The sequence below is a fragment of the Theobroma cacao genome, chromosome 4 (assembly GCF_053813885.1).
Source record: "Theobroma cacao isolate CCN51 chromosome 4, ASM5381388v1, whole genome shotgun sequence".
Lineage (NCBI taxonomy): Eukaryota > Viridiplantae > Streptophyta > Magnoliopsida > Malvales > Malvaceae > Theobroma > Theobroma cacao.
The window spans coordinates 39794033-40260114 of NC_142642.1; the positions used below are offsets into that span (position 1 = coordinate 39794033).

The following is a 466082-nucleotide window of genomic DNA, read 5'->3' on the forward strand; positions in this document are numbered from 1 at the left end:
TCATAACAAGGTCTGACATATTGAAATTCTTCTTCATATCAGACTTGAATTTTCTGATTTCTTCATCATTGCATCCTATCACTAGAAGATCATCAACATACAAGGAAATAATTACTTGAGCTATGCCATTATGTTTGAGAATATACATGGTTGCTTTATTGGGGCTTTTTTCAAACCCGAGATTCACCAGATATGAGTCAATTTTGCTATTCTAGGTTCTTGGAGCCTGCTTGAGGCCATATAAGGCTTTATGTAATCTGTAAACCTTGTCAGATTGAGATTTCATTCTAAATCCCTCTGGTTGTTCAACATAGATCTCCTCTTGCAATATACCATTTAAGAATGCTGATTTCATATCCAAATGATACACCTTCCATCCAAATGCAACTGATAATGTAAATAATAATCAAATGGTTTCAAAACGAGCTACAGGAGCAAAAGTTTACAGAAAATCAACACTCGGAAGCTGTGAGTACCCTTTAGCAACAAGTCTTGCGTTGTACTTGTTTAGAGTACCATTTGAGTTGAACTTTTTCCTGAAGATCCACTTAACTCCTATTACATGGTGTTTTGCTGGTTTGTCAACAAGTTACCATGTCTTGTTTTTGTTTATTGTGTTGATCTCTTCTTGCATTGCAGCTCTCCATTCTTCAGATTCTGCTGCTTCTTGATATGTATCAGGTTCAGTTGTAGCAACTAAACACCTATGATAAATATCATCCAGACTTCTAGTGTAAAACCCGACCCTATAAACACATGTCACGACATACATGTACTGAGTAACATGTTATTACGCTAGAAAAGCCCTAAGAATAAATGAAACTCGGTATTGTACCTAACGGTACACTTGAGTTGATTTAACCTCGAGCTAGTTCAAATAGGAATCATAGGATGAAATTTAATATTTTACAGTTCAGGAATGACTAAAAATGATTGTTCGGAGTTCGAGGGTTCATTTGGGGAAAAAATTAAAAATTTTGATGTTCAGGGGCAAAATCGTCATTTTGTCACCTAAGATAATAATTTGATCACGGAGTGAAATTTTTGACCAAAATTAACTATTTGGAGTATAATTTAATGATAGGAAGTGAAAATTTTCAATTTCGGCAATTTTCGAAACATAGGGGCAAAACGATAATTTTGTCGTCTTGGGGTAAAACCGTAATTTTTTCACCCAAAACTTGTCAAAATCATAGGATTTATTTATTTTTGGTATGAATAACTATGGTATTTTAAGTGGTGAAAAAATTGAAGTTTAAAGAACGAAATTTTAAAAACGGGCCAATGGAAAAGTGATACATGGCACTTTTTAATGATTTAATATTATTTTAAAGGAAAATCAGCCCATTTAAACCCCACATCATGTGATGGTCGGCCATAAGGAGAAAATAAGAGAGAAAATAGAGAGGAAAGGAAGAAAAGAGAAAAACCAAAGGAAAACTAGAAAATTCAAAGGGGAATTCGCGTTTTTCGTCCGTTTACGCGTCTAACGGTAAGATTTTTCGACTTTAGCTTGATTTCTATATTTCCTATGCCTTTGTTTCCATTTAGCATGCTTGAGGAGAGAGATCAAAAAGTGATACCAAGGGCTGGCCGAATTTCAAGGGAAAGAATTTTGAAATTTTTATGTTTTGATTCTTAGTTAAATTGGTAGTTTTAGTTAGTTAAATGCGTATAGAAATCAAATAGGGCAAGAAAGCATGAAATTCTCACAATACCCACCCTTGGTCGAATATTCAATGATGTACAATGATGATGAACTGATTTTTATTCTAAGAAAAATGAAGAGAAAATGATGAAAAATGGTTGAATGTGATAGAAAAACAAAGTGAAAAATTAACTGAGTTAATGTCCCATTTTTGACCGAATTTTTCAAGGAGGAAAGTGAGCTGATTTTGGTGATTTTAGAGGGTTATTGGCTGATATTTAATGGTTAGAAATGTTGGAGAGAAAATGGGACAATTTAGAGCTAAAATGGAGCACGTTAGCAATTTATCGGTTAAAGTGCCAAAAATAGGTTAATACCTCGTTTAAGCCATTTTAGGCTATTGCATTTCATACCATGCATTAGTATAGGATTTAAGTCAATTATATAGTGATTTAGCATCAATGTGGTGAATTGTGTAATTTTTACAATGTGTCTAGGAGCAGAGCCTTCCGGTAAAGATAAGGAAGTCGTACCCGACGAACAGTGATCGGGGCACTTAGAAAGCATTTAATTTATACAAACTGTGAGTAAACCTATTATTATTGTAAATTATATAGAGTTTATTTTTAAATGCTCTTTATGTATTTTATGAAACGAAAATGAGATTAAAATGAGACTTTTGATGTTTTAGAAATAAATGTGACAAATAAATATATTGTGTTGATTATCTGAAATAAGAAACTTTTGATCATGAAATTGAGTAATTAGAGGCTGCCAATTGTCTTGAAAAATATATTTTCCTATGAATGGCTTATGATATATAAGTATATATGGCTATATTTTATAATTGCATTGAAAATTTATGTAAGTTGTCTTTTACTATGCAGACTGAATAAATAAATAAAAATCACGTTATACTGTCAAAATTTTATTAAAATTGGTGAGTTTAGTCACTGCAGTGACGGGTTTTCGTGGACTGCCTATTAGAGGGGTACGGTAAACCCGGTTCCATAGTTACTCCAATTGTAGAGGAGAGGAGGGTAACTCCCGGAGTAGTGTTAGAGCTCACTTCACGTCGAACCCCCACGTGAATGTGTAACTCGGCCAACGCGAAGAAACGACTTGTTTTCAAAACTAACATGTGTTTAACATGTAAATATCTTAATAACCTTGGCGGATTCGGTTAGATACCTCGGCCAAGGTATCCTTGAGGACTAGTTTTTGGCTTGAGCTCTGTTTCTAATAAAAGTCATAAGCCTTAACAACTGTTTTGGTAAATTACAAATATTTTATGATTTAAGAAATAAATTGAAAACCTTATGAAATGGTTTGTGATTTGTTGTTTAAACTTGCCTTCATTTTACTCGCCTTTAGATATTTATAATAATGTCTGTTTACTCATTGGGATTGCAAAATCTCACTTACTTTCTTTCCAAATATATCAAGCCTGTGGTAGCTTGTAGATACCCGATTTTATCGAGGATTCCAGTTGACCCCTCTATCTCACAAACAGTAGATTACTATCACCAACACTTGGTGTATTTATGGGCCATTTGTCATTGTAATTATTATTGTATATTATAACTTTGTAAATTATTGTATATATGAATTTATTTTACTTTCACGTTACAAAAGATTACTTACACGTGTTTCTATAAATATTATTTTATATAAAAATATTATATTTTAATCAATATTTTGAATAGTAATATTTGTCTATAAATCCTTTAAAAAATAAAAACAAAAATAATTTTTGTCTTTTGATTTACTTGAGCCGGAAACGACTGGTAATTGTTTAAAACGAAATGTTTAACAACGATTGCTCACAGGAAAGGTAAGAAACTGATACGTAAGCCTTGCGGGGTTTCGATTGGCATTTCGGATAATAAGTGTCAATCGGGACGTCGCGGCGGTTGTCATGGGCCTGAGGGAGGTTCCGGGTCGTGACATCTAGTGCCTCTGACTGCATAGTTTTCATCATCATCCACATTCTGTTCTAGAATATCTGGCTCAGTCTCAATTAGTTGATTGATCTAAATACTGAATGGTGATGCTAAACTCTCTGGTTCATTTGCAGACCAGTCCCAATTAGAGTGTTCATCAAATGCAACATTCCTGGTAACCACAACCTTATCTGACTTTACTAGGTAGACTCTATATCCTTTTGACTGCTCACTATAACCAATGAAAATTCCTACTTCAAACCTGTGTTCAAGTTTGTCTCTATACTTCTCAAGAATTTGATGATAACAAAGACCTCCAAATATCCTGAGATGCTCAACTGAGGGCTTACTGCCATGCCAAGCTTCATATGAAGTTTTTCCTATCAATGCTCTTATTGGCAATCTATTTAACAGGTATACAGTACTATTACAAGGTTCTACCCAGAACTTTTTTGAAAGTTTTTTCTCAAATAAAAGACATCTTGCCATGTCAAGTATTGACTTGTTCTTCCTTTCACTTAGCCCATTCTGTTGAGGTGAGTAAGGAATAGTAAGCTGATGATGAATCCCCTCAGCCTCAAGATAATTTTCAAATTCTGATGAAGTGAATTCCCCATCATTGTTTGAGTTCAAACTCTTCAGTTTTAAACCAGATTCAGTTTCAACTTTTGCCTTGAATCTGACAAATGTCTCAAACACTTCAGACTTGAATTTAAGAAAATAAATCCAGGTCATTCTGCTGTAATCATCGATAAATACTATGAAGTATTTATTCCCACTTAATGATTCTTGGCTCATAGGCTCTACCACATCAGTGTGAATCAAATTGAGCTTACTTTTGGATCTGGATAAGCTTGCAGCAAGATATGGTTTGCTTGTCTGTTTACCATATTTGCAGACATCACACATTGATGTTGTCTGGCTTAGTTTAGGTAACTTGTCAACTAAACTTTCTGTGTACAATTGATTCAAGTAATTAAAACTGTAATGCCCAAATCTTTTATGCCATAATGCTGACACATCAGAGTTATTACCACTTGCCTGCATGCACACTTCAATTAAGTTGACATAAAAGCATTTATTTTTCATTTGTACATTCGTAAGCAACTCACCAGATGGATCATAAATAGTGCATGTATCATCTTTAAATATAAGCACATAATTATTTTTCCATCATCTGACCTACACTAAGTACATTTTGTGCAATATTAGGTATTAAAAGTACTTCATGGACATACCTTTGACCTGATGATGTATAGATACCAACTGTACCTCTTCCCATGGCATTCAAATAAACTCCATTCCCAATTCTAACTCTGGATCTGTAGTGATGGTCCAATTCTGTAAATAATGAAGGATTAGATGTCACATGATTAAAGCTGCCACTGTCAAGAAGCCACTGTGAAACATCTGTTGAGTTGCATCCAGTTGCCATAACTAGTTATTTCTCTGAGGACTCAACATTTTCAGTAGCATTTGAGACATTTTCTTTTGCTTCATATTTGTTTTTGCATACTTTTTCTACATGGCCTAACTGTTTACAAGCATTACACTTCACCCCAGGTCTGTACCAGCAGTATGATTCAGCATGATTTCTTTTCTTGTAGTAGGAGCATACTAGAAATTTACTCCTTCTGACTTGAACTTTTCCAGAACTTGAGCTTCCCTTTTTTTGCTCTTCCACTTCATTCAAACTCTTTTTGTTTGAAGTGTTTGCATGTCCCTTTCCTTTTACCTGAATAGTCATTGCAAGGTTTGTTTTCTCATTTCTCCTTGTAGCTTTTCTTTGCTCATCAGCCTGCAGAGCACTTACCAGTTCAGTAATGGTAAGTTATGTAATATCCTTGGATTGTTCTAGGAAGAGACTGTGGCATCAAATCTTTCGAGCAAACTAATTAGTACCTTCTTTACCACCTTAGCATCCTTCAAAGTTTCTCCTAACAACCGAATTTAGTTAACCAACTTCATCACCATGTCAATATATTCTATTATTGACTGGTTTTCTTTCATTCTCAGCAACTCAAACTCCCTTCTGAGGTGCTGTAATCGAATTTGTTTTGACCTTGCTAACCCCTAAAACTCCTCTTCAAGCTTATCCCAAGCCTGCTTTGCTGTCTCACTTTCCATAATTTTACTAAAAACTGATTCTGACATAGTAAATTGAATAAAAGACAGAGCTCTATATCGTTTGGCTATGTCTTCTTCATACTTGTTAACTTGAGCTGGTGTAGCATTTTCTCTCAACGATGCAAGTTTAGTATCAGTTTCAACCACATTCCAAAGATTGCAACCTTTCAAGAATGCTTTTATCTTGACAACCCACACTGGATAGTTGGTGCCATCAAAGATTGGGGGAGCTTGTTGAGTAACAGTAGGAGTAGCCATTGGTTTTTTAGAACAATGTAACAAACAAACTTAACTAAGAAGTTTAAGGTTAGATTTTCAGGTTTAATGGTGGTCAGGGATCGGTTCAAAGCTTTGATACCATGTTATGAACTTGATTCTAGGAAGGAAAAAATAGAACCAATCATGTTGAGAGAGAACAGAGCATTAAAGAAGCTAAAAATGATAAGTTCAAAGTTCTGTATTCATTACTGCATAAGCATATTGTATATATACAACTAGTGTAAGATAAACACCTGTTACACATAAATACAAATGTTAAAACCAGTTACATGCACTTCAACACATCATTAACATGTACATTAGGCACTTTATAACCAGCACAACAAAGCAAAATGGACATATACATGTCCACGTAGCAAGCTGATGCATGCTTGATTCCTAACACCACTAACCCCCTTTTCCTTATTCGGACACAAACAATAGTGCATTACTTCTTTGTTCCTTTTGACTCACCACACGTGCGAGAAGAAGTACATGGTAATTTTTCCTCAGACAACCATGCATTGCACCTAATTGGCCAAGTCTAGGATTTTAGAATCCAAATGCATCAGCGGCAGATATACCTTCCATTTCAAGAATTGGATGACAAAAACAATAAGAAACCTTCCTTCCATGGAAACGTAGGGGGGGCTCGAACGCAATATATAGACCTTCCTTCTTCTTTCTGAATTTTATCTGTGTGAGTGAGAGAAAGAGAAACGACTGATTTGGGTGTTGGCCATGGCATCAATTGAAGAGTTGTGCTCAATTTGCTTTGAAGATGCGTCCGATATTAGTGACCGAACCGTCGTCCGACTTCGATGCTCCCATGTTTTTCACCTTGGTAAAATCTTTGTTTCTGGTTTGTTATTATTATTGTTATAAATAGGGATTTAGATTTTGTGTTTTTTTGGTTTATTTCTCTTTTGGGTTTCATTTGTTAATGCTGAATTTGCTACTTGTAAAGATTGTTATTAAGATTATTGGATTCATCCTTTTGACTATGGCTAGTAGCTTGAAATCTCTTTCATTACTTTTCAATCTATTCATAAAAATAAAATCATTCACATGAAGGAAATTTAGTCATTCTTTGTAGAAACTAAATAATTTGCTATATATAACAAAAAAAAAAAGGAAACCTTGTTGGATATGTGAAAAAACATGTTTCTTTGTTCTTGAAATCTATGAATTCATAACCCAATGCTTACTTTTACCTCCACATGCTTATTCCCATCATGCATTAACTTTTTCTTTATTTCTCAGACTGCATCGGTTCTGCATTTAACTCAAATGGTGTGATGCAATGCCCTAATTGTCGACACCTTGAAAATGGCACTTGGCGGCGCTTCCCACATATCAATATGGAAGAAACCACTAATGAAGAGTTGGCTGAAGATGATCATGAGGAGTTTCGCTGGTACAATCCAAGTGTAAGTAACAAAGATTTCCATTACTCATAAATATTTACTATTATTCATTTTAGCTATAGGAATGAACTCTCTGTGTCACTGCAAATCTTCCTTCTTTGATTTGTGACATTTCCTTACAATATATAGCCAAAGTGGAGACAAAGACTTTCTCTTGGAGAAATAAGTTTCTCAATGAAAATGTGTTTTTGTGAAAAAAATTGGGTCTCTATAATTAATTAAATGCTTTCTTGTCCAAAACTAAAAAGGTTTTGTCTCTTTAAAATGTAGGAAGGAAACTTTTCCATTTATTTACTGCTGTATGGTTTAGGGTTTAGGGATAATGGGGATCGATGTATATCTAGCTAATGTGAGGAATGAAGGAATCCCACTGCTCATCAACCATTTGCTTGATGTGATTACCATGCGTAGATCTATGTCATTTGATTGCTGAATATTTGGCCTTGATGCCAGGCTTGGCAGTCATCAAGTTGTTTTGGATGTGATGTTATCATCATGTGTGTGTGTGTGTGTATAGTTTATGTTTCATTTATTTGGGATTAATTCTCTCCCCTCATTGTGTTCTTTTGCATGCTTTCAGCCACAATATGAGAGGCCTACGTCCCACTTGGAAGAATGGTAAGTAAGCATGTTTACTTAACGTGAGAGTAATTATTAAGCTATTTTGCTTTCATTCGCAGTTGATATATAACGAGAGATAAGTAAGATCATATGAACATGAAACTTATCATTAGGGAAGCTGGTAGACCGTAAATGGACCTTATTTATCTTACTTTGTTCTTTTATAATTCCTTACATTATGGGAGCATTAAATCCCATATATCTCAGACTAATGTTTTGTATTCTGCAGGGCTACGAGAATATTGCTAGTCCATTTAGGTAAGTTGTTGGCAATTTATGTTTTTTTTCTTTTTGGTAATGACAAGAATGATGAAGCAATCTTTGACAAACATTTCCTGACAAACACTTGTTTTGGTGCAGATCTAAGTACTAATAATCAAAGGGTTGGGCGCAGTCAGGTTGCTAGTTCCAATGACATCCGTCGTCATTCTGCTTTGCGGAGAAGAGCTGTTGAATTTAGTGTCAATCAGGCTACAACTGGATTTGCATCCTCTAGGCCTGCAGCACAGATGGAGTCTGCTGGTCGTCTGTTTGCTCATGATAATCAGGGGTTAGCATTAGTAGAATCTGAACAATTATTTTTCTTGCACACATGTTACATGTACCTATTCAACCTTTTATATGTTCTTAATTTTTCGATTTGTTTGCCACAGTTCATCATCACCGGCCATGCCTGCTTCGGTGACAAATGCCTCTGCAGCATACCCCATGGAAAATGCTGCTGCAAATCTACCCGACGTGGCTTCCATGAGTCTATCCTTTCAGAATGAACCCCAGGAAGCAATTGATCCAGTTCAACCTTTACAAGAAGGGGAAGGGGATGTTGCTGCATCGAATGAATAAGCATTGGGGGAGATGGATCCTTCTTGTGCTGCGATGTGTGAGTAAGCCTTTGGAATGAATATCCCTAACATGCTTAGCCTGTCGTCAGGATGTTGCTGCACACACAATATGCACAATCTCTGATACAGCGGGGGACTCCCCCAAGAACGTTATGAATGTGGTTTCATTATTTTGGGAACGAATTCTATGTATGATCTTATTGGCAACTAGAGTCTTTAAGAGTTCCTTTTCTATGTGCAGAGGAAGCCATGGCAGGGCATGTCCTACTAAAGGCTCCTAACCAGAGGCGGCTTAATAAGTTTAAAGACCTAAAGTGACTATCATATATTTTTTAAATGATTAATATAAATTATTAATCAAAATTTTTAATTTAAATAAATTGATTATCACATAAAATAAAGATAATATAATAATATGATATAAACTATAAATTAAAATAAAAAATTTGTAAATATTAGAACAATAATACTTAATTATTGAATACTTATTACAAACAGTAAATAAGGTTCACGGTTTTATAAAGATAATAATATAATAGACTTCTTATTTATTCTTTGAAGGAAAATTGAATTTAAAAATAAGAAGGAAGAAAAAGTAAATGAGAAAGGAAAAATTCCAAAGTAGATATTATACATTGAAAAAAAAATAATTGATTTTATATAAAAAAAATAGTTGTTGAAATTTATGAAATATGTTAATTGGAAATAGGAAAAATAAGTAAAAAAAAAAAAATTGTTGGAGATGAATAAATACATATAACTGTTAGTTGATTGAAAATAAGAAAAATAATTGAGAATTTATAGCATTTTAAAAATTAAAAAATAAAAAAAATTAAAATTTACTAAGTACATAATTAAAAAAGTAAGAAAATAGATAATTTTATTAATTATTAATTATTTTTATATAATTTTAAATTTTTATATACTTTTAATATAATTAAATTATATTATAAAATTATAAAACTTTTCTAAATTTGAGGCCTCTCTAAATTGGGGACCTAAAGTCCTTGCTTGGGTGGCTTTACCCAAGGGCCGACCCTACTCCTAGCACCACTTACTAGTTAGGGTAGTATTTTGTAATTTTGTAAGTATAAATATAAAAGCACTTTTTTACAAAAATTTAATTGGTTATTTATTTATACGATTGAATTGATTTATGTTTATTAATATATATTAATATGTGATTGATTTAATATTAAAATTATTAATTTTACTAAATGATTTTAAATTTCAATTATGTAAAAATTAAAATTTTTTTATTTAGAAATTTCGACTTAATTGTCAACAAAATATTAATTACTAATATACTATATATAATTTCATCAATATTTAAATTTTTTAATATGAAACATATTATAAAAGATATTCTTGTTTTATTTAAAATAACACCAAAGTCATGTTGTTTAATAACAAATTATTTTATTATATTTAACGTGCCCCTGAATTTACCTTAAAGAAAAAATTTTAAGAATAAAAGAGATTTACCTTGTCCCGACCAACCCCCACCTAAAAAAAAAACAAAAAGATTTGCTTACGATAAAAATTAGAAAATAATTGATTTTTTTATTTATAATAATAAATAATGGGAATGATGAGTTTGATGTCACTCTTAACTCTTTATTGTTAAATTGAGTTTATATTATTATTAATTTGGATGATTCAAACATTCTCTTTCACGCATTTGATACTCAACAAAATTTCATTACTAATGTATAATGAAAGTAATCGAGTTTGAAATCACTCTTAACTCGTTATTATTAAATTGAGTTCATATTTTTATTAACTCGAATGATTTTCGAATATTCTCTTTCATGAGTTTTCTATTATATAAACTTACTTAAATATCCTAAATAAAAAAGAAAGATATCTTGAACCGTTAGGTTATAATAATCCTACTTAGCTATTATAAATCCACTCCAACCTTAAAAATGATCCATTTTTTCTTTCTTTTCTTACTTTTGTTGAGAATAATTTCTAAGCGAAGGAATTCTTTCACGTACAATTATCAAGATTCGTATTTCGTAAAGTTATTTGATTGTTGAATTGTATTTATAATTTTATTGTAATTTTAATATTTGTTTCATATATTAATTTGGATGCTTCGAAAATTCTCTTTCATGCATTTGATACTCTACAATATTACTTTACTAATATATAATGAAAGTGACTGAATTTGATATCACTCTTAACTCGTTATTGATAAATTGAGTTTTTATTTTCATTAACTCGAATGATTTTCGAATATTCTCTTTCACGCTTTTTTTATTAGATAAAATTACTTAAATATTCTAAATAAAAAAGGAAAGATATCTTTAACCGTTAGCTTATAATAGTCCTACCATATTTAACATTCAGCCGTTATGAATCCACTCCAATCTTAAAAATCATGTATTTTCTCTTTCTTTTTTAACTTTTGTTGAGAAGAGCTTCAAAGCAATGGCCGGTCCACTCTTCAATGCATTCTTCCAGATTGATGTACTGAAAGCGCCGCCATGTGCCGTTTTTAAGTTGACGACAATTAGGGCATTCCATCACACCGGTCTAGTTAAATGCAGAACAGATGTAATATAAGAAAGAAAGAAAGAAAAATAAATGCACGATGGGAATTAGACTATGTCGATTTTGCATTCAACGCGACTGGTTTGATGCAGTGCCCAATTGTGGACAAGTTGAAAATGGCACGTGGGGCCTTTCAGTATATCAATATGGAAGAAGGCATTGAAGAGTGGACTGAAGATGATCTGAAGGAGCCTGTTCAGTATAATCTAAGGGTAAGTAAACAATGATTTTCATTACTCTATAAATATTTATTATAGTTCATTTTAGCTATAGGAATTATTTGGTGATCAAACTATCTATTTCACTGTGAATTTTTGTCTTGGCGGAATAAAAATCTCAATGAAAATATGCTGCTGTGAAAGAGATTGGGTCTTTTTGATTGATTTTAATGCCTTCTTGTCCAAAACAAAAAAGGGTTTCATCTCATAGATTGTTTTGAGTCTTGAGTGAATCTGGGATGATCATTTTTCTTATGATTGTTCTGATACTGATGATAGAGGTTGAAAGTAGAGATGAGTTTTGTATAGCAAATGTATAGCTAATCTTTTGGAGTGTCTTAAGGGTTCTTGTTGATGGAATCCCTTGTCTTAGATCTGTTTTAGAGCACTCTTTTTGCAGGTAATTTCTGACTGTAATTCTACAGGGAACTCTTTATTCCCTGTTTGTTTTATGAAGCATTTATCTTTAAAAAAAAAAGGCAAAAAAGTTTCATCTTTTTAAAATGTAGGAAAAAAACTTTTTGATTTGTTTACTATTGTAGTCCTGTTTGTCTCAAAAAACTTTTATCTTTTACTGGGATAGCCGGGATGTATATCTGGCTAATGTGAGGAAAGAAATAATCCCATTACTCATCAACCATTTGCTTGATGTGATTACCATTTGCAGATCTATGTCGTTTGATTGCTTGAATATTTGGCCTTGATGTTAGGCTTGGCAATCATCAAATTGTTTGGAAGTGATGTTATTGTGTTATATATATACATATATATGTCAACCACAAGAAAAAGAATTCAAGAGTGAGGCACTTAAGCATATGAATTCAAGCACTTACAAAATGGACTACATTTAGGAGATCATAACTTATTTCATTCTGTGTCTAATCAAGCCTTTGTTATTAGCAGCAAGAAAAGAATTGCTCATTTTTCTAGTTGGACTAATTATTTTCTTAAATTATAACCTTTTATTAATGTTGCAAGTCTATTAATGCAGGGCATCTGTCAAATTCGTATTTACATTATTTACTAGCTGCCAGGGATGTTCATTCCAAAGGCACACTTGCACATCGCTACACAAGAAGGCTCCATCTCCTTCAATGCATATTCATTAGATGCAACGACATCCCCTTTCCTTTCTTCCAAAGGTTGAGTTGGATCAATTGCTTCTTGTGGTTCATTCTGAGAGGCTATGCTCATGGAAGCCATGTCGGGAAGATTCGCGGTAGCATTTTCTATGGGGTACGCTGCATGCGTTCCAAGGAAGAAATCTCCGAACTGTTCTGCAAGCCACTGTTCATATTTCCTGTTTAGCTAAGCTGCAGACACTGCCGTTACTGTCATGGAAAAGGTTCGCCGTCTATTTAGATGATGATGCATGGAATGGAAACCCAGTTTGTACAGATGAAGACGACCCTGCATGATCCAACCAAAGCCCATTGGTTCTATTCCCCATAAATCCATTGATTTCCTTCTTGTTAGACGCCATTGAAGTGCGTACTGCCAGTGATAGTGAATTGCCAAATGGTTGCGGCCACTAAAAGTTATCATACATTGGACCATTTCATGACTGCAAGACAAACCAAGTGAAGTATTAACTGGAAGCTTGTTGCTTTCACTCCCTAGAAAGCCATTGGTTATAGAGCCATACGTCATTGAATCAGGTATGGCTACTGATGAAGAACTACTAAATCGTTGCATCCTTGTGAAAATTGAACCATTTCTATCACTAAGTCCACCAAAGGGCAACAAATCGAATAATTAAAAAAGTGTAAAAGGTCGAACAGGCATATGTAAGATGCATGCAAGAAAACTAATTGTTTAGAATCGACAAGCACTTAATTTTTCTTGCTTATGATAATCAGGGGTTACCATTAGCAGAAGCTGAACAATTATTTTTCTTGCATACATGTTGCATGTACCTGCTCAACCTTCTATACTTTCTTAATTCTTCGATTTGTTTGCCTTTTGGTGGACCTAGTGATAGAAATGGTTCAATTTTCCCAAAGATGCAACGATTTAGCAGTTCATCATCACCGGCCATACCTGTTTCAATGACGTATGGCTTTGCAGCCAATGGTGTTCTGAGGATTGAAAACGATAGGCTTCGAGTTGATAATTCACTGGGCTTGTCTTGTGGTTGTGGAAATGGTCTACTGTATAATAACTTTCAGTGGGTGCGACCATTTGGCAATTCACCATCACCAACAGTACGTGCTTCAACAGCATCTGGCAAGGAGATGATTAATGGATTTATGGGAAATAAAACCAATGGGCTTCAGCTGGATCATGCAGGGTCATCTTCATTTGTACAGACTGAGTTTCCATTCCATGCATCATCATCTGAACAGGTTGCGAACCTTTGCCATGAAAGCAAGGCAGTGTCTGCAGTTGAGCTAAACAAGAAATATGAAAAGTGGCATGCAGAATAGTCTAAAGATTTCTTCCTTGGAAAGCATGCAGCATACCCCATGGAAAATGCTGCTGTGAATCTTCTTGATTTGGCTTCCATGAGCATAGCCTCTCAGAATGAACCCCAGGAAGCAATTGATCTAGCTCAACCTTTACAAGAAAGGGAAGGGGATGTTGTTGCATCGGATGAATATGCAATGGGGGCAATGGATCCTTCTTGTGCGGCGATATGCGAGTAAGCCTTCGGAATGAACATCCCTAGCAGCTAGTAAATAAAGGCATGGCTCCTAGGGCCATAATGCTCCAAGCAAAAGCTGAACGGAACTCTGCCATCTGGTAATAATATTGCTGGTTTTCCTTTCGACATTTCATAATACTTGTAAAACTGATTATTGGCCTGTTATTTACGGCCTTGGGAGTTGTTTAAACTTTCTACTTGATACTATATGATTTGGCTATTTGATGAATTAATTTGCATGGTTTTTCCTTTTTACTATAATGACTTTGACATTGGCTAGAAGAGCACACGCAGAACATTTGGTTAAAAGTGTCTGATTTTTCGTCATAAATATTCTCTATCTTATTTTAGTACATGATTTGATATTTTTTTTCATAATTTTAAGTCACTGTTTAGTTTTTTATTATTAATTGAATTTTTAATATAAAAAGTTTATTAAACAAGTAATGTAAAATTATGAAAAAAACACCAAATAAGATAAAAAATTTCTGTTCCTTGAAATAATAACTTGTTGTACAATGTGAGTTTGGCATTTTGCTACTCTTTTTTCCACCGTTATGGCTTATTGGCTTGACAGGCATATCCAGGGGTACCAAGCACTAGAGTAATTGAAACCTATCCGGCGACGGCTCCTGCATGTGCCGGTGGCGTGGTGATTTGGTGCTTTGAAAAGCAAAGTTTTTTGAGGGGAATTTGACATGTTGGAGTTCAACATTTCAAGTTGCAGTTCAATAATCAAATCAATCAGACAATGAAGAACTTACCGGCTGTGGGCTCTAAAGTTCGAATTTGTCTTCTTATTAAATTGGTTGGGCAAGTGTCGGGAAAGCCTTTATAAAGAAAACCCAAAACACAGGCCCATCTTCTTGTTGCCAGTAAATAATTCCTTTTAAAATTTGGACGACCAAGTCTACATTTTTTAAGAAGAAAATCCATTGAAAAGCTTCTCCTTTATATGGAAAACCATTTAAGCGGGAATACACAAAATTTAAAACAAATTCAACGAACGCAGGGCAAACCATTTTCCCAGAAACAGAGAAACTCTCCCAACTCAAAATCCCCCCACTGAATTTCCGACCAGCCACCGCCATGGAAGAAACCATAGCAAGAATCCTCACAGACCTTGAAGAAATCAATCAAATCCCAAACACCCAAAGCCAATCTCCGGTCATTTCTCGCTCTACTCTCTTAGATCTCCAATCCCTTTTATCCACAAACGACCCAGACCTCCTTTCCCAGTTCTTCGATGACCTCCCTTCGAAAAGTCTCTCTCCTTCTTCTCTCACTAACTTATTATCTTTCACGATGGATTCTGCCCCCTCCTATCATCTCTCTCTCTTAGCTTCCAAAGTCTACCTCTCCCTTCTCCTCTCCCCAAATTCCCCTGTTTTCACTCTCTTCACTCCCATTTCCTTCCTTTCTCTCCTCCGCTCCCTTCGTCGTGCTTTCAAAAACCGTCCTTTAGCCCAACCTGATGAGTCGCCCCCTTCCCAGGCGCCGCCCAATCGGAAGAGGAAGGGTGGGGGGAAGGGTCGTGGAAAACGGAGTAACGTCAGGAGTTCGGGGGGTCATAGTGAAGGAGAGAGTGAAGAGAGTGATTCTTTGGATATAAAAGACGTCTTCTTTGTGTTTGAAATGTTGGTTTCTGTTTTGGGTTTGATTCATTTGGATAGGTTTCCTGATAGTTTGAAGTCTTTGATACAAACTGTAGGTGAAATTCCTTTGATGGCAATGGAAAAGTTTGGCAATTTGGGTAGTTTTAATCGGTTAATGCATTTGTGTTCGCGGGTTTTGAGTGAAGTGTTAAGGTCTGAACATGGAGAGATAGCTAATATTGCAGCTGAGGTTTTGAAAGCTTTATCACCATTGATCTTAATGGTTAAATCACAAGCAAGAAGCTTCGCATTGGGGTTCGTGACAGACACGATGATCGAATTGGGAAATGAGAGTGACGGTGTTAAGAAAGCTGTTGTCAGTTTTCCTAGGTATTTGGCTCAGAAGGCGCCTGAGAAAGCTGAGCCGCGGGCTTTGGCTGTGGATTCGATTATGGAGGTTGTTAAAGTGATGGAATTTGATGATCAAATGGGGTATATAGAGTATGTGGTGAAGATGACTCAAGGGAAGGCTAATTTTAGGCTGTTAGGTGTTGATCTTATTGCAATGATGTTAATGTCATTGACGGATCCTTTAGGGGTGGATTCGGATGTTGAAGTAAGGGATCCTTGGGGTACAAGGTGTTTGGAAGCTTTGATTCTGAGATGTTCTGATTTGAGTGCTGGAATTCGTGCTCGAGCCCTATCAAGCTTGGCACAAGTTGTGGGGTTTTTATCTGGTGATGATAGGAACAAAGGTATTTTGAAGGAAGTGATGGGATTAGGTGAAGGTGGAAAGGAGAGGCCAGAGGGTGGAATGAATGATCTTTTGAGGAAGAGGTGTACGGATGAGAAGGCAGCTGTTAGGAAGGCAGCGCTTCTTCTGGTTACCAAGCTGACAGCCCTTTTAGGTGGTTCTTTTGACGGAGTGGTGCTCAAGACCATGGGTATGGCTTGTTCAGATCCACTTGTTAGCATACGTAAAGCTGCCATTTCAGCTCTTTCTGAGGTTAATTTACTTCTGTGCTTCACATAGTTTCCTTGTTCAAATATGTTTCCTTATTCTCTTATTATGCACATTATGATGTTCAACTAGTTTATGATGCTCATTTGACTTCAATCAGGTGTACATGCTTTTGTGATAATTTGATGCTTAATCAATGATTCAATGAACAGTATGATGTTGAATTTGTTTACTTAAGTGTATAAGTTCTTTCTTGTGCATTTCTCCATCTAATGTTGAATTTTGCATTAACTTTGCAGGCCTTCAGGACATTTTCAGATGAAAGTGTGACTACTGAGTGGCTACATTCTGTTCCACGTTTAATAACAGATAATGAATCTAGCATTCAAGAAGAATGTGAGAACTTGTTCTTGGAATTGGTTTTGGACCGGGTGTCTAGGGCAGGATCAGCTTGCCCAACCAAGAAAGGATCTATTTTGCCTGATTCAAATTTAACAACCAAAAGTTTAGAAAGGGAGATGGAATTGTTATTCCCTGAAGGGGTATTAGGTCTTTTGCAAGGCATCTGCGATGGGGAGGTGACTTCATGGGTGAAGAAAATTTGCACAAGCCTGGGTACAAAGAGACGACTGAAGCCCAAGATTGCTAGTGCTCTTCAAAATATTATAAGAACATCTGAATCTCTCTGGTTGAGCCATTCCATGCCAATTGAGAAGTGGACAGCCCCAGCTGGAGCTTGGTTTCTTCTATCAGAAGTGTCCGCATATCTTTCAAAAGCTGTGGACTGGGAATTCCTCCATCACCACTGGCAGCTCCTTGACAAGCATGGAGCAGAAGGTGAGTTCCAAAGCCCACTTAGGCAAGGGAATGGAGATGAAGAGCGCATAGAATCCAAATCAGTTGCATGGGCAGGAGATCGTGTTTTCCTCCTGCAAACCATCTCAAATGTTTCTGTGGAGTTGCCTGCTGAACCTGCTGCTGATTTAGCCCATAACTTGCTTAAAAGAGTTGAAAAATTCAGTATGCATTCCACAGAGGTATTTATCATTGGGTACACTGATAAACTTGAGAAATGCAGCAATGAGTTGTTTGTTTTCCTCTATGGACCTTTTCCTTCCCTTTTGGGCAAAATGCTAGCGTGTATGCAGTTATGGGGTTAAATGCTATGCTTTATCGAGTGACTGAATAATAATATATACATATGCATAATCAGCTAGACTATTTGATGACAGGTTAATGCTCATGTAAAAGCTCTTAGAACATTGTGCAAGCGGAAGGCTTTAAATCCTAAGGAGGCTGATCAACTTGTCGTGAAATGGGTGCAGCAGCTTCTCTCTAAAGCATGTAAAATTCTAGAAAAGTACATTTCTGAGAGTAAAGAAGCAAATAAAAGTAATTGTTTCTTTACACCACCAAGAAGTGGGAGTAGAAAAGGCAAGCAAGCAACAAGCGCTTCCAGGCTATTATCAAAAGCGGTCATCGCTGTTTATACTGTTGGGTCTTTGGTTGTTGTCTGTCCTTCTGCTGATGTGAGCACCATTGTTCCACTATTATACACAGTAATAACTTCAGGGAATGCTGATCCAAAGTTAAATAAATTACCAGTGCCTATGGTATCTTTGAAGCAGACTGCTCCTTCTTTGTATATTCAAGCATGGTTGACAATGGGGAAGATTTGCCTGGCTGATGGGAAACTTGCAAAAAGTTATATTCCTCTCTTTGTGCAGGTCTATTCATCAAACAAGTAGCTTGTCTAGTCTATGCTCTGAAATTCTAAGTTACAAACTAGAAAGGTTTTTGTATGAGTTCTGTTAACATTTTGCAATCCATGATTCTTCAAAGTGACGTCTCCCTCTGCTTTTATTAGAAATCCTAGTTTATACCAGTTTTTCATTCATTCATATTTGTTGCAACTTACATGCAAAACATTTATAAGCATAGCCAGCAACATCCATTGTTAGATTACATAGAAGGTCCGTAAATTATTTCCAAGCATAATGCTTATGCTATTCTCTAACATGCATTTTTTTTCTCCCCATCGTTTCCAAGTTATTCCTACAGTATTTCTCATTGTCATTAGTTCCAAATAGAATCTGCTAACAATGTTAACTATGCGTTTTAACAAGCAGGAACTTGAAAAGAGTGATTGTGCAGCCCTTCGCAACAACCTTGTCGTGATGATGGCGGATTTTTGTGTTCGCTATACTGCTCTAGTTGATTGGTGAGTCCTCTGGAAATTTAATAGAAATGAGCTTACTAGGGTAGTAAGCAACTAATTATTCAATAGTCAAACTGGCAGTTGAGATGAGAGTTAAATGAAAGAAAAAATGTACCAAAGAATTGTTTTCTATGAGACTGTTTGCTGTCCTAATGAACAATTCTTGAAGTTTACAGTTATATAGCAAAGATCACCAAGTGTCTCCGTGATCCATGTGAACTTGTCAGAAGGCAGACTTTTATACTGCTCTCAAGATTGTTACAGGTAACTTCCTGTTCCTTGTTTTCTTCACATGTGATATTATATTACTAGCTGTTTTAATGTTATAGTTTGTTCTTACATCCAGAGGGACTACGTGAAGTGGAGAGGAGTGCTATTCCTTCGGTTCCTTCTATGTCTTGTTGATGAGTCAGAAAAGATAAGACAACTTGCTGATTTTCTCTTTGGAAATATTTTGAAAGGTAAGTAGCTTTACAATTCATTGTAACATTATTGACGTTGGTAATATGGGTTGATTGGATTTACATTTCTGTATGATATGCTTCCAGCGAAAGCTCCTCTTCTAGCTTACAACAGTTTTGTGGAAGCCATTTATGTTCTGAATGACTGCCATGCCCACAATGGACATAATAATTCTATGAATTCACAGACAGAGAGTCAACTTTTCTCCATCAGGTACTCATGTCTTCATTCAGCCTTGAGAAAAAGAATTTCTGTGATTGAGGCCCATGTTTACGATCTATTCAGTGTTTTTTCCTTGATTAAATGTATTGTATTTTATTGTTTCCAGGGGTAATGATGATAGGTCCAGATCTAAAAGGATGAGTGTCTATGTGTGTTTGCTGAAACAAATGGCTCCAGAGCACCTTTTGGCCACTTTTGCGAAGTTATGTGCTGAGATTCTTGCAGCTGCATCAGATGGTATGCTCAATATAGACGATATAACTGGACAGTCTGTTCTGCAGGTACTAATCATATGGCACAGTTGTAAAGTTTGTCTGCCCAAGATTCTTGGCACTTTTCTTTTATATAATGCAATGATAGCAGCCAATCTTCTGGCTAGTAAATTTTAATTTGTAACTTTCTTGTTACTCATAATTCCCATGCAAAACATTTCTTGATTGTTGAGGGAGCAGGATGCTTTCCAAATTCTTGCCTGCAAAGAGATCCGAGCCTCATCCAATCGTGGATCTGCATCTGAGACAGCAGACGTAGAGGAAGAAGGTGGAGATAGCAGCGCCTCTGCTGCTGCTGCCAAAGGAAGGGCTATAACACAGGCAGTCAGAAAGGGTCTCATTCAAAACACCATCCCCATCTTTATAGAGCTAAAACGGCTGTTAGAAAGCAAGAATAGCCCTCTCACAGGTTCTCTCATGGAATGCATGCGAGTCCTTCTCAAGGACTACAAGAATGAGATCGATGACATGTTGGTTGCGGATAAACAGCTTCAGAAAGAGCTCATATACGACATGCAGAAATATGAATCAGCAAAGGCCAGAACAACAGCCGCAGAGGCAGTTGCCACCATGCAAAATCAAAGTGGCTACCAATCACCTTGTCTTTCTAAAGGAGCAAGTGGAACTCATGCCAAAAACAAGCTGAGCCACAAGTTGCAGAGTAATTCAAAAGTGGCTTCTGCAATGGCAGATGCAGCCGCCAAAGCCACTGCTCGGTCTGTGCTAAGGGAGGTGAACAAGGGAGCAATGACACCTCCACTTAATTCCATCAGCATGCCAAAACTCAAGTCTAACCAGGCAGGAGGAAGCAGTGCTCAAAATGATCGCCCATTAGATGTATTGGAATCCTTGAGGAGACGACAGTCCTTCAATTCTGATGACGAAAACTGATGTTTCAGAATCCACATTCTCCCATCTGGGCACTGTTTGATGTAAATAGTGAATATAATTCAACTTTTTTATGTTTTTAGAAGTAGTTTTACTTACCCAATTTCCATTGACAATTCTTCATTTGCATGCCAAAGGCATGTTAATGCATAGGGAGTATGAGTTCAATAGTTAAAGATGTATGGACTCAAATGACATAACAGTGTTTAATCAATTTAGTGAAATCTTCGCTTTTCTCTGCAGAGACTTCTCCAGACAGCCAAGAAATAACTTTTTATTATTTATTGTATTCAATTAAGTTTTTGTATTATTATTTTGGTTTTATGTTTAATGACTGATTAATTATTTTTAATTAAAATATTATTTATTATTTTATGTTTTCATTTTATGTTATATAGTATTAATATGATAAATTTATGTCATAATAAATAATGATGTGGTATAATTATATGATAATGTTGTATTTTTATTTTATATGTTAGTATTGTGTATATAAAATAAAAATTATATTTAATTAATAATAATTAGTCAATCGTTAATTATAAAAATATATTTAAATTAAAATAAAAATATAAAATTTAATTAAATACAATAAAAATAAAAAATATTTAAATTTTCTTTAATAGTTTAGATATTTTCTTCAATATTATAAAAAATGAAATTAATACCATCAGAAGAAGAAAAAAAAATTAGCTATGCTACTTTACACCTCCTTGACGAATACGACGTGGCGCGTTCTCATTCGATTTCCATAAACTATAAATATCAAAACCCGGGTCATTCCTCCCTTCCGGGTCAATTCAACCAACCCTCGTTTGGACTTTGCCCTTGGACATCTCTCTCTCGGGTTCGGATCTTTCTATCAGGTGAGTCCTCACTCTCTTCAATTTTGTCTTGAAGTTTTGGAAAATTCGATTTATTTTAATTACAGTTTCCACTCTATTCGAAACATTTCAGTTGAATTTGTATATTCCAATTCTTTTCTTTTGAATCTGCTTGTAACATGAATTCCTCTAATTTGCATTTCGGTTTGATTTAGGTGATCAATTTGGAATTTTTTTTTATTTGAAGCTTGTCAAATTTGATTGGGAAGTTGAGGGTTCGGACTCGAGAAGTTTTGGGGTTTTTTTTTTTTTTTTTTAGTTTCAAAATTGTTATGGATGGTAATAAAGATGAAGCTTTAAGATGTGTTCACATTGCTGAAGAAGCAATAGCTTCTGGTAACAAAGAACGTGCGTTGAAATTCATTAAAATCGCGCAACGCCTTAACCATAGTTTATCTGTTGATCAACTTTTGGCTGCTTGTGAAAACCTCGATTCCGGGTCGTCCCCTGCTTCTCCTGTTGTTGAAAAGTGTGTTTCTAGTAATAAGAATAGAGGCGGTTCGACTAAGTTGGATAAGGGTTTGAATGGGGAGAGGAGTTATACTGAGGAACATGTTCAGTTGATTAGGCAGATCAAGAGACACAAGGATTATTACGCCATTCTTGGTGTGGAAAAGACTTGTTCGGCTGATGAGGTTAGGAGAGCGTATAAGAAGTTGTCGTTGAAAGTTCATCCAGATAAGAATAAGGCTCCGGGTTCTGAGGAAGCCTTTAAGAAAGTGTGCAAGGCCTTTAAGTGTTTAAGTGTTGATGATTCGAGGAGGCAGTATGATCAAGTGGGTTTGGTTGATGAATTTGAGTACAATCAGCAGCATAATGTGAGACAGAGGAGGAGGAGATATGGGAATGATTTGTTTGATGACGAATTTGATCCTGATGAGATATTCAGGGCATTTTTTGGTCAGGGGGATATGTTTAGGACGTCTCATGTTTACAGGACTAGAGGGATGGGTGGTCATCAGAGGGAGCAGCGTCATGGCGGAGGACCTAATTTCTTGGTCCTTCTTCAAATATTGCCATTTTTGTTGATTTTCTTGCTTGCTTATCTACCCATTTCCGAGCCTGAGTACTCTTTGTTTAGGAATTACTCATATCAGATTCCTAAGACAACTGAGAAATATGGTGTGGAGTTTTATGTCAAATCATCAGCATTTGATGTGAACTTTCCACTTGGAAGTCCTGCTCGAGCTAATTTTGAGGACAATGTGATTAAGGATTACAGACATATGCTTTGGCGTTATTGCCATGTGGAACGCCAGAAGCGTCATTGGAATAAGAATTTGCCAACTCCACACTGTAATAAACTACAAAATCTTGGACTGGCATGAAGGTAAGTTTAACTACAAAATTGTGGCTTCAAGTCTTTTACTTTCTTTAGTTTCAGTGTCTAATCGTGCACCATTGTCGCTGGGTTGTAAACCATTTGTCACTGTTAGCTTCTGTGCTCGGTGGATGATATGATGCTATCAATTTGCAATTTGAATTATACTTAAATATGCGTTTTTCCTATTGAAAAGGGAATTTGACTGGATTCTGTGAAATCATCAACAAGATATTATGTTGATGGGCATGGAACCAAAAGTAGTGCAGTTAGACGAGTCAAAATTGTGGGATTAGTTCTACAGATATAGCCCAGCAATTTTGTTATGTCCAAGGTGCATTCTTTTGCCATGCTGTCATCTGCTAAGATTGTTCTGGGTTGGGAGACTGATTTTCAATGTATGCGAAGGTGATAATGAGGCTTGTGGACACCTTCAGGCCATAATGCTTCTCTTCCGATAATGTAAAGAAGTCTACAGTCTGCAGTTTGTTCCTAGTATGAATATTGTACGAATAGAAGGCAAGGATAGTTAGCGCAAATAACATAAATTGAACAAAGAATGATCTTCAAGATTGTTAGTTTTGTTGTTTCATTCTCATAGAGTTCCGGCGATGTCTATATTGCTTTTTTGAGATCCAGATCTTGGATCCTCCATATGATTATGTTAGAAATATGCAAAATTCATTGAATTGTTGTTTGTTCTTCTGCTATTTTGCTTAGTTTGTTGTGGAAACTTGTTACTTGTTGCTGCTCTCCTTGGAAGGTTTTGACGGGAAAGATCAGTGCCTTTGCCCATGGATGTTGCATTAAGCAACCATTTCCACTTCCATTTTCTATTCACTTCTTCCCTAATTTTCTCCTCTCTTTTTTTGGGTGGAATCTTTTCTTGTAGTTAATCTCTCCACTTCTGCTATAACAGCAAAAAAAAAAAAAAAAAAAAAAAAGAACACTAAGCTAGAAAATCAGAATTATTGTAACAAGATGAGCAACTGACAAGTAGGGCCGGCCTTCGATGATGGAGATGGACTGGTGGGGCTCTTTGGATCCGATTTTAAAGGCCCATAAAACTCCTGAATGGAACAACACCTTTATGGGAAAGAGATGGTTCAAAGTAGCCCAACTCCTCTAAAGAAATTTGTCTTTGGGATTTAGTGGTATTGGAGGCCCACCCACCAAGAAAATGACGGTCCCTTTCAATAATAATAATAATTTATTCTTGAAATTAGATAGTGAAAGTTTTATTTCTTAACGTAAAGAAATCATGGGTATTTGAAGGGAACACGGCATTAAAATTTAAATGACAGGTAGGATTTTGATGCTCTTATTTAATTCACACAGTTCTTGTTTGCCATGTTTCAAAATTGAATCCCATTCTCTTCGAGCTATGGTCCTTTTCCTATGAGTTTGGTGGGTCTTCAAACCAAATAAATAAATAAACAACCCATTTATTGGATTCTGGTGGGAATACTGTCCCTCTCAAAAGGAAAAAATAAAAATAAATTAAATAATTAAGACATTTATGAAAGATTTAAAATTAGGGGTCACCATTCACCATTGTAATTTGAAATAATCGATTGAATTCGATTACTTTAGTTTATTTTTTTTCAATTTCAGTATTAATAGATTAAGACAAAAGTTTATTTGATTATTTTGGTTAATTTTTAATATTTAAAATTTACAATCGAAAAGATAACTTTTTTTTTGAGGAGTTTGGTGGGTTTTTAAAACCAAATAAAATAAAATCAAAAAACATATGCACAACCCATTTATTTGATTATGTCCCTTAAAAAAGGAAAAATAAAAATAAATTAAAAATGCCATATTTTCACTTTTTTTTTTGCCTTAATGAAAGGGAAATGAAGGAGAGCTCTTCCTTTGATAAAGGACGAGCACGTGCGCACGTGCCTCTGTAAAGAGATCAAGAGCCAAAGAAGAGTAAACAAAAGAAAAAGAAGAGGGAAGAGATTGTCAGTCCAAAAAGAAGCCTCAAACAGAAAACGACAAAAAGAGAGTTGAGACTGAGCTCTCAGTTCGCTGCCCCAACGGCCAACCACCGTGTCACCGCCAGGACAACCACCGCAACGACCGTTAATTAACAGACAAGTTCATCAAAAGACAGCAACAACTTCAAAACTCAAACTGAACCAGTACGTATGATTAAACACTGAAACGAGGAGAATTCTGTAATATTAGTTAAAATGACAACAATACCCTCAGTTGCTCAAAGTAACCCCCCGTTAGATACACCCTTCCATCGCTTGGGTATTCACGTAAAATTACAAAAATCATAGTACAGGAAAATTCTACGTACTATACCGTATACAAAATAAAAAAAAAAAAGAAAAGCAGCCTTGGACCCTCAGATCGAAGCTGAGTCAAATATCGGAGTCATCATCACCGCCAAAGATGGAAACGCGGTTGTAAAGCAAGAACAAAATCAGAACCAGAAACAGGGCGACCCCAAAAGGGGAGCCGCTGACTCGGTGGATAGAGTCAGGTTCGCCGGTGGAGAAAATGCTGGAGACGAAGGAGCCACGATCCGAGGAAAGGAACTGGATGGTGAGGAGGAGAATGATGGGCAAGAGAAGAAGACCGACCGGACTCAACAGCTCAGTAATGGCTTCCGTTATAGCTTCACCTTGGTCACCGAACAGGAACGGAGCTAACACCACGATGCCCACAACCACTGCCAGGATCACTCCATGGGGTGCACCACCTTGCCTTTCTGGTAACATTGTGCTTGTAGGGTCTGGTCTCTTTCTTTTTTTTTTTTTTTTGAGGTTTGAAGCTTTCTGGGTTTGTGAGAAAGGGCTACAATAACGAGGAGGGAGGGAATGGGAAGGTTGAAATAGGGTTTTCTTCGGGGGGGGGAAGGTACTTAAAGACGCGTTTGTCTTTTCTTTGCTTTGTTTACCACGTTTTTACCTGGGAGAGATCAAAAGTAAGATGGGTAGTTCAACTGTTCAAAACCATTTCTTTATGTCTGAAGAGGGACTTTCGGTGTTTTTTAATTGGATTTCCCCTGCTTCTATCATTCATGCACTCGTCAATATCAAATAAAGTAAATTCTCGACTCTTTGATGAACCATGAGTTCTTTGTCTTCTTCTTGGTAAATTTTTAAGTTATAATCAAGTAATAATCAGATGGTGAAGCTTGCTTTCTGATTCGGATGGTTAAAACTTTGAACTTAATCTTCGAAGGAGGTAAAAGTCATCTAAAGCTGAATTTCTAGGAGCTAGTATTCGTCCTCAAATGCATCAGCTGAGCAAAAGCAGTACAATTTCGTGCAGGGCAGGATTTGAAAGTTCCACCTAGCTACCTATGAAGTAACACGTGCCAGTGGGGCTGAGGCTACATGGGGTGGTTCATAATTCTAAAAAAACATTATGTGGATGTCATGACACTACATTTTCTTAGTCTTTACAAGGAGAGAGTCTGTCTTTATTTTGTGGAAACAAAGGCAGAGGGTGATTCCTTTCAATTGCTAGGGCGCGCCGTGTGTGGAAAGCTTCCAAAGTCAATTTAGTTTCACCCATGGCTGCTTTGCCAATTGCATTACAGTTGTACTGGAAACATAGCTTGGCACAGGCGGCACAGCTTCCTTCCGGGGCATAGCTTTTCTTAGTGGAACTTCATCTTCTTTTAAAAATTTTACAGATTTTGATTGACAGTCTTGGTATCAAGAGTGAGAAAAAAAGGATCTGATACATGGATTTTTCTCTCTTTGTATGATATGGTACTAGTATCTAGTTAAATTATGGAGTATCTTTGAGTTTTCTTTACTCCATGGTATGCATTTTACCTAAAGTAATTTGGCATTATCATCACCTAAGAACCCTATCCTGACATGACATGTGCCTATAATTCTTCAGCTTTCTCACTTTGTACGATCAGGGTACCCCGGGGCTGCATCCTGGTCATTTTTGGTTTTTTTTTTTTTTTTCATATTATGGGGAAAGCTGAATGCATGAGAAAAGTTGGACCGAATGGGTTCGTCAATAAAGCCATTGAAGGGTTTTTGGACTCTTAGGTTGCAGAAGCATGTGGGAACCCCCTGATGATTGAGTAAAGTTGGAGGATCAATGACCCTTCATTTCAATAAATAAATCTTTTCTTCTCTATCATAGTAATAAGATTCAAGAACCCTTTTTCCCATCAATGACCAAAATACCATCCAATTGTCTTCCTTATAGTAAAGAATTTGCCTGCCAATTCAACACCATAAGATACCTGTTTCTGACCTTTTGCGGCTATTTTTTTATTAAGTTTTCTTCATAAAGTCTTACAGCCCCCGCTTTTTTTTCCTTCTTTTTTTCTGGTTAGCAATTTTGTCCAATTTTGTCTGATATATAGATAACAAATTGGAGATTGTATAGCAGTGGCACGTCATTGAGAGTAAGAAAATCTGAATTTGATGATGATTAAAGAGCAAAAATAGCAATCTGCTGCCAATAGCATGTGGACAATTTAGTACACAAAGTAAACTGAAGATGCAAGGGGCCAAGAGGGTGCAGATTAAATAAATGATTGCAGAGGGGGATTGGATCCCACACCACTTGCCGCAGAGGAAAACATTTCTTTTTTTTTTTTTTGTCTAATTCCCTTGCTTTGATCTTATATAGAAAGTTGGGAAAACGTTTAGTTAATTTACTGTATTACCTCATGATTACATTAATATTTTAACTTTAAGTCACACCCCATTGCTGACAGTTTTGAACCTAGAATCTGAGACACAATCCTTAGGTATCTCTTAAAATAACATGTTGGATACCTGCTAATGACTGTCAAGGATCAAGTGCTTATCATCTGATCAACAGGCAACATAAAGCCAGTGAAGATTGGCCAGGTGATTACCCTTTCAAGTCTACGCAAGTAAATATTTGAGTATCATGAAACATTGGAATCATCTTTAACCCTATAACTCTCATATTGATAAGGTGGGTCATAAGAAAAATAGTGATCGCATGGCAGTCTGCCAGATGTATTGGCCACTGACTCAGAAAACCAAATGATGCATTTCCATTGCTTTACAAGAACATTATTTAGAAGAAAACCAGGAACCAGGAAGAACCTGAGAAGCTAGACAAATGCCAGAGCAAAGAATCAAGGAGTTGAGGAGAAAGAAAGAGTAGGAAGAGTTGTTTTAAGCACCAATTTATTTGTCAATCATCCACCATAATCACACATTGCAAAGGAGCAGCTTTACTGTCCAGGACACTCCTGAAAGCAAGAACCACAATTGTGAGGATCATTCTGAACATCAACACACTTTCCATCACAGCAAACGAGTCCATAAGCACATGCCTGACCACATGCTCCACATGCTCCACAGTTATTGGAATCCCTCAGTGTGTCCCTGCAAAACTGTTGAAAACAACAGGTGCTGCCACCCCAAGGATTCTTCTCACGATCCAAGCAAATTTTAGCGTCTCTGGCACATGACAGCACCCTTTGCCGCCCTCTCGAAGCAGCCCGGAAAAAGTTCAAATGTGTTGAAGCATCATCAGAGTCCTGCAAACTAAGTTCCCTTCCAGCAGCAAACCCATCATCAGACGTTTCAATCAACACAAGGGTGATGAAAAGCAGACAGTTTTTAACAGCATATCTGAAATGGGAGTTTGCAGAAAGCATGGGAACATTACACGGAACACTTGAGATTGGTGATTTTGTATCATTATCTTTGACGAGAAAAGCTGGCCCGATCCGATGAGAAAACTATCAGAGGAGACATTAATTTTTATATTGAATTTCTTATTTGAACTGGTAGGCTTTGTCAAATAATTAGCATGAAGACAGTCTCATTACGTAGAGGATCAACCTAACACGATTCAAAAAATTAAGGAGTTGAGAAGTGAAGCAGACTTGATCATGACTTGGGTACTTTTAATTTGAGAAGGCAGTTGATGCAGAACATTTCCTATTAATTTTCCTGTTAGTCAATGAGAATTTTGCAACAAATCAAAATTTTCTATTGTCCAAAAACTTATAATAATAAGCATATGCTAAGGCAAAATTTGCCTTGACTGATGCCAGAAAATAGTTTTTATGGTAGTAGAACGCAGCAAATTTGATCTGATTAAATATTCAAGCTAATCATCTAGAAACCCTTAATTTGCAGCTGATCAACAAAAGAAAATATTCATATTGACAAATTTGAACAAAAGGGTTATTGAAAAAGGAGATGGTTTGCCATAGAAGCACCAGATTAATTTGCCATTCTTTGCTTTTATGAGTTTTCTGCTAAAGCAAGCTCACTTTTAGTCCAAAGCAAAATTACAAAATGGGGTTTGATTATAGATTAGAAAGGGTGGAATCATGGGAGCACAGAAGGGACAAAACAAAATGAAAAAGTCCAAAAAAACTACCTTTAGCATTCATGTGAAGCATATGCACTATCTGCAGAGAAGAAAGTAGCTAGCAAACCAAACCAGAACCTCATGAGAAAGCTGAAAGCCTGAAACTGTTGTTTTCAAAGTTCAAAAGACTAAAAAATAATTGAAGCAGATGTCAGGAGTAACATATAGCTCTATTTTCAGGATTTGGACAACCAGCTTAAATCAACCAAAAGTATGAAGTATTCAATCAATGTATTTAGTTTCTACTTTCTTGCCTCCTTCCAGTTTTTCTCTTGCTTCACCATCCGTTTTCACAAAAGCTGTTTGCGCAATCATATTTCCTTCACAATTAATCATTTAGCACTTCTTATACTATAAAACATATAAATCAAATTAAACAAGTGCTTAATGCCTTGAATGCTGCCATTTATGATTTGTGAGTGTTTTCTCTTGCAAGTACAGCATGAGTTGAAACGTTCGCACGCAAGCTAAATGCAGATTTGGGCTGCAACATGAATACAATTTAGCCTAGCTAAGGCCTGGTAATATAGACTTAGTCAGGGGCCAAAAATGACATACCAAGCTTATTCCAGATCCTGCCTGGTTTGACATGTTTAGACATGGAAACAATAAGCTTGGTTCTGATTTGGAACCTTAAACGAAAGGAAGTGAGTAAAACATCTCTGATATTATTGAAATCTTTGTTGATGAATTTGTATTTTGAAAATGTTGCTATATCTGCTACAACCAGTATCAAAATCTAGCTAATAGGATTAGATTAGGTCCAGAACCAAACATCTTAGTGCAAATCATCTGTGATGCTTCTTGGTCTTAAGTTTAAAGCTTTTTTGCTCTTGCAATTCCATCTTATGACATGCCCCAGAATCCAAATTCGGACTACATTTCCAAAGACATGCAATGTGGTAGGCCATGAGATTTGATTCTCTTTCGTGTGTCACAGCCCCATCTGTTTTTCTCCATTAAACTAGATAATGATAGGGCTACAACTTACATGTGATTCTGATCCAACGTTGGAAACGCTTCTGCACTTTCCAGAACCAAATTTTTTTTGAGCCCGTGACAGACAAGGGTCCAATCCATCTGTAAGAGGGGTCCACCAGAGAAAGCATTACATCAAAGCCTGACCATGCAGTCTTGCATTCATTGCCTAATTTGTTCCTAAACTCAACAAGAAATCCACAAGATTTGCCCAAATATCTGATTACACAAAAAAACAACACAGTAACACTATATTTTAATCAATCCATCAAATGCTAGATCTTGGGTTTCTGGTATCTTCAAAGGAAATGACAACCTATTGATATCGCAATTATGCTATATTTTGATTAATATGTATGTGTTCATTTAAGTAATTATGCTAATTTATTGATTTCGTAGTTATAATTAGATGAAAAAGTGTTGATAGGATAACTTTTCTGGAATCTTTTTCAAGCAAAACTTTCCTTAAAAATTTAGATGAAGAAGGCTTTTTGTTGTTTATCTCGAGTATGTGATTGTCGTTGTTTTGATGTCACATTTGACAGGAGGCTCTGATAGATCAGAACAAATTTATAGGGCATAGGGTTCTATCCTTGCTTTTAAGATGTCACTCTCATGACAGCCTCATGAATGCCATCAGAATTGGCTTCCATCATACCAAACAATGATGGATTGCATCAAGGATTACCAGAGTTGCATGTTAGCTCAACTGGATCAGATCCACAAGAAACTTGGGATCATCTTAGAAAAGATCATAGGAAAGGTTAGAATTTTATCAACATTAATTGAAGCTATATTCATAATTCCATTTGTCACTCCATTGGCAAACTGTTTGGGATGATAATGTTTGACAGACCAGTGATAGTATTAGTCCCAATGTGGCAGTGAAATCTTCTGAGAGGTCAATTCTTGCTATCTGTAGCTTGGAACAGAATATAAGGTGAAAAAAGGAAAAAAAAAACTAAAAAGGGGTAAATAAACATTCCTGTTTTGATACTTCCAAAGTTCCACCTAGGTAAAGGACGAAATGGCATGTTGTTCACATATGCAAAGTACTAAGCTAAAGTTTAAGAGTGTCTGGTTTCTGTTTATCTCAGTAGACCATATGCACAATTAATTATTATTTTCTGAATAAAAGGGTGTTAAAATACTGAAGAACAGATATGATTAGACCATAACAATAATGCAGGAAGAATCCTGTCGTGAGAAAAGGCAAAGAAAGATATATAAACATAGTAGAATCATGGTACAGTATTGATGCTGATGCAGAAAAAGTTATAATCAAATTCAAGGACTCTCTATTAGTACAGCTAACATCCTGCATTATCATACTTCAATAATCCAATCAATGTCAATAATCAATGTATAATTGTGGCTACTAATTTTTCTAAGTGATGGTAACCAAGTAAGCATGACTAACAGAAGGGAGAAACAGACAAATTTCAGAAGTGATATGATAAAAAAGACATGTGAAGGTAAATGCCAAAGAATGCTTGTTTTCTTTCTTGTTGTTTTCCCTTCTTTCCCTCCCTGAAAGGATGCAACGGTCAATATTTTGTCTGTAGCCGCTATGGGAAGCAGAGTAGAGGGACCATGAACATTTGGAATTTGGCTGGAACAGTCACGAGATTGTTATGAGCCTTCAACATTCTGCAACCCTTCTATATCACTCTTGCTCTTTTCCTTCTCTTTATCTTCTGTACAAGTTGTACTTTCCTTCCTCAGGTAACTGAGAATGTCTAGCAATTTCATGGCCCCCGTTTCTCCTCCATCTTCCCCTTCTGTCTTAGCTTCATCTTGTGACCATGATAGTCCAGACCTTGAATCCATAAGGGTGCTTGTGTTTTCGATCAACCGGTACATTTGTGAATTGATAACAGATAATGAAACTAGGAATTCTCTGAGATTGAAATGTACTTCGAGGCTAAATTTCCAAAAGCAGGAGTTTTTTGAATTCTCTGACCAAGCAGTCCTGTCAAATCTTTATTGGGGTATCGACAGCATTGAAGCTGCGTTCCAATCAAAGTGGCCAGAAGAGAAAACTTCCAGGCTAAAGAATTCGGAGAAAATGCTTCAGGTTCCAGCATTGCTTGATGAACAAGGCGTTACTGCCGGGGTTCCGAATGAGTACTTGGTTTGTTGCTCCTATTTTTACCTGTCGATCGTTAAGAACCTGCAGAAAGATCAGTTGGAGGCTGCGTTGCATTTTCTCCAAGCAATATTGGTCTCACCGATACTTGTTCGAACACAATTTGCCTCAGAACTCTGTGAAAGCGTTTTCCTTTCATGCACCAAGTGTGAGACACAAGACATGGGTCAAATGAGAAGATTACAATCTGTTCCCCGCAAGGATTTTGCTGAGGACAACCTCGGCGAATTGACAAGGCAGATGGCAAGGAGATACAAACATTGGTTAATGTATTATAGGGTCACGTTATATGGGGAGACAACTCAACGACAACATGGACGCAGTGACATTCTGTCCCCTGCTTATGAATCACAAAACTTCGGGTAAGTTCTCTTCTGATACTCTTTAAAACATTACAGGAAAATATCAGATACTAACTTAATGATCAATGCATTAAAAATGTTCGTAATCCGTTATCCATTCTAAGTTTCTGACATGATTCAATCCTCACATTGCAGAAAACTCATAAAAATGATGCTATTAATGCTTTGAACAGAACTCAGTCTTGTACTCCATGCAGTCTAGTTAGCACTAGAAATGGGCTGGAGCCTGGAAACTTACCTCCTATTCGTTTTTGCTTCAACTTAAGCTGAATAACATGAATCTCCATCAATTAGTCTTCCTCATGAATGTTTTTTCCCTTAAGGCCAAAGTCAAAAACTCAGAATCAGATTACATGTGTAAGCAGGTTATTAATACTATAATCATATTCATTTCAGGTCTGATAATTATTCTGTTAACATGAACAGGCATGAGAAAGCCAGCTGCACAGAATCTTCAAAGTCAACTGAGCACCGATACCAAGGGCAGAGTAATTTTAAGGTATGCGATTATTCCTTTGTTTAGTTTCCATTCTTATATATAACTGCAAGCTTCCAATCAGACTTAGCATCAGTATCAGAAGAAGATATTTCTTATTGTATGCTGCAACTGAACTGTGAAACCATGTAAAGCAGAATATTTAGCTTGGACTTACTAAGATTTGTTTTCTTGTATGGTAAAAAGCAAATTCAGTATGAGAAGGTGCATCCGGTTGATCCTCAAGACGTTATAACAGAGAGCATGAAAAATGAAACTCAGGCATCAACAAAAGCTAAAGAAAATCATGTTCTTTGTAAAGCTATAAAGGACTGGGATCACATCCCAAGGTTACAACTTCAGAGCATGCAGCTATACAGAGACACAAGTAGCAAACGCCTGCAGGATGCGCTGAAGGAATCCCAGTCAGATACACCTTCTGTAAATTCAGGCTTTATAGATTTTGAGGATGAATATGACTTGGAGGTGATCTTTCAAAAGACATTATGAATGCCAGCTATATACCTATTCTTGTTTCTTACGTTTTTCATCCATTTACCTTTTGGCTTGAATTCCGTAGAAAGTCAATATAATTGTTCAAGAACTTTCATTGCAGAATCACCTAATCCTAACTAATCTCTTCTTGAACCAGGAGAACATGGAGGATTATAAAACCTTGTTGGATACTACAAGAACTGATGCAGATGACCAAGAACAAGCAAGTAGTGATCAGTTCGGTAGACATTCATAATTATATCATATTTTTCTGACTGGGATATGATCAAAATGAATATTTTTCTGATATCTTCCAATTCGATTGTGCTGACCTACACAGGAAGCTGCATCCTCTTTATGGAACATCAGGCCAAGAGAACAAAGCAATAATGTTTCCTCAAGCTCCTGAGCGTCCAACAGATGAAGATGTCATTGAAGCAAACATTGCTAAGTATTTTCCTGAGAGATTGATCAGATCTGTTAAGGATATAAATTTATCCGTGCTAGAAATTGGAGACAAGAAAGTAAACACACTTCACCATGTAGAAGATGATCAGAGTCAATTAGAGCCACAAAAAGTCCAGCTCTTTGAACACATAGCACCAACCTATCAGCGGAGTAAAAGCTTGATTCAGATGAAGCAAGAAAGGACTGCTGCAAGGGAAAAGCTGGACTCATATTGCTGGGGAAAATGCAGTGAATTACGCTTATCTTCAAGAAAAGATTCTAAGAGTGAATTATTGGAAATAATTGAGAAATTGGTTTCAAAACTATGTTTCTCAGATGGATTAGAGAAATCTGGCAAAGATTATGCTGTTGAAGTCACAGCCATTTACAGAATGTTAAACAATAGACAAGGTGTGAAGTATGCAATGTTAAAGGATGTGATTCTGGACCAACTGCTGATAGCTGTTTCAACTTCCAAAGATGAAACAGTGATAAGAGCATCAGTTACTGTACTAACAACCATCATTTCAGCAAACATATCACTCATTGAGGATATCAAGGGGAAGGGATTACAATTAAGTGATCTGGCAAGGGCTCTAAAACGCAATGTGCATGAAGCAGCTACTCTTATACATTTAATAAAGCCATCTCCTGCTGAAATAAAGACTTTAGAGCTCTTACCGACACTTGTGGAGGTTATTTGCACCTCAGACAGTTACAGATGTAGGCCACCAAAATCAGTTCTGCTGACACCTCCTGTAGCATCACTGATGATTATTGAAGTACTAGTAACTGCATTTGACTTTGCTACAAATAACATGCACTTAGCAGCAATAAATTCTCCTCGGGTCCTATCTGGACTCTTAGATGTTGCACGAAATCATAGTTTGGAAGAACATATTTCTTTGGCCACAATTCTTGTAAAGTGTATGCAGTTTGATGGACAGTGCAGAAAATATATATCTCAAGTTATTGCCGTGGCTCCATTTATCCATTTGCTACAAAGTAATGAGAAGCGTGCCTGGTTCATAGCACTTGAATATTTTCATGAGGTCCTTCAAATTCCACGGTATGAGCAATTACTTTGATAGTTGTATGTAATCTGAAACATGGGTAAAATGGAATAAGAGGCATGACTTTATCTTGTTAATAACCACATGTAGCTAGTGCTGCTTAGTCTAAATGTAGAAATCTTATCATGAGATTTACAACTAGATTATTTAGAGTTTAGGCCTTCTCAGATTTCAGTATCTACATTTTCCTTTTGCAGGTCATCAGCCATTAGCCAATTGCAGCAGATACAGAAAGGAGGCATCAGTGTTATGAACATGTTAATGACTTGTGTTCGCCAATTGCAACCTGACTACCAACTTCTGGCAGCAAATTTATTGCTTCAGTTAGACACACTGGTAAAGGCATTCACACTGCTGATATATTTAGTCCTTTTGATTAACACAACGGACATTAGATAACTAACATTTTCTGACAAATAAAATGTAGATCATGTACCAATAAAGTGACTTCACTCGACCTGTGTAGAATGTAATCAAATGAGCTTTGATCCACTTCTACACCAGCCACATATGTGACGGGTTCAACTCTCAAACAGAACTGAGCTTACAGCTTACAGTTCTGTTCTTGCATTAGAACAGCGGACCTCATCTTTAAAATGACTACTTATGTCTTAGGCAAAATAACTTTGAGGTCAAGTAATGGCGTAAATACAAGTAGAATAAAAATCATCACACATTTCAACTTGGTAATGTCGTTTCTATAATGGCCAGGTACTATAAGATCAGATTAACACCAGACTAATATTCATTAACTAACATTTATAGCCATCTAATAAATCTATGCAGGAAAACTCCTCCAGTAAAAGTGTGTTTAGAAAGGAGGCTATGCAAGTCCTCCTTCAGTCAATAGCATCTGAAGAAAGCTCAAATTCACAGCTATTGTCAGCATTCATTCTATCAAATATTGGTGGAACTTATGCTTGGACAGGGGAATCATATACAGTAGCATGGCTGGTGAAAAAGGCAGGTTTAACCTCCATGTATCACCGAAACATGATAAGAAACTTTGATTGGTTGGATCAGAGCCTGCAGGTAAGATGCATAAAGGAGAATGTAGCATAGGTTATTAGATTGATTGTTGGTGCCAAGGAGGAAATTACATATATATTTGAATGTTCAACCTGCAGGACGCGGGAATAGACTCATGGTGCAGCAAGATTGCAAGAAGCTTCAGTGAGTTTGGGGAACCTGCATTCATTGCTTTACAAAAGGGACTAAGGAGTCAGATAAAGAGGGTTGCTCGGGACTCTCTTACAACCATTGCATGGCTTGGTTGTGAAATTTCCAAAACTTCAGATAGACTTAGATATTCAGCATGTGAGATCTTACTTGGCGAAGTTGAGAAATTTTTGCATCCTGGAATGGACCTTGAAGAAAGACTTCTAGCATGCCTATGCGTCTATAACTATGCTTCTGGAAAAGGTAATGTGTTTACACTAGAAGAAATACAAATAACAATGTTTTCATTTGGCAGAAAGCAGAAGTCAATATTCATTATTAAATATGAAAATATTACATCCATTGCAATGATTTAAGTGGATGATGAATCAAGACCGCAATAAATCTTAAGACAATCATAAGTGGCACAGTAGGAGGGAGAAGTCTGCAATCGGTTTGATCTATTTAGATGCATATTCTTCATGCAGGGATGAAGAAACTAATTCATTTCTCAGAGGGAGTGCGTGAGTCACTGAGGCGATTTTCAAATGTAATCTGGATGGCAGAGGAACTTCATAGAGTAGCTGACTTCTATCTGTCCAATAAATCGGTTAGTGTTCTTGAGGAAAGCTTATGGCACAACTGTGTGGTCATGCCATGTGAACAATGAAATGAATAATTCTAATACCAAATGTGACATGTCAAAGGAAGGTAATGAACAGATCATAACAACTCCATCATCAGCAAGTGAAGTATCTCTGAGAAAAATGAGATTATTAATAAAAGTAATACATATGATACACTTACCACATTTTAGAACAAAGAATGCCATCTAGAAAATGTGTCAGTAAGCTCAGAACAGAATTGTACTGTTAGTTCAGCATCCTCATAACAACATCAACCACGGATGCTCATTTATTATCTTATTTTACCCTGTCAATGACAAGAACAGCGTATTTCTTGCGTTCACACTCAAATCCTCGAGGCAAGTCACAGATACAGTGGAGCTGTAACTGCCCTCATCTACTACAAGGGAATGCTTTACAGTGGATACTCTGATGGTTCAATTAAGGTATGGCCACCAGCTCCAACTCAAAATGAAACTTTTCTGGTGATTATAAGTCAACTACAAACTACATTTGCTTAAAAAAAAGGAAAACTAAGGAATTACCCTAAAGCCAACATTATTATGTTAGCCTCACTTTATGAGTAATGAATGGTTTTTGTGTCGTAAGAAAACCATAATCACCAGAAGTGGGTTTATTGAATAGGTATGGGATGTCAGAAAGCAATCAGCCACACTTGTATGGGACACGAAGGAGCACAAGAAGGCAGTAACATGCTTTTCCCTCTTTGAACCAGGGGAGAGCCTTTTAAGTGGATCTGCTGATAAGACCATTGGGGTATGCTAAATCCTTGTCCTTCTGTTTTATGTTTACCTGGACAGGTACTTATTCTCAAAATGCACACACACTTCTTTTTCAGGTTTGGCAGATGGTCCAAAACAAATTGGAGTGCATTGAGGTTATAGCAACAAAAGAACCAGTTCAAAAGTTAGAGACATATGGGCAAATGATTTTTGTGATCACCCAAGGCCACCGTTTCAAGGTGACAAGTGAACAAGAATAAGGCTAGCTAACAAATATGGATTAAGGTCAAACTTTAATATGATGAAACTACTTGGCAGATAACTCTTTTGACTATTTTTCCAGGTTTTTGATTCATCAAGAACAGTCAACAGTATCTGCAAAAGCAGAAGTGTGAAGTGCATGAGGATCGTTCAGGGAAGGATTTACGCAGGCTGCACGGATTCAAGCATTCAGGTTCAATAAAGGATCTTCTTTGATACAAATTTATATAGCAATCGAAACCTTTAGTCACATATCACTCCTTCTTCCAGGAGTTATCTATAACTAGTAATAATGAGAGGGAGATCAAAGCGCCAGTAAAGAAATGGAGAATGCAAAGTAAGCCCATCAATTCAATCATCATGTATAGAGACTGGCTTTACAGTGCAAGTTCAATGGTTGAAGGTTCCAATATCAGGGTAACAACTAAATACTTCATAGATCTAACAACCGGTATATCGTGTATACGAGCCTAGATATAAATTAAAGCTAATGGTTCAGGAATGGAGAAGAAACTCCGAGCCCCAAATGTCAATGGTACCAGAGAAAGGAGCAAACATACTGGCAATGGAAGTAGTGGAAGACTTCATATACTTAAATTGCAGCTCATCAGCAAGCAGCCTTCAGGTAGATGGTTAGGATATTCATAGAAGAAAGGGATCAACAAGCTGTTTTTTCCTTCTTTTTAGGACTACTTCTTTCAGTTGGTAATTCAATATGTACCCTTTTGCCGAGCAGATTTGGTTGAGAGGAACACAACAGAAAGTGGGGAGAATATCAGCAGGAAGTAAGATAACCAGCCTGATCACTGCCAATGACATCGTTCTATGTGGTACAGAGTCCGGGATCATCAAGGTATCTAACTTTCAGATTCTCTCTTTCCCAATTCTGCATCCAATCCTGATGTTCTTCCTTCACTTCTAATTTCCATTTCCCTTACAGGGCTGGATCCCCCTCTAGCTGAGAACTCCATACCTGGAAAGCTAGTGTTAGAACAATATACATAGAAAACAAAGATCATTCGAGCTGTCATACCATTGACTGAGAATAGTTTTTCACTACTCCTAAAAGAATGGTTTTTCGTGTACATTTTGTAATATTATGTAATCACAGTAGTAGTTCAAGACTGCCATTGTTCATATCACAGAACGGTGATCAAAGAATGAATGCATATATACCACATAGGAGTTATGTCTTCTACTTATCCCATGGTGTAATGAATAATAATATTGATTTCCTTTAAGATTTCGAGTTTTGCTGGTAAAAATAATAATAATATTGACTTTGAGTATTATTTATGTAAAGAATAATAATATTGACTTTGTCTACGATTTCAAAGTCACGAAATCTTAAATAATTTAAATTTTTAATTATTTTTTATCAAAATCTTTTCCTAATTATGCACTTAGATTTATTTTTAATCTTTCTTTTTGTAATTAGAAATGTCCAAGATTTTAAAAAATAAATGAAGATTATCTATTAATATAGTACACATGTAATCAATGCCATTAACTATTTAACTCAACAAACGAGAGATTGTTGTAAAATTGAACATATTTTTGATTTAATTTAATTCATTTAAAAAATTTTGAAAATCGAATTAAGTAAATATTATTTAATAATTAATTAAATTAATTGAAAATTAAGTATTAATTGATCAACTCAATTAATACATAATTATAAGAATTCAATAAATGAAAAAAAATACAAAATCCAAACAGATTGAGTTGAATTAATCGATTTAATTATATTTATTTTTTATTTAGAATATGTTTGATTTGATTTTTTTTAATTTAAAAGTTATTATGAGCTTTTATGAAAAATAATGACTTTTAATTATTTTTTTAAAAAAATTTATCAAAAAATTATATTTGGTCTAACTTTTATTTTTAAAAAATAAATAAATTAAAAAAAATTAAGCTAAACATGTAATAAATAAATTGTCTTTTCTAATTTTTCTTTATATTTTAGCAATGAAACATAAACTTTAAAATAATATTACGTTGGGCTGCAGAGGTTAAAGGGGTCGGTAGGTTTTCTCACTCTGATTCTTCTTCTTTCTTGTGCTTTGCTCGTCGCCGGCCACGTCTCTCATTTTTATAAAAATAGAGAATTAGGGTTTAAGCATTCACGTTTCGTTTCAATCTGTCCTAAAACCCTAGTCTCCAAATCTCCCGAATCGGGGAGAAGATGCCAGGACCAACGCTGGAGATGGAGCCAGTAGAGCCACAGTCATTGAAGAAGCTCAGTCTTAAATCCCTAAAGCGCGCTCTCGATCTCTTTAGCCCTATCCATGGCCAATTCGCTGCTCCTGACGCCGAAAGGTTGCGTCTTTTTCTTTAAAAGAACAAATTTACAATCTTTGTTTTTTTTAATTTATTAACTCAAATTTCATTAAAAACCTACATGAAACTAAGGGGTTTTTTCTTTTTCTTGAATGCAGCAAAAAGATTCGTATGAGCCACAAGGTTAGTCGGATTTGCTTAAATTTTAGTTTTTTTTCTTTATTATTATAATGAGGATTGTTTATCGGATTATAAATGGATTTGTTAGATAAATGTTGAGTATAGTCGAATTAAAAGCGCGCCGGGTCAACCTTCGAGGCAAGCTAATTCAGGTGCAGCTACTGCCGGGAATCAAGGCTCGGCACCTTCGAATGCCCTTGCTCTTACAGGTAATTTTTTTTTTTTTTTTTGGTGCAAAGGAGTAGGTTCACCTACTGATTAGCTAATCTAGGAAACGAACACTAATAATAGCATTAAACAAAAGACTCTTCACTTCATCAGGGAATCCATAATTTCATGGTGACCTAGTGGCCATTGACTGGCATAAGAAGCCACCAAATCTACGCAAAAGTTTGATTGAATAAAATGAAGTGCTTTAGCTTGATAATTTGTTCAATTAAGTTTCCTGGTTTGTGTCAGAGTAGCCTGGTACTTAATTATGCTAGATACAATGATTTTGGGCCAGTCATTACTGATGTATGTTTTAGTAGCTTGTTAACTATGGTGAGGCTTGTGTAATTGTAACTGTAAATGGTTAATTGAGCAGGTTCATCAGATTTTAGGGATTCCCAAAAGCAAGGGACTCAAAATGCTTTAGTTGTTGGTCCAACTTTGCAACCAAAGGGGCAGTAAGTTCTGTTGCGTTAAATTTTTTATACTAATCTGTTACTACTTCCCCAATGAATTTGCGGATATGGATATTTAATTTTAATGTTAAATAAAGGCCCCTGCATCCTTTTTCTTTGATCCATTTCTGCTATGCAGAAGAACTTGTGTTGCTAATTGGTGGTACTAATTTTTTTTTTCTCTTTGTCTCCTCTTTTCCAGAAATGATGTCAGTACTTCGGGCAAAAGCATCGCCGTGGTTTCTGCTTCTGCACCCTTTTCTGAAAGGTTTCTGCTTTCCCCCTGTTATGCATTTTCTGACTCCTTGATAATTTGATAAGTTGTGCAATCAAGTGAGTTGTTATCGTGCCTTATTACATTTCTTTCCCATTGTGGTTTTTTTATTGCTTACATGCTCTCATATGTGAAAATTGATCTCTATCGTGCAATTAGACCTTCCATTTCATGTATCTTTCACTTACCAGTATTTAGGCATGCAGCAAACTTTGTAAGTGAATGTGTGCGATTATGTTTTGGCCTATGCATATGGCAGGATTTATTCAGGCACATGATTTATGAGTGAATTACCAATTGGTGGAACCATTTATGTTCTGTTCTGCTGTCTTGTATCCTGCAAATATGGGACATTGTAGGTTGAAGATTTCTGTATACTTTCATGTGACAGGCTAACAACTTCTGCAATAATAGAAAGAATCCCAAGCAAATGGCCACGTCCAGTGTGGCATCGTCCATGGAAGAACTACAGGGTGAGAATCTTGTTCCTAATGATGCAGTGGTTTATAGAAATACCAGAGGGGTTTGTTGTTGATTTCATGGTCACATGCAATCAAATGTAATTGTTGTTTTCTCTTTTTATTTCCCCTGGGGGGCATACACAAGCAGTTTTGGACGCCTTCCCCCTCCTTGACTGCATTACTTTACTGGCCTGCATCTTTCTTGTCCATCACACTGATATTATGTCCTATTTTTTGATGAACATGTTTATAAGCTACATCGAGAGTATTATTCACTAATTTCACTTTTGTGATAATGCAGTCTATCTCAATTGGTTGAATTTTTCCTGTTGAACTTTTTTCATGGCTGCTTCTTTTCATTCCAGTTCATGTAGGTTACTTGACATGTTTAAATGGGTTATGCAGGTCATCAGTGGGCATTTGGGATGGGTGAGATCTGTAGCCTTTGATCCGAGTAACAATTGGTTTTGTACTGGTTCTGCAGATCGTACAATCAAGGTATCAAGCTTTTAACACATTTTTTGAGCACATTTTTTAGCACATTTCTCCTTCTCTCTTTCTTTTTCCTATGCTAGTATACAAGCTTCATAAAATGGATGTTGATTTGACAATTCAGCCATTACCTGTTGAAAATGACTTTTTTCTTTTCTGTGCCTTAATCTCGGCATGCTAGATATGGGATGTAGCAAGTGGAAGGCTAAAGCTCACACTAACCGGACACATTGAACAGATACGAGGTTAGTCTTTACTTCTTTAGAAAATTTCTCAGGTGTCAATAGTTTTTACTGGCAACCCATGGTGTGGATGATGATTATCAATCATGGATTTAGAATTATTGAGAAAGATAAATTTTATTCACAGGCCTCGCTGTCAGTAACAAACACACATATATGTTCTCTGCTGGTGATGATAAGCAAGTTAAATGCTGGGACCTTGAACAGAACAAGGTCAGAACTCATAAACTTATTGCTTTGAATCTGTAAATACTAAGAACTTCAGAAGTAATTTTTTATTCCCTCACTGTTGAAATCATTCTTGTTATTGAAACTTATAAATTGCTCTATAGGTTATTCGGTCTTATCATGGTCACCTAAGTGGTGTTTATTGCTTGGCTCTTCATCCTACTATTGACATTTTGCTAACTGGGGGACGTGATTCTGTTTGCCGGGTATGAAATTTGTCGACATATAGAAACTACTCATAAATTAATGTTTTGGTTACAAGTTGTTTTGGTTGCTTAATGTAATTGGGTTTTTATGGTTTCTGCTGATTTTGGAGTCATGAAATCAAATTTTTTCTCTAATGGAACAATGATTGTCAGGTATGGGATATTCGCACCAAGATGCAAATATTTGCATTATCCGGGCATGATAACACCGTTTGCTCAGTTTTTACTCGACCAACGGTACAAAGATCTTTTTCTCTTGTGAAATGGAAATTTCTGCCTTACATGGTTGCAGAAAGTCAATTTCAATTTTCTTTTATTTAACTGTATTATTTATTTGTGTTTTGGACTGGTGAATTATATTTTAATAGAACCATGCATCTCATCTTACAGGATCCACAAGTTGTTACTGGCTCCCATGATTCAACCATAAAATTCTGGGACCTAAGATACGGTAAATTAAACATATGTGACATTTTCTTTTATTTTTCCTCAACTGTTTTGTTTCATTTGTAATAAATTGTGTGTTCAATGTCTAGGAAAAACGATGTCAACTCTAACACACCATAAGAAGTCTGTGCGAGCAATGGCATTACATCCTAAAGAGTTTGTGCCCCCACATGTTATTTATTGATTGACATAAAACATGGAGCTGTGGCTGAATATATTTTGCTATTCTCTGCTCTTAATTGTCTCAACTTTTCTGTATCAGGGATTGTTTTGCTTCCGCATCAGCTGATAACATCAAGAAATTCAATCTTCCAAGGGGAGAATTCTTACACAATATGCTGTAAGTGAAAGCCATTTTACTAGATGTTTGTTTGTGTGTATTTGAATGAACTGACATAGTATCACTTTTTGTGTTTCTGGAGCAGCTCTCAGCAAAAAACTATAATTAATACCATGGCTGTCAATGAGGATGGTGTATTGGCTACTGGAGGTATGTTTTCATATTGAATAATTTTGACTTTGTGAATTTTATTGAGTACATGCCTTTGTTCTTTAACTTTTTCTTTTATGCTGACCTACCTCTAAATATGCAAGTAATGCTTCTAATAATATTATTCTCACAAATTATCGAAGGTGACAATGGGAGTTTGTGGTTTTGGGATTGGAAGAGTGGTCACAATTTCCAGCAAGCCCAGACGATTGTACAGCCTGGTATGTTTTTCTGGATTCTCTTCTGGCTGGTGTTTGTTGATTGTGCAGTGGGAAAATGATTAACACAATGAATGCTTTACTACAGGCTCATTGGAGAGTGAAGCTGGTATTTATGCTCTCTGTTATGATGTAACTGGCACAAGATTGGTTTCCTGTGAAGCAGACAAGACAATTAAAATGTGGAAAGAAGATGAAACCGCAACTGAACAAACTCATCCTCTCAACTTCAAACCACCCAAGGACATCCGTCGGTTCTAGTCACAACCTTCTTGCTGATCTCCTTGGTAACCATTCTAGTTGTTGTACAATGATTCGAGTTATGTAAGATTAAAATTCCATAGTTTCCATCTTTACTGACGCATGGCTGTGAGAAAATTGGTGTAGCTATAGCTACTTTGTAGTTCATCAACTTTATTGAGAAGAAGTTTTGTCATAGTTATCTTTGCTTAAGAGACAAAACAGAGTATGTCGGTAAGCCTCTGATAATGATGCATTCATTGGTCCGATTTGGGTGTGTTAGACCGGGTGATTATCATATTCAAAAGCCTATTCTGGCGGTTCAAGAAATGTAAATGTTCATCTAAAAGTAAAGGGAAAGTCTTCTTTCCTTTTAGATCTAATAAGAAAAAACTAATACAAAATAAGAAAAGTTTTGTTGCATCCGAATATTTGATTCAAATTTCTTCCTTAATATTTATTTAAAAACAATTTTAAAAAAAAAAGAAAGAAAGAAAATTCAGAGACTTGGCCATTAGCGCATGTTTGAGATGATGATGGTCCCCAAGAATTCTACTTAAGAATTTAAGAATGACAACTTGAACAATTTAATGCATGTTGGCTTAGGATTGGCTTATTTGAATGAAATGTTGAAGTAAAGGCCAAAAATAGAGCTGTATTGCTGTCAACGTTACGGTCTCGTGAACATGTTAAAGCATGCGTTAAACCAAGATTGGTAATGCCATTTTATGTAATTGTGAAACAAAGGCGATGGCATATGACTAAGCAGGCAAAGCTTAAAATCAAAACAAAAGGGGCTGCACCGGCCAGGAGCCTTAGAGCGATTATACAGCGGGATTCCATGCATGAACCCTTCTGTACCGGTCACTTCTAACAAATGCTCAGTCTCTCCTCATAACTCTCGTTTTCCACTTGGAAACATTCAAAATCTTCCAATCAAAGCTCTCTTCAGCATTTTCTCAGAGAAAATTGCTGTAACATCTTCTCCAACACCCCGCATTAGCCAAAATGAACTCCGAACTAATTCATAGAAACCAAACAACCTCAACACAACCGACTCCCACTCCACGAGGTAAACCTTCGAACCTCGTCAAAAACTCGACGACCCCATTTCGTTACATGCTTCAGAAGCAGCGTTTTGTCTTTGTTCTTGTCGGTATCGCCATTGCTGCACTCTTTTTCAACACTTTTCCTATATCATCACCATCACAGGACCCGATTCATGGTTTAATTCCGGACCCGGTTTTGGCATCCGAATCCGCCCATGTGACTCGGAGAGTCCTATACGAAGAACACCCTGAGCCCTTACAACGCAGTAATGTTGCTGGCAAGGTGCCACTGGGAGTGAAAGGGAAGAGCTTGAGGATATTGGTCACTGGTGGAGCTGGGTTCGTGGGAAGCCACCTTGTGGACCGTCTGATAGGAAGAGGTGATAGTGTGATCGTGGTTGATAACTTCTTTACAGGGAGGAAAGAGAATTTGGTGCACCATTTTGGCAATCCTAGGTTTGAGCTCATCAGGCATGATGTTGTTGAGCCAATTCTCTTGGAAGTTGATCAGATCTATCACTTGGCTTGCCCTGCTTCTCCTGTTCATTACAAGTTTAATCCTGTCAAGACCATTATATCCTTTCTTTCATTCTTTCTTTTTCTTTCAGATAATCAAAATTTTGTTTGGTTGCAAAGAAGATGTAGGAGGAAAGAAGACATGGGTTATGAATATGAACTTTTCCATAGTCATACGTGTTGCTTTCGTTGCAAACCAACATAAAATCAATAACCAAACTTCAGCTTAGTTTTGTTTTGTTTTGAAAGGAACTGCTTTTGTTGGCTGTAAAAATGTTTTTTTATTGGTATATAGTATAGCATCTCTACTCCATATACAACTCTACATGTCTTCTCATTTTACCAAAGACAGGGAACTTTTGATTTATGTTTTCTTTGTCATGTCTCTGTATCTTTTACTTCTGCGTCGTGTACTTGGAATCCTTGATTTGATCGGGGCCATGGATCCACAAGACAAATGTGGTGGGCACATTGAACATGCTAGGACTTGCAAAGAGAGTCGGTGCCCGCTTCTTGTTAACAAGCACCAGTGAGGTCTATGGCGATCCTCTGCAGCATCCCCAGGTCGAGACCTATTGGGGCAATGTCAATCCCATCGGTTAGTTCATCGGTTTGCTCTACACTCCTTTACATAGCAAGTCACTCACTCTTTTCCTCTTCTCTCCTAGTAATGAATGCCCTTCATATGATCATAACACGAGAAACTCATCTAGACCTTAATATGAGAACTCTGAATATGGCTTGGAACATCGGCAGGTGTAAGAAGCTGCTACGATGAGGGCAAGCGCACTGCCGAGACCTTGACCATGGACTATCATAGAGGCCTTGGCATCGAGGTTGTATAATAATTTTCACTGTTTTTCGCTTGCTTCATATTTCTCTTGACAATGAAAATTCCATGGAAGGAAACAAAATAATCTGTAAACTGTTCATTCATCAGGTGAGGATTGCTCGGATTTTTAACACCTATGGACCACGCATGTGCATCGACGATGGCCGTGTTGTCAGCAATTTTGTGGCACAGGCTTTAAGAAAGGAGCCGTTGACTGTCTATGGTGATGGAAAGCAAACCAGGAGTTTCCAATATGTGTCAGACCTGGTAAAACTTATCTGATACATTCATAATGGGCTAATTTTCAGTATCCTGTTTTCACCAAGGCATTAAGGAAATGCTGGTCACTTTGTGTAGATGTCACAGAGCTTTAATCGTACTTGAACTTTAGGTACATGTCCTCTTACCAGGCGCATCTTTTAGTTAGGTTCTGCGGCTTAGTTAAAGCCATATTTTCATCTGCTTTGCTTATGGTCCGAGGTCAATGTACATTAATGAGAAACAATCTATGAAGATCTGTAGTTCAATTTATTTGCGGGGAAGAAGGTTGGTGGCTGGGGCTAGGGGTAGGCTGCCGCTGGTTTCTGTCCTCTAGATTATAAGCTTACAGTACAGGTACTAATGGTCAAAACAGGACCCTGATGAGAAATGTTCTGTTGTATCTGAACAACTACACAGGTGGAGGGTCTAATGCGATTGATGGAAGGCGATCACGTGGGTCCTTTCAATCTTGGAAACCCTGGTGAATTCACCATGCTTGAACTTGCTGAGGTAAATCTGTTAAAAATGTGTCGATAGTTTCACTATCTTTCCATCTAAATTGCATTGCTTCTTCCCATCATTCCCAGACTATTCAACTTGGATGAATCTCTCCTAAAATTAAAATGCAAATTCAAACTTGTTGTCAGCAATACAATCACCATTGGGGTAAGAATGGTGATTAATCAACCATTTTTGCAGCCATGAACGAATGCAAGGATCCTATGCGTCTTTTTTGCAGGACCCAAGTTCTTTTCATTCTTCAGTTAATCAGATTATAATCTCTATCTGCCTATGGCTATTGCATTTTGCGAACCTGTTACAGAAGAAACAGGAACTGCAATCTAAGAAGAGTTAAATTTGCCATCCTGGTAATGCTGCAGGTGGTGCAGGAAACAATTGATCCCAATGCAAAGATAGAGTTCAGGCCCAACACAGAGGATGATCCGCACAAGAGAAAACCCGACATCTCAAAGGCTAAACAGCTTCTCGGTTGGGAACCAACCGTGTCCCTCCGCAAAGGGCTTCCTCTCATGGTCTCGGATTTTAGGCAAAGAATATTCGGTGAACAGAAAATGGGTGGTGCAGCCGCTGAATGATTGGAGAAAGGAAACACCTTTGGCCATGGCTACTTATCAGAGTCCTAATTAAGTGAAAAATAAATTGGCAGCCGGGGAGATTTTTTATTTCCATTTTTTCTTGAGAGTGATAGAGCAATCCAATTTTTGTCTTTGTACATTATCTTCTCTACTATTCCATCCTTTGCTTCTCAAGGGCAAGTAATTTACAATGCCAACAAGCAATTTCTTTACATGCATCCACCTCTTAGCTATCAGAATTATGTACGTATGGTCATAAAAGAGTAGAACTCAATGAATAAATTTGAAGTTATACGATGTAAGTTATCGGTTTTATACTTTTGTACACCGTTAATATATAAATTTTATACACTATCAAATATAATTTCGATCGATAAATATAAAAAATATTACTTAATGTGAATTACTTATAAAGACTCAAAATAGTACTTACCAAAACTTTAGATATAATATAATATAAGGATTTTTTTTCTCTTAATTGTATGCCAAAACTAGAAATCAAATTAGAATTATTCATCAATTCAATTATCTATTACGAGTATTAGAATAAAATTTGAGTTAATATACTTTATAATGTTATTTATTGAAATTGTTATGCCATACTTGAAAATAGAATGGTTAAATCATTTACTCATTTATTTCAATTATCATAACTTTTTAAAAGAATATTTGATGACAAGAGTTCTTATTTTTTAATTTATGCCAAAAATTGGAAAACATTTTTATTAAAAAATTGATCTAAAATTAAATTTTGGGAAAAAAACAAACAAGGAGTTTAAGAAGGGCTTTGTCTTCTTCAACAAACAAAGCCCATACCCAACCCAGCCCAGCCCAAAATAACCCAAACCTGAGCCTTATCATACGGGCTCAGCAAGGCCTGTGCCGCAGGATATTGGATTTGACGAAACTACCCTCATTTCAGTCATTTCGGCATAAATATCACTATCCCTAGCTACTGCGCTTCCCTTTCTCTCCCAAAGCTGCGTTTTCTTCCTGCAAACTGAGCAAACACCTCAAGCAATCGATCAGGTTCGTTGATTGTTTTCTATTCCTTGTGCTGATTTTATTTTATTTTTCATTTTTTTTTTGTGTTTGCTATTTTTGGCTGTGTCTGTTCGAATTTGTATTATTTGATTTCTTTTTTTGTGTCGTTGCTTTAATTTTTTTTCTCTTTTTTTTTTTTTCATTTTGTTCTCTAGAGAATTCGTTTTTATTTTTTCTGTGAAGGTTGAAGGTAAACGAAGCTTAAATTCTAGCACTGGAGGGGTTTATTGTATTTAGGGTTTTGGGGGGGGGCAATGAATTAGGAGACTTAAGTAATCAGAATTTCTTTTTTGAGTCATCCAAATTGCTCTTCTTCACATTCGAATCCAACATTTACTCTTTGTGATTTCAGGGTCGGATCAAAAACTAGGTCAGGAAAGTGTCTGTGCTTTCCTAGGTTTTAGAAACTGGGCTTTTAAGGTTTCTGCTCTGTGATTTATTGGATTTCAATTTGATTTCTTACGTTTGTTGAAGGTTCTTTGTTCTATTGCTAGATTACTATATTTGGAAACTTGGTTTGCTTCTACTTTAAGTGAAATGATTTCCTCTTCTGGGATATGCTCTGGTTACAGTTCTTATTGAAGCGGAGAGACCTTTATTAGGAGCAGTCAAAATGTCGAGAAAAGGTTTGATGGAGCAAGACTTAAGTAAGCTGGATGTAACAAAGTTGCATCCACTCTCTCCCGAAGTTATATCTCGGCAGGCTACTATAAATATTGGTAATGTTCAAACGTTGTTGTGATCAAAACTCCGTGTAGTGTTTATGGTACAAATAGTTATGGTTATTTTATGAATAAAACTTTGATTTGTATTTCAATTTATCAGGCACTATAGGGCATGTGGCACATGGGAAGTCAACAGTTGTGAAAGCTATATCTGGCGTTCAGGTGATTTAGCTTATTTTTAATGAGTGATATCCAATGAGGCTGTGATTAGTTACCTTTCAAGAGTCTGCTTATTATTTTGTGCCTTGTGTATGGTGAGTAGTGTTGCTGTTGAATTTAGGAGTCTAGTAGATGTAACTTGTTGGGCGTTGTGCCTTGTGTTTTTTTCTACAGACTGTTCGTTTTAAAAATGAGTTGGAGCGTAATATTACTATTAAGCTTGGATATGCAAATGCAAAGATATACAAATGTGAAGATGAACGTTGCCCTCGTCCTATGTGCTACAAGTAGGTTGATATCTAGCAATTGTTTCTTAATAAATTTCATGAGTATTAAGAATAACTTCAAATTTGATCTGAAATTGTTTTGTAGGGCATATGGTAGTGGAAAGGAGGATAGTCCTCTTTGTGATGTGCCAGGCTTTGAAAACTGCAGGATGAAGTTGCTGAGACATGTATCTTTTGTAGATTGCCCGGTAAGGTCCTGAGTGGTACTCTTGGAAATGAGGAGATTATGATTTAAGTTTTCTCACTCCCTCGCTTGCATACTAACTCTTATTTCAGTGCTATAAAAGGGATTAAACATATTACCTTTCAGATTTATAAAAGTTTTCTATTTCGTCATATATGAATTTAATTTCTATCTTCTTTGTTTCCATCAGGGTCACGATATTCTCATGGCTACCATGCTTAATGGAGCTGCAATTATGGATGGTGCATTACTTCTCATAGCTGCCAATGAAAGCTGTCCACAACCTCAAACTTCTGAGCATCTGGCTGCTGTTGAAATCATGCGACTCCAGCATATTATAATTCTCCAAAACAAGGTTGATCTTATTCAAGAGAACGTAGCCATCAACCAGCATGAAGCAATTCAGAAATTTATTCAGGTTAGTTATTTTGTTTTACAAAAAATGGACAGATATTTCATTCTTGTTTTTTTGGCTAAAAATAATTCATTGCAGGGTACTGTTGCTGATGGTGCACCAGTGGTACCAATTTCTGCACAGTTAAAATATAATATCGATGTTGTCTGCGAGTACATTGTTAAGAAGATCCCTATTCCAGAGAGAAACTTTGTCTCACCCCCTAACATGATTATCATCCGATCATTTGATGTCAATAAGCCAGGGTTTGAGGTTGATGAGATTAAAGGTGGTGTTGCTGGTGGAAGTATACTTAGGGTACGTTTTTATTGGAAAGTGCTTAGTTCTTTTATTTGGAGATGAATGCTCAGCACTACAAGTGCTTCTTATTCACAGTTGGTGAACATTTTTACTTACTACACACTGGAGATTTTCCATACATTTTGGCTTGTTTCATGCATGTCTGCAATAGTGCTAAGGTCTATGCTCTGTTAATTAGTTGACAGTCCAAGACATAGCATGCAATTAAATGGCAAATTTACAAACATTAACTTCTACCTGTTAGTAATTGTTGCTAGAGAATGGATTTAGAGTGAGCTTCTGTAGCTTTGGTTTGTATACATGATTGTTTGTTTAATATTTGTTCTTTCAGGGTGTTTTGAAGGTGAACCAATTTATTGAAGTTCGTCCTGGGATTTTTCATAAGGATGAAAATGGGAACATCAAAGCTGCACCCATATATTCCAGAATAGTCTCACTGTTTGCTGAACAAAATGAGCTACAATTTGCCGTTCCAGGAGGTCTGATTGGTGTAGGAACAACTATGGACCCAACTTTGACACGTGCTGATAGGTTGGTGGGTCAAGTCCTAGGAGAGGTTGGGTCACTCCCAGAAGTTTTTGTTGAGCTTGAGGTAGGTGCTGGATTTCTTTAGCAGGGGGCACACCTAGTTTGCTAAACATTTGGCATATGTTAAGCAAGTTGGTTATCTAGTTTATCTGTTTCTTCCTTGATTGGTAGGTTGGGAAGCCATAGTGGTTCCTATATTTTAATTTAAAAATGAATCTCTCCCTCTCTCTTTTTTTTCCAAGAAGGAGATGGGTTTGGTTTGCTAAGTGGTGATGGTTTATTCTGTTGGATGTTGTCAGTGGCCGCTGCCATAGTGAACAATATTATAGAAATTGCAAGCTAATAACAAAAATGAAAAATAAATGTTGACTGCTGTCATCTTCTGAAACTTTGTGTATGTTCTAATTGTGCAGGTAAACTTCTTCCTTCTTCGAAGGCTTCTTGGTGTTAGGACAAAGGGCTCAGAGAGGCAGGGGAAGGTCTCAAAGCTGGCCAAGGGAGAGATCCTAATGTTGAACATTGGTTCTATGTCAACTGGGGCTCGAGTCATAGCTGTAAAGAACGATTTGGCAAAGCTGCAACTCACATCTCCTGTGTGCACCAGCAAGGGAGAGAAGATTGCACTAAGTCGGCGTGTTGAGAAGCACTGGCGTCTAATTGGATGGGGCCAAATTCAAGCTGGAACAACCCTTGAGGTTCCACCCTGCCCCCTTTGAGCATCGATAAAACAGGTAGAGACAGAAGCAAAAACATCAGTAGAAAAGGCACAAGAAACGATTTTTTATTGAAATGTGGGAAGGCAGACGAGATCTTGGTACTATTTTTGTCAGATGGAGAAGAAAACATTTGTTTGGATAAATTTCATCACTGTGTATGTTGTTCTTTTTCCCCTGTTATCTGCTGTTGGGGAACTTGATTGTTCCTTACGAACCATTTTGGAGTTTTGTTTCCTGGGAGTCTTTTAAACTAGGCGGAAGCATGGAGTTTTTACTGGGCTATATCGCCGGCAGACAATGTTGGAAATTAGAGTTGAGAGAAGTTGTTGCCTGAAACCTGTGTTGCTGTCTTCATGAAGCCATATATGATATGCCTAAGGCTGAGGGGTTATATGTTAATCACTTGAGCCCCAATCTTGCACTTTTTATAGCTTAATCGAGGCCCAATCATCTTAATTCAAAATTTACCAATTAATTCTTCCAATTCATGGTTGAAATTCCCTTTTTAATATTAAAATAATCATAACGTTTTAGGTTAGATTGTTAATTATACATGGCCAAGTAAATTGAATTAATTGAAACCTTAAAATAACGAAAAAGTATCGAATTTGACTTATATTTGATCAATATTTGATCGGTTTTACTAATATTTTTGTATTGTATAGTATACAAATTATTAATTAAAAATATTATTGTTATTAATATTATTATGTATATTAATTGTATCTTTATATGATTATACAGTACTATATATATTATTTATTTTAAAGTATATATTGGTAATGTTTGATTTTTTGATTGAATATAAAGAATCGATTGAAATAATCAAATAAATTAAACTAAATACCTGATTAAAATATGAACCAAATAAATTAAATCGATTTCAGTGTCCAACCTAGCCTGACAAACCAAAGGCCTTAGTAGATGAAAAGTTTGGGCTAGACTACATATTTAGAAGCCCAATTAAGGCCCAATCATGGGGCTCAGTGAGGAAATTTTGCTCTAGGCTACAGAATTACAAGCCCAATAGAGGCCCAATCATTCCATAGTAAAATCATTTTCCTTATAAACCCTAACCCTAAAGCATTCAGCTTGTCTAGGCCTCTCACCATTTCTGCGGCGCTCGAAAACCCTAAAATCAATCAAGGTAACCCAGCTCTGTCTCCCAATCTCAAACTCTCTGTAGTCATTCATATATTTCACGCTTCGTATTGAATCATATCTTTGTTTTTTTTTTTTTTTTGTTAATCATCGCCGGTATTAGCAACCAAAAGAGGTAAAAATGAGCAGAGGAGCAGCGGCTGGCGGAGCCAAGGGAAAGAAGAAGGGAGCAACCTTCACGATCGACTGCGGGAAGCCGGTGGAGGATAAGATCATGGACATTGCCTCACTGGAAAAATTCCTTCAGGAACGCATCAAAGTTGGCGGCAAAGCTGGTAACCTCGGAGACTCCGTCACCATCACCCGCGAGAAGTCCAAAATCACCGTCACCTCCGACTCCGCCTTCTCCAAAAGGTATTATTCGAATAAATTTAAATAAAAAATTCTCCTTCGTTTTTGAATAAAAAGATCTAATTTTTTAAATTATTTTTAGTTTCTCTCGAGTGTTGTTAAGAACAGTGATGAGATAAACAGACCTGTAATGAAATTGCGGAAATGATCGCAATTCATTTAAGAACATCTAAGGGACTGAGTTCTTTAATAAACACTCACTTTTTATGTTATTTATTTATTTAGTTATTCAGTGGCTTCGCATAAACTTAAAAACTGATAAATTTACTAATAGTTATGAGTTTTTGTGACTGTGAAGCCTAAATTTATTGTTCTCCTCGCTATCCATTTCCATAATTATATGGATTTTCGGACGTCGGGGACCGACATCCCGGAAAAATTCTTTCATGTTTTCTTTTGTTCTTTTAGGGTTGTTAGAAGCTCTCAATTATGGGTTTTAATTTAAATTTTAAATCGATAATTGGCTTTAGGTATCTGAAGTACTTGACAAAGAAGTACTTGAAGAAACACAATGTGAGGGATTGGCTCCGAGTGATTGCTTCCAACAAGGATCGGAATGTTTATGAATTGAGATACTTCAACATTGCTGAGAATGAAGCAGAGGAAGAAGATTAAGTATTTTCTTTCTGTTTTGTGTCTGTTGTTTGAAGAAGAACTCATTACACCCTTTCCCTCTTGTGTTTAGGATTGCTTATGTAGTTTTTTTCTTTGGAGATTGTTGACAGTACCAAGTTTTGTTTTTAAGAGATTATTCAACTACTTTACCCTCTGCTTTTTCTGGTTTGTTGTTGTGGATGAGCTAAGGGGTTTTTTCTTTTTTTTGTTTACCTTATTACTCTGTTCATGGTTTGGCTTCTTTGATTCGCCAGTGAAATTGTGGATTCCAATTGAATTGTAGTTGTGAACTTGGGTGGGTTTTCATGGTAGCTGCCATCTATATGCCTGGATTTTCTATAACCCACTGTAGAAGCTAGGTTGGCAGACTTTATGAGCCCCTTTTATCCTCCTTCTTCTCTACTGTAACCAATGGAAGAAGGATGTGTTTCCAAATCTATAATCATCTTACAGGTTCTGTATGAAATCTGGTGTACAAGCCTTTCAATTGGTCTTGCTCTCCGTTAGACATTCCCAACTCCTCCCTCATCAGGCTGTCATTTTAGATTTTCCAGTTGCATGCAGAGGATAGTTTGGAGATCATTGGGGTTACATCAGCAAGTTTGCATATATAACATGGAAAGGTTGCAGAGCAAGGCTAGGAGGAGAGAGTATCTGGGTAAATTTAGCAAAAATATCATAGAATTACAAGGCATTGAATGTTCATTTTGTGCTAGATATTTTAATATTTTAGAGTTGAGAGTTGAGGTGAAAGTGGGAGAAATTTGCAAATAAAGCTACAAGAGCATGGAAATAAGAAACTATAATTTTAGATACAAAAGGAGACTTCAAAGCTTAAATCAACTCTTATTTCAAGATACATCTAAATTAATCTCAATTGATAGAATTAGACATTTTGATGATTAAGATATTAGGAATTGACTGTTGTCATTTTGGGCCATGAAATTTTGTTTTCAAGTTGCACACCCAAAGTTTTAGCATGGAGATGACATATTATATAAAATTAAGTTTTGGGGTTGGAGAGGCAATAGTCCAAGGCAAGGAAGAGCTGCTTGTTTCTTGCTGCTGGGAATTTTATACAAAGTATTTGTTACAGAAATCATAGCTAACAGACTATCTGAAAGGTCCGAACTTCCATGCTTCAGAGACACTTCCTAGAAAGACATGGAGCTCGCTTGAATTATATCCAATTCAACTGTCTTCTCGTCCATGGAGCTGGAGAAGTGATGATGGGCTAAAGAATTTACAGCCATTCGTGTAGAAACCAAAATTTATCCAGATTTTTTTCATTTTTTCCTTTCCATTTTCGGACTCTTTAACTCCCATCTTCAATTGTCAATGGCCCATGATCATTGACTCTTGATTAATATGGAAATGTACTGGGATTTCCTATAATGAAATTCGATGTAAGTGGGGTCAATGGACCAGTTCTGAAGGCAACGGGTTTGGCATGTTTTTTGTCTAAAGTGGGTTGAAACAAGGTTATACCAAATTAAGCAGCTTATGGTCGAAGCTTGTCACCATCTCAATATTCTGCCCGCACCCCGAAGGAAGGTCTCGTGGTAAGAATGCAAAAGCATTCAAAAACTGGAGAAAGAAAAGGCTGGTTTACTTCCTTAATTAATTAGAGCTATGGACCAATCTAAAACTTTTTCCAGACAATTGGGATACAGTTTCTTGAAAGGCCAAAGTTCATCCATAGGCAGAGCAACTTGAGCTCATGTATAGAGTAGAGAGCCCCCCACCCCATTCCTCGTGACAAGACCCCCAAGAAAGCTTTTGCATTAGAGACAGAAAAGCAAGCTAAAGAAGCCTAGGGCAAGCTTTTGACCTGTAGGTGAAGCCCACACGGGGTGGCGTGCATGGTGGAGTTGAGCTGCATATGACAAACTGAGATTCCGTGAGGCAAGATCGAGAACAACGAGAACTGTTGTCTTGGTTTCTTGACTTTAGTATATGCAGATCATGGACTCATCTAAACCACTAGTAGAGAGAGAGATAGATGGAGATGGGAGTGCAACTTGGGGAGAAAATTTTGCACCAACTTGGCCTCTCGTTTCCTATAAATAGATACGTTTGGAACATCAGTAGCAGCAAGCGGTAAGCTTAAACAGCCTCTGAATTAACCAAGCCATGGCCTTGAAAACCCTGATGTATGTTTGCCTCTTGGTCGCTGCAATGGCATTGGCATCCCCAATGGCCGAAGCCCAGCTAGGTGGGCTTATCAGCGGCCTCCTTGGCTTGATTCGAATCCAAGGTACTGTATTTTGCACTATGGATGGCAACATGGGCGTGAATGGCACTGCAACCCCAGTTTTCCCTAGTAAGTTTCCTACTCATGTCTATCTATCACTTTGATTATCAAAAGTGAATACCACTTAACTTACTCTCACTTTCTTTCCCAGATGCCCTGGTGCAGCTGCAGTGTGGAGCTGGGAACGTGGTTTCCAGTGCAACAACCAATGGATCCGGCGTATTCTCAATCCTGTTGGACCCGCTGCAATTTCTTCTCCCTTCACTGCTGAACAACTGCAACCTAGCAGTCAAAACCCCTCTCTCCAATTGCAACGCCGCGCTGCCATCCGTCGGGGGATTGATTTCGTCCTTACAGTCTCTAGGAAGCACCCTCGTCGGGCTCCTCAACATCATCAACATTGTCCCTGCAGGATTTCGGCTCTTACCATCAACTTAACCAGCTGGATATCCATTTAAACATAAACATTTCACCTAATATATCCATAAATAAGGTTGGCCATTTCTAATGTTAATGACCACCACAATTTGATATTTCTTTCTCTTAAGATTTAAACAAAAATTGTGTGCTTTATGAAAGTATTGTAACCCCTACTAGCTTTCCCATGGAATAAAGTTGATATTTAGTTTAAAAGTTAGTGTATATATATATAATTATTTATTATAAGTTATTGTGTGAAATGCATGAGTTCATATTGGATGTTCAAGTGTATATGCAAATTATCAATTAAGAGAATAACACAATCAATAATTTTTTTTTACATTAATTGGTTCATTAAAATTTTTTCAATTACAAAAACTCTTAAAAAAATCTAAACTAGTTTAATTTTATTAAAAAATTAAAAGAGAATTACAAATCCAAGACCAAGACCAAATAAGTCTTTTGTAACTAAAACCTCGATTTCATTTATATTAATTGATTCATTAAACTTTTTTAAATTACAAAAAATAATAAAAATCTAAACTAGTTTTAAACCTTTCAAAACAAGTAATGGAGAGTTTTTTTTTTTCTTTTTAAAGGATGGTCAAATTTTTATTAAAAAAATGAAAGAAAAATTATAACTTCAAAATCAAAGATGAGAAAATGTCAAAGAAAAGACTCTTTAATATAAGATTTTTTATAAAAAAAAAATATTTTGTACGTAAAATCTCGATTTTGTCAATCCATCAAATAATGATTGAGTTTGTCTTTTTTTAAATATGATCGAAAGATAAATAAAAAGTGTTTGTTGTAGCTATAATTGCATGAATATCTAGTGAGGGAAGAACACTTGTAGCCTTTATGGACCGTCCACATATTGAAACATTATCATATACTGTAAGGATTATGCTTGTGAACAATACTTTTTATATTTACATTCTTGCCACGCAACGTGCTTTAGGAATTGCTTAATCCCTGCCGTCTAAAATTCCCTTTTTGTCTCTTTGCCGGTGGAATCTTCCAATCACAGCATTCCACGTCTATGTCTATCCACAACCTCTTAATGCTTAAATTGATTAGCACTCCATTTATAATTTTTATTTAATCCTTCAACCAAAATATTCAATTTTTCTTTTTTTTTTTTCAAATAAATTCCTTTTTCACATATTATATGAATTAAATTTGTTTTTATTGCAAATGAGAAGATCAAAACTATTTAATTTTTTTGTTTTATTTTATATAAATTTAAAATTTATATTTGATACATTATTTATGTATAAATTTTATATATTATCTTCATTGTATTAGGGATATAAACTGTCATATTTAATTATAAATTAAAATTTTGATGGAAGAGTATCAAGATAAGATCCAGCTAAGACCATAAACTTTGTATCTTTCTAACAACAAAATCAGCTTTGGTTACATCCTTATCACCTTACATCAGGTTGGTTGGTGCAAACAAGGACCAGCACTTTCACAAAACCGCGTGTCAGCTCCTAAGAGGAAGACTCTACGAGATCCCCAAGGCTAAGAGTGTTAAAAAGAAAGGAAAACAAGGCCCAGCCCAAACAAGAACGTAAGCTCTTTTAGTTATATATATACCACCACATAAACCCTAGGCTTCTTCTTCATCAAGACAGAGAGTGGCAGAAAGCAGGGCCGCTACCTTCATCCTGTGCTAAGCTACTGCAGGAGTTTTCTTCTTCAGAAGAACAGCTTCTGCAGTAGCTAATATATAAAAATTATAAATACTCTTTGTACTGTTGAAAAGTATATAATATATATATATATATATAAGCAAATAGAAATAATGGCTCGCCCTCTCTCTTCCCTTAAGCTCCTTGTTGCGTCTGTTTCTGATGGTCTTTCCCTTTCCATCTCCCGGTAATTATGTTGTTTTATTTTTATGGCTTATTTTTTGTATTTTCTGGTATGGATACGATGGTTTAGTTGTTGGTGTAACATTGATTTGAACGTGGCTGCTTGTAGGAGAGGTTACTCGGTTACACCGCATGGAGCTGTGACGGCTGCCTTCGGTAGGGGAGAGGCCAGGCCTGGAATGGTGGGGAAAGTTGAACAGAGGGGTGTGATGAAAGAAGAGTCGGGGGCTTCTACAGCTTGGGCCCCTGATCCTGTCACTGGGTACTACAGGCCTGAGAATTGCCTGGCGGAGATTGATGCAGCGGGGCTCCGAGAGATGTTGTTGAATCACAAGGTGAGAGCACACTAGGAAGATGCAGCATGTGATGACACAAAGCAGAGCAGATCATTTGCTGTTCTTGAGCTTCAAAGATTGGGGGTTCTTTTCTTTGGTTTTTTCAGCCTGTTTGTAGTATTCTATCACTCTTTTTCTTTGAGTCTTTATCATCATCATCATGGTGTTGACAAAGAGTGGAGTAGTGTGGTGAACTTTAATCTAATGGAGATAAGTACCAGTTACTTTTCTAACTAGTAATGATCAAATCAAATAATCAATGTTTAAGAGCGATGAAAACCGTGACACGTTAGTCCTATGGGCTACAGGCAAGGGCCCAACCTCCCAAAGCCAGATGACAATTTTATTAAATGACTAGCATTTGAAAGCAACAATTCCTTACTCCTAGAACAGGTGGATCAGCGAGTTTTTCATCACTAAGCTTAAGAGGTTCATTATCTGACTCTTTTCGATCCTCATTGGCGCAAGCAAATAAAAAGGAGTGTTGTTTTTGGCTGCCCACTATGTTTGATCTAGGTTTGGTAATTCATGTTTTCGTGTTTAAAACGTGTTAAATACGATTAGATACGAAACACGTTAAGATTAAATACGAATACGATATGAATATTATTAGTGTTTTAAATTTGAAACACGTATATGTATATATTTAATAATCATGTAATATGATATGACACATTTAGATTCGTTTGTTAAATATGTCAATATATGATATGACACGATTAAATAAAAATATATATAATTAAATATAATTTTATTATTTAAATTTAAAATTAATAATTATAAAAATAATGATAACAAAAACATCAAATATAACAAAATAAAATTTAAAATTAAGATTTGGACATGACATAATTACATTTTTATCTTAATAAAATTTAAAAATTTTATTAAAATAATTATTTAAAATTATTTAAGTGAGACTAAAATAGCCTTTGACTAATAATTTTTAACAAATTGATAAGTATATCATGTATACACATATAAACACGATAATATAATTAAATACGCTTATACGTTTAAACATGATATTACGATTAATATGGTTAATTAAATATATTTAAACGTATTTTAAACATGTTACTCGTGTCTGATATGTTAATATACGAAAATTTTCTTATATTAAACGTGTCAGATATGAAACATATTAAAGTTAAATTTAAACTTATTTAATCTTGTATCTTTTTATATCGTGTTAATGTATTATGTTTACAATTGTTTAGTCTAATTTGATCCATAGCTAGAGAATAGTAGGAAAATGAAAGGCTTCTAGCTTTGCCAACATGACAAAGTCAAAGATATTGGTGTAAGGCCTAAACCCTTTTGATTCATTTCATCAAAGCCTAAATCCATAATGTATAGGGACCATGGCCTGTAAACCTCAAATTAAGCCCATTCCTGTGATTTTCTTTTTGCCCATTTTTTTTGGAAGAAAAAAGCCAAAAAGGATTCTAATCTAAAGCTTGTGAAGAAAGTTCCTTTTCTTTTCTTTTTCTTTTTCTCAACTTTTTGCCTTTTCCTTCTTTACTTATTTCCCTTGGTAAATGAACCCAAAAAAAGGTGTTGGGAAATGGAAATACAAGTATAGAACTAATAGAAAATTCCTGGATGGGCCCAAACTTTAGCAAACGAAACAATCAATGTTGTGGAAATTGGGCCAGAAACATCACCCGGGTGGGGGGGTCCTTACTCCTTCATATATTTGGATTTGGTAGCATGAACCATGAATCGAAACCCATACAGACAGAACATGGAAGTAGCTTTTCAACATTGTTCGATAAGCTATAACCAAAAGAAGTGTCTAGTCCAAGCCTTATGGGTATTGAGAAAAATCTAAAACCTTTGTTTGTTGGGTGAGTTAAAGTACAAGCCGGTCTCCAAATGGGCTCCACAGGTTAAAGTGTGGGAACCATTATTTAACAAATGTGTGTATGTATGTACCCACACAAAGCAGCTTTTGGTCATGTCGTTTTGCAATCTGTCTACAGTGCACTCCATCATACCAAGTCCCCCCTGGTGTCTGCTTCACCTTGTCTCTAACACCTTCTTTCGTTCCTTCTTTCTTCACTTTGTTGAAACGTTAGTTGTCAGATTAAACAGGCCTACCTTCTGATATTGCAACCTCTAATCCATTCTTCTTTTATGTTTTAAGTATCTACCATTCCTTCCCTTTTAGACCTCATCCACAAGCATTTGCCACTTGACCACAAGCTTTTCCTCGATTTAACTTCAACTTCATTTTTCTTAATCAGAATTGTCTGCTAAACATGTAATTCTAACTGAATTTACAGATTGGGTTTTATGAGTTTGTGTTAAGAAAGAAAAGGAAATGAAAAAGAATCTTTTATTAATTTTATTCATCAAGAAAATGGAACCAGTTATCTCATATTTATCTTTTACTTGAATGTCTAGCACTGTTGATCAGTCTCTTTTGCTGTTGGAGGTATATTTTAGCAGGCAGTCACATCACAAATTCATAGCTCTTCCTCCCCCCAAAGAAGGAAATGGCCTGCTGGCTTCTTGAATGGGTTATCTCCATTTTCATCTACAGTCATTTTCTGATATTCAACTTTCCAGGGTTTTTTTGGGTCTGGAACTCTCAGCTTTGCAATGTAGCGGCTGCTTGACTTTGGTTTCATGACAGACTTCCATGGACTACAAGATGGACGAGGGACCAATCTAGAGAATGATTAATCACTTAGCCACTCATTTTCTTGTGTGAAATCCAATGAATCTCATCAAAGATGGGAACACAGCAATGACGTGTGGTTTCTGGAGCAAAATGTACGGTGGTAGAAGCGATTATAAAACATATGAATCAAGGGGGCCAACGTCCCATGTCTCAAATCTTAGAATTTAAACATGTTAAATCCTACATTATGCTGATTATATGTAGATAAGGTGCAACAAAAAGATGAACAGCTCTTTGACATGGAAGTCTGATGAGTTGTTTTTCACAATAATGGCAAGACTAATTCGTGCTTGTGTACCCCCACAAAGGATGCACTAAATTTAATCAAAATCTCAATGAAACAGACTGCAGCAAAACACCAGATTCCTGTTTGAAAAAGAAAACTCCAAGCTCCCACTTATTTATCCATAGTTTTAACGTATGATTACAAGCGTATCATGCCATCGACATGCCTTTCAATCTTAGCAACTTGTAGATCTCATGTCGTAATATATGTTTTGCTGATGTATATATCGTGCAAAACTTGTCGGATGGTATCGATGTTGAGCTGATTTTCACAGTAAGTAAGGTTTAAGGGGGGTACGATTGATCAAGACTCAAGAGCCTTCTTTGGGTTTGCTTTGCACCGTCCCAATGCCCTCAAAAGCTAGCCGATGGGCACCAAGAAGGAGGTTCCTAAGTCTTGTGGGTTAAAAAGGTGCATATGTGCATGTCCCATGGTCCACAAATTAATGTTCTGCTCCAATAACAGTGTCCCAGGGCAGCAGCTTTTCTCATGTCTCCTTGCAATCCTGAACTTCATCAAATTCTTGCGTCTTATCATGACTTTCCGAGATATTTCCCGCCCCGCGCCCCACCCCCCCCCCCCCCCCCCCCCCCAAGATCAAAACACAAGCTGGATTCACGTAGCCCCCAAAGTTTCAGTTACATCTTATCTATAGTATAAAACCCATTGTGGTTGGATTAAATTGACAGGGTTTTCGCTGCAAAATCATAGGTCTGCTGCTAAATGCTAATTACCTTAGTAGCTGCTGATATTGCTCAAGGTTTCCTTGAATGTGAAAGTCAATGAATTTGTGTTTCAGTTTGGCAGAAGGGGACCTCAGAGAGAGAGAGAGAATGAGGGATGAAGTACATTGAAGAAATATTACCCTTTGTTGTGAGTTGTAACTCTTTTTCAGTGAACCTAAATTCTCTATTGCGGTTTACCAATATATCATTTATTTTGCAGACTATGTTTGCATCAGATCTCATAAATAGTAGCACAACTGCCCAACCCCAAGCTGCTAACTAATAAACCCAAGAGGTGTCACCATGTTTTAGACTGTTAGTACAGAAAACACAGAGGTTGAAGCAGCTGGCAAAATAGTCTGTTTGGTAAAAAAAAGCCTTATAATAAATGATACTGAAAAACAACAAATCTTTTGATGGTTTTTAATTAACATAGGCCCATAAAAATCAAACAGTCAAGGAAATGTTAACATGGGGCTACTACTCCCATTTACACATAGCCAAGCAATAAATATGTTTGTATTAGAACTTCCAGTGTGTCCAAGACCAACAAACATGTGTACGCATGTGATCAGGGAAGAAACTTGTTACAGAATATTAAAAACCCACATTTTCTTTGCCATTACATTAAGGTACAACTTACAAATAAACACTACAAAGATTAAAGAATACAATTTTTTTTTAACAGAAAACTTCTGCAGATCACAAAGTGAACAGATAATCATAAATTTGTTTGACCAGTATTTTCTCCTCCTTGAACCAGTTTCACTTTGCCAAACTCACCTGAGTTCTGATACTAGTATTCCATCAGTGCTGATCTCAGTTACCCAACAAAGGTAAGGACCAGGCAACTAATCTAAAAACAGAATTATTTGCAGATATATAGAAACAAAAAAAAAATTAAGAAAGAAAAAGAGTGTAACATTACTAATGGAATGGAGTCCAAGAAAGATCATAAACACAGAAATAAGCAGGTAACCAAATGTAATGTGTATTAACCGAAATCAAGAGCTACCACCAAGTTCTTCTCTTTAGCCTCTAACAGCTAACAAGGAAGGAATTGCTGCCAGATTGGGAGTTGTGTTCTTGCTGTTTGATTCCCGAATGATGGTATCTCTCTTACCATCTTTAGAAGAAGGCTTGCTGAAAGCTCTCATGGGGCTGGCAAAAGCCCAACCCCAACTCTTACTCCTACCATGAACAAGAGTCCCGGCCGTTGATTTCCCATTGACATCCTCAGCTGAGGAGGATACCCAGTAAGAAGATGAGGATGAGGATGACGAAGAAGAGGTCATGATGAAACCACCAAAAATGCCACCGCACTTGACCCTTTCTTTCATTGCAGATGATGAGGCAGCAACTTTTGGTTTGCCTTCCCTTTGTGACTCCACTCTTCTAAGAGTGCAATCTCCAAACCCAGTTGAGATTCTTTCAAAGAAATCACCAGAGAAACTCCTGCTTCCACAACCAACAGATCTGGATCTTGAAACCTTGCGCTCAAATGATGACGCAGAGGGAGTAGCTTGACTATTAGGACTATCATCATCCTCCACGACCACAATGCCTCCTCTCTTGGACAATGATGATCCCAAGCATTTCTCCTTTGGCTTCACAACAGAACTAGTGGCTGCAGCTCCTGCTGGTCTTGTTGTTGTTGCTGTTGCTGTTGTTGCTGTTGTTGCAGCTACTGCCGGTGCTGCTAAAGAAGCAATTTTTTCTAGTTTTTTGGTACTATGGGACTTGGAAGAAAGATTAAGAAATGACCAGAAGCCACCTCTCTTCCTGGGGCTAGAGTCCTCACGATCATCAACAGAAGCATCCAAGAAACGGCCTCTCCTAGGAGTTGTAGTGGACTTGCTTCTCTTAAAAACGATATCAGGAGCTGCATGATGATCTGATGATGCCACCATGATCTTCTTCTTCTTCTTTGCCAAAAGGAAGGGGATCCTGGCCCGCCTTGTATAATATTCTTGATAATGACTATTATTGCCATTATCATTCCTACTTTTTGTTGATGTTGGACGGACAGACAGAGAAAGAGAAAGAGAAGTAGAAGAAGTACCAACAACACCATTGCCACAACTAGCACCAACGGCACCAGTATCAGATCTAAAAGAAGGAGAAGAAGAAGATGATGATGACCCACGAATAGGCAAAGGAAAAGAAGAAGAAACCAACTTCCCTAGCTTTTCTTGAAGGCAAAATGCACAGATCCCACCAGGGTTGTTTCTATAAGGATGATCGCTGCACTGCATGCCATCTCCCATATCTTCTTCACCAACACCAACCCTTCCTCCTCCTTTGATTCCTTCCATCATGTTATCTTCCAAGGCAATATCTCTTGAGATTCTCCAAGCTACAAATCTTTTACTTGTTATTGCTCTCTTTTCATGTCAAAGATGTGGCTTTCTTTTCCAAGTCACTTTTTTCCTGCCAAGAAGAGATGAGAGAGAGAGAGAGAAGGGAAGAGATTGGAAGGGAAGATGCAAACAAAAGAAGAGGAGCAGGGGGTCAGAGAGCGTAATTGAGTGGGAAAAAAAATGGCAATGAAGTAAGTAGGGGAGAGGGGGGGGGGGGGGGGGGGGGGGGGGGGGGGGGGGGTAGGGGAAGGACTGAAAGGGAGAGAGTCCCCAGGAGCACGTGCAAGACTGACTTACCAATACATTAAATAAAGTGTATAACAAAGACAAGCTAAACCCTAAACTTTTTGCCTCAAAGCACCAGCACAAGAATCTACAAAACTCTCTCTCTCTCCCTCTCACGTACTCTGAACTTGCTCTGGAGTTTTTAAAGTTGTTTGCTTGCCCTCTTTTTTATGTTTGTAGAATTTTTAGAAGGAGAAAAATGCTTCTGCTCTCTCTTGGATGGATAGTAGATTCCCTCTTTCTGCCATTACATTATTACTATTTGGCTGCCCTTCCTCCCAAAGCTACGTGTCAAGTTCCCTCCATCAACAGTCACTCGCCGGTATCAGTAATGTGGTCAGTAGCGTCTACAATATTTTTGTGTTCCCACAAGTATAAAGTTCATGGACTGTAAAAAAGGTACTTACCCCTTCACCACGGATGAGGATGACACTTTGACAATGGATATCATGAAACTTAAAATTATGGAAAGAGTATTGAGTCTTGTTTCAATGATTAGGCCAGTAGTTTCATCCCTGGCATTGATAGATTTCGGATTTCCATGGCTCGAGTTTATCCAATTCAAGTGATAAAATGATAAGTCTGTGTAGTTTAGTGGTCCACAGGGAAAAGAAAACTGTGTCCTAGCTTAAGCCTGGTTCCAGGGAAAAAACTGTGACTATTTTGATTAACTAGAAGGCTCTGGTAGATTGCGGCAGCAAAGCCAAGCAAGCAAGGCCCACGGTGACCCCCTGGAGAAACTGTATATGACCAAACGTCTTCTTCCTTTTCATTACTTGAACAGAATCTCCCTGGTGGGACTCCATTATCTGTATTGCTATGCAGCATTTATTATGAGAATTGAAAACAACCTTCTGCCAAGTGTATGACTCTATTTACTCCATTAATACAAACGTGTATGTGACCTATCTGATTAAGAGTTCTCGAGCCTTCATTCAGTTGCTCACACGCCACTATGAAAAGCCTCAGAAAGTCAGAGTTGGTGAGAAAATAATCAGAGCAATCAAAGACATTTTGGTCCATTGCTGGATTCATGCACAATCTTGAAACATTGGTGGGGATCCCATGTTTGTTTTTTTGCTCATCCTCCAATCTTTGACAGCATAACCTTCAACACCCAATTTTTCTTTTTTGCATTAATTAAGAGTTAAAGATGAAATACTGCAGCAAAAGGATAAGTGATTGCACAAAGCACCTGTATATAGAGACTGCAATTAATAATGGAAATGTACCCATAGTTCTAGTTTTCATTGTCACACATTTAATGCAACAAAAACTTAAACAAAGTTATGAATGGGAATAAACACAAATGTCAAAGATTAAAAAAAGGGGGTGATGACTGTGTCACGTGTAGAATTGTACATAATGTTTTTGAGTAGTTCATCCAAACTTGCTAAAGTTTTTATTCCATCTAAACTTTATTGTGTAACATGTCTATTTTATTTAAATTAATTCAAAAATAAATTCAACATAAAATCTTATGGTAAACCCTAAACAAGTTATTCAATGTTCCAACTCGAATCAAGACCCGATCCGAATTACACCATTAATACTTCCAATTACACAAGCACTTCAATAATTATTATCCAAAAACTTTTTCTTATATTGGGTCGAGAAGGGACTCGTTTTGGTATATAAAATAATTCGAGTTATGTAAACAAAAGGATACGTACTTATTATTGAACCAAATGCTGACAAGATGTATCCAAAAGGAACCGTTAACAATAGTACATAATTTTGAGGAAGAATGAGGGATCAACAGTACAATATAATTTGATCTTAACGGGGAAGATCATAGTTTGGTTAAGCTTGATCGACCTTTATATATCCACCGTTGGATGAAGATGCACATGGAGATCCTCACTGTTTTTGTCTCATGTGAGCACCCCGCGGATGGGGTGAACTGAATAGCTAAGTTTTAAAGAGTATACGTAGTTTAGTTGGATTTTTGCATTTATTAATGGAAGCAAATGGTGGGTACGAGTCTCTATTTCCGTTACCACATGATTGAATCCCAAATAGTGAATCGTCTCCATCCCTGGATTTTACTCCATCGTCTCTTTCTGATCACAGCTTCTCCCTTTTCTGCCTTTCGATCATGATTACCGAATCCTAACCCTTCACCCCCTTTTGTGTCTTTTCTTCTTTGGATTTATGTATCGACTTCCCCTCTTGCTTGCTTTGATCATATATCCAACGGCTCACACATGCCTTTTTCCTTGCCAGGTGACTGATTTATTTCCCTTAGCAGGTGCATTGATGCTCATGTCGTGCTCTCAAAGGATCGATTGTATGATATTGTTGATGCCTAGAGATAGTGTCTTCATTGTGAGGTCGATTTCAAATTACCATTTCTCTCAATTATGAGTTTTAACTCTTTTTGCCCAAAGTCGGTTTCTATGTTTCTAATCTAAGCACATTTTTCTAATGGTTTAAGACGTTTAGATGTGGACCGTCATCTACCAAGGATTCGGTCAATAAAAACTCATAAATCCAAATGATTATAACATATGGTTCATATTTTATTTTGAGCTTAATAAATCTTTTAATTAATCGTTATTAATTAATCAAAATATCATTTATTATTTTTTATATCACGTTATACTAACCTAATATGTTGGTATGTTATAATGAATGATCACATGATTTGCTGATATAATATGATGACATTATCATGTGATATTTTCATCTTTCATGTGATCATGTAAGGATCAAATGACAAGTGATATTTTAACTAATGAAAATTAATCTATCATTAATTATAAAAACATATTTGACTCAAAATAAAAATATATAAATTGTATTAAACATAATGATAAAATAAAAACTTATTCAAATTTTTTTAAATAATTTAAGAATTTTTTTCCGAATATTATACCACAATACCCACCATTGCTTCCATTAATAAATACAATTACTCCAAAGCATAACAAAGAGCAAAAGATGAAGTTATAAGTAGCTTGGGTTTCTCTACAATTCTCCAATCCGACCATGGAAAAAATGAATAAATGTGGACAAACCCATAACTTTATGAAGAATTAAAATATATAATACATACCAACTACAAAGACTTCATGATCAATCCATCATGGGAATGAAGCATGAAACTGAGACAACAAATCATTACATAAAATAAGGAAGAAAAAGATTCAAAGAAAGAGAGAGGGTGATTGAGGTTTGGACTAAGTGTGAAATGTCCAACCAAAAGTGTTTGAATCTTTAGATTATTATACAATTTAATGGATCTGCTTTGGTTTTTAGAACATTATCTTTGTGCTTTTGTGCCAGTTTTTGCTTAGGGTTTAAGCCGGTGCCCTTGTACTCTAATATTTAGCAGATAAGGACAAGAAAAATCTTAGGGTTCATTAGTCCTACAGTTATATATATATATATATTTATATAGAGAGAGGGAGTGAAAGAGGGAGACCATTCATTCTTTTAAGGCACATCACATACTTTTGGGGCACAAATGCACGACCATGTTAATAAATGCGTACTTCATTTTATTATATCATATAATGAAACAAAATGTTTTATTTGCATGGACAGGTGAGCAACAACAGCAAAGAACCCTAAGAAAGGATTTTTTTTTTGGGTCAAGGATATATATAATAAAAGAAGAGAAAATTTGAGTAAGAGGAAATGCTGATTTGTTTAAAGAAACAAAATCGGAGCTTTATTTCGAGTTTATCTTTCGAATGTATTCTCGGATAAATTAATTTTATTGCAGATGAATTCGACAAAATTAACAAAATTTTTGGGTTTTTTAGTCTTTATCGTGTTTGATTATTCGATTTTATCTCTTTGTCTTTTTAATTTCGAATTAAAATCAACTAATTGCATAAAAAAATTTTAGGTGTGCATGTTATGATCATTTTGTAGTTAAATAAACAAATTTTGAAGAGTTAAGACCTTGAACCTTAATCTTTGAGCAGCTTAATCTACGTAGATTAATAAGGCAAGAGTTGGACCGGCAACCCAAAGAAAGAAAGTAAGAGTTGGGCCAAGTGTGGATCTTCACATCAAGAGATTGAAATGATTGGAAAGAGCTCTAAGCCTAACATGTTATGGGAAAAGCCCAATCTTAGGTCAAATTGGGTTGGGTTGGGTTGGAAGATTTCATTTGTCAGACCAACTTTACATCAATAGATTAGGATATGGTATATGCTAAAAATTTTAAAAAAATAATAAAAAATAAAGAATCTAAACTCCTATATAAGTAAAATAGGGAATTTACTTAATTACGTACCATAATTAAAATTTCTCTCTATTTAAACAGAGATGCAATCCGGTACATGTATCGGTTTAAACAAATTAATAAGCAAATAAACCGAATTAAAAAATAAATAAATTTAGGACTTCAAAAAATCTGTCATATAGGTAAATCCATTCTATGATAATAGTACTTCTTTTACCTAAAGCATAGACAAGCCATTTAATATTTATGATTGATACTATTGCTTTGAATGAAGATTTTTCTTCTTCTTCTTTTTTTTACATTTTTGTTGTTGTTGTCTCCTTTTTGAGCCTGAAATAGTCTCACAATAGGGCAATGGTGGTGGTACCATTCCTCCAGCCATTTTGTTGTAGTGGGAAACCAACCCAAATCCCATTCTGTTTGCATGCATGCATATGAGTATATGGCTAGTGCAATGGCGATATGAGGGGCTCCGTTGGCCATCCTTGTTCCATTAATCCTTCTGAAATGTTGTTTGATGATGGCTTTCCATTTCTGTAAATGGCATAGAGCAAAAGCTGTGCTGTTCCTAGTAGGAAACCTATCCCATTTGGTATCTATACCAAAGACAAAATAAACATATAATCTTATATATGTATATATAAGACCCTATACTATTATTATATTATGAATTGATGATGATGATGAAGATGGAAGGGAAGAGAAGTTACCCCAAGGAAATAGTCTTGCACGAGCAAAGCATAGAAAGCCCAGATTCCTCCATTCAAGAAAAGGAAAAAGGAGAGGAAGAATGGCATGTACTCCACACTCTTGGTAGTCACCACTGTTTTCTGAAACCAATATAGTAGTAATTAAAAGATCATTAAAATCCACCTCTCTATATATAATTTGTCGATGTTGGACTTAATGGTTTTTTGCAATTTCATCTGTTAAATCATTTGTATCCCAAAAAATATGTTGGATTTGTCACATTTCTAATCGAGATTTTAAGTTTTTTAATGTGTAAGATATAATTTTTTAAATTTCCATGGAGGGATGTGAGGGTTTGAAACTCAACTTACTGCATTTGAAGAGTTACTTTCAATTAATAAATAATGAGAATTTATCTATTTTGAAGCGACAAAATGTTAATAAGATAAGAAACTTAATAAAAAAGAAATTAACAAACTATAACTCTAGTTATCTAAATATTTAATAAAAGAATGTACACTGGCTTATATATCCACTAAAAAGAAAAATGGAAAATTAGAAAAAGGCAAGACAAGAAAAAGAAAGCTAGCTAAACTAAGATGAGGCCAAGGAAAGGGCCCTTATGCATGCAGCTGCCAAAGGACCCTAACCCTAAGATATGAGGAGCAGATGCAAGCGTTAGTCACAAGCATTATAGATTTATTTCATTTGTACTATTTTTCCTTTTCCATGTAAAGGACAGCATAACTGCAAAATGCAAACCCCAATTGGCAATGGAAATTACCTCAATTGCTCAAAATATCTTTGACGAACTGAAGGAAGTGGAAAAGGAGTTAATTTCAATCATGGGTCCCAATATGTAACCAGTACTGTATGATTGTTTTGATGTTACTTTTTTATTTGTATGATTAATTTTTCATCGAATTATTATATCGTTTTATGATATTTAATATATTTATTTAATTTAAAACATGAGATAGTGGTTAGGTAACCAAACTCCTCAAGAAATGTTTACTACTATATATAATTAGTATATTATATACAGCTGGGGTGAGCTGTTTGCCATAAACAACCATAATGTACACTTTTGGTGCACTAGGAAATACTTGTTATGGTGGAAATTTCATCAAAACTAGGAGACAGAAGATAAAAAGGAAAAAGGATGATAGAAGACAACACCGAATTCAGAAGAAAAATTTGCTTAATATGATATTTTTTAAGTTATATTTAACTCAAAAATTCATTTGTATTGAAAATTATTGAGTTATCTCTCTAACATATTCTTAAGAAGGCGTAGTAGAGATCGAAATTTATCATATTAGAGATGTTCATGCTATATATATCTTATAATGTCTAATTCAGGAGATTAATTTTTTGTGTTTGCTTGCAGATTTTCAATCTTCTCATTAAAAAGAAATCTGGGAATGGGGCAAAGCATAGAGAAGATCAAAGGGCTGTTACCATGGCAGCCAAAGGGGAGCCATACATGATGATGTTGAGGCCTGCGCACATGAAGCCTATTGCATCGATACGAGTTTCTCCTGTCAATGCTAACTGAGTGACTACAATGGCTGCTGCTAGAAAACCCACATCCAATATCCCTACGAGAATGCCTGTCTTGACCTGGAAAGATGTGAAGATTAAGTTAAGAGTTTACTAGGGTAAGTGACAGTGAGATTTCTCCTATTTTAGAAAAATGAAAGAAAATCTTAAGTTTACCCTCATCTTTTTTGGTGCATATATGAGGAACAAAACAACGTAGACAGCTTCAACCAGGATGCCAAAGCCATTAACAGTGGCGACAAGGAGTCCTCCAGGCTTGGTGATTCCATAGTAAGTCCACAAGGATGAATTCAACAGTGTGCAAATGTACGGAAGGCTCTCAAAATCCTCTGTCGACTGACGCTTTATTATTCTCCAAAATGTCCCACTGCAGAAACAAAACCAAACCCATAGCTAGGTTTTAGATCATGGAAATCAGCCATTTTCATCTTATTATTTTGAAGTTTCAAGCTGAGAAGGGTATATATGGCTAACAAAGGCTTACATTGGAGAAAGAAAAACCAGAACTGAGATGACGTTGCCTGCATGAAGAAATCAAACATGAGATTTTCATTTCATGTATCTTTGCAGAAAGATCTATTCATGATCAGAAGCTTAAACAGTCAAACTCATACTGCAGAATGAGATATTTATGGTACAGGTAAAGAACTAAAAGAAGGAAAGTACTGATGTTTGTGCCTTACCGACAACACCCACTATGAAACTTGACCCAACCATATCTACTGAAAATGATTGGGAAAAAAATGGCAAAAAGAAGATTGTATGTTTGGGAATTAAAGGGAAGATTGGGGAAGTTAGCTTAAGAAAGGAAAGGAGGGGGAATTAGTCTAGCTTTGCACCATTTTTTAAGCGCCTTACATGGTAGATATAGAAAGCCTGCCAACTCGATGCAATTATTTTGTAGTACAGAAGATGATACTCGTTGGAGAGTACTTTATGTAGTTTAATTTTGCCATATGGCTATGTCCCTATGATTTTTATTTTCCCTGTTAAAAAGTTGTGGTTGATATAAGGTTGTCAAACAGTTTATGACTCGAGAATCACACAATATCACAAGAATATTAATACTCCTTCGTCTCTTTTTTGAAAGGTGGAAAGGAAGAACACCGTAAAAAGAGCAAGAAAGACTGATAACATGATTATAAAACTAGAAAAATGGTAAAACGTGATCTAATCCACGGGAGAAATTCGATTGTGGAAGTATATAATAATAGAATGAGGGCCCTGGAAGGCTGATATTTCTCATTCTGTATCACTCGTTGTATAGTTTATGTTGAAACGAGGAGCACATGCTCACCGACTTGCACTGAGGCTACCATTCTCTTCCGTTTCCTGATTACAAAAATCTAACTGTGGTGGATTAATTAATTAACAAATAATTATGATGTTAATCAAGAGGGGCCCTACAGCTTTGAAAATAAAAAATTTATGACACCCCCCCTAAAGAAATTGCAGGAATTTTGGAGCTCTTTCCTTTGTTTTGTGGTGGCATGGGGAAATTCTCTTTAACTAAAAGCTGATTGGAATCTGAGTTCAAACTTTGTTGGAGCTTTTACTCGATGTATTTTGGCCTTTTGGGTGCAGCCAAAATCTTTGTTCATCTCTTTTTAGTGATTTTTTCTAGCATTTGGTGAACTTATGAACATAAATTTATTTCAAGCTCAACCTTACCAATACATGGGTTCATGGGTGGCTTTTTTTCAGGGTTTTCTCCAAGTTTTTGTTTTTGTCTTTCCATTCTTTGTCCTGTCATCTTTGAAGTATCTGTGAACGAATGTGTGTGTATTCTTACTTCAAGAAAATAAATAATATTCAAGGATTTAATTTAGGTTTCTGAGGTCTTCGGTATTGTTCCTGCTAGAGACAAACAACTTCATGTGGAGCGGACAGCAAGGACAGTAGCATGGCTCTCTAACCTCATAATTGGCTGATATGGCATCCCATCCCGTCTATGTCATTTGCCAAAAGCAGAGGCCCTGCAGTAATGACCCATGAAAACAATATATTAACAGGACTTAACAGCTGGCAGATTATAGTTACACCATTAACCGGGCAACCACATGGGGCCATTTTGCAATAATTTCTTTGTTTTGAGCAGCATCTGTCTCTCAATTCTCTTTTCAAGGGAGGCTAGAGTTGTGATCATATCATTATTCAACCAAGCATACGTACATGGTTAAAAGGATAATCCAGGGTTTTCAGGCAAAATTAGCAAAAACAATCGTGAAGAAGATCGAATAAATGTGGAAGTGGCAAGCAGAAACGAATAACATCAGAGATTTCCAAGACAGTTGGTTCTTGAGGAGAAAACAGAAGACTACTAAAGATAATAGAAAAATTGATAACAGCTGTTGGGTGTTGACAATATAAGATGAATAGTACACATTAGCCTTTTAAGATTGCATTCAGGAATTCATCTGAGATGTTTCTTGTTATCCATGTTTCATTCTTTAACTTATCTTGCCGCCTCAAATTTTGCATTTCATAACATTATTGAGCTCAATCTTGAGCTATCCATCCAACCTTGGAAAAGGAAATTCAGAAAGAAAACATAGGAGATCTTCAGTAGCGGGCAGTGCAGCAATCAAAGCAGTCTTACAATCGAGATTTTGCCTGCTCCACTGGTGCACTCTGCAATGGAACAGTTCAATCATCAGGAGTGAAGAAATTACAGTGTGCAATATCAGCTACATAATGACCCCAGATATATGACGGACAGCAACCTAATATAGTATGGTTTACTGATAGACCATGCCTATTCTGTGGTGCAAAAGGCAGGTAATTTCAGCCAACTACTTCCATGCCACACAACAAGCACAGGATTTAACTGTTTGAATTGGTTTTTGCGAAATAGCAATCAGTAAAATCTTGCTTAACAAAGACTGTCTGAATAGATTTTTCAGTTAAGGGCAAGTGTTGTAAAAGGAAACAAATACATCATCCCAATCCTTTAAAATACTTAACTATGTTGCAACAAGTGACTGACACTTGCACTGATAACAGTTGACAAATTTCCCTACTCAATGAGAGGAAAAGGAACGCCATAATAAAAATATAGGCATGAATGGCAGGTCATAAACAATCCTCATAATGCACGTAATAACTCATGAATTCACCACTCAAATAATATAGCAAACAATGTACAGTTTCAGGTTTTCTTACCAATGGAGCACCCTTGGCAGCTCGTTCAGCCAAGAAGGCACAAGGCTTGAAAAATTCTCCATACATCTTTGACCAGTCCTCCAGTCTTGAATAGATGTACTTAGATCCAAGAGAATCAGCCCAAAACATAATTCCTCCCCTGAGAAAAGTCAAAAGTAATTTATTATATTAAGAAATCAATGAAATTCCAGATGGATTAATTAAAAAATAGACTAGGTTACAAACCTGTAAGGTGGAAATCCCATGCCCATAACAGCAGCAATGTCAAGGTCTGCAGCTTTCACTGCAATACCTTCTGCAAAAACTCGGCAGGCCTCATTCACCACTGGAAAGAATATCATCTCCACAATGTCCTTCTCTGACAATTTCACAAACTGCATACAAGTGTAGTCCCACAAATATGAGGTAAACAAAGAGTGAGACATATGAAAAGGGAGAGAGAGAGAATTAGATTTTCTGTTCTTTATAATGTTAATATTAACATATTAAGTGGCTTGCACTTCATAATATTTGATGTGACCATAGCACCAAACACAAAAGTTTCTAACACAGAGAAGACAGACCTTAGGGTCAATGGCTACACCCGAGATGCTCCTCGCCTTCTCAATGTACTTCTTTAGTTCAGGATCAGGACTAGCTTTGCGTTTATTATCATACAAATAAAACCCTTTCTGAGTAGTTTCACCTGAAACAAAGTGGAACAGGATGAACAAAATATGCTTGAATATGTAATTTTTTTGTCAGCCAAGGTCCAATAATGAAAATCATACCTGCTCTCTTATCCTCTTGCATAATTGGGATAAGCAATGATTTATAGGTTCTCTCAGGAAAGTTCTCTACAAACTGCATGCCAGTTGCAATTGCGACACCAAAACCAACCAGGTCAGCCAATCTGCATAAATAAGAAAATTACTGAGTCCGGTTCACTGACAGATCAAAGTTCGATGCAGTACTAAAATGTCATAAATTTCACATGAATCCGGTACCTGAATGGACCCATTGGCATTCCAAACTTGGTAATTACTCGGTCAATCTGATAAACATCTGTTCCCCGTTCAATAAGGAAAAGGCCTGCTTGTGTATATGGGAAGAACATCCTATTGACAGCAAAACCTGTGCAATTTCCTACAACAACTGGAGTTTTCCTTATTTTCTTCCCAACATCGAGCAAGTCAACAATTATTTGGGGAGATGTCTGCTTGGTACGAACAATTTCCAATAGTGGCATGATGTGAGCTGGACTGCATGACATAGAAAGGTTGATATATGAACCATCTGAGTGAGGAAACAGCAGAAGGAAGCAGAAAAACAGGGACAACTATACTGGGATAATACCTAAAGAAATGAGCCCCAACAATCCGATCCTGGGATTTGGTCCTCTCGGCAATCAAGTTCAAATCAATTGTGGAAGTATTACTAGCAAGTATGCAATGTGGCGGGCAGTATTTCTCAAGATCAGCAAAAATTTGTTGCTTCAGAGAAACATTCTCAATTACCGCCTGGCACAAGGTTTATAAACAAATTATGAATATTAAATCTCCAGATAACAAATTGTAGGAAAGGCAAAATGAATAACACATATCATTAACTACCTCAATGACCATGTCCACATCTCTAAAGCTTTCATAGTCAAGAACACCCCTAAGCAGCGAGATAGTTTTTTCAAACTTTTCTTGAGTCATTTTCCCTTTCTTAACTCGGCTTTGTAGATTGGCTGAACAGAAAAGAATAGGATCTCACAAACAAGCAACTTCCAAAAATGTAAACTACATCAAAACTGGACATCAAAAAAGAAAATAAATAACCCAGGTCTGGTCTCACCTTTGACTCTACCAATCCCAGCCTCCAAGAATTTCTCATTCACTTCTTTCAGGATTACTGTATAATTGCTAAGAATCAATGCAGTTGCTATTCCAGAGCCCATTAAACCTCCACCTAGTACAGCAACTTTCTTCACTCGTCTTGGCACTAGGCCCCTATCAGTGATCCCAGGAACCTGTCAATTGCTAGGACATAAGCGTTTGTAAAAAGTTAAGCAGACAAAGTAGCAAAGGTTAGTGGTAGCATCCAGGCTACCTTTTACAAAGGGCTGGATCACTTGATGCTTTGAAGAGTGTAATGTAAAATAGCTCAAGAGTCATTATATTAAACATCAAATCATTTCTATCAATTATCAATTGAGAGCCACAAGTTTGAGCTTCAAATTACATGCCAGATAAACTAGATCCAAAAATAAATCAATCAACCAAAGCACTATGAACATCATTGATGAGAGAGATGGTGGATTTTAATCAAAAGTTTGTTCTTTAATCAGACTAACCAAAATGAAAAGCAAAAAAGATTAACTATATTAGCTACCAAATGAAGAGCTGAAATATAAACATATAAAACCATCTATCTAATCAACATACAATTGCAAGATCTATCAAGTGTATATTTGAGATGAAAAACAAACAGTTCCCAATAGTAATTATCCTTCAAACCTTTGATGTTCCACGCTGAGCAAAGAAGACGTGGATCAAGCTTTTGCAGGTGTCAGATTTGAGAAGTCCTTGGAAATCTTCAGCCTCCTGCCAATATCAGACATGCCATTTAAAGTTGTAATTTTAGCTGTAAATACAAAAGCAAGTAAAAAGGTATTGGGGATAGGTAGAGACCTTCCACAGCCCAGCCCTTGGACCAGCAACTATGCCCTCTTCAATAACATCAATACAAACCAAAGGGTGTTTGAGATTTGGAGCCTGCTTGCGAGCCTGTGCTCTAGCAAAATTAAGTATTTCCCTTGCCTCCCCAAGGGGCTCTAACTTATCAGTTTTATAAAGGCTAGCAACCCATGGTTTTCTCCGTTCCAATATAGCTAGTGCCCATCGCCGTGCGGTGTTTACCAGCTCATGAGATGAAACAACAGCATCCACAAGACCCAATCCAAGGGCTTCTTCACCTTTAACAGGCTTTGATGTCTATTTAAGGGAAAGATGGGGAGAGAAGAAAATGCTCTGTTAATGAACAGAGACCTTAATACTGTAACCATATCAAATCATACCAAAGTCAGATTTATGCAAAAAGCTGCTCAAACCACATACCAACATCATTTCAAGGGACTTCGCGAGACCAACAAGACGTGGAAGTCGCTGTGTTCCTGACCCAATTTAGGAGCATGAGACTACCAATAGTAGGGAAGAAAAACCAGCTGCCCAAAGCTCTAAGCAGAACATAAATAATGCCAACATGACATATTTAATCAAATATCATAAAAGAATTTTGTCACACGACTTAGTTCATAAAATAAGAGGATTTCAAGTGAAAGTACAACAACGTATGTGCTGCTCTGTATCTATTATCCAAACCTATACTAAAATACACACACTACTTCTCATCAGTCCAAGCACCAAGGCTTTGAAGCAGATGCCATCTATCGCTTCTTTACCATGACAAATAAAAATATTTTGAGAAACTGCAACGCAATTTTTTTCCTCCTCTCTGATAACAACATCACAATCTTCTAACACGTAGAATATTTGAAATGTGTGCCAGAAGAATGGAAAAAAAATAAAGTCCACCTCTACCTTCAAGACACCAGAACATGAAACAAATGTTGTACTGATCCATAATGAAGAAGTTGCATAGATATTGAATAGGTGGGGAAAAACAATCCATGTCAGGAGAAAAATTGTAAAATTTGCGAAATCTATAACCACATAGCACCTCACATACAAATTAGTTCACTTCAATAACCAATGGCTTCCACATACACAATATAAACAGTATTAACATCCCATTAGTTATACCTCCAAACCCAGGAATTAGTCCAAGTTGAAGCTCAGGCAGGCCTAATTGCGCAGTAGGGGTCGATATACGTGCATGACAAGCCTGAAAGAGAGACACTATAAGATTTAAACTTTCTGAGCAACAGCATAAGAGATTGTCTGAAGAATTTTAACAATACCTACCATTGCAACCTCTAGACCCCCACCTAAGGCAAGGCCATCAATGGCAGCAACTGAGGGTTTTCTTGCAGCTGAAGTACAAAGCATCTAGAGTGAACATGGTTCCATACAACTTTGATATACTTTCCAGTTTAAAAATAATTAAAACCAAGTCATTACCTTCTAAAGTTTCACTGAGAACCTCCACTGATATATAGCCAGGCTTTGGTTGTTCCACTGGAAAATACAACTAACCTTATCAATCTCAATGTGATGCAATATAAGAACATATACTTTAAACAAAAGAACTAGTATGCATACCATTTCCCCCTTGAATTCTACCAAAAGCTGTAATATCAAAACCACCAGAAAATTTTCCTTTTGCACCTGCTCAAGGGAAAAACAATATTAGTATCTCATTAAACAACTCCAGTAACAAAGACAATATCTTTGCTCAACTTTCCTTTACTTTTAAGGTGATCTCCTTGAATTTACCTGTAACAACAATCGCCTTGACATCATCTCTTCGTAAGGCCTCATCAAAACTCTCTTTCAAGCTTTGCAACACTGAGGAAGACACGTAAAGGCAATAGAAGAGATCAATTGAATATCTCACCACTCTTATAAAATTATTAAAAGTTAATTTTAAAATACAAGAAAGAAACGAAAAATATTTTTCATTGACCAAATCATGGCCTGGCAGTGGCCAAAATTTGAAGAATAAACAAAGCAAATGCAGGACAATTCTCTCTCTTTCTTTAAAGAAAAAAAATGCAGGACAACCACTGCATTTATTGATCCAAAATTGGCTTTGAACTCCAATCGTGCTCAACATTTCCTTTTGTAACTTTTAACTAAAATCTAACACTCCCTTTCCATATTTCCGAACTAATAGTAGATAATTCTGGAATTTTTCTACAGCTTTGTGGATGGATATCTAATTCCATCCATAAAAGGAGCCATTTTAAGTAGCGTAGAGTGAATTACTTGTGATCGGACCTAAACAGAATCATGTAAGACAGTATTAGTTAAATACTAATTGTCTAGAACATTACTTATCCATTTAAAAGTATCAAACCTCTAAACTCTGATCTTTGTAAGAAAAATGCATGTCTGACTTTGTTTTGTTAGGACATGTCGAGTTGACTAATACATCTGTTTTCCTCCTAACTGCATAAAACCCCACAAAATAATTTTACTAATGAACCAAAAAATTAAAACCCTTTCCAACAAATTGCATAAAAATTCATCGGCTCACTAACAACAAAGAAACCCCAAGAAACTCCATAATCAAAACTTGGATTACGAAGCAAAACACAAAAAGGGTAATTGCGAAAAACAAAAAAGATCTGCAAAAGGGTACCGTCAAGTGAAAGAGAGTTGACTGGAGGGTTGATCATCGTGATAACAGCAACCCCATCAGCTCCAACTTCCACCGTTGTTCTTCCCTCGTTCTTGCTCCCCATTATCTCCCTTTGTCCTGTGATTGAAAATTTTTGTTCGTTATGTTTCGTTTCTTCGATCGAGTTTGTAATCTAAAAGAGCAAAAGAAAAATTATTGGGTATGGAAGGTAATAATCAAAGCCAGTTCGTTGGGGCGACAATTTATTGAGTTAGAGGAGGTGTCGTGTAAGAATGAGAACAGTGACGTTTTGAAGAAGTTTGTACGGTAACCAAAGTAGGGAAAAGATTAGGAGATTCTAATCCGCTGCTGCGCGCTGTGTCTACTTCACAATGATATGGTTCGGTTTCGGATGAATTCAGATCCTCATTCGCTCTTTTCGGAGAGTGAATACCACACTCCTACTATTTTTTTGCTTAAAAAGTTAAAAATAAAAGTTTATATCATGATAATTTTTATTTTTTATTTATTACCTATACGAGTTTTTAAATTTTGATTTATATCTAATAAAAAATTAATTATAGTCAAACTAATATGAATTAATATTACATCTCGCAACATTGACGTGATTAAATAAGTTAATCACGTCAGTTATTTACGTTATGTATTATGTGAAAAAAATATCAATGAGATGGTTAATTTTTTATTAATATTAAAAATTTGTTCAAATATTGTAAAAAATTAAGAGTTTAATTAAAAAATTATTATAATTTAAGAATCTTTTTGTTATTTGACCTTTTTTTATTGTCTTTATTCTTTGGTAACGATTGAATGAAGGAGAGAGAGAGAGCAAGTATTATTATATTACATCAAATTCTATAACCTAATGGTTTATTTTTGTCCTTCTATACTATCAATCAATCATGTTTCTTTATAATAATAATAATAATAATAATAATAATATTATTATTATTATTATTATTATTATTATTATATGATTCCAACTACCACCTTTTAAAAGGGTTACATAACTAAATAATTGAATTTTTTGGACAAAAAAATAAAACTAAAGCATTATTAAATTAATATATTCATTCTATTTTTAATTGATTTTCTATTGATTGAATTCAAGTCTAAATAATTAAATTAATATGATAAATATATAAAATTTGTTATGAAATCAGTAAATTTCAAGCACTATTTTTGAGATAATAATAATTCACAAGATTTTTTGATGTATTAAACTTGCAAAAGTAAAAAAAAAAAAAATAGCCTACAACTTGATTGAAGATATACTTTGTAATTTTAGACATGTAAACATAGCATGATAATGACACAAGGTTAAGTAGATTTGATTTAAGATTATTATGTTTTGTAATTTAAATAGGTTAAACCTATTTAAAATACATATGACACATTTAATATATTTAATTAATTATATTATCATATCAAATCTTGTAATAAAATATTTAATCTGTTTATAAAACTTATTTTAATAAATTAATCATTTTAATCATATTCAAAAATTTTGTCATGTCATGACTATATTATATCATATTAAATTTAATTTGATTTATTTTAACAAATATATTAATTATGTCATGTAACATATATGATAAATATATATATATATTTAAAACTTTGACGTAGATCGAATTGTCGTGCCTAATGTATATTAGGAAAATGGTGTTGTCCACGCACGTTTAGTGCGAGTAATAATATCCCAAAAGATAAAGTCCCCTTTTCGTCCTTTTTATTTCCGATCATCTCGAAGTTCTAAATATCACAACTATCCTGCTGACGCAACGCAAGGCCACGTGGATAATCTTCACCAAAACGGGTGCGCATCTTTAATCATTTCCTCGCAGCGCGTGCAATCGGCTCCCAATTGGAATTGAAAGAATGATACAGATGATGACGTGTCGAGTTCTAAGTGGCTATTTTTCGGTGAGACTTTGAACTATAACGTAGGCGAAAATTATCCCGAGAAACGGATTAGATGGAAATACTAGAAAAGGAGTTGGGTTTTGATATTTCCATTGTTCTCGCACGTGACGGCGTCGTCGCTTTTAATCTAGACCTGAATGTGGGCGGTGTGACCCGAACCCGGAACTTGAATTTGTAACAATGGGCTTGGGCCGTGCTTGCTTGGTGGTTAGATCCAGATGATTTTACTTTGTAAAGATAAAGATGATAATAAGTACAATGAATACAAGTATTTGGCATTATTCCACTCATTTAAGTAAAATTAAGATAATTTATATATAGGATTTAATAGAGTAGGGTGTAATTTAATAGTGTTTATTATTAAATCCGATTATAATTTATAAATAATAATTTTTAATATTTATTTTATTTTTAATATATGTATAACTTACAAATTGATAAATTATTGATTTTAATTTTAATTATCTAAATATAAGTTTTATTTTAAACTTATTAATTTAATTTTTATTATTAAAAGACATAAATACAATTTTATTGTTATTAAATTCGAGTCGAGTCGAGTTTTGTACTGGGTGTCCACGTTATTTTATTATTAATCATATTGGGATAAGGTATGCATATTAAATTTTTTTATAGTTAAATGAAAAAATATTAGATATAATACTGGACAATTATAGTAGTAATTAAACTTGAATATCTTATGATTTTAGTCAAATAAAAATATATATACTTAAAATAGGGAAAATATAAAGTTTTGGAAAATCAGAGATACCCTTTTCCCGCGCAAAATACAAAGCCAAAACCCCCCAAATTCCCGCTTAAGGAATAGAGAGAGAGAGAGAGAGAGAGATTCTCAGAACGCAACAGATTACGGCCATGGCCGCCACGGAATCGCCGCCGCCGTTAAACGACGTCGATATCGTGTGTTTAGCCCAACAAAAGCGTCCCACCAACAACCACCACTACCAACCCAACGTTTCACTGCCTCCATTTCTCCGCTCTCCTCACTCTCACGAGTCCCTCCTCGCTTACCTCCACTCACGCGCCACTTCTCCTTCTCCGTCCTCCGCCGTTTCCGAATACGTCATCTCTCTCCTCTCCCTCATTTCCCTCTCACCCGAAACCCCTTCTGTCTCTTCTCTCCTCTCCTCTCTTCTCTCATCCTACGCGCAAATCTTCCCTTCGCTTCCCCACGACTCGAATTCCCTCAAAACAATCAGTTTTTTCAACACCCTTTTAATCCACGTCCCTTTTGACGACCTCAAATCGGTTATCGATTCGGTTGTATTAACTTTATCCGAGGTTGTTTCAGTGGACGATGCGCAACTGTTCGATCTTTTCCCCCAATGTTTCGAGTTGATTCGAAACGCAGAGGAAAAAGGTGGGGATTATGTCAATTCCGTCCTGGATAAGATCCTTGATTCCAAATGGTCAAAAGGGTCGTTGCTTAAAATGGTTTCCATCGTGAAAGATTTCAGCTTTCTAGATAAATCGCGAGGGAAGGAGTTTTTGGAGAAGGTTTTCGTGGGGATTAAAAATGTGGATTTGATGGACTTGCCTTCACTTGTTTATCAGTTGTTAGTTTTGGCTTCGAAAGGCTTCAATAAAAGGGAGGTTATTGAAGGGATTGTGTGGTTTTTTGGGTCTCAATTGGGTTCGAAAATGACTTCCACAGTTAGGCAAGTTGAAGGGACTGTTTTGTTGCATGTGAATTTCGCAGTCAAGCAGGATCCTTCTTTGGGGAAAGAGGTTATGGGGTTAGTCAAAACAGATCTTAGAGTATTCAATCATTTCACTGTGGCTGTTTTATTGTCGGTGTCGAGGGTACGAAGGTTCAGTGAAAGCTCAATCACTATTTTGAAAACAGCACTGCTTACTGCTTACCGTGACTACAAATTTACCAAGTGAGGAACTACTTTTTTTAAGGTGTCTTTATCTTATTTAACCTTCAAATTGTGATTGTAGTTATGGTCCACTGGTCCTTATGATCTTATTGGGTGCTTTTAGCTGAAAATTCATTCTTGCAAAATGTTGTTTCTTATTAAGAACTAAAATTGGGTTGTTTTTGGATTGTCTAGCTGTTAATAATTAGCTCAAAACTTAGGATTTAAATCCATAACTGAAATACTTTTCACTGAGATATAATAGTTAGTCTTAATATTTATAAAGGAAAAGCTTACACGTTGATATTCATGGATCTATTTCAATGATCTCATATTTTCATGATAGTGCTACTGGTGGTAAGCCTAAATACAATTGCTACCATTGATAGTTTCTGCTTCTTGTTATAGATTCCAAATGTAGCAATAGTCTGCATTTGCTTGAGCAATATATAGTTTCTAGTAGGGCTGGTGTACCTCATAACTTGTCCTTTAACATGGCTTAGCATTTATAGTTCAGGGTATGTCAACTCTTTTCCCCTTTATATAGTATGCTAATATGTATGTGGTTTCTTCATTCGTTTAGAGACTGTAAGTGGATACCAGATGATATGAAGGAAGAATATCTGAAGAGTGTTAAAGTCGTTGAGAAGTCTGTGTTAAGAGCTGTAATTCCCTTCTTTTGCCTAGTGGATGTGATTGATGATTTCCACCACATGCATAATCAGATACTTAAATTCACATTATTTATCATTTTGCTGGTCTTTAGGTGAATGAAAGCAACTATGGGGGGGAGCACATGGTGCCTAGCATGGTTCAGTTTGGTTTCATCTTGCTGGAGTCAGTTGGAGACGTAAACTGCACAGAACTCTGCAATTCTAATGGTCTCCTGGGCATTGAAGAGCTTGGTATTCAGATGCTGAAAACTCTATTTGAGGTTCATGATATGGCAAGAAATGAGGTTTGTATAACTCTGCAATCATGATTATATGTATACTTTTTTTAATAAAGCTACCAACATTCACCATGAAATATTATAAGATAAGAATGAAAAAAAGGGGAATTCAACAATGAAACTTCAGTTTAATGGAAATTGTTGGGTTGTGAATATTACATTCCATGGTTGTAGCAGTTATCTTGTTTGTTCTTTCACCATTGATGCTCACCCCTTTTCTCTTATGAAGCTAATGCATCAAGTAGTTGCCTTCAGGAAATGAATAATGTTTGAAAAAAGATCTATTGCCCTTTTCTGTATTTACTTTTGGTTTTGAAACATATCCTCAGTTTTAGACTTTTAGTTACAATTATGAGGAACTATGATTTCCTTCTGCCCTTGAAATCATTAAATGAAACTGTTTTCTTTTCTTTGTTATGAGCATGGTGTAGTAATTGATTAAATGGGTTTGTCACAGATTATTGAGCAAATCAAGTTTCGCATTCTCTCTTTGAAGCCAGAACAGAGTAGGCCAATAATAAGGTAACTGCATACATATAAAATATTCATTTTTATTAATTTTTGGTTATGAATAGCACTAATTTTGATGTGCAGGCTGCTCGGTCATCTTATTCAGTGTTACCCTTACCCCATGGTGGAACACGTTCCCCGTCTGAAGGAATTGTTGGATTATTTCACTTTCATGGATGGAAAGGTTGCCTCTTATCTTGTTAGTGCTCTATTACCTCTCATCAGATTCAGTCGTGATCTTCAGGTAAACATTCTCATGCTCAATATAATGGGCAAAGGCGCTTTAGCCTTTAACTTCACATAAATCAGTAGTGGATAAATGAAACAAAATTTTTTTATAATAGAGAAATCTAACTGACATTACATAAATCTATTACTTGTGTTTCAGTTTCTGATTAGTGATCTGTGACCCCAAAGATCAATCTTGGATCTCTAGGTGAAAGATTTGCCTCATTCTTTGATGCTTTTGTTTAATTGTTTATTCTGACATTTCAGGATTACACTATTTTGGTTGTCCGCAAGGCTATGTTCAGAAGAGAAGATACAGTTCGTGTTGCAGCAACAAATTCTATTATTGATCTTATACTGGCAGAGAAGCAACCTAAGAGGGATGGCTTGTTTTCTTTCCAAGACTCATCAAGCCAAGCCAGCTGCAGTCAACAAGCTGATATACCCTGCAGCATGGGGGAAGGTCTCTTTCAGGAATTGAGTGCTTTGCTGCAGAGATGTTTTCATCAACAGGTTTTTTTTTTGGTCATTTTAGTGCTACTGATTTTTGTATCCTTCTTTTGTTCCTTTACAACGGCATTTCTAATTGGTGTGAAATTGCTTATTTAGGCAAAGGTCAAGGAAGTCGTGTATCAAGGACTGGTGAAGCTCATTTTAGTAAATCCATCAATTGGAGGGCTTGTCTTTGATTTTCTATTGCCTCATTTTCTCCAGTTTTTTAAAGAGGTAGTTACTGAAAGCTTCAAAATAGCTTTATTTTAAAGTTTGTAGTAATCCTGAATTTTCACACACTGAGCTTTCATTATCTTACATTTGATTTTACCATGCCATTGTTTTGACAGGAGAACGCAGACTGTTTTTCATGTACATATTGCATATGAGAGAATTGGTTTGTGCAGTTATATAAGCTATTAAATCCTGCATTTAATAATTTGACATGAACTACTATGTCAGCAGGATGAAGATGTCCAACTTGGAGTCAGCTGTTGTATTAAGTCAGAAAGTGGCAAAGTACTTATTCAGGAGCCACTGGATTGTCTTCTTTCTTGCGTCTCTTGGATTTTACTTCTTCAGCCACATGGAAGAACTGATCAGCTCTCAGATTCTATCGGGCCATGTTTTGGTTTCTCCCTTTCACAAGAGAACGAGGTATTCTCCTCATTGAATAAGATTAAAAATAAAAAATCTAATCCATGGTATTGAAGATGATATATGAATCCTTTATCTAACAGTCATATTGGTAACATATGAGGTCTCACTCACACCATAAATCTGAAACTACCGCAGGATGGTAGGAACTTGTCTAGTGAGGTGTTTTCCAGTGCTTTATTGAAGATTCGGAAGTTTCTAAGGAATGCAAATTTGGAAGGTTTGGATTTTATCTACATTTTATATTGTTTGTATATTTCTATCAGAACATTAAGAAAGCAAAAGATCTATATAAAGAGAAGAAAAGAAGACTTCTGAATCATGCAGTAGTTTAATTTCTACAATTTATTGAATTAGGTTCCTGCCTCTGCCTGTTACTAGTTTCTGTTGTCTTCATATTGAAACAGAAATTCTTGGTCAAACTCACGATGCAAGCTCCACAGTTGTTCATGAAGAGAAAAGAAAATGTTGTGCATTAATTTTGTCAGGAATTGAAGAGGTGCTAATGAATACCATTGCTATGGATTTGGAGAAAGCAACAGATCAAAAGAAGGTCGAACTTGAGAAGGAGCTTATAGAGTTTGTTGGCCTTCATGACTCATTGTCAAAGGATACATGTACTTCAAGAAGCAATGTTACCAAAAAAGTGAATTTACGTGCTACATTGACTCAGACACCAGATAACATTGACTCAGGCAACACCAAATTGATTCAAGAGCATATTCCTTTCTTGGCAACTTCAAGCATCTATCAACTATTGCAAATAGCATTGAAGCTATACAGTAGTGAAAGCTCTAACAGTGAAGCAACTTCACAGAGTCATAGCCAGTCATCCTTGGGCAAAGCATCGAAAAGTTGTTTTAAGATTGTTTCGTTCGCTTTGAATGCTTCTCTTCATAATATAAAATCTTCAGCCCTTGTGGGAAATGAAGATCCCTTGAAGAAATTGATATATGGGGATATCAATATGCTGGGGTCCCAATTGCTGAGTTTAACTCTCTCGCTCAAATCAGGGTCCAATGTTGCAACTAGTCAGAAGAAGAAAGAAAGCAAGGCAAAGAAAGATGTTGAAGAGAGAAAGGAACATCTCCATCTAGCATTACTTTGCTTGAAGGAAATGATAACAATCAGTTTGTGCAGCTCCCGTTTGACTGGCTTGCTTGAAAATCTGTTGTCAGTTCCCCAACTTGAAAATGCTGGTTTGCATGATGAATGTGTTTTGGCCTCTGAAATTGATGACCGAGATATAAGAAACAAAGAGTTGTTCATTCTGAAATTTTTGAAGCCGATGCTCTCTGAGCTCATGAAAGTATCAGCTTTTCGCAATATTGAGGTATATATGATTATTTCCTTTGGTTAAACTACCGTAACTTTTAGGAATAAAAGCAATCTAAGTGTAATTCTTTAATTTTCAGGTTCTTTGTGGTATCATGTTGATGATTGGGCACAAATTGCCCTGCAAGTGGAGGAACTCTCATGCAGCCTGGGCTATTCATATTTGCAAAACCAGCAACACAACAGACTCCAACATTGCTAAAAGCATGGTTAGACTTGCCATCAGTTTAAGCTCACCTCCAACTGATTTACATGTGGCTCAAGACATGTTAAAGGAGCTATTAAAATTCATCGGATCTAACAGTAGTGACTCATCGCAAGTATCTGAATACCTTCTGATAAACCAGTCAACAACCACTGCTGTAGCTTCTTGTCTACTACAAATAACTGACGCTGTCATTGTGGACATGGACTGGGCAACTAAAAAATTAAAGGCAGCTTCACAAGTAGCTCAGAAAAGCACTCATCTTAACCAGAATGGAGAACATAATTCTGGGTTGGTGTTTGAGGAAAATCTTTACTCGAGGGTCAAAGCAGTTGTTGAAGTGTTATCTTCCTTTGTTTTGATGAGCCTCAAGGGTAAGTAGGCACTTTGCATAAACGTCTAAACCTCAATCTTTCTCTTATTTTAACTGGAACTTACGACATTGTTTGATACAGATAGTCAAGCAGAGCATTTTCTTAGATTGACAGCAAGGTTTTACAAGCATTTAGCTCAAATGTCAAAGCTCAGGATTGCTCCAAAAGGTCACAAGCAGCCTTTACCAAGCCTTCAATTCCAGAAGCTCGTGGAGCTAACCTGCAAGCGGCTAACCAATCCACTGTATAACTTTGTGGCAGAGATGCAACAAGTATGGACCTGAATCTTCTTGGCATTTTGCCCTTTATGCAGTTGCATTTTTAATTTTAAATAACTTGCAGGCTCAACAAGAAAATACTAATAGCAAGGGCATCATAAACAAGATCAAGAGGGAGAATAAATGCATCCCAGACCTAATATTCCAGATAGAAGATTACGAGAAACATCTCATTCGACTTAGCAAGGCAACCAAGGTCAACTTACTGAAGCATGCCAAGCGTAGCACTTCAAGGGACTTCAAAATATTGGACCCAATAACTGTTCCCAGAGAAGATCCCCCAAACCATGACCCTAATCCCAACAACTCTGCTGCAGATGGAAATGAATCATGCAGTGATTCTGAAGATGATGAAGGAAATGGATCAGAGAAAGTGCTGTCACCTCAATCTGGCAGTCCTTTAGCTGAAGAGGAGTCTGAATCTGATGCTGAAGATAGAGCTTCTGTTCCCACTGTCAAAAGGGTCAAAAGGAGTAGAATTGTGCATGACTCTGAAGATGAAGGACAGGAATAGATGGAGGTAGTTGCCTAGTTGGCATGTGGCATCCTGCAAAGTGATGACTGTGTGCAAAAAAAGTGTGGTTTCAAAGTTGTAATTATTCAATAAAATAGGTGAAACAGTAGTTTGTGAATGAATGGTACTTGAGAGGAGAAACGTGTATGATGGGGGGCAAAAGGTCAGTCAAAACCGACATCCAGATTTAGCCTAATGAGTTTGGCTTTTCAATTTTGACCCTCACTCATTATACCCTTCTAAATTGGGTATATCATATTTGTGTTGGTGCCTATTCTTATGTGTTACTTTTTCTTTGTAGGTAATATGAAGACTGAAGAGTAATTTTTATAATAATTTTTTGAAGCCTGAAGAGTGATTTTATAATAATTTTTTTAATGTCACATATTGTACATCAATTAAAAATAAGATAATTTTAAGTTTATAATTTTCACTCAAAAGATATAATTTTGAGTTAAGAATATTAAATCGTGATAAATAGTAAAAAATATATTCAATTTTTTTTTATGAGGAATCTCATGAGAGATATTAAAATTTAATTAGATTTAGATTAAGATAAGTTTCATTTTTTTATAGATTAAAGAAATAAATTTAAAATTTATAAATAATAATATTTTTCCACTTAATATATATGTTTTGGGTTGAAAATATTAGATAGTGACACAGGTTTATTTAATGAAATATGTTTAATGGGGTCAAGGAGTTAAATCAATTTAAAGCTAATTTTAATATTGAAAAAGCCATTAAAGACGATCATAAAATTTGAGTAGACTGCTCACAGATCAAAGAACAGAGTCACATCCATTCACTAAAATTTCACCTGACAGAACCATTTTCCCATACTCCAAAAAGTTAAGAGAAAAAGGGCAAAAAATTGGGAAAAAGTAATTTAAAAATACCATTAAAATAAAAGAAAAAAAATCAACTAACAGTACAATTTACATAGAGTGACCACCCACCATTGCAAACAGGAAAGAGAGAGAGAAAGTGAGTTTTCTCTTTGGGTTCTCTCTTCTCTCTTCTCTCTTCTCTCTTCTCTTTGGCTCTGGGAATTTTGAAAAACGGAAAACAGAAGACTTCTTTGTCTTCTTATTTTTTTTACCAAATTAAACAAGAAAAAATGAGCACTGAAGAAGCAAAGAGAAGCATCACCGGAGCTCTGACGGTGAAACCGACAACCGACGACCGGAAGCCATCTCCCGTGACTACTACGGCATCGGCTGCTGCAACGGGAAAGAAAGTCATCATCAAAAGCGCCGACATGAAAGATGACATGCAAAAAGAAGCTGTCGATATAGCCATCTCTGTTAGCTCTCTTTCTCTTTACTTTAAAGCTTCCATTTTTACTCGATTCGGTGTTGTTTTTAACGGTTTATGATTCGATTTCGTTTCTGGGTCTTGTTCATTTGGTCTTGGATTGTTGGTAACTTTGTAAATTTGTTGACTTTGAGTGGTTTTTGCTCTGGGGTTTTGATTAGGCATTTGAGAAGAACAATGTAGAGAAAGATGTAGCAGAGCACATAAAGAAAGAATTCGATAAGAGACATGGTCCCACTTGGCATTGCATCGTTGGTCGCAATTTTGGTAACCCAATTTCCATTTAGATTTGATATATTTATGCTCTAGTAATTTTGGTATCAGAAATACAATTTTTATGGAACGTATTCTCTGCAAATTAATTTCTTTTAAGTAATGATGTTGTTTTAGTTGAAATCATAGTAGATCTAGGCTTAAATGAGATGTAAATTACATGTACATTAGATATCATAAATGCTAGAGATGTTAGATTGGATTGTGTTAATCTTAGACCTTCTGTGTTTAGAGTTGGTAATGTAAACATAGGTTTTCCATTGTTATGGAATTTCTGGATTAAGATCAACAAATACCTGTACTGGATTTATTGCTTTTGATAAAAGGGACAACTCCATCTTTAGGTCTCAAACTTTATCTGGTTATTCTAGGAATGACTATTTATAATAACTTTTATGTTTGATCAAGGATCATAGCTTGAGTGACTTCACTTTAAAAAATTCTTTACGCTAACTCTTGTGCAGTTCATACTGTTTACATGTATATTGCTCTTATTTTTCATTATCTTACTTAATTTCATAGAGGATTTCATAAGGGTGTGAGTCTGGGCATTAATTATGCTTGGATCTAGTCAGATTGGCTAATATACAGTACTTCATCAATGTGCTTAATTACATATTTGATACCTGCAACAGCCATGTTACTGATTTTGTTTTCATTTAGTTGATGGCATTAAGAATGCACCTCCATTTTCATTTTGTGTATCACATGTTATACTATATGTTTTTCTATTGATTAAGCAAGTGATTAGAACTTGGAACTTTCAGCTTAGAGGTCTCAAGCTCAAAATTTCAGATTTAGGGGGGGGGGGGGGGGGGGGAGGTAGGGCTGTGCAAAGGCGGTTGCAGGCCAGTTTCGGTTCAGTTTTTCCCAAAACTGACAAAAAATTTCAACCAAATTAACCTACCAAACCGCACCCCCCCAAAATCGGTTTCGGTCGGTTTTTGGGATGGTCGATTTGGTCGGTTTCGGTGCGGCATGAGACGGCTGCTGGCTTAGGGTTTAGCTGGAGAGGTGGAAAGGGAAAGGAGAAAATAGGGGGTTTGGGCCGTCGGGGGAAAGGGAGAAAACATGAGAGCTGCAGTCTTCAGAGCTGGTTTAAGGTCTTTTGAGGGAGATTTTACCCTTATGGGGGCGTAAGGGGGTGTTTAATGAAGAACATTTTTGTACTTTCACCCTTAATGAAAATCAAAGCCAATCACCGGTCGGTTATTCGGTCGGTTCGGGGGGGAAGAGTCCCCCAAGGGCCGAGTAACCGTCGGTTACAAAAACCGACAGTTGCGGTCGGTTGCTTGATTGCAACCGACCGCTGCACACCCCTAGGGGGAGGGAGATGGGATTCATGGGATGGAATAGGTTGCATCCCTTTGAATAATCCAAGAGCAATGGACCTCCGTAGGTACCAAAGAAAAAAGTTTGAGTCCTAAAAATGGAAATGTGGAAGGAAACTTTTTTATCTAATTTTTTAGTAAAGTTTGAATGCTGAATTTGACTCTAATTATACCTAGGGGTGTGCAGCGGTCGGTTGCAACCGAGCAACCGACCGCAACCGTCGGTTTTTGTAACCGATGGTTACAACCGATTGCAATCGTCAGTCATGCCGATTGACCTCGTTGGCTGTTTGGCTCGGCCCTCAGGGGGGACTCCTTTCCCCTCGAATCGACCTAATAACCGGCCAGTGATTGGCTTTGGTTTTCATTGAGGGTGAAAGTACAAAAATACCCTTCATTAAACGCTTCCCTTCCGCCCCATAAAGGTAAAAGCGTTAAATTTTCCTCAAAAGACCCTAAACCAACTCTGCAGACTGCAGCTCTCATATTTTCTCCCTTTCCCTCGATGACCCGACCCCCCCTATTTTCTCCTTTCCCTTTCCGCCTCTCAAGTTGAACCCTAAGCCAGCAGCCGTCTCATACCGCACTGAAACCAACCGAATTGACCATCCCAAAAACCGACCGAAACCGATTTTGGGGGAGGTGCGGCTCGGTTGGTTAATTTGGTTGAAATTTTTTATCGGTTTTGGCGAAAACCGACCCGCAACCGCCTTTGCACAGCACTAATTATACCTAACTCTATTTGCTATCGTTGTAGTTATGTTGGTATTTACCTGATGACTATAGATGCATGGCCATAACTTCTGTGAAATATATCATTAGCTGCTTAACCATTGGACAAAATAAATTGGTTTGTGTTCTGACTTCTATGAGTTTTAATTGCCCTCAGTCTGTGACTACAGCTTTTAGGTTCATTAACCAACTATTTACTTGTATTATGGATCAGATGCTCGTTACTGACAAAAAAAGCACATTATATAAGTGAAATGTATATTGCATACATTTTTTTTAATCACCATGTCCTAGATTTAAATTGCAGTAAAAGTTATATGTTAGAATTAAGCTTTGCTGTCCTTTGCACATATTTTCTAAATCACTATGTCCTATATTTAGATTGCAGTTAGATCTATGGGCTATGTCGCACTATTTCATTTTAGTTTGTCCTTGCAACACAATGTTTTAGTTTTTCTTTAAATTGGGAAAAAAGATCCATTTAGTATGAGTACAAGCTATTTTAGCATTCACCCTCTTCATCAGCTATTTTTCTGTGGACATGTTCTCTGGTTGAGAAATAATAGCACTATCATTTTGAAAGAGGTAGCTATAGTTCTTAAATATCACCTAATGTTGTTTCCTACAATCTTAGGAATGCATTGGTAGCTAAACCAAATCATATTCTCTTTGGAGCATGGAGCCTTGCTCATTCCAGATTTTGTGGATGTCTGCTAAATATTTGTAGTCCTCATACTGATTCTCTAATGGACACAACCTAGATAAATTACCAATATTCCTAAACTTGTGCTGGTAGCGTCATACTTTCTCAGTTATTGGGTCCGTTAATCTTTTCAGTGTTCTGTACCTAGGCTTTTTTGCTGTAATCGGTACTCAGTAATGTACATCCATAAAGTGCATTTGCAGTTGTAATGCTTGTTCTATGTACATAGATAAGAACCTTTTCATTTGGGTTTCTATGTTTCATGAAAATTTCCATCCAGTTTTCAGGTCTTGAACTGGTTTTAGATGGAACTGCCTTTTGGTCTTTGCTACCTTTGCAATCCTCTGGTCAGTATTATGTTGCATTAATATCCGTTTCTTGTATTTTGGTGCAGGTTCATACGTCACTCATGAGACAAACCACTTTGTTTATTTCTATTTAGATCAGAAAGCAGTTTTGCTCTTCAAATCTGGCTAATCATGTTGTTACATGGATGAAGAGTGGTGATTCATGAGAGGCCTTTACTTATGCTGTTATACTTAGCAACTGTATGTATTAATTAAAACCTGCTTGTATGTGAATCCTCTGTGTCCCAAAATTCTTGTGCCTAACTTGTATATTTTATTACAACCTAAACTGGGTTTGAACCAGGGATGTCAACTGCAGTCATTTGCTTATTGGTTTCACTTAGGTTGCTCACTAATTACTTAGTCTCTTTTTTCGGTTAAGATTCCGTTTTCCAGTGAACAAAGGGAGCATTTCCCTGCGCTATAACCTGAGAATGTGTACTTTTTATCATTCAAAGTGATCTGCTACCGGTGGTTTCTGGCTGTGCTGAAGGCATGAAGGAGTCAGATACATTTTGCTAAACACATAAGCTTGTGACCCAGACAGTTTCATATTTAAATGCCTTCCAAATTGAGAGGAGAAACCTGGGTTTTTCTGATGCCACCTGCTGAGATGAAATCAAGTGACAGGTGAGTAATAGCAGGCAGTGTTTTTGTTTTCTCTTGGCACAAAACTAGAGAGTGGAGAAACAAGTTTCAGTCAGTCATTGCATGGCTGAACCGTGTCAAAAAATCAAAGAGTTCCTCCTCACTGCTTCTTCACTCACATCACTCTGGAGCTCACCAACAACAACAGATGAAATTCGGTGAAATCCTCAGTCTCAATTTTCTCACCTTGGCAAAGGCCCATTGATTGGTGTAAACAAGAAAAAACCTTTCTGACAACCCTTTAACCAACCACTCTCTATTAAACAAAACCTCTCCCCCACTTTGGGTTTTTCCTATTGGATTAGCCTGTAGAAAATCCCAACATGATCTCTGCAATATGACTCGAGTCTCTCTTTCAGCCTCCCAGTTCCACCCTGCCCTTTTTCTCTTCTTCAATGGCCAGACGACTTTGCACAATCGCTGATGCCCCAAAATCTACGTACTTAAACCCAGACCAATTTCTAGTTCACCTTCCACCCAACATACCAAACCATGTTTGAACACATGAAGTTGCCACTACGATTGAATGATTTTTGTGCCTTTTTAGGGACAAAAGATGGGAGAAAAAAAAAAGAAAAGCCAAAGGAACTAACTGTCCCTTTCCAGGGGAAGATCTTGTGGACTGTAGCAGAGAGCATAAAGACAAGTCAGTGGCAAACCATATATATTTATTCCAAACTAGTACACTCTCATCTTATGGTTTCCTTTCCAGGGTTTCATTTTTTTTTTTTATCAAAACTGCATGGACATTATGACAGTGGCACATAGAAAAGTATAAGATTCTATGGACGATGCTCCTAATTCTCTAACCCTTTTCTTTATTCTTTGCTTATTCAACCTTTTGCACCTAACTTTCTTACCAATTAAATGATTTTCACCCCAAAATGTTGTGTACCATTTCCCCCCATCTTATTCTCCTTTTGTTTCTTTCTTTCCCCTTATTGGACTAACACTTTGGGACTCCCTTCTTGTTCCCTTTTTTGTATTACTCCATCCTCCACACTCCTTCCATGCAATTTTTCTGACTCACCTAATCCCTGAGGTGATTCCTCCCTCTCACACCCTTAATTAAGTATTCATTAATTAATGTATCATAAGTTCATAACTATTCAAATGTTAAGAGTATTCAATGTAATTCTGTATTGTACAGTCTTACAATATAATATCTCTTCATAGACAAATATTTTGATAAAACGAGATAAAACCCTTTTTTGATTCGCAATGAAATGTCATCCGAAAATTGACTGATGGCTCAAATTTTAAATCGTAGATTAAATTGCTCGAATAAAATTAAATAATTGCTATCTACATAATCAATTTGTTCATCCTTCCACTGAATTGTTCCTAAAGCTTACTGAATTCATAACTTTTTATTTAATGGCACTCTGCCATCAGTGTCTTCCACCATTTAAGATTTCACATATTAATTCAAGCATCACCTCCTGTTGCTTCTGCTGCTGACAATTATTATTCTAAATAATTTTACAGAGTAACATAAATTCTTAAAATATGCCCCAATTGAGAAGTGTTACGTGTCATAAAAAACACATCCTACCTGTCACCTGTACTAAAAATTTTGCCCTGATGAAAAATACAGTGGGCACCCATGAATTAAATCCAAGCTCAATGAGGGGGGCAGCTTTGCTGTTTTGCTGCAAGCAGACAAAGGCTCCCAAAAACAAACACTTTTCTTTCCATTAGAAAATAAACCGACAAATAGAGAGAGAGAAAAGAAAACAGAGAAAATAATTATAGTAATTATACATACAAGAGTATAGATTAAATCAATATAATTTTATTATTATATAACTATGATTATTAACATCAATCAATCACTGTTATTAATTTGAGTTTAAATTTTTAAAAATCATTTTATTTAAAGTTAAAAAATTATTGAGTTGGTGATATTTGAATTTAAACCGTTATAATTGATATCAAAACTTGAGCAGTCTGATGTAGATTATGCTGCTAAGATCTTGATTATTAAGATTTATATAAAAATTTACCTCGATTGCTATTACCAACTTGAATTTAATTTTTGAAAATTACACGATTAAAAGTCAAAAAGTTATTACGTCAATGGTACTTGAACTTGAATTTTTATTAAATCATTGAGAATATCATAAAATACACAATTCAGAATACAAAATTTGGAAGAGGGCTTGAAAGAAAAATACACAAAATTAATGATCCTTAATGGCAACTAGTATCTTCTTATGGGGACCATAAACATTGTTCTTCTCTCCAAAAGAAACTACTAATTCCTTCATTCCCTCCACAATAAAAACTAAAGCGTCAGATTGGAACAGTATTTAATGAAACCTTGTCGTTTTGGAAGGCAACAAAGAAACACTATTCTATCGTCCCCATAAAAAACGATAACTCTTATGAGCCTTAAAACTCTTCAAAATCTGCTACTGCTACTATTAATTTTTTTAATCAGAAATTAAATCTAGTGGTTAAAATTTAAGCAGGATTTGCACGTTATTTAAAGTACCGTAAATGCCCTTAACCGTCATTAAAACTCCCTCTAATCCCCATTTTTTGTCTTTTTTTTAGGTCAATGAAGGGGATAATCCAAACCATGGGCTCCCATAGATTTGTTCTCTTTTAACATTTAATTCTATATTAAAAATTGTTTTTTTATTTAATAAGTTATTCTTCGTCAAATTAAAGAACAGTCTATAAATATATGCGTTTTGGCTTAATTCATGGAATCAAAACGATAGAGGACAGGATTGTCATTACAAAATTAGCCAAGGGTAAACTGGAAAATACAGTTGAAAAGAAACAAATAAACAAAGGAGTAAAACAAAAATAAAAAAAAAATGAAAAATCCATTTTTCCAGTTCTTGGCTTTTTTTTTTTTTTTGTTTTGGTCTATCAATAAGCGAAACCACCCGCTCGGTTTCTTGCAGCTTTGCGGTGGCGAGAAGCTGAAGAAGCTGAAGAAGGAGAAGAAGCTGAGGAAGCGGAAGGTTTCATGGCTGCCAAAGAACAGTTCTCTTTCTTTAAAGTCTCTTCTTCGTCCATGAAAATTTGCCTGCACCTACACTCCACGCTACAAAAAGCACTGTCCCCTCTAACCAAAAGGGAAAGACTACCCTAATCAGTTACAGACATTAATCTTCAAAACATGAAAGAACCCATGAAAGTTCATACCATGAACCATGCATAAAGGCAAGAAGGAAAAACTGGGTCTTGCCAAGAAACAGTCAAAGGCAAAAAAAGCTGGATGAACTAAAAGATCTGGGAAAAGAAAAAAGAAAAAAAGAAACTTACTTGTACATGTAGATGTCTTTTCCAGGTAAGAGTTTCTGTTTGCAAAGATAGCATTGTTCAAGAAAAGCAGGAACCGGGTAGTTTAACTGAGAATTTGTACGAGCAGACAACAACACACAACTCGAAGAACAAGCTTTGCTACCGCTGCTGCTGCTGTTTCTGTTGATCAACATAGTTTTCTTACTGATTATATTACTACCACTCTTTTGATTCTCCAAAACTACACTTAATCCCACCATTTTTCATTCTCCTTTCTTCTTTTTCACTGTATTTTTTCCCCTTTCTTTACTGTGAAATATGGTGGTGGAGAGAGTGGGAGGAGACTCAGGAGAAAGAGAGGGAGGTGGGAAGGGGAGTTTGTGTTTGGTTAATGGAGAAATTTTGTGAGAAAAATAAATAGAGAGAGAGATGGGGGAGAAGATGTTGAGTGGGACCCCCACTGCTATTAGAGAGAGCAGTATCAAGGACGATTGGCGTAGCCAACGATTTGACTTCTAGTGCTTGTTAACTGCCACGTATCACCCCTTTAGTTTCCATTTCATTTTCTCATTTTTCTTTTTTTTTTCTTATTTTGTTTGTTTCTGCTTGTTTGGACGTTTATTATTTATTACTTAAGTTTCTATTTTTTTCCTTTTTTCTAATTTTAAGTTGTTATAATGTTAAATATATATATATATATATTTTTTGCTTTTGTCAAATATATTTGCATTTACATACATGTGAATCTCAAACTTTGGTCATTGGACGAGATAAACAGTGTGACCATGGCAATCATCTCCCTCCTAGTGCTTTTTAAGGTCACAAAATAATTCGATCAGTTCAATTATTTTGTTTTAAAGAGGGTTGGGTTAATTGTATATTCGAAATTTTCAAATTGAACCGAATGAACAAAAAAATGAACATAAACCCACCCTATACAAAACCCAGTCAGACGTATGAAAATAACAATTGAAAGCTTTGGATAGTGTCAGAATATCATCACCTAACATTAAAAAAGAAGACCTCAAATTGGATTAAAACTTACAACAATAGCCCATGCTTTGGCTTAATATTGTTGCAAAAATGATGCTCTTATGCAAGAGAAAAAAACCAAAAAAGAAAATGAAAAGGGAAAACAAAGCCCATTGAAGAACCATAAGCTATCTATCTATCTATATATATATATATACAGCCTAGCTAAATTATTGCAACAAGATAAACCCTAAAATTAACTAACACTTAGCAAAAACAAGAAAGGAGCATTAAAGGGCTACCTTTCAAGTATTTATTTTCTGAACTACCAAATGATGTGATTTTTTAATTTATTTTTGGGAGTAGGACAAGAAAGAACAAAGCATATATATATATATATGCAATTCAAACATACCCATCTAGGTGAAATTCTCCAATCTTCCCCACCCCACTTCATTTTCCCTGGCCAAAAAAGAGATGCCTTTAATTTAATTTATTTATTCAACTTTGGATTAAAATATTGATGACAGCTTAATTAATTAATTAATCATAAACCCGATAATTTGATAGCTTTTAAGATAAGCTTATAGCAAAAAATCTTCTTGTATATTCCTAAGTAATCATGGCATGCATATGCCTTTCAATGAATTCCAAATTTTCCAATCCATTTTTTAAACCTAAACCTATCAAAAAGCAACACATTATTTTGACATTAGACAAGGAACTGCCTACAAGAAAACTATGAAATCTATCTCATATGTGCACTATCTTATGCTTTCATTTTCATATGCTTATCAAATAATTGATTTACAGCATTATCTTAAGTTTTGCATGATTGGCTAATGACAAATGTTAATATACATGCACATCAAACTCTTTCTTTCTTTCTTTTTTCTTTTTTTTTTTTCTTTTTGGGTTGAGTAATTATTAATTATTCCATAAATGTCTAGTTGCTGCAAAGATTATCATCCATTGTCTAATATAATTAATTGTTTTCAATAATTGATACAACGTCAAGATACATACATATTTATATTTTTAACTCAAAAGAAGATCTTTACTTATATAAAGTCGAGATCTCTACGATTTTTTATTAATATGAGATTTATAAATATTTTATTTCATTTAATTGTGTAAAATTTTCGTTATCTGATCCTTATACACATAGAAAAGAAAATCATCTTCATTCGATTTTATTTCAATTTTAATATTTTTTTTATAAAAAATCTCATATCAATAAATAATTAAATAAATTTTAATATGATTTGCCATGAAATTTTAATGTACACCACACAGATAGAGTTCTCAAAATGAAAGAGGAAAAAAAGTAAGTTTGAAAAAAGTGAAGAAAAGATATGCATTGTGGGACGCTAATGCGTTATGGCTCTGAAGATGGGGCTGCTTTTTGCCAGGTGGGTACTATTTAGGAACAGAAAGACGTGTCAAGCCGTTGGATGTTGCTACAGCCTAATCTCCACCGTCCGATCTCATCATTATTTTTTTTAATTTCTTTGGGGGTTTTGGCAGTACAGAGATTCTTTACGAAAAAGCCGGCGCCCCTACAGAATGGCACGGCCTGCCACCTGTCCCGCCGTAATTAATCTTATTGTCATCAATTATTAATGCTCTTAATTAATCCTTCTGATTACTTTTTCCTTATTAAATAAATATCTAACATTTTTACTTCTTTATATTATAAATTTAATTTTCACAATTTTTTTATTAATTTTATACATTAAAAAGCATTAAATATTTCATAAAAAAATTAAATATTAATACAAAATACAACAAAATCAAAATTCTGATTTTAATTTTCACAAAAGCAAAAAAATAACAAAAATATATGTGAGTGTAATTAGACAAAAAATTAGAATTTTAGGATTTTGAAAAGGGATTAACTTATCGAGGAAATTATTATTTTTTATAACAGATTAAACCAAAACAAATATATTGACAGTTGAAACATAAACTTTAGATTATTCCAGGCAAAAAGGAAGATAAAATCCTATAAATCTCTTTACCTTCATTAAATTGGTAGGCCATTGCCTACATTTAATCCAACAAATAATGGTAGGTACATAAATGAAATTAATGAATCATAAACATTCATAGGATCCTCGTAACATTTGTTTGACTTGCTTTGTACCATTTGATTTAATGATTATAAATATACTATGAGAAAACAATCAATCACCCCCAACAACTACTTGTTGCTGGTTTTAAGTTCCAAGACTAATTTTCATAAAGAAAGGTATAAATGATTAAATTTCATAGATAGTCATTAAATTTATGTCCCCAAACTTTAATTTGTCTCAGTTTAATTATTAAATTTTTAAAATCTATATCATAAAGGATTTCATCTAAATAAATTATAAAATAGTAATATAATAACAGCCGATTGAACAATCATGTCATTTAGAAAATTTTATGTTAATTTATTTTTGTGATTTGTTTTTTTTTTGTTTCTCGATTTTGTTAAAATGAAAAATCTAGGAAAAGAATGGGAAAAAAATAATTTTTTAAATAACATAACTATTTGAATAATTACTATATCATTATTTCATCGTTAATTTCAATCGATTTTGTTTAAAGCTAACTATATTGGGCACGATTTAAAAAGTCAATGATCAAATTAGGATAAATTGAAGTTCAATGAATAAAGTGACCATGTAAAGAAATCTACTCAAATATTTTAGATTTATATATAATAATAAAGATAAATTTATAAGCATGATAATGACAAAATAAGCATAATGCCAAGTCTACCAAATATTTCATTCTTGCTTTTAAAAATTCCAATAATATAACATGATTCTCTCTTTCTTTTTTTTTTTTTTTGAATATTTAGCTTCATTCATGCACTTTAAGATGAGAAAGAGAACTGTTACTATGTACTATTTCTTTATTATTATTTATTTATTTGTTATATTTCCATTCATGCACTTAAAAGATAAGACAAAGGGAAAACAATGGGGGAATTTATTTATTTATTTATTATTAATTCACTTTCAAAATAAGACAAAGGGGAAACAAATGGAATTGTTTGCCTTGGAGGTCCAAATTTTTTACTTGCAACTAACAAAGTCAGTCGGGTCCCATCCTTGATTGACAATTTTGCTTGGAGGGATTGAATCATGGAAGCGCTTTCGGGCCTCGTTTGCATGCTTGAGAATGATAGAGCGTGGGGGCTCCCATGGCAGAAACCAAATCAATGGAACCATGGCCCATTCTTGAAGTTGACATGACTTGTCCCAGTGGACAACACGGATCGTTTTAAATTCGAGTTTATATTTGAGACATTATTATTTTATTAATATATAAAATTAAAAATTAAATTTTTTTTTGAATGTTTAAGTGATAGTGTGTATATGTATAGTGACAGATTCAAAATTCTACATAAAAAATGATTAAAAGATAATTATAAAAAGTCATGAATCTTATTAATGATTTGATTTAAAAAAAAAATTAAAATTTGAGGGTTGGTGACTGTTAACTCTCGTCACCACCTTCGGTTCGACGCTGTATATGTACATTGATAATGCATTGCATGTAATTCTTAATTGCATTCAATCTTTTGTAATAGGGTTTGAAGCAAAGCAAACAAGAGAAGAAACAAACAAGTCCTTGGGGTGATGGCGACTTGGCAAGAAATTGTCTAAGATACTTGCGTTGGAACTAAAAAGGAACATAAAGATGGGGATTTGGGAACAAACTTAAAAAAAAAAAAAAGTGATGGAGATGTTTGAGAAAGAAAAAGATAAATAATTAGGGTTGTTGGGGGCATTTTTCAAGAAATAAAGTACCATATAAAGATTAATAATTAGGGTTGATTAACTTTGTGATTCACTACATGGAATCAATTCCATTGGGATTTATGAATCCTAAAGAAGGTGCTAGTGCCTTTAAAATAAGAAAAAAAAAAAAGGTTTGTATAAACCCCATGTAAATCATGAGACAAGGCTTTAATCTATCCATTAATGCATAAACATTTTATTATTTTTTTATCTTATAAATTTCAGTTTATGTCTCTCAAATTTCGAATTCACTAATTACTTAAATGGGTCAATCGGATCGTATTTATGAATTCCAGAACCATCATAAGTAAACGTACTTAAAATCATTAATCGAAATATCAGAAATATAAGGATGAATTAACCTATATATAGGCAAATCTAAAACAATAGCAACTACAAAAGAGTTATTCAAAAAAATTATCCTTTATGAAATTTAATTAAGAGAACAATAGAAGCTAGTGTTAATTTGATGCATCATATTAAATAATTACTTTTTTTCCCTTGTAAAACTATAAATTGTTAGGTAAAGATTCAAGAATAACTTTAATTTAATCTTTGACAAGAGAATTCCCTTAATTTAATCTTTAAATGATTATTCCCATTTCCAAAAATAAAAAGAAGGATTCCCTTGATTTGATGTTTTATCTTCCTCCATTGTTGAAATAACATCTTGTAATGTAGCTAATAAATCTTTAAATGTGCAAATCCACATCAACTTCTGTTTTCCTTTTTTTTTTTCAGTAAAGATAAATTTTATCAATTTTTCGGAGATAAGCACACGATAAACTCTAACCTTAAACTTTAATTAATTTGTTGGATGAGCCCATTTCTTGATTAAGTATAGCCCAAAATGTCAATGTAGATTAATGGACCACAAAGGTAAGCCCATTTATTAATGGGCTTTTAAGGCCCATGAATGCTTTCAGTGAGTATCCAAAGCAGTGGTTTCTTGCCCAAGCCCTCAAGCAATTCTGCACCTGGCCCAACCCAATTCCAATTCCTTTGTTCCTTTTCTGCCGCACTTGTTTTACTTTTCAAAATTTGTGAGATGAAAGACTAGTCAATGGATACAATGGGCAGTATGTCATTGTAGTATGACATAATATGGAGCAATTGTCTTAAAAGAATAGTTAAATTCATGTAATCTATGGGACATGATAGAGTGCTGTAATATCATAATGATAAAGATAATTTGAAGTCATTACCAATTAATTAAAGATAAGTACAATATTTGAAATTCAATCCATGGTCGAATCTGATCAAGTCTCTAAAAAAAAAAGTTTATAACTCTTTGCTATAGTCGCAGAGAGTCCTGCAAAGAGGCTTGAGAAAGTTAAGAAGATATAGTTTTTGATCTCCTTAAATTGCAATTAGTTTTGTACCAAAAGATGAAAGTATGGGGTCAACTATCGCTAAAAACTGTACTAGATTGGAAGGAAAAAATCACCATCAAGGCCCTGATTTTCGTCCTTTTTGGGGTCAGTGAGACCTCACTTTCCATTTTTACTTTTTGATGAAAGCACACTAGCACTAACACCGGGGAGAATAAAGGATAAAACAACAACAACGTAGTCTGTTGCATCAGGGGGACAGAAAGCAAAAGGGGAGTAAGCCGTCACTTTCAGTTTTGTTTACGAAGTGGTTTATCAGTTTAGGGGTCGTGGAAGCCTCTTACAGTGAGAGAGCATATACCCTTTTTACCATGTTGCACAAGGCAGCAACTATCCCATCTGAAGCAAGAAGAGCACATTTTCCATCCCTACCAAACCCAAGAAACGAAAATGGGTTTTTGGTTTTTCTTTTTTTTCCAATTTCCATGGTCACTCTCGCATTTCCCACGTTCTCTCTTTCCCTGTCTCCTTGGCTTGGCTTCTAGCTTGGAAAAAGAAAAACCCAATGTTTTTCATCACGTCGCCATCTCAAAAGCCTGATCTCAGAATCTTCAATTCAATTTCAGCAGATGCCTCACAAGGAGAGAGAGATGGATATATGTAAAAGAAACGATTGCACAAAGATTACAGACAGACATGTGCTAGTCCATGCATGCAGGTAATTAGGCCTTGCACATGCAATTCCCCACAAATCCACTTGAAGAAAATCTAAAAGTTGGATAAAAATGATCCCCCGAATTGCCTTCCTTTTTGGGGATATTAATTTCTTTTGGGGGGAGTTGGATGGTGACTTGAGAAATATCCTTTGCAGATTCTCTGGTTGTCTGTCGCTTTCTTTTACCTAACGGTGCATTGTTGGACTTGGACCAGACCTCGCCTCCCGGTGTAGAGCTATAGCTTCTAAGTCTTCCTAATCCTAAGCACTGGTAAACGACCGTACCTATGTAGTCCAATCTCCACTGCCTCCCCGCACCATACAAAAGTTAGCCAACCCCAGTACTGTTTTTTGTCTGCTCCATATCACCTCAATTGTTCCAATCATCTTTTCCAAGGGAATCTCAACTTGATCAACATGCAGCTTGCAAGTTGCAGCTACACATGCTGTTACATGTAAATAGATGGGAGAAGCAGATCATCTTTGAAAATTTAGGACTTCACCCCAAGATTGCAGTGTGAGTAGAGGGGGAAGACTAGAGAAAGCGTTGATGTGATCTTTTATCCACACATGGAAACAAGGTAGGCAAAACAGAAAGTGATACATTCGTCAGTTTTCCAGTTCGGCCGCCACTGTCTTTAATCCGGGACCATACCAAATCATCTTCATCCGCCAAAACGGTTTAGTGTAATTGATCAGTTCAAGTCAATGTCAAAATCATTTTCATCAACAAGCATCTCTCAGTCACTAGCATCATCACATCCTGTTTTCCGTAGACGAAATTAGTTTCCATGACAATGCTAGCTCTTGCTTGCATGATCAATTGATTCCGTTAGGAAAAGAGCATCTTGTTCCAAGCATATTTAAAATGTTCCTTTTCTCTTTTTCTAACCTTATAAAATAGAGATAGTGACAGAATATTCTTTGAAGAGTTTGGTAGGACTATCTAGGATGGATAAATAAGAGGAAAATTTCACACCACACCCAAGATTCAAATTTTCCACTATACCTTAGCTTTTTCCTTTGGTTTCACTTTTTCACCATGTTTGTACTTTTCAAGAATTGGAGGCTAGTATTTGGTCTAATGCGTGGCTCTTGTATCAGAACAAAATTAAGAAAAGCTGCTGCCTTCCCTTTGCTTGAAATAAAGTTTTCTAACCCAATTTCTTTAATTTTTTCCTTGTTTTTTTTTTTGCCAGAGGGGGGAAGAAGGTATTGGGTGTTTTGGCAGAGGGGAGGAGAAGGTATTGGGTGTTTAATATGATGTCATTTTCAGATGCCATGCACAATACGTCATGAACCATGCAAGTAAAACTTGATTCTGCAAAAGTTGGTGGTCCATCTGCAACAAATGAAGGAAACACCGTCACGTTATCTCCTCGATGTGATAGTTTTATATCCCTGAATTCCATTGCCAAGCTCGAGCCTGGTCACCCTGGTCCCTTAGGCAAGCCAACGTGAACTTGCTTTTTCATTATTTGGACAAGAACCTGTAGGCAGTATCTGTGCTACTGTTTCGTACCAGAATCTCAATTTCAAAAACGAGCCAGTTTGATTCGGGTTAAGATGAGAAAAGACAAGCACAAATGTCCGGAAAGCAAGCAATACAAACAAAATTATGAAGGGGCATGACAAAATAATTACAGTGGAACTCTTGTTCTTGTTTCTTTTTAATCATATTTTTGCTTATGGTGTTTTGCATACAATCATTATCCATATGGTTTCAGCAACGGAAGTCATTTTCATTAGCTGTAGAAATGGCCGAGAAAAAGCGATGGTTTCCAACTTCATTATTGAAAAGGATATTTGGATTGGACGGACAAATTCTTGTGAAGTCATATCAGTATCATTGTGAAATAGTAAGGTTTTGAGAGGTTGATATGCTTTGGGTGTCATTAACTTCAACATTATGGTACTGGTTTGTTCTTTTTTTTTTTTTTTTTCCATTGGACCGCCGGCTTTGAATCTTCTGTCACGCAATCTTGCTGCAAATCAGAGGGCAAGAACCATGGTTAACGGAGGAGCTGATTCGAACTCGTGCTTTGAAATTTTGAAACATTCTACCTTGTAGCAAGTTTTGTCGACAGAGATCTTTTACTACTACCCTCCCACACGGTGCTGATTCTTCATGGTCATGATCACGACCCCCCCTTTTTTTTTTTCCTCTTCAGCAGAAATGTTGGACCACGCATAAAATTCCTTGGATTCAAAAGAGGAAAAAAAGGAGAAAATTAGGTGGCATAAAGTTTTCCTGCTTCAACTAACAAGAATCTTCAGTCTAATTTTATATAGTAGGTTGTTCAAATAACATGATAATCCGAACATGGTAGCTGGATTCAGTGTATGGTCATGAAGCAGACCAACCTTTTGACAGTTTGAGAGTTTCTGATACATGGAGTTTGAACCAGAAGAAATCAATGTAAAAAACCAATTAACAAATCGCCAGTAAGAGAAAGTGTGCTGTTCAATATAGTCCCGTGAGGACCACTGATTTACCAAAGTCTTAAAGGTAGCAATTCTTTTAAGACAACTTTTTTAGCATGCAGGAAAGCTAAAATTTGTGAGAGAATAAGCCTAGTCTACAATTTCTACCATTGTTTAGGGCGCGGCATTGATCATGCAATGAGGTGAAAAATTTTCCGTTCTGCAGATTAAAAAGCAGTGTAGACATTGATGTTTAAGTTCTTGTTGTTTGATATAGCGAAGAATACTGTTTCTATGTACTGGGTGAGCTCACATGTCCAACCTGACCAGACACGCACATGCTGCACATGAGTGCCAGCGAATGACAGGGGACTTCACTGTTCATTCTGATGTTAGGCCCCCTGGCTAGGTGGTTTGCTATTTCGGTGTCAGCCTATCAGGGTTGAGCTCTTGGGGGGTTTAAGCTTATTAATTTGTTCTTGTATACGGAAAGATTTTGGAGGAATATAATCCTGGAAAGGAGAAAAGGCTCTGTAGTTTCATCACTGGGTTAACAAACTTCTCCTAATCATTTTGGATTATCTGTACTATTAATAGTGATTGCAAGTACCCTTTTTTTGGTTATATTTTCTGCTTTTCACAAAGATGGAAAATTTCAGTACCCTTATTGGTTAAGTATGATTACCATGGAAAATCTGGAAAAGAGCAGAAAAGAGAAAGAGAATGTGATGCGAAGAGAAATTGAACAAGAGTTCATATATGGTTGCAGCAATCCCATGCGTAATCTATCTAGCTAACATACTGATATTTCTGTTCTCATAATCAGCATTAATTGATATACAAAGTTGCATGGTCTAGAGGCCGAAGATCAGTAGGGAACTGAACTTTAAAAAAAGAGATTAGTGGGGACAGAGAAAGAAGAAAAGACAAAACAAAGAGGTAAACGTATAACATGAGTTGGACATAATAATGAAGATGGAAAAGTGTAGTTTGAACTTGTCCTGTTAAATCGGCGTATTTTTGTGTATGTTTCCTTGATCCACAAAAATTTTTCTCTTATCACTTTTCAGGATCCATTCCTTTGAGAAATGCGACCCCTTCTTCACACTTCACTGTTTGGTCTGCATGTGGGAAATGGTTACATTTGCCCACCAAGTCCTTGGCCTTCAACGACTCTCTCTCCCAATCAGTCTTGAACACCACTGTTAAGATGGAGACTACGCATGCAATCTGAGCAGCTAGCAGCCCGTAACAGAGCCCCACGAACCCTAGTCCCCAAGCAAAGCCTAGGACTATTGCCAATGGCGCACCTACCAAGTAAAACGAGTAAAAGTTTATGGTTGCCCCAATCCCGGGCCTAGCACTTCCTCTAAGAATCCCACAACTTGTGGTCTGTGGGCAATTTGCTAGCTCACATAATCCAATTATGGGTAGTACAATCATGGTTAGCTCAAGAACCTCATTATCAGTGGTGAAAATTCGTCCCCATGCTTCTCTGCCCAATATGGTCAATAACAATCCAAAAAACGAGGTCAACAGGGCTAGCCCTATGGCTACCACCGTAGCCAGCCGTGCCCTGCTCGGCCTCCCTGCTCCGAGCTCATTGCCGACGCGGGTTGAGGCGGATGCGCTGAGTGCTGTTGGCAATGTGTACATGAGAGAAGTTGTTTGTATCACTATAGCTGATGTAGCCAGAGCGACGCGGGGGTTAGATAAATACCCTGCTAGAATTGTCATAAACTCGTACCACCACCACTCTAAGCAAACGGCAATGCAGCTTGGTATTGCCAGTCGAAGTAGAACTCCCCATTCTTCCCATAATAGAGCAGCTGAAGAAGGTGGAAATAATGGTGGTGGTGACAATGGCGTGCGTAGCGATGAGTTCTCCTCTGGGGTACGAGTACTACTGCGAGTGTAGAACATGTAACAAAGAAGGAAGAAAAGGGTGTTGAAATTGGTGATGAAGGTGGAAATTGCTATTCCAGGGACGCCTAGACGTAAAGTGAAGGATAAGAGGATTGTGATAGGGAGATGACAAATGGTTGAAAACAACGTGGACCACATTAAAGGCCAAGTTGTCCCTTTGCTTCGCAAGTAAATACGTAGAGGGTGAAGAAGGCTGTTCGCTATGAGATCCGGGATTGCGTACCGGCAGTAAAGGCTTGCAACTTTGGTTATATCAGGGTTTTGATTGATGCTAAGCATGAGAGGTTCAAGGTTAAACCAGATCAAGCCAATAGGTATTGAAGTAAGTAGTAGCATTAGAATGGTTCTTTGCAAAGTGAGAGATGCCACCGTTAGATTTCTTGAACCAAAAGCTTGGCTGCAAAGGGACTCCATGCCCGTGGCAAGGCCTGATAAGACTGAGTAGCCACTGATGTTCGTGAAACCGATAGCTAAGGACCCACCAGCAAGCTCGAGGCTGCCCAGCCTTCCCATGCACACAACTAAGATCATGTTCCTAAGATATCCCACCAAGCTCATAGCCGCTATGGGGAAGCCTATATCAGTTATTCTCTTTAGCTCCTCCATCACCTAATAGACAGGAAACACAAAAATCAAGCTCTCCGTTAGAATGACAAAAAAAAAATCCTTCTTCTAGTGGTATTGAGAAGACTCTATGCAGGATTGTCAAAGATTTTATACCTCTGGCATTGTCGGGCACTTTTGATGAGATTCCATTGCTTTAACCATATCTTTATTTTCTTTCTCCTGCTGCTTGTTTTCTTGTTTGCTGTGTGTGATCCGAGTATATAGAGGGCAATATGGCTGATCACTCTTTGCTGGCGAAGCAAACACATACGAGTGAAAAAGTGAGTAAGAAAGAGAAAATGAGGAAACTGAGAGAGAGAGAGAGAGAGAGAGAGAGAGATGTCAATTTGAGTGGGAGAAATGTATGGGGAAAGAGCCTTTTATAAGGTGGTGTGGGGAGAGAGTGGGGCAGAGCACGGATTGTTGAGTGTTTGTATAGCATTTGCTCTGCCTTAAAAGCGCATAAACAAAGGTACAGTCGCATACTGCAATTGTGTAGTCAATGGTGATGTAAAACATGCATTGATAAACCTTATTTTAACCGTGCGATATATAGCAGCATGTTCCCGAGCCAGTACTGTTCCAATCACGTTTGTCGTTTTCCCTAGAAAATGGAAACATATCCACTTTCCATCCCGGAAAATTCATGCAGGACTGTTAAGTTTACCCGAATCTATCTGCACGTGAGATAATTGAAAAACAATTGGTGGCTGTCATGGCTTATCACCACATAGGTGTGTTCTATTGGATATAGTTCCATTCTCCTCCATTATGTCGTCCTCAACCCCCCAAAAGCTTCCATTAATGTTAATCACCTGCTTAGCCATGCATGCGAATTCATCTTTCCCTCTGCCCCTTAACCCTTTTTTGTTGGGTCCTATTCCATAGCAAGTTCTTGCTATTTCAAGACAATTCGAATGGTATTTGCACATGACTATACGTGAAAGAAGAAGCTTGGAAATGCGTTTTTAATTACTTTCAAGAAAGCTATTAAGATTAGTGGGAACCTTTGGGGGCAGAAATGGGGGGCGGGGATTGTATCAAGATAATATCCTTCCATTGTTGGTATCAGGTCATCTTGTCAATGTCCATTATCGCTAGGGCCTTGAAAAGAAGGATCAAGAGGGGTTGTGGTTCTGCGTCCACATCAAGAAACAGAGTACGAAAAATAAAAATAAAGAAATTAGTTTGTATTGGAAGCAAAAGGCTCTTTTCCCACATGTTTCCCCCAAGTATCTTTCGATGCATCCAAAACCAAAGGACCTTAAACCTTCCACGTTCCCAATTGGAGCACGCCCCTTGTCTTTTAAAGGTACTACAACAACCCTCCTTTCTATATCATCCCCCCCCCTCCCCCCTTATTTTTTCCCTCTTCTCTTAAACCCTTCATTCTCTTCTTTAAAAAAATCATTACGCGTGCTATAGCTATATGGAAAACCAAACACAACTCTTGTTAATCTTCTTTTATACTTTAATTGATATTTTAAAAAATTTAAATGAATTATTCTATTAATATATTTTTCAAATTGTACATGAATTGGCTGATGAATTTGTCAAGAATGACATTCTTCGTTAATCGAAATTGTGTCTCCTTGGGCCCCATATTCATAGAATCCCTTGTTTTTATAGGAGAGAAAGATTAAACCAGTACTCATCAATTTATCTTCTGCTCCTATTGTCAAAGATGCACAGTGTCCTGTTGGACTAGAACTCTCTAGAAAAGCTTATTCTCTCAGGTTCAAAGTAATGCTAAAACCACTCTCCGAAAACAAAAATTAAAGAATAGGACCAACTACTATTTGTTTCATAAAATTTGTTTTCAATTTTGGAGTAATTTAATGATGTTTCTTTGTCCTGCACAATGATCAGTTGAAAAACATAACATGTTTATCGGATTGTAAATAAATTGGTCGGTAAACTTGTCAAAAATTAGGTCTTTTGTTAACCGAAGTTGTACCTAATCGGTATCCAGGATTTGCACAATCCCTTGTTTTTATACTTGATCCCATTATTTTCTTTAGGTTCTCTGCTGCAATTGTCAAAAATGTATAGTCTCCTATAAGACTAGAACTCTCTGGAAAAGCTTCTCTCAGGTTCAAAGTAATGCTAAAACCACTCTCTGAAAATAAGAGGTTTCCTTTCTTTTCAAACGTTTCTACGTACTACCAAGACCTAATTCCTAATGGGAAAAAAGGCCAAGCTTTCCCCTAGATATTTTCTCCAAGGTTTCACTATTCTCCAATCTAGCTTTCTCTCCCAATTAATGCTTAGAAAAGAAAGCTTTCTTCTCGCCCCATATGCATGAGGTGTAGCCACTGATATGAAGGAATTGATCAAACACTAACTATAAGGAATACAGTCGATTGTCACACTTGGACGAAACCATGCATGTGCTATCTAGTTACACCAAATGGCTTAAAAGGAATCAATCCTCAAATCGACAATTATTATTTCACCCACTTCAGGTAATCCTGTCGACAAAATGCATTTCAATTTTCAATCAAGCTTTGTTTTTTCCTTTTTTTTTTTTTTTTGCTCCCTGTCGAGGATGGGATTTCGTACCTTCCTTAGCCAATGTCATGCAAACAGATATTGTGTGGGGGGGTTGATGAGAGGGACCTGGTTGTTAGAAGGGAACGAATCCAAAGGTCACATCCTCAATTAATGTGGCTTTGATCACCTTTTGTTATTACCATGGTGCTATGTCTTTGGTCCAATAAGTACATGGCTTTGACATAAATTTTTTGTCTGTGTTTGGAGTCCTGTTTGATTTTTTTTCTTTTATAATTTTACAGTCACATGTTTAGTTCGATATCTGATGTAAAATTATAAAAAAAAAAGATTAAACTAAACATTAAGTGAGAAGATGAGACTTTTATTTGCTTATTTTCTTTGTATGCAAGAACTCGAACAAATCGACAAAACTTTCTCTCTTTTTGATTGTTGAGGTGGGGAATTGGCATAGTGCCAAAGGAGAGTACTCTTCTTTCCACAAATTCCACGAATGGTTTTCAAAGTAGAGATCCCATTTCGGTTGTTTTGATAAATTCATGTGGGAAAAGTCATCAGAAACCAATCAGATTACAGATCTCATTATCTCAGTCTAAAAGCTCAAGCACTTACTCCATTATACTCTCTCACACACCAGTGTTGACATTTGGGGTACCATTCTTCCGTGACCCACAAAGGTCTGTTGGATGCTTTGCTTGCACAATCTCTTTTAGGTCGAAAAGCACAGATGTATACTAGAGAAGCTAAATACAAAATCTGGTGGAAATGCTAGGGTTAGTAAGAGTCCTAAGTTCAAAATCAAAGTTGAGAGAATGGCTAAAAAGAGATTGGGAAAATCGAAAAAGTTACTCATGGTAAGATTTTAACTTTAATGAATCTATAAACGAACGAGTTTGTCTCTCTTAAAATATTATTAAAAGATTTAACAAAGCCAAAGATTTTGACATTGTTAGGGTAATAATCCATGATGGGGGGCCCTTGAGTTTGACGTTTCTTATTAGATATAGCACTTAATACCTTTTTGTTCACGTTAGTCAACTTGCTTTTCGTCTATTTAAACCCTAATATGATGGAAAATCATAGTGGAGAGAATCTCTTTCACCTAGATTGTCCACATTGCCTGGTCTGTTCACAAACATATTGCAATTTCTACAGGCGGATCTTTGTGTGTCAAGAAGGCAAGATATTGTTGTGCTACAAGAATTTTGACCGTATCCCCCTGCTCCCTAGCTAGGACTATATATATATGTGCATGTATGGAAAGAGCTTTTGTTGTTTTCAAAACAGAGATCGTGGTACATAAAGTGGCTTAATTGCCTTAGTTTCTTTTTGGACTTCTCATATTCCCTGATTGACAGTGGATTAAGGAAGGTTTTTTTAAGAAAAAGTCTCTTAGGGTACATCGACTCAGATTAATACTGTTGAAAGGAATCTTTTGAAATAATTAATCGACTTTGATTCTTATTTTTCACCTTATTTTAATATTTTAATTTATCCTATAATTACACGTGATGAAATTTTAATGTAAGATTTTCGAATATGTATCGATAACAGTACATAGTGATACTATCTTTATTAATGAAATAATTAGTCAATTAGGGTTTCGAAAACGATTTCATGGGTCCAAAATTTTCTCTTGGATGCATAATCCCAACAATATTAACGATTGTTTGTTGAAGCATTGCTTTCAAGAATATGTATATTTTAAGTGCCTCAATGTCTCAGCAGATCAACCAAAGAAAAGGAAAAAGAAATAAAGGGGGGTCAAAAGATCAATTAAAGCCAATTGCTAAATTATAGAGATAGGCAATCTCATTTGCATCTTTACATACATAGATGTGGTCTTCTAAACCAACTAAACACACTATAATATTATATGATGATGTTCAACCTAACATTCTCATTAATGATTTTTTGAATAAATCGAATAGATATATTAAATATCACAAAATGATACAGAAGTTCGAATAAAAACTAATCCTGCAATAAGCAGCATCAAAGCATACCAAACAAGCATGGTATTCGCACAAAATCAGGCCTGGTAGTAAAGTTATAAAAAAAGCCATGGTGATGAAGAATTAGTAAAAAGGAAAATGACCCTCATCAAGCTAAACATCCAATGCAAAAGTTTGGGAAGTCTACGAGATGAACATGGCTTATTGATGGAGAAATTGGAAAGCTTGTCATGTGAAAGAGGGCAATGTTGGGAACAGGAAACATGTGAGTGATTGGACATAAACCTAAAGTCTTTTAGGCACTTGGAGTGGAAATTTTTCCTTCACGTCATGGCAAAAATAGACAGTTTGCATTAGGGAATATGAACTGCTTAGGAGTGCATACAAATAGAATGAATTCAATCTACGAGGGACTCTAATTGTCATATCCAAATATTCTATGGGTTTTTCGAAATAAAAAAATATTATAAAAAATAAGAGTCGTAAGTGTTCAAAAAAAGTAGATATAATGTTGAAACAGACTAAAACTGAAAAGTGGATAAAGTATACATTATTCCTCGTAGTATGATCGTGTGCTCACTTAAGCTTAATCACCCTCAAGCTTAATTTAAGCAGTTAAGATGAAAGTTTGGGAGTTGATTATAGGAATAAGCCAAAAATAACTCATTGGGTCACCCATGAGCCCTATGAAGTTGAGTTGGACATAGAATCTACTGAGCCAGGCCCAAATAACTCATTGGGCTTCATGTAGGCCCATTAGGCCCAATTACACCATTTCCTATATAAGTTGATCAAGCCCATTTCCCAGCTGCCATTCTACCGGAGAGTGAAAAAGTAGAATTTGGTGGTCATTTTATTTATTTAATTATTTATTCTCTTTATACAATAATTAATTAGATAAATGTGCCTCATGCTAATCCAGCTCAGCTCTGACTCGCATCCCAAATATCAAGCTGTCTAGTTTAGATAAGATACGCAATCAATCTTTGCCAGCTAATCAAACCGTTTGACATGTTAAAATAAACTAAAAAGCTAATCTCACACTTTTTTTATTTAATATTAACAAAATTTAATTAAGAAATCAGATAAATATTTGATAATTTTGAGACGTATGAACTCATATTTTATCCGATTATAAATAATTACAAAAGAATCAAACCTGGAACTCGATATAAAATAAAAAATAAATTTTAAATGAATTAATATATATTATCAATAAAAATTACATTAATAAATATTACATTAATTATAATTGATTTACATTAAATAGTAAAACTTTATCCTATGAATTATTATCTAGTCATAAAGTATTCGTTGTAATCTGTAAATCTAATAATTAATTCTCTGGCTGCGACACGTGTCCCTTTTTTATATTACAGCTTTCTTACACGGCTGAATCTGTTCCTACATAGTTGCGCCTTTGTCCGAACTAAAGAGTATCTTGAATATCCTTTTCTTTTTAAGAATAAAATCATAAAACCGAAAAAATAAAAAAGAAAAAAACGCCGGAGAATTATGATCGGCAGGAGGATTTCACAAACGAGAGCATGGAACGCCGGTCGGCGGTGGCTTTGTCCTTACATGTCTTCTGCTCCATGTCCGATTCCGGCGGCGGCACCGACGGAGGAGTGTGGACGTCACTTCTCCAGCTACGCTAAGGCGCCGTTTTCATTAACCAATAACCCTGTCAATGTGAGATTTTTTCTTGTTTCATGGATTCTTTTTTGTTCGAATTCAAATTAAAAAAAATTCAGAAATTTCGAAATATTAATACCGGAATTAGTTGCTAATTTGATAGTTTCGTTGAATTCTTAATTGAATTGTTGCTGTAAACTGTTGAATTGAAATTTCAATAATTCGATTTTGAAAGCCAATAGCAAAAAGACGAACCAAACGGAGCTGATGACATTCTTTTTATTTATGTTTTAAATATTGTAGTTCTATATCCCATATGTTGTTCAAAGATGTCAGTTTTCGAGTAATGCTGTGGCTGATCTTCCTATGGAGGGAACGGTCGACGTGCCATTGGCGCAAACTGGTGAAGGTATTGCTGAGTGCGAACTTCTTAAGTGGTTTGTTCAAGAGGTGAGTCACTTTGATCCTTGTGTACATGTTGACTTTTTTTTCAATGCCATAATGTTCTGTTTCTGGTTAGGGGGATAAAGTTGAAGAGTTTCAACCACTTTGTGAAGTTCAAAGTGACAAAGCAACTATAGAAATTACAAGTCGTTACCAAGGGAGAGTTTCTCACATTCTCCACGTTCCTGGTAGCATTGTGAAGGTGAGAATTAGCTGCTAGTTTCAAGAATTGAGCTTCTCGTATTATAAAATCCATGTGTTGATTATGATTGTAGTTTTTTGATTCACACAACTCTGCGGAATTGAAAATCTTGTCTAATAAGTAAGGTTGCTAGCAAGTGTATTATAAGCTTCAAAGCTACATTTTAATATTATATAAAAATCGAATTCCTGAGTTTAGCTGAGGATTTGATAGTGAGATAGGAATGCTTGAAATTGAATTTAGCTGTGAAAGGAAGGACTCGGATTTGTATGCGTGTGTCTATTCTGATTATTTAGTTTTATCCTCAGAAGTTATTATTTATGCCTTTTTCACCATGAATTCATATGGCACAAGGATATTAGTGCTTCCATGTTTAATAAAATTGCAGGTTGGAGAAACTCTTGTTAAGATGGCTGTTGAGGAAACTCAGGTTCCTTCAGTAATCCCTAATAATTTAGAAAAGGAAAAACCAGTTGATGCTAAACTGAACAAATATAGTACTGGTGGAGTCCTATCAACACCTGCTGTTCGAAGCCTTGCAAAAGAACATGATATAGACATAAATGATGTCCAAGGAAGTGGAAAAGATGGCAGGGTACTAAAAGAAGATGTGCTTAAATATGCTATGCAGAAAGGTGTCATCAAAGATCCATCAGTTACTGCTACTGCTACTGCTACTGTTGGAGAGCTGTTACATGGAGAAGAGAGTTGTTCATATGGGTCAGCTGAAGTTGCAGGGCTCTATGAAGATACAATAGTTCCCCTAAGGTATGGGATACGGACATACATGCAAAATTTTTAATTGTGGGATTTAGGGGATATTATATTACCTAAATATAATCACCATAGTTCATAGACCAAAGAATTTTTCTAATTGGATGCCTTATATATAGCTTTATCTATAGTCAGGATGATAAAAATCAGTTAAAAAGAACACCACCACTGTTAGCAATCATGCGTGCACAAGTAGCCATACTGATGGTAGTCCTGTGAAGTTCCTTTTGTGGTATTAAGTTGGTCAAATGCGAGTCCTTGCATACTTGTGGAAAATAATTATTGGCAGGCTGATCAATTTAGTTAAGAGTAAAAAGCATGCTAATGATGGTTTTTTTTTTCAGGGGATTCCAGCGAACAATGGTTAAAACAATGTCCATGGCTGCTAAAGTTCCACATTTTCATTATGTAGAAGAGATTAATTGTGATGCACTTGCAGAGCTTAAAGCATCTTTTCAAACTAACAATACAGAACCTGGTATAAAGTTCACATTCCTTCCAATATTGATAAAGTCACTTTCAATGGCCTTGAGCAAATATCCCATGATGAATAGTTGCTTCAACGAAGAGTCACTTGAAGTAATCCTTAGAGGTTTGTAGATTTATTCTGACTTTTACTTGTCTCCTTTTTGCACTTCTGATGACCATAACGGTATGTTGGTTGTAACTGCATGGATCACATCAGCATCCTACTCACTCTTACTCAGAAATTGATGAATCTTAAAGAATTATTGTTTCAATGGAGGTGTATTGCAGCAGTTGTTGCATAGTTGCTGCAACTTAAGTGTGGAATTTAAGAACATGTGCTATTTTGACCAGAGGATGCTGTACAAATATGTGCAGAAGTTGCATATACATATGCATTGTTGTTCCACTGTGAAAAGGTTTCTATGTTTCAGTTGTCAAACACTAATTGCTTCCTAGAAAATGTGTTAATCAGTGATAGGTTGCTATTATTTTGAGTGGTTTTAACCCATGATAGGATACTCTCGGTTGCTTCTCTCCCTGCATTCTCATGACATTAATCATGGTTATTCTTGTTGATTATTTTAGGTTCCCATAACATTGGAATTGCGATGGCCACTCCGTATGGCTTAGTGGTGCCAAATATTAAGAATGTTCAGTCTCTTTCTATCTTGGAGGTTAGTTACGTTTCAGTTCTCATCTGTTTAGGGATAGTAATTCTTCTTAATTCCCTCTATTTTTCCTCTTCCCAGAGATTGTTTCTCTTTCTTCTTCATAATTGAAGTGTAATATTTAATATTCTCCTGCCGCATCAATACCCCCCTCCACCAAACCTTTTCCATATTGTCCATAATTCTGGTGCTATAAGTTGAAGATGATGAGCTTTTTCTGCATTTTCCTTCCCCTTTACGTCAAAGATAGTTCTTCTCTTTATACTTGCTCTCAGCTGTGCTTTTCTATACTCTGTTATATATTCAGATAACCAAGGAACTCTCACGGTTACAACAATTGGCACTGGATAACAAACTCAGTCCAGCTGATATATCTGGTGGAACAATAACACTAAGCAACATCGGAGCCATTGGTGGAAAGTTTGGTGCGCCCATTCTTAACTTGCCTGAAGTAGCCATCATCGCAATCGGTAGAATACAGAAACTTCCACAATTCACAGATGACGGAAATGTTTATCCTGCCTCAATCATGACTGTAAGCTTGCAATTTACATATTTCGCTTTCATTTATCCAACATCTTGTAGTAGTATAGCTTTTCCTCTGAATAACGAGTAGTATAGTTCTTAACATGCCATAAGCTTATCTTCGGCGGGAGATGTAATAATCTGATCATATCTCTGACATGATATTTTCCTTGTCAGGCTAACATAGGTGCAGATCACAGAGTTTTGGATGGAGCAACTGTCGCGAGATTTTGCAACGAGTTGAAACAGTTCATCGAAAAACCAGAGCTCCTCATGCTGCACATGAAATGACTAGGCTTTGACAATTTATCAGCTTCCTCTCTTCTTAACCGTTTCTTCAAAGGGTAAATGCCCTTGTGATAGTAGCAGTTCGCAACAACCTCAATTCATAGCCAATAAAATTTTTTTCGGAATAAAGATTGAAAATAACTAATAATCTTCTTTATTTCTTTGCAAAATACTTAATTTGATAATTTTGTCTAGAATTTTATCATCATTTTACTTTGTAATTTTCAGGTTAATTTATTCCCTCCTATTATTTTACTGCAAATTTTGTTTCAGAAAGATTAATAATTAAATAATTAATATATCAGACGTACCAAAAAAATAATTAAAAAATTTTCATTATTGTCCATAGGAGCAATGTCATCGCCCAAAACCGACACCGTTTAATGGGCTATTGGATTTGCTTTTCCCAGAGAAAAGTGGGGAAATAACTGAACCGTTTTCAACCGTCAGCAACCGCTGAAGAAATCCAACGGCCTAAATTACTCTCAATGACACGCGTAAAAAACCCAATACACTTGATAAACTGCCCTTTCAAAAAACGTCATCACTTCCTTTCCTCTAACAGGGCCAATGGCTCATAGTTCTCCCAATCATGGCGGCCGAATTTCACTGCATTTTCAGTTTATTCCTCGCATTGTTCTTAACTTATAGTGCAGGTATTCACATTCTTTTTTTTTTTTAATTATATTCAACAATGAACTGACACAAAGACGGGAAGATTTGAGCTTGAGATCTCCAAGTTCTTAGCTCAATTGGTTTTATTTTTTCTTAATGGAGAGAAATGATCTAATATGTTGCAGATGAGGCAACAGTGCCAAAGTTTGCATTCAGTTGGTTGGATGACAAGGACACATTCCGAGCTGGAGATACTGCTACCATCAAAATCAAAGTTCTGGGAAACTTTGACAGCAAAGGAAATGCTTCGCTTGACAGAAGTGCTTTTAAGCCTGCACTGACGGTGAATGGGAAGACGGGGAATAGTTCTTACGTATCTGGTGTTCTTCTAGACACTGCTGGTGATCCTAGTACTTGGCAAATTGTCTTTACCCCAATTCTTGCCGGATTGTTTAATTTGATCATCGATGATGAACCTTTCAAAGTCATGGATTCATCTCTACATTTCACTGTTGAGCCAGGTTTATCTTTCTTTTTGGTTTGTAAAACGAGGATAATTCACTCCATAGATCGTGAGTAAATGTTTTAACTTCCTACTTTCTGTTGTCTGATTCAAAGGGTCAATGTACCCTTCTGCCAGTGTTGCTTCCTGGCTGGGCTTCCTGAATGAATTCGAAGCGGGTTCAAAGGCTCCACTGTTGATTCTTCCTAAAGATGCATTTGGAAATAACGTTTCTTCAACTGACAAAGAACTGAATTCTTATAACATTTCAATGACTGCTCTCCATGAAAATGGCTCCATTGCAACTATGGTAAATATCACTAACATGGGTTGGAACGAATTTGGTTATATCATTGTGGAGTTTATGGCAGTGAAAGCAGGAAACTTCTTGTTGCATATGGAAGGGGCAAGCCAAATCTTGAATGGTTCTCCACTACCATTCAAGGTAAATCCAGGTGATTTGATTTTACGTATGATGAAATTTACTTTTACTAATAGAAATGCAGTGTGATGATCATTCAACATGTGTATATGAGATGAATAAGCTCATTCAATTTTGAACCGACCTTTGCAGGACCTCTAGATGTCTCTAATTGTGTGGCCAAATGGAAATTTGAATTCAATGCGTGGCAAATCTTTTCTAAGATGGAAATACTCATATACCAGCAAGATCAGTATGGAAACCTTGTTCCAGGCTTGTATGAATTTGATGCTGATGTTATAGAGAAAGAGACAAACCTGTCTGTACCTGTAGGAGATTTGCAATTTGAAGAAGTAGAGCCGGGGATTCAGCTGTTTTCTTTCGGCATGTCTGAACCAGGGAATTTCTTGCTCACGATTTCTGATATGAAGCACAATAAAAGCATTTCAAATATGCCATATGCTTATACTGTCTTTGTAGGTGCGTCAGATAAACCTTCATACAAAATATTTCGGTATTAGGGTCTTGCACTTCTCATGTCCTTGCCATCATGTGCCCTTGTGAACGATAATTTATGAGCATTAGTGGTTAAGTTCTACCTATTCTTCTGCAAAATCTACATCTTTTTATGTAAACATTGTAATAATCAATGGTCATGCTGCTTGAACCTATAAAGGTTGTACATTCTACATCTTCACAGCAGGTGCTGTTTCATACTCTAAATCTGAACAGGTTATTGTGATGGATTCAAGAGTTTCGTCAATGGGACTGGTTTAAATAGTTCTGTTGCTGGGGAAATGGCAGAGTTTTCAGTTTATTTAAGTGATGCTTTCCAATATCCCTCCCCGGTGGAAGTAGAAAGACTTCAAGTAGAAATCAAAAGGGAAATTGATGCCTGTTCTGTGTTGCCTACCATATATCCTACACAGTTCAGCAATGGTATGTACATTGGAATTAATCAACCTTTTGGTTTTTCCTTTCATATATAGTGTTAGCCCCACGATTTGACCAGTAAGCACATAACTGAAATAGGGAATAAATATACAGGAGAATTACTTGAGGATGCTGTAACCGAAACTGAATTTGCTCCTGCTCCATCTATTGGCCTGAATAACACTGTAAGAAGTGTATTTGCTTGTAGCCTTCAGATCGTTACTTGAGATTTTAATGACAGTTTGGTTTTTGGAAAACAGCCTCCTGAAAGCTTGAAAGTTCAGGCCAGTGCATTCAATGTCATGTATACTCCTGAAAAGAGTGGGATCTACAAAATTCATGTACTCTGTGGAAATATTATCCTGAATGGTGGTATTCCATTCACAAAGGAAGTAAAAGCAGGTTTTTACCCAAATATGATCTACAGCTTGGCACCTCTCTTACTGCATCTTGAATTTTTGGATAGTAGATGATATGAACTTCTACTTACACATCTCTTAGCGCCATATTTCCTTGGTGACTAATGCTTTTATCATTTCCGACAGGTGAGGTTAATATATCACTCTCAGGAGTTGTGAGATTTTCTCCCAAGGCACCAAAGCTCGTTAGAAATGAAATAGAAGTACAGCTGAGGGATTCTTTTGCCAATCCTGTCCTCTCAGAACAGTCAAAGCTAAGTCTAGAGCTTGTTTCAGTTAACAAGACAGGTTTCTCAAGTTGGATGTTTGTGGATAACAATGATGGTTCATACACAGGTCACTATCTTGCCATGGAAGTGGGCACTTATGAGATGTGTGTATCATTTGACAGAGAGCATTTCTCACCCTGCCCTTTTGAGATCAACGTGTATGGAAGTAAGTTAGTATTTCTGTGACCTATATAATCCATATGATTCATGATTTTTCCAAAGCATATGATGGTACTATCTCTGTTTCAAATGCCTTGCAGGTGAATATTTTCCTAAAGCATATGATGATACAATATCTCTTTGGGAGGATGAGTCAATTTCTTTTGATGTGTTAGGAAATGACTACTTCGCTGGTGGCAATGCAAGCATTGTCGAATTCTCAAAAGTAAGAGTGAAAGTAGAAGCAAGTTTTGACAACCTTTTCCCTCCAGCCTCTCCCTTATCTTTCTTTATCCTAGGAGAAAGATAAGCCTAAGAATTGTTTCTATTTAATATACCGTCCTACACTAATGTATAGTCTTTGATGATTGAATGCTATATTGAGGATTATATATTTTGTCAGCCAGGTCATGGTTCACTTCTACAGTATGGAAGGCTCTTTAGATATACACCTTACAAAGATTACTATGGGAATGATTCCTTTCTGTATACTATATCTGACATAAATGGCGAACTCGCTACTGCTGCTGTCAACATTTCTGTACTCACTATCCCACCTCAGTTAATTTCTTTTCCAAGTCAATTGCAGGCAATGGAAGATGTGATAAGTCCCAGATTCGGGTAAGGTATTTGCTTGTCTTGAATTATTTCGTGGCATTGCCAATATTTGTAAGGCTCATATCAGTCTGTTTACTTTCATTTTCTTTCACTTGATTAAATCTTTACTCTTTGCAGTGGTTACTATGGATTTGAAATGAAATATTCAGATCCAATGGAGAATATCTCTGTCATTCTCAGTGCCAAGTCTGGGAAAGTATTCCTGTCACCTATGCCGATGCAATTCTGGCAGCCAATATGGAGTGAACTTTCTGTAAGTAAGGGGGATGAGGAAGGAAAGAATTTGACCATAAAGGGACGCCTAGAAGCAATAAATTTTGCACTTCAGTCTATTCAATATCTTGGGTACTAATCACTGAATTTAATCTTTTCCCCTTAACTGAAGGATATAAGTAAATTTCTCTCACTTCAATTGGTTTGCTGAAATAAGGAATGAGAATTTTTCGGGTGCGGACACCCTTCGAGTTTCGGCCAGGAACAGAAACGGGGTCAATGACTTGGATGTTCCAGTTCTGGTGGAGCCCATTAATGATCCTCCATATGTTAACGTTCCTGAATTCATCATATTGAAGAGCACTAGGGATGAGTCTTTGTTGTTTAACAAAGAAACAGATAAGTTTCAGTTTTCTATTGGAGATCCAGATCTTCTTAACTTCCCCGGTAAGTTCAGAAACACATGAAGTAGGACTTCTATAGCTTTGAGGAGCTGAATATATATTGGCAACAGCAGTTCTTTGTTGCTTAATTATGCAACAATCTTGCACACCATCCACCTAAAACCTTAACTTTCTGCTGGTGAACAAAATTTCAGGAGGTGAGTCTGGCTTTCTACTCACATTTTCAGTGGAAGTCAGTGATGGGTTTTTACAAGCAACTCTACCAGCTGCTCTTATCGATTCAACTGAACTGAAGCTGAAGAGTACTTATCAGTGGCAACCTCTTCAGACATATGTTACTATCTCAAAGCATTTTAAGGTCAAAGCTATAGGAATAAGATTCCGAGCATCACTGAATGATTGCAACACTGTCATGGAACAACTGGCCTACCATGTAAGTTAAACTTGTTTTGTTACAGACTTGATTGCAGTATTCACATTCTGCAGTTGCATGAAAGGATTGAACTAATCATGTCATCCTTCAGGGTGGAGAACATGGTGCTGCTATAACAGTGAAAATAAGTGATTTGGGCCACTATGGATGTTATCTAGATTGTGCTGAAAGGGTATCGAAGCCTTTGTGCGCTGAGGCCACTGTAAACCTAATTAGAGGAAGGCCAATGAGCTCATTGCTAGTTCGTAGTAAGTTGTCTGAATTAACAAACAACTTTCATCTTTCCAACATTTACCGTTCAAGTTACACTCTTGCTTCAGTATATAATCAGAGCACCTTTCAAAAAAAGGGTAAATAATCAGAGCTTACATGCTTGACTTTGCGGTGACAGCCCTTGGATCAGCTATATTCATTGAATTCCTTTCGTTACTTTCACTTGGATCGGTGCTTCTCTTCTTCACATGCAAATGTGCAATTCTTCTTGTCAACGAGAAAAGGCGACAGAACCCCAGAAATTCCGAGCCGTCTAGAGTGCAAAGTTCCCAGCAAGAAACTGTAAGCATGCATGCCTCGAAAAACCTACATGTCTTTGTGACTATGTTTCATTACAACCATTATGTAGCCTTCTCCTTCAGCAACAAAGTTTATTTATTGTTATTATTACAAGAAAAGATTCAGATTAACCTTTGCAAAATCAAATTTTGATTGTAGAATTTTTCCTTTTTTCCTGCTTCATGTGCAGTTAAGTGCAAATTCAACAGAGGATGCGATTCACTTCACAGGGTGTTGTTGCTCAAGCGCCCTTCTTACAAAGCTGCCACTTTCCACCTAGTCCTTTAACATTAACTAATGTTTGACATATGTTTATTCATATTGACATTAAAAATCTGGAACAAATTTCTTCCTTGTATAACAGTAATTCGCTAATTTCTTTTTAATTTTATATATTTTACTCGTTTACTTTACTAACGGTATCTTTTCCAAGAAAGGATAATTTTTTGGTATGGGGGGCGGATAAAAAGGTAATTTTATACTGAAAAGATGATTATTGCAGCCGTCGTTACTCGTTACATACTAGCTCAGTAGGCAAGTGAGAGCTGCCCATTGACGACCCTTTCGCTCTTTGCAAATCTCTGACCAAAAACGGAAAACATGGCGGCCTCAGCATCGTTACAGAATCTCCTGAAAGTCGGGACTAAAATCGTCGCCGTTGGCCGCAACTACGCAGCTCATGCCAAAGAACTCGGGAACGCCGTGCCCAAGGTATCGAATTTTCGTTTATTGTCTTATTTGTAGAGCAGATTTGATCTGTTTCCGATTTCGGATTAAAATGAAGGTGGAGTTGTGTTTACCAGGAGCCGGTTTTGTTTTTAAAGCCGACATCTTCGTATTTGGAAAATGGAGGGACAATCGAGGTTCCGCACCCTTTGAATTCCTTGGATCATGAAGTTGAGCTTGCTGTCGTGATCGGACAAAAGGCTCGGGATGTGCCTGAAAAGATTGCCATGAATTATGTTGGGGGTAATTTCGAATCAGTTCTATCTGATCAAGAACGACATATCTGGTTTCAGTTTAGACTACTCAAGTAATCTATGTGGTTATGTTCCTTTTTTCTTTTTCCTGGTAGAACCCAACATGGGTTTCCATTAAACTCTGTTTGGTGCTGTTTTCTGGGGTAAAGGTAAAGCTTCGGAACTAGTAATCGCAAGATGAGAGTGGGTTTAAGAACTTGAGAGCTCCATTTTTGTGCAAAAAATATGATAAAAGAGTAAAGTAATTTGCTTTTCATCGTCCTCAAGACCCCGCATTTTTTGTGAGATGATAATTGGTCCTACAGCAAACTTCAATTTAGATGTGCTTATTGCTACTTATCGGGTATACGGGCAATTCAATTAGAAGCTGTAGTGTGCTATCCTAATATTTTGACATAGTTTTTTCTTGATTGCTTCTGCTATGACTTGAATGGGAAACATTGGATGCTGCCACATTTCCTTTGTTTTTTTTCCCTTTCTTTGTTCTTCTTCTTCTTCTTCTTTTTCTATTTTTGTTTGTTGTGGTTCATGAGCAATCTATATAGATTGTGATGATGATCAATTTGATGTTGATAATGGCCGCTTTTGTCTGCTTCAGGCTATGCTTTAGCACTGGATATGACTGCAAGGGAAATCCAATCTGTTGCAAAGGTACAAATTTTATTCATATGAGCTCTCGTGTACATTTTTTAAAGCATTATTATTTCACATGAGAACCTGGTTGCCTTTGCATGTTCTCCAATTTCATTTTTGGTGGCTGTTTTAGTCCTTTGATTGATCAATGAATGAAGTACATTATTTAGAGGAGAAATCATTCAGCTTAGATGAAACACCAGAAGTTTTTTGAAATTCATTCTCTGATAGAGAGTATTTGAAAGTGAAGCTTTTTCTGGGATGCTTGCCGCACCATGTTGTTGCAGGATCAATGGAAGAAAAAAAGCTCATAAGATAAACAATCTTCATTTATCGTGGATCTTTAAGTATATGTTTATTTTTACTTTTGAGAACAAGATTTTTATTTCTCACGTGTCCTTTCAGCTTTCCATGATTCAACTCTTATCATTTGAGTTTTTTTTTTTCCTTATTATTTGAGTTAATGCTGATCCTTTTGGTCACATTTCTCAGTCTGCAGGTCTTCCGTGGACAGTTGCTAAAGGGCAGGACACCTTTACACCTATCAGTTCTGTTGTAAGAAATAAAATTGAAATAGTCTCATCTTTCTCTTTGCTCTAACGCACATTATGCTCAAATTAATTTTGAGGGGCTTGCCAGATCATGTGTGCTGGAATAATTGATATTAACATCTCCTTTTTGTTCTCATACTGTTTCTATATGGGGAGTGCAGAGAATAGATATTCTTCCACTTATTCTTCTACCTTGTGATTTATCATTCACAAATTGGAGCTGATTTGAAATACTGTTTCTATACTGATTTGAAATACTGTTTCTATACTGATTTGAAAATTCTTGTGCAGTTGTCGATGTCTATGGTGCCTGACCCTGACAACTTGGAGCTGTGGTTAAAGGTTTATATACTATTATTCTGTGATCAACATTTCATTTCATGTATTTTTGGAGTGCTTCGACTTGGTATTGTTCTTTCCAACTGATTAAAGTTAGATGCATTTCTTGTCAACACAGGTAGATGGAGAAACACGACAAAAGGGTTCCACCAAGGATATGATTTTTAAGATTCCTTACCTCATTAGCCACATAAGTTCCATTATGACACTTTGTGAAGGAGATGTCATATTAACAGGTTATACAACATTCAGATTTTTCCCAATTTTTCTTCTCTCACATTAAATCTCAAATTTTGAATAGGTTTTTCTGGTAGTTGTCCTTGATAAACTAGTATATTGATCAAAGACCAAAAGCCCGTGGGCAACAACGGCACATTCCCTTCCACGGGGTAGTTAATCCATGTTGACGATCCTTCACATCCGAATAGCATTTGTTGCCAGATTCAGTTGCATGTTTAGTTATCAGACTAATTGATTGATAAATGTGTTTTCCTATCTCTCAGTCAATTTTAATTTCTGTGTTACTCCATTCATGTGTAGTGTGATATGGAGTGACTGGTTGGGGTGGTGTAGTTTTATTATAGATTCTAGCATACCCCATCTGTTTCGGTCCATTTTCTTTTTAACTTCTGATTTGAAAGCTTAGCTATCCTACACTATTTCATTAACAATAAGGGGAAATCTCTTCAATTTGAAGTCTTAATTATGTGCCCTGTTGATTTATATTTTTGTAGGCACTCCTCAAGGTGTTGGCCCTGTAAAAGTAGGCCAGAAGATAAGTGCTGGGATAACAGGCCTTGTAGATGTTCACTTTGATGTTGGAAAACGCCAAAAGCCAGGAAACTGTTGAGCTAAGCGCATCTATGCTGCAGCAACCAGAGCCTGTTTAAGCAGAATTTATCCTTTAATTTCTGATTCAACACTGCAGACGCCCCGCACATCCTTCTATTGGAGTTAACCAAGCATCTGGGCAGCTAAAAACAAACATTAAAATAACCCAAGCATCTGAAACACAGCCCTTGGATCTTTCTGGAACTTGCAGTGAGGTATACTGCAACCAACTTAAAACGAATGCCTGTTGGCCTTTGAGAACTTGCTCATTTGTATGGATTGTGCTTAATATCTTTGAATGATGCAACTCTATTGTGAACTTGTGCTAAAGTAGGAAATGAAATAAAGGTACAGCATTTATCATGCAATGAACAGCTACTCGCTTGGCCATCAGTTTCGCCTGGCAGTGAGGTTTATCTCCTCATTTTCGAAGGCAAGAAAAGTTCAAAAGAAATAAGGAGTACTGCTAGATATTAGGCTCATGGACAATAGAATTGTCTGATCAATAACGACAAAGGTAAATTGGCAGTAACAACAAAGACAAATTATTGAATCAAACATACACAAACACACAAACTATACAATAGACAAGGCAAAGACCCTTTCTTCCATGTGGAAGTTAAAGCAGGACAAGTACATCAAATGGTTAGCAAATTAGAACTTCTGGAAGAAGTCATGTGTTTATTGATCTCATCAGGTTTTTCTTCATGGAGAAAGTGTGCTACTCCTTCCATTACAACCACTTGCTCCAAAAATGGAACATCTCTCTTCAGACCCCCCTTCTGTATATAGTCCTTGGTTCCAGGAGCATTATAGGTCAGATCCTGGTCCCCGACGATGAACTTAACTGGCACTTTTACTTGACTCCCCGTCCAGGGTGCTGTAAGTTCCCAGTTTCTGCAACAAAGATGACAGCACAAGTAACAAAAAGTGAACAGCTTAAACTTTAAAAGCAAGAATATTGATACCAATTTAACTTAGATATGCCATCTACTTAAGTTTGAGAGGAAACATACAAGTCTATGTTTCGGTAATAGTTCAATCCTCCCGTGAAGCCTTTCTTCTCATATTGGCTGATGTAATACTTAACATCTTCCTCCGATAACCAGTTAGGGGGCAAGCTAATTGGAGTGTCTGGTTGTCCAAAATATTTGCCTTTTGGTAGAAGGAGGGGACCTGGGTTACGGTATGTTAGGAATCCCTTCAGAACTCTCTCAAATCCTAGCTCGGCAAACTCAGCCTCTATTTCTCCAGGCGCCTGCAAAATTTATCCAGCAATCCGCCCATTAGTTAGCCATAAATGTGAGAGCAAAGCTAAGTATGAGAAATGTTCTTCCAAAAAGGAAAAAGAACAGACAATCTTCGGAGACTTTGCAATAAACAGTGACAGAGTGAAGGGAGATGCCCAAGCTGAATATTTAAATGTTCGATAGGAGCTATGAATCTAAAAAAAATATGAAATCATTGCAAATTGCAGTTTGATCTGATTAAAATAACACTTCAAACAGTTGATTGAGCATAAAAAAATATAGTAGCTGTGCATTGAAAAAGAACAACAGTGGTAAAGTGGAGATAACAAATTGATAAATCCTTTGTTAATTAAGGTTGTCTCATGCAAAAGTACTTCTAGATTTATGAGATTATAAGATAAGTTGGAAAAATAAACTAATCGGTCATGACTGAAATTTGAACAGGGAAATTAATTGAAGGAAACTATAACCTGAAATCTGCAGATGTAGTAATCATCACCATAGAAAGCTCTGAGACTTTCGAGAGGTTTCCGCTTAGGGTTCCTCGGACTGAACACAACGCTCATGTTAACCAAAGCCTTAACCCTGTCTGGTCTAACCAAGCACAACCACCAAGCGATAAGCGCACCCCAATCATGACCCACAACAAAAACCTTGTCCTGCTCCGGGGCAACAACGTCCAGGAGAGCAACGAGATCCCCCACCACGTTCAGAACGGTGTAGCTGGAGGCCGCATCCGGTGCATCCGTGTCCCCATATCCACAGAGATCAGGAGCCACCGCCTGGTAGCCTAGCGAGGCAAAAGCAGTGATCTGGTGGCGCCAGGAGTACCACAGCTCTGGGAACCCATGGAGGAAGAGAATCACGGGGCCTTTCCCTTTCTCCGCTACGTGCATGTTTATGCCATTCACATTGACTATCCTATGCTCTATCTCCTCCATTTCTACGTTTCCCTCTCTCGGATAACCTGGCCTGCTTGTATAAGATCTTGACCCCAAGCTGAAGTAAAATGGAAAATAAGTACGCTTAACAACAGTTGCGTTCACGCCTGGTATAGACACACTTGCACTCCTTGCGGCAGAGAAGTAGGATTTGGTGTTCAGAAGTACAGCACGGGGGTAAAGAGACCTAGCACCAGCTATTGCCCTGATCGTTCTCATCTTTATAAAGAAAAGAAAGGGTCGTAGGTGATTAGACCCGGTCGATTAGCACCTTGGGGTGAAAAACAAAGGGTTAGAATAGGAAACCAAGCTATAATCATCCCATAGTGGTATTAGTAAAATAATGATCTCTTGTTTGTCCGATAGCAAAGTGAGGCAATGGAGGCAGGAACTAACAATTGGAAAACGACGTGATGGGACACACTGTTACAATAACATAATCGAACAGGACGTTGGCTTGATAGCATCAGTCGCCTCGGTCAGGAGGCTGGGGTATAGTTTAAACCATTTTTAGCCATCCGAAAGTGCTGGGGTGGGGCCACGTTCGACCCTCTGTCTTTGCCAACTGTGATGCTGCGAGACAACATGACAAAAAGGTCAAGAAGACAGTCCAACATAGTGGCTTTAGATTAGAGAATAGTGAATAACAGACTTACAGCAGAGAGCAAGGAATTCTTTTTCATATTTTAATACCAAAAGATGAAAAGAACGAGCATGAAGCTATAGACAAAGAAAGGGTAGAAACTTGCAATGGTAAAGGATAATTAGTGTATCTTAATTAACACTAATAATCCTACTTCAATCCCTTGCAATTACGATCATTGATTGTTTGGCTGTGAAACACGTTTAAGGGATTAAGGCTTTCCCCTCAAAAAGAGCAAAGAATATTTGATTGCAATTTAAAAGTGACCCCGTGTGTCTGATATGAATCCGAGTGGGGACTAGTTGTCAAAAATAGAAAAAAAAAGTTTTAAAATAATTAGAAAATTTGTTGTTATCGAAAATTTGTACATATAAAAGGTTTAAAATCCTTGAGAACATAAAATGACACTATTCTGCGAGAAACTCCCTGATCATTCATAGTCAGCTTTCTTATAGTTTTGGGTTAGTTGTGGATAAGTTCATAAACATACTGCTTAAAAATGATTGAAAAATGATAGTCTATTGCTTAGAACCTTCATAGAAAGTGTTCTACATATGACAGCCTTGGCTGGTAGGGTACTAAGGGAGGAGAGACATCCACTTACTAGAAAATGTATTACATTATAAAGAAAAGGAAAGAAAATATTATTCTTTTTTATTGAAAGATAAAGGAAATATTGGTCTAATTCAGAGTACAAAGAAAACCCTACCACAAGGCAGAAGCTAGTCCAGGAAGATGGCGATGTTAAAAATTTTTATTAATTATATTACTTTTGTTATAGTTTTATGTAGTTTATGATATTAATAAACTCATTAATTTTTTAAATTATTACTATTATTATTTTAATTATGATACTATTCATAAAAATTCTTGAGTCTGTCCTGGGAAGAGACCCTCTCTTCTTTTTTTTTGTGCTTCAAAAGAGACCCTCTCTTTTGAAGTAAAAACAGCAGCAAGATTCTTGTCAAAGAGAAAACTAGAATTTCTGGAAGAAATCATATATGTATTTACTGATCTCATCACTTTCTTCATGGAGAAAGTGTGCTGCTCCTTCAATTACAACCACTTCTTGCAAAAATGGAACATCTCTCTTAAACCCCCCCTTGTAAATATAGTCCTTGGCTCCAGGAGCGTGATAGGTCAGGTCCTAGTCGCCCACAATAAACTTAACTGGCACTTGTACTTGACTCCCTGTACAGGGTGTTGTCAGTTCCCAGTTTCTGTAACAAAGATAACAGCATAAGCATAAAAAAGAAAAGCTAAACCACTGGTAAATATCAATTTTTAACTTGGATAAGCCATCGACCCAAGATGGAAGAGAAGCATACAAATCTATATTACGGTAGTAGTTCAGTCCTTTCTTCTCATATTTGCTGGTGTAATACTTAAACAACTTCCTCTGACAACCAGGAGGGCAAGCTAAATGGAGTATTATCTGGTCGTCCAAAATATTTTCCCTTTGGTAAAAAAAGAGGGTCTGGACTACGGATTGTTAGGGCTCCCTTGATGACTCTCTCGGTTCCTAGCTCGAGAAACTCGGCCTCTATCACTCCCGGTTCCTGCAAGACGATCAAGCAATCTTTTCCATTGGCCATTTCTGCCTTGATCTTTCAATTTGATTGGAACAAAACAACAGTTGATCAGACATAGGAAAACAGTTTTTATGCCTTGGGGGAAGAACCTGAAATCTGCAGATGTAGTAATCATCACCATTAGAAAGCTCTGAGACTCTCAAGGGGTTTCCGGTGAGGATTCCTCGGACTGAACAAAACGCCCAAGTTAACCAACGCCTTAACCTTGTCTGGTCTAAACGGGCACAACCACCAAGCCATGACCGCACCCAAACCATGTCCCACGATAAAAACTCTGTCCTGATCGGGGGCCACAGCATCCAGGAGACCAATAAGATCCCCCACCACGTTCAAGCTGGTGTAGCTGGACGCCTCCTCTGGTGCATCCGTATCCGTATCCCCATGTCCACGCAGGTCAGGAGCCACAGCCCGATAGCCAAGCGAGGTAACGGCAATGATCTGGTGGCGCCAGCAGTACCAGGGCTCTGCGAATCTGTGGAGGAAGAGAATCACAGGGTTTAGCCTTTCGCCGCTACGTGCATATTGATGCCATTGACGTTGATCATCTTGTGCTCTACCTGCTCCATTTCTTTCTTTTTCTCTCTTCAGCTACCTTTGCTTGCTGATACCAACTTATACTATTGAAGAAAAAAGGTAGCACAACAATCTCTTTAAGTGTTCAATGAGCTGTTTAACTGAGTTCATAGTGGTCCAACCGGATTGGAAGTTGACAAAAAAATGCATTTAACTCAATATTTGACTATTTATTAGTTGATAATTATAAAGGGAAAAACAAAAGTTGGGATTTTTCCGTTTCCTTGCAAACAAAATTTGGAAGTTAAGAATGTCAATCTAAATCACCTGAAACAAGAAGAAAAGCCATGGCACATGCATATTCAAAGAAAGGATAAAGAACCGTACCTAGAAAGAGAGGAAGGATAAGGAGTTCTTATCGGCTGTGCCAAAGGCATTATGGGCACAGACCAAGGTTTATGGACTAGGCTTTTCTTCTGGGTTAAAGCTTGGGCTATAATTTAGGATTACATAGACTAGCTACTCTCGGAATGGGCATCCAGCATAATGGCTGAAGATTTTATATTTGCACAGGCCTGTTAAGGTTATTAAGCCTGCAGGCAAGCCTATGGGAAAAGTCAACTGCTGCAACTGTCCAACAGGACAGTTAGGTGTAGGTGGGGAGGACTTTTCCCAGTTTCAAAACGAGACTTGTCTGTTTATTCTTTATTCTTTTATAATTGAGTTAGGAAAGATCACACTCTTTTGATCAATCATAACTTTTTCTACTCAGAAAATTTAGACTGGATTCCTTCACTTAAAGGATGTATGTATTTATCAGGAAAAATAAAACTAGAAAATGAGATATTTATTAGATTAGGAATGGCTTCCCCTCTGTCAAATACTAACAATGATTGATATTTGAAGCTTTGGACTAAATGGGCAATGGGTTAAGCACCTAACGTTTTTCCATTTGGACAAAAGCTTTTAAGAGAAAGAAGGTTGAATTTGCTTTCAAAGCAGCCCCAAATTTTCCCATGTGGAAGGTGTAAGTTTCTGTAAACATCAGCATGTTGGAAGAGTGCATGCCCCATCATTTTTGCCTTTGAAAAAAATTGAAGCAAGCCCCCAAGAAATTTATAGCACAAGGCTCATCTTGTTCTCAGAATAGCTCATGTCATTTCTCCAAAGATTTAACAAGAAGAAGAATTTTTCTTTCCATGACAAGAGAACTTCATTTGGAGTAATTGTTACATGCCTATTCTGTACGCAATATGTATTAAATTGTCTTGAATCAACCTTAAGGGACTTCTTAGTTTTCTCTCTCTTTCTCAGCATTTAAAGTACGGACACCCTACCTCGAACGAAAAGTGCTGAATGTCTTAATCCTACCATAAATGCTCAGCCAGAAATGAAAACACAAAATGGGTAGTCTTGTTTTTTGTTTTTTGGTGAATAAAGATGGGAGGTTGGGCAATTTTTGTATTTGGCATTTACCACCACCTCCCCAGAATTCCCAACTGACAATGGGCACGTTGGATTTGAATAGCATGTTTCCAGGAGGAAAACGACGTTGCCATGAGGTTCAGTGAAGTGAAAGAAGGGCTCTGATCTGCATCAAGGAGCGTAGCATTCAGCCAGCAGCCAACCGCCACATGCTTCTGCCGCTCCTAATTTTGGAGTCTTGTGCAATAGATTGATCAAAGTTTTGAACAGACCATGAAGCCTCTTTGTCAAGTTGCTGCCTGTGTTTACATTGTTACCAAGATATTACCCCGTCCTTTTGAACCATGCAGCACTCACATTTATAAATCACCCTTACGTTTATTAATGCAATAATTTCGCTTCCACTCGAATCTGTGATGCTCTCATTCGGAGATAGGTCATCCTATCTACTTCATCCACCGGAGTACTTGGGCTGCCAATATTGATTGACTTTATCACTTGTTACAAAATATTAACCCCTTCATAAAAGATTAATCTAATCTATTGAAATGTATAGTTGCACCTTGTGAACCCCAAACGCTTGCTCTTCCTTTGACTGCTTGCTTGTCGACCTATATTTTCAAGTTTTATTGTTTTTTTTTTCTTGTTAGATAGCCGTTGCACATTCTACATTTTTCTTTATAGACCATGGCGTATCGTTTGCAAAGCTATTGTCCCGCAAGTCCTCATTCTAAGTCCAAGTGCACTAAACAGGCTCTAAATCACAAATGCCCTTCAACAACATTGTGACAATTTAGGCCCCAGGAGTTACCCACAGAATCAAGCAGATCTCATCTGCCGCTAGCTAACGTTTTCCATGGTCGTAGCATTAATCCCTCGAATCTTGATGAGGGTCCTACATTGACCAAATCACATGGTTCCGAAAACCGATCCGATGACCCACAAAATATGAACAGGCATTGCGAGTGACAAATGGTTGCACTTGATTTGAAAAAGTGTATAGAAAAAGAAGAACGAATCTAACAAAAGAATACGCCACAGATACGAAGGGGATCTTTCATGTTCACACTTCAACGGCCAAAGAGGTCGTTGTTCAAGGGAACGATTAACCTTAACCCATCAAGCAACATCATGGTAAAAAGATTAAACTAAAGGGTTCTTTGGTTTCTGTGCATCGAAGCAATACTAATAATTAACTCCAATGAAATGAGTAAAAGATAAAAGTGAAGAAGAAAAAAGATGAGGAGTCATAATAGTCAAAGCACGAGTTCATTAGTTTGCAGAAATCAATAAAGAAGTAATGGAGGATGAGGGCATGTCCTCCCCTCCACTTTGCTTCCCAGCTTGCACTTTGCACAACCCGAATGAAATGTGGGGCCAAACCCGAAAAGATAACAAAGCCCTGGAAGAACAAAGCTGCGCATATTACATATATAGGTAAGAAAAAAACCAGCTTCACCCGAAAAAAGATGGGTTGAAAGAGAAAAAGAGAAAGCTTGGCTTGGTTAAGTGACCAAATATATGGGCATGGCAGAGGTAGAAACCCTGTGGTGCTGCTCCATGTTCAGTTCCCTGAGACTCAGATAAGGAATTGCCACGTCTCCTTTTCTTGTAGGAGTCAAAGTTCCAGCCAGGGGACCCGAAGATGGGCGGCTCGTGGTTCTGTAAGGAGTGCTGGAACCGCTCCTGCTCTCGGTTATGTAAACAGGTCCTGAAATTGAAGCCCTGAAAGCTCTAGCCCTTGCACGATGGACATCAGGTTCAAGATCAAGATCTAGATCAAGATTGTCACGGTGGTTATTGCCATGTGGAGTCCATTTCTTCCACTTGAAGAACAGCAGGGCATTTTTCCACCAACGTTTCTTCTTTTTAGCCTTGTGGGTTTTCTTGGAATGCTCGTCTTTCGAGATGGGCTTTTGGAGCTTGAAATGTAGAGAGTCTATGGATCTTGATGTTTCCCTCTTGTGCTTCCTTGCTTCTTCCAAAACCTGGTTTTTTAGGTAGCAACAAGCAAAGGGTAAGTAAAGAACTTAACAGGGGAACAAAAGAGAGAGTTTTTAAAGAATAACAAACCTGAAAATAGTCCATTTGTGGGTCAAAGCCATAGTCACTGAAGTGCTGAGGCTCAGGCATTGGAAAGATTGGGGACTTGTTTGACATTGTTACTGAAAATTCTCTCTTTTCTCTCTGGTTATAGATTTTACTAACTAGAAACTGTTTTCTCCCAAAGAGAGGGAAAAGGGGATTCGTGTAAATATAACTTTTGGAAGGCAAAATAAGGAGATGGGAAAGTGAAAGAAAAGGGAAGAGCTTTGGGGGCTCAAGGTGGGAATGGCCGTTGGCAAGTGGCAAACCCTAGTAAATGCCAAGTTAACATCTTTTTTAGATTTCCAATGGCACCACTATCTATTTAACTAACAATTTATTTTATTTTATCTCATTCCCTTGCAGGACGGTAGGAAAATTAGTAACAGTAGGTTGATGGACAGTTACTAGTAGTTTACAACGAGGAGAGCCCCTAGTCACAGTCGGCCCCCCATGTACCATGGATTATGGATAGAACCCCCGAGCTCAGCTCTTTGTTTTGTTTTCTTCATTGATATCACCATGAAATTGTATTAAAAGTTGATTCAAGATAAGATCTGTGTTTTTGAAATTTGTAGCTTGTAACATAGATTGCAGCCCATGGAAAATTTTTAAAATTGTCAGATTGGATATGAAACTATATCTTCTTGTTTTTTTTCCTGATCTGTCTCCTCTCAGAAAAATGTCTTTTGTCTTGTTTCTTAGTTCTAAATTCTAACAGAACGAAAGGGGCCTCTTTCAGCTCCATTTGACCCTCATTTGTAATCATTGGTATCAAACTAGCTTTCCTGTTTCTTGTTTTCTAACTTTTCTTGAGCTTTTTCCCAGGAAACAAAAGCACAATTTCACTTGATCAAATTAGTTACTTACCCCTCCACCTTCAACAAGAAAACCCCAAATTTCAAAAGCTGTTTAGACTTTTGGGAAACATTGCAAAACCTGAAGGGAACTAGAAAGAATATACCTTAAATCATGAACCTCTTTCAATACTAGAAGGAAAAATAAATGAAGGAATGGGGGCAGTGTCTTTCTCTTTATTCATTACAATCACATTATACACATTGATGTTTGCCACATATTCTTAACTCATTCCTGTTAAAATGAGCAACAGTTCATTGAAAACAGAAGAAGCACATGGAAAGAACCTGAACCCATCAAATCCTTCATGTTACAACACAAAACACACTGGGTAAAATCTGCATCCAATAACTGTTCAAGACAATCTGCAAATGGTCAGTTTTTTGCACTCAAATCCCAATTCTGCCTGGTATTTTTCAAATAATTGATCTGCATGCTTCATCTGATGATCCGTAAAATAATCTAATCCTCGTAAAATGCAAACTCAGATATACTAACAGTCAATCTAGATATTGATGAATCTTACCATTATCTTTAACCCTTCCATCCCATTGCAGTTTCAGTTTCACCCCAAATTTGTTTTTTGTGCATTGTCTGCTACATAAGGTGCAATCCCTTGGAATCTAATCTAGTTAGGGAGAGAGAGAGAGAGAGAGAGAGGCTTCTTTCTATAATGAAGAGACCTGAAACTTTGACTATTACTCTGCTTTATTACATACAAAGCATTATGTGTGAAACATCTTGAATTCTTGATAAATGAGAATGGGCATGAGCATCACGTGAATTTCCTTATGGTTTGCTACTTGTTTTTTAATTATGATACTGATACATCACGGGTACGAAGAAGAGGAAGCAAATTTTGCTTGCAGCACAGCAGCAGGAGCAAGAGAATCCATGCAATTTAAAGAAACAACTCAAGAACAAAGAAATCCCACTAATTTGCATGGGTGATTTTTAATGATTTAATGTTGTAAATTTCCAAAGTTCTCCAACCCAAACAATCTGGATTCAATGATCAACAAAGTTCTGCAAGCCCACGGCCCAACCAAGCCTTTCCTTTTTCCATTTAAGCTTGTTTGAACCCAGACACTATCACTGTCAGAAGTTTGGCTGGATTAGCCATTTATCTCTCACCCTCTTAGTACCAGCTGAATAAGGTCCTGATGCAAAAAGCCAACTACCCATAATTATTAATAACTGAAAAAGAATGTTATAACCTGTCAGAAAAAACAAAAATATCCTAACCTCAACATAAATATGACTATCTGCTTCCATTCATGAATAATGCCCCAAACTTTTTTCCTTGCAGCAATTGGGAAGGACACAACTATCCTTCCATAAAAATAGCAAAATTTGTTCTAGCATGATGTATTCTGCTCATGTTTTCACTTTTCACTCCAAAATATATCTGCTAGTTCAAACTTTACCTTGTTTTTTACTGGTGTGCACTCAATCATGCGACACCCTTATTGCACTAATTTTTTCTCTTATAGAAAAGAAAGATCTGCTTTAATCAAACTTATTTCGACCTTAATATCTCTTGTAAAACACCTAATTTTTCATGTCAATGAAGAATTAAATAAATTTTGATATTATTTATTACAGTCTATTTTTCTAAGCTAAAAAATATATGTATAAACTGAATGAAGATCCTTATAAGATTCATATCATCTCTCCTTATATGAGATTCATCGTCGTATATTTAACTTTTCAATTAAGGGTTCGTTTATTTTGCAGTAAAATATTTTTTAGAAAACGTTTTTAAAACTTATGTTTATTTGAAAAATGAAAAATTAATTCTAAATGTAAAATATTTTACGAATCAATAAAATTAACCATAAAAAATATCTTACGTTCAAAGAACAACAAAAACACTTTTATATTAAGTTTATAAGTATAAGTTTGATAAATATTAATATTTAACTTAAAATATTAAAAAATAAAATATTAATATTTAAATTATACAACACAATTAAAATTAAAAAATAGTTTTTTAATGAAACAATTCAATGCAATTAAATTTTTTATTTATAAATAGAATAAATCTTACTAATAATTATAATAAAAAATATTTCAATGATCATCATTTGATGAATACACACTTATAATAGAGTTAAATCTTACTAATAATTATAATAAAAATATTTCAATAATCGTCATTTAATGAATACATATTTATAAGTGTAGGTTTTGGATATCTTACACAATTGATGAATATTTATATTTTTATAGTTGTGATAAAAAGCGATAAGATGGAAAATTTTTTGAAAATTATATTTTATTTTCATTACAGATATGTGATTAAATGCTTTGGGAAATATCATTATCGATTTTGTTCATTTTCATTTTCATTCTTAATTTTGATTTAAAACTAGTGAAAATCAAATATCAATATTGTTTTGTAATCAATTCCTATTTATTATTTTAACATCTAAATAACTTCACTATGATGGAAACTATTTTTCATACAAACAACAAAAAATGTTTTCGATAATTTATCTAAATAAAAAAATATTATATTCTTCTATAAAATATTTTATCTAGAAAAAATTTTTATCCAACATGTTATTTTTCGATTACCAAAAATACTCTAAGATTAATTGCTATAGTAATAATTGGACCCTTTGAAGATTTAAGCCCAAATCCAGAATGGGCCAAGACTAATATCCATTTAGGAAAAGGAAATACATTAATGAGAAAGGGCAAAAGGGCATTAGAGTCAATTTAACAGAATTCCGCGTCAACCGTGGCGTCCGTCAGACTGAGGAAAGACCAGGAAGCAGGTGCAAGGAAACTCAAACACCAACTTCAAACTCTTACTTAAGAAACCCTCAAGAACTTTCCTACCTTCCCTTGTATTCATCCCAATAAACAATTTCCTTCCCTCTGCTCTTTCTTTGACTAAAACCCTCTCAAGCCAAACAGAGAAAGCAAAAGGCTCGCCTCCCGTAGCTTGGAAAAAAACACCTTAAGCTATGAGCGAAAACCAAGATACAGCCAGGAGGGTCCCAACCGAAACCAGCAGCAGCTATGCCTTGAGCGGCAAGATCATGCTCAGCGCAATCGTCGTTTTGTTCTTCGTGGTAATCCTCATGTTCACCCTCCATCTCTACGCCCGCTGGTACCTTCTCCGCGCCCGCCGTCGCCAGTCCCGTAACCCCCGCCGTCATTCGCGGAGAACGCAGCTAGTCTTCTACGTTGACCCCAACGCTAATGCGGTCCCCGCCGCCTCCCGCGGTCTCGATGCGCGCGTGCTCAAGTCTCTCCCGGTTTTCACTTTCTCCTCCAAGACGCACCCGGACTCCGCGCTCGAGTGCGCCGTTTGTTTGTCCGAATTCGAGGAAAACGAATCGGGTCGGGTATTGCCCAAGTGCAACCATAACTTCCATTTAGAGTGTATAGATATGTGGTTTCACTCTCACTCCACGTGTCCCCTTTGTCGTACCCCCGTTGAGGAGTCCGTACCCGTATCTGACAACCCGGGAGATTTAGTTTTAACGATTAATGAGCCGTCGGGAGGAGGATCGGGATCAAATCAGAGCTCGGAATTGTGTTCCACGTGTCAGCACGAGGAGGGGCAGGCGGGTACATCGGCCGTCGGTGCCGGGAGGAAGTTGTCGATTGAGGTTCCTAGAAGGAACACTGAAGGTTTCGAAGGTGAGTCAAGTGGATGTGACTCAGGGCCGAGTCAATCTTATAAATCCCCGATGAGTCGAATGTTGTCGTTTACGAGGATGCTGAGTAGAGACAGGAGAGGGAGTGGGGCAAGTCCTTGTCCTTCGCCGATGAACGCGGGGAGTTGTGGATCAATAACTGTTCCCGAGTCGGACATCGAGCGAGGCGGCGAGGAGACACGGCAAACTCAGGGCGGACTCGGGGCGTGTATGACTCAGTAAGACAAAGAAGTAGCCTCGTGGCGGATTTACCTTATCGAAGTGAAAAGGCAGTCATTCGAGGACGGGAAGGACAGAATCCACGAGCCTTGATGGTATTGGACTCAAGTGATGTACACGTGGCAGATTTTTGACGTTGATGGGCGTGAATATTTGATCGTAAAAATCTATGTATAGATTTCTCTGATTAAATTAATTTGTTTTTTTTTTTACATCCTTCCTTGAAAAAAATATTTTAAATTTGAGATTTCTTTTGTATTTTATTGTTTGCTTATTTTCTTTAAGATTTATCTTAATTATTTTCTAAGATAATTTTCCATTGTAAATATTAATAAAAATGGCATCTATTTGAAGATAAAAAATCTAGTTAATATGAGAATCCTTAGATATTTTGGAGTGCTAGGAGGATAATTCTTGGCAGAGACAAAGAACAAGATTTTGCCAGTCAAAGTAGTATGCCATTTGAGCCACCGGTTTGAAGTCAACAATCAACTGTCTTTGATTTTTTTTTCTTTCTTGTTTTTTCTTTATCCTTATCCCATATCCCAATTAATCAAATCCTAAGCTTTCATGAACAGATAGAATCTGAATTCTTTGGTTCTATCATTTCTATTCTTATTAATCTCCTTATCAATTCATTAAGATAAGTTTTGTTCGTAATTAGAGGGTATAAGGTTCACAATTATAAGTTCAAGATCTCTCATTTTCGAGTTTGTCATGGTGTAGTCCGGTTGTCTTGCTTACTCTATCCATTTGAGTGTTTGAGAGGATATCAAAATGGACTCTAATATCACTTTATCACGAAATCCTGATCTGATCACTAATTGCAAATTAGTATTGTTATTTTAATGTTATCAGTTACTGGTGGCGCAGCTAAAGCTGTCTCTATTTGACCCAACCTAACCTGCAGAAGCCAACCCACGTCTGCATCTTATGATTCCTGCTGTTTTGAGTCATTTTTGTTAAGTGGGGATTACCTTACCTCCCTGGAAAACCATTTGTCAGCTTACCTTCCATAAAAGCCACCATCTCTTTGAGAATTATGTAAAATTATTGCAAGCAGCCTTGATCAGGTTATGCCATTAACTTGCTTCTGAATTGTTTTAAATGACTGTGTTTCAGGCTTCAGCCTAACTTCTTACTCGGCATAATGAAGGGTGGCAGGAAAATTCATGCCAGGGGACCCTCTCCTACCCTTTTCCAGCATCTGCGATGGTTAATAGCTGAAACCTAAAACCTCAACCCCTCCACCACTCCACAAACTTCTCAACTTCTCACTCCTGTTTATCCACGCGGTTTCCACTTTCTGCACATGATTAAGTGCATATTTGTCTCTTCCAAAGCCCAATCAGGATGCAATGGAAACGTAAAATAATGCATAGGACAAAGGGCTTTGTAGAGAATTCAGGCTCTGAACAGGGTGGACAGCAGCAGACATGCTTTTGGGGTTTTTCGTTTTGACTTGGTCCGAATTTCCAAGCTTTCAGACATCCTAGTAAGAGACAAAAAAGGGTAGACCACCTTTGAGGTTTAGCTCATAAGATCAGTTAAACTTTCACCGGTGGGTTAAGTGAAGAATACCCAGATCCATGGATCATGGATGGATCCTTTCTTTCCAACTCCATGGACACGCCATCTCTCTCTTTCTTACTCTGGTACGGCACGCTATGGACACAAAGTCAAAACCCAAGATGTGACATGAGTTGGGGAGCCATTGGTTTATGTTAAAGGGTTTCAACCTTTCAGGTGGGAAAGCCTTTCATTTTTCCCATAGAAAACAAACAGAAAATTAGAGCCTTAGACACAGTTGATGGAAAAGCCAGCCACGTCAAGTGGCTTCTGTCAAGTATTTCCTTACATTTTTCAGCGTAGAAAATTTGTGGGTTTCTTGGTTGATTGAAATAGCCATTGTCGCATTATCACGTGGGAGAGAGACATGACCTCTCTTCCACGTAATTATTGGTTTATCAAAGACAATTTTTTTAATTCAATGAATACGTATGTTTTCTCTTGATCAGTGTAGTTGTTGGTCTATGGCATATGATTGAGGCATGTTGGGATGTAGAATTTTTAGTATAAACATGAGAAACTTCATCAGCTTGACTTTGCAGAAATTATCGAAATATTCTTAATTCGAAGTTAACATTCACATTTATAGATATTCTTATAATCTATGTCTCCTTTACTACCTCATAAAATTTCCATTAGATCTTCTCTTTGGGTTCGGACCCTCCGAAAAATCTAAAATAACTCTATTCGGGCCAGGAGATACCCTATGGATCCCAATCATGAGAATTTCAAACAACTTTCAAGAGTGGCTCAGACCCATATAAAAAATTACCCTGTCCCACATAGCAACCCTAGTCTATGTTGGGTTTATCATATGGGCCAGGTCCATCCCAAATGAATGACACATCCTTAGTTCAGAGAAAGATGCAACTTCACCAGAACATTGATCAGTATAACTCAATAAGTTCTTTGGAAGAATGGAAACTGATAGCCAGTGGCTAAAGATTTCTTTACATTACAAACTGGAAAGTGTAGTAAGAAGAAATCTAAAACGATCTTCCCTCTTGCTATCTTGGATAATTAGAAAGAAGCAGGTTGATGTTATTACATAGCCGAAAACCAAGATCTACAAGGAAAATTAGTGATAGTATGTTATTACAAGACGTGACTGATTAAGTACATCCTAGGAATAAGTTACATCGGTAATACAATTTGATAGCTAAACATTGTCAAAATAATCTAAAACAATGGTGAAGTGTTCTGAGCTGTTCAGCTGAAGTGTTGAATTGCTGCAATGATAGAAGACTGGCCTAACTTCTATTTGATGTTTGTGTCACCCTGCAGAGTGTAAGTCGACAGGTTCAACTAAACGAGATCTTCGTCTCCTCTTGCCTTCAGGAGTGCACCTTACAACACCAAACTTTCCAAGCTTCACAGAAAGTTTGCAATTTGGCTGTGATGACAATTTTTTTGATCCGTAATCTGAATCTGACTTGACAGGTGGAGATTTCTCTGGTGAAGATTTATTCCTGTCACCCCTTGTAGGTTCTTTTCTCAAGGGTGATTTACCTCTCTTTTTGGACATTCGAAGTTGAGTTTCCACCCTTCTCTTGTCATGCTTGTGGAGCCGAACATGGAATGGGTTTACAGCCGAATAACAGACAGACTCACTATAAACTCCACTTCTATCTAAATCAACATCTCCATTATTCACCTGCATGACAAAATGTTAACAGTAACCTTGTTAATGCACAAGTAATGATAAGTGCCTCCATTTGGGATAACTTCTCGAGCTAAATCCTTTAAGATATTGAACTGAATACAGAACAAGAGCACAAGGCTTCATCTTTTTTCCTTTGAACAATAGGAAAGCATAATGAAGTTGTGTTAGAAAATTACTACAAAATTTAGCTAAACTACTTCTAGGTAGAGAGAAATGACTCCTGAAATTTACTTAAAAATGAGAAAAACATAATACCAATTGGAGCAGTGCAGAAAAGGATCGAGCAACATCATGCTTTTCTTGGCCCTTAACAACATCAGTGAATGGCATGACATTTCCATTGTCAGCTTCAAGTGATAGTTTGTCAAGAATTCTTTCACCATACTCGTGAATATCAAATGGAGGATGTGAATCCTATTAAAAACAAAAGCTATCCTTAGTCTAAACTGCCACAAAAAAGCACAAACTTAGAAGAGCAATAATATTGACAAAAGATTAGTGGCTATAATAATGCAAAACCAAAAATGAATTTAAGAAGAGGAATTGAAGCAATTTTAATTTACCTGCTCTTCCAAGTTATGCTCAATTTTCTGCTTCCATGATGAGACTCGAGCAGCCAATTCAGTTTGCTTCTCGTTTTCAGCTATGCTGGCAAGGAGAGCATCCTGCATGACAAAATACATGTAATACATAAAGCAACAATCTGGCAACAAAGAATAGTTCACTGCAAGTTTATGGTGTCAGGCTTTGTCTAACTTGCTGCAATTGCTATTCACTGCTTTCAACAGATGAGATGGAAGAGGAAACGGATAAACCAAATATAAATGCATGCAAGGCAAAATTCCAGATAACGCTAAAACATATATTACAGATAATCAAGCATCTCTATTCTCTAAACCAGGCACAACTTCTTGATGGACTAATCCAGTGAATAGAATACAACAAATAAGGCTGTTTTCTTTCTTATTTTTTTCTTTTGAAAGGAAATATAGATGTAGGTTAACAAAACAAATATATTAAGTACCTTGTTAGACAGCAAGGAATACATATAACATTTTCCTTTCTCTTCTTTTAAGATAATTTTTCATCTCAAAGTTAAAACCAAAAAATATGGTCCTCAACAGAGCAGAATGGCATAATAGGATCCATGTTCCACCACACACGGTGGGAAAAGGCTTACCTATTGTTTGCTTGTTTAAATGTAAAGAGAAAGTATGCTTACTAGGTGAGAGCGACAGAGATCTTCCAGGCTTGCCTGAGAATATGGATCCCCATGGTCAAACATTTCATTGGTTCCGAAATCCTCATGCTATGAAAGAGCAATGAATGAGCAACAACAGAAAATCTCATACTTTCTAGTGGGTAAATATCATATATGATCACATCACTGATATGCTAACCTTCTCATTGTGAAAAGGTAAGTCTTCATCCATAGACATATTCTCTGGCACATCAAAATCAGCATTCTCACCATGATATCCATTGTCTTCATTGTTGTCTTCCAAATTAGCAAAAGCATCCGCAGCTCCATTTCCCCGACCAGATAGTGATTGCCGAAGCTGAAATAAGCAAACATGTTTCACAACCAACCATGCATCGGGCTCACCAAAGTACAACTTTCAGTAAATATACCTTTTCATATAATGGAGGAGACGTAGACTCCCTCTGTCTTTCAAAGGCACTCTGCTGCCTCTCCCACATCTCTGTTAGTTCTGGACTAATGGGACCATGCAATCTAGCAAGTGGAAACAGAGTAGTTATAGGAATACTCTTCGTAGAATTTACCCCAATCCTTTTGGAAGCTTTTACTGCTTGTGAAGAAAAATCAAAAGAAGCCCAATATTAGGTACTTTAACAAAATTATATAGGTAGAACAAGCAGGCAAGAGATACAAAATTTTAATTACCCTTTTTGAAAGGCCTCACTTTCAAGTTTCCAGGTTCATGGGGATTCAGAGGTTTCCATGGATCATTGTCATCATCATCTGAATCAAGTAAGTCTCTAGGGCCTGAATACCTATCATCCATATCAAATCCATGATCTACATTTCCAAAATTATCATCGTCAGGAGGATCAGGCCCTGTATTACAGTCATTAACACCAAAGTCACAATCAACCCTAGGAGATTGATTAACATTAGCATTCTTGTTCTTTCCAAGAGATGATTTATGTGCAGTCCCCCCTGAACGTCTTGTGGGAGACTGAAAGCTCTTGCGCCTTGAACTACCCCTATAAGTGCCATATTCTCCTTTACCAGCTTCATCACCCTTCAAATAATTGTCAACCGCTATTGCATCACAAGGATCTAATAGAATAAAATCCTGGTAGAGATCATTTGTTGCCAACTACAACCACAAAAAATCAATCACAGAGTTAGGCTGCAAAGTTGGTCAAACTTCATCGTACTATTGAACGAAGCAACTGTAATACCAGATAGGACTCTAATTCGCTGCCATCACCAGAAGTGTCCAAGCAATCACCTTCAAGAACAACTAAATTTGCCGGGGGCTTTACAAAGTGATTCAACAAAGTGTCTTTGTTGGCTGAACTATCTAAGCAAATCTTTGCTTCCACTGCAAATATAAGCTCATTTCAGCTGATACTAGCAGTTAAATTTCAACCAAATAAAAAAGAAAAAGAGAGGTTAGCAGTTTAAGGGTACCTGGGATGTCATCTAAGCCCCAAAATTGATCATTGTCTTCATCTGAAGAAGCCTTAGAAGCACCTTGCTCAGGCTCGACTGATGCGCCTTCCGGTTGATCGTGCTGCCTGTTTCAAATGGCATGTACCATTTATAACAGGTTAACCCGAGAGACCTTTTGACAATTCCTCTTCTAACATTTTCTTTTAGTGAATGCAATTATAATGCTTCATATTGAGCATCAATTCTTATTCACATGGAATACAACAATGTCCAAATAACACGGAAAACAAAGTAAAAGAGAAAAATTCTCAAAAGATGAAAAACAAAGAAATAGGGAAAAGGAAAAAACAAAGAACCTCTTCTGAGAAAGAAACTCCAAAGCATGCAAGACCAAGTTGTATAGATACTCTACTTTCCGGCTATACACTTGAACCGAACCCTGAAGCAGCAACGCAGCTACAGCAGATAAAAAAAATACATATATAAATTAATTTAAAAACCCCATGAGAATCCAAAAAAGAGTTACTTTTTTTCTTTGGGGTGTAAATTGGAAATTAAGGAAGAACCTTCAGCGAAATTCACGGAGCTATATCCGTCATCGCTTTGGGAGCCAGTAATTTCACCGGAGCAAATCTTCAAGAGATAGTCTTCAAGTTTTTTGGCGAGATCGACTTCCCAATTGGCTTCCAAGTCACGCTCCGGCTGGACCCTGTGGACCTTTCCAAACTCACCACCTCCGAACTGTCCGTCGTTTTGGTTGCTAGTCATCTTCTTCCTCCGTAGTTAGGGTTTAGCCTCTCGTTATTTCGTTGTTGCTGGTCACTCGAATTCATTGGGAGACCTAGGGTTTTGGGGTGGTGCAAATTGGGGGTTTTTTACTGTTTGTTTCTTGAGAAAAATTTGGACAGATATTGAGGGAAAATGAGGAACCTTGGGATTTCCTTTTGCAGCAAAGGCCGGTGGATATGGCGAAGAGAGCGAGAGAGTGAGAAAGAGCTTTCAAAAACTTTCGACGGGCAATTTTCCCGCCTGCTCGACGAGTGCTGGACGTTTGTTTGACTAGAAAGAGAGCTTTGGGCTGGGTTTCTATATATAAAGGCTAGTTGGCCCAAATCCTGGAAACATGGGCCATGCAGGTGTTTTTTCTTTTTAAGCTCAATTATAGATTTAAGAATATTATATTTCCTCGGTCCTTTTCCTTAATCAATCTTTTTTTTTTTTCAGATTTTTTAAAATGAATTATTTTCTCCTTTTCAAAAGTTTTTTTTATATAATTTTTTTTTCATAATTTTTTATTTTTTCTTATAAAAAATAATTAAATATTTATATTTATAAAAAAGATTCAAATTTTAACTTAAAATATATGAAAAGATCAAAATTTTATTTTCATTTTTGTAAAAATTAAAGAAAGACAAACATTTAAACACAAGGATCATGGCCCTGCAATTATGTTCCCCTTGTAATAGGTTCCTTTACTTCTTTTGAATAAGTTAAAATCTTTAATTACTAAAGAGAAAAGTTGGAAGAGAAGTTTTCTAAGTATATTGGAATTTTTGTCACAATTATTATTGAGAAAAGAGAATTGTAATTCGAAAGTCACAGCTCAAATTGCAAAAAAAAAAAAAAAAAATCTCTATAGGAAACTAGCAAATGATATTGATCTCATGATCAAACTTTTTATGTTTTGTTTTGTTTTTTTTTTTTTTTTGGTTTTGGGTTTTGCCAATTTATTTAATCCTTAGTGCCCAAGGGGTAATCTAAAATTTTACAGGGCATTAGAAAACAATACAATGTGGAGAATTTTTATATATATAAATAAATTGTAACACTAATTACTATAAGCTGTTCATCATCTCCATGTTTTGATTTTTGTCTACAGTCCACGAATCAAGCCAGGAGTGTAAGGAACACCGGCCTTGGGGATCCAGTCGTCACCGCGCAAGAACACGCCAGGGGTGAACCTCCGAGCTATAGCTGCATTGATCTTCTTGATGCCCCTCCAGGTAACCCTGTGGGTCTGAACTGCACCAGGGCCCCTGTTGCCGAACTCAGCGTACCACAAAGTGTTGAGAGCGAAGTCACCGTTCCAGGGCAACCATCCCTCTGGGGCAATGATGTCATCGATCTGAGATTGCATGATGAGGGTCCTGGAGAACTCCTTCCATGGGCGGCCGAGGTATGCCTTGTTCTTGTCCTTCACAGGGAGGTACTCTGGGTCGCCAGAGATGGTGCAGTTCTGGAGAACAAGGGCGGAGACCTCACGACGTTCGATCCTTCCTTGGGCGGTGACGATGCATTGTTGGTTCTCCAGTGGCTTCCTGACGATGATTTTGCAGTTCTGCAAGACGGTAGCGGAATCGCCGAAGATGAAGTCAATGGTTCCAGAGATGGTGCAGTCCCTGTAGAATTGACGGTGGCTGTGGGCGTAGAGGGTGTCTTGGTAACCATCCATCTGGCAGTTGTAGAAGATGGATTGATCGCTCTGCACACGAAGTGCTACAGCTTGGTGCTTGATTGCTCCAGCAGTGTTCTCGAATCCAATGTCCTTGGCTATGAATCCATCACCGACCACACCTGCAAAGATTCGAAAAGCAAACACATTATTATATCCTGGTTTCGTTCTTGGGGAAATATTTAGTGAAAATTTTATCAAAGCAGTACTGTAATTACCAACTGTTGCAGTCCTGAATGTGCCAGTTCCATCAGCGTAGTTCAAGTCACCGGTGATCTTGGTCTTGGTGCGGCCATCTCCAATGAACATAACATTGGTCATGCTCTTGGTGACGATCACTTGCTCCTTGTAAACTCCAGCCTTAATGTATATGACAAATGTGGTGGGATTGTCCTTGGGGACCTCTTGCAGGGCCTCGTTGATGCTGGTGTATTTGCCACTTCCGTCTTTGGCAACGACAACATTAGGCTTAATGGTGGCAGGAGTTTGCCGAATGCGGGAGCGCTGCTCTGAGCTGACCCACATAGGGAAACCATTCTCAGCAAAGAGCCTACGTTGGCCAGTGCTGATTTCGCCGATGTTTTGAATGTTGAGGTTGCCGAGGATTGAAGAAATCTCGGAAACCATGGCCAAACCATTGCTAGTGAGCTCCTGAGAAGTCTTCAAAAGTGCCTGCATCTTTTTTCCAGCTTCACCGGTTGTGTTCATGAATCCATCCAAGCAAGTTTGTTGGTATGTGATGGCTCCACCGAGCCAAATCTTGAGGTTTTCGATATACTCATCGAGTTTGCTGAAGTCGAATTCCCCCAGTTGATTGAAAGAGTTCTTAAGATCATCAATGGCATAGTCCATGAGCTCATGGCAATTCTCAAGAGCCTGACGGGCCATTGGGTCCTTGGCTACCTCTTTCACGGTGGATGAGTTGGCGATTACTTTCTTAATCTCAGAGATAGCGGCTTGGAAGCCAATCTTGATAAGCTCCTTGGGATCAGTGGTGTTGGCAGATGAGAGGCTTTTCTCACATGTTTCTCTGTAATCAGTGGGTTGGCAAATGGCTTTGATCGCCTTGGTAGAAGTCGATATCTCACCTGTAGGAGTTGCACCACCACCGTTACCTCTTCCACCGTGGCTGCGGCTAACACCAACTGCCACAGCAACCACCATGGCCACCAGGAACACAGAGCAAACGCTGATGATAGCAACCTTCTTTCCCATCTTCAAACAACTGAAGTTTTTCCTTATCTGATTTTTTTTTCCTTTTTTCCTTTGATATACAAAAGAAATGAAAACCTTACAGAGCTGTTGGGGCTCCTTTATTATTAGCTCTTGCCCCTTGGGCTCTGGTTTGGGAAGCTATGGTGAAATGAGGTATATATATATATACAAGGCGACAGGGAGGGAACCCGACGACGTGAACCATTTAAAAAACCGTTATTTTCTGTTAACAAGCTGTGAGGTAGAGAGAGCCCGACGAAACAGAGGGGGTTGTTGAAGTTTTCCATATATAACTCGTTGTCCACAGTTGTGGGGTGTAGAGCTTTGTTCATTCTCTTTCGCAAATGATTGGTGAGAGAACATCATTTTTATTCTTGGCCATTCTGTAAAACTGTCTTTGAGGCTTATATTTAGCTGCAATTAGAAAGTTTGAAGCCTTCTTCTACCCATACAAGCTGAAAGCCTAAAACTATAGTTATGGAGTAATGAATTATATCTGTCCACTCATAGAGCTTGGTTTATATTAATTTAGCTGTAAAAATGTTCTCGTGATCTTATATGTTGAATTTTAAAGATGGATATTTAATCTTTAGTTAATTAATGTAAAATTTGTTCGATTACGGTTCAATACTCTTTGTGTAAAGATAATATATTTATCATGTAATATGAATCACGAAAGAATAAAAAATGAGATAAAGCTTGATTTTATATCATGATAAACTTCATTTTTTAAAATACATTGAAATTAAGCTGTAAATTAATTTTGAAGAACAATCACTCTGATTATGCAAAGAGGACCTTTCTTTTTCCAAAGCAACATCTAGCAACTTTGCCATGTCATTCAGGAAATTCTTCTGTCATTAAACATGGTTCTTGCTAGAGTTCTTGAGAGATGCCACCCAAAATACCGTCTATTCCATGAGGAAACAGCTCTAGTTTTGAGCTCTCAACCCCAACCCCAGCTCTAGTTTTGAGCTCTCAACCCCAAACCCAGCTCTGAAAACAACAATCAAAATCAATATGAGCACGAAGTAGGCAACCTGCTGAGTCTAAAGAGCCCAATTATGCATTAACCAAGTCAGTGGGAAACATTGGTCAAGGAGTCCCTTTTGGTCTCCTCGGCATTGCCTAAAACTTTGTATCCCACATGGACATCTTATATGTGGAAAGCCTGCTATAGAAAAGAACGAAGAGCCACACCTGCTCGCCGAGTTAGGTTGCGCTAGCTTCTAACCCGAGTGGGGGCATTGGGTGATTGGACAGTGTCTGAGCCCCCTTGGTAGGGTCCGTGGATGCGACTCTCTGGCTTGCCCGTTCCAAGTTGGTAGTTGAACCATGGGGTTCGAGCGTAAGCTTGGGCTTCTTGGTTCCTAGAGAGGAGGGCTCCGCGTGAGGCTGGTTTAACAGAGCAGCGAAAACTTTCCGTTACGAACAGTGGAAGGATAACAAGCCAGTGCATCCTAGATCCAGATTACCAAGTGGGCTGAGCTCAATTGGACGCTCACCTTTTTTTTTATCTTCATCTTTAATTCTTTTTTAGATTAACTAGTTTTTTTAATTCTTTTTTAGATTAACTAGTTTTATATCCTAGACCCAGATTGTCAGGTGGTCTGAGCTCCATTGGACTCTCACTTTTTTTTTTATCTTCATCTTTAGTTCTTTTTTATATTAATTAAGTAATTTATTAATAAAAATAATAAATTTTATAATTAATAATTAATTAATTATATTTAATCAACATAATACTTATTATTTTATACTCTCGTAACATTGACGTTGATGTAAAGATGAAAAATATCATATGGTCAAATCAATATATCATATCATTATTCATTATAATATCACTATATTTTTTTTTTTTAATTTTTTTATATTAATTAAGTAATTTATACAAATAAAAATAATAAATTTTATAACTAATAATTAATTTAATCAAAATAATACTTATTGTTTTATGCTCTCATGACATTGATATAATATTAATGTGAAGATAAAAAATATTATACGATCATGTTATATCGACATATCATTATTCATTATGACATATTAGTATGCTTCATCAATATCACATGATATAAAATAATAAATATCATTTTACCTAAATCAACTATTAGCCATAACAATTTATGACTCAAAATAAAAATATAAAAATTTAATAAAATAAATAAAAATTCATATAAATTTTTTAAATAATTTAAAATCTTTTTCAAATATTAAACCGATAGGCAAACATTCGGCATTCAAGTAACAAAACAGGAAAGATGATGGAGTAACATTTTCTATTTTGTTACTGTTATATTAATGTTACCAGAATTAAGATTACTGTTCCCAGCTGAGGCATGCAAATTTGGTGGTGGGTCCTTGGCAAATTCCAAGGGGAAGACATTAACGAATATATACAGTTTTTATGGTAGTTTCATCTTTCACATAAATTTCTCGTGTATCATTATTACAAGGAAAATGCCCCACTGCATCTTGGATTATTCCTTCTCTTTCATTGCTGATCTTCAAAGCTTAGCTCTCTGTAGTTCTAGCTTGGCGATGGTACCCAAATGCACTTCATCAGGTCCATCTGCGATTCTCAATGTTCTTGCTGTGGCCCACAGGTGCGCCAGGACAGTGTCGGACGATAACCCCGCTGCACCGTGTACTTGCATTGCCATGTCTAGCACCTTCAGTGCCATGTTTGGAGCTGCTACCTGCAACATCCAAAAATGAATTTCGTAAGAAAGGTCGTACTGCACCAGAAATTATCAAATAGTAATGGTTACCTTGGCCATTGCAATGGTGCCTCGGGCTTTCTTGTTTCCAAGTCGATCGAGCTGGTCAGCGGCCTCAAGAACCAACAACCTGGTTTGCTCCAGCTCTACTCGACACTGCAAGAAGCAGCCGATTTTCAATTCAACTAACAACTTTCAATTTAATCACTCTGTAAACATCTCTAACTATTAAACTACCTTTGCAATATCTGAAAGAAATGAACCATGTTGAGCAATCGATTTTCCAAATGTTTTCCGACGAAGAGCCCTTTGAGCCATCAACTGCATGCCACGCTCAGCAGCACCAACCAGTCTCATGCAGTGGTGCAATCTTCCTGGGCCCAGTCTTCCCTGCAAGAATATAAACAGCAGCAAAGATAAACATCAGTGAAAGAAGCTCATAAAAGTAACATCACTCAACAAAGTTCGAGGTCCTCACAATCAACTAGATGTAACCAACTATAAAATCAGATCACTACATGGAATATTGTGGGAGTGAAACCCAAACAGAAAATGTATGGCAGTCTTGTCATCCTTCAATAACATGGCAAGATACATGGCAATGGTACCTGTGCGATCTCAAATCCACGTCCTTCTCCCAATAAGATATTCTTTGCTGGCACATGAACATTCTCAAAGGAGATTTCTGCATGTCCATGAGGAGCATCATCAAAGCCGAACACTGTTAGTGGTCTCTTTATGTATACCCCTGGAGTCTGGACATCCACTAATATCATGGATTGCTGCTTATGCTTAGGGGCAGTGAAGTCAGTTTTTCCCTGGATATTGTTCAGATCACACCCTCTTTAGACCAATTAGGTACAAGTAGAGAACTTATTCCTCCCATGCCATTCTAAAAGAACTAACCATAAGTATAAGAATTCTGCATCTTGGATCCATGGCTCCGCTAGTCCACCACTTGGTCCCATTGATGATATATGAATCTCCTTGTCTGTACCAGAAGCACATAGCGAGATAAATTCCAATCAGATTAATAAATCAGATATGACAGTAGCACAAATAAAGGAATAAGGGGGGGAAATAATAAAATGTTATATAGCACCTTTCATCATGTTCTTCATGGGTTGAAGTGCAAAAACTTAGACGCAAATCTTTATTGATAGACAGATGATATAAAGAAAAAAAAAAAGACAGATGCTATGCACACTACAATTTGCTTAAAATTGCTACACATTTTAAAGAATTGATAAACATACCTTTTGATGGAACACTCAATATTAGTTGCATCAGAGGAAGCAACTTGTGGTTCTGTCATTGCAAATCCAGAGCGAATTCTCCCCTCAAGCAATGGAACGAGCCATTCGTGTAGCTGTTCTTTAGTCCCATACCGCAACAGTACCTAAAATGAAAAAAAAAAAAAAAGAAGAAATGTTATGATAAACCAAACAACACTAAGATATACAGTGAACCATAATGCCACAAAAGCAAACCAATATGATTTATCGTGCAGAAATCAAGTAGTTGTACTTCCCCAACTCCAGCTGCACCGACTTGATTTTGTTGAAGCAATTTTGAAAACCATCTGAGTTTACCTCAGTCTACTAGTAGTTACTATAATGGCTTATCTTCACCTAAGATCATGTTTATCGTTACAATCTCATGACCTACTACTGACAGGACAAGGCTATGTGGTAGTGAAAGCAATTAGTCATCATAGATTTTAAGGAATCCAGATGTAATTCTTACCTCCATATTCCCAGTATCTGGTGCACCACAATTAAACACCTGCGGAGCCCAAACAGAGCGACCCATAATCTCACAAAGGTATCCATATTCAAGGTTTGATAGGCCCGCACCAAGTAAACGATCATGTGCATTGTCAAAGTAAGCATTCTCACTCCCATTAAAAATAAGTTCTTTTGTCCTAGCAGCACTGTCAAACTGCATAAAAAAACATTTTCTCAAGAATATCATATTTCCATATAAACAATAACATTTTAAGAGCAAGTACGAGTAAAAACCGTAATTGGTGACGGATGGAGTTTAAAGTAGAAGACTAGAGATACATACAGGTATCCATAAATTCCACAACCCTTCTTTCTTTGCAAGCTCTTTTAACTTCTCCTCCTCTGGATGCACTGTCCAACGCAAGTCAGACTGCGCACGTTTGCAGAATTCATTTTCCATGGGATAGATATGATCTTCCATGAACTTAATCAATCTGTTTCTCAATTCCTGAACCCTTTTACTAGGGACTAACCTCCCACTTCCCTCAGGAAGGCCTCTAACTTTGTTCTCAATCCCATATTGCCTTATACCTTGTGAAACTGGATTTCAGCAATTAAAAGAACAAAATCACCTTACAATTACTCTGGACCACAAACTTTATAACTGAAATGAAGTGAAAATAAGATGGCATTTAAAATACACAACAACCAAGATCTTCAATGATGTTTCCAAATAGTCTTGTATTGCAGCTACAGGCACATAACCTTAAATAGATGTATTTCCTTATTTATGAACTCTGTTATTAAAAAGCTTCAACAAACTCCCCCTGCGATTATGTATTTAAGTCATATATCCAATTGGAAAACATGAGAACTACCAGGAGCCTTATGTGCTTCACAACACAGCAAAAACCTGTATCTTTTGTTCCTTGGGGGAACAAAAGTAAATGATGTCTCTAATTTAGATATAATATTAGTAGTGAAACTTCTTTACCTATTAGAAGACCTGAAAATACACACATGAAAATTGATGGAATAAAGGGCTCTTTTTTCTTGTCTTGCCAGTCATTCAACATAAGATTATTGAAGTGAAACAATTACGCCTTTGAACCCAAACAAAGCTTGAAAGTTTGGAAGAACAGTATCTGTTTGGTACAGTTTGAACCCATCATGAATACCTTACAGATGAGAAGAAACACATTTTTTAAAAAAAAAGAAAGTTTCTATGCCACTCTATAAGCAATTTATAAGACCAAAAAATTCCTATCTCATATCAAACAGCAAAAATGGTGCTAGGTTCTACCCAATAACATATTCTTTAAATCTTATCTGCATATCTGGATTCAGAAAACCCACTATAAATGTGAATGTCGACTCCCTGATAACATTTCTATTAAGGCACTAAAACCTCAGTGTAATGTGAAAACTGCCATTAACAGTCTACTCTCTGTTTACTCGCATCGCTTTCTAGAAATTTATTCAAAAAAATATATATCACTACAAATTTGGTACTCCTAAAGGTCCAGAAAGAAATAGAGTAAATAATAGTTGGAAAAATAATAAATGTCACAGCCAGCAAAAAAGGTGGAACAGCCTAGCTACCAGAGGGGGGACGCTCCGGAAGCACAGTCTTCTTCGCAATAAAAGCCAATGCGGAAGCTATGAGACCATTAGCTTGCCTTCCTGTATGTTCTGCACGTTGACCTCCTGAAGCATTACCCTGCATTATCAATTTTAGCAAAGCATAATATCAACACATTGGCCTTTCATAATTAATCATAATAAAATACCAAACTATTTAATGTCACAGAATACCATAAGCCATCTATTATATACTCCTGTGTAGATAGACGCTCCACGGAACAAAGAAAAGGCAACATAGAACTTCCACTCAGAGACAGGCCATGCTTTTCCCTGTATTGCAACATTTTCCGGCAAAAAGTAAATCTGTCAGTGAGTTAACTGAACAGTTGACAGAAGCTTCACATATACAGGGAATTGAAGCCTCAGCATATTCATGGCCAAAAGGCCATAGAGGGGGTGAGGGTGGGGTGCTTACAATAATTTCTGCATCAGATGAGAAAAGTGTCTTAAGTGTACATATTAATCAAAGGCGTGTACGGTGGTACTTACAGCTTCAAAGCAGTATTCTGCCAGAAATTCAGCCAGTGAAGGAATCCCTTTTGGAATTCCAATGAGCTCAAGCCCGTCACCCAGTTGTTCTAATTCAGGCCCAATTTGTACAATGTAATGCTGCCAATTGAGTAATGGTGAGCTTTCGAAATTTATAGCTAAGAAGATGTAATATGACTTGGTTCCTCTATGAACTATATTACATGAGAAACACTATATCAATGACGAAAAAGTAAAGAGGAATTGAAATGGCATATAATATGTAAAAGTACCAAAAAAAAATATAGGTAACTGTTCTATTTATGCAAAATGGTAAAGTTGAAAAGATCAGCTAAGTACCATGCAGCTGTATGCAACGTCACACATTTGGTTTCCAAGCGTAGACAGTTCCCAATCAAGAACACCAATAACTCGGTCCTGCACATTAGGAGCATCTCATAAGGTATTTTAATCAGATAATTCACATCGTTAAGGTAAGTTATATGCATATTGAATTTGATATCATACAACATCAGAAATCACCTGAAATCCTACCAACATTGCATGGAATACTAATTAAGAATTTTGGAGTGCAAATGCCAAAGACTGGAAGGCATTTTGAATAGAATCAGAATATATTTAAATACAACATAGTTGATGATAAAAACATACACTTAAAGCAATTAAAGATTACGAAGAACCAGACCTCAGTGGGATGGAACACAACATTATCAATGCGGAAATCTCCATGAACTAGGCCTCCTGTGGCACCTGATGAATCCTCTGGAGGAATATTCTTTCGTAACCAATCAACCAGCTCAAACATCTTGGGATTTCTCTCTGGTTTTCCCTCACTAGTTGAAGCCAGGTATTGTTTAAACCACCTCTCTATCTAGAAGAAGGAAAAGCTATGTAAGAGCCCATGTAAGGATTTATGTTCATTTTTCTTAAAGGTCTTATGCCTTCAAAATCCAACATGGTTAATCTCATTGAAGACCAAGCTTGCATAATAATTCTTCTATAAAAGCACCCTTCATTCACTCAGCAAGACTTTATAGCACAAAAAAGAGTTCATGCACCTGTCTTTTACAATAGTTATCTCGGCGCCCATAGTTTCCCAAACCAATGGCATCAACATTAGCAGAATGCAATGAAGCTAACACTTTTGCAGTTGCCTGATATATTGCCCTCCTCCTCTCAGGTGCCACACCCTTGTCAAACAGAATTAGCGATAGAATTCAATTCGCAACCTCAAAAATGCAAGGAAAAACCACATCATCTCATAAAAAAAACTAATATTACAAACTTCAACAACAAATTCAATATATTTAAATATTAGAGTCTTACTGGTAGCTTGTTGTCTACAAATATGCGACCTTCCAAGTACTCCATTATGTAAAATGCAGTTCCAATCACGCTTGGATCATTACATAAACAGAAAACCTTCGGAACTGGCACTTTGGTATGATCGGCTAGTGCCTTGAGAACCTGACATGCACACATGCACAAAAAAAAAAATTATTAGTATTTTACATACATTTTATAAGAAATATTCAACTAATTCTACACTGTAAATTTTACTGGCTATCCACAAAATAGAATTTTTCATAAAGACTTAAAATTTTCTTTTCAAATTGAAGAATTATTATAAAAATATTACTTAAAGTTATATACCTTGAAAAACTTGTTATTTACTTTTGGTTGCTAGCAACAAAGCCCTAACCTTTACAACGCAATTTTAAAAAACTAAAGAAATCACCTGATATTCTCTCTCAACGGCATGAGCAGACTGAAGCAGCTTCCCGGGTGGCTTCTTCCTCAAAACGTAGCGTTTCACAGCCCCTCCCGTTTCGACTTCCATCAAATACGTCGGATTCGATTGTCCATGTCCAAACTATACTTCATTTCACCAATCTCAAAAACTCACCAAAAAATAAATAAAAAAAAACAAAAGGAAAAATAAATCCATAGATGAATAACATATGAACTAATAAAGAAATACCTGAGAGAGAGTGAATTTAGAGGGAGAGAGAGGGAATCCAGGGATATGAGCAGCGGCGTAGCCAAACAAAGCCTTAACATCAATCTTGTGAGCTTCCCGCACTGGCTCCACCAGATCACCCGTTCGATTCGCCATAGCTACTACAAAATTTCCTCCGATTATTTAAAAAACAAACAAAATAAGAAAACAGATAGAAGACAGTTATCAGATTTTATTGACGGGAGAAAATCCTTTATTATTAAACGTGTTCCGAACGATATCGACTTGAAATTTATTAAACTTAGAAAAAATCGAGCTAGAAGATAACATTAGAAGATTAAATAATCGGAGGCACGTTGACGAATATTTAATGCATTTCTCTTGCCAGCTCGAAGCAGTGTGTTCGCTTCCTCCATACTTTTGACCGTTTTCACTTATATATTTAATTTTAAAAATAATGCCACCTCTTTTTTTTTTGTCTTTTAATAAATAACATCTTGAACAATGTTTTAAAGATGCTTTTTAAGGTTATTTTTTAATTAATGTAATTAATTTTATCATATTATTTTAAAATATGAGATTTGACATAATTAATTAAATAAATTAAAATTTTAAATATTTATATAAATACGTATGACACGTCAATTAAGTTAATTAAATTAAATTTTATTTCATAGAACACAATTATAATACAAGTAATTCATTCAAATATGATTATCTTGTTTAATTAAATATAATAAATTAAACCTATTATGTTATACGGATTAATATGATGATATAATTAATTAAGAAATTTATCCGTTTAAGATATAAAATTATTATGTCTTTAAATGCATTAGTTAAATAAAGTAAGAGTATTATATACAGATTAAGCAGATTTCATTAATGTAAAATTAATATGAAATTAATTATCTTATCTTTAAATGCATCGATACATTTAAAATACCACATGATGACATTAAACCAAAATTTTGATCCACACGATATGTCCAATGTTGTTACTTTAAATGTTGTTTTATAGTAATTTGAATTTAATGATGGCAAAAAGTAGGCTTTAAGGTTAATAATTGTGTACCGAACTGAAAACAAAGAAAAACTCTTTCTTAATTACAATAATCTTTATCTTAATTAAAATTAAACATTCGGATCTTTTCTAAATATAATGAATTTGATGTACATACCCTCTCTATACGTAAGCTTATTGGATTGAAAACAGTACAAACCCAACATTGCAAAAGTCCGTATTTATCTTATCCGTCGGCAATTGCTTGCAAGTTGCAACAAGACACATTGGAGAGGTCAAATACGCAGTCCAATGCATCTTTTTCCTGAGAAAACCAGTCATTTCCATCCAAAGTGAATGCGTCACGGATCATACGTACCCGACGTGAGATTAAAACAAATTATTTTCTCGAGACACTCGACATCCACGATTATAAACTTTCCAAAAAAGAAGACTTTGATAGCATCGAAAGGGACAACAATGTTCATCCAAACACAAATAAAGGCATTGTTCTCGCAAACGGGCAAGTGTAGAATGCACATAGGAAACATACATGCCAACTTTTGATTATTCATTGCAAGAATTTCAATGCTGCTCCTCCACTGCCATCGGAATGGACTTCACCTGGAACAGAAAATACAGCGCTAGATTGAGTTTCTAGGAATAGGTTCCATGTATAGATGGTGAAACAGGTTTGAGGACACATCCACAGGATGTGCAAGAAATGAAATACCAACCAGCTTCCGGAACTTGAGAATGTAAAACATCTCCAAGTACCGCCGTGTCTCCCTCCTATCAAGCTTAGATACGAGCTTCCAGAAGCCATATACTCCGGCTAGTGTCAGTAACCTTTCAGAATATATCTTCCATGTGAACCTACAGAATAGATCATAAGACTCGTTAAAATCAATCAAGAAGAAAAATTGTTTTCCTTGTACAGCTTCATCAGGCAATACTAAACCTTTCATAGATTCTTTGAAGGGCTCCGTCTGATATCTTGTCCCAGCAACTGGGATCGTTCTGGCAACGTTCAAAAAAGTCAATCATGCTAGCAGCAACCTGATCAGGGTGATAGGGGTCCACATGAAACCCGGAAATACCATGCTCAATGATCTCAGCAGGGCCACCATGACAAGTGGCAAATGTTGGAAGCCCACAAGTCATGGCTTCCACAACTGTGAGACCAAAAGCTTCATAGAAAGCAGGCTGCAAGAGGATCAAAGGAATATGTTAAATTGTTCCGAGATTTAATGTCTTAAACCTAGTAGTTCCATCACACATCTATGAGACATACCTGCACAAAAGCACCCTTGGTATCTGCAATGTAGCGGTAGAGCTCACCGTTACGGGCACGATTCATTTGTGCTCGTATCCAGCGAAACTGACCATGCAAATTGTATTGCTTTATCAGATCATGCATCTTTTCAATCTCTGACATTTCTTCTCTATCCCTGGATTTCTTCACATCCATGTAACCACCAACTATCACTAGATTAACCAGTTCTCTTAGCCTGCTGCTCTTACCATAGCACTCAACAAGGCCCGTTAAATTTTTCACCCTATCAAGTCTTGCCATGGAAAATATGATAGGCTTTGATCGATCACTCAATATACCACTACATTGGCATAAATGAAATAGCAGATCAAGTTCAGGCTAAAATTATGAATTTAATCATAAAACAATCAAAACATGGTTAGTATTCGTAATAGGTTTATTTCTGGTCCAAAGGTTATGCCCTATGAGTATTTCTATAAAGCATAGAGTATGTGCCTAAGAGGGTCATCTTTGATGATGTCACCTAAAGCAGTGTCACTTACACAACTGGATACATAGAGATAGACAACATACTAGCAGCTAAGTTGATATAAAACCTAAGGTAAATTAATTTGATCGTTGAAAGTTACTCACACATGCTCATCATTTTGCTCAGGATCATATAAGAGTTCTTCAATGGAACCATGTAAAGCAGTAAGTCTTCTTTCCTTGTCAGAGTATGGAAAATATATGCACATATCTGCACCTGGGGAGACAATGTTAAACTTTGGATCAAAAACATCTATGCCATGGACAACTCGGTACAGCCCTGGAAGAGTGAAAGCTGTGTGGCTCTCATATTGTCCAACATTATTCTTGCTGAGACAGGGGAAATGTGGTGTGTTAGTAACATGACCAGAAAAGGAGCTATCACTTTATTAATATAACATGGTGCTAAAGTGAAGGACTCCAGAAACCATGATGCTCCTAATGAACAAAGAAATAATTGTATCAGAATATATTTGTGAGAAGAAAAAACTTCATTATTAATATATGAACAACTAGGGTCTTTTAAAAGTTTATTGTAGTTATTGAGATAGCCCCAGAAAGAGAATTAATGATTACATTCCAAAATCACAAAAAACTTACTTACCTCCCAGCAATTTCTTGGTATGTACTGGTAATTATAAAATCAGCACTGTTCATTGCAATAAGGTCAGCAGTAAATTGACTTGCAAAGTGGTACTTGTCCTCATATTTTCTCCAGTATATGTCAGAATCAGGATACTTTGTTTTTTCTAATGCATGTGCGATGTTGCACTATATGGAAATAGAGGTAAAGAAGAAAATCAGGAGTAGATAATAACCCTTGTATGTAAACTCGTCTTTTTATTGTAGCTAGTAATTATTAGAAAAATCAAAGAGAACCTGTGTGATTCCTAGTTTGTATGATAACAGAGATGCAACAAGATTTCCATCGCTGTAGTTGCCAATTATCAGATCTGGTACACCCTGTAACTCTGCAGCAATTTCATTTGATGCATCCTGACAACAGCCAGAAGTAACCACGAATTGAGGAGTGTATATGTGTGCACGTTAATTTTGGACTAATACAGGAAGCAAAAGGAAAGCATGATAAAACTCTGCTGATGTTTACCTCTGCAAAAGTTTCCAAGTATGGCCACACATCAAACCTCGAAATCCATTTCCTTAGGATACCATTCTCAGTTCTAAAAGGCACCCTCAGTATATGAGTATGTTCTGTTCCACTAATTCTTTCTAGTCTTTGGTTGCATGTTGTTCCTTTTGCATCAGGTATTAGTCGGGTAACCTTAAATCAGCATGCATTGAAAGATGCAATATCAGGAGCCATATGCCAAACTCAGCAAATGGAGAGGGTAAACATAAATATCAATCAATTTATCGTATATTAGTTCCTGAATGGAAGAACTTCTTTGCTAAGCATAGGAATGGAATTAAGAATGCCAATACAAGAGAATTACCAAGTAAACTGAGGATTAAGACACTTACTATGAGAATTTTTGGGATTACATCTAGCCCCTGCTTTTGTTTTCTGAGAAGCATTTCATTCTCTAATGCTCGCACTTGATCAAGTATGTAGACGATCTGTGTTTGATAGGTACAGTTCGATAGTCATGGCAAATACTTATATGTAATTGTCTATGATGGAAATGGAGGGAATTTCTAGCAGTTTAGATACCAAATAATGAGCAGTTGTTGCAAAACTTTACTTTGGCTATATGGTTATAAACATCAAAGATTATCAAACAAAATATGCAATTACAATACCTGTCCACCAGTGTCAGGCAAACCTAAGACATTTGCTTGACCAAAGAAACCATGTGGAGACACAATGACGACATTGAACACCATAGGAATTCTTCCAAGAAATGTTTCCAAGGTAGATGGATCAGGAGCATGAAGGATGTCCAAAAGAAGATGCATCGTCTCTGACACCCGTTGTGTTGTATCACCCCAACCTCTCTCAAATCCCATTCCTTGTAAACTGCAGAACTTAAATCAGATAGACATCTTGCAAGTGACTCAAAGCAACAATTGAAACAGATCAGAGAAACTGTAACCACTCACTCAAACTCAAACTCAGTATATGGTGTTTCAGATGGGAGCTTAGAAAGGTATTCTGCTGCCCTTGCCAAGGCAAACTGAAGTTTGGGAATGTTCTGTATGCGATCATTCAGCATCATCACCTACATAACATAATCTCAGCATTTCAAAGAAATTAATTTCCAATCTGTTGCTGAAACAGCTTTAATTTTTATTTCTTGCTCTGTCTTAGCTTTACTGAATTTGACATCATAGAGTTAGATGATTATTTATTTGGAGATTAGCATGCAAGGCAAAGAGGAATTTTTAACCACTTTTGAAGGGACACTCATTTGCAGTACATTGCATGAAAATATTCAGCAGTGGAAGTTAAAAGAAACACTAATTCTGAGCTAAAGCAAATTTAGATGATAAGATAAAAAACAAAAGGCTCAAGTAAGACTAACATGACCATCATGTTTGTGTGCACGAAGAAAATCGAGCAAAGGTTCCAAGCTTTCTTTGTTGCGGAACATGATTGAAGATAGGTGACGGTTAAGGAACTGAACTCCATTGCCAATGGATGTTGAACGAGTTGGTCTAGGAAAATTGGCATTAAATGGCTCAAAATCAAGTTCAAGCACATAGCTGTCATTGCACCTACAGGGAAAATTCCACTTTTAAATGAATTTTTGAACAACAGAAAGAAGAAGTAAAAATTAAGCAGAACCCGCTTGTTTACAACATGCAATCATATCACAGATTACAAGCATTTGAGAATTCATTTCGAAAGTGAAAACAGAGTAATAATCTCCGCAGCCTCGAGCTATAGCATAAAAAAGGAATTCTTACCCTCCATCCACGAGTTCTTCCTTGAATCGAAGATATTCTGGAACACTCAAATGATCGACACTGAGTTCGTAAACATTAACCCGAACATACTCCCAGACACCTGGCCTTGGACGAACTGCTATAGCCACAAATGGAGGCAGAACTATAGCTTCCTGAAAAGTACAACTCAAAAGGCATGAAGTGAAAAATAGTACATAAACAACATATTCTACTTTCTAATCTTATCAAAATTTCTGGGCAGACATGTCAAGGACTGCTACGGGGGGGGGCTTTCACCTGCGCAGATTCTAGAACTTTGAAAAAGGGACTATCCCTGAGTTTCTGCATGGCTTCATCTTCTTTAACAGACTTGATCAGCTCATCTATCAGGTGATGAGATTGCAATATCCCTTTTCCCAGAGCAACATACCTTCATAAACAAAGAATAAACAATAAGCAAAAACCCAGCATGCAATAACAAAACCATGATATTATCTCTTAAAAGCACCTTCATTTTCACACCAACAAAACCTCTTTAAAGAAACAAACGAGAGAGAGAGAGAGAGAGAGAGAGAGACCGGGAAAGGAGAGAAACAAGCTCGTTACGATAAGCAGAGAGGGTATCCTGGATCCTATCTCTCATTGTGTTCGGCATAGTTTTCTATTAAAATAATCCGCAGAGATACAAATCAGAGGAAATGGGGTGAAGGGCAGGAATGGGGTTTGGAAAGAAAAAGAGAAGAAGTGAGGTATAAATAGCCACAAACAGAGAAAGAGCGGCGAAGAAAGAAACGGCCTATCGCAAGTTATTCGACTGAGAAGCATTGGGCACTTGGCATTGCATTGGAACAAACTGATCTTCTTCTCTGATAACTGTGAAGCGCCCTTCGAGTCGTTTCACTCATCTTCTCTTTGAGTCCAAACAACGGGCTCTCCTTTCCAAGTGTAATCGCTTCGCCCTCCATAGACTGTCACGCCCAACGTAGCTTCCCTGCCGTTCCTAGCACGCGCCTATGGCTGCTTTACACTCCTGCATGGCATGGCGCGGTACTACCGGCTGGTTCTCTGCCACTCCGGCAAAATCGAATGCGTCGGTTATGCTTTGGGCTTTGGAATCGGTCGTTTCGGGTTCTAAATTTGGGCTTTTTCAGCCCCTCTGCCCCAATTAGTGTTTTGGATTTGGGCTTTTCCAGCCCTTCTGGCCCAAGTAGTGAATTGGGTAATCACTTATTTTGATTTTATTTATTTCATAATTTTTAAATTTTCATAATTTTTTTTAAATATTACAACGTAAAATCATCATTGAATATCAATATTATAAAAAATTTTAATAAAAAATATACATTAAAATTTTATTCATAATATTTGTAATAAATTAAATATAAAAAAATATAAATAATTTTTTTTTTCGTATCTGAAAAGATCGGACATCATCCGTTTAAAAAGAGAAACTATAAACAGGTTAAAGAGAATTCCCTTATTCTGCAAACTTTATTCATATATGCTTTGAATCTCAATTATTTCGATACGCAACTACTTTATGCTTTAAATCTCAATTATTTAAGTACAAATTTACTTGATGCTTACATTAGAATTTAAAGAGTGACACCTTACTACTACATTGTAGATAAATAAGAATAATTTTGATTTCCAACAAAAACTATTGTCTCATCAATCAAAACATATCATGTAAATGTTTGATGAGAGATGATCACTAAAGTGGATGAGAAATGTTCTTTTCTTTATTTAGTCGCTTTCTTTGAGTAAAAGTTGGGAAAAAATTCATTGCATCTTCACCCATTGGGTTACATTATTTCTTAACGAATGAAACATATCCCAAACCATATAAAGAGTTATTAGTGATATAATTCTGATTAATCTTTAGCGCACATTTTCAAAGAGATTAATTTTTTTAAGATAAAAGAAAGAATTTTTCGAGTTTGAGGTTTTTATGTTATTTTGTAAGGAATAGATTATTAAGAGATTTGTTTATCTTTTCTTTAATATCAAATTGAATAACTTTTAACTCTAAGTCTTTTGTAATTCCAATAAAAAATTCTTATCTTTCCAAAAAATATTCAATGGTCTTTGGTAATTATACTTTAGCATCAAATTCATGATCTCCAAGGTGGGGTTAGGATCCACCAACTGAAACTTTTTACCAAAAGGTAACCCAGAGAAGAATAAAGTGCCAGAAAAGGTGAAATTTTGTGTACAATGGGAAGGGAAGAAGGATTAGTGTAGTACAAGCCAAGGCCATCCTCGTCGATATACCATCCTCAAATCAAAGATGCTTGACATCATCAGGAGGCTTTTGGAAAAACAGATAACCCAAGCTCTAGATTGTCACAAAAGGTTAAGTTTCAAGATAGTACTGTCTGATCTTTCCATTTGGATTTGGAGTTACGATAGATGGAGTATTATATTTCCATCCCTGTGTTCCTTTGATCAAATAGTATATAGGTTAGCTATATACTAACCTATAAATAGTATATGGAGTATTATATCAAATAGTTAAGATAGTACTCTCCAAAGAAATTTGTTTGTAAATTGTTGCTAGATGCTTAGGTTAGCTAAAGTCGAAGCTAGAGGGTTCCTATAAATAGAGGAAATGTGCAAAGCTAATTTGCATCAATTAAGGAAACCAGAGACATACCCACTTCAGCACTTGTGGTGGTTTTGAGAACATGGCATCTCGAGTAGTACTTAGTAATCAGAATGATCGCCTTGCTAAAGCTCCTTTGGGATTTGATAGCAAGGCTTTCTTTAGTTCCCCAGGAGCTGAAACTACCTTCTCCTTATTATGTTCTACTTGTTCTGTCTGATCACAGGCGCCTTGTACCATATCTGTTGGATCAAACAGTATTTGCTTCGTCTGTGTATATAAATAATCAGAGTTCGAAGAGTACTTATCTGTTACTATGATGAATCTTGCTTCTTCTTTTGTATTTGATTTTTTGGTTTTTCTTTTTCCTAAGTAAAAGCTCGAACATATACGTAGCAATTATTTTACATATATATGATCAATATATGAAAATAAAGATAGTTTAATCCTTTCTTTACTCAAATTTGGCCCGACTACTTACCATTAGAGAAGCTTTTGGTACGTTTATTGTTTCTAAATGGGTTAACATTTATTATATATGATCGAAAGTGACTCTACAAATATAGTTGATTGAGTAATAAATCTTCAATCTATTCCGATTAATTATTAAGTATAATGAAAATTAATGTTTAATTACACTTTTATTTATAGAATTTTCACCAAAAAAATGCTTAATTTGTTGATTAATTAATTGGGAATTAGCTGACACTAACCAAAAAGGCACCGTATAATTTAATCAGTAAGTGTGCGTGTGATTCTTGAAAAGGGATCCTGAAGTTGGGGAAGAATATATTTTTCTATAAAAAAATAAATTTGGAGGGATCACTTCAACCTTTATAGTAATTTTTTTATTTCAACTTTTGACTGGAAGAGATAAGGAAAGAAAAAAAAGAATATATTATACGTGTCATGCATATACATATAAATGTTTATAGGTAATTGTATTTTGTTTAACATTAATTAATTTTTCATTTTAAAAAATATTTTTTTGATATTTAATGTAGTATTTTTACTAAATTTAAATAAAGATCATACATTCATTATAAAAAAATATCATGCATTAATTAACAACTGTCTACCTGACTTTTACCATTATCGTAATTAATTAATACATAAAAAGTTTATTTTTTAAGAAAGGCGAGAATACATTTTAACTTGTTTTTTTTTTCAAAAGAATATATATTAGTGCTAGCATTTGTTTATAAATCGTGCTAGATGCTAAGGCTAGCTGAAGATGAAGCTAGAGGGTTCCTATAAATAGAAGTAATGTTTGAAGCTAATTTGTATCAAAACTAAGGAAACCAGACACATAACCACTTAGCACTTGGGGTTTTGAAAATATGGCATCTCGAGTAGCAGTTCATAATCAGAATGATCGCCTTGCTAAAGCTGGTTCAGAAGCCTTCGCCATGATAGATGAATTATATGGGCTGCCGCAGGGAAGAAGGGCCGCCGGGAGGGCGGCTCCTCATCAATATCCCAATTATCAGCATCCCTACAAGGGATATGGAAGCCAAGATTGTTATATGAGAGAGCCTATCATCACTAGCGTTGAGGCAGCTCGCATGTATGGTGGGGCTATTATAGGAAGAGAACAGGCTCCTGCTGGCACAGTTGCACCTGCCAACAAATTTGAATACTTTTTATCAGAGCCACAAGCAGGGACTGCAATTAGCAGCAGCGAGGCAGCCGAACTTTATGGTGGGTTACTGTTTATGGATTATGGCTACAGAAGCAAGTATTCCAGAACAGCTGTACCTGCCAACAAGGTTGATTGTGATGAAGGAAACTTAGACATCAAGCATTCAACACACCAAGTTCAGAAACCAAGCTTAAAACCTGCCACTGTTATCTCAACCAATTCAAAATCATCATCATGCTCCGAGGGAACGCACAAACCGAAAGGAAAACCTTGACAGACTCAAAACAAGCAGCTTATCTTGGTTTTATCCACTGATCTATTTTAGCCTATCTTACTTGTTCTGTATGATTACAAGCACCTTGTATCGTATCTGTCAGATCATATTTGTAATTTAAAGAGTATTTCCTCCTTCTATACATAAATAAACATAGCCTGAACTTGTCTTGTATTGAATTTTTTGCTTTCCCAGTTCGTAGGTAAAAGCTAGCTTGAAGATGTACATTTTCCTATGTCAGTACCAATTTTCGGTCCATGTAGCAATTCATTTACATTCAGGGGCTTAGCCCAGGAAAGCTCCTTTTCATTATATCAGAGACGCAAATTTATTCTCTCAATATGATCATAACTTAATTACAGTTTTCTTGATTAATTAAATTATAAATTACAGTTTTCTTCATTAAAAATTAATACTTAATTACAGTTTTCTTGATTAATTAAATTATAAACTAGCAACACTAGCCAACAAAAGGCACCTAGTTTATCGGTAAGGTGTGATATTCTTGACAAGGGATCCTGAAGTTGTGGGGGCGGGGGGAGAAAATATCTTTGTATAAAGAATAAATTTGCAGGGATCAGTTTTCAATATTTGTAATGATTTTTTTTGTTTCACTTTTGACTGGAAAAGATAAGAAAAGAAAGAAGAATATTGTACAGATGTTGCTTATAGACTACAAATTAATTATAAAAATCTTTCTATATATATATATATATATAGTTTCTACGTCAGAGCCATGACGTTAGCCTCCTGATGCCTGTTCATCTAAAGCTAAACCGACCTTGAACCTAAACCACCCTGGAGAAAAAGGTACAAGAAAGAGGAAGAATGAGTAATGGCTAAAATTTTTAGCACTCTCCAATTATGATTAAATTTTGTTTATTTTGTAAGATAATATGCCAAAATCAATTTTTAGCAGAGTGTTTAATTTTGATTAAATTTAATTTATTCTATACGATAATATCTGAAAATCAATTTTTTGAATTTTTCTCAAATCTCGATATGAAATTTTCACTTCCATCATAAGTTGAATTATGTATACTAATTAATTAAATGAATAATTTTTTCATATCTGATAGACGAAATTGAAGTAAAGTCATAAGGTAGGAAGGCGTCCATGGTCCATGGAGTGTTCAGGGGGGATGCATTTCTCCATGTGATATATATTCCCCATCATATATATCTTCCCAAAAGGAAGGCTCTAAAAAAATGGGGGCACTTACTGACAAAATTGCAGCAAGACAAAGTCCCACAAACAGACATTATACTGGCTTTGGATTAGCTCTAAATGGTTATGGGCAATTTCCCATCAATGTTTGATCAAGAATAATGGAATCACGAAAAGTTGGGACATAGGAAACACACCTACCCTTTTTCTCTCTTCTTTAGTTAAGAAAGATAAGATATTCTTCCTAGACTAGGAAGCTGGAAGCAAGCTTCCACTCTCACACATGACTTCCTCTCTCTATATAGAACCTCAGCTCCTGACAATTTCACAGCAAAACAAACGAAACTTACAATCAACCATGGCATATCATCAGGTCGATTACCTTCAAAAGGTTGCATTAGATGGTTTCTCCATAATAGAGAAGCAGTATGGCAGAGGAAATCAGAGGCATACTCCTCCTCCTCCTCCTCCTCCAGCTGGAAGGCAAGGCCAGTATCATCATCAGAAGCTAGCCCCTAACCAGTATCAGATGCCATATTCTTATCAAGAACCGCAAGCTTATGACACCGAAAAAGAGCCTGACTTCAGGAGCTATCGTCCGGCCACCAAACAGCAGGGCTACGAAACATGGTACTTTGTACCGGTGCCTCAAGCTCCTATAAAAGGAGGGCCTGTAATCAGCAGCAGCGAAGCAGCTGAGACTTATGGTGGGATACTGTTTATGGATTATGGCTACAAAAGTAAGCCTTATCGCTGGGGATGTAACTAACCTTCTTTGCCTTTGGCCTTGTTAAGTTTTACTTTTCTTTGTTTTCAGGAAAAATAGTGCTTGCTACTACTTAGACTTAGGCCTGCTCGGCAGGGAGTAAAATCGATGTATTATTCCCAGACCTTGTAGCAGCTGTAAAATAAGCTATGCTTGTAATTAAGCTTACGGGTTGAAGTTGTTTGTATGAAAGTGACTCGAAAATTATAATTTCATGATAAACAATCAGTTCAATGTCTCGTAACTTATAACATATCTCTAATTGTATTGATATTTTCAAAAACCGAAACTTTTCAAGTTCTTTTTGTTATACTTGGGAGTAAACCCTCAGGTGCACTGGGGATTGTGTTTGATCCTATTGGCAACCGAATGTTTTGATTATTTTTCTCTAGACAGGGAAAGTCATGGCAGGGGTTATGTCCTGCTATGAGTTAAGCTGTATCACTACTTTATTCAAAGAGATAAATTTCTTAACATCCATGCATGGATAAATTTCGAAAGTACGGATTTTAACCTAATAAGATGAATTTCATGATCATTGACTCGACTTAGGCCTGGTAAATAATCCAATTTATGATATCAAATTAACATCCATGCATGCATGAATATGATGCGCATCACCGGATGCAATGCTCTTCCACAGATTAATATAAAGGGAAAAGAAAATTTCAATATAATAGTTGTATTTCGAAAAACGATCTGACTTTATTTAGAAATATTTTTTTGGTTTTTAAATGTTTATTTTTTTATTTTCACAAAAATTAAAATAAAAACCATAATTATGATGTATTAAATATTAAAATTTAAAATTTTTTATAAATATAAATATTCAATATACTTTTTAATATGAAAAATAAATTTGTAATATGGAAAAATTAGTAGTGTTAGGTGTTTAAAAAAAAAAAAAGAAAAGAAGAAGACTTATTTCGAGACATCCCATCGACAAAGAAAAAGGAATGGACGTATACCCAATAATCAAAGCAGCACTTAATTGTTTGGCTTAGTGGATTGGATGAAGAGGAAATTTTAGTAATTCTTGTTCTGGATCATATATATATATATATATATATGATTAAATTATCAATGAAATGAATTGATTTTGTGTGGGAATTAATATAATTAAAATTTAAGTTGTTATGATTTTGTTCTAAAAAAATCTTAATGGAGCTTTCGTTTTCATATTAACTCTTTGCCTACCTTTGGGACCTCCATTTTTTTGACCATGAAATGAACATTATCTAACCCAAATAACATGCATTTCTAGTCTTGTTCTGTAGAAAAGGAATATTTTCTGTACTGGTCCTACATGAGAAACCCTTTTATTTTTTATTTAGAATATGAAAGTGTTTAAACTCTTTCAAAACTGTTTAATTAAAGTTGATCAGAAAAGGATTGCAACAACCCATCTTGAAGCATCCAACTAGTACCCTTTTTTTATCTCAAAGATTAAATTCCAAGGTATAATTCTCATGAAACCCTTTAGAACATAGAATAATAGCAGAAAAAGATGAGATCTTGGGGTTCTTTTTGGTAAATAGACTAGAGGAAGGCTAAGTTTTTCCAGATGCAAATCTGATTTTTATGAGTTAAATTAATACTTATAATCATTTAACAGCAACATAAAATTAATACTAATAATCATTTAACAGCAGCATAAAGTTTATTTCTTTGTTCTCTAATTCCCTATATGGGAGTCCCACAAGGCTACCTTTATGCATGTGAAATATTCACCATCTTATCTTGCTGTGTGGGTTTCCCTTTGGCTACATACATGGCACTCGACCAAGAAATTATAGGCAGGAATGGGCAATAATAAGTGTAAAATCAGATAATTTGATAGGAATAATTACCAAATTTCTAAATGATTAAGCATTCCAATTTCACTATTATCCATGTCAATCAAGAATGGAATCACAGAAAGTTGGAGGAATAAAAATGGGGAACCTGTTTCCCTTTTTTTCCCCTAAGAAATTTCCCTAATCTTGTTTTTCTTTTTCCTTTGATGGACCCCTGAATTGGGAAGTTAGAGGGCTTGCACTCTCCTAAACTTCCTATATATACATATTGGGGCCTGGCCTCTAACCATATCAGACAAGGAAAAACAACACAAATTTACTTGTTTCTACGAAGAAAAATACTAACCATGGCATGTTCAATAGATCGGCTTAAGAAGGTTGCATTAGAAGGCTTCCCCTTGATAGATGAGCTCTATGGCCGGCAGACCGGGAAGGCTCACAGGCCTACCCCTCCTCCAACGAGAATCCAAGATCATTACTATCATCATCAGAAGCTGGCACCAAATCAATACGTTTATCATGGACCTCAATCTGTCACTGTTGTCCAAGATCCTGATACTGGCAGCTATCATCAAATTCAGACTGCCAAAAACTATGAAAGATGGTATGTTTGCCAGGTATCCCAACCTCGATCGGGGTCTCCAACAATTAGCAGCGAAGATGCAGCTGCATACTATGGTGGGAAACTGCTTAATGACTATGGTAAAACTAAACAAAAACAGCGTGCTTAGAGTGGACTTCTTAGCTTAGCTTCTTTCTTGATTTGTGTAAAAATACCAGTAGCTAGTAGACATAGACTTCCTCATCTGGTCAGTAACATGCATGTGTTTTTTTTAGTGTTACACCAGACCTTATAGTAGCTTGAGAATAAGTTCTGCTTGTGTAAGATCTAGGTGTTTCATGTTGTATTTTTCTTTTGCTTCTGCAATCTGTAATTTGCGTTCCTCTTGCTTTTATTACAAGAGTAACTTGGTTCTCATACACACAAAATTTGCATTCAAAACTCTTCCACCTTCCATAATTTCATTTTCCAATAGTTTAAGGTTGCTCCATATGCATGGTAACTGGCTAAAAAGTCTTCTGTCTGGCGTTCTTGCTGCTTCTACTGATTCTATCAGGTATTCTTCAAAGTTTAATGCAATGAATTGATGATAACATTGAATACCAGAAGCAACTAACTGAAAAAGGATCTAAGAAATGTTTTAGAGGATGAACAAAAAGCATTGAGAATCTCACTTTTTTAACTAAAATAACATAACTTTTCCAAGTGGAAAAGTTCCTTTTCCTCATGGAAGAATAGATTTGTTTTTAATCAGCACAACAATGAATTTGAATAAACTTGTCCGAAAGGACATTGTCCTTTAGAACAGTTAAGCAGGAAGGCTTTTGTTGTTGCCTTGTTGGATTTTTTGGGTTTCACCAGCAACTGCTTGATCACAACATTCTATCACCTCCAAATGGAATGATCTTTTTGGACAAGATGATAATGGAAGGAATTATTGTCATCTTTCCTGTCAAAGAAACTTTGCCCTTTTATGCAATTAATCTCCAGATAACCTATCTCCTGATTAGAAATCTCTGTCATTCATGGTAAGATGAAAGAATGGAACAAACAACAAAGAATTAACAGGCAAATGACAAGTTTAAAATCTTCTAAGACCAAAGATCGTGCATGTCTGTCTTAGAAAGCAAACTCATGGAAGGAGGCAAGAATAGGATGCTCAACCGAAGGCGATGGGACTCGTCAAAAACATCCCATGTCACCTATCTTATCTGCTTTTTGGAATATAAAACTACTTATCCCATACGTTTAGGCCCTAGTGGCCCCAATAATTCCTATATTTTTTCCTGTCTAGCTGTGTGTTCGAGGGGAAAGAGTGTGAATAATCCTCTTCATTTTTGTGGGAACAAGGTTAACAAGCTGATGGTGCCTTATGGCTCACGGAAAGTGAAAATTATTACCAATTTACATGTGGAATGAGGTTCAGTTAGCTGTTAGCACATCCATACATGTGGAACGAGTGAGTATCTTAACTTCCATGGAAAGTCGACTTATCCAAGTCAATATTGGAATTTTCCAAGATTCTATTACTTTCTAAACCTGAAATTTTCACCACAATATTTGCTGTTGTACCCGTCAAGAAAAAGAACAAAGAGGGTCAAAGAAATATCTGAATGGAATCCTTGGACCTCCTTTACATTGTTCAATACGAAATGGATAGCATATGGGAATCTGTGTCCTAAACTTTATTTCCATTTTCTCTCTTAAATATCATTTTATGTGTGAGAAGATATGACTAAATCCACTTTATTTATTTCTCTGCCTAATCTCTGTAGATAAGCCAGAATATTTTCTGCCTTGGAAACGATCAACATTGCGTGCCATGCATACATCCGAAATCGGTCAAACTACCACAACATGGACCCTGGAGAGATATCTTTCTTCATCATTTTTGCTTTATTTTTTGAGTTCACATCATTCAGTCCATTCTGATCATAATCCTACATCCAGGGGCGGAGCCTCCTTATGTGACGGGGGGCTTTTAAAATTTTTTTCATAACATATAAAATTTTTTAAATTTTTTTATATATTTTATTACTTGTTCCCTCAAAACAATGTTTTATTTAGTGATTAATATAAATAAAAAATAATAAAATGATTTCACTTATCTCACTCAACTTTAAATTTTTTAATTTATATTATTATTTATTTTTTTTATTTTTATTCTATTTGTTCATATGTTATAAGTTTCTATAAATATTCTTTCTCAAATTTCTACAAACCATTAACCATGTTCTTTTTTTTTCTTTTTGTTATGTAATATGTGGTAACTACCTTCGACTTACCATGTTCTTCTTTTTTAAGTTACATAAATTTTATTTTCTATGATTTTAATTTTTAAAAATTAATAAATTATTATATAATTATCAAATATAAGTTGTAATATTACATTGTTACTTAAAATTTCATCAATGTATCATTTTTTTTTATTAATCTTGATTATGTAAGAGAAAATTAACTTGAGTATTTTTTTTATATGCTTTATATTTTATGTTTAGTTAAAATGAAATTCTCTTGAATATATAGTATTTAAATAATTCTGATTATATAAGAAAAAATTATTAATCTTATACATCGTTTTTAACTATTTATATTTTACAAATTATAATTTTATATTTAATTTCATATTTCTATTACCAATATTTTTATTATTAATTGAATTTAACATAATAATTTTTTAAAATTTTTAATTTTTATTTAATTGTGTTTGACTTCCCAATAAAATTTGACTACGTCCGTCCCTACTTATATCATTTCCAAGGGATTGTCACTGTCTAAAAAGGATCCGAGATGATCCACTTGGGAGCATCTAACCTGAGTTTTCCTCAGCCGAAACCGAAAGAAATCTTAGTCGATAATTCCTGGAAGTTAAACATGATCTTCAGGAATTTGTTGCGTTCCTTTCAAACGGTCTTCGTCAACATTGTTAATTTCTACTGTCGCGCTTTCTGCAGTAGGCAAAAGAACTGAACTTTCTATTCTTTTGCATGCTGATGGGGCAAAACCAAGGTGTTACGAAGTTTCTTCTTCAACTTGTATCACTATCACCCATTTCCATCAGTGTTTACATGCGAGTAAAATCAAATATATAATTGGAATCTTGAAAAGTTGGGAATCAGGAAACCGACTTAATCCCCATTTCCATTTTTTATGCCATTCATATTATTTTTTAATTAATCTGGACCCCCAGGGACAAACTAGAGGAAGCTTCAACTAGCTATGGCTTCATGGCTTCTCTATATAAATGGGGCTTGGCCTCTGCCAATATCTGCCAAGCAAACAAGACAAAAATCAAAAAATCCATTTGCTTTTGTGTATCTGGTGTGCAACAAATAGTTTATTTTGTGAATGGCATCTGGTCAGAGGGATGACCATCTCAGAATGGTTGGATTGGAAGGGTTTGGACTAATAGATCAGATCTATGGTCCAACCAGAAGGCCATCTCCGAGGGTTCAGTCTCAACAGGTTCACCAAAACCATTATCGTCATCCTCAACAGCACCAACATCAACAATCTTGCATTTATCACGGTTCCCAAGCTAATACCGTGAGAGAGTCTGTCGTTAATCATAGCCTTGGAACAACTCGGCAATTTTACAGTATTGGGCTGAGTGTTTATCAGGAACCTCAAGTTTCTGCAGCAGAAAAGGCTGAGATTAGCAGCAATGAGGCAGCTCGAGTCTATGGTGGAATGGTGATGTTGAGTTATACTAGAACTAGGCCACTTCGTTAGACTTCTTAGCTTGTTAACTTTCCATTATAATAGTTACATTAGGCCTTGTTGTGATAAAAAAAAAAAAAACCCTGGTTGTATGACATTGGTGCTTCAACTTTGTATCTTTCTAGTTCTTCATTTAGCTATATAAAAACTGCTGCTTCTTTAAGTTGATAAAGGAGAACCTGTGTAGATTGGCTCTGAAAATCCAGCAAAAAATCCAGTCTGACAAATAAAAAGTCAGATCAAGTACAAATTTCAGGCTTTTGGGGCTGGTTGTTGGAAAAAAAATGGTTGGACAACCATATAGATCAGAACAATTTGGATTTGAAGTCTTTTCCACCGTCAGAACTTCACTGCACCCATCTGTTGTTTAACTCTTCTGAAAATTAAAAAAAATTCAATATATTTGGATTAAAACTATCATCTTCACCCCCTGCATATGGTATTTCTAAATTCTGATCATACACATTTGATTGACTCATATTTGTAACCCATCACCATCTGATACACATTATACCACCAGACCAAGATCTCATTGCACAGAGATTTTCACAAACTTTATTCACTTCCTGATGAAATCTTATAATTATATATATCAGTGAAATCAGGAATGCAATGAAATGTGCTGTTAGTTAAAAGTAGACCAAGAAGAAGCAACAGACATCATCTAGCTGATATTTGATTTAGTGTATGGTTGCTATTGATTACCTAAAAAATTTAATGCTGCAAAGAAATCTAGATTGATATCACTTTTATATGAGATCCTTGTGCAAATGATAGATTGTTAATTACATTGATTTTGTGATCTAGTTATGATTTGAATCAGAATCAACAAGAAATCATAAACAAACCAACCATGGGGAATGGGAATATATCAATATTTAATCATGTAATTGCTTTTCTCACTGTTCAATAACAGTGATAATCTTAGTTGATCTAATTAATTAAATAAATGATCTTCTTAAGGGAAGGATTTATAACCAACATCTGCACCAAATAAAGCTTCTAGAAAAGATGCTCTTTTTACATTATAAAAAAATGGAGTTTTAATCATTTGGCAGGCCATATCATTACAATTTACAACTAAATATTGTTTTTAGCCCCTTTATTAAAAGAATCCAATACATCTACAGGCACAGTTTTGACTTTCAATACCCTTTTTGTTATACCCTTTAAACCACAGTTCTGGGGTTCCAAAGAAATATACATCAGTGTACAGACTTCTAACTTCTGTACAATTGAACTGGCAGAGAGAGTGGTTTGATGTGAAATTTATCAGCTTCCATTGCTCAGACAAAAGATATATACTTGACACAACTACAGACTTTTCTCAGTTAATGGAAGTTCAATGTGATCCACATGAAGCATCTAATTAACCAGATATTCCATAAAACAAAAGAAAAATCTTAATCTTAATCATAACATATAATTTATAGAAAGATTCTTATGAAAACATAATTTAAGAGATCATAACTAATTGTCTGTACCAAATGGCTGGCAGGCAATAGAATAAAGTGCTATGAAGCTGCCTTTTTTCTTGTACGTATATCCAATGCCTTGAGAGGGTATTAATTCTACAGAATAATAATCAAATGATTGCAGGTAAGGGTTCATGTTTTTTTTAATATAAGAATTAGTCCATAACAATACCAGTAGCATATTTTAATATCTAAGCAACATAGTCTTTAGAATTTAATTTCTGAACAACATATCAGAAAAATCATCTAACTGATATAAGTTCAATCTTTGCAATCTACAAACAATCACGTGAAGAAGCATTGGTTTTTGATTCCAAAGCAGTGTTTTGCCCATTTGAGTATGAAACTAAGGCACCCCACTGGGAAAAAGACATCAACTAAGCTAATTGAAAGAACATTTTATTCCCCCAGAGATGCAGAAAAAAGCCTCTGAAGTACTAGGAAGTTTCTTTTTCATTGGGCACTGTCCCATTTTCACTGTTTTACATGCACGAAATCACCAATGGAATCATAAAAGTGGGAATTGGGAAACCGACTTCCTATTTTGCTATTTAGTAAAAGAAAAAACATGTGCTTTCCGACTGCTTTTAAATTATTCTAGACCCCCTGCATAGGTAACTAGATAGGAAGGTTCAGCTCCTCGCTTGGCTTCCTCTATAAAATGGGGCTCGGCCTCTAACGGTTTTGCCAAGCAAACAAGGCAAACCAAGTTAAAAAGAAATTGTGAGATGGCATCTCAGAGAGAGCAGAACCTTAAGAAGGTTGGGTTGGAAGGTTTTGGGCTGATCGACGAGTGCTATGGCAGGACCAGAAGATCGAATCATCAGAGCCAGAGACTTCAATCTCCACAGCCACAGGTATATCAAAGTCATTACCAATATTTTTACTACCAGCATCAACAGTCTTACGTTTGCCAAGTACCCCAAGTTTACACAGTGACAAAAGAACCGGCCGTCACCAGTTACCATGGAACAACATCTCAGCATCAATACTATGGAGGACGGAGCATTTCCGAGAGACCCCAAGTAGTTTCTGTTGCCAAAGAGGCCGTCGTTAGCAGCAATGAGGCAGCTAAATTCTATGGTGGGACGATGGTTATTGATTACACTAGCAAAAACAAGCCACTTTTTCGTGCTTATTATTAGCTTAGATCGTCTTTCTTTGCTCTTTTCTCTCAGTGTGGTTACGATCGGAATAAGAAAATAAAGCCCTGCTTCCATGGCAGTGGTGGTGCTTCAAATTTGTATCTTTCTTGATCTTTGATAGCTACGTTGAAAAGCTGCTATGCTCCTTGAGTCAACTAAAACAAAAGCCATGGCCATTAAATTCCATTAGCAGATTATTTGTGCAGACAACTGATGATACTGTGTTATGATCATGAATGATAATGACCATGATGTTTCATCATACATCAAATATGAACGTGATTTTAAGACTTATTAAAAGGTTTAAATTGATGATGATTAATGACTTGAGTTTAAGTTTTTAAAAATTACATGATTTGAATCTGAAAAATTATTAAATTAATGATATTTAAATTCAAATTATTACAATAACAATATATATATATATATATGAAGGATTTACCTTTAATATATGCATGATGCTATTGATTACTTTCAAAAATATTTTAAGTTAATTTTATCTACACATCAATTTCATTTTTTTTAATTAAATTCGTATTTTTATATGCACTACAAAAATAAAAAAATTTATAAAATTCAATCAATGGATTTTATCATAAGATTTCTTTGAATTGATATTTCAATTTTTTTATTACAAAAATCAATGCAATGGAGTTTTAATTATTTACTTTTAACTATTTATTATGCAAAAACATGAATAGCCAAATCCAATAAAATAAATAACTATAATAATTATAAGAGCTGCAGAAGATGTTAGGCCAAGGAATAAGGTATCTTGAAAAGCAGCTCTATATATTAAGATTGTACATATGTATCCAACAACTTGTCAGGTTTTTCTATTGATAATCATATGATTGCAACTACAAGATTCTTTCTTTTTCTTTCCCAATTTTTAATGAAAGAAACTCATGCACCTAGAAGCACCATTTAAATACAAATAGATGGAATATCTTCATCATTGAAATTAAAAGCATGTCATGCATCATTTATTAATTACATATTATGTTAGATATGGTAATCTTTAGAATATGATTTCGACTTTAATTATGATACATTGCTGCATCTTAATGAGAAGTTTCTATATGTTTATAAATGAAATTCAACATGTAAGTAGTAATCGATTTTATCGAAATCAATTCAATTTAATTAATTTAATTAGATTTGTTCGATTTTGATTTTAATTTATTACTTGATTCGATTATTATAATTAGTTTGCAATATCCAATATTTACAATCGAATTTATCAAAAAATCAATGATTAATAATATATTACATATATAATTGACTTGAAAACCATCATCAGGATTCAGGACCAACATTTACAACAATAATAACTTTATCATCAGGGGCCTCAGGTTTCAAAGCTCAAAGAGCCTGTTCCTGATATATAGCCGGAGAGAAGAGTTCTCAACCAGACCGACCATAATTCTTAGTTAATTTGTTGTTATGGTCTCTACTCTCCGCTGTTCTATCTCTCTCTCTCTCTCTCTCTCTTCAGGGTTTCCTTTCTGAAAGAGGAAAAGAAGACGGAAATGGGAGAGGAGCAAAGGCTGTGAGTTTTCTTTTTAAGATAGAAATCAGTTGAACACATAGGAACTTGGGTAAAAGATTTAGGTAGGAATGTCGACCTCTTGGAACATCCACTAAAATTGGAACTTCCCAACTTTAGGGAAAGGACAGAAACACAGACAAACAAAGCATAAACAGCCCTATAATTAGGAACCAAAGGCAACCAAACTTGAAACTACAAAAACCAAATTCTTCCGAGAATTTAGTCCTCCCACAGATGGCATTAGCGGTAACAGTTTGGTCTTTGTTTCAGAGGCTAAAAGCATATAAAGAAGGAAGCAGGGAACACAAGGGTAGCACCAGACCTCAATTTTTGAAGCCTCTATATTGGAGGCTTTTGAAACTTTTTTAAACAGGAAAAGAAGAAATTTTTGTTGAGCTCAGGGTTGAAGGGTGGCAATAATGGCATCCGTCGCCACAATTGCTCGTGTAAGCGCCATTCTTCTCTTGTGCTTAGCTCTTCGGGGTTGCGACGGCAAGTTTCCATTTAATGCAGCGGAGGCTCTAGCTAAAGCTAGAGCTGCCGCCGTCGGCAATGTAGGCCCTGATGTCAAACATTTCAACGTGTTAGATTATGGTGCAAAGGCTGATGGAAAGACCGATAGCTCCATTGTATGGTTTACACTTTTGAACGCTTCATTCAATTTTTTGTTATCGTTAAGCTAAACTTAATCATGGTCCAATGAATTTGTGACTTCCTGCAGAATTTTATCAGGGCATTCAAGGCTGCATGCAATTACAATGGAAATGCTATGATGGTCATCCCTGACGGGAACTTCTTGATAGGACCTGTCATATTTTCAGGACCCTGCTTCAATCCATCTCCCCTAATTATTCAGGCTAATGGAATGGTCAAAGCACAATCTGATATTTCCTACTATGCCGGTGGAGCAGATGATACAGATTGGATCACATTACAAAGCATTGACGGCTTGATTCTCACTGGACACGGTACTTTCCATGGCCAAGGTGCTGAGGTATGGAAGTACAATAACTGTGGCAAGAAGTCTAACTGCGTCCGTCTGCCAGCCGTAAGCTTCAACTAACCACCTGACCAGCATTTTTTTTTCTGCCATTTTGTTATTTATTAATCGTGATGAAGTTTGCTTTTTCTGTATACAATGCAGACATTGAAATTCATCAAGGTAAACGATGCAATCATACGCGGCATAACATCCATTGACGCCAAAGGGTTCCACATCTTCATCAGCATGAGCCAAAACTTCAGGATATTCAACATTAAGTTGGTTGCCCCTGCAGAGAGCCCCAACACTGATGGCATTCACATGAGCAAATCGAACCTAGTGAAAATATCTAAAAGTATTGTTGCCACAGGCGATGATTGTGTCTCTATGATCCAAGGATCCACCAACATCAGCGTCAAGAAAGTATTTTGTGGCCCTGGCCATGGCTTCAGGTACTTTCCTTTCTGCTATTCAAAAAGTTCACAACCTTGGACATAATCAAGCAGTCCCTAAAAAGCTACTTCCTGTCCATGTTTCTTAACAGTATCGGTAGCCTTGGCCACTACGATGCTGAGGCAGATGTAAAGGGGATCGTCGTGAAGAACTGCTCGCTAACAGACACAGACAATGGACTTAGAATCAAAACATACAAAAATTCATCCCCAAGCAAAGCCTCAGGCATAATTTTCCGAGACATCGTCATGACACGAGTTAAGAACCCCATCATCATAGATCAAGAATATGGAAACAGGAGAAGCAATGAGGTTATTGTCTCTTCCCCCATGATTATTTTGACAAATTCCCCCTCAATTCTAACTTCAGACAGTGACTAAAATTCAGCTATTGCTTGTTTTCATGCAGCCATCAAAAGTAAGCATTAGTGACGTTTTCTACACAAACATCAGGGGAACTACAATTAGCAAAGTTGCAGTCGATCTAACTTGCAGCTCGTCAAATCCTTGCCAAGGCATTCACTTAAACAATGTCAACTTGCAGTATGCTGGTCTTCCAAATGACAACCTGCCTTTCAGCTCTAATTGTGTCAATGCGAAAGTTGCCTATGTTGGAGCCCAAAGCCCTCTCCCTTGCCATTAGGCCCTTACTGTCAAAACTACAATCCTTTCCATCTGAGTGAAGGAATTGTTGGTATCATGGAGTATATCATTGTAAGAGAGGAGAATCAGTGGATCTAGTGTACTACCGATGTAAGGAGCATCTCAGCCAATTGTAATTCCCGGTGTTAAGTGTAAATTAATTCCACACGAAGTTGATACAAGGTTTTGATCGACAACTGCTGTCTAATACAGATAGTCACACCGTGGATTGAACCATTTTGCCTGCTGAATATTCAGACAAACTTACAGTTCATTAAGGCTCAAAGGAAGTTACTCCAAATCCATAATGTTACTCAGACTCAGTTGTTTTTCCTGACATTTGTGTCATACTCATAGCAAACCATTTAAAATTAATATAAGAATGAAGATATGACTCTCCAAATATAGAAAGAAATTACAAGAAATCGAACTACCTATGTCTAAAACTTAACCATTCCAAGTAAACATTTTGTAGCTCCAGAATTTGAAACATATGAATAGAACTCCCCTACTTTTTCCATTGTCTCCCTGAAGATTCTCCTTGAAGACATCAGTTTCCATGTTTAATTAGAATATTAAGCAATCAGTACGAGGCAAAGCATGCAGCTGTCTTGATATCCCAGCAGTTAGTTCACATTTCAGGTGCCTGCCTTTTTTTTTTCCCTTTTAATGCTACCGAACCATGGAGGCATACTAATCAATGTCTATCAAGGTTAACCCCATCCACCTGATGGCTCAGCTTCAGATCTCACTTAAGTTACAAGCTCATGCTATCCTCAACAACCATCGTCATAGATGTGTTTTTCTACTGAATGATTTTTGGTCTAACATGGATCTCCTATATTATTTGCCAGTAATCAATCATATAGAGATCACAGTAAGGATGCAAGCAGGAGACAAAAACAAGAATGGTTAAATGTTATGATCACAGAGAATATGCAAAGCTCAATAACTAATACATACATTTTTCCATTGTAAGGGATAAGTTAAGAACTATGCAACCTCAGAAGAGCTTGATTCATTAAATCTTCAAAATCTTGGCATGGATTTCCTAGGAAAATTCGTAAATCAAGTTTTTCTTTTTCCTTGGCATGATCTATTGCTGACAAGTATATAACTTTCACCAAAACCATTAGGCATTTTAGCTCTCATAATTTTATTAGTTTAAGCAGCAGAAAACCTGTCTCTCTATGTCAGCCAAGGTTTAAAGACATAAAGTAATGAATGGATTTATTTCAGAGAACTGAAATTTACCTTAAAGCAGTTATAAATTGAAAGAAACTGCTCCCAGCTTTTATAGCTAAACGGTCACAAAGAGCATAAAAAATTTGGTAAACTTCCATCAGTGTCACTTTATAAGTACCAAAGATTAATGCTGTGAAGATGAGCTAATGTCCTAAAGAAGTAAAAAGAAGATTTTTAACCTAGCCTGGTATAGGGAATGATGGCATTCAGCATGAGAAAAATAGCTGGTTTCATAGCATTGTTTCATGTAACTAGTGTGGTGGCAACAGTTTACCCCTGCGAAAGCTGTGGCTCTCCCAACCTATCTCCAGCACCTGAAGCTGCTTCACCTGGACTGCAGCCCCTTTCACCAGCTGACTCTCCGGAAACAAATATGGCTCCCAAGGATGGAGTTTTTGATGTCACTGAGCATGGTGCAGTGGCTGATGGGGGGATAGAAAGTAGCTCGGTTTGTACTTCTTAATTACCATGTTTTACTGTGATCTGATATTTATTTGTCAAGTATCAGATTTTCAGATCTTACAAGTGAATGCTTGATGAGACAACTAAAAGAAACAGACATAAGCTAAACTCTCAAATACAGTAGAGAAGATAAATCCCTTAGGATAACGCCTCTAGTTTCCTAATCCATTGTCATTGATATATAGATGATTGTTTGTAATTTTATGTCATAAAATTTCAGCAAATCCTGGTTGCAATAATTTCCTTTATTTTCCTTTTGGGGTAAGGCATTCTCTGCAGCGTGGAATGCTGCATGTGGTCATCCTGGGAACTCTACCTTCTACATACCTAAAGGAACATTCCTGGTTGGTCCGATCTCATTTCCAGGTCCCTGCTATAACAACCAGTCACCAAACATAGAGATCAGGGGAACGTTGTTGGCTCCAATTAGCCTTAGCGCTTTTCAATCCTCCAACTGGATTGTGTTTAGAAACTTGCAAGGATTCACTCTCACAGGGGGAACTGAAACAGCAAAATTAGATGGCCAGGGAGCAGCCGAAGCCTGGAAACAGTCTAGCTGTGAGAAATCAGCAAGATGTAAGAAATTAATCACAGTAAGTTCCATTACAAGTTTGCTGAATTAGTTCAAAATTGTTTCTGCAATAGGCAGTGGTATGACTTTTTCCCATACTTTGATTATGCAGACAATAGATTTTATCAATGTTTCATGTGCAACCATCAGCAATATCACTCTGTCAAACAGCAAAGGCTTCCACCTAGGTCTCCATGGCAGCAACAACATTAATATCCACAATCTCAATATCACTGCTCCTGGGGATAGCCCAAACACCGATGGCATCCATGTCAGTCACTCCTCTAACATAAAAATTTCTTCCTCAACAATTGGAGTAGGTGATGATTGTGTCTCCATAGGACCTGGTAGTAGCAACATCTCTATCTCTAATGTCCATTGCGGCCCAGGCCATGGAATAAGGTAAGCCTAGATTTAAAACACTAACAAGATCTCAAGTCCCATCTCCTGATCTCTAAAACTTTCATTTAGAACCATCTTCTGCAAAATGGCAGTGTGGGCAGCCTTGGCAAGTATAAAAACGAGAAGGATGTGGTTGGGATCAATGTTCGGAACTGCACCATCAAAGGCACACAAAACGGCATCAGAGTGAAGACATGGCTTGGAGCCCCTGCAAGCAGTGCTTCCAACATGACATTTGAGGATGTTTTCATGATCAATGTCTCCAACCCCATAATTATAGATCAAGAATACTGCCCTTCGAACACCTGCAACACTACCCAAGCAAGTATCTACGCAAATACATCCAAGTTTATTCATTTTACCAAACCAATTTGATTTGTTGGTTCTTCCTATGCAGCCCTCGCTTGTGAAGCTTACAGACATATTCATAAGGAACGTCAATGGCACCTACAACACCAACTCTGCAGTGACTTTGCTGTGCAGCACTGAGGTCCCATGCGAAAACGTTCAGCTTGTCAACATAAGTCTGAACTATGTAGTGCCCGACAGTCCTCGGCAAGGCCGCTTGAGCATGAAGGGGTTTCTTCATGGCTTACAAGTTATTAATTCTAGGTTTTAAGGTGACATTTTCTGTTTACGACGTGGTAGATTGGCATTCTTGGACTGACTTTTGTGAAATTTCATGTAGTCCCCTCCTTCCCTGATAATTGGCAATGAGCATTTTTATGATATATTTATATATATATATATATGATATATATAAATGACTTATATACAAATTGATTTATTTAATTAAAAAAAATTCAAAATCGAAATCAATTAAGTTAATCGATTTAACTATATTAATTTTCAAATTAATTAAATCATTTTAATCAAAATTTTTAATTAATTCAATTTTAATCGAAATTGTCTGTCCCTAGCGATAACTCTTGTTTCAAGAGTTGTAATTATTCTTATTTCTTATAGTCAAATACCAATAACTCCATTAATTTGTGGTTCTTGAAATACTAATTTATGAATATTTTAATGAGAGCTACACTTTTCTTCTAATGTATTTGTTGATTAATGCATAATTTTAGAATTTGAACCATAAATTATACTTTTAAAATTTATAATTTTCTTAATATTTTTATAAAAAAGAAATCCAAGAACACATCAACAAAATGACGTCGTTTTACAGAACAGTGGAAAGTGTTACTCTTACCCGTATAAATTAATGAATAGAATGGAAGAAACGGAGCGAAACAGAGAGAATCAGAGAATAGCGAAGTTGTCACCGAAAATGGCTTACATCACTGCCCGACGCTCTCTAGCAACCCTCCTCAGCCGCACCGTTTCTCCTGCTTCTTCTTCTTCTTCTACTCTCTCTTCTCGTTCTCGCTTCGCCCTCGCTCTCCTCAACAATGCCCCAGTGTTTAGCCCGGAACCAGTCAAAATCCTGACCCGGAACAGGACATCCGGATCCGGCTACTCGCCTTTGAACGACCCATCTCCGAACTGGAGCAACCGGCCACCGAAAGAAACGATCCTTCTTGACGGCTGTGACTACGAGCATTGGCTTATTGTTTTGGAGTTCCCGGATGACCCTAAACCCTCAGAAGAAGAAATGATCGATGCCTATGTGAAAACGCTAGCTTCTGTTGTCGGCAGGTTAAAAAAAAAAAACCTCAAATTTCAGTCTTTTTTGGGTTTTTTTTTAAATTGAGAATTGGGAAATTTTGTTTTATGTTGTAGTGAAGAGGAGGCCAAGAAGAGAATATACTCGGTTTGTACGACGACGTATACGGGGTTTGGAGCTTTGATTTCTGAGGAATTGTCTTACAAATTTAAAGGTATTTCATTTGTTAGTTTTGGAGTTTAAAGGGTTTGCTTTCTTCATTCTTTTTTCTTTGATTTGAAGCATTTATGCAATAATTTTATGTTTGAAGTAATGGGTTTTGATGGAATTAAGAATTAACTTTGATTGTTGTTTTGATACATAGCATAGCATAAGGTTTTAAAGTTTCGAAGTTTATATCTTTTGTACTGAATTGTTACAATTCGTTGCTATGAGTATATTGAACTTTTCATTGATGGGCGATTTTGTTCTAAAATCTATCTTTTTGGTACAATTGGCATGATATTTTAAATTGTTCTTCATTGACTCTCTGCTTGTATAGGGCTGCCTCGTGTACTTTGGGTTTTGCCGGATTCATATCATGATGTGCCAAACAAAGATTATGGAGGTGAGTATTTTCGAATTTGAGTCTTAAAGAAAAGTTTGCTACTTTCTGCTACTAAATTCCCTTTGATTTCGACATTTTTAATCTCATATTTTTGTGGATTGATTATCAGGGGATTTGTTTGTTGATGGGAAAGTCATCCGTAGGCCACAATATACAGGTCAGGTGCAGGGACCTGGCAGGTTTCAGGCACAGAGAGTCCGGCTTCGTGGCCAGGGTGAAAGGCAAATGAGAAGAAATCAATTTGAGAATGCAACCAGGAGTGACCTGTCACCACCACCATCAACAAAGCACTAATTTTAGGTTCTGGGTGAAGGTGAAGGTCTCTCCTTGATGAAGGAAACTTGACAGGAAGAGTGCCCATGTATTGGAAGTGTAGTTACCAAAATGTAGCACCTAGATAACTGAATTAAGCTTTGTTGTTATCCCTATGGTTCAAAGGAACTGTTGGCATATATTTGTTTGATGGTGATGGCTCTGCTGTTGCTCTTATGTTACATACTTTGCTTGTGCATTACCTAGCATCTTTATGAAAGTTGGAAATGTGAATATTTGCTGTTACATTTTGATATGCATAGCTGGTCAATTTCTATTGCAACCTAGATGACTATGGGTTATTTGTTTTTTGAGTCTGAATCTGTCCTTTTTTCATTAGATCTTTTATCACTTTGAAAATGCCTGTGTAGAACCAGTGCCAGAGACCTTGTCTATACTCAGTCGTGCATGATTGCTTTGATAAAATGCTTCAAAATCCTCTGGCCATTCCCTGTGTCTTAGGGGAAAAGATTTGGTGGGATGAGGAAGGGAAGGGGTTTTAACTACAATTGTTGGTTTAAGATTCACTGAATTAAAGTTTATTATGACCCTGGCTCCATAGGCAAATGCTCCAAAAAGTTAAATGGGAGTTATGTGGCATTGATTCGTTTCAAAACCCTGCCAAACCCATTGTCCCAAGGAACTAAACAGCAAGACTAGTGCATCAAGTAGTTTTACGACAAACAGAGAGGAAGAACAAAGTGCCATAGAAACTTGTAAGCAAGCATTTCGCCGGTCCTGTTTAGAAAGGAGCAACAACAATGTTGTTCAGTGACAAAACTGTGGGCAATAAGCTTTCATGGTCGTTATTCAAGTTGGGAAAACTTGCATCGTCTAATGGCAAATTTCCATTACCAGTAGAAACCAACAGATATTTCTTATTTCTTTATTCCAATAATCTTTTAATGCTAGTGCAAGAAAAGAAGAAATTAGTATAAGTTATAATGATTTTACAAAACTGACCCTCCTTATCAGGTGGAAATTACTTCCCCAGTCACATGCTAAACTTAGGTTTTTTTTTTTTTTTCAAGGATCCGGATCTTGCTCTGTTGTCCGAAATCAAATCAGACACTTCCAATTTCCTCCAGAGGACTCTTTCACTCTTCCTAATAAGGCCAATTCGCACGTTGCCCGCCACCGCGCACCGCCGCATCGCTGAAACTCACGGTATCGTTATTGTAAGGTACGTTCTCGATCAAATCCGATCCGATCAATTAATCTCTGCTTAGATCCACACATTTGCAAAAAACCATGAACTCGAATTACGGAAGAGGTTCATCAGGTTCGCTAAAAAACTTCGATTTCGATCTCGGCCTCGGATCGGGCCGATCCAAATCCATGAACGACCAAAAGAACCAAACCACATCTTCATTTTCATCTTATTCATCAACAACGTCTACTGCACAATCGAAGCCCTCGTGGCAACCCAACAAGCCGTCGTGGACTCACCAACCCACCGCGAATCAGGCCAACCAATCCGGGTTATCCGGACCGACTTCCATGGTGGGGGACATCTTTGGCAAGAGCTGGGCTTCTTCGGGTCCTTCAGGGAGTCATAGTTCTGGGATCGGAATCGTTAACAAGACCCCTAATTTGTTCGAGGATTTGGTTAGCTCTGCTTTGGGACAGGGGAAAAGTAATGTTCCTTTGAAAAATGCAAATCCCACTTCGAATTCTTCGAGTAAAAGTCCATATTCGATGGGGAATTTTACTGATTCATTGCCAAAAACTAGTGGAAATTGGGGAACTTCTGGTGGATATAATAATAGCAGTGGTAGTAGTAATATTAACGTGAATATTAATAATAGTAAGAGTCAGAATCTTGGGGGTCCTTCGATGAAAGGTATGGCTGGAGGTGCAGGTGGAGTTGGAGGTGGAAGTGGGATTGGTTTGAAGAAAGACCCTTTTGGTTCTTTGGTTGATTTTTCATCAAAACCATCAGGTAGTCTTAATTCAGGAAGTAATAAAGGTAATATGGCAAATGTTACCGATGACGCATTTGGGGTTTTTCAGAATGCTTCGAAACCAAGCACAACTACAGTTCCGCCGAGTGGTTTTGGTTCAAGTAGTAATGACTTTATGGGCTCGAATATGGCGTCTGGTTTGAATGTGGATGATTTCGGGATGCCTGCAAAGAATGTTGGATCTCAAAGTCAGCCATCTTTTCAAAGCTCGGGTGGTGATCCTCTAGATATGTTCTTTTCGTCATCTTCAGCTTCGGCTGGAGGTGTTAAACAAGCATCTGGTGGAGGTGGAGGGCAGCAATTTTCCGCAGTTGATGATTGGGGGCTGGACTCTGAGTTTGGAGGTGCAGGAGGAACTGCTGAAGGTGGTTCAACTACTGAACTTGAAGGGCTTCCTCCTCCTCCGGCTGGAGTCACAGCATCTGCTGCAAAGAGTAAGGGCATTGACAACCAGAAGCAAGGCCAGTATGCTGATGCCATTAAATGGCTGTCATGGGCTGTGATTCTTTTTGAGAAGGCAAACGATAATGCTGGCAGCATGGAGGTTTTATCATGTAGGGCTTCTTGTTATAAAGAGGTTGGGGAGTATAAGAAGGCTGTAGCTGACTGTTCAAAGGTATCAATGACCCTTTAAACTGTTCAACAGATTTTTGTAGTTCCTATTAATGTGAATGTTTACCTTTAAAATTGATTGCATTGACATGGTTTGCGACTGAATTTTGTGAATTTACTCAACTTCTGAACCTTCCTATGTTGGAGTAACAATATGCGAACCAACTCCCAAATTGTTAGTGTGCCTGGCAGCTATTGAGGTTAGAACCTCTGACTTTGGCTCCAGACTCCAGAGCAAGCCTTTAACTAGTTAGTAGGGCTAGGCTACTTTTGATACATACTTAATTACCTGATTTGAGATTTGTCTTGTTTGCAAACTACAATACTGTATACTTTAGCTATGTTTATTTTGATATCCATCCGACAGCTTTTCTGTGTCTGAGAAAAAGAGAGTAATGAGTATGGTTCCTCTATTTGTGCACACTGCAAGGTCCTTAGTTTTGTATGTATCAGTTTGACTGCTATTGGTTTTATTTGTATCGGTCACTTCAATTGATATCAATGTATCAATCCGCTTGTTTGACTTATGAAGTTACGCTCTGCATTTTTCTCTGCAGGTGCTAGAGCACGATGTCACAAATGTGTCTGTCCTTGTACAACGTGCTCTCTTGTATGAAAGCATGGAGAAATACAAACTTGGGGCAGAAGATCTGAGAACTGTTCTGAAGATTGATCCCAGTAACAGGATTGCAAGAAGCACCGTCCATCGCTTGACTAAAATGGCAGGCTAGATGGTTTTAAGATTCTTTTATTTGTATTAGCTTCTTCATTTAGGTTGATATCTTTTCCCCTTATACTATCAAGAGAATTATGGGGAATAATAACCTTTTTCCTACATACGTGGTCTTTCAACTTATATATGGCATTGCAGAGGGTTTTGCATGTATGCTGTGGTTGAATATTTTTCTTGTTTTGATTGTGATTGGAAATGGTTCTTCTTTGACACTCAAAAATAGCTTTGGGAATTTGCAATCAAATTTCAGCATGTATGGTTTTGTGTATATGTGGAGAACAATATTTTATGGTCGATTGCTATTACTCTTCTTTTCACTTTACATCAGTCTTGAGCTCAGCATGGCCTTTGAATTGAAACACAATTCAGCAAGCATGATTTCTTGTCACTTCAGATGAAAGCATAGAATACTCTGCTCAACAAGCTTGCACTTATTATCTGTTTACACTAGCAAGAGTGTTAGATAATTTTTGGTGTTGTATGACTATTTGATGTTGCTAGTGATGCTATTGCATTTTGTATCTTCATAACTTAAGTTTGCCTTCTTTCGAAACACGCCTAAAGTTGGTCTTTAGGTTCCCAAATCAAAAACCAACAGATTGACTTGGAGAATAATTTGCATGGATTGCTATAATTTGAAACCCTCTTTGAAGATTAAGGCATCATAGAATATATTAGGCTTGATGGGCTTTGCTAGTGGTTCATAAATTGGATTATCATGAGGGAATTTGCGTTGTTTACACAATGCAGTGGCTGTAGGATTTTCTTTGGTTTTCCTGGAAACAGAACTTTTTCCACAGTTTGGGACAAACAAATATGACTGCAAGAACTATCCAGGTCAACTTTGTCTGCTCATTGCTAAACACGTTAAACACAACATTCCAAACAGGGTATGATATTTCTTGTTCGTGAGAATTAGTAGTGATCAGGGTGTGACTTCACTCATGCAGAGCACCCAAGACGAGGAAAAATACAAAATGAAACAAATAACCAAATCTGCATCAGATTCACGAGAAAAAGACAATATGGTTAAAGATAAGGTCTTAAAATTTAGACCAAGAGCTTCATAATTTGTATGAAGAAAAGATTAAAAAATTGCAGCCGACCTTGCTTGGTTCACTGGATGGATCATGGAATGTTAGCCAAATGGATGCAACTTGGGTTGCCTTTTTACATCTTTACTTTCCTGGATTCGGTCAATTTTTAGCAAGCTGCGACCCCATTTGCAGAGGAAGGTATGCGCGTGAGGGATGTTATTGGAACGTGACAGTCACATTCCAGGATGGGAATGTGTAACAAAAGTACAATTTGCACCCAAGTTTCTCCACTGCACCGTGCTGCTTGTAATTTGTCTTGTTTCTTTGCTTAGGACTGTAATAATGGCTTAATAAATGGAAAGGATGTATCTAAAACCTTTCCAAAAATCCATGCTTCACTTCAAGAACAAGGTTTCTGATAGCATTCAACTTGATTAAAACTCGAAATCAAGTGTTAACAACTTACCATCTAGATAAAGTTAAAAGAAAATGAGTTGTACCATTGCAAAGAAGGCAAGTTTGCACCAGTCAGAGAGACCCAGCCAGCCTGCAATTATCATCAACCAGCTTCTGTCAGAAAGGAAACACCAGAGAAAATTAAAAGAAAAGGGTTATGATTGTGGATTTCCCATTTCAAAGCTCCACCTCAATGAGCTAATCAATGAAGCAAAAGAGCTCATTTAAGATTTCTACCAAACTTTTTCTTTATTTGTTCGACTTCATAAAGAACAAAAGTCCATTGGCCCCAAAATTTATCCTCTTGGGAACTCTCTTAGACCTCATTAAATTGTGTGACATAATTCAGATACACATAGATTCCTTCCTGCCCAAGGCAGGGAAAGACAAACTGTTGGAAGGAAAATGGATAATATAATGATGAAAAAAAACAAGAAGACTTGGGAAGGGAAAAAAAAAGGACCACACAATCAGAGAAAAGACAGAACATACTTGTGTCTATGAGAGGAGGAGTTTTGGCTTGTTGCTTTGAGATGAAAGAGTACACAAATGAAGGCAGGAGGCAGAAACGGAAAAGCAATCTGTTTCCTCATTCTTGTTTGCAACTTTTAAGCCTTGCTTAGCTGTTTCCTAAAGGCCTGGTCCTTTCCTGGATGATGCAATACCATCACCTCCTCCCTGAACTTCATTACTGTCATCATTCCTTCCAAGGAAAGGAAAACATCATCTGATCATTTACTTTCAGCTGTAACTTTAGGTACTTGGCTACATACATTGTCCCTTAACATTTAACAATGGGTTTTTCTTTTTCTGGATAAAGCTCAAGCCTTAATCGATGGGCTGGCTCCCAGATTCTTGCCTTCCCAATTGCTTGATCCTGCTAAGAAGCAGAAATCACTGGGACCAATCAAAATTGTTCTGATTCTTTTGATGTAACTGATATTCAGAATTTGCTGCTGTTATCCAGCATAACTTTTAAAACTATACCAATTTTTGTATTATCTAATCTTTTAATTATTTCACAAAAATATCAATAACTGATATGTTTTTATCTATACATTTATCTCATATAATTTGTAAAAAATGATACAATAATTTAGATTTAACTCAAAAAAAAAAAGATAATATTTTAACCAATAAAATTTTTTTGTACTCATTTTATGTTTTATTTTATAATTTTCTTGTATCACCCTCCAGTTTATTGCTATCAATCACATGAGAATAGAGCTACAACAGGCAAGACAACATTCTTGTCATTTTAAGGAAAAGTGAGAGGTGACAAGATTGTAAATAAGTGCCAAATCCAGGGTCATTTGGTAACACTCCCACTCCGGATGACAAGTGCAAACTCCCTGCCTTCCTCAACTGGGCCGTTAATTTTTGGACCTATCTGACGTGCGTTACTCCGAAGCCCGGCTCAGACCACACACTCGGAGGCAGCCCCGTCATTTACTCTCCCAACCACAGACAGCCACGTCATCATCTCTGGAACCCCACTTGCCACAAGAGGCCACAACGTGGACCCTACCCATCACTCCCTCCCAAAAGAAGCCCGCCCACTCCTCAATCGTACGGCCAGGATCGGTTCCCTTAATTTGTCTTATCCACGTACATCTCTCGACTCTCATCCTTCGATTTCCACCTCCACTGATTCACTCTGAACCGTCCGATCAGGGTCAGAGGAAAACAAAGGAAACCCAGAAAAAGTAATGGTTATTTGTCATTTTCTCTGAGAGATTGGTTGTAACCGTCACTCTATAAATGTAGACCTGCCCGAAAGGCAAAGCCTTTCCCTCTCTGTCTAGTTTTGTTTTTCCTCTCACTTTTTTGAGTTTTGTCAAAAACATTGAAACTTTTTCTTTTAAGACCACCCGAAAAAGATGTGCGGAGGTGCAATCATTTCTGATTTCATTGCTGTGAAGCGTGGTCGGAAGCTGACCGCAGAAGACTTTTGGTCGGAGATTGACACCTTCTCCGACCTCTTGGGTTTGGACTACAATGGGAAAGACGCTTTCAATCAGTCGGACAACACCAAGGTCGGTCCAAAAGGCAAGCAACTTAACAAAGGTAAGAGTTTTGTTGCTTCTGCGTATCCTTCAAATTATGCTTCTTTGTAGAACTTTATGATGTTCCCTTTTTTATTTCTTGCATGATAATGAAAACCATTTCAGTGTTTCTTTTTCTTTGTCTGTTTGCCTTGGTCTCTTGCATGATCTTGAATTCTAGCATTTTTTAATTGTCTTAAAGCTGAAATCGGTATTACCCATTGTAGAAAATACCATAGAAAGTAAAAAGGAAGAAATTTTGCTGTCACAGTCTGTTCATGAAATAGAAAGATTGTACTTTTTCTTTGTCTATTTCCTGCTAAAGTTTTGAGTTTTTTTTTGGTAGAAATTGCCCAAAATTCAGCAATTTCCACTTTAAAATGATTACTTGAGGTTTGCAATGGATTCATGAAGAAGAAATATTGTGAATTTTTGGCTAAAAGTTTTGGTTTTTTCTTTTGTGGGGGCGGGGGGATGTTCAGTGACAAGCCGGGACACAGGAAAAGAGGGGAAGACTCAGCGAACTCGGAAGAACGTGTACAGAGGAATCAGGCAAAGGCCATGGGGCAAATGGGCAGCTGAGATTAGAGACCCCCACAAAGGCGTCCGAGTCTGGCTTGGTACCTACAACACAGCTGAAGAAGCAGCTCGAGCCTACGATGAAGCCGCCAAGCGCATCCGTGGAGATAAAGCCAAGCTCAACTTCCCTCAAGCTACTCCTGCCCCAATCCAGCCTCCTGCTAAGAAAAGGCGCATCGTCGCCCCTGAGCTGAGTCATGCGAGTTTTGAAACCATTGGCGCACCACCACCCCCGCCAACGCCACAACCGTACATGGGTTTCGGGTACGGGAACGAAGTTTACAGGCCGAGTGAAGCAGTGGAGACGACTGAGTTGGAGCTGAAAGAGCAAATCTTGAGCCTGGAATCGTTCCTTGGTTTGGAGCCTGAGACCCCTCAGCCGAGTGGAAACGGTGAGCCTGACTCAGTGGACCTCTGGATGCTTGATGACCTCGTGACTCATCATCAGCAACAGCGCCAGCTTGTCTATTAGATTAAACAAATTTAAATAAACCTAAAAAAACCGACTAATAGAAATAATTAGCGTTAATCATCATGTTTATGTGTTCATTAGGGTTTTCGATGGGGGTACCATGACTGTTATGGTACATGCTCATGCTATGTTTTATGCTATGCATGGTAAATATGAGAATAAAGGAGTAGCGCGTGTGTTGCATGCATCATCTTTTCTTGTTGGTTTTTGGTTTTGTATTGGACGACCTTGGATTTCATGCCCATCATGTCGGTTCATGTATCATATGTTTGTGCTTAATATTAATTAACTTCCATCTTTTATTAGTACTAATTATTTTTTAAAATTATTGTTAATTATTATTAGAATAAATTTCACATACACAATATCCGGTTTCTTTTTTTTTTCATTAATATCTTGTAAATATGTTTCTTGATCAACATTTTGTGAAAATCCGTCTAGCTCATTGTAAAAATATGTTAATACCCATTTTGAGAATATAAGTTATGATTAAGGAAAAAATATCCATGAGGTATTAATTAAGGAAAATCGTCCAATTAACTCATTGTAAAAATATATTAATACCCATTCTGAGAATATAAGTTACGATTAAGACAAGAATATCCACAGTATTAATCAATAAAAAATATATAATATATGTGAAAAAAAATGGAAATCAGAATGAATGCGAATAAAATTTGTCTTAAATATTATATTTGTTGGATTTATCATTTATTGCTACAACAAATGTTCCCAATACATGATGATGATGGTGATGGTGATTAGAGTGATGATTAACCATTAAATATATTGAATCATTGATATCGACGAAACATGTGATGGTAGCGTACGTACTGCCTACCCGGCCATTTGAATATTATTAGGAACACTAAATCTTGTTCTTTGAGAAAAATAAATAAATCCCAGAAAGAATATATAAATATATAAATATATATATATAAATATATATATATAAATATATATATATATGATAGTTAATTGGAAGATTGGAAAATTGTTTAATAATATTGTACTTAGCTTATAAGTGGAGCAAATAATTCGAGATTTCTGTCTGTTTCCTACTTTTTCAAAGAGCCAAGCAAAATAAGGATTAGAGGCTGCTTCCTTCTCAAAGCAATATATACACCACTTGGCCATTGCTCACGACTCGGTTTATAGCAGCTGTGTTTCTCTTGTTTTGATATCTTGACGACCAAATTCTATGGTTAACTTATGAGAAAGTGAATAGAATAATTTTCCGTTTAGGCCACATGCAATGTTCCAAGTTAGTTATGGGGAGTAGTTACATCATTTTCATCGAGTATATATGATTCAATGGATGTATGAAAAATGAGAATCACTTAATGTGTTTCTTAACGTATTCGGTTTGATATCTCTTTTATAATTTCATGTTAGGTATTCAACTTTTATCATGAATTAAAATCTTAAATTTTAAACTTTAAATTCTATTGACCAAAACAAATAATTCAACGATAAAAGTGACGTTAATATAAAAAATTTACTCTGCTAATCGTGTCCGGTTCAACGATTTTGCATGTAGGTTACAAAAGAATTTGTAACGACATAATAACGAGTCTTGATGTGTGTAAATAATTGCTGATCACAGAAGTAACATGAAAAGTAATGTTGGAACTGTAAGTTTGATTTTACCATGTACCAATTTCAGGTTAGCTAGCAATTCATTGAGTTGATGATGGAAAACCAAGCAAAAAAAAAAGCTTAGCTCGTTTTTCACTTTCACCAATGGAACATGACTCTGCATCGAGTAATGTAAAGCCAAGCTTCCATGGCGGCAGGTGGCTGTGGTTTTTGCGAGCATTGACAGGGTAAAAAAAGGTTGCCCCATGCATGCACCCAGGGAAGTCAAAGCAAAGTACTTCTCGAGCAGGGATTAGTTTTGTAGATTTCTTTGTCGTCCTAGCCCGACCTAGATTCGAGTTAAACTTATTCCTTGTCATGGAGAGATCTTAAAATTTGATATGTCTCCATGACTTTTCCACCATTTTAAAAGGATCTATATATCTATGGCATAGTGTCCTTTTCCTTTTCCGATTCTCTCACTCCATTGAAACAAAGCAAGCTTTGACCTTTGTCGCATGATTTTTTTTTTTTTTATTTTGGGAAACATTTGGTCACATGATAAATAGGTGAATCTGCCACTGTTAACAGTTTGAAAATGTGTATAAGTTGGAAATTTAGAAAAATTCAAAGAAATTCTATGAGGATCTATGAATTCAAAGTTAGAAATAATTCGTAAGAACTTTTGAATGTTATATAGAACAAAGAAGAGAGAGATTTTAGACTTATAAACATGACGACATATTTTATTATGCGGAATGATTTGACTCACAAAATGTGAATTTAAACGTAAAGAAAGAATAATGATTTCGTAACATAATAATGTACTTATATTTTCCAGCATAAATTACTGTCTCACGTGTATATCTGGATTACATTCTACAAGCAAAGGTGAACATGAGAAAGCTGATTACTGTTTCGAGTCAAATGATCGATCTTAGAAGAATTTATGGGTTGGTGAGAAAGCAATTGAAAATTGCGAGCTCATCCAGGGGGGAAGATGCATGAACCCAGCCTAACTTGTGTCGACAGAATCCAAGGTGGGTCCTTTGCATTAAGTCTTATTTTATTTCAAAACAATACTAAATTTGTTCGAATGATCCTTTTAAATATACAAAATAACAATCATTATTGAAAAAAGAACAAACTAATCTTAGTATTATGTCAGCTGAGTCAGCTTGATTTTCTTCCTCTTTTATATAATTAAAATCATCGTCAACTATAATTCTGGCAGTTAATTTGGTCACAATTTGTTTCATCTGATGGGTCCCTGAAAGTAACCTGGGAATACCACTTGAAGGATTCATTTCTAAGATAAAACAAACACATCCAACTTGTAATATTTTAAGTGAAAAAGTAATCCATTTATATCTCTTAAACAGAAACATTGGATCAAATGTTCATGCACTAGGATTAGGCTGATAAATCATTCTAGATTTGCATACGAATTGTTAATTAATTTAAGCAAATTTGAATCGTTGAGTCAATCATGGCTAATGTCCACTTAGCTTGTAGTAGATGTGGACATTTGTAAAACAAAAAAATAATGAACTGTAAAGGAAGCTGGTGATCTAATTTGGGTATTCCCCATACAATTCCTCAATCATTTAACTATTTCTTGGTGTCTTCTATTTTTATTCATTACCCAAAATTATGGGTTTCTGTAATAAGGTTAAGCAGGCACCTTCGCTGCTGAATAGGACAGTCGGAACAGATTACAAACCAAGTTTTCTATTTTTCTAAGGAAAAGTTCTGTTATTAGTGCTATAATCATATCTATTAGTCAAATTCACTGACCAGTGACTGTTTTGAACTTCATTGGCTTTACCTTTGACCTACTTAAACTTGCTTTTTCCCTCCATAGATCTTCCACATGTCACCATTTTTGACTCTCTCCACTTTTTACCGATTCACTGGCTGAGTTCATCTGCTATGATGGCACACTATGGCCCACAAGTCATGGATCAAACTGTTTCCTCGTTGGTGACTAGTTCAGCCCAGCCAGAGAAGCTTGGTTCTTTTCTATATCAGCCCAAAGCATTCTATATTGTGCTTCGCACAAACCTGTATACAAAGATTTAATGGCCAGACTCAAAATAAAAAGTTAGAAGACTCAAACTCATCATACATAGTTTCCGCTAAACTTGATAATTTTGAATACAATATGAAAATATACGAATTAAACAGATTTAAAATTTAATCTTAATGTATTTCGTGTCTAACACGACAAATACGTTTAAACACGTTTACTTAATCGTGTTATTATATTTAAATGTGTATACATAACACATTTATTAACATATTAAAAATTAATAGTTAAAAACTATTTTAACCTTATATAAATAATTTTAAATAATTATTTTAATAATTTTTTAAATTTTATAAAAGATATAATATAATTATACATGCACAACTTTAATTTTTAACTTTTGATGATTATTTGATGTTATTATTTTTTTTATTTTATTATAATTATTTTTATAATTATAGATTTTAAATTTAAATAATAAAATTATATTTAATTGTAAATATTTTTATTTAATCATATTAAACGTATTAATCGTGTTAAACATGTTATTGATCATGTCGTATATTGACATGTTTAATAAACGTATTAATCATGTTATATTATGTTATACGTGTATTAAATGTGTACATATTTTAAATTTAAGACACAAATATTAAACGTGTCGTATTCGTATTTAATCTTAACGTATTTTGTATCTAATCGTGTCTGACACGTTTACGATACATTAACACAAATTACCAAGTCTAGTTTCCTCGCTCAAGTCTCCAACATTAATCAACTGCAACACAAGCATTCCTATGCTCGTATGTAATCATATGCCTCTCCAAAGGTCCCCAGTCCCACACATGCTGCCTCTACAACTTGATGGCAACACATCTTGATTTTTTGATAAGACTTAAAATGACCCAAAGTAGAACAGTTTTCTGTTTTCGATGACAAGAATTCATCTATAGACGAGCCACAAAATAGACTAAAGCTATACATTTTCAGCCCCTAATATCAGAAAAAGGTCATTCCATGGAAATAGCCAATCAGCTTACCTTCTTGTTCTTTCTCTTTTTCAAGGATTATTTTGACGAAGAACATAAACACAAGACGAGTTTTCTGCTAATTTAGAAACTAAATTACTTGCAGATAAAAAATGTTTTGCACATTAGAGCAAAATGAGGACTTTTTAATATTTATTCAAGAAAATGCGTGCACACAGAAATATCACCATCCAAGACGACCACATCCAAATAACTACAAGCAAATGAAAACAGGTTTTCAACATTGGTACTGAAAAAGCACTGACAGATCCTCAAAGTGCAAATCGATCTTCAACATCAAAAACAGTCCATCACCAAGTCATAAAAGACAAAGGGACTTACCACAAAGTTTCTCCTTATTCCATTAATCTCAAGTTTCAAGTATGAAAAAATACACCCGAACATTTGACTCATTGGTTGGTGCATAATCCCCTGCTTAGAGAGCAGGGTTTGAATCCCCCCTTCCCCAATTATAAAAAAAAAAAAAAGTATGAAAAAATATTTTGTCAGTATGGTTGAGGAAACCACATGGCAGACATGATCAATCAAAAGTGCCATACGCCAACATCAGGAAATGTGTACTAGCAAACAAAATTACCCCCTCTAGGTCGTAGAAAAGCACATAGTAAGATCCAATACCGCACTACTTAATTTGTTTATGCTACTTGATCCAGTGCATCTGCACAAACTGATCATGACACTTTCCATGCCATGAAACAGGAGAGATTAAGTGCAACAACATATCAAGGTGTCCAACCAGCTTCCTGACTGCTGTGCACATTTTGTTTTTGTTCCCAGTACTATCATTATCTACTATTTGATGGGATTCATCACTCCTTGCAACTTGACCCAACTTATCTTAATCATGGTACTGCTAAACTCTAAATATCCGGACCAATCAAGTGGATAAGACAATTTAGAGGACTATCTCTACAAACAAATAACATCACATATTTTTCAACAATCAATTCAACAGCATTGCCATTGCATTCTTCAAACCAAATAAGCAGCCGAAGCAATAATCACAGCTACAATGAGAATAGCTAGTAAACGTTGTAATTATAAACAATGAGTATATACAATTATATGTACATTGAACTTGAATTGGAAACATAACAAGGCAGAGATTTTGGAATACCCAATTAATCTCCAAATCAGCAAACGGAAGCCAATCTCATCGGAACCTTCTCCCTGTCCCCAGCATCCTCGATCCCATTTGCCACAATTCTAATCACCTTCTTAAAGGCAAAATGCACGCAATTCGACAACGCGATCCAGCAAATCACCTCATAAACAAAATCCAAAGCCGTACCAGTCCACGGAGACGATGACGACGACGATTCATCCCAATTTTGCCCTCCAAACTCGCCAAAATTCCAACCACTCCCACCCCAACTGCTTCCCCCACCGCCACCACCGCCACCGCCGAACGGACCGTATCCATCGCCACCATCACTCGCGAAGAAGAATCCGTAATCTTCGCCGTCGTTGGGCTCACCGCCGCTGAATGACGTCCGCTTGGTGCGCCGCTTTCTTCGAAGGAGAGTTCGAGGTAACGTCTTGTAGGAGTTCGGCTTGACGGGTGGAGGCGCGACAACGTCCACGGGGACGATTGTCGCGGTTACGTGGAGGATGCCGAGATTATCGGCTGATGACTCAGAGGAGAGGGAAAGGCAACCGTTTCCAGCGAAGTAATGGTGGCGGTCGAGAATCAATTTCGCAAACCCTAGGCCTTGGGAAGTGGCCACTGTTAGCGTATCGCAAATTAAGGAGAGGTCCATTAGCTAACAAAAAATCTGAATCGAAACCGAGAAAGGGAAATTTAACGAATTTTCAAAGAATTTCAAGGGAAGATTTTGGGGGATTGATTAAATTTGCGCGAAAAAAAAGAGGGAAAATTGGAGAAGGGAAGTTGGAATAGATTTGGGGATTTCCGTGGAGGGAAGGTAAATGACCAAAAAAAAAAAAAAGTCAAAACGCAACGTCTTATTCATTTGGCGGTTTGGACGGCTGTTGAATTTTGACGGGTGGCAGTCGGAAAACCTCCCGAAACAAAACTGGGCCTTGAGCTGAATCTAGGCCCAATTACAGGCAGACAAATACTAGGGCTGGATCTGTCTAAATACCAATTCGGGCCCAATATTCTTACCACCTCATGATTATTATTCTTTTATATATACTTCCATTGCTAATGAATTAAATTTGAGAGAAATTATAATAAAATGATAAACATATAAACTCTAATATATTGTTTTAAAGAATGGTTAAGGAACCGCATTCGATCCTTTAATCGTATCAAACTTTAAACTTATCTTGTTCGAGAGGAATGAAAGTAAGAAAGAAAAAGGTTTTACTTTGATGATTAGGTTAGGAAGTGGGAAAGTGATTATAAAACCTAATCATTTAATTAGAGAAAATTTTAGGTCAGTTATTCTTTCCATCCTTCCTAATAAATAAAACCTTATTGAATTTTATATTTTATCTCTATTTGGACAAATTGTCATAGTGATATGTAGATAATTTCATTTTCTTTATTTTTTTGTCATATACTAAACTATTCAATAAGATTATTTCGTAAATATTTTTTCTTTAATATAAAAGAAAACATAATATCAATAATGATATGAAGATCAATAAATTATATCAATACATTTTAATATAAGTTGGATTCAATCTCAATTAAAATTTCAAAATGTGATTAGAGATCACTCGAGTTAATATTATTAATTTTAATTTTTTTATTAAATAAGGTGGTACTAAATAAAAATAAAAAAAAACAATAATTAAACTGTTTGAAGTTTACCTTTCTATTTTCCTTTTAATAAGTGAAAAAGAATAATCGATCATAAAATTTAATTTGAACAGTAAATATAATCATTCGAGATAATATTTATATTAAAAATTTATGAATGATGTGAGTTTATTTTCTATCATGAAAATGGGTAATAAACTTACATTTAACTACGAATTTATTTTCAATCCTAAAATTTATATAATCGCGATACCTAACTGGGCCTTCGAAATGGACACCAAAAGTCGCTCAAATGATTTGTGGGCTTTAATTTAACTGGATGGGCTGAAATTGAGCCCAGGCAAGCCCATTTATTAGTTCATCTCAAAAACCCTAATCTTAACAAACTTTTCTCCCACCGTTATAAAAGCCGCCTCCCCCTTTCTTCGCGAAAACCCTCGTGTTTCCGCTCATAGAGAGACACAGGACAAGAGAGGGAGAGAAGAAACCAAACCATGGTGTCTTTGAAGCTCCAGAAGCGGCTCGCCGCGAGCGTCCTCAAGTGCGGGCGTGGCAAGGTCTGGCTCGACCCTAATGAAATCAATGAAATCTCCATGGCCAATTCCAGTAAGTTCCTTGCCTCGCTAATTTTTTTCTCCTTATTTAATTCATTTCTAAATATAAATTGGAATCTGTGAATGCAATATGATTTAGAATATAGATCCTTGTTGCTATTGTTCGTCCTTGATTGTTTAGGGTTTGTTCGGTTACTTAGAAAACGTGGGAAATGAATGATAGATTTGGGATCTGAAGTTCTACTCATTCAGAGCTGGTAGATATAGTAACAAATTTATAGAAATTTTGTTTGCTCGAAACGAGTTCTGTAAAATTAAAAAAAAAAAAGGGGCTCCGAATTAATTTTTTTTGCCTATTTATTATTGTGAAACTTTGGAGTTTAGTCCATTTTTGTTCCAATGAATCTTAAATTGAATGGGTTGCAATCTTGGGCGTTTCACGTTGTGTTTCGTGTCACTTTGTGAAGTAGCTTTTGCTTTTGTTATGTTTAAATGAAGCTGTTAATAATTTGATTACTGTTTGCAGGGCAGAACGTTAGGAAACTGGTGAAGGATGGTTTTATCATCAGGAAGCCTACCAAGATTCACTCCCGTTCTCGTGCACGCAGAATGAAGGAGGCCAAGAGAAAGGGCCGACACTCTGGATATGGTATGATTAATCCATAATTCAGAAGCATATATTTAATGTATTGGATGCATAATTGGGTTCCCTTTCTTGGTCATAGTTCACTGTAAGTAAGGCATAATGTCTTCTTTATGCTTTCAGGTAAGAGGAAGGGTACCAGGGAGGCAAGGTTGCCGACAAAGATCCTCTGGATGAGGAGAATGCGTGTATTGAGGCGTCTTCTCCGTAAGTACAGGGAGTCCAAGAAGATTGACAAGCACATGTACCATGACATGTACATGAAAGTCAAGGGTAATGTGTTTAAAAACAAGCGTGTTTTGATGGAAAGTATCCACAAGTCTAAGGCTGAGAAGGCAAGAGAGAAGACACTCTTTGACCAGTTCGAGGCCAAGCGTGCCAAGAACAAGGCAAGCAGGGAGAGGAAGTTGGCCAGAAGGGAGGAACGCCTTGCACAGGTAATTTGAACATCTGTTTTGATTTATATATCAATATTGGGTGGGAGAATGATTCCTGTGTCTTGTGTGAAGTTAAATGTGGTGGGTTCATCAGTGTTTTTGGTTTGGGATGCTTCAAGTTGGTTACTTTGTGACCTTATCTTTTGGTTTCTTGACCATACAGGGACCTGGTGAGAAGGCAGCACCTGCATCTGCACCCCAACAGGCCGAGTAAGATTGCATGATGATATTGATGCATTGTTGTTTTATCTGCTTCAACAGGTCTAATTTGGAGTTCTTTTGATTTTTGCAGGGGAGTTAAGAAATCGAAGAAGTGAATGAAATCATGAAGATTGTCAAACTTTATATGTTAATGCCTTTTGTTTTCTTTGTAGGAGTTTGTTTGCAAAACTCTGTTTTCATTTATGTTAAAAATTTTAATTATAAATTACGGAATTTTGGAAACCTGGGAGCTGTTATGTTGGATGAAAATGTTTGTGATATTAGTTTATTGTTGAATTACTATGCATAACAAATGTTGCTTATTACTCTCCCCCAATCCCTGCTGTTCAACTTTTGCTAGTACAATGCCTATATGCTTGATCAGATGCTCAGGCGAAGGCTTGGTTGCATTTCCCAAATCAAGAATGGCCGACTGGGTAGCCACAGGCAAGTAAGTAAACATTGTACCACGTTTCTTTATGAAACTATGAGTCCAGTTCTACCTTATCTGCATCCGGGGGCTGTAGGTATTGCTTGATTCAATTGAGTCATAAATCTTATATCGGTTAGTTGTAGGTATTGCTTGATTCAATTGAGTCATAAATCTTATATCGGTTATGTATTAAAATGTGAATTGAGTATTTAAGTGTTTGCATGGTCTTAAATTGACGAGGATGGTGATAGAAGGTTGTGGCTGTCTTGCTCGTAGTATTGTCTCGGGCAAAGTGGGAAAAGGATTGGCAATTTGTGAGGATCATGGCCACGAGGCCCATGCCTCCCGATAACATCAAATGTTAATAACAGTGGGCCTTTTTCATAGGACACGTAAAACGGCAGCAAATGCTGGGAGGGCAGAAAGACAAAATTCCATTTTCAAGATCCCATGGGGATGCCAGTGCTGCACCCCCTTGTCATTTTCTCTCTTAAAAATCGTGGTCTCTTTTTTCATTGGTCATGGGAGGATCCGAGTCCAACCCATTCTAATCTAATCTTAACCGATAACTACAATGTAGTGGTAATTCTAAATGATCAATCTCTGTCCTGTCTTGATTATTTAATTGGAGCAATATGGTGTGTATTAAAATTATTTAATTTGGTACTTCTTGTCTAACTTAGTGAATGTAAGGTGAATAATCGGTAAGTTTGATAGGTTTAATTTAAAGAATTTATATAATTTAAGAATATTAAATAATATTTCAATCCAAATAATGGTAATGAAACTGAATTGATTGAATTTTCCATTTAAACCAACTAATACTCCCTCTTAGTTAATAGTTATTAACTAATCTTCTTATTGTGAGATGAAACCAGCAGCCTTAAGATAGTAGTTGAATGAATTAACCGCCAACCGCCAAAGCAAATTATCTACTGCAAGGTTTTTTTGTATATAATTAATTTCAGTGATTTTGATTTTCAAAAGCCCAAGGAATGGAGGCGTAATCAATAATCACTTGGGCGCATTAAATAATGTATACTTAAAACCGCCTTAAAGACATGGTCCGTGTCTTAGACTTCGGACCAACCGGAAAACCCGACAAACAATTTCCAGATTCAGTCGCACAGATTTTTCATTTAATTTCTACGTTCCAAACGAAGACAAAAAACAATACCATTCAAAAGGCCAATTCCGTCTCTCCCTCTCCTTTCTCTTCCTCTCAGAAGCTCTGGATCTGAATTCCCATTTCTTTTTCTCGAAGTCGATCTTCTTTTTTTAGTATTTTTATCAAATCGAACGGAAATATCAATTAATATAAATGGCGTCGGAGCAATTGATGTCCGAAGGTGGACCACGGTACTACCAGATGCAATCGGAGCCGTTACCGTCGATGATGTCGTCGTTCTTCTCGTTCGCTCAAGGTGTCGCTCCTGAGTCGACTCGGATTTTCGATGAGTTACCTAAAGCCACCATCGTCTCCGTCTCCAGACCCGACGCCGGCGATATCAGCCCCATGCTCTTATCTTACACCATCGAATTCCAATACAAACAAGCAAGTTTTCGTCTCTTCGTTTCTTCAATCAATTCTTTCTAAATTTGCTTTGGTAGTTTCAATTCGAGTTGAGTATATGTTCGATCTTACTTGCTTTTATGCTCGTTTCTGCGTTTTGATTCTTCAGTTTAAGTGGCGGTTATTAAAGAAAGCTTCACACGTTTTTTACTTACACTTTGCTTTGAAGAAACGATTGTTTATTGAAGAAATTCATGAGAAGCAAGAGCAGGTCTGTGGAGAAAACGACGATGATCATCTGTGCTTTTGCTGCAATTTGAAATTTCTGTTATTAATAACTGTTTACTTCTTAAGGTTTAGGATTTTGATGTGGTTTTCACTCTGAATATTATTATTATATTAAAGGTTAAAGAATGGCTTCAAAATCTAGGAATAGGAGACCATACGCCAGTTGTGCAAGATGATGATGAACCAGACGATGATGCTGTTCCTTTACATCATGATGAAAGCGCTAGAAACAGGTGATCGTTATTACCGCAAAATTTCAAATAATAGAAAAGAAAATTTAACCCATCGTGCTTATGACTGCTTTTTTTTTTGTTCTACTTAGAGATGTTCCTTCAAGTGCTGCTCTTCCAGTTATTAGACCAGCCTTGGGAAGGCAGTCTTCTATGTCTGACAGAGCAAAGGTTGCGATGAAAGAATATCTGAATCACTTTCTTGGAAATATGGATATTGTTAACTCTCGAGAGGTATGCCTTCGACTTTTCCTCAACATGGTGATAGCATGATGTGTCCGTGGCAATCATTTGGTGTTCATTTACATGCATCTTCATAGGTATTAGATCTTTCTTTGGTATACTTTACTATGCCTAGAAAATAAACCAGGTAATTTCAGTTTTACTTTAGTTACTATTGATGTGCTGAATTTCCCCTCATGTATTTGTGTTGAAAATAAATGATCAAATTCAACTTAGCTTTCCTTTTTTTCATGCAATGGAATCATGAAGTAGATGAACCTTATTAATTGCTGGTTCAGTAAAATGTAAGTCAATAAATTGAAATTGAAATGATTATGTAGTCGTAGTCAGAGTTCTTAAATTCAAGTGCCATGGATTTACATATAGAACTTAGAACTAGGAATGTGGTTACTAACTGCTATGTATTTTATGTTCTGAGTTTTTTTGCTCAATTTGTGCTTTTTTATTGATTGTATTAGTATCTCTCTCAATTTTCTTGTAGGTTTGCAAGTTTTTGGAGGTTTCAAAGTTGTCATTTTCACCAGAGTATGGCCCTAAGCTGAAGGAAGATTATGTAATGGTGAAGCATCTACCAAAAATTGCAAAAAATGATGATTCTGATAGATGCTGTGCATGTCATTGGTTCAGTTGCTGTAATGACAATTGGCAAAAGGTAGTGTGATCTCATTTCTGAAAGCTCAGTCTATATTCAACTTAAATGCACTTGTTTCAGAGCATATGTTGCACCTGCATGTGGTGCAGCAAGTACTAGTTGCCTCTCTTCTCTCTCTAAATATTCTTGGTAGGAGGACAACTGGCATAATAGTGTGCCTTTTTTGTGCTTCAGCATGGATCTAAATTTAAGAGGTATCACTTGGTCAGCTGTGCTGAGTTCTGGAGAATATGCATAGGAATCTCCTACTGTCCTTAATGGGTGATATGGGTTAAATTAAAAAAAAATTATAGGATTTGGGAAGAGAGTTTTGAGATGGAATTATGGTTGTCATATATTGATTCTTATGCTTGCGAATTTTGGTCTAGTTTTTTTGGTGTTATTGGATTGTACCTTACTGAAAATGTTCGATTTGTTGTACCTTTCTCTTGCCATATGGACAATAGCTCTCTGGTTTGGAGCATAATATAACACTCCTTTGCCATCATTTTGGATATTTTCACATTTTTAGTTTATTTAATTGACCTGTGTTTTTCTATTCTCATGTCTAATGATCGTATACAGGTGTGGGCTGTACTGAAACCTGGATTCTTGGCCTTGCTGGGAGATCCTTTTGATACTAAACCTTTAGACATAATTGTTTTCGATGTATTACCAGCCTCAGATGGTAATGGTGAGGGCCGGGTATCATTAGCGGCAGAAGTAAAGGAACGTAATCCTTTACGCCATGCTTTTAAGGTCAGTAGAATATGTGCTGCTTGTTCTGTGGAAAATTTCCCCCCTGGTGGGCACATTATTATTTACATTTTACTAGTCATGTTAAAGTTTAAGTAAGATACATACTAAAATAGTTCTTCAATTAGAAACCTATGGTGATATTTCTGCCATTTTAAAAACATATTGAATCCTAAAGGTCATGATCATTAAACTATTATTAACATCACATTAGACATCAACCTTTAGGATTAAGACAAATTTTTGGGTTTTTGGATTGAAGATTTTATTGAGGGTATAAGTTTTCTTTCTACACATTAAAAGAATTATTTATCTCTACAATGGTGGGTTAAGTTTTATGTCTGATGAATATATCTAGAGAAATTCACTTTCTAACAGATAATTGGGAACTTCAAAAGGTCACATGTGGAATCCGGAGCATAAGGTTAAGAGCGAAGAGTAGTGCTAAAGTTAAAGATTGGGTTGCTGCTATTAATGATGCTGGGCTTAGGCCCCCTGAGGGTTGGTGTCATCCTCATCGCTTTGGCTCTTTTGCTCCTCCAAGGGGTTTGACAGATGATGGTAGTCAGGCTCAATGGTTCATTGATGGTAGGGCGGCTTTTGAGGCTATAGCTTCGTCAATTGAGGAGGCAAAATCAGAGGTCTGTCCTTTCTACTCTTACAGGTCAAAATGGATTGTAAGCAAACTGGTTTTTCTATTCTTTAGCATAAAAAGCTGTTGTATGATTTTAAGATTCATGCAGATATTTATTTGTGGCTGGTGGCTTTGCCCAGAATTGTATCTACGCCGTCCTTTTCATGAGCTGGCATCCTCCAGGCTCGATGCTTTGCTGGAAGCCAAAGCCAAGCAAGGGGTTCAGGTATTGTAATATTTCATTTATTTATTTCTAAGAAATCCATAAATAAGTTTCATTTTTGTGCAAATCAAAAAAGGATGTTGAATCCTTTACTTCATCAGACATATCATCTTGTTGATGGCTGTGTGTACAACTGTACATGAATTTGGACACAGATATCAAGGTGTAGATGGGTTAACCATGTATTGCTTCTCATTTTTTCTTCCATTCCATTTTGTCTTTCAGTGAGCTTATTCACTGTTTGATGGTTGAGGACTTATGGTTTTATTTGGAGCCATCTAAATTTTACAAACCTGATTTAACTATTACATTCATGTTTTTAAAACAAATTAAATATCTGCTCTACTATATAGATTTCTGTCCACTCCTGATGTAGAAAGTTGAATGTTAGCTAATTTGTTTTTTGATTATTTACTTGAAGAATGATCTGAATGTGTCTATGACTGCAGATATACATCCTTCTCTACAAAGAAGTTGCTCTTGCTTTGAAAATTAACAGTGTCTATAGCAAGAGAAAGCTTCTTAGCATTCATGAGAATGTGAGGGTATTGCGTTATCCTGACCATTTCTCTACTGGTGTCTATCTATGGTATGCATTGCTTGGAGAATTGAGTGTGTACAGGCATTTTAGTTGTAACCTTTTATCATTATAATATATTGGATCTTTTCTGACTTTGATATGGATTTCTTTTACCTATAGGTCCCACCATGAGAAACTTGTAATTGTTGATAACCAAATTTGCTTTATTGGTGGACTTGATTTATGCTTTGGTCGGTATGACACATTTGAGCACAAGGTGGGTGATAATCCTCCCTTAGTATGGCCTGGAAAAGACTACTATAACCCAAGGTAAGCTTTAAGCAAGATTCTCCTTTGAATGTTTTGATTAATATTTTTCAGAATTTTGATTCTGAATTTTGACTTATCCATTCATTTTGGCCTTTGATGAACTCATCAATTGTCAGTTATCATTAGTTTTTATGTGCTCAATTTATGCACCATTCTGTTTTAGTGTGATATTACCATAGAACAGTAGAAAAAGACACAATTACAATTTGTGATTGGATTTTTTGGCTGATAGCAGTGGCAACTTGCTTCTGCTTAAAGTATCTAGCACTTAGGTTTTAGGCTTGTACATGAATAGAAGTTGCCCAACAGTTTGCTGAATTCGAATGGTTCAATGGGGTAACTCCGAAGTTTGTTTAAAGAGATCATCAGTTTCAAACCCTTCAAGGGTATGTGTTTGCCCATTGTGCATCTTCCCCCCCACCTCCCCTTTCCGAGACTATTATGTTCTTGAAAAAAAGGGGTAAATATTCATGGTTATGACTTATGAGTAATTATGAGTTGGTTTGAAGCTGGCTTGCAGTAAATGTGTAACAAATTTTGCAACTTCATTTTCATCAGGGAATCTGAACCAAATTCATGGGAAGATACAATGAAAGATGAGTTGGATCGAGAAAAATATCCTCGAATGCCTTGGCATGATGTCCATTGTGCGCTCTGGGGACCACCTTGTCGCGATGTAGCACGACATTTTGTTCAGCGCTGGAACTATGCCAAGGTCCATACATATTTAGAATTAGTAATGCACAGTATTAACTTTGTTATTTAACAAAGGTGTGTGTGTTTCTTTCAGAGAAATAAAGCTCCATATGAGGAAGCAATTCCACTACTTATGCCTCAGCAGCACATGGTGATTCCACATTATATGGGAAGAAGCAAAGAGACTGACTCTGAGAGTAAGAATATTGAGGACAACAATAAAGGCATTAGAAGACAGGATTCCTTTTCTTCTAGGTCATCTTTACAAGATATTCCTTTACTTGTGCCTCAAGAGGCTGAGGAGTTGGATAATTTCAGTGGGTTTCCAAAGTTGAATGGGCTGGACTCTACTGCAAGCAAAAGTGCTTCTTTTGCTTTCCGAAAGTCCAAAATAGAACCAGCAGTTGCAGACACACCAATGAAAGGGTTTGTTGATGACCTTGACTCTTTGGATCTTCATTTGGAAAGATCTTTGGATGTAAAAAGGCAGCCTGGAAACAAAATTTCAGATCCAGAATGGTGGGAAACACAGGAACGGGGTGATCAAGTTGGTTTTGTGGATGATGCTGGACAGGTTGGTCCACGTACTTCATGCCGTTGTCAGGTGGGTTGTATTCTCGTTAAGACTTTGAATATTTGTATCTGCCTCATAAGATTGGTTCATGTTTCTGGATTTTGATATCCCTATTTCTTAGTCTTATTTTCGAAAGCACATATTCATTGAAATTCATGTCATATACTTTGGTAGACAATAGAGTACTGCTAGAAGACAATATATGTGTGTGTTGGGGGGGGGGAGACAAGAAAATAATATCATCCAGGTCATAATATTGGATCACACCATGAGTGCTATACGTTTGCAGCCATGCCTGATGTGCTTTCAACTTTTGCTAATGAAAGGACTATTATCCATCCTCTGCAGTTAGTTTGGGGTAGATGCAATGATGATATTAGTGTGATCTGTCATTATTTCTACCATTCTATTTGACCTTCTTTTCATTTGAAATGAGACTTTCAGCTTGTAAGGAGTGACAATCAGTGATGCTTTATATTTTCAGATTATAAGGAGTGTCAGTCAGTGGTCGGCTGGAACTAGTCAAATAGAAGAGAGCATTCACTGTGCTTATTGCTCCCTTATTGAGAAAGCAGAACACTTTGTTTATATAGAGGTATATGCTGATTTTTAGTCTTTTACTTTGCATTTCATTATGAATCATGTAATTACATGATGTACTCTCCTTACTTTGTTTCATTCTTGCACAACTTTTCCAGAATCAATTTTTCATATCAGGCTTCTCAGGAGATGAAATTATTCAGAATCGCGTGTTAGAAGCATTATACCGGCGTATTATGCGGGCATACAATGATAAGAAGTGTTTCAGGGTTATTATTGTCATACCACTGCTTCCTGGTTTCCAGGTTTTAATTTTTGGCCTGTACTCTTTTAACTTGGGATTTCAGATAATAGTATTACGTTTGGACTAATTTTAAGTTTAACAGGGGGGTCTTGATGATGCTGGTGCAGCATCTGTGAGAGCTATAATGCATTGGCAGTATCGAACCATTTGCAGAGGACAGAATTCAATATTGCATAATCTTTATGATCTTCTTGGCCCTAAAACTCATGATTACATATCTTTCTATGGCCTTAGAGCATATGGTGAACTTTTTGATGGAGGTCCTGTCGCTACCAGTCCGGTATTCTCTTGCACTGATGCTAATATTTGCCAGTTCTGTTTAATTCTCTTTACAGTGGCATAAGATGTCATAGCAACTTATCAAAGAAAGTTTAGCATGCACATTTTTTGATGATTTATTTGTTCCTCTGTATCTGCAGGTATATGTGCATAGTAAAGTCATGATAATTGATGACTCTACAGCCTTAATTGGATCAGCTAATATTAACGATAGAAGTTTACTTGGCTCAAGAGATTCAGAGGTATCAGTGCATAATGGAACAATTCCACATTTTTATACCCTTGACTAAGATATGACATATCCATATCACATCTGCAAGATGTTTGATGTCACAACTGATATTTCAGATTGCTGTGCTTATTGAAGACAAAGAACTAGTTGATTCACAGATGGGAGGAAATCCATGGAAGGCTGGAAAATTTGCTCTGAGTCTTCGCCTCTCATTGTGGTCTGAACATCTTGGTCTTCACCAAGGAGAGGTTTGTGAGCCATCCATCATCCATTTTTAGCTGTAGTGGCAGACCAGTCATATGATTTTATAGAATGTCGTGTCATTCAGCTGATAAATTTGTTCTTCCTTTTCCTTGTTGTGCGCCTCAGATAAATCAAATAATCGATCCCATTAGTGATTCGAGTTATAAAGATATATGGGTTGCAACTGCAAAGGTGACAATTGCTCAATAACCTGATACATGCATATTATTTCGAATAAAAAGGATTACCATCTGTAACTCTTTAACTCCCAAGTAACAAAAATCGAATGATTTATATGACAGATGAATACAACAATCTACCAGGATGTGTTTTCCTGTGTCCCGAGTGATCTCATACATACCAGGTACAACTCCATCTCTTTCTTACTCCTTTCCTTTTCTCTTTGGTTACCCTATTACTGCACTAACCCCATGTACGAGATGAACTTGCCAGGCTTGCGCTCCGACAAAGCATAATGTTTTGGAAGGAAAGACTTGGGCACACTACGATCGATTTAGGAATAGCCCCTGAGAAATTAGAATCATATCACAGTGGAGATATCAGAAAAACAGACCCCATGGATAGATTAAAGTCAGTGCGAGGACATCTTGTTTCTTTCCCCTTGGATTTCATGTGCAAAGAAGATTTAAGACCTGTGTTTAATGAGAGTGAATATTATGCATCTCCTCAAGTTTTTCATTGAGTGGGGGAGATTATCGAAGCCCCATTTTTTCGCTTCAATCGCATAAAATTCCTCTGTTTTTTTTTTTTTCTTACAAATTTGCTTCTTATTTTTTTAACAAATTTGCATAGAAATCATAGAGAGAAAAAGAGAAAGCTGACTTTATTAAGAAAATGTATATTTCAATCATTCTTTGTATAAAATTCAACACCATACTTTTACATCTCTGATTTATTCTCAACTACGAAGATTCTGTATAAATGTCTACACTGTCTCTTGCATCTTGAAGCTTCTTTGCTCGCTCATCTTCTCCCTCGTAGTGTTGTTAGAAACAAGCTTTTCCCCTTGCAAGAGTATCCACATGGACCATCACAGGACTTTGTCCATATCCGTTCTGAGTCGATTGGTTTTTGTCTGAGAAGTCTCTAGAAGGAGACCGTTCCCAATGCATCCCCCGGTACAGGTGAGGAGTTTGGGGTTGGGATCCCATGCTCGGTTTTCAGAGTTAATCCTTCTCTCGAAGTTTCGGATCCATTTGGGATAACGTTGTACAGGGGTTCAATTCTGATAGTTGCAAATCATCCACAGATTTTGGAAGTGCCGCATGCAATCAGCTACAATAATTCGGGTCACTGCTTTTCCTTTTCGAGCATGCTGGGTGTCGGCTGAACCAAGGCCACAAACTTCTGGCAACGAAAACAACATCCACTACAGAATTCCTAACCGAGCTCCCCACCATTTTCTTAAATTGGCGATTGAAGCATCAAATTATTGTGCTGGAAGAAAGACATCCAAAAACAACTTACCATTGGGTCAAACAATTTTTTTATGCTCCTACAAATCTTTATTATTTTCTCTCGTTTATTCCTCAACTCTCCAATATTCACATTTTGACATTGTTTCTCTTCTTGGACCAAGATCTAGTACTCTGAAATTGGGTCCCAGGGCTTGGATTCCATAATTATTCCTGAATCATTGTCCATCCCACCACTATTATGTGGTAGGAAAGACTATTATCAAATAAATTTAGTACGTGGTACAAAAATTTTGGTATTATAAAATTTTCTTGACCAAATTGATATCGCAAAGTTTAAAATGATTATAGAATAATAAAAATAGACATTATATCGTATGATACGTTAAATATATAAAAATTTTATTGAATTTTTACGTTAAACATAAAATATCTATATACATATAATTATGTAAAACTAAAGCAACTTTCTCAATCCAGCAGTGAATTTTGTTCTAAGGGTCTCAATCACGCCTCTCACTCTATGGTCCCTAAATTCGGCTGGCTAACTGGCAGCCATGTGTTTGGTGTTTCTCGTTGGGGCTTGGAAAAATAAAAAAATAAAATTATCATTCTCTTTTAAATGCTATTAATTTATTCATAGTGGCTCATAACATCATTAATTTAGTTATCTCCATATTTTTAACGTACTAATGCTTTCACAATCACTGCTTCTATTAACTACTCCTTTGATTAATACTATTTTTATCTCCAACCATTTTCATCCATGAAAATATCTTATTTAATTACTGTTCATTGATTTGTTCATAAAAAAAATTTATAAGCTTCTGACCGACTTTCTCATTGTATATTCTTGTTAATCGAAATCTTTAAGGTTTAATTTCAATCTTGTTTTCAATCTTTAAGCTTCCGATGTAATATTAAATAATAAGTTTTAAAGTAGAATGTTTAAAAAATAACGAGTTTCTTACTTGTTGACATTCTTAATGATGTTATGTTTTGTATGAAATTGTTTTTCAAAATGTCCAAACTACCCATTGTTTTTGCATTATTCAGCAGTAATATCAATGACATTTTGGTCCTTTTGATGCCCTGCTGCTTATGGTTGCTTTTTGTGAAGATATACATTACTTACGTACACTAGGCTTGCAGTTTTGTTGGACAAAAACAAATGGAGTACAAGCAATTCGAGACTTCTTCTTCTCCAAGAATCAGCCGGGTTCAATCAAGTGACGCAAGATTCCGGCCATCGACATCGGAGTTACCAAGGAATCGTGTGGTTTCAGCCATATAGCTGATCGTTTTATTGAATCAAACCCCTGGAAAACAAGGTATATGACATAGATATATATAGAGTTGATCGTTTTCTTTCTTATTCTACATTTCTTGGAGAGTTAGGCTGTCAGTTATGGGATATGAAAGATGAATTCTTTGAATGGAAAATGGAAAGCTTTAAAGGTATTCATGCAGTTAAAGAAAACTGAGACGGTAAATTTTTCTGTATGTTTAGTCATCTTTTGTTGGTAAAACCAGAAGGAGTCTTTCGCTTGTTGAATCAAGGGGCTGAAACAAGAAAATAGAAGCGATGGTGCTTATCCCATCATTTCTCGATGGATTGGCAAGAACAGTTTCGATCAAGAAAGGGAGGAATGGTGGTCAGACGGATGTTGGAAGAGAAGCAGCGGAAACCATGGCCAAAGATGCGAAGAAGAATGAACTGATGAGGAGTTCCTCTGGTACAGTCAAGTCCATCAAGTCGAGCAATTTTGCCTCCGTCTGCTCCAAGAGAGGACAGAAAGGAATCAACCAGGACTCCGCAGTGGTCTGGGAGGTATATATAAAGCTAAACTTTTAAAGATCGGTTTCTTTACATTGTAAACAGCTGTTTTGTTGGTTTTTTGGGTTGTTCCTTCTGGTTAATTTGATGAGTATGGTTTTTTCCTTTGTAGGAATTTGGATGCCAAGAAGACATGATCTTCTGTGGTATCTTTGATGGGCATGGACCTTGGGGCCATGTTGTAGCCAAAAGGGTTAGGGAATCAGTGCCTCCTTCTTTACTATGCCACTGGCAGAAAAATCTTGCCTTGACCTCCCTTGGTCAGGAATTGGACACGGAAGTACTGAACAGAAGTATTCATCAGTTTGATGTCTGGAAGCAATCTTACTTGAAAACTTATGCTGACATTGACCTTGAGCTTAAGCAGCATCCTGGGATAGATTCTTTCCGTAGTGGGACTACTGCCTTGACAATCATCAAACAGGTAGGTACACACAGGTTAGCAATATATAATTTCTCTTTTTGTTCATAAAGAACCTACCTAATTTCTTCCTGTTGGATTTCTAGGGTGAACATCTTGTTATAGCAAATGTTGGGGATTGTCGGGCGGTCCTGGCAACCACCTCAGATGATGGCAATTTGGTACCACTCCAGCTTACAGTTGACTTCAAGCCTAACATCCCTGGTTAGGACTCTCTCCATTTCTCCCTATGATTTAGCTATTACCCTTTTTCTCACAGCTTTTAAGGATCTTATTTCTTGATTATGTTGATGCTAACAGAGGAGGCTGAAAGGATAACACAGTCGAAGGGTCGAGTCTTTTGTTTAGGAGATGAACCCGGGGTGTACAGGGTCTGGATGCCTAATGGGAACACACCAGGGCTAGCTCTATCAAGAGCCTTCGGTGACTACTGTGTCAAAGAGTTTGGGCTCATTTCTGTGCCTGATGTGACCCAAAGAAACATAACAAGCAAAGACCAATTTGTCATTTTAGCAACAGATGGGGTATGCACCTTCTTCCATGGCAGCTCCCTTTCTCTTTCCTTCTCATTTTCTTTTGCCTTGTAGTCAAAGAAGAGCGAGTAATCACCCATGGTTTTTCCTTTTTTTTTGGGATATTCTGCTTAGGTGTGGGATGTTGTTTCCAACCGAGAAGCAGTGGAGATTGTTTCTTCAGCAGAAGATAGGGAAAAATCAGCCAAAAGACTGGTTCAATGTGCCATCCGAGCATGGAAATATAAGAAAAGAGGCATTGCCATGGATGACATGTCGGCTATCTGCCTTTTCTTTCACCCCACGCTGTCTCGAGAGGTCAACCTCGTCAAGGCCTCCAAAAAGGCTGGAATGAAGAAACTTGCCTAACTGCTTGTTGGCCATTGCCTTTCTATTTAGGTGATTCTATCTGTTAGCTCTATTGTAGCATATTGTGTATGGATGTAAACATGTTCGAAAGAGCTCATAAGCTGCATCTGCCCCAGCAGATGCTTCAAGTTTCAAATGAAGATCCAACTTTCATTCAATCTCTCAATAATTCGAGATACATTATGTCACGTTAAGTACTTAATTTCATATCATATAAGATAAATAAGAGATTCTGAAAAATTTATAAACGTGAACGTTACACATCTTATCAAGTTAATTTTTTGAAAAGAACGTAATGATCTCGTGATAAAGTGGTTTGAAAACAAATCCGATTCACGTCAAACACCTTTAAATGAAAGGCAAGCAAAGTAATTTTTAAAAACATTTATAAATATGGATGTTATACACTGTCAAATTAATTTTTAAAAAGAATAATAATTTCGTGATATAATGTATAATATTTATAAATTATTATTCAAACATATAATGTCACATCATAAATATATAATAATAAAAATTTATAAATCTTTTCAAATTATAAATATTTATTTATCGGAATAAGAATATTAATAAATTTGACCAAAGAAGAATGTTAAAGGTGTAATATTGTATTCACGAGCCCGTCACGTGACTTCTGTTCTACTTCGAATTGACAAAAACACCCCTATCCTTTGTCCAATTGCCAACTTTGACCAATCAAAAATGGGCCGTCGGCCCGTCTCAACATAAGCTCCAAAGTCCATGCCATCTCGCTCTCGGCCTCTCTCCCATGTCCAATTCTCTCTTTCTCTCTCTCCCTCTCTCGCATCCACCCACACTCCCGTGTATCCGCGCGTTTAGTTTACGCGCCACCACTCTCTGTCCGATCTCTTTCTTGACTCCAACCTCTTCCTTCACCGCCCGCCGTAAATTTCTCCGGATACCTTCTCCGATAATGAACTCCAACTCGAAACTCGCCGAGACTCAACCAGAGCTGACTCAGCTCGACGACTTGTCCGATTTCGAGAAGCTCCTGTCACCGAGCGGTCACATCTCTATATGCGGCTTCGGTTCCCTCCTCTCCGGTACGTACAGTTACTTAAGCTACCAATCGTTTTGATGATCGTCACCACGATTCATTGATCATCGCTTTATTGATTCTCGAGAGCAGAACGGAGCGCAAGAAGTACGTTTCCGAATCTGTTAAACTTCAGAGTGGCGAATTTGAACGGATTTAGGCGCGTTTTCGCTCACGTCGCTCCAATTTTCTTTGACCGCGGCATCGCCAAGCTAGAAACCAAGGTTTTTATCCTATGTTTGGTTGCTGAGAAAACGATGAAAATGACTTAATATCATTTCCTACTTATTTGGAACAATTTTAGGTGGAAAAAGTTGAACTTTGATGTAATTAATTTCAGGAGATATCAAGCTTAAGTGTAGAGCCTTGTGAAGGGGAGACCCTCATTGTTACAGTATTTGAGATTCAAAAATCAGAGGTGTTTCTTTCTTCTTTTTTCAAAATTTTGAATATTTGAGCTGAAAGATTTCATCTTCTACATATATGTGTTGCTCTGTAAGTCAGATTTCAGCTTTCATGGAAAGGGAACTCGAGTTCCGATTTCTAGCTGTAAGTTCCTTGGTACTTGGTTTCATGCTTGGCTATCCATTTTATTGCTTCAATGGTTATTGTGGATTTCCTTGTTTCTCTTACAGGTCTTGCCTGAAACACTTGATGGGGAGCCCTTTTCCAATCCTGCGGTGTGTGAAATTTGATTAATTACTTCTTTTCATGGCATTATGATCAAAGGGTTTATATGTTAGGTTGAGTTCTCAGTTTTTTTTTTTTGGTTTATTTTTGTTTGGGATATCAACGCAGGTGCTTTGCGCTCGTTATAGTGATGAGGAATTCTTTCAAATTAGATGCAAAGGTAGCTTCTTGACTTCACTGATATTACAGTTATGGTGGGTGCATGTGACTCTGTGATTGTGAGGGAAAGAAAGGATGGATTGTTATTAGTTCTTGATAGTGCTTCAAATAAAGGATGGATTGTTATTAGTTCTTGATAGTGCTTCAATGGTGTTTGTAACAAAAGCTTGTATCTTTGCACAGGAAGTAAGGACATTTATTGCCAGCATTATGGTCGATACAACATCGATAAGATTTGGCGTGATGATATCTTGCCATGCCGTGTTTATCTCAGACACTGGTATGTACTGATTTTTCTATGAATGCACATCTTATTCTGTAATCTTACAACCGTATAACCCTTGTGTTGAGTAAGTAACACAATGCCATTTTGGAGAAAGTAGTGAGTTGTCAATCCATTAGCAAATAATTAGCTCACTGCTTAGTTTCGAGATTGTTCATAAAGCCATCGGAACCCTTTTATATCCTTAATGCTTTGATGTTTGATTCAATGAATGTCAGCATACGGTCATATGAATTAGTATCCAAGAAAATATTCATGGATTTCCTATGCACTGAGTGTTCTGGTAGGACTAGGTGCATAGAATTGCTCATTTGTTCTATCTTGCTATGCTATTTATAACTACTGATACTAATGCATTGATTTGTTATACTACAGTGTATTGGCAGCTAAGAATCTTAGTGATGTTGCCTACAACAACTTTGTGGATCATACTTTTCTCGGGGACCGAACAACCACCATCCGAACATATTTGGCAACAACGGGATCAGGCATCATGGAAGAGGAGCCTCCGGAATCTCTCAAATCTCGCTATGGTGGTTAATATAAAACAAATTGACAGGCTATCCCTTTGAAAGGCTGTTGCATTTTGCCATTACAAGCTGCAACCATATTTTGGTGCTGACCGCCAAAAGAAAATTGTTTCAATGAAATCGTTCTTTGCTTCATTGTTGCCCCCTTCAACTGGCCTAGGGGCCAAACTAAACAGGGTTGATTGTATAACTTTCCAAGTTATCGTTCAAAGTATTTTTATGTCTTTGAGGTGGGAATTGAATCCTGTTTCTACAGTCTTAACATCGAGAAGAAAACTTGGAAGTATATCACTGACTTATTTCCCAAGCGTTTTACTCTAGATTTTGGCCGAATTCCCATGTCAGACTTACCAAGAAGACATCCGGAAATTTTAGAGGTTTAAGGAATTTTACAAAAATGCCCAGTTTTACATTTCAGGAAATATTTGGAAGTTTTTATGGAAGTTTGTGAGCCCAGCCCCAAGGGGCGTGGCTTCCAAAAATTGACGGGCAAGTCCCACCTAAGTAGGGCAGAACTCACTCGCCTTGAAAGAGTGTGTTCGATGTACAAGGTGTTGGCACGACCCGCCGTCTCTATACGATCATTGACGAGTCACCCTCCACCCCTGACAGGACAGGTTACGATCATTCTAGGATCCCCATGCAATATCTATAGACCGAGCTTTGCTCCTTACGTTCCAAAGTCTGTCGATGTGGGAATTTGGCTCCTCACGCGACTGGGTCAAGCTCCCACATGCAAGTGAACAAGGAAAATTAAATATAAATATAGCTAATTGAAAGACCTTGAGTCCTTTTATATATAGATATATATATATATATATATACATATATATATATATATAATCTCGTATTAAACATGTATATAATTATTAAGTCACTTGAATTTAAATTTTTGAAAATTATATTATTTAAATTCAAAAAATTATTAGATTAATAATGTTTAGACTCGAATTGCTATAAATAATATATGAACATATTCAGTCTAATGTGATTTTCGCATTACATTTCTGAGATCTTAAACTTATTAAATGAGTCTTGATTGTGATTGCGACAAATACAACTTTTTGAAAATAATGTAATTTAACTTCGAGAAGTTACTGAAAAAGCTATAAAACATGAAAAATGTGCAATGAGATTCTTTTACTACTATGTTATTCAATCTTGTAAAACTTCATAGCTACACGCTTCATCTTTTTCAAGTTCACTAATTAACAATTCCATCATTTTCTTATACATGGGCATATAGTGATCATTAATCATTGTTCTCGATAGCCGGATCTTACTGTACAGTTCTCGAGGTGTTTCATATATACCAACATGCTCATCGTTGGAACCATCATCGTCTAAGTTAGCAGCGTCAGAGGATGATGGTACAGAAACGATATGCATGACCCTGCCCGGAGGATAGAAGCGCAGGTTCTCTGAGGCATCCGACGAAGGGATGGTATTTTTACTTTCCGATACATCAGCAAGAACATTCTCCTCTTCTGTAATTTCTTTCGCCACGGCTGCTTCTTCTGCACGGGCCTGAAGATCGACTTCACTCTCCTGCCTCTTGAGCTCCTTCTCTAGTTCGTACCACAACTCACCACCAGTGATTTCATCCACCGAAGAAGTAGCAATAACTCTATCCACTGCGATCAGGGGCTCATCTTCATCTGTGTCATCACGCCCTGAACCACCACTGGAACTACATTCCACTTTGGTTTGTACTCGGTCTATTGTAACCACTTCAGTCACAAGGGCTTCAGAACTTCTTTCAGATATTACTGAACCTTCAGTCATATCATCCCCTTTAGGACTCAATGCTGGACCCACATTACGACGGCGAGGACCCATACAAGACCATGAAGATAGAGATGAGCGGCTTCTGACAACAGCTTGGGCGACATTCTGTGCACCCTTCATGACAACCTAAAGTTTAAAAAGAAGAAATCACCCGTCATATCCAAAACCGGAATACCTCATGAACATAAAATTGAAATGTGCATCTAGATTCTTAAACTCATCAAGCACTATGATTAGGAGAGAAGCTCAAACTACAGGTCAACACTTAAGGAAGCCCCTATATCAACATGCAATTTTTATCAGACAATGGAATTGCACATCTCAATAAACCAACGAATATGGAGGATCTCATTAAACAGGGAATTATCAGTTTTACCTTAGTGCTGCTAGAAACTGGTCGAAGAAGAGCACCAGCACCAGCAACTCTGGCTTTTGCACTAGCTATAGAGGGAAGACGAGAACCCAGAGCAGTAGCAGAACGGTAAACAACATTAAGGACCCTAGTATGTTCAACCTGATCCCGCAAATCATTTAACCAGGACGATGCTGTAACCTGATGATAACAACTTTTAGGTAAGGATCCTCATAGCATGGTAGATTCTAACCATAATAAACAATTGTTTTAACATTTGTGTTCTATTGAGGAGAAAATAGAAAACACCTCGGTGCGAAGGTCATCAACTGATGAAGCTGAAAATGTAGGCACTAAATCAGACCCATTGATGATAGTTGTAATGAAGTGCTTGCCTGACTCTGCTAAATCCCATGTCATACAGGCAGCTGTAATATAAAAACTTTGAGCATTTAGAGAGGAGCAGTATAAATTTAAAAGGGATAAAAAAGCCTCATTAAGTACATCTCATTAGAACCTTTCCGCAAAAGGAGAGCTTGAAACACAATTTTAACAACATACAAATTAAAGCCTTCCACATCTATCTCCATTCTTTATCTCTTACAGGACTATACAATTATCATCCATACATCAAAATTATGAGTGAGAAGGGCAAGTCCAATTAGGCTATTTGTTGTTGACAGAATACTTCATTTAGAAAATGGGAAAACACATCAATAAACACATTGAGAATAGCGTACTTATGAAACAATAATATGCTGAATCATTTACCTGGGGCAAATGTAAAACAAGTGCTAGAGGCAAATTCTTTCTGTTCACGAAGAATGTATGTTAATAATGCCGCTGTGCCGCCTCCAAGCGAATGCCCAACAATCTGACAATGAAACGAGACATTAGGTAAAAGATTTATAAATATAGGCTGGCAAATTATGTGCACTCATTATATCACAAAAGTACATAATTTCAACTGCAAGACTACTGAAACGCTTAACAAAAAAAAGCAAGATTACTAAAACAAAACTAAGAGGAAGGAACCTACAATTAAGTTCAAGAAAGCCAGACATCAAGGACAAAAGACCAACAGTAATTAGGCATTAGCAAAATATACACCATGTAGTTGAGAAGATGAAGAATCATAATTTTGGGAATTACAATGACACTAAAAATTGCAAAAGACATTGTTTATGTTGAATCAATAAGACAACTCTACACCTAAGTAGCTATGAAAATACAGGTTACAAATATTTGCAACGATTATGACTTTAAATTGAATGATTAAAAATTACCTTGACTTTGTAATCAGGATATTCACCAAGGGCCTTGAGCAGGCAAGGAGCACTGAGCTTTGCAATCCAACGAGCTGCAGCAACCATTCCGCAGTGAGCATATCCTAAAACAAGATTGCTAATCCCACCATCATGTAAAACTGAATGGTGGAAAGGCACCACTGCACCAGTTGCTGCTGTTAGTGTATCTTTAACGCTATGAGTACCACGAATCAATAGAAGGAAACACTTTGAATTTTTATCACGTATAATTGTGAAAGCAGGCTTCAAAAGCTGCAAGAATTATTCCAAAAAATAAATTAATACCCTAACAGAAGAGCTAGATCTGCAGTATTACACACGAGAACAGATGGAATGAACGCACACTACACAACTATCCTCAGTAACGCAATATTTACTTCATAAAATCAACTGCTCAATGCCAAGTTGGATTCCTAATAAACCAAAAGCAAATGGAAATGGTAAAAGAATCAAGCTGGAGGAGAAGTAGTCAACAATCTCTAAAGCTACCTTGACTATGGTGAGAGGTAAGCCATTTCCACAAAGCCTAAGAAATGGGAATTCCACATGGATATACTAGCCTACATCAACCACGAACAAAGATGCTCCCTTGGTTCTTAACTTCCTTACTTTACCTAAGTTTGATAAAAATGGTTAATCTTTTACGCCTTTCTCTCATTCTTTCCCCCACAACTAAGTCTCGGTAGATATTTTACCTGGCACATAAGCTACAATATTCATTCAGTATTCCGATTGGTTATCACAAGAAGACTCCTAACATTGGACCAGCAAGAAAACAATTAGCTGACTAAGTCTTCTTAACGGACTGGTAGGCCGTAGCCTGCTCAATTCATCAAACAATAAGCTGCCCTTTAAAATGTACAGCTAAAACAAACGAAGAAATGCTTTGAAGAGGGTAAACGTACCCCAGCTTTGGGCTTGTGAAGAAGAACATCTTCCAGTGAGAAACCGGCGGATTCTAAAAACACAGGAAACGGCTTCTTCGAGAAAAGCATACAAAGAGTTAACAACCTTAGCAGATTATTCAACTCCTTTTTAATCTCTTGGCCTTTAAGTTCCACACAATTATTTCCAGCATATACACTCGCCACTTGCAAATTTCCCTAACAAATAAAAAAAAAAAAGAACGTTTTTTAAGAACAAAATTTTTAATTTTTACCTAAAAGAATTAACTGAAATTAAGCAAGCGCGTGCAGGAAACGTACCTGCCTCCGCATAAGATAATTGATGCCAAAAGCCAAGTCGCCGATTGGCCATTTCCCGAGAGTCTCCGAGTAGGTGAATCTCAGAGTCTCCGATATCGTGGCGATTGCTTCTAGCCACGTGGCAGGCGCTTGAACTGGTCTTCTTGCTATTCTCCTCTTCACCGATCTGCTCGATTTCGATAAATCTTCGTCTTCGTCTTCTTCTCCGCCTCCTCCTACACCTTTGGCTGCAGATTTCCTTAACCAGACGTAGTACAGTACCACCACCGCCCCCGCAGCCGTCGCCATTGTCCCCGCTGCCATCGTCTCAGCTTTCCAGATCTCTCAGGCGATGAAGCAACAAATTCAAGATCGTCCAATGTACACAATCATCCCCCCGCTGATTCCTCCTCCACAAAAATCAAAACAAAATATAAACTTTTATTTATACTCTAAAAAAAAAAAAAACCTCTTTTTCGTTTAAAGTTGTTGGAAGTTGCAGAGGAAAGAGAAGAAGAAACCATTAAGGAAACGGAGAAGCTCGAATGACTAAAAAGGACTTAAACTTTTAAAAAATTGACGAAAAAAGTGCCGTTTCTCCAGCTGAATCAGCGAGGGCTTTTTTGTCCGTTTGCTCATTACAAGTAGATAGCAGTTGGGGGGGGCGCGCACGTTAGGCATCCTTTGAGCAACTGAATTACTAATATATTAATTTACTTAATTAAAAAAAAAGAAGGGTCGACACGGTGAGTTTTATTCGAGGTGGGGTCCATCAAAGGGCCCACTAATTGGCTGGATCCAACACAGGCTTATAATTGAATGGGGCCCCGGCCCATGAATAGTGGGGTTAATGAAGCTGCAAAAAGAGCCCCAAATTTGTGGGGCTGGGGGCACCGAAAATTCTTTTTTATTTGAAGGTCCTTTTCAATATTTTATGTGGTCCAAGCTTTGACTCATGTTAAAAAACATAAATGTTATTAATTATAGTTCTTTGGTTCTTTTATTTATTTCTTTTTTTTAGATTTCTAAATATAAAATCATATCTTCGATATATTATAATTTTTTTTTTCATATTAGAAAGCATTTAACTCTGTATTATTAAAACGAATTCAAATTTTAGTATAAAATATATTAAAATTGAAGCTTTTGTCTTAATTTCCGTAAGTGACAAAAGAAGTAATTTTTTGGTATAATATTTTATGAGAAGTATATTAGAATAAAATAAGATTGATTGAAGACGACATTGAAACGACTAGCGAAAAAGTGGAAACAACAGAGCGTTCAATTATTCGATAGTTGCTTTCTTGTTATTAATTTATTTCTTAATGTTTCTTACACGTCTTCAATTTTTTACTAATCACGGTTATAAAATAAAAATGATACTAATCGATTCTATGACTATGAGAATTATAATACTTAACGGAACATAAAATTAAAACAAAATAAATTATTAAAAAACTTTTAATAAAAATATAATTTTTTTTTCGGTGTCTTAACAAATGACAGTTAATCTATACATGCTTTTTAGTTTTATTTTGTAAGATTTGAAAGGGAATAAGCTGTCTAGAATCCAAGAGACAAAAGTTGCTTCCCGGGTGGCCAAGTTGATGTTATACCAAATTGTTACATTGGCAAAGGCCACCTTGATTTTCTCTTCCAAACTCAACCAGATGTCTATTATCACCATGCCATGCTTGGCATTGCTTTGGTTTTTTTTTTTTCTTCTTTTTCTTTAAATAGGAGGAAAGCCCTAAGTTTCCAAGTTAAAACTCTCATAGAGTCCTAAACAATCTGAAACCCAAATTATCCTTAAGCACTTTTGTTACGTTTTTCATATTGAATAAGTAAATGAAGGATCTTGAGTTTATAAATAAGAATGCTGCACACTTTAATAGGTTAATATTTTGGAAAGAAAATAATTATCTTATGATAAAATGATATCCAAATTAATCTAGATCTGATTTCGATGTCACATTAAGTGGCTTTAACGATGAACTAGGCGAGGTGACTCGACTCTTAATGAGTGCATCAGGGATTCGGATGGAAAAAAATATTATAAAATCTTATATCAAATAGATAAAAAAATAATATTAAACTTATAAGTATAAAGATTGCACACTTTAATAGATTTTTTTTTTTTGAAAAGAAGATAATAGTTTTATATGACCTTGTACTATAACTAGGAAGTTGTCAAGAGTTGTCGAAAGCTACATGAATTTATTGTATTTAAGACTCCTCCAATTATCTTGATGGGTCTTCAATAAAGTGGTGGAAGGACTTGGTCAAGAGAGGTATATGTATATAGTAATCAACACCAATTAGGTGTTGTAATAGTCACAGAAATAAATGAAAAAATTAAGAAGAAAAGAGTCCTTAGGTGAGAGTAACATGCAAAGATGATAGAAAATTAAATGCCACTAATGAGTCCCTCTAGCTGGATGATTGATACCAAACTTAGCCACACTTCACCTTTTGCAATTACTCATCAAATGATTTTTTTTCTTATTATTTACTTGGAAAATAAGGAAATTTAGCAGCTGATTGTCATATTTTGCATATGAAAATATATAATTGTTATTATATAGTAATTATGAGTAGCATATTTGGGTTTTTGGGTATAACATGGAAATTGGGTTGGTGCTGTTACAAAAATGGGTCAACAGGTAGCCTTAAGCCCAATGTTTCTGAGTCCACTTGCCAAAACCCAAACCCAAAATTGTCCAATAAATTAAACAGAAGGGGAGACTGTGAAATAAATACTAGTATTAGGTCTTTTTTAGGTTTATAGAATCTCAGATTATTCACTCTCATTAAATGGCAATAGCATTCCTATTCCTTTACATTTTAGTATAATACTTGATTCTTAATAACATAAAATTTTTAGAATGGTGAGTCATTTATGAAAATTTTGACCCTTGTTTAAGTTTGTATTTCCATGATTTGATAGGCAGAGGTAACCCTAATATGAAATTGATTCTATGATGAAATTCTAAGACTATTTCCAATGAAAAAAAGGGTATTAAAAAACAAAAAACCTTCATCGAGTACCATAAAATGTCTTGATCCTAGAGACTGGAGAGACAACACATAAAATTTTGTTACATAGACTTTGGTATTCCCAAGTTCCTCATTCTACCTAGTTCCACAAAAATGACATTGGACTTTGAATTCCAACTGCTCCAATTGACCTTTTTTCCATAGGCATAGGGTGACTTGAATACTTTGTGAAATGTGAATCTCCTTGATTCCATTATTATTATGTTTCATAGGTTTTAAACCTATAGAATAGCTCGATAAAGAGGCTTTTAGGCCCTTTAGGTAGTCTTTCCAAGACCTAATGTAGGGGCTAACCAGAAGGGAAAAAGAAAACCCTTATTCTTGGAATCAATTTACACTTCTTTTGTGCTAATTACAATTTCCTAGATACATCCAACAGGCTCTTCCTTTTATAATCAAAAGAGAAAAGTTTAGAATTAGAGGACAATTTGATGGAAATTTTTTGTACATTAAACTGTTCTAGGAGAAATCTAAAAGCCATGTGCCATGGCCTCGACCCCATATTAAATTTGCTTTCTTCACAAACTTGGACGAAGCAACTGGATCCACCAACCAAGCACACAAAGAATTTATGAAATTTCAAGCTGTTTGTCAACAATTTGGCAAAAGGTTTTGGGGAATGGGGAGGTTAAAATTTCTGGCCCAAAGGACCCCATGACAAGGGAGGGGGGCCTAGTGGATACCCTTTTTTCAACCACCCTTTTGACACCTTTTCATAGGCTTGGGGTTCCAACTGGGTATTATTTGAGTGGGTCACACCAGCTGGACGCTCCAGTTTCATGTGATTGAAATCAATTCTCTTTCATTTGTTAACCTGTTGAAAATTTCTGATTTCAATGTCAAAAAGAAAATAGTTGATGAATAAAGAACCTGGAAAAGATTGTTTTATCTTGTAAATCTTCAAAACACATTGGGTTTTTCTAGTTTCTGTAAACTCTAGTTATAATTTTGTGTTCAGTACTTCATCACTGCAAGATTCGATAAATGAAAAGATAACACTTTAATATTTGATATATAAAATATGATATCATTTCGTTTAGAAGAAATGATTCTACTCTGAAAAAATCATCGACCCAATAATATTATAAATCACCTCTTTTCCAATCTCCAATCAATGGTTGGGTTGCAAAAAGGGTTACTATCTAACCCTTTTCTTTTTAAGTCCTCCATTTTCAATCTTTCTATGAATGTCTGACTTGATTCCATATCTTTTCTGCAATCATCAAAGCAATCTGTCACTTAATATATTCTCACCTTTCATAATACCACAACAACAACAATTGCCTTTTAGAAAAAAGTACTCTGGGAGTTCTAAATTTGTTGCAAAGTATTTGAAATCAAATTATATTCTTGAAAGAAAAAAAAAAACCCAAAAGATTTTTGACTTTAAAGAGAGTAAATGAAAGCTTTTCAGTTATCCCAAAAACAAAATTTTCAGTTGAATTTGCACATTGGGTTTTAAATTCGAAACCCAAAGTGATTTTCTAGATTTTAAAGCCTAAAATTTTGAAACAAAGCCATAACAGGAATTTGGCTAAAAGCCCCCCTAGAAATATTCTCAAAGGTTTAACTTAGCCACATGGCAAAACCAGCGTTTGTTTTTCTTCCCACCAACTGATACACTTTCAAAACATTTATTTATTTATTTTTTTCTCCTTTCTCTGTCCCGCAAACTCTCCCTTGTTTTTCTTAACCGCTCCACCTTACATTTACATTACTTCCTCTCCTCTCTTCCCATAAAGAACCCTCTCTTCAATCTGCCTTTTCCAAGCCCATTCACCCCATTTTTTTGGTCGTTCCATTCCAAAGTTTATACCCCCATTTTGGTTTTTTGTTAATCTTCAAAACAATGGGGAGAGTTGGGCTGGAATCAGATGCAAAGTCACAGTTGGTCCTAGAAATTTGCTCCATGTCAGGCACTCCCATTGCATGTTCTCACAGGCACCATTTCAACAACTCTGTTAAGTCACATTTCATCGACTGGTATCGTGTTCTAGGAGTACGTTTTTTCTTTTTCCAGGCTTTCTTGATGTTAATCTCCATCAGAATGTTCAACCCTTTTCGGGGTTATTCCATTTGGCTCAGGATCTTCCCTTGCAGGTGGCAGAAGATGCAGGAACAGAGCTTGTCAAAAAGCGTTATCATAAACTTGGTAGGCTATTTCCTAATGCCAGAAAATCAAAGTTTTACACATAAATGTTGTAGTTGTAGTATTTTGAAAGGGTTGCTTTTTTGTGTTTGCAGCTTTGCAACTTCATCCAGATAAGAATAAGCATCCAAAAGCTGAGATTGCCTTCAAGCTTGTCTCACAGGTTAGATTAGTTTAGGTGGCATTGGAAGTTGGGATAGGGATTGGATTGCTTGGTAGATTTCAACAAATTGTAGTTACCAGGATATAAATAGATTATGGATAAATTAAGAAAATATTTAGTTTTTGCTTTCTTTTCTTTCTAATTTTTCTCTTGTCAGAATTTGGCATTCTGCTATGGCATAGCAGAATGCTGAGCTTAGTAAAGGCGAGATTCGATCACAAGTTGTGGAATGCTAAAGAGAAAGATAGTTTACTCTTGACTTCTGAATGGTCATGGAGGCATAAGAACACCAATCAATTCGGTTTAAGGGGGAAAGAAACAGACGTAAATCTGTCCCACCTGACAGAATCATAAAGAAAGAAACGTACCCCATTCAATTGTAGTAACAGAAATTTGGTTCAACAAAAGATCTCAAATTTTAACTAACAGTTAGGTGTGACAGCATTCATTCTTGCTACTGCACTAAATGGTCCCTCACCAAACTCAACAAGATCAATCCAAAAATGGGTTTTTCTTTTTTGGTTCACAGAAGTAAACGAACTCTTCATTTCTTCACTTGCAGGCATATACATGTCTTTCTGACAGCGTGAAGAGAAGAGCTTTTAACTCGGAGAGGTGGAAATACTTCTGCATTGAATGCAACAGAATCCCATACACAAGCGGCAATTCCCTTGCCAATTCACGATATTCGTCAAAACCCAGGGCGCAGGGCCCTACAAGCTGTGCAAGGTCTAGTAGAGTTGTGCAAGGTCTAAAAGATATCAGAGATAGATTGAAAGAGGAAGTCAGGGTTATAGAACACTGCTTGAGGGTTAATAGCTTGTCCAGGAGAGAATCACCGCCCTTTGATCCATCAAACAATCTTTGTCAGAGTAAGATTAGACAAAAGAGTCAGCGAGAGACCCCGATTTTTGAACCTTTGGATTATTTATTTCAAGGCTACCCACACTTGAGGGTTCAAAGTTACAAGAAACCTGAGAGCTTTTGGCACTTGCAAAGGAGAAGTGTGCAGGGAAGAGGGACGTATCAGTCCCCAATCTTTGAGAATGCATCAACAACAGGAATATTTAGGGGAATGCTTAAGAGCAAATCTGTTTGTATTCATTCATGACCATCATTCTTTAGCGTCAATCAAAACAAAGAAATCTGCTTTTGATTTATAGAAGAATTTGATTCAGTCAAACGAGAATTCTTCTTTACTCTATTCTACATTGTGATAGCAAAACAACTTATTCGCTTTTAAGACAATCTAGATACTTAGATACAAGATTCAACTTATTAACACAAGTCTTTTCAGTTTTAACCAATGGAAGAACAAACAGTTCAAGCAGGATAGAAAACTAGTTCTATTATGCTCATGCATCAGGGATCAAAAGCAAAATTAACTCAATGTATAATGTGATTGCCACTTTCCAAGTTCTACAGTGATTTCGTAAATTGCCAAATCCATATTACAGGAAGGGGGAGAAATGAAAAAAGAGACTACCCTTGATATTGATATAAATTTTGACTTTGCCATGAACCCCATTTCAGCAAAGAAAACTCATATAATTTGCTCTGTATATTGCATAAATTCCGTCACAACTATAAATACAGACTAGAGTTCGTTCATTCACTCAACTTGCTTGCAGTCCAATCAACAATGCCGGTCCAATGATCAAAATTTTCTTGTCTTCACTACAAGCCAACCTAACCTTTTGTTGATTGCTTAGTTTCAGGGATTTTGAGAATACCCCCATCTATCAAGGGCCGCAACTCTTCTTTTGCCAGTTTATGGACCTTGGAGTCTGAGGATTCCCAAAATGCACACACTACCTTGGAACTGCAATTACAACAATGGGACCCAACATCAACATGTAACATTCAGAGATCAAATAGGCATTTATGCTTTAAATGCGCAAGATTTACAAAGCGGAAGCAAAGCAGCTAACCTGTAACCCTGGGCCCACAATTGACACTTTCCTTCCAAAGATTTCTTCCATAAAGTGGAAGCAAATGCTGGGCAGTCTAAAACTAGTTTCCTTATGGTGCGACTGGAATGAAAATTTTCAAGCACATGTTCTTCCCCAGATTCTTCAGATTTAGGTTTCGCCGCAAGTGCTGCTATAGCTTCATACAAGTTATTCAACTTTTCATCCAAACTCAGATGGAGAATACCATCAAAACCCCCCATTGCAATCTGCATTATTTCCAAAAAATATGCCAAGGCAATCAAATCATTAGATCAAGGATTGAAAATAGTTCAATAAAAGAAGACACAACCACAGACTGAAATTCAAAAGGAGAGACTGTCTGAACGTCTAAGTGTAAATCAGACCCTACTTTGAGCAAAATGACAAACTGTCACAGTTAATACTGCATAAAGGAGACAATTGTTCAGTTATCAACAAGGTTCCAGGCTTCCAGCTAACCTACTTTTGGATTTTTATAAAAAAGAATACAACTCCATTGGGAAGATCATGGAGGGAAAAAGCTGATTACCTCAAAAAGCAAGTCTTTGCCAAAATTTGACCTGAGCAATTCTCCTGCGTTCTCAATGCACACATCAACAAGGTTCTGCAAAACCAAGCATCACACATGAGCCAAGCTAAAGTGTAGACATAATTCCAGGCATGAAATATTGCAGATATATCCTAGAATAAGGTCTAAAGCACCAAGAATCAAGTACAACAACTGTGAACTGGAAGAGGTCAATAAAATGGGCAGATAAAAAAATTTTCTTTAAAAACACACAAAAAAGGACGAATCACCAGAATGGGGAAGAGAAGCAACAAACCTCAGCGAGCCCACCACTGACTAGCAACTCCCTCCTCCTTAAGGAAGGATCTTTCTTCCCACCCTCAGCCACGTAATTCTCTGCAGGAGTATCACTATTACCAAACTCAGGTGCTGTCACATCAGGATCACTCCTGGCTGCCACCTTACTAGATTCTTCATCCCTTGAAATTGCCTCAGATTTGACTTCTAACTCATTCTGACAAGGTGAAAACCATAGTAAATTCTAGCACAGGTCATTTGCAGTCTAAGATAGTTCTACAAAAGATCACGACTTTAAAACTACCTTAATACTGAGAGAGGGGACAGATAAATTTAGAGAGGCCAGATCATCAGGACTTAAATAGCGCGAACAATTTGGATGAAGCAGCTGCAACAACAAGCGCCTTCCACTCTGAAATGCACAAATACCGAAACAGAAACCAATAAGCAATGCAGAAGTATTAAAGACTGAACTAAAGTCAGAAGACCAAATGGAGGTCCACCAGGTACTATAGCTCCAACAAATGGCACAACTTCAGGGATAAGATCCATTCTATGGACATTCTAAAAGAAACCTAAAAAAAGATTACACTTTTCACATGATCCTAGCTGACCAACTCCTCAACTTATTGTTTGGAGTTTAAAAAATTCTCCAGATAAATATACTTCAGATGATAATGAGGGTGTACATTTCGGGAAATATGGACTACCAGCAGCAACTAGAAACTTTCCTGTAATTTTTGTTATTCACTTAAAAGCCATTAGCCCATCCTTATTTCCCAACCAAGTTATCTTCTTAAAAGTCCATTTAGATAACAGGTTTAGGATGAATATGAACCTTGTCCAAAACAAGCTCTTTCAATGTTGTTTGAAGCTCACGGATGACAATCTGCAAACAAAAATTCAAGTTACAAACACTATTAGAAAGCAACTTTACACAATATATGGAGAAGAAGTAATGAAAAGCTTCTAGCAGAAACCAACCTTTGTTATAAGCTTTGTGTCATCAACCATTGAAACAATGCAGATGAGCACCTGAAAGTAAATGATACATAATGAAACTTACCACAAAAATTGTACAAAAATTCAATAAATACATAATAAAATGGAATTAAGGCACAAATGCATCAATTTAAATCTCAAGGAAAGGCATCATAACACATCAATTTTATTATCAGATCAAATGTGTTCATTACTAGTGCCATAGTTGAATTTACAAAGAGTCAATTACATTTCAAACCTAGAACCATGCTGCTAATTTGTGGAACACAATAATGGTCATTTTGTCAATGAAGTAGGTGATCACACTTTCTAACAGAATGAAATTTGAGTGGATAAAATTCCATAAGGAACCCTTACCATGCACCCACATTGATCATGAGCTATCTTGCTTATGTGGCCTTTCATTCCTTTGATAATTTTCTTTCTTTCCTAAATAAAACACAATCATGAAGGATGATTCAGGAGTTTGAAAGAAATTCCACACCAAAATAGTACCAGTAAATTAAAACAGAAAAAAAAAGTATCTTTTATATGTTAGGTTTTTATGAAACTCATTCAACAGACTGCAACAAACCTTTGCACTCCCATGCTTGACACAAAGCATCCCAATCTTAGATCCATCCCGGGTGTGGATCATACGGACAAGGAGTGGACCAGACAGCTGTTGAATTAGATCTGCAGCAGAGGACTATCGACAAACTTGCTTTAAAAAGAGAAAAACACATGGCAATGCCAGTGCTACAGGCAAGAAAATCCTTAGAGAATGTTTCAACTATGCATGTTAAGATCTATAATACCTGATCAGCAATGCTCAAATACTCTAATAACACCCTGTGTATCATGGAGTGGTCTACTATTCCTTTTTCAAGGATTGGTTGAATAACTGAATTCATGTGCCGTAAAACAGATGATTTCTGCAGGCCAAGCTTTGAAATTACATCCATTAACCTGAAAGATAGACAATTTTATCAAAATATATTCCCAACTTGAATAAAAATAATATGTTAAATAAAGCTACAAGTAGGATATCACTGTGGAATCACATATATGCAACAAACTACCTTAGAAACTCACACTACCAACAGAGCCATGGAAGCAATAACATCACAAAATTTAGAGAGTACCCATCAGCCTCCATGAGTAGTTATCAGCTCTTTAGAACTTTTGAAAGAATACTATACTTTGACCATTCACCAAACATACAACAGCCATGAGTAGAAGTTATAAATTTATATAGTATGGTTTACCTGCTCTCTTTGATAGATGCAAGGTCTTTAAACAGCTGAAGCTCAGTAGAATATAATTCCATCAGAAGCTCTTGTTTTTGAGTGGCGTTTCCTAGTTGATATGCATGCTCAATAACTGCAGAGATATAAGCAAGGACACCCAATGTCAGCAAGGCTTGAGAAGAGATTTACCTCCCGAAAACCTACAATGAGATCTGCCTAATGGAAATAAACCAGCTATATCAGTCACTTCAACACATGTCACATGCAAATGAAATCAAGCTGATTTCGACACATTTTTAATAGCAAATGTACTGTTAAATTCAACTATTTAGGTGAGCAAATAAAGTCTGACATACCTACAGATCCAACCATATGCCGAAGAAGAGAAGCAACATGGCCTCGGAGAGAGGAGATAACCCCTGCCAGTTGTGTTTTAGATGCTGCATGCATTGTGAAGTGTGTCATGAGACCATGATAACTATAGGATTAACATCAACTAAAAGAGGCTATACAACCTAGTCCATCAAGCAGCAGAACCCTACCGGTATCTAACATTTTCTTCACCAGATGCACAGCATAAGCATTGCATGAAAGGGTTAGAAGATGTGGCCGAAGCTCTGCAAATACAGCATCCCTTTCCGTTTGTGAGCAGTACTTAACACAAGTCTGAGGTAAAAAAAAAAAAAAAGTTAAGACAACCACAGACTACTGCAGCAGAATAATAAATTTGAAACTTAAAAGAAAAAGCTAAAAAACCACCTGAAGAACACGAGAAGAAACATGAGAGCCAGCAATTTCTGAAATCTTCCCCTTCATTTTTTGTAGAGCTTCAGTTATCAGCCTGCGAACAATTCAAATAACATTTATTAAAAAAAAGGCCATATAGGAGGACAAAGCATTATCTTTGTTCCAAAAACATACTTTGATCTGTCTTCTTTAGCAATATTCCGACGTCTCATCTTTTCCCACAGAGATGCAAGCTCCTATTGCAATGTAAAAGAAGCAACACTTGCTTCAGTCAATGATTACCATACACTCACAGAAATCAACCATTATAAATTGAAAATAACTCCTGATACCCAAAGCAAACAAAGACAAAACCCTGCTCAATCCAAATTCCAATTTATCTTCTTTCCTTGATTCTTAATTCCACTACAAACCATTCTTTTTGAAGTAACAAAGGCAGAAAATGGACTTACCTGTTCAAGAGTATAATGTGGCTTCCTCTTCTTTTTTCTAGCTTCTGCCAATTCCTGGCATAACAAATAAAACGATAAACATTTTAAAACAAACAAACAAGCCCTGCCTTCTGCAATTTCCAATCAGAACAAATAAAATAACCTTGGCAAGAAGGCGACGCTCTCGCTTTGTGAGCTCTTTATTTTCATTCCCAGATTCTGATTTCTCAAACTTCGAATCATTTGGTTGCTCCCGTTTTCGTTTGGGTAATTTGAAAGGTTTCTTCAGTGGCTTGCTTGAACCGTCTTTTGATGGCTTCGACGCAAGGAGCTTCGGCTTCTTGGATTTTGAGCCATCTCGCTCGACTTCGACGCTTGAAATTTGCTTTCTCTTTTTGGGTTTTTGCGTTTGTTGGTTCTTGGCCGCCATCGAAGCTTTAGCTCTGAAGTTTCTTCTTCTTCTTCTTCTTCTTCTTCTTCTTCTACTCCTTTAGGCGGTTGGGGTTGAGCGTGGGTATTCTGAGGGTTTTGCGTTTTGGTTCGAGGCTGACTGCGTTTTGAAACGGATCATACCTATTGGTCTAACCCAAAGTAGTTATTGGGCTGATCTGGGCTGGGCTAAATTGTTTTTAACCATTTAGTTAAGTAGTTTTTTTTTGGAAAAAATAATCTTTTTTTAATTAATTGAAACAACAAATAATTTATTATTTAATTATTTTACGCAACATTATAGTTTCACGTGTTTGAAAATACATTTATTAACGTTGTTGTATTAGAAAGTAATATAAAAATAATAATAATCAATAAGAGTCAAACCCGTTCTTGTAATATAAAACATTAGTAAAAGGCCTGTGTCTAAATTTTTTTAATAAAATAGATAAATATTTTTTTCTTTATATTATGAGTAGGAGTTATAATTTTTGTAAAAATAAATAAAAACAACACAAATTGATTAATTGAATCAATTATTTATTTTAAATTTATTACAAATCACAACTTTTTAAATAATAAAAAAGAAAAGAGACAATAAATGAGGGAGGCAAAAAAGAAAAATGAGTATAAATCATTTTTTTTGTTTTTTTCCTTTATATGCTTTTAATTTTTAACTTCTTTATTGTTCATTAATTTATCTTATATATAATTTCTCAATTTTCTTTTTTTTTGGTCTCTTTCGAATGCCTTATTTTAAAATATCACTTATTAACCAATCATGTGTTATATTTTAATTACATATAATTATAAATATTAAAATTTTATATTATTACTTGTGCAAAATGCACCAAGCGATCGTTCATTTTATTAAATATTTATAAATTACTACGATTAAAACATGATAGAGATGTTTATAGTATTACTATATATATAGATATTACTAAATAAGAGATGTATTTTTTTATATTAAAGGAAAGAATTTAGGTTGACATTTTCCACTTTATCCTATCAAATGTGGAAATAAATTGTGATTGCGGGGATAGATGATCTGGTACATCAAAGCCTCACTGCAACTGCCAAGGAGCCGTTGACGAATATTTAACCGCAAATGGTAAGTAGCCACGTGTAGAGATGTCTCGAGGTCCGTAGATGGTGGAGAGGTGGGGTCGTAGGCTAGTACTATTCTTTCTTCTTCGGCATGGATAACTCTTGGTAGGCCCACATTCTTGGCCACCAATAATCTAAGACTCCAGGTGACCTCGCTGACTGACACGTGTCACAGTCGCTTTCATGGAAGAAAACTGTAAGCTTCGATGTCAAGCGCTATTCTTTTTTGGCTCGTGATGAGACTCGCGGTTCATATCGCACCACGAAAGTTAGATTGCGACTCTTGTCACGTGACGTTTGAATCTCCATCTATCACTTTTCATAGCGGTTTTTTTAAATTTATTTAAATATTAAAAAAATCTTAAAATTATTACACTATAAATAGTTTTTTTATTTTTACTCATCAAAATTTTTATTTTTCAATTTATACTCACTCCATCCCTTTAATGTTTATTTAAAAATAATAACCGTTAAACTTAATATCAATTGATTTTTTATAATATAATATTAAAAAATATCTTTAGATTATTAAAAAAATTCAAATAAATATTTTATTATTCTCTTATGTTTAATAAGGTCTCTTATATTTTTATCAAAAAAATTCATATGAGTAATGATAGACTATTTGTTATTAGTTAAAATGTTCATTATACATTTTAAAAAAATTCATTATGTTATATTGACATATCATAACATTATTCATTATGATATGCTATTATATTACATCAAAATTTTGTGATATATAATGATAAGTGATATTTTGATTAAACCAATCACTGCTTATAAATATTTTATTTAATTCACAATAAAAATAAATAACTTAATTGATTTAAAATAAAAATACGAATAATTGATTAAAAAATTAAAATAATAAAATTTATTTAAATTTTTCTGAATAAGTTATAAATCTTTTTAAATATTAGGTATTTTTATCCACCACACACAACATTATTGCGTGAAATATATGATAATATTATTACCATGTCAATCATCTTATGACCATGCAAGTCACCATTTAATCACGTCATAAAAATATTATCCATATTCCAATTTGATGATTCTTAACTTTTGTAAGTATGAATAACTCTTGTATTTAAATAAGTTACTATAAAATTGTAATACTAGTTGTCACTTGTTTGGACCAAGTTAAAGTTAGTTTCATTGTGACACAAACTTATTCGACATGTGGAAATTGTTTTATTTTCATGTTTACTCAATTTGATGTGACATTATTCATTAAATATATGTTATACATCAATCTTAGAATATCGCTTGATTGGTAAATAAGTAATTGTTTGCAATAAAATGTTTTATAAATTCAATAAGCCATATTATATCCGTGTAGCTTATTTTAAATGGTAAAATAAATAATAAATATGGATATTTATTTTTTTTAAGTATTTTAAAATAAATGGTTTTTAACTTTTAAACCATTTAATAGTATTAAAAAGCATTGAATATTTATATAATTAATTTTTTTAAAAATTTAATATAAAATATATTAAAACCTATAAAATGGAGTTATAAACTATGGCACATGTCAATGTCATGATAATACAAAAAACTGAAAAAGAGAAAAAGGCCAAGAATATGAATTTATTTTAACTTTTATTTTTAGTTTTCGCATTCTTTAATTCCTTGGAAGCTTCCAGTTCCAAGTTGCTTACCAACTCTGCTTGAGAAATTCTCGCGAGATAGTCTTAAAAAAAGAAACTAAGATCCCGACACGGTTGAAAGGGTCAAGCAGATGCAGCGTCAAAGTTCGACACGTCATTAAACCGACAATGCAAAGGCATATGCCGGACTTTAGTACCTTTTATTCAATCCACTTAATTTCCCATTTTCGGTTCCTCACTAGCGACGCGAGTCCCTAGGTTTTTATTTTCTACATCAAACCTCTCTCTGAACCACTTCCACTAAACCATTAACTTCTCTCCATGTAAGCACCTCACTTCCACTCTCGTTCATTGCAAACCGGTTCTTCCAAGTCCCGTCCGCACATTGTAATAGCCTGAATCCGATTTATCCTCCACGTACTTATCGTTTCGGAAGGTTATAAGTACAGAGTGCCTATCAATCTAGTGATAAGTTTTGGCACTTATCAATTGAGGTCGGTACGCATCGATAAAAGTGAAACTCACTTTCTCTCTCTTCTTTATCTTTTTCTTTTCAATTTTTATTTTCGCTTGGCAGCTTTCCTTCTACTGTTGTCGTTGAACGCCAAGCATGAAATGCAACCGCAAACCCTAGAAATCAGTCCAAGGACGACCAATTTCTCCACCATTTCTCTCAGCAGTCGCTAACTTCCGAGAGACGCCGTCGTTTCATCACCTCTTCTCTTCTTTTAATTCGCCTCTGACCTCCCGTTTTCAACTCTCTCTCTCTCTCTCCCTCTGTCGCTCGCTCGCTCGCTTTCACTCTGTTCTTTTCTGTCTTTTTTTTTTGGCTATTTTTGTTTAAATTAAAAATCCTAACTCCCTAATTTTCAATTTTCAATTTCTCGATCGGCAAAGCTTTGAAGAAATGTCGTCTCTTAGCAGAGAATTAGTGTTCTTGATTCTCCAATTCCTCGAAGAAGAGAAGTTCAAAGAGACCGTTCACAAGTAAGCGTTTAAAATCAGTTTCATTTTCATTTTTTTATTCCTTTTTTTTTTGTTGTTTCTGTTGTCGTTTTAATATGAGTTTGTGTCGGTTTTGGTTGAGCGCACAGGTTAGAGCAAGAGTCAGGGTTCTTCTTCAACATGAAATACTTCGAAGAGAAAGCTCTTGCCGGAGAATGGGACGAAGTTGAGAAATACCTCTCTGGATTCACTAAAGTTGACGATAATCGATATTCGATGAAGATTTATTTTGAGATCAGAAAGCAGAAGTATCTAGAAGCTTTGGACCGGTAAACTCTGTTTTTTCTTTTTAATTAATTTGAATGATATGGTATAATTATGTATAATAATATTTGTTTTGGTTTTTGTTTTGTTTCAGGCATGATAGAGCTAAAGCTGTGGAGATTTTAGTGAAGGATTTGAAGGTTTTTTCGACATTTAATGAAGAACTTTATAAGGAAATTACGCAGCTTTTAACTCTAGAGAACTTTAGGTAATTAAGATTGTGGAATTTGATGGTTGGTTCTAGATGTAGAATTAATGTAATTTAAGTTTTTCGTTTTTGATATGATGTAGGGAAAATGAGCAGTTATCAAAGTATGGAGATACTAAATCAGCTCGGAGCATAATGCTGGTTGAGCTTAAGAAACTAATAGAAGCGAATCCCTTGTTCCGGGAGAAACTTGTTTTGCCTACATTAAAGGCATCTCGGTTGCGAACTTTGATTAATCAAAGGTGAATTTTACATTTTGTTGCAGGATATAGTTTTTGGTTGTAATGGTAAATGGATGATGTGGAATCTGACTGATTGTATATTTGCAGTTTGAATTGGCAACACCAGCTGTGTAAAAATCCTAGGCCTAATCCAGATATTAAAACCTTATTCACTGATCACAGTTGTTCACCTCCGAATGGGGCTCGTGCACCTACTCCAGTAACTCTTCCAGTTGCAGCAGTTGCTAAGCCTTCAACCTATGCTCCACTTGGAGCGCATGGTGGAGTATGATCCTAATGTTTCCTATAGTTTTGAATCATGGATGTTGTTGATGCATGATTCTCATGCTGACCTTAGGATGTCTTTTCTTCCTGTTATGATATTGCAGCCTTTTCCACCACCACCACCACCACCTGCTGCTACTGCAAATGCTAATGCTTTAGCTGGCTGGATGGCAAATGCCAATCCTTCCTCATCAGTCCAATCTGCCATCGTTGCTGCTTCTGCATCATCATTGCCTGTTCCTCAAAATCAAGGTAAAATTAATGTGCTATCATGGTTGGCATTTTGGTAGTCAAACTCATTGTGTTTTAAGCAGGAATACTTTTCAGTTTCTACAATTATCCTTAGATATTGTATTTATGCTAGTAGAATTATCAGTGGCATATATTGGATTGCATCTATCCTTTGTGTTTTTTGTTCTCTCTTCATATCCCTGTTAATAAAGATGTATGGATGATCGTGAGGAAAGGGCTGTTGAGAAACTCCAATACTTGGCTTGTGTATTTGTTAAACTGGATATAAGTTTTATTTAAAGAGGGGCATTCTGTTTAGTCTTAAATCTTGATATGGACTTGTCAACTGTTAAAATAATATATCAATGATCTATAATTTCCTTCATTTGAAATGGTTTAAAGGAGTGTTTAAAAAAACAATAAAAAGAAAGGAAGAGAGAACGAAGTGGGGGGGGGGGGGGGGGGGGTTTAGATTGTACCAATTTCTTCTTGTTTGATTAATTCCTTAGGTATATAACTAACCTAATTTTGTTTTGAATGTTACAGCAGTCTCAGTTTTGAAACATCCAAGAACAGCATCAAATATGCTTGGAATGATTGAGTATGGGAGCACTGATCATGAGCACTTAATGAAACGATTGCGGACTGCACAATCTGTTGATGAGGTAAATCTTCAAGAGGTCATATTCTTCCATGGCAGTTCTAGATACTTCCCCACATATTTTGCAACTATGCTGTAATATATAGATAATAATTATGGGAATTCTTAATTAATGTGTTTAGGTCACATATCCTGCTCCTCCTCAACAAGCTTCATGGTCACTTGATGACCTACCAAGATCTGTTGCTTGTACCATTCACCAGGGATCCAATGTGACAAGCATGGATTTCCATCCTTCTCATGATACATTACTTGCTGGTAAAATCACTGACAACTTTACAAACCATCTTGCCTAGAGTGATTTTAGATTAAAATTCATTCGTTTAGTTCAGTTGCTATGGGTTGTGTTTTCTTAACTTGCTTCTTGCATCTTTCTAAATAGTTGGTTGTAGCAATGGTGAAATTTCCTTATGGGAACTTAGCATGCGAGAGAGATTGGTGTCAAAACCATTCAAGATATGGGATATGGCTACTTGTTCAGTTCCATTTCAGGTTGATATCTCATCTTTGAGTTAAAAAAAATCATATATTTTATTTTCTTATTTCTTTTTCTTTTCTGGACCACTAAAATGATACATATTTGAGAGTTGTAGATTACTGATTCACACCATCAATTTGAATGAGTTAAATATGTCTGAATTATTTGACAAGAAGTCTATTTGCTTGTGATCAGTGTCCATAAAGGCATGTTAGTTTAGTAATTTCAGTTGTAATGTTACTGAAGAATTGGACAATCTCCTTTTTAAAATATTTCTCTTCTCTATCAAATCTATACTTCAACTATATTAACCATGTCCTGCCGACTCATCAACTGAGTTGTCTTTTTTTTCGCCACCATCTTTCCCTTTTCTTTAAAATGTATTTTGAAACAAGATAAGGTTTATACTTTCGCTTGATATTACTGGAATGCTGGAAGTTTGGCACCATATAAGGATTATAATTGAGAGTCTCTTGCAGGCTAGTATTGTTAAGGAGTCATCCATATCTGTAAGTCGTGTAGCTTGGAGCCCAGATGGAAGTTTGATTGGTATGTGCTGCAACAGTGATTTACCTCTAATAAGTGCAGTTTTGAGCTTCTTTATAGAACTTTTCTTGGTGCAGGAGTTGCATTTACAAAGCATCTTGTTCATTTGCATGTGTATCAAGCATCTAATGATCTACGTCCACATCTAGAGGTATGTTTTTAATTCACTTTCTTATACTTTGCTCAAGGCGGCATCACTCTTAAATGTAAACTGATAATTGCCGTCTGATTTCTGATAGATTGATGCCCATGTGGGTGGCGTAAATGACTTAGCTTTCGCTCATCCAAACAAAAAACTCTGTGTTGTTACTTGTGGAGATGATAAGTTAATAAAGGTAGGGAATAAAATTGTCTGTATTTTTTTATCTTTAAACTTCATGTGTTCTCAGTTTCATTGACAACTGTAGGTGTGGGATTTGTCTGGAAGTAGGCTTTTTAATTTTGAAGGCCATGAGGCGCCTGTTTATTCTGTTTGTCCTCACCAGAAGGAAAATATTCAGGTAGGCGTTTTCTTTAAATAATGTCTGGATGATAATTTATGCCTTAATGAAAACTACTTGACTACTAAATCTGCACATCTCATTTTATGGAGGAAAGCTGTATTGTAGATGACAATTTGTACCCTAATTCTTTTATCACTTTGCATGCTGGTCCCTACATAAGATCCGAAGGCAGTGGTGCCTGTGCATTTTTGCATCCATGTTGGTCACTGAGTCTTAATTTATTTGTTTCTATATTTAATCTGTTTCTTGTTTTCCTTGGTTTTTATCAGGTCTAAGCTTGAAAAATGTTTTGTAGCATATGAAATATGTTATTTCAATTTTGAACTATTTATGCATCCAACTATTGCATGATCCTCTGTCATATTGTTGCAGTTTATATTTTCAACTGCTGTTGATGGCAAAATCAAGGCTTGGTTGTATGACAATATGGGCTCTAGGGTTGACTATGATGCTCCTGGACAGTGGTGTACCACGATGCTCTACAGTGCTGATGGTAGCAGGTAAGTAGATGAAAACTTAGTGTAGTATCTACAAAGGGTTAGCTTTTTTCTCTTAGACTGATCTACAAATCTTCTTAGCCGTATATGAAATGTTACAAATTAACAATCCTCTCTCTAATTCAGATTATTCTCTTGTGGGACAAGTAAAGATGGAGATTCATTCCTGGTTGAATGGAATGAAAGTGAAGGAAAAATAAAGAGGACGTATTCTGGTTTTAGAAAGAACTCTCCCGGAGTAGTACAATTTGACACAACAAGGAATCGCTTTTTGGCTGTTGGTGATGATAGCCAGATAAAATTTTGGGATATGGACAATACAAATATTCTCACCAGCACAGAAGCTGAGGGGGGACTTCTGGTTAGCATCTCATTTTTAATTTGAGCTTCCCTTTTATCTATCTTTTGCAGATTGGATGAACAGATGACTTTGGTTTCAAATTGGTTATCTTACTTGATATTGTGATGGTATAGAGTCTTCCCCGATTGAGATTCAACAAGGAAGGAAATTTGCTTGTTGTTACTACAGCAGACAATGGATTCAAGGTTCTTGCAAATGCCAATGGTCTTAGAGCATTAAGGGCACTGGACGCTCGATCTTATGAAGCATCCAGAACACCACTTGAGATGAAGGTTATTATCTTCCACTGCAATGCTACCTTACATTGCATTTGTTATGTTATGAACTTTCATTGACAACTTGATTTTAGTGCTTGATTGTGGATCAGGTATCTAATTCTGCTATGGGTACAAGCATCGGTCCAGCAGTTAGCAAAGTAGAACGTGTAGACAGTCCTGCCAGGCCTACTCCTATTCTTGTATGCTGCACATGCACTAAGCTTTACTTTCTGTTGATAGTTTACCTTTTGGTTAGAAAATGAGTATCAATTGCTTCACATGATAAACAACATAAAAACTTATTACACTAAAGTTGAGATATCGTACAGAACTATCAAAAAACGAAAACCTTTCCTCTATAAAATATTTTATTGGAAAATCTAATATTTTCTATTGCTTAGATAAATTGCCAAAAATATTTTCTGTTTTGAATCTTGTAGAAAACATTTTACATCATAACCCAGTTTCAAAAATTTTTTTAATCTTCAGTAATTTTCTGCTACAGCACCATAAAAAGATTAACATTCATCAATTATGCCAGACATCCAAAACATTTTTCAACATTAAAAGTATTATATATATAATATTTAACCCTTTTCATTTATTTATTTCTCATGATATTGTTATACTGGTTAGTTTTGGTAAGTGAATAAATTGGAAATTAAAAGAAATGAGAGATTTTCGTGTGTGAAAAACGTATTTCCTATGTTTTATAAATATTTTTCTTTAATTGACCTTAATTATTTTTTATTATATTAAAAATTGTAATATTTTAGTAAAAATAATTGTAATGATATGATCCCTGTGAAATAATTGAATAAAAATAATTAATGGTGCTTTGTTGGGAAAAAGAATAATAAATAAAGAGATTAAAAAAAAACTTTATTATTTTATTGTTTTGTGAGATTGATCCCACAAAAAGGGGAGGGCAATATTTTCTAAATGGGATTGATCCTAAGGTTTATAGGTTCGATCTTTGAGAGAGAAGGCAGATTGAAAATGTCTTATGCCTTATGCCCTTCTTGGGCATAAGACATTTTATGCCAGTCAACACAATTTTTTCTGTTGATTCGCAAAACATTTTACATTCGTGAAAAGTTTTTCCCTTTTTAAACAAGTGAAAAAGCTGAAAAACTTTTCTGGAAAGTCTTTATAGCCTTACCAAACGAGCTGCAATTTCACAACTTTCTCAAAATAGCGTCTAATTCTATTTGCAATTTCTTGTAGAATGGAGTTGAACCGATGAGTAGAGGCATTGAAAAGCCAAGAACTTTGGAGGATGTGTCTGATAAAACAAAGCCTTGGGAACTAACTGAGATTGTTGACCCTTCTCAGTGTCGAACAGTCACCATGCCAGACAACTTGGATACTGCCAGCAAGGTTTTACTTTAATATTTTTTTTAGTCTCTCTTCTCTTTTGTTTTTAACAGTATCTGTCAGGACTATCTTGTTCAGTTTATCATTTTTATGATTAATTAATATGCTTTTATATCAAGGTTGCTCGACTTCTTTACACAAATTCTGGTGTTGGGGTTCTGGCTCTTGGGACGAATGGGATCCAGAAGCTATGGAAATGGAGCCGCAGTGAACAAAATCCTAGTGGCAAGGTGATTTATTCTTTTTAGACATTTATATGTAATTACTCATTAAAATATACATGCAAATGTTTGTATTCCCGTGTTGTACATATGATATTGGTAGAAAAAGTTTCCTTGTATAACTTTTTTTCCATCTTTTGTGGTTTTATAGGCAACTGCTAGCATTGTCCCACAACATTGGCAACCAAACAGTGGTCTTCTGATGACTAATGATGTCCCAGATAATTCTGAAGATGCAGTTCCATGCATAGCACTGTCAAAGAATGACTCTTATGTAATGTCTGCATGCGGTGGAAAGGTTTCATTGTTTAATATGATGACATTCAAGGTAAATTAATATGTATTTCACAATCTTTTCTGTTCTGACTCTGTAATTTTGAATAAGGTGGAGTTTATAGTGATCATTTACTTAATATGGAATTGCATTGATTTGCAGGTAATGACTACTTTTATGCCACCTCCTCCAGCTCCCACCTTCCTGGCATTTCATCCTCAAGATAATAATATCATAGCGATTGGAATGGAAGACTCAGCCATTCATATTTACAATGTCAGGGTGGATGAAGTAAGATGATTCAAGTCTTTTTTTTAACTCACATTAATAGCAACACCTTTCAATATTCATTATGAAAGGAGGTGGTTTTTTTCTGTTAGGTTAAAACAAAATTGAAGGGTCACCAAAATCACATCACTGGTTTAGCATTTTCCACCAGCCTTAAAATCCTGGTCTCTTCGGGTGCTGATGCTCGGGTATGCTTCACCATCAAAACCTCTGTGTATGGTTGTGTGCCCTTGTGCCTATCATTTTTTGTAATTAAAACATGGTTAAGTTGAAAAAGAGAGCACAGATACTTTGTTTGGTTGCCTAGATGATAAGAGTAATTATTGAAGGTTGCAATTTGTCTGTTATTGGAAAAGAGATTATGGGTTCTGATTGCCTTTCTTAATGGTTTTCATTTTTCTCTTCTTGCCTCAGAAACAAAAGAAACTAATTTCACTTTCCCGAAAAGAAACTTCTCTGCCATTATGCCGTAATCGTTTTTAGTGCCTCTTGTTTTGTCCCGTTTTTATTTTCTTTTCTTGTTGGTAGATAAATATGACCAGTGGTTCTTATTACCCTTTATCACTGCTGATGTTATTGACTTCTTTGTTTGTAGCTTTTCTTTTGGAATGCTGATGACTGGGAAAAGATAAAATCAGTTGCACTTCAAATGCCAGCTGGAAAGGCACCTCAGGGTGACACTCGAGTGCAATTCCACACTGATCAAGTTCGCTTGTTAGTATTCCATGAAACACAACTTGCAGTATATGATGCTAACAAGATGGAACGCATTCGGCAGGTAAAATGCTACACCTTATGTGATGAATTTAAATATGTGGTGAACAAATTTTTATTTTCTTCTACATTGCAGTGGATGCCACAAGAAGTACTTTCTTCACCTATATCTAGCGCAGCATATTCCTGCAACAGCCAACTAGTTTATGCTACTTTTACTGATGGTAACATTGGAATATTTGACGCTGATAGTCTGAGGCTAAGATGTCGTATTGCACCATCTGCTTATATCTCTCCAGCGTTGTTGAACAGGTAAAGCAATACAGCTTATATCACCACGTTATTGCCTTTGGTTTTTCTCTTGAGTGATCCAATGCTTTGTTTATTCATGTGATGCTTTGAAAAGCCTTGCATATGATCAGTAACTTGGTTTAACATGAAACATGCATGTATGGACTTATGTTCGATTTCAATGTTTTACTGTGACAGCCAAACTGTATACCCACTAGTTGTCACAGCACACCCACAGGATGCCAATCAGTTTGCTGTGGGACTGACAGATGGCTCTGTTAAAGTTATAGAACCCTCGGAGATGGAGAGGAAGTTGGGACTGCCTATGCCTGTCGATAATGGAACAGAGAATGGCAGGACGGCAACATCATCCACCACCAACACTTCTGAGCAGCTGCAGAGATGATAAATTAACTACCCTTTCTGCTTCGTAAATTGTAAATCATCCATGTATAATTTGTAGTTTGTCCATTTAAAAGTGCCTAAATATACGTGTTTGAGCATATAGGGGAAAAAAGCAAATGTTAGATCAGTTGAGCAAGATATATTCATGTATGTATATTAGACGCTAATCTCTCTGATAAATGTGACATTCAATTGCTACTTTATTTCATTTCTCTGATAAAACTGACATTCAGTTGCTGTTTTCAGATGATTAGCTAGTTTTTGAGTAAATGCCGTTCGGATTTCCAAGGGCATTACAAGTAAGAAACTCTGTCAACTCTTCGCCTTTAGGATTCTTTTCTGCTGGATCTGCTCCTAGGAATCTACTTTTTGTTTGGAAGGAGTAGGGCAAGTAAATTTGAAAATGTATCAAGGAAAAGAAAATTTAACTAAAATTGGAAACCAAATAAATTTGTTAGTTTTAGAATAATTTAAATGGTTACGAATATAGTTATAAAAGATTTGATTACAAATATAATATCTCACATGTGGTTTGCTTTTTAAAGTTAATATAAAAAGGGAAATAGAAATAAAAACAAAATGACCCTTAATACAATTAAACCTCCAAATAATATGACCCTTGATCCCCATGAATATGGGCCCTGTTAGAGGAACTGCTGCCACTGCCCACTTCCTCCCCACTTGAACTGAACCAAGAGAAACATGCGGCAGTGGCACAAAGGATAAACCTGCCACTTGGCAGATGCTAGTTCTGTACTCTGCTCACATCATGCTTGTTGGTAGATTGGCTTTGTCCCCTCCCCCTTAACTTCCAAGTCCCAAGTTTTGTTTCTTTTAAGCATGCCACTTCGTTAGAGAGCAGTGAAGTTCTCCAGCCAGGCCAATCTTCTTTGGTCTTGTAATTTTTGCTCCAAATCAGCATCTTTAGTTTCACTTATTATTGTGAACTCTTGGGAACTCGGGCTCGTTCCCCCATTGGATTTGCTCTTCAGTGTCTTATGTTAAAACTGTGCCGAATCGGTATCGTCTGGAAGTCTGGAAGTGCTTCTGTAGTTCTCCTGATCATTGCATTATAATAGAAGATGCTTCATTTTGTAGGGCCCCGAGTCGGTAATGGCTTCAGGAAAAATGATACAGACAAAAGCCCCTGCAGGGCTGTTCTTTTGTTTTTTCACATTGGGTCAGCATGAATCTGTCTAATTCGTAGAAACCCTTAACTGTATAGGATTATGGTACACCTGCTTGCGGATCTTGTCACTTTGGACTCTTCTTGCTACTTGGAATGATCTGTGGTTCTCAGCTTGATCATTGTTGTTGGTAGTTTTTCGATATCGGAAGAGCTCTAACATGTCATGTTCATGAGTGGGGCAAGAACCAGTCTACATCCAATCCATGATTCATATGAAAAATTGTCAACAAGAATGAAATATGGTTTAAAATGGATTTGAGATCAGATGAGACTGGATACTGCTTCCAGCTAAGCTCTGTGTGAGGTTGAGAATCGACTAAACCCTGTATTTTTCTAAGTAAAAGGAGAGATAATAAACTATGCAATAAGGTCTTGAGGGTCTTAAGAGCATGCGTTTTACGAGATCATATCTCAATTTACTTTCATTCTTTTTTCAGTTTTATCAGTATCGAGATATGTATTCTATCTACTTGTGGCCGTTACTCAAATTATTCGTGTACGACTCATTATCTTTTCATTAAAAAGTTAATTTAGTAGAGTGTGAAAAACTAACACTTATAAATTTTTCATAATTTTTTTAATTATCTTATTTAAGTACATTTTGCTTATTTTCTTTAAAGTGTTAGACTTGACATTTTCACCTGCCTCTCCTCTAGAGGTGTTGACGTAAGTTAAGTTTAAGTTAGATTCACTTGAATGTTACTTTATCATTATGTCATTATCTTTGTCTTAAAAAATAAATTTATTTTGGAATGCAGAGTTCACAATTTTTCAAAATTTCTCTATCTATCCTGATTTGAATTTAAAATATCTTATCTACTTCTTTTAAATAACTTGGTGTAACATTGGAGTCTTTGGATCTGATTCATGTATATTTCTCTTTGAAATTATGGTAATCTCAGGATGTTAAAAAAAGAGTGTTTAAGAACAGTTTGCAACAGCTCTGAATAGTTTCAGGTTTCGTATCCTCAGCATCCAGCTTAAGTCACTTTCGTTTATAGCTGTCTCAAAACGAGCCCGGTGCTGTTCCAACTTCCAACAGGCTTAAGAATTCTTGGCTTAGATTATGCTGCCTCTCACCTTAAGTAAGGGATCAAGATCAGACAAAGAATGTTTCAATAATTTTTTCCCCAAAAAATGCTAGACCTTTTTTCCATTGGTGCCGTAATTTCAATGAGTATAATCTTTTTTTTCATTGACTTTTTGAAGATTGCTGCTTTCAGAACTCTCCCTTAACCCCAAGGAACCCTTTGGCTCATTCACATTGCCTCCTACATTCTTTATGGTCCTCCAAAAATCCCCCTTGCCTTCTGATGATCCACCAGTACGCCAACAGAGGTTTGCTTCCGCACAAATTTAGCTGAAAGATGAATGACAAGTAAGAGAAGTTGTCTGCTAATACTTATTATTACTGTTGTTTTTGTTTTATAATCAGTTCAGAAGAAACTTTAGGTGAAACAATTAAAAAAATAGTAGTATTTTAAAGTTGTCCAAATCCAGGCTGCACAGTGGGGGCAATGCAGAAAAAGTGGTGGCAGAGCAGAAGTATCCAAAGGAACAACCATCAACCGACAACCAAAACAAAAAGCTAGCCCCCAAAACAATGATTTTCCAAGGGTTAATAAAGATCTCTTCCCTCTCTCTAGCCATTGCCAATTTCTCTGCTTCATGACTGCCCCAGTGAATTTGATTCTACCCTATGTGCCCCCGAAGGAGAAAAATCCCTCATTTTCTATGCTGAAAAACCATATTCCGCACTCTGATCATAAAGGGCTGTACATTGGTTTGTCTGTTTCCATTCAATGGCATTGAAAGCTCACAGTTAAGAAAGATCAATGACGATCTGTAATTTCCATTCCTACTGCAGATATAGTACTTGAAAAATGGCAGCAGAAAACAATGGGTTTCTTCTCCACAGAATGAACCACACATGCCACTAGCTGATTCAGCATGTCTCATTTGACAGACGGGGAGTTGAACATAAATAGCAAGTTGAGTATAATGCCATTTTGGGAAAATCTCAATTCAATTATTACATTCAATGCATATAAAAATATCTTAATTAACTGAATTTTATTTGAACATTAATGACATGCTTGGTCCTAGTCTCCTAGATGTACCTATGGTTCATTTTTTGAACAAGAGTAACATGGGAATTGTCCCCTGTTTTATAAACTTCAGTCCTCTTCAGAACTCGAGTAGATTCTCCAGGCACTCAAACTAGTATATATAAATGAACGATTACCCTGGAAAAATGTAGAATTTTTTGAAGTTGGAACCTGGATTTCTACACAATATACACAGATTGAGCACAGTTTCTTTGGTGGAAATCAAAGCTGTGACATGTCATTGAAGAGTTGGTCCGATTGGCGAAAACCTGGACCCAAATCACAGCATGACTGACGCTCGAAAATGGCGTTTTGTTTTTCCGTAGTCTCTCTCTCTCTCTCTCTCTCTCTCTCTCTTTCTGTTGTGTTGTGTTATGTTCTGTCAAGTGATTGACGCCAGGCTAGCATCTTCGCCATGATTGAACATGGGTCCCACTTCTTCCCTCTCTGCCCTGTCAACCCACATGCGGTCTCAATGCCCCAAGCACCCTCTTCCCTTATTTTATTCCCCTTCCATCCCTCTTCCTCACCCTATCTTCCACCCTCTTTCCATCCTACCTCTTACGTGTCAAACTGGGTCTTCATCTCCCAACATACTGACAAAATCCACCTCTCAACTTAACTCCTGTCTGAAAGCAAATCTTAAATCTACCAATCCATGTCACTTTATCACTTCCCACCACAGTTATGTTTCTCTCACTAATCAATTCTTAACGAATGTAAGGAAACACAGCTGCTCTTTTCTTATTTACTCTTTTTTTTTTTTTATTCCTTTCTGTAAGACTCTGATTACTGTACGGTTCACTGGAGTGGGGGAGGGCCGTTTCAAACAAATTTGTCGGCGAGAGACGTTATTAATCATATTTACTTAAGGGGGTAATTACTGATTAGTGGCATTTTAATGCTAATTTATTCCAATTATTCTCTTTGTACTGCTCATGTTTATGTGCATGAAAAGCTGTCACATTTTACTTAACCGTGTAAAAGTATTATTTTGTGTCCAAATAATAAAAAAAAACCAAAATTTGTGTCTTTTATATATAATTAATGCTCATAATTCACATACTTACAGAAAGCTGCCCTATTTTTGCGGTGGTTCCTTTCTTCTTCTTCTTTCTCCTTCCTTCTTTTTTTTTTCTTTCGTTTTTGCAGTTCGTTTCTTTGTTAAGTGTTTCAGCATATCAGCTTTTCTTCTTCACTACTTTGTCTTTCTGGTCACTGTTGCTGAGGCCTTTGACATATGAAGATGCCAGTAAGTACGTTTCTTTTAACTGGGGATTTGATTTTCTCTTTTGCTTTCTGTTCTCTTTCTTTTGGATTGCCAAATCAAAAAGAATTGAAGCTTTGATGATTATCTGGGTTTGTTGAAAGTGTTTTTGAAGAATAAAAACTAAGTACTTTTCTGGGATTTTTCTGTTAACTGGATTTTCTTATCATCAGTGGTGGCAATTCAACTTATACATGCATATATATATATATATATATATATATATATGTTTCTTCTGAATTTTTCCGTACTCACTTTGTTTTGAGTGATATTGATGCTTCCATTTTCCTTCTTGTTGTTTGATATTCTGTCTGTATGGTTTGTGGGATTTTAGTTCATTTACTGCCCCCTTTCTGAGCAGACTTTTGGTTTCATTGGATTCTAAAACTTTCAACTTTTCCATCTTCTTTGCTTTTGGAGTTATAAGGTCATTCTTTTACATTGACATTTAAGATGGCTTATTAGTTTTTGCAATTTATGGTTGCCTTAATGCTTGCTTTCTTGGTAATTCCTCTATTTTAGTCAAATAATAAACTTTGGTCATTTGCTTCCTTAATTAACTTGATTTGTTTGGATTCTTTCTTAATTTATTTGCTACAATCACTCATCATTTGAATAATTATGGTTCATTGTATTTGTATAATATGTCCAAAGTTTATGTCTTTTCTTTGTTTAGAAATGCCGGCTAGTAGCTTCCCCTTTTTGGCATTACTGCATTACAAGGTACAGCTATTTGTGCTGCTAGCATTTGTATTCTTTTTAAGATGTTTGTACCATAGTTCTTTGATACTCTCTGCTACTTATCAGATTGATATGTTCTCAAGCTTTAAGCTAGTAGGGGTTTGATTCTCTTTGTGCTTGTCTTGTATCCTTGATGTGAAATTCTTGATCTTTGTTTATTGTTTTATATTTCTCTTCGTCTTCTAAAAATAATCTATCGTCATTGGGGATTTGCAAAGGTACAATTTTTTTTTCTCCGGAGTATCAACTGGTTGCCTTTTTGTTTTCCATTGTGTCGCAGGTGGCATTGCTCTTGCTGCTGGCATTGTGCAATGCAATCAAAGTTAATGGAGAAGAGAGCAATGGACAGTGTAACCATAAGCTGACATTGGACCCAAGACCACATAGTGTATCCATCTTGGAATTTGGTGCTGTTGGAGATGGCAAAACTTTGAATACCATTGCTTTTCAAAATGCCATTTTCTATCTTAAGTCCTTTGCTGACAAGGGTGGCGCCCAGCTTTATGTGCCACCGGGAAGATGGCTTACCGGAAGTTTCAATCTTACCAGCCATCTCACTCTATTCTTGGAAAAAGGTGCTGTCATTCTTGGATCTCAGGTATTTTTTTTTTTTGGCTCTGTCTTATGTTTTACCCAATTTCCCAATGTCTTTTTGTTTTTCTCTTATTTTGAGGTACGCATTGTTTCGATAGAAATAATACACATTATTAGGAGCCATTTTTTAGCCTTTGATTTCCTTTCACATCTGCTTTTCTTGCTTGTCAAGGATCCATCTCACTGGGATATTGTTGAACCCTTGCCCTCATATGGTCGAGGAATTGAACTTCCCGGAGGAAGATATCGAAGTTTGGTAAATGGGTATATGTTACGTGATGTGGTAATAACTGGTAAGATTACCTTTATTTTTGCTCATTCTTTCACTGTCTCTTCATTACAATCTTGGTTGAGTCTTAGATAAACTCACACTTGCATGTTGCTCTAGGTGATAATGGAACTATAGATGGGCAGGGCTCAGTTTGGTGGGAATGGTTCACGTCTCATTCTTTAAACTATAGCCGCCCTCAGCTTGTGGAATTTGTGTCATCTGATTATATACTTGTTTCAAACATTACGTTTCTCAATGCCCCTGCATATAATATACATCCAGTCTATTGCAGGTTTGTTTTCAATACCTTCTGATTGCTATGCTCAGTCTTTGAACTTCTGTTTGATCTGTCAACAAATAGAGAAAGTCAAACTCATATGTACTTGGACTTTATGCAGCAATGTACACATTCATAACATATCAGTCTATGCTCCTCCAGCATCACCGTTTACTGTTGGCATTGTTCCAGGTTTGTGATGGCTAATATCTGATTCTGTTCGTATTGAGACCCTAAGTTGTTTATTTAACATCTTTGATTATGGTCTAGTTGCCTTCACAGCCATACTTACAAATTAGAATACCTGCTTTTACTTTTCATTTTTGTTCTGTGCTTTTATAGATATTTATCTTAAGAAAAAGATTTAACTCCCTTTTGTAAGTGGTTTACTGGGAGATTGCTACAAGTGGTTAAATCTTTCTTTATCACATTATCTTACTTGACAAAATGGTAACTATTGGGGTTGGTTAATTTCATTTATCAGTCAAACATATCATAAAAAGTTACTAAGGAACAAATTGTATGTTACTAGTGAGTGGCCATATTCATACAACAGAAATTTGGGTCTTGTAAATTTGCTAATATTTTATAAAAAATATAGACTTTTGAAGCATTCACTCCAGCATTTACATCCAACTTTCTAGGTGGAGCTGGATTATATCTCCCATTTTCCAAACGTCATCACCTCTTTTAAACAGAATTCTGTTTTATAGTTCCAGTGTTAGGTGCAATCTTTATCTTTCATTGTGTTTAAAGATGGTTGTGATGGATCAAATTCATGAATCATTCTTCACATTCTCCTTTCAGATTCTTCCGATAATGTTTGCATTGAGGACTGCAGCATTAGTATGGGCCATGATGCAATTGCCCTCAAGAGTGGCTGGGATGAGTATGGCATTACTTATGGCAGACCTACCACAAATGTCCACATCAGAAGGGTCAACCTTCAGTCATCCTCAGGCTCTTCTCTTGCCTTCGGTAGTGAAATGTCTGGTGGCATTTCTGACGTCCAAGTGGAGCAGGCCCACCTGTACAACTCATTAAGTGGTATTGAGTTTAGAACAACCAGGGGTAGGGGTGGTTATATTGAAGATATCATTATATCAGATGTTGACCTGTTAAACGTTCATATGGCTTTTGGTGCTATTGGTCACTATGGATCCCATCCAGATGACAAATATGATCCTGATGCTTTCCCAGTACTGCAGAAAATCACCTTGCAGAACATTATTGGCACAAACATCACTGTTGCAGGGAACTTCACAGGAATCCGAGAATCCCCCTTTACTTCTATATGCCTATCCAATATCTCCTTATCAATCAATTCTGCCTCTTCCACCTCTTGGGTATGTTCATATGTTTCTGGCTTTTCAGAGTCAGTCTTCCCCGAACCATGTCCCGACCTGGAGAATTCAAATACTTCTTCATCATGCGTTTCCCTCCTGAAGCCTAATGGTAGAGCCGCGGTCTTATGATACCATTCCCTTCCTTCTGGAAAATCATATAAATTCCCGGAAAAATTTCTACCATTTATCGTCTCCAGAGTAGGTCATCAGATTCTTTCCAATAAGACACATGTCTAGGATACCTGTTTCTTCATCCCTTCCCCATTCCGCATTTTGGCATGTTCACAACCTGCAGATTGTTTGTACAGCTTCATTTCTTCATTCTTGTGTAAGGAAATTTTTGGTAGTGGTGGGTACAAAAGCTCAAAAAAGGGTCCTTGGGGTTATTTTTAGTATTGCTGTCTATTGAATTCTTTCCTTCTTTTCCTTAATGTTTATAGCTATGGTCCAAGGTTCAATCTCATTGTAAAATCATTTTATATCATTTTGGGATTGAATTGCTGAATGAAAATGGTAGATAAAGAGATATTCAAAGGGGTAATTTTGATTGAATAAAGTCTTTTATTAGTCTTTGATTTGGAAAGTTTTCCTTTACTTTTGCCATTGATTTTGCTAGTGAAGAGAAGAGAAATATGCAAGTTCCAATTGCATAGGATGCCTTTGCTTAGACCAGACAAAAGACAAATACCTGTCTTGTCTGTAACATATCTCTGGCGTAAAAGTTTGATCTTAGAAGTAATACATGTGCATTATAAAAAGAATAAATCTTTTTTTTTCTTATTTTCATTTCATTCGACTTTAACTTTGATCATTTTCTACCCTGTCCTAATCAAAGAAAATATTTAAAAGAAACTCACCAAAAAAGAAAATTTCTTAATAACCTTTATATGATATAAATTTTATTTAATAATTATTTTGACAATGAATTAATCTTTATTCATAAGAGTTTAATTAAATGTAATAAAAAGGTAAGAGTTTAATTAAACGTAATAAAGGAATAAGAGTTTATTGAATTTTTCAAAATAGTTTAGGATTTTTTATATGTATTATGTCTTTTTTAATAATTTTATTGTATTAAATTAATTGAAAAATAGAATAAAATAGTTGTCAATTGGGGTTCTTATTGGTTTACAAAAAATTGGGCCAAGCCCAATATGCCTCTAAAAGGGTTATTGACCCAATCCAAAACAGCCCAGCCTTAAAACAAAACTCAAAAATCGCCCTAAGCCGAGACCGCCACCTTTCTCTCTCTACCGGCAGCTTCCATTCTTTCTCAACCTCTCCCTTCCTCTTTACATTTTGCCATTTCTGGCGCCTTAGCTGCCATCTCTTGTCGGGCAGGTCTCATTTTTTCTTTTCTTCTTGGGAAAATGGTAGTTTAAACCTAACAGAACAATACAGAGCTCTTTGTTATTAGCAGTTAAAGCCTTTTTTTAACAACTGAAGTTTCTACGTTTCTTCTGAGCTAATTGTTCTTTTTTCTACCCTTTTTTAAGCTTCTCATTTACTTCAACTGTGAGAAACTTTTGTTTGAAACTGAGCTTGAAAAAGCACCACTTTTGTGTTATGTTTGGGGCGGGGGCGGGGTAGGATGGTTCAGCTTTAGGGAAAATAATCTGAATTTTAATCCATGAATTTGGTTTTTCAGTTAATTTCTTATCTGGGTTTTCTTTATCTTTCTCTTTGGTTATGTCTTGAGCTAAAGCTTTGCGATTCTGAGTTTTCTCTCTTTTGTGCTTGGAATTCAGAAGCTTGTATTTTTGCTTATGCTGATGTAGTTTATCTTCTGCTATTTTAGGTTATGGGATCGTCGAATATTAGAGATATCTTGACAGCATTTAGTCCTTCTTTGGACTACTTTGCTATTAGTTCTGGAGATGGTCGAATTAAGGTAGCTAAAATCATTCCCAGTTTGCAATTGCTTAATGACAATTTCAAGAACAGTTGGTTGCTTTTTATGGTTCTATGTGAATAACAGTGCTGCTTTTTTTTTTTTTTTTGACTTATAGATTTGGGACACTTTGAAGGGTCAAATTCAAACTGAATTTGCAGACTTCGTGTCAAGTGAGGCAACAAACATATATCCTAAGGCAGAAAGAGGGCATCTTTCGATTGATTACAAATGTATGAAGTGGTTGTCTTTTGACAAAAAGGTTTGCCCGTTACACATTTTAATAAAACATTTTTGCAGAATTTAATTGACTGGAATTTTCTATGATGAAGTTTTTGGACAAAAACTGTTAATTATTGCAGAAGAAAAGGAAGCTTGCAAGTTCTTTGCTAATCTTGGGAACGGGAAGTGGTGATCTCTTAGCACTTGATGTGTCTGCTGGTCAGTTGAAGTGGAGAGTTAGTGATTGCCATCCTGGGTGCGTTCATGCTGATAAATTCATTTTTAATGCCCTAAATTTCCTTTGAATCCCAAAGAAAATACATAGGTCTTGCCTTTTATTTTAGATAATGCAATTATATGGAGATGACAAAGCTGTTCTTGATGGAAATCTGTTACAGAATAAAGTCTCTGCGAATAATAGTGGAATTTCCTTAATTGCTGTATGCAAATATAAAACAATTCTGAATTGTCACCTCTGTTGATGAGATCCCATTAAAAAATGTGGATTTTTAATTGCTCAGTTTTTGGATAGACATTATGCACTCTGAAGAACTTATGAAGATACTGAATGTATTTTAATGAGCTACATTTTGCACTCTGAAGAACTAATGAAGCTACTGAATGTATTTTAATGAGCTCATGATGATTTGGATGGATGCATTTACCATTACGTCTGGATCTAAATTGCTTAGTTTGTTGTCTCTTCTCATTTTCTCTTATAATAATTCACAGAGGTGTCAGTGCCATTGCATTTTCTACAAATGGCTCATGCATTTACAGTGCTGGTGCTGATGGGATGGTTTGTAAAATCGATTCACTGACTGGAAACTTATTGGGGAAGTTCAGAGCTTCTACAAAGTCAATATCCTCTATGGCTGTCTCATCAGGTAGATGTTTTTACCAGCATTCTTGGTACTCTGATTTTGATTTATTCTTTATTTGACACTTTGTACTGAATTCATCATCTAGAAATGGACTGTCTTCGATTCTGGTATTTGTTTTACCATGCATTTATGCTTTAGTTTATGAAACATATATTAGTGGTTTGAGAATGATAATGGCACTGTACTACATGAAAGCAACGTTATCTGTATATTCCTAAACATTGAATGTGAAAAACAATATGAGATAGCATGTGGGAGTTTCTCTTGCACATGTCAGATTGAAATCATTCTTCTTCTAGGTTTTGGTATTTGCTTCTTTTTGCTGATGCTATCACTTGTACTTGGACCCTTCTTTTAGATGGAAAGATGTTAGTGACTGCAGCTGCACAGTTGAGGACTTTTGATTGTTCTAATCACAAAAAGATACAAAAGTTTACTGGCCATCCTGTGAGTGTTTTCAGTTTATATTGCTTTTGCAATGATGCCTTTATCAATTTAAGTGGATATATCTACTGAATCTAGTTGTCTTCCTTCTCTTTCTGCTGTTAGTTAACCAGTTGATTTCTATAACTTCATAGGGATCTGTTCGGTGCATGATATTTACTGAAGATGGAAAGCTTATACTATCATCTGCTCTTGGTGAAAGATATATTGCTGTATGGAGAACAGATGGAGGCAAAAAGCAGTCAGCTAGTTGTGTTTTAGCAATGGAACACCCTGCAGTCTTCATAGATAGTAGATGTGTTAATGACAGGGATCTCTATGTTTTTGCCATTTCAGAAACTGGTGTTTGTTATTTTTGGTATGGTCAGGATGTTGAGAAATTACGCAATGCCAAGCCTACAAAAGTTTCATTATCTTTGGAAGCCGGTTTCTCTAAAACTTACAAAGGTGCATTACCTACAATATTTGCTGCAAAATTGCAAGGCATTGCCGAGCCAGCATCCGTAAATGCATTTCTTGCCCAAGGTTTGTTGGTAAAGCCATCATTTCAGAAAATCGTGGTGCATTATGGCACTGATATATTGTTGAGTTGCTCTCAGGATGGAGTCCTTTTACCAATGAGTCAGTCCCTTAACAAATCCAAGAAAGGGCTGGATTCACAGAATAGAGGTACATATAATTATAATTCGTAACTTTGCTGAATGACAACCTTATAATAGGGTTCAAAAGCTGCATGTTTTATTTACATTTGTGGAAGTTATACTGCTTTAATGTTGTGAACTCTGTTTTCTCAGACAGCCCCTCGAGTCAAAATTTTTGGACTTAAAAGTTTATCAAAAATTGTTTGTTATTGATTTCTATAATTCAGCAAGTTGAACATTATAGTTATCCTCATCTCTATTTGTTGAAAATGCTAAGATGGTAATGCTCTTATGCCAGCCTGGTTGGTTGCTTTGATGTAGTCTTCAATTCCCATAAAGATTCTCTATTAGCCTTTTATTTTTGTTTATGTTTTCTTCTTTTGTTTCTAATTTCTTGTAGTAGATTACCCGCACTCCTTTTTATAGTTTTCTTTGGACAGCAGACTTCTAATTTTAATTTGTTGTTGCTATTCAATTTGGATTTGATGCTTATGAGTCCATATCTAGGACCACCATATTTTAAATTTGTCCAATTTGGTACTAATTGCTTATTTTATTATTTAATAGCAATTGCATTGGATCGTGCACATGCTGAGGATGCCATACTTCCAATCCCCAAGATTTTTGGTCTTCATGGGGAAAAGGAAAGATATAGAAGTTTGAGTGTTGATGCTGACGATGTAATGGTTGATTCCATTCGCCATGGGAATCAAGCGAAGTTATTGGATGGAAAAGGTAGATTTAGCATTCAGATTTTTATGTGTCTTGTGCAAAATCTTTAATTAGTTGTATTAGTTCTTTCAACTGTTTTTAAGGTTAAAAGCTCTCTCTATATGTTGAAGAATACTTATACTATAGGTAATCCTGCAATTCCTTGGTAGTTTGCCTTAGTTAATAGTTAGTCTAAATATGCTTGTGAATGTCCTAAAAATGGTTGCTATGGCAACTGGAGTATACTGGGTTTACTTTAATCTTGCAAATCTGCCATTAAGGGTGGAAATTTACGCTGCATAGGCAGTTTGGGAGTAGAAAATCATCAATTTTCCCAATGCAAAACAAATTGAAATAAAGAATGGATGGAAGCTATATGAATTTGTCTTGTTAGATTTCTTGGCATTGTTTGTGCATGTTGCATTTGCAGCTACCTTTTCTTTTTAATATTAGTGCCACCAGTATTTTGATGATACCTCTTGCTTGGTCCTATTCATTTGTTTATATTGGCCTGTGCAGGTGACATGATCCAAGTAGAAGCTGACTCCAAAGCACTTTGCATGGAGGATCGGCTAAGAACGCTAGGAATACTTGATGATCTTACATCCAACTCTTCACTTGATTCTATGATATTTGATGGTATTAATCTTGAAGCTAATGTCCCACCAAAGAAGGTTTGTTTTCTGTCGACCGAGAACACAAAATCAATGTTTATGATTCCAAATGGTCTCCATTTTTTTTGAAGTAAGATTTTATTTTGTATCAGCTAATTTATATATTGTATATCAGATGAGAGCAGCTGTTTCATCTATGGTGCCCAGTGATGCTCACAAGTTGCTGGAAAACTTGGTGGGATTGTGGCAATCAAGGTTTGCTCTTACTCTTCTTTACTTGCATTTTACCTTCTCACGTCTTATATGCCAATAAATAATTAAAATCAGTTAATTAGTTGAACACATGGATTGGTAGGCTATCTTCCATATGGAGACAAATTTCATAGAAGTAAATTCCAGTCTATTGATTTAATTGATATTCTTTATCTGAAATCTAATCGATTGACACTTTAAAATATCACTTTTAGTATCTTAACTTAAGCTTAACGCATGTATGAAGCTTCATTGTTTGATATGCTAGACAACTAGGGTGAGTTTTTGTGCTATATAGCAAGTTCGTTTCATTTTATTGAACAGTCTTTCACTTCTGCTGGCAAGATAATAGCTATACACATGTTATGCTTGCAAATTCACTCTTTTATTGTCTTAAACAGGTCAAATAGTGAAAAGTATGTTCTTCCTTGGATATATAGTGTATTGGTGAATCACGGTCCTCTTATCATGTCTCAAGAATCCCTAACTCCTATGCTTAATTCCTTATTGAAGGTAAATTTTGTGAAAGAATTTTCTATTTGTTTCTAATGCGAATGCTTTTATCTTCATTTAGCTTAAGCTTCTGTCGAAGGTGAGATTTATTAGTTGCTTAAAATGCCAAAGGAACTTTCTTCCCCTTGTTGGTAACTTAATGTCATAGGTGGTTCAGCAAATGTTATTGAGTGAATTTAGAATCATGCTTCTTGTGTTGATGCTGCCATAGATCTCACTCATTCTGTTGGAAATTTAGCCTTTTGATTATATCTTAAAGAAAAATCAGATCATTATAGTAATTGCATTTATGATGATTCATAATGTCTTTTTTCCAGACTACTAGATCCAGAGGGTTGGCTATTCAGCCTTTGCTACAATTATCTGGACGATTACAACTTGTAACAGCGCAGGTTGGTAACTTAATGTCTTTACTTTGATTAAATAAATATTTGCCGTCCGTATTTGATTGCATTCCTTATGTCCTCAATACAGATTGACAAGGCAGCTCAGAGCAAAAGTCGACTCTCCACAAGTGATCACCAAATGGATGAAAGTGAAGATGAAGATGAAGATGAAGATGATGTGGATGAAGTCATTTACAGGGAAGAAGATGATGAATCCCAACTAAGTAGCGACGATGATAATTAACTGCTTTTCATTGCAAGAGGTAATAATAATACCATGTTTTGTTACCAAAGGGTTCTCTTGAGCAGAATCACTTATTTTAGGTTGTTAATAGCACAATGCTGTCGAAAAGAAACCAACTTATATTTCGAGTTGTTGGTACTTTCTAGTCTTGCCCTACACTACATTTTCTGTGCTGCCTGATTTAATTGTTTCATGTCTCATAGATGTCTACGTGTTGGGGGCCTATGACATGTTTCTCTATATATCACAGATCAAAAAGTGCTGAACAGTGCCCTTTTTCAGATGGATTGAAAACAAAGGGGCTGACTCTTAACGTGTGTTGGACTGCTGGCCTTCAACCTTCAACCCCGTATCAGTCTGTTCGAGTTCGGGTTTTTTTCTGGTGCTGCTAATATGGTTACTCCAAGAGTGACATGGTATGGCTGTCCATGTATCTGGTCCTGCCATAGCTGTCGTCCACAATTTTGTGCGGCCCATTTTTCCTTGTTTATATTGATCCTGTTCTTTGTTCCTTAGAAATATAGGTTATAATTAGCCCTCTCATTGTTTCTTAATACAAATAAATTTGTTCTAGTATTAAAATTTTGTTTTTGTTTTCCTTTTAATGAATCTTTGCATCCTTGTTTTTTGCTGGTTATTTTTCGCACAGATTAATTACAGCTGTTTGAGAATATAGTTTATCGAGAACATAATTAAATACATTTGGTATGTCAAAGGTTTATAAATGATAAATTTAATTAAATGAGAATATAATTAAATTCAGTGATTGAATATGTTCTGTCGAACTCCGATAAAGTATGATGAAACAAATATAGAGTTCATGTTTTTCAAAATTGGATGGTTGGCCGGCAGAGAAGTTTGATTGTGTAGAATTATAGAATATGACAACATCTTTAGCACATTCCTTTTACAAGAAATGACCCTGATAGCAAATAATAGCTCTCTCAAAAGTGGATTGCAGAATCGATTCTGCCAGCACTTACAAGCATAGAATCTATACCTCCCTCAACATTTGAAGGCTTTTTTTTTTTCCTTTTTTTCTTGCGCATGCTCTTAGGAAACCATTGCCGCTTCAAGATTCTATGGTTCTTCATAAATTATTCTTTATTAACTTTCTCCCTCTCAGAGGCAAACGAAGGAGCCCCTTTTCATCTCTTCATCGCTAGAACTATCTACATGATTCTACAAGCGTTGGGATTTTCATCGCTGAACATTGATGTAATATTTCCATTGCCATGGCTGCTGCTACTACTGCTGCCACTGATGTAATTATTGTGATAGTCCTCGTTGTAATGATCAATCCTACTGTAATGCGTGGACCGTGGTGGTGAATGGACATACTTATATTCCGTTACGTATGGTGATGGCTTGTAGGTGTTGTAGCTGTGAGTTACGAAGGCAGGTTGAGGTGGTTCATGGTGGAAAACTTGGCTATTGGGGTGTCTGCTTAGTGGCTCAGGATAGAAATTGCCTTTGTTGTTGGGGTACTGTCTGCTCCAGGGCCCTCCGTAGCTGTGAACATAGCCATATCTATGTCCGCAATCAGGCGGGTGTTGGCATATTACATGAACATCTCCGACATCTTTTGGTCCAGAAGGTTGGGGTGGCTGCTGGCCGCTGGCATTGGCATCAGTAGCAGCTGCTGGTGCTCGTGCTGGCTCTGGTTGTGGATTCTCTGGTGGCGGTTGGTCTTTTGGTGGCTCTGCAGGTGGGGCTGCTTCAGGTTGTGATTGAGGTTGCGGAGCAGCTTCAGCTGGTGGAGCTTCTGATGGGGGAGGATTTACTGCCTCTGGAGCTGGTGGACCGCCTTCAGGCGGTTGTTCTGTTGGCTGTACAGCAGCTTCAGTTGGTTCTGAATGGGAACAGATCGTTGCAACCTTCCTAGTTTTTCTAATTGCCTTGACTATTCTTTCTGGATCTGCCCAGCCTACTACTGTCAATTTCTGTTGAGTAATATCAGGGTAAACTTCATATATACCTGTGGGAAAAACATGAATTAACTAAAAAAATCAGGATTTAAGAAATGGCTAGAAACAGAATGTATGCAACCCTTGATTGCTAATTACCTTGAATACCATGCAGCGCCTTCCTAATCTTCTGTACACAACCATTGCAGTCCATCCGGACTTGTATCTCGGTGACTCTAGCTTTCTACATTTGATGAGAAAAGGCTGGTTAGTTGAGATGTTGCAATGTACTAGTTGATGCAGAACACTAATAAAACCTTACCTCTAACTCTGGCACCATGAGGCCAAGGAGGAGGGGGAAATGGAGAAACCTGGAGCAGATTATGGTTTTGTATGAGAGATGGAGATGGCGGAGGAGAGAGTATGAACGAAGAATCAATAGGTGAATTTCATTTGTACACGAGTAAGGAATATTTGAAAGGCAAAAGATGTGGGGCATGCAAGGAATCTCTTTTTCTTCTTGGGGTGAGAGGGGGAAGGGGAGTGTTTGCAGCTATGTTAGGCTTCGAGGGGTCATTATCAAATCTTAAAGGGGAAAGAGGAGAAGGGATGTGGGTTCAGGTAAAAGAGTCAGCATGGACCCTTGAAATGTTTGAGCCAAAGGGAATTTGCTTTTAGCAATTCGGATGGCCATCCATAATTGAATTATGTATGTGCTGTTTTGGATATCCAAAACCGACCATAGAAAAGAATTTAAAGTGTTTGAAGAGATGATGATAGAGATCAGTTGCATATGCGTGGGCTTCATCTAGTCAATCAACACGATTAAAAGTAGCTTTTCTTAGGTGTGTGGATATCCACCCTCAAGGAATCCTTTTGTCAGAAGTAAAATATCACTTATGGCAGATAAAAATGACAGGAAAAATATTGTTGTTTGGCAGAAGCCTGCGTGCCTTTCACTTTTGCCATAAAGGCTGATGGAGATTGAAGGCCCAGATTCCTCTCTACGAGTCTAGATGTGCCCCCAAGAGCTTTAGCTGATAAAGTTTATTTGATGACAAACATTAAATTCACACTTGAACTATCTTAGCTAGGTTTTCATTTTGACAAAGAAGGGATTAAACTTGGGTCAAAATCTCTTCATTTTTGAAGTATTTGTCTTAACAGGGAATGAGTTGAGTTACTACTAGCAATGTGAATTTGCAGTTTCCCAAGATTTTAAGCTGTCAACACAACTAGGGAATCCAGCATAGAATTGCTTGATGCTGTGGGATTTTGATCCCGGCCAGCATTTTAGGACTTTTCCAAAGGATGGAGACGGACCATCTTGATTAACTCTTGACCAGCCAATACCTGCCAAATGTCTGCTTTAGATTTTGCTGCTCAATCATCTAACTAAACCCACATTGACTGGTTTAGCAGAGAACCTGTTTAAGTAGTACTTCTCTTTCTGAAGGAATAATGAGACATAGGATACTTTCATTCATTGAATTCTCAAACAAGAAGTGAGAAAACCTGATAGAATAACAAAAACCAATCTGATAGAAATTGGAAACAAACATTTTCAAGTGAATGCCTTGGAGTTGGGGGGGACAGAAATGACTTCAGGTTTAGAAACAACTCAAATTTGGAAACATCATAAAGGTCTAGAATCAAATTGATCAGACAATTTTGAGGTTTTTCTTTTGACTATAGGTGGAGGAATGTGTAGCTTCAGTCTAATGTGAGTAATTCTCATATGATTGAAGCAGCTGGGAAAGTTAAAAGAGGGAGGGGCCAGGGGTGCTTTTTCTTTTATTGAATTGGATGTATATGTTTTAAAAGAGTGATTGTGAAATTGACATGCTATTTGTTTTCTGTGAGGCAAATCGCTTTGTGGGAGAATATACAGGCTGGCCAGGGCATGCCCGCATTGCTTCCCTAGTTTGGCTATGCTATTCATGGCATCTAGAGAGGGCCAAATGTGTGAAAATGAAAGGAAGCCACTCAAACAATAAGGTTCTCAGTTTTATATTGTTTTCTCGCAGATATAAACCACTTCAAAACGAAATTAAAAATAAACTCGACACTTGAAAATTTTTAAAACTATAAGCAAATATGATCAAATGCGATTTACTTGTTTATATTTTATTGGTTTCACAGACTGATAATTTCTTATTGGCTGTTACAAAAGAAAGCAAAATCAAATATATTTTCCCAGGATAAAAATCAAAGGGGCAAATCAGGACCCAATAGAATCATGAATAGAGAAGAACAAAGAAGCTAATTGTAAAAGCATATGATAGCAGCAAGGAATTAAGCATAAACAGTAGGGTTCTCCAAAAGATAGGCTTCCACAACTTTGTATATCCCCATTGCTTTGTCCTTGCCTGCCTTAATTTCCTCCTCTTTTATCTCAAACTCCCCCAGTGTGTGGTAGTTGCTCGTCATCTTACAGATACAACCTCCATCGCTTATGGTTTCGAACTTGACCTCGTATGCAATACATTCAAGTTTATCACCCAGAGCATCTCCCTCGATCATGGTGTACTTGCACATAAGGTTTTCTTTGTCGAGTTCATCAATCCGATGCTTAACATATTTGAAATGGCTGGCTACGATGGACCAAGACTAAATTATAAGAAATTTGGTTTTAGTTTTTGTTATGAGATCAGTAGTTCTTGCATGATACGTGACAAAATTAATTACCTTCAGTGAAGTTGACTTGCTCAATGCTTCCAGCTCCACCATCTCCTTGGATTACATCCACACTCTTGATGAACTGGGGCAGGAGTTTGGGGATCAAAGTGTTGGACTCTATGATCAAGGCCTTAAACACGCGAGCTGCTGCAATTGGGCAAGTGAATTCTTGAGTAAAACTTGTGACACCCATGGTTTAGCAACAAGGCAGGAGATGCAGAAACGGGATAGATTGCTTTGCAGTATATAAACATGGTAGGTTTGGTAACAATCCATTTTCAACAATGTATTTCAAAGCAAGAAATTGCAAGGTAATTACATTTGATTTCAAAAGACTTCAATCTTTGCGGGCTGAGGAACATTGAAAGGTATAAGCTTAATGCTTCTGGACAAAAGGCTGAAATACTTGACCAAGAAACACCATCTTGGACTCAAACATGGCCAGCTACTTTTTAAGTAATCTTGGGCATGAAAAACCCCACTGGTTTTCGGCTGATCAGCAGCTACAGCATTTCCACACGATACAGCATTCAAAACGTTCTAGCATTCAGGTTACTGCACCAACAGAAAATGTAACTAAATTACAGGCCGCAGGGATGCCGAAGGGTTTCATGCAGCAAAACAGGATTTGTTGTTGCTGAAAATGATCTATTTAGATAATCATATTAAAACAGTGTAAGTCATGAATTACATAAACCTGTTTATATACTCTTATTCGTATCTTATGATTTTCATATTTCATCAAAGTATTGAGTTTACATTAGATTTATTGAAGTCATTTGGAATGACTTTAAATTATTTTAAATTTTTATATCAATCGATTAAATTAATTGATTATCATTTCATTGATTTCAATGATAAAAATTTTATTAAAAACTGATGATCGAATTAATCAAACAAACCGTTACACATTTCTGCATCTCATAACAATCAATATTCTATTGAAATTGCCCAAATTTTGCTTTTTGCCTTCACTACTTGGTTCTATTGTCACACTTACTGGCTATTTATGAAAAGACCCATTACATATAAACTATGGATTATGATATACAAAAACAAAAAGTCTCTCCAAAATCAAAAAATTTCCATAATTACATTAAATTACAAAAACAATCAAAATTCTGATTTATTGCCAAAATTACAATATATAATTGCATATCTTTAAAGCTTTCCAACAATTAAATTGCATATCTTTAAGTATAAGCATGAGGATGAGCCATAAGGTATGCTTCTATAACTTCATACATGCCAATAGCTCTATCCTTTCCAAACTCAATATCTTGTTCTTTGATCTCGATACCTTCCTTCGCCTTGTATTCACTAGTCATCTTACAGATACAACCTCCATAGCCATAAGCTTCAAATTTGACCTCGTAACTGATAGACTCGAGTTTGTCAGTCAACGCATCACCTTCGATCAAAGTATACTTGCACATGAATTTCTCCTTGTCGAGCTCATCAATTCGATGTTTCACATATTTAAAAGGGCTAGCTGCAATATATAAATCAATGATCAGAACCCAGAATTTTTGAGGATGACAATCATATCGAATTGGGCACTTACCTTCAGTGAAGTTGATCTGCTTGATGCTACCAGCATCTCCTTCCCCTTCAATGAATTCAATGCTTTTGATAGATGAAAACATGAGCTTGGGGCCGAGGTTGTGAGAGTCAAGGATCAAGGCCTTGAACATCCTGGCAGGAGTCACCTGGGATCGGAACGTTTGAGTGATCTTAGTAACACCCATTTTTCTCTGTGCTGTGATAAGATTGGGAGAAGAAGAGAAATGGAGTCAGATTTTAATGTCAATGAAGGGTTGCTAGACCTGTTTGTCAATGAAAAGTTGGTGGTGGGGTTTGGCACGAAGCTTCTAAAAGTCTATATTCAAAGTATGTAATGATTCAGCTTCAGGACTAGTACAAGAGTCTTCACCTTTGGTTTGCACTGTTTTATTTTTACTTTTATTAAGAGTTTAAGACAAGTTAATACTGCTGGAATAGACTCAAAAATTGTTGACTAATAAAAGCATGAAAAATTAAAGATAGAATTATCCAAGTTATTTTTATTTTTATTGATTTTTGTTTATAAAATTTTAATTTTATTACATTTATAATATTTTCATATTGAGGTATTAAAAATTAATATTAACGGTTCATCGAGAGATAATTTTAGTAATGTGAAAATATATAAAGTATTACGAAATAAGGTAAGTTCTATTAAAATTATATTTTATAAAATTAATTTGTATTGATAATGTGAATTTGATTGACTTAGTTGTTATTAGATAAATTTATTATTTATTAATTAAAAATAATTTAATTGAGAAGTCATAAATTCAATAAATACCTCGAATGATAATGATTTGACTGATAACTTAAAGCAGGAGATGAGAGAATCCAATAAAAAAGAGGGACAAGTATAAATGTCCTCCTGTACATTGAAGGATGAAACATTGCAAGCCAAACCCACATCAGGTAGATCCTTATTAAGGCAATCATAGCCAGACCCAAAGCTAAAAGGCTGGAGTGCTGTAACAAAGCAAACATGGAGAAAAAACCCCTTCGATTATCATTTGCAAAAGAAATTTTTATCAGAGTACTTTAATTTGATTAAGCATAAGCATCAGGGTTCTGAATGAGATAGCCTTCCACAACTTTGTACATAGCCAAGGCCTTTTCCTTGCCAGTCTTAATCTCCTCTTCGGTAAGCACGAAATCACCCTTGGTGTAGTAAGTGCTTGTCATCTTGTTCTTGCTGCCCCCATCTGCTGTCGGCTCAAACTTAACATCGTACGTAATTTTCTCCAGTTTGTCCATCAACCCGTCGCCTTCAATCAGACTGTATTTGTATGAACAATTCTTTTCATCGAGCTCTTCGATCCTGTTCCTGATGCACTTAACTTGGCTACCTGCATAGTAGTTATGTTAATATAAGGCCAACAGGGCGTTGATATTCATTCTGGAAAAAAAATTACTTGGACCCTCTTGGCTTACCTTCAGCAAAGTTGATCTGCCTGATGCTTCCTGCTCCTCCATCACCTTCAGTGATTTCAATGCTCTGAACAGCCAATGGCATAAGCTTTGGGATGAGATTGTGAGAGTCAACAATCAAGGCTTTGAACAGCCTGGCAGGTGGGATTGGGGAAGTGTACTCATCGCTGTAAGTTGTGACACCCATGGCCAGCTCTATATGGTGGTAGAAGTTGCTCTGAAACTTGTAGTGGTGAGTGACACTGGTGAAGGAGGGTGTATTTATAGGTTCAAATCGAACAATGCTTATCCCTGACATTGTTTCAAGGTTGAGTTTCCAAGGGCCTGGAAATTTATGCTAGTACAAATGCAAAGAACAAAAGTATGGATCTTTCCTGATGGACCCAAAATCAGCCTCTAGAGAGTCAGAAAGTTGCTCATGTCTTTATTAGGGACTGAGTATATTCATTGCTACAAACACCAATTACTAAGTTGCAGAATCAATGATCCAAAACATTTGTAATGAAGACAAATGCAAGAACCTTTTCCACAAACTTAACGAATCCAAAGCATTTAATCATTCACTTTAGGGAGAAATCATAGTCAAACTCAAAAAAGGGGTGATAGCATTTGAAAATTTCTATGGAGATTTGTTTGTCTAACAAGAAAATTTTATGCAAGATTTAACACAGACAGAGTATGCTAGTAACAATATGCCCATTTCTTTATCCTATTTAATGGAGCATTCCCTGGAGATGTAGTATATACCAACTCTCACGAATCTGATTATATTTCCCAGTATCTTTTGGCAAAACTATGTCAGCTTCAATCAACCATCCCACTAGATTGTTGGTTATTGGATTCAGCTTATTTCATTCAAGTTTGAATAATACTTTTAAGCCAGTGACTTGTTGAATATCATAACAGCCGGCAATAATCTGTCCTTTTTCATTTGGAAAGGAAAGAAACCCCATTCTATTTTCCATTAGCTAAGCATCGGCGTATTCCAGAACAATATTTCATCAGAATTTTATTTAATCATGCAAAAACTAGTTCCCATAATGCACAAACAAATAGTATAGTTGTATATTCTTACAATAGATTACGGTTCTCAACATATCAAGGAAAACATCATTTGAATCTTTAAATGGTAACACACTGCAACCGCCCAAAACCATCTAGAAGACTTTGCTTCTGAAGTTCGATCTAATGGTTCATGTAAACGTAACACTATCCTCCATTTTATGGCTGTTCACCAGACAACTAAATTCTCCAAGAATTGGAAAAAGAAAAAGAGAAAAAAAGAGCCGCAGGATCCACCTCTACATTGCCGCTGCCATAAACACAGGATCCTATTGCAAACACTAGAACAAGGTGGCATTTTGCCCAAATGAATCACATGAAGTCATAGTCATCCACATCATCATAAGCATTAACAACCAAATCATCATCTGGTTTATCAACATGGAGCTGTTTTTTCTTGCCACCTGAAAAAAAAGTCCAAAAGCAGTTGGAGAATCACAGTATTTACATGTGATTACAAGCATAACATGAATTCAGAAGCTATCTAATCATAACAGGTTGTTAAAAAGTTGAGTTAGTCAAACACAGCTTTTCTTTATATTAAAATTAATTGGGGCTCCATGCACCTTCAAAAATACAGGTGTTGTGGAGTTATTTCTTATTTCTTACTAACACCTTTGCAAAAGGAGGTGCGTGATACATCAGAAAGGGTTGAATGGACTTTAAGCTTAGGATTAAATTTAATGGTTACTTCAGTGAGGGGTTGGCCAAAGTGTGATAGATGACCATTTAAAGCGTGAAAGATTGGCTCACCATCAAGTGTATATCTGAAACAGATGTGGAAAATAAAGAAGAGAAGATAAAGAACTATGTCTCTTAATCTTCTTCTTCTTCTTCTTTTTGACAAATCTTCTTCTTATTTAATGCCCCAGAGCTGTTTCAGATCTCAAATCCAAAGTAAACCAAGGCCATATAAGGAACCTTCAAATGTCTACCTAACCTGTCCGGATGCGTAAAGCAAACTTAACAGCCTAAGCCTAAGGGTTTCAAGGAATAAGGATTTACAGGCTCTACACCTATAACCTTCTAGAATATCTTTTGTGGGCTGGAGAGGGTCATTGCTATCATCTGGAGGAACTTTAACAACATTAAAAGTTGCCCTCCTTTAAATTATGTGGGGAGTGGTAATTATATCTTGCTATAATCATTATATAATTCACTCTTGCTATAAGCATAATGCTCAAGTACATATGTGAGTACTTAATTATAGTCAATATGCTCTTCCTTAGAAAATAGAGTGGATGCCATTTTCTTAACACAATTAATTTAAAATTCTCAATTAAGTGAAAAATTGAAGCACCATATGTTTCTAGTTTTCTTTTTCTTTCTTTTGACTGAGTTCATAACATGGGACTCAATAATGAAAAACTGCAAATATTTTACCTGTCTTCTTTTTACTTGTGGCTTCTTTCTCTGCTTTTAGCTTTTCATTTGCAATTGCTGTGATTGAAGACGCAATATCTTTGGCATCAGCTGCTTTCAAAGACGTTATTGATAGTCTCATCACTGCCTTGAGTAGTCCAATATAATGGTAACTTTTCTGCATCAAAGAATGTATTTGGGTAACGTAAGAACTTTCTCAATCTAGAACCAGGACAGGAAAAGAACGATGATTAATCGCACCTCATATGGGAGAAGCTTATGAGAAATAAGCTCAGCATATTCTGCAAAGTCACTTTCAGATTTGGGAATAAAATTATCAAGAGTCTTGTCATCACCTTTCTTGGCAAAAAGTTCCGCAGTGGACCTGTAATCAGCTTCTTCCACAAGCCTAATAGAGAAAGCAAATGGTCAGAATGTGGTGTCTTAACGACAAAAAACATTGAAGTATTAGAAAAATATCAATTTTGGAGACATATGCAAGTAAAACGAGGTGCCTTAACAATTTTGAGATCCAAGCATGTAGATGGGTGGAGAAAAACAATATGGCTTCAGTTAATTTCGAAATGAACTACAAAGATTTAGTTCTAAAGAGAGGTGAGCCAAGTTAAGTTGTAGCAATTTTATTATGCAGTAACACCCACTCTAAATGACCAAGGAAGTTTAGAAGCAAAAAAAAAAAAAAAAAAACTGAATTTCTACCTTTGTTGGCGAAGCTTCTCGGCCACGGGATCAAGGGGCTCTTCCTTAGCTACTTCAGCAGTTTTCTCTTTCTTTACAGTAGCTTTTGATTCAGGTTTTTTGGGGGCCTTCTCTTCAGGAGCTTTTACTACAGGCTCCTGATACCAATTAAGGAAACAACGCATTAACACAAGCATATAGTCTTACTCTATTATCAGATATTAACACAAATACCTTGTGTATGATAACATTCTTTGTACAGAATGTCCATAGAAAATAGCTAAGTAACAACTTAAATATGTGATAAGATATTTTTGCTAATGACTTTAAAACAACAGCAGATCTTCTATGAAAACACTATTATTCTGTCTATGCACATGTTAATATTGTTCTTACTTCTTCTCTGTTGGTTTATTCAGTGGGAAAGATATTTAACCATGTTACAGGTGACACTCTAATTAGCCTCCAAGCAATTGTTGAGCCAGCTGTCAAAGTGATACAAGTTTAGAAGACAATATAACAGCTCTAGATAACACTCCATCTACTTGTTTCTAGCTCCAAATGGTAAGAATTGAGGGCAGGTTTTTGTCCTACGAGTCCCATCACTCTAAATCATCCATCAAATAGCTTAACTGATGAATGCAGGATAGTAATGCGCCCTGACAAGAAATTCTTATGACATCAAGATGATGTTCATCTTAACACAGTTTGCAACACCATCCCAACCATCCAGAAAAGAAAATTTGATACTACTATTTATACTATTATTTATCCATCTAACAATCCCCTACGATACACATCAAAAGCAAATTTAGGATATTATTTCTTTTAATCTGGAAAGAGCAATAACTTTCAAAATTACACTAAGTGACACATACACCAACACTTGACACTTGTAACCAGATCTTCTAGCTTATTTTTTAGGTGGTAAAAATTTCTTAGTGAGATTGCCATTTTCCACAGATTTTATTGTATAGATTTTTAAAAGCAGAATAAATATCGATAGTCATTGAAGAGCCCAGACAGTAATAAATTTGTAAACTAAACTACTACCAAGTTAACATAAAATCATCATACCTGAGGAGGTTCATCTTCATCCTCCCATGATTCCTTCACAATATCATCATCAACGTCCTCATCATCCCATTTGGTTTTAGGTTGCTCCTTTGAAAAAATTGGTGGAACCTCATCCTCTGCAACAATATCACACGTCTTCATGAGAGATGACAAAAAATGAAAAGAGGACAAATAGCAGATCGAAAATAAAGGACATTATGTGATAGGTTCTTCAATTAAGGATCTAAAATCCTAAAACAGACCAAAGTTCCAGTGCTTGTTCACAACTTAAAAACAGATGAAAGATAAAGGGAATTGAAGCTCCTTTAACGTAATGTGAGCCTCTTCTTTACACTTCAAACCTCCTAAACAAGACTACGGGGATACTGTCAGGTAATGGCTCAAGCTAAATTTGAGCATGAGCACATACGGATCCCTGCAACCGAAGCCCAGTCTAGCTTCCCAGCATGTTTTGCCAAAAGTACCATTCTTTACACCACAAGTAGGTTAGAAAAACACACTAAATTTCTCCGTAATCTACTCCTTTCCAAATGGCAACACCATAACCGATTTCCCACTAAACCCTTACTGAAAGTAGTCAGCTTTTGAAACATCCAAACCCCATAAAAACGACAGCAAAAAAACAAAAAATAATCCCAATTTTCAATTAAACCAAGTAATTTTAAGCTCTTGTTAAAAACAAAGCCTCCAAATGCAAGTTTATACACAATAAAACAGATTTAAAAAAAAAAATATCACTTATTAATCCGACCCCAACTAAAACAACAAATAGGTAATAAAATTTTTATCGAACAACATTACCCCAGTCCTCCATCTACTTTTCAACTTATCGAAATTCCACGAATCGAAGAACAATCCTGAACACCCCCAAAATTGAAACAAACAAACAAAAGTCATTCCTTTAGATTAAAAATTTGAGAAAAAATTAAAAAAAGGAAAAGAAAAATTAACAAGAAACCCATGAAGAAATCACTTGCCTTGAGAATAATTAAGGTTTAGGGTTTGATGTTAATCTGAGCTCGGGGTTTCTTCCTTTAGTGCTCGGTTCAAACGCCAAAGCACCAACTTTAAGGAAGATGAAAAATTTTAGGGTTTTTATACTTTAATTTTGTTTTCCAGGGCATTTCTTTTGTTAAGTAGTACTGGACTCGAAGTCCAACTAGATTCTTGGGCCTTCAGTTGGCCCGTTCCGATATTAATGTGAATTTACTTAAATACCCTATCTCAAGATTCTTCCGTCTTGCTTAGTGGACTCTATAATGGTGTTTTTGTTTTTCTTTTCATTTTTCATTTTTCCTTTTTTTTAAACAATAGACAGGGTGGAAAAGCCATTTGAATAAACTAGGATAATAAAAACAGGGTTTAAGATATTTTATAATCGAATTCTCGAATAATAAAACAGTTATAAATTCGAGTAAAAGTCGAGTTATGATAACAGAAAATTCACTATTTATTTATACATGATGATTTTTAATATTAAATTTTAATATGCATATTTTTTTGAGATATTTTTTATACCATTTTTATTAAAATTTAAAATGATGAATTGACAATTTTAATATTATATATATACAGAGATATATGTTCACATCCTCATGATCACTTAACATTTGAAGTATAATTCTCAAACAAAATGATCAATCAACAATCAATATCTCAACTTTGACTCAACCACCATTTTTTTGTTGTTGGATTGAAATAAAATTCAATTGATTTGGCAATTCTACTATATATTTGATTAATTGATAGTTCATAGGAATTAAAAACCCTTTACTCTATTCATCCCATAGAAATTTTGGATTTAGAAATAGGATGACTTGAATATCTCAAACTTTACTGATACCTTCATCACAACATAATTTCCTGGATATACAACTCCTTTATTTAGCAGTACAATTGATGACTTTGAGCATCAATGGGTACAAAACAACTTGCTTACTAATCACAAACTGTGAACTCTTATTCCCAATCCAACATTTGCGTGGAAGAAAAGGAAAAAAAAAATCAAATCTCTCACAAGCACACATGCATTACACAAATTTATATGATCAATCTCGTTTTGTTTTACTCTCTCTAGGCGTCAGGATTTGCCAGGAGATAGGCTTCAATAGCCTTGAACAGACCCAAGGCCTTTTCTTTCCCTGACTTGATTTCCTCTTCCTTGATCTCGAAGTCACCAATGGTGTAATACTTGCTGGTGCTCTTGCAGATGGAACCCCCATCAGGAGAAGGCTCCAACTTGGTCTCGTAACTGATTTTCTCGAATGCGTTCATCAGTGCATCACCTTCGATCACAGTGTAGCAGTATGTGAAGTTGTCTTTGTCAACTGATTCTACCTTGTGCTTCACATATTTGAACTGGCTCCCTGCAATAAACAGCAATGGTTAGTATTTATAACTTGGCTTTTAATGAAGTAATGTTAACCAGTTGTCTCATGTGAACTAACCATCACCGAAAGTGAGTTTCTTGATGCTGCCAGGCCCTCCATCTCCTTCGATGATTTCAACACTCTTGATGGCCTTGGGAACAATCTTGGGGATGAGCTTGTCACCATCAAGGACGAGAGCCTGAAACATCTTGGCTGGGGGAATTGCTGTAACGATCTCAGACTCGTAAGTGAAAACACCCATGATGATGAACCAAAACGATTTACTTGGAAATGATCAAAAAGGAAGAACGGAAGAAGAGAACTGAATTATTTAATTTGTGGGTGCAGATCTTTGAACCTCAAGGTGTGCTATTTATAGGCTCAGCTTGAAGGTTTTACCTTCTGCAAATGCAGCCTAGTGGATCGAAAACCTATAGGTGATCATCTCTTCATATATTTTATTTATAATTTGGTTCCATCATGACTTGGTAATCAAATTATTTAAGTAAGAAATTGGTTCTGTCTTTGTACTCACGTGAATACGATATCAAACTGGAGTTATTGACCTTTGACTGCAATTAATCTTGAGAGGAGATGAGTAAGAAAAAACTCCGATATCAGAAGTGAGAGAAACCTTTGAACTTTTGTGCTTCCTGCCGGCATTGTTTAAACATTTAAACATTACAAAATCTATTTCTGCTATGGGAGAGTCCACTGTCACATATGTACATGGTAAATACGAGTATCAATGAAATTTATTCTGATAATATTTCTTATTATTAAATTGTCTTCAATTTTTGTTGTTAGTAGATTCACAAGGACTTTGCCTTGCAGCAAAGGAAAGTGGAGACATCTGGAAAAGTCATGACAGACCAATTTACAGAATAGTTCTCCCAGCACCAGCATAAAGCAGCATTGGGACCCTTCAGCTAAGCTATAAGAATTACAGTAAGAGAAAGGTTACCATTGCCATTGCCATCATATTGTTCCGGATTCTCAAGCTTATTTTGCTTAATGTTATTAATTCGACTTGGTGTCTTCTTTCATATTAAAATAACATTAAAAAAAACAGAAAATTAACTCTCTGAAATTGTTCAAGATAGTGCTAAATCAGAACTAGTAAAACAGAAACTGACAGGGAACAAGAAATGGGAGTTCAGTACGGTTAAATGACTTGGAAATATGGATCAAAGTTTAGAAACAGGAAGGTTTTACCTAGTGGATAGCGTGTTCATATGGTTTTGCCTCCATAGACAGAAAATATTGTGTTAAAGAGTATTCAAGAAAGGCAGCCACAGGCCACTTGGCCATTCAAATTAATTATTCTTCTGCTCTTATAGTATGATATTTTGTTGACAATTTAGACGGTGATCATTTTCTTATTTCGGCAGTGTAATGACATTGTTTTCCACATCAAATTATCTTAAAAAAACCCGTGCTAGATGCCTAGAATTATTCCAAGCAGGACCATTAACTTATTGCCCCAAGCAATGTTTGAAAAAAGATGTTTTTATGATTGGGACTCCCCTGCCAAAGTTGACTGGCTAACTCTTAAAGCTTCTGACTTCCTGATTTTGAGATTTCGAGTTCATCTGACACGACCCAAATTTCTACAATAACTATTCTCCTTCAACTAAACAGAGTTTCATTTGGCTTGATTAATTATCCAAACCAAGTGTGAAAAACTTTGAGGAAGGTTTGGGAATTCACCATCTGCTCTTCATGACTTTGAAAGTATTGCCTACTGTGTGTATAGTTGGATGACTAAGAAATACAGGAATCTCTAGCAGATATATTCTGGCTGCATTTCTTTCTGACACTTGATCATATGGAGCTCAATAATTTGGCAAATCTTGAAAGATGAAGATAAATAGATAATGCACCAATTCATTCGCAACAGATAGGCCTGATGGCATGACAGTTTTCCTTAAATATATTTTGATGCTCCTTTATTGTGACCTATTATTAGCAAACTGAAGGTCATTCTTGGACCAACATTTTTAACAGTAAAAGGGAAAAAGGAGAAGAAAATAAAAGAAAGAAACTCCCCCACACAACATGAGCACAAACGCATGCATCCCACATTATATTATGATCATTGAATTGTGGATGCTATGTCTCAAAAGTTTGGGATTTTTCAGTAGGCATCAGGATTTGCCAGAAGGTAAGCTTCAACAACCTTGAAAATTCCCAAGGCCTTTTCTTTGCCGGCCTTGATTCCCTCTTCAGTGATCTCAAAGTCACCAATGGTGTAATATTTACTGGTGGTCTTACATATGGATCCCCCAGCTGGAGATTGCTCCAACTTGGTCTCATAAGTGATTTTCTCAAGCGTGTTCATCAGAGCATCGCCTTCAATCACACTGTAGATGTAAACAAAGTTATCTTTGTCTAATGCTTCAACCTTCTCCTTCATGTAATTGAATTGGCTTCCTGCATGTGGGAATGCAAATGAAGTGTAACAATGTTTTCCACACAATCATATATGATTCAAAGTATTTAGTTGCATGATCAATTAACTAACCTTCTCCAAAGGTAATCTTCTTGATGCTCCCAGGCTCACCACTGCCTTCAATGTACTCAACACTCTTAAAAGCCTGGGGAACAATCTTGGGGATGAGATTGTCACCATCAAGGATACAAGCTTTGAACATCTTGGCTGGTGGAATTGCAGTAGCAACCTCAGATTCGTATGTGAAAACACCCATGATTACTTGGAATTTTGGGAATGATCAAAGGAAGAGTGAAAACGGAGTTGATTGATTGTTATGCAGAGGAGATTACTTATGTGTGGAGATATGAATCTAAAAGTGTAGTATTTATAGAGTGGGCTTCAAGATTAGCTGTTGACAATGTAATCAATAGATTTTCACTGAAAGTTTGTACTTTAGCCAGAGAGAGCAACCAATTTATGATTGATTCTGGTTTGTGTACTTATCTTGCTCATCTTCAATATGCAATAATATTCAATCTAACCACAAAAGAACAAATTTGTGGATCACGGGTGCAGCGTTTTGGGAAGAAGATTGAAAGGAAAAGAACTCTAATATTTTAAGCCAGGAAAACCTTGAATCCAAGTGCTTGGACTATTAGAAACTAACAGCTACTTTCTGCAGACGTCTGCCAACATGGTTTAAAAGTTTAAACCATGATCATGCATGAAATATTCAGTTTGAGAACATATTTCTAGATAATTATTTGTAAGTATTTTCCTGGGTATAAAACATGTGACAGCAAAGGGCCAGATCATTTCAGTCCTTCCTCTTTCCTCGTTAGGATCCTCAGCCTATCTTGAATCTTGGTCAATGGTAGTGTGATAAGTTCAACATGGTTTCATGCTCAGGCAAGATAAGCAAAGCATGAAAATTTGAGACCCTACTGATCAACCAAGCCATAAATATCATTATCAGTTAGGATCTATATGATCAAGTGACCGTCAGAAAAACGGAATAATTTTTTAAATAGATTCTTAAACTTGCAGGACTGATGTTTTATCATCCCAAGCCAATTTGAGAAAACAAATTGTTCGAAGCCACCTGCTTAAGTCCAATAACTATCAGTAAACTTCTGTTTCTTCAATTTAAGGATTCATGCATGCTTCTCAGCAGCTTCAAATTTTAGTTTAAACAGGTAGGCTTGATAATTATTTGTTCAGTAAACTTCAACTGGGTGATAGTAAAATGATGGGATTCGTATTGTTAAGAAATCTAAAGACGATTTGCTTCAATTACTGTTTTGTTTTAGGTCAGGAATGAGGTAAAAGATATGAATTTACAGGTCTAATTTTCTCAAGGTCTTGGAGACAGGGCTAATGGAAATTTGGCCTTTGTTTCTAAAAATTTACATCATTTGGCAAGTAAAATGCTAGTGCATTACTAATCCAAATGTTCTTTGTTTTGCAATTACACTCCATTGATTCTAGTTCCATTCAGATATAACTTTACAAGTTTATCTAGGCCTGCTGAACAGAACATCAAAGTTTTATTAGCTCATAAAAGGTAGAGTTGCCCTTGCCCTGATAGAACAGACCAAAATATGGACATCCATTTTTACTAGTATGGGTAGACAGAAAAGACTTTCTTGAAGAGATAATATTGCAACTTTTTAATAGGCATCAGGATTTGCCAGGATGTAAGCTTAAACAGGTTGCCTTAAGGAATTTGTGTCAGAAATATACAGTTTCACATTGCTTCTGCCACTTGAACGTTTTATGTTCAATAATTTGTAAATCTTGAAAGGTGAAGATAATGCACTCATCATTCACACTGGATAGCTGGACCACACAACAATCTTTTAGTAAATTTTGATCATGATACTTTATTTAGTACTGCAGTTGACATTTACAGTTCAAGCTTCCCGGTATTCTCAACAAACCATGAACTCTTATTAGCAATCTGAAGGTCACATGGACCAACAACTGCAAAAGCTCAAAAGTAGTAAAAAGGGAAAAAGCAACTCTCTTACTCAAGCACATTTGTATGATCATTCAAGTAGATGCTATCTCAATATTGGGACTTTTAGTAGGCATCAGGATTTGCCAGGAGGTAGGCTTCAACAGCCTTGAACATTCCCATAGCCTTTTCTTTGCCTGCCCTGATTCCCTCTTCCTTGAGCTCAAAGTCACCAATGGTGTAATACTTACTAGTAGTCTTACATAGGGATCCCCCAGCTGGTGAGGGCTCTAACTTGGTCTCGTAAGTGACTTTCTCAAGCATGTTCATCAAAGCATCACCTTCGATCACACTGTAACTATACACAAAATTTTCCTTGTCTAGTGCTTCTACCTTCTGCTTCATGTAATTGAATTGGCTTCCTGCATGTAGGAAGGCAAATATAGAGTATGGTTATTAGAGGCAAATGAAACACTTCTAACTTCTAATTCAGTATATTATTCACGGTATTTTAGTTGCATATATATTAACTAACCTTCTCCAAAAGTAACTTTCTTGATGCTCCCAGGCTCACCATTGCCTTCAATGAACTCAACACTCTTAAAAGCCTGAGGAACAATCTTGGGAATGAGCTTGTCGCCATCAAGGATACAAGCCTTAAACATCTTGGCTGGTGGGATTGTAGTAACAACCTCAGATTCGTATGTGAAAACACCCATGATGATTACTAGTGATCTTTGAAATGATCAAAGGAAGAGTGAAAAGAGAATTGATTGATTGTTGAGGTGTGGAGATGTGAACCTGAAGCTGTAGTATTTATAGACTGAGCATGAAAGATAGCATTTCTGAATGTAGCTAGCCGGGTGATTTGTTTATATGTTATTGAATGGTTTCAGTTTTACAATGTAATCAGTTATCAATTGAAAATTTGTAATCTAGTCCAGAAAGCACCTAATAAAACCTCCATTTGATTCTGGTTTGTGTACTGACCTTACATATTCTTTAAAATGCAGCAGTCAAGCTTACTATAAAGAACAAATTTATGGATCTTGAAAGCAGCCAATGTCCGAAGAAGAATAGAAGGAAAGAACTCTAATATTTTAAGCACAAAGACCTCGAGTTCAGGTACTTGGACTAGTAGGAACTTGTAGGTACTTGAGAGTTGTGATTCTTATCTCATAAGTATGTTTATAAGGTAAATTGTAATAATTAACTGATGAAAGGTTTTGAAGTTAAATTTGCAGCCTTTACAGGCGAACCAAAGGCCCTTCTCCCAGGTTCTTAATTATGTGATTTTTCAACATACAAATCTATGACCGTTTTTCATCATGTTTCACTCCTCTTACTGCTGACAGATGTGTAATATTCTTATCTTACCAAATCCTTGGTTTTGTTTACTTTCATTAGTCAGAAATCCCCGTTATTAGTTTTAAATGCATGTATTGTTTTTATTAAATCCATATTTTGGTGTTTTTTTGAAAGAATAACTTACTGGATTTCATAATCTCAAAATTCAGTATCCTGAATTTTGTTACTTCTTGATATGTAATTAAGAGTCAGATCAGCACTTTTATATTTTAAACAAATCAGTAATTTCAATGAAATAGTCGGTAAATATTCTCTAAAAGCAATAAAGATGTCTTTGCTCTATCTGTTGTCGTCATCGATTTTTAATCGTAAAATTAGAGTGAAAAATCAAATCAAATTGAATCTTAAAAGAAAAATCATAATAAAATAAAAAATAACTATATTATTATTTATAAAAATATTAAGTACATGTACATATGTAATTTAAATAAAAAAAATTAAGAATATTGACTTCATCTCATCAAGCAGTTCTTCTTCTTTTGTTGTGATTAGATAAGAGAATCTCTCAAGTTTGACATGCGATCTTGAAAGCACCCTCAGTCGCGATCAAATCATTTTTGTCAGGATGAACTAAAGTGTCACTTCTTTATAATGTTTCTTAATCGTCGTTGGATCAACAGAGGAACAATTTTCGGTAAAGAGAGTTGAATATAGGACTTCAGTATCATCTATCTTCATCTTCTGGCAAAGATTTAGCATCGAATCAAACTTGTAAACAAGATAGGCCGCAATGTATTTCTGAACGATATGTAACTCAGGGTTCAAATCAAGTGCTACGGACCCTTATTGGATAGCTTTGTCGATATTTCCTAACTTAAAGTATTTTTCTACAGCTGCTTTGGCATTTTCAGCAGCGATTTGCGTGAGTTGAGATTGACAGAGACTTTGAAGATGAAAATCTGTCATGATAATACAATTTCTTCAAAGAAAGGTAAAAACTGATATTTAAGAATGATTGAAAATTTTGTGAGTTATAAAAGAGGTATTTATATTGATGGAAACTTAGGTTCAAAAGAAAGCTAATTTCTTTGAGTTATAGGACGAATCAACCCAATCAGCTTCAAAATCAAACTAACTTTTTTGGTTTAAAAGGAAGGGATAGAATCGGGATTTGAGTTAGAGATGATTTGATAAAAAAAAATTTTTTTAAAAAAGGAGGAAAATAAATGATGACAATCGCCACGCTGAAAATATATCCTCCCAATGATAGCATACTTGGACAGTTACAAGCAGCAAATATCTGTGAATTGTGACCTTTCACCAGTGTAACTTAGTGGCACAAATAACGTTACTATGCCCATACCAAGTTATATGGAAATTTTAGAAAACTAAATCGATCTTTGTCAGACTTTTATGAAGAATTTGCAAATTGCAGACTAACCCAAACTATCTGTAAGTAACCCTTGATTATCATTTCATATATCAAAGATGGTTCAGCTCAAACTTTTTAATTATAATGAAATACAGATGATCTTTCTTGTTTAGCCAATCAAAGAAATATCAAAATCACACCATTAAAAATTGATGACATGAAGAACAGCAAGCAGGAGCTGAAAGGCAACCTAGTTGTAGGCATCAGGATTTGCCAAGAGGTAAGCTTCGACAGCCTTGTACATTCCCAAGGCCCTTTCTTTGCCTGCCTTAATTTGCTCTTCCTTGATCTCAGTGTCACCAATGGTATAATACTTGCCGGTGCTCTTGCAAACTGATCCTCCATCTGGGCCTGCAGCAAACTTAGTCTCATAACTGATCTTCTCAAGTGTATTCATCAAAGCATCACCTTCGATCACACTGTAACTGTATGAGAAATTCTCTTTGTCTATTCCTTCAACCTTGTGCTTCACATACTTGAATTGGCTGCCTGCATTTGTTGCCAAGCAAATCAATAAAGCATTTATTACTTTGAATAATTTACTTTGAAGTAGTGGCAAGAAATTAAAACTGAAGTAGTTATGATGCAAACTAACCTTCACCAAAAGTAATCTTCTTGATACTTCCAGGCCCACCATCTCCTTCAAGGAGCTCAGAGCTCTTGATTGCCTGTGGCACAACCTTGGGGATAAGATTGTCAGCATCAAGAACAAAGGCCTTGAACATCTTGGCTGGGGGGATTGAGGTAGCAACCTCCATTTCATAAGTGACAACACCCATGATGCTGAACTAGGAGCTTGCAAATGTTCAAATCAAGGAAGACAAGCAGAGAGAGAAAACAGGAGGATTAACTGAGTGTTTGAGGTGCGGAAAAAGGTGAGAACTAAGATGATATTTATAGACTGAGCTTTGAAGCTTAACAATTCAATTTCTTCAATATTTTAGTTGGAAAAAATATCCAATTGTGACAAGGAAACGGTTACTGCTTTTCAAAGAATTTGCACCAGTCAAAGAAAGCACCTTGCATGAGAAGGATAACTATCATAGTAAATCTCCAAATGATCATTTTAAATGTGGTACGGACCTCTACTTGCTTGATATTTATTGAAAAATGCTTACATGTATGCAGAGAGAATATCATAGCAAGGAAAGCTTCTGATTTGATTAATTACTTGAATAATTAATAAAAGCTTAACAATTATTACTTTTTCTGCACACACTTGCAGTGAACAAATAAACAACCAAAATTTTAACAAATCTATGATATTAATCGGTTTAGACATCTAGAAGGAAGAAAGGTAGGATCATGAAACAATTCCATTTGACCATTTCCTTACAAATGGTGCCCATGGGGCCTTTTGGCATCAAAACAGGCTGCAGAATTTCAATATAATTGAGATCAAAGAAAGATTGTAACTTGGTTTACTAGTTCATAAAGGAACACCTAAAAAGAAAGCCTTGGACTATCTAAATATGATTTTCTTCAGTAACTGTTTTGCTATATTTGAGGAATGAGGTAAAATATGTGAATTTACAGGTCTAACTTCCTCAAGGTCTTGGAGACAGGGCTAATGGAAATTTTGGCCTTGTTTCTAAAAATTTTCAAAGTTTTTTAAACTGGTGGCTGTAAAATGCTGGTTGCATTACTAATCCAAATGTTTTTTGTTTAGCAATTGCACTCCATTGATTCTAGTTCCAGCCAGATATAACTTTACAAGTTTACCTAGTCCTGATGAACAATTCATAAAACTTTTATTAGCTAACAAAAGGTAGAGTTACCCATGATAGAACAGACCAAAAATAACTTTAAAACAAATAGAAATCCGTTTTTTTCTAGAAGTGATAATATTGCAAGTTTCAATAGGCATCAGGATTTGCCAGGATGTCAGCTTAAACAGGTTGCATTAAGGAATTGGTCTCAGAAATATACAGTTTCACATTGCTTCTGCAACTTGACTTTCTTATGTTCAATAATTTGCAAATCCTGAAAGGTGAAGATAATGCACTCATCATTAACACAAGATAGCTTGACCACAACAATTTTTTAGTAAACTTTGACCATGATCCTTTATTTAGTGTTGCAGGTGACATTTACAGTTCAAGCTTCCCGGTATTTAGGACAAACTATGAACTCTTATTAGCAGCCTGAAGGTCACATGGACCAACAACTGCAAAAGCTTAAAAGTAGTAAAAAAGGAAAAGGCAACTATCTACTCAAGCATATTTGTATGATCATTGAAGTAGATGCTATCTCAATATTGGGATTTTTAGTAGGCATCAGGATTTGCCAGGAGGTAGGCTTCAACAGCCTTGAACATTCCCAAGGCCTTTTCTTTGCCTGCCTTGACTCCCTCTTCCTTGAGCTCAAAGTCACCTTTGGTGTAATACTTACTAGTAGTCTTACATAGGGATCCCCCAGCTGGTGAGGGCTCTAACTTGGTCTCGTAAGTGATTTTCTCAAGCATGTTCATCAAAGCATCGCCTTCGATCACACTGTAACTATACACGAAATTTTCTTTGTCTAGTGCTTCTACCTTCTGCTTCATGTAATTGAATTGGCTTCCTGCATGTAGAAAGGCAAATATAGAGTATGGTTATTAGAGGCAAATGAAACACTTCTAACTTCTAATTCAATATGTTATTCACAGTATTTTAGTTGCATATATATTAACTAACCTTCTCCAAAAGTAACTTTCTTGATGCTCCCAGGCTCACCATTGCCTTCAATGTACTCAACACTCTTAAAAGCCTGAGGAACAATCTTGGGAATGAGCTTGTCACCATCAAGGATACAAGCCTTAAACATCCTGGCTGGTGGGATTGTGGTAACAACCTCAGATTCATAAGTGAAAACACCCATGATTGCTGGCAATCTGGGAATTGATCCAAGGAAGGGTGAAAAAGAGGATTGATTGATTATTTTGCAGAGAGAATTTTAAGGATTGGAGATGTGAACCTGAAAGCTGTAGTATTTATAGACTGAGAGTGAATAATAGCTTTTCTGAAATTAGCCGGGTGAAATTCAATTGATTTCTACATTATTTTATTGAATGGTTTCAGTTTGATAATCAATTTCAATTGAAAATTTGTAATCTAATGAAATTTCCAATTGATTCTGGTTTCTGTACTGACCTTATAAATTCCTCGATATGCAACGTTCAAGCTTACTATAAAGAACAAATTTATGGATCTTGAAAGCAGTCAACATCAGAAGAAGATTAAAAGGAAAGAACTCTAATATTTTTTACAGGTGAACTAAAGGCCTGGTTTCCAGGTTCTTAATTCTTCTTTGGCTATTATTAAAATAAGAGTTGGCGATGTATTTAAAGAAGCTAAAGGGGGTAATTTGGTGAAACTCCGAAACTAGTTTTTGGCCAATTAATCAATCATCTGCTGCAACAGTGACGCAGTTTTTGGTATACATGTTTGTTGATTCCCAATTCTAAATAGAAGACTAAAGTTTGTTTCAAAATTATCCTGGAGTTAAATCTCTAATGGACACACCAATACGTGAATGGGGTTTAGCAAGTTGCAAACTCTGCGGGACAAGGGGAAACTTTTGTCAATGCAAGAATTCCTTTACATATAATTGGTAAATGATGCATGGATGTCAAACGCATAAAGAAATAGAAAACGGGAGAAAATTAGATTCACAATCCACATCACAGTCTAAACAGATAATTTTCTAGCCATATATATCTGCACTTCATGAGAATGGTCAAATATTAAGACTTTGAGTTTATTACTATAATAGTGGCAATCTTTACTAATCATGCATGGTCAAAATGGTTCAGAAAGATTTAACCCAAGCAGTGAAATTTCATCACTAAATTTTTCTAGGGAAACAACAAAAACAAACCCATGTTGTAATTAACTCTGTACAATATCCTGATAGTCAATTTTGACTGAACACTAGTTAACCATTTGTTGGGTAACCAGCTATGGCCTGTTGCCTGTGAACCAGTTAATCATAAGTCATCCGAGATATTCCTAGTATTTTTCATGGAAAAAATTCAGACTACTGTTCCAGGCTTTATCATTAATTTCTTCTGACCAATTGATTGAGATTGTTTAGTAAGAGATGGGTGGCCATATGTTCTTCTAGATTTGAGAAAAGTATGATTCATATCTATCACACATTGAAAATTTTGCACAGCTTTAGTTGTCTAAATACCACCTCCATTGCTCGTAGTTGTCACACGACTCAAAAGAGAAAACTCCTTTTAAACAATTAATTCCTCTTATTTCTTTCTTCAACTAACTCGATCATGGGTGTTTTCACTTATGAAATGGAGGTTGCCACAGTGATCCCTGCCGCAAGGATGTTCCAGGCCTTCGTCCTTGATTAGGACAACCTCATTCCCAAGATCCTGCCACAAGCTATTAAGAGTGTTGAAACCCTGGAAGGAGATGGAGGGGCTGCAACTGTCGAGCAAGTGAACTTTGGCGAAGGCTAGTTTCACATTTCTCGATTTTTCACTTCAAACATTTCGATAGTACAAATGTTTTACAAGTGATTTTTGTTTTCAACTTTTACAGGCAGCCAGTTCAAGACAGTGAAGAACAGGATTGGTGAGATTGACAAGGAAAAATTCACGTACGGCTACACTGTGATTGAGGGCGATGCCCTGATGAACACACTCGAGAAAATCTGTAATGAGATCAGATTCGAGGCCTCACCTGAGGGAGGATCCATCTGCAAGAGCAGCAGCACTTACTATACCATCGGTGACATTGAGATCAAGGACGAGGAAATCAAGTCTGGCAAGGAAAAGGCCTTGGGAATGTTCAAGGCTGTGGAAGCTCACCTCTTGGCAAATCCTGATGCCTACAATTAGGCCAAATTGTAATTAATTTATGCCTGTAATGTTATATGGAAATTGATGTGTGTTTGTCTTAATTTCCTTTTGAAAGAGAGTGGTCTTTGTTATTTCTTTAGCCTAGTCGCCTTTGGCTGGGCTAATAAGAGCTTTCCAGCTAATTCATTAGAGAAATTGTCTTGTTTTTCAATACAAATATATAAACAAAAAAAATGATTTGTGATTATTTAATTTAATTGAATGTGAATGGAAATAAAAAATAAAGATATATAATATTACTTATTAAGAGATTGAAAGAGACAGTTACACAAAATTTAACTTTAATTTTATTATCATTAAAATTATTATCAAATTATTGAAATATTTGATGTTTTGTTTTAACTTTTGAGACTTAGGTGATGTGGTAAACGCTGTCAAACATCATAAAAATTGAAGGGAAAAGATGAAAAAGGAATAATGACTGTAGAAAAAACCAGCAAGAACTCAAGCCTTTGGGGTCCCAACTTGGATGAAAACAAAATACCAGGTTAGAGTTCAAAGAAATCAACTGATGGAAATGCTAAACGTGAATCACCATAAATAAATTCTTTCATGAACTCGCGATGGAGACTTGAAAATGGATTCTTCATATAGAAAGGCTGAAGAAAAGGCATTGCAAAATGGGAGGTGAAACATTTATTCAGAGAAAAAAAAAAACAGCTTGCAGATAGCCTTGCGAAGGAGGGGGTTCACAGACAGGCGGACTTCATCAATGTCTTTGAGTGATGTTTTTCTGAGATTGTGCTGGGCAAACAGATGGAGACTAAAGCTTCCAAAGGAAGAATGGGAGGTAAGAAGTGAAATGCTGTGCTGGGATGTAGGGCCTGCGGAAATGAACTCTCTAACAAGTTTCAAGTGTAGCTGGCCTTTGTATTGTCAAGGTTATGCTCTGTCTGTATGAGTCTGATATGATTGTCTCTCTGATTGACTGTGTACAGTTGAGTCACCAGCTCTTGTGTCTTTTTCTGGAAGTCTGGTATGTAAATTTATTTTGAGCTGCTGGGATAGCATGTGGGTAATTCTGGACTGCTAGTGCAGGTGACTTTTTGGTTTTGTATAGCAGGGTTCAGCTCTGAATTTTTGAGTAACAGAGCTTTGATCATCTTTTGTTTACTCAGGGGAGAGGATTTCACTCTTTCTTAATTAGGCTTACTCCATCTAAAGTGGAGACCATTTTACAAAATGGATGAAATTCACCTCTCAAAGAATTACTGTCAAGCAATTCAGACTGTAAATCTTCAATTTCAAGAAGTTTGAAGCTTATTCTTTGCCCCAATCAAGCAAGTTCAGTTGAAAATTTCATCACAATTTTGCAATTGTATCCTCTGATGTGCTTTCTATGAATACCAAGTATAAACAAAGACAACAACTATACCTTTCTTGAATGAAAGTCAAGCATCCCATAAAACAAAAAGGGAGAACAGACAAAACGTAAAAAGTCATATAAACTCTGTATGAGTTTGAAAAATATATGTAAATTAATGCATACTAATTATAATATCTGGCTAATTTGTGTATGTGTTGACATTGAACTTTTCTCAGCAATTGCCTCCTTGCGTAAGATACTTGCTTTCTTGATAGTCCAAGTCTTCTTATTAAGCATTTGACTGCATAATTAGTTTCTTTTCTTCTTTTTGGTCTTTCCTTTCTCACTTACTATAATGAACTAGTAAACCAAGTTCCCATCATTAACAACTTAACTTTTATGACATTGGTACAGCGCCTGCATTCTGAATTGGTGGGGGGCAAAAGGATTATTTGTTATTAAGTTTTCTATATAGTTTCAACAAATTTTTAAAACTTCAGTGGAGCAACTACCCCACAAGTCAATACATATCTTCTATAAATTGAACATAATGGCAATGCCTTTGTGTTGAATAAAAGCAAGCAGAGACTTGGGATCTGTGGACATCAATCTTGCTGTGAAAATTATGTGATTTTTCAACATACAAAGTTTTTGGCTGCTTAACCCAAATCTTTCAGAAAAACTGCAAAAATGAATACCAGTACTGCAGGTTAACCAAATTTTGTTGCAAGTAAAACATTGACTTGTTTGTCATTTCATATATCAAAGATGATACAACTCAACCTCTTTAATTATAATGAAATACAGATGATCACACTCAGGGACCAACCTTATTTAGCCAATCAAGGGAATATGAAAAATCACAACATTAAAAAACTGATGACACGAAGAACAGCAAGCTGGAGCTGAAAGGCAACCTAGTTGTAGGCATCAGGATTTGCCAAGAGATAAGCTTCAACAGCCTTGTACATTCCCAAGGCCCTTTCTTTCCCTGCCTTAATTTGCTCTTCCTTGATTTCAATGTCACCAATGGTATAATACTTGCTGGTGCTCTTGCAAACTGAGCCTCCATCTGGGCCTGCAACAAATTTGGTCTCGTAACTGATCTTCTCAAGTGTATTCATCAAAGCATCACCTTCGATCACACTGTAACTGTATGAGAAATTCTCTTTGTCTATTCCTTCAACCTTGTGCTTCACATACTTGAATTGGCTTCCTGCATTTGTTGCCATGCAAATCAATAAAGCATATGTTATTTTGAATAATTTATTTTGAAGTAGTGGCAAGAAATGAAAACTGAAGTAGTTATGATACAAACTAACCTTCACCAAAAGTAATCTTCTTGATACTTCCAGGCCCACCATCTCCTTCAAGGAGCTCAGAGCTCTTGATTGCCTGTGGCACAACCTTGGGGATAAGATTGTCAGCATCAAGAACAAAGGCCTTGAACATCTTGGCTGGGGGGATTGAGGTAGCAACCTCCATTTCATAAGTGACAACACCCATGATGCCAAACTAGGAGTTTGGAAATGTTCAAATCAAGGAAGACAAACAGAGAGAGAAAAGGGGAGAATTAACTGAGTGATTGAGCTGTGGGAAGAAGTGAGAACTAAGATCATATTTATAGACTGAGCTTTGAAGCTTAACAATTCAATTTCTTCAATTTTTAGTGGGAAAAAAGTCCAATTATGAATAGGAAATAGTTACTACCTTTCAAAGAATTTGCACTAGTCAAAGAAAGCACCCTGCATGAGAAGAATAATTATTATAGTAAATCTCCAATTGATCATTTTAAATGTGGTACCGACCTCTGCCATATATTTGCTTGATATTTATTAAAAAATGCTTACATGTATGCAGAGAGAATATCATAGCAAGGAAAGCTTCAGATTTGATTAATTACTTGGATAATTAATAAAAGCTTAACAAATATTACTTTTTCTGCACACACTTGCGGTGACCAAATAAACAAACAATTTATGATATTAATTAATCGGTTTAGACATCTAGAAGGAAGGATGATGAAACAATTCCATTTGACCATTTTGTTATCAGAACAAAGAAAGACGGTAACTTGGTTTACTAGTTCATTATCATAAGTGAGAAAAGAAACACCAAAAGAGAAAAAAAAAAAAAAGCACAAAGACTTGGACTATCTAAAGATGAAAGGTGAAGATAATGACAAATCATTCACACCGGGTGGCTTGACCACACAACAATCTTTTAGTAAATTTTGACCATGATCCTTTATTTAGTATTGCAGTTGACATTTACAGTTCAAGCTTCCCGGTATTCTCGACAAATCATGAACTCTTATTAGCAATCTGAAGGTCACATGGACCAACAACTGCAAAAGCTTACAAGTAGTAAAAAAGGAAAAGGCAACTCTCTTACTCAAGCACATTTGTATGATCATTGAAGTAGATGCTATCTCAATATTGGGATTTTTAGTAGGCACCAGGATTTGCCAGGAGGTAGGCTTCAACAGCCTTGAACATTCCCAAGGGCTTTTCTTTGCCTGCCTTGACTCCTTCTTCCTTGAGCTCAAAGTCACCTTTGGTGTAAATACTTACTAGTAGTCTTACATAGGGATCCCCCAGCTGGTGAGGGCTCTAACTTGGTCTCGTAAGTGATTTTCTCAAGCATGTTCATCAAAGCATCGCCTTCGATCACACTGCAACTATACACGAAATTTTCTTTGTCTAGTGCTTCTACCTTCTGCTTCATGTAATTGAATTGGCTTCCTGCATGTAGAAAGGCAAATATAGAGTATGGTTATTAGAGGCAAATGAAACACTTCTAATTTCTAATTCAATATGTTATTCGCAGTATTTTTGTTGCATATGTAGTAACTAACCTTCTCCAAAAGTAACTTTCTTGATGCTTCCAGGCTCACCATTGCCTTCAATGTACTCAACACTCTTAAAAGCCTGAGGAACAACCTTGGGAATGAGCTTGTCGCCATCAAGGATACAAGCCTTAAACATCTTGGCTGGTGGGATTGTAGTAACAACCTCAGATTCGTATGTGAAAACACCCATGATGATTGCTAGTGATCTGGGAAATGATCAAAGGAAGAGTGAAAAGAGAATTGATTGATTGTTGTGGTGTGGAGATGTGAACCTGAAGCTGTAGTATTTATAGACTGAGCATGAAGGATAGCATTTCTGAATGTAGCTAGCCGGGTGATTTGTTTATATGCTATTGAATGGTTTCAGTTTTACAATGTAATCAGTTATCAATTGAAAATTCGTAATCTAGTCCAGAAAGCACCTAATAAAACCTCCATTTGATTCTGGTTTGTGTACTGACCTTACATATTCTTTAATATGCAGCAGTCAAGCTTACTATAAAGAACAAATTGATGGATCTTGAAAGCAGCCAATGTCAGAAGAAGAATAAAAGGAAAGAACTCTAATATTTTAAGCACAAAAGACCTCGAGTTCATGTACTTGGACTACCAGGAACTTGTAGGTACTTGAGAGCTGTTATTCTTATCTCATAAGTATGTTTTTATGGTAAATTGTGATAATTATCTCATAAGACCTGCTTCTATGTTCTTAATTTAAGACAGCTCTTCAGCATATTTCTCTCCTCTTACTGCTGACAGATTGTGTAATATTCTTATCGTACCAAATTCTTAGTTTTGTTTACTTTCATTAGTCAAAAATCCCCGTTATTGGTTTTAAATGTATTGTTTTTATTAAATCCATAGTTTGGTGTTTTTGGAAGAATAACTTACAGGATTTCAAAATCTCAAGAATAAAGATCCTGAATTTTGTTACTTGTTGGTATGTAATTAAGAGTTAGACCAGCAATTTTATACTTTAAACAAATTAATAGTTTCAATGAAATAGTTGGTAAATATTCTCTAAAAGCAATAAAGATGTCTTTGGTCTATCCGATGTTGTCATCCATTCTTAATCATAATTATGATTAATTGTTAAATTGGAGTGAGGAATCAAACTAAATTGAATCTTAAAAAAATAAAATCATAACAAAATCAGAACTAACTATATTATTATTTCTAAAAGTTTTGAGTACATGTAAAGATATAATTTGAATAAAAAAAAAAGAAGATTCAACTTCATCCCATCAAGTTATTCTTCTTTTATTATGATCAAATAAGAGAGTCTCCCAAGCTTTACGGATAATCTTGAAAGCCTCCTCAGCCGCGATCAAATCATTCTTGTCAGGATGAACCAAGAGTGCCACTTCCTTATAATGTTTTTTGATCGTACCAGCATCAACAGAAAAACAATCTTCGATAAAAAGAATCGAATATAGGACTTCAGTATCGTCCATCTTCATCTCCTGGCAAAAGCATAGCATCAAATCAAACTTGTGAACGAGATAAGCTGCAGTGTATTTTTGGACCATTCGTAACTCAGGGTTCAAATCAAGTGCTGCGAATCCTTGTTGGATGGCTTTGCCGATATTTCTCGTATTCTTCTGTAACTGCTTTGGCATGTTTCGCAGCGGTTTGCATAAGTTGAGATTGGCAGAGACCTTGAAGATAAAAATCAATTATGATAATACAATTTTTTCAAAGAAAATGAAAAAATTGATATTTAAGAATGATTGAGATTTTTGTGAGTTATAAAAAATGGTATTTATATTGATGGGAATTTGGCTTCAAAATAAAGCTAATTTATTTGAGTTATAGGATGAATCAACCAACTCAACTTCAAAATCAAGCTAAATTTTGTTTGATTTGAAAAGAAGGGTAAAATCGGGATTTAAGTTAGTGATGACTTGATAAAAAAAAAAAAGAGGGAAAGGTTATTTACTAAGTCTTTGCCTACTTCTACAAAGTAATCATTCTGTCATAGAAAGTGGAGGACTTAATTAGTCTCATTGCCCATATCAATTTATATGGAAATTTTAAAAAACTAAATCAATATTTGTCAAACATTTAAGTTAATGTATTGGAAAGAGGTGGGATTTGGATTCCATTGCTCTTAATTCAACTCAAAAGATTTACAAAGAAAAACAAATTTAATTTGTAAATTGCATATTAACCTAAACTTTTTTCAAGTAACCCTTGATTATCATTTCATATATCAAAGATAATACAATCCAAACTCTTTAATTATAATGAAATACAGATGATCACACCATTAAAAACTGATGACATGAAGAACAACAAGAAGGAACTGAAAGGCAAGCTAGTTGTAGGCATCAGGATTTGCCAAGAGGTAAGCTCTGAAGCTTAACAATTCGATTTCTTCAATTTTTAATTGGAAAAAAATATGCAGTTGTGACCACGAAACAGTTACTACTTTTCAAAGAATTTGCACTAGTCAAAGAAAGCACCCTGCATGAGAAGAATAATTATCATAGTAAATCTCCAATTAATCATTTTAAATGTGGTGCCGAGCTCTGCTACATACTTGCTTGAGAGATTTATTGAAAAATGCTTACATGTATGCAGAGAGAATATCATAGCAAGGAACTTCAGATTTGATTAATTACTTGGATCAAATTAAAAGCTATAACATTAATATGCAGAAAGAAAAGGAGCATCAAGGAATACATTCCACGTACACGAAGGCAGAGCTGCACATAAAACGTAATACTAAATACATAGCGTACACCTGGAAGGAAGGCACCGATAGACAGCAACGCTCCACGTCTCGTCTTATAGGCTCTTTATCAACACCAACGCTAAAGTTAGTGAGAAACCTGTTACGAATGGTAACAGTATTCTGTGAAAAAAAGGACTTATCCCAAACAATGAGGAGGCCCCCGGATCAACCCTCTGTAGCACTGTAGGGCCGATGCTTTTTTTTTTCTCTTACGTTAGAAGTTTCCTTTAACTTCATTGAAAGTCTTTGGTTAGAAATGCATGGCTATGTCCATCTTAAAAAAGAATAGAAAGACAATTCAGCTCTTTCACACAGGCTGACCTGGATCCTCATCATCTATAAATACCGCATTTAGCTCTTACATCTCCACAGCTCAGGAACTCATAAACAATCAATTCCTCACTCCTTTTCATTCCCAGTTCTGCTATCATTTGCAAGCTTCTACATCACCATGGGTGTTGTGACTTATGAAATGGAGGTTGCCACAACAATCCCACCGGCCAAGATGTTCAAGGCATTTGTTCTTGACTCTGACAACCTCATCCCAAAAATTTTGCCACAGGCTATCAAGAGTGTTGTTACCCTTGAGGGAGATGGAGGGGCTGGAACCATCAAGCAAGTTAACTTTGGCGAAGGCTAGTTCACATTTCCTTTCCCAACAAATTTTTTTTTTTATTAAGAACAGAATTAACATTGTTGAAACAAGTTTTTGGTGTGTATTTCCTGCAGGCAGCCAGTTCAAATACACGAAGCAGAGGATCGATGGGATTGACCAAGAAAATTTCACCTGCCGCTACACTGTGATCGAGGGTGATGCTCTGATGGACACACTGGAAAAAATCTCCAACGAGATCAAATTCGAGGAAGCATCTGATGGAGGGTCTGTGTGCAAGAGCAGCAGCAGTTACTACACCATTGGTGACATCAATATCAAGGAGGAGGAAATAAAGGCTGGAAAAGAGAAGGCATCGGGGATGTTCAAAGCAATCGAAGCTTACCTCTTGGCAAACCCTGATGCCTATAATTAGGCTGCATTGTGTTTGAATATGGTTGAATGATTGTCCTATGTTTAGCATGGTTTTCCATGGGGGCATAGGTGCCTAATAAGAGCTTCTCAGTGTGATATCTTGCAATGTTCATCAGGAATTAATATTAAATTTGGTTATAACGCTTTTACAATATTTGATGATATATATATATATATATATATATATATATATGGTTTTCTTTTTCATTTTCACCATGCAAAGAATAAACAGTGACATCTTCGGGTCTCAACCTTCAACAGTCTATAAATGTTGACCGGTGTGACTTTTGGTGTTTAGAGAAAAAACCACAGATTCAGGCATTGCTTTTCAACAATTTCACATTAATTATTATTAAATGAGTCAATTTTAGGGTACAAAAAATATAAAGAATTCAACTTATGCTGAAGTATTGTTATAGTAAAAAATATTTCTTTTAAAAAAATAAAATTTATTCTTCCATCATCGATAATGTCATAACAAGTTTTTAATTTAATTAACAAATAACGTTTGTGTTAAATTTACTTTACAATTGCAAAAGTGACACTGGACATCAAACAAAGGCAGCAAGCAAAATCAGTACGGGATCCTAACAAGGTCAACCAAAAACAAAGGATCCTACAAAGGAATTCACAAGAAAAAGCCTATGAGAAGCAGATCTCTCGACAAGCCCCTGTTTTTGGACAGGACGCAAGAGAACTTCCTAATAAACAAGTACTAAGATAAACAATCCCAGGAGCACGGACATGAAGACCATGCACCATGAGTGTCCTAACCTACTCTCCTCAATGACCTTATAAAGGCCATAGACCAAAAAAACAAAAAAAAAAAGGTTCTCTCATCTCTTCCATCAACCAGATCATTCCATAAAAACCATAGGAAAAGTCTTAAAATCAGAAGGGCAATTCAATCTCTCACTCTCCCCCCTGTCCCCCGAATCCAACAGCAACTGTTCAAAACGGGACCAACCTCTCCACTCTCAAAAACCAGAGGAGTGATCAATCACAAGCAGACTGCACGAAGAACAAAAAGGAGAGAACTCAACCGCACGGAACCCGCTCACCCACCCCAAACGTACCAGCGCTCCGAGATTGAAACCTCGAACCCCACCCTTTTTCCTTTTCCTCTCTCCCACAAACATTCGAAAAAGAAGAGAAGCCCTTCCAATTTCTTCTTTTGCCCTGAAACGTTTGTTAATTATCCTTTTCTTTTTTCTATATTTTTCCTTTTTTTTTTCTTTATTCTTTATATTAATAATGTTAGCAAATAACCCCTAATTTTTTAATGTTAAGTGGCACAACTACCCCCGCAAGTCAATGCATATCTTCTATAAATTGAACATAATGGCAATGCCTTGTGTTAAATAAAAGCAGCAGAGACTTGGGATTTGTGGACATCAATCCTCCTATGAAAATTATGTGATTTTTCAACATACAAAATAAAATGAATGCCAATATTGCAGGTTAACCAAAATTTTTTGCAAGTAAAACATTGACATGTTTGTTGTTTCATATATCAAAGATTATACAACTCAAACTCTTTAAATTATAATGAAATACAAATGATCACACTCAGGGACCAATCTTATTTAACCAACCAAGGGAATATAAAAATTAAATCACATCATTAAAAACGGATGACATGAAGAACAGCAAGCAGGAGCGGAAAGGAAATTTAGTTGTAGGCATCAGGATTTGCCAAGAGGTAAGCTTCAACAGCCTTGTACATTCCCAAGGCCCTTTCTTTCCCTGCCTTAATTTGCTCTTCCTTGATCTCAATGTCACCAATGGTATAATACTTGCTGGTGCTCTTGCAAACTGATCCTCCATCTGGGCCTGCAACAAACTTGGTCTCGTAACTGATCTTCTCAAGTGTATTCATCAAAGCATCACCTTCGATCACACTGTAACTGTATGAGAAATTCTCTTTGTCTATTCCTTCAACCTTGTGCTTCACATACTTGAATTGGCTGCCTGCATTTGTTGCCAACCAAATCAATAAAGCATTTATTATTTTGAATAATTTACTTTGAAGTAGTGGCAAGAAATGAAAACTGAAGTAGTTATGATGCAAACTAACCTTCACCAAAAGTAATCTTCTTGATACTTCCCGGCCCACCATCTCCTTCAAGGAGCTCAGAGCTCTTGATTGCCTGTGGCACAACCTTAGGGATAAGATTGTCAGAATCAAGAACAAAGGCCTTGAACATCTTGGCTGGGGGGATTGAGGTAGCAACCTCCATCTCATAAGTGACAACACCCATGATGCTAAGCTAAGAGTTTGGAAATGTTCAACTCAAGGAAGAGAAACAGAGAGAGAAAAGGGGAGGATTAACTGAGTGATTGAGGTGTGGGAAGAAGTGAGAACTAAGATGATATTTATAGACTGAGCATTGAAGCTTAACAATACAATTTCTTCAATTTTTAGTGGGAAAAAAAATCCAATTATGAATAGGAAACAGTTGCTACTTTTCAAAGAATTTGCACTAGTCAAAGGAAGCACCCTGCATGAGAAGAATAATTATTATAGTAAATCTCCAATTGATCATTTTAAATGTGGTACCGACCTCTGCCATATATTTGCTTGATATTAAGTGGTTTAGACATCTAGAAGAGAAAAGGTATATAGGATCATGAAACAATTACATTTGACCAAAATGGTGCCCATGGGGCCATTTGGGATCAAAACAGGCTGCAGAATTTCAATATAATTAAGAGCGAAGAAAAATGGTAACTTGGTTTACTAGTTCATTATCATAAGATTTATGGCAATGCAAGTATTCCTTTACATATAATCGGTAAGATATATGGCAAAGTATTACCTTGATGATGCATGAATGTCAATAGCATGAAGAAATAGAAACCTTGAGAAAATTAGATTGACAGTCCATCTCGCTGTCTAAACAGATCATTTCTAGCCATATCTGCACCTCATGAGAATGGTCAAATATTAAGACTTTGGAATTAATTACTATAAAAATGACCATCTTTTCTAATGATGCATGGTCAAAAAGGTTCAGAAAGATTAATTTAACCCAGGCAGTGAAATTTTCATCACTAAATTTTTCTCAGGGGAACAAGAAAAACTTTTTCTGCTCATTAGAAATCAAACCCATTTTTTGTAATCAACTCTGAACAAATACATATCCTGACAGCAATTGAACTAGTTAATCATAGATCATCCGAGATATTCCTAGTATTTTTCATTGAAAAAATTCAGGCTACTGTTCTTGACTTAATCATTACGTTCTTCTGACCAATTGATTGAGATTGTTTAGTAAGAGATGGGCGGCCATATGTTCTTCTAGATTTGAGAAAAATATGATTCATTTCTTTCATACATGGAAAATTTTATATAGCTTTATTTGTATAAATACCACCTCCATTTCTCGTATTTGTCACACGACTTAAAGAGAAAACTCCTTTAAACAATTAATTCTCTTATCTCTTTCCTCTACTAACTCGATCATGGGTGTTTTCACATATGAAATGGAGGTTGCTACGGTGATCCCTCCCGCAAGGATGTTCCAGGCCTTCGTCCTTGATTCGGACAACCTCATTCCCAAGATCCTGCCACAAGCTATTAAGAGCGTTGAAACCCTGGAAGGAGATGGAGGGGCTGGAACTGTCAAGCAAGTGAACTTTGGCGAAGGCTAGTTTCACAATATTTCTCGATTTTTCTCCCTGAACATTTCGATAGTACAAATGTTTTACAAGTGATTTTCGTTTTCAATTTTTACAGGCAGCCAGTTCAAGACAGTGAAGAACAGGATTGATGGGATTGACAAAGAGAAATTCACGTACAGCTACACCGTGATCGAGGGTGATGCCCTGATGAGCACACTCGAGAAAATCTGTAATGAGATCAAATTCCAGGCGTCACCTGAGGGCGGATCCATCTGCAAGAGCAGCAGCACTTACTATACCATCGGTGACATTGAGATCAAGGATGAGGAAATCAAGTCTGGCAAGGAAAAGGCCTTGGGAATGTTCAAGGCTGTGGAAGCTCACCTCTTGGCAAATCCTGATGCCTACAATTAGGCCAAACTCTAATTAATTTATGCCCGTAATGTCATATTGAAATTGATGTGTGTTTGTCTTATTTTCCTTTTGAATGAGAGCGGTCTTTGTAATTTCTTTTGCCTTGTCGCCTTTGGCTGGGCTAATAAGAGCTTTCAAGCTAAGTAATTAATGAATTGTCTTGGTTTTCAATACAAATAAATAACCTTTCCCTCTCTTTTTTTTCCAATTAAATTATCACTAACTCAAATCCCGATTCTATCCCTTTTTTTCAAACTAAACAAAAGTTAGCTTGATTTTGAAGCTGAGTTTGATTCATCTTATAACTCAAAAAAATTAGCTTTCTTTTCAAGCTAAGTTCCAATCAATATAAATACCCTTTTTATAACTTACCAAAATTTCAATCATTCTTAAATCTCAATTTTTTACTTTTTTAGAAGAAATTATACTATCATGGCTGATTTTCGTCTCCAAGGCCTTTGTCAACCTCAACTCACACAAATCGCTGCTGAAAATGCCAAAGCAGCTGCAGAAGAATACTTTAAGTTGGGAAATATCAACAAGGCCATCCAATAAGGATTCGCAGCACTTGATTTGGACCCTGATTTACGAATGGTTCAAAAATACATTATAGCCTATCTTGTTCATAAGTTTGATTCGATGCTAAGCCTTTGCCAGAAGATGAAGGTAGATGATACTGAAGTCCTATATTCAATTCTCTTTATCGAAGATTGTTCTTCTGTTGATGCGGCTACGATTAAGAAACATTATAAAGAAGTGGCGCTCTTGATCCATCCTGACAAGCATAATTCAATCGCGACTGAGGATGCTTTCAAGATCGTTCGTCAAGCTTGGGAGACTCTCTTATCTAATCACAACAAAAGAAAAAGAACAGTTTGATGGGATGGTGTAAAATCTTTTTGATATTTTTATTTAGATTATATCTTTACATGTATTCAAAATTTTCATAAATAATAATAATGTCATTAGTTTTGATTTTGTTCTACAACGAGGAATCTATTTTTCCCAACCTTTATCTAGCACCTTGTGATTTTTTTTCTTAATAAATAACTTTTGGATTTTTTTTCTAAAACTGAGCAAAATTAACTATGTAATCTATTATCAAGATGTTAATTGAAAAAAAAATTACAAGTTGTCATGTAAAAAAAAGTTAACATCACTAAAAATTTAAGTAGAGTTTAATCATTAAAAAATTAATATTTTTTATGTTTTAATTTAATTCAATTGACTAAGCTATTCAAAAAAAAAAAATCAATTGGCTAACTACCCTTTTTTATTATTTTACATGATTTTCAAGTTTCCATCCCGAGTTCATAAAAGAATATATTTATGGTGATTTACGTTTAGCATTTCCATCAGTTGATTTCTTTAACCTCCAACCCATCCAAGTTGGGACCCCAAAGACTTGAGTCCTTACTGTTTTTTTCATTGCTCATTCTTACTTTTTCATTTTTTCTTTTCAATTTCTGTGATGTTTAACGGCATTTACCACATAACGTAAATCTCAAAAACTAAAACAAAATGTCAAATATTTTAATTATTTAATATAATAAGTTTATCAATAATAAAATTAAAGTTGGATTTTGCAATTGAACTATCTCTTTCAATCTCTGTTAGTATGTAGTATTATATATTTTTATTCTTTTATATATATTCTCATTTAATTAAATTAAATAATAAATTGAATGGTCGTAAAATGCTCTTTTTTTTGTTTATATATTTGTATTGAAAACCAAGACAATTCATTAATTCATTAGCTTGAAAGCTCTTATTAGCCCAGCCGAAGGCGACAAGGCAAAAGAAATTACAAAGACCACTCTCATTCAAAAGGAAAATAAGACAAACACACATCAATTTCAATATGACATTACAGGCATAAATTAATTAAAGTTTGGCCTAATTGTAGGTATCAGGATTTGCCAAGAGGTGAGCTTCCACAGCCTTGAACATTCCCGAGGCCTTTTCCTTGCCAGACTTGATTTCCTCATCCTTGATCTCAATGTCACCGATGGTATAGTAAGTGCTGCTGCTCTTGCAGATGGATCCGCCCTCAGGTGACGCCTGGAATTTGATCTCATTACAGATTTTCTCGAGTGTGTTCATCAGGGCATCACCCTCGATGACGGTGTAGCTGTACGTGAATTTCTCTTTGTCAATCCCATCAATCCTGTTCTTCACTGTCTTGAACTGACTGCCTGTAAAAATTGAAAACAAAAATCACTTGTAAAACATTTGCACTATCGAAATGTTTAAAGAGAAAAATCGAGAAATATTGTGAAACTAGCCTTCGCCAAAGTTCACTTGCTTGGCAGTTCCAGCCCCTCCATCTCCTTCCAGGGTTTCAACACTCTTAATAGCTTGTGGCAGGATCTTGGGAATGAGGTTGTCCGAATCAAGGACGAAGGCCTGGAACATCCTTGCGGGAGGGATCACCGTGGCAACCTTCATTTCATAAGTGAAAACACCCATGATCGAGTTAGTAGAAGAAAGAGATAAGAGAATTAATTGTTTAAAGGAGTTTTCTCTTTGAGTCGTGTGACAAATACGAGAAATGGAGGTGGTACTTATACAAATAAAGCTATGCAAAATTTTCCATGTATGAAAGAAATGAATCATATTTTTCTCAAATCTAGAAGAACATATGGCCACCCATCTCTTACTAAACAATCTCAATCAATTGGTCAGAAGAAAGTAATGATAAAGCCAGGAACAGTAGCCTGTATTTTTCTCAATGAAAAATACTAGGAATATCTCGGATGATTTATGATTAACTGGTTCAAGGGCAACAAGCTAACGTAGGACTAACACAGTCCATGAAACGTGATGATTTTGTCCTTACAGGCTATAGCTGGTTTCCAACAATGGGTAACTTCTCCTGGAAAGCAGCTGCAGCCAACTAGTATTTACATAAATTATTAATCCTGATCCTGCAAAGATTACTGGACACGAATGGCTGTCATTGTGGCTTCTGAAATGGTTTTGAACTGAGATTAGATTACCCACCAATTAGATCAAGTAGAAGTTTGATATCCTAATTCGATTAAATTACTTATTATAATGTGTAGTTATTTAACTCTTATAGCCAACCACAAAAAGCAGTCAAACCACAAATGTTCTATTTGTCAATGAAAATGGTGAGAAGGTGAACTAACTAGGAGAACAAATTTAAAAAAGAAAAAAAATAAGGTGTACTTCAAGATTTTCTTAATTAACAATTCATGCTGCTCTTCCTATATATACCTCAAGACTAGTCCCCTGTTTTCCCCATTCAATACTCAGTTAAACTCAACTAAACATTATTGTCTTACCACATACAGCCCACCTGTTTCAATTCTTGTAAGGTCTTGAACTTTGCTTGTAGCAAAATGGCCTCTTTAAAATGTTTCCTTTTGGCTTTCTTCATTGCATTGTCATTTTCGAACATCGAGGTTAGCCTAGCAGCTCGAAAGCTTCAGCAATTGCCAACTCTGCCTGGAACAGCAATGCCATCATTCCCTTCTATCCCCAATCTGCCACAGCCCACACTTCCAAACTTGCCAACTACCCAACCATCTTTCCCAAATCGTGGAACACTGCCTCCACTTCCTAGCTTGCCAAACTTGCCTTCTGCCCCAAAGGTGACTCTGCCCCCATTGCCAAGCATGCCTTCAATCCCCACAATCCCAACCACGATTCCCTCTATTCCTTTCTTGCCCCCACCTCCTGCACCCTCTAGCCCATGAGTTTGTTCATTTCACATTCAGCATTGAATAAAGTTTGTACCCATATATACGATTGGTTTGATTTGATATACAGTTGCATGCCTCTCTGATTTATAGTTTTATACTTGTTTTCTTGTATCTTGGGAGGTGTAGTTTTAAGGATTTCTTCTTTTTCCATGTGGTTTAATGTGAGAGTAGTGTCAGTGTGAGGGTTTTCTTCTATTAATGGCAGTGCTTGAGTTACTCCTGTATTAAATAAAATGTAGATCGGATTATGTTCTTTTCTCTCCTATTAATTTCCGTAATCCTCTTGAATGACATGTTTGTGTCCTCATAGTTATGGTATATTACACGTGTTTTTTACATCGGACTGCATTTTATCCAAGAATAGTAAAGAAAAGATCATTTTGAGAGGCGAAATGTTTATTGGTTAACATAAAAATCTACTCAGTTGCTGAAACACCAATGGAAACAGTGGAAAAATGATTCCCCTGCTACGTGCAATAAGACCCTTTTTAAAACATAACAGATGCAAATTGATATGAATATTTTTTTTTTGAAACTCAAAATATTGATATGAAGTTAATACCATGGCTTCTCGTTCTTGATAATAGTCAGCTGCAACTGCAAGCATAAAAAAATGTGAACTGACAATGTTCATTTGAAGACTTATATGCCTGGCTCAGTTCTCAGTTGTGAATCAACAGAGCCAGAGACGGGGAAAAAAAAACTATACCCTTAAACCACCCCGTCTTTATTTCACATTGTTTGTAAAAATTACCGATTCAAAGTTGCAGATCAGTTTAAGGTTTCAATTACAAGATAGTTAATGTGTAGTAACCTAGTAAGTGGTAAAAGATAATCGGAAACGAGTAAAACTAATTGTAAAAACAGGAATCAATGTAATGTTTAGGTAAGGATGATGCCAGTGTCAAGTACATGGTGAGTTGAGACATGGAGTTCCACGCCATTCCAGTACTGATTCAACATGTTCTGAAAGATGCTTTAACAACGTTCCAGTAGTTCAACTAAATTCGGATTGGTCCAGTTAAAGTTGGATCGGTTCAAGTAATGTTGTTCATAAAAGCATTGTCCCATAGATTAATGTCTTGAGACCTCATAACCACCATCACTGATCATGCTTGTGAGATTCGTGGCAGTTATGTATAGATGATCCTAGATTCTATGAATGTCGATTGTTTGATCATGGTAATTAAGACATATCGAAAGAGACATCCAACCATATATTGCAACATATTAATGCAAAAGCAAAGTGGCAGTTGACCTCAACATTCCAAAAAGAAAATGTTACACATCGCCGAATCTAACCAACTAGCTACGTTAACCTAAAGAAGTTAATACAACAATATTTCCAGCTATTAAAAACTGTAGCAAATGAGGAAACCGCTTCGCTTTCTTCCTTTGACTCAACTTTTGTCGAAGAATTACTGGCCATTCATGGAAGCAAACTCACCGAACTCAGAGGCCAACTTCTTTCTTTTAACTCGCTTAACATTTTCTAGCAACTATAAAAACCCAATCTGGGTCCTTATCTACTCACTTCAAAGCCATCTTTGCCAAATGGGTTTGTTTTTGTTGCTTCACTAGAAAAATCTAGTGATGAAATTTCACTGCCTGGGTTAAATCTTTCTGAACCTTTTTGGCCATACATCATTAGTAAAAATTGTCATTAGTATAGTAACTATAACCAAAGTCTTAATATTTGACCATTCTCATGAAGTACAGATATATATGGCTAGAAAATTATCTGTTTAGACTGTGATATGAACTGTCAATCTAATTTTCTCAAGGTTTCTGTTTCTTCATGCTATTGACATTCATGCATCATCAAGGTAATACTTTGCCTTAAATCTTACCAATTATATGTAAAGGAATACTTGCAATGAAAAAAGTTTCCCCTTGTCCCACGGAGTTTGAAAGTTGCTAAACCCTATTCACATTTTGGTCTGTCCATCAGAGATTTAATTCCAGGATAATTTAAAACAAACTTTAGTCTTCTATTTGGAATTGCGACTCAAGAACATGTATAGCAACAACTGGGTCAGTCTTACAGCAGATGAAGGATTAATTGGCCAAAAATTAGTTTTGGAGTTGCATCAGACTAACACCTTGAGCTTCTTTAATTACATTTCGCCAACTCTTCTTTTTGTAATAGCAAATGAAAAAATTAAGAGCCTGGAAGCAGGGCCTCTGGTTCACCTGTAACAAAAGCTTTTATCAGTTAGCTGTTACAATCACAATTTACCACATAAACATAATCATAACTCACAAGTACCTGCAAAGTCCATACTAGACCAAGCACTTGAATTCAAGGTATTTTTTGCTTAAAGTATTAGAGTTCTTTCCTTTTAATCTTCTTCTGATATTGACTGCTTTCTAGATCCATAAATTTGTTCTTTATAGTAGGCTTGTCTGATGCATATCGAAGAATTGCAAGGTCAGTCCACAAATTAGAATCAATTGGAAATTTCATTAGATTACAAATTTTCAATTGAAATTGATTATATTATCAAACTGAAACCATTCAATAGAATATGTGGAAATCACCTAGGATTTCACCCGGCTAATTTCAGAAAAGCTATACTTCACTCTCAATCTATAAATACTACAGTTTTCAGGTTCGCATCTCCACACCTAAAAAATCTCTCTGCAAAGTAATCAATCAATTCTCTTTTTCACTCTTCCTTTGATAATTTTCCAGATCGCTAGTAATCATGGGTGTTTTCACTTATGAATCTGACGTTGTTACTACAATCCCACCAGCCAAGATGTTTAAGGCTTGTATCCTTGATGGCGACAAGCTCATTCCCAAGATTGTTCCTCAGGCTTTTAAGAGTGATTAGTACATTGAAGGCAATGGTGAGCCTGGGAGCATCAAGAAAGTTACTTTTGGAGAAGGATAGTAAATACTTATGCAACTGAAATACTGTGAATAACATATTGAATTAGAAGTTAGAAGTGTTCCATTTGTCTCTAATAATCGTACTCCATATTTGCCTTTCCACGAGCAGGAAGCCAATTCAGTTACATGAAGCAGAAGGTAGAAGCACTAGACAAAGAAAATTTTGTGTATAGTTACAGTGTGATCGAAGGCGATGCTTTGATGAACATGCTTGAGAAAGTCACTTACGAGACCAAGTTAGAGCCCTCACCAGCTGGGGGATCCGTATGTAAGACTACTAGTAAGTATTACACCATTGGTGACTTTGAGCTCAAGGAAGAGGGAATCAGGGCAGGCAAAGAAAAGGCTATGGGAATGTTCAAGGCTGTTGAAGCCTACCTCCTGGCAAATCCTGATGCCTACTAAAAATCCCAATATTGAGATAGCATCTACTTTAATGATCATTCAAATGTGCTTGAGTAAGAGAGTTGCCTTTTCCTTTTTTACTACTTGTAAGCTTTTGCAGTTGTTGGTCCATGTGACCTTCAGATTGCTAATAAGAGTTCATGGTTTGTCGAGAATACCGGGAGGCTTGAACTGTAAATGTCAACTGCAATACTAAATAAAGGATCATGGTCAAAATTTACTAAAAGATTGTTGTGTGGTCAAGCCACCCGGTGTGAATGATTTCTCATTATCTTCACCTTTCATCTTTAGATAGTCCAAGTCTTTGTGCTTTTTTTTTTTTTTTCTCTTTTGGTGTTTCTTTTTTCACTTATGATAATGAACTAGTAAACCAAGTTACCGTCTTTCTTTGTTCTGATAACAAAATGGTCAAATGGAATTGTTTCATCATCCTTCCTTCTGGATGTCTAACCGATTAATTAATATCATAAATTGTTTGTTTATTTGGTCACCGCAAGTGTGTGCAGAAAAAGTAATATTTGTTAAGCTTTTATTAATTATCCAAGTAATTAATCAAATCTGAAGCTTTCCTTGCTATGATATTCTCTCTGCATACATGAAAGCATTTTTTAATAAATATCAAGCGAATATATGGCAGAGGTCGGTACCACATTTAAAATGATCAATTGGAGATTTACTATGATAATTATTCTTCTCATGCAGGGTGCTTTCTTTGACTAGTGCAAATTCTTTGAAAGGTAGTAACTATTTCCTATTCATAATTGGACTTTTTTCCCACTAAAAATTGAAGAAATTGAATTGTTAAGCTTCAAAGCTCAGTCTATAAATATGATCTTAGTTCTCACTTCTTCCCACACCTCAATCACTCAGTTAATTCTCCCCTTTTCTCTCTCTATTTGTCTTCCTTGATTTGAACATTTCCAAACGCCTAGTTTGGCATCATGGGTGTTGTCACTTATGAAATGGAGGTTGCTACCTCAATCCCCCCAGCCAAGATGTTCAAGGCCTTTGTTCTTGATGCTGACAATCTTATCCCCAAGGTTGTGCCACAGGCAATCAAGAGCTCTGAGCTCCTTGAAGGAGATGGTGGGCCTGGAAGTATCAAGAAGATTACTTTTGGTGAAGGTTAGTTTGTATCATAACTACTTCAGTTTTCATTTCTTGCCACTACTTCAAAATAAATTATTCAAAATAACATATGCTTTATTGATTTGCATGGCAACAAATGCAGGAAGCCAATTCAAGTATGTGAAGCACAAGGTTGATGGAATAGACAAAGAGAATTTCTCATACAGTTACAGTGTGATCGAAGGTGATGCTTTGATGAATACACTTGAGAAGATCAGTTACGAGACCAAATTTGTTGCAGGCCCAGATGGAGGCTCAGTTTGCAAGAGCACCAGCAAGTATTATACCATTGGTGACATTGAAATCAAGGAAGAGCAAATTAAGGCAGGGAAAGAAAGGGCCTTGGGAATGTACAAGGCTGTTGAAGCTTATCTCTTGGCAAATCCTGATGCCTACAACTAGGTTGCCTTTCAGCTTCAGCTTGCTGTTCTTCATGTCATCAGTTTTTTAATGTTGTGATTTCTCATATTCCCTTGATTGGCTAAATAAGGTTGGTCCCTGAGTGTGATCATCTGTATTTCATTATAATTAAAGAGGTTGAGTTGTATCATCTTTGATATATGAAATGACAAACAAGTCAATGTTTTACTTGCAACAAAATTTGGTTAACCTGCAGTACTGATATTCCATTTTGCAGTTTTCCTGAAAGATTTGGGTTAAGCAGTCATAAACTTCGTGTGTTGAAAAATCACATTATTTTCACAAGAAGATTGATGCCCGCAGATCCCAAGTCTCTGCTTGCTTTTTTTCAACACAAAGGCATTGTCATTATGTTCAATTTATAGAAGATATGTATTGACTTGTTGGGGTAGTTGCCCCCACTGAACTAATACTCCTGCATAAGTCGAATTCTTCATATTTTTGTACCCAAAAATTGACTCATCTAATATATATATATCATCAAATATTGTAAAAGTGTTGCAACGAAATTTAATATTAATTCCTGATGAACATTGCAAGAAATTCTTTGATATCACACTGAGAAACTCTTATTAGGCACCTACACCCCCATGGACAAACATGTTAACCATACAAACACGATGCAGTCTAATTATAGGCATCAGGATTTGCCAAGAGGTAAGCTTAGATTACTTTGAACATAACCGATGCCCCCTCTTTTCCAGCCTTGATTTCCTCTTCCTTGATACCGATGTCACCAATGGTGCAGTAACTGCTGCTGCTCTTGCACACAGACCCTCCATCATATGCTGCCTCGAATTTGATCTCGTTGGAGATTTTTTCCAGTGCGCCCATCAAAGCATCACCCTAGATCACAGTGTAGCGGTAGCTGAAGTTTTCTTGGTCAATCCCATCGATCCTCTGCTTCGTGTATTTGAACTGGCTGCCTGCAGGAAATACAAACCAAAAACTTGTTTCAATCATGTAAATCCTGCTTTTAATAAAAAAAATGTTGGGAAAGGAAATGTGAACTAGCCTTCGCCAAAGTTTACTTGCTTGATGATTCCAGCCCCTCCATCTCCCTCCAGGGTAACAATTGTTACACTCTTGATGGCCTGTGGCAAAATTTTTTGGATGAGGTTGTCAGAGTCAAGAACAAATGCCTTGAACATCTTGGCTGGTGGGATTGTTGTGGCAACCTCCATTTCATAAGTCACAACACCCATGGTGATGTAGAAGCTTGCAAATGATAGCAGAACTAGGAATGAAAAGGAGTGAGGAATTGATTGTTTAGGAGTTCTTGAGCTGTGGAGATGCAAGAACTAAATGTGGTATTTATGGATGATGAGGATGCAGGTCAGCCTTCGTGAGAGTTGATTTGGTTTTCTAATCTTGTTAAGATGGACATTGCCATGCATTTCTAACCAAAGACTTTCAATGAGGTTAAAAGAACCTTCTAATGTAAGAACAAAAAAAGCACCGGCCTCCTAACTGTTTGGGATAAGTCCCTTATTCTCACAGAATACTGTTTTCATTCGTAACAGATTTCTCGCTTACTTTGGCGTTGATAAAGAGCCCGTGTTCTTCGCTTGGTGGTAATCTCTATAGGACCTGATGTGGAGCGTTGCTGTCCATCGGCTTAGTATTGCTAATTTGCTATCAATGTCCCTATCATTTTCCCTTTCTTTTTTCTCATCATCCGGATGCTATTGTACATTGAAATTTACTCAGATATCAGAACACAATATGTTTTGATAAAGGGCTATAAATAATTCGTGAAGGACATTTTCACACCTCTTTGTTATCATTAAATCAATATAATTAAGTCATGTCTCTCATTACAGTGCTTGAATAAGGCATTTTTGCATTACCTTTCTGTACATACTGACTAAAGTGGCCTTGAAGCTCTTATTCATCTTTTCTGAAAAGAGTTTATGAATCGAATAGCCAAAATTTCCTTGCTGATTGATAGCTAGTTTACAACATGAGATCTGGCATCACATGCCGAAAAGTCCAAGAGATAATCAAATCAGAAAAAGAAGAAAAAAACAAAGCTCAATGGTTAAAGATACGAAACTCTAGATGGTTAAAGATTCAAAACTCTAAAATGTGCTATACCTCTCTGGTTTTCTTCTTCTTCTTCTTCTTCTTAATAATAATAATAGCATACCAAAAATTTCAGTCCTTATGAATAGATAAAGTATCACTACACCAGAGGAATGATCCATTGGCTCAACGAAGCCTAGGCAGACCAACTGTTCTCTCATGAAGCTGGCACAATTCGTCTGTAAACTGCTTGGAAAGTCTGTCCCCCGTTCCTAGCAACCTTCTGTCCTTCTTCAGTTGCAGTGCTCAAGAGTTTTACTGCAGGATCTGCTTCAAGCTCTTCCTGTGAGAGGGCTTCAAACATGGGATGATTCTCTAAACAAGACTTCATCCACTCTCCAAGTTCTTCCACATCTGTAATGGTGTATATAATCCCACCAACCTGAAGGACATAAGCATACTCATGTAACAAATGGGGACTGATTACTCTACGGCGATGATTTTTCTCTTTGAAGTGAGGATCAGGAAATAGGAAAAACATCTTTGAAAGCTGTCCTTTCTCAAAGTAATTGGGAATGTATTTCATCGAATTAGTCCGAACAACAGAGATATTCTGGTATTGACCTGGATTTGCCACCCTTAACCTAGAAATCCTTTCCTTCACATACTCAGTCACTTTATCTCTAAGCTCCATCCCGATCATTAGAGTTTCAGGGAAAAGAGTAGAAAGACTAATTAGAAGCCCTCCAAAACCACAACCAATATCCGCAAACTGGATTTTGGAACCATTAATCTGATCAGACGAGGGGAATAATTGAGGGTAATGAAGTGAATAATCAACATGGCTGGGGGAGAGAGGGATAGGGAAGTGGGAGTCACTTAGTGGATTGCTGTGTGCCCGTGCTCGGTAGAATCGTTTTCGAGGCAAGCCAGTTGACTTGTTTATAGTCGGGTTTGCCTTGTTTTCCAACATATCTTTCCTGTGCAAGCATTAATACATCAAGTTAAACCTTGAAAGAACATTGAGGGAAGATAAAAATGGAAATTCAAGTGAAAAGCGTTATGGTAAACTAATTCTTCCCAAAGCCAGAAATACGGAAGGTAAAACACCACAAAAAGTTTCTATTCCTAAATTCCAAATCCATTCAAACATTTGCAATCCAATCCTATTCCAACACCGACTTAACATTCAAAACCGAAATCCAAAACCCAGTTAGATATAGTTTTTTTTTTTTTTTTGAAAGGCGTTAGATATAGTTTTTTTTTTTTTTTTGAAAGGCGTTAGATATAGTTATTCCCTACCCAAACTAGTCCAATTATGAACAGAATTCACCAAAAGGGTTCTTCAACTAGTGGGAATATAAATGAATGTTACATCTGTTCTTTAAACCCTTTTTTATTTCAACTAAGCTAATAACCTTTGCTTATTGTTTCAATGCCCAAACCCAATAAGTCCAGTACTGCTTCCATTGATCCAACTAGCATCAAATTGGCCTTAGCTAACAGTTGACAAAAATTATTTTGAAAATCATTCGTTCTTTTCTGTTTTACTATTGAGACAAGTGAAAGAAAAGCAATCAAAACTGGCTTTTCTTGTTAATCCCAACGGAGAAAGACCTTCAATGAAGCAAAAAACTTGCATTACATAGAATTCTTAGCAACCAAACAGTGGATTAATCACAACACTTATCAAATAGGAACAATCTCTACTTCTCAGAAGATGCAAAAATCAACAAGTATCAATGAAAAAGCAAACGAAATGCTAACATCAAATAAACATAACAAAGGAAGGAACTAAACTTTTTTTTATAGAAACACGAAAAACCCAAATCGCTAAATTACTGGAAAAATGAGATAGAAAGTTAAAAAAGCTTAATAATCCGATGGAATTACCGGAATCGGTGAAGCTATAAAGGAGCGTTCTTAGTTTCTTCTGCTGTGGGCGGCGCCGTGGTTCGGTGGGTTGTACTTTTAACTCAAGGGAAATGATCAGGCAAGCCTGACCTCGCAAACGCCGTCGTTTTCTCGAATTTAAACAATTGGGCCAATCTTACTTCTTCTTGGACTACATTTTTGCCTTGGGCCTTCCAATCATATAAAAATCTTGAAAGGCCCAAATTCAAGCCCATAATTTATAATTTTAAAAAGGAAATTTTTTAATTATAAATATTCTTCTGTAAATTATAAAATTTTAAATCCATCTTAATCTCTTTTAATTTTACAATATTTAATTTTAATATTTTCTAACTATGTATTATTCTCCTTTTGTGTCATTTTCTTTATCTGTTTTTCTTTTGAGATGTCTCGAATTAAATTCTTTTATTTCAAATTTAGACACCTAACATTTATTTGTCTTTTTCATGCTAAAAAGTATCGAACATTTATATTGTAAATTTTTAAAAAGTTTTAATATAAAATACATTAAAATAAAAGTCTTTGTAAATTTCATAAAAACTAATAAATAGAGAAACGTTCAAAGATTGATATATACAAATGTTCATGATTTTTTTATATATATAAAAAGAATTGAACATTTATATTGCAAAAAGATTCTCAAATTTTAATATAAAATACATAAAAATCAATGTTTTTGTCTTAATTTTCATGAAAGTTAAAAAGAGACAAATGTTTAAAATCCTAGAAAATAACTATAGCAAAAAAGAAGATCAATTCAATTACATAATCATTGACCTTAAACTCAATTTGTCTATCTTTTCTTTCTTGAGATGTCCGAAATTGTTTTTTTTTTTTTCAATTTTTTAAACACCTAATACTTATTTTTTTATATAACAAAATTTTTATTTTAACTTTTGTAAAAATTAAAGAGAAATAGATATTTGAATATCAAAAGAAAAGTTTTTATATATAATTTATTTATAAAAATAATAATGACAGCATGGGTCAGATAATGCTACTACCATGGGCCAGAAACCAAGGAAAAATAAAATAAAATTAATTCTGAAATAAAGAGAAAAAAAAAGTCAAAAAGAATATGCCGAGATATCCTTTGGAGAACAATGATTGAACTCCCCCACAAATGCCAAAATTTCTGTTTAGTAAAAAGAAGTAAAACAAATTTCCAATTAAAGTGAAAAATAAAATTAATTGGAAGAAAGAGGAGAGGTTACTTTTCAATTAAGGGTAAGTTTGGTAGTTTGGTCTGTTATGCCTAAAGATTAAATAGATCAAATAATTTTAAAAAATCAATTAAAATTGATCAAATATAAAAAAAAAATCAAACTGATCAAAAATAAAATTGATTTGATCGGTTTGGTTTTGGACCAATAGATCAAATTTTTTTTAAATTATAATATTAAAATTTATAAATTTTATCTATAATTATAAAATATATAAACTATATATAAATTAAATATATGTATATATATAATATATTACTTTATTCTATATATGAAATTAATGACACAACTTATATATTATAATATTTTAATTTTTATATCAGAGTTTATATAAATAATAACTAATTATAAATAATATGTTATAAAAATTAAAGCGATAACTAATAAAATTATTAAGTGTAATCATATATATAAAGTCTATTATAAATTACAGTAATACTTATGTATAAATTAAATATATATATATATATGTATAATATATTACTTTATTATGTATATATGAAATTAATGATATAATTTATATGTTACAATGTTTTATATCAAAATTTATATAAATAATAACTTATTATAAACAATATGTTATAAAAATTAAGATGGTAATTAATAAAGTTATTAAGTGTAACCATATAAATAAATTTTATTAAAATTATAGTAATACTTATATATAAATTAAATATATATAATATTTATACAATTATATATATATATATATATTCATAACATTTTATATTACAAATCATTATTAAAGTATAATAATTACAACATATTAATATGTAAGATATTTACTATCATATATTATAATATTAATATATAAGTTATATCATTTAAAATATAAAACTTATAATTTTATATTAATACATATTTATAAATTAATATATAATTAAAATTAAATTACTATGATTATGATTTGTATACATACATATAATAAATTAATATCATTTAAGTATATTATTAATTAAGTTTACCATCAATTCTTCTTAATATATATACAAATTATATATATATATATATATATATATAATTTGGTTTTTTTTTGTGGATTGATCTAATTTTAAAATTGAGAACCAATCAAAAAACCAATTGGATCAAACATTTTGGATCAATTAACTCGAAGCATTTTACCTAAATTACATTTAATTTGATTAAATAATTAGTTTAATTTAGTTTTATTCAACTTATTTTTACCCCATAAAACCAAAAAAAGAAAGCATTATCCTTTCCTTCTATATGTCAAAATCTATTTACAAAGAAACATAAAGAAAGAATCATAAGAATTATAATTTAATCATTTACACAAAATAATGATTAAAATTAAGTAGAATCGAGACGGAATCAAAATCATCGATCAATTAATCAATATAATTCCATTTCAATTATCTCAAGTTTTAAGATCTATATTAATTAATTATTTTTTAATAAAAATTTGATTCATTTAATTTGTAAAAATTTAAATTGAATCAATTGTGCAAATTGAAAATACTTTACTTTATAATAAATGTACATAATTTTTAGCTGATAATATAATCATTTATTGAAATAGTTATTAAAATTAAACAAAATCTAATTGAACTCAAAATAATCAATCAAATCAATCAATAAAGTTGAATTTTTACGACGTATATCCATCTATTCAATTTTATTTTAATCAAAGTTTGATTAATTTAACTTTCAAAACTTTAAACATAATCGATCGTACCAACCTAAAGGACCTTACTTCATAATAAATGTATGTAAATTTTAATTGATTGTATAATCATTTACATAAAGTAATAATTAAGATTGAGCAGGATTCGATTAAAATCAAAATAATCGATCAATATAGTTCGATTTTGATTGTTACAACTTTTAAGATACGTATCGATTGATCCGGGTTTCTTTTAATAAAAATTTGATTAATTTAATTTTCGTAATTTTTTCTAATAAAAACAATTAAAAACGAAACATAACAAAAAAAGAAAGAAAAGAAATGAAAAAATCTGGAATCTTCTGGTCTTCTTCTTTGGTGGTCATATAAAAATTAAAGGACCAGTCGCCACATCTCTCCAACTTTCCCCTCATAAATAAACCTTTTCTTCCCCCCAATTTCTTTAAAAGAAATAATAAAAGTCTAAAATTAACCAAAATCCTCAATCAAAATTAAATATTCTCTCTCTCTCTCTCTCTCTCTGTTTTTTTAATCTAATTTTCTTCTCCTAATTCACTAAAACCCTAGATATACTTCCACCACTCCTTTCTCGAACACCACCTACAAAAAGGAAGGAACAAAGAACGACACTCTTTTTTGTTTTTTTTCAACGGTGTCGGGTTTCTGTTTTTAAAGCCCTTTTTTTTGGGTGATTTTCGAAACCTTTCCGTACAATGTCGGGTTCCGGGGGCGTTTCGTTCGCGAGAAGCCGAGGCGGCGAGAGTCGGTTTTACTATCCGCCGCCGATGAGGAAACAGCAGCAGCAACCGCAGCAGATGATGGGGCAGCGGCGGGAACGGAGGCCGTCGGTTTCCAAGAGTTTGACCGAGAAGAGAGCGGATCACGAGGAATGCGCCACGTCATCACCGTCTTCAACGTCGGTGGATAGTAGTAATAAGAATAATAATAGTAGTAAAAGAAACGATGATAATTTGACGAATTTGGATCGGTTCTTGGAGTATACGACTCCCGTGGTTCCGGCTCAACATCTACCCAAGGTAAAAAGAAACCAAACCCAATTCATATCAATCAAGATTTGACCTTTCTGTCCTTTTTGTTTTTTTAAATATGGTTCAATCCTTGCTTTTTTGGGATCCTTTGATTGCTTTTTTTAAGGTTAGCAGAAGATAGTGATTATGTGCATCTAGAGCAATTGCTTGACTTGACTTGAATTTCTTTGTAAGAATCAAAACCCCAACAAAAAAAAAAATTGAAGAAATTGGTTTTATTTCGTTAGTCAGAAAATGTGGGAAAATTGAAGATATTTTGCTAAGCAACAGACGACCGGGCAACCAAAAGATCATAATTATTAATGCAAAATGGCGAATTGTTTTTCAGAAGTGTTTAGCAATATATGAACTATGGGTTCTTTATGTCTTTTTATTAAATGCTGATGAATCTTTTATTGATGAAATTGTTGGTGATCTTGTAGACAAGCAGAAGGGGATGGAGAGGGCAAGAACCTGGACTGGAGTGTTCTCCACCATATTTTGTGCTTGAGGATTTGTGGGAGTCTTTTAAGGAATGGAGTGCATATGGAGCTGGGGTTCATCTTTTGTTGAATGGGAGTGACTCTGTAGTGCAATACTATGTCCCTTACTTGTCCGGCATTCAGCTGTATATAGACCCATCAAGACCCTCCCCAAGGCAAAGGTAAAGTCTTTCAAACCATATTTAATCTAATCTCCTTCTATAGCTGAAAGTCCTTACCATCCAATCTTTCTGTTGCCTTTCATGAGTGAGAATTTCTGATGGCCGTTTGACTTTTTGGATCCTTATGTGGTCTCAGCTAGTCCCTATCTCCTTTTTCTGATTTAAGCTATTGTAATTGGATAATCAGAGTCAAATTTATTAGACATGCTGCTCAACTAAGTTGGGAAGTCATGTTGCTGAAGTTTCACTTGATAGTTGATATAACTTAAGTTGTATTATGCCCAATGTTTTGCTGATTTGCTTTATGAGATGTGCTGTTTGGTCCATAATCTTAGTGAGATCAGTAGAGGTTGAAGTGCATGGTGATGAGTTCACTTGAGCTGTAAATCATGAATTATGTTTCTTTCTTTGAGATGCTAGATTAATAGCATGCGTATTGTGTTTGCCCTGTACAATTGAACAGGAGGCCTGGTGAGGAGAGTGATACTGAGTCATCCAGAGAGACAAGTAGTGATGGTAGCGGCAGTGATTGTGGAACTGGAAGAAGAGCTAACAATGTTGTCCAGGGGGCTTGGAGTCAGCTGGAGATTGCAGACACGAATGTCCAGAGATTGATGAGACTGTCACTTAGGAATAAACCCTCTGGGGGTTCTTCAAGCGATGAAAGCGATATGTGTAACCCTCCTGGTCAGCTGATTTTTGAATACTTGGAGCATGATCAACCATTTAGTCGTGAACCCTTGGCTGACAAGGTAAGCCCATCTTCCTCTGTTAGATTAGCGTTTGCAACTTCTTGTGTGCTCACTAGTAACATTGCATTCTGCAGATTTCAGTTCTTGCATCTCAATTTCCAGCACTAAGGACGTACAGGAGCTGTGATCTATCCCCTTCAAGTTGGATTTCTGTGGCATGGTATATATTTCTCATTTTAAAAGACTTCATGAAGCTATGGTTCTTTGTTCATTGCAATTTTGATTGTAAACCTGATTAGATCTGACAAATTTTCTTTCTTTCTTTCTTTTCTTTTTTTAATGAAGGTATCCTATATATAGGATACCAATGGGTCCAACTCTGCAAAATCTGGATGCCTGCTTTTTAACCTATCACTCTCTGTCTACACCCTCACCAGGTAAGCATCTTTTCCACCCTTTATATGCGGTTGCATGTCTGTATTATTTCTGCCTGACAAGTTTTTCATATTGTGATTTTGATATTGTTTGGAGCAGGTATTGGCACAGATGTGCTGCCCTTCCGGGGCTTCCCTGTTAGGGAGTTTCATGGTGCTGACATGTCCTTAAAGCTATCATTGCATGCCTTTGGACTTGCTTTCTATAAGTTCAAAGTTTCCGTTTGGAATCCCGATGAAGCGAGTGAATGCCAGAAAGCTAATTCCCTTTTGCGAGCTGCTGATAACTGGCTTAGGCTTTTGCAAGTGAATCATCCAGATTTCAGGTTCTTTGTTTCCCACAACACATACTGGAGGTGAGCAAAGTTCCAAAACATAGTGGAACTGACCACTTAACTTGGAAGAGAATCCCAGTACCTCAGCAGATTGACTTTCAAACTGTCTCTCCAGCCCATTAGCCTTAGCTCATACATATACTTTGGTATTGCTTGCCCTATCTGTAGTTCTTCCTCATGGATGCAAGGAAGATGCTTTATTTTGTATGGATTACGATGGATACAGAGCACAGATAGACATGGTATTCAAGTTCATCTGTTGGGCTTCCCGTAATACCCCATGTTCTTTTGTCAGCATCATGGCCTCGACGAGGCAGATGTCAAACTCTATAACTTCTTAATAAGTTTGATAGTTTGATGATGACGATGATGAAAATCTCTGATATTTGTATATACTTATGTCTTTTTGGAGTTCAGTATGTGTAACATTCCTACTTGTACTAACACTTTTTTAGAGCTTGATCTTGGAACCCAAACATTAGTTTTTCCACTGGAGGTGAAATAACACGTTAGCTCTTCTTAGTGAGGGAGAAATGTTAATGCACTTGAACTATATTCAACGTTTTTGTCTGTCTTCTACTGTTTCTCCACTTTTTCTTACTTTCCCTTCCATTGCTTTCACAAATTACCCTGATTTCCACTTTAATTCTCACACCATATACATATGAAGGAATTGCATGTTGAAAAAGTTTAGAAGATAGACCAGGGGTTGTGAATTAGTGAAGTAGATGGATAGGCCTGCTTCCTTCATACGTAAATATGACTACTACTAGAAGAAAATCTCAAAATATTACCATACATTCCCCCGTAGCCATTCTCAATGAAAGAAAAAAAAGGAAGAAATTATTCACCCATTGGACGAGCAAAGCATACTAACATCACATTTTTCTCACGTCTGCCAAAATTTGCACCCTTTCCATGTGGAAAGAGCATATGATGTTATCATAATTTTGATTGACACTAATGATTCATAGGGGTTTGAAATCAAATCTCACTGAATCATCTTTTAAGACTTGATAAGCATGGTTTTTGAGTTTGAATTGTGATTTTATGACAAAAGTAATGGTATAACTTGTTTAATTCTTCAATAATGTGTGGAAATGGGTCCCTTTCTTCTATGAATGAAAGATTCGATATAATTAAAATGATACGTAATGTAATTGAATGAAATAAAATATCACAGATCTCAATAATTAATAAAAAATGAGGTAAAGAGTTTTTTTTCACTTAATAAATATGTCTTTCGAGTTTAAGCAATGAGCTCATGACAAGAACATTTTGAATGAATTTACTACCTTTATATTATTTCTAAAATCCTTTAAAGAGTAAATTTGAATTGCTTGTACAAATAAAAAGAAAAATGTTTTACGTAGGTACACACGATTAAGGCAATCTTTAATCAGGTAAATCTTGATAGTGATTAGTAAATCCTACCTCACCCAAGGTATTATTTGGCTTATTGTCCTAAAACGGCACCGTTTTATAAGTAAAAAACTTTGTTTTTCCTTCAACATTCCCTATCAACAGGCATGACTCCTAGGTGACAGAAAGTTCATAACGTAGGACAATGACTCAGTCAAGGAAGCAAACTAATGATAAATAATGACTCAGTCAAGGATGTAAACCAAAGATGCAACAATTCGTTTTGTTTGTCTGCAGACGACAAAGCTTTAAGATAAATAATGATGCCCAACATGTTATAGCATAGCAACTGTAATTACATCTAGTTATAACTCTGTTAAGTCAGATCTTTAGATATAAAGAAAGCAAGCTTATAGATATAAAGGCGAAGTTCTTCCATCTTTCCATTATGCACAAAAGTTCTAAATACAATAGTAGGAGTACATAGTTCCGCTGACCTATTCGATTTCCATTTCCGAGGTAAGAGTGAAGATCTTTCCCTCTTTATGCTTTACTCTCAGACCTAATATTATATTGGCATATCCACTACAAATACCCCCATTAACTTATAAGTTATCATCGAGAATAGTGGACATCAACAGTCCTTGGATGCACTCACACCTTTGAGCCTTCTCCTCATGGTCCTTGTCCGACAGTTGCGACTGCTGAGACTTTCTGTCATCAGAAACTATGGTGTTAGAACATTAAATCTAATTGATAACTCACACGACAGTGAATCTAAACTAATTAATGCAGTGCCAGAAGGCATGGGCAGTTTCTACTAAGCAGTAGGAGGGGAAGAATATGCAAAATGCAGGTAAACCTATGCATCCAATGTGGATAAAATTTCATCAATTGACAGCATTGATGCCTTCATAGTCCTTTCGAGCAAGGGTAAGACTTGTACATAGAAAAAATGGCCTAGATTGTAATTGCACCACTATGATCAAGTGGTATCTACTTACTTACTAGCAAGGCAAATAATAAAAACAAAATAATTTCTGCCTAATCCACGGCATTTCCTACCCCTCAAAATTGTTTACTAAATCAAAGAGCATTGTGTACTACCGGCAACCATATCAATCTTAAGGGACCAGAAAGAGAAAGAAAAGGACTAATATCAAAAGAATAAATGACACCAGCAGTCATACCTTTCTAGAAATTCTTTATTTGAGCTTTCCTTTACTGCATGTGCTTCAGCAATAGAAAGAGGCTGCAAGCTTACAGGCTCATCAACTGTGGGTGGATTAAAAATAAACGATGATAATAATGGATCAGGTTCTACATTGGAAGAAGAAACAATGCATGAAGATCCACCAGGAAAGGCCTGCCAATTTCCTTCTCGCAGTTCTTTTCTCAACATGGCAAATGTCAAATTGGTTCCACCCTTGCGTAATCTCCGCTTGCGCTGCACGTAATATCCAGTCAAGGAATAACCTGAACCGTCATTCATCATGACATGCTTCCTCACAAACAAACTAAAGACATTTAAATTTACAAAGAAGAGAACAACCTGAGAATGGGGAAAGTGTTTTACAGGGATAACACACTATCATCTTGGTCACTGTGAGCAGATATGTAATCAATTCAAAAAAAAAAAAAAAGAGAAGAAATGCTCTTACTGAAGTCTATTATGTTTCACATGCATTGCTACACCATGGCACATATAGTCAGGCACCATGGTGAAGATGAAAGCAGATCAAAGTGTCTAGCCTTATAAAAAAGGAGAGATCAATATTCGGACCAGACATACATGATAATAGCATTATTTAACCAGCCTTGACATCAGAACCAAACAAGATATAACAAAGCTTCGAAAAAAATCCACACGAAAAGGATACCTTAAGAAAATTTCCGTGTTGCATGGTAATGTGGCTAACAATATCCATTCCAACCCTCTTTGCACAAACCGGGCAGACCTGACAAATTAAAATTCAATCAAACACATATTAAGTAAAATTCAAATGTAACTCTCAAGAAATGTTATGTGTCCAGCGGACCAACAACTCATATCAATTGGGAGAAGAATAAATCAAAGTATGGAGAATCATACAATTTATCCAATTAATTAGAAAGCTAAACAACTTAACCCACTACTGTTCTCCAGTTAATGAATGCTAGACACTGTTAATGAAGCAAACAACATCTATCTATTACTCTAGCCGCAATAAAATCCACAATAAAAGACACATAGCTAACTAAATGATCAAAAACCTTACTAAGTCAAATCCCCAAGTCAACACCAACAGTATTAAAAGTCCCACTTCAAAATTTTCAACTTTGTTTTCCCAATTAAGAACCACTCCACACAAACTTTCAGAATATTCTTCCTTCATCAATAACCGAACCTAGCTTTAACAAAGTTCATCTTTTTCTGATCAATTTAATAAGAAATAACATCAATATGAAACAAAGAATTATAAATATATGAAAGATTAGGAAACGGGTACCCCGTTTTTGGCTTCAACAGGATGATCCTCATCGATGTGGCAACAAAGCCCAACAATGTCGAAATCCTCAGCGCAAAACGGACATAAGAACTCCGCCTTTAAATCCTCGTCGCCGTCAACTTCTTCATATCCTCCTCCCAGAAACAGATCTACCCACAACAAACAAACAAACAATACAAGACAAGAAACATCAAAATTTTCATCATAAAATTTTCATTTCAATTCTTAATTTCTCGAGAAACAAACGGGAAAACACTAACCAGATCGAGATTGGTGACGCCTAGAAGAAGAGGAAAAAGAAGAAGGATTGGAGAATCGAAAGCTCAATGAATTTGACTCCATTTTTTCCTGGAAAAAAAAAAACAAAGAACCCAACTTTCTTTTCTTCTTTTGATCTAGTATTCGCGAATCTTTCTTGTGGGGGTAAAATTTGGTAAACTTATTAGAACCGAGTCCTTAAATGAAAGGAAAAAAAACCCAGAAAGATGGAAGTGAAAGGAAGAAACGAGGAAACGATAGGAGAGAGAAAGAGCAGAGAGAGACTCTCCACCGAACTTCTGGTTCGGGGTTCAGCCTCTTTTATGAACCATTTTTTTTCCTTTTTGGTTTTTTTGCTTAATTGCCCATTAAGTTTTAACAAATTGTTGAAATGCCCCTTTCTTTTGAACTAATTGGATTTTGCTCGAAAAAATTTTTTGAGTGGGTGGTTGAGATTGCCGTCACCGGGCGAGGAATTAACTACGTCACGGAGGAATTTGATTGGACTAATTTTTGAAACGCGTTTTGTAACGTCGTTTGTTTCTGACTATCCACGCGTACTTGCAGGAGCTGTCGTTTCATTGGTTGGAAGTTGCAACTGATAAAGAAGGAAGATGTTAGGGTCAGCTTGTCAACCAGCTCTCGTAGCTCAGTTGGTTAGAGCACCCGTTTAGTAAGCGGGAGGTCTTGAGTTCGACTCTCAACGAGAGCAAATCGTTTTCTTCACAACTCACAAGCCGAGTTCACAGACCAGCCTCCATTTTTCACCACTCACAAGTATAGTTCACAGACCAGCCTCCATTTCCTGCAACTGCTATGAAAACAAAAGGAATACATTTTCAACCCGAAGAAGAGTATATGATCATCCTTAAATACAAGAGTATAGATCAACTTGAGCAGTTACAAGCAATAAAACAATGCTAGTTTCAGCTCTTCTTTTTAGTCTTCATCAAGTCGCTGAGATCTGAAGCCTGGAAAGATTTTTCAAGAAAATCAGCAATCGTGAGCTTCATGTCAACCGTCATCCTCTCAAGTATAACTGACAACAAGTTCACGTCTGACATGGCTCTATGTGTTGCATCTACTGCTTGAATGTCAAAGTGTTCGCAGAGTGCTTGTAGTGAGAAGAGCCTTGATCCTGTTAACAGTATAAAACAATCAAACTGACTGAAAAATTATGCAGAATGAGGGGGGGGAAGCTCTTACCATTCAACTTCATCATCTGGCGGGCCAGAGGAAGGGTGTCTAAAAACAGCCAATTAGGAGGAATATCCATTGAACAACGGCTGAATTCCTTGACAAGAAAAGGTAAATCGAAACATCGTGCATTGTGAGCAATAAACAAAGCAAGGCTCCCAGGAATTTGTTGGCGGCTTCTGATGTAGTGCAGTAGGATTGGGATGAAGTCCTTCATCCTAGCGAGCAGTCATCCAGCATGGGGCATTGATCACCAGTTGAAGTGGAGAGGCAATCAATATAAAGATAATCAATGAACTTGAAGTAAGAAATTTTAACATCAGTTGAGTTTGAGGATGATCTATACCTTGGGACATCTGGTTGATTCACCATGTTGGTTGTAATACCATGAATGTGTGAATTTGGAACATGTTGTTCAGGGTTAATCAGGGTGTGGAAACAACTGTTCTTTCCCCCCATAAGGTCTCGGATTGCAATTTCAATAATCCGCCCACTCTCTTTGCAAAATCCAGTGGTTTCAATATCAAAAACGAACACTCTTACAAATTGCTTTGGATCTTGGCTCTCTAAAATCTGGCGTTTAGCATCACAATACTGGATGCTACTAAGGCAACTTGAAACTGAAGAACTAATAGTGCTTGCCTGCACTTGTCCATCCAAGAATTCATGCCTAACGTTGCTTCTTTCACCTTTCTCCTTGTCTCTAGTTCTTAGGCCACTTTCTGTTGATCTAGGTCTCAAAACCTGAGTCCTATTAGTTGTCCCTTGAAAAGGCTCGAAATCATGTGATCCTAGCAACTTAAATTTAGAAAAAGCCTTGAAAGAATGTCTTAGTATGTCGAACTTGTGTGGCAAACAGCCTACATATGTTGATTGAAAGTGTGGTAAGGGCTGGATTCTGCATCTAGGAAATTGCAAAAGGGAAAAACTAACGGCACCTGCCATCCTTTGGGCTCAATAAGCTGCAACAAAATTAGCTTGCAACTTAGTAAAACAATTCCACCTGTTTCAACATGGAATAGAATGTTAACTGGAAGATGGTGTAAAAATTACATATGCTACTAGAAGAAAAAAAGTTTTATGTAGAGCCATAACCACAGTACAGAATACATTGAAATTCAATTTTAATTCTCCAGGCATTTAAATTCTAACTCAGAAGAACTGAATTTTCTTCCATTGTTCCTGCAGTTGATGTTGCGTTTTAGTAACCTAACGAAAACCAGGGTACCATATTGAAACAGCTTTCGTTTATACTTAATCCTTGAAAGAAACAAAAGAAAAAAAGCAAGGATGGAAAAATCTTTCAGGGCTTCAACTATGTGATTTAGAAACACAGCCAGACTCAGACATTTTGAGATGCTCTGTAATAACTTGCAAGTCCTCATGAGATAATTATGAATTGTAAGTTAGACTTCTATATTCTTTAAATCCCCATTTACCATATAAGAAAACTAAAAATATACTACTTTTTTTTTTTAACCACAGGTAGTCCTATGAGAACTTCCACCCTACTTTGCCATTGCCACTGGCTTCACTTCCATAGGTTTCAATGACATACGTTTAGCAAATAATGAATGTATAACAGGCCAAATTTATCAGGAAGAAACTCAATCCAATTAAATAATTATGATTTCAGAAAAGAATGAACCTTTATTGCACACATATCAGAACCAAAACCATAGCCCAATAACATAACTTCCAGAAACATGCTTACCAGCAATAAGCAATAACCCACGATATGTTAAAAGTAAAACTAGAAAGAAATCCACCCCCATCAACTTCACTCACACTAAGCTATCCATAAAAGAAAACCCAAATCAAAAAAAAAAATCTGGGTTTCATTGAGCTACAATCTAAAGAAGCAACAAGAAACACAAAATAACAAAACAGTGACAAAAGAACTACCTTTAGGGAATTCAAAACCTGGAAACTTCGACATTGGCCTTTGGGACGGTCATTTTGAAATTATAAACAGTCTAGAGAGAGAATGAAAGTGCTGATGGTGCAATTTCTGAAGCCCCAAAGGAACTGTCGGTCGTGCACGCTTTTTGCTTTGCAGTTCCAGGGACAAAGGACTAACCCTCTCTTTGGCGCTGTTTGACGCCTAGGCAACCAACGGGCAAACAATACAAAAAAAAAAAAAAGAACACTCGATCATTGGAATTTGGAATCTTGTAACCAAAACTTTATAAAGTTACAACCCAACCTTTGTTTTGACCAAAACCGAACAGAAGCCTTATCAGGCTGAGCCCAAATCAGTGCCCATTCTTGGAAAATCTTGTGAATGACCAGAACCCAAAACTAAAGATTCTAGTTACGACCCAACCTTCTTAATCTATACTTTTCTAAAACGTTGAACTCTTATCTGTGTAAGGATTAAGAAAATATAGGAACTTGGAGAAATTGACAAGAATAAATTTCTCTCTGTCTTGTCCTGTTAAAGAAACTGCAAGATCGAAAATATGTTCAGAACTTGCTTATAGCTCTGTTGGATGATATTTTAACTCAAATAATTGCAGAAATGTGAGTCCGATTATGAATCTTAAATTGAGATTATAGTCAGCACTCTCCTCTTATAGAAAGTGATAACCTGTCAGCTAGACCCAGCTCAACTTATCTGTTCTGTGCTTGGCTTGAACTGATCAGTGATTTTCACCAAGCCATTTAACTGTACAAGAGAGCATGAGGTTGGATTTGATGCAAGTGTGAGCCGTGCTTCACTGCTGCCCATGGAATCATGCAAGGAATTGTACTCGGTTAAGGCAGACCATAGTTTTTTTTTTTTTTTTCCCTTCACAAAGAGCGAGGTTGAGGGGGCAGTGGTACCAACCAATGATGGATGTTGACTTAGAGATGAAGCCAATAATGCCACCCGATGCTGTGTCACAAAGGCCATTCCCAATGCCTTTTTCCCCCATTTGATTTAGTAAGATGCCAACACACCATTGGCCTAATAAAAGGGACCGAGAGAGAGAGAAAGGGATGGGGTTTTGTTTCATCTTCTTGGAAAACTTAAGGCCAAAAATCAGGTGCTTTGCTAATGTTACCCCATGTGCAATTAATTTAGTGTCTTATGTAAAGCAACAGTGGTGTTGCGTCCTCCTTTTTGGATTTGCACATTCCTGAAAAAATAATTGCCAAGAAAAAGGGGTTTGCATCCTTTCAGTTCATCTGCAAAAAGAAATAATAAACCAATTAAACTCTAAAATATTACAAGAAATGCTCGACTGACATTGTGTCTGACGATTTAATTGAATTGTATTAATCGTGTATACTAATACTAAACTACGATCCTGATTGTGCATTTCACTGTAAGCCTGTACCTATAACCTAGCCAAATATATTATGAGCACTACAATTAGGGAGCAAAATGTGTCATCTTCCACGCTTGAAGTACTGTATCGATATGAGAATTCTGTGTTTTACTGTACTTATCAATGCATAAGTTTATACATTATTAAAATATGGTACATGTGTCCAATCAAGGTCAGAGTAGTTAAACTTATAGGACTGCTACATGAACCAACAACAAAAATTGCCTCCTTTGATTAAGTTCAACATTGGATGCCAATTGATTCGTAAAACCCTGTATGGTAAAACTGCAAAACAAGCAAAAGTTAAAAACTTTCAAACCACATCATCATGAGCTTGGCGAACCATGGAAAATGCCATGTGAAGGATATAAATTTCCACCATCCAATCCCAGGGGGAGGGGATGGCCTAGACACGGGAGAAAAGGGTATTTATCCCATTATTCACAGGGTCAAGCTCCGGGTCTCTAGTTGGCAACTTGAAGGGAAAATTTTTAATTTTTTCCCATGGAAAACATGTAAATCCTGGCAAGCACTTCTTTTACCTAGAAGAGTAATGGAGGCCCGAGGTTATTGAAATTAAATTGGTTATTTGAACTTGTCTTAAGTTCAAATATAAAAAAATCGTATTTTATACAATCGAATGGAATAGTAGTAGATATCTATTTTAAAGGTCGCAGTCCCTGATTAGAATTGGGAAGAAGAAGAGGAGCAATGTGGGCGGGAAGGTTCCCATGGCCTGTCCTCACTTTGATTTTAGCTTTGGCATTAAACAGAAGAGAGCTAGAGACAATGATTGGTGTCCTGGAGGCATTGATTCCACGGTAAAAGTATAATTAACAGTAGGATTTGATACCTGATAGCATTTGGTCAGTGAAATCTGTCTAAAAGACAGCCCAAGGTGACAGGGAGCAGCTGTTTTGCAAGCCTGGCAAACTGTACGATAAACCTGGAGATGTGGATCTAATTCCAAGCTATTTCCAACTGGTACACCGAAAGTGTATCCCCTCCCATCCCCTCCTTTTTGGTTGACAGGTAGTTCCCAGGTTTCACTTCAATAATTTTGATTGAAAATTGTTTTTTTTGTGAAACAATTGAAAGAAGCTGGGAGTCGGGGAGGCAAGAATTTCCATCCCCACGTGCTGAATTATCCTTTTCTTTATAGTATTATTTGTTGCAAAACCTCAAAGGTTTCCCATAAATGGATCAAAAAGGTGAAAGCAACCCAACTCTGACTGATCACCCAATTTTTTGCCCATTTTTTGAGATTTCTCTTGCGTCCATTCACTCAGGCCATTGCTTTTGCTACTTTTTAACAACAGAATCAATCCTTGGCATGCAACACGCTTCTCTGCATGGATGATAATAAACCCTAATGGAATCAACAGCCTGATCAATTATGATCGAAAACCATGGTTTCTTTAACCATCAACTTATTCATCTCAATCTCCCACCTTACCTTTTTGCACTATCATAGACCAAGAGAATCAATTGTGATCGGGGTATATGTTAAGATGTTCACATCTTAAATTACAGATCAAGCTGTGAGTTTGGAATCAACAGCCTGATCAATTTTGGTCAGAATCATGGGTTTTTTACGAAATCTTCAACCATCTTTTTGACAAAAATTAGATTTAAAATGAGTTATTTTTATATATTTTAGAATAAATCATTATCTAGGTATATGATAAGATGTTCATATCTTGAACGGTAGATGAAATTATGGGTTTGGAGTGTGACATAAATATAACATTTTTCGTTGGAATTTGAATTTTTTTATGAAAAATTTCGTCATTCTTTTTTTTGTAATGTTAAATATTATGATTTATTGTATATTATTATCTTGCCTATGCTTCATGTACAAATACAAAATAGGCAATGGTGTGATAAAACCTTTTTGTATGATCGAAAAAGCAAAATCAAATAAAACCAAAAAGAAGGAGAAATCAAAATGATACAATATGAGTGTATAGACTAGAGACAAACACATGCTTAGACCCAAAATAATAAAAGAATAAAATGCCATTGGATTCAACCTACCAAGACAAACCTACTTTCTTTTCTCCGTTTATAATATTATAAAAATAAAAATAAAAACATTTGAAAAAATTAAAAAAAAAAAAAACTAATAGCCTTCTTTTTTCTTTTCTTTTATTTCGCTATGCGGTGAAAGAGACGTGTTACGGAGAGGCGCACGTACGCTTGCGAAGCGTGGGCCCGCCATCTCTCCGCGTTGTTTGGTGGGGTCCTTTTCTTTTCTTTTCTTTTTTTTTTTAACGCTGGGCATAGTTGGTGAAGGGACCCACCCGTCGGGCTCAATGGACACCACCACGTGTCCCTCTCTGATTTCGAAATGCTTTTGAAGATCATCCAACACGTCACGTTTGTTGCACCTCTGCTGACGTGGACAACTCTAAAGTGGGTCTGTGGGTCCCCTTCTTTTTTTTTCCCCTGAGGGAAAGGTGGGTCCCTCCCTAACTCTTGTCACTGTTCTAAGTTGTCACTTAGCTGGATTGCTGTAAACAGTTTGGTAATTTTCATCCCATATATTCTCATTCTTAAATAGTAAAAAAAAATTGTTAAAGTATTGTGTATTATTTAAACTTTTTTATTTTATTTAAATAAATTCTTATATTTTATTTTTACTTTTACAAATTTGTAATTTTATAAAATATTATCAATTGTCAAACTTAATGTCAATTATTTTATTTTATTTACGTAACATATGATGATTTAATAAGTATTTACATGACGAAATATATGAAATTAAATATTGACGGTTGTTAATTTTATGTTAAAATTAATAAGTTTACATGAATACATATCAAACAATAAAATATTTTTTGTAACAAATAATGAGAATTTTTTCATATAATTTGCAATCTTCGAATACTATTTTAGTATTTAAGTTCATATTCTTTTTTAGTATTGGACAACAAATTTCTTTTTATTTCATGAATTTACATATCAATTTAAATACTTCTTTAGATGTTTTATTCTTTATTATTATTATTATTATTATTATTCATATTCTATTGTAAATTAAAATGCAAAGCACATTTTATTTTATCTAACCTTAAAAGCTACTCACTTTATTCTCTAACATAAACAATTGCAAACTTTCTACATTTTCTCCCCCTAATTTACTACAACTATTGTATGATAAAATACATATCATATATATTATAATGTCTACTTGCTTTATTTTTATTTTTCCTTTTGTTTTTTAGTTAATAATTTACTTGCACTTGTACCATGTGCCATTAGTAGTAACTTTATATATAAACTTAAGTTTTTTCTTCAAATTGCATTTTAGTTTGAAGGTAAGGAAGCATTTAATTAAATTATATGTTGGCTTTTTTTGTGCATTTTTATTTTATTTTATTACAATGCCTCACATGTCGAAAGTATTTAATAGTATTACTTACTTCTCCATAGCTTTTTTTAAAAAATGTTTTATGCTTTTTTTTAATATTAATATCACTTTACGTGTCATTCTTTTTATTTCTAAATATTAAAAAATAATTTTATTGTACAATTTGATCATAGATAGAGTAGAGGTTTGTGTTAATATTTAGCCAACTTGTTGACAATAAAAGAAAAATATTAATATAATCAATGGAAACATAACAACGCGAAAATAATGGCATTGACAATGAATATAAAGAGATAATTTTAACAAATGTCGAAACACTTAACGTGGAAGGACAATTTAGGATAATAATAATAATTAATGTATTATTATTTTTTAATTTCGATATAAACTTGTAGTGAGAATTGCGTATATAAGAAAACGTAATCAATAATACCATTTGATTATAAATAATCTTAAACCACTCATTTTGTCTAAAATCGTGTAAGAAACCAAGTTTTATCACTCAAATGATAAATTTCTTTCTCGATACCTACAAAGTCTAAACTTTGAAAATCGAATTAACCAATAAGAAACTAATGAACAAAGTTGAGAGTCGATTCAATCCATAAAGTATTTCTTATGATAATAAGTGATTTTGAATTCATAATTTACAATGACCGCTTCAAGATTTTACGAGATTCGATATATTTTATTTTTGATAAACAAATCAAAAAATCAAAACAAAGAGAAAGCCAGAATATAATTCAATTCCACGTGATAGAAGATAACATTAAAAGCAATTAAAAAAAATCGAAAAAACTTTTATAAGGGGTTGTTGCTTGGGGTGGCGCTCATCATTCTTTGAGGCACAAAGAATATAGAAAGAAAAGATGGTAAAAAAGACAGGGAAAGTTTGCTTGGACTTTTCCCCAACTTCCACGAACCGCCACGTGTTATATGATAAACTATTTTTTATGAGTGAAACCAGTTGCTAGGGAGGGTCACAGACCAAAAAAAATATTCCGTTTTCCTCCTTAAAAGCATCTCCTTCCTCCATAAAAAGCTTAAAAAAACACCCAAAAAGCAATAAACAAAATAATTATTAAATCATTTTAAACTTTCTAAAGAGAAGATCTAAATCTGTTGTGACACTTTCGAGTTTTCTTGGGTTTTTTTTTTTCCTTTCTCTTTTTTCTGGTTTGGGTTTTAGGGTTTTTCTTGGGCTTTGGGGTAAGAAAAAAAAAATGGAGTTTCAATGGAGGGGGCTAAAACCAAAGTTTCTTTTTGACAGGGAAAGACTTGAACTTCATCGTAAGGCAGAAAAGGTTAAGGCAGGGAATATACGGTGTGGCAGCAGCATGCTATACTTTAGCATTCTTTTTGTGTCACAGCTTTTCTTGCACTGTAAAAAGCAAAGGTCTCCTCATGCTTATAAGTTTTAACTCTCCTCTCCAATCCATCCCCATGCCTCCCATTTTCAATCTTTTTTACTTCTCCTAGAAAGAATTTATTTTTAAAAAATAATTTAATCCATTTTTTTGGAGTCAATTCGTATGATGAGATGTTTTTTCGGCTTTACATTTTTTTTAATGATACGTGCATGCATGCTACGATTCGAATTGAAATATTGATTATGATTACAAACACTTTGTCGAAATTTGGTAAATGTTCATCATTGTTGAAACTCATGCATTAAAACAGGAGTGAGTTTATCATTATATTGGTTTTTAAATTTGGATTTGAAGAACAAATACGATATTGTATGAATTCAAAAATTTTAATCTAATTCGAGTTTCAAATTCAATAATGTATTTTATAATTTTTTAAATGTTTTAAATTTAAATTTAGAAAATGAATTGTTAGTTTTATGGAGTTTATCTCCACACAACACATATAGAAAACAATTTTACTATATTTACGAAATTATCACTTTTTCAAACCACATTTTTTCAATTGATTATTTGAGTCAGGTACACGTCAAATTTTCACATAATAACACATATTTATTAACATGCCATACTTTGAGTTTTTAAGTTACACAAAAAAAAAAAAAACACATGAAAAATTGAAGAATACTTGAAAATTAAATTTTTGTGCTAAATTTTTTTATATACCAAATTATATTAAAATAAAAAAATAGAATTAGTAAATAAAACCAACCTTAAATTTTAATTTCAACAAATAAATAAATGGATAATATTATGGTAAATTTGAGGACCAAGTCATAACAATAAGTTTGATTAATTAACCTAATCACAAATTAATTACCTTAGATATAAAAAGGTAAAAAGACAAAAAAAGAAGAAGAAAGAAACAAAAAAACCTCCCTCCCTGCAAACCAATACAAGCCAAAGAGACCTTATCTACGGAAGGACACGTGTCAAAGGGGGGAATGGGGCAATGGAAATTTAAAAATAATAATAATAATAATAAAAGCTTCGTCAGGGAGGAATAGAACTTGACAGAGGTAAAATAGCTGAAGGGTTAGCATCAGATGAACGGGAAACTCTTAAAAAGAAGAGCTCTCTGTTAAAAATAAAATAGAGATCTTCAACGGGATTCCGTTTCTGTTCCGTTTGTTGGGGCTTTTACGGGGATTCCGTTTTATTTTTTTGGGGGGGAGGGGAGTATTTATATGTGTGAATAAGTAATGGCCACTCTTGGAACTTGAAAGTGGAAACCACAGCCTCCCCCACAATTGCAAGTGGGTTTGAGGTTGCATTTGCCATTTTTTTTTTAATTTCTTTTTTATTAAGGTTTAAATAAAAAACACAAAATTTAATTATCGACATAAAGTACTAATACGAGAGAAACAAATTGAATTATCGACGAAAAATAATTGTAAAAATACCTACGATCACGATATTGATTACCGTTTATTATATTTTTTGTTATTTTAAATTTTTATTCAAGAGCTTTTTTCAAAACCTAATTGCGTTACGAACACAATCAAATCCATTCAAGTCATAATTTTTGAGTTTAATTGTTTTAAGCTTAAAATGGTAATCATGAACAATAAAATATACTTTTGACGAGTGTTTTTTTTATATTGATTTGTGAAAATAACACGTAAAAATCCAATTTTAAGTCATTTGACGAATGAATTTACAGAAAATGGTATTTTAAATTCAAATTTAGAATTAAATGATAGAGCATTAAATTTTTGAGATTTTTTTCTAAGAAAGAGTTGCAACAAAATTGATTAGTAGAAGAAATTTAGGGGTTTTATATGATTTGACTTACCAATCTATCAAAAATGGTATTTTAAATTCGAAATTAGAATTAAATGAGAGAGCATTAAAGATTTGAGATTTTTTTTCTAAGAAAAAGAAATTAATCAAAGTCGGTTAGTGGAAGAAAATTTAAACTTTTTTGAGAAAATATTTGGATGAGAATTTGACTTGGTAAAGCAGAGGAGTAATGGTAGGGCAGATTTTTTTTACTTTCAGTTAAACTGAGAAGGTAAAAAAGTAAAAAAAAAAAAAGAAAGAAAGAAAGAAAGAAAGAAATAAAGAAAAAAGAAGTAAAAACAGTGAAAAAATGGGGGAACAAGGTTTAACGTTGGACTTGTGTTGGAGTAGATTTGGATGTGTGGAGTTAGTTAACTTCATGTGTGAGCTGGATCCACTCTTCTAGGACTGACCCACTTTTGAATATTAAAAAAAATAAAAAATAAAAAATTTCCCATAATTATTTAATAAATAAAATAATATTAATAATGCTAAAAAAATAATCCAGAAAACAGAGATTTTGAGCTTGAAGCTGAGACAAGCAAATGCCTTCAACCTTCAATCTCACCAAGAGTTTATATAAATTTTATTTTCTCTTTCTAAATAATCCCGAAAAATCTCTCTCTCCTTCCCTTCAAATTTTTAGCTTATCTTAAACTGTGGGTGCTTTGAATTTTCAACTGGGGTGGGGGTATCAAGTATCAATCTTTTTTGGGATGCCTCGTTCAAGTTCAAGCATGTGAAGGCAGCATCTTTATGCAAAATTTTTACATACCCTTTTTTCCTTTGTGGGGTTTTCTTGGTTTTGGATCAGTTTTGTTCTTGAGAGATGAATTCGAGTAGCGGAAAAGGATCCATGTCAGCTGCTAGCTCAAGTGCTGCTTGGAAAGCAGGAGATGTAGTTCCTGATCAGTTTCCTGCAGGTTTGCGTGTGCTTGTTGTTGATGATGATCCAACTTGTCTCATGATCTTGGAAAAGATGCTAAGAACTTGCCTTTATGAAGGTATTATAAACAGAAGTTTTCTTCCTTTTTGGTCATATTTCTTTCTTGGGTTGTCTTCTAATTCTTGGTTTTTTGATTACTGTTTTTCTGTTTTCATGTCATGGCTTTTGTTTTTGTTTTGAGTATCTACTATATGAATTGTCAATGATCATTTCTTGGGTTTTAATTTTTTTTTCTTGCTTGTGTGGATTTTTTCTTTTGTGGGTCCATAGTGGAAAAACAAAAACAAGTGATCTTTGTTTGTTAGATTTGGGAACAGTATGGCATTTTTGTAATGCTTCTGAACTATAATTTTGTTCCAGGTATGGGTTATGTAAGGTTTTGTAACTTGGTTTGAGATAGCGTTTTTTCTACAAATTCCTTGAAGTATTCCATTAGCCTTAAAGGTCATTTTGGGGCTTGATTTGTTTGGATTTGTGCATATGTAAAATAGGGAGGTTCTTTTTTTCTTGGGGATGCGTTTTGTTTGGAGCTAAGAGGTTGATACTCTTGTAATTTGATGGATGATTGGTTGATTTGTGATGTTGTTCTTCTCTTTTCTTTTCTTTTGTCAGTTACCAAATGCAATCGAGCAGAGACTGCATTGTCTTTGCTACGAGAGAACAAAAATGGGTTTGATATTGTTATCAGTGATGTCCACATGCCGGACATGGATGGATTCAAACTTCTTGAGCATATTGGTTTAGAGATGGACCTCCCTGTTATCAGTAAGCACTCTATCATAAACATTTGACATGGATTTAATCACAATGAATTGACAATTTCATGCAGTTGGGAGTACTTCTTGGCCTCATAGTCGACTTCGTATTTTTGCAGTGATGTCAGCAGATGATGGGAAACATGTAGTTATGAAGGGTGTTACACATGGTGCCTGTGATTATCTTATTAAACCAGTTCGTATCGAGGCGCTGAAGAACATATGGCAGCATGTGGTTCGGAAGAGGAAGAATGAGTGGAAGGACTTTGAGCAATCAGGAAGTGTAGAAGAAGGAGATCGGCAGCCCAAACAATCTGAAGAGGCAGATTACTCATCCTCAGCTAATGAAGGGAATTGGAAAAGCTCAAAAAAGCGGAAGGATGATGATGATGAAGCTGAGGAGAGGGATGATACATCCACATTGAAGAAGCCGAGGGTTGTCTGGTCTGTTGAGCTCCATCAACAGTTTGTTGCAGCAGTTAATCAACTAGGCATTGACAGTACGAATCTTTCACCCATATCTTTCAATTTGCTGATGTTTATTTGCTGAATGTTATATCCTTTCAATAGAGCAGCTTATCATTACCAGCAATGACTAAAAATGTTGAAACCTTGTATTGATAGTACGCTTATTTTTTGAATACTGCTGAAACTCCTTGTACCTATGAAGAAGGGATATAAGCATAGGCAGAAGTATTGTTACTTTAATCTTTTATATTTGAGGTTTCTGGTACTCATGGATCTGAGTGGAAGTGTGTTTCCATGGTTAGCATGTATTAGATCTAAGCGGCATCTTAAACTATTAAAGTTCTCTGTTATTATATAATTTGTTGTTTGTATAAGCTCATGCCTTTTTTAATTGAATTATATTGCAATTGTCAAAAGAATTAGATATTAATATTCTTTCTTTCAGTTCAATTGCTGTTGAAATATGCTTTAAATTAACTTCAACTACGACTACTTGCCTGTTGATTTTTGATGTTTCTCCTTCTTTTATTAACTTAACTCATTTACATTTGGTACCTGCTGCTGTCATTCCCCTCTTATGATTTTTCCATTCGATTTTCTTATACAGAGGCTGTTCCAAAGAAAATTTTGGAGTTGATGAATGTTCCTGGTCTTACCAGAGAAAATGTTGCGAGTCACCTTCAGGTATGGTACACATCCACTAAATACACAAACTTAGCCTGCGTTTGCATATAATAAACAATTCTCAGAAGTATATTTGGTCCTTTGATAATAATCACTGTGTTATCATGTGATCAGAAATATCGCTTGTATCTTAGAAGGCTGAGTGGGGTATCACAGCACCAGAGTAATCTGAATAATTCTTTTATGAGCCCCCAAGAAGCAACTTTTGGGCCACTGTCTCCACTCAATGGACTTGATCTTCAAACTCTTGCTGCAACTGGTCAACTTCCTGCACAAAGTCTTGCCACATTCCAAGCAGCAGGGCTTGGTCGGTCAACTGCTAAATCTGGCATAGCTATGCCCCTTGTTGATCAAAGAAACATTTTTAGCTTTGAAAACCCGAAGTTGAGATTTGGAGAAGGGCAGCAACAACATATGAACAATAATAAACAATTAAATTTGCTTCATGGAATTCCTACAACTATGGAGCCAAAGCAGCTTGCCAGCTTGCACCACTCTGCTCAATCAATAGGAAACATAAATATGCAAGTCACTTCCCATGGCGTGCAAGGTAGCCAAAATAATTCTTTATTAATCCAGATGGCTCAACCACAGCCACGAGGGCAGATACTCAATGATTCTACTGGTAGTCATGCTCCCAGGCTTCCGTCAACCTTGGGACAGCCTATTTTATCAAATGGAATTGCTGCTAATGTCTCTACAAGAAATGGAATTCCAGAAAATATCAGAGGCCCTGGTTACAATCCAGTTTCACAGACCTCTTCACTGTTGAATTTCCCTATGAATCACACTTCAGAACTTCCTGGTAATAGTTTCCCTCTTGGAACTACACCAGGGATATCTAGTCTCACATCCAAAGGAGCCTTTCAGGAAGATATTAACTCAGACGTAAAAGGATCAGGAGGATTCATGCCAAGTTATGACATATTTAATGACTTGAATCAACATAAACCCCAAAATTGGGAGCTACAGAATGTAGGCATGACATTTGATGCCTCTCAGCATTCAAACTCCCTTCAAGGCAACCTTGATCTTGCACAATCAATTTTGGTTCAACAAGGATTTTCTTCTGGCCAAATGAACGGACAGAACAGGAGCGCTGCTGTTGTAAGCAAGGCAATGTTCTCTGCAGGAGATTGTACAGAGCAGGGGAATGCACAAAATGTTAATCATCATCTCAACAATCTTCTTGTTGACAATACAATAAGGATCAAGTCTGAGAGAGTTGCCGATGCTGGCCCTGCCAATCTATTCCCTGATCACTTTGGACAAGAGGATCTCATGAGTGCTCTTCTAAAACAGGTTATTTTTTCTCTTTATCCTTATAATGTCTGTTTAAGACAGTACTCACTTTCATGAATCATTGGGCAGATTTACTTACACTAAAGTTCCATTTTCTGGCAGCAAGACGGTATTGCACCAGCTGAAAATGAGTTTGATTTTGATGGGTATTCCATGGATAATATTCCAGTGTAGGGGATCTTCCATGCTCCAGTTCTCTTCATGATTGCAGTTTCAGATGTACATACTCACTGTAACAGACATATCTCTTTTGCAATCAGTCAGTGGGACCTCAAGTTTCTCTTTCTTCAAGGAACTATGTTTGCTTAGTTTCAAGAACAGCATCTTCCTCTGTGAATGTCATGTTGTGCTGGTTTCTTTTGAACATAACAGGACCAGATGGACTGATAATCAGGATGGATCAGTTACCATTGGAAGATAATTCTGAAGCATGTAAGATACATCTGCATGATATGCAAAGGCATTCATGCAAAATTTTGATTGTTTTTGGTAGCAAAATCTGGCAGGAAGCAACTAATTTTAGGGTGCTTTTAAAGGTGTCAAGCAGGATACATGTCAAGTTGTGGAGGCGTTGTTTCTAGATGTCTGCAGACCGTAGGAGACTTTCTAACTTTAATAACAGATGAAGTTTGCTCTTTCTTTTTTTTTTTTTTATTTCATCACATCTCTTTCTTCAAGGGGGGATGCTATCCTGTCTCCTTTTTGTTTACTTTTATTGTTTCTTTCTCAAGGAATTGACTGTCATGTAAATACCATTTGATTGCTCTAGACATAAGTCTGGGTATTCATTTCTGGCTATTTTCTCGCCCTGAATTTTCATGAGATCCTCATTTCTGCTTTCATTTGATGTTCTTTTCGTTTTCTTGATTCTTTTCAACAGGTATTGGTAGTATGAGACCTGTTTCATTCGGTTTTTTGCTGTGTATTATATACAATATTCTGATACCATGCAGATTGAAGTTCTTGGCAACGTTGCATCCTAGACATGGCTTAGTTAACAACTCGGATGTACTCTGCAATCACTTTTCTCAACAATTACATTCGACATCGAATTCGCTTAATAATTACATTCTTATTTGAACGTTGAAGTGGTGAAACAACAAACTTTACCATAGTGAACCTTCCAATATAGTATCAGAACTATGCAATCCTCCAATATAAATGCACAAGAGCTTTCAAATTCAGATGATTTCGTGACTGCAGGTAGGAAATTTTCTTCTTTTACTATCCTCAACGGATAAATGGGAATGGGATCTCAAATTGACATTTTCTCCTGGCTTGCCATTGGACATCATATCTTGGCAAATCGAAAAAGAAAAAGGAAAAAAGATGGCTATTGGTTAAAGTTGAACACAATGGAATAATCAATCTGTCTTAGAATTTATACAAAACTAAACCAGGAATCATCACAAAATCCAAGAAAGTAACATGAAAAGGAACATAAAGAATCAGTGTTGTCTAAATAGTATTCATCCAACAATATTCTTATATAATCATGGTAAGAGCATGTTTGTCTGCCATCATAAGCCTGATCGCAATCTATGTACTTTCAAATTCCACAGCATCCTCAATACAAGAATCATGGTAGGGGCATCTGTGGTAATGCCAAAACACATGGTTGAAACCATTGAAAGAATTAACAAATCAGTATCAGCCGCAAAACCAGGTCCCTTCTCATCGCAGCCATTGATGCAACATGAACGAAACAGAATCGCAAAAGAAGGACAACAAAAACCAAGTAGTGGCTCATTCCAGCTATTGCTGCACCAACATGAACACAAGAACTGCTATGAAGAGTGAGAGTACTGTAGTTGAGCCCTTTCTATTACTGTTGTTTGTTGGCAATACTGAAGGAAGTGCACACTCCTCCCCATTGAAGAACACTTTAGAGGGAAACCCATCACCAGCAGCCACATTAATGCCAGGGGTACTTTTCTTGGTAAATGAGATCACCGTCTGTTGTTTTCCAGGCACCCTAGGATCTTTCTGTGGGTTGGCTCCATCAGTTTCTCCCACAATATAATTTAATCCAGGAAGACCTTGCATGAATATAGTATTGTTAACACCATTCAACTCCAAGGCACTTCCGTTGAATGAATACATCTTTTGAAACCCAGGGGTTGCTTTATCCATTTGTACCGCAGCAAACCAATCAGGGAAGGCAGTTTCATCCCAGTTGAAGATTGTGATCCTTGCACTCCATCCTCGAGAGTAGTCTGTATACACATGCCAGTTTATGCTGACCCCACAATTGTCACCACATGGCGTTGGATTTGGTACTGTTAGGTGTTTAAGATCAGCCCAAGCTTTAGCCATAGCAGTCCGGTTCTCAAATGGAATGAGAAGTGCCTCAGGTGGAAGAAGAATAGCTGGAGCAGTTGTACTACAAGGATGGGCCGTATTGCTGCACCCACATGCACAAGTCCTGCATGGGACAACTGAATCATTGTAGTATGAAGAAAATGACACACAGCACTTCGGACTTGCACCCTTGGGCTGTGTAATATGGCAAACCACTTGCCAACTGGCAACTGCAGTCGTATTTGGCAAGCCACTTGGGTCTGGGAACTGACTTGGGCTTACACGCACTGGAGGGCCACATTTGTAATCAGGGTTCAACGTGCCATTGATCTTCCAATTCTGAGGAGGAGAGAGCTCAGAGCGGTTGAGATCTGGTGGCATTTTAAAGACCTGCATCTGGAATACTGAACTTGACTTGCTTGGATCCATTGTACGTGGCAAGATTGTACCATTTCGGCAACATTTAGGGATTAGCCCAAGGGTTGTATCATTGGCCTTTGTTGGAGGAAGGTCAATAATTGTTGGCCTCCTCTCACAATTTAACACATTACCAAAATCTAGATCCCTGTAGTACGTCCCTTGGGGGCCAAATATGCAGTCAGACGAATCAACGACATAAGGATAAGCCCCTTTCATGGTATAGATGAACTCATCCCTCATCCAATCAAAGCTCAATTTCCAGTTATCAAGACGCCCAAGGGGGTTATTGTTTGAGATAGTAACCTGTGCCCAATAGCTTGAATCATATGTTCTGGTCACATCATACATTATCGTAAGATCACCACTTTGCCTGGGCAGGAATTCCTCATCTACCGTAACATTTGTTTTGAATTTTGGGTCTTTGGTGCAACAAACTTGCATCTCATTTTTACCTGGAAGAACCACCAAAAGTCAAACATATGCCCGTCAATATGACAAAAGATTACTGAAAATAAAATTCACAACCAACTTGACAAAGAAAAGGTTATTTCCTTTTCTCATTTGCCTATTAGAACAGACATACACACGCGCGGAGTGAGTGTCATGGTAATGGATATTATGAACAACTAAATTGATGCTGAAGACTAAGATCAGATGACAACAATCAGCCTAATTAGAAGCATAAAAGCTTGACACAGGATCAAACAGTTCCTTTCAAGGAGATGCAGTCTTATGAGAGTTTCTATCACGAATTGGTAATTGAACAGCCCAAAACATTGTGAGGATAACCCAGTGTAATAGAATCTTATACCAAGAGGTGGTTTTTATAACAGCAACAGACACTTCCTAGTAATAAAGATTCAGTCCAACATGTGACCCTAGATATAAGGCTTACACATTCTATTGAGAATTTCCATAGAGAATTCTTTAGATTCTTATCAAATGATTCACTTCAACCAAATTATAAATTTCACCTAGAAAACGCCTAACAATTAAATTGTTCCACTCTTTTTCATATGATAATCTTTCTTTGTTCCAACCCAAATATTGAAATTTGACCAAATCCACAAAAATCCAAATAGGACTCAAATTCTATTTGTCAATTTCGTTTTTGTAATCTATGACACAACAAAATCAAACCATTTCCCCCCTCCAAACATAAAATAATAAAAAAATGTTGTTTTTACCTTGCAAAGAAGCCGTAGGACAAACGAACCCATCATTAGCAAGCTCAATATTTTCAGGCAAAGGCACATCAGGGGCCGCCACTCCAAACTGAGTCCCAACAAGCTTAACCTGAACTTGCATCTGACTCAAATCCCCGGCTGTCTCAATCGCCGTTTTCAGATCACTCATCGGATATCCTGCAAAATGGGTCCCGTTCCCGACATTCGCAGGCAAACTCGTCCCATCGGCCAATACCGCATTCGACGCCGAAACCAAAAGCTCATCGTTTTTAAACCCCACAAAAACCCTCCAAGATTTAAGCTTCTCGTCACCGTTATTCAGCACCGTCAACACCGACTCGAATCTGTACGGCTGGTGAGTCGGATCAGTGGGTTTCAACTTGGTTCCCGAACTGTAAGTATAAGACAAGAACACCCCGTTACAAGAATTAGCAGCCGGGGATGGGGCTTCCTCAGTTTGAGACATGGAATGAGGCAAAACAGATAAGAAAACCAGTAAAAGCTTGAAGATCAACAGCAAATTGTAGGACTTCAAACCCATACTTTTATTTCTGGGTTTTTTTCTTCTTTCTTCTTTTTCCAAGGAAAAAATCAAAAAAACGGAAGAAACCCAAAGTTTTTGTAGCGAAATGGAAACGCGTAAGAGGGATGCGTGATCGAAACAAGACAGCCTAGTAGAAGCTGGAAGTTGAAAGCATGATTCTTTTGATCTTTTCCGAGGAAATATTTTATAAAGCAGACGCTTTTGATTTTGGCTTTAAATATTGAAACAAAAGGGCTTATTTCTGGGGCAAAGAGAGGGTCTTTGAATGAGAAAATGGGTAAGAAAAAGAAGGAAGGAAAGAAGAAAAAAAGCTCCCGTTGTTGCAATAATGAAAAGGGTACGCCTTTGTTGCCACGGTTTGGCTCTTTCCTCTATTTTGAATTTGGAAAGAAAGTCATTGGGTGCCGTGTGAATGCGTTACTGCGTGTGAAGACAGAGGGCTGGGAACCGTTGCCTTATGGGCTCCAGCTTGGCTCTTTTATATTACTTGCTAGTATTTTATTGGAGGATAAAGTTGGTGACTTTTTTTCTATCATTAAAGTTGGTGATGATAAATCATTATTTTCCTCTTCTTTAAATATTTATTTATTTAATTTTAAATTTTATATTTAATGTATTATCAATGAATAAATTTTATACATAAAAACTAAACGAAAAGAATGGTATATAGTTATGATTCATGATTATCGTTTTCGTTTCAAATTGTAGATTTATATTTGAAGCATTATTAAGAAAGAAGTATGCTTATAGTGAGATCATACATAGAAAAAGAAAAGAAGCTTATAATCTGAGGAAGGGTTTGATGTTTGCAAAAGGGGACCAATTCATGCAAAGACAGCAAGGAATTCACAGTCAAAATAGAAGAAAAAAAGAAAGGAATTCATGCAAGAGATGAGGGAGATCAATAACTTGCACAATCTTCGGCTTTTGTTGCGGGCACGTCTTCGTCTGTGCTGGTAACTAAAGCACATGCCCATTCTTCTTTAAAAGGATTGGGAAGATGGGAGTCAGCCCAAGAAGGAAAAGTATTGGATTTCAAGCTCTGAACAGTGAAATGGATATGGATTCATTGTTTTGTTCAATCCATTTCTTGTGGTTCGTTACAAGAAACTGCCTAATCCATGACCAAAGAGCAAAACCCAAGCCCATTTTAGCATCTGTGAAGGGGTCCCTGTCATCGCAAGAAAGTGTCGAGACAAAAACCCGGTCGGTTTCACACTCATGGTCTTAATAAATTTGGCTGTCATCCTTCTTCTTTGATGTATTGGTTAATCCTGGAAAACAAACAAACTTTACGAGCTCCAGGCATTTGCTATAACTTCAGAATATCAGGTTCCATGGGTCTTTTCCAGTTTCCTTGGCTACTTTGTTTCCTCAGGAGTTTGAAAGAGTGGAACATGACCAAAACCAGGAACCAGTCATTACCAACAAAGCTAAGAATATCATCAACAAATCTTTGATTCAGCCTGGTATATATAGGGAAGAGTAAGTAAAATTTTATGAAAGGCAAAGTTTTTGTACGAATAAGATCAATCAAAACGTGCAGCATGCATGAACCCATAGTTTCAGGCTTTCAGCCCCCGTCAGCACATGGGTACTACGTATACTACCCGGAATGAATGGCTTTTTTGTTGGAACATTGCCTTACAGCTTGTTTGTTCCCTTCTGCAGGTGTCGCCGCCACTTCATTTCTTGGACACCGTGCCCCTCAAACTGTGTCCCCCGTTCATCATCTATGAAAAAGCATCTTCAGTGTATCTGATTCTATACTTCCAACGTGGATTCCATGGACTCCTATCTGCTCTTGCAGAGGCTAACTTCGGCTGCAGCCACCTTATTTTGAGTGCCACTGCTAAAATAACGAAATACTAATAAAGTGTAGAATCTAACTATTTTTTGTTTAGAGGTGAGGGAAAATCTGGAGAGAGCCAACCCTCAATAATAGAGTAAAATTTTGTGCATATACAACAAATACCCGGCATGATTTGATCTCTCTTAATAGTGTCTAGAATTGGACCTCTTTACTTGTTCGTAAGACAAGGCCAGTTACATCAAGCACTCATTTTGTTTACAGCATTTCTCCAAGGAAAATCAGAGGTTGACCATGGAAATACCACTCAAAACAACCTTTGCGACTTCTCAGCCTCTTAATGTGACAATGAAATTCAATTATCAGCAAATTCAACTAATAATTCTGCTATGTTATTGGTCCTTGGACAGAAACTATATACACGCAGAGTAAAGGAGGGTCGCTTTTAATTCAAAAGCTATCCTTTTAATTGAGTGAAAAAGACTACTTTGTCTAGCAGAATCTGTTAATTTTCCTCTTTGCTTCACCATTACTTCTACAAACCAGTCAAAGTTCTCTTCAAATACCTGAGCGATTGATGCAAATGCAAGTGATGAGCCTGGAAATTTACTCAGCTCTGATGTTTATTATAAACAACCAACAAAAGGTTTGCCACCAGAAAAGCTCACCACCAGATTCCATTAGTCCCACAAAGAACCATCAATTTTCATTTTTCAATGAAAAGCATCATAAACTTGCCAGATTTGAAGCTGGTAAAGCTATAATAATACTGGGTGTACCCATACATGGCATGTGGGAGGGAGGGGTTTGAGAATGAAATGCTCACTAGAAAATTCTCTTTCACAGAGTGATCAGAATCATCAAAGGGACCCGGGAACACAGCCCCATATGCAGACTGCTAACCAAACAAAGACTTTGTCTGGTTTTATAGGTTAGGAATAGGATCGTTGTTGATTTGTCTGTGAGCATTGGCATGCAATGTCACCAATCCATGAACTGATATCATTGGTAGTGGAGTCCAAAACCTTTTTCTTCTGTGTCAATTTTAAGTGGAGCAATTGGGGTTTGTTCAGACTTGACAATTCACCGACCTTCCCTGTGTTTGTAGGTCCTATATATCTTAACACACTTTTTCAGTCAATTTATGTGCACATTGTTCCTCCTATCTTGTTCTTCTTGGTGAAGAAAAATTTGCTATCGGTCCTTACAACATTGTTATCAGCCATTGCAGTTAATTGAATGAGGAATCAATCAAACTCAAAACTAAATTGATTCCATACAAGGCAACAAAACAAAACCATTTGGTTTATTTAATTAATGGTTATAACCCCACTTTCATATTTGTTCTGGAGATTGCAATCCATCTATGCATAGGCTGTTCCAACTAAGCAATCATGCTTGGAAAAAGAACAAAAGGGTTTGGCCATGGTAAAGTGTGGAAGCTCCCTTAGACGTCCAAAAAGTTAAAAGGAAGGAAAAGAAATGAGTAAAGTCTAAGAGATTCTAATCACCTTTTAGGAGGAGATAAAATTTTTCCCAATTTGAAGTTATTTTCATATGATTTCATCTTTCCTTATACTGTATTTATTCAAATGTGAACTCTCTGATTCTTCGGAATCCTTTGACAAAAAGCTAACATAATTATTACTCTGATTTCGTTAAAAAATTATTAAAATCCTGTTACATTCATTTATATACTCTTTTTTCCATCTTTAAATGTTTGTTATTTTCTTTTTTTCTTTTTTTTTACAAAAAAAAATAATTTTATTTCGAGGCATCTCGGATAAAAAAAGTGAGACGAAAAAATATTTACTGCAATTTCATATGATCAATCCCAGACTTGCATTATTGATAAAAATGTCAATTGATGTATAAGCATATATGTACAATATATAGTTATAAATATAAACAGAGATTTAAGCTGATTTGACTTTCATTTGATCCATCAAGAGTGATTAAAAATTGATTGATAAATAAAAGGGGCCGACACTCCTTTAGCCTTATTGCCCATTTAAGACAAATGGAATTTGAATTATTATCACGAGCCCTCCTGGGTGGAACCCACTGCCAAGGGAAGGCTAACCAGCCTGGAAAGTTCCCCAAAGGGGGTAGCCATTTGGGTGCACTATGGGCATGAACTTCACCCTTTGCTGGTTGTGTAGTAAAAGTCAAATTTTGAGGAAGTTCATGGATCTTGGCCAGCTCCTTATCCTTTTCAATGGCTCATTTATTTCGCATGGGCGACATTTATCTCTGTTGCCAGACCGAACAGTTCTTTGTTGGTTTTGTTTGGTTGTACCCTATCCCTTCAAGGATTTGTACCAACTACCGAGGAGCAAGATTACATTAATGTTATACAATATTGGTTGGGATTTTTTAGATATATATATATGGAAAGGGTTGATTGATGCAAGAATGAAAAAAAATAAAACAAGGGTTTTTTCCGTTAGCTTTAATTTATATATCCGTTGTTTTTTTTATGAATAAAAATATAAATTTAAATATAATACTTAGTGTTGTCAAATCATGATATTAATAATTATATAAATACGAATATGATATACTTAATTACTTATATTATAAATAAATGATAACTGTATGAAAAGAGATATATAAAAAAAGTCTAATTATGAGAGAAAAAAAATCAAAATCACATAAATAATTAATCAAATTAAGATTTTAATAATGCATATAAATACATTTATTAGACATGTTCATGTGACACGGTACATATCGAATGAAAAGAGATATGCAAAGGATAAGAGCTAATCATGAGGCGATGAAAGATCAAAACCTTCTCTTAATTAATCCCACGTGTCAAATTTTAAGGTTACAATAAAATAAATCTTCAATATATTCATGAACGATAATAATAATAATAAATAATAAATAGGGCAAGTAGGCCATATTCGCCGAGTACTCGACAGAGTTTAATAAGAGGCCGAAAGCCACCACGTTAAGCTTGCGTCTTCTTCACGTCGACGCTCCTGCCACCACGTCATCCCAACTCTTCTCTCCACGTGTGAACAACCTTCCACGAGTCAAGCCCCTCACTTATGACTGCCCCTCATTTTGAGGCAACGAAATTTCTTTCACCGTTTTCAACTGTCTCCAGTTACCACTCAACACGTCACTGTATTTTACCTCTCAACTTCCAAAACTACCCTTGTTTATTTTTCCCGATGGACGTAAAACTCCTCCCATTGCTGCGTGAGCTCGGTGCCCTTCGTTCGAACGTTGCTGCCCTGAGTTAAAAGTAAAAGTTGTCGGTGTCATCTTTTAGAATTTCAAGCTCTCATCTTTTTTTGCTAATTTTATTTTATTTAATTTTCTTTTTTAACCCTACTTTTCCCCTTTCTTTTCCTTCATCTCGTTGGCTTCAATGATAAGGGACACACCAACCTCTTTTTAACACTCTCACTTCCCTTCTTCTCACTCTCTCTTCCTCTCTCCCCTTCATAATTTTGATAAAGAAACATTGTTCTTGGCGTAGTCCCTTTGTTTGGTTTTGTTTCCTTTTTGGGGTTTTGGGTGCTGCATTTCAAGGAATTCAGTTGATCAATCAGGGAAGTAAAACTGTTATCCGTTGCCCATGATCTTTCCCAAGATGGAAAGTTTTCAGACAATTGTTGTGATGGTGGTGGTAGTGCTGCTGCTGCCTTTAGCAGCAGTTTGTGCAGAAGAAAGCAGCAGCCCGAATGCTACATCCAAGTATCAGATCGAATGCACAATGTGTTCCTCATGCGACAATCCGTGTCAGCAGGTTCCATCACCTCCACCTCCATCTCCACCACCACCTTCACCCTCACCACCACCACCACCAGCTACATCCAACAACAACAACTGCCCACCACCTCCATCTCCACCCAGCTCTGGTGGTGGTGGTGGTGGTGGAAGCTACTACTACTCTCCACCGCCACCTCAATCTGGCGGCAACAACTACTATTATCCACCGCCGCCGGGTGGTGTTATTGGTGGCATGTACTACCCTCCACCAACATACAGAAACTACCCAACACCGCCACCTCCAAACCCTATCGTTCCTTACTTTCCTTTCTACTACCACACTCCTCCACCTCCTTCAGGGTCTGGGAAACTGATAGCTTGCTGGGTTTCTACTTTTGCTGCCACGCTGGGCCTTCTCCTTTGTTTCTTTTGATATTGAAAGCTAAAGAAGAAGAAAGAAGAAAATAATGTGGCAGATTAGTAGATCTGGGGAAACTTCTACAGCTTGAGAGGACAACAAAGACTAAAATGGAAGAAAGAGAAAAAAGGTGGTGATGGGAGCTGCTCTAGATGCTTACAAAATTGAACTTCTTTTCTAAAGAGGGGGTCATAGACAAAGAAAGCAACAGGGGGATGAGATGATGAGACTTCGAGAATCCTAGATATGGGAGTAATCTTTCTTTTTCCTCTGGCTCTCTATTTTCTTCTCATGCTGTAGACTGGTCTGTAATTTGTTTTTGATAATTTTGCATCTATTTTTGTTCCATTAAAATATTAATGTTAATTGGAAACTAATAAGAAAATTAGTCAATTTTGACAATAATTCTCCTTTTTTGTCTCTACTTTACTGATTTTTTATGTTCGTTTAATTTTTTTTTTTGAAAATTAAAGAGCAACTTTCATTTAATAAGCCCTTTTAAATTGAAACTTAGGTGAATGGAGTAGACTTTGAACCTTAAGAGTTGCCATAAGCTTGGTCGTTAGTTTTTTGGGGGGTTTGGGGCTGGTTGACACAATCGGGTTTTCACATTTTTTACTTCCATTTAATAAAATTGTCTTCTCTTCTTTGTTTTTTCTTTTGTTTCTTATACATAATGTAATAAAGCTCAATACCATTCAATTTGGGAGAAGCTTCACTGTGAGAAACAGGTCCAAACTTATCTAATTAACCCAATGATTCTTTCACCCTGTGGCTACAATCTGCTGACCTTGGCCACTAACCCCTTCGACTTGGGGTAAATCTGGTGTGCTACCACAAGGAACTTTAGACTAGGTGGCTCGGACCAATAAGCTGTCCTAGCAGCCCAGCCATAAAGGGTTTGTCTAGAAGGTCTGATCTTGAGTTCTGACACACCTATCTCAAAGGGTAGTAAACCCATTTTTATTCTGCGCCATTGACCACCATAATTTTGCTTCGGACGTGGATCCCAAGTTTCGGAGGGCCACGGTCACACCCCCCTATTTATCAAAACAATGTGAGGGTTCGGTTGAAGGCAATTCAACATTTTCATAATCTTTGTAAGGACTTTTTAATGGCTTCAACTTTTTCTTTGCATCCACTATGGCATTCCTATCAAGGCCTACCCCCCACTTTTTTCATAATTCCATGTGGAGAAAAAGTGGGTTGTCCTTTTTGTTCACAGGATACCCCTTTATTATATATTCTGCTTCCTTTTTTTAATATTTTTGAGTTAAAATTTAATCATCAAAGGATCAAAAGGACAAAAGAACAGATTGTTTGTGGAGCGTGAAATGAGTCAGATCCACTTTAATCTAAGCCATAACTACCCAAATTGAAGGCTCAAGGAATGCCACATTTTCCTTGCAACATAAAAAATAAATAAATGAGGGAGAGAGGTTAATCTGTGGATGAGGAACAGGTTGGGCAAAGGTGTGGGGACAATCAGCCAACATCTTTTCTTCATGGGAATGATAGTGAGAAGTCCAGGGAGAACTAGCTGGATGGCACGTAGGGTGATGAATAGTGGGATCCAGCCAGAGTAGGCTAAGTATCCTGAGGAGAAGTGAACAGAATTTGGTTCCTCTGTTTACTTCTACAGAAGATTTTGAGGACACTATGTAAAGTTTTCCATAAGTACTGTTTAATATGATTAACAAGAAATACAATTTATTGGGCTGCATGCAGCTCAGGCAAGGTTTTTTTTTTTTTTTTTTTTTTATGCAGGTCAGGCAAGGTTAGTATCTTTCTATGTAAAAAGATCCACACACTCTCCTTATGCTAGCTTTGATGGCAGATCAAGTTGCGAATGGTTATAATATAATCACTTAGTATGGTAAAGGTTATAGCCAAATGGGAAAAGTGCTTAAGAGTTCAAGCCGCTCTTTGTTACCAGTTTGAGCTTCAAATTCTTATGATTCACCCATTCGAACTTGAAAAGTTAAATGATTTGGTAGAGCTCGAGTTCAAAGCAGAGTTTAAAAGTTCATAAACGATACATTCAAATATTTGATTCAGTGATTGATACGTAAGATCATCCTATGCTTGTAAAGCATGAAAAAGGTTTTTCTTTTTTGTTTCAACTTTCTTAGCACGTTTTGCATGAAGTTTTTCTCTTTCTTTGGTTCAACAATTGATTACACGACAAGAAGTACCTCCATATCCTGTCTGCGCCTGCCCCTCGCAGCCTAGAAAACTTTATGTAGGCTGCTAAGGTCCATAATGAGAAGGATTATTGGGCTAAAACGAGTTCATTGCCCAATTTTCACGAGGTCTGAAATCTGAATCTTGTAGCCTAAGACTGGGCTGGGCTAGGATTTCCATTTCTAGTCCCTGTGGTCAAGGCCAATTTAAAGTGAAGCATGCTGTCTTGAGGTATGTCATGGGCTTCGGCTGTCAGGTTTCTGGCAAAAATCTTGGACCTAAAGGCCGTAATGGTAGATAGACTGATACATGGCAGTAGTTAGTCTCTTCCTGGTGGATTTATCGATGTTGTTTCTAGCCTTGTAAAAGAATTGAAGATGGGATTGGGGCTTCAGGATTTCATGGCTTATGCCGGTTTTGCTACAACATCGATGCTACCTGGTGAAATGGTGCCGAACCATAAAATTGTTTCTGCCATTGATAGCTGATCTTCATTCTCCTACTGCAACTTGTAGCCATGACTAGGGAGGGAGGGCCTAGAGCCAAAAGGCCCCGGCAAATTCTGGCAACTAGGGTGGCCTAGATATAAACTTTTTTACAAAATGATTACAGCGTTCAGGTAGAGACAGATGCAGTACTTGAACTTTTCAAGGGGCAAAGGTTGCAGGAAGAGATCTGATGAGTCTTTAATCATGATTAATCTACCCAAAACTGTTTTTTTTTCTTTCGGCTTTTAGCTCATGATTATCTCCAATTTTTGAAAATAATTTGCTCTTTTAACTCAATCCCAGAGTGTTCACCATGGCTAAAATCTGGCCCCAAGACCAAGAAACCAAGGAACCTGAGCCTCTGCAGGCGGCTGCAGCTTGAGAAATCTGACCAGAAGGACATGCTTTTGCATGGCAGAATCTGTGTGTCCTTAAAGATTGTCAAAGTCGTGGATTTTATGTCGGGCATGTGCTTTGTGATTTCGCCATTGAAGGGGAGTCCTTGATGTGGAAAATGATCATAAACAAACTTCCAACCAAAAACAAAGATGATTCCATTTGTATTTGAATGGTTGAAGATTCAGGATATAGCAGTTAATGATGAATCTTTCATCTTTGTTTTTCTTACCAGTTCTGCAATCAAACACTCAAAACTTTTGTATGGCATGAGTAGGAGAGAGAAAAATAAATTTTTGTCCTTGAATTTGAAGTTACCTTCCTCATTTCAACATCAAAGATTGAAACTGAGTGAAGAACGTCTGCTGGTTGACTCCATCCACATTCAACTTCATTTTTTCCTTGCTCAGATTTATTTATTACGGGTATCCACATTTTTGTCCTTTATTTTTTCTTTCAGAAGTAACATTAAAGTTCAGATGGCAGGTTTGGTTCAGCCCAAGATGAAAAGATTTGAATTCCACCAAAAGTAGCTTATGCTTTCTGCTGTTTGGCGCCTAGGAAAATTATGGGACTTCCTTGAAATTTCGTTTCCCTTTTTCTTTTTCCATCCTTATCCTATCTCTACACCCTTTTTTTTCTTTCTCCTTCTGGGAATTTTTCCTTTGTCCTTTTGGCCAAGTTATATAAACCACACAATCCACAAAACCATAGAAATTTGGTACAGAATATAACAAAAAATCAACACAAAATTGAGAGAAATCAAACCCCACAAACATCAATTACTACTATGTCAGGACAAATAGAATGCAATCTTCATCTTCTTACACTTTGCTTCCTCAAATTCTTCTCTTCCAACTCCCACAATATAGTTAGTTAAACACTACAAAGAACACTACTACAAATTAACAAGAAAAGAAACTAAGGAAAAATCACCAAAGATTACACTTGAAAATGGTTAGATACCCATTAAAGATCCTATTATTCTTGCTCTAAATATATTTTTAGCCAAAAAAAAATGATTAAGCATAAACAGAACCACAGGAGAGAGCCATTAAAAGTACGGCAGCTTGTTCTTCTTCTCCCAACTTTTTCCTTTGCTTCTCAACCGTTGATCTTTGCATCAAAACTTCTCTTCCTAAAGATAACAATCGCTGCTTCAAATTATCTCCTAAATTTTTTGAACTACTGTTGCTTCCTCTCTTGGATTTTTTGTCTTCTCCTTTGTTTAATCCCAAGATTGCCCTTCTCTTTTTCCTGCTTCTGATTCCACATGCATTACAGAGAGACTGCAAACAGAAAAGCGATAAAACAACAAAACAAAATCAGATCAAATCCAAACAAGAACAAGGATAAAAAAGAGTTCAAAAAAAGGGGGAAAAAAATAATACCTTGGGGCCAGCTGGGCCACCTCTCCAAAGAGGGGTTTTAGAGGTACCACAATCAGCACAAGTTTTCTTGGTTTCATTGCTAAAGCTTTGATTCTGGGTTTCCTTTACTGAAATCCCTTCTGGATATTTCTTACTTCGATCTTCAGATTCTGATCCCTGCAAAGAAGGAACAAAGAGAACATCAGTTACAAAAAATGGGAGGCTAGGCTTAGGATCAAATCAAGAACTATTTCAAAAGCAATGATCACTCACTTTTTCACTTGGATCCAGCATTTTTACTAGATATTTTGAAGATCTGAAACCAACCCAAGTCGTAAAAGAACTAGAAGTTCAAATGGGTGGTAAAAAACAAAAGGCTAGCTTGGATAAGAGAAAAAAAAAAAAAAGAAAATAGGGGAAACAGGGTGTACAAAGGAAAGAGATCAAGTGACGTTGTGAGTAAAGGAGAGATCAAAATAAGCCAAACCGAGATGGAGAATGATGCCAAACAACAAAGACAAAAGCAGTAGGAAGAAACGGATGGAACGAGAGAGAGAGACAGAAACAGAGAGAAAAGAGGAGATCAGAGCAATGGAGAAGAAGAAAATGAAATGAAAGTTTGGGTTTTGAAGGGGCTCTGTTTTTTGGGGTCAACCGAGAAAGGAAACCAACATGCAAAGGGAAAGAGAGGGAAAGTGAGGGAGACTGTGAATCACACTCCCTGTCTGTGGAGTAGAGACTTAGAGAGAAATAGACAAAGTGAGAGAGAGAGAGAGAGAAAACAGAGGAATCAAACCGACACAAAACACCGCACGCAGGCAGATCTAAAAATCTATTTATAAATGGGACGCGGAACCCTAGCTCTGTGGCTAAGAAATGACTTAAATGCCACTCGTTGGTACAGTTTTTATCCCATGTTGCCACCCGCCAAAATCCCCCAAAAGGCCAAAAGGAGGAAAGAGGGCTCCTGAAATGAACCAAAAAGGGCGCCATTGAGTTGGTTTTTTTCGTTTGGTTTGGCTCCAAAAATTTTGATTTTGTTCACTGTTTGTTTTCCCAGAAAATCTTTGGATTTGATAGTGTCATCATATGACAAAAGATGCTGCACCCACATTTTCCTTTCCATGCTCACCATTTGATTAATCGATTCAATCATTAGTCATCCTCAATGGTACCTCTTTTAATCATCCTATACTCACTTGTTAGCTTGATTGACTCTGCATTAAGAATTTGTCCTGTGTCGCTTTCACTATCAAGATTAACATAGCAGCTCGTGAAAAATAAAGTAGGTGATTATCAAAACCTGAATCGATTTCATTTCTTAATTCACAATAATTGAAACAGTTTTGAATCGAATAACATGTTTAGCAATTTGTTGACTTTCGTTTTTACGATCAAAATCATTATAGTAACTCATAAAAACGAAGTCAATGATTACTACAATTTAAATCTATTTTTTTTAATTTCATGTGATTGAAATGGGATTTTAAGAAGACTTTTTTTTTTTATGGTGTAATCCAAATTAAATGGAAATGGAGGACAGAAAAATTGGGGCAGGAGATTTAAATGTTGTTCATGGTGTTGTTGGGGTTAATATGAAACAAGGTACATAAATTGGTGCGGGATGTTAAAAGGATATATTGACTTAGCGGTTGTGGAAGTCAAAAGAGTAATGGGACCCTGATGTCATTCACCTAATCATATAGCAGAAGATCTCCCCTTTATCATCCTTTTCCCATTCTTCCCTTAGGATAGGAGAGAAACAATATACATATAAAACACATTTTCAGCCGAAAAGTTACTCATTCACACCCTTCAATTCACCACCAAAAAAGTCAAAAAAAAAGGTGTCAATCCTACATAACTTAGCTTGGAAAAACATAAGAATGGAAACATCTTTTTGGACGTAGCAAAAGCCCATTGGGTTAATCACCTCATAGCTTGTTTCAATCAAGCTTTTGACTTCGATTAATATTAACTTGTATGGAAAATTCTGAAGACAGATCAGGAAGGACAAGGCAAGGGAAGAAGAGCTGATGTTCCTATCTCTCTGGGGTGTGGGAAGAGAGGGATGAAGAGTGTGCATCACCACCACCACCACCATCGTCATCAGGGGATAAAAATCAGATCAAAAGAGATGCACTTAAGGGACAAAAAGATGTGCCAGATAATTGTTGTGACAGTCAAGAGAAAATGAAAGGTCCTTGAACCCTTTTTCTAAGCTGTAGTCAATACCCAGACAGTAGAAAAGGGACGACACAATGATAATAGAAAGGTGGTAAAGAGTGAAACCGAAGGAGGGGGGGACAAAGGGAGGTAAGAACGACGATTGCTCTTTCTCCAATGACGGTAAAATAATCAATGGGGGATACAAGGCTTTGCTTCTTCTCTCGGATTCTGTCATGATTCTTTCCTTCATTTTTCCTTCTCGTAGTAGCTTCACCAGGTAAGTGTTGCACAGGTTTGAGAACTGAAGCTCAATTTTGCCAGGGGTAAAAGGTTTTTCTTTGTTATTATCTAAAAGCTTAAAAGCAAAGGGCAAATTCAAAAGGTCAAATTCCTTTGAAGACTAGATTCCTCATTGATCTCCCAACAGAGATTGGCCCATTCTACTCAAGCTATAAGGTCCCCAGATCCGCTGGCCCATTCCCAAAAGTAAGTTTTGCCCTTCCAAAAACAGAAGCAGAGATGAATTCTATGGAACAAGAAGCATGATGATCCTTAGATGACAAATACACACACATATGCAAAGATATACTGGTAATTTCTTTCTTTTCTTCTCGCAGTAGACCATAGAATGAGGTTTATCGATACTCAATAACCAACACTATTCACATCATTACACAGCAATACTGACCATCAAAAAACTGAAAAGAAAAAAATCATGACTCGAAACAAACACAAGGTGACTACCTCAGCTCGGTTACCCCTACCAGCATCATTCCCATTCAAGTGAAACTGCCCCGTTTATACCATAACAAAACCCAAAGGGACACCTCCCATGGCAGTTGCATTGTACCATTTGACATGTAATTTCTTGGTACAAGACAAGCGAAATATATTGCAGACAACTTGTCTGGTCACAACGGTACTCACCCCCTCTATGTTTAGAAACGCAGTATTGATAGACCTAACTGAGTACCTCCTTGACCACAGTGGACACTGGACAGACTATATAACTAGACACGTCAATGTGCCCTGACCAAACCTGACCAAACTTTGACCCCAACTATCAATCATAACCCCAGCAAACTGCCTGTTCTATCCAACCAGCTATAAAGCCCTGCAATTTCAGTAAACTAGATCAGTAGAGCTAACTTCATCAGATAACCGATCACTCCAAGTTTGGGGTTCAAATCCAGCAAAAGAAAGTATATTTAAGTAAACATTTTACAAACCTTCAGCTGAAGTTAAATCCACCAGATGGGACCTGAAGCCCATTTGCTCCAAACTGGAAACTTTGCTGAGTACCATCACCAGGAGGTAGTGTCTCCTCCTCTTCCTCCTCCTCCTCCAACCAGTAAGTCTCAAGAATCTTGACTGCCTTCTCATAGATCTCATTATTATCGTGACTCTGTAGATTTTCAATCTTTTCTAATCCCTCAGCATCTTCTATCATTCGGGCGCAAAAGTTAAAGTCTTTAACACCTGCAACCTTCTCAGCTTCACCAACCTTCAAAATATTTTCCAACCCTTCTAGACAGACGGTTATAATTCTTGGATCAGGGCATGTAAGGAGATCACACAAAGGTTTTATGCATTCCTGACTAATCAGATACCTAAAATCCACAAAAGGAGAATGATTTTGTGATAACTATATGACAAGGGAACTAAGGAAACAACAACAGAATGAAGTTCAACGGGACAAAGGTACCAAGTACATAACATACTTGATTTGCTGATGAGCGCCACCAGAAGTAGCATTTGAAATTGCCCATGCTGCTTCTTTCTTTATATCAAATTCAGCATTTTGAAGTAGGTTGACCAGGGGCTCAATTATCCCAGCATTGATCACAGCCTACAACAATTTTAAAATATAATAACCATAACTTAATTAAAAACTTCCAAAAGCAAAAGGGCCAGTGGATCAATAAGATCAGAAAATGTTGAAAATTGCTTGAAGTGAAATTTGCCATGATTTACTCACCTGAATCTGTTCCTTGTTTCCAGCTGTAATGTTTGAGATAGTCCAGCAAGCTTCTTTTTTTATGCTCTTTTTATGATTATGGGTCAACAGGCTCAGAAGGCATGCTAATGCACCATGGTCAATAATACACTGAAATAGAAGGCCAGAAAATCATGACAAATGAAATAATAATAATAATAATAAACAGATGCAGAAGAACTAAAAATTAAGAATGAGGCAGAATCCTAAATAATACCTGAGTCTGTAAATCATCTCCTGTCACAATATTTCCAACTGTACGGAGAGCAGGGATCAGCACTGAAGGAGACGGATTACTGCTACAACACATGTATAAACTATCAGGTTCACATAAAAGTGAAAAAGGCCAAGATGTTTTTAAGTGTTCTACTCACAGCAAGAGCTCAACGAGTCGTGGGCAAACTCCCACCTCAATCACAGCTTGAATTTTGTCATTTGTACCATCAGACAGATATGAGAGAGCCCAACAGGTATCAGTCAGAACTTCTTCATCATTTGAATGAACAAGACGTTCAAGCGCAGGAAGAGCTGGCCTCACCTAGCCAACGGATTCCCAACATTTAAAGCTCAATTAAAGTCATAAAAGAAAGGAAGGGGTATAAGAAAAACAATGCACATACAAGATGAAAACCTGATCAAAAGGAGGCTGTGGCTTGCCCCTGCAGAAATTTGATAATGTCCAAGTGGCATTTCTCAGCATTGACAGCTTAGCATGTTCATTCAATTGTGCTAAAAGCGGCATCAAAGCTCCATGACTGAGAACAAGATCACGACACCTGGGAGAATCACCAGCAACATTCCCCAATGCCCACACGGCCTAAAAGTTAACAAACAAATCACTCACTAAAAAGTTCTATATTCTCTTCACTAGTTAAAACAACAACTATCCTAGAATTGCAAGTCTCAAACTTAATTTAAAGGATAAAAATTTTGAGATATACCTGCTCGCGAACATCATCACTTGAGGAACCAAGAAGCTTTACAAAAATGGGAACAGCCCCGTGATCAATAACTACCTTTGTATTCTCCGAGGTTCCAGAGGCAATATTTGTAAGTGCCCAAGCTGCCTCAAACTATAGATTTCCCAAGTATATTAGTATCAATTCAGCAGATAAATGAAGTACAGAAAATACTTATCAGCAATAAAAAACATTTACCTGAAGCTGTGGAAAATCTTCCCTCGTGAGAAACTCGACAAAGCGTGGAACGACACCGGATTGTATCACTTCCTCAATTGGGGGACTCCGCTCTGTTAAAGAAATGATAAAGAGATTTTATGTAGAAATATTAAAATAACACTTAAAAATGAATAAGTAAATAAAGCGAAATGCATAAATAATACCAATTGAAAGCAATTTTCGGAACTGAGTAGTCCCCTCCAGCTGGGCTGTGCCGTTGTCAGACCAAACGCCGGCAACCAGCGACGGAAGACTCTCCAACTACAATAACAAACCCTAAATCACTTAAACTTCGAAAGAAAAAATCAAAAGGGACGAATTTGAGAATTTTTTTATCAGGCGGTAGTGTTTTACTTTCTTTTCGGCGTTAGAGGACTGCATAGAAGCAGCGAACTGCTGAGCTTGGAGGCCTTCTCGGCGCTTCTTCTGTAAACTCTCTTCGCGCTTGCTTTTCCGGATCTCCACCATGTTGTCTTCTCTTCTACGGCGCCCTTCCTCCGCGTCTACCGCCACCTTGTACCTGTTACGGCGGACCTCGGTTCTGGTGCTCGGTCTCAAAGACATGGCGGTTGCTGTTCTTCAGGAAACCCTAGAGGAAGGACAATGCTCGAAGAAAATCGAGAGTTTTACGAAGGATCGAGAGAAGGAAAAACCCTAGACAGTTTTGGATTGAGAAATTGTCCTGCAGAGTAGTTAAAAGCAAAAAAGCCGAAGAGAGGGAAATGAGAATTAGCGAGGGCTCGAGCGTTAAGAGAGACAAGTGGGCAAAAAAAAAAAATTTCCTTCTAATTTTATTGTAACAATAAATATATATATATATATATAATATTTTAAAATATATTTTTAATGATCAATTTATCCATCTAATCGGTTGTAAATTTTAGGCACCAAATAATTGAATAAATTATTATTTTTAATTGACTAAGATAAAAATTAAAAAATAAATCGAATTAATTGAATTCAATCGATTTCAAATAAATTACTTCAATTTAAATCGATTAATACTTGCATTTTTATATTCATATGATTTTTAATTAAAAAATAGTTATAAAAATTTATAAGCTTGCAGCAAAGAATATCATGGAAGTAATTATATAGTTGATAAAGATATAAATGGTGTCATTTATACTTGAATTTTGGCACATTTGTATTGTGGTATTATACAAATATAAAGATTTTAAAAGCAATGATTATCTTTTATTCATTAAAGCAATGCCCAAATTTCTTTTTATCCTTTTATTTTTTTTTCATTTGACTATTTTTTATTTTTTTTATACATGAAAAATGCAAAAGAATTAATGGGTCCATATGAAGAAGATGTACTAAAGTATATACTCTTTTGATCCTCCAAAGCCACTACCAGCCCAATTTAAGTTTGGTTTTTGAGTAAGAGCGAGTCTGTTTTCTTTGGTTCTATCCCAAGTCCATGAGTCATTAATCTTAATTTTAGGAGTATTAAATCAGTTTTAATTTTGGTTTTTAATTGGTTACTTAATTTTATTTATTTTGTTATTTGAATCGATTTTCTATGTCTAAAATTAAAATCGAACCCCATTGAAAAACCAATTATTAAACATATATATTTAAATATATAATATGTTATTTATAAAAATATTATTAATATATATATAATATAAATTTCTGAAAATAGTAAAATCCAATATAAATCGGTTTTGAATATTTTAGTTTTGTAGTATGGTTTGATCAATTCATTCAATTTGTGCAACAAAAGTTGTTCGTTTGTATAAGGAAAAAAAAAATTGTTTACAAAAATCAAATGAATGCAATTTTCTCATTCTTTTCTTTTATATAACCATTTGCTCAGAAAATGCAGCCCTAGCTTGTGCCTTCAGCTTTGCCAAAAGGCACGCAGGGCATCTATTTGCTTTTGCTCTAGGCATTATTCCATTGCTTGCTGAAATCCCATGAATACGAAAACGATGGTGGTGGTTCGTTTGGAAACTCTGTGATCATCGGATCCTCTCTGGCAACGGTTGTCATCCGATGGGGTGGTGAGCCAGGTGGAGACGCGTACAGGGCGGAGGTCGCAAGGACCTCTTGCTGCACGTTTCGCTGTTCCTGGAACATTTTTTGTGCATGCAATGCTGTTAAGTAGAGGCCTGCAGCCAGGAAAACTGTCAGCAATGAGAACACACCAGCAGCACAGAACAAGCCTTCTCTGATGATGAGGCAGCTCTCTCTCGGTTTTGACCAGTTCTTCAAATGGCCTGACTCCACGCTGAGCCCAATCAACAACAAGATCTCTCCGACAGAAAAGCAAAGCCTGCACAGAAGCGATGGAATTTCAGACTTGTTTCCATACGAAAGGCAGCTGCTTTGCTATTTATTTGTTGTTTAAAGAAAAAAGATGGAGAGTAAAGCAGATTCTGCAAGATGTTTGTGAGTTAAATGGTATTATAATCAAAAGGGTAGCCACAAGGCGCTGTAAGGAAAATGACTTGTGATGCAATCAAGATGCAGAAGCAAGAACAGATTTCGTATCAGATAGGGCTGAGGATTTGAAAAGGTAAATTTTACTGCATCAGATGTCCTACCAGGTCATGACAAAGAAAAATCCTGCCTGCCAGGTGAGAGTCTTGGCACGAGAGGAAACAGGGTCCCAGGAAAGCAGAGCAGGCGGTGGCGATTTGCTGACTGCAATCAACATGTACATATGTTCCACCACCATGGCAGCAGCGAGTCCAACAAATGCCACAGCAGCGCACAACAATGGTGTCTTGCCGCTACCGCTGTACGCACATTCATTTTTCACTTCCTTCCGATTAGTATCAGTGCCCACCCATCTCTCCTGCAAGGTAATATACATGTCACAATTGTAATCTGAATTGAATTTCTTTTTCCATCGGAAAGGTAAATCAAAGAACCTGGGAACGAGTGGCTTCTGCTATGAGGCAAAGGATGAAGCAAAACAGGCCGCAGAGAATGGTTAAAACCATGAGGACAACACCAGTCCTGCTGCCCAATTCAGTGCTTCGACGACTTGGTGCAAGATCAGCATGTGTGACAGCCACTGTTTTAGGCATTTTTGAAGTCCCAAAAAAGATAGAATTCATGCAGGTACCCTGGAAGAAGACTACATGGAGGCTTAAATGGTTTGCGGGACAAAGGTGAATAGAATTATAGAATTGCTTGGAGCAAAGGTTGCTTAAAGGCCAAAGATTCCAAGGTTCTGGGCCTTACTGTTAAGTATTCACACAAGGAAGATTGTCGGTTCTAAAATTTGGCTTTCAAAGGATTATTCTGCATATTTTTAGAGATAAAAGTCACACAAAAATATATAAAAAAGTCTCAGGCCACAAATTGCTCGCTCATGATAGACACGTGTATAATTCAATGTCGAGTTCTCACTTTCTCTCTCTCACCATCTTTGGCTCCAAGTGCATTTCTGGTCCTCTTTCTTTTCTTTTAATCTTTGGCTCAAAGTGTACCCTTTCTTAGCTCTGTTTTATTTAGTCATTGGCAAATGAAGAAATTCCCTGCTGCAACCACAGAGAATGATCTTCAGTTTCACATCTTAGACCCCACTATTTACCTGACCCACCATTTCTTATGATTGTATTCAGCATGTTCTGTATCTCATTCGTCATCACATCAACTTTTCTGAACCACGAATACCAGCAACCATATCCCAAGAGAAGTTACTATAAAGGATAGGTTACCATATGTGGGACTTTAATTTTGTTACCATGAAACAAAATACAAATATAGAAAGGTAACAAGGCCCTACTCACTACTCAGCTGCAATTATATGCTTGGACAGTTGGACTTACTTCTGTTGGCAAAGAAAGGGCAATAATTTTCATACTATAACAAAAGCTAAACACTTTGCCTTCCAATGTTGACCAAGCAAAACATTAGAGTTCCTAAGGCAACTATGTACTACAAAAGAACAAATGAAAGAATGGGCTCAAAGAATATTTGATGTCGGTTTGCAGCAGTGCGTTCTGATCTGGTCCAGTTTATTCTGAGCGTAATATTATTGTTTGTTTATATCTCTGTTCATACTTAAACAGTTAAATTTTATGTTTGAAAAAGTTGTTAATTAAAAAACTGAAAAAATTATATAGATTGCGAATCGTTGATTATGGGAATCGGACAATAAGATCTTTACTCAAGAAAGGAATTCAAAAATTCCTTTCGCATGGCTGAATTTGGAAGGAGAATGAAGGGCAACAGCCATTTTCTTTGTAAACCTACTATTGGCGTCTAATAAGCTTAGTCTACAAGTATCCTAGTGCATCTCCATTCAAATTGTCCCCTCCCAGCATTGGACAGTCTGATGAATCATGTCCGAACTGCCCACAGCAAGACCCAGAAAAATGTCTCCGCTTTCGAGCAATGTCAATCCCTTCTCTTGACCTTCTGTCCTTCATCTTTCCTGAGGTGAGAGATTCATGAGAAGTCCCGATGGTGAAGCTCTGAACAATTCCATCAGTATCTTCTACCTCTGGTAGAATCAAGTCGGAGGGACAATTGTAGACAATGTCATTTGCACTGTGTGTTGGCCTAGGAAGGTCCTTGATGCGGGATAAAACCATGGCAGTTTGATCACAAGCAACATCAAGGCGTTCCTCTGTTTCAATTGATTCTGCTATAAGTGTTGAAGCCATGGACTCTAACAACTGAATCTTTTCAGAATGCTCTCGTGTTGCATTCCTTAGCAGGTTTGTGGAGGATGAACTATTAATACGCCAACGGTTGGGAAGATACTGTTCTGGAATATGGAAGCAGTTATTGCTTGATAGAACACGAAGAACATGTCTGCAAAGGATGCCTGAAAACTCAAAGTGATGGCAACTACAACTAATGTGCTCCTCACATGGCACCCAAAGCACTTTGCACCCTCCATCCATCTGGGAATGGTGTTTGACATGGAAGCAACCTTCATCTACCAGAAAGGATGCATATTGCGGAGCCAATAAAAGCTCTTCTTGGAGCTTACCAAAGGCATAGGGCGTAAGAACAGTAGCTGCATGAGATTCAATTGGTGAACCTGTTTTGAGGCAGACTTTCTGCAGTTTCCTTTGCATCTTTTGCTTAGAACCAGCCCGGTCATTAAATTCAACAATCTCAGCCACCTGCAAACACAAATGTTCAAGTAAGATTAGGCATAGTGAAATAAACATCAACTGGATAATCAAGAGGAAGGAACAAATCAAAATTTGCGCACTTGCTCTACAAAACGATCTTGTTGGGACTGTGCACTCAAAATCCGTTGGATGAAAGCATTAATAGTCTCTGATTGACATGAACTCGTCAAACCTGCAAAGAAATAAGGCCTCAAGAATGGCAAAGCCCAAAAAGTCCGCAATGCATATAAGCTGATAATGTGCTTATTTTCATGGAGTCCATTTTTATCAACCATGTCCCTCCATTCTTCTTCAAAATCTTCTACTAATTCCAGAGTATAAAGCTGATAAAAATCAGATTTCCAATCATCATATCGTGATCCAAGCAGAAAAGAGAACCAATCTGAGAACTTTGAGATTATGTGCCAGATGCAAAAGGCATGCTTGGTTTCAGGCATCTCAATAGCAATAGCCTCTTTCAGCCACATATTTTGGTCAGTTAGTAGGGTTTGTGGAGCCTTTCCTTTCATGAAGCCCAGAAATGTCTGCATAAATATAGGAACATGAAGAATTAGAAAGGATATGCATTTACAAGATCAAAAAAAAAAAAAAGAATAATACATGGGAAATCAGAGAAGCAGAGGAACTAGACGGTTAAAGAACAAAACATACATTGATTGCACTTTTAATCCCTACTCACCATTTCATAAACTTTTATATCCCATAAACTTTACTTTGATCCCATTCAATTCAGAAATGAATTTGAAGATGAAGGCTAAGTGTGCAAAGTTCAGGGAAGGTGCTCCTATATGGTAAATTGCTGATTCCTAGTCTGAGTGATTGAGAGGTAAAAAGTTTATGCAGACAATTTTAGTTCTATCAAAAGTATGCTTATTGGTTTCTTACCTTCAATGCCCAGGAAAAAGATTGCATATTTTCATCCCGTAAAAGCACACAACCGAAAAAGGAGGTCATTCCATAATTGTCTACTCCAACCCAAATACCTAACAGCATGTCATAAGAATCCATACGGTGGGTCGTATCAAAAACCACAGCATCTCCAAATGTCTCGTATAGCTGAACAGATGAAGCGTAAGACCATGCAATATGCTCCAACCTGTTATGACCATCTAATTTGAAATCATATTGAAAGTGAGGATTTTCATCTTTCAATTTCTTGCACATTGCAATAAGATCAATAGCATCATAATCGCGATTGACATTTCTGAAAGACTGTAGCAGGTTTCTCACATCAATTTCTGTAAATGGTAAACAACCTAACTTAACTCCTTTCTCTAGCTCCATCAATCTTAACATTTGTCTCACTGACATTCCAGCTTTTGCAAACATGCAAATCCGTGCTTTGTCATCTGGAGTAATGGTGCAGTAGGCAGGAAGAAGACGCACTTCATTTGCTTTTAAGAGTTCATGGTTGTGGACATTGCTAAAGCCAGTAACACGCCATTCAGGGACATCAAAATCTGCCCGCTTGACAATGCGCATAGATGCTAGACAACCGCAACGAGATGATTTGCGATTCCTTTGCGTCTTCCCATCTTCGGACAGCTTCATCTGTGGATATCCACCTCGATGGCAAGTAAAATCCCTTCTTGTGACTCCTCGACCAACCCCATCTTTCCCTCGAGTTCGATGGCGTCTGATTGAGAAACCACATTGTTTGGCAAAACTGCAATAAAATTCGTAAGCAGCATCCTGTGATACGAATCTTTGGCCAATGAATGGAACAAGATTAACAGAAGTTTGTTGAGACAATATCGTGTCTTCAGGCATTTCCACTATGGTTCCAGTATCATCTTGAGATAAATCAGTGCCATTTTCTGAAGATTCCATCACCATACTCGTTCCTTCCGACATTCTTTCCGCAATAGATAAATGAAATAGCAGATACACTACCTAAAAACAATAATAGTTCATAGTTAAACAAAATTTTTAAATAAAGGGCAAGCCAATTACATTTCTGCATAAAGAGAAGAAGCAATACAATGAATGCAAGAAGCAGCTAAACACTGTCATAACACAATAACAAGACCATGATGTCCCTCTGGCTTCTAAGGAACCACATTCTATCAAGTAAAGAAACTAGCTGTCTTCTCCATCAACACACTTCATGCTAGCTCCAAAATGTTTCATATCCTCATAACATCCATTAGCAATAACTAATAGTTGAACTCTGAAAATTAACATTTAACATTAACAATGCTACTTCTTCCATTAACCCAATGTGTAGACTAACATTTCAGATTAAAGGGTATAAGCATTCCACCAATTCCAGCATATTTAGATCAAAATCAGACAAAAAAATTAAGCTTGATCAAAACAATCAAAACCCCCAAAACAAGGGTTGGATTAAAGCTTAAATTGGACCAAAAGGAACTCACTTGAGAGCTAAATTTCTCAATGCAATCTTGATCTCTTAGCCATTGGAATCCCTCTAAAAAATAACCCAAACCCAGAAAAGAAAAATCACCACAAAGTATAAGGGATCGATTCAAAAAGAAATTCTTGAACTAAATAAGCTGAAAGAAAAATTTACCCGGAATTTTCTAGGTAAAAAGTTATGTTTTTATAACGGTCAATAACGAACTGACACTAAATGGAAAAAAAGGAATAGAGAAAAGATGAAACTGGCGGGGAGGTTAAGGAGGGGTGAGCAGAGCGCATCCTCTGGAGAACGATTAGTATTCACAGGGAAGGTTGACTACCGTGCGCCGTCAGGGTGGTACCCGATGTTATCGTGCGCGCATGTTGATCATTAGCCGTTGGATCGAAATAAGGGGGTTGTTGATTGTGGTGGGGTCCGTTTCGAGACCGAGATTTCTCGGGGATACTTTTCCCTGAACATGGATACGCGCGATGGAGGAGCGTCGAATCCCAACGGTTCTCACGGGAAACCCGTGTTGCTTGTGACGCATTTGCCGTTTGCGCTGGCTTGCCTTATCCTGGTCGCTCGGTGTACGTTAGAGCGTACCCTGATCTTTGAGGCTTGTGGCTTTGGCCCGTCGCTTTGCCTTACTGGCCACCGGTTGATGCTAACTGCGCTTATTGTTACAGTGTACTTGAAAAATGAAAAATGTAACGGGTAATATCCGTTAATTTTAAAATTCCCGGATTCCAATCCGATTATAACTTCTAATAATAAATCCGAATCCAATTAATGAATACCTTATTAAAATTCGAACTCGTTTATTTAGTTTTAAATTACGTGACTACTCGTTACAGATTTCAATCCGATCCGAATTCTTTAAAAAAAATAAAAAAAATAAATTAATAAATTAAAAATTAATTTTATATTTAAATAATTTATCAATTATAAATAATACATCCAATAAAAAATAATATAAATATTAAAATTTGTTATTTGTAATTGAGTTTAAACAAAAATACTTGAAACTACTTTGTATACCCTACTTGAATTCGTTTATAAAATACTTTAGTCTTATTTATATCGGTTGGATAATATTTAATACACATTTATAAACTACCCATTGTTCTTTCAAAAGAATATATATTACTCGTTAATTATTTTGTTAATTTTGTTGAATTTATTTTTTTAATCAATCTTAAAAAATAAGATATACCGATAACCGTTTATATATAGAAATTGTTAAAATTTTTTATTATAATAATAATAATAATAATAACAAAATTTATAATTATGTGGGTTTTTCTACTATTTTTAAGTCAAAATTTTGAGAAAAAACTTAGTACTAAGGTTTTCTTTAACGAAATAAATCATGGAAAATTTCTTCATGGGGCTTGACTGGGCCAAACAAAATGGGTCTTATCTTATTGAAAAATTGGACTGATCTTTGAGACAAGAAACACAAAGCTAGGCTCGAAGGATTTTGTTTCCTGCCATAAATCCTTAATTAATCTTATTTTAATCCAAATCTAATCTCATTTAAAGCAACCTTAAGTGACTCGAGTTTCATCTTTGTCATTATAAAATATTAAAAATTGAATCGAGAAATATTCATATTCTAATTTCAAGTCAACTCTTTTCGGTATTAAGGAAAACCGGTATGAATTTGTGACTCGAATGAATTAAGTCACTGTTAATAAAGTCGAAAAAGATGAGGTGGACAAAAAAGGATGTATTATTTGGTTGACCTTATAATAATAAAAACAAAACATAAGCATATGGAGTATGCCTATGCTTTGTATGACAGAAATGAGCAAATTTCGGGGCCACATTGTCACGTTTTGTAGTAAGTGACTATTGATGTAGCCTACTTCTATTCTAGTGGACCTTTTAATTTAGCTAGTTTAATTTCAATTTTCTTCAAAAAAAATACATGTTTTGTGTTAATATATATTATATAATTTAAATTTCTTTGTAGCATATATAATTTTATAATATAAAAGATTTCTCTTCCTATAATATGGTATTAGAACTTTGAGTTCGATATATCAAAATTTTTTTGGTACCAAGAGAGAGGGATGAGATGTGAATAACCCATCCTGTTTAATAATGTGATTGAATTGCGTTTAATCGTAATTATTAAATTTAAAAATAAAGTATGAAAATTGCGATTTTAATGAATTGGTTCTCAATGACAAAGTGCAATTATTAAATTGAGATCTTAATCAACGAGACAGGTTTGTTTTAATTTCAATTACAAAACTTTTAAAGATTTACGATCATAATCATAAGAAATGACAATCATATAACTATCAAATTGAGAACTCTATTAGCGAAATATGTCTGTCTAAGTTTCAACTACAAAACTATTTTGAACAAGATCATCACAAAACTATTGGCCAACCAGTTATCGAAAATCCTTCCTTCACTTATTTCTGACAATCAAAATGGTTTTGTTAGTGGCAGGCTCATTAGCGATAATATCTTGCTGGCATAGAAGCTGATTGGTAAACTTGATTATAAATCGAAAGGAGGTAATGTGGTTTTGAAGTTAGATATGATGAAAGCATATGACCGATTACATTGGGATTTTTTATATTTAATGATGGCAAAATTTGGGTTTAATGAACAATGGATTGACATGATGAAAAGATGCATCTCAAATTGTTGGTTATCCTTGTTGATTAATGGGCATTCAGTTGGTTATTTTAAGTTAGAGGGAGGTTACGACAAGGTGACTCTATTTCGTCACTTTTATTTATTTTATCAACAGAGTACCTATCCAGAGGCCTTAATTATCTTTTTGTTAGGTATAGTTCATTACATTATCATGCTGGTTGAAGTATGCTTGTTAGCCATCTAACGTTTACTAATGATGTTATGATTTTTACTAATGAGAGTCGTTCAACTTTGTAGAAAGTACTTGATTTTTTATAGGAATATGAACAGATTTCTGGACAGAAAGTAAACCAACAAAAGAGTTGTTTTGTTATAGTTAATAATCTTGCAACTTCGAGGAAACAAATTATCTCACACGTTACTGGTTTTATACATAAAATATTGCCTATAATCTACTTGAGAGCTCCACTCTATAAGGGTGCAAAAAAGGTGATTTTGTTTGATTCACTAATTATTAAAATACGTGACCGTATCTTAGGTTGGGAAAATAAGATCCTTTCTCCCGGTGGTCGAATCACTTTACTTCGAAGTGTGCTATCTTCAATACCGATTTACCTCTTACAAGTCCTTAAGCCACCGGTGAACGTGATTGAAAAAATTGAGAGACTATTCAATAGTTTTCTCTGGGGCGGATCTACAGAGTGCAAGCGGATACATTGGGCGTCTTGGAACAATAGTACTTTTCCTTGCACAGAAGGTGGCCTAGATATCAGAAGTTTGAAGGATATCTTTGGGGCTTTTACAACAAAACTGTGGTGGAGATTTCATACATGTAATAGCATTTGGACGTAGTTCATGCGCGCAAAATACTGCACTGGTTGACTTCCTCATACGGCAACTACTAAACTGCATGACTCCTTGATATGGAAGAGAATGGTTGACGGTAGAACCTCCACTGAACCAAACATCAGATGGCGGATAAGAAAGGGTGAACTATTCTTTTGGCATGACTGTTAGATGGGTGATACACCTTTGGTAAATTCATTTCTTTTATTTTATCATTCAATGACTAAAGTTAAGTACTTTTATAATGGGAATGAATGGGATCGAGAAAAGTTGAAAATGATAGTTTTAGATGCAATTGTTGATAAAATTGTGCGGATTCCTTTTGATAGAACTAGGGAAGATACAACTTATTGGGTTCCGACATCTAATGGTGATTCTACAACTAAGAATGTGTGGGAATTAATCCCACATCGACAACGTACCAATTTCTTGGGTAAGCTCATTTGACATAAGAATATACCTCTAACGATCTCTTTTTTCTTGTGGAGAATGATCAACAACTAGATCCTAGTGGAGGTTCAAATGAAATCTAAGGGAATCCAGCTTGCCTCTAAGTGCCTTTGCTGTAATTCAAAGGAATCTTTACTTCATGTGATTTGGGCCAACCCAGTGGCTAAACAAGTCTGGCACTATTTTGCAAAATTCTTTCAAATCTATGTTATTAATCCTCTGACTATTAAACAAGTTATCTACTAATGGTACTACTCTGGAGACTATACTAGACAAGGACATATCCGTGTTTTAGTACCATTATTCATTTGTTGGTTTTTGTGGTTAGAAAGAAATGATGCAAAACACATGAATATGGGTATGAATCCTGAAAGAGTAATATGGTGTATCATGAAACTATTGAGACAGATGCACCGGGGAAATCTTCTCAAACGTTGGCAGTAGAAATGAGATACCCAAATAGCTAAATTGTGGGGCCTTGAATACCTATGTTTACATTCTCTGTCGCCCAAAATTATTAGGTGGATAAAACCATTGACGGGAGAATTCAAGTTGAATGTCGATGGTAGCTCTAAGGATAATTTTCAGAATGCAGTATATGGAGGAGTTCTTCGAGACCACGCAGGTATGCTCATTTTTGGATTTTTTGAAAATCTTGGTTCCATTCACTCTTTGCAGGCATAACTATTGGCATTAAATCAAGGTTTACTATTATGCCAAGAGTATAATATTTTTCGAGTTTGGATAGAGATGGATGCTCTTGTAGTTATTAATATGATTCAAGAGGAGAAGAAAGGATCCCATGGAATTTAGTATTTATTGGAATCTATTAGGAGATGTTTAAACCATATCTCCTATAAAATTTCACATATCTATAGGGAAGGTAATCAGGCTGCAGACTATTTATCGAATCAGGGTCATCATCATCAAAATCTTAAAGTCTTTACACGAGTTCAAGGTGAGTTAAGTGGCATTCTGAAACTAGATAGATTGAATCTCCCATATGTTCATTTTAAATAAATGTAAAGGAGTATTATTCCTAATTTACTATTCTTGTAATTTCTTTTTAGATTCTTGTAAAAAAGGTGACTCTTATCTTTATAATAGCATTCAAAAATATGCATGTAAAGGTAATTCATCTTTAGATATTTTTATATTATTACTTTGTGATCAGGTAAAATTAGAGGTAAGGTTGATGTCTCCTTCCTTTTTGTATGATTTTCATTTTATTAATAAAATTTTAACAAAATAATTGGGTCCTGTGGGAATTTTCAACTTTAAAAAAAAAATTCAACTACAAAAACTTTTAAAGATTTATGTTCATAAACACAATATCAAATTGAAACCTTAATCAATGAGATATGTCTGTCTACTTAATTATATTGAAAGGTTGCATTCTCTAACAACAAACTCAATGGGACATGAAACATTTCAATTAAGAACAATTTTCCAAAAGGTGACATGATTTAACTTGGCCATTTTCGGAATGCGTGCCCTTTGCCTCATCAAAGAAAACCAAAACAACCAATCAAAAGTCGTGATCATGTTTTTCATACCATGATCATCGCACGAGCTCCATCTCTCCACCTGCCTATTCCCACTTTCTAGTTGTTTTCGTCGTGATATTACTGCCATCAGTGTTTGTTTCCAGGATCCACTGGCCTCAGGCTATTCCCATCCTGTCCTGTTAAAGAGAGAAAATGTCCCTGTAAGAATCCAACCTCACTGGGCCAATATGTAGAAGGGACTTGATGGGTTAAAAAGCTTCGAAATTATTGGCATTGGTTGGACTACCAAACGCCTAGACAGTGAGGATTTAGTGGCATTATTGATATCGCTTTGGTCCTTTTTACCTAGCAAAAAAAGGAACCACAGTACCATATGTTGTGTTCAAGTTGGAGGGTTGTGACACATGTAATTATTTTCAATAATTAGAAAAACCCGACGTAATGAATAGATAAACATATACATGTTCATGTTGTATATCTTATCATTCGATCACTTCTCATATAATAAATTAAAAAGAATTATACATTAATTACATGTTCAAGTCCTCTTTGACCCTTCCATTTCTTAGGAAGTGAGTATCTAATCATCAGGCCGGCCAGCCAGGAGCATTTTAGGACTTAAAGAAACATGGTGAGCTATTGGAGAGCTTTCCCATACGTATGCAAAAGTTCAATTTGATGGGGAGTGGTGGTGAAGAACCAACAAGGAAGGTTAATGATTACAGGCTATGTATGTAGCTTTCGAAGTGTAAATGTTTGGGGGATATTTTTCTCGGACACTTTCGATGGTGGTTGTAGTTTCACAAAGGCATATGTTAGTTGGTGAAGTCAAAGGAGGTCGCATTGTGGGTGACACTGCTATTAATTATCTCGAGCTCTAAAGAAAGCATGCAGAACCATCCTGGGCGTATCTCAGTGGCCGACAGTCACCAAGAATCATCAAGCATTCCCTTTGCTTGTTTTAGCAATGTATCATGTTGCCATGTTATGGAAAATTATAGTCCATTGCTTTCTCCAAGGCAAATCAATAGAAAGAACCTTATTGCATGCTGCAGCTTGTTACCCTTTTCATCAGACTAGAAGCAGGAATCAAAATGCTAATATCAGGACTGCTGATTAGTTTGAACTGAGATTAAAGAAAGAATATATTTGTGAAAGACAAACATATCTGCAATCGTTTAATGTTGACAAACACTACAGACCATGGGATATTGAAAGGACATGATACACGCGCTGAAAGCTTGGGACTTACTTTACAGATATGTTTTCAGTTTCGCACGAGTGCTTGTCTTCTATCAAAGGGAATTTATAAAGGGATTCACAGTAAACTGAACAACTCTGGCTGTAGTTTTGGATATGGTTGCTCACTCTTTGATTGAGGGTATTTGCGTCAGTCTGCATGGGAGATATACTCCTTCTATATATATTTCTATGGATCTCCAAAAAAATTTACATCAGCAAAGCAGCCCTTTTTCCTGGTGTTTGATTTAGCATGAGTGCACCAGAAACCAATGGCGCAGATGAGCCTGGCAGAGAACAACCTTCAACACTGAAGCTTTTCGGTTTTCCTGTAGCTGCCTATGACAAAGTGCCTGGATTTGTTCCAGGAAATACAGAGTACAAGAGATTTGAGTGCCAGTTTTGTCACAGAGGGTTTGCCAATTCTCAAGCTTTGGGTGGCCATCAGAATGCGCACAAAAGAGAACGACGAGCAAAACAATCCTCGTTTTTCGGCGATTATCATCATCAACAACAACAACGGTTTGTGACTTCTGGCCCGGTTATCACGGCGCATTCAGCTCGATCAAGGCGGTTGATTTATGCAAGAGGGTCCACGAGCATGACCGCAACTGATCATGCAGCTCGGTTTCGGGGTCTCTCCGCTCCATCTCTGCCAGTGCTACCTCAAAGGGGTCCTTGTCCCTTTCATGTTGGCGGGGCGCAACAGGGTCAGGGACCTTTTCCAGCACAAGCTGAAGTGGGCGTGAGCTCAACATCGGATTCATCAGCAGCTACGGAAGTAAGTGAAGGAGATAACATAGATCTCCATTTGAGGCTAGCACCATCATCCACTACCTCTAGATGAGCCACTGGTCCCTAGGAGAACACATCCTGATTTTGAACTTTAGTCCTGGTTCGAGTCTGTTACAAGCAAAAAAGGGAAAAAAATGTGGGTGTACATGATTGTGGTTTGTCCAATTTTTGACTTCTTCTCCAGGGGGGAGAATTGATCTTGGCTGTTACTTTTCTTCCTCACAGTTCCGATTGGTTAATTAACTGGCGAAGCCCCCTGTTGCTCGTTGAGCCAGGATTTGAACTTCTTGTTTATTTCTTCCCTCGAATCCTGAGGGGGCTCAAGTAGCAAAAATGCAGTCGAAGAGTACACTATGCAGTTGTAGTATAGCCCAGAATCCAAAATCCATGGTATGCTCCAAGCCCCCAACATGAAAACTTCTCCGAAAGAAGAAAGAATTTGAAAGTCTAGAAACCCTTTGATCTATTCAAGTTTAATTTAAGGGGACTGTAAACAATCTAATAGATAGCTGAAAACAGGGAGGAATTCGAGGTCATCCAACCAAGTCTAACATTCTTCAAAGTTTCAAAGTCTAATATTAGGAACCAACCAAAATTCAAACACAAGACAGCTATACAATTCAATAAACACTAAAATATTTGGTAGTATCCATATAACAACCTCAGAAAAAACATAAACCAGGTTCCTCTCTCCTCATCTCCATAAAAACCATCATTTTGTGTTATACATAACAAGATTCTGAAGCACTATAGCTTAGAAAATCTTCTCTGTTCCTGATCTCCCTCCCCCTCTCTAAATCTCTGCCAATTAGGAAGAATGGCAGGTGTTGCGAGAGAGATGGAAGATTTCAAGGCAGCAAATAGGACGTTCGGTGGTGAATGGAGGCTTGCGACGAAAGATAATAATACTTCATCAAATCAACCATCATCTCATCGCAGCACGCCGGATCCCCCTCCTCAACCTATCCGTTTACGAACACCACCAATGCACAACAAGGCCAGCAACAATTACACGAATTACAACTATAATTCTCGTCCGACATGGGGCGTTGGCAACCCTGAATTGAAGAGGCAACGCCGTGTGGTGAAGTACAAGTCCTATGCTGTTGAAGCCAAGTTGAAATCTTCGTTAAGGCACGGGTTTCGTTGGATGAAGAACAAGTACTGCGAATTTGTTCGTGGCTACTAGGTTGCAATGATGATCAAGATGAAGCAGAGAGGGGGTTGTTTTCTGAATCTTGTTTTTCCTTGCTCCTTGAGATAATGTAAAATACGAGAAGTAATTCAAGGAAGAATATGTTGATTTTTTTGCTGTACATAACAATTTACAGAACCCATGCTCTTTTCTTTGTCCTTCCTGGTTATAATCTCGGGCAATAACAACGTTTGTATGCAAGTTTTAAGCTGACATTGTCTTCTATGGGCTGACATTTCCAGGCTGGTTGAAAAGAAAACAAGACAGGATGAGCTTGGTTGGTTACTTTCAGACAATGTTCATCTTATTCCAGGCAAAAATGGCAAACCTGATTTATAACCTTACCTTGACAGCATTATATTTCTCATATAAATTTGGGCTCTCCTATCTGCAACTATCTTCAAGTGCAAAATCAAATCTACCATTGTAGGATATTAGAAGTTAGCTCTACATGTAAATCAGCAATTCATTCCTTTCCATAATTTCCTTAAATTTGATCCATTTTACAATTATTGAACATGACTAACTCAATAGAAATAATATGAACAGAAATTCTTTAACTTTCATGTCTTGTTATGTAATTTTATATTAAAAATTTAATTTTATATTATTAAAAATTTTAAATTTTAAATTTAATATAATTAATTTATTAAATATGTGACGTAAAATTATAAAAAAAAAATCTAATGAGAGGAGAAGATAAGGTAATACACCTTGGAACAAATTTTCTTGGGCCTGAAGACTACAACATGAAGACATTGAGACCCTAATATACAGGCCCCATTTGATGTTTTGATTAGACACGCAATTTACCATGTTACCCTCAACTTGGAAAAAAATGGGACTTTTGAACACGTGTGCATCAGTTCATCAAGTAGTACACAAACTTAATGAAACTTAGTCGTGAGTTTATCAGAAGCCCAAGGACCACTCAAAAGTCTCCGTTTGGAATTTGAAATCTCGTCCCTCTCCAGAGAGACGTTATAGGCTTTTTAATTTTACCTCTTTTTTTAATAATAAAACTTTAAATTAATTTTTATTTCAAACGAATAATCATTTTTATTAAAATTTTTTTTTTCAAAAAACAAAATCCCATGTTATTTACTCTGTCTCCATTTATTGCTTTGAAATACAATTCACTCCCTCTCTTTCTCTGTCTCTCTGTCCCTTTCTCACACTCAAAGGAGGAGCCTTTCGCTTTTGTTTCTTTCAAAAATCTAAAATTTAGGCTTAACCCATATCAAAGCTTACTCTTGTTTCATATTTAAGCTGACCCAGAAAAATTCAGCTGCTTTTGAGCTGATCTCACTCAATTGGTTTTGTAAATGTAAGGTTTTTTTTTTCCTTTGATTTGAAGTTTTGGGTTTTAGTTAATGGATTAATGAGAAGATTGTGGGCATTGATTTTTTGTGAAGTTGCTGTTTATTGATGTTTGAGGTATTGGTTTTGCTTGTTGGTTGGCATGGAATTGATTAATGGGTGTTTTTTTTCTTTTTAAATTGTTCATGTGGGCTTTGTTTAGGTGCTGAGGAAGTCTAGGAAAGGAATGTTACTTAAAAAGTTTGAATATAGTGTTCTTGATGCAGGTTCAATGAAATTGAATTGTTTGGTACATTAAAGGAGCAATCTCTCTCTCTCTCTCTGACAAACTTTTAGTTTTAGTATAATAGTTTTCCTTTTGTTAAATAGAGCTGAAAAGCATTTGAGTCACAGTTTGGTTAGAATTGGGATCTGAGGTGTTTAATTTAGTAAAATGAGTCAATGCAGTTAGTTTCTACGAGTTTTTTGATTCAATTTAGTACCATAGAAACTTCAGCTGTTGAACTTCTCTGGTCAAAGACAAATGCTAGATGGTATGATCTTTGCTTTGTCAGTAGCAAGGCTATCATGGTACATTATGGGGAAAGATATACAGGCACAGGTAGAGAGAGTTGATATAGCAGAGTTTGACATCTTAAGTTGCTTCTGACCTGGAAATTGTGAGAGCAATATAATTGAAATCCTTAAGATTGAGTTCATTGTGATATAGATCTAAGATGGTGATAATGGTAGCAGGAGTACATGTAGTTTAAGTGTTCATTTCATGTTCTTCTGTTGTCTAGCTTTTTTTGACAAAGTTTAGCTGTTTGAAGTTCTGCAACGGCTATTTAAGTCTGATGTGATATGAAGATGGAGATACTGCATTTGACCATGTTCACTTGTTGCACGTTTAGAGATCTTAAGTTCTGGGCTAAAGGAGGAGCTAGTTCACCTCCATTAATTATCTTCTAACTTCCCTTATAAGGGTTCTATATAGACATCAGACCTTCCATTTCATCTAATAAAATATTGAAGGAAACTTGCATAGACAGCTCTGTGCTTGGAGTGTAGAAATTGCATGCATATGCTCTTTAAAAAGTGATGGTGCTTAGTTTCTTTCTATGCTTTGAAAAATGGAGATCCTAGTAAGAGAAGTTATATCGCATGCTTAACATCTTAAAATGGTTTTGAATCTTGTAGGAATATGTAATATAAACTTCTAATGTAGAGTTTGATTGTGTTAGAAATTCAAGTTTACTTGGTAACTGAACTGTTTGTTGTGTTAATAACATCTACAGATGGATTTGGTTGGTGGAACAGAGTTTCTATTTCTCTTTGTATCATTTTCTTATATAAGTTGAGCAGCCCTGGATTCTGCTTTCAGACAATGGGGGTTGACAAAGAAGGTTCAAAAAATGGAGGAGGTTATGTAGGTGGATTTTTTCAGCTATTTGACTGGACTGCAAAATCTCGGAAGAAGTTATTCTCAAGCAAGTCAGATTTTCCAGGTATAACTGCCTCCCGGGTGCAGATGAGCATGCAACAGGAAGTGTGTCACCATGCACAGCATTGTGCAAGTGAAAGTTATATTCTTGTACCGTAATAGTTTATATCTTTTTTATGGTCACTAATGAGCATTATTTCTTCAAATTTTTAGAGCGTTCAAAACAGGGGAAGAGAAGTGATGGGAACTTACCAATGACACGATTCCATCTGGTGAGAACATGGCAATTCCAAATGATTTCAATATAGATCTTATTACACTCTTGACAGAGTGTTTTAATCTGAGACTCTTTACAATTCTTGTTGTGATTATTGCAGATGGATGAGGATGAAATTGGAGCAGGGACAAGCATCATAGGCGGTAGTGATTACAGTTGTGCTTCATCAGTTACAGATGATGACATATATGGAGCTAGGGCCCCTAGTGTAGTGGCCAGGCTTATGGGATTAGATTCTTTGCCTACGTATTCTGAGCCTTACTCCACCCCTTTTTTTGACACTCAATCTCTTCAAGATGCTCATTTCCGAAATAGGAACCTTAATTATCATCATGACCAGCGAATAATTTATCCTGGAGATCTGTTCAATAAGATGGAGGGCCCTGCCAGGAATTTTGGGGAGTCAAAGCCCCAGAAGATAATCAGCAAGCCCATAGAGAGATTCCAAACTGAAAGTTTGCCCCCTAAGGCAGCTAAAACAATTCCAATTACCCATCATAAACTTTTGTCTCCTATTAAGAGTCCTGGTTTTGTTCCTTCTAAGAATGCTGCTCACATAATGGAAGCAGCTGCAAGAATTATCGAGCCTGGCCCCCATGCTATTTCTAGAGCCAAAATGCCTATGGTCAGGTCATCCTCAGTGCCCGTGAAAGTTCGCGATTTCAAAGAAAAAATGGAGGCTGCACAGAAAATGCCTATGGTTGGATCTTCTTCTGTGCCCTTGAAAGTTAGAGATTTGAAAGAGAAAGTGGAAACTGTGCATAAAACATCCAGGCTCACTGAAACAACTAGAAGACCAGTTGAGTCAAATGCTGCCAAGTTTCTTAAAGGACAATCTCTGAACAAGAGTTGGAATGGGTCAACAGACACAACATCACCCAGGACTTCTGATACAGAAGAAATTTCTTCTGTTTTAAAGAGTAAGGGTAAGTCTATTTCGCTTGCAATCCAAGCAAAGGTCAATGTACAGAAAAGAGAAGGATTGGCTTCAAGCAGTAGTCGAAGTTTGCTCGGGCAGAAAGACCAGAGTGAGGTTAAGTCAAGTCAACCATTCAAGAGCCAACCAAGTGCTCAAAAGAGTTTGCATAAGAAATCTTCTACACACAATGCTTCTGGTGTACTCAGGCAGAACAATCAGAAGCAAAATTGTATTGTGGATAAAGACAAATTACCTTCAAAGTCCACGGCTTCCAACTTGCACAGTAGAAAAGTGCTCTCTGGGGATTCTTCCTTTGGGCGACACAAAATGTCAGGTAAAACTGTTGGGAATTCCAAAACTGGCTCAAGGAAGTTGGGCTTTGGTACAACAGATAGTGAAAAAGGAGGTCCATATTCTGGTACAAAGAACCCAAGGAAGAAAAGATCGATTGATAGGGATATCCAATTTGAGAAAAATCAGGTTGTTGATAATGTGTTGATTGAAAAAAATCAAAAGGAAGATCATCCTGTTACTGAAAGGAACTTCAGCTGGGTTGAAGATAGCAAGAAGAAAGGCATGGATGTTGTCTCCTTCACATTCACAGCCCCACTAACCCGGTCAATGGAAACATCTGCTCAGCTTGCACAGAAAAAGAATGGCATTTGCATGGATAATCGGGGTAAAAGATTGTTGCTTGACACCGAGAGTTTGAAGTTGTCTTCAATGGGATATAATGTCATTGGAGGAGATGCTTTAAGTATGCTTTTGGAACAAAAGCTAAGGGAATTAAGTAATGCAGTTGAATCTTCTTGCCACAAATCTCTCAATTCAGGATCAGCTTCTACTTCTACGTCATTTTCACAAGACCTGGTGCACACACCTAATGCTGTTACCACTATGCCAAGCTTATATAATAAACTGGGTAGTTGTCACAGTTCCAACCTTTCCTCCACTGATCTTCAACTGCTCAGATTGAAACATAAGTTTCAGGTAATAGACTTAGCTTTTCAATTTTCTAAGAAAACCCTACTCAAGTTTTCTTTGTTTGTTGTGCCTCTAACTGTACAATCTGCTGCTTGAATGTATCTTCTTTGGGAGTTTTAATGGTTAACCATTCTTTTATCTCAAGCTTGAGTGAGTGTTGCTATAAAATGCATCAAAACTATTTCACATGATGATAAATAACACTAATGTGGCACATTCAGGGAGCTGATGAGACCGATGAATGCAGCAGTAGCTGTCTTGATGCTCGGCAACCTAGTCCAGTTTCTATTCTTGAACCTTCCTTTTCAACTGAAAGCTGCAACTCTTCAGATAGCACAGATAGTTGCAGTATAGAAGGTAAAAGTAGTGGCTTATACTTTATGTTCATTATTAAATCTGGGCATAAGTTTTTCTTTAGGTATACTAATCTGTATCTTTGATGCAATTTCAGGAAGCAAGCACTGCTCATCTGTTCAAGCTCAGGAAGTTCTTGGGCTGAGTTCTTCAAAGAAGTTACGCTCACTAGACGCTGATACAGAGTTATCAGATTCAGCTTCCTCCATATGTCCTGGAACTGTGGCTAAAAGAAATCAAAATACTGTTGTTATGTCAGATCCCATGAAATCAGTCAACTGGGAACTAGAATATGTGAAGCTGATACTATGTAATGTGGAATTGATGTTCAAGGACTTTGCCTTAGGCCGTGCTCGTGAAATCATAAACCCTCATCTTTTTGATAAGTTGGAAAGCCGAAGAGCAGGATTTGGAAGCAATGGTGGGGAGTCTAGGCTAGAACGGAAGGTCCTATTTGATTCTGTCAGCGAATGCTTAGACTTGAGATGCAGGCGGTACGTGGGCGGGGGATGTGGAACATGGGCAAAAGGGATGATGATTCTGAGAAGAAATGAGTGGTTAGCTGAAGAAGTGTACAAGGAGATCTCAGGGTGGAGAGGCATGGGTGATTGTATGGTGGATGAGCTTGTGGACAAGGACATGAGCAGTCAATATGGAAAATGGCTGGACTTTGAGGTTGATGCATTTTCACTTGGAGCAGACATTGAGGGTCAAATACTGAACACTTTGGTTGATGAGGTGGTCGCTGAAGTCTTGCAACTTTAATGCTTTCAGCTTAGTCACACCAGATGTACAATGGATGAGCTCGTGGAAAAGCACATGGCCTATATGGAAAATGGCCAGGGCTTTAAAGTTGATGAATGCATTTGTACTTGGAGACAGTGAGGGCTAAATTGAATGCTTTTGGTTGCTGAATTGATCAATGTTAGCTTGCACCGTTTTAAGCCTTTAGTTTTGCCACTTCCAATGTATGTTTCTCTTCTTATATCTTACCCCTTGAGGGGGGGATCTTTGTATCATGAAGATTCTTAAAAGTTCATTCTTCAAATTATTGTTTCGTATTAAGGCATCTTTGAATTAACATTTTCTGTTTGATCATAGAGTTGCTCCATTCAAATAATAGTGCATTCATTACATACAATACTTGCAGATAATTAGCAAAAAATTAACTCCAAGTATACCCTTGGGTAATCTGGGACATGAAATCTATGTTTGAAATGTAACATCTAATTATTAGATTAATTAAATGCACATGTACTTGTAGGATTACAACTGCACATATTATAAATTATAAATTAACATAAAAAATGGATAATATTTATCTAAAAAAAATAACATGATTATATCAATTTTCACGTCATAACATTTTCTGTCGTATAATAAATATATAATATTAATTAATATTAAATCTTACTATCAATTAATTTTTCCACTAAGATTCAAATACGTGCTTGGATATATATCAAAATTTAAACATTTTTCTAAATAAAAGATAAAAAATTTATTCGAAAATTCGTGTGCCTTTTCATGGAATATATGTAGCAGTGCATTCAAACTTAATGACTACAGTAGTGTTTTAAACAATTAATGTTGCATATATCAGTGATCATTTTTATCAACAGTACTTAGGAAGTATATAAGATCATCCCATGATTCCCTCATCGTTTTGATTAACACTTTGGAAGTATTTAAGATCATCCCATGATTCCCATCGATCATGGCTCCGAATCCCATGTACTTCAGCTTCGTCAAAGTCCCAACCAAGCCACCCCTCATCAAACCATCAATTTCCATGGTGATGAACGACACACCTGCAACTCTCCGGAACTCCTCCCACAATCCGAGTTCCAAGTGCTGCAGCTCCCTCTTTCCTCGTCATCACTTTTGGACTCTGGGATTTCACTGTCCATCTCCTCAGTCATAACCATGATACCGCCATTCTCTTCCTTGGGGTCAGAGCAACCATCCCCACTCGGATCCACCACCGCAAATTCACTCTGCAAAGCCGCTGCGTTTCACTATCAAGCCACACATATGGTTCAAAGACACCAGTTTCCCTGTCGCTGGGGTCATACAGTACTTAAGCCGCGTTATTGTTGCAGTTCTCGTCACCAGAACATATTGCTGGGCTTTCACTCTTATCATTAATGCAACCATCTACAGTCCTCGCACCGTTGTTCATACAACAGCCATGTGTTCCAAGTTCCCGGCCTGCAAATCTCTCAAAATGTTGCTGTCCTTCATTTGTCCAATGAAGTTGGTTTTCTCTGCCGCGCCTTCAGTTTCCTGAAAAGTTGCAGTGCCTGTGCCATTCTTGTTAGCCATCCCTAGTGACATCAATGCTAGCTTCTGCCTTTTCATGTTTGACCGGCTGGTTCGACCTTTGTGTTTGTGTGCTAACTCACCAATTCTGACAGCCTCCATAGGTGGAGCCATCATGTATTTTCTTGGTGAAGCTGTAAATTTTTCTCCTCAAATGAGTCTTCCAGTAATTTTTTATCTCATTGTCCGTTCGTCCTGGCAACTCTGCTGCTATCGATGACCACCTACATACGCATCCGAAGGTTGAACTTTAGGGTAAAAAAAAGTAGTAATATATACCTACACAACTCAAATTTCAAAAGGAAAAAACAGTACTCGACTCACTTCTAAAATTGATAGGTAATGGTATTTGAGCGTACTGATAGGTGTGTGTGTGTCTATATATATATATCTCATTCGAATCTTTGGACTTAGAAAAAAATAGAAACTTAAAATTTGGTGGTGGAATTGTGCATGGAGCTGGTTAGGTGCTCAAGCTCAGGTGACTGTGATAACTAAAAAATTGGAGAGAAAAATGTTCTGGAGAGCTGCTACAGGTAACCAAAAGTACTTTTCCAATGCATTAATTATATGGCTAAATATATACTTTTTGAATGAATGAGAAGAAACCAAAAGGAGCAAATGCCTACCTATTCCCCAAACTGCTGTGCAACTTAACAATGGTTTCTTCCTCTCCAGCAGTGAAGTTCCCTCTCTTCAAGTCTGGCCTCAAAGTTTATCCATCTCAGCCTGCAGCTCTTCCCACACCTCAACAAACCTTCAAACAAAAACAAATCAAAACCATCATCATCTTTCCTTCACTTACATTCACATTCTTGCTGAAGCTAGGGTACCTGCATTCTTGGGTAAAGACTTCCAGGATCCTTCTCCATTGAGCTGAATGTACTTGGTTAATATTTCATCTTCTTCTGCTGTCCATCGTCCCCTCTTCAACCCCACTTTCTCACAAGAAGGAGATCTCCCCATTACCCCAGAAAATATCACTCCCTAAAACACCCAGACAAAGAAGAGAAATCAAACAACTTTTAGCAAATCAATGTCGAACTAGGTACTACTATATATAGTATAGGTATCTGCCATATGTTTTTTTCCATAAAGTGACTGATGTAGACATAGCAACGGTCACCAACCGTTGCTGAATCTAGGTATATACTTACTTAAAATTTGAAATTATTTGATGGAATAACGGCAATTTTATTAAGAAAAGAAAAAAAATTTCGGGGCTGAAATTTTTTGAAGAATACAAAATCTTTTAGAAAAATAAATTAAGGTCAAATTTAATATTCTTTGCCTTTTTAATTTTCTTCAAATGCATAAAGAAAAAAATTGATTGAAAAAATCCTTAGTATTCAATTTTTGTCTTTCATGTACAAAGGACATATATAACATAGTCAAATGGCAATAAAGCCAATATTTAAGGAATTTGGGCCAACTGGAAACCAACCACACCAACCTGAAGGTAATTTTTGGTTGGGAACTAGTACTATATATAAGAAGCCTATAAGTTATAATTCATGAAATACACCCTATATGTTATTGTAATTTATTATTTGTCCAATTGCAATTTGATTTTATTATTTAGAAATATTTATATGCCATCACAAATAATTAAACAGGTAATTTATATATTAAAGATAAGAGTTGAACTAAAGAGAAGCGAGACTTGGAAAATGTTTTATATTTGATGGTAATTATTTGTATGGAAAATGTACATTCAAACCTAATCACTACAGTGTCTTAAACAATGTTACATAGATCGGTGGTCATTTTCATCAACACTTTGGAAGTATATAAGATCATCCCATGATTCCCATTGATGGTTTTGATGAACACTTTGGAAGTATTTAAGATCATCCCATGGATCATGGCTGCAAAACCCAAGTGCGTCAGCTTGGTCAAGATCCCAACCGAGCCACCCCTCATCAAACCATGGGTCCGATGGCGATGAACGACGCACCTGCGACTCTCCACAACTCCTCCCACAATCCGAGTTCCAATTAATGCTGCAGCTCCCTCTAATTTCCTCGTCATGATGACTTTTGGACTTCGTTTCTTGGACCGCTGGGATTTCTTTGTCCATCTCCTCAGTCGTGACCATGATACCGCCATTTTCTTCCTTGGGGTCAAAGCAACCATCCCCACTCGGACTCACTTCCGCACATTCACTCTTCAAAACGACGCTAAGCCGCTGTATTTCACTATCCAGCCACTCATATGGTCCAAAAACATCAGTTTCACAGTCGAACATTACTTGAGCTGCGATGCTGTTGCAGCTCTCGTCACCAGAACATATTGCTGGTCTTTCACTCTCGTCATTAATTCTACCATCTACGGTCCTGGCACCGCTGTTCATACAACAACCACGTGCTCCAAGGTCCGTGGGCTGCAAATCTCTCACAATATCGGTGCCTTCCATTTGTCCAATGATGTTGGTTTCCTCTGGTGTGTTGTTCTTGTTAGCCTTCCCTAGTGACATCAATGCTAGCTTTTGCCTTTTCATGTTTGCCCGGCTGGTTCGACCTCTGCGTTTCTGTGCTAACTCACCAATTCTGACAGCCTCCACCGTTGGAGATCCATTATGTACCTTCTTGGTGAAGCTGTAAATTTTTCTCCTTAAATGAGTCTTCCAGTAATTTTTTATCTCATTGTCTGTTCGTCCTGGCAGCTCTGCTGCTATCAATGACCACCTACACACGCATCCGAAGGTTGTAAAAACAAAGTAGTAATCTATACCGACACAACTCAAATTTCAAAAGAAAAATACAGTACTCGATTCAATTCTAAAATTGATAGGAAATGGTAGTTGAGCCTATTGATAGGTGTATATATATATATGTATCCATCCTTCAAAAAATGGGGTTTGAATCTTCTCTCTCAAGTCTGAATTTAAGAAAAGTTTGATATATAGATACCATGTTTCCAGATTAAATTTTCCATTTCCAATACAATACTAATTAGGTGTAGCAAGCTTCTATACATGAGGTGATAATTTTGGCATGCTTTTGGATCATGATGCACTTAAAATTTGGTGATTTTGGTGGAGGTTTTGAAGTTTTTTCTTTGGTTCTTGATTGTGGACTTTACCGTTTTATGAAAGATATCCAGTGCTGCTGCTGAATTTGATTTTTTCTGAAGTGTTAACCTAGATGTAATGGTGTTCATTACCAGCAAAGGGCTTGGTGATATAAAGGATGTATGTTTTCCTTGATTTTAATCTGTAGGTACTGGGATGGTTGGCTTTTTTGGTGCATTTGTTAATGCTTTGGGAGTTGTACATGTTCTAACTAGAAATGTGGTCCTGGCATTGTGCATGGAGCTGTTTATGTGCTCAAGCTTAGTTGACTGTGATAAGTTTAACTAGAAAAATGGAGAGCAAATTGGAGCCAAAAGTACTTTTCTAATGCATTAATTAATTATATGGCAAAATATATTCTTTTGCATGAATGAAAAGAAAATCAACAGGAGAAAATGCCTACCTATTCCCCAAAGTGCTGTGCAACTTAACAATGGTTTCTTCCTCTTGAGCAGTGAAGTTCCCTCTCTTCAAGTCTGGCCTCAAATAGTTTATCCATCTCAGCCTGCAGCTCTTCCCACACCTCAACAAACCTTCAAACAAAAAACAAAACCAAATCATCGTCTTGCTTTCACTTACATTCACATTCTTGGTGAAGTAAGGATACCTGCATTCTTGGGTAAAGACTTCCAGGATCCTTCTCCATTGAGTTGGATGTACTTGGTCAATGCTTCATCTTCTTCTGCTGTCCATCGTCCCCTCTTCAACCCCACTTTCTCACAACATGGAGATCTCCCCATTACCTCAGAAATTATCAGTCCCAAAAGCACCACCCAGACAAAGAGGAGATATCAAACGACTTCGTCTTATCTCAATGTTGAATTAGGTGGTTTAACGATGGAACTTTTCATCGTATTGTGCTAAGTTGGTTCGCATGAAGTGAATGATGTAGACATAGCAACAGTCTCCAACTGTTGCTTAACAGAGATTATGGCCAACAAATAATGATTATCAGGCATTCAATTATCCCAAGAAAAAGTTTCCAAATGGTTGAATAAGATTGATGATTTTGAGTCTCGAAACTTTCATATGTTCCACGTATTCAGTATTATAATATCTTTGTCCTATCTCTTTCTTTCTTTTTTTTTTTGTCGTCTATTTAATTTAATTACGTATACTTATTTAAAATTTGAAATTATTTAATGAAAAGACGGAAATTCTATTAGGAAAAAAATTTTTGAGATTGAAAACTTTTAGATGAAGAATAAAATTAAAGTAAAATAAAAAAAAATTAAGCCTTTTTAATTTTCTTCAAATGCATAAAGCAAAAATTGATTGAATCTTTCGTATTCAATTTTTATGTTTCATGTGCAAAAGACATATAAAGCAAAGTCAATGGCAATAAATGTTGTGGTCATTTTGTCATTGGACAGAAAGGCCAATATCCAAGGAATTTGGGCCTACTTGAAAGCAAACACACCAACCTAAATTAGTTCTAGATAAGACTTCTTTTTGACAATTAATTTTATTATTAAAAATATTTATAAACCATCAAAATTAACAGTATATATTACTTTCAATGTACTTTTTTGTCACTTGATTCTATAAAGAGAGAGAGAGAGAGAGTTTAATTTTGACAATGTCAAAGGATTGAACTTCCATCCCCCCAACTAAGTGAAGAATATGCATCCCTCACTTTTAACCAATGTACTTTATACCATTTGCCTTTTGTCCTTCTATGATTCCATCAACCTAAAAGGGAAGTGAACAAGACATATACGCTAAAGCTAGCTTTAAATGTTGGTACTGTCTTAGAAATTGATTGAAAATTTTTTAAGTAAAGAGAGGAGAGAGGGGATATATTAATTTGATGTCCAGCTACCCCAGAGAATTTCCAACAAACCTTCTGAAGAATCACACACCTCCTAATTCTCATTTCGTAACGTGCACGCATGGCACAAGTCTGATTGTTTATCATCTTAAATGGTAATTGTTTAAGGTTAGAATAAGAGAGAATCTTAATCTATGGAACCCAAAGCTCTTATATATATCATAATATAAAAAGAGAAATCATGTAAAATGTAAAGTTATGTACGTTATAAAATAATCAAAAGTGATATGTAATTATTTTAAAATTTAGAAAAAAATTTAAATACATTAATGTTAATGAAATTTCAATTTGAAAATACTGTGTTTAATTTTAAATATTAAATCGAGACAATATTGTACTGACTTTTGGTTCAAGGATTGCTTTAATAGAAGGAAAATGTGTCAACAAACAAACTAAGAGGCCAACAAAACCACAAGTAGAAAATTGACAAGATACATTCACGTTAACAAATTAGTATTAGTAATTATATATACGTTAATGTTGGTGTGTTTGCATGAGACAGACGTCTGTCATCCTGCTTCATCACCCTTGCCATCATCCCACAACTGGCAAAGCACCTTGTCTGAATCATCCCATAGTTCCCATTGATCAGCATCACGACACTGACCAAACCCAGCAGCAGAATCCCAATCAAGCCAATCCTTGTCGAACCATGAAGTTTCTGCAGGCGATGAAAAGGAACTCATCTGATATTCCCCAGCTTTACCAATTATCTCTGCATTTGAGCTCCAGATGCCACAGCTTTCTCTTTCTTCATCTTTTTGAGCGCCCCTTTGGACCCCGTTAACCCTGTCCTCACTTATAACCCTGGCGCCATTTTCTACATTTGGGGTAAACCCACGGTTCCCACTTGGATCCACACCTTCACTTTGCAGGACGCTGCTAAGGCGCTTTATTTCACTGTCTAGCCACTCGTATGGTCCCAGAACCTCCTCGCTCTCTCTCTCGCTACAGCTACCGTACGTTTCAACCGCACTGCAACTTTCTTCACCAGAACTTAATGCTATTCCTCTGCTTTTGCTCTCGTCATAATTGCCTGCTTTCCCTGCACTGCTGTGCATGCACGAACCATGCATTATTCCAATGTTTCTTCTACCCGCTACTGCAGAAATAGGGTCCTCATCATGGTTCTCATTGGGTTGCAAATTTTTCATGATTTTTCTGTCCTGGATTGGTGCTCCAGGAATAGTGTTTCCTTGGGCTGCGGATTCCATCTCCTCATTTGGGGTGAGATCATTCTTAGGAATACCGAATGACAGCAAAGCCAACTTTTGTCTTTTCATGGCTGATCGGCTGGTTCGACCGCCTGTTCGCTTGCATTCTTCCGCTGTTGTTATAATATCAATCTCACCTGGTTTGGTATCTTTTATTGTCTTGGTGAATCTGTAAATTTTTCGGCTTAAATGAGAGTTCCAGTAATTCTTGATCTCATTGTCTGTTCGTCCTGGTAATTGTGCAGCAATTAAAGACCACCTAAAACAGTCCAACCATAGTAAAGAATACTGGTTACAAAAAAAAAAAAAAAAAAAACAATCTCATGGTAGAAATTAAGCTCAATGACTAGGTTCTTCTTGTTTTGATGAAAGCTTAATGACCAAGGGATTGAAGCAACCAAGTACTGGAAAATTTTGACCTTGCCAAACTAAAGCTGGCATTTCATTGCAATATTTGCAATAGCTAGATATAAAAGAAATCTGGGTAAACAGTTTTAGTTGAAGGGGAACGGGTTACGTTCATGCCTGAAGTTTGAGCTTGGTAGGAATCTGTCTAAGATCGAAGTTGAGAAGAGGGTTTCAATCATGCAGTTCCGACCTAAGGACTGGTTAATTGCCTGTAAGTACTAAACTAAAAGGACTTTTTTAACAACATAACGCTAACTGCAGTGAAGGACAGTGCTTGATCACTATCTTTCGAAGAAAATAAGGTATTTCATTTTGCAAATTATTCTAGCTTCTTAGACTATGATGTTGATCATATACTAACATTTAGCCCCAATCAATGGCAAGAAAAAGGTATCAGAACTTTGGATTTGAACATCTGATAACGCCATCTGATGGGAATTTCCTTTTTTTTTTTCGTTCAGCCAAAAAAATGTGGGTTTAAGTAATATACTGCATGAAGCAGTGATGAATCAGCAGTAAGCTGTTCCGAAAAAGAGTAAAGATACTCAGATGTCAGATGCATCTGATGGGATGCTTGGTAAAAACCATCCTCTAGAGCATCTTGAGGCCAATTCATGCAATTTTAAAAGTATGATGGGCTCCTCTCGGCTAGCTGTTTAGCTTTTTGCTTATGGAAGCAGTGAAATTAAGAACAATATCAAGGTTTGAACCTTGCGGCAAAGAAGTATTTAGAAAACCAGGAAAGTTCAACAAATTTCTTAATCTTTATTCTTGTCCCCAACGTTTTGGGGGAAAGGATGCACGAGCCAATATTAACCCTGTGGCTGAAAGGCTTGTTGCTTGCTCTCAGCTTCCTGCTTGCTCTCAGCTTCCTCTCTTTATTAACAAGTCTTTCTTGTGCCGGCAAAAAGAGAAAAAGGGAGAACATTTTGGAGAAATGGAGAGGATCGTATGATATGCAAGGTTGCTCTTCAGAATTAAGGTTTCTAAATTCTATATTCATTCTCAAGAATTACCCAAAAATCAGAAACTGAAAGCAAAAACCTTAGAGAGTACTGATCTGTGTAGATGATCTGCAAGAGTGGAAAGTAATTGATAGGAGAAAAAACATTGTTTGTACCTATTCCCCAAAGCAGCACGCAGCTTGACAATGGTTTCTTCCTCTTGAGCAGTGATGTTCCCTCTCTTCAAGTCAGCCCTCAAATAGTTTATCCATCTCAGCCTGCAGCTCTTCCCACACCTCAGCAAACCTAATTTAAAAAAGGAAAATGATCATCCTTCATTCATAATCACTTAAAACAAACAAAACACAAAAGATCTTCATCTGAGCATTGTTTTCAAGTATGTACCTGCATGCTTGGGCAATGACCTCCAGGATCCTTCCCCATTGGCTTGAATGTACTGCGTTAATATTTCATCTTCCTCTGCTGTCCATCTCCCCCTCTTCAACCCCACCTTCTCACAACATGGAGATCTCCCCATCTCTCTCTTTTCCTCCCGCATTCACTCCCCAAGAGCCTCCGAACATGAAAGAAAGAGAGAGAGAGAGAGAGAGAGAGGAGGCGGGTGCTGTGATCTTCTGCCTTGCTAGATAGACTTCGCACGTACAGAGAGAGAGACAGACAGAGAGGTTAAATACGAGAGTGATACGATGTGGACATAGGAACAGTGCCAGAGAAACTCCTAATGACTAATTTGTTGCTTAACAGAGATCATTGCATGTGGCCTAGGAATGATTACAAACAAAGTACTGACATCGGCAAAACATTTCGTAATTCATGGTATGAATTAATCAGACTGCCTTATTCACTAATCTAGGACCATTCAGTCATTCAAAAGTTGCTAGACCCAAAAAGTTAACAAATTAACGAAGGAAATGAAGTCAACTCTCGAATGGTGCAGGAAGCTCCACGAGTCCATTAATATTTCCATTTTTTTTTTCTTATACTAAAGTCTATCTATTATCTAAGTCAGGAACTTTCAGTTACTGAAACCCAAAATGATTATACTTAAAAAGAAGAAGAGTAAGCTGTTTAAGTGATGAGTACAGTAGCAGCAATCTTTTCTGGTCGGTCTAGGAACAGGAATGACGTCCAACCCCTTTAATTCAACTTGAAGTTCGTGGTAGTCCGTATTTAATTAAGTAATTTAAATTTTCACCGAACATATGATGTAAAATTATAAATATATATATATATATATATATATATAATTTATAAATTTTATTTGCACCTCGTTACATAATTGTTCTCTTTTTACCCACACAGAAAATGTAACAATCAATGTTATGGAGAGAAGAAAGAGATACAAATATGATTGGGGGATTACAGATAAAATTTTCTCAAAATCATGAGAATAAATTTGCTGCCCTAGTCGACGGATGAATATGTTCAAGATCATACGTAGATAACAGTACAGGTTGGGACTTTTACATGTGTGCCCAAAGTCAGTAAGTAAACCCCACTGCTTTTTTTCCTTATTTAAGGCTTAGTTTTTATTGGTCCGAAATTGTCCATTAACGGCCAGTACTGTCACGCTACACTAATGTTCACCAACTTTTCTGGCTATATACTCTGGTTAAACCTCCAAGCTCTTGTTCGTCCATTTATGCATTTATCAAAATTAAAAAAAAAAAGGTCCATTTATACGTAAAATCTCGATTTTTACTAATCAATACCATGTAATTAAACGGCCCTTATGTTTTTTTTTTTTGAAACATCTTGCTATCAATCATGGCTCATTTGTATGGCAAAGACATTACATATGGCTTCTAATTACAGTTGTTTATTGGTATTTGTTTGTCTTGTTTTGGTTTGCTTCTTGGGGTTCATTTCTTCCTCTTTATAACAGAATTTACCTACTTTCTTTAGTTCGATAAATTGAGTTGTCCAAAGAGAAAGACATAGCCTCAATAGTGGTACTGCAAATATATATACTTGCATGCATCAGATTTTCCTCTATGAATATCTCCCCGTCATGGCATGGCACGATTGTTCTCCTCTCCTCGGGTTTAGACATGGAATTTAGAGACTCTTTGGGATTAAAAAAAAGGTGGTAAATTAATAATATATTTTTTACTATACCATATATACCGACAAATTTTAACTAACATTTTATTATATTCTCGAAATATCAATATCAAATCAACGTATAAATACATATCAATTGATATACAATATTGATCATATTTAAATATAATATTTTTCAAATATATATATATATATAAATTAAATAATACGTGCAAAAACCAAATTTAACTTAAATCTATCAATAAATATTCTCGAAACTAATATATCCTATCAATACCAAATCTCAAACATTTCACTTCTAATAGTCAAAACTTGGAGCACAAACCAATTGGTAAATTAATAAATCTTCTCTAAACTTAAACAAACAAATTGATTAGATAATTCAGATCATACTCTTTCTCTCTCTGTGTCTCTCTCTCTTGCTTTCTCTTTATCTCAGGTTGGGTGGATGCCAACTTGTTTTTATCTTTTAAACCACTTAAAATTTAAACTTCCATTTCGCTAAACTTCTGGCCTACAAGAAGTGATTACATCCCTAGCAGTACGTACTATTTCTTTTTATCATTCCATAGGAAGACGCAGTTTAACGATGATCAGCAGTGTGTTTCGAGGTCACTTTTTCTAGTGCTTTGTCCGACTTAGGAGAAGCAAAAAAAAAAAAAAAAATCCTGAGACTCAGCAATAGGCCAACTCTGACAAGGACATCACAACCCCGAATTGATTTTTGACATACTGCTTTTAATTTTTCTCCACCAAAATGAATAAGATTTAATTTACTTAAGAAAGCATATTACTAGCATACTTAAGGAACAAACTAAAGGTAGATGTCAGAAAATAATGGTACTGTAACTTTTTTATTATTTTTTTAAAATCATTATTAAATGGAGATAGATATTACACATAATAAAACAAACGGAGAAGAGCTGTGCTTCAATCTTGTCGATGTTCTTGCTTTAATGGGACATGTTATTTCCTACCATGGTAGTATTAGATAAAATCACATCTAGAAAAAAATATATGATCATTGTAGAATATCCTTTGAAATTTGGTATCCAAATCCTGAAATTTGGAAGACACAACTTTCTACTCTAGGTGTTACGGTTCATACTAACTCTTGTAAGGTATTGTCCACTTTAACTCGTTGGTTTCACGGTTTTGTTATACAAAAAGAAAGATGATGTGAATCTTTATATTCTTAATATCACTCTAGTACATAGTTGATGTGAAATTTATAGCTCCCCTCCTTAGGACCATGGCATCTTCCCTTAGTCCTCACTGGGAGTTTCTCTCTTCGATGTGAGACATTATGGATCAACTCACTGGAAACATCATCTCAACGATGTAAGATTCATGTCTACGCGAAAACTCCACTTCAACAAGGGCCCACTGTTCTCAATAGCACATTACTAATCTGCTCTGACACCAATTGTCACGGTCCACACCAACCCCACCAATTGTCACGGTCCACACCAACCCTTGTAAGGTATTGTTCGTTTTGGCCTACTGGCCTTACAATTTTATCTCACCAAAGAGACCTCACAAGCTAAAAGTGGTGTGAACCGTTATATTCATAGTATCACTCTAATACATAACTAATATGGGATTTATGGCTCCCATTTCTGGGACCATGGCATCCTCTCTTACTTTTAGTTGGGAATTTTTCTTCGATGTGAGACTTTGTAGCTCAACCTGCTAAGAGCATTATCTTGACAATTTGGAATTCACATCTACGCGAGGACCATGACATCTTCCATCACTTCAATAAGGGCCTACTATCCTCAATGGCACATCGCTAGTACTCAAAGTCCACTCTGATACCAATTGTCATGATCCACACCAATCCATGTGAGATATTGTTCGCTTTGGCCCATTGACCTCACAATTTTGTCCCACAAAAAGTGCCTCACAAGTTAAAAGTTGTATGAATTCTTATGTTTCTAATATCACTCTAGGACTATAACACCCCTTTTTATATCTCGACGATGTGGGATTCACGTCCACGCGAGGACTGTGACATCCTCCTATACTTCAACAAGGGCCCACTGTCCTCAGTAGCATATAGCTAGCACTCAAAGTCTGCTTTAATAACAATTGTCACGGTCCATACTAACCTTTCTGATGTATTATCTGCTTTGGCCCGTTGGCCTCGTAGTTTTGTCCCACAAAAGGCACTTCACAAGTTGAAGGTGGTGTCAACCCTTATATTCTCAATATCACTTTAATACATAATTGATGTGGAATTCATAGCTCCCCTCTCTAGAACCCTGGCATCCTCCCTTACTTTCGGCTAGGAGTTTCTCTTCAATGTGAGACTTTATGGCTCAACCCGGTGGGAGCATTATCTCGACGATGTGGGATTCACGTTTACGTGAGGACCCTGACATCTTGCCTCACTTCGATAAGGGCCCACTGTCATCAATGACACATCGCTAGTACTCAGAATTCACTTTGAAACCAACTGTCATGTCCACAACAACCTCTATGAGGTATTGTCCGATTTAGCCCGCTGGCCTCACAGTTTTGTCCCATAAAAAGAACCTTACAAGAAGTTAAAGATAATGTAAACCCTTATATTCACAGTATCACTCTAGTATATAGTTAATGTAGAATTCATGGCTCTCCTCTCTAATACCATAGTGTGAACTTCTTAGTATCACTTTAGTACATAGTTGATGTAGGATTCATCTCTCTCCTCTTTAGGACCACAACATCCTCCCTTACTTCCCGTTAAGAGTTTCTTTTTGATATGGAACTTTGTGGCTCAACTCGCTAAGAGCATTATTTCAACGATGTGGGATTCACGTCCATGTGAGGACCATGACATCCTCCACTACTTCAACAATGGTCCACTGTCCTTAGTGGCACATCACTGGTGTTTAAAGTCCGCTCTTATATCAATTGTCACGATCCATAGCAACCCTTGTGAGGTATTGTCCATTTTGATCTACTAGCCTCACGATTTTGTCCCACAAAAAATGCCTCACAAGTTAAAGGTGGTATGAACCCTTATATTCTCAATATCACCTTAGTACATAGCTGATGTAAGATTCATGGCTCCCCTCTCTAAGACCATAGCATCCTTATTTACTCTCCACTAAGAGTTTCTCTTCGATGTGAGACTTTATGTGTGTGTGTGTTTGCATATATATATGTGTATATATATATATATATATATATATATATATATATATATATATATATATTTTAAAGATGGGGAAACAGGCCTTTAACAAAGTTTTTAATTCAAAAATCAGCCTTGTAAGCTTGTGTGATGCGTTAGGCCAAGAATGTCCATTATTTGACTTATGGAATGAAACGTTTTAACTTGATAGTTTCATTAGCATGTTGTGTTGTTAAATATGCCAATCTGAAATATGTTTATGCATAAACATATGGTTTATGAATATATCGCTTAATGTTTTATCATGCTTTGCTAATGCATTGAAATTATATTGCTTTTTTTCTTAATATAATAGAGACACTCAAAAGTAGGCATATTGTCACATCAGGTTATGTAACTCTTATGCACAAAGTTAGCTCTAGCTAGAGATATATCGAGAATGCCTACGGGCACATGTTTACATGGTAAGACCACAGGTTGATGTTTACGTGGTAAAACCACAAGTTTATATATTACGTGGTCGAGGCCACAGTTTAACGTAGTTGGGTACACATATTACGTGAGAGACTACAGGTTTAAATCTTACTCGAGATTGATTACTTCTTGATTGGTTTTAATTTCAATCATGGCATGGTAATGATACTTGAAAATTGTTTTTACATGACAAGTGAAGTTGTACGTGTTGATTGGTGATTAAAAATATCACATTCTTATGTTTTAAGGTTGATTATCATATACCTGCCATGAGTTTACAACTAATAAGAGATTGAAGTTATAAAGATTTTAGCATGCTACACATAAAGTTTTATCACGTGTTGAGAGATTTCTTACTATGCATTTTAAGCTTGATTTGCTTAATACATGCGTTCGACTTAAATTGATATTTTCTAGACTTACAACACTTAGATTTCATTAATTTAATTGACCATATTTTTATTGATCTCTTCTTGATTTATAAATATTTCATACTTATATTTGTTTTCCTTCCTGCCCATTCACTGAGTTACGAAAGACTCATCCCAATTAATCGTCACCTACAGCAGATAAGTAATTAAATTGAAGGCAATCGTGACGAGAAAAATTTAACTTACTAAGTAGGTATTTGGCATCTCATAGCACTACCATATGTGTCACTCCGCTTTTAAAGGTTTTCGAGTTTATTATGTGTTTTGATTAACCTTGTCTAAGTAAATTATGAAAAATGTACTCTAAGAACCAAGTTGTATTTTTATTATTATTGGGATGTAAGAACAAGAACGTTTCTAAGTATTTAAATATTTCTAAGTATTTACGTGTTAAATGATGTATAACAATTACTCAAATGTGATTCGTTAATCAAGTGTTATGACATTCATTACTACAATAATTAAAATTTTAAGACTAGTGACCGAATGTTCGAGAATTGCTAAGAAAAGTTTAAACTAAGATTGACTTGGGACTCAACGAACTTGCTCAAGAGACTTGGGCGTCGGTAACGATCGTAGAACAGTCATTACAGATCCGAGTGGATTCCTAGCTATAAAAGAAACCCACCAACTTCTTATCCGTACGGGAGAGAAATATTAATGAACCTAAGCAAAAACGAGTGCTACCCAAATGGCATGAAGATCTTTCCAGAGAAGTTACAGAAAATTCTGAGTACATTCATCATTGATACTGGCACTACCCACAGCATGGCAGGCAGGGCGAATGTTGATGAGTTATCAACGTCGGCAAACACCATCGGGAAAGAGAGAGCAATTAAACCTGATCACCGAAAAAATTTATAGCCTGCCTTCTTTTACCTTAAAGCCTATTTATTTTGCACAACTACCTGCAATCCAATTAAAAGATATATATGGCTTTTCCGCCATGATCAAAGGCGTGGGAAAAATCAGGCGCTTACCCGGACCTTTTCAGGTCACCCCGTTCAAAGTTTGCTGAGATCATGGCAGCAATGGTATCTGACACGGGTCGGGTGCATTTGATCTCCAACTAGAAGCTTAAAGGTGCTTCCTTCGATAATCTGTTATTTTCCTTTACAAAAAAAAAGGCCTTAATATACAGTACAAAGCAGGAAAGGAATGATGGGGAGGCAATTCTTACAATATGATTGGAAAAAAAAGAAAATGAGTATGCTCTATTTGCACCATGATTCTCTTCAATAGAATTTACAGGATTGGTGTCAGCAAAACAGTTATTTTAACGCACACTTACATAATTCCTTCTGTGAAAAATTTTTCCCATCGACACTTCATCAGGGAGGGTTGAACACTTTGTATCTCACCGGAGATCGACAACATCAAACTTTATTTTGGGGTTCATGAAGACATGAGAGCAATGCTCATATATTGGGCTTCCATCGGAAGGCTCCTCATGGGGATGGAATCCCCGTTGCTGACAATTACGAATAATGGACACACCGCCAGGATCAGACAGATGAAAGATACCATGTGGGCTGCAGTAGAATGCAACATTGGTTAACATGTAAAAAGTATGCAAAAGTATATATAACAGAGAATATCTGTTTTCATATAAGACGTGCCTACAAAATATTGATCATACGCAAAAGTGCTAAGATTTAACCTTCTTAGGTTTAATCATTTTCCAGCATCATTAGCTGAGCAGTTAAATTTATTCTTTAAGACACGGAAATAATCCCATCCGTTACCCATTTTGATCCACTAGAAAAAATGAAAATTAAAAGACAGAATATGTGTCTGCATACAGAGCAAAGAAGAACTTTTCTTTCACCCTTTGGTGAAAAAAATAAGTTTCCCCTTATTCAGCATGCAGAAAGATCTTTCTGCATCCCATTTTTATTTGGTAGATTGAATCCTCCCTATCATTAGTTTTCTGTATCTGTTGCTTAGAAGATGAACATTTAAAAATGTGAAGGTTTGAAATACTGATGCCTAGTTAGTAACTAAAACTTACCAGGTAGTGCAAGTAATAAGAAACAATTGTCTAACCATGATAGATTTGGTTTTTCTAGTATAAAATGGTGATTGGATTCAATATCATGATCATTGGGAGGAAAATGAGAATCTACCTGGATGTATCTGTCGGAGCCATAACAATTGCAATTGCTTCTGGTAACATAATCTAAAAAAACCCACCAGAAAAAATTTTGTCAGAGAAATGTATAATATGTAATCATATGTTGGAGAAGGCAGAAGAAAAGAATGATACATGCAGTGAGACTGGATCACTCTACAAGGACAATATATAGCAAGTACTTGATCTTTTTACCTGATATGAGTAATGAGTGTGTAGATCAACTGACGACATGAAACAAGTCTGAGTTGGGTGTGTCTGAAAATCAAAATAAATAGCATGTAAACGTATTTTAAGAGAAATCAGTTGCCTATAAAACCACACTAAGAATTTCAGCTATCAGCATTCAAGTTTCTGACAATCTAACACATTGTCTGAAAACAAACTTCTAGTCAAAAACATAGTTTACTCAAACATAAATCCTTCTTCATGAAGATCAAGTGAAACAAGGCATATTTCAACACCACATAATATGAACCAGACAAAGAACAAACAAATATTAGATGAGATTGAATAGCAAAATTGTAAGTGAAAAAAATGACCCCAACGAAGCGTGAACTTCACCAAACTAATAGTAAAAACAAGACGCTATTCAAAAGATTCTGCCATAATTAGTGCCAAGCTCAACAAAAAGATACAAGCAATGTCTTGGATACAAATTGCTACCATACTTCCAGGTAACCAACCAATTACACACAAGAAATTTTTTTACGTCTAAATCTGCATGTTACCCATGACAATTAAGTCAATCTCAAGCAACCAAGGGAAGCTTCATAAACCACAAAAAAACCAGTTGACTTCAAAATAACGTGTGTGTGTGTGTGTGATAATGGATTAATAGAGCAATGATAACAATTGTGAAACATAATGCATGAAAAAGGACTATGAGCTTTTGCCCACTCCTTACTCAAGTATAATGTATTCACCAACAAAAGAGCACATAGAGGAAAAGAAAACACAATCACACACATATCTATTGAAAACTGAAGGCTTCTGAACTTACATGAATCCACCCAAGGGGAAAAAGAGATAATTTGTCTTGAACTTCAAAAATTTCTTCTTCGTTTAATGTTGAACACTGAATAGAAAAAAAATGTATCATTGCACTAGTACCAAAGCACATGTATACAAGCAAATCGCCAGAATGAATCTTAAAGTGGTTATCTCTTTTCTATACAAGTAATGTTGGTTCACAGGATTATAAAAAATTAGATTAGAAGAATTATATCATACCGAATCTGAAGTCGACTCCTGCTTTGGGATTATAAGTGTGGTGATGTGAAAAACCCTGTTTTTCTACAGCCACACAAAATTAAAAGTATAAACAACCTCCTTTAGCAACTTTGAAACCCCTACTTCCTAATGCTCTCAAACAAAAAACTAATGAACTTCAAAAATATAGTTTTCTCACCAATGATCCAGCTAGAACACCACATGTTTCCAAATTTTTTTCTGTATTTGCCCGAGCCAATCGTAAGAAATCCTCCATCATATGTACTGGCTGCAGAATTAGTCAACAATTCGAATATAAATCAATGTAGAAGGCCAAAGTAACAAGAATTGATTCAGGAGACATACAACATGTAAATGTTGATACGAATTAGAGTTTGGCATTCCATCTTGAGAAGCCTTAGCTGGACCAGGTCTTGGATCAGCAACTTTTGATGGAGGAATTGGAGTGAAGTCCTGCTGCACTCGAGCGAGAACAGGAGGAGGAGAAGGTTGTCTGATACCAACAAACTGGAAAGGATCCTCCCTAGCTTCACTAATCAAAGGGTGACATGACTCTTCAGCAGGATGTAACCATCGACCATCATCTAAGGAGAGCACTGACTCCATAGCAGAACCAACCCCTCCTGGATCACCATCTTTTACAGCCAAAGCACCATATTGTCCAGCCTGATTGGGGCTATAAGAAATTGTGACACCATAAAGACAAATGTTAAAGCAGCCACATTGTAGCAACAGAAATTAGAAGTCTCAGCACATATTCTATCATTTAATATGCATGTCACTTTAAAGAAGAATGATTAGACTTTTTGGAAGTCCTACCCTGGCTTTTCAGCAGGTACCAAGTCCATACTGCTAGGATATTGAACCTGTATTACAGAGCAGAATCAATTATTTGATGCAGGCTTGCGGTTCAGCATGCAAAAAGGGATTATATAATGAATGGGGAAAGAAGAAACAGAGGAATATAACATACAGAGGTTTACCTTTATCTCTGCCCTTGGTCCAAGCCACTGGCCTCGAAGACCATCAGGGCCTAGAAATGAGTGTCTAGACAAAGTTTCTTTATTTGGAAAAGGTAGAGACCTGAACATATCCAGGAATGATTAGTGCATGTCAGCATTAGAGAAAAAGTTTTGAAATAATTCTTATTTTTTATACAACTTTCAAACTTCATGGTGAGGGGCTAGACAGACAAACACAAACAATTATGACATTGGGCAAATGCCAAAACAAATCAAGAAATGCTGTAAAACGGAAGTGTCACAAATGGATATTATGATGGCCATGCTTTTGATATCAATTAATCCCTTTCCTTCCGGTACCAGCTAAAAAATACATATTTTGACTTTTAATGAATCCCATCCATATAACTGCTAGTTCCATATTGCAAAGATACTACTTAGGGGTTTCATGATTTGAATCATAAATGTTTCATTCATAAGAACAAAAAATGAATAACACTCACAACTTCTGGAATTGCTTGTCAATTAGATTACGATCGTTGTTATACTTCCATGAAGATTGAACTGCCATGTTGGCAGGCTGCAGTCAAAAAAATTGAAAACAGAGTTATAATATTGCACATTTTACTCAAAAACAGCAAGCAAAATAAGAAAACAAATTGACAACCATACATAAAGAAACAGGGGAAGGAGCAAACAAAAATTACATAATCACATCATGTTGCCTCCACCAATCATAAACAGCTTAGTACCTGCTCAATATCCAAGCTCATATTAGACCCATTATTGACAGAGGACCATTCCAAAGGTGACATCTTCTCTGAGCCATAGGAAGTTGTTTCATGGCCATCAAGTTCAAGCAATCGAGCCCCTGCATGAGATTTATTTAGTTCTTCAACTCTCCGGTGAACCTCAGGTTTCGAAGATTCAAGCTCATCGAGTACAGCTAAAAGTCTCTGCAATAAGAAACATTACAACCAAAATATCACCAAATACCATACTAGTGGACTCACAACATAGAGCAACCAGAACAACAACTAAACCTCACCTTCCTATACTGCGCCTTTTCTTTTGGAAGCAAAACCTGGTAATCTCGATGGAATGGTATTGTTTCCGACACCAAACTGACCCAAAATATAAATTCACAAATAAGCTTATGCAAATTAATTCAGTATAACGAATTCAATCAGCACTAAGCTTCCCTCACCTTGAATATCTAAGCAGTATTATGTACAAATCTACTATATTCTTTTCGTCTCGGTAAATGCTCGCCTGAAAATTTAAAATTACATAAAAGAACCAGTAAATATTACCTAAAACTTCTAGCCAAAGAAACACACTGAGAATTCGCAAGGCAATGTTACAAACTAAGCCAATAAGCACTTAAAATTACTTGCATTTTTCAAATATTAAGATATTAATTAGGATAACCGAGCTAATCTAAGCATTAAAACTATGAATTCAGTACCAATTAAAACTTAAAAAAAAATGCATGATTAAAACTTAGATTAAGCTAAAATTAAACATTAAACGATCATAAATTCGTAATCATTAAGAAAAGAGTAAGATTAGAAAGAGAATTCGACGGAGAACCTGTTTGAGGAGATTATCGGCGATTCGATAATAATAACGGAGAGGAATTCGATTATCGACTTCGACTCTACGAGCCATCGCATTCACGTCGATCTTCATCTCGTTCCTCTATGTGGTTTTCTTCTTCAAATTTTTAGTTTTACTTTTCCTTATTCTGGTTCGCCGATGAACCGCCGTGTTCTTCCGAGTCCGATCGAAGATCGATAACTTGAACGTGAGAGCTAAGGAAACGAAATAGTAGAAAACACCGTCGTTTAAGGAAAATAATGGGAATTCTTTTTTGATTTTATGTCGGCATGGTGGAGGAGCTTTTATTTTATACGGTCGTTAAGACTAGAGATTTCTCTGTAACTGCCAATCATTTTATGACACGGTAATTTATTTGTATGTTTTTTATTCTATTTAACAATTTTCTAGAAAGTTTTGAAAAACTATGTTCTAGGTAAATTGATGGTTTTTTAATGAAAAAGGAAAACTCCCTCTATTTGTAGATATTTCAAAATAAAATATTTTTTAGGGACATAATTCTCTTTATATATATATATATATATATATATATATATATATATATATATATATAATAAATATATTTTCACTATTTTTTATTTTTTATACTAAAAACTATTAAAGATTTATATTATAAAAATTTTTACATTTTAGTACAAAATATATCAAAGTTAAAATTTTTATTTTAATTTTCATGAAAGTCAAAGGGAGTCAAACATTTTAAGTCGAATAGAATATTGCTAATTTTAAATTATTTAACAGGTGCATTTTTTTTTTTGAAAAGTATTTAATAGGTGCATATTATTTAGTATAATTCAATGTGAATTTTCGAAAAATTTTAATTGTATCATGAAAAATGCAAACGATAATAACATAAATTCCTTCTTTATATCCTTCATTTTCTTTACCCTCACCTTTTCTGTTGATATTCCTAACACAGCTAAATGGTAAAATTTTGGTACAAAATCATAGCATTCATTCACTTGAAAATGTTCTAATCAATTCCAAAATGAGTATAGCAACACTGAATTACACTTGAGACCCATAATGCCAATCAACTAGAACTTCATCAATGAGGTAGGCTTGGTGTTTATTTGCTAGGTCAATGGCCTGATATCAGCAGGGTGGCATAGAGAAGCTCATTCCAGGAATCTGGAACACCTGGGAGGCACCAGTGGCTGCAATCTTGGATCATGCTGGGGTTCCTCGGAATCTCTGCTGGTCGATAAATCGAAGGATGCCCATCTTTTCTGTAGGCTGTCATCTTGGTGATGTTGAGATAAAACACTGGTGTTTTCATTCCTGCTATTACAGATTCCAGGATGTTCATCATCCATGGATATGGTGCAGGGCTTGCCTCGTTTGCTATAGGTTCTGTTTCACCGTCACAGTGCCCACCAGTATCCCACTGCCCTTTCCTGATATATGCCAATTAGTATGCTCTTTAGGGGTGAGAAATCGCATTGCAGAAAGCCATTTTGTTTTCTTTTCTTACCTGAAGTGAGAAGCTGAGTATCCCACGAAGAAGACCCTGGTGCGGTTCCTATCAATGTTAACATCAACCCATTTTGCCCATGTCCTCAATGCCTTTGCAAATGCTTCTTTTACTTCCAATCTGCTGTAGACATGGCTTCCTTCCTGGAAGTAATTTTTGCTGCAATCAACACCAATGCCTATCAGAAACCAAACTATGAATGATGAAAAATGGCAGCAGATTTTACCCTTTGTTAGTTTTCTGGTGAGTCCACCAATGACCAGTGTTGAAGACAATTATATCAGCATCACTGTACTTGGAACCCTGAATGATGTCAAGTCTCAGTGTCTCTCTTCGGGTCCCAATTTTATCAGAGATTTTCCATTCTTGGACAAGGAAGGGTGATTTGACGAAGTCTATTGAGCACTTGTAATCCTGCATCATTTCAGCAAACAAGATAGCAAATTCCTTAATACCCAGCAAAAAAAATCAGGACAAAGAAATATACAGCAAAAGGAGTTTTCCATCTATCACAATTGCAAAGATTGATGATTCCACTCACTTTGAATCTGAAAGAATATAAGCCTTGAGTCCTGAAAACTTCAAAGATTCTTCTCCTGTCTTTCGATGATTCTCTCAATGCACAGACCAGTGACTCCCACATGTTCCTATTCAAAGAATCTCCCACAAAAACCAGTCTCTTACCTCGTAACATTTTCAGCATTTTCCTCCCATCAAACCTACACAATTTCAACGACCAACAAGAACAAACACATTACAGAGACTAGGAACAAAGAAATGAAGCGATCAAGTAAGTTTTATGTACAAATCTTGGATAGAGGTCTTCGTTTTAGACCTTGGGATTTGACAATCAAAAGGCTTCCACCGGTATCTAAGGTAACTGAAATCTACCCGGCCATTCTTGTAGCAGTTAAAAGAATCATCAATGTAGGGACAAGACCCTGGTTGGTAAACAGGGTCAGAATCATCCAACACCCAATTCCCATTGAAGATATCACAAGAACCAAGGTCTTTTATCACATATCTTCCATCTTTTACCGAATTCCCAGGAGCTCTTTCGACCGTGGTAACCGAAGAAAGAGTACAGTTACTTCGCAGGTCAGAGACGAGACAAGTATTGGAAGAAGAAACGGGGGAGAAGGAAGAAAAGTAGTTCGCAGCACGGCGAAGGCGGGCGGCCATTGCTGAGGCTAATGCGGTTGGTGAACGCTCGGTGAGTGATGTTGAAACAAAGAAGACTGAAAGAAGAAGCAAGGAAATGTAGAAAATGTGGGTTCTTGATCGAGAGAGAAGGCATGATGAGGCGGTTCTTGAAAGTTGAACCAAAGTAGAGATCGTGTTCTTGAAAGATGCCATTAAGCAGTAACGAGAAGTGGACTAGCACGGTAAAATAGAGAAATGTTTTGGCTCATTTTAGTGGGAAAGGTAGTTTTACAGTAGTGCTTGTCAGGACCACGAGGCATTCGGCGCGTTTGCTTGCTGCTGAGGCTGAATTTATGTAATAAATTTTGGCAAAATTTCTTCTTCATTTCAGAATCATTACTGGTTTTCAGGTTTGGTCATCATAAATTCCAGGTTCACTGCTGCATGCCAGGGCTCTGTTTCAAGATTCCTGTTGGCTATATTTGGTTTCAATGGCTAAATGTTGCATTTTTTTTTTCTTTTTCCAATTCTTAGTATGGGAGATATGAAGAAATACAGAATCATAGTACTTTCAGAGTGAAAACAGTAAACAAAGTTTTACAGATATATATATCTTACAATCAAACAAGTTGAATAAATCTAATATGATGCTCAGCAAATTACAGTCATGTCCTATTGCCTCATTCTGAAACAGAGCAACTCAAAGTAATAGAGTGCAGGCAATAATCATCGACCCTATGCCAATCAAAATCTGAGTGGCTGCCTTGCTTGCACTGCTTCCCTCAGCTTCAATGTGCTCTTCCACATTGAAATCACCTACATAAACACAGACAAACAGATTATGATTATTTGATGGAAAACCAAAAGGAACCATGTTTCAACAAAACTTGATTGGAAGTTACCTCTTTCAGGACCATAGCCACATCCTGCCTGGATTGTGTCTCTAATATCCTGAATCGTGGCCCTGTTGTAGAACAGGAAGTTTGTCATGATGTTCTCTATACAGTTGAGCACTAGGTGTGTCTCTGACAGGCAAGGTCCACTGCAATATTCATCAATGTAGCCGGGAGGAACACCTAGGTTTCCACTTGCAGTCAATCTGCACGATTCTTCACAGCTGCTGTAAATCTGATTCGAATATAAACAAGTAAGATATTTTTCAATTAAATCCTTAAGATATCATTACTGAGACCTCAGAAGCAATTCTTCGATCTTACTAATAGGCATAGACATTGATGATAAACGCTCAAAAAAAAAATAATCACTAGGAAAAGGGTATGATCAGATTATCAAGTGACAAATGTGAAGCCTGTTAAACCATGAATCCTTCTCATGGCTGTTGATTGAATGTGCAGGTCCAGAAAGCTTACATATTTATCATTGAAACATAACAATGCTTTTGCGACAATTTGAGCTGGATCACGGGCTACACCACCCGTTTGAGGCAAACCTTCATCTGCCTTCCCTGTCAAGGATTGAAGCAAAGGATTAACACGCTTTGATAATGAATGAATAGCTAGGAGAAAAGTTCATGTTTCTTTTTTGTCAGATACCTAAGTAGAAGCAGAATATAGACATGCAAACCATCGCTATGGCTAAAACCCAAAATTTGAATGTAAATGAGAGTGCCATTTTAGAAGCTTACAGACAGTTTGAACTAATGAAAAAGGAAAGATAAATTGAAGCTAATTATATAATCTGTCCAATGTAAATTTTCAGCATCAGCACGTAACATAAAACCGCTGCTGTTGAAATAGTGCAGTACATGAACATTCTGAAAGTCTCATTTGGGTATTCTAGTTCTATTGGCCGTGGCCCGGAAACCATGACAAATTTAATTTTCTTTTACACACAAGCGTTGAATAGAGTTTGGTAAAATTGATTGGAAAAAGGATACCCATTTGTTTGTTTTCCATTGTTTGGGGGTGAACTTTGGAGGAATGCGAAAGACTCGTAGGAGTGGAGCAGATGGAGTGCAAGTCACCAACTTTAACTAGCTGAGGACTTTCTTTTCCAAGTGACATATATCAAACCTAAAAATTATCATTCTGAAACTTTTAGTGCAAGTCAAGGTTTCTTTATGTCATCGAGAAAATTTATAGTAATTAGTTAAAGGCCTAAGCAATCTCATTTTCTAGAAAAATTTGAAACCAACGGAGAACCATCATAGCATTGGCAAAGGCTCAGGTCTCTACAGCCAGTTAGGCTTAGCAGCAGTCTGGCGGAGGGATACCATGCCGAATGGCAATCAAACCGAAGTGAGCTTGAAATGGACCTGATAAAAATGCTACCCTGTAAAGGAAATTATAGCTTTCAAGTGGAAGCCTTATTTGGAAACATTATGCATGGGGAATCATAACAAACAATAAATCTTTCCTGTTAACTATGTTTCTTTTCTTTGAATGAACCAACTTTCTTTTGCATAACTTCCTCAGATTACATTTATTACAGTACTGGTCATAAAATAATGGATATAACCCTAGAAAGAATAAAATGAATCACATAACATTGCAGTTAGAACTGAGAAGTACAACCATGTTAATTCTAGGAAAAATACAGCTGCTGGATGCTACCAGACCTCAAGTCATTTTATGCCATTCTTCTTCACATAGGGCCAGAGTATCGGTTAATATGTGGCCAATTGTCATTTTCTCCTATAGCAGTATAGCCTTTACGAATCTGAGAAGATAAATTGAGGGAATAGAGTGCCTTGTCCAAAGTTAATTGCTTAACAACTTGTATTTGGTGATCCAAGCCCACAATTGAACCTGCATATCCCAGCAGGTAATAAGTGCAACCTTTCCAACAGAGATTATGACATAAACGAATGGACAGACCACCTGATGTTCTGCTACATTCTGCCGATAACAATTCTGTAAAGGTAGTATGGAAAAGCAAGGTTAAATGCTTTATGACTGCAATGGTCCACAGCTTAGATCTCAAAAAAGCCATCTAAATACATGAACCAGTAAAAATAACATCCTACAGTCCAGGAATCACTTTTAATTTAGTACCCCTCCGATTGCATCTTTTTGCAATATCCCGAGCCTCTTCCAAGCAACCCTTCTGAACAAGAGACTCCAAAACTAAATTGCATGTATAAGAATCAGGAATACAACCTTTGGCTTCCATGGACTTTAACATTCGTATCACTTCATCAAATCTTTCTGACTCACACAATGCCTTAATAAAAGCACCATAGGTATAATTGTCAGGATCCAAGCCCAACCTCAACATGGAGTTAAAAAGCTTTTCTGCCTTCTCAATCTTCTTCATTCTACAAAAACTTTGAATGAGAGCATTGAAAGAGAAAATATCAGCATTTATTCCAGTGGCTTGCATTTTTCTTAAAAGTTTCATTGCTCTAGCAACATCACCGATTGCACACAAGGATCGAATCAATATATTATATGTAACATCATTTGGAGTGACATCCCACTGAAACATTTCAGAAAAACAATCAAAAGCATCGTCAATCATGTGTGCTCGACAAAGCCCATCAATTAGTGAACTAAATGTGAAGATATCTGGATCAAAACCAGATTCCAAAAGCATTACCAGAAATTCCTTAGCCTTGTGTACCTCCCCAATCTTGCAATGCCCAGAAATAATGGTATTGAAAGTAACAAGAGTAGGAGCTATACCTCTAAGGTACATCTCTCTGAAAGTCTTTCTTGCCCTGTCCATCATACTGGCTTTGCAGAAGCTATCAATCACCATGTTATATGAGAAAACATTTGCTAACAACCCATCCTTTGCCATCTGATCCAAATACTGATCACCCTCAACAAATTTTCCTATATTATACAAGGCTTGTATGAGTGCAAGATAAGTATTAAACCCTAGTTTCACACCTAGCTCAACAAAACTATCTAAAATCAGACATGTTTCATCAAGATCCAATCCCTTTATCAAACATGCCATTGTAAGATTAAATGTTGAATTATCAGGCAAATACCCTCTCCCTGCAAGTTTCTTCATAAACAATGCCGCTTCTCTTGCCATAGAGTTATTCGACAGACAATACAGTAGAGTATCGCAAGCTAATTTCTGCATCATAGGCTCCTTCTCCAAAAACATTATCAACAACTCAAACGCCTCGTGGGGAGCTACGCAACGAAACACCCCATGAATTAATGATCTCACAGTGGCTTCATTAGGAATCACATTCCTCTTTTTCATCATCTCCACAAGTCTAAATGCTTCATCCACCCTCCTAGCATTACAAAACCCATCAATTAAGATCGTATAGGTATACACATTTGGCGAATATCCTAACCCTTCCATCTGCTTGACTAGACGAAGTGCCTCATCGACAACACCAGTTCTACAAACGCCATGAATGAGAATATTGTATGTGAACCTATCTGGTTTACAGTTATCAGCTGACATTTGTTGGAATTTCAAATAAGCTAAATCAAGTGAATTGGATTTTATTAATGCATCAATCACGGCATTATACAATCTTGTGCTAGGACTAATACCCAAAAATGAAATCTGTCCAAATATCTCAGCACAATACTTAGCTAATCCTAATCTTCCCCAACTACCGATCAAAATGCAAAGCAAATCTTCGGTTACAACAAGACCCGAATTCCTAATATCTTTAACCAATTCAACAGATAACAAAACCGGCCCTTTTCGATAAAGGGCAGTAGCTAAAACACCCTTAACCGATTGATTCTTAGCGAATAAGGGGTCAATATTCGAAACCCATATATAAAATCTCAAAGGGTATAATGGGTTTTCCTGATTTTGCAAGAGACTCACTACAAACTGAGGATTTAAAACTATCCTCTTGGCTTTTAACTCGTGGTTTAGCAGTAAAAACCAATCGTTTCTCGAAAGAATTTGAGAAATGTAATGATGATTGATCGCAGAGTTACCTCTTGAAGGAGGAGGAGGAACTGGAGTGTTGCTTTTGAATTGGCTCTGACAAGAAATTGTTGTATTTTTGGGATCTTTTGTGAGGTTTCTGAGGGAAGTTGTTGACCTAGAAGCCAAAGAGGAAAGCCTTCTCATGTCCCCTCTGCAAATAACCAGTGACCAAACGCAGGCCAGCTCTTCGCCTTTGGAAGGAATGTTGCTCACTGTATGAAAAGAGCTTAGGAAACGACATGGCGTTTACATTAATGCTACTTTTATTCCAATAGTTAGAATTTCTTTACATCACATATGGCTATTAGATACACTTAAAAGTGGAGTTCTAAGGCATTGATTCATAAATGAGATATTACCATTAAATTAATAAATTATTATTAGATAGATGTGTGATGGGATTAAAATATCCAAAATCTTTTATCTGTAAATTTTTTATTACAAGCTTCAGTTATCCAATCACAAAAAAAAATTATGTACGAATCTATCACTTAATGTTCACATAATATTTTAATGAATTTTACTCATTTCATGATTGTAATTAATTAATTTTAATATAATAATTATAAGAGATATATTTTCGAAAGGGTTAAAATGAAGGTGTTAGGACTAACACTGTTTTCCTTAAGTGATAATGGAGAATATGATTAGGCATTTGGTTTATGATGAGTTTCCCTTCCAACCAAAAGACATTTCCTTTAATATACTACATAAGAAAGGAAGAAAGATATGAGTATACAAAAAAAAAGTAAAAGATTATCAATAATTTTGTACTCATTATTTCTTCCAATAAATTTAGTAATGATTTTCAATATAGTCACTTATACCCTATCCAAAAGTTCCTAACTTAACTATATATATTTCCTATATTATCACACTATTCCTACAAATTGAGATTTGTGAAATACTAAAATTGGAGTGGGGATAGGGGAAATTTTCCTTTGATAGCTTTATTTTATTTTTTTTTTCACCCAAAATAAAAGAGACAAGGTAAAGATCAAGGAAGGTATCTATTAATCAAAAAGGTTCATAGATGAATAAATACTTAGATCCATTAGGCAATTGGTCTCATTATTATGAAATATTGAAAGCTAAGTTACATGCCTAGATTTGCTATTCCATTATTGATCTAGCCCATAAATTGGCCCATGATGTTGAACATTTGCAACCCATTAATGTCAATCTCAAGCCCGTTAATTGTGACCCAGTTCTGATGAAAAAAATTTAGTTACTTTTAGTTGGTATTTTTTTTTATTGAGTTCAATTTAATTTTTATATTTTTATTTAAATTAAATTAATTAATTAATTATTAATAATTAAAATGTCACTTGTTATTTTATACTTCACGTCAAGTTGACATAAATATGAAAAATATCTTATGATCATATTATGCTGTCACATCAACGTATCACGTTATTATTTATTATGATATGTTTCGTGATTTTTATATATTTTTTTATTTTGATGACTTTTCTTTGTTATTTTTTGGATAGGGTTTGATTTTATTGCATTTTTATTCCTTCATTATCCTAAACCAAAGACAACCAAACAAAAACCAACCATGGTTAAGTTAATGGGACCTTAGGGCTTTTGTGGGGGAAGAGACAGAGTTAAGGATCTTGACATGTACATTTAAATGAGAAGATCCCAATCGGGCAAACTGACCACAAGCAAGCCTATCCTCATAACAAGGTTTAAGGATCATAGAAATTTCTCATGGGACCAAAAGGAAAAACGAATGAAGGATCGTAGAAGTTTCTTACTGTCTCCTTCATTCAATCCTTCTAAAAATCTGCTACAATACTCACCAATCACTTGTGATAGAGTTAAGAAATTTTCAGTTAAAATTGAAATAATTGAATTAAATTAAATAAATTTGATTAAAACGGTTCAGTTAATTTAGAAGTGAGCATAGTTAAATCAATTAATTCGATCAATTTTAATTTTGATTTTTTTTTCAATTAAAACAATTAGCAAATTTAAAAATATAAACATATAAATAAGTATATTTTAATATATTTTCATTTATGTTTGGATTAATATTATTTTGATTTCATAATTTAATTTGTTTAATTTGTAATTAACATAGAAAAAAAATAAAATTAAAAAAATAAGTTTAAGTTAAAAAATTTTCCTTATCTAATCTGGTTAATCAATTAATACTTGATTTTCAATCGACTAAACTAATTTTGAAACAAAATTCAGTTAATTTAATTATAAATATTTTTAACTAAATTAACCGTTTGCGTACCCCAAATTAGTGAAACAAGATTAAGGAAGAAGACTCTAAACTGAATTAACTGGATTAATCGAATGCCCAACCATTAATTGTCTAATTACAGAACATAGCATTTCTCTTTTTTTCAACAATGAAGACTCTCTCCCTTTTTATTAAAAAGATAAACTAATTAAAGTGCCCATTGCAACGTAAATTCAATTTCCATCCCCATAAAAATGTTATAAACATTGATCAATTCCCACTTCCTCCTCCGACCACCTGATGGGATCTACTGGCCCTGCAATAAAATCAACAGAAATTAATCATTTGAGATACTAATATGTTATATTATAACTCTAATTAGATAATTTATGTAATTATTTTATCAAAATATAACAATTTCATAACTAAAATTCAAGAACAAAATAATTTTAAAAGAATTCCGTAAACTCACAATATTCTCTCGACCAGATGTACAAGCAGGTCTTCTCGGGGGTAACTGTTGGTGCGGAGTTCTCTTCATAAAAATTGATAAACATTATCATTTCAGTATCTCTTAAACACGCGCGTACACAAACATACATAAATTGAATCGATTACTATTACAATTACATACCTGCAGTTTTGGTCTCAAAGTCTCTATTGCCACTGTCGATTTCTGATTAGCTCCTGCACCTTGCTGTTCACCAATTCAAACAAAAACAAAAGAATCTGGTGTAAACTCAAAAAAACACTTGCAATAATTATTCCCTGTTGGGGCCAGATTAAGCCTCTGGCTTCCAGTTCAGCTTGGGACCCCCTATGACCGACAAAATAAAGAGGAAAAAAAAAAAGTGGACTCCAACTGTAAAATTTGGGTCATAAAATGTTGGACAAATTCATCAATTTCCTCGACAAGAATCTAATTTTGCTTTTCTTTAATGGCTGACAAATACCTTACATAATGCCCAGTCTGCTGAATCAAAGAAGGCACGTTCATGGTCCTACATTCATCCAATTTTATATAAATTTTTTGTTAGCTCATCACATCAAATTCATAATTGAATTTTTGTCTTAATCTTAAATACTTCAAAAACAATTTATTTTTACCTTTGAGATTAAGGGCTTCTTCTTCGGCACTAGTCCTCCGTATTTTTCGGCCGTGGTTGTTCCCTGCTTAATACATTGATTTAACGTCATTAGTGGAATCAAATTTGATGTCAGATTTAATATCAATTAATATTACAAGATATATAACATGATAAGTTGACGTGATTATATATCATGATAAGTTGACGTGATCGACGTCAACTTATCAATCATGTTAATTTAACGAATCATATATCATGTAAGCATAAAATGCCAATATGTCGAGATTAAGTTTCCGTTAAAGGATTGATCACAATGGATAAACCATGAACATAATGTTTATGGGACCAAATTTAAAGGAGAAATATACGGAGACAAGAGTAGATAAAAGACAAATAGAAAAGTACACGTAAAAATAGAAAAATAGAATCCCACGTGATTGGGTTGAATGCTTAACATCAAGTTGGGGTCCAGATACTGTATAGTACTGTTGTACGTACAATACAACACTGCCGACATTTCAAAAGAATGTTTCAGAAATACGAAAAGGTACTTCCAGCCCCACATCTCAACGTATACATCCTGTCATGTCATCATAATAGCCGTTTGATTACGGACCCCACGTGCCTACAATCCTAGAGATGAGCACATGGGATCACTTTTACCACTACCATAAATCACGCGACAAATGGGCCAAAACCCGAAAAAATATCAGCTGATTCTCTAGGCCCATTTTTGGAATTTAATCAGAAAATAATTACCAAAAACAATCAGAAAAATCTGGCATCCTAATAATGATTTTTAATTATATTACTAATAATAAAAAAGGTAGTCAGTTAGAGTTAAAGAAGGACTATGATGCACCCACTTCATGTGGGTCTGACACGTGGACTCCATATTCAACAATCAGAACCGTCGGTTCTGTTCATCAAGAAATGTCACATTGGACTTATGAAAGATAGAAGTCGTCAATCATTTGTGGAGGGATTATCATATAATTCTTCTGTTATTTACTTATTATTAAACAAAAAAGGTTTAATTTTTTCCAAGTAAAATGCCAAGAAAATAAGAAGAAATAAACAACTTACTTCATGGTCTTGGGAGGCATAGAAGTCTTCACCATGTTTGCAGTCTGCCATTTTCCTTCTAAGTTCTCCCCTGTTAAATCACTCAAACAGCATTAATCATGATTATTAACATAATCAAAAAAACCCAATAAACTTTTAAAAAAACTCATTAAATTCATGTTTACGTGTATGTGTGTATGTACGTGCATAAAAATTAACTTTGAAAAGATAGAAAAGAGATAGGGTTTATGAATATGTGAGATAAAAGAAGGAGGAAGAAGGAGGGAGGGGATCTTGGCAATACCTTGCACAAGGGAAAAGGAAGAGATGCACAGAGAGAACGGGAAGGGATAGACGAGAGAAAAAGAAAGAGAGAGAGAAAGGATGTGTTGAGTGAGGGGGTGAGATAAGAATATGTTGTACGAAGCAAGTGTATATCTATATCTATATCTATATATATATTAGGTTAGACAAAATGAAAGACGGAAAGTAAAACAAGTTGAAAACAGGAAAACAACAAAGACCTAAACCAATCAAAACCTCTAATTTAGAAAGAAGGTGGTTGAAGGGTAGGATTGGATTCTGCATTAATTTTTTTTAAAAAATATTAAATTATAATTTTTTTTCCTACCCTAAATATTTTTTTTTAAATTTTTATGAAAGTTCAAAAAATATAAAAATATGAAAAATAAATTTGTAATACAAAAAATAAGAATATTGAGTGTTTAAAAAATGAAAAAAATTCATTTTGAGACACCCAAAAAAGAAAAATATATTTTAGGAATCTAATAATTAGATTTTCTTTTTTTTTTAACTTTTTTATCTTAATTGATGTAATTATAAATGAAATTTGTAAGAGTTACGGTCTGTGCCGTTGACATATCAATGTCAGGCTGGTCCATGGGAAACTCACGCCGTGCAATTTCTCACGTGTAGAATTCCCTCCTGTACCGACACCTTCCTCTTTCTTTTACAGGTGGGGAATTGTTTATTTCTTTTAATTTTTTAAATTATTTTTGCATAATATTTTTTTATTCGCAATGGGGTTTCAATATTATTTTTTGTTGACAATTGTTTCTATTTTATATTTAAAAAATAAGAAAAAAAAGTTGATTTTAATGTAATGGAGATTAAATATATAATTTTTTGGGCCAAAGAATAAATTAATTTTAATTTATTGGGTCAATTTGTACTAATTAGTAACGGCAACTCCTAATTTTGACAGATTAAAATCTATAAGGAGAAACGGCATCTAATTTATTTAATATAAAAAATCTTTTTTTAATTTTTTTTACTCTCATTAATATACTAATAAATGCTCAAGACAACGGACATTAACTACAAACACCAAAATTAATAGGACATTAAGACCGCTAGCTATGCTGTCTTTTTCAAAAGAAGTTACTATAAATATCATAAAACTCGAGTTTAATTATATTTAATATCATATATCTATTAACATCAAATTAACTCTTGATCAATTTATCACTCTCAATTAAAATTTTTAAAAAATTATTTTAATTTAGAAATAAAAATTAATTTCTCATTTATTTAAAGTGTAATCGTGTTTTTGTCAAGTATCCAAAACATCACCTTTTAAGATCGTCTTAAAATAATTTAAACTCGACTTTATTTAAAAAAATCAAATACTACTAACATACTAGTATTTTAATTTGACGATAATTCTTTTGTCGATCTATGTTAAATTAACATTTTCAACTATTAAAGAAATAATAATAATTGCATCTCAAAAATTAAAAAAATGGGCTAGGGAAATTATCTTCAACTAAATTTTCTACATTAAAAAGGGTCAGAATTAATCTCTCATTTTTTTTTCATCTTTTATTTAAAAAATAGAAAATTTAAATGGGAAAATTCAATGTAGAATTTGGACATAAAAAAAAGGAGAAAATTGTATAGAAGGAATCTAGAAGAATTAGTTGAGCTGCTGGAGTAGTTGCTGACCAGTCAAGTGGTCAGTTTAACCAATTGTGTGTACAAAGTAGACTTCGTACAAATTTTCCAGAACATTGGCACACCACGTTTGCATTTCTCTATTCAAAATTTGAGGTCGATTTGTAACGAGAATTCAAGTTTCCATTTCAGATTGGAACTAGTAAAACTAGACAAACAAATCCCATTTATTCAAAGATTCTATCTTTATTTTCATAAACGTTGAAGAAAAACAAAGAGAAAGAGACGGACAAAGAATTATTAGTACTATTTTTTTTTAAGTAAAGATTGGTTCGGAACCATTTTGAAATTTAAACTTATTGACCAGTTCTTTCATGGAATTTGATAGGTTGTTTCAATGGAGAAAGAGAGATGGAATGAGCTAGGTAATGCAATTGTACTTGTATATATTTCCTTTGAACAAGAGCTGAAGTACAAACTTTTTAAACAAGCATACAATACCAAGGCCCGAAACCAGCAAAAGCTTGGGCTGGTTTCTTTCTATTATTCATTGACCAATTCTATTTTTCAATCAATTTTGTTTTCTTTTTCTGTAAAAACAAAACAGATTGGGGGACTCAATGCCTAGTCTATAAGGAAACTTATAATTCTTGACCACTTTCTTCCCTTTGGGATTGAAGTGGAACTCTCTCCAATCTTCGAGATTTTTCTCATATGATTCGAGAGAGGATTTACTGAGAATACTTGTAATAATAATAATTAACTTAATTTTTCTTTTCTGTGGATTTCTGTGATGTCCTAACTCCTGAGAGTCTAGGGCTTGGTGCCCTCCAAATTTGCTTGGAGAGAAATAGAATGCTCGAGATCCCCAATGTGTAAACTATGTGCACCCATGGGAATTCTTCGAATTCCCAATTCATCAACTATAGAGAGGTGTTTGCAGGCATGAATGTTGATTTCGACTCGTTGTTGAGACCCGGCGAGGACATGAACTCTATGGAAACCTATCAGTTGCTTGTTCGGAGACCATTTTCCGGCAGGCGGTGTGGAGAAAACGAGCAAGGTGTGAGTTCCATCAATGGTGCCAGTGTTTTGCACATCAATGTGGAAGGGTAATGAGAGTGAGTCGCAATTGGCATGTTTCACCCTGACGGCATTGCTCGAGAAGGTTGAGTTTGTGGTGGCATAGAGATTGGTGTTGAGAGGGACTGAGAGCTCGGTTGGAGCTTGGGCTAAAGAGTGTTTGAAGGTTGTATAGCTCATGCCATGGCCGAAAGGAAATACCACGGGACCTTTGTAGAAACGGTAGGTTCTTCCAGGGTAGCCTCTGGATGGCCTCATGCCCATGTTTGTCATTGGCACTTTGGCTACATAGTCTTGTGGATACCATGTCATTGGCAGCTTTCCTCCTGTGAAAGAAAAAAATGATCAAATTAGCTAGGAAACTGGGAGAATTGACATCAAAATGTCCAACATATTGATGGAATCCTGAAAGATTACCTGGATTGGTTGTTCCAAATAAAACATCTGCAATTGCAGCACCTCCAGCTTGGCCTGGATAACCAGCCCACAAAATGGCAGTCACTCGAGGATCATTCTTAGCAAATGACACATCAATTGGACCGCCTGACATCAATACCAACACAGTAGGGCCTCTAGAGGCTCTAGCCACTCTTGAAACCAGCTCTTGCTGGCGTCCAGGTAAGAGCAGCCCTGCCCTGTCCCTGAATTCTGCTTCAATTGATTGGTCAAGCCCCATAACAAGTACAGATGCGTCAGCCTGGCGAGCGGCAGCTTCCGCGGCTCCAAACAAATTGTTTGCTTTGCAGGCAACATTTGAGCACCCTGCCTGGTGAATGGTTCTAGCGTATCTTGAAATACCTTGCAGGGGACTGGTATAACCACATGCGACACCTGCATCGAAGGAAAAAAGAATGATCATGAACTTTGCTTTCATTTCGAAATTTCGAACCTTGAAGCAATCAAATTATTCATAGTGCTTGAAGAACTACTAGGACAATGGATTGTACCTGCATAGTTTCCTATCATTGTCACAGTGACATCAGAGTTGGGTCCAACAACTGCAACAGTGCGATGACGTGCAGTGGACAATGGCAGGGAAGGCCCAGAATTCTTCAGCAAAACTATGCCTTGTCTGGCAGCCTCGAGAGCCAGCTGTTGGTGAGCCGGAGTGCACACATCTCTTGGACCTAGGTTCCCATATGGTTGGGCTGATGGCTCACCATCAAACATGCCGAGCCTCATTTGGACTGTAATAGTGTTGGCCAGGGCCATGTCAACATCAACCTCAGCCAACAAGCCCCTCCTTACAGCCAGGTCTGTGTACACTGCCAAAAATGGCCCACAATCCAAATCCAAACCTGAAAAATAAACAAAGCCCACGAACAATAAGAACAAATAGAAAAGATGAAGCTTAAAAACACTAAAAATACAAATGATAATGATGCAGGGTCAAATGTTGAAGTTGGAGCTGACCTGCTTTGATGGTAGCTGCAGCTGACTCTTCCGGGGTTGTTGTGTAATGTTGAGTATCATACATCACCCCAACCGAATCACAATCTGACACAATATACCTAATCAAACCAACAAAACCCAATCAGAGAAAATCAGAAAACAGAAAGTATGAAAAACACAGATATGTTTGAGGTGTAAAATTAAGTTGTCAGAATCGGAACAAACCCGTTAAGGTGCCATTGACCACGGATGGTACCCTTGAGTAGGTCTGGGTCTGCGCAAGTGGGCTTCCCATTGACTTGATTGTAAGAGCACATAACACTCGCAACTTTCCCTTCCACCACACATGCTTTGAATGGCACATCGTATGTGTCCGCCAGGTCCTGCTTGCTAACCTGCATCCACCATCCATATTACATTTTCAATTCTAGCTTGAATCTAAGCCCTCCTATTTTCCCAGTCCTGTCGCTATTCTCAACTGCTGAAGATGGCGTGTGACTGCCAAGATGGTCAAAGGTAAACGATTTGTAATTTTTAGGCTAATTGAATAGTCCTGATTCCATGGCTAACTCCTGCTAGGTGCTAGGTGTAAATGCTATAAGATCCTTGCAAGCTAAGCAGCATTCATTTTCAATTTCTTGCAGAGAAACGGACAAAGGAAAGTTGCCTAGCTGTTGAAACTTTTCCAGGTTTGAGTACAGTATTCTGATCAGAAAACCAGGTAAGCAGCCGAAAGAGAATCCAAAAAAACAAATTTAAAAATGGCTCCTTCTGTAGCAAACATATATGTACTTTATTAATTTCCTCTAGAAAGTTAGAAAACAACTGGGTACGTATTCTTACCCTGGCATTGAAATGGTATCGATCCACACCATTCCAATTATCAAGATCATAAGCGGTGTAATGCTTACAGCAGGCTGCAACTTTGAGCCGGTTCCCAGTGGCACTCTGGAGCCCCTGGACGTAGCGGGCGGCGTACTTACCGGCTAAGACGGGGTCTTCACCGGGAGTCTCTTGGCCTCGGCCCCATCGTGGGTCACGGAATATGTTGACATTGGGGCTCCAGTATGTCAAACCAGCCATCCCTCCATTGTACATTGCTCTAGCTTCATCCGAGACCACCTGCACCCCACCAGTATATGTTCCATGAAATAGTACAAACTAAAATTATTAAATTACCATAATTAATTAATTAATAATAATTTAATTGAACATATGAATATTTGATTCAATAGTCTTCATTAAACAAATAAGATTCGGATTCTCAATTTTTTAATCTTTAGTATAAGTATCTATTCATTGGATTACGATAACATAAGAAATGTATAAATCAATTGCTTTTGCCTCTAATACTCTAGTTAATTAAATTAACGGTAAAACTTTTAATTATAAAAATAAATTAAATGAGAAAAAAAGTAAAGTAGGTATGGGGTTAACCTTTTTTGTTTCTTTTTTTTTTATATATATTTTTTTCTCTTTTGAAGATTATGGGTTGCTAACGTAGCCGTAGCTAAGATGTATACGCAAAATTAACTCCTTTTGCAAGTTGGTCTCCAAAAACTCGTTACCATCACTATCGGTCACCCACTGTTAGGTTTTTTTCTACTTGGCTCTGGCTAAGGCCACTTATCTACATATCCAAAAAGGCTAATTTGACACTCAACTTTCTCTTTGAAACTTGAATACACAATTCTTGTCACTTCTTCTTTGATGCTTTCAATTTCTGGGTTTGAAAAGCTTTCCCCTAGTTTGTTAAGTTCCAGACAAAATAGATATGGAAAATCGAAAGCAAATGAGAAAAAGAAAGCTCAACGGTTGACGAAAAAAAATTTTTCATTCAAACTTATTATTAATATTGTAAAGAATTTTATCATGGAAAAAGGGGCCAAATCCAACAACCCCATTATGTATTTTGATCATCAGCACCATAATTACAAAGCAGACAAGGACAAAGATTGAAGGGTGCATGGTCATATCTCTTGATCATGGTAATTACTATTAAGATTAGATATAAAATTATTTTTTAACAAACTTTTAGGTAAATTAGTAACTTGAGTTATGCATGTTTGGAATAATTTCTTCTAGATAATTAATACTAGTAAATTGGTTGGAGATAGTGACAAACTTTTTGCATATATTCATCACCCAACTCTCAAAGGACTCTTCCTTTTTTTTATCCAAATTTATGGGCAGATGAGTTAAATTAAACTAACAAAGTGGCCCATTGGCCAAGGCTTTTGACGACTTTGGGAAAAGCAGGGGTAGTATTTGGGAGTATAGAGGGTGACCCCCCTACTGTTTGCAACTTTTGTCTTAGTGAATAAAATAACCAAACTCTGGGTATGGGCCAAAAGCTAAAGCCTAAAAGAGACTAATTGGAAAATTAAGTGTCCCCAAGGTAGCATGTGCCCGTGCCTATTTAGAAAAATAACGAAACCAACATCTAATTACGTGTAAAAGTTGAAAAATACTTCACAGATTATGAGCTGTCATGAAAATAAGAAATTTAATATATGACTTTACCCGTTACGAAGTATGAATTTATATTTGATGTATTATCGAATAATATTAAGATGATAATATCACGGTTGTTAAGATTATGATAGAACGACGGAAAATGATTGACTAAGCATATTATTATGCGTTTTAAATGAATGATGTTTACCCGTCCGATTTGCTCCCAGAGGGATTCATTGAAGGAAGCAGCGGTGGTGATGACTTGAGGGAAGCTGGTGGCACCAGGGACGGCACCACCAAACTTGGCCCCAGGACCCACATTGGACACCCCATGAAGGGCCTCGGACCACCACTCGTAGCCCTGAATCCCCAGCCTAGGCACGGCGGCGGCATTGTTCACCAACAGCCTTATCTTCTCCTGCAACGTCAACCTCCCCAGCAAGTCCCTCACCCTCACATGTAACGGCAAATTCACCCTGCAGAACCTCAAGCTCCTCGTCAACCCGTTCCTCGGGTCGCAAGCGAAAGGAGGACGAGATTCCACCAAAGAAATGACAGAAACCAGGTAGAGGAGAGTGATGAGAAGCAGTGGGAAAAGTCTAAGAGATTCTCTAGACATCTTGGAACCCATTCAAGTTCTCTTCAGGTTCTTGGTGTGTGAGCTTGAAGGGAAGGCTTGAAGGTGTATATATAGGGGGAAACGGGTGATGCTAACAGGGTTGATGATTGGATTTCCACGTCAATGAAGAGCTAAAGCAAAACACAGACACACACACACACACAAAGCAACTGATTAGTGAGAAATGGATATATCAGAAAGTAAGTAAGTAAGACACGCAGCTGGGAGCATAGTTTGGGGGCAAAACTGAGCTAAACATGGGCTATAGTAAACGAGTGAGAAAAGCGAAAAAGGAAGGTAGAAAAATAACTATATTAGCCATAACCTAGCAGAAAAGAAAGCATTACATGTTTGACGTTGAGCTAATAGTTAAAAACTAAGAGAAGAGTGGTCACGGACCAGAGAATCTTTCTGATCTCTCTCACCTCACGTTAGCCGCACTTTGAATGAAAGCAAAATTTGTTGTTTTGAGTTTTTCTTTCTTTCTTTCTTTGCTTCATATTATAAAAAGAAAGTACCACTCTTCACATTATTGATTATTAATGTAATACATACATTTTTAACCATCGAAATTAGTTCGATTTTCATTTTTCAGCATTACGTGTAACATACACGATACACGATACCAAGGAAAGTCGCAAGGGCACAGATTATCTAATTTTGACATAAGGAGGTAGTAACAATAAACAACTATATCAACATAATTAAAAAAATAAATAATAGAAATTATTAAGAAAATTGAAGTCAGAAATTAAAAAAAAAAGGGTCAAAACATCTGACTCATTCAGAGGGGTCTAAAAGAGAAAATGCATGCAGTTGTCTTTGGATTGGTCTATTCCAGGGGCTGAGGGGTTTATTTCTGGCACTGAGGGGACTGTAAAAATTTTCTCAAACACGTGAATTTACTGTGCTACATGACATAATGACACCATAAAAAAGAAGATCTCGTGACTTGCGTAAATATATATATATATTTACCTAACACAAAACATGAGCTTTTGTCTCATTGTTTCAGACTTTATTTACCCAAAAGTCTTCAAGTATATATTTTCAATTATTTGTCTGCAAGCTAATTTTTTTCTTTTTGGACTTACCATATATTTTTGGGATATGGTTGTTGGCAGATGAGATAATAGAGATAATATATAGAAAATTGTAGAATGCCATGAAGAAATTGTCTGATTGGTTGGAGGGGGAGAGGGGGACCCATAAATTTTGAAGAATATTGTTCTCTCTTTTATTTAGACTATGATCAAAGTTAAGGAAATGTTCCATCCCGCAAATGGGATACTTCTTTTCTTTATCAAATTCCCAACCAGTTATGAATAGACATATTACCCAATCAAGAATCTGCCCCTACCTCATCATATTCTTTTATCAGGATTCATTCTTTCTAGCTTGAAATTATTAACTTTATGTACGAAATCAATTTTTCAATTTGTTAATATACACCAAGCTTGCAAGTTCAAAACGAGTTTCTGCAGTAAAATTTTCAAAGGTACCGATCTCCTGGGTACGTAATGAGAAGGTTAAATCATAAAATAAATGATACAGCTTTAATGAAATTGACAACATGTGAAAAGTCATTGTAGATATCGTTTTTGTGCATCCTTTTCCATCAACGCTTTTGCTGACTCTTCTAAATTTGATATCGATGGAATATGAGATTTTTTTGATGAAATTATTTTGCTATTTAATAAAATTCACTTTGATCGAGTAAAGGAAATTCTCAAAGATATTATAATAAGTCAAATTTAGATACAATAAATCAAAATTTTATGTGTCGGTGTCTAATTTTTTTCGACATAAATGCGAAAATAGTCATTAAAGAGGAAGACCGGGCGCAATCCGAAAATTCTTACAATTGGTTTAATATTTATTAGACAAAAATGAAACTACAACATAAAAATCATTTGTCTCATGTAGAGCATTAAATTGATGGAAATTTGACACAAAGCAAAGCATTATTGAGATTCTTTTTGTGTAACTCTCCTACGAAAATATACCAAAAAAAAAAGAAAACAAGCATAAAAGCTAACTATACAAAGATTAATTGATGCACAGCTATAAGAGTAAGTTGTTCCGAGGTTGTTGTGTTCTTGGTTTTTGTTTAAAGACCCTTTGGATGTTGTTCTTCTTGCTGGTTGAATCATGGCCATGGCATGGGGGAAATTGTGGAAGGGGACAAAATGTACAGTTGAATATTAACCAACACTTTGGACAAACCTTGACGATATCCCCAAAGAAACAGACTCTTTCTGCCACCAGATCATCATATTCGTCACTTGGTTCGCGTCCTGTCTCCCCTTTCCTGTCCGAGGATGAAAGCTTCCTTTCAAGCTTTGCTCTCCATTGGTCGGGCTTTTTCCATGTGGGACCATCATGTTTAGAACAGTAGCATCCAGCAACTTGTTTACCCATTCAATTTCAGCTTTTTGAAACCAATTTTTTTTTAAAAAATATTTATATTAAATTAATATCATGAATAAATTCGATTCTCATAAGAGATTATACTGATAATTATTTTAATAAAATTGTTAAAATATTTTGATAATATTATTGAGTGGAATAAATTTCTGAAAACATAACTTATTTAAGAGGAATTAACTGGAAAAATAAACACATGATAAGTAGGACAAGTTAATTCATAGGAGATATACATTGAATTTAATTACTTTTTTTTTTTCATTTGGACATGTGAAAATTGGGACAGGTTCTACAGGAAAATATTCAAAGTCAAAAATCAGCCAAAGTTGAAAAACTTTACCCAAATATTTTAAATAAATTTTGTGTGGTAGAATTTCTTGAATTTTTAGTATTGATCAGAAGATTCAATGTATTTTAATCAAATTCGAGTTAATTTTGGTCAAATGCTAAATGGAAATTGGAGGACAAATAATCTCATATGGGTTTCTCTTCATTTCATGTGCAAACAGATAGGGGAGTAGTTAAAATTGACAAGAATGTCAAGAATATTGCAAGAAGCCTCTACCTTACCCAGCAAAATTTCAACCAGCTCAATTAAGGAATCAGCAAAATCTTACTTCTCTATTGAATAAATAGAGGTCTCAAAAAGAAAAAAAAAACAATTGCTTGATAGATATAATTAGGGATCTTATTTTCTAACCACTCAATAATACAAGTATTATTTGAGTTCTAGACCCATCTAGGTATATAGCTTTATGTCTTTTTCCAGCCAATATACTTAATGTTAGATGTGCCTTTCAAAAAAAAAAAAAAATAGCTAACTGTTTGATACCTCCTTAATAGACTCTTGACCAACCTCTATGGCTATCCAGTTAAATTTGTGCCAAGATACCAGCAAAAATAATTTTTTGATCAAATGAAAATGAAAATGGTAGAATCAAAGAGTAATTTGAGCCGTAAAAAATAGATTAAATGCCCATTTTTTTTTTAAGATCTAAAGGTTTGTCAAGTAATCCATAACACTAAATATATATTACTTAAGATATTTTAGCCTATTGTTCATCCTTAAACACTCTCTCGACAACATAATTTAGTCAAGATCGGACTTTTATAATCTTATATTGTCGGTTACTATAGTGTGATATAGATGGTCTTTAATCAAATATCATGAGGTTTTTAAAATTATTAATAGAATTAAGGAATTTAAATCTACGCCATGTTAAAGATTTAAACGTTAAATAAAAACCGTCAGTCCTATAAATGATTTTTTAAAAAAATACAATTATTTGGTACATTTTTAACAAAAGCTTGGTTTGGCATTAGCTTGCAGCCATTGCCAACCAATCCCAGCTGCTCTTTCTTGCTACCACATGCAATTATCCAAAACATGAGTCTCATGCACGATGCATTGTGGGGTTTAGCAACAAGGTCTTTAGAACATGACAGCCAATGGTACTGACCATAAAATTATAACAATTTGCATGGAAAGAAAGACAAGAAGATTGGTTGGAAAATGGTGGCCAGATACTGGGGCCTCAAACTGCCCTAACTGGATCATTGAACCTGATAAAGGCCCCACATTTATCAGACAAGAAAAAGGTTTTTTAATTAGCTAGGGTGGGAGGGGAGAGATGATGAAGATGAGACCAAAGTTTCTGATCCTGGATGACAAAGCTTCCTTTATGATGGTGCATCAAATTGGAGCATAGGGGATGGGATATAGCGTTCTTATCTTTAACAAAAAAACAAAAAAATTCAATAAGTGACGTATAGAAATGGCACTCTTTATTTGCCAACTAATCCAAACATAAAACCCTTTTCCTTATCTACTTTTGAAAATATCTTTTTTTTAGTTTTTTAATCTATTTTACTTTTTTTTAAAACACCTAATAGCCTTAATTTTTTTATATTATATGTTTTTCATATTTTTCATATTAAACTTTTTGGATATCTATATTATAAAAAAATTTAAATTTTAATATAAAATACATTAAAATCAAAACTTTTATCTTAATTTCCGTGAAAGTGAACATGAGATGTGCTATATTATTAAAAAAAATTCAACTTTTAATGCAAAATTTTTATTTGAAAATCAAAATAATAAATAAATTTGATTTTATTTTTTTATGATATTGACGGGCATACGCACAAAGAGAAGACATACGTGGGAACACTCGAGAACAACTTGAAGTTGCAGCTGACAATTGTTGACAAGAAAACAAAGGGTTAAGAGGATTCTTGGGGAAACAAAACTTGTACACAAAGTTGATAATTATGAGATTAAGCGTGGCATAACAACAGAGTAACCTTCTCCCTTCCGTGCAAGACCCCAAATCGAATGATTGATGTTAACTTTACAGCCTTTGATTTTGATGTTTCCATTAGCCGCAGCTTACAGAATCCTAACTGTAACTGAATTATTTTTCAATGTTTCGGCTGAGAGTTATCTGAGCTTCACATGCCACGTCTGCTCGGATCAATCCTTAACCTTATGATCCACATCTGGCAATTATATATCAAGGATGTAATGTTTTCTTGTCTTCTATCAGATACACACTACAATATTTAATTATTTATATGGTCATTCAGAGATAAGAAAATGGAGCTTTCCTGAATATTGAAGAGGAAATCTAAACTCTAAAGCTAGTAGAAGGCCTGGAAGTAAGCCTTTCGGGCTCAAAATATAGGCCTCTGTATATACTGTGAAAGTCTACAAAGAAAGCTACTGAGATCCAGCTCTCGCAAAGAACTAAGCCCAAAAACTCTGATGACATTGACAATGTTACAGGTCTTCTAACTGAATGGGCTTAGCCATGCATATTGGTAACTGGAGGATCGAGAGCGAAAGGAAGATAAGCACAGCATATTCCTAAAACGACTTCAAACAAGTACATCAGTATGGTAACCGCCAAGTTATTTAAGGACTAATTAGAGATGAAATTTTTTATTGATAAAAATAATCCTATAAGGTTTATCCTAGACATGCAAAATACAAGCACTCTATCAGTTGAAACGATGCATACCAACGATTCCATGGTTTTTATTTAGTCCCTAATGATATAATGTTTCAACTTACAACTTACTCAACTTGACAGGTCCCAACTCCTTTGCCTTGGCTCTAAGCACATGCTTCTGAATCTTCCCTGTGGCAGTCTTTGGCAATGGACCGAATACCACTGATTTAGGAACCCAGTAAGCAGGCATCTTTGACCTGCAGAACCTCATTATGTCCTCTGCTAACTGCTGTTCATCAGATTTATCCACTCCCGGCTTCAAGGTCACAAAAGCACAAGGGGACTCTCCCCAGCGCTCGTCTACCCTTGCCACCACTGATGCCTCCAATACTGCAGGGTGCAAGTACAAATTATTTTCTACCTCCACACTGCTGATGTTTTCACCTCCAGATATGATGATGTCCTTTGACCTATCTTTTATTTCGATATAGCCATCAGAATGCTTCACACCAAGATCCCCAGAGTGAAACCACCCATTCGCAAAAGTTTCCTCGTTGACTTTTGGGTTCTTTAAGTAGCCCTTCATCACAACATTACCACGGATTACTATTTCTCCAATAGTTTTTCCATCAGCAGGAACGGGCTGACCGGTTTTGGTACTGATGACATCAAGGCCCTCTAAACCGATGTATCGGACACCTTGACGTGAATTTAGGCGAGCTTGTGTTTCAGGTGGCAGTGAGTCCCATTCAGGCTTCCATGCACACACTGTCGAAGGTCCATAGGTTTCTGAGAGACCATAAGTGTGGGTGACACGGAAGCCTTTTTGAGACATTGCAGAGAGAACAGCAGGGGGTGGGGCAGCACCAGCTGTCATCACATGAACAACATGGGGGAGGGGCAAAATTGTGTCCTTAGGAGGGGCATTAACTATGGTATTCAGCACCACAGGTGCACCACAGAAGTGAGTCACACCATACTTTGCTATGGCTGAGTAGACTCCCTTTGCTGTTACCTGCAAATACAAAAAGAACCAACAAGGAAATGAGTATCCAAGTAAGCAAAAAGCTAGATCATTGATAAAGAGATTTATTGCAGAACACTAGCATTGACACTGAAGTATAAAAGATGTAAGAACTCTCAATCTCCAAGCTCACATCCCAAATTATGACAAGAACTAAATTGGATTAATAAGGAGCCCCATAGAACATTAGGACTACATTATACTGAACAGACCTTAGGAATTTCGGCAAAATTATGCCTAGTCCAAGATCAGAAATGGATGTATAAAGGAACAGATAAGCTAATTTGTTTCATATATTAAAGCAGAAGTACAGCAATTATTTTGCCTATTAATACCTGTCGAAGGCATATGTTTGTTCCACAAAGAGCTGCTAGTGACCAAGTAAAACACCAACCATTACAATGGAACATGGGTAGAGTCCACAAGTATACAGCTCCTTCAGTCATCCCCCATATAAGAGGATTACTCAAAGACATGAGATATGCCCCTCGGTGATGTAATACCACCCCTTTAGGGCTGGCTGTAGTGCCAGAAGTATAACCCAAAGCAATACTTTGCCACTCATCCTGAGGAGGCTTCCAAGCAAACTCAGGGTCACCACTTTCTAAGAACTTCTCATACTCAATGGCTCCTTTTCCCAAAGCGTATCTGAGTGCTTTGGGATCACAGCTTTCATCCGCAATGACAATCAAAAGTGGATGCTTGAAATTGCCTTGGCTTTTCTCCTTCATGATTTTCAAAGCATCCTCTGCCAAAGTGAAAAACTCTTGGTCCACAATGACAACTGCAGATTGCGAATGACCCAAAAGGAAAGCAATGGTGGATGCATTTAGACGAATATTGACAGTGTTTAAAACAGCACCCGACATTGGAATTCCAAAATGAGCTTCATATAAAGCAGGGACATTCGGTGCAATTATTGCTACCTGCCAATAGTAAAAAGTAATTGTATCAGATAAAATATGAAATGAATACAAGAACTAGAACAATTAAAGTTTCATAAAAGCAGTCCATCATGTAAGCTATGCCTACACAATCAGTAGAAGCAGAAAATTCATATGCTTTTTCAAACTTAAAAGTAGAGATTCAAGAATGTATAACGCCATGTTAACAACATTCAATAATCCATGATACTCAGATTTAGCAACAACGAATAAATCATAATTTAAAATATCCAAGACAACAAGTAGAATATGTGCAAACATACATTCGTACATACATAAAAGATCTGAGTGTGTGATATATATAGACTGAGAGAGCTTTTTCATCAGTTGGGACCAAAGAGTGACCTAAAACTCCCATGCTGGGAGTTGGGGAAGTTGGGACCAATGCATCAAGATGTATAACACCATGTTAACAACATTCAATAATCCATGATACTCAGATTTAGCAACAACAAATAAATCATAATTTAAAGTATCCAAGACTACAAGTAGAATATGTGCAAACATACATTCGTACATACATACAAAATCTGAGTGTGTGATATATATATATATATATATATATATATATATCAAAATTTCACTTTGGTTTACTTTGGTTTTTGAGTCTCGTGTATTTCAAAATTCCAAAGTGATATATATAAATATATATAAATATATATATATATATATATAGACAGAGTGAGCTTTTTCATCAGTTGGGACCAAAGAGTGACCTAAAACTCCTATGCTGGGAGTTGGGACCAACGCATCAAGCATTCCAGCTTATTCAACTAATAATGCCTCACCGGACAGAATAATCAGTTCACAGAACAACAGCGTTTAATTATTAACTCCAGCCCACTTAAATAAAATTAGGTAACAGAATTTAATTATTGACTCATTAACTCATCCGACCATCGTTCCTCATCAGTATCCTCAAAAATTTTATAAGAAAAACGAATACGTTGCAGGAATTGAATAAAATGGAAAAAATACTATCTACAAAACTCATCAAAAAAATAAGAAGCAAAAAAAAAAAAGCTCATCTCAGCTATGCTGTTCTGTTATCCTATTGCTGCGAGCCAGCTACTTAATAGTAAGATTTACTATTCACAAACAGAAATTTAAAGACATTTAAAAAAAAAAAAAGAAATTTAAAGACTAAATAACTTCGTTATCTTTATAGCGGTAACTAAGAACTTTAAGGAGACAAATAATAAATTCATTTCATTTCATTTCCCTTGTTTCTCTACTCAGCAAGCGAAACAGAATTCAGAAGTCAAATCTCAAAGATTTAACTCTCACTGATATTTTTATTGTTAAAAAGTGATGATTAGCGACGGTTTACTATTCGATTACCGTGCTACCAACGCCGACGGACCGTCTAGAGAGAGCCGAGGCCAAGCAACAGCAGCGCCGGTAAGTTTGGAGCCACGTGTACGTACGAGATGCATGGACCACCGCTTTTCTAGCCGGATGGACCGTAGCAGCTCGTTCCAAGAACCACAACGGCGTCAAGGCCATGTAGTTAGCGGCGTTCTTCGGAAGATCGTCTATGTCTCGCATCTCCACCACCGTCGCTGCACACTCTCGAACTATTTCTCTCTGGTTTTTTTTTTTCTGTCTTTCTTTCTCTTTCTTTTCCTTTCTTTGTTGGTCCAAAATGCAGGAAAATGAAACGTATATATAAATGCGGAGATTCTGTGGAGGGCGCCACGTCGACAGAATATTATTTCCTTTTTTCTTTTAGCATTTCTTATTTGCTTTTCTGGAAATTTCATTTTAGAGGTTTTTTTAATTTAAAAAATGGATGCACAACAATTTTTTTCCGAGATAATGATTTAAATTTAAGGATGATTTTTATCCACACAAGTTTCTCTTAATATTAAAATGGTTATTTTCTTAAAGAATATGAATAAATATAATAAATATTTTTTTCAAATTCTATAAGAAAAAATAAATCTCTTTTTTAAAATTTTTTTACATATAATTGGTCTCATGTATGTATTTTTAATTTCGAAAAATATTATTATGGGCGACTTTCAAGGAGTTTCATTTCAAAAAATATTTCAATATTGAAAATATTTGAAGTTTATCCATAAAATTTCATTAACAAAATAAAAATCTCATTTAATTTGATAAACTTTCTTTTTTTTGTCAAAATAATTTTCTATTTTTAGCCTCGTAAAAATTTGGATATAAATAATCAAACTTTATTTTTATCATATCCAAACGAATCATTTAATTTTTATTTATATTCAAATAAATCTTTAACTTTAATAAAAAATTAATTATTATTAAATTTAATATCAATTAACATTTTATCACGAGACATGAACTAATAAGCCAACATGACTATGTTAAGCGCTCACGTCGTATGTCATGAACATACGAATTTATATTTGTTTGACAATGGTTAATAAAATAAAAATTTATTTCAAAAAATTATCTTTGTTTTTACTGTTTAAATCTTCACAAATTATTAAGTTATGTATACATTTTATTATCTTTTGAGATTAAGTTGTTACGATTGCCATTGAATAAGTAATTTACAAAAAGTGAGAAATAAAAATATATTTAAAAAATTATGAATAGATTAGGATCAAAGTTACATGAAGAGTTAAAACATTCAAATCACTTGACATCAAAGCTGTTAAGTCGGTGAGACTCCAAAGCCTAACTAGCTTTTTCGGCTTAATACAAGAGGTAAACTTGCTACATCAAGCATGACCAATTTGTATTTGGCAAAATATATAAGAAAAAAATTTAAATTATTTATAAAATTTTAAATATATTTTTATATTTTTATTATGTTTAATCAAGTTCTTATATTTTATTTTGAATTAAATAAATTTTTATATTTTTATTTTAAATCAAATAAATCTTTATATTTTTATTATATTCAATCAAGTTCTTATATTTTTATTTTGAACCGAATAAGTTTTTATATTTTTATTTTAAATCAAATAAACTCTTCTAACTAATGATTAACTTAGTCATAAAGTCATTTATCATGCTATATCGCATGACACGTTATATATCAATGATGTGACATTTTAATATATTATAATTAATGATAATTTGACATATTAATTTGATATGTAACCTAATCATTTGATATTATTTACTCTCTAAATCAACATTTTATTAATATCACATGAATATAAAATAATAAGTGATATTTTAACTAATAATAATTAATTAATAATTAATCATAAAAATTTATTTGATAAAAATAAAAAAATAAAAATTTAATTAAATATAATAAAAATAAATACTTATTTAATTTTTTTACATGATTTAAAAACTTATTTCAACATTATGTCATCTTATTTTAAAAAATTTTCCTTTTACTAGATCAAAAGAAGCCAAAATGAGTCACCAAATTTGACCTTTCGCAGCCTTTAATGTTCAACTTGCATCCTTTGTTCCCCCAAGTATATATCTAAAAGGAAAATTAGCCAAAGAGCATAATTATCAAAGATGAACTTGTCTAACTAGAACACATTATATTATTTAAATGAATTAAATGATACGAACCTATCGTAATTTTATTATATTTCTCTTAATTCTTGGAGCCATCTCCTCGGATATTTTATTAAGGCAACATGCGCTATCAAATCCATAACGAAAAATGTTTAATTAAAATGTACATTTAATCAAGATGAGCTGTCAAAGAAACGTTTAATTATATTCCTTTGCTTGATTACAAATTAATTAGTGTTAGGCAACCCGTTTCCTTCTTCTTATATTTTCTAAAATTCCAAGTGGCAGGAACTTTCAACTCTCGACTTCCACCGCCAACGATTCCTAAGATTACAATTTTTAACATTATCTTCTTCTTTTTTTTTTACTTTTTTATCATTTGTTTGAGTTTACGTCTACGCGTATTATGATTCATAATTTATTTTTTTATCAAATCAAATTTTATTAAATATTAAAAGCTAAGATCCACAAGAGACTGAAAAAAACAAATAAGTGACATCGATAGTAAGTTAGTTTTTATTAAAAATGAATTAATCGAATAATTTTTTAAAAAGATAATTAATTAAATAAATTGAATAAATAGTTAGATTAATTCAAAAATAAGCACAATTTTATTGATTAATTCAATCGAATTATGCAATTTAAGATTTTATAATTTTTTTTCGGTTTTGAGTAATTTCTTTTGTTGTTCGAACATTTTAATGTTATTAAATTTATAGTATTCGTTAAGATTTCATAATTTAATTTTATTTGCTCAGCAAAGAATAAAAAATGTAATTAGAAAATTGGGTTTGAGTACATGAAAATCCATGAGTTCAAAAATTTCGATTAATTTGATTAATATTTGATTTTCAACTGGTTTCATTAACTTTTTAAACAACATTCTATTAATTTAATTATAAATTTTTTTAATCAATAAATTAAATGACCGCTTGCTTACTCCTACATTTAAATTACATTTAAGCTTAGCAGCCTACAAGACATATTAGTATATAGACCAGTAGGTAGAGGAATGTGCCTTAATGTGTTCTTTATTTGGGTCAAGCTTTGCATAAGAAAAATAAAAGAAAAAAATGAGATTAATTATTCCAAGTTCTGGGAATAGGTATATGGCTCATTCAATGACATGATAGTTACATTTGAAAGTAAAAATGAGTATCAAAAAATTCTGCACAGCATCAAAATGATGTAAACTCCATAATTGTTCAGGGTAATGTCTTCACACAAAGACCAGAATTTCAAATAATTTCCGCATCTTTCAGTAAATCATATCATCAAGTATATATAATTTCCAAAAACAATATTAAAAGTTGCCCTTCCATTGCTAATGGAAGAGGCTGATGAATCCCCAGTGACAGGGAGGTGATCAGGATGATGTTGCAGAGGAAGGAGATACGCTGAAAGGTTCCTGCTCTTCACAGGTGAGCACATCATGGGGTCCTGCCTCCTCTCTGCCGACTCCTATCAGGTCAAGGTAATATAGGTAGTGGGAGACGATGTTGTTCATGGACTCACTGTCACCCTGCCCGCAGACTTGGTCTCCGTAGAGAACGTTCATGGTGGTGCCAAAGCCTGGAACCCTCTTGGCCAAGGTGTCGTTCTTGGTTGGCTTCCAGTTACCGACGAAAACATCGTGGGCTGAGGGCTGGTGCTTCTTGACCGGGGTCATCCACCTCCACATCGCAGCCTGGAAAGCCAAGGTAGCGTTGTCTTCCAAGTACTCTGGGTGGTTCAACAAGTCCACCTTCAAAGCCTCTCCAGTTTCTCCGTAGTTGTAGTTCCTGTGGTAAAAGCCAGTAAGAGAAAGTACAGTGAAAATCTGTACAAATTTGTGGGGATTCATTATATATTAAGCTATGATATGATTGAAACAGGGTCCTTTTCAAGTCAAGTTGGTGATTGGTCCCGCAAGAGCTTCAACACGTGGCACTGGTTTTTTCTTAGGAATCAAGTATTGGTAAAATTGCTTCAAGAATAATTTACAGAAAGAAAAGCAATACTTCTAGCCCACGTACCAGTAGATAGGCAAGGCACCACGGCCATGGTATGAAACTCCTGGAGTGCAAGGATAGGTGTACTTGTAGTAATCATCACAATAAATTTTGCTGGGGCTCATTTCCTTGTTGTAGCATAGACCCCAGGCCAATGGTCCCCCGGTAGCCACACCATAACCACCTGAAATTGTCATGGAGCAGTTCCATTATTCAAATAGAATACACTTCAATGTAACAGTCCAGAAGCAATAAAAGAAGTATCTGCTCCATTTCAGATTTGGTTCAATCAAAAGCCCACGTGACTGCTGATAAAAAATTGAAGCTGATATGTCAGGTATAAGCTGCATGGATTTGTCTCAAGGAGGAAAGAAGAGGTAAAGAGGTCAACAGCACATGGTGTCGTGGTGTAGTTGGTTATCACGTCAGTCTAACACACTGACGACGCCAATTAATACTTTTTGTTGCATGTTTGGCCAAATAGAAAGCAGTAGAAAATGAAACAGAAACAAGGCTTTCTATATAAATATACTCACATGAGGTTTTGCTGCCAACATGTCCAAGAAAAGCAGCGACTTCCTTCATACTTTGGAGCTTTCCTCCCGTGGTACCAAAACCGTGAGGCTGGTACCGAGCAGCAGCAGTGATGAAAGAGCGGTAATCCCAGAACCCAACCGCGTGAGCCACTGGTGTGTTACGCTTTGCAAAAAGGTTTTCGAACTGGTAGGTCTGGAAGTAATCAGAAATGGTCTGGTTGCAACAATACTGTGACCACCCTTTACATTCCCACCCTCTGTCACACACCTTCTTGCCCTTAACGATCTTCACCACTGGCTTCACAGACTCCTGGCCGTTTGCCAGTGCCAGCATGACTGCCATTGTCAAAAGAACCAGGCATTTGGCCTCCATTCTTTGGTGACGAGAGGATTAATTTTTGCTGTGGGAAATACTTTCGTTCTGTTTTCTTGGCTGGTTTGATGGAGTGGAGAAACAACATTGGCGGTTTATAAATGGGGCAGACTTGAGGATGCTGTGTTGGAGTGAAAGGCATAGAAAGTGAATTTCTATCTTATTAGGAGAGAGAGAATTTTCACGGTTGATGAATGATGGCTACTAATGTCTGGTTTTGCTTGCATTTTATGCTTCTTAGAGTGCAAGCAAGGGAAGGCTTGCAGATACATTCATCAATGTTTCCTTAGACAGGCTTGGGCCTCAAACGGTGGGGGCTGCGATGGGAGTACTTTGAAGTTTTTTTTTCTTTTGGGCCCGAAGACTATTCTGGGACCCTATCATACAAAGGTTATTCAAACAAATTCATTTTTCGTAAACAAATTACCAGCCACTGCTAACTATGGGAGTACGTAATTACTACTGTTGAATAACCTAATTACGGAATACGAATATAGAGTAATTGCAAAAATAATGTCAAATTTTATTTAAAAATAAAAACCATGCCAAATTTTGAAAAAAAAAAAATGTTGAAACTTATGGGTACTGTTAGATTGACACACCACCATTCCATTCAATCACTTATCTACAAAAACATTCGGCCTTTCGTTTTTTAGTCCAACTAAATATAAGCTGGACTAAACCCATCAAAGGAATCGAATCAGATCGTAACATTATGTCTGCCTATGATGCCGTGAAAGAAACTCTGACCCATACTAGGTTTGTTTACGTCAAAGGCCGGGGTCAAGGGATGGCCTATGAGAGTGGCATCTGCCGACCTCGGCTTCATTTTCAGGCTTAATTTTGACTTTGTGGTTGGTCCTTTCTTTAGCCGAAAGCATGCACCCCAAACCAATATCTATTCAAATTTAAGCTCTGGCAGACTTTTCACGTGAAAAGTAAACCTAACGGGTTTGTATTTGTTATATTTCGTTAATAAGTAAATTTATAAAGTAACAATTTATGATTAAATGATAATATATAAATCAACAGTATGTCTCATGTCAATTTATAAAATATTATTTATTTTGATTCATTAGAGATTTACGATTTTATTTTATAAAATACATCTTACTAGTCATAGATGATTTGAACATTTAAATAGTCAATTCGTATTTTAGTATACAATTGATGTAAAATTTACGACTTTCTTTTGAAATTATAACATCCTCATCTACTCCAAGAAAAATTCATTGTCTTCAGTGACACACATCATTAGTTTTTTATAACCGACGTGAATATCAAATGTCAAAACCGACATGAAATTTGTAACTGTCATTTAAGATAATGACATAGCGAATTAAATATAAACACATAAGAGTACTAATAATGTGAGAAAGGTATTGCATCAAAAAAGACACCCATTTTCGTAAATTTATATAGGCTAGACGAAAGAAAATACCGAGTGGTAGCTTTCACATATTGAAGTAGGCAATGACGGTGAAGCTGTAACCATTGAAATTTGAGGCTGGAAACAATGCTCTTCAATCTTTCACATCCATACACAAACGTAAACTGATGAAGACATGGAAGTTATGGGTTCATGATAATCTTGAGGTTGTAAACTTTATGGCAAAAAGAAAGAGCAAAAAGAAGTAATTAAAAATGGAATTAATCAATTTTTTTAAAAAAAATTAATCAAAACTAATTAAATTAAAATAAAAAATTGATATTAATTGAAATCAACTTATCTTGATTAGTTTAAAATGTAACATCAAAATAAATCATTCGTCTAATCAATTTTTATCAAAATAAAAAATTTAAATTAAAATTCAATCAATTTCGATTGATTATTTCAATTTGTATGCATTAATACTAAAAAAAACAAACACAGTAGAATCAATACGAAAATTTCAGAATATTACTTAATTAGGATTAGCAAAAGAATAGATGTTCTTTTGTCTAAGGTTGGGATGTTTATGGAATGTGGTTGGTATGTAGCGTGATTTGTTCCGCATTGTGTTGTAGTACACAATTGAAATTTTACTTTAAAAAAAAAAAAAAAACAAGGGAAGAGATACGGGACAGGCATGATTGAGTGGAAAATTGAGAAAGAAGCATGGACCACACGCACTCTCGATGAAGGACTGGTCGGCTCATTCCGTCGGAAAACACATCCAAATTCCCTTTGGCTTTTTCCTAATGTCCGCGGCAATTAACATGCTTGTCTATCCAAAATTGAAAGCGGTCGATCGCGCGACGGTTCGAAGCGGAAGCCTGGCAGACTGGCAGTAGTGCATGTTTGTCCCATCACTTGTGCTTTCCTGAAGAGCCAGCCGCCGGCGGCCGGTTTCCATGCGGATGGGTGCTTCGCTTCTTTAGCTTCCAATTATTAATGTAGCGGTTGAAGAAAATCCATAAAATAAAGCAATGATTAGAGCTTTTGTATTGCCAAGTTGCCTTTTGTAACAAAAAAAGCTCTTCAAAAGCTTTATTTTTTATATATACTAGTGTGAATAGCCGGTCCCATGCGGTCGCGGTAGCATGTTTCCTTTTTCAAGAGGCTATATTTTTTCTCGTCAAATGTAAATTAAAGTCAATTTGAATGGTACTAAAAAAAATTTTCAAACATTTATTTATTATTCATATACGTATATACACAAATCATGTATTCCAATTTAAATTGATTCTAATTCGATCGGAATTATGATAATCAAGTTTAATTTGATTAATTTAATTTAATTATTTATTCAAATCTAGTCGAAACTTAAATTTATTTTAAACTATTATTTTTGTATTGTAGGATGTAAAAGAAGCTAAAATTTAGTTTTGTGTTATTCATCGTATTCAAAAATACATATTAAAATTCCATTTATTGACCTATCAAGTTAAAGTTTGTACTAAATTAATCCTATAATCAAGTTTGGATGTTTTAATAGTCAACTTAAAGTAGACATGATAATTTTCTTTACGATAGGATAATATGATTCGAACATGATAAGCGTTCAAGTGAGTTTGAGTTTAAGTTAATTGTATTTTATGTATTAATCATATCAAACCCGTTTACCTCATTTAAGACACGTCTAAAATATAAATAGTTAATTGTATTATCATATACACATATAACCTGTAACATGTTTATGACTAATTTATTTAATTGTATTCACATGTGGTGTAGATACGTTTACTATACGATTAAGATATATTTATTGATCTATATAAATATTAATATTAAGATTTATTGATATTGAATTTGATTATATTTGATTTAACCTGACACATTTAATAACTGTGTTGTATCGTATTATATGTTTATTAAATGTATCTATATACGTGTTTAAAATTTTAACACGATTAAATAATCATATCATGTTTGTATTTATCCATATAATTAGTAATATTTTATATTTATATAATACGGTTAAATTATGAATACATAAATTATTAAGTCTAACTTGAATTTGATTAAAAATAATTAAAATTTTTAAATATTTATTTATTATTTGTACACATATTACTCAAATAAAGTATTTCAACTTTAACTTGAACTTAAATTTGATTTTAATTCTATCAGAATTACAATTATTTAATTTGGCTAATTTGATTTAATTATTTAATTAGATCGAGTCTAAACTTAATCCGAATTTGGTGTTTTATAATCAAATTGAGTTCGGGATTTGGACAATTTTTTTGTCCATATTGACAATTGATTCCATTTAATTTGATAATATATGTATTTAGAAAAAAAATACATAATAAAATACAGAATTTAAAATGGAGAGAAAATCTGCTGCTTATTCACTTTCCGACAATCGAGTACATCCTCTACAGGAAGAAGCCCAAAAGCGAAACATCATTTAATCAAAATTCAGAATAGAAATTAAGGATAGGGTGGGCCCAGCTGTGGAGAAAACAAAAGGCGTCGATCAGAAAGCAGCTTTTGGAATAACGGTCCACCTAAGTCCACAGAAACACAAACACCTGTTTTTTTATTATATATTCTTTTTTTAATTTATAATTACTAAGGCTAGTTATTAATTAAATAAACGTCATTTCATCTTTCTACAATTTTCTAATCAAAGTTCACTCATTCTGTTGCTTTGTCCTCGTCTTCATTTTCCTTTTTGTTTTCCACTTTCCAAGCTCGAAGAGAGCCATCGCTTTAAGCAAGGTAGTCTTTAGCTAATTTTTGTTTTTAATTTAGTGATCTTTTTCTTGATATTTTGTTATGTTTTAACGCGTTTAATTTTATGAAGTTATCTTTGGTTTTTTTTTTTTAATTTTTTTTCAGTGTTCAAGAGTTACCTAATCAAATTTTCTCCGAGTTCCGATTTCGGCGATGGACGGTGACCGTCCGGGCCGACTCGTCGGCACCGAGATTCATGGATTTCATACTTTGGAAGGTACCGCAAGGATGAATTTATCTTCTCTTTATGTCATCAATTTTTTTATTAATTTAAGTTTTGTAAGTTTTTTATCAGTCTAGGAATCGTTTTCTAAAGTAGGTTACAGCTTGATGTGCTAGACTTGTTTTGATCACTTGTAAAATTTGCAGAGTGTTATTACTTAATTAGCTTTTTTCAAAGTAATTCCTCACAGTTTGGTTTTGATTTTGGCTCAAAAAAGTGAAGGAGTGAAGTTTTCTAGGAGTTTTTGCTGTTTGAGAGCTAGAGAAGTGGTCGATTTTGTTTCAAGAAAATATTGAATTTGCATGATAGAATGTGTAAACTGTTTCATGGACTGTTAAATTTTGTTCCAATACTTGGTTAATATCATGCTTCAGATCGCAGTTATGTGTATACGTCTCTTTTGCTAAGTTTAGTTTCTATTTTTTTTTAATTTGTCTGTTTGGTGGACAGATTTGGATGTTCAAAATACGATGGAAGAAGCCAGGTCAAGATGGCTACGTCCGAATGAAATTCATGCTATACTTTGCAACCACAAATATTTTCCCATCCATGTGAAGCCAATGAACTTGCCCAAAAGTAACTACTGATATTAATTAATTATTTTTTCCCACTTTTTTCATGTTTTCGTGATTTTCATATAAGCAAAAACTACTCTGTGTTTAATCTCTTAAAAGTTCACTTAAAGAAATAACTTTGCTTTAAAATGATCAGTGTAACTTCTATAATTCAAGTAATGAACGAGGAAGAGGTGTACTTCTTATAACATGACTAATTGTATTCTTGATGTTGTAGGTGGTATAATTGTATTGTTTGACCGAAAGATGCTTAGAAACTTCCGAAAAGATGGCCATAACTGGAAAAAGAAAAAGGATGGGAAGACTGTTAAAGAAGCACATGAACACTTAAAAGTGAGATTTTCTTGATTTATATGGTCTTATAAATGGCACAGCCTGTTATTGACGCAGCTTGTTGTATCTAAGTTAACAATGGCATTTTTTACTTCTAGTATACAGAGACTCAAGATCTTGATTTCTGTCATAGTCCCATTTTTACTTTTATCACTTGTTTGTACCATATGGTTGTAGATATGCAGAACATGCTGTGGCAAAGATTGCAAGATTCTGCTATTTTCATACACTGCACGCGTAATTCTTTTTGTGTGTTAGGATAATTTTATGTGTTAAACTGTTCTATTCCAAATTTCTTCTTTCATGGTTTGGCTTGGTTTATTTATTTATTTTACATTTATTCTCCTAACCTTAAACCTTAAACTCCCGACTTGGGAAGTTATGTTATTTGTTCTTTTGCCTGGCAAAATGTAATTATTTTGAGAAAGCATTATTCGTTGAAATTTCATTTTATTTTCTCGTTTCAGGTTGGTAATGAAGAAAGGATTCATGTGTATTATGCACATGGCCAAGATAACCCAACATTCGTTCGCAGGTGTTACTGGCTGCTTGATAAGTATGTAACTTAGATCTATAAGTTAACCTTTCCTATGTTTTCCCAACATTATTTGATCTGAAATAAAACTCATGTAACTCTCTCTTTATCTCAATTTGCAGTGTGTTTTAATGTCTGATCATGATTAGCCTGACATTCTAGTATTTTTTCTTTTGCTTCAGGACTCTAGAACACATAGTTCTTGTTCATTATCGTGAAACACAGGAGGTTGGTATTTAAATACTAAAAATTCTAAACTTGGAGGCACTCTCTCCAAACAATAGCAGTCTTTATGTTTCTTTATGCCTCAGAATCAGTTAGTGACTGAGCTTAGTTGATTTGTGGTGCAGTCACAGGGTTCTCCAGCCACACCTGTGAATTCAAATTCCAGTTCAATATCTGATCAGTCTACTCCTTTGCTTGTTACGGAAGAGTTTGATTCTGGAGCTGGTAATATAAATTATGAAGGTGAGATAGAAACTCTAGGTGATATTGAATTTTCTACAAATTAAATTATGTAAGCAAATAACAGGAATTTCTAATTTGAGAGGGAAACTAACAGCATACCTTTTTTAATCATGTTTTTTGTTATGAAATAAATACATCATACTCTCATGATAGCTTTTCTGGAAAGTGAACAGAACCCAGTGGCCTTACAGTCAGAAATCATGAAATGAGGCTTCATGAGATTAATACGCTTGAATGGGATGATCTTCTGGTGACAAATGATACTAATGACTCAACTCTATCTAGAAGAGGTAACAGATTAGTTTCTAATTTCAGCAGTACCATTATTTTCATTGCTGAATTTTTAACCTATTTTGCTGTGATGGCAGACAAGGATTCTTTCTTTAATCAAGGAAGCCAGATAGCAGCGAATGGCTTCTCAAATGATGTAAGCAGAATCATTTCATAGAAAAGTTCATTTTTTACTTATTTTTGTTAGTCTTCTTCTTTTAGCCTTCTTATAGAAGTACATATATGTACTTTCTGACATTCATATATGTTTTGCATGTGTGGAAGCACCTGTGTGAGTGTCTTCATTTTCATCTTTCATTTTTGTGAGTTTAAGTACTTTTTAGATTGACATCTAAGCTGTCTTTTCTCTTTATTGTGGGAAGATCACTTGAAATATTCTCCTTTTTCATATTTGGTTACTGTATGGGTGCTTGATAACCACTCAAGTTGCTTCAATTTTGCAGGATGGCCATACCTCAGCCTATAATTTATCAACTGGAATTTCTTCGCTCGGTAATTTAACTGACCCAGTTGCTCAGAGTAATAATGCTTACATCAACTATCCAGAGGGTATTTGTAATCAGGTGTCAGGTGGCCAAGTAAATTCTAATGTGCAGAGGAAAGATTTTCGTGTCATAGGGACTGGTGATTCATTGGACCTTTTGGTCGATGATGGTTTACAAAGTCAGGACAGTTTTGGAAGGTGGATAAACTACATTATAACTGAATCCCCAGGTTCAGTGGATGACCCTGTGCCAGAATCATCCATATCATCTGGTCAAGAGGCCATCACCTCTCCAGAGCAGATATTTAGCATTACTGGTGTCTCACCTGCATGGGCCTATACAACTGAAAAAACAAAGGTTTTTTTTTCCTGAAAAAGTTCTCTTTCTCTCTATCTCTCTCTCTGGGTTGTCAGAAATCTCCCCTGCCATTGCTGCAATGTTTAATCTTGATTATGGAATTGATGGTAGAAAACATTCATTTGAATAATGTATATGAAATTGTGGTTGTGTTAATGTGTTTTGACCTTTATTTATCTGTTAATTTGCAGATTCTAGTCACAGGAGTCTTTCATCAAGCTTATCAACATCTTGTGAAGTCCAATTTGTTTTGTGTATGTGGTGATGTATGTATTCCGGCAGAACTTATTCAGGTTGGGGTTTATTGCTGTTCGTTATCAGAACATTCCCCAGGACTAGTTAACCTGTATATGAGTCTTGATGGTCATAAACCCATCAGCCAAGTTCTTAGTTTTGAGTATCGTGTTCCTGTATTGCATGACCCAATACCTCCTCTGGAAGATGAGTCCAGGTGGGAGGAGTTCCAATTACAGATGAGGCTTGCTTATTTGCTCTTCTCTACTTCCCAGAGCCTTAACATTCTATCCGGGAAAGTGTCACCAAATACCCTGAAGGAGGCTAAGAAGTTTGCTCTAAAGACTACTAACATATCCAAAAGTTGGGCATATTTGATTAAGTCAATTGAAGAAAATCGAGTTTCATTTACACAAGCAAAAGATAGTTTACTTGAAATTGCTTTAAAGAGCAAGCTAAAGGACTGGCTGTTGGAAAGAATAATTGAAGGCTGTAAAACAACCGAATATGATGCTCAAGGTCAAGGAGTGCTTCATTTGTGTGCCATTCTTGGTTATACTTGGGCTATTTATCTATTTTCATGGTCTGGCTTGTCGCTAGATTTTCGTGATAAACATGGATGGACAGCTCTTCATTGGGCAGCATACTATGGACGGTATGTTTTTGTGATTGTTAATATTTACTTTTACTATATTTAAAATATCCTAAATTTACTGTATGATGTAAAGCTTGCTGCATTTCTTTGAGTCTTAAATTTTATGTCAACTGGAACCTTTTAATTCTTATTGTCCTAAGCCATGACAGTTAGGCTGTCTCAGGATTTTAAAGTTCTCATCTTGGTTCTCTGTGAGTGTGATGAAATTTGAAGGTGTTGAATATGGTAATAGTTTTGTTGCCATGTAATCTTATTGCTGTCTGTAAAATGTTTGCCAGGGTATGCTATTCAGAATTTGTACTTGTTTGTGAATATAACTGTCAATCTTAAAGCAGCTTTGCATTGTTTATTTTGATTTCACAACATTCCTATGCAGGGAAAAAATGGTTGCTGTTCTTTTATCTGCAGGGGCAAAGCCAAACTTGGTGACAGACCCCACTGCGCAAAATCCAAGTGGTCGCACGGCTGCAGATCTTGCATCTTTGAAGGGTTATGATGGGCTAGCTGCTTATCTTTCAGAAGAGGCTCTAGTAGCACAGTTCAATGATATGGCCGTAGCTGGAAATGCTAGTGGCTCTCTGGAAACCAGTAGGACGGAGACAACAAACCGTGAGAACCTCAATGAAGAAGAACTTTATTTGAAGGAGACTTTAGCAGCTTACCGGACAGCTGCTGATGCGGCTGCACGAATACATACTGCATTCAGGGAGCAGTCCTTAAAGATGCGCACTAAAGCAGTTCAGTTTTCCAACCCAGAGGATGAAGCACGAAATATAGTTGCAGCTCTGAAGATTCAACATGCCTTTCGCAACTTTGAGACCAGAAAAAAGATGGCTGCTGCTGCCCGTATCCAATATAGGTTCCGTACTTGGAAAATACGTAAAGATTTCCTTGCTTTGCGCCGCCAGGCTGTCAAAATCCAAGTAAAGGCTCTCTCTTTTCTTCTTATTGGTTTAGTGTTTGTGTGTGTACTTTATATATATATATATATATATATATATATATATTCTCTTTAATCAGTCGAATTAAACTGATTCTGATGAATTTTAAAGTTTCTCATATTGGCAAGTTCACAAATTCATGTTTTCATCTTTTTCTTTTTTTTAACAAAAAGATTCATCTTTTCATCTGGATGTCTGATGTTTTCATACATTAACATCATATTTATGACGTCAATAAAGTCAAAATATTATGCAAGGGTGTCTGACGAAGTTAGGATTGTTTAGAAAAGATTCTTTGACAATTGACAGTGCATGAAAACTTGATGTAGGCTGCTTTCCGGGGCTTCCAAGTAAGGAGGCAGTACCGCAAGATCATCTGGTCTGTTGGTGTTCTTGAGAAAGCAATTCTCCGATGGCGATTGAAGAGAAAAGGTTTTCGTGGGTTACAAGTTAACACAGTTGAACCCGTAGGAGAACCAAAGCAGGAAAGTGTCACGGAAGAGGACTTTTACCGAACCAGCCGAAAACAAGCTGAAGAACGTGTTGAAAAAGCTGTTGTTTGCGTTCAATCTATGTTCCGGTCAAAGAAAGCACAGCAGGAATACCGGAGAATGAAGATGGTTCACGAGCTAGCAATGGTAAGTGATTTCTCAGAAATTCGAAAAGAAAGTTGTCTCTATTTGTTAAATCAGTTTACCAACAAAACTCTGTTTTTCGCAGTTGGAATATGAAAGCCTTCTCGACCCTAGTTCTGATATGGATGCTTGAAGACATTGAAAGTTCAGAATGATCACCATTCACGACCCAAGTAGAAGAGTAACCCTAGGGAGCTGTACATTTGTAAATTTGAAAATGGCAACTTGGATGTCTACTGAACCCTACTACCTGTTTCAAGATTTTGAGGGAGTGGTTAAGTTATTTCGGATCCTTAGCCTTTTTCGTTTTGGGTTTGGGTCCGTTTTCTAGTTAGTGCATTGAGTGTAAGACCTAGGTGAAAGCCAATATCCTTCTCAGTATATGTGCTGAGGTTTCAGCCGCTTGGTCCCTTTTTATCTTATATCTGATTGCTCACCACATCGGCAACCAACGGAGGTGACCTTTACTAACCTATCTCTATCAAGAAGATAAGAAAAAATAATCAAAGTTTACAAGCTGATATATTTGATTAAAAATGAACTTCTTGAACAAACACACCCCATATTTGAATTTACACAGTGACCTGATTTCATTAAAGTAGATGGCTCTGTTTCTTGGTTTGCCTACTTAATGTACTGAGAGAGCCACCGGAAGCCTTCCCCATATCCCATCTTCCGAACAATACTGCACATGAAGACTTCAAGCGGCCGGACGTTGGTGCCATCCAGATTAACATTCCCCTTGCCTGTGGTGAAGTTAGTCAGGCCCATGTGATAACGTAATTCGTCCTCTGAGGCGGCGTATGGCAGGTCGATCTTGTTCCCCAGAATGAGGAAAGGGACATTTGCTAGTAACTCATCAGAAAGGAGGGCGTCCAGCTCCTTTTTCGACTCTGCAAATCTCTCCTTGTCGTAAGCATCGACCAAGTACACCACAGCATCAACCTATACGTAAACAATGGAGAGTGGCATATCTTTCACTATAGCAACGAAATTGAAGAATTCGAGCATCATCAGACAACAAGAATTGAACATTGCTAGCATGGAAAATACCAACAATTGCAATCGGGCACTGAATAGACCTAACAATGTAATAGAATTCAACCGCATAATGTACCAAGAAAGACTGCAAAACCATGCTAAACAACCTTGCACCTACAAATAACCCAAGCATGGATTTCTAAGAGCAATTGCCCATTCCTCTACAACCAGAAATTACATCATAAATCAACGGGAGTAAATCCGTCAAAAGGCTAGTTGTATACCAAAGTCAAGCTGAAAAACTGATGAAGCTCCATCATAAGCGGGTATAAGGAGAAAAGCAAATAAAGGATTAAGAAGGCCTAAAAGTCATTGAAAACACCCAAGCAGCAGAACATACAGAATCAAACCCCAAAAACCATCAATCACAGATGAAAGCTTACCAATTTGAATCACAAAACTTCAAAATCAAATCAATCTAAAAGTAAAAGAAAAGGTCTCCTATCCCATCATTCCCCCATACAATTACAAAAATAAGGGCTTGGAGCCATGGCAGGTGAGATTATGCAAATTTTGCTGTCTTTTCACCCTCAGCCGTCCGTGAACAACATGTTTCTCATTATGTAATGATAATTGATTAACACAATGTCTTCAAATAACATGAAAAAAACCAGAAAGAACCTCATGAAATATATGTACATGAATATCTGAATACCTTGGCGTAATAGTCCTTCCAGACTCTACGAGCAATCTGATGGCCTCCCAAATCAAAGGCCTTGAATTTGATCTTCCCTATACTTAGTTCCTCTGACGTTGGGAACTGCGTTGGCTGATGCTGAACAAGTCTCTGCATTTTCAAACTACCAAATTTCACTCACCAAAATTCTTCAATTCAATAAAAAAAGAACTGGTAAAATAGTAACAATTTCTACACTAAGCTGCTGCTTCCTTACTTTTCACAGCTAAGGAGTTCAAAAAAGGAGGTTACTTTGGAATTTTCCTTAATTTTCTCAGTAACTAAGCAGACTCATAAGTTTAAGGCTTAACAAATTGAAGAAAAGCAACAAGACTGCTCAAGCAATACTAGCTTGAGAAAAAAAAAGGGTATTTATATTTGATATTAATAAAAAAAATTACCTCATCTTTGAGCATGTGAAGCAGAGTTGTTTTTCCAGCATTATCAAGTCCCAAAAACAAGATCTTTGCTTCCTTTTGATACAATCCAAGTGATGCTAAAATCCCATAAAACCAATCTACGAGAAACATTTTCTTTCCTTTCTGAATTCTGTTTGGACAGAGAGAAAATTGAAGAAATGAAAACAAACAAGAAAGAAAAAACCAGAGAGGCTGGTTTTGGAAAGAGCTTCCCGGATTTTGGACTTATATATCCTAATGAGCTGGCAATGAGGGACTGGCTTGGCCGGTGACGGTGCTGACGTGGACGGTGGAAGGGAGTGAGAGAGGTGACAGGGAATCGCCGGTTAACTCAAAAAGGTTCGCCGTGGTGGAGGACTTTGATTGGTCGGTACGCGTCATGAGGGTGTCGTGGCCGTTGATTTTAGAAACCACAGGTGATGATGGTTTCATGATAATTGCTTACGTGGCATGAAGAAGAAACGATCTGATGATACAAGTGCTGTACTGGATAAAAAAGGACGTGTGTTAGATCCGACGGTGATCCCTTAACTTATCAATATTCAAATCATTGGTGTATTTTACACGTGCATGAAATAACAGTAGTAGCAAGATTTAGCTGTGGTAGGAGACTCTCCACTTAATTGCTTAAATTGGTAAAAAGACTTTAAGATAGTATTTTGTAAATATTTTACCTATTTTGTCCCGTCTCAAATTTACAACTTAATTTATAATTTAAAATTCCGTCTCAAACTTATGACTTAATATGTACTTCAAAATTTTAAACTTACAACTTAATATTTAATTCAAAATCTCGTTTCAAACTTACAACTTAATTTATAATTTAAAATCTCGTCTCAAACTTACGGCTTAATATGTAATTCAAAATTTCAAACTTAAGACTTAATTTATAGTTCAAAAATTCATCTCAAACTTACAACTTAATCTATAATTTAAGGTCTCAAACTTACTTACAACTTAATCTATAATTTAAGGTCTCAAACTTGCAACTTAATTTGTAATTCAAGGTGCAATCTCCATATTGCCAAGTAGGTAAAATTCATTTGAATGCTTCAAATATTGCACGTACAATGACCACATACTTCCAATAAGATTAAACCTCAAACCAGTAAAAGAGAAGGAATCGATCAGGTCTTTTAGCATTATGTTGCCAAGTGTTGGAGACTCACTCTTTACTATTGTAAACTATGAGCAGGTCAAAAGAAAGGAATCAGGCATAGCTTTAACTAATCCAAGCTGGCAGAAACCCCGGGCATAGCTTTAACTAATCAAAGCTGGAAGGCAGAAATCTGACTTAAGTCCTTGCTGAAGCAAATACAGAACCATAATGCTGGCAAGTGCAGCAGAAAGCATTCACTTGGTAAGGACATGGTGCCGTACAAAAGGTATCAATTATGGGGGATCTGCTTCTTTTATTGTCATGTTCCATGTCTGGGTTACATAAGATGACACAATTGACAAGATTTATTTGAGATTCCACAATGACAATAACAACTGGCAAGAATCAGAATCTATCACAACAACAGTTTCACGCAAACTTGCTCAGGATACCAATTTGCGGGTAGTGTTAACTAATCAAAAGCTATAGGGAGTAAATTTGGCAGTAAGTACCAATCAGAAACATATAACGAAAATGAATATTTCCCTTTCAATGTAACTGTAGTCTGACACAGCAAAAATGGCAGGAATATATAGGGGCCAGCACAAGAAAAGCTTCAATTCTCTACTTGATATACTGAGAGAGCCACTTGAAGCCATCACCGTATCCCATCTTGCGGACGATGCTGCACATGAAAACCTCAAGGGGTCGAACGGTGGAATCTGTAAGATTCACCTTGCCCTTGCCAGTTGTGAAATTGGTCAGCCCAAGATGATAACGAAGTTCGTCTTCTGAAGCTGCATAGGGAATATCAATCTTGTTGCCTAGAATGAGAAACGGAACATTGGCCAGGGCTTCATCAGAAAGTAGGGCATCTAACTCCCTCTTGGACTCCGCAAACCTCTCCTTGTCATAGGCATCCACCAAGTAAACCACTGCATCAACCTGCTCACTAGATAAAATGTAAGGTTTGCAGCGTTGTAATTTCACATGTTATGCCTTCTAAAGAAGTGCCAAATCAACATAAGAGATGAAGCCAGGAGAAAGGAATTAGCAAAAATATGATGATCAGAAGCTTCGTCATAACAATTATTAGTAGGATTATGAAATACTAGGTCCAATAATTACCTTGAAAATTGAGAAAACAAGAAGCAAAACCAATGACCATTTCTTTCCTTTGGAAAATCCGCAGATAGTTTCTGCTAAGCTCAATAGCTGATCAAGAATTTGTCTTTAAATGGATAATAACAGCAGACTACAACCAATGAAACTGCCATGACCAACTCTATAATAAATTTCACCAACAGCACTCGCTATGATGGATGTATGATTTTAAAATGACTCCTCTTCTAAACAACTTTGACAAGTTCAGAATAATGTACGGAAACCTACTATTAGAACACCTCCCAGGAAATAAATAAAAGGTGCTATCAGCGAAACTTCCATTGTTGTTATCTGCCTCCCATGAATCAGATAAACACAAGGAAAGCTTATCTGGGATTATGAAGGCACAATAAGAACCAACATACATCCAAGCAAATCAATTGGAAAATGGCTCAAGTAAATGAAAGCAGAAAAGGAAACAAAGTTTTGCTTGGAAACACAGAAACAACTCTATTAATTGTGAGCATTGAAATAAAAAAATCCCAAAACAAAAGGTGATAAGATAAAACCACAGGAAAAAGTGGTTTATAATATTAGGAAAAGAGTGACAAAAAAGAAGAAGAAAATCTAAATCTGTCATTATAAGCTTTGAAGCCAAATCATTAGTGTTACCAGTCAAATCCTATGAACAGAAAAACTAATCAGTTTAGAGAAGATATCAACAACGTTTGATAACAAAGCATCTGATTACATGCATTTGAATTGAGCAGGAATGACTACAAATTAGAGGTATTCATAGCCCCTATTAGCCACCTACCACCACCATCACTCCACTAGGCAATCTATAGACAGATTCAAACCCGCAAAGATATATAAATCATGGAGAAGATCCCTCAAAATTGAATACCATTACACCATGTAAAACCAATAAAAATCATAAGAAAAAGAAACGCATTATACCTTCGCATAGTAATCTTTCCAGACACGGCGAGCGATCTGGTGGCCACCCAAATCGAAAGCTTTGAACTTGATTTTGCCTATGCTCAGTTCCTCAGATGTTGGATGCTGAGTAGGTTGATGTTGAACTAATCTCTACAAACATAATCTCCAATCATCAATACATCCAAAACCCAGAAACACACAAAAACAGAGGACAACAAAAAAAAAAAAGAAATCTTTGAAGATTTTTCTTACCTTATCTTTCAACATGTGAAGAAGGGTGGTCTTGCCAGCATTGTCAAGTCCTAAAAACAGAATCTTAGCCTCTTTTTGCCATAAACCCAGAGATGCAAGAACCCCATAAAACCAATCCAGTAAAAACATGCTGACTGAATCTAGAGGAATCTAGGAGCAATAAAAACAAACCAAGCAAAGAAAAAAGACCAGATCTTTTCCTTCTGATTAAAATGGCAGATCCAAAATTTGGGATCCAAAGGAAAAGAAGAAATATATAAGTTTATAAGAATTAGGAAAGGTTGAGTTGAAAATGAATATGGGAAAGTGAGGATGAGGAAGGAAAATGGAGAAACATGAAAAAATTTACTGTATTTTTCCAGCTAAGGCAGGCATGAGTTACATTACAGCTAAATTTTTTGACTAATTTATTGCACCTTGAGTTGTTTTGGTCTTTTTATTGTAGAGCTTGTTCAAATTTTTTTTATTATTATTTATTATTTTTTCCCATTTTCCAGCAGATAGAATTTTCTAAGGTTATCTTTGACATAAAAAATATATAATATTATATTCATATTCTATTAAGAAATATTAATAGTTGAATTTATTAAAATTTAAAAATTTTTAATTAAAATTTATTAAAATATTAAAACCTTGAACCAAGATTTTAGGAGCTAATGACCTTACTTATATTTATTTTAAAAATTAATAAATAATATGAAAATTCATATTATCATGTCATAATTTGTGTTTAGGTAAACACGAATGCAATACAATTAGTTAAATAAATTAAGATTCTAAATAAGTGTTATATAATATATAAATCAGATTAAATTTTATATAATATAACAAATTCATTTAAACACAGTTAACATATTTAAATAAATATCATTAACGGTCATATAGAAAGTAAAACAAGTATAACTTACTTAAAATACAAAATAATAACTTTTAGGGTAAAACACCCAAACTTTTACGTTTTAATCAAAAATTTAAATAGGTCCATTAGTTTTCAAAATGGATACTCCGTTACAAAAAAATATTTCATTAGATATATAAGTCCAGCTATTAGTCAATTATTAGTATTTTCATTAATTTGATGATATGTCAATATTAAAATGATAATTTTATCTTTTATTAATTTTAAAATTACTATATAATTTTTATTTTTTTTATTAATTAAAAAAAATACAAATTTTTCTTAAAGAGTTAAAGAGCACCGATTGATAATTTTTTTTTAAAAAAATAATAATAAATTTTAAAATAAAAAATATTTTAATTATTTTATTATCTTTATTAATAATGTTTATACTTTTGAAACAGAGTGTTAATTTTAAAAATTAATAAACTCACTTAAAATTTTAATTAAAACTTAAAAATATAAAAATATTTTACGCTAACTTTTAACTTCAAACTCGCTTTAACTCCGTTTTATCATGATGACAAATTAAGCCCAAATCTTACAGACATTCAAACTTGAGCCCAAAATGAGGCCCAATAAACGAGATTAAGCCGACTCCCATAAGGCCAGAGCCCAACCCATTTCATAAAGAAACAAACGGGGCATTTTCGACATTCAAACGTCAAGAATTAGGGTTTCGAGTGTTCACCAAATAAAAGGGCTAAACTTTTTTTTCTTTCATCTCCTCCATCCAAAAACCCTAGTCAGTGCCGCAGCAGCGTCTCATTAGCCTCAGGTCAGCTTCCATATTGGTCGTATTCTCTGTTAAGAAAAGAACTCATTTGTCTGGAAAATCAAGCTAATTTTCTTTTTTTCGTTGGTTTTTGCTGAGCAGAGATGGCAAAGTCAAAGAACCACACCGCTCACAACCAATCTTACAAGGCTCACAAGAATGGCATCAAGAAGCCCAAGAGGCACCGCCACACCTCCACCAAAGGGGTATCTCTTCTTCTTTTTTTCAATCAATTTTTTGAGTAAAATTTGATAGTTTTTTATTGGGTTTTCTTTCAAATGTACAAATTGAAGTTTTTTTTTTTATATGTGTAGATGGATCCAAAGTTCTTGAGGAATCAGAGGTATGCGAGGAAGCACAACAAGAAGAGCGGAGAGTCTGCTACTGAAGAAGAGTAAATTTTAATGAGAAAGAAAACAGCTTTGATTAGGGTTTTCTAATTGGGGCTGTTTGGTGTTTCTTTTTTTTTTTTGGGTCTTTTCAATGGAATTAAGTGTTAATTTACTGTCTACTCAGCTTTAGCACCTGTATTGTTTTTTGGGATTGTTGATTATCTTTGTTAGAAAAGATTCGAAGCTGTAAGCTATTAATATCAAGAAGATATTTTGAGTTTATTTGCTGTTCCTTTTTCTTAAAATATGGTTAAGCAGTAATTAAATGATTTGGCATGGAAATGTTGGATTTTTTTAGCTGTGGATGATGCATGCTTACTACATTGGTGGATTTTATGGTTTTCATTTCTAAATTGGCGGTTTGGATGCTTTGTGTTGTGTCTTGTTAGGCATTATTACCTCATAGAAATCCAGAATGAACCCTACAAATTTTGTTGATTGCTGCATTAGAACCTGTTCCTTAGTGTCTGGCATAGTCCCTCAATCATATTGTTTCTTTTGGGAGTGGTCAATAGATTATATTTTAGCACCATCATATGGAACTGTGAATCTCATTTGATAATGGTATGTTTGTGTGTTCAGAGTTTTCTTTTGATACAGGCAACTCCTTGGGTAGGGGTTGCTTTTTTAGGAACCAGGCGCGGTCTTGATGAGGATCTGTAACTAGTAGGTTACTTGTTCTGTCTCTTTCGATCAATGATTCAATTCCCTGGAGTAGGTTATTTGCTCATATTATAGCCACTCTTATCATTGGTTTATGTTTGTTCGGTTTCTCAAGATTCAGGCAACTCCTTGGGGGAGAATTTGGGTAGGGGTTACTTTCCTAGGAATTGGTCACGGTCTTGAATGAGTGTACTTGTTCTGTTTCCGTGGATCTATGATTCAATTCCCTTGAGCAGGTTATTTGCTCATTTTATAGCCACTCTTTGCATTGGTTCGTATTTGTTCAGTCAGTCTCATAATTCAGACTACTCCTTGGGGAGAATTTGGGTATCCGTTGCTACATTCGGAACGGTAGTGCGCATAAATAACTTGTAGGGTACTTGTTCTGTTTCCTTCGATCTATGGTTCAATTCTCTTGAGGATATTTACTCTTAGGTCGTTGGTTTCATATTTGTTCAATATCTCATGATTCAGGCAAATCCTTGCGGTAGAATTGGGGTAAGGCTTGCTTTATCAGTATTCGGTATCTGTACTTGTTCTGTCTCATCTATTGGCTCAATTCACCAGAGCAGGTTACTTGCTCATTTTAATAGCCATCTATCGGCATTGGTTCATATTTGTTCGGACGAAGGAGTTGAAATAAGAGAACTGCAAAACTACTTCAGGCTGAAAACAAAAATTTAAGGCTCTTATTTCAAGAAGGTCAAAGGAATACAGACTTTGAAATTGGGAATAAATTATCAGTACAGGTATCTCTGCATCGCACTCGACAATAACTTGACAAACCATGACACAACGTCAAGTGTGACTATCATCAGCGAATGAGCAAATTCCTCCAAGATGTTTCTTCTGGTAAGATGGCTGTTGTGTTGACTACGATCACCGAGAGAAACGTGATTCCTTGATACTTCCTAATACAAGCAAAGTTCTTCAAAATTTTATACCTTTTTTTTTTTTGGAGTGTCGACAAGCTTAGACTGCAACTGGTTCACTTACTGGACTACTAGAAGAAGGCGCTTTAACCTGGTTAATAAATAAGATTGGAGGAAGGGAAATGAACTTGTCGTGAGCTTGAAGACATGATACGCAGTCAAATAGTGTGGAGAGATTTATTATGCTTACCAGCAATTCACTGGTTAGTGAAATGCTGGAGTAGCGCGAGCGCTTTTCTTTTTCAGCACGTGAGCATAAAATGTCAGTAAGTAAAGATCAGAAACTCACTTTGGCTGATTTAAATAGTTCGTCGAGAACTTCGGACAGAGTTGGATGTGCATGAACCGCAAATTTGATGTCCTGCAAGATGCAAGCAAAACAGTCATTATGACAAGATCATAAATGGTTAACGGCTTCACCAGGTTTCAATGAAGAGAAGTGAACCATAAATGTTTTGGTTTTTGCACAGAAGGCGCACCTGGATTCGAGTCCCTAAAGCTATGGCATTTGATGCCTCATGGATGAGGTCTGCTGCATGCAAGCCAAATATATGAACTCCGAGAATCTCTCCGTTGTCAGGTCTGTATATCAACTGCATGAAGGTAACATGGGTAAAACTTAGCAACTGTACCAACAGAAAGGGGAGATGTTTCAAAGAGATCTATAGGTTAAAATCATTTATCCTTATAGAATTTGATAAATATTTGCGTCAAGCATTTTGTGAAACAAATTGTTTCTCTTCCTGTAATTGCTTTATTTGTTTTATTGGTTTAGTTACTGTATGAGACAAGTGTCTAAAGAAATAACCTTAGCAAGTCCCTCCCCTTCATTTTCTGCCAAAGCCTTTGTGTTAGCCTTGAAACTTGTTTTGGCGACGCTTACTTCAAATCCTTCCTTCTCAGCTTTCTCCCTTGCTTGAGGCTGCGAAGTTAGAAATAGTCAAATTTTCAGATATTATTTCAAAACACATACACACACACACACCCCATAAGAAGAGCTACAGTTTTAAAACAGAAAAATAGGAGACAAGATTATGCAAAATATAAAAGGCTCTGTAGAAGAATTTATCTAGCAACTTAAAATTGCTAATTAATCCAAAATGAGGTGTTAGTATGTCAGTATTCACCTCTGTCATTCCAACCATACTGATTTCAGGGTGAGTGAAGCAGGCTGCGGGGATGCTAAGGTGATTAAGCATGTGATCTCTTCCAGTGACTTGTTCAACCACTGTATCAAGATATTTAAGCAAAAAATGAAATGGATCTAAATAGAAATATCAGTTATGAATTAGCAAAGAATGAGTTAGCAGGCACTTACCTGAAATTCCTTGTGCACTAGCTGCATGAGCAAGCATCATTTTACCATTTGCATCACCAATGCAGTACAGGTGAGTAACCTAGAATTTAAATTGAACATCAGTCGTGTTTGGTGACTGTCATACAGGAAATTTATAGTCAGAATGAAGTTTACAACTGACCAGCTTGCCATTTGCATCAATTACTCGCATTCTCTCATCAACAGGAACAAAACCCCTTTGTGTTACCACGTTAATCTGAAAAAAAAAAAAAAGGAATACAGAAACATAAATTCATTTCCTTTCAGTGGAAAATCCATATAATCCTACCGTATTGACCAAAAGACATACATTCTCCAATCCGAGACCATTAGTGAACGGAGCCCTTCCGGTTGCAATTAAGGCTGCATCTACCTGGAGCAAAAGAAAAAGACAAAAATAGGTTACTTTAACATATACCATTTACCTGGACCAACCATAGACTTGACACCAGGAAAAGCATCATAAGACAGCAATTTTGTACATGATGACATTGTCAATGTACAATGGAAAGGGGCTGCAATAACTACTGAAACAGAATAGGCAGTTTCTATGAATTTCCATAAAAAATAACAAATGCACATACCTCCAAGGTGTCTTTGGGTTCCTTAGTCTTGGCATCAGTAAGCTCAATAATGACTGGTTTCCCATCCCTTGCAGGAGTGATCTACAAACAGACGAAGGAAGCTCAATAGACATTTTTGGAACAGACATCCAGAGTGCACACAGATGTTAATAATAGATTACCTTGGTTGCAAACACTCCAGTATGATAGTCAATTTTCCTTGGGTTGATCAGCACCCTTTGGGCCAACTTACCAATCTCAGGATCAAACCCAGGCATAAGTTGATCTAAAGCTTCAATAAATGTGACCTGCATACACCTTTTAGTTAAACTTTGTTGCCTTCTGATAAAAAAAAAATTAAGTACACTTAAATTATGCTACTATAGCTTAGGATAAAACATAAAAACAAATGCCAAGACAACTTGTATAATCAGCAGGTAAAGACTTCATTGACTGACTTCTATCCTCTGGTAATTTATGCAAGCATTAATAAATTGAAGAGAATAGATCTATATCTATATATAGGCATGCTTTCTATGGTCTCAGCTAGTTTGTAGTAATTTTGTCTAAAAAAGTCACCTAATTTCAATATCTCAAGAATTTATAGAATTCAGGTGAAAACAGATGGAGTTGAAACTTATAATGTGAACCAAACCAGAAGGTAAATTTGCAGTTTTTTAATCCTAAAAGCAAGATTCCTACATTCATTTCATTAAAAAAAAGGAACAGAGATAGAAATAGGAGTCACCTCACTGCCAAGTGCAGTGTATACATCACTGAATTCAAGACCAATGTAACCACTTCCTACAATCGCAATCCAATCAGGAACAAACTCCAATTTGAGGGCATGGTCACTAGTAATAACAGTCTTCCCTGCAGATTATTACTTTGTGATTAAAAGAAACCCAGAAGAATAACAGCACTGAAGATTACAGACATGTGACTCAAGCATCATTCTGTAAATGCTAAATTTCAAACTTATTCATTAGAAGCAATTTTCTGTCTGATTGCTGGTTGATAAATTTCAATTATTATTTATATAAAATCCAACCATGTGATAAATTCCCATACATCTATAGAAGACTTTGATGAGATTTCCAGTTTTCAAATCATGTCATCTATATGTAACAGATGCAAAATTTCCATCAGTTAGACTGCACTTGAATAACTAGGAAATTGTTATCCAAACCTTAAATCCACATTTCACTCAGTTGAACTGATGCCTATGTCCTAAAATTGCGTATGACCATCCATAAGTCTCATGCAAGTTGGCCCAGTTAGGGAAAAAAGGGTTAACGAGGATGAAGCCAGACAATAAAAGCAGTAACATGGTTAGTAATGCTATCAAATGCCTATACAGTCTTAGACACCCAGATTACTTTTGAGCAAACCTTTAATGAAAAAGTAAGACCACAAAGACAGATTCAAGAAAAAGCAAATGAAGATAATATGTACCATCGACTTCAATGCCCTTGGGAACAAAAGGAACAGAACCAGTAGCAATGATTATATCTTTCGCAGTTACTATGTTGTCAGGAAAACCAACCTTCCCATATTTCACTTTTTGAGGGCCCTGAGTACAAATATAAAAAGTAAGGATACTTGAGAATTCAAAAAACCAGAGCATTATGCATTTCGTTACAGGATATTTATTAGCCTTACCACAATAGTACCAACACCAGTCAATATGTCTACTCCAAGCGCCTTCATTGAGTTAGTCAAATTGCTTCGAATTTTTGAAGCAAGATTATTCGCATGGTCAGCAACTCCCTGTCTGTCATATCCGGCAGCAGAAACCTACCATGTGTAACATATAGAACAGCAGAAAAGGAAATGATCAGGGGTTTACAACTCTGAAAATGGTCCAGTTAACTGATATGATGATACATACAGACCATAGTTCATCACATTAGAATTTAAGGGACTTTATGAACTTTCGAGCTTGTCAGTTAGCAGCATAAATACATATAGACATATATGACTTGTTTTGTACTAATCTTGCGTCCCTCAGCCTAAGTCTCAAGCAACCAACCATAAAAATACAATCCTATTACCTGCAAACCGAAAGCCTTCATGTGATGCTCGCTCTGAAGTTCACGCATCCTACCACTCACAGCCAATAGAGCTTTCGAAGGAACACAACCTCGGTTGACACACGTTCCTCCCACCACATCTCCTTCGATTATAGCAGTTTTCAAACCCTGCAAATGGCAAAACAAAACAAGCAAAATAAAAACCAATTTCACGCAATTGAGCAGAAGACATGATATACTAGTACGGACTACACAATAATTACGCTCCAAAAGAAATCAAATTATAAATATTAATTGCATGTAAATCGCTGGAATCAATAAATTTATGCTCAATGCACCATTGATCTTCGCTTAAGCACGTAACACAATGATTAATAACTGAAAATTACAGAGGTTGCTTTAGATTCTGAAGTTCAGTTGAACTTATGAAATAGATAAGAACCAAGTTAAAAGTTTAGTTTGAACTTTAAATACTCGAATTTAAATGTTCTTCTTCTTTGCAAATGCTCAGCTAAGAACATAATTACATTTCTTAATAAGTTCTGATGAACGCGAGAAAGACGGAGAGAAAGGAACTCCGTAAGTTTCAGCTAAAAACTAAAGCTAAATCGCGTGAAATTTTGGTGGTGAACAAAAAATGGTTGAAAGCACCTTCTCGACAGCATGCAGCGCAGCTCCATGGCCGCCGACGCCAGCGCCGATGATAATCAAATCATAATCGAACGATTTGGGAGGAGTTCCATTGCCTACAGCGGAAGCAGAGATTTTCTTGGAATGTCCGCGGCTCGAGACGCGAACTCGGCCAGAACACGACTGAGTCAAGGAGGAGAACCCGAAGGCTTCCCTCCTGAGTCCACAGAAGCGGAGATTCACCGGCTGGGATAGAGCGAAGGCAGGAGAATGAGAATCGAAGGCGTAATTTGATCTAGGAACTGTGGTGGCTTGAGAGAATGACAGAGACGATAAAGCAGAATGCATTTTTGCTGTTTGGCAAGGAGGAAAATGGAAGAGAAAGTTAGAGAGTATTTTCTATTTGGAGTGAGTTGTTTTGCTAGAGAGATCTGAGGAGATATAAGCGAGTGAGGGAAAGGGTGTGTGTTTTGCTTTGATAAGTCCGTTAGCGAGAGGAGTGAGGGAGGAGGCGGAGTTACCAAAGCCAGGGCTGATAAACCACCGCTATTTTTGTTTTCATTTTGTTTTGTTAGTTGTCCCACTTTTTTGCTAAGGGTCGCTCGCTCGGCGCGTGTTTGGTCTTTCACTCCAACATAACTGGGTAAAGTTAAACCAAGGAAAAATGGTAGCCATAAATTAAAAAAAATATATATGTCTAAATATATATAAGAAAATTATTTTAAGACATCCAAAAAAAGATAATTTTTATTTTATTGTTGACCTTAAATTAAAGTTCAATTAATTAAAAATCATTTTTTAAAGATGAAAAGTAATCCTTCTACTTTTCAATGCATTTTTATTTTATATTGAGAGTTTAAGACATGAATTTTCTTATCAAAATACAATTCTATTAATGCTATTATTTTCTTTTTCTTTTTCTTTTAAAACCACCTAAGACATGAAAATTGGTGAGTATACATCTAATAGGCATAGAACATATTGAAATTAATTAAGAATTATATTTAATTATTTGTACATATTGCTGTTGGGAATGATTTGTTTGTATGATCAAAATGATAGTTCAGTTCACTGGATAAATATCTAACATGGATATAAAAATAGACTCTTGTGTTTATTGAATTTTTTCATTAATTATGTATAATTAAAATATTAAATTATAAAATATACTAGTAGTATATCTATTGGAATTGAAATTAAGTCATTCGTAGAGAATAAGCATTTAACATAATTTAATTTCATATGTTAAACGAGATGATAAGCACATACTGTTAGGGTTTAACAAAATTGGACCAAATCAATAATTTAATTAAATCAAATACAATTTGGATAAAATGGTTCGGTTCGATTGGTCCATTAATTCTATTGATCTAAAAATTCAATTCAATTGATTTATTTAGTCGATTCTCGATATTAAAATTTTTTAACCAGACCGACTAAAAGATCAAATTAATATTATATATTTTAGATTTATATAAAACATATATTTTTCTATTACTAATGTTATGACGTGCAATAATTTATTGTCTTATATTATATGATCTTATTTTGTTGATATTAATTTTATTATTTTTGTTATGATGAATCTTGAATGTTAAAATGTAGAGGTTAAAATTTTTTAATATTAATTAGATGGCTTGTAGGAAATGACATAATTGTCTAAGTAAAATGACAAACGTTATGTTTTTTTTAATGTTCAAATTATTTATTTATTTTATAATTATAAATGAAGTTCTTAAAATTTAATATTGTAATTTACAAAAAACAAAAGTAACAAAATATCGATTCTTTTGGTCCAAAATCATACAAATTCAATATTTGATCAGTTTGATGCTCTTTTAAGTTTGATTAGTTCTTATCGATTTTATAAAAATATTTGATTTATTTGATCATTGATTATAACAGACCAAACCAACAAATTGCATATATTTACATACCATAAAGTTAACAACAAAAAGTATTTATAAATGAGGGTATGATTAAGATGTTAAGAAATTTCGCAAATCAACCATATTTGATAAAATTTTTTCAATAAATACTATTTTAATCAAACTTTAAAAATTTATTGTGAAATTATTTTATATCATGAAATACGAGTTAAATTAACTTTTCTAATTAAATTATATAATATATATGCATACATATGTGTGTGTATACGTATAATGAATAGTATCTCAATTTTCATTAAAAAGATGATGACTCGGTTAGAATAGTTAAATATCTTATATTTCTATATTTTTGTATATGATGCTAGCATTTTAACGTATGACCATTTTGGTTTTACCACTTTCATTCCATGTTGTTATTACTAGTTCATTATCTATTACATTGATCATCCGGGCTAGCCCTTAGGTGAAGCCACCCAAGCAAGGGCTTTAGCCCCTAATTTAGAAATGTCATAAATTTGAGAAGATTTTATAATTTTATAAAATAATTATTATATTAAAAATATTTAAAATTTTAAAAAATATAAATAATTAGTAATTAATAAATTTATTTATTTTTTCACTTTTTTAATTATGTGCTTAATAATTTTTAATTTTTTATCATTTTTTTTTCTAAAATACTATTAATTCTCAATTATTCATCTTATTTCCAATCAACTAACGGTCATATGTATTTAATTATCTCTAATAATTTTTTTTTTACTTATTTTTCTTATTTCCAATCAACATATTTAATAAATTTCAACAACTATTTTTTCTTATATATAAAAATCATTTTTTTCAATGTATAATATATATTTTTAAATTCTTTTTTTCTCGTTTGCTATTTCTTTCTTTTTATTTTTAACTTCAAATTTTCTTCAAATAATAAATAAGAAGTCTATTATGATATTATGTTTATAAAACTGTGAACCTTATTTACGGTTTGTAATAAATATTTAACAATTAAATACTATTATTTTAATCTTTATAATTTTTTATTTTAATTTAGAGTCTATATTATATTATTATATTATTTTTATTTTATGTGATAGTTGACTTATTTGAATTAAAAATTTAATCATTGATTTACATTAATCATTTAAAATATATATAATAATCACTTTAAACCTTTAAATTTATTGAGCCACTCTGTTGATCATTTTCTTTGAGCAATCATTTTAACCAATTAGGCATATCAAATCACTATTTTCCACACTTATTGATTTCACATGTTTTAGATATTGCTGGCTACAAATCTTATCAAACTAATTATAACCATCACTCGTGAACATCATATTCAGCAAAAAGAAACGAAAAAGCATAAACTATAATAATTTATTCAATTAAATTCTTGACTTTTTATTGTACTTTAATGAATTAAATTTTGATTTTTATCTCCATAAGTCTTTAATATTAGCAAAAAATCATTTATTGTCATATTCAATATTAATTGATATTTTATACCCATATAATATACTATCTAATTAGTTAATGTTATAACGTAAAACTAGTTAACATGTAAGAATTTACTTGAATACAAATTAAAATTTAAAGTTTCGTTTTAGTTAAAAAGAAGTCATAATTTCGAAAACTTTTTATTATTAAAAAAATATAAAAAGATCATGCCAATAAAACAATGCACCAATGGGCGAGAAGAGAAAGGTGAGCAAGTAAAAAACCAGAGATATTCTTGTCATGGATGTCCATTTTAGGATAGTCCAAAGGCAGTTGCATTAAATGTCAATGCTTACTCAAAGTCAGCGAAAGGGGATTGCCCCTCTCCCCCAATTATTTTTTTCTCAAATCTATGTTTTAATCATGCCATGGCCGCTATAGGACTACACGAAAAACTTGGTCATCATCCATCCATTCATTCCCTTTTGAAAAAGCGAAAATTAAAAATAAAAAAA

The 466082-nt window shown here is 36.0% G+C and overlaps 89 protein-coding genes, 2 long non-coding RNA genes, 5 other non-coding genes and 7 pseudogenes across 128 annotated transcripts; 49 read left to right on the plus strand and 54 right to left on the minus strand.

The window, feature by feature from the left end:
* The first annotated feature begins 15304 nt into the window (after positions 1-15304).
* LOC18603515 (binding protein) lies at positions 15305-20990 on the plus strand. Of its 2 annotated transcripts, none has more exons than XM_007035548.3 (9): positions 15305-16888; positions 17143-17880; positions 18076-18570; positions 18973-19064; positions 19238-19325; positions 19408-19522; positions 19610-19736; positions 19852-20026; positions 20198-20990. In XM_007035548.3, the coding sequence occupies exons 1-9, from the start codon at positions 15377-15379 to the stop codon at positions 20906-20908; spliced, it is 4053 nt and encodes a 1350-aa protein (XP_007035610.3). In that variant the 5' UTR covers positions 15305-15376; the 3' UTR covers positions 20909-20990. The 2 variants fall into 2 exon arrangements, with proteins under 2 accessions (XP_007035610.3, XP_017974193.2); XM_018118704.2 differs by having other exon boundaries at positions 20191-20398.
* Positions 20991-21698: 708 nt separating this feature from the next.
* LOC18603516 (DnaJ heat shock amino-terminal domain protein (DUF1977)) lies at positions 21699-23799 on the plus strand. Of its 2 annotated transcripts, XM_007035549.3 has the most exons (3): positions 21699-21771; positions 21945-23119; positions 23307-23799. In XM_007035549.3, exon 2 carries the CDS (start codon positions 22062-22064, stop codon positions 23115-23117), a length of 1056 nt encoding a protein of 351 aa, XP_007035611.3. In that variant the 5' UTR covers positions 21699-21771; positions 21945-22061; the 3' UTR covers positions 23118-23119; positions 23307-23799. The 2 variants fall into 2 exon arrangements, with proteins under 2 accessions (XP_007035611.3, XP_017974111.2); XM_018118622.2 differs by having other exon boundaries at positions 21945-23799.
* Positions 23800-25267: 1468 nt separating this feature from the next.
* On the minus strand, positions 25268-26114 carry LOC18603517 (uncharacterized). The gene has a single exon (XM_018118865.2). The coding sequence runs from the start codon at positions 25843-25845 to the stop codon at positions 25486-25488; it is 360 nt and encodes a 119-aa protein (XP_017974354.1). The 5' UTR covers positions 25846-26114; the 3' UTR covers positions 25268-25485.
* Positions 26115-32097: 5983 nt separating this feature from the next.
* LOC18603519 (Transducin/WD40 repeat-like superfamily protein) lies at positions 32098-39414 on the plus strand. Its single transcript, XM_018120166.2, has 17 exons — positions 32098-32956; positions 33383-33455; positions 33648-33917; positions 34084-34163; positions 34267-35442; positions 35644-35782; positions 36233-36478; positions 36574-36868; positions 37093-37214; positions 37557-37676; positions 37876-38007; positions 38090-38212; positions 38317-38427; positions 38505-38651; positions 38734-38859; positions 38971-39087; positions 39175-39414. The coding sequence occupies exons 1-17, from the start codon at positions 32181-32183 to the stop codon at positions 39190-39192; spliced, it is 4071 nt and encodes a 1356-aa protein (XP_017975655.2). The 5' UTR covers positions 32098-32180; the 3' UTR covers positions 39193-39414.
* Positions 39415-40223: 809 nt separating this feature from the next.
* Positions 40224-44858, plus strand: PRL1 (pleiotropic regulatory locus 1). The gene is made up of 18 exons (XM_018120304.2): positions 40224-40261; positions 40423-40556; positions 40676-40700; positions 40786-40906; positions 41284-41365; positions 41565-41630; positions 42028-42109; positions 42503-42595; positions 42771-42834; positions 42959-43044; positions 43164-43265; positions 43419-43502; positions 43656-43716; positions 43802-43868; positions 43975-44052; positions 44138-44202; positions 44346-44423; positions 44509-44858. The coding sequence occupies exons 2-18, from the start codon at positions 40423-40425 to the stop codon at positions 44679-44681; spliced, it is 1461 nt and encodes a 486-aa protein (XP_017975793.2). The 5' UTR covers positions 40224-40261; the 3' UTR covers positions 44682-44858.
* A 607-nt stretch (positions 44859-45465) lies between these two features.
* LOC18603522 (UDP-glucuronic acid decarboxylase 2-like) lies at positions 45466-48712 on the plus strand. Its single transcript, XM_018119941.2, has 6 exons — positions 45466-46283; positions 46676-46823; positions 46982-47061; positions 47166-47324; positions 47736-47828; positions 48200-48712. The coding sequence occupies exons 1-6, from the start codon at positions 45669-45671 to the stop codon at positions 48413-48415; spliced, it is 1311 nt and encodes a 436-aa protein (XP_017975430.2). The 5' UTR covers positions 45466-45668; the 3' UTR covers positions 48416-48712.
* A 639-nt stretch (positions 48713-49351) lies between these two features.
* LOC18603523 (eukaryotic translation initiation factor 2 subunit gamma-like) lies at positions 49352-53172 on the plus strand. The gene is made up of 9 exons (XM_007035559.3): positions 49352-49444; positions 50032-50178; positions 50285-50346; positions 50518-50630; positions 50716-50818; positions 51005-51232; positions 51308-51526; positions 51861-52121; positions 52471-53172. Exons 2-9 carry the CDS (start codon positions 50073-50075, stop codon positions 52771-52773), a joined length of 1395 nt encoding a protein of 464 aa, XP_007035621.1. The 5' UTR covers positions 49352-49444; positions 50032-50072; the 3' UTR covers positions 52774-53172.
* A 622-nt stretch (positions 53173-53794) lies between these two features.
* LOC18603524 (large ribosomal subunit protein eL22y) lies at positions 53795-55049 on the plus strand. The gene is made up of 3 exons (XM_007035562.3): positions 53795-53920; positions 54038-54288; positions 54756-55049. The coding sequence occupies exons 2-3, from the start codon at positions 54056-54058 to the stop codon at positions 54898-54900; spliced, it is 378 nt and encodes a 125-aa protein (XP_007035624.1). The 5' UTR covers positions 53795-53920; positions 54038-54055; the 3' UTR covers positions 54901-55049.
* LOC148763398 (small nucleolar RNA SNORD25) lies at positions 54386-54472 on the plus strand. Its single transcript, XR_016026087.1, has one exon. It is a non-coding gene; the product is annotated as a small nucleolar RNA SNORD25 (small nucleolar RNA).
* On the plus strand, positions 54518-54656 carry LOC148763399 (small nucleolar RNA snoR136). The gene has a single exon (XR_016026094.1). It is a non-coding gene; the product is annotated as a small nucleolar RNA snoR136 (small nucleolar RNA).
* Positions 55050-56984: 1935 nt separating the features above from the next.
* LOC18603525 (phylloplanin-like) lies at positions 56985-57787 on the plus strand. The gene is made up of 2 exons (XM_007035564.3): positions 56985-57223; positions 57306-57787. Exons 1-2 carry the CDS (start codon positions 57034-57036, stop codon positions 57590-57592), a joined length of 477 nt encoding a protein of 158 aa, XP_007035626.3. The 5' UTR covers positions 56985-57033; the 3' UTR covers positions 57593-57787.
* Positions 57788-59143: 1356 nt separating this feature from the next.
* DI21 (drought-induced 21) lies at positions 59144-60025 on the plus strand. Its single transcript, XM_007035565.3, has 2 exons — positions 59144-59461; positions 59567-60025. The coding sequence occupies exons 1-2, from the start codon at positions 59388-59390 to the stop codon at positions 59805-59807; spliced, it is 315 nt and encodes a 104-aa protein (XP_007035627.1). The 5' UTR covers positions 59144-59387; the 3' UTR covers positions 59808-60025.
* A 4065-nt stretch (positions 60026-64090) lies between these two features.
* Positions 64091-66023, minus strand: LOC18603528 (uncharacterized). Its single transcript, XM_018120436.2, has one exon. The coding sequence runs from the start codon at positions 65808-65810 to the stop codon at positions 64524-64526; it is 1287 nt and encodes a 428-aa protein (XP_017975925.2). The 5' UTR covers positions 65811-66023; the 3' UTR covers positions 64091-64523.
* Positions 66024-70378: 4355 nt separating this feature from the next.
* Positions 70379-73501, minus strand: SWEET17 (Nodulin MtN3 family protein). Its single transcript, XM_007035568.3, has 6 exons — positions 73272-73501; positions 73073-73109; positions 72745-72955; positions 72487-72648; positions 71046-71165; positions 70379-70931 (listed from the first exon to the last, which is right to left on the minus strand). Exons 1-6 carry the CDS (start codon positions 73303-73305, stop codon positions 70782-70784), a joined length of 714 nt encoding a protein of 237 aa, XP_007035630.1. The 5' UTR covers positions 73306-73501; the 3' UTR covers positions 70379-70781.
* Positions 73502-74796: 1295 nt separating this feature from the next.
* MFP2 (multifunctional protein 2) lies at positions 74797-81278 on the minus strand. Its single transcript, XM_007035569.3, has 18 exons — positions 81040-81278; positions 80172-80243; positions 79998-80063; positions 79857-79913; positions 79701-79768; positions 79539-79620; positions 78834-78889; positions 78408-78710; positions 78234-78320; positions 77572-77746; positions 77343-77464; positions 77086-77249; positions 76737-76991; positions 76521-76642; positions 76314-76435; positions 75976-76124; positions 75751-75889; positions 74797-75219 (listed from the first exon to the last, which is right to left on the minus strand). The coding sequence occupies exons 1-18, from the start codon at positions 81140-81142 to the stop codon at positions 75184-75186; spliced, it is 2178 nt and encodes a 725-aa protein (XP_007035631.3). The 5' UTR covers positions 81143-81278; the 3' UTR covers positions 74797-75183.
* Positions 81279-83809: 2531 nt separating this feature from the next.
* LOC18603531 (fanconi anemia group I-like protein) lies at positions 83810-90667 on the plus strand. 2 transcript variants are annotated; one of them, XM_018120399.2, is made up of 13 exons: positions 83810-84869; positions 85432-85513; positions 85615-85806; positions 86258-86322; positions 86395-86554; positions 86806-87051; positions 87148-87264; positions 87493-87687; positions 87826-87907; positions 88095-89020; positions 89103-89601; positions 89683-89873; positions 89944-90667. In XM_018120399.2, exons 1-13 carry the CDS (start codon positions 83842-83844, stop codon positions 90391-90393), a joined length of 4233 nt encoding a protein of 1410 aa, XP_017975888.2. In that variant the 5' UTR covers positions 83810-83841; the 3' UTR covers positions 90394-90667. The 2 variants fall into 2 exon arrangements, with proteins under 2 accessions (XP_017975888.2, XP_017975890.2); XM_018120401.2 differs by having other exon boundaries at positions 87496-87687.
* Positions 90668-91324: 657 nt separating this feature from the next.
* Positions 91325-95452, plus strand: LOC18603532 (Dynein light chain type 1 family protein). The gene is made up of 3 exons (XM_018118667.2): positions 91325-91699; positions 91872-91977; positions 95144-95452. Exons 1-3 carry the CDS (start codon positions 91514-91516, stop codon positions 95224-95226), a joined length of 375 nt encoding a protein of 124 aa, XP_017974156.1. The 5' UTR covers positions 91325-91513; the 3' UTR covers positions 95227-95452.
* Positions 95453-98429: 2977 nt separating this feature from the next.
* LOC18603533 (DUF581 family protein, putative (DUF581)) lies at positions 98430-99415 on the minus strand. Its single transcript, XM_007035572.3, has 2 exons — positions 99027-99415; positions 98430-98826 (listed from the first exon to the last, which is right to left on the minus strand). Exons 1-2 carry the CDS (start codon positions 99263-99265, stop codon positions 98628-98630), a joined length of 438 nt encoding a protein of 145 aa, XP_007035634.1. The 5' UTR covers positions 99266-99415; the 3' UTR covers positions 98430-98627.
* Positions 99416-108967: 9552 nt separating this feature from the next.
* Positions 108968-111107, minus strand: LOC18603534 (MATE efflux family protein). Its single transcript, XM_018118692.2, has 2 exons — positions 110888-111107; positions 108968-110776 (listed from the first exon to the last, which is right to left on the minus strand). The coding sequence occupies exons 1-2, from the start codon at positions 110933-110935 to the stop codon at positions 109301-109303; spliced, it is 1524 nt and encodes a 507-aa protein (XP_017974181.1). The 5' UTR covers positions 110936-111107; the 3' UTR covers positions 108968-109300.
* Positions 111108-116645: 5538 nt separating this feature from the next.
* Positions 116646-120391, plus strand: BCE2 (2-oxoacid dehydrogenases acyltransferase family protein). Its single transcript, XM_007035575.3, has 8 exons — positions 116646-116931; positions 117178-117324; positions 117395-117520; positions 117909-118288; positions 118639-118886; positions 119348-119436; positions 119738-119965; positions 120133-120391. The coding sequence occupies exons 1-8, from the start codon at positions 116755-116757 to the stop codon at positions 120244-120246; spliced, it is 1509 nt and encodes a 502-aa protein (XP_007035637.3). The 5' UTR covers positions 116646-116754; the 3' UTR covers positions 120247-120391.
* Positions 120392-120713: 322 nt separating this feature from the next.
* Positions 120714-121438, plus strand: LOC148763400 (uncharacterized). Its single transcript, XM_088805224.1, has 2 exons — positions 120714-120899; positions 121044-121438. Exons 1-2 carry the CDS (start codon positions 120836-120838, stop codon positions 121436-121438), a joined length of 459 nt encoding a protein of 152 aa, XP_088661350.1. The 5' UTR covers positions 120714-120835.
* Positions 121439-121481: 43 nt separating this feature from the next.
* On the plus strand, positions 121482-126121 carry GEX2 (gamete expressed 2). Its single transcript, XM_018119822.2, has 14 exons — positions 121482-121815; positions 121935-122261; positions 122514-122720; positions 122829-122899; positions 122975-123116; positions 123260-123568; positions 123663-123787; positions 123965-124182; positions 124297-124524; positions 124610-124839; positions 124991-125229; positions 125321-125477; positions 125621-125784; positions 125972-126121. Exons 1-14 carry the CDS (start codon positions 121482-121484, stop codon positions 126059-126061), a joined length of 2841 nt encoding a protein of 946 aa, XP_017975311.2. The 3' UTR covers positions 126062-126121.
* Positions 126122-126268: 147 nt separating this feature from the next.
* LOC18603537 (Fumarylacetoacetate (FAA) hydrolase family) lies at positions 126269-129483 on the plus strand. Its single transcript, XM_007035578.3, has 7 exons — positions 126269-126492; positions 126585-126750; positions 127360-127412; positions 127887-127949; positions 128237-128287; positions 128403-128520; positions 129019-129483. Exons 1-7 carry the CDS (start codon positions 126382-126384, stop codon positions 129132-129134), a joined length of 678 nt encoding a protein of 225 aa, XP_007035640.3. The 5' UTR covers positions 126269-126381; the 3' UTR covers positions 129135-129483.
* Positions 129484-129558: 75 nt separating this feature from the next.
* Positions 129559-131578, minus strand: LOC18603538 (epoxide hydrolase 1-like; annotated as a pseudogene). Its single transcript, XR_016025735.1, has 3 exons — positions 130836-131578; positions 130132-130373; positions 129559-130012 (listed from the first exon to the last, which is right to left on the minus strand). The product of XR_016025735.1 is annotated as an epoxide hydrolase 1-like (transcript).
* Positions 131579-132925: 1347 nt separating this feature from the next.
* Positions 132926-134107, minus strand: LOC18603539 (epoxide hydrolase 1-like; annotated as a pseudogene). Its single transcript, XR_016025886.1, has 3 exons — positions 133631-134107; positions 133278-133508; positions 132926-133169 (listed from the first exon to the last, which is right to left on the minus strand). The product of XR_016025886.1 is annotated as an epoxide hydrolase 1-like (transcript).
* Positions 134108-136721: 2614 nt separating this feature from the next.
* LOC18603540 (uncharacterized) lies at positions 136722-138043 on the minus strand. Its single transcript, XM_007035581.3, has 2 exons — positions 137553-138043; positions 136722-137467 (listed from the first exon to the last, which is right to left on the minus strand). The coding sequence occupies exons 1-2, from the start codon at positions 137637-137639 to the stop codon at positions 136985-136987; spliced, it is 570 nt and encodes a 189-aa protein (XP_007035643.3). The 5' UTR covers positions 137640-138043; the 3' UTR covers positions 136722-136984.
* Positions 138044-141192: 3149 nt separating this feature from the next.
* ATL2 (TOXICOS EN LEVADURA 2) lies at positions 141193-142578 on the plus strand. The gene has a single exon (XM_018120320.2). The coding sequence runs from the start codon at positions 141398-141400 to the stop codon at positions 142316-142318; it is 921 nt and encodes a 306-aa protein (XP_017975809.2). The 5' UTR covers positions 141193-141397; the 3' UTR covers positions 142319-142578.
* Positions 142579-144896: 2318 nt separating this feature from the next.
* Positions 144897-149243, minus strand: HEB2 (condensin-2 complex subunit H2-like protein). The gene is made up of 11 exons (XM_007035583.3): positions 148758-149243; positions 148548-148647; positions 148210-148316; positions 147978-148120; positions 147454-147892; positions 147180-147355; positions 146948-147106; positions 146770-146856; positions 146111-146212; positions 145803-145961; positions 144897-145538 (listed from the first exon to the last, which is right to left on the minus strand). The coding sequence occupies exons 1-11, from the start codon at positions 148957-148959 to the stop codon at positions 145158-145160; spliced, it is 2055 nt and encodes a 684-aa protein (XP_007035645.1). The 5' UTR covers positions 148960-149243; the 3' UTR covers positions 144897-145157.
* Positions 149244-150064: 821 nt separating this feature from the next.
* On the minus strand, positions 150065-151858 carry LOC18603543 (Plant invertase/pectin methylesterase inhibitor superfamily). The gene is made up of 2 exons (XM_018118624.2): positions 150862-151858; positions 150065-150765 (listed from the first exon to the last, which is right to left on the minus strand). Exons 1-2 carry the CDS (start codon positions 151856-151858, stop codon positions 150065-150067), a joined length of 1698 nt encoding a protein of 565 aa, XP_017974113.1.
* A 1206-nt stretch (positions 151859-153064) lies between these two features.
* On the plus strand, positions 153065-153367 carry LOC148763401 (signal recognition particle RNA). The gene has a single exon (XR_016026068.1).
* Positions 153368-154120: 753 nt separating this feature from the next.
* On the minus strand, positions 154121-160794 carry IBR3 (acyl-CoA dehydrogenase-like protein). The gene is made up of 17 exons (XM_007035585.3): positions 160420-160794; positions 160177-160311; positions 159765-159905; positions 159497-159628; positions 159124-159309; positions 158778-158855; positions 158439-158558; positions 158121-158219; positions 157908-158025; positions 156649-156905; positions 156325-156519; positions 155835-155977; positions 155485-155569; positions 155187-155396; positions 154816-154968; positions 154630-154734; positions 154121-154557 (listed from the first exon to the last, which is right to left on the minus strand). The coding sequence occupies exons 1-17, from the start codon at positions 160552-160554 to the stop codon at positions 154366-154368; spliced, it is 2484 nt and encodes an 827-aa protein (XP_007035647.3). The 5' UTR covers positions 160555-160794; the 3' UTR covers positions 154121-154365.
* Positions 160795-161839: 1045 nt separating this feature from the next.
* LOC18603545 (sucrose synthase 2) lies at positions 161840-166760 on the minus strand. The gene is made up of 15 exons (XM_007035589.3): positions 166631-166760; positions 166350-166482; positions 166074-166225; positions 165689-165881; positions 165267-165385; positions 164967-165183; positions 164688-164783; positions 164314-164487; positions 164085-164201; positions 163810-163976; positions 163311-163535; positions 162696-163017; positions 162363-162607; positions 162139-162277; positions 161840-162025 (listed from the first exon to the last, which is right to left on the minus strand). Exons 1-15 carry the CDS (start codon positions 166705-166707, stop codon positions 161987-161989), a joined length of 2415 nt encoding a protein of 804 aa, XP_007035651.3. The 5' UTR covers positions 166708-166760; the 3' UTR covers positions 161840-161986.
* Positions 166761-174607: 7847 nt separating this feature from the next.
* On the plus strand, positions 174608-178717 carry LOC148763402 (uncharacterized). Its single transcript, XM_088805806.1, has 2 exons — positions 174608-175032; positions 178218-178717. The coding sequence occupies exons 1-2, from the start codon at positions 174651-174653 to the stop codon at positions 178595-178597; spliced, it is 762 nt and encodes a 253-aa protein (XP_088661932.1). The 5' UTR covers positions 174608-174650; the 3' UTR covers positions 178598-178717.
* A 4459-nt stretch (positions 178718-183176) lies between these two features.
* LOC18603551 (exopolygalacturonase-like) lies at positions 183177-184834 on the plus strand. The gene is made up of 5 exons (XM_007035596.3): positions 183177-183386; positions 183479-183805; positions 183902-184191; positions 184284-184503; positions 184601-184834. The coding sequence occupies exons 1-5, from the start codon at positions 183177-183179 to the stop codon at positions 184832-184834; spliced, it is 1281 nt and encodes a 426-aa protein (XP_007035658.3).
* Positions 184835-186277: 1443 nt separating this feature from the next.
* LOC18603552 (exopolygalacturonase-like) lies at positions 186278-187517 on the plus strand. The gene is made up of 3 exons (XM_018119357.2): positions 186278-186526; positions 186807-187133; positions 187224-187517. Exons 1-3 carry the CDS (start codon positions 186278-186280, stop codon positions 187515-187517), a joined length of 870 nt encoding a protein of 289 aa, XP_017974846.2.
* Positions 187518-188735: 1218 nt separating this feature from the next.
* On the plus strand, positions 188736-190296 carry MORF3 (plastid developmental protein DAG). The gene is made up of 4 exons (XM_007035598.3): positions 188736-189163; positions 189248-189345; positions 189673-189738; positions 189848-190296. The coding sequence occupies exons 1-4, from the start codon at positions 188739-188741 to the stop codon at positions 190030-190032; spliced, it is 774 nt and encodes a 257-aa protein (XP_007035660.3). The 5' UTR covers positions 188736-188738; the 3' UTR covers positions 190033-190296.
* A 773-nt stretch (positions 190297-191069) lies between these two features.
* LOC18603554 (Tetratricopeptide repeat (TPR)-like superfamily protein) lies at positions 191070-193681 on the plus strand. Its single transcript, XM_007035599.3, has 2 exons — positions 191070-192630; positions 193184-193681. The coding sequence occupies exons 1-2, from the start codon at positions 191302-191304 to the stop codon at positions 193355-193357; spliced, it is 1503 nt and encodes a 500-aa protein (XP_007035661.3). The 5' UTR covers positions 191070-191301; the 3' UTR covers positions 193358-193681.
* Positions 193682-196628: 2947 nt separating this feature from the next.
* Positions 196629-198260, plus strand: EBP (ethylene-responsive element binding protein). The gene is made up of 2 exons (XM_018120390.2): positions 196629-196919; positions 197380-198260. The coding sequence occupies exons 1-2, from the start codon at positions 196733-196735 to the stop codon at positions 197946-197948; spliced, it is 756 nt and encodes a 251-aa protein (XP_017975879.1). The 5' UTR covers positions 196629-196732; the 3' UTR covers positions 197949-198260.
* A 5276-nt stretch (positions 198261-203536) lies between these two features.
* On the minus strand, positions 203537-204544 carry LOC18603556 (glycine-rich protein). Its single transcript, XM_007035601.3, has one exon. The coding sequence runs from the start codon at positions 204362-204364 to the stop codon at positions 203738-203740; it is 627 nt and encodes a 208-aa protein (XP_007035663.1). The 5' UTR covers positions 204365-204544; the 3' UTR covers positions 203537-203737.
* Positions 204545-205736: 1192 nt separating this feature from the next.
* Positions 205737-207484, plus strand: LOC18603557 (Ribosomal protein L19e family protein). Its single transcript, XM_007035602.3, has 5 exons — positions 205737-205941; positions 206416-206538; positions 206656-206969; positions 207133-207179; positions 207262-207484. The coding sequence occupies exons 1-5, from the start codon at positions 205830-205832 to the stop codon at positions 207284-207286; spliced, it is 621 nt and encodes a 206-aa protein (XP_007035664.3). The 5' UTR covers positions 205737-205829; the 3' UTR covers positions 207287-207484.
* A 1174-nt stretch (positions 207485-208658) lies between these two features.
* On the plus strand, positions 208659-217393 carry PLDP1 (phospholipase D P1). Its single transcript, XM_018119954.2, has 20 exons — positions 208659-209158; positions 209286-209387; positions 209522-209637; positions 209727-209868; positions 210359-210529; positions 211094-211267; positions 211663-211905; positions 212008-212124; positions 212571-212710; positions 212822-212971; positions 213530-213686; positions 213762-214271; positions 214726-214836; positions 214940-215086; positions 215168-215365; positions 215505-215606; positions 215713-215844; positions 215966-216031; positions 216142-216203; positions 216293-217393. The coding sequence occupies exons 1-20, from the start codon at positions 208925-208927 to the stop codon at positions 216540-216542; spliced, it is 3324 nt and encodes a 1107-aa protein (XP_017975443.2). The 5' UTR covers positions 208659-208924; the 3' UTR covers positions 216543-217393.
* A 1070-nt stretch (positions 217394-218463) lies between these two features.
* Positions 218464-220572, plus strand: LOC18603559 (Protein phosphatase 2C family protein). Of its 2 annotated transcripts, none has more exons than XM_018118653.2 (6): positions 218464-218606; positions 218809-219106; positions 219225-219536; positions 219620-219737; positions 219834-220057; positions 220181-220572. In XM_018118653.2, the coding sequence occupies exons 2-6, from the start codon at positions 218861-218863 to the stop codon at positions 220412-220414; spliced, it is 1134 nt and encodes a 377-aa protein (XP_017974142.1). In that variant the 5' UTR covers positions 218464-218606; positions 218809-218860; the 3' UTR covers positions 220415-220572. The 2 variants fall into 2 exon arrangements, with proteins under 2 accessions (XP_017974142.1, XP_017974141.1); XM_018118652.2 differs by having other exon boundaries at positions 218466-218606; positions 218786-219106.
* A 571-nt stretch (positions 220573-221143) lies between these two features.
* On the plus strand, positions 221144-223370 carry LOC18603560 (uncharacterized). Its single transcript, XM_007035609.3, has 8 exons — positions 221144-221478; positions 221565-221695; positions 221812-221889; positions 221976-222020; positions 222107-222151; positions 222270-222321; positions 222504-222600; positions 222979-223370. Exons 1-8 carry the CDS (start codon positions 221184-221186, stop codon positions 223142-223144), a joined length of 909 nt encoding a protein of 302 aa, XP_007035671.1. The 5' UTR covers positions 221144-221183; the 3' UTR covers positions 223145-223370.
* Positions 223371-224256: 886 nt separating this feature from the next.
* On the minus strand, positions 224257-228422 carry LOC18603561 (lipase class 3 family protein). Its single transcript, XM_018120347.2, has 7 exons — positions 227786-228422; positions 227486-227683; positions 226560-226832; positions 226045-226147; positions 225583-225701; positions 225298-225474; positions 224257-225047 (listed from the first exon to the last, which is right to left on the minus strand). Exons 1-7 carry the CDS (start codon positions 228086-228088, stop codon positions 224289-224291), a joined length of 1932 nt encoding a protein of 643 aa, XP_017975836.2. The 5' UTR covers positions 228089-228422; the 3' UTR covers positions 224257-224288.
* Positions 228423-232378: 3956 nt separating this feature from the next.
* LOC18603562 (Chaperone DnaJ-domain superfamily protein) lies at positions 232379-234316 on the plus strand. The gene is made up of 4 exons (XM_018120183.2): positions 232379-232820; positions 232922-232973; positions 233066-233133; positions 233696-234316. Exons 1-4 carry the CDS (start codon positions 232671-232673, stop codon positions 234242-234244), a joined length of 819 nt encoding a protein of 272 aa, XP_017975672.2. The 5' UTR covers positions 232379-232670; the 3' UTR covers positions 234245-234316.
* Positions 234317-234514: 198 nt separating this feature from the next.
* PUM24 (pumilio 24) lies at positions 234515-239853 on the minus strand. The gene is made up of 17 exons (XM_007035612.3): positions 239463-239853; positions 239321-239374; positions 239043-239104; positions 238881-238962; positions 238664-238787; positions 238478-238561; positions 238140-238254; positions 237690-237840; positions 237467-237580; positions 237250-237321; positions 236875-236925; positions 236729-236779; positions 236195-236302; positions 235910-236107; positions 235615-235689; positions 235065-235312; positions 234515-234955 (listed from the first exon to the last, which is right to left on the minus strand). Exons 1-17 carry the CDS (start codon positions 239727-239729, stop codon positions 234823-234825), a joined length of 1989 nt encoding a protein of 662 aa, XP_007035674.3. The 5' UTR covers positions 239730-239853; the 3' UTR covers positions 234515-234822.
* A 3145-nt stretch (positions 239854-242998) lies between these two features.
* Positions 242999-251744, plus strand: LOC18603564 (TOPLESS-related 2). Of its 5 annotated transcripts, none has more exons than XM_018120049.2 (25): positions 242999-243441; positions 243549-243728; positions 243818-243931; positions 244015-244173; positions 244261-244438; positions 244542-244689; positions 245218-245333; positions 245452-245587; positions 245712-245821; positions 246287-246356; positions 246431-246504; positions 246593-246688; positions 246761-246853; positions 247229-247356; positions 247480-247714; positions 247828-247986; positions 248064-248171; positions 249199-249351; positions 249468-249578; positions 249721-249897; positions 250006-250134; positions 250224-250319; positions 250727-250909; positions 250982-251157; positions 251335-251744. In XM_018120049.2, exons 1-25 carry the CDS (start codon positions 243362-243364, stop codon positions 251540-251542), a joined length of 3417 nt encoding a protein of 1138 aa, XP_017975538.2. In that variant the 5' UTR covers positions 242999-243361; the 3' UTR covers positions 251543-251744. The 5 variants fall into 5 exon arrangements, with proteins under 5 accessions (XP_017975538.2, XP_007035677.3, XP_007035676.3 ...); XM_007035614.3 differs by having other exon boundaries at positions 243000-243441; positions 245215-245333; XM_007035613.3 differs by having other exon boundaries at positions 243000-243441; positions 245215-245333; positions 248082-248171.
* A 3795-nt stretch (positions 251745-255539) lies between these two features.
* LOC18603565 (putative polygalacturonase) lies at positions 255540-259875 on the plus strand. 2 transcript variants are annotated; one of them, XM_088805414.1, is made up of 7 exons: positions 255540-255557; positions 255991-256090; positions 257127-257444; positions 257613-257733; positions 257829-258003; positions 258110-258180; positions 258796-259875. In XM_088805414.1, the coding sequence occupies exons 2-7, from the start codon at positions 256079-256081 to the stop codon at positions 259461-259463; spliced, it is 1365 nt and encodes a 454-aa protein (XP_088661540.1). In that variant the 5' UTR covers positions 255540-255557; positions 255991-256078; the 3' UTR covers positions 259464-259875. The 2 variants fall into 2 exon arrangements, with proteins under 2 accessions (XP_088661540.1, XP_017975848.2); XM_018120359.2 differs by lacking the exon at positions 255540-255557 and adding an exon at positions 255588-255714.
* A 668-nt stretch (positions 259876-260543) lies between these two features.
* On the plus strand, positions 260544-266773 carry LOC18603566 (transducin family protein / WD-40 repeat family protein). 4 transcript variants are annotated; one of them, XM_007035618.3, is made up of 14 exons: positions 260544-260675; positions 261133-261225; positions 261344-261487; positions 261588-261703; positions 262180-262334; positions 262690-262778; positions 262910-263444; positions 263984-264151; positions 264647-264801; positions 264917-264996; positions 265395-265506; positions 265824-265898; positions 265981-266155; positions 266387-266773. In XM_007035618.3, exons 2-13 carry the CDS (start codon positions 261136-261138, stop codon positions 266134-266136), a joined length of 1875 nt encoding a protein of 624 aa, XP_007035680.3. In that variant the 5' UTR covers positions 260544-260675; positions 261133-261135; the 3' UTR covers positions 266137-266155; positions 266387-266773. The 4 variants fall into 4 exon arrangements, with proteins under 4 accessions (XP_007035680.3, XP_017975780.2, XP_017975778.2 ...); XM_018120289.2 differs by having other exon boundaries at positions 260559-260707; XM_018120290.2 differs by having other exon boundaries at positions 260559-260707; positions 266419-266773.
* Positions 266774-266977: 204 nt separating this feature from the next.
* On the minus strand, positions 266978-268562 carry LOC18603567 (uncharacterized). The gene is made up of 3 exons (XM_007035623.3): positions 268366-268562; positions 268203-268287; positions 266978-268114 (listed from the first exon to the last, which is right to left on the minus strand). The coding sequence occupies exons 1-3, from the start codon at positions 268540-268542 to the stop codon at positions 267309-267311; spliced, it is 1068 nt and encodes a 355-aa protein (XP_007035685.3). The 5' UTR covers positions 268543-268562; the 3' UTR covers positions 266978-267308.
* Positions 268563-270217: 1655 nt separating this feature from the next.
* LOC18603568 (major allergen Pru ar 1-like) lies at positions 270218-271253 on the minus strand. 2 transcript variants are annotated; one of them, XM_088805664.1, is made up of 3 exons: positions 271042-271253; positions 270732-270869; positions 270218-270637 (listed from the first exon to the last, which is right to left on the minus strand). In XM_088805664.1, exons 1-3 carry the CDS (start codon positions 271082-271084, stop codon positions 270339-270341), a joined length of 480 nt encoding a protein of 159 aa, XP_088661790.1. In that variant the 5' UTR covers positions 271085-271253; the 3' UTR covers positions 270218-270338. The 2 variants fall into 2 exon arrangements, with proteins under 2 accessions (XP_088661790.1, XP_007035686.3); XM_007035624.3 differs by lacking the exon at positions 271042-271253 and having other exon boundaries at positions 270732-270945.
* Positions 271254-271823: 570 nt separating this feature from the next.
* On the minus strand, positions 271824-272584 carry LOC18603569 (major strawberry allergen Fra a 1-3-like). The gene is made up of 2 exons (XM_007035625.3): positions 272287-272584; positions 271824-272214 (listed from the first exon to the last, which is right to left on the minus strand). The coding sequence occupies exons 1-2, from the start codon at positions 272468-272470 to the stop codon at positions 271916-271918; spliced, it is 483 nt and encodes a 160-aa protein (XP_007035687.1). The 5' UTR covers positions 272471-272584; the 3' UTR covers positions 271824-271915.
* Positions 272585-273123: 539 nt separating this feature from the next.
* On the minus strand, positions 273124-274052 carry LOC18603570 (major allergen Pru ar 1-like). The gene is made up of 2 exons (XM_007035626.3): positions 273717-274052; positions 273124-273631 (listed from the first exon to the last, which is right to left on the minus strand). Exons 1-2 carry the CDS (start codon positions 274009-274011, stop codon positions 273333-273335), a joined length of 594 nt encoding a protein of 197 aa, XP_007035688.3. The 5' UTR covers positions 274012-274052; the 3' UTR covers positions 273124-273332.
* Positions 274053-274696: 644 nt separating this feature from the next.
* On the minus strand, positions 274697-279011 carry LOC18603571 (uncharacterized). The gene is made up of 7 exons (XM_007035627.3): positions 278891-279011; positions 278715-278770; positions 277914-278029; positions 276858-276994; positions 276399-276546; positions 276159-276315; positions 274697-275179 (listed from the first exon to the last, which is right to left on the minus strand). The coding sequence occupies exons 2-7, from the start codon at positions 278725-278727 to the stop codon at positions 275088-275090; spliced, it is 663 nt and encodes a 220-aa protein (XP_007035689.1). The 5' UTR covers positions 278728-278770; positions 278891-279011; the 3' UTR covers positions 274697-275087.
* Positions 279012-279726: 715 nt separating this feature from the next.
* Positions 279727-280636, minus strand: LOC18603572 (major allergen Pru ar 1-like). The gene is made up of 2 exons (XM_007035629.3): positions 280361-280636; positions 279727-280279 (listed from the first exon to the last, which is right to left on the minus strand). The coding sequence occupies exons 1-2, from the start codon at positions 280542-280544 to the stop codon at positions 279987-279989; spliced, it is 477 nt and encodes a 158-aa protein (XP_007035691.1). The 5' UTR covers positions 280545-280636; the 3' UTR covers positions 279727-279986.
* Positions 280637-282189: 1553 nt separating this feature from the next.
* Positions 282190-283185, minus strand: LOC18603573 (major allergen Pru av 1-like). Its single transcript, XM_007035630.3, has 2 exons — positions 282807-283185; positions 282190-282715 (listed from the first exon to the last, which is right to left on the minus strand). Exons 1-2 carry the CDS (start codon positions 282988-282990, stop codon positions 282420-282422), a joined length of 480 nt encoding a protein of 159 aa, XP_007035692.1. The 5' UTR covers positions 282991-283185; the 3' UTR covers positions 282190-282419.
* A 1448-nt stretch (positions 283186-284633) lies between these two features.
* Positions 284634-285445, minus strand: LOC148763403 (major allergen Pru ar 1-like). Its single transcript, XM_088805561.1, has 2 exons — positions 285209-285445; positions 284634-285095 (listed from the first exon to the last, which is right to left on the minus strand). The coding sequence occupies exons 1-2, from the start codon at positions 285390-285392 to the stop codon at positions 284800-284802; spliced, it is 480 nt and encodes a 159-aa protein (XP_088661687.1). The 5' UTR covers positions 285393-285445; the 3' UTR covers positions 284634-284799.
* A 2040-nt stretch (positions 285446-287485) lies between these two features.
* Positions 287486-288195, minus strand: LOC148763404 (major allergen Pru ar 1-like). The gene is made up of 2 exons (XM_088805303.1): positions 288009-288195; positions 287486-287902 (listed from the first exon to the last, which is right to left on the minus strand). The coding sequence occupies exons 1-2, from the start codon at positions 288190-288192 to the stop codon at positions 287604-287606; spliced, it is 483 nt and encodes a 160-aa protein (XP_088661429.1). The 5' UTR covers positions 288193-288195; the 3' UTR covers positions 287486-287603.
* Positions 288196-289676: 1481 nt separating this feature from the next.
* Positions 289677-290332, minus strand: LOC108661748 (major allergen Pru av 1-like). Its single transcript, XM_018119411.2, has 2 exons — positions 290089-290332; positions 289677-289975 (listed from the first exon to the last, which is right to left on the minus strand). Exons 1-2 carry the CDS (start codon positions 290270-290272, stop codon positions 289680-289682), a joined length of 480 nt encoding a protein of 159 aa, XP_017974900.2. The 5' UTR covers positions 290273-290332; the 3' UTR covers positions 289677-289679.
* Positions 290333-291680: 1348 nt separating this feature from the next.
* LOC148763405 (major allergen Pru ar 1-like) lies at positions 291681-292339 on the plus strand (annotated as a pseudogene).
* Positions 292340-294296: 1957 nt separating this feature from the next.
* Positions 294297-295184, minus strand: LOC18603574 (major allergen Pru ar 1-like). Its single transcript, XM_007035631.3, has 2 exons — positions 294900-295184; positions 294297-294793 (listed from the first exon to the last, which is right to left on the minus strand). Exons 1-2 carry the CDS (start codon positions 295081-295083, stop codon positions 294495-294497), a joined length of 483 nt encoding a protein of 160 aa, XP_007035693.2. The 5' UTR covers positions 295084-295184; the 3' UTR covers positions 294297-294494.
* A 685-nt stretch (positions 295185-295869) lies between these two features.
* On the minus strand, positions 295870-296749 carry LOC108661749 (major allergen Pru ar 1-like; annotated as a pseudogene). Its single transcript, XR_016025816.1, has 2 exons — positions 296435-296749; positions 295870-296321 (listed from the first exon to the last, which is right to left on the minus strand). The product of XR_016025816.1 is annotated as a major allergen Pru ar 1-like (transcript).
* On the plus strand, positions 296689-297171 carry LOC148763406 (uncharacterized). The gene is made up of 2 exons (XR_016025817.1): positions 296689-296762; positions 296913-297171. It is a non-coding gene; the product is annotated as an uncharacterized LOC148763406 (long non-coding RNA).
* Positions 297172-299550: 2379 nt separating this feature from the next.
* LOC18603576 (major allergen Pru ar 1-like) lies at positions 299551-300328 on the plus strand. The gene is made up of 2 exons (XM_088805329.1): positions 299551-299804; positions 299899-300328. The coding sequence occupies exons 1-2, from the start codon at positions 299617-299619 to the stop codon at positions 300191-300193; spliced, it is 483 nt and encodes a 160-aa protein (XP_088661455.1). The 5' UTR covers positions 299551-299616; the 3' UTR covers positions 300194-300328.
* Positions 300329-301712: 1384 nt separating this feature from the next.
* LOC18603577 (major allergen Pru ar 1-like) lies at positions 301713-302551 on the minus strand. Its single transcript, XM_007035635.3, has 2 exons — positions 302270-302551; positions 301713-302163 (listed from the first exon to the last, which is right to left on the minus strand). The coding sequence occupies exons 1-2, from the start codon at positions 302451-302453 to the stop codon at positions 301865-301867; spliced, it is 483 nt and encodes a 160-aa protein (XP_007035697.1). The 5' UTR covers positions 302454-302551; the 3' UTR covers positions 301713-301864.
* A 1036-nt stretch (positions 302552-303587) lies between these two features.
* LOC18603578 (major allergen Pru ar 1-like) lies at positions 303588-304425 on the plus strand. The gene is made up of 2 exons (XM_088805955.1): positions 303588-303845; positions 303936-304425. The coding sequence occupies exons 1-2, from the start codon at positions 303658-303660 to the stop codon at positions 304228-304230; spliced, it is 483 nt and encodes a 160-aa protein (XP_088662081.1). The 5' UTR covers positions 303588-303657; the 3' UTR covers positions 304231-304425.
* Positions 304426-305949: 1524 nt separating this feature from the next.
* On the minus strand, positions 305950-306887 carry LOC18603580 (major allergen Pru ar 1-like). Its single transcript, XM_007035638.3, has 2 exons — positions 306516-306887; positions 305950-306425 (listed from the first exon to the last, which is right to left on the minus strand). Exons 1-2 carry the CDS (start codon positions 306844-306846, stop codon positions 306127-306129), a joined length of 630 nt encoding a protein of 209 aa, XP_007035700.3. The 5' UTR covers positions 306847-306887; the 3' UTR covers positions 305950-306126.
* Positions 306888-307507: 620 nt separating this feature from the next.
* LOC148763407 (uncharacterized) lies at positions 307508-308221 on the plus strand. Its single transcript, XM_088805659.1, has one exon. The coding sequence runs from the start codon at positions 307596-307598 to the stop codon at positions 307950-307952; it is 357 nt and encodes a 118-aa protein (XP_088661785.1). The 5' UTR covers positions 307508-307595; the 3' UTR covers positions 307953-308221.
* A 2445-nt stretch (positions 308222-310666) lies between these two features.
* Positions 310667-311451, plus strand: LOC18507163 (major allergen Pru av 1-like; annotated as a pseudogene).
* Positions 311452-312113: 662 nt separating this feature from the next.
* LOC18507162 (major allergen Pru ar 1-like) lies at positions 312114-312987 on the plus strand. The gene is made up of 2 exons (XM_018119410.2): positions 312114-312384; positions 312491-312987. Exons 1-2 carry the CDS (start codon positions 312201-312203, stop codon positions 312787-312789), a joined length of 483 nt encoding a protein of 160 aa, XP_017974899.2. The 5' UTR covers positions 312114-312200; the 3' UTR covers positions 312790-312987.
* A 124-nt stretch (positions 312988-313111) lies between these two features.
* Positions 313112-314565, minus strand: LOC18603583 (major allergen Pru ar 1-like; annotated as a pseudogene). Its single transcript, XR_016025709.1, has 2 exons — positions 313823-314565; positions 313112-313733 (listed from the first exon to the last, which is right to left on the minus strand). The product of XR_016025709.1 is annotated as a major allergen Pru ar 1-like (transcript).
* A 152-nt stretch (positions 314566-314717) lies between these two features.
* Positions 314718-316824, minus strand: LOC18603584 (tRNA (guanine-N-7) methyltransferase). Its single transcript, XM_018119408.2, has 2 exons — positions 316726-316824; positions 314718-315812 (listed from the first exon to the last, which is right to left on the minus strand). The coding sequence occupies exon 2, from the start codon at positions 315803-315805 to the stop codon at positions 315050-315052; it is 756 nt and encodes a 251-aa protein (XP_017974897.2). The 5' UTR covers positions 315806-315812; positions 316726-316824; the 3' UTR covers positions 314718-315049.
* A 3222-nt stretch (positions 316825-320046) lies between these two features.
* On the plus strand, positions 320047-323207 carry LOC18603585 (uncharacterized). The gene is made up of 6 exons (XM_007035646.3): positions 320047-320651; positions 321086-321306; positions 321770-322058; positions 322133-322218; positions 322344-322435; positions 322533-323207. The coding sequence occupies exons 1-6, from the start codon at positions 320328-320330 to the stop codon at positions 322790-322792; spliced, it is 1272 nt and encodes a 423-aa protein (XP_007035708.3). The 5' UTR covers positions 320047-320327; the 3' UTR covers positions 322793-323207.
* A 1341-nt stretch (positions 323208-324548) lies between these two features.
* On the minus strand, positions 324549-327180 carry LOC18603586 (protein DEHYDRATION-INDUCED 19 homolog 4). Its single transcript, XM_007035647.3, has 5 exons — positions 326879-327180; positions 326619-326767; positions 326010-326087; positions 325320-325576; positions 324549-324843 (listed from the first exon to the last, which is right to left on the minus strand). The coding sequence occupies exons 1-5, from the start codon at positions 326958-326960 to the stop codon at positions 324735-324737; spliced, it is 675 nt and encodes a 224-aa protein (XP_007035709.3). The 5' UTR covers positions 326961-327180; the 3' UTR covers positions 324549-324734.
* A 334-nt stretch (positions 327181-327514) lies between these two features.
* Positions 327515-327588, plus strand: TRNAT-AGU (transfer RNA threonine (anticodon AGU)). Its single transcript has one exon. It is a non-coding gene; the product is annotated as a tRNA-Thr (tRNA).
* A 68-nt stretch (positions 327589-327656) lies between these two features.
* Positions 327657-330866, minus strand: LOC18603587 (exonuclease DPD1, chloroplastic/mitochondrial-like). 2 transcript variants are annotated; one of them, XM_007035650.3, is made up of 5 exons: positions 330280-330864; positions 329979-330177; positions 328420-329035; positions 328083-328291; positions 327657-328014 (listed from the first exon to the last, which is right to left on the minus strand). In XM_007035650.3, exons 3-5 carry the CDS (start codon positions 329016-329018, stop codon positions 327803-327805), a joined length of 1020 nt encoding a protein of 339 aa, XP_007035712.3. In that variant the 5' UTR covers positions 329019-329035; positions 329979-330177; positions 330280-330864; the 3' UTR covers positions 327657-327802. The 2 variants fall into 2 exon arrangements, with proteins under 2 accessions (XP_007035712.3, XP_017975390.2); XM_018119901.2 differs by having other exon boundaries at positions 328420-329076; positions 329979-330866.
* A 7594-nt stretch (positions 330867-338460) lies between these two features.
* On the plus strand, positions 338461-342964 carry LOC18603588 (two-component response regulator ARR2-like). The gene is made up of 6 exons (XM_007035651.3): positions 338461-338973; positions 339528-339680; positions 339790-340170; positions 340746-340822; positions 340937-342124; positions 342227-342964. The coding sequence occupies exons 1-6, from the start codon at positions 338799-338801 to the stop codon at positions 342296-342298; spliced, it is 2046 nt and encodes a 681-aa protein (XP_007035713.3). The 5' UTR covers positions 338461-338798; the 3' UTR covers positions 342299-342964.
* A 496-nt stretch (positions 342965-343460) lies between these two features.
* Positions 343461-346917, minus strand: LOC18603589 (COBRA-like protein 7). The gene is made up of 2 exons (XM_007035653.3): positions 346033-346917; positions 343461-345297 (listed from the first exon to the last, which is right to left on the minus strand). The coding sequence occupies exons 1-2, from the start codon at positions 346571-346573 to the stop codon at positions 343880-343882; spliced, it is 1959 nt and encodes a 652-aa protein (XP_007035715.3). The 5' UTR covers positions 346574-346917; the 3' UTR covers positions 343461-343879.
* Positions 346918-351752: 4835 nt separating this feature from the next.
* Positions 351753-352935, plus strand: LOC18603592 (hydroxyproline-rich glycoprotein family protein). Its single transcript, XM_007035656.3, has one exon. It carries the CDS (start codon positions 351979-351981, stop codon positions 352543-352545), a length of 567 nt encoding a protein of 188 aa, XP_007035718.1. The 5' UTR covers positions 351753-351978; the 3' UTR covers positions 352546-352935.
* Positions 352936-355042: 2107 nt separating this feature from the next.
* Positions 355043-355891, plus strand: LOC108661509 (uncharacterized). The gene is made up of 2 exons (XR_016026000.1): positions 355043-355333; positions 355506-355891. It is a non-coding gene; the product is annotated as an uncharacterized LOC108661509 (long non-coding RNA).
* A 459-nt stretch (positions 355892-356350) lies between these two features.
* On the minus strand, positions 356351-357786 carry LOC18603591 (GATA transcription factor 15-like). Its single transcript, XM_018118668.2, has 3 exons — positions 357242-357786; positions 356990-357145; positions 356351-356887 (listed from the first exon to the last, which is right to left on the minus strand). The coding sequence occupies exons 1-3, from the start codon at positions 357260-357262 to the stop codon at positions 356621-356623; spliced, it is 444 nt and encodes a 147-aa protein (XP_017974157.2). The 5' UTR covers positions 357263-357786; the 3' UTR covers positions 356351-356620.
* Positions 357787-359713: 1927 nt separating this feature from the next.
* LOC18603595 (importin subunit alpha-2) lies at positions 359714-363086 on the minus strand. Of its 2 annotated transcripts, none has more exons than XM_018120177.2 (11): positions 362666-363086; positions 362476-362572; positions 362291-362382; positions 362075-362206; positions 361765-361950; positions 361508-361671; positions 361351-361429; positions 361116-361244; positions 360859-360986; positions 360367-360747; positions 359714-360251 (listed from the first exon to the last, which is right to left on the minus strand). In XM_018120177.2, the coding sequence occupies exons 1-10, from the start codon at positions 362873-362875 to the stop codon at positions 360369-360371; spliced, it is 1596 nt and encodes a 531-aa protein (XP_017975666.2). In that variant the 5' UTR covers positions 362876-363086; the 3' UTR covers positions 359714-360251; positions 360367-360368. The 2 variants fall into 2 exon arrangements, with proteins under 2 accessions (XP_017975666.2, XP_017975665.2); XM_018120176.2 differs by having other exon boundaries at positions 361351-361432.
* Positions 363087-364089: 1003 nt separating this feature from the next.
* Positions 364090-365582, minus strand: LOC18603596 (transmembrane protein, putative (DUF1218)). Its single transcript, XM_007035662.3, has 3 exons — positions 365197-365582; positions 364867-365120; positions 364090-364595 (listed from the first exon to the last, which is right to left on the minus strand). The coding sequence occupies exons 1-3, from the start codon at positions 365383-365385 to the stop codon at positions 364205-364207; spliced, it is 834 nt and encodes a 277-aa protein (XP_007035724.1). The 5' UTR covers positions 365386-365582; the 3' UTR covers positions 364090-364204.
* A 785-nt stretch (positions 365583-366367) lies between these two features.
* Positions 366368-370441, minus strand: LOC18603597 (protein FAR1-RELATED SEQUENCE 11-like). Of its 3 annotated transcripts, XM_018120469.2 has the most exons (5): positions 369956-370441; positions 369801-369853; positions 368308-369315; positions 367503-367946; positions 366368-367410 (listed from the first exon to the last, which is right to left on the minus strand). In XM_018120469.2, the coding sequence occupies exons 3-5, from the start codon at positions 369274-369276 to the stop codon at positions 366553-366555; spliced, it is 2271 nt and encodes a 756-aa protein (XP_017975958.2). In that variant the 5' UTR covers positions 369277-369315; positions 369801-369853; positions 369956-370441; the 3' UTR covers positions 366368-366552. The 3 variants fall into 3 exon arrangements, with proteins under 3 accessions (XP_017975958.2, XP_017975959.2, XP_007035727.3); XM_018120470.2 differs by lacking the exon at positions 369801-369853 and having other exon boundaries at positions 370125-370441; XM_007035665.3 differs by lacking the exon at positions 369801-369853.
* Positions 370442-376629: 6188 nt separating this feature from the next.
* On the plus strand, positions 376630-378721 carry LOC18603599 (uncharacterized). Its single transcript, XM_007035668.3, has one exon. The coding sequence runs from the start codon at positions 376700-376702 to the stop codon at positions 377291-377293; it is 594 nt and encodes a 197-aa protein (XP_007035730.1). The 5' UTR covers positions 376630-376699; the 3' UTR covers positions 377294-378721.
* An 869-nt stretch (positions 378722-379590) lies between these two features.
* LOC18603601 (uncharacterized) lies at positions 379591-384811 on the plus strand. Of its 3 annotated transcripts, none has more exons than XM_007035670.3 (6): positions 379591-379763; positions 381034-381243; positions 381393-381451; positions 381557-383365; positions 383581-383716; positions 383811-384811. In XM_007035670.3, the coding sequence occupies exons 2-6, from the start codon at positions 381123-381125 to the stop codon at positions 384476-384478; spliced, it is 2793 nt and encodes a 930-aa protein (XP_007035732.3). In that variant the 5' UTR covers positions 379591-379763; positions 381034-381122; the 3' UTR covers positions 384479-384811. The 3 variants fall into 3 exon arrangements, with proteins under 3 accessions (XP_007035732.3, XP_088662000.1, XP_088661999.1); XM_088805874.1 differs by having other exon boundaries at positions 381120-381243; XM_088805873.1 differs by lacking the exon at positions 379591-379763 and adding an exon at positions 379767-379873.
* Positions 384812-385488: 677 nt separating this feature from the next.
* On the minus strand, positions 385489-387001 carry LOC18603602 (transcription factor MYB14-like; annotated as a pseudogene).
* Positions 387002-387782: 781 nt separating this feature from the next.
* Positions 387783-389848, minus strand: LOC18603603 (uncharacterized). Its single transcript, XM_007035672.3, has 3 exons — positions 389716-389848; positions 389512-389641; positions 387783-388722 (listed from the first exon to the last, which is right to left on the minus strand). The coding sequence occupies exons 1-3, from the start codon at positions 389846-389848 to the stop codon at positions 387783-387785; spliced, it is 1203 nt and encodes a 400-aa protein (XP_007035734.3).
* A 1423-nt stretch (positions 389849-391271) lies between these two features.
* LOC18603604 (uncharacterized) lies at positions 391272-394263 on the minus strand. Its single transcript, XM_007035673.3, has 3 exons — positions 393911-394263; positions 393682-393811; positions 391272-392412 (listed from the first exon to the last, which is right to left on the minus strand). The coding sequence occupies exons 1-3, from the start codon at positions 394062-394064 to the stop codon at positions 391449-391451; spliced, it is 1248 nt and encodes a 415-aa protein (XP_007035735.3). The 5' UTR covers positions 394065-394263; the 3' UTR covers positions 391272-391448.
* A 5850-nt stretch (positions 394264-400113) lies between these two features.
* AMSH3 (associated molecule with the SH3 domain of STAM 3) lies at positions 400114-405827 on the minus strand. 4 transcript variants are annotated; one of them, XR_016025791.1, is made up of 16 exons: positions 405536-405827; positions 405150-405214; positions 404991-405066; positions 404695-404898; positions 404446-404522; positions 403964-404063; positions 403800-403846; positions 403326-403656; positions 403159-403248; positions 402981-403043; positions 402751-402825; positions 401943-402005; positions 401743-401795; positions 400908-401148; positions 400597-400727; positions 400114-400457 (listed from the first exon to the last, which is right to left on the minus strand). XR_016025791.1 is itself a non-coding variant. In XM_007035675.3 (14 exons), exons 1-14 carry the CDS (start codon positions 405632-405634, stop codon positions 400974-400976), a joined length of 1518 nt encoding a protein of 505 aa, XP_007035737.3. In that variant the 5' UTR covers positions 405635-405827; the 3' UTR covers positions 400753-400973. The 4 variants fall into 4 exon arrangements, 1 of the variants encoding a protein (XP_007035737.3); XR_016025790.1 differs by having other exon boundaries at positions 400114-400716; XR_016025789.1 differs by having other exon boundaries at positions 400114-400727.
* Positions 405828-406494: 667 nt separating this feature from the next.
* Positions 406495-408301, minus strand: TBL4 (TRICHOME BIREFRINGENCE-LIKE 4). The gene is made up of 5 exons (XM_007035676.3): positions 407872-408301; positions 407578-407755; positions 407263-407450; positions 407037-407195; positions 406495-406959 (listed from the first exon to the last, which is right to left on the minus strand). The coding sequence occupies exons 1-5, from the start codon at positions 408216-408218 to the stop codon at positions 406644-406646; spliced, it is 1188 nt and encodes a 395-aa protein (XP_007035738.2). The 5' UTR covers positions 408219-408301; the 3' UTR covers positions 406495-406643.
* A 408-nt stretch (positions 408302-408709) lies between these two features.
* LOC18603607 (Glycine-rich protein family) lies at positions 408710-413202 on the minus strand. Of its 3 annotated transcripts, XM_018118637.2 has the most exons (6): positions 413066-413202; positions 410342-410471; positions 410077-410212; positions 409550-409644; positions 409082-409307; positions 408710-408995 (listed from the first exon to the last, which is right to left on the minus strand). In XM_018118637.2, exons 3-6 carry the CDS (start codon positions 410201-410203, stop codon positions 408880-408882), a joined length of 564 nt encoding a protein of 187 aa, XP_017974126.2. In that variant the 5' UTR covers positions 410204-410212; positions 410342-410471; positions 413066-413202; the 3' UTR covers positions 408710-408879. The 3 variants fall into 3 exon arrangements, with proteins under 3 accessions (XP_017974126.2, XP_017974125.2, XP_007035739.3); XM_018118636.2 differs by having other exon boundaries at positions 410077-410471; XM_007035677.3 differs by lacking the exons at positions 410077-410212; positions 410342-410471; positions 413066-413202 and adding an exon at positions 409733-409959.
* PPR40 (pentatricopeptide (PPR) domain protein 40) lies at positions 410552-413324 on the minus strand. Of its 3 annotated transcripts, XM_088805311.1 has the most exons (3): positions 411738-413324; positions 411299-411617; positions 410552-411052 (listed from the first exon to the last, which is right to left on the minus strand). In XM_088805311.1, the coding sequence occupies exons 1-3, from the start codon at positions 413199-413201 to the stop codon at positions 410784-410786; spliced, it is 2052 nt and encodes a 683-aa protein (XP_088661437.1). In that variant the 5' UTR covers positions 413202-413324; the 3' UTR covers positions 410552-410783. The 3 variants fall into 3 exon arrangements, with proteins under 3 accessions (XP_088661437.1, XP_088661436.1, XP_007035741.3); XM_088805310.1 differs by having other exon boundaries at positions 411299-413324; XM_007035679.3 differs by lacking the exon at positions 410552-411052 and having other exon boundaries at positions 411062-413324.
* On the minus strand, positions 411011-417871 carry LOC18603609 (cAMP-regulated phosphoprotein 19-related protein). Of its 2 annotated transcripts, XM_088805312.1 has the most exons (8): positions 417715-417871; positions 417432-417501; positions 416365-416427; positions 416211-416258; positions 415892-415954; positions 415730-415792; positions 415530-415573; positions 411011-411026 (listed from the first exon to the last, which is right to left on the minus strand). In XM_088805312.1, the coding sequence occupies exons 2-7, from the start codon at positions 417480-417482 to the stop codon at positions 415565-415567; spliced, it is 297 nt and encodes a 98-aa protein (XP_088661438.1). In that variant the 5' UTR covers positions 417483-417501; positions 417715-417871; the 3' UTR covers positions 411011-411026; positions 415530-415564. The 2 variants fall into 2 exon arrangements, with proteins under 2 accessions (XP_088661438.1, XP_007035742.3); XM_007035680.3 differs by lacking the exon at positions 411011-411026 and having other exon boundaries at positions 415329-415573.
* Positions 417872-419750: 1879 nt separating this feature from the next.
* On the minus strand, positions 419751-424929 carry BXL1 (beta-xylosidase 1). The gene is made up of 7 exons (XM_007035682.3): positions 424465-424929; positions 422643-422921; positions 422025-422194; positions 421821-421918; positions 421355-421705; positions 420825-421238; positions 419751-420733 (listed from the first exon to the last, which is right to left on the minus strand). The coding sequence occupies exons 1-7, from the start codon at positions 424885-424887 to the stop codon at positions 420138-420140; spliced, it is 2331 nt and encodes a 776-aa protein (XP_007035744.3). The 5' UTR covers positions 424888-424929; the 3' UTR covers positions 419751-420137.
* Positions 424930-430215: 5286 nt separating this feature from the next.
* AAE7 (acyl-activating enzyme 7) lies at positions 430216-433866 on the minus strand. Its single transcript, XM_018119497.2, has 3 exons — positions 433566-433866; positions 431616-432206; positions 430216-431271 (listed from the first exon to the last, which is right to left on the minus strand). The coding sequence occupies exons 1-3, from the start codon at positions 433770-433772 to the stop codon at positions 430375-430377; spliced, it is 1695 nt and encodes a 564-aa protein (XP_017974986.2). The 5' UTR covers positions 433773-433866; the 3' UTR covers positions 430216-430374.
* A 2992-nt stretch (positions 433867-436858) lies between these two features.
* CTL2 (chitinase-like protein) lies at positions 436859-438671 on the minus strand. The gene is made up of 3 exons (XM_007035684.3): positions 438220-438671; positions 437708-437867; positions 436859-437473 (listed from the first exon to the last, which is right to left on the minus strand). The coding sequence occupies exons 1-3, from the start codon at positions 438590-438592 to the stop codon at positions 437059-437061; spliced, it is 948 nt and encodes a 315-aa protein (XP_007035746.1). The 5' UTR covers positions 438593-438671; the 3' UTR covers positions 436859-437058.
* Positions 438672-442586: 3915 nt separating this feature from the next.
* LOC18603613 (calmodulin-binding transcription activator) lies at positions 442587-448887 on the plus strand. 2 transcript variants are annotated; one of them, XM_018119495.2, is made up of 14 exons: positions 442587-442742; positions 442863-442974; positions 443431-443556; positions 443773-443888; positions 444356-444444; positions 444606-444651; positions 444774-444891; positions 445065-445181; positions 445260-445318; positions 445626-446024; positions 446216-446913; positions 447290-447836; positions 448184-448492; positions 448575-448887. In XM_018119495.2, exons 2-14 carry the CDS (start codon positions 442911-442913, stop codon positions 448620-448622), a joined length of 2736 nt encoding a protein of 911 aa, XP_017974984.2. In that variant the 5' UTR covers positions 442587-442742; positions 442863-442910; the 3' UTR covers positions 448623-448887. The 2 variants fall into 2 exon arrangements, with proteins under 2 accessions (XP_017974984.2, XP_088661428.1); XM_088805302.1 differs by having other exon boundaries at positions 444774-444873.
* Positions 448888-448989: 102 nt separating this feature from the next.
* On the minus strand, positions 448990-450955 carry LOC18603614 (small COPII coat GTPase SAR1A-like). The gene is made up of 3 exons (XM_007035687.3): positions 450608-450955; positions 450186-450317; positions 448990-449434 (listed from the first exon to the last, which is right to left on the minus strand). The coding sequence occupies exons 1-3, from the start codon at positions 450734-450736 to the stop codon at positions 449114-449116; spliced, it is 582 nt and encodes a 193-aa protein (XP_007035749.1). The 5' UTR covers positions 450737-450955; the 3' UTR covers positions 448990-449113.
* A 1062-nt stretch (positions 450956-452017) lies between these two features.
* LOC18603615 (small COPII coat GTPase SAR1A) lies at positions 452018-454359 on the minus strand. The gene is made up of 3 exons (XM_007035688.3): positions 454023-454359; positions 453789-453920; positions 452018-452669 (listed from the first exon to the last, which is right to left on the minus strand). The coding sequence occupies exons 1-3, from the start codon at positions 454149-454151 to the stop codon at positions 452349-452351; spliced, it is 582 nt and encodes a 193-aa protein (XP_007035750.2). The 5' UTR covers positions 454152-454359; the 3' UTR covers positions 452018-452348.
* Positions 453099-453225, minus strand: LOC148763408 (small nucleolar RNA snoR83). Its single transcript, XR_016026100.1, has one exon. It is a non-coding gene; the product is annotated as a small nucleolar RNA snoR83 (small nucleolar RNA).
* Positions 454360-455587: 1228 nt separating the features above from the next.
* LOC18603616 (large ribosomal subunit protein eL29z) lies at positions 455588-456309 on the plus strand. Its single transcript, XM_007035689.3, has 3 exons — positions 455588-455698; positions 455798-455901; positions 456010-456309. Exons 2-3 carry the CDS (start codon positions 455800-455802, stop codon positions 456091-456093), a joined length of 186 nt encoding a protein of 61 aa, XP_007035751.1. The 5' UTR covers positions 455588-455698; positions 455798-455799; the 3' UTR covers positions 456094-456309.
* Positions 456310-457417: 1108 nt separating this feature from the next.
* LPD1 (lipoamide dehydrogenase 1) lies at positions 457418-462815 on the minus strand. The gene is made up of 15 exons (XM_018120020.2): positions 462266-462815; positions 461636-461782; positions 461244-461378; positions 461037-461154; positions 460330-460454; positions 459764-459889; positions 459603-459683; positions 459329-459391; positions 459161-459235; positions 459001-459079; positions 458810-458910; positions 458491-458604; positions 458162-458275; positions 457972-458043; positions 457418-457773 (listed from the first exon to the last, which is right to left on the minus strand). Exons 1-15 carry the CDS (start codon positions 462590-462592, stop codon positions 457723-457725), a joined length of 1728 nt encoding a protein of 575 aa, XP_017975509.2. The 5' UTR covers positions 462593-462815; the 3' UTR covers positions 457418-457722.
* Between the last annotated feature and the right edge of the window lie 3267 nt (positions 462816-466082).

Coding starts and splice junctions, on each gene's coding strand:
- LOC18603562 (XM_018120183.2), top strand. CDS start 232,671: ATGGGGAGAGTTGGGCTGGAATCAGATGCAAAGTCACAGTTGGTCCTA. Junction 232,974..233,065: donor AAAGCGTTATCATAAACTTG/GTAGGCTATTTC, acceptor TTGTGTTTGCAG/CTTTGCAACTTCATCCAGAT. Junction 233,134..233,695: donor CCTTCAAGCTTGTCTCACAG/GTTAGATTAGTT, acceptor CTTCACTTGCAG/GCATATACATGTCTTTCTGA.
- LOC18603569 (XM_007035625.3), bottom strand. CDS start 272,470: ATGGGTGTTACTAAGATCACTCAAACGTTCCGATCCCAGGTGACTCCT. Junction 272,215..272,286: donor GCAGATCAACTTCACTGAAG/GTAAGTGCCCAA, acceptor TATATATTGCAG/CTAGCCCTTTTAAATATGTG.
- SWEET17 (XM_007035568.3), bottom strand. CDS start 73,305: ATGGTTGGGTCAAGTTTCATAGTGGGTGTTGTCG. Junction 73,110..73,271: donor TTTCATAGTGGGTGTTGTCG/GTAAGGCACAAA, acceptor TTCTTCATGCAG/GCAACGTCATCTCAGTTCTG. Junction 70,932..71,045: donor TGCAAGACTATTTCCTTGGG/GTAACTTCTCTT, acceptor TCTTTGGTATAG/ATACCAAATGGGATAGGTTT.
- LOC18603557 (XM_007035602.3), top strand. CDS start 205,830: ATGGTGTCTTTGAAGCTCCAGAAGCGGCTCGCCGCGAGCGTCCTCAAG. Junction 205,942..206,415: donor AATCTCCATGGCCAATTCCA/GTAAGTTCCTTG, acceptor TACTGTTTGCAG/GGCAGAACGTTAGGAAACTG. Junction 206,539..206,655: donor GGGCCGACACTCTGGATATG/GTATGATTAATC, acceptor TTATGCTTTCAG/GTAAGAGGAAGGGTACCAGG.
- DI21 (XM_007035565.3), top strand. CDS start 59,388: ATGGCTCGCCCTCTCTCTTCCCTTAAGCTCCTTGTTGCGTCTGTTTCT. Junction 59,462..59,566: donor CTTTCCCTTTCCATCTCCCG/GTAATTATGTTG, acceptor GGCTGCTTGTAG/GAGAGGTTACTCGGTTACAC.
- BXL1 (XM_007035682.3), bottom strand. CDS start 424,887: ATGGGTTCCAAGATGTCTAGAGAATCTCTTAGACTTTTCCCACTGCTT. Junction 422,922..424,464: donor TCTGGGAGCAAATCGGACGG/GTAAACATCATT, acceptor GGTGGGGTGCAG/GTGGTCTCGGATGAAGCTAG. Junction 421,919..422,024: donor GGTCAATGGCACCTTAACGG/GTTTGTTCCGAT, acceptor TGGTTTGATTAG/GTATATTGTGTCAGATTGTG.
- LOC18603567 (XM_007035623.3), bottom strand. CDS start 268,542: ATGCCCCACATCTTTTGCCTTTCAAATATTCCTTACTCGTGTACAAAT. Junction 268,288..268,365: donor TCATGGTGCCAGAGTTAGAG/GTAAGGTTTTAT, acceptor CATCAAATGTAG/AAAGCTAGAGTCACCGAGAT. Junction 268,115..268,202: donor GGCGCTGCATGGTATTCAAG/GTAATTAGCAAT, acceptor TTTTTCCCACAG/GTATATATGAAGTTTACCCT.
- LOC18603566 (XM_018120289.2), top strand. Junction 261,226..261,343: donor CTGGAGATGGTCGAATTAAG/GTAGCTAAAATC, acceptor TTTGACTTATAG/ATTTGGGACACTTTGAAGGG. Junction 262,335..262,689: donor CTCTATGGCTGTCTCATCAG/GTAGATGTTTTT, acceptor CCCTTCTTTTAG/ATGGAAAGATGTTAGTGACT.
- LOC18603614 (XM_007035687.3), bottom strand. CDS start 450,736: ATGTTTCTCGTAGATTGGTTTTATGGGATTTTAGCATCACTTGGATTG. Junction 450,318..450,607: donor TTCACATGCTCAAAGATGAG/GTAATTTTTTTT, acceptor TTGAAAATGCAG/AGACTTGTTCAGCATCAGCC. Junction 449,435..450,185: donor GGAAGGACTATTACGCCAAG/GTATTCAGATAT, acceptor GTTTACGTATAG/GTTGATGCTGTGGTGTACTT.
- LOC18603532 (XM_018118667.2), top strand. CDS start 91,514: ATGAGCACTGAAGAAGCAAAGAGAAGCATCACCGGAGCTCTGACGGTG. Junction 91,700..91,871: donor CTGTCGATATAGCCATCTCT/GTTAGCTCTCTT, acceptor GGTTTTGATTAG/GCATTTGAGAAGAACAATGT. Junction 91,978..95,143: donor CATCGTTGGTCGCAATTTTG/GTAACCCAATTT, acceptor ATTTTGGTGCAG/GTTCATACGTCACTCATGAG.
- LOC18603589 (XM_007035653.3), bottom strand. CDS start 346,573: ATGGGTTTGAAGTCCTACAATTTGCTGTTGATCTTCAAGCTTTTACTG. Junction 345,298..346,032: donor TCCTACGGCTTCTTTGCAAG/GTAAAAACAACA, acceptor TGGTTCTTCCAG/GTAAAAATGAGATGCAAGTT.
- LOC18603551 (XM_007035596.3), top strand. CDS start 183,177: ATGGCATCCGTCGCCACAATTGCTCGTGTAAGCGCCATTCTTCTCTTG. Junction 183,387..183,478: donor GAAAGACCGATAGCTCCATT/GTATGGTTTACA, acceptor GACTTCCTGCAG/AATTTTATCAGGGCATTCAA. Junction 183,806..183,901: donor ACTGCGTCCGTCTGCCAGCC/GTAAGCTTCAAC, acceptor TATACAATGCAG/ACATTGAAATTCATCAAGGT.
- LOC18603523 (XM_007035559.3), top strand. CDS start 50,073: ATGTCGAGAAAAGGTTTGATGGAGCAAGACTTAAGTAAGCTGGATGTA. Junction 50,179..50,284: donor GCAGGCTACTATAAATATTG/GTAATGTTCAAA, acceptor TCAATTTATCAG/GCACTATAGGGCATGTGGCA. Junction 52,122..52,470: donor AAGTTTTTGTTGAGCTTGAG/GTAGGTGCTGGA, acceptor CTAATTGTGCAG/GTAAACTTCTTCCTTCTTCG.
- LOC18603584 (XM_018119408.2), bottom strand. CDS start 315,805: ATGTTGGAAAACAAGGCAAACCCGACTATAAACAAGTCAACTGGCTTG.
- LOC148763402 (XM_088805806.1), top strand. CDS start 174,651: ATGGCATGTTCAATAGATCGGCTTAAGAAGGTTGCATTAGAAGGCTTC. Junction 175,033..178,217: donor TAAACAAAAACAGCGTGCTT/AGAGTGGACTTC, acceptor TTTTGTGAATGG/CATCTGGTCAGAGGGATGAC.
- LOC18603564 (XM_007035614.3), top strand. CDS start 243,362: ATGTCGTCTCTTAGCAGAGAATTAGTGTTCTTGATTCTCCAATTCCTC. Junction 244,174..244,260: donor CGAACTTTGATTAATCAAAG/GTGAATTTTACA, acceptor GTATATTTGCAG/TTTGAATTGGCAACACCAGC. Junction 246,505..246,592: donor ATCTACGTCCACATCTAGAG/GTATGTTTTTAA, acceptor GATTTCTGATAG/ATTGATGCCCATGTGGGTGG.
- LOC148763407 (XM_088805659.1), top strand. CDS start 307,596: ATGGCCTCTTTAAAATGTTTCCTTTTGGCTTTCTTCATTGCATTGTCA.
- EBP (XM_018120390.2), top strand. CDS start 196,733: ATGTGCGGAGGTGCAATCATTTCTGATTTCATTGCTGTGAAGCGTGGT. Junction 196,920..197,379: donor AGGCAAGCAACTTAACAAAG/GTAAGAGTTTTG, acceptor GGGGATGTTCAG/TGACAAGCCGGGACACAGGA.
- LOC18603519 (XM_018120166.2), top strand. CDS start 32,181: ATGTCTAGCAATTTCATGGCCCCCGTTTCTCCTCCATCTTCCCCTTCT. Junction 34,164..34,266: donor GAACAAGCAAGTAGTGATCA/GTTCGGTAGACA, acceptor TGACCTACACAG/GAAGCTGCATCCTCTTTATG. Junction 38,652..38,733: donor TTGAAGGTTCCAATATCAGG/GTAACAACTAAA, acceptor CTAATGGTTCAG/GAATGGAGAAGAAACTCCGA.
- LOC18603615 (XM_007035688.3), bottom strand. CDS start 454,151: ATGTTTTTACTGGATTGGTTTTATGGGGTTCTTGCATCTCTGGGTTTA. Junction 453,921..454,022: donor TTCACATGTTGAAAGATAAG/GTAAGAAAAATC, acceptor TTATGTTTGTAG/AGATTAGTTCAACATCAACC. Junction 452,670..453,788: donor GGAAAGATTACTATGCGAAG/GTATAATGCGTT, acceptor TCTAGTGAGCAG/GTTGATGCAGTGGTTTACTT.
- LOC18603528 (XM_018120436.2), bottom strand. CDS start 65,810: ATGATGGAAGGAATCAAAGGAGGAGGAAGGGTTGGTGTTGGTGAAGAA.
- LOC18603522 (XM_018119941.2), top strand. CDS start 45,669: ATGAACTCCGAACTAATTCATAGAAACCAAACAACCTCAACACAACCG. Junction 46,284..46,675: donor TTAATCCTGTCAAGACCATT/ATATCCTTTCTT, acceptor CCATGGATCCAC/AAGACAAATGTGGTGGGCAC. Junction 47,325..47,735: donor TCCAATATGTGTCAGACCTG/GTAAAACTTATC, acceptor ACAACTACACAG/GTGGAGGGTCTAATGCGATT.
- LOC18603588 (XM_007035651.3), top strand. CDS start 338,799: ATGAATTCGAGTAGCGGAAAAGGATCCATGTCAGCTGCTAGCTCAAGT. Junction 338,974..339,527: donor AAGAACTTGCCTTTATGAAG/GTATTATAAACA, acceptor TTCTTTTGTCAG/TTACCAAATGCAATCGAGCA. Junction 340,171..340,745: donor TAATCAACTAGGCATTGACA/GTACGAATCTTT, acceptor TTTCTTATACAG/AGGCTGTTCCAAAGAAAATT.
- LOC18603531 (XM_018120399.2), top strand. CDS start 83,842: ATGGCCGCCACGGAATCGCCGCCGCCGTTAAACGACGTCGATATCGTG. Junction 84,870..85,431: donor CGTGACTACAAATTTACCAA/GTGAGGAACTAC, acceptor TCATTCGTTTAG/AGACTGTAAGTGGATACCAG. Junction 89,602..89,682: donor TGTTTTGATGAGCCTCAAGG/GTAAGTAGGCAC, acceptor TGTTTGATACAG/ATAGTCAAGCAGAGCATTTT.
- LOC18603580 (XM_007035638.3), bottom strand. CDS start 306,846: ATGATTCATTTCTTTCATACATGGAAAATTTTGCATAGCTTTATTTGT. Junction 306,426..306,515: donor GCAAGTGAACTTTGGCGAAG/GCTAGTTTCACA, acceptor CAATTTTTACAG/GCAGTCAGTTCAAGACAGTG.
- LOC18603607 (XM_018118637.2), bottom strand. CDS start 410,203: ATGTCACTTGGAAAAGAAAGTCCTCAGCTAGTTAAAGTTGGTGACTTG. Junction 409,645..410,076: donor AATGGAAAACAAACAAATGG/GTATCCTTTTTC, acceptor AATCCTTGACAG/GGAAGGCAGATGAAGGTTTG. Junction 409,308..409,549: donor TATGTTTCAATGATAAATAT/GTAAGCTTTCTG, acceptor TATTCGAATCAG/ATTTACAGCAGCTGTGAAGA.
- GEX2 (XM_018119822.2), top strand. CDS start 121,482: ATGTACCCTTCTGCCAGTGTTGCTTCCTGGCTGGGCTTCCTGAATGAA. Junction 122,721..122,828: donor TCCTACACAGTTCAGCAATG/GTATGTACATTG, acceptor ATAAATATACAG/GAGAATTACTTGAGGATGCT. Junction 124,183..124,296: donor GTGATAAGTCCCAGATTCGG/GTAAGGTATTTG, acceptor TACTCTTTGCAG/TGGTTACTATGGATTTGAAA.
- LOC18603552 (XM_018119357.2), top strand. CDS start 186,278: ATGGCATTCAGCATGAGAAAAATAGCTGGTTTCATAGCATTGTTTCAT. Junction 186,527..186,806: donor GGGGGATAGAAAGTAGCTCG/GTTTGTACTTCT, acceptor TTTTGGGGTAAG/GCATTCTCTGCAGCGTGGAA. Junction 187,134..187,223: donor GATGTAAGAAATTAATCACA/GTAAGTTCCATT, acceptor TTGATTATGCAG/ACAATAGATTTTATCAATGT.
- LOC18603543 (XM_018118624.2), bottom strand. CDS start 151,858: ATGGGAAAGAAGGTTGCTATCATCAGCGTTTGCTCTGTGTTCCTGGTG. Junction 150,766..150,861: donor ATTCAGGACTGCAACAGTTG/GTAATTACAGTA, acceptor GAATCTTTGCAG/GTGTGGTCGGTGATGGATTC.
- LOC18603604 (XM_007035673.3), bottom strand. CDS start 394,064: ATGCGGGAGGAAAAGAGAGAGATGGGGAGATCTCCATGTTGTGAGAAG. Junction 393,812..393,910: donor GTCATTGCCCAAGCATGCAG/GTACATACTTGA, acceptor TTTTTAAATTAG/GTTTGCTGAGGTGTGGGAAG. Junction 392,413..393,681: donor CGTGCTGCTTTGGGGAATAG/GTACAAACAATG, acceptor GGACTGTTTTAG/GTGGTCTTTAATTGCTGCAC.
- LOC18603534 (XM_018118692.2), bottom strand. CDS start 110,935: ATGGTTAAAGCAATGGAATCTCATCAAAAGTGCCCGACAATGCCAGAG. Junction 110,777..110,887: donor AGTGCCCGACAATGCCAGAG/GTATAAAATCTT, acceptor CCTGTCTATTAG/GTGATGGAGGAGCTAAAGAG.
- LOC18603609 (XM_088805312.1), bottom strand. CDS start 417,482: ATGGCAGACTGCAAACATGGTGAAGACTTCTATGCCTCCCAAGACCAT. Junction 415,955..416,210: donor CAGACTGGGCATTATGTAAG/GTATTTGTCAGC, acceptor ATTGGTGAACAG/CAAGGTGCAGGAGCTAATCA. Junction 415,793..415,891: donor CTTTGAGACCAAAACTGCAG/GTATGTAATTGT, acceptor ATTTTTATGAAG/AGAACTCCGCACCAACAGTT.
- LOC18603565 (XM_088805414.1), top strand. Junction 257,445..257,612: donor CTGTCATTCTTGGATCTCAG/GTATTTTTTTTT, acceptor TTGCTTGTCAAG/GATCCATCTCACTGGGATAT. Junction 258,004..258,109: donor ATACATCCAGTCTATTGCAG/GTTTGTTTTCAA, acceptor GACTTTATGCAG/CAATGTACACATTCATAACA.
- LOC18603571 (XM_007035627.3), bottom strand. Junction 276,547..276,857: donor GAGAAGCTTCGCCAACAAAG/GTAGAAATTCAG, acceptor TTTCTCTATTAG/GCTTGTGGAAGAAGCTGATT. Junction 275,180..276,158: donor CACAAGTAAAAAGAAGACAG/GTAAAATATTTG, acceptor CTTTTTTTTCAG/GTGGCAAGAAAAAACAGCTC.
- LOC18603516 (XM_018118622.2), top strand. CDS start 22,062: ATGGATGGTAATAAAGATGAAGCTTTAAGATGTGTTCACATTGCTGAA.
- LOC18603601 (XM_007035670.3), top strand. CDS start 381,123: ATGGGGGTTGACAAAGAAGGTTCAAAAAATGGAGGAGGTTATGTAGGT. Junction 383,366..383,580: donor GATTGAAACATAAGTTTCAG/GTAATAGACTTA, acceptor TGGCACATTCAG/GGAGCTGATGAGACCGATGA. Junction 383,717..383,810: donor AGATAGTTGCAGTATAGAAG/GTAAAAGTAGTG, acceptor ATGCAATTTCAG/GAAGCAAGCACTGCTCATCT.
- LOC18507162 (XM_018119410.2), top strand. CDS start 312,201: ATGGGTGTTGTCACTTATGAAATGGAGGTTGCTACCTCAATCCCCCCA. Junction 312,385..312,490: donor GAAGATTACTTTTGGTGAAG/GTTAGTTTGTAT, acceptor CAACAAATGCAG/GAAGCCAATTCAAGTATGTG.
- LOC18603573 (XM_007035630.3), bottom strand. CDS start 282,990: ATGGGTGTTTTCACATACGAATCTGAGGTTGCTACTGCAATTCCACCA. Junction 282,716..282,806: donor GAAGATTACCTTTGGAGAAG/GTTAGTTAATTG, acceptor TCCCACATGCAG/GAAGCCAATTCAATTACATG.
- LOC18603586 (XM_007035647.3), bottom strand. CDS start 326,960: ATGGAGTCAAATTCATTGAGCTTTCGATTCTCCAATCCTTCTTCTTTT. Junction 326,768..326,878: donor GCGTCACCAATCTCGATCTG/GTTAGTGTTTTC, acceptor TGTTGTGGGTAG/ATCTGTTTCTGGGAGGAGGA. Junction 326,088..326,618: donor CTGTTGAAGCCAAAAACGGG/GTACCCGTTTCC, acceptor TTAATTTGTCAG/GTCTGCCCGGTTTGTGCAAA.
- LOC18603591 (XM_018118668.2), bottom strand. CDS start 357,262: ATGCTGGATCCAAGTGAAAAA. Junction 357,146..357,241: donor TGCTGGATCCAAGTGAAAAA/GTGAGTGATCAT, acceptor CCTTCTTTGCAG/GGATCAGAATCTGAAGATCG. Junction 356,888..356,989: donor GTGGCCCAGCTGGCCCCAAG/GTATTATTTTTT, acceptor TTCTGTTTGCAG/TCTCTCTGTAATGCATGTGG.
- LOC18603570 (XM_007035626.3), bottom strand. CDS start 274,011: ATGTCAGGGATAAGCATTGTTCGATTTGAACCTATAAATACACCCTCC. Junction 273,632..273,716: donor GCAGATCAACTTTGCTGAAG/GTAAGCCAAGAG, acceptor ACTACTATGCAG/GTAGCCAAGTTAAGTGCATC.
- LOC18603576 (XM_088805329.1), top strand. CDS start 299,617: ATGGGTGTTGTGACTTATGAAATGGAGGTTGCCACAACAATCCCACCG. Junction 299,805..299,898: donor GTTAACTTTGGCGAAGGCTA/GTTCACATTTCC, acceptor TCCTGCAGGCAG/CCAGTTCAAATACACGAAGC.
- LOC18603525 (XM_007035564.3), top strand. CDS start 57,034: ATGGCCTTGAAAACCCTGATGTATGTTTGCCTCTTGGTCGCTGCAATG. Junction 57,224..57,305: donor TGCAACCCCAGTTTTCCCTA/GTAAGTTTCCTA, acceptor TTTCTTTCCCAG/ATGCCCTGGTGCAGCTGCAG.
- LOC18603524 (XM_007035562.3), top strand. CDS start 54,056: ATGAGCAGAGGAGCAGCGGCTGGCGGAGCCAAGGGAAAGAAGAAGGGA. Junction 54,289..54,755: donor GACTCCGCCTTCTCCAAAAG/GTATTATTCGAA, acceptor AATTGGCTTTAG/GTATCTGAAGTACTTGACAA.
- LOC18603515 (XM_007035548.3), top strand. CDS start 15,377: ATGGAAGAAACCATAGCAAGAATCCTCACAGACCTTGAAGAAATCAAT. Junction 16,889..17,142: donor CCATTTCAGCTCTTTCTGAG/GTTAATTTACTT, acceptor TTAACTTTGCAG/GCCTTCAGGACATTTTCAGA. Junction 19,326..19,407: donor TGCTCTCAAGATTGTTACAG/GTAACTTCCTGT, acceptor TCTTACATCCAG/AGGGACTACGTGAAGTGGAG.
- LOC18603545 (XM_007035589.3), bottom strand. CDS start 166,707: ATGCCGAACACAATGAGAGATAGGATCCAGGATACCCTCTCTGCTTAT. Junction 166,483..166,630: donor CTTGTTTCTCTCCTTTCCCG/GTCTCTCTCTCT, acceptor TTGTTTATGAAG/GTATGTTGCTCTGGGAAAAG. Junction 165,882..166,073: donor GAAGAACTCGTGGATGGAGG/GTAAGAATTCCT, acceptor TTTTCCCTGTAG/GTGCAATGACAGCTATGTGC.
- LOC148763400 (XM_088805224.1), top strand. CDS start 120,836: ATGGCGGCCGAATTTCACTGCATTTTCAGTTTATTCCTCGCATTGTTC. Junction 120,900..121,043: donor GTTCTTAACTTATAGTGCAG/GTATTCACATTC, acceptor AATATGTTGCAG/ATGAGGCAACAGTGCCAAAG.
- LOC148763404 (XM_088805303.1), bottom strand. CDS start 288,192: ATGGGTGTTGTCACTTATGAAATGGAGGTTGCTACCTCAATCCCCCCA. Junction 287,903..288,008: donor GAAGATTACTTTTGGTGAAG/GTTAGTTTGCAT, acceptor CAACAAATGCAG/GCAGCCAATTCAAGTATGTG.
- AMSH3 (XM_007035675.3), bottom strand. CDS start 405,634: ATGAAGATCGACGTGAATGCGATGGCTCGTAGAGTCGAAGTCGATAAT. Junction 404,064..404,445: donor GACAAGCAATTCCAGAAGTT/GTGAGTGTTATT, acceptor GGATATGTTCAG/GTCTCTACCTTTTCCAAATA. Junction 403,044..403,158: donor GTGTTCTAGCTGGATCATTG/GTGAGAAAACTA, acceptor GTGTGGCTGTAG/AAAAACAGGGTTTTTCACAT.
- MFP2 (XM_007035569.3), bottom strand. CDS start 81,142: ATGGGGAGCAAGAACGAGGGAAGAACAACGGTGGAAGTTGGAGCTGAT. Junction 80,244..81,039: donor CAACTCTCTTTCACTTGACG/GTACCCTTTTGC, acceptor TGTCTTCCTCAG/TGTTGCAAAGCTTGAAAGAG. Junction 80,064..80,171: donor CAAGGCGATTGTTGTTACAG/GTAAATTCAAGG, acceptor TCCCTTGAGCAG/GTGCAAAAGGAAAATTTTCT.
- LOC18603616 (XM_007035689.3), top strand. CDS start 455,800: ATGGCAAAGTCAAAGAACCACACCGCTCACAACCAATCTTACAAGGCT. Junction 455,902..456,009: donor GCCACACCTCCACCAAAGGG/GTATCTCTTCTT, acceptor TTATATGTGTAG/ATGGATCCAAAGTTCTTGAG.
- LOC18603568 (XM_007035624.3), bottom strand. CDS start 270,915: ATGGGTGTCACAAGTTTTACTCAAGAATTCACTTGCCCAATTGCAGCA. Junction 270,638..270,731: donor GCAAGTCAACTTCACTGAAG/GTAATTAATTTT, acceptor GGTCCATCGTAG/CCAGCCATTTCAAATATGTT.
- BCE2 (XM_007035575.3), top strand. CDS start 116,755: ATGATCGGCAGGAGGATTTCACAAACGAGAGCATGGAACGCCGGTCGG. Junction 117,521..117,908: donor TTCCTGGTAGCATTGTGAAG/GTGAGAATTAGC, acceptor ATAAAATTGCAG/GTTGGAGAAACTCTTGTTAA. Junction 119,437..119,737: donor AGTCTCTTTCTATCTTGGAG/GTTAGTTACGTT, acceptor TTATATATTCAG/ATAACCAAGGAACTCTCACG.
- CTL2 (XM_007035684.3), bottom strand. CDS start 438,592: ATGGAGGCCAAATGCCTGGTTCTTTTGACAATGGCAGTCATGCTGGCA. Junction 437,868..438,219: donor TGTTGGCAGCAAAACCTCAT/GTGAGTATATTT, acceptor TGACAATTTCAG/GTGGTTATGGTGTGGCTACC. Junction 437,474..437,707: donor GGTGCCTTGCCTATCTACTG/GTACGTGGGCTA, acceptor CTTTTACCACAG/GAACTACAACTACGGAGAAA.
- TBL4 (XM_007035676.3), bottom strand. CDS start 408,218: ATGGCCGCCCGCCTTCGCCGTGCTGCGAACTACTTTTCTTCCTTCTCC. Junction 407,756..407,871: donor TTTGATTGTCAAATCCCAAG/GTCTAAAACGAA, acceptor GAAATTGTGTAG/GTTTGATGGGAGGAAAATGC. Junction 407,196..407,262: donor CACCAGAAAACTAACAAAGG/GTAAAATCTGCT, acceptor TGTTGATTGCAG/CAAAAATTACTTCCAGGAAG.
- LOC18603574 (XM_007035631.3), bottom strand. CDS start 295,083: ATGGGTGTTGTCACTTATGAAATGGAGGTTGCTACCTCAATCCCCCCA. Junction 294,794..294,899: donor GAAGATTACTTTTGGTGAAG/GTTAGTTTGTAT, acceptor CAACAAATGCAG/GAAGCCAATTCAAGTATGTG.
- LOC18603560 (XM_007035609.3), top strand. CDS start 221,184: ATGTCCAATTCTCTCTTTCTCTCTCTCCCTCTCTCGCATCCACCCACA. Junction 221,890..221,975: donor TTGAGATTCAAAAATCAGAG/GTGTTTCTTTCT, acceptor TCTGTAAGTCAG/ATTTCAGCTTTCATGGAAAG. Junction 222,152..222,269: donor AGCCCTTTTCCAATCCTGCG/GTGTGTGAAATT, acceptor ATATCAACGCAG/GTGCTTTGCGCTCGTTATAG.
- HEB2 (XM_007035583.3), bottom strand. CDS start 148,959: ATGACTAGCAACCAAAACGACGGACAGTTCGGAGGTGGTGAGTTTGGA. Junction 148,317..148,547: donor GAGTTTCTTTCTCAGAAGAG/GTTCTTTGTTTT, acceptor CATTTGAAACAG/GCAGCACGATCAACCGGAAG. Junction 145,962..146,110: donor AGCATAACTTGGAAGAGCAG/GTAAATTAAAAT, acceptor TGTTTTTAATAG/GATTCACATCCTCCATTTGA.
- AAE7 (XM_018119497.2), bottom strand. CDS start 433,772: ATGCGAGACATAGACGATCTTCCGAAGAACGCCGCTAACTACATGGCC. Junction 432,207..433,565: donor CCGTCGGCGTTGGTAGCACG/GTAATCGAATAG, acceptor TACTATTGGCAG/GTAGCAATAATTGCACCGAA. Junction 431,272..431,615: donor CAAACATATGCCTTCGACAG/GTATTAATAGGC, acceptor TTGTATTTGCAG/GTAACAGCAAAGGGAGTCTA.
- LPD1 (XM_018120020.2), bottom strand. CDS start 462,592: ATGCATTCTGCTTTATCGTCTCTGTCATTCTCTCAAGCCACCACAGTT. Junction 459,890..460,329: donor ACACTGCACTTGGCAGTGAG/GTGACTCCTATT, acceptor AGGTGTATGCAG/GTCACATTTATTGAAGCTTT. Junction 459,392..459,602: donor AACCCAAAGACACCTTGGAG/GTATGTGCATTT, acceptor CTTTTGCTCCAG/GTAGATGCAGCCTTAATTGC.
- LOC18603613 (XM_018119495.2), top strand. CDS start 442,911: ATGGACGGTGACCGTCCGGGCCGACTCGTCGGCACCGAGATTCATGGA. Junction 443,557..443,772: donor GCCAATGAACTTGCCCAAAA/GTAACTACTGAT, acceptor TTGATGTTGTAG/GTGGTATAATTGTATTGTTT. Junction 444,445..444,605: donor TGTTACTGGCTGCTTGATAA/GTATGTAACTTA, acceptor CTTTTGCTTCAG/GACTCTAGAACACATAGTTC.
- ATL2 (XM_018120320.2), top strand. CDS start 141,398: ATGAGCGAAAACCAAGATACAGCCAGGAGGGTCCCAACCGAAACCAGC.
- LOC18603554 (XM_007035599.3), top strand. CDS start 191,302: ATGAACTCGAATTACGGAAGAGGTTCATCAGGTTCGCTAAAAAACTTC. Junction 192,631..193,183: donor CTGTAGCTGACTGTTCAAAG/GTATCAATGACC, acceptor TTTTCTCTGCAG/GTGCTAGAGCACGATGTCAC.
- LOC18603603 (XM_007035672.3), bottom strand. CDS start 389,848: ATGGGGAGATCTCCATGTTGTGAGAAAGTGGGGTTGAAGAGGGGACGA. Junction 389,642..389,715: donor GTCTTTACCCAAGAATGCAG/GTATCCTTACTT, acceptor TTTTGTTTGAAG/GTTTGTTGAGGTGTGGGAAG. Junction 388,723..389,511: donor CACAGCACTTTGGGGAATAG/GTAGGCATTTTC, acceptor ATGCGTGTGTAG/GTGGTCATTGATAGCAGCAG.
- PPR40 (XM_088805310.1), bottom strand. CDS start 413,201: ATGAGAAGGCTTTCCTCTTTGGCTTCTAGGTCAACAACTTCCCTCAGA. Junction 411,053..411,298: donor AAAGTCCATGGAAGCCAAAG/GTTGTATTCCTG, acceptor CTACCTTTACAG/AATTGTTATCGGCAGAATGT.
- LOC18603559 (XM_018118653.2), top strand. CDS start 218,861: ATGGTGCTTATCCCATCATTTCTCGATGGATTGGCAAGAACAGTTTCG. Junction 219,107..219,224: donor ACTCCGCAGTGGTCTGGGAG/GTATATATAAAG, acceptor TTTCCTTTGTAG/GAATTTGGATGCCAAGAAGA. Junction 219,537..219,619: donor CCTTGACAATCATCAAACAG/GTAGGTACACAC, acceptor TTGGATTTCTAG/GGTGAACATCTTGTTATAGC.
- LOC18603585 (XM_007035646.3), top strand. CDS start 320,328: ATGTCGGGTTCCGGGGGCGTTTCGTTCGCGAGAAGCCGAGGCGGCGAG. Junction 321,307..321,769: donor AGACCCTCCCCAAGGCAAAG/GTAAAGTCTTTC, acceptor ACAATTGAACAG/GAGGCCTGGTGAGGAGAGTG. Junction 322,219..322,343: donor AGTTGGATTTCTGTGGCATG/GTATATATTTCT, acceptor TTTTTAATGAAG/GTATCCTATATATAGGATAC.
- LOC18603599 (XM_007035668.3), top strand. CDS start 376,700: ATGAGTGCACCAGAAACCAATGGCGCAGATGAGCCTGGCAGAGAACAA.
- MORF3 (XM_007035598.3), top strand. CDS start 188,739: ATGGAAGAAACGGAGCGAAACAGAGAGAATCAGAGAATAGCGAAGTTG. Junction 189,164..189,247: donor CTAGCTTCTGTTGTCGGCAG/GTTAAAAAAAAA, acceptor TTTATGTTGTAG/TGAAGAGGAGGCCAAGAAGA. Junction 189,739..189,847: donor GCCAAACAAAGATTATGGAG/GTGAGTATTTTC, acceptor ATTGATTATCAG/GGGATTTGTTTGTTGATGGG.
- LOC18603537 (XM_007035578.3), top strand. CDS start 126,382: ATGGCGGCCTCAGCATCGTTACAGAATCTCCTGAAAGTCGGGACTAAA. Junction 126,751..127,359: donor TGCCATGAATTATGTTGGGG/GTAATTTCGAAT, acceptor TGTCTGCTTCAG/GCTATGCTTTAGCACTGGAT. Junction 128,288..128,402: donor ACTTGGAGCTGTGGTTAAAG/GTTTATATACTA, acceptor TTGTCAACACAG/GTAGATGGAGAAACACGACA.
- PLDP1 (XM_018119954.2), top strand. CDS start 208,925: ATGGCGTCGGAGCAATTGATGTCCGAAGGTGGACCACGGTACTACCAG. Junction 209,638..209,726: donor GATGAAAGCGCTAGAAACAG/GTGATCGTTATT, acceptor TGTTCTACTTAG/AGATGTTCCTTCAAGTGCTG. Junction 211,906..212,007: donor TTGAGGAGGCAAAATCAGAG/GTCTGTCCTTTC, acceptor AGATTCATGCAG/ATATTTATTTGTGGCTGGTG.
- LOC18603578 (XM_088805955.1), top strand. CDS start 303,658: ATGGGTGTTTTCACATATGAAATGGAGGTTGCTACGGTGATCCCTCCC. Junction 303,846..303,935: donor GTGAACTTTGGCGAAGGCTA/GTTTCACAATAT, acceptor TTTTACAGGCAG/CCAGTTCAAGACAGTGAAGA.
- LOC18603572 (XM_007035629.3), bottom strand. CDS start 280,544: ATGGGTGTTTTCACTTACGAGTCTGAGATCGTTACAGCAATTCCCCCA. Junction 280,280..280,360: donor GAAACTCACTTTCGGTGATG/GTTAGTTCACAT, acceptor TGTTTATTGCAG/GGAGCCAGTTCAAATATGTG.
- LOC18603596 (XM_007035662.3), bottom strand. CDS start 365,385: ATGAATTCTATCTTTTTTGGGACTTCAAAAATGCCTAAAACAGTGGCT. Junction 365,121..365,196: donor CAGAAGCCACTCGTTCCCAG/GTTCTTTGATTT, acceptor ATTACCTTGCAG/GAGAGATGGGTGGGCACTGA. Junction 364,596..364,866: donor TTTTTCTTTGTCATGACCTG/GTAGGACATCTG, acceptor GCTTCTGTGCAG/GCTTTGCTTTTCTGTCGGAG.
- LOC18603556 (XM_007035601.3), bottom strand. CDS start 204,364: ATGGACCTCTCCTTAATTTGCGATACGCTAACAGTGGCCACTTCCCAA.
- LOC18603592 (XM_007035656.3), top strand. CDS start 351,979: ATGATCTTTCCCAAGATGGAAAGTTTTCAGACAATTGTTGTGATGGTG.
- LOC18603533 (XM_007035572.3), bottom strand. CDS start 99,265: ATGGTGGGATTAAGTGTAGTTTTGGAGAATCAAAAGAGTGGTAGTAAT. Junction 98,827..99,026: donor AAAGACATCTACATGTACAA/GTAAGTTTCTTT, acceptor CCTTTTGGTTAG/AGGGGACAGTGCTTTTTGTA.
- LOC148763403 (XM_088805561.1), bottom strand. CDS start 285,392: ATGGGTGTTTTCACATACGAATCTGAGGTTGTTACTACAATCCCACCA. Junction 285,096..285,208: donor GAAAGTTACTTTTGGAGAAG/GTTAGTTAATAT, acceptor TCCTACATGCAG/GAAGCCAATTCAATTACATG.
- LOC18603540 (XM_007035581.3), bottom strand. CDS start 137,639: ATGTCAAACAAGTCCCCAATCTTTCCAATGCCTGAGCCTCAGCACTTC. Junction 137,468..137,552: donor CACAAATGGACTATTTTCAG/GTTTGTTATTCT, acceptor CTAAAAAACCAG/GTTTTGGAAGAAGCAAGGAA.
- PRL1 (XM_018120304.2), top strand. CDS start 40,423: ATGCCAGGACCAACGCTGGAGATGGAGCCAGTAGAGCCACAGTCATTG. Junction 42,596..42,770: donor CTGCAGATCGTACAATCAAG/GTATCAAGCTTT, acceptor TCGGCATGCTAG/ATATGGGATGTAGCAAGTGG. Junction 43,266..43,418: donor GACGTGATTCTGTTTGCCGG/GTATGAAATTTG, acceptor AATGATTGTCAG/GTATGGGATATTCGCACCAA.
- LOC18603587 (XM_018119901.2), bottom strand. CDS start 329,018: ATGGCAGGTGCCGTTAGTTTTTCCCTTTTGCAATTTCCTAGATGCAGA. Junction 328,292..328,419: donor AATCAACCAGATGTCCCAAG/GTATAGATCATC, acceptor ACTGCTCGCTAG/GATGAAGGACTTCATCCCAA. Junction 328,015..328,082: donor CCAGATGATGAAGTTGAATG/GTAAGAGCTTCC, acceptor TACTGTTAACAG/GATCAAGGCTCTTCTCACTA.
- LOC18603595 (XM_018120176.2), bottom strand. CDS start 362,875: ATGTCTTTGAGACCGAGCACCAGAACCGAGGTCCGCCGTAACAGGTAC. Junction 362,383..362,475: donor CCGAAAATTGCTTTCAATTG/GTATTATTTATG, acceptor TTTCTTTAACAG/AGCGGAGTCCCCCAATTGAG. Junction 360,987..361,115: donor GAAACAAGGAACAGATTCAG/GTGAGTAAATCA, acceptor AAATTGTTGTAG/GCTGTGATCAATGCTGGGAT.
- LOC18603597 (XM_018120470.2), bottom strand. CDS start 369,276: ATGTCGGAAGGAACGAGTATGGTGATGGAATCTTCAGAAAATGGCACT. Junction 367,947..368,307: donor CTTTTTCCTGGGCATTGAAG/GTAAGAAACCAA, acceptor ATATTTATGCAG/ACATTTCTGGGCTTCATGAA. Junction 367,411..367,502: donor AAGATCGTTTTGTAGAGCAA/GTGCGCAAATTT, acceptor TTGTGTTTGCAG/GTGGCTGAGATTGTTGAATT.
- IBR3 (XM_007035585.3), bottom strand. CDS start 160,554: ATGGCGAATCGAACGGGTGATCTGGTGGAGCCAGTGCGGGAAGCTCAC. Junction 158,220..158,438: donor CAGAATACTGCTTTGAAGCT/GTAAGTACCACC, acceptor GTTGCAATACAG/GGAAAAGCATGGCCTGTCTC. Junction 156,906..157,907: donor TCCGGAGCGTCCCCCCTCTG/GTAGCTAGGCTG, acceptor GCTGAAATCCAG/TTTCACAAGGTATAAGGCAA.
- LOC108661748 (XM_018119411.2), bottom strand. CDS start 290,272: ATGGGTGTTTTCACTTATGAATCTGAGGTTGTTACCACAATCCCACCA. Junction 289,976..290,088: donor GAAAGTTACTTTTGGAGAAG/GTTAGTTAATAT, acceptor TTCTACATGCAG/GAAGCCAATTCAATTACATG.
- LOC18603517 (XM_018118865.2), bottom strand. CDS start 25,845: ATGTTACCAGAAAGGCAAGGTGGTGCACCCCATGGAGTGATCCTGGCA.
- LOC18603561 (XM_018120347.2), bottom strand. CDS start 228,088: ATGGCAGCGGGGACAATGGCGACGGCTGCGGGGGCGGTGGTGGTACTG. Junction 227,684..227,785: donor ATTATCTTATGCGGAGGCAG/GTACGTTTCCTG, acceptor TTTATTTGTTAG/GGAAATTTGCAAGTGGCGAG. Junction 225,048..225,297: donor CAGTTTCTAGCAGCACTAAG/GTAAAACTGATA, acceptor TTTAAACTTTAG/GTTGTCATGAAGGGTGCACA.
- LOC18603577 (XM_007035635.3), bottom strand. CDS start 302,453: ATGGGTGTTGTCACTTATGAGATGGAGGTTGCTACCTCAATCCCCCCA. Junction 302,164..302,269: donor GAAGATTACTTTTGGTGAAG/GTTAGTTTGCAT, acceptor CAACAAATGCAG/GCAGCCAATTCAAGTATGTG.
- PUM24 (XM_007035612.3), bottom strand. CDS start 239,729: ATGGCGGCCAAGAACCAACAAACGCAAAAACCCAAAAAGAGAAAGCAA. Junction 238,562..238,663: donor GAAGAAAATGTTAGATACCG/GTAGGGTTCTGC, acceptor CAATGCATGCAG/CATCTAAAACACAACTGGCA. Junction 237,581..237,689: donor ATTTGAGCATTGCTGATCAG/GTATTATAGATC, acceptor GTTTGTCGATAG/TCCTCTGCTGCAGATCTAAT.